Source organism: Eleutherodactylus coqui, chromosome 7, assembly GCF_035609145.1.
Source record: "Eleutherodactylus coqui strain aEleCoq1 chromosome 7, aEleCoq1.hap1, whole genome shotgun sequence".
NCBI lineage: Eukaryota > Metazoa > Chordata > Amphibia > Anura > Eleutherodactylidae > Eleutherodactylus > Eleutherodactylus coqui.
This window is the reverse complement of record NC_089843.1, coordinates 106,398,598-106,975,313: the sequence shown is the minus strand read 5'-3', so window position 1 is coordinate 106,975,313 and position 576,716 is coordinate 106,398,598. Positions and strand designations below refer to the sequence as shown.

The 576,716-nt window shown below is 44.7% G+C and overlaps 1 protein-coding gene across 2 annotated transcripts; it reads right to left on the bottom strand.

Moving 5' to 3' along the window:
- Positions 1-159,443: 159,443 nt before the first annotated feature.
- GPM6A (glycoprotein M6A) lies at positions 159,444-473,995 on the bottom strand. 2 transcript variants are annotated; one of them, XM_066573515.1, is made up of 7 exons: positions 473,780-473,995; positions 220,350-220,542; positions 188,761-188,917; positions 184,803-184,956; positions 179,158-179,234; positions 176,589-176,654; positions 159,444-163,359 (listed from the first exon to the last, which is right to left on the bottom strand). In XM_066573515.1, the coding sequence occupies exons 1-7, from the start codon at positions 473,781-473,783 to the stop codon at positions 163,207-163,209; spliced, it is 804 nt and encodes a 267-aa protein (XP_066429612.1). In that variant the 5' UTR covers positions 473,784-473,995; the 3' UTR covers positions 159,444-163,206. The 2 variants fall into 2 exon arrangements, with proteins under 2 accessions (XP_066429612.1, XP_066429611.1); XM_066573514.1 differs by lacking the exon at positions 473,780-473,995 and adding an exon at positions 358,243-358,643.
- Between the last annotated feature and the right edge of the window lie 102,721 nt (positions 473,996-576,716).

Genomic DNA, 576,716 nt, shown 5'->3' with positions numbered 1-576,716 from the left:
TCTTTCTACCATAGCTTTTTTATTTATTTTTTCAGTGGGGTCACGTGGAGGTTTGTTTTTTGCAGGATGAACTGTAATTTCTATTGCTATCATTTTGCAATAAATACAACCTTTTGATTGCTTTTTAATAAATTATAATTAATTTTAAATTATAAAGTTGTGGGCCAGAAGATAAGCAGTGGAAGACCATGTTGATGGAAAGCATTTTTACTAGAGATGAATGAGCACCAAAATGCTCGGGTGCTCGTTACTCAAGCCAAGCTTTTTGTAATGCTTGAGAGCTCATTTCGAGTAACAAACCCCATTGAAGTTAATGGGAGCCTCGAGCATTTTTTAATGGAGCCACTGCTGCAGCCGGCGGCTCCATTGAAAACAATGGTCTGCTGGCACCCCTGAATTGTTTTTCATGGAAGGGCTTTACATATAAGCCCTTCCCTAAAAAAACAATAATTTTAGTGTAAAAAAAAAAAAATGTACCTCTCCGCCGCTGCCATGTTCCCCGCGGGAATACAGAACACATCTGCTGCATGCGGCAGATGGTTCCTTCATCCCTGCTAGTAAAAAGAATTCCCTGCTGCTGCATCTGCCACATCTGTGACAGATGCAGCAGAGGAATTCTACAATTCCCTACCACAGCTGTCACACATGACAGCTGCGGTAGAGGATCCTGCTGCCGGCTCCCTGTCATTGGATTTCAGGGAAGGGCTTTAAACATAAGCCCTTCCACGAATAACCAGTAAAAGTAGTGTAAAAAACAAAAAAATACATACTCACCTCCCTTCAGCTGCCGGGGCTCAGCCGCATCTTCTCTCTCTCTCTGCGTTCTGCATCCCCGCGGGGGACACAGCAGTGGCGGAGAGGTAGGTTTGTTTGTTTTTTTTACACTAAAATTATTGTTTATCAGTAGAGATGAGCGAACGTACTCGGATAAGCACTACTCGTCCGAGTAATGTGCCTTATCCGAGTACCGCTGTACTCGTCTTGAAAGATTCGGGGCGCTCCGCTGCTGACAGGTGAGTCGCAGCGGGGAGCGGGGCAGAGCGGGCGGGAGAGAAGGAGAGAAAGATCTCCCCTCCGTTCCTCCCCGCTGTCCCCTGCAGCTCCCCGCTCCGCAGCACGTCCCGAATTTTTCAGCACGAGCGGGGAGGTACTCAAATAAAGCACATTACTCGGACGAGTAGTGCTTATCCGAGTACGTTCACTCATCTCTATTTATCAGGCAAGGGTGTAGGCAGACCATTGTCTTCAATGGACCCACCAACAGCAGCCGTGGCTCCATTGAGAACAATTTAGTGTGTGTCCTGTCCATCCGCACTATATAGCAGGACTGTACTCATTTTACACTGTCTATTTTTTGCTAAAGGGTATGCAAAATAGTATCATTTTTCCCCCCAGATTAACAAAAAATGTAGTGAGAGTAGTGAGAACACACCTGTGCACATAAAACATGTATAAATATATCTATAAAAATATACAATAGACATACAAGAAACTGCTGCTGTAAATGATAACTCAACACTGCCAAGTCAGTGCATTTTACTTTATTTTGTTCTAGTTCTGTTCTATGATTATGAGACAATGTATGGAGAACTTTTTCATTTTTTAAGTAATATTTGTACTTTTCTCAGGTCTAGAAAACAGAAGAGAAGTCCTTTCTTTACCTTCCATTGTGTCTATAAATATCACATTTTGAAATACAATTGATCTCCCATTTATCATTTTCTCCACTGTTATTGCATCAAGCTCATAATCTAATATGCTTCTATTGAAGGACAGTTCATCCCTGGAGAATATGCATTCCTACTTACAAAGAAGAGCTGTCAGGCAAATATTTCACTGAGATCTTGAAACAAATACATAACACCTATAAAAGTGTTAATAGTACATAAAATCTATATTTTACATGGGCAAGAAAATTGGACTTATATTACACTTATTTACCTGCAATTTTGCAGGTGATTTTCAAGTGTGTGCAGTGTATTTTGCATAAAAATGTGCAATATGCATTAGATGTTTAGTACTACAGAGCTGGGTACTACTGCACTTCTGTGGTTAGGTAAAGATTTAACTCATGTTGGTTTTCATGCATTGTAAAGTTGGTGTTTTCATTTTATTGTGAGGTGATTTCATGCCTCACTATGTGTTGTTTACTGGCAATGTTCTCCAGTCCCTTAATAAGTACAGTTCACCTAGCAACAGCTGGGGGAGTGTTTGCCCAGGCTTAGTAAGAATAGAGGGCCTAGGGATTGGTAGCTTAGATCCCCTTTACAGGTTGAGCTAGTATGACAGTTTAAAAGAGAGTAGTGGGCAGAGCTAAGCCAGTCTAGCCAGCTCAGAAAAGACTGAAGGAGAGCGGGGAGAAGGAGAAAGCCTCTGCAAAATCATCGCAGAGCCAGCCAGTGCAGTGGGAAGAAAATAACATCACAAGTGTGAGTACTCAAGAGTAAGAACTGTTAGCTGAGAGCTTCAGAGGGAAAAGGAAAAGAGGAGTTAAGAAGACGAAAGGAAACTAAGTCAGCCAGTCATAGGCACAGCCAGGGAGAAAAGCTGGAAGGAACAGCAGAATGTACAAATGTAGTTTTATTGTGCCAACCCCCTGAGGAAAATGCAGAAGTGATTAATGCCTGCAATTGTAACTATTTATCACAAAGTCATCTCATGAGAACTGCTGAACTCTTGAGGAATAAAGCTATTTTTGGTTCGCTTTGCAATCTGACTCCTGGAGTCCCTTTCCACCAACTTAACACCTGCACTGAAGTACCACACAATGTGCTCCAGGGGCACAGAGGTTCTTCCCTGTTATATTTATTTCTCCCCTTTTTACATTTATTATCTTTGTTCAGAACAGGTCTCTACTAGAGATGAGCGAACGTGTTCTTTCGAGCTTGATATTCGTGCGAATATTAGGGTGTTCGGTATGTTCGTTATCCGTAACGAACACCATGCGGTGTCCGGGTTACTTAAACTTTCTTCCCTGAGACGTTAGCGCTTTTTTCTGGCCAATTGAAAGACAGGGAAGGCATTACAACTTCCCCCTGCAACGTTTAAGCCCTATACCACCCCCCTGCTGTGAGTGGCTGGGGAGATAAGGTGTCACCCGAACATAAAAGTCGGCCCCTCCCGCGGTTCGCTATGGATGCATTCTATATGCGCTCAATGGGGCCAGCGGCAGCAGCGCTGACCCCATTGAGAACATATAGAAGACAAATCCTTCTTCTCTGGCACAGCTGTAACAGCTGTAGCAGAGAAGAACGATGTTTGCCCATTGAATTCAATGGAACCGGCAATACAGCCGACTCCACTGAATGCAATGGGCTGCCGGCGATCGCAGGATGAATGGTCGGAAAGGGGTTAAATATATAACCCCTTTCCTGCAATTCATCCAGAAATGTGTTACACTAAAAATATATACCGGCGTATAAGGCGACGGGGCGTATAAGACGACCCCCCAACTGTCACCTTATACGCCGGTAATACAGTGGAGCAAAGAATAAAAAGCATTACTTACGTTTTTAGATGATCTGCGGCGCTCCTGCAGGCTGTCGCTCCCTCCTGGTCCACGGCAGAGTATTGCTTTCTCCACGAAAGACTTTAAATCCCTGCCTCCAGAAGCACACGTGCCTTCAGCCAATCACAGCCAATGACAATGATGTCATTGAATGGCTGTGATTGGCTGTGTTTCTGGAGGCGGGGATTTCAAGCCTTGAAATCCCCGCCTCCAGAAACACAGCCAATCACAGCCATTCAATGACATCATTGTCATTGGCTGTGATTGGCTGAAGGCACGTGTCTTTCTGGAGGCAGGGATTTAAAGCCTTTCATAGAGAAAGCTTGTCTGCCGTGGATTAGGAGGGAGTGACAGCCTGCAGGAGCGCCGCAGATCATCTAAAAACGTAAGTAATGCTTTTTATTCTTTGCTCCACTGTATTGCCGGCGTATAAGGTGACAGTTGGGGGGTTGTCTTATACGCCCCGTCGCCTTATACGCCGGTATATATTTTTAGTGTATCACATTTCTGGATGAATTGCAGGAAAGGGGTTATATATTTAACCCCTTTCCGACCATTCATCCTGCGATCGCGGGCAGCCCATTGCATTCAGTGGAACATGCTGTATTGCCGCTCCATTGAATTCAATGGGCAAACATCGTTCTTCTCTGCTACAGCTGTTACAGCTGTGCCAGAGGAGGACGATCTTTATGCTGACAGTGGGGGGGGGGGGGGCACTCTTGCCGCTATTGTGGCTTAATAGTGGGACCTGTGAACTTGAGATGCAGCCCACCATGTAGCCCCTCGCCTGCCCTATCCGTCACTGTGTCATTCCCATCACTTTCTTGAATTGCCCAGATTTTCACACATGAAAACCTTAGCGAGCATCGGCGAAATACAAAAATGTTCTGGTCGCCCATTGACTTCAATGGGGTTCGTTGTTCGAAACGAACCCTCGAGCATCGCGGGAAGTTCGTTCCGAATAACGAACACCCGAACATTTTGGTGTTCGCTCATCTCTAGTCTCTACCCATATACGGAATAGGGTCATGCTAAAACAACATCTTCCCCTGCCCAACGTCATGGGTACCACCACACTGGGGTATCACCATCTTACTCTGCTCGACTCCATGGGCAGCACGCAATAGGAACTGCAAAATTTATCAGTGTGTAGCGCCGAGCCACTCCCATTTTTCCAATTGGAAAGGAGCAGCCGTGCTACCTTGACTACCACCATTCTGTTGCCCTCCTCCTCAGTCAGACTCGCTACAGGTGAGAATTTCACATGCGTGAAGAAATTGCAAGTGGTTCCAATAGTTGCGAGTGTAAATGCATTATTTTTTGGCTCCCATAACTATTAATGGGCAGTTCTCACAGCAGCATCCTTCAAATTGAACAAGCTGCGATTTTTCGATCGAGCACTATAGGTGCAAGCGAAAATTGCTCATGCAAATTAACCCATTGATAACAATGGGTTCTATTCACATGCGAGCTTTGTCCGACTCGCAATCAACAGAGCTCACAAGTGCAAATACAGAGTTAAGATATCAAATCGAAATGCGAAATTTATTTTTAATTTTAGTCCTCTGATCAATGAAAGAGACATGTTACACATGTTACAAAGCAATCAATTTAGAATATTTAACATAATGGATTCATGTTATCACATATGGTTTTCTAGTTTGCTTTTTTCTTTATGTTAGAAAAGTGGCATGCGATCTTCCTTGAGGACTGTCTATAGGGTGAAAGTGCCTGCCATGACCATAGGTAAATCTCGTTCTGCTGTTGATTTAACATTACTGGACATTATCTTTTTTGTATGGCATTTTTAAAATGTTAAACTAAACCAAACGCTCAGTCAATGGTCAAACTCGAACTAATCACATTTTCATTTTGTAGCATAACATGCTATAAGTGTTATCGTGGGGGAGAGAGGGAGCACATGACCCACCCCCAACTATACAGTCATTCTGATAAAAAGAAATAGATATTTTTGAAACAAACATAATACATTCCAAGACCTTACCCCTCTTTTTTCAGTCACCATTGCTTTAAGTTAGGGGTGCACAATGTTTTGTCCGAGGGCCACAATGCTAGATTGGAACACTTTCCAGGGATGATATAAAATGTAAAGAGGTATTGCCTTCTGAGACATTTATGGCATATTAAAAGTTTATGCCATAAATGTTGGATAGATTTCACTGACTCCGACCTATTGGGAGAATGTAAGATATGGAAGTCGCAGGAAAAAGTATAGGAATTTTACAATACTTATAGACTATAATGTATAATGGAGAGCCACATATACTCATTTCTAGAATGCTACATAGGGGCAAGGGACCTCATTCTCTCAATATGGCTACACATTTTGAGTGCAATCAAAGTGTCACATGGTGTCAAGATAAATATATCTGTTCTAAAAAAAAACATGAGTGTCTGACACCCCTAAGCAAGCAACATGCGGACCAAAGAGCTCTCCAAACAGGTCAGAGTCAAAAGGTTTGGAGAAGCATAAATCAAGTTGAGTTATACAAAATATACCAAACTTTGAACATTCCCCGGAGCGCCATTAAATCCATTATAACAGAACGAAAAGTATATGACACAATTACCAACCTGACAAGAGAAGGCTGCCCATAACAACTCATAGACCAGGCAATGAGAGCATTAATCGAGGATTCAAGAAAGGCATTAAGGATAATTCTGAAAGAGTGCTGTCACATCCACCCAGGACATACTGGATCTGTAACCCGGAGATCTCGCACAATAAACGCACACGTTGTGTCAAACAATAATAAAGAAAAAACATGGGAACTCTTTCCCTATGTAAATAACCTCAAGGACAGGGACCTGCTTAAATGCAAGCAATTCGCCCTGATAAGGAAGCACCTGACCTCGTACCTCAGCACTTAACCCTTTGTGAGACAGGGGAAACATAAGAAACACAATAGAAAAGAAACACAAACTTCGCTTAGATGCAGTAGGCAAATAAATGATCTAGAAGTGAGCTCTGACAGAGACCACAGTCAGAGCTAGACTGAAGATTCAACGGCAATTCAGTCAGGCAACAGCCAGACTAAATAGCTGTGACAATTACCCACAGGTGTGGCTTAAGTATGTCCTACCTAATACCACACCCACCAGGGCCCGAAGATGGAGAACCACCTGAAAAACCTGACCCAGACTATTAGCCTTGCAGCAATCCCAAAACCGCTACAACAAGTGCCAAAGATTCACAGCAGAGATAAAAGTATCTGTCCATAGCTCCCCTATAAGCCACAGAGTTTGGCTTTCTGGTAAAGTGGTCATAAAAATCCATTGCTTTAAGAAAAGGATAAGTAAACACATATGCAGTTTGCCAAATAGCATGTGGCAGACTCCAGAAACACTTTCAAGAAGGTTCTCTGCTCAGATGAGACTAAAACTGAAGATTTTTCATGGGAACCCAAGAACCCCATTCCTACAATGAGATGCAGGGTAGGTGTGCTTTTCCTTTGTTGGGATAGGAAAACTGATCAGGATTGAAGGAAAGATGGATGGAAGCTAATCTAGAACAATTTTTGAGGAAAAGTCATTTCAATCTGCCAGATATTTCAGACTGGGACGGAAGTCTACCTTCCAGCAGAATAATGGCCCTAAATACATTGCTAAAGCTATATTGGAGAGGTCTGAGAGGAAGCATGGAAATGTCTTGGAATAGTCTATAAAAATCCCAAACCTCAATCAATTGAGAATCTGTGACATGACTTAAAGACTGCTGTACACCAACACAACCCATCCAACTTGAAGGAGTTGGGGCAGTTTTATCTGGAAGAATAAGCACAAATTGCAGTGTTTAGATGTGCTATGCTAATAGAAACATACCCTAAGAGACTTGCATCTGTAATTGCAACAAAAGATGGCTCCACAAAGTATTGACTTAATGCTCCATGATGTACAGTTACATCATTGGAGTTGAGGCTTGTATGAAGGGTTATCGGAAGTTGATCTTGCTTCTTACACTGCAGCTGCTAATCCGTTAAATGCCACCGTTAATTCTGGGATTGAGGGATGCTATTTGGTTGCCATGGCAGCCAAAGGCCTTCTGGAAGCCCCCAGGGCTGCCATTGGAGATTGCCTATCAAGCCATGCCTGTGGCATGGCTTGATAGATTACCTGTCAGATTGTGGTAGCGATCAAACTATTGCAAGTTATTTCCTATGGGAACTTTAAAAAAAGTGTAAGAATCAGTTTTAGGGCTCAGTCACACGGGTGCATCCAGGCGCCGATGCGTCCGTGTTACAGAAGACGGCCACACTGCAGGTGCAGACGACTCTCCTCAGCGCCTGATGAAAGAACACATGACCGGCAATGGAGCCAGGCATGTGTTCTTTCTCCGCACCTACAGTTCGGCCGTCTTATCCTGCAGGAAGACAGGCTCATCAGTGCCCGGATGCGCCCGTGTGACTGAGCTTTTAAAAAGTTGTAATAATTATTAAAAAAATAAAAGGTAATAAAAGTAAAAAAAATTTAACCAAATTTATAATAAAAAATCTAAATAAGAAAAGCCCAAAACATATATCTGCGTCCATAAAAGTCCAATCTATCAAAGTAATGTATTATTTATCCTGCACGTGAACATCATCAGAGAAAAAAAATACACATTGTTGGAACTGCCCTTTTTTGGTCACCATCTCTCTACGAAAAAATGTAATAAAAAGCTATCAAAAAGTGATATGAACTCCAAAATGGTACTAATAGAAACTACAGGACATCTCACAGAAATGAGCTCTTGCACAACTATGTTGACAGAAAAATAAAAAAGTTATAGCTGTCAGAAAATAATTTTATTTTTTCCCAAATATATTTTATTTTTAAAGTATTACAAAAAATATATAATATTTTATATCATAGTAATCATACTGCCAATAGGGTAAAGTTATTTAATATTTGCTGCAGTGTATACACAATAGGAACAAGACGTGATAAATATGGCAGAATTTCTTTTTTTTTTTCCATTTCACTCCACTTAGAATTTTTTCAAACGTTTTTAGTACATTTAATGGTACATCAAGTAGTAGCACTGAAAAATATAACTTATTGACCACACTTGTTTGCTTTTTTCCATTTTTGTTTTTCATCCTCCCCTTTTAAAAAATCAAAACTCCTTTATTTATCCATCGACGTAGCTGTATGAGGGCTTGTTTTTTGTGGGACGAGTTGTATTTTTCAAAGGTACTATTTAATGTTCCATATAATGTACTGAAAAACTTTTTAAAAATGTGAAAATGAAAAAAAAATGACATTCTGTCATCTTTCAATGTGTCTAGTTTCTACATCGCACAAACTGCAACAAAAATGACACAATAACTTTATTCTATGGGTCAGTAGGATTACTACGATACCAAACTTGTATAGTTTTTTTTTGCTGAAGTACTTATATATTTTTTTAAAGATATTTAATTTTTTAAAATACTTTTCTGTCTCCATCTTCTGTGCACAGTAACTGATCAGCTCTTTGAAGAAGACATGGCGCTTACGTGAGTACAATGGTCTCTTCTCAGACCTGTGAAGTTTTTATTTTTCACTGCAGGTACACAATTATGGAACCAATGATTATGGAAAACAGATACGTATTGACATATTATGTAAGTAAATATTTATTTTAAATTAATCACAAAAAGCTATTTTTACTTATATTACTGCAATAATTTGTATTTAGAATTTTGTACATAAAATTAGCACTAGTTTTAGATTATTTAAATATAAATATTGCAGGATTTCAGAACCAAATAAATTCACTTGATCATTAATTTTCTGCTTATTTACTTTGAAGTCAATATATTAGCTTGTTAATTGGATTTCCATTTTCACATATGAAATTAATCATCACAATAGTGTATGCAACAATAATTAAATGCAAATAATGTAAGTTTATGCTTGTTCCTCTACTAAATGTGGAAAAGCATTAAAATGCCAGAGATTTGTTTTGCTTTATAGAGTTCTTACAGAGTCATTACAGTTTCAGCAAAATTCATTGTATAATGAAAAGTTATAGTTGTCTTTCCACTAAAATAAGGGTGCACTATACCACCTGCTGAAAACCATTAAAATAAACCCAAAAACAATGAGCACTTATTGCCCCAACCTGAAATAATAACAGTGATTAAAAGTTTGAGAATACATTATACTACAAAATGTAACTTGTCCCTTAAATAAAAAGCCCTCACATAGCTACACTGACAGTAAAATGTAACACAAAGTTAGGGCTTTCAAAATGCAGGTATGATAATAAATAGAGTTGAGCGAGCACCAAAATGCTCGGGTGCTCGTTACTCGAGACAAATTTTTCGCGATGCTCGAGGGTTCGTTTCGAGTAACGAACCCCATTGAAGTCAATGGGTGACTCGAGCATTTTTGTATATCGCCGATGCTCGCTAAGGTTTTCATTTGTGAAAATCGGGGCAATTCAAGAAAGTGATGGGAACGACACAGAAACGGATAGGGCAGGGGGCTACATGTTGGGCTGCATCTCAAGTTCCCAGGTCCCACAATTAAGCCACAATAGCAGCAAGAGTGGGCCCCCCCCCAACAACTTTAACCCCTTAATGACACGACCTATTTTGGCGTTGAGGACCAAGCGATTTTTTGGTATTTTTCCATCTCCATTTTTCAAAAGCCATAACTTTTTTATTTTTCCGTGGACGCGGCCGTATAAGGGCTTGTTTTTTGCGTGGCGATCTGTAGTTTTTATCGGTGCCACTTTTGGGTATATAGACAATATCGTAAAATTATTATTTTTTTTTTTTTAATGATAACAGGGAGAGAAAACGCATCAATTCTGCCATAGATTTTTTTTTTTTTTACAGCGTTAATCATGCAGCATAAATGACACACTAAATTTTTTCTGCGGGCCGGTACGGTAACAACGATACCAAAATTGTTATTTTTTTTTAGGTTTTTACACTTTTTTGCAATAAAACCCCCTTTTTTTGGAAATCTTTTTTTTTTCTCTATAGCTGCATTCAAAGTCATGTAACTTTTTTATTTTTCTATGTACGGAGCTCTTTAAGGGCTTATTTTTTGCGAGACAAGCTGTAGTTTTTATTGGTACCATTTTGGGAAATGTACGGCTTTTTTGATCACTTTTATTGCATTTTTTGTGAGGCAAAATGCTAAAAATTAGCATTTTGCCTCTGTTTTTTAGCGTTTTTTTTTACGCTTTTTGTCGTACAAAATAAAAAGCGTGTTCAACTTTTTGTACACGTCGTTACGGACGCGTCAATATCCAATATGTGGGGTTTTAGCTTTTTTCCCTTTTTTTATGCTAATATTAGAAAAAGCATAAAAAAGGGGTTTTTTACATTTTTTTTTTTTACATTTTTCTTTTTTTTACACTTTTCTTTTCTTTTTTATATACTATTTGAGTCCCTCTGAGGGACTTACATCACTGTGCCTATGATCGCTGTCATAAGGCATGGCAAAGCTACTGCTCTGCCATGCCTTATCGCTTGTACAGCGATTATAGGCACAGGCAATACAGGACGCCAGTGTCTGGCGTCCTGTTGCCATGGTGACAGGCCGGGCTCTCGCGATAACATCGCGAGTTCTGGCCGGAGACACACAGGGATCGCGATCCCTCTGTGAACTCTTTCCCTGCCGCGATCTACTTAGATCGCGGCAGGGAAGGGGTTAACAGCGGCGGGCGCATCTCCGATGTCCCCCCGCTGTTGGAGCGGGACGCCGGCTGTGACTGACAGCCGGCTCCCGCTGCGGGATAGCGCGGGATCTTATGTGATCCCGTGCTATCTCCAGGACGTACCAGGTACGTCATGTTGCGGGAAGTATCCCGCTACCATGACGTACCAGGTACGTCCAGGAGCGGGAAGGGGTTAACATCTGAAAAGCCCTCATTAGCAATGCATACCTTAGCTAAGCACCACACTACCTCCAACAAAGCACAATCACTGCCTGCATGACACTCCGCTGCCACTTCTCCTGGGTTACATGCTGCCAATTCCCCCCCCCCCTATGACCCAGTGTCCACAGCGCACACCAAACTGTCCCTGCCCAGCTTTCAGCTGCCCTCATGCCACGCCACCCTCATGTCTATTTATAAGTGCGTCTGCCACAGGAAAAGCAGGCACACACTGCAGAGGGTTGGCACGGCTAGGCAGCGACCCTCTTTAAAAGGGGCGGGGCGATAGCCCACAATGCTGTACAGAAGCAATGAGAAATCCAATCCTGTGCCATCTCCATCTGGAGCTGCACACGTGGGCATAGCAATGGGGAACCTATGTGCCACACACTATTCATTCTGTCAAGGTGTCTGCACGCCCCAGTCAGACCGCGGTTTTTTATAAATAGTCACAGGCAGGTACAACTCCGCAATGGGAATTCCGTGTGCACCCACAGCATGGGTGGCTCCCTGGAACCCACCGGCGGTACATAAAAATATCCCATTGCAGTGCCCATCACAGCGGAGGTAGTAATGTCATGTTTAATGCAGGTGGGCTTCGGCCCACACTACATGCCCCAGTCAGACTGGGGTTCTTTAGAAGTGGAAACAGATGCATTTACAACTCCCTGTGGACCCAGAGCATGGGTGGCTCCCTGGAACCCACCGGCGGTACATAAAAATATCCCATTGCATTGCCCATCACAGCTGAGGTAGTAATGTCATGTTTAATGCAGGTGGGCTTCGGCCCACACTGCATGCCCCAGTCAGACTGGGGTTCTTTAGAAGTGGAAACAGATGCATTTACAACTCCCTGTGGACCCACAGCATGGGTGGCTCACTGGAACCCACCGGCGGTACATAAAAATATCCCATTGCATTGCCCAACACAGCGGATGTAACGTCAGCTGTAATGCAGGTTGGCTAAAAATTCATTTGATTACACTGTAGGCGAGGGCCCACAAAAATTGCTGTATCAACAGTACTAATGTACATCAGAAAAATTGGCCATGGCCAACCAAGAGGGCAGGTGAAACCCATTAATCGCTTTGGTTAATGTGGCTTAATTGGTAACTAGGCCAGGAGGCAGCCCAGTTAAAATAAAAATTGGTGGAGGTGAAAGTTTCAACGCTTTAATGAGCATTGAAACGTATAAAAATTGTTTAGAAAAATTATATGACTGAGCCTTGTGGGCCTAAGAAAAATTGCCCGTTCGGCGTGATTATGTGAGGTTTCAGGAGGAGGAGCAGGAGGAGGAATATAATACACAGATTGATGAAGCGAAAAGGTCCCCGTTTTTGATGGGGATACAGAACGATGCTTCCATCCGCGGGTGCAGCCTACCTATTGCTTAGGTATCGCTGCTGTCCGCTGGTGGAGAAGAGAAGTCTGGGGAAATCCAGGCTTTGTTCATCTTGATGAGTGTAAGCCTGTCGGCACTGTCGGTTGACAGGCGGGTACGCTTATCTGTGATGATTCCCCCAGCCGCACTAAACACCCTTTCCGACAAGACGCTAGCCGCAGGACAAGCAAGCACCTCCAGGGCATACAGCGCGAGTTCAGGCCACGTGTCCAGCTTCGACACCCAGTAGTTGTAGGGGGCAGAGGCGTCACGGAGGATGGTCGTGCGATCGGCTACGTACTCCCTCACCATCCTTTTACAGTGCTCCCGCCGACTCAGCCGTGACTGGGGAGCGGTGACACAGTCTTGCTGGGGAGCCATAAAGCTGTCAAGGGCCTTAAAGAGTGTTGGCCTGCCTGTGCTGTACATGCTGCCTGATCTCCGCGCCTCCCCTGCTACCTCGCCCTCGGAACTGCACCTTCGGCCACTAGCGCTGTCGTATGGGAATTTTACCATCAGTTTGTCCGCCAGGGTCCTGTGGTATAGCAACACTCTCGAACCCCTTTCCTCTTCGGGTATGAGAGTGGAAAGGTTCTCCTTATACCGTGGGTCGAGCAGTGTGTACACCCAGTAATCCGTAGTGGCCAGAATGCGTGTAACGCGAGGGTCACAAGAAAGGCATCCTAACATGAAGTCAGCCATGTGTACCAGGGTACCTGTACGCAACACATGGCTGTCCTCACTAGGAAGATCACTTTCAGGATCCTCCTCCTCCTCCTTCTCCTTAGGCCATACACGCTGAAAGGATGACAGGCCAGCAGCATGTGTACCCTCACCAGTGGGCCAAGCTGTGTCTTCCCCCTCCTCCTCATCTTCCTCCTCCTCCTCACCGCGCTGAGATATAGACAGGAGGGTGCTTTGACTATCCAGCGACATACTGTCTTCCCCCGGCTCTGTTTCCGAGTGCAAAGCGTCTGCCTTTATGCTTTGCAGGGAACTTCTCAAGAGGCATAGCAGAGGAATGGTGACGCTAATGATTGCAGCATCGCCGCTCACCACCTGGGTAGACTCCTCAAAGTTTCCAAGGAACTGGCAGATGTCTGCCAACCAGGCCCACTCTTCTGTAAAGAATTGAGGAGGCTGACTCCCACTGCGCCGCCCATGTTGGAGTTGGTATTCCACTATAGCTCTACGCTGCTCATAGAGCCTGGCCAACATGTGGAGCGTAGAGTTCCACCGTGTGGGCACGTCGCACAGCAGTCAGTGCACTGGCAGATTAAACCGATGTTGCAGGGTGCGCAGGGTGGCAGCGTCCGTGTGGGACTTGCGGAAACGTGCGCAGAGCCGGCGCACCTTTCCGAGCAGGTCTGACAAGCGTGAGTAGCTTTTCAGAAAGCGCTGAACCACCAAATTAAAGACGTGGGCCAGGCATGGCACGTGCGTGAGGCTGCCGAGCTGCAGAGCAGCTACCAGGTTACGGCCGTTGTCACACGCGACCATGGAGGCTCAGCGGCGCAAACCAGCGGTCGGTCTGCTCTGTCAGACCCTGCAGCAGTTCGTGGGCCGTGTGCTTCTTCTCTCCTAAGCTGAATAGTTTCAGCACGGCCTGCTGACGCTTGCCCACCGCTGTGCTGCCGTGCGACACCGACTGCTGGCGACGTGCTGCTGCTGACATATCTTGATTGTGAGACAGAGGTTGCGTAGGAGGAGGAGGAGGAGGAGGAGGGTGGTTTAGTGGAGGAAGTATACACTGCCGCAGATACCACCACCGAGCTAGGGCCCGCAATTCTGGGGGTGGGTAGGACGTGAGCGGTCCCAGGCTCTGACTCTGTCCCAGCCTCCACTAAATTCACCCAATGTGCCGTCAGGGAGATATAGTGGCCCTGCCCGCCTGTGCTTGTCCACGTGTCCGTTGTTAAGTGGACCTTGGCAGTAACCGCGTTGGTGAGGGCGCGTACAATGTTGCGGGAGACGTGGTCGTGCAGGGCTGGGACGGCACATCGGGAAAAGTAGTGGCGACTGAGAACTGAGTAGCGCGGGGCCGCGGCCGCCATCATACCTTTGAAAGCCTCTGTTTCCCCAACCGTATACGGCAGCATCTCCAGGCTAATAAATTTGGCTATGTGCACGTTTAACGCTTGAGCGTGCGGGTGCGTGGCGGCGTACTTGCGCTTGCGCTCCAACACTTGCGCTAGCGACGGCTGGACGGTGCACTGAGAGACATTGGTGGATGGGGCCGAGGACAGCGGAGGTGAGGGTGTGGGTGCAGGCCAGGAGACGGTAGTGCCTGTGTCCTGAGAGGGGGGTTGGATCTCAGTGGCAGGTTGGGGCACAGGGGGAGAGGCAGCGGTGCAAACCGGAGGCGGTGAACGGCCTTCGTCCCACCTTGTGGGGTGCTTGGCCATCATATGTCTGCGCATGCTGGTGGTGGTGAGGCTGGTGGCGGTGGCTCCCCGGCTGATCTTGGCGCGACAAAGGTTACACACCACTGTTCGTCGGTCGTCTGCACTCTCAGTGAAAAACTGCCAGACCTTTCAGCACCTCGACCTCTGCAGGGTGGCATGGCGCGAGGGGGCGCTTTGGGAAACAGTTGGTGGATTATTCGGTCTGGCCCTGCCTCTACCCCTGGCCACCGCACTGCCTCTTCCAACCTGCCCTGCTGCACTTGCCTCCCCCTCTGAAGACCTGTCCTCAGTAGGCGTAGCAAACCAGGTGGGGTCAGTCACCTCATCGTCCTGCTGCTCTTCCTCCGAATCCTCTGTGCGCTCCTCCCTCGGACTTACTCCAATTACTACTACCTGAGTGATAGACAACTGTGTCTCATCGTCATCGTCCTCCTCACCCACTGAAAGCTCTTGAGACAGTTGCCGAAAGTCCCCAGCCTCATCCCCTGGACCCCTGGAACTTTCCAAAGGTTGGGCATCGGTCACGATAAACTCCTCCGGTGGGAGAGGAACCATTGCTGGCCATTCTGGGCAGGGGTCCGGGAACAGTTCCTGGGAGTCTGCCTGCTCCTCAGAATGTGTCATTGTAATGGAGTGAGGAGGCTGGGAGGAAGGAGGAGCAGCAGCCAGAGGATTCAGAGTTGCAGCAGTGGACGGCGCAGAATTCTGGGTGGTCGATAGATTGCTGGATGCACTTTCTGCCATTCACGACAGGACCTGCTCACACTGCTCATTTTCTAATAAAGGTCTACCGCGTGGACCCATTAATTGTGAGATGAATGTGGGGACGCCAGAAACGTGCCTCTCTCCTAATCCCGCAGCAGTCGGCTGCGATACACCTGGATCAGGAGCTCGGCCTGTGCCCACACCCTGACTTGGGCCTCCGCGTCCTCGCCCGCGTCCACATCCTCTAGGCCTACCCCTACCCCTCAGCATGCTGTATTACCAGTAGTGCAGAAACAGAACGCTGTAATTAAATGTGCCGCTTATTGGCCTGTGGTTGGGGGCTGACTTCGCTTACGGAACGCACAGCAGAGGCAGGAAAGAATTTTGCGCAAGCCTGCTGTAACACTTAGCTGGCTGCGTATGAATTAGGACAACTACCCCCAGCAGAGACGCAGTACAGTCAGGACGGTCACAGGCAGCCCAAATAGATTTTTTTTCCCAAATTTTTTTGGAAAAGCCCACTGCATATATAGACTGGATATGTCTTTCACTGTCCCTGCCTCACCACCACTACTGGCCGTGGGCTATGTAAAATTACTGCAGACTGTTTCACTCTGGGCAGGATGACAGCGGTGATGTAAGAGGCAACGCAGAGGCAGGAAAGAATTTTGTGCAAGCCTGCTGTGACACTTAGCTGGCTGCGTATGAATTAGGACAACTACCCCCAGCAGAGACGCAGTACAGTCAGGACGGTCACAGGCAGCCCAAATAGATTTTTTTTCCAAAATTTTTTTGGAAAAGCCCACTGCGTATATAATAATAATAATAATAATAATCTTTATTTGTATAGCGCCAACTTATTCCGCAGCGCTTTCAGGCATGGATAAATGCAAAACAATACAACAATTGCAACAATTACAATGTGAGATACATTGGGTTAGACACAAATAGGTTGAGGGTGGTACAGGAGGTGCAGGGGTTGGGGAACACAGGCAATAGGAAATTTTATGTACAGATCATTTATCAGAAGGCAAACAGGGTGGAGCACCATAGGGAGGGGCGAGGGACTAGGTCAGGAGATTTGGTATGCTTCCCTGAAGAGGTGCGTTTTTAAGGCACGTCTGAAATTTCGTGCATCGGGAATTGTCCAGGTTCCTTGGGGTAGAGCATTCCAGAGGATGGGTGCTGCTCTAGTGAAGTCCTGTAGGCGAGCATGAGAGGTTCGTATTACAGGGGTGTTTAGTCTGAGGGTGTTAGCCGATCGGAGTGAGCGCGCTGGGTGGTATACTGACAGTAGGGAGGCGATGTATGGTGGCGCAGACTGGATATGTTTTTCACTGTCCCTGCCTCACCACCACTACTGGCCGTGGACTATGTAAAATTACTGCAGACTGTTTCACTCTGGACAGGATGACAGCGGTGATGTAAGAGGCAACACAGAGGCAGGAAAGAATTTTGCGCAAGCCTGCTGTAACACTTAGCTGGCTGCGTATGAATTAGGACAACTACCCCCAGCAGAGACGCAGTACAGTCAGGACGGTCACAGGCAGCCCAAATAGATTTTTTTTCCCAAATTTTTTTGGAAAAGCCCACTGCATATATAGACTGGATATGTCTTTCACTGTCCCTGCCTCACCACCACTACTGGCCGTGGACTATGTAAAATTACTGCAGGACGCAATGCTCTGGACGCAATGCTCTGCACGGCCAATATACAAAAAATAAAATAAAATGTGCAACACTGCAAAAAGCAGCCTCAACAGTACTGCACATGGTCAGATGTGGCCCTAAGAAGGACCGTTGGGGTTCTTGAAGCCTAAAATCACTCCTAACGCTCTCCCTATAGCAGCTCCGGCATCAGCAGCACTTTCCCTGATCTCTGTCAGAATGCATCTGTGGCGAGCCGCGGGAGGGGCAGATTTAAATACTCGGGTAACACCTGATCTCGCCAGCCACTCACTGCAGGGGGGTGGTATAGGGCTTGAACGTCGCAGGGGGAAGTTGTAATGCCTTCCCTGTCTTTCTATTGGCCAGAAAAGCGCGCTAACGTATCAGAGATGAAAGTGAAAGTAACTTGAACATCGCGTGGTGCTCGCCTCTAGTAACGTGCATCTCGAACACGCTAATACTCGAACGAGTATCAAGCTCGGACGAGTACGTTCGCTCATCTCTACTGGTTACTCGAGTCGAACTTTCAGTGATGCTCGAGAGTTCGTATCGAGTAACGAACCCCATTGAAGTCAATGGGCGACTCGAGCATTTTTGTATATGACTGGTGCTCCGCTAAGGTTTTCATTTGTGAAAATCCTAGCAAATCACCAAAGTCATGTAAAAAACACAGAAATGGATAGGACAGGCGAGGAGCAACATGCAGGTCTGCATTTCAGGCTACGAGGTCTCACTAATAAGCCACAATAGTGGCAAGAGTGAGACCCCCCCCCCCTGTCAGCATAACGATCGTTCTCCTCTGCCACAGCTGTAACAGCTGTGGCAGAGAAGAACGATGTTAGCCCATTGAATTCAATGGAGCCGGCAATATAGCCGGCTCCATTGAAAGCAATGGGCTGCCAGCGAGCGCGGGATGAATTTTCGGGAAGGGCTTAAAAATATAAGCCCTTACCTGAAAAAGAAAGATTTTAGTGTAAAAAAGAATAAAAATGCAGGCATTCTCTTCAATGGAGCTGCTGCTGCTGCCGGCGACTCCATTGAAGACAATGGTCCGCTGGCACACCTGAATTCTTTTTCAGGGAAGGGCTTTATATATAAGCCATTCCCTGGAAATGAATTAAAAATGATTAGAGATGAGCGAACGTACTCGTCCGAGCTTGATGCTCGGGCGAATATTAGCGTGTTCGGGATGCTCGTTACTCGTAACGAGCACCACGCGGTGTTCGGGTTACTTTCACTTTCCTCTCTGAGACGTTAGCGCGCTTTTCTGGCCAATTGAAAGACAGGGAAGGCATTACAACTTCCCCCTGTGACGTTCAAGCCCTATACCACCCCCCTGCTGTGAGTGGCTGGGGCGATCAGATGTCACCCGAGTATAAAAGTCGGCCCCTCCCGCGGCTCGCCTCAGATGCCGTGTGAGTTAGTGAGGGAAAGTGCTGTTCTATTGGAGTTGCTGTAGGGAGAGTGTTTGTAGTGAGTGTAGGCTTCAAGAACCCCAACGGTCCTTCTTAGGGCCACATCTACGTGTGTGCAGGCTGCAGTTAGTAGTGGAGAAATTTTTTTTTTTCCTCAAAATCGGCAGTGCAGAGCATTGCACCCGGCATTAGGGACAGAAGTGGTGCTTAGGCAGGGAGAGTGTTAGGAGTGAGTGTAGCCTTCAAGAACCTCAACGGTCCTTTCTAGGGCCACATTTAACTGTGTGGAGTACTGTGCAGGCTGCTGTTAGCTGTGTTGCTTTTTTTTTTTTTTCTCAAAATCGGCGGTGCAGAGCACTGCACCCTGCATTGATACTACAGGCACAGAATTGTGTAGGCAGGGCCACAACACAGTTATATTAGTCAGTGAATAGACGCAGTGGGCCTATCCTTTTAAACAAAAGGGAAAAAAAGTATATTTGCTCTGCCTCTGTCAGTCCTAAGGGCTCTGGGTACGTGTGTGCTGCGTGGAGAACGTAAAAAAATCAGACGCAACCAGCTACGGTTGAGTGCAGCCTTGCACCAATTTCTTTCCTGCCTGGGAAATACCTGCTCTGCCACAGTTAATAACTCTGCAACAGTAAAGTTCTGTGACACTTTTGCAGGGCCGCAACACAGTGTCAGTTATTAAACTTATTATTCAGTGAATAGACGCAGTGGGCCTATCCTTTTAAACAAAAGGGAAAAAAGTATATTTGCCCTGCCTCTGTCAGTCCTAAGGGCTCTGGGTACGTGTGTGCTGCGTGGAGAACGTAAAAAAATCAGACGCAACCAGCTATGGTTGAGTGCAGCCTTGCGCCAATTTCTTTCCTGCCTGGGAAATACCTGCTCTGCCACAGTTAATAACTCTGCAACAGTAAAGTTCTGTGACACTTTTGCAGGGCCGCAACACAGTGTCAGTTATTAAACTTATTATTCAGTGAATAGACGCAGTGGGCCTATCCTTTTAAACAAAAGGGAAAAAAGTATATTTGCCCTGCCTCTGTCAGTCCTAAGGGCTCTGGGTACGTGTGTGCTGCGTGGAGAACGTAAAAAAATCAGACGCAACCAGCTACGGTTGAGTGCAGCCTTGCGCCAATTTCTTTACTGCCTGGGAAATACCTGCTCTGCCACAGTTAATAACTCTGCAACAGTAAAGTTCTGTGACACTTTTGCAGGGCCGCAACACAGTGTCAGTTATTAAACTTATTATTCAGTGAATAGACGCAGTGGGCCTATCCTTTTAAACAAAAGGGAAAAAAGTATATTTTCCCTGCCTCTGTCAGTCCTAAGGGCTCTGGGTACGTGTGTGCTGCATGGAGAACGTAAAAAAATCAGACGCAACCAGCTACGGTTGAGTGCAGCCTTGCGCCAATTTCTTTCCTGCCTGGGAAATACCTGCTCTGCCACAGTTAATAACTCTGCAACAGTAAAGTTCTGTGACACTTTTGCAGGGCCGCAACACAGTGTCAGTTATTAAACTTATTATTCAGTGAATAGACGCAGTGGGCCTATCCTTTTAAACAAAAGGGAAAAAAGTATATTTGCCCTGCCTCTGTCAGTCCTAAGGGCTCTGGGTACGTGTGTGCTGCGTGGAGAACGTAAAAAAATCAGACGCAACCAGCTACGGTTGAGTGCAGCCTTGCGCCAATTTCTTTCCTGCCTGGGAAATCAAATCACTGGTAATACAGCATGCTGAGGGGTAGGGGTAGGCCTAGAGGACGTGGACGCGGCCGAGGACGCGGAGGGCCAAGTGAGGGTGTGGGCACAGGCCGAGCTCCTGATCCAGGTGTGTCGCAGCCGACTGCTGCGCGATTAGGAGAGAGGCACGTTTCTGGCGTCCCCACATTCATCGCCCAATTAATGGGTCCACGCGGGAGACCTTTATTAGAAAATGAGCAGTGTGAGCAGGTCCTGTCCTGGATGGCAGAAAGTGCTTCGAGCAACCTATCGTCCAGCCACAGTTCTGCGCCGTCCACTGCTGCAAATCCGAATCCTCTGTCTGCTGCTCCTCCTTCCTCCCAGCCTCCTCACTCCACTACAATGACACATGCTCAGGAGCGGGAAGACTCCCAGGAACTGTTCTCGGGCCCCTGCTCAGATTGGGCAGCAGTGGTTCCTCTCCCACCAGAGGAGTTTATCGTCACTGATGCACAACCATTGGAAAGTTCCCGGGGTCCGGGGGATGAGGCTGGGGACTTCCGGCAACTGTCTCAAGACCTTTCAGTGGGTGAGGAGGACGATGACGATGAGACACAGTTGTCTTGCAGTGAGGTAGTAGTAAGGGCAGTAAGTCCGAGGGAGGAGCGCACAGAGGATTCGGAGGAAGAGCAGCAGGACGATGAGGTGACTGACCCCACCTGGTGTGCAACGCCTACACAGGACAGGTCTTCAGAGGGGGAGGCACGGGCAGCAGCAGGGCAGGTTGCAAGAGGCAGTGCGGTGGCCAGGGGTAGAGGCAGGGCCAGACCGAATAATCCACCAAGTGTTTCCCAAAGCGCACCCTCGCGCCATGCCACCCTGCAGAGGCCGAGGTGCTCTAAGGTCTGGCAGTTTTTCACCGAGACGCCTGACGACCGACGAACAGTGGTGTGCAACCTTTGTCGCGCCAAGATCAGCCGGGGAGCCACCACCAACAGCCTGACCACCACCAGCATGCGCAGACATATGATGGCCAAGCACCCCACAAGGTGGGACGAAGGCCGTTCACCGCCTCCGGTTTGCACCGCTGCCTCCCACCCTGTGCCCCAACCTGCCACTGAGATCCAACCCCCCTCTCAGGACACAGGCACGACCGTCTCATGGCCTGCACCCACACCCTCACCTCCGCTGTCCTCGGCCCCATCCAGCAATGTCCAGCCGTCGCTAGCGCAAGTGTTGGAGCGCAAGCGCAAGTACGCCGCCATGCACCCGCACGCTCAATCGTTAACCGTCCACATAGCCAAATTTATCAGCCTTGAGATGCTGCCGTATAGGGTTGTGGAAACGGAGTCCTTCAAAAGTATGATGGAGGCGGCGGCCCCGCGCTACTCAGTTCCCAGTCGCCACTACTTTTCCCGATGTGCCGTCCCAGCCCTGCACGACCACGTCTCCCGCAACATTGTACGCGCCCTCACCAATGCGGTTAGTGGCAAGGTCCACTTAACTACGGACACGTGGACAAGCACAGGCGGGCAGGGCCACTACATCTCCCTGACGGCACATTGGGTGAATTTAGTGGAGGCTGGGACAGAGTCAGAGCCTGGGACCGCTCACGTCCTACCCACCCCCAGAATTGCGGGCCCCAGCTCGGTGGTGGTATGTTCGGCGGTGTATGCTTCTTCCACTAAAGCACCCTCCTCCTCCTCCTCCTCTTCAACCTCTGTCTCGCAATCTAGATGTGTCAGCAGCAGCAGGACGTCGCCAGCAGTCGGTGTCGCGCGGCGTGGCAGCACAGCGGTGGGCAAGCGTCAGCAGGCCGTGCTGAAACTACTCAGCTTAGGAGATAGGAGGCACACGGCCCACGAACTGCTGCAGGGTCTGACAGAGCAGACCGACCGTTGGCTTGCGCCGCTGAGCCTTCAACCGGGAATGGTCGTGTGTGACAACGGCCGTAACCTGGTGGCGGCTCTGCAGCTCGGCAGCCTCACGCACGTGCCATGCCTGGCCCACGTCTTTAATTTGGTGGTTCAGCGCTTTCTGAAAAGCTACCCACGCTTGTCAGACCTGCTCGTAAAGGTGCGCCGGCTCTGCGCACATTTCCGCAAGTCCCACACGGACGCTGCCACCCTGCGCACCCTGCAACATCGGTTTAAACTGCCAGTGCACCGACTGCTGTGCAACGTGCCCACACGGTGGAACTCTACGCTCCACATGTTGGCTAGGCTCTATGAGCAGCGTAGAGCTATAGTGGAATACCAACTCCAACATGGGCGGCGCAGTGGGAGTCAGCCTCCTCAATTCTTTTCAGAAGAGTGGGCCTGCTTGGCAGACATCTGCCAGGTCCTTCGAAACTTTGAGCAGTCTACCCAGGTGGTGAGCGGCGATGCTGCAATCATTAACGTCACCATTCCTCTGCTATGCATCTTGAGAAGTTCCCTGCAAACCATAAAGGCAGCCGCTTTGCGCTCGGAAACAGAGCCGGGGGAAGACAGTATGTCGCTGGATAGTCAGAGCACCCTCCTGTCTATATCTCAGCGCGTTCAGGAGGAGGAGCATGAGGAGGATGAGGAGGAGGGGGAAGAGACAGCTTGGCCCACTGCTGACGGTACCCATGCTGCTTGCCTATCATCATTTCAGCGTGTATGGCCTGAGGAGGGGGAGGAGGAGGAGGAGGATCCTGAAAGTGATCTTCCTAGTGCGGACAGCCATGTGTTGCGTACAGGTACCCTGGCACACATGGCTGACTTCATGTTAGGATGCCTTTCTCGTGACCCTCGCATTGCATGTATTCTGGCCACTACGGATTACTAGGTGTACACACTGCTCGACCCACGCTATAAGGAGAACCTTCCCACTCTCATTCCCGAAGAGGAAAGGGGTTCGAGAGTGTTGCTATACCACAGGACCCTGGCGGACAAGCTGATGGTAAAATTCCCATCCGACAGCGGTAGTGGCAGAAGGCGCAGTTCCGAGGGCCAGGTAACAGGGGAGGTGCGTAGATCGAGCAGCATGTACAGCCCAGGCAGTGCAACAGTCTTTAAGGGCCTGGACAGCTTTATGGCTCCCCAGCAAGACTGTGTCACCGCTCCCCAGTCAAGGCTGAGTCGGCGGGAGCACTGTAAAAGGATGGTGAGGGAGTACGTAGCCGATCGCACGACCGTCCTCCGTGACGCCTCTGCCCCCTACAACTACTGGGTGTCGAAGCTGGACACGTGGCCTGAACTAGCGCTGTATGCCCTGGAGGTGCTTGCTTGTCCTGCGGCTAGCGTCTTGTCGGAAAGGGTGTTTAGTGCGGCTGGGGGAATCATCACAGATAAGCGTACCCGCCTGTCAACCGACAGTGCCGACAGGCTTACACTCATCAAGATGAACAAAGCCTGGATTTCCCCAGACTTCTCTTCTCCACCAGCGGACAGCAGCGATACGTAAGCAATACGTAGGCTGCACCCGCGGATGGAAGCTACGTTCTCTCTCACCATCCAAAACGGGGACATTTCTGCTTCATCAATCTGTGTCTAATATTCCTCCTCCTCCTCCTGCTCCTCCTCCTGAAACCTCACGTAATCACGCTGAACGGGCAATTTTTCTTAGGGCCACAAGGCTCACTCATATAATTTTTCCAAACAATTTTTATATGTTTCAATGCTCCTAAAAGCGTTGAAACTTTAACTTGAACCAATTTTTCGTTAAACTGGGCTGCCTCCAGGCCTAGTTACCACTTAAGCCACATTAACCAAAGCGATTAATGGGTTTCACCTGCCCTCTTGGTTGGCCATGGCCAATTTTTTGGATGTACATTAGTACTGTTGATACAGCAATTTTTGTGGGCCCTCGCCTACAGTGTAATCAAATGAATTTTTAGCCCACCTGCATTACAGCTGACGTTACATCCGCTGTGTTGGGCAATGCAATGGGATATTTTTGTGTATCGCCGGTGGGTTCCAGGGAGCCACCCATGCTGTAGGTGCACACGGAGTTTAACCTACATGTGTCCACTTGTAAAGAACCCCAGTCTGACTGGGGCATGCAGTGTGGGCCGAAGCCCACCTGCATTAAGCACGACATTACTACCTCAGCTGTGTTGGGCAATGCAATGGGATATTTCTATGTACCGCCGGTGGATTCCTGGCACCCACCCATGCTGTGGGTCCACAGAGAATTATAAATGCATCTGTTTCCACATCTAAAGAACCCCAGTCAGACTGGGGCATGCAGTGTGGGCCGAAGCCCACCTGCATTAAGCACGACATTACTACCTCAGCTGTGTTGGGCAATGCAATGGGATATTTTTGTGTATCGCCGGTGGGTTCCAGGGAGCCACCCATGCTGTAGGTGCACACGGAGTTTAACCTACATGTGTCCACATCTAAAGAACCCCAGTCAGACTGGGGCATGCAGTGTGGGCCGAAGCCCACCTGCATTAAGCACGACATTACTACCTCAGCTGTGTTGGGCAATGCAATGGGATATTTTTGTGTATCGCCGGTGGGTTCCACGAAGCCACCCATGCTGTCGGTCGACAGGGACTTCACAATAGGGAGTTGTACCTGCCTGTGTCTATGAATTAAAAAGCCCGGTCTGACTGGGGCATGCAGAGACACCTTGACAGAATGAATAGTGTGTGGCACATAGGTTCCCCATTGCTATGCCCACGTGTGTAGCTCCTGATGGCGGTGGCACAGGATTCTATTTCTCATTGCTTCTGTACAGCATTGTGGGCTATCGCCCCGCACCTTTTAAAGAGGGTCGCTGCCTAGCCGTGCCAACCCTCTGCAGTGTGTGCCTGCGGTTCCTCCTCATGGCAGACGCACTTCTAAATAGACATGAGGGTGGTGTGGCATGAGGGCAGCTGAAGGCTGCGCAGGGACACTTTGGTGTGCGCTGTGGGGGGGAGGGGAGGCGGTTGGGCAGCATGTAAGCCAGGAGAAGTGGCAGTGGAGTGTCATGCAGGCAGTGATTGTGCTTTGTTGGAGGTAGTGTGGTGCTTAGCTAAGGTATGCCATGCTAATGAGGGCTTTTCAGAAGTAAAAGTTTTTGGGAGGGGGGGCCCCACTCTTGCCGCTATTGTGGCTTAAAAGTGGGACCTGTGAACTTGAGATGCAGCCCAACATTTAGCCCCTCGCCTGCCCTATCCGTTGCTGTGTCGTTCCCATCACTTTCTTGAATTGCCCAGATTTTCACACAAGGAAACCTTAGCGAGCATCGGCAAAATACAAAAATGCTCGGGTCGCCCATTGACTTCAATGGGGTTCGTTACTCGAAATGAACCCTCGAGCATCGCGAAAAGTTCGTCCCGAGTAACGAGCACCCGAGCATTTTGGTGCTCACTCATCTCTAAAAATGATTTAAAAAACAAAAAAAATAGATACTCACCTCCCTTCAGCTGCCGAGGCACAGCCGCATCTTCTCCTGCTGTCCCCTGCACTGTGGTGCTGAACTGCTGTCATTCAGCTGAGAGCTGCGCTGAGCCAATCAGAGGCAGCATTTACTTACCCATTCATGAATTCATGAATGGGTGTGAGTGAGATCTGCCTCTGATTGGTCAGGCTGTGACCAATCATAGGCAGCTCATTCAGCGGGCGGGGATTTTAAATCCCTGGCTGCTGAATACTACAGAGAGCAGTTCAGGAGAACTGCCAGCTGGCCGCAGCTGAACTCCGTCTGCTAGGACCAGGTGAGTATATATTTTTTTTATTTTTACACATTTCTGGATGAATTGCAGGGAAGGGCTTATATATTTAAGCCCTTCCCGAAAATTCATTGTGCGATCGCCGGCAGCCCATTGCTTTCAATGGAGCCGGCTGTATTGCCGGCTCCATTGAATTCAATGGGCTAACATGGTTCTGCCGGGACAAGGCGAGTATATATTTTTTTTTTTACTTTTTACACATTTTAGGATGATTTTTAGGTAAGGGCTTATATTTTTAAGCCCTTCCCGAAAATTCATCCCACGCTAGCCGGCAGGTTATTGCTTTCAATGGAGCCGGCTGTATTGCCGGCTCCATTGAATTCAATGGTCAGTGCTTGTTTAATCAAGACGAGCACCGCGTGGTGCTCGTCTCGAGTAACGAGCATCTCGAGCACCCTAATACTCGAATGAGCATCAAGCTCGGACGAGTATGCTCGCTCATCTCTATTGAAAAGCCCTTTTATTGAATTCACCATAACCACATCCTCAGGCAGAAAGTTCCCTTCTTTCACTGTTCTTATAGTAAATTACCCCCTTCTATGTTGCTGTAAAAACCATTTTTCCTCTAGACACAGAGTTTGCCCCCTTGTTACAGTCACAGTCCTGGGTACAAATGGGTCGTGGGGAAGATCTCTGTATTGTATCTATGCATGGCTATCATGTCCTCCCTTGACTAAATAACCCAAATTTTAATAACCCCTCTGGGTATTGTAGTGTGCCCATTCCATTTATTACTGCAGTTGTGCAACTTTGGACCTACTCAAGCACTGATATGTCCTTTTTGAGTACTAGTGACCAAAACTTAACACAATATTCCATGTGTAGTCTGACCAGTGACTTGAAAAGAAGAATGATGTTTTCGTCATGTGCCGCTATATCCCTTTGAATGCACCTTACTATCCGACTTGCCTTGGGATCAGCTGCCTGACACTTCCAGTTGCTCCAGTTAACTAAAATCCCCAAGTCATTTTCCATGTCAGTGTTACCCAGTGGTTTCCCAATAAGTGTGTAATGGTGACATGTATTTCCCACATTCATGTGCATAACCTTACATTTATCAGTATTAAATCTCATCTACCACTTTCATGCCCAAACCCAAAGTTATCCAGATTCATTTGTAACTGCATTATGTCCTTTCTTGTGCTAATTACTTTTCATAGTTTTGTATCAACTGAAAAAATATATATATATTACGGTGCAATCCTTCTACCAGGTTACTAATACATTTATTGAAAAGAATAGGGCCCAAACCCCTGTGGTACCCCACTAGTAATGGTGACTCTGAGAAGGTACAGGTCCATAAAATGGAAGAATCTGTCTCAAAATGGCCGCTAGATACAAAATGGAGCATTATAAGATGTAAATAAGCTTGTGTGTAGTGAAACAATAATTCAAGCAGAAATAGCTTTAGAGCAGAAGATTCGGTGCAATGTCTAATGATGTGTCTCTCTGTTCTTTTTCATGAGAACCAAGTCTGGACACAGCTGTTATCAGAAAAAGCCCTCCCACACCTCCAGAGAGACTTGGACAAAGGAACTGACTGTACTACAGCCACCTGAATCACAGAATGGATACAAGGGAGGATGAGATAACGACTAGGAGAAACAGACATTTGAAAACATTACAGATATATTCTCACTACGCTGATTGCTGAACAATGCACGATTCTTGATGTTTTTCTAACCCAATAAGATTAACCCCATGACTAATGACGTATTCCTTTCCTGTACTAGAACTATACCGAGTCAATAAACGCTCAGAGTACGCACGCCTTAAGCAGAGTGAGCTGTATATCTGCCGTGGCTCTCTCTACGTATCTGAGGAGAACTAGAAACCGACTCTTTGTGTGGTTCTTGGCCTCCATGGTGCACCGGATACGAATTGATTTGGAACCCAAGGCTTGAAAGGTTAATGTGACCTAGCGGTCCTTAACAACTCAATCAGAATATCACCATTAGTAACTACCCACTGTTTTCTATCATTGCACCGGTTACTTACCCACCTACACATATTCTTGCCCAGGCCAAATATTCTCATTTTCTATGCCAACCTTTTATGTGGCACCGCATTAAATGCTTTGGAAAAGTCCAAATACACAAGATCCAATGACTATCCCCAGTCCAGTCTAGAATTTGTCACTTCATAGAGGTTGATCAGATTGATTTGGAAGGAGTGACCCCTCATAAAACCATGCTGATATGGAGTTATACAGCTATTTTCCTTGAGATACTCCCAGATAGCATTTCTTAGAAACCGTTCAAATATTTTGCCTACAATAGAAGTAGGACTTACCAGCCTATAGTTTCTAGATTCACTTTTTGACCCCTTTTTGAATATTGGCACCACATTGGCGATGAGCCAGTCTAGTGGAACAGACCCTGTCACTATAGAGTACTTAAATATAAGAAATAACAGTCTGTCTATCAAATTACTTAATTCCCTTAGATCATTGGGGTGCATGCATCTGGACCCGGCAATTTATGTATGTTATTCTTTTTAAAGGGCGGATCTGCATGTATTTTTTGAGTTAAACTGGTGATATTCAGTGGAGAATTTACTTTATCACCATGCATTTCATCTGACATTTCATTTTCCTATGTGAATATATTGAAGAAAAAACAATTTAATAGATGTGCTTTCTCATCACGCTCTACAATTGTTCCCGCATTATTTATTAAAGGGCCAACCCTTTCAGTATTAATCATTTTACTATTTATATAATTGAAGAACAGTGTAGGGTTAGTTTTACTCTTTTTGGCAATAAGTCTCGCTGCATGCACATTTAGTACTTTTATCTGCTTTTTACATAGCCACATTGGTTTTCTCCCACTCCCAACCCTTTTATTCCTGTAAGGTATGAATGGCTCACAGTAAGTATTTAAGATGTTTTTAAATATTTCCCTTTTATTTATACTCTTACATTTTAGGACCTTATCCAAGTTAATAAGATTAAGGACATCTCTGCGCTGACTAAACTTTGCCTTCCTAAAGTTTAGTATTTTTGTAGCTCCCAAATAAAACTCCCCTTTGAAAGACAAGTGGAAATTTATTATATTATAGTCACTATTTCCCAGGTGCCCCTCAATTTGCACACCTGTTATTCTGCAAGGTCTGTTGGTTAATATTAAGTTCAAAATGACTGTCCCTCTAGTTGGGTCTTGTACAAGTTGGGAAAGGTAATTATTAGAGATGAGCGAGCACCAAAATGCTCGAGTGCTCGTTACTCGAGTCGAACTTTCAGTGATGCTCGAGAGTTGGTTTCGAGTAACGGACCCCATTGAAGTCAATGGGCGACTCGAGCATTTTTGTATATGACTGGTGCTCCGCTAAGGTTTTCATTTGTGAAAATCTTAGCAAATCACCAAAGTCATGTAAAAAACACAGAAATGGATAGGGCAGGCGAGGAGCAACATGCAGGGATGCAGTTCGGGCTCTGAGGTCTCACTATTAAGCAACAATAGTGGCAAGAGTGAGACCCCCCCCCTACTGTCAGCATAACGATCGTTCTCCTTTGCCACAGCTGTAACAGCTGTGGCAGAGAAGAACGATGTTAGCCCATTGAATTCAATGGAGCCGGCAATACAGCCGGCTCCATTGAAAGCAATGGGCTGCCAGCGAGCGCGGGATGAATTTTCGGGAAGGGCTTAAAAATATAAGCCCTTACCTGAAAATCATCCTAAAATGTGTAAAAAAAATAAAAATAAAATTATGTCAGCATAACGATCGTTCTCCTCTGCCACAGCTGTAACAGCTGTGGCAGAGAAGAACGATGTTAGCCCATTGAATTCAATGGAGCCGGCAATACAGCCGACTCCATTGAAAGTAATGGGCTGCCGGCGAGCGCGGGATGAATTTTTTCGGGAAGGGCTTAAAAATATAAGCCCTTCCCTGAAAAAGAAAGATTTTAGTGTAAAAAAGAATAAAAATGGGGGGCGTGGCCTAACCTCTGGAGCGGGAAGTCGCACTGTGAGCGAGCTCGTTGGAGATCTTCCAAAACGGGTGTTTTTAAGCACCTTCTCCACTCACCCAAGGCTCCTCTGCTAAGAAGAAGCCCTCCCGGTGTTGGAGGAAGAAGCGGGACCGAAACAGAGACTCCGCTGTGAGTTAAATAAGACGCGGCAGGTGAGGCCTACATATCCGGCCGGAGCCGGGGGCTAAATTTTCGGCCGTAAAAGAGCGCGAGCTGGCCGCACTCGACCTGAAGCATCCGGAGTACCCCTCTACCCAGAAACGCTTCCCCGTGCTGCTGCACGCTGCGGCAGTGCTAGAAGAGGCAGACAAGAAGGACCGGAAGGTCCCGACATAGCGGAGGACTCCGGAGCCGAGCGGTAAGCCTGCATATACACCCCGCATAGAAACAGCCGGGACAGTCACCCATAAGTACCTAAAGTGATAGAAGTCCCTGCTCCCCTCTCCATATCGATAAAGGAGGCGAGTGCCTTTCCTGGGAAGAGTTACATCCACCGGCAGACCAGGCAGATCTTTGGCTGAGAGCCAAAACGATCATCTAAGTAGCAGTAAGCATAGGGAGTGCAACTTCCAGCGTACACAGCTTTCCCCTGCTCTCTGCTTTGGTCTGCACAGACTCTCTTAACCCAACAGTGGTGACCCACGTCCCCCACCACCACCTAAGTCCGTCAGCTCCCACCTCCTGCCTCACATCCTTGCAGGAAAGAATAACATAACAAAATACTCTCCCTAAAAAAAAAAAAAAAAAAAAAAAAAAAAAAAAAGGGAGACTACAGAACACCGATGCTGTAAAACACGCTCCAAATTTGTGCCCCACGTAAAAGCTTTAGCTCTTAACTATTTGCAAGATGGTCAAGACGGCGAAGGAAAAAGCGATATCCGCCTCCAGTCAGCAGTCGTTATCTAAAAACCAACCTGACCTGCAGCGCTTTTTAAAGAGGAAGAGCGCCCATTCTCCTGCGAGTACTTCTAAGAAAAACCCTCCACCAGTAGCAGAAGACGAGAACGGCTCTGCATCAGACTCAGACAGCGAAGACGATACAGATTTAAGCAGTGCTCATAGATCAGGTATAACCAAGAACTTCCTTAAAAAGGCTCTGACACAAGCGCTCCAACCTATCCTAAAAGAACTGACAGAAATAAAAACAGAAATCCATCAAATCGGTAACAGAGTAGAGGATCTGGAGAATACCTGCACTGATCTTATTGCACAGTCGAACGATCTAACTGACCAAGTGGACACACAGAGAGACCAGATAGATAGAGCTTTGGTCCTCATTGAGGACCAAGAAAACAGAAGTCGCAGACGAAACATTAGATTCAAGAACATTCCAGAGTCTGTTCTTCCTGAGGCCTTAAGAAATATGGCAGCAACTATATTCACTGACCTTTTGGGCGAAGAGCGCGCCAGGCGGATCACAATTGAGAGAATTCATAGAACTCTTAGACCCAAGCCGAAATCTGGCGATCCCCCCAGGGATATAATCTGTGGCTTACTTTCTTTTGTCGACACACAAGCAATACTAACAGCCTCTAGAGATAGAGATGAAGTACAATACCAAGACGCCATCATCCAACTCTACCAAGATTTGGCCCCTTCCACCCTAGCAAAGAGAAGGCAAATGAAACCCCTCCTCGAGATTCTCAGAGCTAAAAATTTGAAATATTCATGGCTCTTCCCCTTTGGCTTGGCGATTCAAAAAGACGGCAAACGTATTACTATTCACACTCCAGCAGATCTGGAAAGAGCTTGGAGTGCTCTAGATACCGCACCAATACAGAAACCCTCATGGATGCCTCTGGGGGAAAAAGAGGGCGCCAAAAAATTAGAGAAACAAACCCCATGGAAGGAGGTCACCCGCTCTAAGTCACCTAAGAACAGAAGATCCAGAGCAAGACTCGATTTTCAGCAGTCTCGGCTCTTGGAGACTCCCAAGCTGCAGGATGGATAGACGTCCACGCGACACCAGAGTTTGATAGATCAGCATGAGGACCTGTTCGGGTTTGGCCTGGCGGCCGAAGGTTGTCCCACCAGCGGAGGATCGGGCGATCCTAACTAACTCTTTCTGCTCTTCATCTTATCTTCGTTACCCCCCCTTTTTTTTATTCTCCCCTCTTTTTTCCGCTTGCCTTCAAAGATATCACCCTACAGCAGAAGATATCTTCGACCTGCTTGCGCAAGGAGTTGGACTTACTCATTGAAGTGAAGACGCAGCCGTGGTGGGAAATTGGTTCCTCTGCTGATAAGTACCACAGTGACTCATCACCTGTTTTAAATTGAGCTGCCTCCCGCAGCGCCCTCTCTGAGGCCGTGGACACATGGCGCTTGCGGGCATGTGGGTGGCAGTTGTGTTCAGATCACTTAGTGGTCTCGCTTGTTGCTCTGCTTCCCTGGGGGGCTGGGGGGTTGGGCCTGCACTGGAGGCACCTTGTCTCCCGTGGTGGGCGTGCCCCGCGGCCGCCCTGGGGAGCTGGGCGATGGGCGTTTGATTGCCGTGTTGTTTTCTTCCTTGTCATCTGGTGGGGCTGCTCTCTCCCCCCCCCCTGCCTCCCCTCCTGGGGGGCGCGGGGTGGGGCGATCGCCTGCCGCTCACACATCAGACTTGTTGGCTGTTTGGCAAGACTTGTCAGACGTCGCATTCTCGTTGACAGACAGAGTTATATTAGAGTTTTTTATGTTAAGAAAAATTGAAATTTGATAACATTATCCCACTGCTTTGAGTGGGGCACACTATTCCCATAATACATCCTATTCTCAGACCTGCATCCTCTTTTTGCGGGCTTGAGAAGAATTAACACTTTTCCCAGGACTTAGTCCCAGGACCTTTTGCTAGTTTTCGTTTACTTTTTGTACCCTCCTCCCTCCCCCCCACTTTCCTACTAACCGGAACCTATCCTACACCCTTTAATCTGTGCAACTGATCACCTCTGGTAAACCCTACGATAGCACGCAAATATACACATCGACCGCAAATGGCGGAAGAGTTTGTAATTACTACCCTAAATGCTAAGGGGATAAATGCACCCCAAAAAAGAAGCAGGATAACGTGGCTTCTTAAAAAATTAAATTCGTCAATAATTTTCCTCCAGGAGACCCACATTAAAGGTGAAAATTCCCCAAAATTCCCCAGAAGACCTTTCGATAAATGGCACTTTAACAACCATCCCTCAAGCGCCTCAAAAGGAGTTGCCATAGCGCTCCATCAATCTGTACCATTTATTCTTGAAAATACACTCTCTGATACAGAGGGAAGAATGCTCTTCCTAAAGGGCAAAATACATTCAGAAACATACACCCTAGCAAATCTTTACGCCCCCAACCAAGGCCAAATTCCGTGGCTTTTAGAAGCCTTAAATAAACTTAAATTGTTCGCGGAGGGCAAAATAATAATAGGAGCTGACCTCAACCTAACTATCAACCCTTCTCTCGACTCATCCTCGGGAAAATCTCAGATACCTCAGAAGGCGAGGAAGAGGTTGCTTGGTACACTTCAGGAACTACAGGTTATAGACGTTTGGAGAACTCTCAACCCAACAGTCAAAGATTATTCATTTTACTCCCAAGTCCACAAATCCCACCAAAGAATAGACTACATCTTTGTCACCTCCTCCTTATTACACCAAATAAAGAATCCAAAAATAGGTAATATAACAATCTCTGATCATGCCCCTGTAACAGTCTCCCTTGTCAAACCGAGCTCATTTCATAAAAGCTGGTCTTGGAGATTGAATGAATCTCTTTTAGAGAACCAGGAAATAGCCGAAACAATAGCTAAAAATTTAGAATTCTTTTTTAAGGAAAATGCCCAGACTCCAGAAAAGCAACCTTTGATATGGGAGACACATAAGGCAGTCATCAGAGGTACATTCATAGCTCTAGGAGCAACCCCAAAAAAACGCAATCAGAAAGAAATAGATGACCTACTCTTGCAAATCTCCACCCTCGAGCAGATAGCAAAGCAAAAAAAAGCTCAAGAAGCCCAACCAAAACTAACAGATCTCAGAGAAAGGTTGAAAGATATCTTAAATAATAAGTTTGCAAAATCAGTACTTTATTTCAAACATCATCTATACGCACACGGCAATAAAGGAGGTAGACTTATGACTTCCTTGATAAAGAAAGCCAGGAGTAAAACTCATATCCCCCTCATCACAGATCGAGCAGGAAATCTACACAATTGCCCAAAAAAAATAGCCCAGACCTTCCGTGAGTTCTACTCAGAGCTGTACAACTTAAATAAAACAGATAACCAAGAATCAGAGGACAAAAAGAAAAAAATTAAAGATTTACTCTCTCCATTAGACCTACCAAGTCTGAAAGCTGAAGATTCCTCTAACTTAACAAAACCAATAACCCTCGACGAACTTACAAATGTTCTAAATAGCTTTGCACAACACAAAAGCCCAGGTCCTGACGGATTCCCTTTGGCGTATTACAAAAAGTTTCAAGATATAATACTACCCCAGCTAGTATCCTCTTTCAACGCCTTACTAAGAGGAGCGCAATTGCCAAGACAGGCTCAAGAGGCCTTTGTCTCTCTTATACACAAGGAAGGGAAGGACCCTCTTTTATGTAGTAGCTACCGCCCTATTTCGCTTCTAAATTTAGACGTCAAAATATGGGCTAAATTACTTTCCAAAAGAATCAACACAGTAATATCAAGTCTGATAAACGAGGAACAATCTGGGTTCGTGACAGGCCGAGAAGGTAAGGACAATTCAACACGTCTCCTTCACATAATTAGATATGCTCAGAACAAAAAAATACCCCTGGCACTGCTAGGAATAGATGCTGAAAAAGCATTTGATAGGGTAAATTGGGATTTCATGCGGGCTGTATTAGACAAATTTAATTTCCCCCCTGCCCTAACTCAGGCCATCTTCTCTTTGTATTCGAGCCCCCATGCGAAAATAAAAGCGAACGACATATATTCTTTACCTTTCACAATTTCAAATGGAACAAGACAGGGCTGCCCCCTTTCCCCTACTCTTTTTATCCTTTCAATTGAAATCCTACTTCAGATGGTAAGACAGAGCGATGAGGTACAAGGTATAAAACTGAACCATCATCAAATAAAAACTTTAGCATTTGCAGACGACATACTATTCACCATAACCAACCCTGAAAAAAGCCTTAGTAAAATAAATGACATATTACAAGTCTATGGCTCAGTCTCAAATTTTAAAGTGAATACTTCAAAATCCACCATACTAAATATTACACTCTCCTCGTCAATGGTAAATAAACTGCAGACATCCTCCCCCTTTGGTTGGGCTAAATCCCATATAGATTACCTAGGAATACACATTACAAAAAATCTTGAAAACCTATATAACAAGAATTTCGCCCCCCTCCTAGATGAGGTAGCAGCACTTCTAAAATCATACAATTTACCATTCCTCACCTGGTTTGGTAGGAAAAACTTGATCCAAACGTACATCGTTCCAAAAATCTTATATAAACTACAAATGATCCCTATTCGCCTGTCAGCCTCTTTCTTCAAGTGTATTAAGACCATTTTCTCCAGATTTCTCTGGAATGGTAAACGCCCCCGCCTATCACACAAATTACTTACACTGAGAAGAGAGAAGGGAGGCATAGGCCTTCCCGACATAGAACATTATTACAAGGCCACTCAGCTCAGCAGATGGCTTGAACTAGTCAACCCCTCAAAAAACACTATTATGAGCTCACTAGCGCAAGCAACATATGGTTCAACCCTTCTCAAAGACCTATGGTGTCCCTCTAGGAAAACTTACAGGAAAGCTTCAACTGACCCCCTCATAAGCGGCGCATGTGAAATCTGGGACTCGTTTCAAGGAGAGCTGGCCCCTCGCCCCTCTCCTATACTACCTTTGACTCTTGTCCCGGAACTACTAAACATAAAACTGGACAAACATACAGAAAAATTATGGTCTCTCCTAGGCAAACTTACCATAAATGATTTGTGGTTTCATCGGACCACTAAAAATCCCCAGCTCATTGAAAAACTCCTAGCATTAGTTCACCACCCACCTCTTAACCGCCTTCAAACCCTTCACCTAACAAAAACACTAGATTACTTCAATAAAACATTCCCATCCTCTCGGCCGCCTACCGAATTTGAGCGAGTCGCTGCAGCCAGACTCACCCACGGTAGAAAACTGTCAATCCTTAAAAGGAAGTTCATAGATCACCGCGACATATCCAGACCCGCGTTTATTGGGTCCTGGGAAACTGATCTTAAAATACGCCTATCAGACAAGGAGGTAAAGTCTATTTTAGGAAGCGCTCACGGACACTCCAGATGCATCAGACTACAAGAAAATCATTACAAGCTCCTAACACGCTGGTATAAATCCCCAGAATGGCTATTTGCCTACAAGCTCTCAAATTCTAACAAATGCTGGCGTTGTAGCATACATACAGGTTCTCTGGTGCATATCTGGTGGTCCTGCCCACAAATAAGACCCTTCTGGGACCAGATAGAAACTAAAATCCAAGAAATAACAAATAGGTCCTTTATCCTCCTCCCAGAACAAATCTTTCTAGCGAGGCCATCAGCAATTTTCAGACCTTCCAAATATGATCTGACCACCCACCTTCTAGCAGCCGCTAAATCTCTCATACCGTTACTCTGGCGCCAACCTCAAGCTCCTACATTTGCACAGTGGATGTCCAAGGTGAATGAAATCCGCAGATTCGAAGAACTGTCAAGTTGGGCTAATAGAACCCATAACCAATTTGAGAAAACTTGGGGCTCCTGGACAGGAACTTAATCCACTTGACCGAATAATTCCTCAACGGTAAAGAACCCACTTTCTGGTAAGCATAACACAATTTGATCCGCTGGCCGCATTGCGCAAGTTGGAATCACCTGACAGGTAACTCTCAATTGCTCAGATATGTATTACTTCTAATCTCATAACCACTGGTGATTTCAGGATGCACTTACATCTACTCATCCCCCCCCCCCCCCCCTACCCCTCTTACCTTTTCCCTCTCTACCCTATATAATTTCAGTGTTATTAAAACAAAATGAAAAATTATTAAACTTGTTCATTAATGCTGTTCAACTATGACCGTACATCATATTCGATGCATGTTCCATTGCAATTGTTGATAATATTATGCTTCTTATAATAAATAAAGAATATATAAAAAAAAAAAAAAAAAAAAGAATAAAAATGCAGGCATTCTCTTCAATGGAGCCGCTGCTGCTGCCGGCGACTCCATTGAAGACAATGGTCCGCTGGCACACCTGAATTCTTTTTCAGGAAAGGGCTTTACATATAAGCCATTCCCTGGAAATTAATTAAAAGTGATTTAAAAAACAACAAAAAGAAAGATACTCACCTCCTTTCAGCTGCCGGGGCACAGCCGCGTCTTCTCCTGCTGTCCCCTGCACTGTGGTGCTGAACTGCTGTCATTCAGCTGAGAGCTGTGCTGAGCCAATGAGAGGCAGCAGTCACTCACCCATTCATGAATTCATGAATGGGTGTGTGAGTGAGATCTGCCTCTGATTGGTCAGGCTGTGACCAATTAGAGGCAGCTCATTCAGCAGGCGGGGATTTTAAATCCCCGACTGCTGAATGCTACAGAGAGCAGTTCAGGAGAACTGCCAGCTGGCCGCAGCTGAACTCTGTCTGCCGGGACTAGGTGAGTATATATATTTTTTTATTTTTACAGATTTCTGGATGAATTGCAGGGAAGGGCTTATATATTTAAGCCCTTCCCGAAAATTCATTGTGCGATCGCCGGCAGCCCATTGTTTTCAATGGAGCCGGCTGTATTGCCGCACCATTGAATTCAATGGGCTAACATCGTTCTGCCGGGACAAGGTGAGTATATATTTTTTTTTTACTTTTTACACATTTTGGGATGATTTTCAGTTAAGGGCTTATATTTTTAAGCCCTTCCCGAAAATTCATCCCGCGCTAGCTGGCAGCCCATTGCTTTCAATGGAGTCGGCTATATTGCTGGCTCCATTGAATTCAATGGTCAGTGCTCGTTTAATCGAGACGAGCACCACGTGGTGCTCGTCTCAAGTAACGAACATCTCGAGCACCCTAATACTCGAACGAGCATCAAGCTCGGACGAGTATGCTCGCTCATCTCTAGTAATTATCTTTAGTGATTGACAGAAAATTGTTACCGTTTTGACATTAGCGGGTTTCAGCTACCCAATTTACATGTGGATAGTTAAAGTCCCGATACTAATTACTTCATTGTGATTGACTGCATCATCTAGTTGACCCAGTATTAGATTTTTAGTGGCTTCTGCTATATTTTCCCTCCATGTGTCTCTACCAATTGTCAGTGCGGAAAGCAGTGAAAGCACACAGTATTGTCCATATTGTAGTGAACTAGTTTGGTACTGAAGGCATTGCCCCGAAGTCAATGGGAGCAATGCCTGCAGTATCAAACCGGTCTGCTGCAATACTTGCTATCTGTTTCCAATGCTGTTTGCATTGGCAAGGAGCTTATCATTGGTGGGGATCTTGAGTGACGGACCCTTACTGATCAACTACTAATGATTTACCCTGTAGATAGGTCATCAATAGTAAAAGTCCTGGACAATAACTTTAAACCATTAAATTACATTTTGAAACAATATAAGATTAGGAAAGAGGAGAATATTTTGAAATTTTGCTAGTGCTATCAGTAATGACTAGATAGTAGTATCATTCTTAGTAGAGAAAAGTAGTTTCTAGGCAACCGTACATATTGGCAAAGTGCTAGGGAGTCTGAAGCAATGATAGCCTGTGCAGTCTTTTGCAGAATAAACACATATTTTGCAGGCTACAGCAAGCATTTCATGCATATATATGCAATTTTGTAAAGAAAATTCTGTAACACCAAACAAGTAGTGCTAACCAAATACATCATCTGTTAAAATTTCAAAGACATATACAAGCCAAACTGCTATGATATTTTGTATTGAATAGTGCGCTTTAGTTTTGCTTGGAGCCAAAAATACACAGTGTTGCTTGACTTGTGTCTGAAAGCATACCTGATTTTCAGGTGATTATTCAGAATAAGCTGCAATGTTTGTACATGGCGAATAAGACTATTTCTGATCATAGTAGTATTGTGGCATTTATCACAGTTTTTAATTGGCCTTGAGTTGCTGGAGACTGTCACTATGATGTCTCCATACACTGCACACATAGAGAAGATACTGTGATCTTCACCATATCTGTAGCACACCCTCAAAGTAAAAAGCATGGTGCAGAACATTACAGCAATGCTGATGAGTGAAGATGTGACTTCAGTAGCTGTTAAAGACAGAAAACACTTATGAGTCAGATACTGCAGTCACATCTGTGTGTGAGACTCTCTCGTCCTCCTCCTCCTTCCTCCCTGCTCTACTCACCATAGACTTCTATGAGCAGTATGAGTCATCACCCTCCTTCACTTCCTGTAATCATCTTGTTATCTCTATTACTAGAAATGCATAAAGTATACAAAAAAGGGCTTTAGGGTGTATACTGGGTTTTTTAACAATAATTAAAAACCAAATTTGCTCACAGGGCGAGGAACACCCCAGTTGAATACCCTCAATATAAGTTTTATTGAATTAAATTAAAATACTAGGAGGCATAGGGATAAAAATAAAAACACCTTCATAGTACCTATAATTTATATCATTCAATGCTGCTGCAATATGTTGTATAGTGGGCTTTTTAGACCTATCCTAAAGAGCTATACAAGATATCAAAGAAAGCCGCTGCTGCAGACTGACGACTCTGCCTAAATAATATAGCCAGGTCTGCATGTTCGAGCTAAAGGAAACATAGAACCTTCCAACATGTTTCGCCAATGTAGTGATGGTCTCAGGAGTTTCTAGGAGGAGGTATTCAACTGGGGTTTTTGTTGCCCTTTAGGCAATTTTACTGTTAATTATTACTAGAAATGGACTTCACTTGACGACAAGCAGTAGGCAGCAAGGTAGAAAGTAAGAAGATCCCTTGTTGCCAGCACTTAAGAATTATATTGCAGCATATAACATTTTAGGTAAATTAAGTGATTTGTACTTTGGCTAGTTATTATATTGGTTATCACATAAGCACAAGTTGTTTGAAAAATCAGCAATCACTGAAGTGCTTATTTTTTTTATCTTTCTCTGCAGTGAAGATAATGAGGACGAGGAGTTTGTTTGGGGCTGCTGCTGAGTCTGAAATGATTTCAGTGGACTGTCACTGTCATATAACATTGTGCCGGAAATTGCCCTACCAAGAAAGAGCAAGATTTCATTTGTATCCAAAATCCTGAGGTATTGTACATTTATATATTATATTTACAATTCTTAATAGTGAGTATGTTCGTGGATATAGTGACTTCATTACACACCACGTCCCCTTTTCAGACATCGGCATGGGCTTTTGCCATCCAGCCCCTGGCCAACCATTCCACACATAAATGATACTTTTCGCCACTATAGTGATGTCACTGTGTGCGAAGCCAGCAACCAGTACCAACCATCCACCTTTATGTACAGTGCCGCTCCCATTATACTAAGATGTGCCACACGTCGCGGATGGCACTGCGAGTTCCCACCGCCGGCACTCATGTCTGCCTACTTTATTTCCAGGAAGTCCGCTGCCCTACATTATGTTTTAAGGCAATCGTGCGCATCCTGTGCAGATGACGCATGATTCCTTATTTGGTTTATATTAGGGATTCACTGTTAAACCCAACCTTCTATGATGATGTACAGAGTTCTTCCAAAGACCATTACCAGACTCCGCCCAAGAACACCACAGTAAGGTAATCAATGGAGCATTAGTTCTCCCCACCCTTTTGACTCCTCTCCTACCTTTTGTGTAATTCATTGTGTGATGACTATATATGTTGTATTCTGTGCTTAACATAACTGTGACAGATGAGCGAGCACCAAAATGCTCGGGTGCTCGTTACTCGAGTCGAACTTTTCGTAATGCTCGAGAGCTCGTTTCGAGTAACGAACCCCATTGAAGTCAATGGGGGACATGAGCATTTTTCAAGCTGACTGATGCTCCGCACTGGGGAGGTTGTGTGAAACACCTGAAAACGTGAAAAAGTCATGGAAACACCACAGAAAAGGATAGGGAACGGCAGGGGCAGCATGCATGAGTGCATTTGAAGCTCCCAGGTCCCACTATTAAGCCAAATTGGGGGCAACAGCCTGGCGATCACCCCCCTAACAATTTACTTGGGACAGACCATAAGCAGCAAGGCACACGCACTGGCACATCTTAGCTAAGCACCACACTAGGTGCAACCAAGGCCAATCACTGCCTGCCGGTGACACCGCTGCCTCTTCTCCTGGGTTACATGCTGGCATTTCTTTCCAACCCCCCGCACGAGCCTGCGTCCACAGCACACACAAAATTTTCCCTGCGCAGCGTTCAGCTGCCCTCATGCCATACGCTCGCTTGATAGCCACACCACCCTCATGTCTATTTATAAGTGCATCTGCAATGAGGAGGAACCAGAGACACACACTGCAAAGGGTTGGCAGGGCCAGGCAGCGACGCTCTTTGAAAGTGTGGGCGATAGCCCACAATGCTGATGAGAATTGATGATAAATTGACGTCTGATCATAATTCCAATCCCATGCCACCTCTGTCACAAAATTGTCAGGAGCCGCAAACGTGGGCATAAAGGGGACTCAGGTGCCAGCACTTCTACACATCTCCACAATGCAGCAGCGCATACTAACACCAAAGATTGGTTTGAAGGAGGAGGTGTCGCAAAAGTAGCCACCACAGGTATACAGTGACCCTGTGAAAGTCTCATGAAATCTGTTTCGCTTCCTGTGAATGCTCCAATCCAGTATCTTGGATAACTGTTGTAATTTGTAGTACGAGAGATAATACATGCAGACCAACGCTGATCCCTAGACCCCAAGGAGGAGGAGGAGGTGGTATAATAAGCCCGAAAAACCATGACCAAGGTAGGAACCGCAATACTCTGTGTGGGAAGCACATGAGCGGGCCCAGGGTCAGGCTCGGTCCCAGCTTCCACCTTGTGTGACCCAAGGTGCCATGAGCTACATAGCTATGGGAAATCCATGTGTCCCCAAACAATTTATTCTGTGTATTTGTGCCAGACAGCTGAACACCACTATGGGAAATCTTTGTGCACCCACAGCATAGGCGAACCCCTAAAACATTTCTGTAGCAAGACTAAAGGCGGACCCCTGAAACATTTCTGTTGCAAGAGTATAGGCAGACCCCTGAAACATTTCTGTAGCAAGTGTATAGGTGGACCCCTGAAACATTTCTGTAGCAAGAGTATAGGCGAACCCCTAAAACCTTTCAGTAGCAAGTGTATAGGCGGACCCCTGAAACATTTCTGTAGCAAGAGTATAGGCGAACCCCTAAAACCTTTCAGTAGCAAGTGTATAGGTGGACCCCTGAAACATTTCTGTAGCAAGAGTATAGGTGAACCCCTCAAACCTTTCAGTAGCAAGTGTATAGGCGAACACCTGAAATTATATGTTTACCAAGAGTATAGGGGAAGCCCGGAAAAACTAGTTGCCTAAGAGTATAGGCGAGGGCCTGAAAAATTGGTGTACCAAGAGTGCAAGTGTACCCCTGAAAAATTGCTTAACCCCGAGGGCAGGTGAAACCCATAAACATTGGTTTTAAAAGAGCCTTTTGGCATGCAGAAAAATGGGCGGTTCAGTGTGATGACATGCTGTTTGAGGAGGAGTAATATCCAAGAGGGATAGACCAAGCTACTTCTCCCCTCATTGGGGGTGATAGAGGATGCATATTTCTCCTGTTGCAGCTAAAAGAATCTTTAGGATCCACTGCTTTCCACCGGTGGAGAAGAGAAGTCTGGGGAAATCCAGGCTTTGTTCATCTTTATGAGTGTAAGCATGTCGGCACTGGCAGTTGACAGGCGGGCACCCTTATCCGTGATGATCCCCGCAGCTGCACTAAACACCCTCTCTGACAAGATGCTGTTGCCAGGGCTGGCCAGTACCTCCAGGGCGTACAGCGCAAGTTTGTGCCTGTGTCCAGTTTCGACACCCATTAGTTGTATGGAGCAGAGGTATCACGGAGGACGGTGGTACAATCAGCTATGTACTCCCTCACCATCTTTTTCAGTGTTCCCTCCAACTCAGCCTTGATTGGAGAGTGGTGACACAGTCTAGCTGGGGAGCCATAAAACTGGCAAGGGCCTTGGAAAGTGTTCCCCTGCCTGTGCTGGACATGCTGCCTGATCCCCGCGCCTCCCCTGCTACTTTGCCCTCGAAACTGCGTCTTCTGCCGCTAGCGCTGTCAGATGGGAACTTTAGCATCACTTTTTCCACCAGGGCCCTGTGGTATTGCATTACTCTCGTAGCCCTTTCCTCTTCGGGAATGAGAGTGGAAAGGTTCTCCTTATACCGTGGGTCGAGAAGGGTGTACACCCAGTAATCCGTGTTGGCCAGAATGCGTCTAACGCGAGAGTCACGGGAAAGGCAGCCAAACATGAAGTCAGCATGTGTGCCAGGGTCCCAGTATGCAACACATCGCTGTCCTTACTAGAAGGAGGACTTTCAGGATCCTCCCCCTCGTCAGCCCATACACGCTGAACAGATGAGAGGCAATCAGCATTGGTACCCTATGCAGTGGCCAGCAGTCTCTTCCCCCTTTTCCTCCTCCTCCCCCTCCTCCAAAACGGGCTGAGACATAGACATGAGGGTGGTTTGGCTATCAAGCAACATATTGTCATTCCCATTCTTCTGTTCTAACCGCAAAGCGTCAGCCTTTATGCTTAGCAGCGATCTTCTCAGCAGACAAAGCAGCGGGATGGTAACGCTAATGATGGCCGCATCACCGCTCACCATTTTGGTAGACTCCTCAAAGTTTCCGAGGACCTGGAAGATGTCTGTCATCCATGCCCACTCCTCTGTAAAGAATTGCGGAGGCTGAACACCCCTCCACCGCCCATGTTGCAGCTGGTATTCCACAATTGCTCTACGCTGCTCGTACAGCCTGTCCAACATATGCAGCATAGAATTCCAGCGTGTGGGCATGTTGCATAGCAGTCGGTGCTCTGCCAGCTGAAACCGACATTGCAGTGTCCTGAGAGTGGCAGCATCCGTGGTGAACTTGCGGAAATGTGCGCGCACGCGGCGCACCTTGCCGAGCAGGTCAGACATGTGGGGGTAGTTTTTCAGAAACCACTGAACCACCAGATTGAAGACGTGGGCTGCAGAGCCACCACCAGGTTCCGGCCATGGTCACACATGACCATGCCCGGTTGGAGGCTCAGCGGCGAAAGCCAGAGGGCGGTCTGCTCTGTCAGACTCTGTAACAGCTCGGGGGTGGTGTGTCTCTTGTTACCTAAGCTGATTAGTTTCAGCACAGTTTGCTCACCACTGTGCTGCCGCGCCACATGCTACCAACTGCTAGCGACGTGCTCACACGTCTTATTTGAGAGGTGGAGGTGGTGGAGGGCTTTGGAGGAGGTGGCATAATATGCCGCAGAAACCAGTACTGAGGTAGGACCCACTATCCTCGATGTGGGTAGCACGTGAGCAGTCCCAGGCTCTGACTCGGTCCCAGCCTCCACCAAGTTCAGCCAATGTGCCATCAGGGAGATATAGTGTCCCTGCCCGCCAGTACTTGTCCACGTGTCCGTCGTTAAGTGGACCTTCCGAGTTACCGCGTTGGTGAGGGCATGGTTTATGTTGCAGGAAACGTGCTGGTGTAGGGTGGGGACGGCACGCCTGGAAAAATAGTGGCGACTGGGGATCGAGTAGCGCGGGACCACCGCAGCTATCATGTTTTTTAAAGCTGCCGTTTCCACAAGCCTGTACTGCAGCATCTCCAGGCTCATTAATTTGGCAATGTGCACGTTTAAAGCTTGTGCATGCGGATGGGAGGCGCCGTATTTCCACTTTCGCTCCAATGCTTGTGTTAGCGACAGCTGAACGCTGTGCTAAGAGACATTGCTGGATGGAGTGGAGGACGGTGGAGGTGAGGGTGTGGGTGCAGGCCGGGAGGCACTTGTGCCTGTGTCCTGGGAAGGGGATTGGATCTGTGTGGCAGGTTGGAGCACAGGGGAAGAGGCAGTGATGTGACCCAGAGGCGGTGCATGGCCTTCATCCCACCTTGTGGGGTGCTTGGCCATCATATGCCTGCACATGCTGATGGTGGTGAGGCTGGTAGTGGTGGCTCCCCGGCTGATCTTGGTGCGACACAGTTTGCACACCACTGTTCGTCCACACCTTTGAACACCTAGCCCTCTGTATGGAGGCTTGCCGCGAGGGCGGTGCTTTGGGAAACAGTTGGGGAATTCTTTGCTCTGGGCCTGCCTCTCCCCCTGGCCACCCCACTGCCTCTTCCAATCGTCCTGCTGCTGCACTTGCCTCCCCCTCTGAAGCCCTGTCTTCAGTAGGCTTAGCAAGCCAAGTGGGGTCCGTCACCTCATCGTCCAGCAGCTCTTCCTCCAAATCCTCTGTGTGCTCCCCTCTCGGACTTACTGCCCTTACTACTACCTCACTGACAGACAACTGTGTCTCATTATCCTCATCCACAAAAAGCTCTTGAGACAGTCGCCGGAGGTCCCCAGCCTCATCACCCGGACTCCGGGGATTTTCCCAAATGTTGGGCATCGGTCACGACAAACTCCTCAGATGAGAGAGGAACCCTTATTTCCCACTCAGGGCAGGGACCGGAGAACAGTTCCTGGGAGTCTGCCTGCTCAGAGTCTGTCATTTTCATAGAGTGGGGAAACTGGGACGAAGGAGGAGCAGCCAGAGGATTCAGAGGTGCAGTCTAAAGGCCGGTAGTAGTAGACGGCGTAGAAGACTGGGGGTTCGACACATTGCTGGACGTGTTATCTGCCATTCATGACAGGACCTGCTCGCACTTCTCTGCTTGTAATAAAGGTCTACTACGCGGACCCGCTAATTGTGATATGAAGCTAAGGAAGAGCATAGAGACTTGGCTCTTTCCTAATCTCTCAGCAGCCGGCTGTGATTCACCCCGCCCAGGACCTTGGCCTGTGCCCACACCCTCACATGGACGCCCGCGTCCACATCCTCGACCCTTACCCCTACTCCTCATCATGTCGGATTAAGGATAGAGCAGGGCCCAAATAAACTACCCCACTGTACAGCGCCGAGAACTGGGCCTAATTCACGGCACACAGAGACTTGTAGATACCGGAGGCTCTATGCTGTGACCAGAAAAAATTAAATCGCTGTCTTGCGCTGATACCTAGGGGTCATTTAACGCTCACAGAGACTTGTAGCTAAGAAAGGCTGTATGGGGTGGCAGAAAACTATTAACCCAGTGGATAGTACTGATAACTGCGGCTACCTCAACCCTCCCCAAGGAAAGGGTATTGTGAGACGCTCTGCACCGGGGCAGAAAACTATAAAGCCAGTAAATAGTGCTGATAACTGCGGCTACTTCACCGCACCCAAGGAAAGGGTATTGTGAGACGCTCTGCACAGGGGTAGAAAACTATAAAGCCAGTAGATACTGCTGATAACTGCAGCTACTTCACCAAAAACAGAGAATGGTATCTGTGAAATTCTCTGCGGGGGCCCAGGAAATATTAGCATACTGTTTAGTGATGAAAACTCTGCCGAATGCACTGCACACAGGGAACAGTAGCTGTTAAATGCTTTACAGGGGCCCAGGGAATACTAGTGTACTGTTTAGCGATGAGAACTTTGCCTAAAGCACAGCACACATAGAACAGTACAGCTGAAATGCTCCGCAGTGGCCCAGGAAATATAAGTGTACTCTTTAGCAATGAGAACTCTGCCTAATGCACTGCATACAGAGAATGGTATAGCTGAAATGCTCTGCAGGGGCGAGGGAATACTAGTGTACTGTTTAGCGATGAGAACTTTGCCTAAAGCACTGCACACATAGAACAGTACAGCTGAAATGCTCTGCAGTGGCCCAGGAAATATTAGTGTACTGTTTAGCAATCAGAACTCTGCCTAATGCACTGCATACAGAGAATGGTATAGCTGAATTGCTCTGCCATGGCCCAGGAAATATTAGCGTACTGTTTAGCGATGAGAACTCTGCCTAATGCACTGCACACATAGAATGGTATAGCTGAAATGCTCTGCAGTGGCCCAGGAAATATTAGCCTACTGTTTAGCGATGAGAACTCTTCCTAATGCACTGCACACATAGAATGGTATAGCTGAAATGCTCTGCAGTGGCCCAGGAAATATTAGTGTACTGTTTAGCGATGAGAACTCTGCCTAATGCACTGCACACATAGAATGGTATAGCTGAAATGCTCTGCAGTGGCCCAGGAAATATTAGCGTACTGTTTAGCGATAAGAACTCTGCCGAATGCACTGCACACAGAGAACGGTATAGCTGAAACGCTCTGCAGTGGCCCAGGAAATATTAGTTTACTGTTTAGCAATGAGAACTCTGCCTAATGCACTGTATACAGAGAATGGTATAGCTGAAATGCTCTGCAGTGGCCCAGGAAATGTTAGCATACTGTTTAGCGATGAGATCTCTGCCGAATGCACTGCACACAGAGAACTGTATAGCTGAAATGCTCTGCAGTGGCCCAGGAAATATTAGCGTACTGTTTAGCGATAAGAACTCTGCCGAATGCACTGCACACAGAGAACGGTATAGCTGAAACGCTCTGCAGTGGCCCAGGAAATATTAGTTTACTGTTTAGCAATGAGAACTCTGCCTAATGCACTGTATACAGAGAATGGTATAGCTGAAATGCTCTGCAGTGGCCCAGGAAATGTTAGCATACTGTTTAGCGATGAGATCTCTGCCGAATGCACTGCACACAGAGAACTGTATAGCTGAAATGCTCTGCAGTGGCCCAGGAAATATTAGCGTACTGTTTAGCGATAAGAACTCTGCCGAATGCACTGCACACAGAGAACGGTATAGCTGAAACGCTCTGCAGTGGCCCAGGAAATATTAGTTTACTGTTTAGCAATGAGAACTCTGCCTAATGCACTGTATACAGAGAATGGTATAGCTGAAATGCTCTGCAGTGGCCCAGGAAATGTTAGCATACTGTTTAGCGATGAGATCTCTGCCGAATGCACTGCACACAGAGAACTGTATAGCTGAAATGCTCTGCAGTGGCCCAGGAAATATTAGCATACTGTTTAGCGATGAGAACTCTGCCTAATGCCCTGCACACATAGAACAATATAGCTGAAATGCTCTGCACAGGCCTAAATGGTTTTAAAAAAAAATTGGGGCACTACTGCTCCCAGCCAGCCACAACAGTAATGCACGCAATGAGGAGTAGCCCTAAGAAGGACCGTTGGGGTTCTTGAAGAGAGGATCCCTACTCTAACACTTTCCCTATATTAGCAGCAGCAGTTTCCCTAGCCTCTCCCAGCATGCATCTGAAGTGAGCCGTGGGCGGCACCAGCTTAAGTACTTGGTGGTCACCTGGTCGGCCCAGCCACTCACTGCTGTAGACAAGCACAAGGCTGGCACGTCACAGCAGGAAGTGGTAATGCCTTCCCTGCATGTTTATTGGCTAAAAAATGGCGCTAAACATGCGGGGAAGGGAAGTGAAATTGACTTGAGTACTGCGTGGTGTTCGTCTCGAGTAACAAGCATCCCAAGTAGCTTAATACTCGAACAAGCATCAAGCTCGGATGAGTGTGCTCGCTCATCTCTTATAACTATGATTGAAAAAGGTGATTGTACATCACCGAAACACGTTGCAACAAAACTTTTTTGGACTTATATGTGTGTTTCAAGAATAAACCTTTCTATCATTAATGCCTCGCTGTTGAAGCTGTCGTGGTGCGACTCTGAAGTGGGTTTCTGTTGGCAATAGATCCCGCTCCTCCTCAGTAAGTACTGTCTCCAATTCTATACTTTGCTTATGAGTGCAGGTATTTTTCACTTTTAATAGTAGTAACAGAATTTGCAACAGATAAAACAGTGTTCTAGAATCTCTTGTATACTTGAGAAATAATAGTTCAGAAGAAATAATAAAATCAAGAAATAATTTGCAAGTGTCATGACTAGAGATGAGCGAGCACCAAAATGCTCGGGTGCTCGTTACTCGAGTCGAACTTTCAGTGATGCTCGAGAGTTCGTTTCGAGTAACGAACCCCATTGAAGTCAATGGGCGACTCGAGCATTTTTGTATATCGCCGATGCTCGCTAAGGTTTTCATTTGTGAAAACCTGGGAAATTCAAGAAAGTGATGGGAACGACACAGAAATGGATAGGGCAGGCGAGGGGCTACATGTTGGGCTGCATCTTAAGTTCCCAGGTCCGACTATTAAGCCACAATAGTGGCAAGAGTGAGACCCCCCCCCCCACCCGCACTGTTAGCATAAAGATCGTTCTCCTCTGCCACAGCTGTTACAGCTGTGGCAGAGAAGAACGATTTTAGCCCATTGAATTCAATGGAGCCGGCAATACAGCAGGCTCCATTGAAAGCAATGGGCTGCCGGCGATCGCGGGATGAATTGTCGGGAAGGGCTTAAATATATAAGCCCTTCCCTGCAATTCATCCAGAAATGTGTAAAAATTTAAAAAAAATATACTTACCTTGTCCCGGCAGAATGATGTTAGCCCATTGAATTCAATGGAGCCGGCAATACAGCTGGCTCCATTGAAAGCAATGGGCTGCCGGCGATCGTGGGATGAATTGTCGGGAAGGGGTTAAATATATAAGCCCTTCCCTGCAATTCATCCAGAAATGTGTAAAAATAAAAAATATATATATACTCACCTGGTCCCGGCAGACGGAGTTCAGCGCGGCCAGCGGCAGTCCTCCTGAACAGCTCTGAACAGCTGTGAGTAGTATTCAGCAGCCGGGGATTTAAAATACCAGCCTGCTGAATGAGCTGCCTCTAATTGGTCACAGCCTGACCAATCAGAGGCAGATTCCACTCACACACCCATTCATGAATTTATGAATGGGTGAGTGACTGCTGCCTGTCATCTGATTGGTCCCGCTGAGCCAATCAGAGGCAGCAGTCACACACCCATTCATAAATTCATGATTTTAAATCCCCGGCTGCTGAATACTACTCACAGCTGTTCAGAGCAGTTCAGGAGGACTGCCGCTGGCCGCGCTGAACTCCGTCTGCCGGGACCAGGTGAGTATATATATGTATATTTTTTTTACACATTTCTGGATGAATTGCAGGGAAGGGCTTATATATTTAACCCCTTCCCGACAATTCATCCCATGATCGCCGGCAGCCCATTGCTTTTAATGGAGCCGGCTGTATTGCTGGCTCCATTGAATTCAATGGGCTAACATCGTTCTGCCGGGACAAGGTGAGTATATATATATTTTTTTTTACACATTTCTGGATGAATTGCAGGGAAGGGCTTATATATTTAAGCCCTTCCTGACAATTCATCCCGCACTCGCCGGCAGGCCATTGCTTTCAATGCAGCAGCCTGTATTGCCGGTTCCATTGAATTCAATGGTCAGTGCTCGTTTAATCGAGACGAGTAACGCGTGGTGCTCGTCTCGAGTAACGAGCATCTCGAGCACCCTAATACTCGAACGAGCATCAAGCTCGGACGAGTATGCTCGCTCATCTCTAGTCATGACGTCAACTAAGTAGCACCATTCACATGCGTTCATGGGAGACATTGGATGCACAACATTGCCACAGCAGTGACAGCTCTGGTAATCTTCAGATCAACGAAATGCTTCGTGTCATACTAAATTTCCCTGACAAAAAAATGTAGTGTCAGTTTTGCAGCTCATATCTTAAAATGTGTTCTCAGGGTTGGGACAAAAGTATGTATATATATATATATATATGCAGATTTCTTTGGTACTTGAACCCCCCAAAAAAATCTTTTTAACCCCGTAAGGACATGGCCTATTTTGGGCTTAAGGACGCAAAGATTTTTGGCGGATTTTAATCTCCGTTTTTCAAAAGCCATAACTTTTTTATTTTATATTATGTGTTATAGTCCTGTTTTGCGTGGCTAACTATAGTTTTTATCACTGCCATTTTTGGGTACATAGACTATATTGTAAAACTTTTTATTATTTTTTTATGATCGCAGCAAGAAAAAATGCATCAATCCTGCCATAGATTTTTTTAAAGCATTAATTATGCAGTATAAATGGCAAAATACATTTTTTCTGCGGGTCGGTACGATTACAAGGAAACTCAAATTCTTATATTTTTTTAGGTTTTTCCACTTTTCTTCAATAAAAAACCCTTTTTAGGAAATCTTTTTTTCCTCTAAATCACTGCATTCAAAGTCCTCTAACTTTTTTTATTTTTCCATGAATGGAGCTCTGTGAAGCCTATTTTTTGCAAGATAAGCTGTCGTTTTATTGGTACCATTTTGGGGAACATAGCTTTTTTGATCACTTTTATTGCATTTTTTTGCAAGGCAAAATGCTAAAAATTAGCATTCTGCTTCAATTTTTTTAGCGTTTTTATTTAACACTTTTTGCCATGCTCAACTTATTGCATGTGTTGTTATGGACACGACGATACCAAATATATGGGATTTTTTATTTTTGTAATGCTAATATGAGAAAAAGCCCAAAAAGGGGTTTTGTTACATTTTTTTTACATTTTTATTTTTTGTACATTTTGATCTTTTTGTTACACCATGATCGCTATGATAAGGCATTGCAGGACTTCTCTGTGCAATGCCTTATCGCTTATTACAGCGATCATAGGCAGTGGTAATACAGGATGCCTGTAGGTGGCGTCCTGTTACCATGGCAACAAGCCGGGCTCTCTGCGGTTATATCGCGAGAGCCCGATAACATCACAGAGGGAGCGCATTCCCTCTGTGAACCCTTTCCATGCCGCGATCTACATAGAATGTTTTTTAAGTAGAAGAGTTAATAGTTTTTTTTTGTCAAATAACAAAATGCAAGAATAATCAACAAAAGAAAATAGTCAAATCAATGTAATATTTGGTGTGACCGCCCTTTGTGTTCAAAACAGCATCAATTCTTGTACACAGTTTTTGAAGGAATTCAACAGGGCAGTTTTTTCAAACATCTCAAAAAACTAATCATCTGTGGAAAATCATTAAAATGCCAGAGATTTATTTTGCTTTAGAGAGTTCTTACAGAGTCATTACAGTTTCTGCAAAATTCATTGTATAATGAAAAGTTATAGTTGTCTTCCCACTAAAATAAGGGTGCACTATACCACCTGCTGAAAACCATTAAAATACTGAAAACCCAAAATAATAACAATGATTAAAAGTTTTACGATACATTATACAACTTGAAGTTCAATACAAAATTCAACTTGTTGCTCAAACAAAAAGCGCTCACACGGCAGTAAAAGCTACCAAAAACTTTAGGCTTTCAAAATGTAGGTAGGATAAGAAAATACATTTCTGCATCCTGAAGTCCAAAATATGCCGTAACCTTAACCCCTTAGTGACGGAGCTTTTTTGCTTTTTTCCATTTTTGTTTTTTCCTACTCCCTTTTTAAAAAATCGTAGCTCCTTTATTTAACCATCGACGTCGCTGTATGAGGGCTTGTTTTTTGCGGGATGAGTTGTATTTTTCAATGGCACTATTTATTGTACCATATAATTTAATGAAAAACTTTTAAGAAATGGAAAAAAAACGACATTCCACCATCTTTTGGTGTGTCCTGTTTCTACAGTGCACAAACTGCAACAAAAACATCCTGATATTTTTATTCTATGAGTCAGTACAATTACTATGATACCAAACTTATATAGTATTGTTTTTGCTGTAGTACTTGTATTTTTTTTTTAAGATTTAATTTTTTTCAATTATTTTCTGCGGTCATTTTGTGCGACTTTTTGATCGCTTTTTATTGCATTTTTTCTGGGAGACAGGGTAACTAAAAAAGTGTATTTCTGGCATTCTTTTTTTTTTTTTTTGGACGACATTCACTGTGCAGAAAAAATAATGCACTACTTTGATAGATCGGACTTTTACGGACGCGGCGATATCAAACACATATTTTTATTTTATGATTTAGATTTTTTAATAATGGATATGGCAAAAGGGGGTGATTTAAACTTTTATAACTTTTTTTTTAACAATTTAAAAAACTTTATTGATCTTTTTTCTTACTTTACTTTGAATTCCCCCTGGGGGACTTTAACATGCGATGCTTTGATCGCTCCTGCAGTATGACGTAATGCTATAGCATTACATCATACTGCTTTTTGACAGGCACTCTATCAAGCCACCCTGTGTGGATGGCTTGATAGGCAGTCTGTTAAGGCAGCCCTGGGGCCATTCATTAGGACCCGGCTGCCATGACACCTGCACGGCTCCCCCGATCTCACCGCGGGGGGGGGGGGGGGGGGGGCGTGTGGTACCCCCGAACAGCGATCAGGGGATTTAAATGCCGCTGTCAGAATTGACAGCTGCATTTAAAGAGTTAATAGCTGCAATCGGCCGAACGGCCGAGTGCGGCTATTGCCCGCGGGTGTCAGCTGTAATAAACAGCGCTGCTACCTCCCTCCATACACGTCCTGCAACAGCAGGACGTAGTTTTACCATAGCACCGTCACTAAGGGGTTAAAGGAGTTGTCCTGGACCTTTTCTACTAATGACCAATTAACAGGATAGACTATCAAGAGTTCATCAACAGCGCTCCACCACTTGGAATCCCTACCAATCAGTTGATTATCAAGCCCATTGTAACATAAGATAGTATGTTAGGCTGAAAAAAAATATGGCCACCTATTTCAGCCTCTTACCCCCCAATGTTGATGTAATCCCAAATATACTTATGTTGAGATCAGGGCTCTGTGAGGGCCATATCATCACTTATAGGACTCCTTGTTCTTCTTTACACTGAAGATAGTTCTTATTGAACTTGGCTGCATGTTTGGGGTTGTTGTCCTACTGCAGAAAAAAATTGGAGTCAATCAGATATCCTATTTTTTCGTCTACCTCTGTATGACCGAGATTGCATATGGAGACATATAGAGTGGCTTTCTATGAATCTAACAGAAAAAAGGTTAAGTTCCATCGGATGCCACTTATAGGAGATAACATTTCCATACATAGGGAGTCCAACAGACCCTTTACTTTATAGCACGGAATCCATGCGGCTCCATACTAAGAAGTTGTACGGCCTCTGCAGAAGGCCGTAGAAGCTGCATGCTCACGGCACCGCTGTTAACAAGAGCTTTTAGGCTACCATTACACACGACTTCTGAGCTGCAGAGAATCTGCGGTAGAATTTCTGTTGCGCTTCTGCAGATGGCCAGAGTTTACGAGCTTTGAAGAATTGGCTGCATTTTATGCTGTGGATTTTGTATTTGTAGTTTGCATTTTTAGATGCTGATTTTGCACTGCGGAATGTGTTGCGTTTTTGAGATATGCTAGTGGTAGTTCCCGCACTGAGTTCACACTGGCGACCATTATTTTCAAACCGCAACAAACGTAGAATTTCAAGTAGCTTCAGAGCGTTTCTGCAGTGGAAAAGCTGCAAAAAAACGAACATTATTCTATTTGCAGATTTTATGTTACCCATTGATCTCTATGAAGAAAATCTGCGGCAGATATGCGCAGTTTCCGCTACATAAATAGACACACTGCAGATTCTGCAAGTGGAAATTCCCCAACATTTACTACCCCTGTGTAGGCTGCCTCTGATTTCTGGAAATGAGCAATGGCCTTTGTGCTATACAGTTTAGCAAAAGACATAGTAAGTTGTAGAAATTGTTTGAATCTATAGTTGTTACCATGATTCATTTTCGCACTGCAAGAAATCTGCATCAGAATATTCTTATGCAGATTGCTATGAAAGTACACACCGGAAATCCATGCACTTAGAGCTTAAACGGATGGGGGCGATTTTGTCTTGTTATGCGGATGTGAAAATCAATGGGACAACACTAAATCATTGATTTCAATGGTTTTGTTTCCACTATCGGGATTCTCATGTGTTAACCCTTTGCAATTGCAATCCATTTTTTGGATTTAGTGTTTCCTAGGGGGCTTTCTCTTTCTGCCATTATACAATGGCGCCATCTGCTGGCTAGAGCCAGTACTGCGGTATGGGACATGCTGGAGAGGCACCCAACAACAGAGCGGCCAGTAATCTACAGTAAGAACACCCTGCGGGACGTCTTCCGACAGCTGTACAGCCTTCAATCAGAATGACTCTAGACGTCAGACAGTGGATTGGAAAGGGTTAATACTACACATGTGAGAAAGCTTGCAAATTAGCTCTGTGCTGTGGTAGTAATGTGTTTCTGGATTTTCCAATACAGATTCCACATAGATTCTAATCCAAGTCCACAATGCATGTCAATTACTGCCTCTCTATGACACAGATTTGAAATCCACACACAGAAAAATCCGTGCCATATGACCTTAAGTGCAGATTCCCATTGGTGTCATGGGATTTAAAGGGCCACTCTGGCAAAAACGGATTTTTTCACCCCTGATCCCCTCACCTGATCGCCTGTCACACTCGGGAGGTCACTTCCATGTATTGCAGACACCTGTCTAATGCTTATCAGGCACTATTTTTGAGACTTGACTTTCACATCAATCCCATGATGCATCAACTCAGCATTAGCTGAGGCTATACCATGTTTGCCTGCTGAGAGGGCAGTTTAATTATCATAGCCTTCTATAATGACCAAAATATGCTACAGACTTTATGTATACAATCAGATGGATGAGCTGTGACATATAATGGGGAGGGAGGGTAGCTACATAATGACTAAATAAGAAAAAAATCACCCCTTTAAAATAATGTGTATTCCAGCATGGCTTTCAGTGCAGAATCTGTAAAAATCCTTTGCGAACAGGGCCTAATAAGTCTATTGCAGGGGGTCATTGTCTTACTCCCATTTAGTAATTGGCTTTGGATCAGATTCTAACACAACTCGGTCATTTTTTAATATAATTGACATAAGACACTGTAAGTGGGATTTAGGTGTAAATAGCCACAAACTACAATTGCAACAACCATATATTGTATATACTGTATACTTATAATTGACATTTTAAAAAAGGTTGCGATTTGTAAGAACATCTTGCTTCAGGCTCACTATATTCCCATGATCTCTGAGCTCTAGAATGTAATTAGAAAAAAACTGTAAAAAAAAATTAAATGATACAAAAAAACTTATTAAACTCTATCCAGACTAGTGAGGCAATGTATTGTTGGCTTTTGTGACACAAAATGGATTAATTCATAGCTTTCAGCAATTCGTCGCAGAAGGAAAACTGCATCTCTGAATCAATGGAATAAAATTATTTTCTTGAAAGTTGGAATCTAAAAAAAATGAATTCCAGATGAATATTTTATTATTTTATATTTAATACATGTTAAGTTAGTGTACAGGCAGGTGAAGGCCTTCAACCAGTGCAGAATTCATTTGCAATATTTATAAGCCGTGTGCTTTAGAGGAAGCCATTTTGACATTATATGGGGGAAAAGGCTTCTTTTAGGCAACTTTGACGCAGTCAGCTTTACAGGATGCAGTTATTTCCCTTGAAGTTGTTTTCATTTTCCGATTGTCTGGAAAGGGAAGCGAGAGTTTAATATTTATAGTGTATTTCTATATAACATTTAGAATTCTAACTCATCATTTTCCAACCATCTGACGTTCTCGTATAGACCAGAGCATAAAAGAAGCGATGTGAACAGTATATACACAATACATGGTAAGACAACACATTTCTAAGTTTGTCCTATTTAACTTTTGAGCGACAGCAATGCTTTATTTGAGAATGATCTCGCAGCACATCGCTGCGGAGGTCCATGGGACTTTATAATGTTAAAATCGCATTGCATCGATAAAAAGAAGGCTTCATAGAGATACATGGGCACTAAAAAAAGGCAAAAGCTAAAAGATAGAGCATGTTGCAATTTTTGCTCTCGTAAAGTTGCAGGAGTGAAAAAGAAAAAAATCGGGAAGGAAACCATTGTAAAAATTGGGTTCCTAATCTGCTTTTTTACTGACTATTGCATCAGGCAAAAATCGCACGACTTTCCTGCCAGTGTGAAACCATCCTTAGGGCGACCTCACATGGGGTAATTTATACAGCTAACTTACATGCGCAAAAAAATTGTGACTATTAGAACCATTGGTTTCCTATGGCAACGTTCAGGCAAAGGAATTTTAGTCGCGCAAAAAACTCAAACCAAAAAAGATAGGACACGAGGGACTGAAATTTACGCAACTCAAATTCCCTGCTGCGTGATAAGATAGGACCTGATATATCTTTGGTGCGCGATGTGCAAGTGTTTCCATAGACTTCTATGGGAGCTGGGAAAAAGGGAGGGGGTTTAGCTGCACCCAACGCTTGGAAAGGAAGACAGCTGCCTGTATTTAACACATTAGAAGGCATTAGGAGGATTTCTAGCGACCGAGGGAATTCTGAACAGCAGTGCATTTTTTCTGCTCCAGACCATGTGAATAGCTGGTTTTTATGCTAATGAAGTTCGGAACTTGACCGAGGAAAATAGTCTATTCACACTCACATTCGCAATTTTTTTTGCGCAGCTAACTTCTGTACAATTTTCAACACCCATGGGAATGAGCTCTTCACATAGACATATGCACAATTGTGCACTCTTCAATGCAATGCGTTTGTGCCATGAACAAGGCGCATTAGTACACATATTGGCTCATTTTACTGTACTTTTTGTGCACACGGGCTGGGGTGACTACCCCACCATGATTTAAAAGGTTATTTACCCTAATAAGCTCCAGGTGTATTCTGTTCCTTATGGAATTGTGTAGCGTATTAGACATTTGCATGCTCATTCAGTGCACATTTGCGTACCTCTTAGGAATCTATGGGGACCCTCGGTGCACAAATGCGCAGAGAAATAGTGCATAACCTATTTTTCTTTCTGTGCCTGACATGTGCATACAATAAAAGAAAATGTGAACAATGCATGGGGGATTCCCTATTGAGAGGAACAGGGGCCGCTGTCTGCAGACCTGAACCTCACGAGAGGTGTGCTGTCTTCCAGGTGCACAAATCAAAGGCTGTCAAGACTCTTCAGTCCTACAGAACACCACCCATTCCTACTAATACAAGTAGAGACCAATGACATTGCAAAAAAGGACCTTGCAACTATCTGCAGAGACTTTGAAGACCTCGGAAAGAAGGTGAAGGAACTAGGAGCACAGGTAGCCTTCTCATCAATTCTCCCAGTGGATGCCCATGGAATAAGAAGATGGAACAGGATTCTAGAGGTGAACAACTGGCTATGTCGATGGTGACATCAGCAAAGATTTGGATTTCTAGACCATAGAGTGAATTACCTATACGATGGACTGTTTGCTAGAGACGGGTTGCACCTTACAAATGCAGTTAAGCTTATATTTGGTGGGTGCCTTGCTTCACTCATTAGGAGAGCTTTTAAAATAGAACAATATGGGAAGGGAAGTGAAAGGCCAGGTAAAAATATACAGCTAATTAATACATTTGAGAACCTCGCTATTAGAAGTGGAAAGAAAGAACAAAGACAAAAAATTTAGAAGGAAAGTAAAGGAGCAACAGACACCGATCACAAACTAAGATGTTTTTACACAAATGCACAGAGCATGAGAAACAAAGAAAAGAGAATTAGAGATCCTAAGACAGGAAAATAAATATGATGTCATCACGGAAACTTGGTGGAGTGATACACATGATTGGAATACAAGGCTTGAAGGATACAACTTATTTATAAGAAACTGACCTAAAAAAAAGTGAGGAGGTATTGCGTATTATGTTAGGAAAACATTCATTTCCACCGAGATTCAAGCTTCAGAGCATGGTAGTTCTGTAGAAACTGTTTGGGTAAGAATACAAGGAGAGAACAACAGAAAGGATGCTATTGTAGGCATTTACTATAGGCCACCTGATCAAGCAGAAGATATGGATGACCTCTTTCTACATAAAATGGTCAAGCTCTCAAAAAAGCATGATATAGTGATCACAGAAGATTTTAACTATCCAGACATTTGTTGGGAATCTCTCTCAGGTAAAAGTAATGGATCCAACAAATTCTTACTGACAACTTTATCTTTCAAAAAGTAGAAGAGAAAACAAGGGGATCTGCGATCTTGGACCTAATTCTTACCAACGGGGAGGAAATGCTTGAGGACGTAAGGGTGGCTGGGACCTTAGGTGGGAGTGATCATGCTATCCTTGAATTTTGGATATAAAGAGAAGGAAGACTTGAGAAAACTTAGACCTCAAGGTTGGATTTCAGAAAGTCAGATTTTAATGGACTCAAAAAGAGGGTAGGAAGAATCAATTGGCTGGATGTTGTCGTGGCTTGTCGGTTGCGACAATGTCGTGGCATGGTGGCTTCAACACAGGCAAAGACCTGTTGTCTTGTTAAGCAGGCCAAGGGTTAATGCACCATGTGCAGAGTCGGCTGGTGCTGTCTGCCTTTGCTGCATGGTTGCATGCTGGATTAGTCATGCCTGGGAGTAGGGTGGAGGTATGGGTTTTTATTCACTCTGCCAGTTTTTCAGGTGCAGAGTGGCTATATATTCTCACCCCTCCTGGTGTTCAGTGCTGCTTTTTCCATTCCATATTGAAGAAGTTGACGTTTGGAGCTCTGCTGTGCTGGGTGTTTTTTCTACTTGCAGATAAATTGCTGTGGGTTCTTTTTCAGGTGTATTGTTGCTTTTCATTTCTATTTTTGTTTTGTGTGTCAGTTCATCCCTCCAGGGGTTCCTATAGGGACAATCGGGACGCAGAAAGAAGACGCGAGGCCCCTTTTTATCGATGTGGCTTGAAAAAGGTGCATGTAGCACCGAAACGCATTGCCGTATAATTTATGATTGCTGAATAAAGAAAAGGATATTGATACATTCTTCTGGCTGATTGAAAAATCATTTGAGGTATCTGAAACAGGAGGGGGTTCTGTGAACATCATATCCCCCTCCCCCAAAGTAAGTTTCACTCGTTTGACAGAAATACTTATGGAAACATACTATAAAATGGTGAATCCTATGAGCGCAAAGTTTTTAAACTAAGTCTATTCTTTTGTACATTACATACAGGGGGAACCCTCTCTGTGAGGACCCCTGCAACCTCTGCAGCTCTCCCCTGATCCAGTGGATGCCATCAGGCATAGGAATAGCACACTGGGAATATCCATATACCAAAAGTTAGGCAGCTGGTACCCTAGGGTACCGTGCTGTCCGCACCAGGTGAGACCAAACAAAGAACTTTTTTCATTTTTTTCATTTTTATTTATCTCTGGAGCTTTCCATTATTTGAATACAAGTGTGAAAAAGGTCTAAAGTCCATCCAGTTTAGAGAGTTTCATCCAAGAGAGAGAGAGATCCAACAGATAACTCAGACTGTGGATGTATATTTCTTGGGAAACCCAAACTGCACGAGTGAAAGGAAAACAGGCGAGGAATGTAAGCCTACTACTAATAATAATCTAATACTTTACAAGCTGCTTCATACAAGTTGTTCTGTGGATTGAAAAAGACGTTTAAGTAAAAGAACAAGACCGCACATTCCCCGTTCTTGTAGAAAAAGTACTTTCTGTGTGTGGACTACTCTTTATTCAAGTTGGGTAATCCTCCGCTGATTTAGGAACGTTGCTGTCACGGTGACAAAACAGGAACTTAAGGTACCCCAGGTTGCTAAACTTAATCTGCCCCTGTTATTAACGAGGTTTGGTTCTTAGCCAGCCATTTAGAGAAGACAGTAGAGCCCTGTGATAAGGTTACTACTTCGTTTACCCCGCTGTCTCCTCGGCCAAGGGCCTGCTCCTTGGACACTGCAAATACGTGAGCAAATACATCCGTGTGAAGGTTTTTTTAGGCTAGATTTACACTAGCATATAAAAATATGTTTGTGTTATGTCTGCAGAATGATATTTCCTTTTTAATGCTGTTTTTCTGCTCTAAAAATGGAACAAAGAGATGGAATTCTGACTGAAGCCCTAATGCAGATGTGAACTGGACCAAAGTCGTAATTTCTTTAGGCACCCTTTTTGAGGTACGCATACATTAGTATATAATCTTTACACTGATCAACCACACTTATAACATTAAAACCTTTGTCAGGTGAAGGACAATGATATTTGTCAAGCAAAGGACCTCCAAAACATAGAATGTACAAAGGACTTTCTGTTTTTATGGGCATTCTATGTTGAAATGGGTGAGTTCTTTAACGTCCTAATGACTGTGTGATACATTCACACTAATTATTCCAATTTGATTTCAGCATGAAATGTGTAACACTGCACATAAATATCTCAATGTATTCAGATTCTATTAAAATAAGAGCTGAAACAAGTTCTTAATGCTTATATGGAAACTGTTAATAGCAAGAGGGTCGCATTGACTTCAAAGGAAAATGCAGGGATGTGGATTAGAGATGAGCGAGCGTACTCGCTAAGGCAAACTACTTCAGTGGGTAGTGCCTTATGCGACTACCTGCCCGCTCATCTCAAAAGATTCGGGTTCCGGCGGGGGGCGGGGAGCGGCGGGGGAGAGCAGGGAGGAACGGGGGGAGATCTCTCTCTCTCACTCTCTCCTCACCGCTCTGCCCCGCTGGCACCGGAATCTTTTGAGACGAGCAGGCAGGTACTCACATAAGGCACTACTCGCTTGAGTAGTTTGCCTTAGCGAGTACGCTCGCTCATCTCTAATGTGGATATAAAATACATTTCATGATTTTACCAGAATATCTTTGTTCAAGCTAAAACTACTTTGTCTTAATTTGTTTTTAAGGTAATGACTAGGGATGAGTGAGTATACTTACTAAGGCACTACTCGCTCGAGTAATGTGCTTTAGCCGAGTATCTCCCTGCTCGTCCCTGAAGATTCGGGCACCGGCGCGGGGAGCTGCGGGGGAGAGCGGGGAGGAACGGAGGGGAGATCTCTCTCTCCCTCTCTCCCGCCCGCTCTCCCCTGCTCCCTGCCGTGACTCACCTGTCAGCCGCGGCGGCTCCCGAATCTTCAGGGACGGGCAGAGAGATACTCGGCTAAAGCACATTACTCGAGCGAGTAGTGCCTTAGCGAGTATACTCGCTCATCCCTAGTAATGACTCTTAAATGAAACAACAAAGCATATGACAATACAACATCTTACCACTAGAGAAGTGATGGGAAAAATATATTACACACCACTTTGGAACCTGATTTGATATTTTAATCGCTTCTTTTCCTATCAGACAACTATTTCTATAAGTTTCCCCACTGATGCTAGGAATTAAATGGCATTACGGCAAATCATTTCCTTGCTACTGCACGTTATTCTGACAATTGTTTTATGGCGATTCATAGGCTATAGTAAGAGTGCAAAATTTATAGGCAAGAAAATCGTGCAAGTTTTCTGTGCTGCAAGATGCACAAAACGGGCACGAAAACAAAACCCATAATTTATGATGGGTGTATTTACATGGATGATTTTTGTCTCTCAGCAATTCTGCAAGACGGAAAAAAATTTGCAGCGCATTCTATTTTCGTGTGACTCTTGCACAAGAATAGAACGTGCAGATGTGCGGTCTCCTGTTATAACATAACAACAGGACGATTGCTTGTTAATGTCATCAGGCATCAACGGACTTATAAAAAAAGATGTTACGAATTGTATCTGAGGCCAGTGAGATTAAAATAATTGATCCTGCATATTGAAGACTAACGAACCAGTTCTTTCTCTTCCTTTTTGTATTGAGGCACTGTTGAGAGTATATTATATTTGTAAAAGGTAGTGAAATCGAATGTGCTGTGGCATACAATAGTATTTTGCTTACATCATGGTCAAGCAGGATTATCTGTTTCGCTTTGCATACTATAGGCTCCTCCATACAGTTTAGGCTATGCTCACATTAGCATTGTGGGTTCTCGAAAATTTGACAGAAAGAAAAGCACAGCAGAGCTATTACAGCCAACAAAATGATGGCACTATGATGGAACCTTGATGGATGTTATTGTGTATCAATGTGGTCCACCATGCATGGTTGGTGTCAGCCTTGTGATGGATCCAGCACTGCTTCATAGTTTCTATGTATACAATAGAAACCGCAATGCAGATGTGGATGGAGCCTTACTCTACAGATGAGTTGCAATAGAAAGTAAGTTAACCATTTTGAATTACTCTTACATGGCATGACATTTTCATGTAAAATATTTTGATCCATCTTAGAATTCATTGTTCTCTCAATGATCACAAGGTGTTGAGGCTCTGAAGCAGAGAAAAGCTCTTTTCCCAGTCGCCTCACCAAAAAGGAAAAAAAAAATTTGGTACCACTACGTTCACAAAAGTCCAGGTTATTAAAATATCACATTAGTAAATAAAAGCTAATAAAAACTACAGGTCTCTGTACCAAAATGAGCCCTCACACAACCCAATCAACGAAAGCACAAAAAAGCTATGGGAGTAAAAAGATGTAGACAGAAAGCAAAATTTTTGTTTAAAATATAGTTATTATTTTTTTAAATTGTACTACACCAAAAATCTATATATAAATTTGGTATCACCATGATTATAGTATTCAACAGAATAAATATAATGAGCAGTTGCATTTTGTTTTATTTCTCCCCACTTTAAAGATTTTCAGTGCATTATATGGTATGTTAAATTGGCACCGCTAAAAAACAAAATTCATCACGCGAAAGAAAAGCCCTCATGTAGTTATGTAACTGGAAAAATAAAAGTTATGATCTTTTGAAAGTGGAGAAGTAAAAAAAAAAATGGAGAAAACGAAAAAGGGCTGCCACACAGATTAATAGATCAGCTCCAAAGGGACGCATGCATTAGTGATGTTACACTAGAATTCTGGAATAAGTAGCGTCTATATTGGAGGAAATCAATTCAGCTAAATTTACAATTTATTTGTGCCAAAAAGAACAGATGTTACACCTCTCTCTATTTTTCTAAACTTCCTAATGGGTTTGTGAGGTGTGCAGTTTTCAGCAAGATTTAGGAATTGTGATTTTTTTTTTAACCCCTTAAGGGCTCGGTCAGAGGGGTGCTTTTATGTGCGCATGTTACTTGCGTTTGCGATCCACATCTATATAGAACCAATGCTTTTCAATGGCAGGGATCATACGTCCGCAATTTACCTGCACACAAAAATGTGCAGTGGTAAACATAGGGCAGCAGATTTAAAAACACAAGTAACTGCGGCATCCGTCTTTTTTGGATGTGAAACCCCTGGATGCTGTCACATCCAAAGGTTTCAGCTTGTGCTCAATGGGACCGGCAGCAGCAGCGCCGACCACATTGAGAACATATAGTGAAGATTGTGATCCTCTGGCACAGGTGTGACAGCCGTGGCACAGAGCGCGATGTTCTCCCATTGAATTCAATGGAGCCAGTGCTATAGCCAAAAAGATGGCATAAGGTACTTTGTCAAATGCTTTACTAAAGTCAAGAAAAACTATACCTACTGCATTTCCCTGATCAACCTAGTTGGTGATTCTGTCATCGAAGGTAATTAGATTAGTCTAACATGACTTGTTTGTTACAAACCCATGCTGGCTTTAGTTAATTACTCCATTCTAATCCAAGTACTTGCATACATACTGTTCAATAATTTGTTCAAAGATCTTAACTGGTATAGAAGTCAGGCTAACAGGCCAGTAGTTTCCTGGATCCACCTTTTTCCCTTTTTTAAAGATAGGGACAATATTTGCCCTGTTCCATTCTTCTGGGCTTCTCTTATTCTCCATGAATTTTCAAAGATTACGGCGAGTGGTTCAGCAACTACCTCTGTTGCTTCCTTCAGTATCCTAAAATGTAATTTATTTGAATTCAGAGACTTTAATTTATTCAAGTTAGAAAAGTGTTCCCTCACCATCTCTCTGCTTATAGACAGCCTGAATTTGTTTATTCCCCAAATAGCATCAGTTGATGTTCCATCTACTTTCTGAGAAAACAGCTACAAAATAGGAATAAAAAATAATAATAATAATAATAATTCTTGTTATTTGTATAGCGCCAACTTATTTCACAGCTCTTTCGAGTAATTTATTCATTACTTCCCCCCCGACCACCAAACTGGGTACTCATTTTACCAACCTCGGAAGAATGGAAGGCTGAGTCAATCTTCAGGTTGTGAGTAAGAGTTTAGCACTCTGCGCCACACGACACTCTATTTCAACATAATTTTTAACCAATCCACTATTTTCATCCTGTAAATATCCTATAGCATCTTTGACTTTTCTTTTGCCTTTGACATAACCCAAAATCATTTTTTTTTTGCTTTTGGCATCTTTTGCAAGCCTCATTCATTATTAGCGTTAGCATTTCTGACATTTGCCTGCAGTGACAAGTGTCAGAAAAGAAGAATAAAAATACATTATATTCTTCTTTAGATATGCACCCTCTATTACCATTTCCTGAACATGTTTTCTTCCTTTAGGCCATTAAAATCTGCCTTTTTGAAATCCAACCTTGACGTTTTTTGTCTTCTTAGGTCTTCCCCTCCGTGTTATCCAAAAATTAATGATAGCATGATCACTGCCTCCTTAGGTCCCAGCCACCCTTACTGCCTTGACCATTTCCTTCCTGTTGGGAGGGTGATGTTGGGTGGAACTAGTTGTATCTCTACATGTGTAATGATGGTGTTTTTTGTCTTCTTATTGCTGAGTACATGCTGCTCTCCCCTGCCTGGCTGTGTATCTCTATAAATGCACCAGGAGCTTTACCATTTAGAACCAGTGTGTGGGTTTATTCAGATGGATGCGTTTTATGTCTGTGTGCTATTTGTATATGGGCCTGTTATAGCCTATGAGGCTTTACACATGGGTAAGTCTTCATATGGACTGCTGGGCTGTATGGAAAAAATGTAGCATGTTGAATTCTAATTTGTGTTCACAGAAGAGAATATCACATGCAATGTGCACTGTATGTGGAGACTGGACAGCTTATAGGGGCACATTAATCAAATATACCATTTCTTTTGGTGTAAAAAAGTCACTATTTTTGTTGTACAAGTGTATAGCTGTAAAATTTTGTGACTTTTCTCCTTTCCATGCTGTTCCTGCCACTTTTTTGAAAAGTCGGTTGGGCTTGTGTAGATTGCGGCATGTAAAGGGTTTACAGAGGGAGCGAGTTCCCTTTGTGATGTCATCGGACCGCTGTGATGTAATCTATGGGTTGCCATGGCAACAGGATGACAATTACAGGTGTCCCAGCTTGCTATTGTTTTTGATGGCTATTACAAGCAATAAGGCATTGCAGAACAGAAGTCCTGCAACGCTTTACCATAGCGATCATAGCTGCTAAGTTCCCTATATGGATATAAAAAGTGTAAAAAAAAAGATAAAAATAGTGTAAAAAAACAACCCTTTTTTGCACTTTTTCCTTTATTGGTACTAAACAAAAAAAATGTAATCCTACTAGAGATGAGCGAGTATACTCGCTAAAGGCAATTGCTCGAGCGAGCATTGCCTTTAGCGAGTACCTGCCCGATCCAGACTGAAGGTCCGGATGCCGGGCAGGGAGAGAGCGGAGAGGAACGGAGGGGAGATCTCTCTCTCCCTCTCTCCCCCCCCCCCACCCACGCTCCCTCCTGCTGACAGCCGCTACTCACGGCTCCCCCCGCGCCGGCACCCGAACCTTCAGTCTCGAGCGGGCAGGTACTCGCTAAAGGCAATGCTCGCTCATCTCTAAATCCTACATATTTGGTATTGTTGTATCCAAAATGCCTTATACAGTAAGTTGAACATACTCTTTATCCTGCACAGCAAAAAATGTGAAACAAAAACAACTAAAAAACATAGGCAAAATGCTTATTTTTTCCTTTTGCCTCTCAAAAAAATGCAACAAAAGTGATCCAGAAAGCCATATGTACCACAAAATAGAACCACTATAAACTACAGCTTGTCACGCAAAAGACAAGCCCTCACAGAGCTCTGTCTATGGAAAAATAAAAAAGTTATAGGACTTTGAATGCAGTGATGTAGAAAAAATAATTTAAAAAAAGGTTTTTATTATGGAAAAGTGGAGATGAAAATCCACTAAAATTCATAGAGTGCTTATGCCCAAAATAGACCGTGTTGGGGGTTAAAGGGTCAGTACCATGAGCTTACACTTTCTTACATAAAATCATAGTATCATACAGTTGGAAGGGACCTCCAGGGTCATCGGGTCCAACTGGCTGCTCAATGCAGGATCACTAATCCATCCCAGACAGATGTCTGGCCAGCCTTTGTTTGAACACTTCCATTGAAGGAAAACTTACCACCTCCCGTGCTAACCTGTTCCACTCATTGATCACCCTCACTGTCAGAAAGTTTCTTCTAATATCTAATTTGTTTTTCCTCCCTTTCAGTTTAATCCCATTGCTTCTAGTTTTTCATTGTGGAAATAACTTCCTAGGCCCCACCTACCACCAGTGTGACTATATCAAATGTTTTGTTGACCCCGCCTACTAGTAATTTGAACTCACCTACAGCATGAGGCCACGTAGAGGTGTTTTTTAGCACCATATTCAGCTCCCAATCTGCCCCAAGCATTGATAGGAAAAAAGTCCTACAGCAACAGTGAGCAATGACGTGATGAAATCTGCACTCCTGTATTCATAAGTATAAAAGGTGAGAACCTTGAACGAACTATGTAATCTGAATGAATTAGAACCTTGAATGAACTATGAGTCTTGAATTAATTATAAATACGCCTATTCAGGTTCTCTCTTTTTTCAACTTAGTAAATCTCTACTAGTGGAGATCATTTCAATTTACTAGGGCCTAATATATCGGCTCATCTACTTAAGCTACCTTCATATAAGATTAGAGAGCGTCTAGCCAGAGTGCCAACGAAATTAAAGGAAAACTGAGGAAGTTAGGGTAATATATCATACTGACATCTAACTACAAAACTCAAACACCCCAGATTTATATTGGACTCAACTTGAGTTACTGGCAGCCCTCTGATCTTAAACTCTTCTAACACTGTGACGTCTATGAGCACATGTGTCTCGTCTAGAGATGAGCGAGCACCAAAATGCTCGTGTGCTCGTTACTCGGGACGAAATTATCGCGATGCTCGAGGGTTCGTTTCGAGTAACGAACCCCATTGAAGTCAATGGACGACCCGAGCATTTTTGTATTTCGCCGATGCTCGCTAAGGTTTTCATGTGTGAAAATCTGGGCAATTCAAGAAAGTGATGGGAACGACACAGCAACGGATAGGGCAGGCGAGGGGCTACATGTTGGGCTGCATCTCAAGTTCACAAGTCCCACTATTAAGCCACAATACCGGCAAGAGTGGGCCCCCCCCCTCCCAACAACTTTTACTTCTGAAAAGCCCTCATTAGCAATGGATACCTTAGCTAAGCACCACACTACCTACAACAAAGCACAATCACTGCCTGCATGACACTCTGCTGCCACTTCTCCTGGGTTACATGCTTCCCAACCCCCCCCCCCCCGCACGACCCAGTGTCCACAGCGCACACCAAAGTGTCCCTGCGCAGCCTTCAGCTGCCCTCATGCCACACCACCCTCATGTCTATTTATAAGTGCATCTGCCATGAGGAAGAACCACAGGCACACACTGCAGAGGGTTGGCACGGCTAGGCAGCGACCCTCTTTAAAAGGGGCAGGGCGATAACCCACAATGCTGTACAGAAGCAATGAGAAATATAATCCTGTGCCACCGCCATCAGGAGCTGCACACGTGGGCATAGCAATGGGGAACCTATGTGCCACACACTATTCATTCTGTCAAGGTGTCTGCATACCCCAGTCAGACCTGGCTTTTTAATTCATAGACACAGGCAGGTACAACTCCCTATTGTGAAGTCCCTGTGGACCCACAGCATGGGTGGGTGCCAGGAAGCCACCAGCGGTACATAAAAATATCCCATTGCATTGCCCAACACAGCTGAGGTAGTAACGTCGTGCTTAATGCAGGTGGGCTTCGGCCCACACTGCATGCCCCAGTCTGACTGGGGTTCTTTAGAAGTGGAAACAGATGCATTTATAATTCCCTGTGGACCCACAGCATGGGTGGCTCCCTGGAACCCACCGGCGGTACATAAAAATATCCCATTGCATTGCCCAACACAGCTGAGGTAGTAATGCTGTGCTTAATGCAGGTGGGCTTCGGCCAACACTGCATGCCCCAGTCTGACTGGTAATATGTACCTTAACAATAACCGCGTTGGTGGTAATGTGGTGGTGACTGCGGACCTAGTAGCGCGGTTTTATTTTGTTGGTTTTCGGAATGTGGCCAGGATTAAGTGGGCTGTGGCGGGGGATGTTTTTGAGGCACTATGTGTCCTCTCCACGTGTCCGTGGTTATATGCACCTTAACAGTAACAGCGTTGGTGGGAAATGGCCTCGCCGCCATTATGTCTTTGGGAAGCCTCTGTTTCCACACCCCAGAGACATACCATTAGCAGCGGTATAGGCAGAGCCCATAATTAGTAACATTTCAGCCGTAGCATTAGGACAGGCCCCACTAACATATCACTAGCAGCATTATAGGGGGAGCACAGTATTCGTTCCATTTCAGTAATAGTAGCACTCAAGACAGGCCCCAGTAACAATTCCGAAGCAGCAGTATAGTGGGAGCGCAGTCTTCGTTCCATGTCAGTAGCTGCAGTATAGACAAGGCCCAAGTTACATTTATGTAGCTAAAGTGTAGGCCAACCCCACACACCTTTCTGTACCATGAGTGCAGGCGAAGAACATAGAAATTGCTATGATTACACTGTAGGTGAGTGCCCAAAAAAATTGGTGTACCAACAGTACTAATGTACCTCAGTAAAAATTGGCCATGCCCAGCCAAGATGGCAGGTGAAACCCATTAATCGCTTTGGTTAATGTGGCTTAAGTGGTAACTAGGCCTGGAGGCAGCCCAGTTTAACGAAAAATTGGTTCAAGTTAAAGTTCCAACGCTTTTAAGAGCATTGAAACGTATAAAAAATTTTTAGAAAAATTATATGAGTGAGCCTTGTGGCCCTAAGAAAAATTGCACGTTCAGCGTGATTACGTGAGGTTTCAAGAGGAGGAGCAGGAGGAGGAGGAGGAATATTATACACAGATTGATGAAGCAGAAATGTCCATGTTTTGGATGGTGAGAGAGAACGATGCTTCCATCCGCGGCTGCAGCCTACGTATTGCTTAGGTATCGCTGCTGTCCGCTGGTGGAGAAGAGAAGTCTGGGGAAATCCAGGCTTTGTTCATCTTGATGAGTGTTAGCCTGTCGGCACTGTCGGTTGACAGGCGGGTACGCTTATCTGTGATGATTCCCCCAGCCGCACTAAACCCCCTCTCCGACAAGACGCTAGCCGCAGGACAAGCAAGCACCTCCAGGGCATACAGCGCTAGTTCAGGCCACGTGTCCAGCTTCGACACCCAGTAGTTGTAGGTGGCAGAGGCGTCAGGGAGGACGGTCGTGTGATCGGCTACGTACTCCCTCACCATCCTTTTACAGTGCTCCCGCCGACTCAGCCTTGACTGGGCAGCGGTGACACAGTCTTGCTGGGGAGCCATAAAGCTGTCCAGGCCCTTAAAGACTGTTGCACTGCCTGTGCTGTACATGCTGCTCGATCTCCGCACCTCCCCTGCTACCTGGCCCTCGGAACTGCGCCTTCTGCCACTAGCGCTGTCGGGTGGGAATTTTACCATCAGCTTGTCCGCAAGGGTCCTGTGGTATAGCAACACTCTCGAACCCCTTTCCTCTTCGGGAATGAGAGTGGGAAGGTTCTCCTTATAGCGTGGGTCGAGCAGTGTGTACACCCAGTAATCCGTAGTGGCCAGAATGCGTGTAACGCGAGGGTCACGAGAAAGGCATCCTAACATGAAGTCAGCCATGTGTGCCAGGGTACCTGTACGCAACACATGGCTGTCCGCACTAGGAAGATCACTTTCAGGATCCTCCTCCTCCTCCTCCTCCTCAGGCCATACACGCTGAAATGATGACAGGCAAGCAGCATGGGTACCGTCAGCAGTGGGCCAAGCTGTCTCTTCCCCCTCCTCCTCATCCTCCTCATGTTCCTCCTCCTCCTCCTGAACGCGCTGAGATATAGACAGGAGGGTGCTCTGACTATCCAGCGACATACTGTCTTCCCCCGGCTCTGTTTCCGAGCGCAAAGCGGCTGACTTTATGGTTTGCAGGGAACTTCTCAAGATGCATAGCAGAGGAATGGTGACGCTAATGATTGCAGCATCGCCGCTCACCACCTGGGTAGACTGCTCAAAGTTTCGAAGGACCTGGCAGATGTCTGCCAACCAGGCCCACTCTTCTGTAAAGAATTGAGGAGGCTGACTCCCACTGCGCCGCCCATGTTGGAGTTGGTATTCCACTATAGCTCTACGCTGCTCATAGAGCCTGGCCAACATGTGGAGCGTAGAGTTCCACCGTGTGGGCACGTCGCACAGCAGTCGGTGCACTGGCAGATTAAACCGATGTTGCAGTGTCCGCAGGGTGGCAGCGTCCGTGTGGGACTTGCAGAAATGTGCGCAGAGCCGGCGCACCTTTACGAGCAGGTCTGACAAGCGTGGGTAGCTTTTCAGAAAGCGCTGAACCACCAAATTAAAGACGTGGGCCAGGCATGGCACGTGCGTGAGGCTGCCGAGCTGCAGAGCCGCCACCAGGTTACGGCCGTTGTCACACACGACCATGCCCGGTTGGAGGCTCAGCGGCGCAAGCCAGCGGTCGGTCTGCTCTGTCAGACCCTGCAGCAGTTCGTGGGCCGTGTGCCTCTTATCTCCTAAGCTGAGTAGTTTCAGCACGGCCTGCTGACGCTTGCCCACCGCTGTGCTGCCACGACGTGCGACACCGACTGCTGGCGACGCGCTGCTGCTGACACATCTTGATTGCGAGACAGAGGTTGCGTTGGAGGAGGAGGAGGAGGGTGCTTTAGTGGAGGAAGCATACACCGCCGCAGATACCACCACCGAGCTGGGGCCCGCAATTCTGGGGGTGGGTAGGACGTGAGCGGTCCCAGGCTCTGACTCTGTCCCAGCCTCCACTAAATTCACCCAATGTGCCGTCAGGGAGATGTAGTGGCCCTGCCGCCTGTGCTTGTCCACGTGTCCATTGTTAAGTGGACCTTGGCAGTAACCGCGTTGGTGAGGGCGCGTACAATGTTGCGGGAGACGTGGTCATGCAGGGCTGGGACGGCACATCGGGAAAAGTAGTGGCGACTGGGAACTGAGTAGCGCGGGGCCGCCGCCGCCATCATACTTTTGAAGGACTCCGTTTCCACAACCCTATACGGCAGCATCTCAAGGCTGATAAATTTGGCTATGTGGACGGTTAACGCTTGAGCGTGCGGGTGCGTGGCGGCGTACTTGCGCTTGCGCTCAAACACTTGCGCTAGCGACGGCTGGACAGTGCGGTGCGAGACATTGCTGGATTAGGCCAAGGACAGCGGAGGTGAGGGTGTGGGTGCAGGCCAGGAGACGCTAGTGCCTGTGTCCTCAGAGGGGGGTTGGATCTCAGTGGCAGGTTGGGGCACAGGGGGAGAGGCAGCGGTGCAAACCGGAGGCGGTGAACGGCCTTCGTCCCACCTTGTGGGGTGCTTGGCCATCATATGTCTGCGCATGCTGGTGGTGGTGAGGCTGTTGGTGGTGGCTCCCCGGCTGATCTTGGCGAGACAAAGGTTGCACACCACTGTTCGTCGGTCGTCAGGCGTCTCTGTGAAAAACTGCCAGACCTTAGAGCACCTTGGCCTCTGCAGGGTGGCATGGCGCGAGGGGGCGCTTTGGGAAACAGTTGGTGGATTATTCGGTCTGGCCCTGCCTCTACCCCTGGCCACCGCACTGCCTCTTGCAACCTGCCCTGCTGCTGCCCTTGCCTACCCCTCTGAAGACCTGTCCTGAGTAGGCGTTGCAAACCAGGTGGGCTCAGTCACCTCATCGTCCTGCTGCTCTTCCTCCGAATCCTCTGTGCGCTCCTCCCTCGGACTTACTGCCCTTACTACTACCTCACCGATAGACAACTGTGTCTCATCGTCATCGTCCTCCTCACCCACTGAAAGGTCTTGAGACAGTTGCCGTAAGTCCCCAGCCTCATCCCCCGGACCCCGGGAACTTTCCAATGGTTGGGCATCAGTGACGATAAACTCCTCTGGTTGGAGAGGAACCACTGCTGCCCAATCTGAGCAGGGGCCCGAGAACAGTTCCTGGGAGTGTTCCCACTCCTGAGCATGTGTCATTGTAGTGGAGTGAGGAGGCTGGGAGGAAGGAGGAGCAGCAGACAGAGGATTCGGATTTGCAGCAGTGGACGGCGCAGAACTGTGGGTGGATGATAGGTTGCTCGAAGCACTTTCTGCCATCCACGACAGGACCTGCTCACACTGCTCATTTTCTAATAACGGTCTCCCGCGTGGACCCATTAATTGGGCGATGAATGTGGGGACGCCAGAAACGTGCCTCTCTCCTAATCGCGCAGCAGTTGGCTGCGACACACCTGGATCAGGAGTTCGGCCTATGCCCACACCCTCACTTGGCCCTCCGCGTCCTCGCCCGCGTCCACGTCCTCTAGGCCTACCCCTACCCCTCAGCATGCTGTATTACCAGTGATTTGATTTCCCAGGCAGGAAATAAATTGGCGCAAGCCTGCAGGCCAAATATACTTTTTTCCCTTTTTTTTAAAAGGAAAGGCCCACTGCGTCTATTCAATGAATAATAAGTTTAATAACTGTGTTGTGCCCCTGCAAATGTGTCACAGAACTTTAGTGTTGCAGAGTTATTAACTACAGCTGAGCAAGGAATTTCCCAGGCAGGAAAGAAAGTGGCGCCAGCCTGCTGTTAAACGTAGCTGGTTGCGTCTGATTTTTTAAAGTTCTCCACGCAGCACACACGTACCCAGAGCCCCGAGGACTGTCAGAGGCAGGCCAAATATACCTTTTTCCCTTTTTTTTAAAAGGAAAGGCCCACTGCGTCTATTCAATGAATAATAAGTTTAATAACTGTGTTGTGCCCCTGCAAATGTGTCACAGAACTTTAGTGTTGCAGAGTTATTAACTACAGCTGAGCAAGGAATTTCCCAGGCAGGAAAGAAAGTGGCGCAAGCCTGCTGTTAAATGTAGCTGGTTGCGTCTGATTTTTTAATGTTCTCCACGCAGCACACACGTACCCAGAGCCCCGAGGACTGTCAGAGGCAGGCCAAATATACTTTGTTCCCTTTTTTTTAAAAGGAAAGGCCCACTGCGTCTATTCAATGAATAATAAGTTTAATAACTGTGTTGTGCCCCTGCAAATGTGTCACAGAACTTTAGTGTTGCAGAGTTATTAACTACAGCTGAGCAAGGAATTTCACAGGCAGGAAAGAAAGTGGCGCAAGCCTGCTGTTAAACGTAGCTGGCTGCGTATGAATTTTTTACTATCTCCACCCCCACACACGTACACAGAACGCTAAGGACTGACAGAGGCAGGGCACATAGAATTTTTCCCTTTTTTTTTAAAAGAAAAGGCCCACTGACTATATTCAATCAGATAAGAAATCTGTTCCACAGAAATGCAGTTATATGAAGTGCAGCAGAGCGGTGATTTTTCCCAGGAAGGCAGGAAATAAATTGGCACAAGCCTGGTGTTAAACGTAGCTGGCTGCGTATGATTTGTTTACTATCTCCACCCACCACACACGTACACAGAACGCTGAGGACTGACAGAGGCAGGGCACATAGAATTTTTCCCTTTTTTTAAAAAGAAAAGGCCCACTGACTATATTCAATCAGATAAGAAATCTGTTCCACAGAAATGCAGTTATATGAAGTGCAGCAGAGAGGTGATTTTTCCCAGGAAGGCAGGAAATAAATTGGCGCAAGCCTGCTGTTAAACGTAGCTGGCTGCGTATGATTTGTTTACTATCTCCACCCACCACACACGTACACAGAACGCTGAGGACTGACAGAGGCAGGGCACATAGAATTTTTCCCTTTTTTTAAAAAGAAAAGGCCCACTGACTATATTCAATCAGATAAGAAATCTGTTCCACAGATATGCAGTTATATGAAGTGCAGCAGAGCGGTGATTTTTCCCAGGAAGGCAGGAAATAAATTGGCGCAAGCCTGCTGTTAAACGTAGCTGGCTGCGTATGATTTGTTTACTATCTCCACCCACCACACACGTACACAGAACGCTGAGGACTGACAGAGGCAGGGCACATAGAATTTTTCCCTTTTTTTAAAAAGAAAAGGCCCACTGACTATATTCAATCAGATAAGAAATCTGTTCCACAGAAATGCAGTTATATGAAGTGCAGCAGAGCGGTGATTTTTCCCAGGAAGGCAGGAAATAAATTGGCGCAAGCCTGCTGTTAAACGTAGCTGGCTGCGTATGATTTGTTTACTATCTCCACCCACCACACACGTACACAGAACGCTGAGGACTGACAGAGGCAGGGCACATAGAATTTTTCCCTTTTTTTAAAAAGAAAAGGCCCACTGACTATATTCAATCAGATAAGAAATATGTTCCACAGAAATGCAGTTATATGAAGTGCAGCAGAGCGGTGATTTTTCCCAGGAAGGCAGGAAATAAATTGGCGCAAGCCTGCTGTTAAACGTAGCTGGCTGCGTATGATTTGTTTACTATCTCCACCCACCACACACGTACACAGAACGCTGAGGACTGACAGAGGCAGGGCACATAGAATTTTTCCCTTTTTTAAAAAAGAAAAGGCCCACTGACTATATTCAATCAGATAAGAAATATGTTCCACAGAAATGCAGTTATATGAAGTGCAGCAGAGCGGTGATTTTTCCCAGGAAGGCAGGAAATAAATTGGCGCAAGCCTGCTGTTAAACGTAGCTGGCTGCGTATGATTTGTTTACTATCTCCACCCACCACACACGTACACAGAACGCTGAGGACTGACAGAGGCAGGGCACATAGAATTTTTCCCTTTTTTTAAAAAGAAAAGGCCCACTGACTATATTCAATCAGATAAGAAATCTGTTCCACAGAAATGCAGTTATATGAAGTGCAGCAGAGCGGTGATTTTTCCCAGGAAGGCAGGAAATAAATTGGCGCAAGCCTGCTGTTAAACGTAGCTGGCTGCGTATGATTTGTTTACTATCTCCACCCACCACACACGTACACAGAACGCTGAGGACTGACAGAGGCAGGGCACATAGAATTTTTCCCTTTTTTTAAAAAGAAAAGGCCCACTGACTATATTCAATCAGATAAGAAATCTGTTCCACAGAAATGCAGTTATATGAAGTGCAGCAGAGCGGTGATTTTTCCCAGGAAGGCAGGAAATAAATTGGCGCAAGCCTGCTGTTAAACGTAGCTGGCTGCGTATGATTTGTTTACTATCTCCACCCACCACACACGTACACAGAACGCTGAGGACTGACAGAGGCAGGGCACATAGAATTTTTCCCTTTTTTTTAAAAGAAAAGGCCCACTGACTATATTCAATCAGATAAGAAATCTGTTCCACAGAAATGCAGTTATATGAAGTGCAGCAGAGCGGTGATTTTTCCCAGGAAGGCAGGAAATAAATTGGCACAAGCCTGCTGTTAAACGTAGCTGGCTGCGTATGATTTGTTTACTATCTCCACCCACCACACACGTACACAGAACGCTGAGGACTGACAGAGGCAGGGCACATAGAATTTTTCCCTTTTTTTAAAAAGAAAAGGCCCACTGACTATATTCAATCAATAATATATGTCTTCTGGCCCTGCCTACACAATTCTGTCCCTGTAGTATTACTGCAGGGCGCAATGCTCTGCACAGCCGATTTTGAAAAAAAAAAAATGCAACACTGCTAACAGCAGCCTGCACAGTACTGCACACGGTTAAATGTGGCCCTAAGAAGGACCGTTGGGGTTCTTGAAGCCTACACTCACTCCTAACACTCTCCCTGCCTAACCACCACTTCTGTCCCTGGACTATTACTGCAGGGCGCAATGCTCTGCAGACAGCCGATTTTGAAAAAAAAAATTGTGCAACACTGCTAACAGCACCCTCCACAGTACTGCACACGGATAGATGTGGCCCTGAGAAGGACCGTTGGGGTTCTTGAAGCCTACACTAACTCCTAACGCTCTCCCTACAGCAGCTCCGGCACCAGCATCACTGCCCCTCAGCTAACTCACAAGGCATCTGAGGCGAGCCGCGGGAGGGGCCGACTTTTATACTCGGGTGACATCTGATCGCCCCAGCCACTCACAGCAGGGGGGTGGTATAGGGCTTGAACGTCACAGGGGGAAGTTGTAATGCCTTCCCTGTCTTTCAATTGGCCAGAAAAGCGCGCTAACGTCTCAGAGAGGAAACTGAAAGTAACTGGAACATCGCGTGGTACTCGTTACGAGTAACGAGCATCCCGAACACGCTAATATTCGCCCGAGCATCAAGCTCGGACGAGTACGTTCGCTCATCTCTAGTCTCGTCCATTGTCTATTTTCTGTTTTTGTTTTGTCCCCATTATTTGGAGACTGTCTTGAGACCAATGTTTTTTAACGTATATTAATAAAGAATTATTGTTTTAGGGATATACAATATCTACAGAGCCTCATGCAAGCATTATTACTGGAGTTTCCAGTACAGGACTTTATAATTGATAGGGCGAGGAAATCTGTGTGCTCTAAACACCTGCAGGTTGGTGTACTAAGGGATGTTCTGGCCCGGGTCCACTTCTTCCACATAAATGAGAAATCACTGGATACTGCTAGAAATGAAAGTCCTCTACCTGCACCATTTCAATCTTTGTCTTTGTACACAGACTTGTCTGCGCCAACCCTGGCTCACAGGTGTCAATTACTCTGTGTTATAGCAACCCTCAGGGATCACAAAATTCCATACAGATAAGGATTTCCTGTACTTTGCTTACTAAGGAAAATGCCAATTTTGTCGTCAAGTCTTTGGAAGATGGAATCAACCTTTTAAACCAATGGAACTTAAATGTTTCCTTACCCACCAGAGACACTAATCAAATCCTAAAACATCTAGTGGGAGATTGGCGAATCATGAAATCCTGCAAGCTATCACATTTTCTGTTCCCTATGCCATTATCTATTATTAAACATGGCGATTAAGATGGTATTGTTAAATGACTGAATAGCCCTCTAACAAGGGCACACATGTGGGAAAGTTAAGATTAATAATTAGGAAAGCACCTCACAGGGATGGATCAAGACAAAGAAAAGACTGTAATAAAATATATGAAAGGCTCGATGGACCAGGTGTCACACCTGTAGTCCTAGTAAGTGAAGAGGTGTCCCCCTATGCTGGATTAGCATGCAAATGAGGTGGAGAGCTGCAAAGTGACCAAAACTCCCAAGAGAGTGTTGTAACAAAAAAGAAAGCGTATGTATAAAACTTCTTTGCTCTCATAGGAGAATTAGCCAATTAAAGAGTGGCAATAGTGCAATGCAAGTGGCAGTCCGACGTCACTTACTTGGAAGGAGGGAGTGGAGGACATATCTCAGAAACGCCCTCCTGTTGGTAATGAAATTGTTCACAGATGCGGCGAGATGCACGTCACAATGGAGATCGCATGCTCAGCCCACATACTCTGTGCTCCAATAAACACAGAGAAAGAATGCCCACTTCCAAGAACCAATGCCCTCTTTGTAATGAAGGTAATTGATCACTTAGTCCTATATATACATCTGTAGTGTATCATGTTCACTAGGCTTGAAAAAGGTGCTGGAGTAGCACCGAAACGCATTGTCTGTTTATCTGTTATGATCCTGAACTCCTTATTTGTCTGTACCTGTATCCATATTAAAGGAATTGCTTCAAAGTTGGCACTTCAGATTGAACTTTGGCTTCTATTACCAACAGGAGGGGGTTTCTGTAATATGTTCCCACACCCCTCTCCTTCCAAGACAGTGACGATGGGCTGCCACTTGCATTGCACTATTGCCACTGTTTAACTGGTTAATTCTCCTATAAGCGCAAAGAAGTTTTATACGTACATTTTTTTCACATGTGGGAAAGTGTCACTGTCCCCAGATATTTTTTGTGCACAGGAGACACACATAGTCTCAAAGGAACTATTTCGTATAAAGCATACAAGATGACCTAACATATTTCAATCCCATTACAATTCTAAATCTAGAAGAGTGTCAATTGTGATAAAACGTTTTGTAGCATTTTAAGCTTCCTAAAGAGGAATTGGACAAGTAAGGTATGCCATAATACCGTAGTCTGCTCCATGACACAGTCTATATACTAGCTTCCATCTATGCTCCAAATAAAAAATAGAAGAGCTTTACTCACAAAATTCTACACATTCTTTCCAAACTAAATCAAGGCAGACTAATTTGTGGAGATTTCAGGTATTAGCATAGATATAACCTGCAATCTGCGTAGGCATGCCCAATCCCTTAGTGATATATGGTGGAAAGAAGAACTTTTTGATGTTTGGCAAGCTACGCATAGCTATGAGAACGATTATTTCTTTTATTCATATGTGTATTACAGTTACTTGCACATCAACATGTTCATAATTGTTAGAAGCTTAATAATATTGCTACCTCAAAAAATTACAATCAAGACAATTATGTGGTCCGATCATGCAGCGATATCGTTAACTATTGAGAGACAATATAATCAAACACCAACATATTTATGGTGAAGTAAAGACTTTTTGTTATCTCAGCCAGGACAAGATTATACTCTTGAAAGAGACCTCAGGGAATATATCAATATCAATGCATCCTGTGGGATAAATCCTCATGTCCTATGGAATGCACACAAACCGTATATAAGAATCTTTTCATAAAATTCAGACACTACATAAAAAAAAGAGAGAACCAATCACCTAGAGGATAAACAAAGGTAGCTGTTACGTTCATGTGGGCTAGTGAACACCGGGCCCACACAAATGTTACCCAGATAGGAAACACCAGGTGAAACAACCACCAATTAACACCTCTCCCTATCTTGTACAAAGGAAGATGACCAAGGACCTACCTGAGCAGGGACGTCACCCCAATAGGGGGTGGCCCAGTGGTCTTCGGATCTGGGTGCTTGCTGCCCCTAGGAACCCACACAGCCATGCCAGGATGCATACACATGCCACCACTGAGAGGGACAACTGGACAGGATAAGAAGACACACAGAGACAAAATCACAACATACAGCAGCCAATACACAAACACTAGTAGCAGATGTTAATGCTATAAATGCCAGGTATTTGTTGACATTTTGGCCAAAATATGGAAGCTAGGGGGCCACATCACAGCTCCTGGCAATACAGCTAGTCCCTACACTAACCAGGAGTCCAGTAACACAACCAAACAAAACCACAAGATACAAACCTTTCTTGCAGCCAACATAGATAGAACCTGCTTATACAACACAGAGAGAGAATGAGAACAGAGAAAGCTGAACACACCCACACCTGGGAAGGGAGCTTTATGTGCACTGACCTAGAGTGATTGGCTGACTGAAGACACACATGCCCAGCCAGCACAATCCCCACACCTGAGCAGGAAGGCTCTAGAGAATCTGTACAACCACAGATCTCAAGAGACAGATGTGACAGCAGCACTCCTGGGGTGAAGAAATGAATAAAATCTCAAAAAAAAAATCAATGGGATCGCAATATTGATTTTGGAAGAAAACAGGCTAATAATAAGTAAACAAAACCCAGCACTCTATACATGCAATTAGTAGGAGTAAAAAAAATTCACTTATTTCACAGAAAGATCTCAGATAAGAACACCCCCTAATCCTGGTTGACAGTGTACCACAGCCGTATTCTCAAAGGTTTGAGAAGATGGATCCAGCAAATGTGTCTATATATTATGTGTCTAAATATATTAAGAAGTAACATATGGGATTGCTAGTTCTAACACATTATAAAAACAATAAACATAGGCTAGTAAAGTGTGCAACGGGTTTTAGGGGATAGCTGAACTCCCTTTCTCAAGCACATAACAGGGTGTCTATCCAGGTGATGCACCTATGAAGTTAAAGCATCAGTGTGTGTGTATTTGCAATTACCTACTATTGTGGTCATTTTGGCACATACGCTATATGTTCAGGCGTAGGAACTTTCAAGGGAGTGCATATTTTACTCCCCAGATGGCTTGGCACATACAGACATGAAAAAAATTACAAGAATGTTCCGAAAGGGTCGAAGGCAATTAAGACACTCAGGCTGCGAATGTGACATATTATAATTTAAAGAATATTTTCAATACAGTTGTAAATGACCACTGATATTAAAACTGCACAAATGCAGATAAATTAAAAACATATAAATAATCCTTAAATGAAAAATATTACATAAACTCCAAAATAAAATACAGGAAATATTTAAAGAAATGAGCATTGGATCATCCTAAGGGATATAGACTATACAGACAGAATGTGAAACATATAAAAGAAATATATAGAGGTAAATATATATATATATTTTAGGTAGTGGCAAAGACAGGAGTTCATTTAGAAAATCCCAGGAAGTAGCTGTGCCCAGAGGGCGTAATCAGTGGGACTCCAACAGTAACTCGGATACAAAATAAAAAAAAACTTTTTGAATTATTTGAGGTGTGTAATGGTCTAAAACTCATTTAAAATATAACATATATTCAATAAATATTGATAATATAATTAATTGTATTCATTGAATGGCCGAGCGCTGCCTGTGATTGGCTGAGTGACACAGCCCTTTCACCAGGCAGGGATTTTAAATACCCACCTGCTGAAAGAACTTCATTACATTGATGGGACCCAAGCAGCTAGACGCGCCTAGTCCCCGGCAGTGACAGAAAGGTAAGTATAGATTTTTTTTTTCCAGGATCCTCGCTTGAGTATAAGCCGAGGGGGGCTTTTTCTGCATAAAAAATGTGCTGAAAAAGTCAGCTTATACTCGAGTATATACGGTAGCTTGATTGTATCCTCACTGTACTGTCAACTGTTGGAGAAATTGTGGTAATAGGGGTACATTGTTGCATGTCTTGTGGAGCTGCCTACTTCTCCAACAATATTGGGACTCTGTATTTCAAACGCTCTCTTCTGGGTTGTGTAATACTAAAAAAAGCCCCTTCTCTAGCCTTGTTGAATAATGTCTCACACACAATCCCACCAGAGTTTTGAATATTAGGCTGCAAAATACTAGCTTTATCCAATGTTACCATACTGAGACAATGGCAAAGCACAGTTGTCCCTATTATAGAAGAAACTGTAACCCCAATAAATCAAACATTATATATATATATATATATATATATATATATATTTAAATTTAAGAAAATGCTTGCTTGCCCCTTATGCTTACCAAATTCCAATACAATAGTCAAAAAAAATATATGCTGAGCAGCAGAAACAAATGGCTTCACATCCACCGGATGTCTTTTATTAGATCCACAGTTGAACAACGTTTCGGCTACCACAAGTAGCATTTATCAACTCTACCACTTATTCACTGCTTCACCCTCTTCCAGAAGATTAAGTTTCCTCTGTGACCTATGTGTTTGCACAACCTTCAGAATAGCAGACTTTTGCCCCCATCAGCATTAATAAGAGCTGTGCTTCCATTAAGACTGCATATGATCCATGTAAGTTTAAAACATGGGATCTTACTCTTTATTAAAACCTTACCAAACTCTTACAAATAACCGACACAGACACCAATATTGGATAAAGAAGGCCGCGGTGTTTATTAACAGGGTTACCAACATTGGGGAGAAATGTAACCAATAGTAACCATAACAGTTCCTGTAAACTCTGTTTTACAGACCCAAGTTTATTAACCAATCAATAACCATAACAGTTCATGTAAACTCTGTCTTACAGACACGAGTTTACCACCACCAAACTCTCCCCAAGTTTACCTGCCCACCCGCCTAATGCGGACGACAATCCCCCATTAAGTACACCGCGACAAACCTAAGGGAGGGAGGGCGGGATGCTGCTTCCTTTCCAGATGATGATGGCCCACATCTCTGCACCTCCATATCTCACTGCTGCTCCTCTCAGCTTCTTCCTCTGGGCCAATCACCAGCCACTGTCAGGCCACCAGATTCTGCCTGACTACCACAGGCATTTCCCACCATATTTCTTCAGCCCATCATCTGCTGCTGCCAACCAGTCCATCACTGGGCAGAACTCACTCTCTGCCATCTCATCTGACCCACTAATGACCTTTGTAACATATCATGGTTACCCAGAAAACCTCTTCCATAGAGGGTGACATATCATCCATCCATCATGTACATAAGATCCCATGAGGCTCCATAGAAGGTGACATATCATCCACCCATCATGTACAGAAAGCTCCCAGATCCCATGAGGCTTTCCCTCCTAACTGTTCCTCAAGCCTTACATAACGTGGTGTAAAATCAGGAAGAAATCCCTATTTATATTTATTTTTTTTAAGTTGCAATCTCATTATGAAGTTGTGTGACATCATCAAAGGAGACATAAGTAGGAACTCATCATACAATAAGAGCTGTATCTGTATATGATGCACTATTGGGTGATGAGATGTGTGATGACATGGTTGCCTTTACTGAGAGGATTGGTATTTACTCCTTTTATTCATAGTGTAGATCTGTCTGGTGAAACATGTTGGGGGTTCTTTATCTTTTAAATGCCTATCAATCACTACAGTTCAGCTTAGCACAGCACCTCATTCAGCTGCTCCATTAATATGTGAGGGGGAATCCATATCTCCCACTCACTGAACTGGAATTGTCGATGCTTGTCTAATATCATGTGTCCATATTAGAAACTTATTGGTGACCAAGCTGTATAAGCTGACTAAGTAGGGAGTGCTGCCATCCCACTTGGTCCACTACTGACTGTAGAGTTTTCACCAATGGGCCTGACTAATTATATGCAGCGGTGTACTTTATAAGGAGCGCAGATTTGCCTCCTTATACTTGTCCTTATTAATCTGTGGACACATGCAGGCAAATGTTTGTCGCACCCCAACCATACTGTCAACAGTGGTTGATATGGAATTTTAAAATTTACATTGTGTGATATTTTTTAGTATATAAGTTATATTTTAAGGTCCCACTTTAGGGTTTATTGCCTTTGGCATATGGTATCATCCTGGTTAAAGTTTAACCCACGTGGGTCTTGAGCCTGCTATTCATGAGTTATATAGAGGCTACATTTAATTTGTAATAGGCTTTTCACATCTGAGCTCTGCAGTTAACATCCACCTTTGATTGCAGGGAAAGAGTGACATCTTGTGGCAAGTAGATGTCCCACAGGGAGCAGCTTTCTAGCATTTATTCCATCTCAATTTTACATCTATTGTGTTTACAATTAGATATACAGTAGAACAAAAGTTTGCAACTCGTCTCTCTGCAATTGTTGTGAAACTGCAATATTAAGGTATCATAAAATCTACAGACTACTTTAGTTGTCAGACAACCGAGGAGTCACAGTTTGTAGAGATCTTAGAAGATAACCAATAAAACAAAAGCACACAAAGGAGTCTACTGGAAGGACCTCTTGTAGATGGATGAATTGAAAATGAACAACTGCTATGATAACTATGACCTGGTTTATCACTATGGCTCAGGGTGCTTTTTGCAGGGGTGGTTTTCTATTAATATTGGAACTACAGTATTCCAGCTTGCAACATAAAAGCATCCAAAGGAATGTCAGCTAGTTATTTGTAGAGTGCAACATGGTAGACACATGGCGCTGCACTGTGATAATACTGGGGAGCACAATTTTTGGTTACTGAGATGTTAGACCCTTTTTGACATATTTTGGGGTTATAGATTCTGAAAACAACATTAGTCTTTCTACATTTTTGTGATTTCTTGCAATGAGATGTTCCTAGACATTCGCTCTTGATGTTCCACCAGTAGTTCGCCATCATATGCGTATCCCATTGTCCGCAGTCCTGTTCTTCCATGGTCTTTCTTTCCTGGTGAAATCATTCACCCCTTTCATCACTTACATCACCAAGACAATCTGGAAATTAATCCAAAATGACTGCAGGACCTGCAATCTGATGCTTGCGTTACAACAAAGTGTTCAGGAAGAGAAGTGCGCATATTCTCCACAAGTTCACCGGAGTTTATGGCCTTATGGTTCCCAAGGAAATACTTTACCACCATACAGATCACCGACCACGCACGCCTCAAAGTTGTCCACTGAATCTTGGAAACGCTGGTCTTTCATGAGTTCCCAGATTTGTGGTCCATCGAATTTACCTGCTTTTAGTTTCTTCATGCTCATGGCAGGAAATGTTCTACATTTGTAGCTGAAAAACATTCCATTTCTCTTCAATTTCTTTACACATTGTGTCATCAACCCAAGTTTGATGGGCAGTGGTGGCAATATGTATCATATGTACTAATAGTAAGCAAATGCTGGAGGGAAAATAAAGGAAATATCACAAAAATAGATAGACATCTAGAATTTATCAAAAACTAGAGCTCCTAGATAGAAATGGATGGTATTTTCGGAATCAGCGGCACAAAAATACTGAGAATAAGGTCTAAGATTCCAGGCACCATGAACATTTTTTTTGGCCCCCAGTGTAATCAGAGCTATGGCAGTTAAAACCCAGCAGCTGTAATGGGATCAACAAAAACTACTGCTGCTATCTTCTATTATATACACAGCATGGTTCCCTCTGAGTCCCCATCAGTCTCTGACAGCCAGAAACTGAGGTTGCACCATTACACCATAAGTTCTAGAATAAAGCCCCTTAGTGACCATTAAAAAGGTTGGGAACTCGTTGGATCAATTTATAATTCTTAAATATGTACAAGGTTAGTCCGTACTTGCTATACACACACAGCCGTCCATCTTTATTATCTATATTACATTACACACTGATCTCTTTCCCACTGTATAGTTATCCGGCAATGCTTTGTGTTGATGAAATAATGATTTTAAACTGTATCTTATACCTCTTATCCAATAGCAGCATTACAAACTACACTGAAGGATCACTGCATTAGCAATAACTGGCACATGCCCCCTTGTGATCAGTGACATAGCATTTGATGGCCCCGTCATGATCTACTCTCAGATAATGTGCTGATATTTCCTCTCCACAGCAAAAGGCAACATTTGTCAGTAATAGGTAAACATTGTGACTTAAAGGAGTTGTCCGGCCACACAGGGTAAAATTTTTTTTATAATGCTGCTGCTTCCCTTTCAGTAAGGATAGTAACACACAGCATACAGGGGCTCAAACCGGCAGGCAGATCAGCTGGAATGTCAGTTTCTTACCATAGAATCTGATCTTCACTGCAGCTTTCAAAGATGGCGCCTCTGTGCTGCCTTCCCACAATGCTCTGCGCTCTCCCTCTTCTGTGTGCGCGCTCCCGATGGCAGTAAGAGGCATGAAAAGGCAGGATTTCATGGCCTCCCTCAGCTCACGTCCTAGCCCTGCCCACGACACGCCCACCTCTATTGAGCTGATCTACAGTCTCTCCCTGCCCAGGCCCCGCCCCCTGCTGCATACTATAATCAGAGGGGTTGTGGCCAGGGGAGGCTGCGTTATACACTCATGTCAGGATAAAATCCTACCATGAGTGTAAACAGCAGCACAGTGTATAGTGAATGGAGAGAGGCTGGGGAGAGCCGAGAGAGAACTCTCCTGCAGCCCCCCACTGCAAGGCTACCTACTGCCCCCCCACCCTGCTAAAGTAAAGTAAAACATTTCCCCACACACACATGCCCCCATAGTGCCCCTCTCACAATGACCCCCCCCCCACAGTGCACTCTCCCACAGTGCCACCCTAATGATCCCCCTCAGTCCCCCCTACACATGCCTCCCCACAGTGCCCCCCAATGTCACCCCTACAGTGCCCTCCAAAGTAGCCCCCCTCATTCCCCCCCGACCACAGCATTCTCCACAGTCCCCCCTCAACAGTGCCCCCCCAGTATTCCCCCCCACAGTGCCCTCCACAGTACCCACCCCTACACATGCCACCCCCCCAGAGTCCCCCCCAGTGCACTCCAAAGTAGCCCCCCTCCACATGCCCCCCAGATTCCCCCCATCCACAGCGTCCCTATACAGTGCCCCCCCCTGTGACCTCCCCCACAGAGTCCCCCTTTACAGTGCCCCCCCTACAGTGCCACAAACAGTGCCCTCTACAGTACCCCCTACACATGCCTCCCCACAGTGCCCCCCAGTGTCACCCCTACAGTGCCCTCCAAAGTAGCCCCCCTCATTCCCCCCAACCACAGCATTCTCCACAGTCCCCCCTCAACAGTGCCCCCCCCCGTATTCCCCCCAACAGTGCCCTCCACAGTACCCCCCCTACACATGCCACCCCCCCAGAGTCCCCCCCAGTGCACTCCAAAGTAGCCCCCCTACACATGCCCTCCAGAGTCCCCCCATCCACAGCGTCCCTATACAGTGCCCCCCCTGTGACCTCCCCCACAGAGTCCCCCTTTACAGTGCCCCCCTACAGTGCCACAAACAGTGCCCTCTACAGTACCCCCTACACATGTTCCCCCCCCCACAGTGCCCCCCAGTGTCACCCCTACAGTGCCCTCCAAAGTAGCCCCCCTCATTCCCCCCCAACCACAGCATTCTCCACAGTCCCCCCTCAACAGTGCCCCCCCAGTATTCCCCCCCACAGTGCCTTCCACAGTACCCCCCCTAAACTTGCCACCCCCCCAGAGTCCCCCCAGTGCACTCCAAAGTAGCCCCCCTCCACATGCCCCCCACAGTCCCCCCATCCACAGCGTCCCTATACAGTGCCCCCCCTGTGACCTCCCCCACAGAGTCCCCCTTTACAGTGCCCACACACAAGTACACTAACAGCACCCCCTGCCCCTCCCCCCTACAAGTACAGTGATACCTATATATAGATAACACAGGATCCACCATTCACAACAGACACAGCTCACCTCCTCCCCTCCATGCGCAGGCAGGATTATACCGTGTGAAAAATTACTGTGACAGCCCCACGCTAACCTCCCCAGCGCGGCAAATTACTGTCACAGCCCCCCTCCAACCCCACGTGACAAATTACTGTGACCGCACACTCCACTGCTACAAATCTATGTGACCGCACACTCCACCGCAACAAGTCTATGTGACCGCACACTCCACTGCTACAAGTCTATGTGGCCGCACACTCCACCGCGACAAGTCTATGTGACCGCACACTCCACCACGACAAGTCTATGTGACCGCACACTCCACCGCGACAAGTCTATGTGACCGCACACTCAACCGCGACAAGTCTATGTGACCGCACACTCCACCGCGACAAGTCTATGTGACCGCACACTCCACCGCTACAAGTCTATGTGACCGCACACCCCACCGCGACAAGTCTATGTGACCGCACACTCCACTGCGACAAGTCTATGTGACCGCACACTCCACCACGACAAGTCTATGTGACCGCATACTCCACCACGACAAGTCTATGTGACCGCACACTCCACCGCTACAAGTCTATGGTATTGCACACTCCACCACTACAAGCTTGTGACCGCACACTCCACCGCTACAAGTCTACCAAGTCTATGTGACCGCACACTCCACCGCTACAAGTCTGTGACCGCACACTCCACCGCTACAAGTCTATGTGACCGCACACTCCACCGCTACAAGTCTATGTGACCGCACACCCCACCGCGACAAGTCTATGTGACCGCACACTCCACCGCTACAAGTCTATGGTATTGCACACTCCACCACTACAAGCTTGTGACCGCACACTCCACCGCTACAAGTCTACCAAGTCTATGTGACCGCACACTCCACCGCTACAAGTCTGTGACCGCACACTCCACCGCTACAAGTCTATGTGACCGCACACTCCACCGCTACAAGTCTATGTGACCGCACACCCCACCGCGACAAGTCTATGTGACCGCATACTCCACCGCGACAAGTCTATGTGACCGTACACCCCACCGCGACAAGTCTATGTGACCGCATACTCCACCGCGACAAGTCTATGTGACCGTACACTCCACCGCGACAAGTCTATGTGACCGCACACTCCACCACGACAAGTCTATGTGACCGCATACTCCACCACGACAAGTCTATGTGACCGCACACTCCACCGCTACAAGTCTATGGTATTGCACACTCCACCACTACAAGCTTGTGACCGCACACTCCACCGCTACAAGTCTACCAAGTCTATGTGACCGCACACTCCACCGCTACAAGTCTGTGACCGCACACTCCACCGCTACAAGTCTATGTGACCGCACACTCCACCGCTACAAGTCTATGTGACCGCACACCCCACCGCGACAAGTCTATGTGACCGCACACTCCACCGCTACAAGTCTATGGTATTGCACACTCCACCACTACAAGCTTGTGACCGCACACTCCACCGCTACAAGTCTACCAAGTCTATGTGACCGCACACTCCACCGCTACAAGTCTGTGACCGCACACTCCACCGCTACAAGTCTATGTGACCGCACACTCCACCGCTACAAGTCTATGTGACCGCACACCCCACCGCGACAAGTCTATGTGACCGCATACTCCACCGCGACAAGTCTATGTGACCGTACACCCCACCGCGACAAGTCTATGTGACCGCATACTCCACCGCGACAAGTCTATGTGACCGTACACTCCACCGCGACAAGTCTATGTGACCGCACACTCCACTGCGACAAGTCTATGTGACCGCACACTCCACCGCTACAAGTCTGTGACTGCACACTCCACTGCTACAAGTCTGTGACCGCACACTCCACTGCTACAAGTCTATGTGACCGCACACTCCACGGCTACAAGTCTATGTGACCGCACACTCTACCGCTACAAGTCTATGTGACTGCACACCCCACCGCGACAAGTCTATGTGACCGCACACCCCACCACGACAAGTCTATGTGACCGCACACTCCACCGCGACAAGTCTATGTGACCGCACACTCCACCGCGACAAGTCTACCAAGTCTATGTGACCGCACACTCCACCGCTACAAGTCTGTGACCGCACACTCCACCGCTACAAGTCTACCAAGTCTATGTGACCGCACACTCCACCGCTACAAGTCTGTGACCGCACACTACACCGCTACAAGTCTATGTGACCGCACACTCCACCGCTACAAGTCTATGTGACCGCACACCCCACCGCGACAAGTCTATGTGACCGCACACTCCACCGCTACAAGTCTATGGTATTGCACACTCCACCACTACAAGCTTGTGACCGCACACTCCACCGCTACAAGTCTACCAAGTCTATGTGACCGCACACTCCACCGCTACAAGTCTGTGACCGCACACTCCACCGCTACAAGTCTATGTGACCGCACACTCCACCGCTACAAGTCTATGTGACCGCACACCCCACCGCGACAAGTCTATGTGACCGCATACTCCACCGCGACAAGTCTATGTGACCGTACACTCCACCGCGACAAGTCTATGTGACCGCACACTCCACTGCGACAAGTCTATGTGACCGCACACTCCACCGCTACAAGTCTGTGACTGCACACTCCACTGCTACAAGTCTGTGACCGCACACTCCACTGCTACAAGTCTATGTGACCGCACACTCCACGGCTACAAGTCTATGTGACCGCACACTCTACCGCTACAAGTCTATGTGACTGCACACCCCACCGCGACAAGTCTATGTGACCGCACACCCCACCACGACAAGTCTATGTGACCGCACACTCCACCGCGACAAGTCTATGTGACCGCACACTCCACCGCGACAAGTCTATGTAACCGCACACTCCACCGTGACAAGTCTATGTGACTGCACACTCCACCGCGATAAGTCTATATGACCGCCCCCCCCGACAGCCGGGTCTCCTGACACCACTAGCACACCCCACACACCCCCCGACTTCTGACAGCTGGGTCCCTGCACACCGCTACCACACACACATCACTGCACCCCCACATCCCCCCCCCCCCACGACTTCTGTCAGCTGGGTCCCTGTATGCACACCACTAACATACACATACCACTAGCACCCCCACCCCCGCGACTTCTGTCAGCTGGGTCCCTGTATGCACACCACTAACACACACACACACCACTAGCCTCCCCCAACCCCGCGCGACTTCTGTCAGCTGGGTCCCCGCACACCACTTGCACATATCCATCCATCCTCCTCCCACCTCCCCTCCCCCTCCCCCGTGAGAGCCCGCCCCTCCACTCATTCTTACCTTGGAGATGAAGAGCCAGCAGCCACGCCTCCCCTGCAGGCAGAACTGAGCTTCCCAGCGGCTGAAGTTCTTCTGCACATGCGCGGAGCTGTGCTGGAGAAGCGCCTCCCCATCGTCCCGACAAGAAGAGGAGAAGACTTGTCGAAACCAATGGCAACCGAGGAGCAACACAGGGGGGGACACCCCAAAAGGTAAGTGAATAACTTCTGTTTGCCTAATTTACAATGCATATTATAAAGTGCATTGTATTGGGCAAACAGAAGTAATGAGATCTAATGTTTATGGCCGGACAACCCCTTTAAGTGACTGGGCAGTCAGATTGTTGGTGCCTGGAGGTGTGGTGCCAGTATTTCTGAAACAGTTGTACTTGTTAGCTGTTTCTGTACCACAGTATCAAGAGTGTACTAATACTAGTTGAACTATGGACAAACATCCAACAGATCACACAGTGGCAGGCCACATGTGGTTGATCCTAGAGGCAAGTGTTGGTGGTATGTTTAGTGTCTTGGCAGTGACATGCCACAGTGGACCAGTCGATCCAGCAGTACAGCTTCAGGAAGGTTAGAGAAATTTCCCCAAGGACCATGCAGCGTACCTTCAACTTCAGTTCAATAGCCAAAGACTGACATGGGTGAACCTGATCACCCCGTGACATCACCCACAACGACTTACATGGGCTTAGAAAGCATAGCCATGGACCCTGGACACATGACAGAAGTGATGAGTCCCATTTGATGTAAACAACATAAAGCTGTATCCTACGGGTGCAGTGCTGGAGTTCAACAGGCCAATGCTGCCGGTGTCATGGTTTGGGAAGTGTTTTTCTGGCACAGCCTAGGACCATTGATCATCAAACCACATCCTTGAATCTTGAACATTACAGAGACTTGTTACATGTGCCCATATCTTCAGGAAGTCTTCCCAACAACGATCATCTTTCAACAGGATAGTGCTCTATATCATCAAGCTTGGATCACTAAGGAATGGTTGGAGTAACAGGACAGTAAATTCTCTACATTGACTTGGCACCCAAACTCCATTGATCTGTAACGCTATTCAACTGTAACGCCATTGAACATGTGTGGGATATGCTGGAAAGGGCTGTGAGATCAGCAAAATGTTCATCAACTGATGGAGCTGCTGCAGTGGGTATGGGTTGATTTGAGTATGGAGGATATTCTCTATCTTGTGGAATCTGCTTCCTGACGCCTGAAAGCCATGATTCCCTATAAAGGTGGAACAATCCTCTATTAAATAGGTGTTCCTAATGTAGTGATCAGTCAGTGTGAATACCCCTAAAAATCATGTCTCTTCAATGGTGATAATCTAAGTTTAATAAACATCAATGTATCTTCTGTTTTTAGAGATGAGCGAGTATACTCGCTAAGGGCAATTGCTCGAGCGAGCATTGCCCTTAGCGAGTAACTGCCCGCTCGAGAGGAAAGATTCGGATGCCGGCGCGTGGGAGCGGTGAGTAGTCAGCAGGGGGGAGCGGGGGGGGGGGGGGGAGGGAGAGAGAGAGATCTCCCCTCCGTTCCTCTCCGCTCTCCCCCGCAGCTCCCTGCCCGCCGCCGGCTCCCGAACCTTTCCTCTCGAGCGGGCAGGAACTCACTAAGGGCAATGCTCTCTCGAGCAATTGTCCTTAGCGAGTATACTCGCTCATCTCTATCTGCTTTCTATCAATATGTCCTTGTACTACAAATTGACATGTTCTGTCTTCACATGTACACATTCACTTTCTCTCCCCCACATATATAATCCACAAATATTTCTATCTATTCCTCTCCTCTGGGCTACTTTAACAGTGGAGATAGGTCACTTTGCCAACTTGTCAGAACAGCAGCTATTATGCTCACCTAGATAGGGGAGAAAACTGAGAAATCTCTGCTTAAACATACAGTACTTGGCATCTTTCAAGATGGGACAACAGAGAGCTTCTGAAATGTCAACTATGAAGCTGTTCAATGTTTTTTACCTTATGACCTGCCCATTTATATACAACACATCCTCAATTTATGGTATTTGAATACCAAATAGTGCATATAACCCCCAGCAGCACACCCAAAAGGAAATATGTACCCCATACACCTTAAATTAATACAGACCCAAGACCAGACCCCCAAAACAAATAAGACCTAATATATAAATACAGAAACCAGACCCATAAATGCAAACCACAGATTGAGATGCTTGTCAAAATGTTTCTATCCAGCTGGATGTTCAAGTTTGGATCCTGGCAAGTCAGCAGCGGAACGGGGCTGGGAGAATCTATTGATCTTGTATATCAGAACTTCTCTAAAGCGTTTGACACAGTGCCACATAATAGGCTAATATACAAAATGAGACAGCTTGGATTGGGTGAAAACATGTGTAATTGGGTTAAAAATAGAGATGAGCGAGCGTACTCGGATAAGCACTACTCGCTCGAGTAATTGGCTTTATCCGAGTATCGCTGTGCTCGGGGCTAAAGATTCGGGTGCCGGCACGGAGCGGGGAGCTGCAGGGGAGAGCGGGGAGGAACGGAGGTAAGATCTTTCTCTCCTTCTCTCCCGCCCGCTCTCCCCTGCTCCCCGCTGCGACTCACCTGTCAGCCGCAGCGGCACCCGAATCTTTAGCCCCGAGCACAGCGATACTCGGATAAAGCCAATTACTCGAGCGAGTAGTGCTTATCCGAGTACGCTCGCTCATCTCTAGTTAAAAATTGGCTCAATGATAGAAAGCAGAGGGTGGTAATAAATGGCTCATACTCCGATTGGGCCACAGTCACTAGCGGGGTGCCACAAGGTTCAGTATTGGGCCCCATTCTGTTCAATATATTTATCAACGACCTGATAGAGGGGCTGCACAGCAAAATATCAATATTTGCAGATGACACAAAATTAGACAAAATAATTAATGCAATGGAGGACAATGTGCGGCTACAAACGGACCTAGATAGGCTAGGGGCTTGGGCAGAAAAATGGCAAATGAAGTTCAATGTTGATAAATGTAAGGTTATGCACATGTGCAGCAAGAATGGTTGTTACCAATATTCGCTTAATGGGGTACCGCTAGGGAAAAGTGATATGGAAAAAGACCTGGGAGTACTAGTGGACTATAGACTAAACTGGAATAACCAATGCCAATCAGCTGCTGCAAAGGCAAATAAAGTGTTGGGATGCATTAAAAGAGGTATAGGGACGAAGGATGAGAACATTATCCTTACATTATATAAGGCACTTGTCGGGCCTCACATGGAATACTGTGCACAGTTCTGGTCACCGGTGCTCTGGAAAGATGTTACAGTACTGGAGGAGGTTCAAAGAAGGGCAACTAAACTAATACATGGAATGACGGGACTGGCATACCCAGAGAGGCTATCCAAATTGGGACTATTTACTCTAGAAAAAAGAAGGCTAAGGGGCAACCAAATAACTATGTATAAATACATGAGGGGACAATACATGGATCTCTCCCAGGATCTGTTTACACCCAGGACCACGACGATAACAAGAGGGCATCCGCTACGTTTAGAGGAAAGCAGGTTTCATCACCAACATAGAAAGGGATTCTTTACTGTTAGAGCAGCTAGACTGTGGAACTCTCTGCCTGAGGATGTAGTGATGGCAAAATCCTTAGAGGAGTTTAAAAGGAGACTTGATGTCTTTCTGGAGAGGAAGGATATTATAAGCTATAAATCTAAGATTATTTGTTAATCCGGGTATACAGGCAGGTAGGAACTATTAGGGGTTGATCCAGGCAACAGTCTGATTGCCATTAGGGAGTCGGGAAGGAATTTTTTCCCCAAAAGGGCTAATTGGCTTCTGCTCTTGGGGTTTTTTGCCTTCCTCTGGATCAACAAAACAGGAGGCTAGACAGGCTGGACTAGATGGACATTGTCTTCATTCAGCCTATGTTACTATGTTATTTTGCCCTGTGTTCCTCCACAACTTAATTTCCCTTGCTGGCAATTTATATTGCTGGTAAAAATAATTACTGTCTGGGCTGGTGACATACGGTCCGGGTGGCAAACCTACTAAAATGCCATGGTCAAGCCCAGACAGGTCGAGGATAGGTCTCGGGTACCCACGCCATGGCCTAAGGATGATGCAGGAAAAACTGATATTTATTTTTAAAAATCTGCATTGCACATGTCCAACAACGAGCCGCCGGAGCCATCCACAATAGAGATATTCAAAGGTACGTGCGGTCGGCCGCCGGGCACAGGGCTGGATTTCAATGCTGGCTCCCGCATGCAGAATCAGACCCGTTCATGTGCCACAGGCCTTAAAATGCTTTTTTTCCATAAACAGTGTTTGCAAATGTTAAAACGCACATATATACAGTATATTTAAAAAAAGGCAAACCGTGGAATGAAAAGGTGTGTGTCTAAACATTTCACTGATATTGTATATATCACTGCTTTTGTAAGAATCCAAATACTAAAGTTAGCGTGACATTAAACCACATGGTGTACTACATTAAAAATAACAACAGAAAAATCAATCGTGGAATTGTTTTCATTCATTCCTCCAACCGAAAATAGACAATAGAGATTTCCCGACAAAGAAGGATAGCATGCTGAAGAGGGAAGGGGGGCCCAAGTCTCACTGGTGATGGAGAAAGGCGCACCTCTCTACACTTGTAAGAATCTTATACAAAGAAGCCAAATTGTCTCTCTTAGGCTACCTCTGCACTTGTTGAAAAATCACATAGTTTTTGCGCAATGCGAGAGCGAGTGGAAATGCAGAATTAGGAAAACCATGCTTTTCAATGGTTTCATTCACATGTATGATGTTTTCACTCATGTGATGTTACGTGATTTGTAAATCGCAGCATGCCCTGTCTTTCTGCATTCTGATTTTTTTTTTACTGCTTATGTTTCCCTATGGAGCCTTCGTTTTATCGTGCGATGCATTTTTAACATTACAAACTCCTATTGTCTATCGCGAGAAAATCCTGCAAAAAAAAATCACAAGCGGCAATGATGTTTTTGCAAGAAAAAGCTTTGCTGACGCTCAGACATCTCATGAGCAAAACTGCGATTTTGTCACAGCAATATCACAATCACCAGTGTGAAGAAGCCTTAAGGTTAATTTCACATGAGTGAGTGCGATATTGTGCCGTGAATCAGGTCCCGATATCACGCTCGCCAGGCGCTTTTATATCAAAACTGCCTCGCCGCTTATCATTTCAGGAAAGTAGCGATTGCGTAGTTTCTTCCTTTGGTTTTCAGTGGGGAGACCTCGCATCGCATTGCACTCGCGTGCACCTAACACACGGTGCAATGCTGCTGCCAGCTCCATTGGAGACAATGGGCAGTGCAAAGCGAGGGCATGTCCAGAGATAGGACGTGCCACAATATGTTACACATCAGTGCAGGAAAAAAATCACTCATGCTTGACCCCATTCAAGAGAATGGGGTTCATATTCATGCGAGATTTGTGTGTCTCACAATGCACAAATCTAGTGCAATTCCGTCCGTGTTAAAGTAGCCTTTGCAGTATAGTACAGCCTGTTATTCTGAGGGAAACAGAATCACCACCGTGACCATCTGCTCACCTCTAGCTAGGCCTGCCAACCATTCAGAAATACCTGGACAGTCCGTAAAAAAATATTTGCGATCAAGGGGTTTTTTTTTACGCTGAAGATACTTGAGCCGAATATTATGGCTGTAATTATCATCATTTTACAGTTCAGAGTAAATGCTGGTGAGTTCATATCAGTATCTGACCTACAGACATGAATTACTTACCGTATTTTTCGCTCTATAAGACGTACTGGACGATAAGACGCACCCCTGTTTTAGAGGCGGAAAATAGGGAAAAAATATTTTGAACTCACCCAGGGACAGTGCAGGGGATAGTACGAAGCGACGGAGCAGAAGGAGCAGCAGAGGTCAAAAACACCGGTGCTCCATAATAGCGGCATTTGTGTATGGCAAGAGGAAGGAAAGAATCTGATTGGTGAAGGCGGGGAAGCAGAAGCAGTTCCTGGCGACGCTCACAACCAATCAGCGGTACATACAGGCGGCAGTGCAAAGGAGAGAAAACTGCTCTCCTAACTGAGTTTTGTAGCCTGATTGCTCACACAATCGCGCATTAAACTCGCCAACATGCGAACAAATGGCATGTTTGCTCTATAAGATGCACTGACTTTTTTCCTCCACTGTATAGCAAAAAATACGGTATATTCTTCATCAGTTAGTATCGTTTTCCAATCTGTACGTAAAAGATGTTGGCTATCTATGACTTTTGGATACGTTGTCCAGAAAAAAATAAAAATTCAGGTTGGCAGCCTTGCCTCCAACAAGACAAAGTTTGAGCACCTTTTAATTTTGCTAAGATGCATACATTTACCTAAATTATACAACCGCAACCATCTGCAAGTTAATAGTCTGCAAACCAACCTGGTGGAAGCAACTGTTTTTAATGGTTTTGATACCAAGAATACTGATTATCCTTCCAGATATTCTGCTTCAGTGTAAATGCTTGCAGTTCCCAGTAAAGCTTTGTTTTCCACTATTAACAGAGCGCAGGGACAAACATTGACAGTGTCAGATTTGGATTTGTGCACTCCATGTTTATTGCAAGGTCGGCTTTATATGGCTTGCTCACTGGTAGGCTCTAAAAGTAACCTTTTATCGCTTCAATCTGGATGGGAAAATAAAAATGTGGTATACCAAGAAGATCAAAATAAGCAAAACTGTAAGCACAGCTGCTTTCCATTAAATTTAGTTTTCAAGCAGGCAGAGCTGCGGGCACAACTAGATATATGTATTGTATATTTTATCACATCCTGTAACCTATGCAGACCATCTTGTGTTTAATAAGTCGTGATTTTGCATATTTTGCAATATTATGTCATTTATTGTTACATTTTTTAATATTTCAAAGCAGAATTAAAATCTAATCACTTTCCTAATTTGACGCCCATATTTTAAGGCTTAACAGTTTTTTCGAAGAGCCTTCAATTTTTTGAAAAAAACAGATATTGCTATATAATAAGAAAAGAAGTATGACCTGTCCATTTGCCAGACTTCCAGCACCACAATTCTGATGCTTTCCACCTGTCTTTATATCTAAAGAAATCGCAGGAGAGTCTGGCCACATTCATTTACCAAAATAGTACGGTAGTAGGATACAGATAGGGAGGTATACTTCATTCACGACATGCCCAACTCTCAAAGAGACTGCTGAAGTAAATCACTGTCCTCAACGCACATGTGGGGAGTTGGCACGTCATTACCCAGTTTGTCTAAGTCTTTTTAAAATTAGATTTATGTTTGCCTTTTTTGCTACTGCATCACACTGTTGACTCGTTTTCAGTCAGTGATGTATTAGTATACCCAAGTTTTTTTCACATGTGTGGTAGACAGAGATGAGGGAGGAGATATAGGGGTTACTGTGGCGGTCTTTATGGATGAGAGGTATATGTTTAAATTGAATTCTATGATTCACAGGCAACCAGTGCAGTGACTGGCACAGGATGGAAGCATCAGGAAGTTGTTAAACAAAATGATAAGCCTGGCTGTTGCATTCAGGATAAAATGGAGAGGGGAGAGTTTAGTAAGTGGAAGACTGTTTAGTAGTGAGTTTCAGTAATCAAGCTAAGAATGGATCAGGTAACTTTTAGCTATTTCTACCGTAAAATAAGGATCTATTCTGGAGATGGTTTTGAGGTGCAGGTGACATGGTTAGTTCAATTCCCCCCAATCTGTATGTGCTTCTTTTTTTTTTTCTTGCCCAGATGTAGGACTTTGCATTTCTCTTTAAATACCATTCTGTTAGTCGGCGTGCACTGTTTAAGCTTTTCTAGATCTTTTTGAATACTCTCTCTCTCTTCTTTAGTGTAAGTGATCCCTCCTAGCTTTGTGTCATCAGCAAATTTAATCGTTTCCCCTCAATTCCCTCATCTAGATCATTTATAAAAAAAAAAACTTGGCCTAGCACAGAGCCTTGTGGTACCCCACTTGAGATATTCTTCCAATTGGATGTGCAGCCATTTATGACCACTCTTTCAGTACGATCACTCAGCCAGTTGTGAACCCACCTAACAGTTACCTTTTGAATCCCATATTTGGTTATTTTTTTCAATAAGGATGGAATGATATACATTGTCAAGTGCTTTACTATAGATATACTATACCGCATTTTCCTGATGAACCCAGTCGGTGATTCTGTCATAGAAGGAAATTAGATTAGTCTGGTATGACTTGCTTGTTACAAACCCATGCTGGCTCTGGTTAATTACTCCATTCTCATCCAAGTACTTGCATACATGCTGTTTAATAATTTGTTCAAAGATCTTTCCTGGTATAGAGGTCAGGCTCACAGGAATGTAGTTTCCTGGATCTTCCCTTTTTTGAAGATGGGAACAACATTTGCCCTTCTCCACTCTTCTGGGACTTCTCCTGTTCTCCAGGAATTAGGATTAAGTAAATTAGATGGCAGAAACACAAGAAGTTCGGTCTTAGAAAAATTAAATTTGAAATAGAGACACGGCATGGTGTAACAGACAGCAGCGAGACAATCGTAGTTAGGATCACCGCACAGAGGTACTTTACTGAGTTACACCCATGTGTCTGCCATGCGGGGTGTTTATCGTTTAAGCCTTCCTGTCAATAATTGCTTGCTAGAGAGTCTGCGGAGTGACCCCTACCCCCCTTTTTCCTCTGGAGTGCTCCTAAACCAGGAGCAGTGCCGTAGAGATAACGTGGACTGTAGGACCGGTTTTCATCCTGTGTATCCTCCCTACCTCTGAGCTCTAACTTGCTGTTACTTAAAGAGAATTGTACCTGCATTGCTTTGAATACCTGTTGTAAAAGTTCATTATTCAGTAAGTTATAACAGGCCCTAACCATTCCTAGGGACCCGAGGTACTATACACAAGTCTCTGTGTTCTTTTCTCCTCTACGTAGCATACCAGTGTGTGGGAACTGTGGCGTCACGAGTGATAAGTACTACTAACCCCATCAATTTGTTTATTGGCATACCCTATACTAGGGGTGTCGAAGCTGGCCTGCGATCCTGCTCTGGCCTTGGCTGCGTGTCATTCCTTAGCACCAAAACCGGGTAAGTGCCGCCGTGACAAGCCAACACTTATCTCTCCTAGCTCTTCATGTTAGCCAGCTGCCCAGGGTCATCCCTCTGGAGTGTTGCAGTCCCTTTTCTCTGGAGGATTGTAGAATTAGGTTTGGCAGCAGCACACACACTACCTCGTATGTGAGGGAGGAATCTTCAATAGGGTTATCGATGCACGCTCCTGGCCCGGTTCTGGATCCTGAACCAGTTAGATACAAAGAGTCCACATATACATGAAGCAGCATCAAGGGGTATCTTCCAATGAGAGTTCACACTTACATAGTCTGGTCTAAACCATCTTTATTATGCCCAGAGATAATGACAACATTTCAACCACATATGTCTGTGGTCTTTGTCAAGTCTTGGTTTAAGGATACTGTGCAGTGAGATAGTTCAAACGGGCAGCCCAAACGGTGGAGGATTTGGTGAAGCCTGGTTGCCCACGTATATTGAAACAGCTCACAAAGGGAGCACGGGGCGGTGAGGAAACAGGTCAGGAGCGGGTCATGACTGTATGACGAGGTGAAAGCTTATGTCTGCAGATGGCATGATGAAGGGGCGGCTCTGACATGGCCAACATATATAGGGAGGGCTGTAGGGATGAGACTCGAGAGACTACTGTGGGGGCATCCAGGTGATTTGCAGGCAGGGGTCTGGCTTCTGTCTGGGGTGGTGGAGGAGGGGCACTGTGTGTGTGTGTGTGTGTGTGAATATATATATATATATATATATATATATATATATATACACACATATATACACACATATACACATATATATACACACATATACACATATATATATATACACACACACACATATATATATATATATATATATATATATATATATATATATATATATGAGTATTGATTATCTCACACACTTTCCCTGATATTGTTTCCCTAATGTGATTAGGACTCCATTGTTACCTTTTGTTTTCAGGTATCGCTCGTTAGAGGAAATCTGTCAGCAAGTTTTTACTATACAATCCAAGCTATATATGTTAAACTGGGCTCACGGCTGTCCCGAAACCTCCATCACACAAAGTACCGGAAGAAAGGGTGCTTTTTCTTCAGGTAAAATGGCAGGCAGTGGGCAGAACTTGAACGGACCCCGTTATAGCCAATGGCATCCGTTCAGCTCTGTTTCCATTGTAAGACTGATTTATTCAGCCAGGGAATTCCTTTTTGGGATCTGGGGCAGATCTAAACTCCAAATTTGACCAAATCGGGGTAACCGAGAAATGCCCGGTAGAAATGAGTGGTATTGTTAAAACACACATAGTCAAGTCAAGTTTAACAATACCCATCTTGACCCAGTCGCGTGACCTTTAACTGTGTACAGCATGACCTTAATGTTGACATCCAATAGTGACACAGACCTTTTAACACTGTCCACCATGACACCCACCAAATTGGGGTGTTGCTGACACTCAAGTGGGTCAATTTGGTGGGTGTCAACATTGAGGTCATGCTGGACACGGCTGAAGGTCATGTGACCGAATCAAGATGGGTATTGTTAAACTTGACTTGACTAAGTGTGTTTAACAATACCACTTATTTCTCCCGATTATTTCTAAGTTACCCTGATTTGGCCAAATTTGGTGTTCTGGCCTGCCCTTTTTCTGCTCCCCAAACATAAACCCCAACGCAGATGTAAAAGCTGCCATATTTCTTTTCCTAGATGAAATCGCGCATGTGCACTAGTGTTAGCCTTTACTTGCTCTGATGTCAGCATCCTGGTGTGCGTGCACTTTGACAACCATTGCTGGTAGCATTACTTGATCTCGGATGCCGTCCTCTGCTTAACATTTCCCCCTTAGCTGTTGCCTCGATCTAAACAATGTTAGTGTTATCCCAGCGAACTCTGCAATAGTGGTGATAAAGCACTTTTACATGGAACAATTATCCTTCAAATGAGCGAAAGTGAATGATAATCATTCAGTCTAAACGCAGCCAACATCGCACAGTAAAGCGTTAGTTTTTCATTCATCATTCGCAGGCATAAATACCATCGCTGGCATATTGACTTTAAATACTTGTACAGCGATTCTAAATGATTTCTTGTTTGAACGAGCCAACAATGTATCTGCCGGTATAAACAGGCCGTATGAGAGCTAACTGACGTTCGCTCGTTCAAATGAAATATTGGTGTAAACAGGCATTTACTTGCCATTAAGTAGTGGACGGCGTCTGAGATCAGGGGACACTGCAAAAACGGCTTATCAGGGCGCACACACTAGGATCATGAAGTCACAGCAAGTATAGAAGAGCACTAATGTGAAGCATGGGCTGGTGTTGCCACAGCGCATGCGTAGGATTTCATCTAACCATATTACAGCAAAAGGATTTTTATTGCGAAAAACTGACTCCTTGAAGATGTGATACAGGCGGGCATGGAGGCTCTACTACCCTGTTGTACTGCCTCTAGCTTGGATTCAAGATGTGATGCTTGTGGGTATAGGGGCTCTAGTGCCTGCTTTACCGCCTCTAGCTTGGATACAAGATGTGATACGGGTGGGCATGGAGGCTCTAGTACCCTGTTGTACTACCTCTTGTTTGGATACAAGATGTCATACAGGGAGAGCATGAAGGCTCAAGTACCCTGTTGTAGTACCTCTAGCTTGGATACAAGAGGTGTTACGGGCGGGCATGGAGGCTCTAGTACCCTGTTGTACTGCCTTTATCTTGGATGCAATATGTGATACGGGCAGGCATGGAGACTCTAGTACCCTGTTGTACCTCCTCTAGCTTGGACACAAGATGTGATACATGAAGGCATGGAGGCTCTAGTTCCTTGTTGTACCCAGTGGTGTAGCAAGGGGCGTGCAACAGGTGCGGGCCGCCCTCGGGGCTATTACTGAGGGGGGTGAAAAGAAAATTTTCAGCACCGGGTACCACCTGACCTTGCTACACCACTTTATGGAAGTGCTAAGTAATAAAAGTTGAGAGACAGACAGTGAGACTGGGTTGTCAGTGGGGATGTTAAAATAGCCCATCATGAGAGTTGGACTATCACAAGAGAGAAAATGTAGACTTCAGGAGGCAAAGTGATCCAAAAACTGGTGGGGAGGTCCCAGGGATGGTAGACAACTGCCATTCACAAGGGATTGAATAGAAAAGCTGAGCATGGACTTTAAAAGAGGGTAAAGTGAGTGAGGGTACAGGGAGGATGGACTGGAAAGTGCATTGTGGAGAAATGCCTACTCTTCCACCATGCCCGTTCTCAGGTCTGGGGTGTGTGGAAAAAGTATAGGCCACTAGAGATGAGTGAGCACACTCGTCCGAGCTTGATGCTCGTTCGAGTATTAGGGTACTCGAGGTGCTCGTTACTCGAGACGAACACCACGCGGTACTCAAGTCAATTTCATTTCCCTTCCCCGCATGTTTAGCGCCATTTTCTAGCCAATAAACATGCGGGGAAGGCATTACCACTTCCAGCTGTGACGTGCCAACCTTGTGTACGTCTACAGCAGTGAGTGGCTGGACCGATCAGGTGACCGCCAAGTACGTAAGCTGGTGCCGCCTGTGGCTCGCCTCAGACGCATGCTGACAGAGGTTAGGGAAAGTGCTGCTTCTGATATAGGGAAAGTGTTAGAGTAGGATCCTCTCTTCAAGAACGCCAACGGTCCTTCTTAGGGCTACTCCTCATTAATCAATTTTTTTAAAGCATCTAGGCCAGTGCAGAGCATTTCAGCTATCCCATTCTTTGTGTGCAGTGCATTAGGCAGATTTCTCATCGCTAAACAGTACGCTAATATTTCCTGGGCCACTGCAGAGCATTTTAGCTATACCGTTCTCTGTGTGCAGTGCATTAGGCAGAGTTCTCATCGGTAAACAGTACACTAATTTTTCCTGCGCCACTGCAGAGCATTTCAGCTGTACCGTTTTATGTGTGCAGTGCATTGGGCAGAGTTCTCATCGCTAAACAGTAAGCTAATTTTTCCTGGGCCACTGGAGAGCATTTTAGCCATACCGCTCTCTGTGTGCAGTGCATTAGGCAGAGTTCTCATCGCTAAACAGTACGCAAATTTTTCCTGGGCCACTGCAGAGCATTTCAGCTATACCGTTCTATGTGTGCAGTGCAATAGGCAGAGTTCTCATTGCTAAACAGTACGCAAATTTTTCCTGGGCCACTGCAGGGCATTTCAGCTATACCATTCTCTGGGTGCAGTGCATTAGTCAGAGTTCTCATCGCTAAACAGTACGCTAATATTTCCTGGGCCACTGCAGAGCATTTCAGCTATACTGTTCTATGTGTGCAGTGCATTTGGCAGAGTTCTCATCGCTAAACAGTAAGCTAATTTTTCCTGGGCCACTGGAGAGCATTTTTAGCCATACCGCTCTCTGTGTGCAGGGCATTAGGCAGAGTTCTCATCACTAAACAGTACACTAATATTTCCTATGCCACTGCAGAGCATTTCAGCTATACTGTTCTATGTGTGCAGTGCATTTGGCAGAGTTCTCATCGCTAAACAGTACACTAATATTTCCAGGGCCACTGCAGAGCATTTCAGCTATACCGTTTTATGTGTGCAGTGCATTTGGCAGAGTTCTCATCGCTAAACAGTACACTAATATTTCCAGGGCCACTGCAGAGCATTTCAGCTATACCGTTCTATGTGTGCAGTGCATAAGGCAAAGTTCTCATCGCGAAACAATGCGCTAATATTCCCTGGGCCCCTGCAGAGCATTTCACAGATACTATTCTGTCTGTTGGATGAAGTAGCCGCAGTTATCATCACTATCTACTGGCTTTATAGCTTTCTGCTCCCGTGCAGAGCGTTTCACAATACCCTTTCCTTGGGTGCGGTGAAGTAGCCACAGTTATTAGCACTATTCACTGGCTTTATAGTTTTCTGCCCCTGTGCAGAGTATCTCACAATACCCTTTCCTTGGGTGCGGTGAAGTAGCTGCAGTTATTAGCACTATCCACTGGCTTAATAGCTTTCTGCCCCTGTGCAGAGCATCTCACAATACCCTTTTCTTGGGGGGGGTTGAGGTAGCCGCAGTTATCAGCACTATCCACTGGCTTTGTAGTTTTCTGCCCCGGTGCAGAGCGTTTCACAATACACTTTCCTTGGGGGGGTTGAGGTAGGCCCAGTTATCAGCACTCTCCACTGGGTTAATAGTTTTTTGCCACTCCATACAGCCTCTCTTATCTACAAGTCTCAGTGAGCGGTAAATGATCCCTAGGTATCAGCACAAGACAGAGGTTTAATTTTTTCTGGTCACAGCATACAGCCTCTGGAATCTACAAGTCTCTGTGTGCGGTTAATTAGCCACAGTTCTCAGCGCTGTACAGTGGGGTAATTTATTTGGGCTCTGCTCTATCCTTAATCCGACATGATGAGGAGTAGGTGTAAGGGTCGTGGGCACAGGCTGAGGTCCTGGGCGGGGTGAATCACAGCCGGCTGCTGAGGGATTAGGAGAGAGCCAAGTTGCTACGCTACCGAGCTTCATATCACAATTTGCGGTTCCACGTTGTAGACCTTCATTACAAGCAGAGCAGTGCGAGCAGGTCCTGTCGTGGATGGCAGATAACGGGTCCAGCAATGTGTCGAACCCCCAGTCTTCTACGCAGTCCACTACTACCGGCCTAGGGACTGCACCTCTGAATCCTCTGGCTGCTCCTCCTTCCTCCCAGCCTCCTCACTCCATGAAAATGACAGATTCTGAGCAGGCAGACTCCCAGGAACTGTTCTCGGGTCCCTGCCCTGAGTGGGAAAAAATCTGTTCCTCTCTCACCTGAGGAGTTTGTCGTGACCGATGTCCAACATTTGGAAAGTTCCCGGAGTCCGGGTGATGAGGCTGAGGACTTCCGGCAACTGTCTCAAGAGCTTTTGTGGATGAGGATGATGAGACACAGTTGTTTGTCAGTGAGGTAGTAGTAAGGGCAGTAAGTCCAAGGGAGGAGCGCACAGAGGATTTGGAGGAAGAGCTGCTGGACAATGCCGTGACTGACCCCCACCTGGTTTGCTAAGTCTACTGAAGACAGGGCTTCAGAGGGGGAGGCAAGTGCAGCAGCAGGACAAGTTGTAAGGAGCAGTGGGGTGGCCAGGGGGAGAGGCAGGGTCAGAGCAAAGAATCCCCCAACTGTTTTCCAAAGCACCTCCTCGCGGCAAGCCCCTGTGCAGAGGGCTAGGTGTTCAAAGATCTGGATGTTTTTCGTGAGAGCGCGGACGACCAACGAACAGTGGTGTGCAAACTGTGCTGCACCAAGATCAGCCAGTGAGCCACCACTACCAGCCTCACCACCACCAGCATGCGCAGGCATATGATGGCCAAGCACCCCACAAGGTGGAGCGAAGGCCGTTCACTGCCTCTGGATCACACCAGTGCCTCTTCCCCTGTGCCCCAACCTACCACATAGATCCAATCCCCTCCCAGGATGCAGGCACGAGCGCCTCTGGGCCGGCACCCACACCCTCACCTCCACCGTCCTCCACTCCATCCAGCAATGTCTCTCAGCGCAGCATTCAGCTGTCGCTAACACAAGCGCTGGAGCAAAAGCGGAAATACACCCCCACCCACATGCACAAGCTTTAAATGTGCACATTGCCAAATTATTCAGCCTGGAGATGCTGCCGTACAGACTTGTGGAAACGGAGGCTTTCAAATACATGATGGTGGCAGCGGTCCTGCGCTACTCGGTCCCCAGTCGCCACTATTTTTCCAGGTGTGCTATCCCTGCCCTACACTAGCAGGTCTCCCGCAACATAAACCGTACCCTCACCAACGCGGTTACTGAGAAGGTCCACTTAATGACAGACACGTGGACAAGTACTGGTGGGCAGGGACACTATATCTCACTGACGCACATTGGGTCAACTTGGTGGAGGCTGGGACTGAGTCAGAGCCTGGGATGGCTCACATGCTACCCACACCAAGGATAGTGGGTCCTACCTCAATGCTGGTTTCTGCGGTGTATTATGCCACCTCCTCCAAAGCCCCCCCCTCTCCTCCTCCTCCGCCACCTCCACCTCTCAATTAAGAAGTGTGAGCACGTCGCCAGCAGTCGGTAGCGCGCAGCGCGGCAGCACAGCGGTGGGCAAGCGTCAGCAAGCCATGCTGAAACTAATCAGCTTAGGCGACAATAGGCACACGGCCCCCGAGCTGTTACAGGGTCTGACAGAGCAGACCGACCTCTGGCTTTAGCCCTTTATGCCCACGATTGCTGAGGGTGTGGGCAGAGGCCGAGGTCCTGAGGGGGATGCAACTGTGGCAGGTTTGGCCTGTGGAATCTCTTCGTAGTTCATCCAGTCTTTGGAGCGCTGAAAGCAACCGTAACTGATTTAATGAGACATTTGAGGGGTCCGCCAATACATTTGCTACAGAAATGTTTCAGGGGTCTGCCTGTACACTTGCTGCAGAAAGGTTTGAGGGGTTCGCCTATACTCTTGCTACAGAAATGTTTGAGGAGTTCGCCTATACTGTGGGTGCACAAAGATTTCCCATTTTAGCTGTCTGGCACAAATACACTGAATGACTTGAGTAGGGCGCAGAAGGGTTTCCCATTGCAGTCTTCAGCTATCTGATGCATACAAAGAATGAATTGGGCAGAGGCAGAGGTCCTTGGCGGGGTGAAACTCTGCCATGTGTGGGCCCTCTGATTTCTTCATATTTAATACTGTCCCTGAGTATGCTCGCTCATCTCTAGTTGCAGGGGCTCGCCTATGCTGTGGGTGCACAAAGATTTCCCATTGCGGTGTTTTAGCTATCTAGCACAAATACACTGAATGACTTGGGTAGGGTGCAGAGTGCAGACGGCTTTCCCATTGCGTTGTTCAGCTATTTGACACATACAGAGAATGAATTGTGTGGGGACACATGGATTTCCCATTGCTATGTAACTCACGGTACCTTGGGTCACACAAGGTAGAGGCTGGGACAGAGCCTGACCCTGGGCCCGCTCGCCCCCTCACCCGCTCTGCCCACACAGAGTATTGCAGGTTCTACCTCGGTCACAGTTTCTTGGGCTTATTATGCCACCTCTTCCTCCTCCATCTTTGGGGTCTGGGGACCAGCGTTGGTCGGCATGTATTATCTCTTGTGCTACAAATTACCACAGTTATCCGAGATATAGGATTGGAGCGTTCACAGGAAGCGTAACGGATTTAATGAGACTTTCACAAGGTCACTGTATACCTGTGGTGGCTATTTTTGCGACACCTTCTGTTTTAAACTAATCTTTGGTGTTAATATGCGCTTCTGCATTGTGGAGCTGTGTAGAAGTGCTGGCACCTGAGTCCCCTTTATGCCCACGTTTGGGGCTCCTGACAATTTTGTGATGGAGGTGGCACGGGATTGGAATTATGGTCGGACGTCAATTTATCATCAATACTCATCAGCATTGTGGGCTATCACCCAGACTTTCAAAGAGGGTCGCTGCCAGGCCCTGCCAACCCTCTAAAGTGTGTGCCTCCAGTTCCTCCTCATCGCAGACGCACTTATAAATAGGGGACATGAGGGTGGTGTGGCATGAGAGCAGCTGAACGCTGCGCAGGGAAAATTTTGTGTGCGCTGTGGATGCAGGGTCGTGCAGGGGGTTGGACAGCAATGCCAGCATATAACCCAGGAGAAAAGGCAGTGGTGTCACTTGCAGGCGGTGATTGGCCTTGGTTACAGCTAGTGTGGTGCTTAGCTAAGATGTGCCAGTGCGTGTGCCATGCTGCCCAAGTCTGGTCTGTCAAAAGTAAATTGTTAGGGGTGACCGCCAGGCTTTTGCCTCCAATTTGGCTTAATAGTGGGACCTGGGAGCCTCAGATTCACCCATACATGCTGCTCCTGCCGTTCCCTAACCGTTTCAGTGGTGTTTCCATGACTTTCTCATGTTTTCAGGTGTTTCACACAACCTCCCCCATGCGGATCATTGGTTAGCTTGAAAAATGCTCGAGTCCCCCATTGACTTCAATGGGGTTCGGTACTTGAAACGAGCTCTCAAGCATTACGAAAAGTTCGACTCGAGTAACGAGCACCCGAGCATTTTGTTATTGGCTCATCTCTATAGGCCACCATAGATTAGAGCAGCAGAAGTGGTATTAGAATGTCGAATCCATGTTTCTGTGAGAGCCAGCAGGTTGAGAGATTTTGTAGTGAAGAAGTCGTGAATGGTGGTGAGTTTGTTGCATGCTGACCGACACTTCTAGAGCACACACTTAAAGGGGAGAGGCAAAGGTATACAGTTACTAACTGATTTGATGGTTTTCTTTGTGGGGCTGGTAAGACTTTAAAGTTAATAGAAGTAAACAGTGGGCTAGGTAAGTAGCAGGAGAATAGAGAGGGTGAGCAGATGGGTATGGGACTTATGAGAATGACTTTTGTGGTGGGCAGTGGAATCAAATGCTTCTTATGGCCTCATGCCCACGGCCGTGGTGGACTCCGCTAGCTGAATATCGCAGCGGAGTATGCCATGGCGCCACCCAAAACCCCCATACTCACCACTCTGGATCCGCTGTATGCGTCCCGCCTTGCGGGCCGGCGCGCATGTGCAGTATAGCGTGCGACGTGTCGGCAGTGCCGAATGATGTGGCTGGTGGTGGGCGGGGATGCATATTCACGTAATACTTCCGCTGTGTTACAGTGGAAGTATAGCACGACGGCCGGCATCCGTTGACTACAATGGAAGCCGGCCGCGCGTATTCCCGCGGCAAATAGAGCATGCCACAGCTATTAGGTTCTATTGAACCTTATAGCTCAATGTTCACGCTACGGAATTCCACTATGGACTTCCGCAGCATAAACATAAGCCCTAAAGGAGTTACCTGGAGATGGTGTTACACTAAAGCTGCTCAGCTCGCAGCAGTAAAATCACAGCATACATACTTATCCTTCCGCACTCCTCTGCTACTGCCATCCCACTGGCTCTCCAATCTCTGATGTCCCCGACAAAAGGGCCACGTGACCGCTGCAGCCAATCACTAGCTCCCTTCAGCCAGTGAATAGTTGCAGTGCTCATGTGACCTAGTGTCGGGTTGCCATCGCTCCTTTCCCGGAAGTAAATTTCAGTGGAGACCAGTGGAGATGGCAGCGATGGGGGAGTGTGGAAGGATAAGTGTGTGTGCTGTGATTTTACTGGTGCAGGTTGAGCAGCTTTGGTGTAACACTGGCCTCAGATAACTCCTTTAAGAAAGTGAATAGTTCTTGTGAGTTGTACATGGGTGAGGGAAGGAGAGAAGGACTGACATGGATAGTGTGTCAAAGGTGAATATTGGTTGGATGGTGATAGAAATGGTGATGAAATTAGGTTTACTTGTATAGCCGCAATAAGGGTGCCTACCCACTGGAGTTTTTTTTTCTCTCTTCAGAAAAAAAATGCTGCGAATTTCGCAGGGAAAAAAAACTCCAGTGGGTAGGCACCCTAATATAGCTGTCTTGTTAACTGTCGAACTGCCATATTTAACTACCAAAGGAAGATTGTAGAAGGTTTGTAAAAAATTTGGATATTATCTTCCGATCCAATTCTGGTATGCTTCTGCTGAACATTTAGAATATGCACTTGGAATGGTACACTGTCCTAATGCTTCTTTTCTTATTTTACAACATTTCCGACCTTTTCCTGCATTTTCTGAGGTCTCCGAAAACACCTTTAACCAATTTGAATAGTATGAAAATGAAGGGATTTTCTGTTCAGGAAAAAATAAAATAAAAATCACACCATTTAGAAATTGATTTTCAGGGAAGATGACATACATAAGTAGCCCACCAGATGGCAGCAGAGTGCTTCAGATTGCATCTCATCTACTGCACTGCTGTATATTCTCTTTCACGCCATTTTGATTATGAAAATTGCAGATAATTAATGTACCCTTTTGAAAATATATCTAGCAAAGTGTTACAAGTTGACTTTAAAGTGTTCTAATTCCTGTGTAGTTTTAACAAAACCTGAAAATGAATGGTAAGCAAAACTACAGCCTATACAGTGTGAGGCTAAATCAATGTAGAAAGCACTTAAAGGTCACATGTTTACCAGTTATTGATCATTCTTCTGTCACCTAATGGTCAATCAATAAGACTAAAAGATAAAAAAAAAACACTTCTAGTGGTGTAGAAACTTATTTCCATTTCTCACCAATTGCAATAAATACCACTTCCTAATTTTAGTATTTTTTTTACCTAAACTTTGCATTAATGCACTGCTTATTAAGTGTTTCCTGGTATAATACTATTGACCATAGCATAATGTAGAGACAAAACAAATCCATTTTCCCCAAAGAAACATTGGACCTCAAAAGGGATCATGTATAGAGATGAGCGAACGTGTTCTTCCGAGCTTGATATTCGTGCGAATATTAGGGTGTTCGGGATGTTCGTTATTCGTAACGAACACCATGCGGTGTTCTGGTTACTTTCACTTCCTTCCCTGAGACGTTAGCGCGCTTTTCTGGCCAATTGAAAGACAGGGAAGGCATTACAACTTCCCCCTGTGACGTTCAAGCCCTATACCACCCCCCTGCAGTGAGTGGCTGGGAAGATCAGGTGTCACCCGAACATAAAAGTCGGCCCCTCCCGCGGTTCGCCTCAGATGCCGTGTGAGTTAGATGAGGGACAGTGCTGTTTGTACCGGAGCTGCTGTAGGGAAAGAATTGGTAGTTAGTGTAGGCTTCAAGACCCCCCAAAGGTCCTTATTAGGGCCACTGATAGCTGTGTGTTGGCTGCTGTTAGCAGTGGCAATTTTTTTTTTTCTGAAAATCGGCTCTGCAGAGCGTTGCACCCGGCATTAGGGACAGAAGTGCTGCATAGGCAGGGAGAGTGTTAGGAGTGAGTGTAGCCTTCAAGAACCTCAACGGTCCTTTCTAGGGCCATATTTAACCGTGTGCAGTACTGTCCAGGCTGCTGTTAGCTGTGCTGCATTTTTTTTTGCTTCTCAAAATCGCCTCTGCAGAGCATTGCACCCTCCATTGATACTGCAGGGAAAGAATTGTATAGGCAGGGCCACAACACAGTTATTATTCATTGAATATACGCAGTGCTGCCTTTTGCTTGTAAAACAAGTGAAAATAATTCTATTTGTCCTGCCTCTGTCCGTCCTAAGGGCGGTGGACACGTGTCGGCTGCGTTTGCAACCTGTAAAAATCAGACGCACCCAGCTACGTTTTACTCCTGGCTTCGCCATTTGCTTTCCTTAATTGGGAAAAAAAATACCTGCTCTGCCACAGTTAATAACTCTGCTACCCTCACGTTCTGTGACACATTAGCAGGGACACAGCACAGTTATTAAACTTCTCATGTTCATAGAATATACGCAGTGCTGCCTTTTGGTGCAAAAAAACGGAAAATAATTCTATTTGTCCTGCCTCTGTCCGTCCTAAGGGCGGTGGACACGTGTCGGCTGCGTGTGCAACCTGTAAAAATCAGACGCACCCAGCTACGTTTTACTCCTGGCTTCGCCATTTGCTTTCCTTAATTGGGAAAAAAAATACCTGCTCTGCCACAGTTAATAACTCTGCTACCCTCACGTTCTGTGACACATTAGCAGGAAAACAGCACAGTTATTAAACTTCTCATGTTCATAGAATATACGCAGTGCTGCCTTTTGGTGCAAAAAAACGGAAAATAATTCTATTTGTCCTGCCTCTGTCCGTCCTAAGGGCGGTGGACACGTGTCGGCTGCGTGTGCAACCTGTAAAAATCAGACGCACCCAGCTACGTTTTACTCCTGGCTTCGCCATTTGCTTTCCTTAATTGGGAAAAAAAATACCTGCTCTGCCACAGTTAATAACTCTGCTACCCTCACGTTCTGTGACACATTAGCAGGAAAACAGCACAGTTATTAAACTTAGATTATACATTCACTAGAGGCAGTGGGGCCTTTTGTTTTCAAAAAAGGGAAAAAATTATATTTGGCCTGCAGTCTTGCGCCAATTTATTAGCTGCCTGTGAAATCAAATCACTGGTAATACAGCATGCTGAGGGGTAGGGGTAGGCCTAGAGGACGTGGACGCGGCCGAGGACGCGGAGGGCCAAGTCAGGGTGTGGGCACAGGCCGAGCTCCTGATCCAGGTGTGTCGCAGCCGACTGCTGCGCGATTAGGAGAGAGGCACGTTTCTGGTGTCCCCACATTCATCGCCCAATTAATGGGTCCACGCGGGAGACGGTTATTAGAAAATGAGCAGTGTGAGCAGGTCCTGTCCTGGATGGCAGAAAGTGCTTCGAGCAACCTATCGTCTACCCGCAGTTCTGCGCCGTCCACTGCTGCAAATCCGAATCCTCTGTCTGCTGCTCCTCCTTCCTCCCAGCCTCCTCACTCCACTACAATGACACCTGCTCAGGAGCGGGAACACTCCCAGGAACTGTTCTCGGGCCCCTGCTTAGATTGGGCAGCAGCGGTTCCTCTCCCACCAGAGGAGTTTATCGTCACTGATGCCCAACCATTCGAAAGTTCCCGGGGTCCGGGGGAAGAGGCTGGGGACTTCCGCCAACTGTCTCAACAACTTTCTGTGGGTGAGGAGGACGATGACGATCAGACACAGTTGTCTTGCAGTGAGGTAGTAGTAAGGGCAGTAAGTCCGAGGGAGCAGCGCACAGAGGATTCGGAGGAAGAGCAGCAGGACGATGAGGTGACTGACCCCACCTGGTGTGCAACGCTTACTCAGGAGGACAGGTCTTCAGAGGGGGAGTCAAGGGCATCAGCAGGGCAGGTTGCAAGAGGCAGTGCGGTGGCCAGGGGTAGAGGCAGGGCCAGACCGAATAATCCACCAAGTGTTTCCCAAAGCGCCCCCTCGCGCCATGCCACCCTGCAGAGGCCGAGGTGCTCTAAGGTCTGGCAGTTTTTCACAGAGACGCCTGACGACCGACAAACAGTGGTGTGCAACCTTTGTCGCGCAAAGCTCAGCCGGGGAGCCAACACCAACAGCCTCACCACCACCACCATGCGCAGACATATGATGGCCAAGCACCCCGCAAGGTGGGACGAAGGCCGTTCAGCGCCTCCGGTTTGCACCCCTGCCTCTCCCCCTGTGCCCCAACCTGCCACTGAGATGCAACCCCCCTCTCAGGACACAGGCACTACCGTCTCCTGGCCTGCACCCCCACCCTCACCTCCGCTGTCCTCGGCCCCATCCAGCAGTGTAGTTCAGCGCACCGTCCAGCCGTCGCTTGCGCAACTGTTGGAGCACAAGCGCAAGTACGCCGCCACGCACCCGCACGCTCAAACGTTAACCGTCCGCATAGCAAAATTCATCAGCCTGGAGATGCTGCCGTATAGGGTTGTGGAAACGGAGTCCTTCAAAAGTATCATGGAGGCGGCGGCCCCGCGCTACTCAGTTCCCAGTCGCCACTACTTTTCCCGATGTGCCGTCCCAGCCCTGCACGACCACGTCTCCCGCAACATTGTACGCGCCCTCACCAACGCGGTTACTGCCACTGTCCACTTAACTACGGACACGTGGACAAGCACAGGCGGGCAGGGCCACTACATCTCCCTGACGGCACATTGGGTGAATTTAGTGGAGGCTGGGACAGAGTCAGAGCCTGGGACCGCTCATGTCCTACCCACCCCCAGAATTGCGGGCCCCAGCTCGGTGGTGGTATCTGCGGAGGTGTATGCTTCCTCCACTAAAGCACCCTCCTCCTCCTCCTCCTCTGTCTCGCAATCAAGATGTGTTAGCAGCAGCATGTCGCCAGCAGTCGGTGTCGCGCGGTGTGGCAGCACAGCGGTGGGCAAGCGTCAGCAGGCCGTGCTGAAGCTACTCAGCTTAGGCGATAAGAGGCACACGGCCCACGAACTGCTGCAGGGTCTGACACAGCAGACCGACCGCTGGCTTGCGCCGCTGAGCCTCCAACCGGGCATGGTCGTGTGTGACAACGGCCGTAACCTGGTGGCGGCTCTGCAGCTCGGCAGCCTCACACACGTGCCATGCCTGGCCCACGTCTTTAATTTGGTGGTTCAGCGCTTTCTGAAAAGCTACCCACGCTTGTCAGACCTGCTCGTAAAGGCGCGCCGGCTCTGCGCACATTTTCGCAAGTCCCACACGGACGCTGCCACCCTGCGCACCCTGCAACATCACTTTAAGCTGCCAGTGCACCGACTGCTGTGCGACGTGCCCACACGGTGGAACTCTACGCTCCACATGTTGGCCAGGCTCTATGAACAACGTAGAGCTATAGTCGAATACCAACTCCAACATGGGCGGCGCAGTGGGAGTCAGCCTCCTCAATTCCTTTCAGAAGAGTGGGCCTGGTTGGCAGACATCTGCCATGTCCTTGGTAATTTTGAGGAGTCTACCCAGGTGGTGAGCGGCGATGCTACAATCATTAGCGTCACCATTCCTCTGCTATGCATCTTGAGAAATTCCCTGCAAACCATAAGGGCAGCTGCTTTGCGCTCGGAAACGGGGGCGGGGGAAGACAGTATGCCGCTGGATAGTCAGGGCACCCTCCTGTCTATTTCTCAGCGCGTACAGGAGGAGGAGGAGGAGCATGAGGAGGAGGAGGAGGAGGGGGAAGAGACAGCTTGGGCCGCTGCTGACGGTACACCGGCTGATTGCCTGTCATCCTTTCAGCGTGTATGGCCTGAGGAGGAGGAGGAGGATCCTGAAAGTGATCTTCCTAGTGAAGACAGCCATGTGTTGCGTACAGGTACCCTGGCACACATGGCTGACTTCATGTTAGGATGCCTTTCTCGTGACCCTCGCGTTGCACGCATTCTGGCCACGACGGATTACTGGGTGTACACACTGCTCGATCCACGGTATAAGGAGAACCTGCCCACTCTGATTCCCGAAGAGGAAAGGGGTTCGAGAGTGTTGCTATACCACAGGACCCTTGCGGACAAGCTGATGGTAAAATTCCCAGCCGACAGCGCTAGTGGCAGAAGGCGCAGTACCGAGGGCAAGGTAGCAGGGGATGTGCGTAGATCGAGCAGCATGTACATCCCAGGCAGTGCAACAGTCTTTAAGGGCCTGGCCAGCTTTATGGCTCCCCACCAAGACTGTGTCACCGCTCCCCAGTCACGGCTGAGTCGGCGGGAGCACTGTAAAAGGATGGTGAGGGAGTACGTAGCGGATCGCACGACCATCCTTGGTGACGCCTCTGCCCCCTACAACTACTGGGTGTCGAAGCTGGACACGTGGCCTGAACTAGCGCTGTATGCCCTGGAGGTGCTTGCTTGTCCTGCGGCTAGCGTCTTGTCGGAGAGGGTGTTTAGTGCGGCTGGGGGAATCATCACAGATAAGCGTAGCCGCTTGTCAACCGACAGTGCCGACAGGCTAACACTCATCAAGATGAACAAAGGCTGGATTTCCCCAGACTTCTGTTCTCCACCAGCGGACAGCAGCGATACGTAAGCAATACGTAGGCTGCACCCGCGGATGGAAGCTACGTTCTCTCTTACCATCCAAAACGGGGACATTTCTGCTTCATCAATCTGTGTCTAATATTCCTCCTCCTCCTCCTGCTCCTCCTCCTGAAACCTCACGTAATCACGCTGAACGGGCAATTTTTCTTAGGGCCACAAGGCTCACTCAAATAATTTTTCTGAACAATTTTTATAAGTTTCAATGCGCTTTAAAGCGTTGGAACTTTAACTTGAACCAATTTTTCGTTACACTGGGCTGCCTCCAGGCCTAGTTACCACTTAAGCCACATTAACCAAAGCGATTAATGGGTTTCACCTGCCCTCTTGGCTGGCCATGGCCAATTTTTGGGATGTACATTAGTACTGTTGATACAGCAATTTTTGTGGGCCCTCGCCTACAGTGTAATCAAATTAATTTTTAGCCCACCTGCATTACAGCTGACGTTACCTCAGCTGTGTTGGGCAATGCAATGGGATATTTTTGTGTACCGACGGTGGGTTCCAGGGAGCCACCCATGCTGTAGGTGCACACAGAGTTTTTAATACATCTGTACACTTCTAAAGAACCCCAGTCTGACTGGGGCATGCAGTGTGGGCCGAAGCCCACCTGTATTACGCACGACATTACTACCTCAGCTGTGTTGGGCAATGCAATGGGATATTTCTATGTACCGCCGGTGGCTTCCTGGCACCCACCCAGGCAGTGGGTCCACAGGGAGTTTAACCTACATGTGTCCACTTCTAAAGAACCCCAGTCTGACTGGGGCATGCAGTGTGGGCCGAAGCCCACCTGCATTAAGCACGACATTACTACCTCAGCTGTGTTGGGCAATGCAATGGGATATTTTTATGTACCGCCGGTGGGTTCCAGGGAGCCACCCATGCTGTAGGTGCACACGGAGTTTTTAATACATCTGTACACTTCTAAAGAACCCCAGTCTGACTGGGGCATGCAGTGTGGGCCGAAGCCCACCTGTATTACGCACAACATTACTACCTCAGCTGTGTTGGGCAATGCAATGGGATATTTCTATGTACCGCCGGTGGCTTCCTGGCACCCACCCATGCTGTCGGTCCACAGGGACTTCACAATAGGGAGTTGTACCTGCCTGTGTCTATGAATTAAAAAGCCCGGTCTAACTGGGGCATGCAGACACCTTGACAGAATGAATAGTGTGTGGCACATAGGTTCCCCATTGCTATGCCTACGTGTGCAGCTCCTGATGGCGGTGGCACAGGATTCTATTTCTCATTGCTTCTGTACAGCATTGTGGGCTATCGCCCCGCCCCTTTTAAAGAGGGTCGCTGCCTAGCCGTGCCAACCCTCTGCAGTGTGTGCCTGCGGTTCCTCCTCATGGCAGACGCACTTCTAAATAGACATGAGTGTGGCGTGGCATGAGGGCAGCTGAAGGCTGCGCAGAGACACTTTGGTGTGCGCTGTGGGGGGGAGGGGGGCGGTTGGTCAGCATGTAACCCAGGAGAAGTGGCAGCGGAGTGTCATCCAGGCAGTGATTGTGCTTTGTTGTAGCTAGTGTGGTGCTTAGCAAAGGTATGCCATGCTAATGAGGGCTTTTCAGAAGTAAAAGTTGTTGGGAGGGGGGGGGCCCACTCTTGCCGGTATTGTGGCTTAATAGTGGGACCTGTGAACTTGAGATGCAGCCCAACATGTAGCCCCTCGCCTGCCCTATCCGTTTCTGTGTCATTCCCATCACTTTCTTGAATTGCCCAGATTTTCACACATGAAAACCTTAGCGAGCATCGGCGAAATACAAAAATGCTCTGGTCGCCCATTGACTTCAATGGGGTTCGTTGTTCGAAACGAACCCTCGAACATCGCGGGAAGTTCGTTCCGAATAACGAACACCCGAACATTTTGGTGTTCGCTCATCTCTAATCATCTATCCAAATACAGATATGAAAGCTTAAAGGGGTTGTCCCGCGCCGAAACTTTTTTTTTTTTTTCAATAGCCCCCCTGTTCGGCACGAGACAAACCCGATGCAGGGGTTAAACAAGAAAACCGCACAGTGCTTACCCGAATCCCCGCGCTCCAGTGACTTCTTACTTACCTGGTGAAGATGGCCGCCGGGATCTGTTCCCTCGGTGGACCGCAGGTCTTCTGTGCGGTCCATTGCCGATTCCAGCCTCCTGATTGGCTGGAATCGGCACGTGACGGGGTGGAGCTACAAGGAGCCGCTCTCCGGCACGAGCGGCCCCATTCAGAAAAGAAGAAGACCGGACTGCGCAAGCGCGTCTAATCGGGCGATTGGACGCTGAAAATTAGACGGCACCATGGAGACGAGGACGCTAGCAACGGAACAGGTAAGTGAATAACTTCTGATAACTTCTGTATGGCTCATAATTAATGCACAATGTACATCACAAAGTGCATTAATATGGCCACACAGAAGTGTATAACCCCACTTGCTTTTGCGGGACAACCCTTTAATACTGTATGTTGCAACAAATAGCAACTTGACATCAGTAATATTTATTTGTTAAGCGCTATTAATGGTGCATATGAAATATAGGCACATTTAACCCCCCCCCCCCCTACAGTTTAGTACCAGCTCTGTTCCTTTAACAATTGCATCTCCGATTCTATTAGAACAACCAGCATAAAAATAGATTAAATAGAGATGAGCGAGAATACTCGCTAAGGCAAACTACTCGAGCGAGTAGTGCCTTATACGAGTACCTGCCCGCTCGTCTCTAAAGATTCGGGTGCCGGTGGGGGGCGGGGAGCGGCGGGGGAGAGCGGGGAGGAACGGAGGGGAGATCTCTCTCTCACTTTCTCCCCCTGGCTCCCCCCTGCTCACTCCCGCAACTTACCGCTTTCCCCCACCGGCCCCCGAATCTTTAGAGACGAGCGGGCAGGTATTTGCATAAGGCACTACTTGCTCGAGTAGTTTGCCTTAGCGAATATGCTCACTCATCCCTAATTTTAAACCTAAGTTCCTTTACTTTAACCCTTTCCAATCCAATTTGTATCCTGGTTTTCCTTGGGTGCTTATTTTTTTTTCTGCCGTTATACAATGGCGCAATATACTGGCTAAAGCCAGTACTGCATGAGGTGACATTTTGGAAAGGCTCCGACAGGAGAGAGGCTGGCAATATACAGTAAGAGAACCCCGACGGATGTCTTCCAACATCAGAGCTGTACAGCCTTAAATCATAATCTCGTCAGACAGTGGATTGGAAAGGGTTAAATACCATCAGAAGCATGTTGGTGGCTCTGATAGAATCGGAGCTACGGCTCTTTGCAATGGGGTTGGGAATACTGAATTTACAGCGGTTACTTTTCAGTCAGTGTGTGCCTGAGGGATGGGGAACCAGCAGGGAGTGGAGAAGATCTGTGGTTCTCCTGCATATTTCCCTGTCTCATTTGGTTTGGGTTTTGAAGTGGGTTTCCTGTGCGAAATTCACCCCCTCATTGAGAGGGGGTGAGTTCCGCAGTGAAGACGGAGACATAATTGACATGTCACGGATCTGAATTCCGTGCTGCAAGTCAGTTTCTGCATGGGGTTTGTGCGGGTAATTTCTGCAGCTTGTGGATGAGATTTTCAAAATCTCGTCCACTTTGCTGCTACTGTAAATGCAGCAGAATTTCTGTGTGGAGGGTCCACACGGAAATTCAGTGGTAGTTCGGCTCCATATGAATCGCACCTTAAACAAATCTTTAAATATTGAGAAAAGTAAAATAAATAAAAAAACGACACAACTGACATCGCTACATCCGTAACAACCCGTAGTACATAATGTTACATTATTTATCCAGTACAGTAATTAGCATTTTCTGTTCATCTTACTTCCTTAAAACAGAAATAAAAAATAGCTAAAAAGATGCGTATACTATAAAATTGTACCAATAAAAACTACAAGTTGCTCCACAAAATACAAGCACCTGATATACTTTGTCAGCTGAAAACTAAAAATACTCCCGTCCTAGAAAGTAGCACCACACAAAGTCTTATGGTAAAAAAAGTGTTTATATTTTGCAAAAGTACTAAAACACAATGGGACCTCTAGGAATTTGGTGTTGTCATAATCATAATGACTCGAAGAATAAAGTTAACACAATATTTATACCACATGAGGAACACCATAAAAATAAATCCACCGCCCCCCCAAAAAAAAATTGTTAATTTGCTTTTTTTTCTTCATTGACCCCAGCAAAAAAGAAAAAAGTTATTTAACACATTATATGTAGAGATGAGCGAACATACTCGTTTAGGGCAATTACTCGATCGAGCATCGCTTTTTTCGAGTAACTGCCTACTTGGGCGAAAAGATTCGGGGGGCGACGGGGGCGGGGGGCGGCGGGGTGGAGCGGGGGGTAGCAGTGGGGAACAGGGAGGAGCTCTCTCTCTCCCCCCCACTCCCCCCTGCAACCCCCTGTTCACCCCGGCGCCCCCCGAATCTTTTCGCCCGATTAGGCAGTTACTCGAAAAAAAGCGATGCTCGATTGAGTAATTGCCCTAAACGAGTACGTTCGCTCATCTCTAATTATATACATCCAAAATTGGTTCCTATAAAAAACTTGAACTCATCCTGCAAAATACAAGATCTAATCCAGTTACACTAATATAAAAAAGTTAAGACCGCTGGAACACCACAGGGGATACAATTTACTAGCTCTTAAGGCTAAAATTTGTTATGCCACTACGGGGCTAAAAATGCACTTAAGGTGACTGCAGCAAATATATTTACATGAGACAGAAATTCAAAATCTACAATTTAAAAAAAGCTACATTTTTGGGAGAATTTTTCCAGTTTTAACATGACTGTAAGGGCTCCTACGCACTTCCGTTTTTTTAACGCTGCGATATCGCTGCATTTTTTTAACGTAATTGTCAATGAGACTTTCTAATGTTAAAAACTAGAGATGAGCGAGCACCAAAATGCTCGGGTGCTCGTTACTCGGGACGAAATATTCGCGATGCTCGAGGGTTCGTTTCGAGTAACGAACCCCATTGAAGTCAATGGGCGACCCGAGCATTTTTGTATCGCTAAGGTTTCCATTTGTGAAAATCTGGGCAATTCAAGAAAGTGATGGGAACGACACAGCAACGGATAGGGCAGGCGAGGCGAGGGGCTACATGTTGGGCTGCATCTCAAGTTCCCAGGTCCCACTATTAAGCCACAATAGCGGCAAGAGTGCCCCCCCTCCCAACAATTTTTACTTCTGAAAAGCCCTCATTAGCAATGCATACCTTAGCTAAGCACCACACTACCTCCAACAAAGCACAATCACTGCCTGCATGACACTCCGCTGCCACTCCTCCTGGGTTACATGCTGCCCACTCCCCCCCCCCCCCCGCACACGACCCAGTGTCCAAAGCGCACACCAAATTGTCCCTGCGCAGCCTTCAGCTGCCCTCATGACACACCACCCTCATGTCTATTTATAAGTGCGCCTGCCATGAGGAGGAACCGCAGGCACACACTGCAGAGGGTTGGCACGGCTAGGCAGCGACCCTCTTTAAAAGGGGCGGGGCGATAGCCCACAATGCTGTACAGAAGCAATGAGAAATCCAATCCTGTGCCACCTCCATCTGGAGCTGTACACGTGGGCATAGCAATGGGGAACCTATGTGCTACACACTATTCATTCTGTCAAGGTGTCTGCATGCCCCAGTCAGACCGCGATTTTTTATAAATAGTCACAGGCAGGTACAACTCCGCAATGGGAATTCTGTGTGCACCCACAGCATGGGTGGCTCCCTGGAACCCACCGGCTGTACATAAATGTATCCCATTGCAGTGCCCTGGACAGCAGAGCTAACGTCAGATTAAATGCAGGTGGGCTTCGGCCCACACTGCATGCCCCAACCTGACCGGGGTTTTTAATTCATAGACACAGGCAGGTACAACTCCCTATTGTGAAGTCCCTGTGGACCGACAGCATGGGTGGCTCCCTGGAACCCACCGACGGTACATAAATATATCCCATTGCAGTGCCCAGCACAGCTGAGGTAATGTCATGTTTAATGCAGGTGGGCTTCGGCCCACACTGCATGCCCCAGTCAGACTGGGGTTCTTTAGAAGTGTACACATGCAGTTACAACTCCGTGTGGACCGACAGCATGGGTGGGTGCCAGGAAGCCACCGGCGGTACATAAATATATCCCATTGCAGTGCCCTGGACAGCAAAGCTAACGTCAGGTTTAATGCAGGTGGGCAAAAAAATAATTGGATTACACTGTAGGCGAGGGCCCCAAAAAATTGGTGTACCAACAGTACTAATGTACCTCAGAAAAATTGCCCATGCCCAACCAAGAGGGCAGGTGAAACCCATTAATCGCTTTGGTTAATGTGGCTTAATTTGTAACTAGGCCTGGAGGCAGCCCAGTTAAAATAAAAATTGGTTCAGGTGAAAGTTTCAACGCTTTAATGAGCATTGAAACGTATAAAAATTGTTTACAAAAATTATATGACTGAGTCTTGTGGGCTTAAGAAAAATTGCCTGTTCGGCGTGATTACGTGAGGTTTCAGGAGGAGGAGCAGGAGGAGGAGGATGAATATTATACACAGATTGACGCTTTTGATGGTGATAGAGAACAATGCTTCCATCCGCGGGTGCGGCCTACGTATTGTTTAGGTATCGCTGCTGTCCGCTGGTGGAAAAGAGAAGTCTGGGGAAATCCAGACTTTGTTCATATTGATGAGTGTAAGCCTGTCGGCACTGTCAGTTGACAGGCGGGTACGCTTATCTGTGATGATTCCCCCAGTCGCACCAAACACGCTAGCCGCAGGACAAGCAAGCACCTCCAGGGCATACAGCGCGAGTTCAGGCCACGTGTCCAGCTTCGACACCCAGTAGTTGTAGGGAGCAGGGGCGTCACGGAGGACGGTCGTGCGATCGGCTACGTACTCCCTCACCATCCTTTTACAGTGCTCCCGCCGACTCAGCCTTTACTGGGGAGCGGTGACACAGTCTTGCTGGGGAGCCAGAAAGCTGTCAAAGGCCTTAGAGAGTGTTCCCCTGCCTGTGCTGTACATGCTGCCTGATCTCCGCGCCTCCCCTGCTACCTGGCCCTCGGAACTGCGCCTTCGGCCACTAGCACTGTCGGATGGGAATTTTACCATCAGTTTGTCCGCCAGGGTCCTGTGGTATAGCATCACTCTCGAACCCCTTTCCTCTTCGGGTATGAGAGTGGAAAGGTTCTCCTTATACCGTGGGTCGAGCAGTGTGTACACCCAGTAATCCGTAGTGGCCAGAATGCGTGTAACGCGAGGATCACGAGAAAGGCATCCTAACATGAAGTCAGCCATGTGTGCCAGGGTACCTGTACGCAACACATGGCTGTCCTCACTGGGAAGATCACTTTCAGGATCCTCCTCCTCCTCCTCAGGCCATACACGCTGAAAGGATGACAGGCAAGCAGCATGGGTACCCTCAGCAGTGGGCCAAGCTGTCTCTTCCCCCTCCTCCTCATCCTCATCCTCCTCCCCCTCCTCCTCCTCAACGCGCTGAGATATAGACAGGAGGGTGCTCTGACTATCCAGCGACATACTGTCTTCCCCCGCCTCTGTTTCCGAGCGCAAAGCGTCTGCCTTTATGCTTTGCAGGGAACTTCTCAAGAGGCATAGCAGAGTAATGGTGACGCTAATGATTGCAGCATCCCCGCTCACCATCTGGGTAGACTCCTCAAAGTTTCCAAGGACCTGGCAGATGTCTGCCAACCAGGCCCACTCTTCTGTAAAGAATTGAGGAGGCTGACTCCCACTGCGCCACCCATGTTGGAGTTGGTATTCCACTATAGCTCTACGCTGCTCATAGAGCCTGGCCAACATGTGGAGCGTAGAGTCCCACCGTGTGGGCACTTCGCACAGCAGTCGGTGCACTGGCAGATGAAACCGATGTTGCAGGGTGCGCAGGGTGGCAGCGTCCATGTGGGACTTGCGGAAATGTGCGCAGAGCCGGCGCACCTTTCCGAGCAGGTCTGACAAGCGTGGGTAGCTTTTCAGAAAGCGCTGAACCACCAAATTAAAGACGTGGGCCAGGCATGGCACGTGCGTGAGGCTGCCGAGCTGCAGAGCCGCCACCAGGTTACGGCCGTTGTCACACACAACCATGCCCGGTTGGAGGCTCAGCGGCGCAAGCCAGCGGTCGGTCTGCTCTGTCAGACCCTGCAGCAGTTCGTGGGCTGTGTGCCTCTTCTCTCCTAAGCTGAGTAGTTTCAGCACGGCCTGCTGACGCTTGCCCACCGCTGTGCTGCCGTGCCGCGCGACACCGACTGCTGGCGACGTGCTGCTGCTGACACAACTTGATTGCGAGACAGAGGTTGCGTAGGAGGAGGAGGAGGAGGAGGAGGGTGGTTTAGTGGAGGAAGCATACACCGCCGCAGATACCACCACCGAGCTGGGGCCCGCAATTCTGGGGGTGGGTAGGATGTGAGCGGTCCCAGGCTCTGACTCTGTCCCAGCCTCCACTAAATTCACCCAATGTGCCATCAGGGAGATATAGTGGCCCTGCCCGCCTGTGCTTGTCCACGTGTCCGTTGTTAAGTGGACCTTGGCAGTAACCGCGTTGGTGAGGGCGCGTACAATGTTGCGGGAGATGTGGTCGTGCAGGGCTGGGACGGCACATCGGGAAAAGTAGTGGCGACTGGTAACTGAGTAGCGCGGGGCCACGGCCGCCATCATACCTTTGAAAGCCTCTGTTTCCACAACCCTATACGGCAGCATCTCCAGGCTGATAAATTTGGCTATGTGCACGTTTAACACTTGAGCGTGCGGGTGCGTGGTGGCGTACTTGCGCTTGCGCTCCAACACTTGCGCTAGTGACGGCTGGACGGTGCGCTGAGAGACATTGGTGGATGGGGCCAAGGACAGCGGAGGTGAGGGTGTGGGTGCAGGCCAGGAGACGGTAGTGCCTGTGTCCTGAGAGGGGGGTTGGATCTCAGTGGCAGGTTGGGGCACAGGGGGAGAGGCAGCGGTGCAAACCGGAGGCCGTGAATGGCCTTCGTCCCACCTTGTGGGGTGCTTGGCCATCATATGTCTGCGCATGCTGGTGGTGGTGAGGCTGGTGGTGGTGGCTCCCCGGCTGATCTTGGCACGACAAAGGTTGCACACCACTGTTCGTCGGTCGTCTGCACTCTCAGTGAAAAACTGCCAGACCTTTGAGCACCTCGGCCTCTGCAGGGTGGCATGGCGCGAGGGGGCGCTTTGGGAAACAGTTGGTGGATTATTCGGTCTGGCCCTGCCTCTACCCCTGGCCACCGCACTGCCTCTTGCAACCTGCCCTGCTGCTGCCCTTGCCTCCCCCTCTGAAGACCTGTCCTCAGTAGGCGTAGCAAACCAGGTGGGGTCAGTCACCTCATCATCCTGCTGCTCTTCCTCCGAATCCTCTGTGCGCTCCTCCCTCGGACTTACTCCAATTACTACTACCTGAGTGATAGACAACTGTGTCTCACCGTCATCGTCCTCCTCACCCACTGAAAGCTCTTGAGACAGTTGCCGGAAGTCCCCAGCCTCATCCCCGGGAACTTTCCAAAGGTTGGGCATCGGTCACGGCAAACTCCTCCGGTGGGAGAGGAACCATTGCTGGTCTTTCTGGGCAGGGGCCCGGGAACAGTTCCTGGGAGTCTGCCTGCTCCTCAGAATGTGTCATTGTAATGGAGTGAGGAGGCTGGGAGGAAGGAGGAGCAGCAGCCAGAGGATTCAGAGTTGCAGCAGTGGACGGCGCAGAATTCTGGGTGGTCGATAGATTGCTGGATGCACTTTCTGCCATCCACGACAGGACCTGCTCACACTGCTCATTTTCTAATAAAGGTCTACCGCGTGGACCCATTAATTGTGAGATGAATGTGGGGACGCCAGAAACGTGCCTCTCTCCTAATCCCGCAGCAATCGGCTGCGATACACCTGGATCAGGAGCTCGGCCTGTGCCCACACCCGGACTTGGGCCTCCGCGTCCTCGCCCGCGTCCACGTCCTCTAGGCCTACCCCTCAGCATGCTGTATTACCAGTAGTGCAGAAACATAACGCTGTAATTAAATGTGCCGTTTTTGGCCTGTGGTTGGAGGCTGACTTCCCTTACGGAACGCACAGCAGAGCCAGGAAACAATTTTGCGCACGCCTGTAGTGAGACGTAGGTGCGTATGACTGAGCTAGTGGAATTCACAGCGCAGAAGCAGTCAAGTGGCCAAAGGCCAGTAGTAGGCCTTAAGTATTTTGCTTCTATTTTTTTAAAATGCTGAGCTGATACAGCAGACAGATACTGTAGGCAGCGTATAATATTATGTATAGTGTTTCCCTCTGGCGGGATGATGGCGGTGATGTAACAGAGACAGCAGAGCCAGGAAACAATTTTGCGCAAGCCTGCTGTAACGCTTAGCTGCGTATTAATTAGGACTACTACCCCCAGCAGACAGATACTGTAGGCAGCGTATAATATTATGTATTCTGTTTCTCTCTGCCGGGATGACGGCGGTGATGTAACGGAGACAGCAGAGCCAGGAAACAATTTTGCGCAAGCCTGCTGTAATGCTTAGCTGCGTATTAATTATGACTACTACCCCCAGCAGACACGCAGTAAACTGAAGACGGTCACAGGCAGCCGAAAAATAGTATTTTTCCCCAATTTTATTGAAAAAGCCCACTGCCTATATAGCCTGTATATCTCTTTCCCTGCCTCACCAGTACTGGCCCTATACTCTGTACAATGACTGCAGACTGAGGACGCAATGCTCTGCACGCCCGATATACAAAAAAAAAAATTGTGCAACACTGCTAAAAGCAGCCTCAACAGTACTGCACACGGTCAGATGTGGCCCTAAGAAGGACCGTTGGGGTTCTTGAAGCCTAAAATCACTCCTAACGCTCTCCCTATAGCAGCTCCGGCATCAGCAGCACTTTCCCTGATCTCTGTCAGAATGCATCTGTGGCGATTTATATACTCGGGTGACACTTGATCTCGCCAGCCACTCACTGCAGGGGGGTGGTATAGGGCTTGAACGTCGCAGGGGGAAGTTGTAATGCCTTCCCTGTCTTTCTATTGGCCAGAAAAGCGCGCTAACGTCTCAGAGATGAAAGTGAAAGTAACTCGAACATCGCGTGGTCCTCGCCTCTAGTAACGAGCATCTCGAACACGCTAATACTCGAACGAGTATCAAGCTCAGAGGAATACGTTCGCTCATCTCTATTAAAAACGCATCGCAAATTGGTGCTTTGTAAAGATGAGCGAGCACCAAAATGCTCGAGTGCTCGTTACTCGAGTCGAACTTTCAGTGATGCTCGAGAGTTCGTTTCGAGTAACGAACCCCATTGAAGTCAATGGGCGACTCGAGCATTTTTGTACATGACTGGTGCGCCGCTAAGGTTTTCATTTGTGAAAATCTTAGCAAATCACCAAAGTCATGTAAAAAACACAGAAATGGATAGGGCAGGCGAGGAGCAACATGCAGGGCTGCATTTCGGGCTCCGAGGTCTCACTATTAAGCCACAATAGTGGCAAGAGTGAGACACCCCCCCCCCCCCACTGTCAGCATAACGATCGCTCTCCTCTGCCACAGCTGTAACAGCTGTGGCAGAGAAGAACGATGTTAGCCCATTGAATTCAATGGAGCCGGCAATATAGCCGGCTCCATTGAAAGCAATGGGCTGCCGGCGAGCGCGGGATGAATTTTCGGGAAGGCCTTTAAAATATAAGCCCTTACCTGAAAAAGAAAGATTTTAGTGTAAAAAAGAATAAAAATGCAGGCATTCTCTTCAATGGAGCCGCTGCTGCTGCCGGCGACTCCATTGAAGGCAATGGTCCGCTGGCACACCTGAATTCTTTTTCAGGGAAGGGCTTTACATATAAGCTATTCCCTGGAAATGAATTAAAAGTGATTTAAAAAAAAAAAAAATAGATACTCCCCTCCCTTCAGCTGCCGGGGCACAGCTGTGTCTTCTCCTGCTGTCCCCTGCACTGTGGTGCTGAACTGCTGTCATTCAGCTGAGAGCTGCACTGAGCCAATCAGAGGCAGCATTCACTCACCCATTCATGAATTCAGGTGAGTATATATATATTTTTTATTTTTACACATTTCTGGATGAATTGCAGGGAAGGGCTTATATATTTAAGCCCTTCCCAAAAATTCATTGTGCGATCGCCGGCAGCCCATTGCTTTCAATGGAGCCGGCTGTATTGCCGGCTCCATTGAATTCAATGGGCTAACATCGTTCTGCCGGGACAAGGAGAGTATATATATTTTTTTTTACTTTTTACACATTTTAGGATGATTTTCAGGTAAGGGCTTATATTTTTAAGCCCTTCCCGAAAATTCATCCCGCTCTCGCCGGCAGCCCATTGCTTTCAATAGAGCCAGCTGTATTGCCGGCTCCATTGAATTCAATGGTCAGTGCTCGTTTAATCGAGACGAGCACCGTGCGGTGCTCGTCTCAAGTAACGAGCATCTCGAGCACCCTAATACTCGAACGAGCATCAAGCTCGGACGAGTATGCTCGCTCATCTCTAGTGCTTTGCAATTTTTGTGCGATGCGTTTTTAACATTAGACAGTCCCATTGACAATCGCGTGAAAAAAACGCAGCGATATTGCATGAAAAAAACGCGCAAGAAAAACGCAGGTGTGCAGGAGCCCTTAGGGTGGTTCCACACGGGCTATCACAATTTTTCCACGAGAAAATCACGGTAAAATTGTGTCTTGGCAAGTTTGTGCGTTGCAGTGCGATAAAAAGGAGGCTCCATAGGGAAACATGGCAAATAAAAAATCGCACATCGCAGAAAGATACAGCATGCCTAATTTTTTGTTCTCGCAATATGGCATCCGTGAAATGCCGCTAATGGGAAGAAAAACATTGAAAATCATTGGTTTCGTGAATCTGCTTTTTTACTCACTCTCGCATCACGCAAAAATTTCCCATGTGAAAACACCCTTAGGATGGCTTCACACGAGCACGTGCGTGTGTCGTACATAGGTGCGCACAAAAGTGCGCACCCACGTACATGCACAAACATGCGTGAATGCAGGTCCGTGCTCATTGCCTTTAACGGGGCTGCTGCTGCTGCTGCCGACAGCCCCATTGCAAGCAGTTGGCTACCAGCAACCCCTGCAGTGAATTTCGGGGAAGGGCTTTAAATATAAGCCCTTCCCTGAAAAATCATCCTTAGAATGGGGTAAAAAAATTTTTTTTAAATTATACTCACCTCTCCTCAGCTGCCGGGGCTCAGGGGCGTCCAGCCTGTCTTCTGTGATGAATTGAATTGACAGCTGAGTGCTGCCTGTGATTGGTCACAACACTCAGGCAATCACAGGCAGTGCTTGGCCATTCATTGAATTCTATGGTGGACTTATAGTGCATGCATGTCCTATGTTTTGCAGGTACGTGCGTTTGCACGCCTGTAAAATACAGACATGTGAACACAACATAAGGAACCAATGTTTCTAATAGGAGTGTGTTTTTGTGCGCACAGCTGTACGCACATAAACACGCTCGTGTGAAGCCACCCTAAGGGGGTTAAATACTACACATAAATGATAAAATCAAGCAAGTACTATAAATATGAGATTACTAAGTGGCAGACTGGCACAGAAGGTGAGAAGGCCTTGCCCATGAGGGCTTACAAACTACTAGTAATTATTAGGAAATTATAGTACCATTGTTTCTGGTGGCACAGTGTGCCACACAGCTCTGCTACATGCACATCACACACACACACACAGCTCTGCTACATGCACATAACACTCGCACAGCTCCACTACATGCATGTCACACACACAGCTCTGCTATGTTCCTTTCACATATAAGGTGTACGTGATTTACGAACTTCAGCTGCTTGCTGAGGAGATATGTTCACTCGTTGCTTTCGCATATTAGCTGCATGAGATTTACAAAGTTCAGCTGGTGGCTGAGGTGAAATCTTGGCTTGTCGCTGTGTAATGTAAGGTGCATTAGCTTCATGGCGGCATTGAACCCTCTGTGGTGACATGTTTGCACGACAGCAATGATTTGTTTCAACACTGGACAACGGTTGGCGATTAGATGAAGGCTGGACTGGTGTTGGCGGCATTAGCACTGGAGATAACATGATATTATGTTCAGGAGATATGAAGATAGCGCTGAAGAACTATACTTCAATGTTGTTGTTCAATATGCACTGCCAGCTATGTATGTGGACATTTGTGAGGTGTCATTTATTGGAGTCTCCACACAGGTGTCCGGATACAAACTGCCAGACTGAGTACTGCTGTATCCACAGCAACTGAGACTGCAGGGGTTTGTGAGAAATAGTCCACCCATAATCCCTCATTTAGCTCAGAGACCATGTGGCTGATCACAAGACGATGACATCATCATAGGTCCTGTCAGCACACGAGCTATGTATGTGGACATTTGTGAGGTGTCATTTATTGGACTCTCAATACAGGTGCCCGGCTGTGTCACAACAAACTACAAACTGCCAGACTGAGTACTGCTGTATCCATAGCAACTGAGGCCGCAGGGGTTTGTGGGGGATGTAGTCTGCCCATAATTCCTCATTCAGTGCAGAAGGAGGCTAAAGGACCTGTGATGGCATCATTGTCATGTGATCAGGGGGCAGAGCTAAGAGTCGGTAACTGACATCACAGGTGTCGTCAGGCTCTGCATGTAACTCACACATCTCACACGGAATGACGGACAAGTGGTTGTTAGCACTTTGATAAGAAACAGACATTAGATGAAGGTGGAAGGTGCTTCTACACATCTGTAGTAGAGATGGGTTGTTACAGGATGTAAGCTTTTCTGAAGACAAAGGATGTCAGGTTGTATTTAAAAGTTGGAATGGTGGGAGAAAGTCGGTTGGGTTATGTCTTCCAAAGTATGGTGGACCGCAGGAGATATTTGAGACAATGTTGGGACAAGACAAGAACAGAGAAGGAGGTCTTGTGAGGAGCAGAAATGTTGTTTGAGGCGATGCAAGAAGATAAGATTGAGATGTCTGGAGGGACAAGTTGTAGACAGTCCTATATGTTATTGTCAGTCATTTAAAATGGATTAGCTTGTTAATGGGTAGCCATGGAGGCAATGACTGGAGGGGAGACAGTATAGGGATGAAAAGAGAAGTAGATGAACCAAGCAGTGGATGTGAGGATAGGTTAGATAGGATGCGACAGAGGAGGAGGATGCTGTAGTCTAGGTGGGTAACGAAGAGGGTATGTACCGGATCTTTTGTAAAGTAGTGTAGAGCAGATTGAAGAAATGGCAGAAAAGGCTCTAATTCATTCTCTGAAGGTGAGAGTCAAATTGAAGGTAGCCCTGAGGCGGCTGATCTGTGAGAATTCAAATAAAGAATAGAAAAACAGTGACTGCAAGGCAGACTGGCAGACTAAAAATACTATAATACAATAATGTGAGGTAAGACTTTTTCTCAAAAAAGGTGGAAATGTATTGAAAATACACAAACAGAAGCAAAACACATTTTAAATAGAGATGAGTGAGTATACTCGTCTGAGCTTAATGCTCATTCAAGTATTAAGGTACTCGAGATGCTTGTTACTCGAGTCGAGCACCACGCAGTACTCGAGTCAATTGCATTTCCTTCCCCGCAATGTTTAGCGCCATTTTCTAGCCAATAGACATGCGGGGAGAGCATTACCACTTCCTGCTGTGACGTGCCAGCCCTCTTCCCTCCCACAGTAGTGAGTGGTTGGGCCGATCAGGTGACCGCGAAGTACTTAAAGTGCTCGCCTCAGACGCATGCTGGCAGAGGTTAGGGATAGTGCTGCTGCTGATATAGGGACAGTGTTAGAGTAGGATCCTGTCGTCAAGAACCCCAATGGTCCTTCTTAGGGCTACTCTTCATAGTGTGCATTACTGTTGTGGCTGCCTGGGAGCAGCAGTGCACCATTTTTTTTTTCTCTTAAGCATCTCGGGCTGTGCAGGCCATTTCAATTATAGAGTTCTCAGTCTGCAGTGCATAACGCAGAGTTTAGGGACACAGATACTAATATAGGGAAAGTTATACAGTCCTGATCCTCCGTGCAAGAACTCCAACGGTCCTTCTTAGGGCTACATCTGACCGTGTGCTTTACAGTTGTGGCTGGCTGGGAACAGAAGTGCACCAATTTTTGTATTATGCATCTAGGCCTGTTCCCCGCATTTCAGTAATAGCGTTTTCAGCCTGCAGTGCCGTACAACCAGCTCTCACCGTGAAACTGCACTCTAAAATTTCCCAGCCTACTGCAAACTACTTCAGTTATACCGTTCTGTGTGTGCTGTGCATAAATCAGAGTTTACGGACACAGCAACTTCTATAGAAAAAGTTATACAGTCCTGATCCTCCATGCAAGAACCCCAACGGTCCTTCTTAGGGCTACATCTGACCGTGTGCTTTATAGTTGTGGCTGGCTGGTAGCAGTAGTGCATTAATTTTTGTATTAGACGGGTGGAGGAGGTGGCAGCATAAAATTATGCAAAAAATTATGTCATACAAAGGAACATGTTTATTGCGTCCAAGTTAAGATAGGCAACGTTTCGACCTATAATTAGGTCTTTTTCAAGCCAAATAACATAAGGATCAGTATATGCAGTCCATGTTCCACTGATTAAGTTTTGTATTACGCATCTAGGCCTGTTCCCAGCCTTTCAGTAATAGCGTTCTCAGCCTGCAGTGCATAACACAGAGTTTAGGAACAGAGCTGCTTCTATAGTGAAAGTTATACAGTCCTGATCCTCTGTGCAAGATCCCCAACGCTCCTTCTTAGGGCTACATCTGACCGTGTGCTTTACAGTTGTGGCTGGCTGGGAGCAGTAGTGCACCAATATTTTTATAACGCATCTAGGCCTGTTCCCAGCCTTTCAGTAATAGCGTTCTCAACCTGCAGTGCCGTACAACCAGCTCTCACCGTGAAACTGCTCTCTAACATTTCCTAGCCTACTGCAAACTCCTTCAGTTATACCGTTCTGTGTCTGCAGTGCATTAGACAGAGGTCTCACCGCTAAACAGTACTGTAATATTTCCTTGGCCACTGTAAAGTATTTCAGCTCTGCCACTGTGCAGAGCGTCTCACAATACTCTTTCCTTGGTGGGGTTGATATAGCCGCAGTTACCAGCACTATCCACTGGCTTTACAGTCTTCTTCCACTCCATACAGCCTCTCTTATCTACAAGTCTCTGCGAGCGGTAAATTACCCCTAGGTATCAGCGCAAGACAGCGGGTTAATTTTTTTCAAGTCACAGCATATCTACAAGTCTCTGTGTGTGGTGAATTAACCCCTTAGTGACCAAGCCTGTTTACGCCTTAATGACCAGGCCAAATTTTGCAAATCTGACACGTGTCACTTTAGCATGGAAAAAGACCAGAAAGATTTTACATATCCAAGCAATTCTGACATTGTTTTTTCGCCACATATTGTACTTCATTTAGGTGGAAAAAAAAGACCGATAGAATTTGTGTTTATTTATTAAAAGCGCCAAAATTGGGAAAATTTTGAAAAAATCGTCATTTTTTCACATTTCCAACTGCAATATCTCAAATATGTGCAAACATAATATAGAAATTTTTGCTAAGATTTATATTTCCATCCGTTTACTTTATTTTGGGCGCACATTGGAAAAACTTTCGGTTTTTTTTTAACCATTTAGGAGACGTACAAATGTAACATTACTTTTCAGCATTTTGAGGAACACTTTGTTTTCCTACACCAATCCAAGATTGGAAAGGCTCATAGGAGTCAAAATGATAGATACCCCCACAAGTGACCCCATTTTAAAAACTACACCCTTTAACGTATTCACTGAGGGGTGTCATGAGTATTTTAACCCCACAGTTTTTTTTCAGGAGTCAATGCAATTTAGAAGAGAAAAACAAAAATTTCATATTTTTGCAAATATGTCATTTTAAAGACAGGACTTTTTTCTATAGTACACATGAAAATTAGGATTTGCACCCCAGAATGGATACCCCTGTTTGTCCCGTGCTCAGAAACATACCCATTGTGGCCCTAATCTTACGTTTGGATGCACAATGGGGCCCAAAATGAAAGGAGCAATCGGTGGCTTTCGGAACAGAAATTTTGCTTGAAGGAGATTTAGGCCCCATTGCCCACTTGTAGAGCCATTGAGTGACCAAAACTATGGAGAACGCCCACAAGTGACCCCATTTTGAAAAGTAGACCCCTTAACGAATTTATCTAGGGGTACGATGACTTTTTTGACTTCACAGTTTTTGAATGAATCTAAGCCAAGCCGAAGGAAAAAAAATACGATTTTCATTTTTTTGGTAATTCTGTCATTTCAAAAGCAGTTTTTTTTTTGTACCACACATATATGAATGGAGACTTGCACCCCAAAATGGATACCCCTGTTTGTCCTGTGCTCAGAAACATACCCATTGTGGCCCTAGTATTACGTCTATATGCACAATGGGGCCCAAAATGAAAGGAGCAACCGGTGTCTTTCGGAACAGAAATTTTGCTTGAAGGAGATTTAGTCCCCATTGCCCACTTGTAGAGCCATTGAGTGACCAAAACGATGGAGAACCCCCACAAGTGACCCTATTTTGAAAAGTAGACCCCCTAACGAATTTATCTAGGGGTATGATGACTTTTTTGACTTCACAGTTTTTGAATGAATCTAAGCCAAGCAGAAGGAAAAAATTATGATTTTCATTTTTTTGGCAATTGTGTCAATTTAAAAACTGTTTTTTTTTGGAAAGTGTACATAGGAATGAAGACTTTCACCCCAAAATGGATACCCCCATTTGTCCCGTGTTCAGAAACATACCCATTGTGGCCCTAATCTACTTAAAGGAAACATAGCTAGGCCTATAATGGAAGGAGCACCCGTTGGATTTCAGGGTACAACGGAATAAATTCCAGTCCCCATTGCCCACATGTAGAGCCATTGAGCGTCCAAAACGATAGAGAACCCCCACAAATTCATCTAGGGGTGTACTGCATATTTTGACACCAAAGTATTTGAATGAATCTAAGCAAAGCAAAAGGAAAAAATTACGATTTTCATTTGTTTGGCAATTTTGTCAATTTAAAAACTGTTTTTTTTGTACAGTGTACATAGGAATGAAGACTTTCACCCCAAAATGGATACCCCTGTTTGTCCCGTGTTCAGAAACATACCCAATGTGGCCCTAATCTACTTACAGGACACATGGCTAGGCCCATAATGGAGGGAATGCCCACTGGATTTCAGGGCAGAACTGAATAAATTCCAGGCCCCATTGCCCACTTATACGGAAAAAAATTTGACTTCCTAAAAATAATCCCCCCCCCCCACATCCCCATTTTTTGGCATTCCATAAATATTAGATAAAGGTAATAATATAAACTGCGTTTTATGTCCGAAGACAGGGGTAATTACGGAGGCTGGTTGGGTTGGGCACATGGGGCAAGAAAACCGGGTATCCCCCCCCCCTCCTCTCATGTATTTTGGGGGGTATTTCGTAACCTCAGCGGCGGGGATGGGGTGTAAAAAGTGGTGCTGTGAGGCTTTGTAATCTTGCTGCGGTGCAGCGGTCTCAGAGAAGGCGCTCAACAAGCTGCTCCTGGAACTGCAGGAAGACGAACGTTCCCGGGGCTTCTTGTAAATTACGGATTACTGGTAGCGGTCTGAATAACGCCGTGCTCACGTAGCCGTAGGCGGAATCCGCTTGTGGAGGCCCGCAGCGGATTCCAGCTGTGAGCCTGGCTGTGACCCTGCGTACGGTTGCGTAATGTACTGCGCATAACTGCCTACTCACACAGGCAGTTTTTTGTTTGCATTTCCCGTGCCGTCGCTTAGAGATGACCCAGGTACCCGCAGCCCGTACACAATGTGCTTGCATATGGGGTGCGAGTATATCCGCGGTCATAGAGCACAAAGGGCTCTAGGTCGCAGATATTCATGGTAAAATATAGCATGCTGTGTTCTGTTTCGGCGAGTGGATTACGTAATTCCGACCCTCTAATTGGGGGGAATTGTGTAATCCAATGCATGCGATTGATCCGTGGATTACCGCTGATCAAGCGCATGCAGAACCTGTAATTCCTCTCCGGTCATGCGTGACCGACCTAATGTTAGATCGCTACTTTATCACGTGACCAGGGACTGCTCAGCGAGGCCGCCGGTCACTGCTCCAAGCACTCAGCGACCATTGGTCGCTGGGAGCAAGGAGATTTAAAATTTCCTGGGCTTCCCGGCTCCAGCGAATGTGTCCGGCATTTTGCCGGCAGGCGCATGCGCAGCATCCGGAAGGGTCCATGGAGGATAATCGCATCTGGATTTAAATGCGGAAGCCTCCGAGAAGATGTTTCATCTCCCCCAACCGATCGCATCGGTGAGGGGAAATGAAACTGCCACTTTTTAAAGAACTTTTACGTGATCGCCATTATGCATTGGATAACGGCGATCATGTGACCAGTAACCGCATACCGCGGCTCCCCGTGACATCTCCAGGCTCTTGGCTACCTTTTGTAGCCAGCAGCAGGGAGATTTTATATTTCTTGGGCAATATTTCACTTTTGCGCATGCGTCCGCCATTATGCTGACGGGCGCATGCGCCGAAGCTGGGGTAAGATTTGCGGATCAACATCCCACCAGGGAACAAATCCGGGACCTTGGGTACGTAATTTCATCCCCCCTTACGGATACAATCCATAAGGGGAGATGAAACTTTAACTTTTTAAACTTTTTTTTACTTTTAACTTTTTTTTTTTTTTTTTACTTTTTAACTTTATATGCTCACCGTTATCTGATGGATAACGATGATCATATGACTGGAAACCGCATACAGCGGTCCCCAGTCATATCTCCCTGCACTCGGCTATCTGTGACAGCCGTGTGCAGGGAGATTTTGAATTTGACGGGCTCGCCGGCTTCTGCGCATGCGCGCCGCATCGGCACATCGCACAAGCCAGCGGGGGGTCCCGACACCGGCCGGAGGACATCGGCGGACCTGAGATGAGTATTTTCACCTCCCCTCATGAATCCGATCCATGAGGGGAGGTGAAACTTTTCTTTTTTTACACTTTTTTTCAATTTTCCGCGATCATCGTTATCCATTGTATAACGGCGATCGCGGTACCGGGGACCGCTCACCGCAGTCCCCGCTGACATCTCCTGCCTCCTGGCTACCTACAGGAGCCGGGAGCCAGGAGATTTTAAGTCTCCCGCGCCGCCGGGCCTTCTGCGCATGCGGCTGACGTAATGCCGCCTGGCGCGCATGCGCAGAAGGACGGCTACGGCGCCCGGAGCATCGGGACAGCGGGGAGTCGTGCGGCGGACCTCGGTGAGTAATTTCAGCTGCTCCGATGGATCCGATCCATCAGAGCAGCTGAATCTTTAACTTTTACTGCACTTTTATTTACTTTTTTGCGATCGGCGCTATCCATTGCATAGCGCCGATCGCAATGCCGAGGGGAGGGGGCTCCGAACAGCCCGGGATGACAGCTCCATGCTGTCAGCGACCTGCGGACACTGACAGCATGGAGCTGTCACGTCCACAGCCCGAGGGGCATTATTCTCTGCAGGACACATGTTTTTACGTCCTCAGAGAATAAAGCCCACTTCGGGAGGACGTAAAAACACTATGGGCTGGTCGTTAAGGGGTTAAGCCACAGTTGTCAGTGCTGTACAGTGGGGTAATTTATTTGGGCCCTGTTCTATTCTTAATCCGCCATGATGAGGAGTAGGGGGTAAGGGTCGAGGACGCAGACGCGGGCGTCCAAGTGAGGGTGTGGGCACAGGCCGAGTTTCTGGTCGTGGTGAATCACAGCCGGCTGCTGCAGGATTAGGAGAGAGGGAAGTTTCTGGGCTCCCCGGCTTCATATCACAATTTACAGGTCCGCGTGGTAGACCTTTATTACAAACAGAGCAGTGTGAGCAGGTCCTGTCATGAATGGCAGAAACCACGGCAGCAATGTATCGACCACCCAGTCTTCTACACAGTCCACTACTCCCGGCCTAGGGACTACACCTCTGAATCCTCTGGCTTCTCCTCCTTCCTCCCAGCCTTCTCAGTCCATGAAAATGACAGATTCTGAGCAGGCAGACTCCCAGGAACTGTTCTCGGGTCCCTGCCATGAGTGGGAAAAAATGGTTCCTTTCTCACCTGAGGAGTTTGTCATGACCGATGCCCAACCTTTGGAAAGTTCCCGGAGTCCGGGTGATGAGGCTGGGGACTTCCAGCAACTGTCTCAAGAGCTTTTTGTGGATGAGGATGATGAGACACAGTTGTCTGTCAGTGAGGTAGTAGTAAGAGCAGTAAGTCCGAGGGAAAAGCACACAGAGGATTCGGAGGAAGAGCAGTTGGACGATGAGGTGACTGACCCCACATGGTTTGGTAAGCCAACTGAGGACAGGGCTTCAGAAAGGGAGGCAAATGCAGCAGCAGGACAGGTTGGAAGAGGCAGTAGAGTGGCCAGGGGTAGAGGCAGGGCCAGACCGAATAATCCACCAACTGTGGATGACCAACGAATAGTGGTGTGCAACCTGTGTCGCACCAAGATCAGCCGGGGAGCCACCACTACCAGCCTCACCACCACCAGCATGCGCAGGCATATGATGGCCAAGCACCCCACAAGGTGGGACGAAGGCCATTCACCGCCTCCGGGTCACATCACTGCCTCTTCCCCTGTGCCCCAACCTGCCACACAGATCCAATCCCCCTCCCAGGACACAGGCACGAGCGCCTCCCAGCCTGCACCCACACCCTCACCTCCACCGTCCTCCACTCCATCCAGCAATGTCTCTCAGAGCAGCGTTCAGCTGTCGCTAACACAAGCGCTGGAGCGAAAGCGCAAATATGCCGTCATCCACCCACATGCACAAGCTTTAAACGTGCACATTGCCAAATTAATCAGCCTGGAGATGCCGTCGTACAGGCTTGTGGAAACGGAGGCTTTCAAAAACATGATACTCGGTCCCCAGTCGCCACTATTTTTCCTGGTGTGCCGTCCCAGCCCTACACCAGCACGTCTCCCGCAACATCAATCATGCCCTCACCAATGCAGTTACTGGGAAGGTCCACTTAACCACGGACACGTGGACAAGTACTGGCGGGCAAGGCCACTATATCTCCCTGACGGTACATTGGGTGAATTTGGTGGAGGCTGGGACCGCTCACGTCCTACCCACACCCAGAATAGTGGGTCCTACCTCAGTGCTAATATCTGCGGCGTTTTATGCCACCTCCTCCTCCACCGCCTCGTCTACCTCTCAATTAAGAAGTGTGAGCGTCGGCAAGCCCTGCTAAAACTAATTAGCTAAGGTGACAACAGGCACACGGCCCCCGAGCTGCTGCAGAGTCTAACACAGCAGACCGACCTCTGGCTTTCGCCGCTGAGCCTCCAACCGGGCATGGTCGTGTGTGACAACGGCCTAACTTGGTGCCAGCTCTGCAGCTCGGCGGCCTCACAAACGTGCCATGCCTGGCCCATGTCTTCAATCTGGTGGTTCAGCAGTTTCTGAAAAACTACCCCCACTATTCTGACCTGCTCGGCAAGGTGTGCCGCGTCTGCGCACATTTCCGCAAGTCCACCACGGACACTGCCACCCTGAGGACCCTGCAACGTCGGTTTCAGCTGCCAGAGCATTTACTGCTGTGTGTCATGCCCACACGCTGGAATTCTACGCTGCACTTGTTGGCCAGGCTGTACGAACAGCAATAGTGGAATACCAGCTGCAACGTGGGCGGCGGAGTGGTAGTCAGCCTCCGCAATTCTTTACAGAGGAGTGGACATGGATGGTAGATATCTGCCAGGTCCTCGGAAACTTTGAGGAGTCAACCCAGATGGTGAGTGACGATGCGGCAATCATTATCATTACCATCCCGCTGCTTTGCCTGCTGAGAGGTTCGCTGCTAAGCATAAAGGCCGACGCTTTGCGGTTGGAACAGGAGACGGGGGATGACAGTATGTCGCTTGATAGCCAGACCACTGTCATGTCTATATCTCAGCGCGTTTTGGAGGGGGAGGGGGTGGAGGAGGAGGAGGGGGAACAGACAGCTGGCCACACTGCAGAGGGTACCCATGCTGCTTGCCTCTCATCTGTTCAGCGGGTTTGGGCTGAAGAGGAGGAGGAGGAACCTGAAAGTCATCTTCCTAGTGAGGAGAGTGATGTGTTGCATACTGGGACCCTGGCACACATGGCTGCCTTCATGTTAGGCTGCCTTTCCTGTGACCCTCGCGTTAGACGCATTCTGGCCAACACGGATTACTGGGTGTACACCCTTCTCGACCCACGGTATAAGGAGGACCTTTCCACTCTCATTCCCGAAGAGGAAAGGGGTTTGAGAGTGATGCAATATCCCAGGGCCCTGGTGGAAAAAGTGATGCTAAACTTCCCATCTGACAGTGCTAGTGTTAGAAGACGCAATTAAGAGGGCCAACTAGCAGGGAAGGAGTGGGGATCAAGCAGCATGTCCAGCGCAGGCAGGGGAACACTATCCAAGGCCTTTGCCAGCTTTATGGCTCCCCAGCAAGACTGTGTCACCATTCCCCAGTCAAGGCTGAGTCGGAGGGAGCACTGTAAAAAGATGGTGAGGAAGCACGTAGCCGATCGCACCACCATCCTCCGTGATGCCTCTGCTCCATACATCTATTGGGTGTCAAAGCTGGACACGTGGCACAAACATGCGCTGTACGCCCTGGAGGTGCTGCCCTGCCGCTAGCGTCTTGTCAGAGAGGGTGTTTAGTGCAGCTAGGGGAATCATCACGGATAAGCGTACCCGCCTGTCAATTGCAAGTGCCGACATGCTTACACTCATAAAGATGAACAAAGGCTGGATTTCCCCAGACTTCTCTTCTCCACCAGCGGAAAGAAGCAGAACCTAATGATTCTTTTTACTGCAACAGGAGAAAAATGCATCCTCTATCACCACAAATGAAAGGGGAAATTAGCTTTGTCAATCACTCTTGTATATTGTTACTCCTCCTTCTCTTACTCCTCCTCCTAAAACAGCATGTCATTACGCTGAACTGCCAATTTTTCTGCGGCCCAAAATGCTCTGTTTAAAAGTTTTTTACAATTTTTTAAAGTTTCAAAAGTTTTTTCACAGGGCTGCCTCCAGGCTCTGTTACAAATTAAGCAACAGCGAGCTGTATCTTTAAAAAATGTTTATGGGTTTCACCTGCCCTCGCGATTGAGCAGTTTTTCAGGGGTGCCCTTGTACTCTAGGTACACCAATTTTTCTGGCCCTCGCCTACACTGTTATGTAACTATTTTTTCCGGCCTTCGCCTACACTCTTGGTAACCAAAATTTTTCAGGTGTTCGCCTATACTCTTGGTACAACAATGTTTCAGGGGTTTGCCTACACTCTTGCTACAGAAATGTTACAGGGGTCTGCCTATACTTTTGCTACAGAAATGTTACTGGGGTCCGCCTTTGCAGTTTCTACTGAATGGTTTGAGGAGTTTGCCCATACTTTTGCTACAGAAATGTTACTGGGGTCTGCCTATACTCTTGCTACATAAATGTTACTGGCGTCCGCCTATACTCTTGCTACAGAAATGTTACTGGGGTCTGCCTATACTTTTGCTACAGAAATGTTAATGGGGTCCACCTATACTTTGGCTGCAGAAATGTTACTGGGGTCCGGCTATACTCTTGCTATAGAAATGTTACTGGGGTCCGCCTATACTCTTGCTATAGAAATGTTACTGGTGTCTGCCTATGCTGTGGGTGCACAAAGACTTCCCATCGTATTCCCAAATACACTGACTGACTTGGGCAGAAATGTGGGCCAAGGCCGAGGTCCTTGGCGGGGTGAAACTCTGCCATGTTTGGGTTTGGGCACTCTGATTTTTTGCTGTGTAATACCATCTTTGTGCACCCTCAGCAAAGGCGAGCGCAAGGAACTCAAAGACACCACTGCGGTGTTGAACTATCTGACACCTACATAGAATGAAGTGTGTGGGGATACATGGATTTCCCATAGCTATTTAACTCACGGCACCTTGGGTCGCACAAGGTAGAGGCTGGGACCAAGCCTGACCCAGGGCCCGCTCACGTACTTCCCACACAGAGTATTGCAGTCCTACCTCAGTCATGGTTTCTCGCCCTTATTATACTACCTCCTCCTCCTGCTTGGGGTCTGGGGATCAGCACTGGGCAACATGTATTTTCTCTCGTGTTACCACAGTTATCTGAGACAGTGGTTTGGGCCAAACAAAAGAAACGTTACTTTATTAATGAGATGTTCACAGCTGCACTAGCATACGAGTCCGCTTTATGCCCACGATTAATGAGGGTGTTGGACGGCCCAGGGTATGAACTCCCTTTCCCTAGAGTCCTGAGTCTTCTCAGCTCTTCTTGCACCATCTACAAGGAAGTGTACTGCATCACAAGGGGGCTTAGAGCAAAAGGATCTGCAAGAAGAGAGAGCAGCAGCAGAGACTGTGCAAGTCCAAAACGACTGAGCCTGGATGGAGTAAGCTGCTGTTGGAGCTTGGAGGCATTGGTTAGAGCGCAGTGCCACTGCAGACCCAGATGGCATACATACAAAGGATGTATGCCATTTGATGGAAACTGCAAAGGACAGAGCAAGAGAGTTCAAATTGTTATGGGACTATGGGATGTAAATTCACATTGAGAATTTCTTCAGCTTTGGGATTGTAATTGAACACCGCCTCATTAAACATGGGTTTGCACAGCATTAGGGTCCTGCAGCAAAGGCAAGTGCACACAACAGGGACGGTGTACTGTATGCACTGGATTATTGGAGTTCAAACAGTATTTAAAGTCCAGAATGTGCGGACTATTTCGATACTGTAGCTGAATATTCAGCTACAGTATCGAAATAGTTAATGCGTTATAGGTGATAGAGCATCAAAGTGTTAATTCTGATATTTTACTACCTCTCATTCAACTCCTTCACTATTTTTTTCTGTGTTCATAAATAATTATTATTAAGTTTGGTTACTCCATCTGCTGCATTGTATCCTGAACCTTGCGTCACAATACCCCCACCCACGACAGTGTGTTACTAGTAAATTTGTTGGATAAAACAAAAAGCAACCAATCAGGTCAGACCTGTGGGCGGTCTTGGACTGTTGGGCCCAATGTCCACGGGAAAAATAGAATTAGTAAATCCGTGCGGGTCTTCATGGCGCGTGATCTGCGTCCATAGGAAATCATTGGACACCTGCAGGTAATTAAATAGCTGTGGATGACATTTTTTCCTAGCACGCGGATCGCACATGTGGTATAACACCCGCAACATGCTCCATTTTGTGCGGTTTTCCCACACGGATGACTCACGCGGCTTCCATTGAAGTAAGCTGCCTGGTCCCGTGGCACATCTGCAGCTGGTATTGTGCTGTGCCACGGGACCACAGAAAAGCAGGAGTTTAAAAAAAAAGAAAGTGTGCACAGCGCATGCGCACGGCACACTGCCAGCGTCCAACAGAGGGGAGACCCGCAGTGTCCAGACAGGTAACTATAATCTATTTCTTGGCCTTATGTCTGCCGGCCAGTAGGGACTCGCTGCGGAATTCTGCATGGGGAATCCGTGGAGGCCAGAATTTCCCTGTGGACATGAGGCCTTAGTCATTGTGATTGGACGAGGGGACAAAGCACCTTATTGGGGGCAGCATCTTTGGCAGGCTTTAAAAGATACGCATCTGGTGCCCTCAAAGCATTCATCACCATCATTGCCACCAGTTTACCATGAAAACTGGCAGCATTTTTCATTTTCTGTTATTTGTTTTCACTTATTAGTTATACTAGACTGCGCCTGATAAATCTTTTCAGCAGACTTCAGATCATAGTTATTGGGCGGTGTAGGCCGTAACAGGAGGGATAGCTTATTTCATCCCGACTGCGTAGTAAGCTGATCTTTCATTTTGGTTTACTGGCCTATCGGAACAGTCGTGTCAGGGTAAAATTCTAAGTACAGCACCAATCAGGCCCACCCCACTTGCCCCGCAGCCGGCGGTAAGAAGAGACACCACACGGAGGTCTGGTATAGTTTCTCACAAGGGGACATGGCTGCGCTTCGCGCTTTATTACAGATTACATGAGATCTTATACCCTTTGTCTCATCACCAGGAATGGGTGATGGGCTCATAACCATATATGGGAAGTCCGGATTTCTGGCCTGAGACAGTGAAAATTATGTACATAGTTGAACAGTTGTTATCTTAATACTGGCGCCTCCGGGAAAACAGCCAAGTACGCGTCCTTCGTCCGATTCTTCTTTGCTGTGTTTAAAATACATTTTGTTCAAGATACATTTTGTCTTCGCCTTGCAAGGCCTTTGGAATATCTGATGTAAGGCGACATATAAGTTTTTTCTCATTTGGAATTGAATAGAACTTGCATATAGGTATAAAAGCATAAAGAACATATGGCAATATATACATATACCCTCACAGTCGGGTATCCCTACGTTCTATGCCCCCCTTGTCTTTAATCCCTTCCACTGTATTATTTTAGAACATCAATTTTCATCTAGTGTCCGTTTTTGGTGTGCGCGGGGGTTTTCATATAATTTTATCTTTGACAGAAGGCATGTCCTTTCTATAAAAGGGTCTGATTAGATGCGTCTCAGTGGTTGAGAGCATCATGACCCATTTCTTTATAGTACTCCAAGAAATTAGTATTGATATCCTCTACTTTAAACCTACTATTGGATGATCATTACCTTGCTGATTATAAACTAGCGTCTTGAGATTTAACCCCCTACCACCTTTGTTTATACACTGTATGGACAAAAGTATTGGGCTACTGCATGTTTTTCAGAACAAGTGCTTGATTCTTCTATTTAGTAACGTGTCGGCCCTCCATTTGCTTGTATTACAGCGGCAACACGTTGAGACAGACTTTCCACAAGTTCTCTGTAAGTCTGGGCAGGAATAGCTCGCCATTCCTCATGCAAGGCTGTGAGAAGAGATTGTTGCGAGGATGGGCGTGGGTGGCGGTGTCGTACCTGTCGCTCAAGTTCATCCGACAAATACTCAATCGGATGAATGAATAGTTATTACAAAATGAGCGTTTTTTTATTTTACCCATGCCCTTCCCAGCATGCCGTTCAGTAAACTCAGTATTTAAATATTTGCTGAAAAACATGCAATGTCCAAATACTTTTGTCCATATAGTGTATGTGTATTGGTTGGGCAGTGTATTGTCTGGGGTTCACCTAGGTTGGTGTCTATTTTGCCTTCTTTTTATATTTACATGAATAAAAATCATATTTTAGAAGGATCCTCAGGGACATTGTGCAAAGTAGTTTTCATTAATACCATTTTGGAGTACATTTTTGACTTTTGAATCACTCTTTATGCAAATTCTTTTTGAATATGTGGTGACTAAAATAACACAATTCTGCATTGTGTATATTTATTTTTTCACAGTGATCACTTGAGCGGGATTAATAATATAATTTCATTATCATGACTTTTGCAGATGCAGTGATAAGAAAGTTTTATTTATTTCTATTTTTTTTAAGAGGTGACTGGGAAAGGGGGGGGGGGTAAACTTTTACTACCTTACTACTTTTCTTTAATATTTAAAAAAACTTTTGTACTTATTTTAACATTCTTTTTTTAGTCCCCATAGAGGACTTGAACTTTTGATTGTTTGATGTCTCATACAGTATATTGCAATACCGTAATATTGCACTATACCATGTTCTGATAGGTAGTCTATCAAGACATGCCACAGGTATGCCTTGATAGGCAATTATTCATGGCAGCCCAGGTTGCCTTCAGAAGACCCTAGGCTGCCATGACAACCAAATGGCACCCCACGATTGCACTGCAGGGTGGGGTCTATTTGGGATCCCCAAAGTCAATCAGGGTGATTAAATGCTGCTGCACATGTCCAGAAGAGGCTAAATAATCACACTAAGATTAAAATGTGCATATCATATGACATAACACAATTCGTGATCTGGCATAGGCTGTACTATATTCTGTAAGTTCTAATTAAAATAAAGAGAAGGAAAAATAAGTGCCCCAAGAGATAAATGATGCAGATTTGATGCATTTGCTATTGAGGTGGTCTAAATGATGAAGATGGGGAACGATGTAACACAGTATATAAATAGAATATACTGTATAACTGCAATCTGGAAATATACCCACCTCCTTCAGGATTTCAGGATTCACAACAGATATAGAGAGGCTCCTGGGAAATAGTGATTCTAGAAATGTTATTGTTGGCTAGGACAGTTATTGCAAAAACTGGATGTCATATAAAAGTCCAACATTTTTACAATATTAAGGTGAATTCAGACGAGCGTGTTCATGTGCGTACATACGTGCGCACATAACCATGCGTCTATTAGAACCATTAGTTCCCTATGGTGTGTTCACTTGTCCGTGTTTTATAGGCGTGCAAACTCGCGCAGCTGTAAAAGATAGGACATGCATGCACCGCATAGGTCCGTGGTGCATGTCAATATTCCCCACGGGGAGTCCCCTCATCACTGAACACTGTGCAGTGACAAGGGGACTCCCTGTTGGGAGTAAAGAATCCCCTGCCACAACTGTCCCAGCTGTAACAGTTATGGGAGAGAATCGCAAAGCTCTCCGATTGATTTCAATGGGGCTGCCGCTGCCAGCGGCCTCATTGAAGGCAATAGGATGCCGGCACCCCCACAGTGATTTTCGGGAACGGGCTTTAAATATAAGCCCTTCCCTGAAAATCAACCCTAGCTTGTGTAAAAAATAAAAAACATATATATACTCATCTCTCCACCGCTGCCGAGGCTCAGGTGTGTCTAGCCGCTTGGGTGCCGTCACTGTAATGAAATTCTTTCAGCAGGCCTGGATTTAACACATATTTGCACGCGTGCAAAATCATGTGTCTATTAGAACAATTGGTTCCCTATGGTGTGTTCAAATGTCTGTGTTTTAAAAAAAGGCGTGTAAACGCACGTACCTGCAAAACATAGGACATGCGTCCACCGGGAATGTTCGTGCTGCATGTAAATATTCCCCACGGGAAGTCCCCTCATCACTAAACACTGTGTCAGCACTGTTACAGTGTCCAATGACAAGGGGACTCTCTGCGGGGAGTAAAGAATCCCCTGCCACAGCTGTCACAGCTGTGACAGCTGTGGCAGAGGATTCTTTACTCCCCTGCCATCCCCTGCAGTGATTTCTGGGAAGGGCTTTAAATTTAAAGCCCTTCCCTGAAAATCAACCCTAGTTTGTGTAAAAAATGAAAATATATATATATACTCACCTCTCCATCACTGACGGGGCTCATGGGCGTCTTCTCTGCTTGGTCTCTAACACTGTAGTGAAGCTCTTTCAGCAGACGGGGATTTTAAATCCCCACCTCCTAAAAGGGCTGCATCTGATTGGCTGAGGACTCAGCCAATCACAAGCAGCGCTCAGCCATTCATTGAATGACAGCTGAGCGCTGCCTGTGATTGCTCCCAGCGCTTTGCCAATCACAGGCAATGCTCTGCCATTCATTTAATTCAATTCTTAACGCTCAGACAATCAGACGCATCCATTTCAGGAGGTGAAGATTTAAAATCCCCGCCTGCTGAAAGAGCTTCACTACAGTGTTGGGGACCACGCGACTAGACCCTCCGAGCCCCGACGGTGGTGGACAGGTGAGTATTTTATTTCTTTTTTACACCACCTAGGGTTGATTTTCAGGGAAGGGCTTATCTTTAAAGCTCTTCCCTGAAAATCATTGATGGGGTTGCTGGCTTCTTATTGCTTTTAATGGAGCCACCAGCAGCCGCAGCCCCATTGAAAGCAATGGGTATGGAGCATTGTTCACGCGTGTTTTGACACGTGCGTGGACGTGTGGTTTTGCACGCGTGTATGTACGTACAAATCCACGCTCGTGTGAATGAGGCCTTAGAATAAAATGAACAGTATATTTTTTTTAAAATTACAAGTTGAAGGAATATGAAATAGGAAATTAAAGAATCTCTTTTAAAAAAATAGAACCCATAAATAAGGAGTCTTTCTGATGGCAAAAAAAAAATTAAAGTAAAAATAAATGTTAAATAATTAGGTTTTTTTTCTGAATGTATTTATAACTATAATTAAATGTCTTAGATGCATTCATACTCCCTGCCATCTGTCCTCTACTTTTTATCAATCTATATTTTGTAGATTATTAACCCTTTCCAATCCAATTTTTTCGCCACTTGCATTTTTCCCAGCTCCAATTTATTTTGTGCGGGAAAGAGGTTGGTGGATTACTTGGAACAACAACATAGAAAAACACACAAATAAATTACCTAATGATTTTATTAGCACTTTTAGATAAATTAAAAGGTTTTTATTTATTTTGACTTATAATTTTTTAGCGTGTGATACTTTTTGAAACAAATTGCAGGATGAAGTCCAGGCTTCCTAGTACATGTTTCACAGTAAGGCCGCCTGCAGACGGCCGGGTCGGATCCGGCTGCGAGAATTCTCGCAGTGGGACCCGACCCGAGCGTCTGCAGAGAGCAGCGCGGGCACTCACCTCTCCCGCGACCCCGGCTCTCTCATGTGCCGGCTGCCGGGCAGCCGGCGCATGCACAGAGTGGGGTCGGCGGCCGGTGAGTGACGTTTCTATGTGGGGCTCTGCGAGCCCCGCACAGAAATAGAGCATGCTGCGATTTGTTTGCCGCTCGAGATTTCGCGCGACCAAATCATGGCCGTCTGCCTAGGATTGCGTTTGTTAACGCAATCCTATGGCTGCTTCCAGGGGCGGAAATTCCGTGGGAAATCCCGCCGTGGAATTTTCGCTCGTGTGCAGGCGCCCTAAAAGGTGGTTTCTCTCCTTCCCACTTTCTCATTTCTTTTGCTCACTATTATGTGAATAAGTGAGCTGGAAACAGCACTGAACAGCGCTGGAGTCTTCATTCACTGAAAGCCAGATGTTCCTTCTCCTCTGCCCTGCTGCCCTGTATTCTCTGACAATACAGGAGGGGAGAAAGAACATGAGTGCAGACAGTAAATGAAGAGCCCAGCGCTTATCAGTGCTGATAGTGAATGCCCGAATGTGCTTCCCTCCCCCGCTCTGCTGCCGGAGGACACCCGACACCCCAGAGGAGAAGGAACATCTGTCTTTCAGTAAATGAAGAATCCAGCGCTGTTCAGTGCAGTTTGCAGCTCACATATTTACATAAGTGTGTCGGGTGGCCTCTGTCAGCAGAGCGGGGGAGGAAACAGCATGTCGGGTCTGCCCCGACATCGGAGCTATAGAGGAAAATGATGATCCCGACAGTGGATTGGAAAGGGTTAAGAAGTAAGGGACTTGACAGGGATCTGACTAAACTTGAGAATCTATGTAAGAAACAAAAATCTATTTGACATTCCTGATCTGTAATATATAGTTTCTTGAACTCTTTTCTAGAGCTGGACATACCTAAATATTTGCAGCAGTGGAAAATAGATTTGGGATGTCTTTTATGAAAGATCAATATAAATTTACAGATAGGTGCATAAGTCTTTTTTAATTACAAACGACCAAGAAGCAGGTTATAAGAAAGATGCTCACCCAATCATATAGGGTTCCAAAGAAATTACACAAGACAAGTCCAACAGTTTTACATAAGTGTTGGAGAAGTGGAGAAGAACAGGGGTCTGTGCTTCATATTTTTACTCAAATAAATTTTTTTGTGCCTTTTTGGAACTCGGTCCGTTCAGTGCTCAGGAGAGTGATCGGTGAGGGGATCCAAATAGATTTATGTTTTAAATCTACTTGGATCCGCTTTATGTTTGTTCCATTACTGCAAGACTCCAGAAGGTCCCTATGGAATGTCGTTGTTTTGATTTTTGAACATAAGTATTCAACCATGTGTACCAGTTCTTTGGAAATAATCAGGAACCCCAACAATTTCTTTAGAGGTTGCTGAAGTTAACAGAATTTTGAGGATTGAAGATTTGACCTCTTCTTTGAAGGGTACATATGCTATTGAAAATTTACTAATGTATGACCCTTTTGAAAGAATTCCAACATAATACTAGATAAAGTAACCTCGTGTGCAGAGGAGTAACGTGAAGCTCCTGGGCCCCAATGCAAAACCTGTAACAGGGCCCCCAACTATAATGCTTTATTCATAGTACTGGGCTCCCCACACGGAGAAGAGAGGCCTTATGGGCCCCCTAAGGTTCCTGGCCCTGGGTGCAAACGCATCCCCTGCATCCCCTGTAGTTACGCCCCTGCTCGTGTGATTGTGTGAAGGTGAGAATGGGCCTGCTTCTGACTGGATTAGGAGGGATTGATTGATGGATGTTTTTTCTCTTTCTTCTTTCTTTCTGTTCTTTCTTTTTTCGGTAATTGTATTAATAAAATTTAAATGAGTGTCGTAAGTCTTTTGTTGGAAGAACTAGAAATGATGGAGCAGGAATTATGTTATTACATTTTTTTCTGGTAATTGGAGAATGCAACCCTGATGCTCATACAGATGTGGAATGTTATCTGTTACTATAGCAGTTAGATGAGTTACAATTTTTTTTTTTATAATGGGTTATAAAAAGAAGAAATGGACAGATGGAAGCTCTTATGACTGCAGGATCACAAAATGGTAAAAGATTTTTTTTATTAAAACTACTTACCAGTTTCTTCATTTTTTATCTTAGATTCATTGCAATAATAAAAAAAACTGTTGTGATTGTGCATATAGCCTTTAAAGTATATAGACTCTTTGTCAAGAACAAAATAAAGCACCTAAAGGAGTTGTTGATTTGCTGCAAAACTCAACATGCAGCTACATCTCAGGCAGATATGTAGATGATTGGAGTTGTGGTGTGATTAGATAAATGCTCTTGCCACCTGAGGCCCTAAAAGTGGTTCCATCCATGTCCTATAAAAAGGCTCTCAGAGGCTACTTGTGCGTTGTGGACCTCTTTTTCTGCTTGTGTAGGGCTTGTTGATCACTAAACGTGTCTCTATCAAGAGATTCCGCCCAGTGGATGTGTGAGGGCACACAAGGCAACCAGGCTGAGGACGCCCTTGACAGACCACCAGTAGAGAGGATCATCTGATCATCCACCAAACACGAGCAGTCCCAACTGTTTTGTTGTCCACCATCCAGACACAGGTGGCACCATCGTTATAAGTCCCTGTTTCAGAACCAATTCCAGGTGCTTGGCTGAAGGACATTTGGTCTCACAGCATCCATTATGTGTATTGCCTTTGATATGCACAGTCGCCTCCGTTTGCAGTGGTGTCATGAACAACAAAACTGGACAGCTGTAGAATGGAAGTGGGTTGCCTTTAGTGACAAATCTAGGTTTACTTTGGGCACTAACAATGGCCATGCTTTTGTCTGGAGGATCAGGGGTGAATGCCTCAATCCTGCGTTTGTTGTGGAGCAGCACACTGCCCCCACTGCTTGTGTGATGGTCTTGGGGCCATCACATACAACAGTTGGTCCACCCTTGTAGTGGTGCAAGGAACAATGCCAGCTCAGAGATATGTTCAGGACATCCTGCAGACACATGTGTTGTCTCTCCTGGCGGGGATTTCAAGAGGCATTTTCCATCAAGATAATCCTCGACTGGACACAACAAAAGTCTTCCAGGAATATCTCCACTTCCATGGCCTGCCCTATTGCTAGATTTTTATCGTCAATAGAACATATATGGGACAATCTAGGATGCCAACTTCAACTGTCTTTGCGTTTGCATGATGTAGAGGCTCAGTTACAGAAAATGTTGAGCAATATGCTGCAGGATACCATATGGAACCTGTATGCCTCTGTGCCCACCCGTATCACATCCTGCATCCAAGCTAAAGACGGCCCAGCAGGGTACTAGAGCCTCCATGCCCACCCAATATCACATCCTGTATCCATGCTAGAGGCAGTACAACAAGGTACTAGAGCCTCCATACCAACTCATATCACATATTAAATCTAAGCTAGAGGTGCTCCAACATGGTGCTACAGTCTCCATACCCACCCAAATCACATCTTGCATCCAAGCTAGAGGTGGTACAACAGGGTACTAGAGCCTGCCTAAAGACAAGTAGTGCATGGATAAGTCCTGGGCCTCCCTAGTTAGGCTACAATGAGCTCCAAGATGGGCTCTGAGACCAAAATATTCATGCTGCACTGCTCTGAGAATTGATCCTAGAATTTGCGGCTAGTGAGAAACCAAGTTGCGTGAAAAGACAGTTTATATGAACCACGCCTGGTGGAGGAATCCTTCAAGTTGTTGCAGACCCCTTCCCATCCTTAAAACATCTGTAGGTTTAAGCCACATGGAATAAGAGTGTGTACTGTGAGAAGAGTACTGAGGCCTTTTGGTAACAAGCCACACCGAAGATCAGAAGCAAAAGTGAGTCCTCCTAAGTGGATATACACCTGACACACTGGTGATATTAACTCGAATGGCTTCATTCACATGAGCGATTTTTCACTGACTGAAAGTTCGAGTTTGAAAAGTCACTGTATGTCCTATTTTTGTGCAAGTCTCACACGAGAATGGAACTTTAAATGTGAGATGTCTGTGTGCTGTGCGATGCAAGTTGCACCAAAATATCACGGGTGCAACTCAGTCTCGGCCATGGAAATACGGCTTTATAATTGGATATAATAGTAGGCATTCTATAGAGTATTTTGAAATCTGGAATATTTCAGCACCATGTAAACCTTGAGCATTTGGAAAGGTGTCACTAAGCCTTGCTATAGTCATAAAAATCCTAAGAAGCCAATTGATAGATACAAAGTATTCTTTATAATTAAAGAGGTTGGCCACCTCACATAAAAATATTTTCTAAACACTCCTACGCTGTTTGCTGCGGCACAATAAACTCTAAAATTGCATGTTTTCTCCTGCAGTTTGTTAGCAAGGCCTGTGGTTGCCCATCTGTGGGCTTTGTCAACAGTATAGAGCCAAGTCTCCATGTCCATGGGGAAGGAAGATTATAGCAGTCACATGATTTACTCACGTGACCACTTTCTCAGCTGTTCTTCACTTCTTCTGAGCAAGTGCTGAACAGTAGCTAAATACATCCAGAAACGAATGCAGCAGGGGACAGCCAAAAAAGTGGTCACATGTATAAAACAAACAGTATAAAGGCATTTAGGAAATATTTTTATGAACTGGCCAACCCCTTTAAGAGTAGATATCAACTGATTCCTGTGCTCATTTTCACTCCTAGGGATGTCTTCACTTTATTATGTCCACTTTGGAAAAATAATCTTTATACAGGATGAGGCAAAAGTTTGTGTAGAAAATGTGTTTGGAGGCCATTTTGAACTCCGCCATATTCAATTCTGCTCAGGTTTGCACATGGGAAGGGGGTCATGTAATATATAAATTTTGCTATCATTTACTTTGAAACACACTAGAAGTGTCAGTTTTGCCACATCTTTACCTGCTAAGGAGTTAAGTGCAGGCAAATTTTTTCAAAGTGCTTTACATGATGTGTTCAGAGTGTCAGATGTACATGGTTAAACGTTTAATCCACTCTTCATGAACAGGATGAACTGCAGGTGAGATTTCTTCAGCACTGTAGGAGTCACAATTTCAGATGAACCATATTGCATACTTTTTCCGTATTTACAAGAAACTTTGAATAGCCCAGAGATAAAAGTCAAAAGACATTAAGCCAGGCAATCTAGGCAGCCATTCTACTACACCTCTATGCCCGATCCAGTGCCCAGGTACCATTTGTGTACAGCCACAGAAAAGTACAAAGGTACACCATCTTGGTGAAAGTAACATGGGAACTCCCTGTTCTCATAGAGCACAGATGGGATTATGATGTGTTGTAACATCTGGAGGTTTACTTCTCACCCTTAAAGGGGTTGTCCCGCGCCGAAACGGGTTTTTTTTTTTTTTTGCATAGGCCCCCCGTTCAGCGCAGGACAAACCCAAGGGATGTGGTGAAATAAAAAATAAAAAATTACTTACCCGAATCCCCTCTCTGCATCTTCTTCTTTCTTTTCCTCCAAGATGGCCGCCGGGATCTTCACCCACGATGCACCGTGGGTCTTCTCCCATGGTGCACCGTGGGGTCTGTGCGGTCCATTGCCGATTCCAGCCTCCTGATTGGCTGGAATCGGCACATTGACGGGGCGGAGCTACACGATGATGCGTAGAAGGGGGCGGAGCCAGAACGCCGCTCGTGCCCGGACCGACCAGAAGGGAGAAGACCCTTCTGCGCAAGTGCGTCTAATCGGGCGATTAGATGCTGAAATTAGACAGAGCCATGGAGATGGGGACGCTAGCAACGGAGTGGATAAGTGAATAACTTCTGTATGGCTCATATTTAATGCACGATGTATATTACAAAGTGCATTAATATGGCCATACAGAAGTGTATAACCCCACTTGCTTTCGCGGGACAACCCCTTTAAGTGATCCATCAATAAAAAAAGCCCTAGATGTTAGACAGATTTTACCAACTTTGCCCTTGCTTAACTTCTTAAGAAGTAAAGATAGGGCAAAACAGACATTTCCAATTTGTTTCTGTGTAAATTCTAGCTAACATTGATATATCACATGACCCCCTTCCTATTTGAAAACCTGAGCTGAATTCTCTATGGGGGAGTACAAAATGGCCATCAAAATATCTCTTCCCCCCAAAAAAAATGCAGCCTCCTTCCCAATTAATACTTTTACACATTGGAAGTCAGTTTTCTAATTATTCACCAATTATAACGGGTGTATCCAGACTTTTGCCTTACCCTGTATAAAACCAACACAAAAAGGGATATAACTTACTGTAAGTCAACACGTTACTTCAGGGATCTTTTTGTACAGATATAGCAAATGTTAAATTGACATTTAACGAATTATGATAACTACTATGTACTACAATGCTGTAAATCAAGTTACCATGATGTGATGCACCAGACTTGTTAACAATTGCTACATCTATACCTGTCTTAGGTCTACATACATTTTATTATGACCTATGTTAAGTTTCAAAAGTAGGAATACGAACAAAACACGTGAGAAAACCTGCAAGAAAGATTTCCCTTTAGAAGACCGTTTGGTTCTAGAACCAATTAAGCTATTGACTTCAAAATGACTCCCTTCATTGTAGGGTTACCTTAGAGGCTGCACCTGTTAGATAAGACAAATGTCATATGTAAGTCTCACGTAAAACCAGAAGTGCCCTGCCTTAAAAATAAAGCGATACTCCAGGCCTGGACAAAGATAACTGAAGCACTTCTCTAACAACCTGCTGCACACTGTGTATAAGTATACATCGGTAACCTAAGACATTACATGCTGCTCCTACTGACCAGTGCTGCTCACATGGGCAGCACTGGGTAATCAAAGCAGGTGTAGTGTCTTAGGGTTCTTTCCCACGAGCGGATAGATGACGTTTTTACGTTTTCACACCTGCTCCGTATAAGCTCCTAAATGGGCGTTTTTCAACGATCACAAACAGCGTTTTTTCATCCATTCACACGACTGTGAGCATCGTTTTTAGCGAAAAAATACGCCGCGTCCCGGAAAACCCTCGCTCTGCCAAAATCCTCAGGATGCCTTCCAGTGCCTATATAGAAGCACCTGTAAGCTTTTTGCAGCATTGAACGCTGCAAAAATGACCCTCTTCTCTTTCCCCTCTTCCATAGTAGTCTATAAGGCCCACCGGCATATATTGGCCAAAACATAATTCCAGAACTATGTTTTGGCTGAGCATATATGTTCTTTTTTTCACGCGTATTTACGCACCGTAGAATCGCCCATGTGAACAAATGCATTGCGAACCAATGATTCACATGGGTAGCGTATATACGGGCATGAAAACGAATCATATATCCGCTCGTGGGAATAAGGCCCCAGACTAATGATAAATGCTAATGTACAGTGTTTATCAGGTAGTCAGAGAAGTTGGTGTGGCCATCTTTGTTTATTCAGCCCCAAAGGGTCACTTTAACTAACTAGCCAACTAAGGTGAGCATATCTCCACCACAGAACATAGTAATAAATTGGAGCACTAATAAAAGGACTCTTGTTTTCTCTTGCAATACAGCAAAAGTTTGGGATATTGGTAATTTGTTAAAATACAAAATAGAAGCACTCTAGTAAATTGATATTCTACGGTAATGTGAACCTGTACCTGTATGGATGAAAAAAAGTAATTAAAAAAGTAATTTGAAAAATATTACAAGAAAATTGGATTATTATACCTTCCTAATGAAACGCAATCATGAACACATTGATGGTATCAAAACGCTCTGAAATTTAGTGAATTGTGAATTTCTGTGTCAAGTGTTCCAAACATAATGACTGCATAATGACCTTAAGGCCTCATGTCCACGGGGAAAATAAGAATTAAAATCCGCAGCGGATTTTAACTCTTCTCCCGCGCGCGGATCCGCACCCCATAGGGATGCATTGACCACCCGCGGGTAGATAAATACCCGCGGATCGTCAATAAAAGTGATTTTTAAAAAAATGGAGCATGAAAAAATCTGGACCATGCTCCATTTTCATGCGGGTCTCCCGCGGGGACGGCTCCCGCGGGCTTCTATTGAAGCCTATGGAAGCCGTCCGGATCCGCGGGAGACAAAAATCATATTTTACTCACACGCTCCGGTTCTTCTCTTCGGCGCGGCGCCATCTTCTCTCAGTCGCGGCCGGATCATTTTGCTTCGGCCCGGCGCATGCGCGGGGCACGTCACCGACGTCATCATGCACATCCGCCGAGCCGAAGAAAGAAGATCCGGCCGCGACGAGAGAAGATGACGCCGCAGCGAAGAGAAGAAACGGAGCGGATGGGAGGTGAGTTTATTCTCATTTATTCCTATTTTCAGCGCTCATGTCCGCGGGGCAGGAGGGACCCGCTACGGATTCTACATGGAGAATCCGTAGCGGGCCTGATTTTCCCCGTGGACATGAGGCCTAAAGGAGATTTCTGGGATTACTCTATTGAGGACCTATCCTCAGGATAGATCATCAATAGTTGATTGGCAGGCATGTGCTGCTCAGGATTCCCGCCAATCTGCCAATTGAAGTGACAGCGGCGCTCCGGTGAGTGCTGCTGTAACTTTAGTCTATACCAGGCACAGCATTATACATTGTATAGCGACCTTGCTTGGTATTACAGCTTAATTCCATTTACTTGAAAGGGAGTAAGCTATTCTCAGACCACATGACTCACCTTAGCACCTTGACCTAGTGGACGCCTGTCAATCAGCTATTGATGTCCTAACCTGAGAATATAGCATCATTAGCTTACTCTTGGTAAAGCCCTTTAAAGGGGTTGTGCTATCAAAGACAAAGAAGATACTGTGCCATATTGGGGGTGATTTATTGAAACTGGTATTTCACCTTCAAATCTTAAACGAAAGCTTGTAAGAGTGAAATGTGCCAAATTCATTAAGGATGCTTCTTAATTTATTTGGTACATCTTGGACTGTTCTAAAATCAGATAATGAAATTAGTCCCTCTTACGAGCAGGTGAGGATTTGCACTACAATTTGTGCCATTTTACGCTTAAAGGGGTTCTGTCATAAAAAAAAAACTGTACTTACTTATTCCTCCCCAGGCAGCCTTCTTACCAGATCTTCACCCCCCCCCCCCATCTTCTCCTGGCTCCTCCAGTTCGCCGGGTTACATCACCACCAGACACCCGGATCCTCTTCTTCCTGTTATGAAGTGTACATGCCGGCATTCTTCTTCTTGCAGGTCAATGTATGCTACGTCACTAGTGATGTAGCATTCACTGCCTAGCAGGAAATGCCAATCCTCTGCAGCCGGTTTTAGTGCGCATGTGTCGGGTCTCGACATCAGTGTTCATACAGTATCTATAGCAGCGAGACCCTGCTCCTGCGCACTGAAGCAGGCTGCCAGGGATTCAGCATTCCCTGCTAGGCAGTGAATGCTACCTCACTAGTGATGTAGCGCACATTAACCTGCAAAAAGGAGAATGCCGGCAATGTACGCTTCGTCACCGGAAGACGAGGATCCATCCGGTTTGCGGTGAGGGGATCCGGAAGAGCCAGGAGAAGATTGGTGAGGTGAAGATCTAGCAAGAAGACTTACTGGGGAGGAATAGGTAAGCACAGATTTTTTTTTATGACAGAACCCCTTTAATAATGCTAAATCTATTTGGAAACTTGCTGAGCCCACCCCACCAGTTCTCACTACTTTTGAAATTGGCCAGAGCAGAAAAGAGTCACCAATTTTAGTGTGGCATGTGTCAAAGTTTGTGACTTTTTTATATCAAAATGCTAGTACAAAGCCATTGATAAATTCCTCCTTTGTTTCTTGATGGCTCGGCTTTTTCTGGGTGGCCAAATGGACAGCTATTAACTATAACAATAATGTTGTTACATGCATGGGGTAGCCAGAAGAAGATGAAGAGGTGCAGTGTTTTCCTAGGGCTACTGAAACATTTTTTTTCAAAAGGTAGGTGAGATCACAATAGATGGACCCTGCTAAAGTGACATTGGTTACATATCTTGCCAATCATAGAGGCCTGTATACTATCAATGAAGAGACTATTGTAAGTCAGCTGATAATGAATCAGTGGGATATTGGATTTGGACTTCTGGAGAAGATTCATTTTACAAATTTATAAATTGATAAAAAAGAAGTCATTATTTTTTATATTATGCGTATAGATAACTAGAAACCCACATTTAACCCTTTGCAATCCAATTTTGGATTCAGGGTTTCCTAGGGGGGTTTTCTCTTTCTGCCATTATACAACAGCACCATCTGCTGGCTAGAGCCAGTACTGCGGTATGGGACATGCTGGAGAGGCCCCCGACAACCAAGCAGCCAGTAATGTACAGTAAGAATACCCTGCCGGACGTCTTCCGACATTGGAGATGTACAGCCTTCAATCAGAATGTCTTTAGACGTCAGACAGTGGATTGGAAAGGGTTAAACAACACCCGGGTGTTTTGTAAGTGTATCTGTGGAAAAGTAAATCTTGGAAATGCCACCTCCAAACAAAAACATATGTCGACATATTCTTTCAATTCTAAATTTACCACCAGTCGCAATTAGTTATTTCGCGTATGTTTTCAATACACAAATGGCATTGATTGACAATTCCAATGGTGTCATTGTGCAAAAGAAACAAGCAGTGACTACCAGTAAATACACAAAGTACACAAGTGTGTTTATTACATTTTGCAAGCACTTTGTTCTACATTTCAAAAACGCCACCATGAAGCTGTTGGCACATTTATGTACAAAACAGATTAATTATAATGCCTGCTACAAAGCATTCTTTGTGAAAATACAAACTCTAATACCAGAGGAAAGCCAAAAAGCATCAACATTATTACACTGATCCATAGGACATTTGTTTAAAAATCACAAACTGTTTGAGACACAAAACTGAAACACTACAATATAGAATTTGAAAGAGGTTTAGAAGAATATTTTTGAAAAGATTTTTTTTTAATACTGCACAAATTTGAGAACGGTTGACGGACATAAATGTCAAAAGAAAATCTAACTAACTATCACTACTAGATGTTCAAGCATGCAACGAGTAACTATATTAGCATTATGCTTAGCGAATTTCTTTACAAAAATCCCCATCATGAATGGTTAATAGTCGATAAAAAAATGTTATCTTGGGGAAATGTAATAAAATTGCTAAATAATTCCATAGAAGTCATTCTTTTCTTGTGGTTTATAAACAAGTCAAAACACACATAACTCGCCACATTTCCTGTGTAAAATGAAAAATGGTGTTATTCGAAACTATAATCTAAAGGGTCAACTCATAATCGATTTAGAAAATGATATATTTTTTAGAATTTTTATGGATTCATTGCGAAATGTGATTTATATTTGTTACTTTATACAAAAGAATAGGTCCAATCATCCACTGAAAAACACGTTTGGTATCTGGCTTCTCTCCGCTTCCAACTACTCTTACCAGCTTCTCAAATGCTGCAAAGTAAGAACCTGCTTCTGTAATTATAGTATAAACTTCAGAGCTGTTATGACAACTTGGTGCAAGACCAGTCTTATGCAAATCACAAAAACGAGCCCTGTGGAGGTGGAGGGAGAAGTTACAAACCTTATAAGAACTCATCTTTCAGTTCCTGACTAGAGTTATTCTTTAAGAGTAGAGTATCTGCTTACCTAATACACACAATGCAGTGCTTATAGGAGTAAAATACATCTACAAACCAATCACTAAAGACTGATCCATTTACATAACTGAGAAGACACTCTGCGTGAGTCTTTTTTTTTGCTTTCGAAGAAGAATAGGTACCTTTATACTTTAATATGAGTGTGGCAACCAACAGCTATGACTGTCTCAATTTATGCCAAACTCTAACTATCCATCTGTACCCGCTACCATCATAACTAGTGATTCAGTCAGCAAAACTATTATCTTCACTGTAGGGAAGTACAATTTGTAATTTTCTGTGAAGTCAGCAGTACTAAGTATGTATAGCTTTGGTAACATTTGGAGTATATGATCATATAAGGTTCATCCACACACAGTTTTGCATGGTGCTCACAACCCTGAAACATCATGAGTTGACCATGGAAACGCTGAGACACTGTAACCTTCTTTTATGAGCATAGCTTAAAGAGACCCTGGCAGCTATTTCGAGTCCTATCGGCCAAGCTTATAGACTCAAAGTAGCTGACATGCTGAGCTCGGGAAAGTAAGTTTTAGAATGACCTACCCGCAGTTCCCCCGCTGTCATCTCTCAAATCCTCCGCCCAAAGCATTCAGCGGGGCGGTTTGACAGTTAACGGCGAGGGAACGGCGGGGAAGGTAAGTATAGAACTAATATCCCCAGACTCAGTATGTCAGCTATTTTGAGCCCATAAACTTAACTAATCGGTCTCAAAGTAGCTGACAGATTCCCTTTAATAATGGTTCTACTTTCTAGTCAATTGATTGACTGCACTAATGCATTTTGGTCAGCCGTATAAAACGACTTTCTCTACCATACGCTTATAGTATCATTTTCCATACAATCCATATCATCAAGATCTTAAGCTTTATGAAGAAAAATAAAACTCGGTCTAAGTTTCTGTACCTGTTATCCTAGAGTCCAAGTTTAGAAATGATGGCAGACTGTTTATGGAAAACAGCTATCTTGATTTAGTTTGTCATCTTGTTGATTGAAGATGGTGCACTTAAGGAAATATTTAAGGGGCCTATTTATTTCAATATCATACAGTAAATTTCCAGGTCAATAAAAAAGCTAACTAAAACTAAGTACTAAAACTAACAACCAAGAAACTAATTCTCTTATTAACATGCACTATTCCATTTTTGTAATGTGAAGCTAAATCGGTCAAGTCCAATGGAGACAATGCAGCACAGCTGGATATTTTCTTGTGCAGAATGATGAAAATGTTACACATTGCTAAATACCACAAGTGTATATGTTGTTACACATCTGTTATTTTTTATGACAGTTTCAGTAAAAATCATAGCAAGAGCATCTACATGGTCAGTTACATGTACAGGGATACAATTCCATATGCAGAATGCAACACCCCATAGTCCAATATTGTCACTTACTAAATTTCCACCAACAACTACTTCATTACTATAAGTGCAAAATACTGAAAAATTGTCAATGCAAGCGGAAAGAAAAAGAAAACAAAGGAAAAAAAAAGACAAAAGTGGTGAATTAACCCCAAGAGCTATCAAAATGAACAATGCACTAACACTGAACGGTCACAAAATTCATCAATAAAGTGCACAAAACAATATATGATTTAATTTAACCATTGACAAAATTCTTGCCTGAATGTTATAAAGACACTTCACAGCATTCCCAGAGCATTCCAAGAGGCAGAACAGATGGAAACAGCAAATTTGGTCCAGTAACACTGTTATGTTAAAACCCTATGTAGAGTTTCACTGAAAAACTTGTACAGTACGTTATTTTGCAGGAATGATCTCAAAGTAGAACTACATATACAGGTCCACGGCTAGAAAGGGTTAGAATTCTGTATACCCAGGAATATTTCACATTTTTTAGACAATTTATGAAATAATATGTGAGAGAACATTGAATTAAGTTGATAGCATGACATTTATTTTACAACAAATATAAAAAAGCAAGGGCTAAATAATAGCTAGATGCCTACATATGGATTTCAGCTATAGATTATCTGTTGGTTAAACACCACTTACATGTTTGATTAAAACTGGGCATAAGATGTCGTTTAAATGGGGCGTGCCCATGCACTATCCTCACAATATGCATGCTCACACGTTATACAGATGACTATGTCACCGTAGTTGGCAGAACTTGAAAACTGAGGTTCTAATAGCATACATTAATACTGATACATAACACCTATAAAGAAGTACCTCTAAACCTGCCAAACAGAAATTACACCTATGATTACTCATAGGGTCAAAACACTACTAAGAAGCCTGAACAGTCCATGCATGGTTTAGAACTTAGAGCAGTAAGCATATTATTGTACATGCTTTCTGTACAACGATCCCTTTGACGTTTACCTGTAGGTAAAAGTAGTTTTTGAAACTCAAAACTAAAAAGTATAAAAAGCTTTCTCTTAAAAACATAGGAAACAATGCAAAATGTTTTATGCAAAACACATAGAAAGTGGTTAAAAAAGGAAACAAACATCTTTATTTAACAGTTAATTTTCTTTATCTAAGAAACCAGACACCTTATGACAATTTAGGAAAGACTATAAGGGTGTTCCATATTATATGACATTGTCACACAGACCACTGTGAAGATGCCAAGTGCTGGTCAATCAAGGTTATGTAGATAGGTGGCATTTAACCTATCTTTAGGAAAAGCACTTCATTTTCATTTTACAATGGAAGGGAGGCCGTTAGTTGAAACAACAAAGAACTGAAATGTTACAAAGATGTGGGAGGTTAGTTTTATGTGTAAGCATTAAGTCGCTCTTTAGAGCGGGTTGAGTGGATGTCATGCAGTTCCTGCTCTTCCTTGGATTTGATGTCCTCGTATTTCTGCATTCGGCATGCATCTTTCACGTAGGCCCAGTTGGCAGATAGCACCATCAGATAGTGGACCTTGAAAAGAAAGAAAAGTAAAGTGAACATCAAACATGCACAGTAACATAACAACATTGTATGCTAGTCTGAAAAAAGACAAATGTCCATGCAGTTCAGTCTGTTTCCGCTCCACCATGTTGATCCAGAGGAAGGTAAAAAAAAGCCCACTGAGGCAGAAGCCAATTTACTCCACCCTGGGGGAAAATTCCTTCCCGACTCCATATTGGCAGTCAGAATAATCCCTGGATCAACACTCTTCAGAGAAGGTTCCTTCCTGACTCCAAGTCAAGCAGTCAAAGATCCCCCTATCAATAACCCATTCTGACTATTTAATGTCTATATCCTGTAATGTCATAGTGCTCTCAAAAGCTGTTGGTAGTCCCATCTTAAACTCCTTTATCGATTTTGCCATCACGACGTCCAGAACATTTTATAAGTATATTAACAATGTATTCAATAAGGGCTTTTCGTTAATTGATGGAATTGTACACAGTTCCTAATAGGGTTGTACCAGGATAACAAATTATCCCGCATTCTTAGGATAGGGATAACTTGCTCACTGTCCCCTACCCCCATTGTCCTCAATGAGGGCTTATTGCAGTCCTACATCGAGGAGACTAAATGGAGTGCTGTTGGCGCAAGCTTGCTGCAGCTCTATTCACTTTCAATGGGACTGCCGGAGATAGCGGAGCTGCAAACACTCAGGTATTTATTGCAGCCCAATTGAAAGTAATGGAGCAGTGGCTGTGCATGCTCGATCAGTGTTCCATGCATTCTGATGTCATTGTGGGGGTTTAAGCAACCCTCCAGTAACAGACAGAGGGGGACACCATTGAGACCCCCACTGATCAACAAGTTATTCATTATCTTGTGTCTCGTGGATAACTTTTGATCATAGTACAACACATTGGTACTGTTGTACGTTATAACCACCGGAAGCTAGGGGTTTGACAAGGCTTGCATGGAGGAATGCCACTGTCATGCCCCTAGCTCCTGATCAGGTCCTAGCAGCATCTGTATTGATTTTTGGCTGTGCTAGAGGGTTAGAGTTAGAGTTAGTTTTTAAGTTAGGCTTACATTATTAGCTCTAAATTCTTCCATGTTACACCTGTTTGAACGGCAGGGAAGAATTCAGCCAATCGGGAGCTTGGGGCGTAACAGGGGCATTCCTCCATGCAAGCACTGTCAAACCCCTAGCTTCCGGTGGTGACAAGATACAATAGTACCCAACACCTTTACAATACCGTAACAGTCATAAATAAATTATTGAAAGCTGGTGGTGCTTTATGTCTTTCTTAGTAGTGTGCCAAAGGTAGTAATCACTAAAATGTAAAAGACAACACTATACAGAATGATACGTTACATTTATTAAATTGATGCATTAACTATAAAAGGTACACAAATGCTGAGTGCATGACAGATATTCCTCAGATTTTGAACTCTATGCAAAATATATACTTTCCTAAATACCTAGTTGTTATATTACTGATTTAGCTGTACATTCTGTGCTAAAAAAAAACAATAACCTTTTCATGACTGTAGTTCACAGGGTTATGGGGATTATAAGGGCTAATGACATCAAAAAGACTGCTTTTCAGCTTTCACACTGACTTCTGAAAGATTCAGAACAAAAGACTTTGGCTTTGGATTTTTATTACATGATTGCAGGACTAAGAAAACATAATACCTGACATATCAGTGTTCTGAGCCTGAACCTTACATGGTAAGAAGACTCATTATACTACAGTGAAAAATCTCCCGAATCACCTATTTTATAAATATTAGATTGTTCCCAGCAAGAGAAACCACGTAATCTTGTAGATATGATACCTTTTAATGGCTAACAAAATCACATGATGTAATAATAGCGAGCTTCCGAACCAATGCAGGGTTCTTCTTCAGGCTTATGGATTGGATCTGAAGAGGCATGGATATTTATACACACTTATAACATACATACTTATGACAAGGCACAGATATGGATGTGATTGGTTCGCACTTAAAAGGAATTCTGCAACAGCAAACAAACTTTTTTTGTCTAGGCACTGATAGCGGAGTGACAGTTTTATGGTCCCTAAATTACTGTTGGAAGGGGGGGGGGCGGTCGCAGGCTAGAATTGCTACAAGAGGTACACTAACATTTTTAGCTAAACACTGATAAGGGAGTGAAAGTTTATGGTCCCTGAATTACTGTTGATGGGGGTCTTATCTGTGCAATAAATGTCTCACACTTGCCATTCACCGATAAATCCTGGGGAATAATTTAACCCAGTATTCAGCGTGTCAAAGGTTATTATCAATTTATATTCCCAAATTCTTCTGTGGTTTTGTGACTTGAAACCACTCTTCAATATCAAAACTCTCATTTCTCCTATGTCATGTCCACGGTTAGAGAAGTGCTCAGCCACAGGCAATTCTCTTTTTCTGTGTTTAATTGTGTGGCGATGAGATCTCATCCTGGCTTTCAGTTTCTGTCCTGTTTCTCCAACATAAAGACTCCCAACAGGACATTTACTGAACCGGATCAGGTACACAACATTGGACGTGGAACATGTGAATGTCCCTGGGATCTTATAGTCCTGCTGTGTGTTGGGGATCCATATCCTGTCTGCAGTCAGTTAATGTGAGCAGGTCTTACAGCTCCTTACATTACAGGGATAAGTTCCTTTTTGTGTGTCAGAAGGTAATGCACTCCTGATTATAAAGTTCCTCAAGTTAGGAGGTTGCCTGTAGCACAGAAGGAGGGGCCGGGAATATGGTTTTCAGACGGTCATCCTTGTGCAGGGTATGGTGGAGTTTCTTTGCGGTTTTCCTTAGTACCTCTAGTTGCGGATTGTAGGTCACTACTAGAGGCACACAATTGTTTCTTTCCTTCTCCTTGTATTGGAGTAGTTGATTTCTGGGTATCCTGGTGGCTCTGTTGATTTGGTCATCAATTGAAGTGGGAGGGTAGCCCTGATTTATAAATGTTCTTTTTAAGATGGTACAAATGTTCCTCTCTGTCTGTTGGGTTGGAGCAGATCCGGTTATACCTGATGGCCTGGCTGTAGACAATGGACTTTTTTATGTGTTTAGGATGGAAACTGTCCCATCTGAGGTATGTAGGCCAATCAATCGGTTTTCGATACAGGGATGTCTGTATTGAGTTGTTTAAAATCTTTATGGTGGTGTCCAAAAAGTTGATTTCTGTATGCGAGTAGCTTAATGTCAGTTTTATGGTGGGGTGGAATGCATTGAATCTTTCATGGAATTTTATTAATTCTTGTTTGGTGTGGGTCCAGATGATCATGATGTCATCAATGTAGCAGAAGTAGGCCAATGGTTTGCTGGGGCAGGAGGCCAGAAAGTCACTCTCCAGTTTTGCCATAAAAAGGTTGGCATATTGCGGTGCCATTTTACTGCCCATGGCAGTCCCCGTGAGTTGCAGGAATATCTCTTTGCCAAAGGAGATATAATTGTGTGTGAGAATGAATCTTGTAAGTTGTAGCACTGCATCAGAGGCGACCCCATTGGCCTCAAGGTGCGCCTGGCAGGCAGTCAGTCCATCCTCATGTGGGATGTTGGAATACAAGGATTCCACATCCATAGTGGCCAGGATGGTGCCATTGGGGAGGGGACCTACGGTTGACAGTTTGTTCAGTAGGTCCGTGATGTCTTGCAGGTAGCTGGTTGTGTTTCTCACCAGTGGTTTGAGGATGCCTTCCACCCATCCTGAGATTCCTTCAGTGAGGGTTCCCACACCTGAGATAATCGGCCTTCCTGGGTTGCCAGCTTTGTGTAGTTTTGGAAGCATGTAGAATGTTCCAACCTTGGGGTTCTCCGGTATCAAGTCCAGAAGTTTTGTGGAGCCCACAAACAGGCTTCTGATGACCCTTCTCAATTTCCTCACATATTTCTGAGTCAGGTCTTGATTCAGTTTGGTGTAGTATCTGGTGTCCGTCAGCTGTCTGTTTGCTTCTTTCTTGTAGTCCGGTATCATATCTACAAGATTACGTGGTTTCTCTTGCTGGGAACAATCACATTTTGCTCTACTGGCTAACACGGTAACAGATCTTTGTTTTCATAAATATTAGAATAACAACACAAGAATCAAAGGTCAAAATTATAGAACACATCAAAGATATTCGCAAGGCGGGTAGGATGAAAAATGGCTCTTCCCTGGACTACAGCTGTTTATTGACCAGTGCTCTTATTTACAGTGGGAAAACATGTCACAACCCCAGCTTTCACGCAACTTTCAAGCTTCCTCTCCTGGCTGATCATCATATCCAATTAACTGTATTACAACACATGAAACAGCAGTGAAGATGTAGTCATCTCTCCAATAGACAAGTTGATTGAGACATGGTGACTGGCCAAATGAAATGCACTAGTACCAACTGTAGGGGTGCACTACAGAAGATGGCCTGTAGGGGGCAACAGACAATCAGTCTGGTGCCTGAAGCGAGAGGGAAAATACCCACAGGTGGGGTCAGTGGTATAAAAAGGGTGGTTCCTGCTGAAGTGGGAGAGTGTCTGGCTGAGAGAGCCAGGAAAAACAGCTCAGTGGAGCTGGAGGGCTGTTAGCCCAGAGTGTCTGGCTGAGAGAGCCAGGAAAAACAGCTCAGAGGAGCTGGAGGGCTGTTAGCCCAGAGTGTGTGGCTGAGAAGGCTAGAGGTGGACAGGGAGACGCCCCTCACCTCAACACCTAGCAGAGGTGTGTGTCTGGGAGGACCAGACTTCAGCTAAGGCTGTGTTGCGACTAGACTGGGAGCTACGTGGTTCCAGCAGGACCCCTGGAGTACGCCTGCCCGTGGACTAAGGGTCTGAAGGCACCAACGACTGAGGACCAGCTGCGCTCTGGACATCCACAGGTCTGTTGAAAGCAAATGGACTTGTTATTGCTGTACCTTCAACCCTGTGGAGGACCATATAGAAGGGTCTTTGAAAAGGACTGTGAAGGGGCATTATATGGAAGAGACTTTGTTGTTTCAAGCATTTATCATTTCCCTGGAGACCCAGTCGCCTATGTTTCTGTGAAAGATTGTGTGTAAATACACCAAACAAGAAGGAAAGTGACTGTGATATGTAACCCCCGTGGTGATATTTAACGCCCGTGTTGTCACACAACATAAAGTCATCCAGTACATTTCCTCTTATCTCTGCTGGAGACAGCAGGAGAGCTTTTGTGCCTGGCAGAGTAACCTTCACTTTTGAGTACCAGTGCAATGGACTCTTTATTAAAAGGCAGCAATCCATCTATTATCACTTTTATACTTGTGGGGTTTTTTTTCACAGACCACTCAAATTTTCTTGGCTTGCTAGCATCAGACTAGGGTTCCTTGGATCCACTAGAGAAAATGATTCTGGAGGTCCGCCCTCCGTTTTGTAGAGGACACTTGTATGTCTCTACAAAATGAAGGGCCTCATCATAGTGTAAGAACTGGTCGGTCCTAACCAACTGTTTTTTCCAGTACACCAAATGTTGTGGACATCCTGTGTATATAATGGGCAACAATGTGCTAAATTACTAGTTGCATATTGTTACCATATTATATGTCATATAGGCCAGTATGATGGGTGTGGCTCAGTGTAATGTCTACTAAATCTCCTGTGACCATACACTATGTAAAGAGGATGGTTCGAAGGCTGGGTTTGTGAAGCAACAGGCCCAAAATACTCCGGGAGATAATATTTGCAGTATATCTTATGATATCAGTAGTGATGGTTGTTCTAGTAAGATTCTTTGTATAATGCTGACCCCTAGTGGTCTTCTATCATTATTGTTTTTTTAGGTTTCTACATAGAGTAATTGATCTGCTCTGCCATTGGCTGTGGTGGGTTACAAAGGGTGTGACGTCATCAGAGGTCTTTTGGCTCACTAGGATTTAGCCTGCACCCTAGATAGAGTCCATGCCAGCATGAGATGAAAGTGAATTGTGGTTGCCAGTTGGGTGCTGTCTCAGGCTCTTTGGTATGGTCTTCAGCTAGTCAGTATCTGACCTGAAGAGAGATGCCAAGCAGCATATGGCAGAGAACTTCCAGGTTCCTGAGAATCCCTGCATCATTGAGATTGACAGGTTTTGGTCCTTCCAATGACTAGCCATCCATGCGACCCATTGCTGTAATTAGTGAGGTATTGCAACAAGGTCTTTTCCAAGACACTTATGAGCTGTTCATAGACTGGCATTGTTATTAGTATTGGTCAGCTAAGCGACTGTGGCCTTAGGCCAGAGAGACTGTTGTTCCTCGATATCCAGGGTAATGCACTTAACTGTTATTAATGGACTGTCTACAGAACTGTTCATGCTGTTTAAAGACTTGCAACTCTTATAACTGGGAAGTTGTCAATTCTGCTTTTTTGGTTTATTAAATAGCTGTTGAAGCATTATGGCTGCTTCCTGTATGCAACAAGCCTCTGCCCCTCTTGCTGCAGGCATGTGACCAGGCCTTTTTTCCATCATTACGAGCCAGTGTCTGAGACCTGGGTGATGATTCAAAATTCTGACTGCTGAGAGGAGAGGAGCCACTCTCCATTGTTGGTGGTACCCATCAGCACTCAGGAAAAGGTGAAAGTTGGAGAAAAACCCCGATTCTTGAACCTCATGATAGCCTGAATACCACCCAGGTGCCCCTCTCTTCCCACTACACACCCATACTAACAATGTGAACCATGTAGGAAATCAAGGGTAGGTGGACTATTGATTAATATGAGATTGTTGCTGTAATTACTCCTTGTGATTATATGTACAGGTGTTTATATGTACTGGTATATTGCTTTATATTTATGCTTCTGCTCCTGTTATCGACGTATAGTCAGATTCCCTACATGTGATTTCATTTTGTATTATCATCACTTTTATATAATTTTTAGAGGACGATGCTCATCTTTTGTTATTTGTGGCCTTACATACTTTTGAGCATACTATTTTAATTGAGCCTTGGTATGTATAGGGCCTCTTTGGGTGTATATCACACATAACTGCTGTGTGATGCAGCCCGCTCTTTGTGGAGCATAACCCAACTCCACGCCGTGTCCTGAAGTACAGTGTGTGCCGGAATGGTGGGCAGCAGTCGGGTTATGTGCAGCATTAGGCAGCAGTAATGTATGAGCAATAAAGGTGGTTCTACTGTTGGCCAGAGCTCTGAGGCCACAGAGAGGGCTTTATTACTAATGGGGCACAGAGCGAGCATTATTATTTTGTGGCGCCACAGAGGTTCACATGGGGGGAACTAATGCTATTGGGGAATACTTAGAGAGGCACTGGGGTAGCAATGAGATGAGAAGAGTGTGCAGAAATAAGTCGTTCACGAATAAAATCTTCATGACGATCTGTGCCCAGATAAAGAGGAATAACGTAAAACACACATCAGACAAAATATCAACGTGATTATTGGAGGTAACTGCATTGCAATCACTATTACTGTATGAAATTGATACCTGACTATTATATGGTGACTGCATTAGAAGTGTGCTAGAGCAGAGCTACTGTATCTCAGCCTGTCGTGTTATAAAATTTGTCTTATAGAATATATCTATGTTTATCTATGTATTGCATTCAAATAGTGAATTATGCTATGAGGTCCTACGAGTTAAATTCTCCAATCATAGAACACTTAGACTACTTGCATCTTCACAGAAAGCTCCCCATAATCTGCGCTCATGTTTGGTTCAGATGATTGGCCCATGTAAACAGGTAGTCGTTCAGCTATTAATGACTGCCTGTTTACTGTGAATAGAGGTAGGCAGTCTCCCACCCACACAGGAGCAATTATAGGTGGGAAGACGGTTGAGCGCTTCGGCGCCAGATAGTCATCCCATGTAATAGGGCACCTTCTGGTATTTGTGTAACCTATTGTATTGTATTGACCACCAGGCTACGCAAATAATGTAGGTGATGCCACGTTACCTATGCAGTGTGCTACAATTTTGCGGATAAGAACTGTTTCATCTGTAGGTTTATGCTGCTTATTTAATTGTTGCTTATATTGATGTATACTTAAATTAATGAGTGCTATTTGTGTAGGAGTAGAAAGGACAGCCGAATTTGGGGACTTGGTAAAGTCTGCCATTCTGTTCAGCATTTGTATATCCTAAAACAGTTTGTTTTCCTTTTCTTTTTGTTGCATTTTTTTTCTCTTTTAGTTTCTCTTTATGGTCTCATAGGCTTTACACTCTTTCATATTTAATTTCTTCTCCTTCTAATCCATGGTCAGGTTGGTCTCCTAATGGAGTATGGAATAGTTTTATTCTACGAGTTGCCTGTTATAATTTTGTATTGTGTTGTTAGATACTAAATAATAATAATAATCTTTATCTAGCGCCAACATATTCGGCAGCGCTTACAAAAACAGTACGAAAACAGGGGGATAATGAAGGACAAAAGTACAAAAATACAAAAACCACAGTTACATGTAGTAGTCAGTTGATAGAAACAGTAGGGTCCTGCTCGAAGGCCAATGGTCAGACATTAAGCCGTATGGTGGCTGAATCTGTGACTGAAGAGGGCGGTTTGAGGGTAGCTAGCAGGGATTGCAGTCAGTAGGTCAGGGAGCATGTTATCAGGCGGGGTACAGGGGAGGGTTTGTTTAGGGGATATGGTATGCTTCCCTGAAGTGGTGCATTTTTAGAGCACGTCTGAAGTTTTGTGAGTCAGGGATTGCGCAGATAGTTTTGGGTAGCGCATTCCAGAGGACTGGTGCTGCTCTGGAGAAGTCTTGGAGGCAGGAATGAGAGATTCAAATTAAAGTGGCACTCAGTCATGTGTTTTTCCCAACCAATATACTTTACATATTGTTGAGACCATCTGTTATGGTAAAATACATAAACTGCACACAACTTTGAATGTTGACAATTGTAAAGGGTTTACTAATTTCTTAATGAGTATGTATTAAAATTGACACTGATTGCTTTTAGCAGATGAGCCAAGTGTTACAACTTCTAACAAGAAAGAATTTCTTGACAACAATCCTGCACATATAACAGATTAATACTGTGTTGCTCTGACTGACTGGACAGTCAATTGGGCTTGAAGCCATGGTAGGTGTCATTCTTCCATGTTGTCAATCACTAGTTTTTAGTATTTAACTAGAAATGAAATGGTGCAAGTCAAACGTGTGCAATACATTCAAAACTGTCTGTTATTTTTATGGGAATCAGATACATCCTCTGGCTATATTACCATAGAAACACAATGGGTAGGCAGACATTATGGTAGAGATACTGCACAATAAACTATGACAAGATATAATGCTTAAGAAAACCACAAATATTTAAAGGAGAATGTTAAATACTAGAGATGAGCGAGCACTAAAATGCTTGAGTGCTCGTTACTTGAGTCGAACTTCCCGCGATGCTCGAAGGTTCGTTTCGAGTAACGAACCCCATTAAAGTCAATGGGCGACTCGAGCATTTTTGTATATCGCCGATGCTCGCTATGGTTTTCATTTGTGAAAATCTGGGAAATTCACGAAAGTGATGGGAACGACACAGAAACGGATAGGGCAGGCGAAGGGCTACATGTTGGGCTGCATCTCAAGTTCCCAGGTCCCACTATTAAGCCACAATAGCGGCAAGAGTGCCCCCCCCCCCCCCACTGTCAGCATAAAGATCGTTCTCCTCTGCCACAGCTGTAACAGCTGTGGCAGAGAAGAACGATGTTAGCCCATTGAATTCAATGGAGCCGGCAATGCAGCCGGCTCCATTGAAAGTAATGGGCTGCCGGCGAGCGCAGGATGAATTTTCGGGAAAGGCTTAAAAATATAAGCCCTTACCTGAAAATCATCCTAAAATGTGTAAAAAAAAATGTATACCCACCTTTTCGCTGCAGCCGGAGTTCAGCCGCATCTGGCCGGCAGTTCTCCTGAACTGCTTTGTGTAGTATTCAGCAGCCGGGGATTTAAAATCCCCGCCTGCTGAATGAGCTGCCTCTGATTGGTCACAGCCTCACCAGTCAGAGGCAGCTCTCACTCACACCCATTCATGAATTCATGAATGGGTGTGAGTGAGAGCTGCCCCTGATTGATCCATGCGCTGAGCCAATAAGAGGCAGCACTCACCCATTCATGAATTCATGAATGGGTGTGAGTGAGAGCTGCCTCTTATTGGTGAGGCTGTGACCAATCAGAGGCAGCTCATTCAGCAGGCGGGGATTTTAAATCCCCACCTGCTGAATACTACACAAAGCAGTTCAGGAGAACTGCCGGCCAGACGCGGCTGAACTCCGGCTGCAGCGGAAAGGTGAGTATACATTTTTTTTTTATTTTTACACATTTTAGGATGATTTTCAGGTAAGGGCTTATATTTTTAAGCCCTTCCCGAAAAATTCATCCCGCGCTCGCCAGCAGCCCATTGCTTTCAATGGAGCTGTCTGTATTGCCGGCTCCATTGAATTCAATGAGCTAACATCATTCTTCTCTGCCACAGCTGTTACAGCTATGGCAGAGGAAAACGATCTTTATGCTGACAGTGCGGGGGGGGGGGGGGGTCTCACTCCCGTGCTCGCCGGCAGCCCATTGCTTTCAATGGAGCTGTCTGTATTGCCAGCTCCATTGAATTCAATGGGCTAACATCGTTCTTCTCTGCCACAGCTGTTACAGCTATGGCAGAGGAGAACGATCTTTATGCTGACATTTTTTATTTTTACACATTTTAGGATGATTTTCAGGTAAGGGCTTATATTTTTAAGCCCTTCCCGAAAATTCACCCTGAGATCGCCGGCAGCCCATTGCTTTCAATGGAGCCGGCTGTATTGCCGGCTCCATTGAATTCAATGGTCAGTGCTCGTTTAATCGAGACGAGTACCGCGTGGTGCTCGTCTCGAGTAACGAGCATCTCGAGCACCCTAATACTCGAACGAGCATCAAGCTCGGACGAGTATGCTCGCTCATCTCTATTAAATACCAATAATTGTATATTATTTTACTGTCCCTTATCTCTTTCAAATTAGAAAAAACGTGATGTCAAGTCATTATATTTACATATATATCTACTTTATTATATAACCACTTCAGGATCACCCATGGACTATATAAGTCCTTATCCATCCATACAGGGACGTTTTAAAAGGTCTCTTCAGAGAATCCCCATAGAGCCCCCTCACTGTGCAGGAGCTCTGTCATCTCCGAGTCAAATGACAGCTCATATCATAGAGCTTTGCTAAGAGACCAATCAGCATATTCTCCAGGCACGTGATGGCTGTGATAGCCAGCCACAGTCATTACAGTGAGAAAGCACTGCTGTGCCCTTCCGCCTACGTTTCGGAAGTCAGGATGCTCATCTGCCAGCTTCCTGGCATGCAGCTCTGTGATCCAGCTGTCCCAAGAGAGCTGAGGTCACATAGCTTTACCCAGAGACCCACAGAGACTCATTATTGTGGTCTTTAGGCTTGTGATGGAAGTGACAGGAAATCACAGCGATCACAGTAAAGTGTACTTGCAAGTAAAAAACTTTTATGAAAGTTTACACACAGGGAGGAATATAGGTATGTATAATACCCATCTAGTACACTGGCCCCTTAAACCCCTTCAAAACTAAACTGGTCCCTGAAAAAAATTTAGTTTGGAAATGTTCTTCCAAATTTGAAACATTGTTGTAATAACTGTTAGCCATTTACTGTCTGGAAAAAAAGAAAAAAGAAAATAAAAAAATGATGTGACATAACATGGATATATGGTAAATGTTATTTAACTATTGCGTGATATGACTACCGGAATTACAAGCAGAAAATCTAAAATTTAAAAAAATGCTAATTAAAAAAAAAATTCTCTACATTTTGGATTTTTTCTAAATAAATGCAAAATATACCATCCAAAATAGAGCATGTATATAAAGTTAAATGTGTCATATATAAACAATCTCAGAATCACTCGAATAAGTAATAGTATATCCAAGTTATTACAACATCAAGTGAAGCATGTCAGGTTTGAAAATATGGGCTGGCTCACATTGGCCAAAACTAGCGTGGGGATAAGTGGTTACTATATCTGAAGTTTAAGATTATTATGCAATTAAATATATCTGGTTAATGTCTGCAGTTAAAGGGGTTGTCCAGTTTGAAGCTATTGATGCCCGATCCAGAGGATAGGCCATCAATAGTAGATTGGCAGGGAGCATCATCCGAGACCCCAACTAATCAGCTGTTGTCTATGCTTATGTGCTTGCGCACGGAGCTGATTTTTGAAGGAAGCAGACAGATTTGTTCTGACTTCAGTGGCCAGGCTTGGTATTGCAGGACATGCTCCCATTGAAATAAATGGTACACAGCCTGTAGTACCAAGTCAGGCCACTGCCGTAAGAACAGAGCTGTCTACTTCTTGCAGAAATCAGTGCAGTTGATCAGTGGGGGTCCCTGGCGATGAACTAATGCTAATCTACTATTAAAAACCTAACCTGAGGACAGACCATCAATAATTTACAACTGGAGATTCCCTTTAGGGCTCAGTCACACGGGCGTTTTGATGCATGAATTTTTGAACGCATCAGTTATGCGTTACAATGGAAAAACTGCTGCTAGCAGCATTTATCCGCTCAAGAGGACCGCTGCCCGCTATCCCCTGCAGCAGGGGATTCCTTGGATGTGAAACCCCTGGATGCTGACACATCCAGGGGTTCACCTGTTGTCAGTGGGGCTGGCAGCAGCAGCGGCGGCCCCATTGACATACAGAGAACATCGCGATCCTCTGCTACAGCTGTGACAGCTGTTGCAGAGGATTTTTTCATCTCTGCGGAGAGTCCCATTGTCACTAGACACTGTGACAGCCCCATTGAGCGCAAGGTGAAACCCCCGGATGTGACAGCATCCAGGGGTTTCACATACACAGAGCACTGGTTTGCCGCAGTTACATGCGTTCTGCGAACCGGTGCCCTATAATTTTCGCTGCATGTAAAATTCGCACAGGTGACCGCTGCTATTGAAAAGCATTGGTTCTATCTAGTGCGAATTTTTTGACGTGCGGAAAAACGCTCATTACAAACGCCCGTGTGACTGAGCCCTTAAAGAGCTTATAGCCTGGATATTGGAGCTCATGTACCACAGTGACATCACAGTACATGGAGTATATACATTATGTTCTTAAAAAATGTAATAAAATAAATAAAAATTGCAGTATTTTCAAAATGTCACAGTACTAAAGGTTTGACTTCAACTAATGATGGCGTTTGTGTGGAGTTTGTGTGCGTTTCCACCAAACTCTAAAACCACATATTATACTAATAGCAGCATTGATATAATTATTAAATTCACAGAGGTACTATAATAACAACTTACCATGGCAATAACTGCAGCTCCAGCTCCAGCCAAAGCAACAATAAAGAGATGGAAAGTCATGTTCAGCTGTAGAAAAAGACAAAATGGAAATGGAACAAGATAAACGTAAATTGCATATACATTTTTCTACTAAACTACCATTATATAAATATAGTACATTGATATAAAATCAGCATATTCTATTTACATATGTAGTACAACAGTCTACCGTTTAACATTATTTTCTGTCTAAATATAGCCACAATTTGGTACCATTTGCTTTCCAAGTATATCTTCATAGTGGTTTCCACTTACTGTGTGCCCCTGAAAATAAAACATATCCCGATAATAAGCCCTATCTTGATTTTTGGAAGGGGTTCTTAGAAATATAAGCCCTAGCTACACTATATAAAAAAAACCTCACTGAAAAGGTGGCGTCCGGGTCCCTCATGCTGGGCTGCCACGCTCCGGCAGGCTTCTGCGTAGTCCTTGATGCTGAGAGAGCATTCTCTTACTAATAACAGGGCTTGAATACCTCACTTCCAGCAAGAGATTGCTGTGATTACCTAAGGCATACTACCTCAGCCTATGAGAGGCAGCACTCGATGAACTAATCACAGCACTTTTCTTGCTGGAGGCGGGGTATTCAAGCCCTGTGACCAAGAAGAGAATGCTCTCTCCGCATCGAGGGCTACACAGAAGACTGCTAGGTGAGTATTAAGACACCCCCCGAAAATAAGACACAGTGCCTCTTTTGGGGCAAAATTTAACATAAGACAGTGTATTATTTTCGGGGAAACACTGTATCATTTTGCCCTTTGCTTGAGAGTTCTAGAAATTACATTTTGTTGCACCACCAAGAAAGGGAATTCAGTCAAATAGTGGAAGTAAAATTAATCTCCAAAAACTGCTATTTGGGGGATGGTTTAGAAGGCTAACTTGGTATCCAATAGGATAGGATTCTTTAAGGAAATCCATCAAATATCCATATATAAGGTGTACACACACTTTCAGATGACTTCAGAATAAACTGTAATTTGTGTAAATGAGAAATCATGCTATATATGGGTATTATATGACTTAAATCCTGCATTTTTTTTATCAGATCTCCCTTTTGCAGACTCCAAGTCTAATCAGTTTTCCATGAGCCGGAGGGTGGAAACTGCAGTTATGCTGTTTTCTACATAGTACACATGGAGAAAACTTAAAACTCTGTTCTCTTGCTGTCTGTAGTACAGAAAGAGAAAAAACAGCAATATGGTGGACATTGTACAGTAGTGCTTAGCAATGTAGATGTGATTTTGGTAGCTTTCAGGACAGTATACACTCATTAGCTACATCAGTATCTGTCTGAGTTTATTTTCCTCTGCATTAGCTTTCTATTCCCCCCTCTCCTCTCCACAGACTTCAATATGCAGCATGAGGCAATCCCTCCATACCTTGCATGTTCCATCTCAGTGTCTCTGTTATTAGAGAAGGATTTCACTTAACAGGCAGTGGGTAGCAAATTACAAGGAAGGGAGTCCCTTTGCTAGCTATCACATTGGATATCATAAGTGGTACACTCTATTATGTCTTTTAGTATGTTCTCTCAACTTCTAAGCCTCTCAAGAGAAAAGAACAATGATCGTATTGCTAAAATTACTATTACTTTAAAATTGACAGGTTTTTCATACGTCTAATGACTCAAACACTGCCCAAAGTGTTTTTCCAAATCAGAGTTGCCATGTAAGAGCCAGACAACCAATCAGCATTGACCAGAATTCTTAAACCTGGTTTTCCTTTAAGTGATAAATCAGGAAACAGTAGGCCCATGTATGATAGATTATTGGGATTTATGGGCTAATCTATAGAAGATACCTATATATTATAAACGCTCTCACTAAAGCTAGAGGGCCTAAAGGGGTTTTCAAGGGAAATACTATTGATAATCTATCCTCATAATAGGACATCAACAGTTGATCGGCTGGGGTCCGATGCTTGGGAATCCAGCCAATCAGCTGATCGGGCACATAGTATCAGTGCTGCAGTACACAGGGGTACAGAGCGGAAGTTGCTGCTCTGACCCGTGTAATCGTCAGAGCTTGAAAATGCAGGCCTGATAACATGCTCCCTGACCTACTGACTGCAATCCCTGCTAGCTCCCATTGATTTTAATGAGATCTCAGTCTACAATTACAAGTGCCAGCCACTACACAAGGATCAGAACAGCAGCTTTCACTCTGTACTCCTGTGTGTTGCATTGCTGACAGTGGGTGCCTGATCGACTAGTCCGTCGGATTCCCACGTGGCGGACCCCAGCCAATCAACTATTGATGACCTATCGTGAGGATAGGTAATTAATACATTTTTCGCTGGAAAACCCCTATTATTCTTATCTAAAATGTTAGTATTTCCAGCATATTTGATAGGTGATCTCTTTTTGCTAATATCCAGAACATACTATGATAGGTCCTGACAATCACTCTTCTTGTGTGTATGCGTACAGTACCTTGGTTTATTAATGCTCGTTATTGTCATTCAGTACCTCGGCCTTATATAGAAAAAGAATAAGGTGTAAAATTAGTGTGTGCAAAATTGTATAACTCACATCAGTAGATTCACACATCCTCAGGAAGGTTTCAGATGGGGTACACAATTTCTTCTCCTCTCCAATAGTAACAATACCTAAAATAATGAACATAGTAAAATTATCTTAAATAAAATGTATGGAATTTAATATTCTGCTAACAGTCCAAAACCAGACGCCCACAAACACAATCTTACATATTGCCAGAAAGCCGTATATGTTGGCATTCCACAACCCCTTACACCCAATAGAATCCCGTAGTCAGTTATTTTGACACATCTCACTAGTCAAGAAAGCTGACATAGGCAGAATTCAAAATTTACAACAAGTACAGGTTTGGGAGGTAGTTTAATTGCAGCCACTTGTTTAACTTAGTTAAATATACCCCAATTTTGAAGGAAACTTTCACACAAGATGGAATTGTCTGCAGGACACTGCGCGGATGCGGATTTTATCAACCAGTGTGGATTCTGTTTAGTTTTTAAAAGCAAATAAGGGAGATGGAACAATACTTCTGCAGTGCCACCTATTAGAAGACAGCATTGCTACCAATAGGTGGCACTGCAGAGGTATTGGTCATCTCCCTTATTTGCATATTACCCAGAGGAGCATGAATGGCCTTATAAGTCTCCTCACTCACTCATCTTCTAGGTGCTCTCCCTTAGGAGAAAAGATAGCGATCCTGACCCACGTTTTTAACAGCGGATCGTCTTGCAAAATGTCTCGCATTATTTTCAGCAGACTTTAGTTGCAGAATTACATCTCCTGTATGTTTAAAAACTGCAAGATGTCCTTAATTTCACAGCAGAAAGGTTTTCCACAGTGGAATTGAACATTGCGGTTTTGAAGTTAAGACACGTGGATTTTAACAGATGCAGAATTCAACCATAGGAATAATATTGTGATGCAGAAATGTCTGTGCGAAAAAAATCCATCCCGTGTGAAAGGTCCCTTTGGGGCTGATTTAGTAACACACCGTTCAAGGCAAATAAGAGAACAACTGTTTACATGGAGGTCTGTGCTCCAGCATCATGCTGGCATCATCAGAAAAAAAAGAGAATACCATCCAAAGCATGTAGCACTTTAGGCCGCCTGCAGACGGCTGTGTCGGATCCGGCTGCGAGAATTCTCACAGCGGGACCTGACCCGAGTGCCTGCAAAGAGCAGCGTGTCACTCACCTGCTCCCGCGGCCCTGGCTCTTTCATGTGCCGGGCAGCCGGCGGCCGGTGAGTGAAGTTTTTGTGCGGGGCTCTGCATGCCGCGATTTGTTTGCTGTGCAAGATTTTGCGCAGCCATCTGCATAGGATTGCGTTTGATAATGGAATCTTATGGCAGCTTCCAGGGGTGGAAATTCCGCGGGAAATCCCGCCGCGGAATTTCCGCCCGTCTGCAGGGGGCCTTAGTTCATGTAGTGCCATGTTTTGATTATTATTCTGTCTTTCTATAAATTTGTTTCTATATACAAATATTGCAGTTGCAATGGGTCTATGTACATGAGCGATTATTCTCTCGCAATGCTGCAAGATAGAAATATTGCTGCATGTCCTATTTTCGTCATATGCTGCATGCGTATGGACGATCACCTGCACATTGCGCTACCAGCCATGTAAATATGGCCTAAGGATGGCTTTATATGGTAGGACTACTGTCTGAATAGTTGCTCAAAAGAGCGAATGCAAACTCTAGCTGTTCTATGCAAACATGGCCATCAACAAGGTGACAAGCCATAATTCGCTCACTAGTTAATTCTTGTAGCTCACCTAGAAAATAGTTGCAGGTTGATCAAAAATTGGTTGGTGTAAAGCCACAGTCATTCGTATTTAAACGACTTGTGCACGAATTTGCATGGACATCCGCCCTACGAAAGGCATCTTGGCAACTAACTAATGAACAATCGGTGTTCTGAGCAAAAATTTTCAAATAACTGTCATTCGTATGCCGCAACACTTTTTTTGAGCAACTTCCTGAAGGACTGTTGCTCAGTGTAAGGGTACCTTTACTTTCTTCTATATTGGGTGCTGAAAACAGATGAATTTTCCCACCAGAGGCCCCTCCGGACAACCCAGGATCTTCCAAAAGGAATGGCTGAAAATGTTCAGCAGAAACTCCATGTGGAGCTCACAAAACTATTTTTTGTGTTGGTGTACACATAACATATCAGTACTTCTTGATATGGATATACACATATTTGGTATAGATTAACAGTGAGCCTTCAGAATCACGTCCTCTGATGGGCCCAATGAACTTCAGCCCCTGTAGCATTACTGGCACTTGGAACCGGGGACCCAGCTGGTGCCCTGGCTATACCTGCACTAAATTTAGTTGCCTATGTCTTCCGGCAGTGCCCCATGGTGACCTGGGCATCTTTACCAACACTTCTGCTCAATCCGACACTGAAGCCAAAAGAAGGCATCTATGGCTTGATATTGGCAGCATTAGTGGCTGTTAGCTCTCTTGTTTCATTTTAAAGCAGACTTCCATATGAAGAAAAGTCATGCTTTTGTGACATTCCCTTTGAAAATGTAAAGTATAATCCCATCGGATGGCACAATATATAAAGCATGTTCCTCATTCCAGAATGATGTATGTGACAAGTATAATGCTTTCTACCATACCCTGCTGTGATATACTGTGGTGCAGCGAGCGTCACTATAAAAATATATCTCTTACACTTACAAGTCTGTGTAATCATCTGTTAGTAATAAAATCCATCTATATCTGAAATGAACAAAAGGAGTTATAATAATGTTCACAGGAACTCCTGACCTTAAAACTAAATCAACAAAGACAACTGCAGTCAAACACTAGAGGAAAGAAATATGTTTCTGCCCTTATCAAGGGACAATGGACTGCAGCCCGAGAAAAGAAGAAGTGCAGCTGTGACCTGAAGTACTGAAGAATACATATTACAGAAAAATGGTGAGGACTATTATCTGTCATTATATTTCAGTTCATTTCTAGATTCTTGCTGGTTATGTGGTTTACAAAATATTAAGACAACTCATTTATTATTTAAGACTTTTTAGATTGTGGATAACGAGATATTCCGACAAATAAACACATTTAATGACTAAATGTTTCATTAATACGGATATGCTTTGTGGGCTTTGCTTGTAGAAGTTGGATGATTGCTTTGTTGCCTCATTAAAACTCCTTTAAAGGGAACCTTTCACCAGGTTCATGCTGCTCGAACTACCGGTGGCATGAACCAGGGACAAGTATACCAATTGCCCCCATGTGTGTGTTGTTCTGCAACCCTGTGGCTTTTCAAAATAAACATACTTTTAAGTTTGACTTGGAACGGAGCTCTCGAGTCAGCTTCTCCCCACCTGCATGACGCTGACCCCGATACACAAGCAGGAAGAGAGCTGCCCATCAACATGCTATGGGCAGTGAGAAGCCAATGAGGCCCACCGCTTTGACTCGGAGCTCGATTCCAAGTCAAGCTTTAAAGTATGTATAGTAACATAGTATGTTAGGCTGAAAAAAGACACATGTCCATCTAGTTCACTCTTTTAACAGCCCCTCCAAATGTTAATTTAGAGGAGGGCCAAAAAAAACCCCTAATGAGGTAGAAGCCAATTTTCCTCATTGAAGGAAAAAAAAATTCTTCCTGACTTCGTCTGGCAATCGGAATAATCCCTGGATCAACAGCGCTTCTGAAGTAACCTAGTGACTATAACATGTAACATTATAATGCTCAAGAAAGCTGTTCAGGTCCCTCTTAAACTTTTTATTGAATTCTCCATCACAAGGCCCTCAGGCAGAGAGTTCCATAGTCTCACTGCTCTTACAGTAAAGAACCCCCTTATATGTTTCTTTATAAACATTCTTTCCTCTAAATGTGGAGGGCACTCCCCTGTTACAGTCCTGAGTAGAGATGAGTGAGCATACTCGCTAAGGGCAATTACTCGAGCGAGTATTGTCCTTAGCGAGTACCTGCCCGCTCGGAAGAAAAGATTCGGGTGCCGGCGCGGGTGAGTAGTGAGTTGCGGGAGTGAGCAGGCAGGAGCGGGGAGGAGAGAGGGAGAGAGAGATCTCCCTCCCCCCCCCCCCCCGCTCTCCCCCACCGGCACCCAAATCTTTTCTTCCGAGCGGGCAGGTACTCGCTAAGGACAATGCTCGCTCGAGTAATTGCCCTTAGCGAGTATGCTCGCTCATCTCTAGTCCTGAGTATAAATAGATGATGGAAGAGATCCCTGTATTGTCCCCTGACATATTTATATAGTTATTAGGTTGCCCCTCAGTTTTCATTCTGCTAAACTAAATAACCCCAATTTTGATAACCCCTCTGGGTATTGTAGTCTGCAGCGATTCAGAATAACACATAAATGGGAGCAATGGGCATAATTGTTCCGGTTTCATGCTGTCCATGGTTCAGGCTGCATGAACTTAGTGACAGATTCCCTTTAATCGTGAAGGTGACAGTTCAGATAATTTGACATTTGATTACAGCACAAAAATGAGACATTTTCTAAGGTCTGTGGTTATAGCTGTAGGTTTGCTGTTGTAGTTTCGGTTTACTTCCTGAACCTTCCTACAGCATTAGGACATTTCATATGTGGCAGATTTGTTGCTAAAATATTTTAAATTAGTTTTTGTAAAAACCCATAGATTCTGTACAACCTGCTGAAATGACTCCAGATGTATGTTAGACATTTTCAGTCTTAGAAATATCTACAACAAATCTGCCAGCGTACCATTACAAGATAGTTTTATCAAGTACCATTGACACCAGATGAAAGGCATTATTCCTTGTCCCTTCACCACTCCACTCTCTTCTACATAAACCCTGATGCCAGGACAGTAATTCCTGTCCCCGAAATCTAATGAGAGCTCACCGCTTTCTTCCTACAGAAAGTTATTTTCATTAATATTAATCAGAGCTTCCCTGCTAAGTGCTGAGTGCCTAGTAGTTGGCAAGATATCTAACAAGCAGGGTTGCCAACCTTGTATTTTTCCTTTTCATTGAAAACCTATCTGAAAAAACACAAACAACTTACATATTTTATAGACAAATTGGAAAACCATAATGAAAAAAAAAGATTATAAGTGTATAGCCCACATACTAACATGGACATATTAGCTGCATTTACTGTGAACTGTGATACCATGATAATTACGAGCACAATAACCCGCATAAGCTTTTCCAGCTGCAAAATAATGAGACTCAAGTTTTTTTTCGAAGTCCCCAAATTTTACAAACTATCCAGGAACGTATGAACGATTGGCAAACAAAACATTTCACAAAGCAAATTAAAAAAAAAAAAAAAACAGTGTCTGAAAGTAGAGGTAAAACCCATTCTTAAAAGATACTGTACAGCACTTCCCCCTCTGGTCCCTGATCAGCCTTAGAAGTTTTGATGAGCATTGTAAAGTGGATCATAGCGATTCCTGACGAATTTCATCAACTTATAATGGGTCCTTTGGGTTTCCATTAGGTTTCCCTTTCTTCTCATCAGCAAGAATAGTACTGCAGTCTATGCTATTCTTGTTGGCAAAATGGAAACCCAACAGGACGGTTACTAGTAGAGTTAATGTGAACAGACCCTTACAGTTACATTCTGACCCTACTTCCCATCCCTTTTTTGCTGTAGTTTTTGTTTCTCTTATAACATTACAAGTATTGTATACTATAAAAATAATATATAATAAAATCACATACCAAACTGACGAAGATCCAGACAGAAGTTGGCCTCATTAACTAATGTAGCATTTCGGCAAACGGTCCAGATATTGAAGTACATGTAGACTGGTAGGGAGGTGAACGCTGTGACACCAAGCCAGGCTAGCATGAAGAGGTATGTCAGCATAATAAACTAAAATATAAAGAAACACATCAATAAAGCTTTCATACAGTATGTAGCAATAAGAACACACAACTTGCTTTCTAATTATTTTAAAGCATATCTAACTTTTCAAGCAAATTATGCTCATTTAATAGTCTATGTGTGCCTCATTAACCCTGTAATATACTTTCATTAAAATGTTTTTGATCGCCACTGTAAATCAAGGCTAAATTGCAGCCCCTTTCCAATCCACTGCTTGTCATTAGGCATTCAGCTTCCCTAGCAACTTTTTTTTAACTCTAGGGTAGGGGCTGTTTTTACAGGTCAGCTTCCCTGCACTCACAGTGCTCTCAAATCTACAGTCAGTTTGTACACAATCTCAGGATCTTCTGATGTTATATTTATCTAACCTGCCATGTTCACTTATCTTTATGTTCTAGGCATTATGGGGACATTTATTAAGAATATTTTTGTTTGAAAAATATGCACATCTAAAAAAAAACCATTGAAATCAATAGGTTCTATTTACTCTGAATTACTCTCATAATGCAGAGTATATTTATGCCCATGTAAATGAAGCCCTATTGTGCAAGAGTAGAAAAACCTATATAGAATTTTGCAACCTCTGTAATTGTAAGAACGTGCATTATAAAGTTACCATGTCATTTATACTGCATGATGAACATCGTAAAAACTAGACCAAAAAACAAAAAGCTTAATGGCAGAATTGCTGTGTTATTCAGCTCTTCCCCCCTCCCCCCCCCCCCCAAAAAAAAAGTTATAGAACACATTATATACCCTAGAATGGTGCTGTCAGGCTGTGCTGCTGGGATCTACAGGGTTCCAGGAGTGCACTTTCGCAGGTGAGGGATAATTGAGCTGGCTGGGTGTGGAGTTCCTGCTGCCGGCAAATCCCCAGCTGCATATGTATACACCAGCCCCTCTGTTTAAGGTTTTGTTAGTCCTGCATGCCCGTATTTGTGTTAGGTGTGTGAACAGTGTCTTGTCCATTGTCTGTGATGGTGGCTAGACATCAGGTGTGAACAGTCCTGTTCTGTGGTTGTTCTGTCTTGCATGCTAGCCCTAGTGTGTTGGAGTGTGAACTTTGTCCTGCACTGCTGGATCATGTATCATCTCAAGGCTAGTGTGGTCCTTAGGTTCCAGCACAGGGCTGCCTTTATCGAGGCGATCACTCTGCTTGCAGGCACGGTTCTGGTACATATTGTCTCATTAAAGTAGGGACCGGGAGACACAAGGAACCTTGAAGCGGGGCTTGCGGCTTAAGCGACATGGCCAATTCGCAAACTAATTCCTCGTATTTATTACAGCAATTCCATCTGCTTATGTGTGCAGGGATGTTTGGTGAGTGTATTGGCAGTATACAGTTCACTGCCCTTTTGGTGTTCTAGTTGCGAGTCGTATAGGAATGCGATTCCGCGTATGTGCTTCAGCGAGGTGCGCTCAGCGGACGTAACAGGTGCCGTATAAATACAACATGTTCCGCAAAAAGTAAGTCATCACGAGGTTATATAAAAAGAAAAGTAATAGTTAGGTATGGCTTTTTAAATGCGTCTTAAAAAGTTTTTAAAAATGCCCAATAACCCTTGTGTAAGGCAAGAAGTATTCTAAAGCTTAGAGTAAAATCTACAGATGGAAACTGAGACATGAGAGGAAGAACAAAACATGAAAATGAAGGAAATTGGTAAAACAGAAATGTATAATAGGAACAATAGAGTAACATTGAATGAACTGTGACTGTACAGCCAACACCATGAATGACTTCCGTTGTAGCGGGAGAACATTTTCTTGAATAGGTCACTGCATGGCATTAGATGACTACAGAATGGTCACAACAATGTAGTTAAAAGAATAACTCTGGTTTACCACTAGGAATCCACAGAGCTTCTAGAGTAAAAGCAAGAGCAATTTATAACCGAAGACCGCAGCCATAAAATGTCTCCCTTCCTCTTTACTACTGATGCTAGTGATAGATGAAGAAGAATTCACACTATTAACTTTTCATTGTACTAGTTCTAAACTCCTTTCATAGTCCACATTTAGTCTGTAGAAGTAGAACTGGTTAGTCAGGAAATATAGATAATTTACTTAGATTTGTCACGGACTATATCTCTAGTTTGCAGGCTGATGCACAAATCATGTATTATCACAGAGTATCGAAGCCAAATGGATTCTATAAGGGTTATTTCCTGTGCTCCATCTGTCCTCCTGCTAATTAGAATTTGCTGCCTGTCGGCTGACAGTACTTGGCACCAATTACTATAGTGTTAATAAAAACCTTTCACAATTTATTAGTGAAGAATTCTTCATTCACATTAAGTTCTACAGTGTGACCTGCTTAACGCTACACCAGAAAAATATTTTATGCAATGGATAATGGTCACAAAACATTTATGCTGGGAGATCAATGGTAGATATACTATACATATAACTGATGTATGTATCCATATATTATCTACATTGATTAAGCTAGTATTCTTATCCAAACTTCTTGAAATTGGTTTCTTTAAATCAAACATCTTCTTCAAAGTAATTTAAAGCTATGGACACGGACAAGAAAGATATGATTTATAGATATGTAGGTGATTATTTTGAGTTTACAAAGTTGCACTAACTTTTGAACTATAACCTCTATTAATTCATTCATGTTCAGACCCGAGGGCCGAATATCATTTCTTATCTTCCACCTGTGCATGGTACGACTGCTCCTTGAGTCATGAACAGCGGTTATTGTTATATTATTGACCATAATATAGCAAAAACTACTCTCCATGACTCAAGGAGCAGTCGTACCATGCACAGGTAGAAGATAAGAAATGGTAGTCGGTTGAGTTCGACACGTGTTCTAGAGTATGTGTCTTCCTCCCAGTAATACCTGCTGGATGTAGCCTTGTGCCAGGCTAGCGGGGTTCACCCCAAATTAGGCCGCACGCACACGGGTGGGTCAGATTCCACATGCAGGAGCCTGCAGCGGAATCCAAACCTGCCAGCAGTGGCGTCTGCGCGTACCTGCTTTCTGAATCTTGAATCTGTACTGCAGATGGTCCACACGGCTCGCCATCGGACATGCGTAGTACAGATTTTTTAAACCGCGGAATACGTGGCCCATCCGCAATTGACATTAAGGACAAGCCGCTAATCGGACGGCTTCCATTGACTTCAATAGAAGCCATCTGTATGGGAACCACGATTTTTCATCCACATGAAGAATATTTTTTCCATAGCATGCAATGGAGGGTTACTGCTGCAGAACCCGGAGGCGGATGCCCACTTCAGTTCTCACAGCGAAAATCCACCCGTGCACATGAGGCCTTAGGCTGCTTATCCCAGCCTGGTGGATTCATCAACTCAACCAAACCTATTGGCCCTTTTAGCCAATTCTCGATTGAACGCACGAACCAGCTAGTGACATCACCACTACCTCGTTCACACTCATACAGCCTGTTTAGACAGGCGGATCATCATTGAGAATCGGTTCCTTCTCATTCAGTCTTTTACATTCTATGTGTTTAAACAGAAGGAATATCATTCACTTTAGTTTGTTATAGTTCAAAACAATCATTATAATTGTTACATCTAAATGCACCTGAAGGGCTTCTTTACACGACTGTATTTGGGAATGTTTTTGTGTGTATAAAACATACACACACAAAACACAGAAAATAGAACCCATGGATAAACCATTAATGCCTGAGATGGGAACACCCCTTTAAGGAATTATGTTATTGATGGTGAGAAGGAAGAGTGTATACTATAAATACTTTTAGCACTGAATTTATAAACCTTTCCCATGTAAAGAACAGCAAGCCAACATACCCATGCGCTCACACATCTACCACAGGTTGTGATTTTGAAATCCCCATAGAGATCCTTAATGGCACCAGTTGTAAAGAATCCTTCTACCATCAGCAAAATGCCATAGACAAAGAAGGCAGCTGCTATCCCATAGATGACGTACTTGAAGATATCAATCCTAAGGAGAACAAGCAGAAAAGATTTTAGAATTATTTCTAATGTTAATGTATAACAAATGCTTTTATATTAATGGCATATCATATACGATGAAGCTGTATATTATGCAGTGCAGTATATACAGAAGATAATTATTTGTTTGGCTACATAGTGCTTAAAAGACTAATAAGACAAAAGAAAAAAAAAAACAATAAGTTGATCTTAGTGATTCAAGTCATCATGGAAGGAGACTTGCATTAAAGGGGTTGCAGCACAATCGACCTTTAGCACCTATCCATAGGACAGATGATAAAGGTATGATTGGTGTGGGTCTCACTGCTGAGCCCCCCACTGATCCTGGGAACAGGGATCCAGTGACCCCTCTTCTCTTTAATACAGGCTTGCTGTACCCACTTACAGTAACATGGTGATTGAATGGTGCGGTGGTGGCACTTGTACAGCACAACTCTATTCATTTCAATGGGGCCATCTCCGGCAGTCCCACTGCAAATGAATGGATCAGCACCACATATGCTTGACTGCTGCTCCATTCAATCTCCAAGGCGCACGCTGCGGCGAGCCCACAGTGAGGAGAAGAGGGGGTTACAGGACCCCTGTTATCAGGAGCAGTGGGGGTCTCAGTAGTGACTGATCAGACTTTTAACATCTATTTTATGGTCGATTACGGTACAACCCCCTTTAAATTTATACTTCACACTGAGGTTTTGCAAGTAACAACTCTACCCTTAGACCTTATGACCTGAAGGCCCCCAGCACTGCTGATTGCCTATCAATCCATGCCTGTGGCATGGCTTGTCTGGAAAAACAAATACAACACCAGAACTGTGCTTTTTTGTTCACTCCTTGTCCAAGAAGCAACTTAATGAAAAGCGATCAAATCAACATAAGCACTCCAAAATGTTACCAATAGAAACTACGGGACATCCCGTAAAAAACGAGCCCTCACACAACTATGTTGACGAAAAATAGAAAATTATGGCTGTCAGAGGATGGCGGAAGAAAATAATAACAGTGCTGTCACAGTGTTCAGTGATGAGGGGACTCCCCACGGGGATGAAGAAATCCTCGGCCACAGCTGAGGCAGAGGATCACGATCTTCTCTGTATGTTGTCAATTGGGCCACGGCTGCTGCCACCGGCCCATTGACAACATCCAAAGAATCCTGATGCCTCAGTTACTTGCGTTTTTCAATTCGCTGTCATATTTTTTTACCTGTGAAAATTTTTTTGCGCAGGTAAAAATCGGACAATAGACTGCTGCCGATGAAAAGCATTGGTTCTAATAGATGCAAATCACAAACGCAAAAAACCATGTGCAACACAAAACGCTCATCTGACTGAGCCCTAAAGCAAGCACCCATCATGTGCTTCTAGATTTGTCATATGTATATCATGCTTTGAAATCCTCAAAGTATGGGCTCCTGCACACTTGCGTTTTCTTGCGCCTTTTTTTTCACGCGATATCGCTACATTTTTTTAACGCGATTGTCAATGGGACTTACTAATATTAAAAACGCATGACACAAAAATTGCAAAGCACAAACTTGCAAGGCATTTTTAACATTAGAAAGTCCCATTGACAATCGTGTTGAAAAAAGCGCAAGAAAAAAACAAGTGGGTGTCCACCCTATAGCTATCTTTATAGCGTTTTAGTACAAACCATCTAGTAGAAGTGATTACATAAAATTCTGTAATAAATGTTGTAAGTGAAATGTTCTCTTCCTCACATTCCTGCATTCTCCCTGTCAGTATAAAGTTTGTCTTAGAAACACATTAAGTAGAGATACGCCTTACCACCCCCTTACTAATGTAAGGAGCAAGTTTACCCGAAAGACTGTACTGTGTGACACTAAGAGATAGCGACTGTGGCTGCCCTATGGCCTGTAAAGTAACCTGTGTGTTCCAGTCCTGTGAAGTTAGTGGACTGGTGGAAATGTAGGGGGGTGCAGTGATGTGTTGGCAGTAAGGGGAGTTACAGAGGCAGGTTTCATGGTGGTGGCTCAAAAGAGGCACTTGATAGATCCATAGGCTTGGTTGGACCCGACCGACAGCAAATAAGTGTTCACTAGAGATGAGTGAACGTACTCGTCCGAGCTTGATGCTCGGGCGAATATTAGGGTGTTCGAGATGCTCGTTACTCTTAACGAGCACCACGTGATGTTCGGGTTACTTTCACTTTCGTCTCTGAGACGTTAGCGTGCTTTTCTGGCCAATAGAAAGACAGGAAAGGCATTACAACTTCCCCCTGCAACGTTAAAGCCCTATACCACCCCCCTGCAGTGAGTGGCTGGGGAGATTAGGTGTCACCCGAGTATTGAAATCTGCCCCTCCCGCGGCTCGCTACGGATGCATTCTGACATTAGTTCAGGGAAAGTGCTATCGTGTTGGAGCTGCTATAGGGAGAGCGTTAGGAGTATTGTAGGCTTCAAGAACCCCAACGGTCCTTCTAAAGGCCATAAATCTTCTCTATATGCACTCAATGGGGCCGGCGGCAGCAGCGCCGACCCCATTGAGAACATATAGAAGACAAATCATTCTTCTCTGCCACAGCTGTAACAGCTGTAGCAGAGAAGAACGATGTTTGCCCATTGAATTCAATGGAACCAGCAATACAGCAGGTTCCACTGAATGCAATGGGCTGCCGGCGATCGCAGGATGAATGGTCGGGAAGGGGTTAAATATATAACCCCTTCCCTGCAATTCATCCAGAAATGTGTTACAATAAAAATATATACCGGCGTATAAGGCGACGGGGCGTATAAGACGACCCCCCAACTGTCACCTTATACGCCGGGAATACAGCGGAGCAAAGAATAAAAATCATTACTCACTTCTTCAGACGATCTGCGGCACTCCTGCAGACTGTCACTCCCTCCTGGTGTTTGCAGGCTCTTGCTCCCTCCTGGTTCCCGGCAGACTATTGCTTTCTCTACGAAAGGCTTGAAATCCCTGCCTCCAGAAACACATGTGCCTTCAGCCAATCACAGCCAATGACAATGATGTCATTGAATTGCTTTGATTGGCTGTGTTTCTGGAGGCGGGGATTTCAAGCCTTTCGTAGAGAAAGCAATAGTCTGCCGGGAACCAGGAGGGAGCAAGAGCCTGCAAACACCAGGAGGGAGTGACAGCCTGCAGGAGCGCCGCAGATCGTCTGAAGAAGTAAGTAATGCTTTTTATTCTTTGCTCCACTGTATTGCCGGCGTATAAGGTGACAGTTGGGGCGTCGTCTTATACGCCCCGTCACCTTATACGCCGGTATATATTTTTATTGTAACACATTTCTGGATGAATTGCAGGTAAGGGGTTATATATTTAACCCCTTCCCGACCTTTCATCATGCGATCGCCGGCAGCCCATTGCATTCAGTGGAACCTGCTGTATTGCTGGCTCCATTGAATTCAATGGGCAAACATTGTTCTTCTCTGTTACAGCTGTGCCAGAGGAGAACGATCTTTACGCTGACAGTGCGGGGGGGGGGGGGGCCCACTCTTGCCGCTATTGTAGCTTAATAGTGGGACCTGGGAACTTGAAATGCAGCCCACCATGTAGCCCCTCGCCTGCCCTATCCGTTGCTGTGTCGTTCCCATCACTTTGTAGAATTGCCCAGATTTTCACACATGAAAACCTTAGCGAGCATCGGCGAAATACAAAAATGCTCCGGTCGCCCATTGACTTCAATGGGGTTCGTTACTTGAAACGAACCCTCGAGCATTGCGAAAATTTTGTCCCGAGTAACGAGCACCCGAGCATTTTGGTGTTCGCTCATCTCTAGTGTTCACCCATCAGATAAGGCATCACGAGCAGATCGGTTTGCAACCACATATTGGGAGGCAACTGAAATTTGCAAATGTGATTTCAACTTTATTGAGCAGCGCTGCATTCCCTTGTGAGCTAGGGGGCCACACGGCACAAGATCTGGGGTAGACGGTTGGCATAGGTCTTCTGCGAGCCCTCTCACAAGCCATAGTACAGATCTTGTCAGTCTCTCAATAGCAAACATAGCCTAAGAGCCAATGAGAAGCCCACAATCCAGTGATAAATCTTTCTGTCTAAAGACTCTGCACGAGCGCTAACGACCTTAGCAGTAACGTCAGTGCTCATGCAGTCATTTAGCCGACTGTCAGCCCGTGCAAAAGGCCATTATATGTAAAGTATTTACATTTATGCCACTGAATTGTCACTCTTGTTGTTAAAGAGTGCCTGAATTTCAGACTGTAATAGCCACAAGTCGTGTTGGGATTGTGCACATTTGAACGCTCATAACTGTGGGCAATTGGGGACAATATTGTGAAAGGTAACGGCATAGTGGTCACGATGACTGACTGGGCAGATCTATAAGAAATGGTTGATATGACTCCAAGAGATACGCTTAGACAGGACTACTTGTGGTAGAGGAAAACTCTGAAAGACCCACAGTGGTATTGTAGGACAGGCAAAATCTAGAAGCCACTTTGGCTGCAACATGACTTTCAGTGGATCCGTCAAATATGGCACAGTCCCCCAACTTCAATACAGCGATGCTCAGAATTGAACTTTAGATTCTGCAACCTTCACATGTCCAAGCCTGACTGCGGGTATCCTGACCTAAACTATGAACATCATAAATCCCACTGATGCTTTGAGTTACGGTCAGGATACCCACGGTCAGGCTGGGACACTCATCTGTATTAATAACACATAAATGTGGTCGGAATACACTTGTGTGCATCAGTCCTATTGTGAGTGCTCCATAGAAAAGAAAGTATGCTAATTAACTCAACTCCAGAAGAAAGAAAATTGTCTGTCATTCCACCTACTGTGTAAGTCATTGTCTGACCCATAAAACAGCCATGAAGTATGACTGGGGATACTAGCCAAGCCAAAAATGGTCCTTTTGGAGTCCCATACAATTAGGGTCAGACTAGTACACTAGAGTACAAGACTATCCTGAGGTTCTAACACGGTAAAGGTCAAGTAGAAGACAACTCTATTTGAAAATTTAGGACACATCATATGGTGCTAGTGGCAATTTTTATGGGTTAATTCACAAATAGGAAATATTACGCCTCTTCTGTGTAAATTGATTGGTTTCCTTTAGAGGGCCTAAACCATGCCAGTCTAATACTGAGCGCACTGATACTTACAAGTGCCAAAACTAACTTGGTAAAATAGTTGCGCATGAATCGTGTTTTGTTTTTTCCATTGGGCCATTCAAACTCCGCGCTATAGCATGCGAGTTTGAAAAGAACATCGAAAAGAAAGGTCCTGCCCTATCTTTCCCACACATAGTTATTGCTATATACATAACATGTACTATTAATAGGGACAAATACCGCTAATGAAAACAAAACCATTGAAATCGATGATTTTGTTTAGTCCTGTTATGTGGCCGTTATTATCATGGCCGCATAACGGAACTGAATCAAGAGTCCTTTTACATTGAATGATTATCGTTCCGATTTTCACTGGATTGTGGGAATCTGAATGATAGTTGTTCAGATCACACAGGCATAAAAACCAAATGACGATCGGTCTGTGTGAACAGGCAATCATTCATCTATGAAAGACTGCCTGTTCACTAAAAGTAGTGGTGAGCGGACTGGAACAACCCCTGGCACCCTCCAACTCCATTCACTGAAGGATGATCGCTCCTGGAACAATTATCACTGGGATGGCTACAATGAGTAAAGGTTTAAGTTAGTAGAACTTTGCCAGGTGTATTACTACACATATGCAATGTGCCTGATGTCTTCTGTTGACGCATTAAGCAAGTGTCAAAACTCTTTGTTTCACAAAGACAAAAATAGAGTGGGGTTGTGGCCTCTTTCTAGACTCTGCCTGAAACCAATTACACTGTCTGCACTTTCCGTACAGCATCATAACATGACAACTATTAGAGGAGATCAAAATAATCATGTGTGACAGCTACAAAAATTCTCAGAAGGGGAAAACAGAACACATCAAACATAGTAATACAACTAAGAAAATAATTAAAGGGGTTCTCTTGGTCTACAGTATAGATTACCTATACTCAGGTCTGCGGTTCAGGAACCTGCTGATAAGCTGATCGAATAGGCTGTGGAGCTCAGGCCTGTGACATCACGATCATTGCAGTCACATGACCTGAGAGCAACACTGGCGTTCGCGATTTTTCCGCGAGAAAATTACGGCAAAATCGCAATGCTTTTTCTTAAGAATAATCTTGCATCGATAAAATTGCGTGATTTTTTAGCGCAAATCTCAGTAGGACTCTCGAATGTTAAAAACACATAGCACTAAAATCGCAAGCTCATGTGTTGCAATGCGATAAAAAGGAGGCTCCATAGGGAAACATTGGCGATTAAAAAAAAAAAAACGCAAAAAGCAGAAAGATAGGACATGCTGAGATTTTTTTATTGCAAGATCGCAGAAGTGAAAACATCGCAAATGGGAATAAAACCATTGAAAATCATTGGTTTCATAATTCTGCGTTTTTACTCACTCTCACATCGGTCAAAAATCACCTGATTTTATCACAAGTGTGAAGGCACCCTGAATGAGATTGAGCTGCAATACCAGGCACTGCAGCTATACACTGTACCCCTGTTATAGACTGAAGCGACAGTGGTGCCCCCTGTAAATAATTTTATATGTAGTGCACTCACTGATGAAATAGAATACATATCCTGGCAGAACAGGGCAGGGAGGGGGATAGCAGAAAATAAAAAACAAGCAATGAATTCTGGGGGAAAATGGCTGTAAAGGTATACAGGCTGTACTGCTTGTTAGAGGACTTGACTGCTTTTGTCATTTAGGCTACTGCAATATAAATAGGTTTCCTATTTGATGAGAAATCTACCAAAATTGTGTTATTGATGCCTTTTTGTCTTATTAACCAGTTAGTAACCACCCATAGACTTTTTACGTCCTAGCTAAGTCAGCTTTAATCCCCAGGGTCCTAAAAACACTCTGGGGTTTAAAGCTACGTGGGCTGTTGACGTGACAGCTCTATGCTGTCAGCTGCCGGAGATAGCCGACAAGCTGGAGCTGTCATGGGGGGATGGGATATCCGACTCCCAGTCAACAGATCACTGTTACCCAATGGCTAACGGCGAGCACATTAAAGTAAATAGAAAGTTAAAAAAGTTAAAAAATTCAGCTCCCCTCATGGATCAGATATAAGAGGGGAGCTGAGAATACTCACTTCTGTCCTCCGCGATATCCCACAACATTTTGGTCTTCCAGGACCTTGCATCGCCTTCTGCGCATGTGCGCCAGACGTCGTACATCACGCACACTCGCAGTAGGGCTCGCGGCCCGGGAAATTTAAAATCTCTCTGGGTCCTAGCTACCATGTGTAGCCGAGAGCAGGGAGCTGTCACCAGGAGACGCTGTATGCGGTTTCCGGTCACATAATCATCATTATCCAATGGATAACGGAGGCCATGTAAAGTAAAAGAAGAAAAGTGTAAAAAGAAAGAAAGTTTAAAAGTTTAAGTTTCATCTTCCCTCATGGATCAGATCTGTGAAAGGAGATGAAATTATGTACCTAAGGCCTCCTTGATTTATCTGCTGACCTCACCATGGCTTCTGTGCACGCCCCCGAAGCAAAAGCCGCGGATTGCCGGGGTAATTTAAAATCTCGCTGCTTTGGCTACCAAGCGTGGTACGCGGTTCTTGGTCACGTGATCACAGTTAGCCAACGGATAACAGCGATCACGTAAAAGTTTAAAAAAAAAGGTAAAGTTTCACCCCCCTCGTCACAAATCTGAACCATGAGGGGAGGTGAAATTACTTACCTAAAGCCTCCGGTGATGTTCCTCGACAGGATCCTTATCTGCGGACCTTTCTCAGGCTTTGGTGAATGTGCCCGTTGCCAAAATGGCAGATGCAAGCGCAGAAGCTGGAGGGGCCCGGGAAATTTAAAATCTCCTTTCTCCTGGCTAGTAAAGGTAGCTGAGAGCCTGGAGCGGTGACCGAGGGCCAATGGATAAAGGCGATTACGTAAAAGTTAAAAACAGTTGAAGTATAATATTCCTTTCAGTTTGGGCCCCGTTGTGCATACGGACATAGTATTAGGGCTACAGTGGGTATGTTTCTGAACACAGAACAAACAAGGGTATCCATTTTGGGGTGAAAATCTTCCTTCATATGTGTGCTGTACAAAAAAAACTGTTTTTAAAATGACACAACTGCCATAAAAACAAAAATCGTAATTTTTTCCTTCTGCTTTCCTTAGATTCATTCAAAAACTGTGGGGTCAGAATGCGCAGTACACCCCTAGATGAATTCATTAATGGGTCTAGTTTTCAAAATGTGGTCATTTGTGGGGGTTCTCCATTGTTTTGGCCGTTTAAGGGCTCTATAAGTGGGCAATTGAGCCTAAATCTCCTTCAAGCTAAATGTCTGTTCTGGAAGTCACCAGCTGCTCTTTTTGGTTTGGGCCCCATTGTGCATATGGACAGAAGATTAGGGCCACAATGGGTATGTTTCTGAACACAGAACAAACAAGGGTATCCATTTTGGGGTGCAAATCCTCATTTTCATGTGCACTACAGAAAAAAAATCATGTCTTTAAAATGACATATTTGCAAAACTATGACATTTTATTTTTTCTCCTCTAAATTGCATTAACTCCTGAAAAGAAACTGTGGGGTCAAAATACTCCTGACACTCCTCAGTGAATACATTAAGGGGTGTATTTTTTAATATGTGGTCATTTGTGGGGGTTATCTATCATTCTGACTCCTATGAGCCTTTGCAATCTTGTCTTGGTGTAGGAAAACAAAGTGTTCCTCAGGGATTAGTCACACGGGCGCATTGGCACCCATACACAGGCGCCGATACGCCCGTGTGACTGTGCTCTTACTGCAGGAAGAAGACGGCCGTACTTCAAGTTGGACGACTCCCCGCAGCGTGGAAGAAAGAACACTTGACCGGCAATGAAGCCGCTGATGCGCCCGTGTGACTAAGCCCTCAAAATGTTAATAATCAATGTTAAATTTGTACGTCTCCTAAATGGTTAAAAAAAAAACTGAAGTTTTTCCAATGTGCATCCAGAATAAAGCAAACAGATGGAAATATATATCTCATCAAAAATGTGTGCAGTATGTTTGCACAGATTTGAGATATTGCAAGTGAAAATGTGAAAAATGAATTTTCCCAATTTTGACACTTTTAATAAATATACACAAATTCTATCGGACTATTTTCATCACCTAAATGAAATACAATATGTGGTGAAAAAAAATGTCAGAATCACTTGGATATGCAAAACCTTTACAGAGTTATTCTATGTTAAAGTGACACATGTCAGATTTCCAAAATTTGGCTTGGCCATTAAGGCACAAACAGGCTTGGTCACGAAGGGGTTTTTAAACATTTGTTCTGCTGCTATCATGTTCTCTCTCTACTCTCTCCTGCTTTACATTTTCCAAACTAAAATTCTAAAAGGAAAATGGATTCCAACCACTTGTCTAAGAGTTTATAATGCATATAATACATTCTAAGAGAAAACACTAAGCATCCATTCCCTTAATCTCAACATATAACCTCTTGGGAATGTGCTAATTTATGTAAGTGGTAAGAAAAATGGTATTGCACTTATTGGAAAATGCTTAATGCAGCGTTCAGCTTTATTTTGCATTAACATTTTAGAACACATATTACTATGGGAAGTCATTAACTCCTATGTACAATTAGCAGCATTGCATCTGCCTAGTTGAAACATGGATTTTTAAAAATACATTTATGAACATCTAATTAAGTACAGGATGGGCCATGGAAAAGTAGCTGCCTTCAACAATACAGCAACAGGAAGCATGAGCAAGTGAATTGTTTTTCCAAAGTTTTATTGATTTACCCATATGTTACAACAGATGATGGAAGTGGTCCCTGCTCACTTCTATGCCCTTCTGGGCAAGTCACAACATGTTGGCTGATACTGCTTGTAGCTCTTCAACAGGGATGCTGCGGATAGTATTTGTGATAGTTTCCTTCAGTTCATCCAGAGTATGCGGGTTAATGGTGTACAGTTTCTGCTTTAAATTTCCCGACAGATAAAAATCACATGTCTGAAGAACACGGTGGCCATAACCCTTTGCTCAAAGCTCACTCTGTCTTGCTGGGACAGTCTGAGATTTGAATTTTGAGGTCTATTTGCAATCCACTGCTGAATGTCATGGACAAAGACATCCAGACTCATGGAAGCCTCGGTTCCTTCATGTTTGTGACAGATCCAGTTTTTTAATCCTGTTTTTTGCTAGATTATTTCTGTACCTAAAAAGGACAAGGTTTCTGCAAATGTGCCCCAAGGTGGGTGTTTGTGGACTTTTTGTAGTCGTTCCCGGAGAAATAATGATGGATTGTAAAAATGTCCTGCAAATGGGGATTTGAATGTTGACGTGTATGCAATTTAATGTTCTAATTTCCCTATGAGGGCTCTGCAAGTAAGAACGGTTGCTCCTCCACTGCTGCTCCCATCTTCCGGTCTGCGATCTACATTGGGCTGCTGCGGTCTTGTGTTTATTTACCCACATGACTGCAGCAGCTAATAAAAGGTCCAACAGGGATGTAATCAGTGATACCCCATAAATCTATTGGGGGCTTCAATGTGACAGGCTTAAGGGACATCACCTGGTCTTCTGCCCCAGAGACATCACCTGTCAGACGCCATGGCGCCAGAGCGCTGAAACAGTGGCCAGTACCATGGTGAATATATTGATTCTATATGGTTTGGGGGCATTGGAGTTCCAAAACTACATAAAAGATTTATCTCCGACAACCCCTTTAAGTTGCCCACAGTCATAAGAGGGCTAGAATCTGAATGTATTGGAATCTAACAACTTGGGAAATGGAAGTAGGGACTTCCATTAGTCAGGCAGATTTGCCTGGCAGATTCTGTATGGCTCTAGACTTCTCCATTTCTGGTTGTTTTTTTCTGCACTGCAGTTAATAGGTAAAACTTTCATAAAAACACTTCAATTAGAAGTGCTGTGATTTGATTAAAGCAGCAAACCAAAAAAAAAATAAAAAGATTAATGTAAATTCAGTTTTAAAAAGAGAAGTTAAGATTAAAATAAAGTAATAACAATGCTCAAAGCCTTAAACTGTGTAAAGTAGATGAAATATGAAGAGAATGATAAACGGTACGACTCAAAGTACAGAAACACTGTACATCAGTACATCAGACATGCAGTGGAGGAGTTCATTCAGGGACATCAGGTCCGTAGGGTTTTTACTTTCGATAAAGAGAGTTTGCTTTCAACATGACTTAAATTCAGGACAAGAATCATATATATTTAAAGTAGTTCATAATTTCCTAAAAGTCTCCAATGTATTAAAAATGATTACAAAAAGTAAGGAAAATATCAGGGATGAGGGAATATACGGGTAATTTAAGATACTCTGAATGCCCGCTTTATTAGAAAGACCCATCGACTGTGTAGGACCACCTTTGGCTTTCAAAACCATAGCAGTTTGTCAGTGCATCTATCTGAAGGTATTAGAGCACCCAGGGCATGCCAAGAAAATATCCTCGCACCATTACTCTACTGCCACCAGCCTGAACTCTTGATACCTGACAGGAAATGTTCAGTAATTCATGCCACTTGCACCAAACTCTCCCTTCAGCATGTTGCAACAAAAATATGGATTCATCTGACCAGGCAATGTTTTTCCATGGCTCAATGGGTTCATGGGGGGTCGGTCATGTCAGAACAATCAGATCAGCTTCTACGATGAAGTAAGTTCTAGGCTGGACCGGGGAGAGTCTATTGATCTGGTATATCTGGACTTCTCTAAAGCATTTGACACCATGCCGCCTAATAGGTTGATATACAAAATGAGGCAGCTCGGATTGGATGAAAACGTGTGTATATGGGTAAAGAATTGGCTCAGAAATAGAAAGCAGAGGGTGGTAATAAATGGTTCATACTCAGATTGGGCCACCGTCGCTAGTAGGGTGCCACAGGGTTCAGTAATAGGCCCCATTCTGTTCAATATATTTATCAACGACCTGATAGAGGGGCTGCACAGCAAAATATCAATATTTGCAGATGATACAAAATTATTAGAGATGAGCGAACACGTTCGGCTCCGCCCCTTTTTCGCCCGAACACCGAACTTTGCGAACACTTCAGTGTTCGGGCGAAAAAGTTCGGGGGCCGCCGTGGCAGCGCGGGGGGGTGCGGCGGGGAGTGGGGGGGAGAGGGAGAGAGAGAGGGCTCCCCCCTGTTCCCCGCTACTGCCGCCCGCGCCGCCGCGCATCTCCCCGCCCCCCGGCGGCACCCGGACACTTACGCGCGAACACTGCAGTGTTCGGCAAAGCCGGTGTCCGGGTGCGGATGTGTCCGTAACGGACACGTTCGCTCATCCCTAAAAATTATACAAGATAATTAATACACCGGAGGACAATGTACGGCTACAAAAGGACCTGGATAAGCTGGGGGCTTGGGTAGAAAAATGGCAAATGAAGTTCAATCTTGATAAATGTAAGGTTATGCACATGGGCAGGAGAAACAGATGTCACCAATATACACTAAATGGGGTACTGCTAGTGAAAAGTGAGATAGAAAAAGACCCCAGGATAGTACTGGATTGTAGATTTAACTGGAGTAACCAATGCCAGTCAGCTGCTGCCTGCAAAAGCAAATAAAGTCTTGGGGTGCATTAAAAGAGGTATAGGGGCGAAGGACGAGAACATTATTCTACCACTATAAAAGGCACTTGTCAGGCCCCACATGGAATACTGCGTACAGTTCTGGACTCCGCTACTCAAGAAAGATGTTGCAGCGCTTGAGGGGGTTCAAAGAAGGGCAACTAAACTAATACATGGAATGAAGGGACTGGAATACCCAGAGAGGCTATCAAAATTGGGATTATTTACCCTGGAAAAATGACCACTAAAGGGTGATCAAACAACTATGTATAAATAAATGAGGGGACAATACAAGAATCTCTCCCATGATCTGTTTATACCCAGGACTGCGACTGTAACAAGAGGGCATCTGCTACGTCTAGAAGAAAGCAGGTTTCATCACCAACACAGAAAAGGGTTCTTTACTGTAAGAGCAGTGAGTCTCTGCCTGAGGGCGTGGTGATGGCAAAATCCATAGAGGAGTTTAAGAGGGGACTAGATGTCTTTCTAGAGCGGAAGGATATTACAGGATATAAATTTTAGGTGACCAGCGGGTTGTTGATCCGGGTCTTACAGACAGGTAGGAACTATTAGAGGTTGATCCAGGGATTAGTCTGACTGCCATTAGGGAGTCGGGAAGGAATTTTTTCCCAGAATGGGCAAATTGGCTTCTGCCTCTTGGGGTTTTTTGCCTTCCTCTGGATCAACAAGGAGGTTGAAACAGGCTGAACTAGATGGACATTGTCTTCATTCGGCCTAACATACTATGTTACTATGTAACTTTGTGCTCTTTTGCCCACTGGAGTCTTGTTTGTCTATTTGTCTTAGCCAGTAATGGCATGTTAACAGACCTTCCAACCGTCCCAGATTCTGTGGGACAGTCCTGGATTGGGGATGCTGTCCTGGGTGGCACCTCCTCAGTCTCGAACTGATAATCTGCTGGGCAAATTTCCAATGGACCGGTCAGTCAGTGGGCTGGCCTCACTACTCTATATGAACTGCACTGATATTACTGCCATGTATTATCAGGCTAGTTTTCGAGGATGGCCAGAAAAATGCCCAAAGGAAAAATGCCCACAGAAAAAACGTTCACAGCCATGAATGTCCACAGGAAAGTTGCCCACATGAAGAAAATGACAGTTTATTACAGAGGTTTAATAATAACAGTTACTGGATTATTAAATAATCATTGCACACATGATGTAATACAATTCTTTACTGCAAATTAGCCAATTTCCTTAAGTACTTAAGCTTATCTTCCACCTGCTGATAGTCCTGTATAGAAGTGGCAACCATGTGATACAGTGCCTAATATTTCCTCTTTTCTATCTCGAAGGGGACCTTCCTGTGTATTAGCCAGTGTTAATTTGTGGTAAGCCAGGTCCCTCTGCAATCCATCAAACATAAACCACATGCTGGGATGACTGCAGTAAGATAGGGAATTAAGTGCATTGTGAAATCCATCACAACAGTTTGTAGTTTTTTGACTGTTCCAGGGCTGCAACCTGATGATTCCATATTCTTACAGGAAACTAAGGATCTCTACCAGCTGCACCCTAAATATATGTAGAAGACCCCTCCCAGGTAACACAATCTGCCAGCCGGTGGCTCGATATTCCTCCGGGCACTAGTGGCTGGCTCCTGCCAGATAACAAGTACAGATAATGTAGTAAATGTTCCCTGTAGTCCTATGTAACCCCACAGATAACACACAGTGATAACTCACTCAGTATAGTTAAAGGGGTTTTCCAGGGAAATACTACTGATGACCTACCCTTAGGATAAGTCATCAATAGTTGATCGGCTGGGGTCCATCGCTCAAGACCGCGACTGATCAGCTGAGCGGGCGCATGCTGTCAGCGCCACAAATACACAGAGGTTGGAGCGGAAGCAGCGGAGGTCTCTGCACCAACCTCCGTGTAGTGGCCGGTGCTTGTAACTGCAGGCACGGCTCTCATTGAAATCAACACAAGCTGCGCCTGCAGTTACAAGTGCCGGCCACTATACAGAGGTCGCCGCAGAGACTTACGCTGCTTCCGCTCCAACCTCTGTTTTCCGGCATGTTTAAGCATACTTAAACAATTTCACTCGAACAAATCGCAGCATGTCCTATTTCTATGCGGGCCTCGCACAGAAACGTCACAGCTGACGCGACAGCTCTGCACTGCGCATGTGCAGCTGTGCGCCAGCCGGTACATTTCAGAGCAGAGAGAAGACGCAGGAGGTGGTGAGCTGCGGGTCACTGCAGGGGCATGGCTCGCATCCCGCTGCGAGAATTCTCTCAGCCGGATCTGACCTGGCCATCTGCATTCACCGTAACACCACTGAGAACTCTCTCATTATGGATAATGTGGTGGATGTGACCTGCAGACCTATGTAACACCACATATAGCACAGTGATAACCCTGTGAATACAGGTAATGTAGTAGATGTGACCTGCAGTCCTATGTAATACCACAGATTACACAGTGATAACGCCGAGTACAGATAGTGCAGTAGATATCACTTTCAGTCCTGTATAACACCACAGATAACACACTGATAACTCTCTGAGTACAGATAATGTAGTAGACGTTACCTGCAGTCCTACGTTAAGGCGCATTTAGACGCAACGATTATCGCTCAAAAGCCGTCTTTTGAGCGATAATCGTTGTGTGTAACTGCACTGACATCGAGCAGTTTTCGTTCTCCCGTCGCTCATCGTTGTCTTTCAGCGCTGAAAGACCACGATGAGCCTTATCAGGGATTCACAGCGGGATACAGCTGATACTATTGTTTCAGCTGTATCCCGCTCCCTGATGACAGGCTGGGTATGAAGAACAGACCGGTCCATCTCTGTTCTCCATACCTGACACGGAGTGCTCGGCTGTATAACAGCCGGGCGCTCCGTGCAGAAAACATCTGGATGCAGAAGACAAGCGGGGACACCCTGCTTCTCTTCTGCATCCTCCACTCTGAGCGCTCGGCTGTATAACAGCCAGGCGCTCAGAGCGAGCAACAGCTGGATGCAGAAGGCAAGCGAGGACACCCTGCTTGTCTTCTGCATCCTCCGCTCCGAGTGCTCGTCTGTATGACAGTCGGGCGCCTGGAGCGGGGGAACAACTGGATGTAGAAGGCAAGTGGGGACACCCCGCTTGACTTCTGCATCCTCTGCTGGCAGTGCAAGCTGATCGCTCATCTTGAGCGATCATCTTGCACTGTAAATGACACAACGATTATCGCTCTAAAGTCGCTTGAGCGACATCTTTTGAGCGATAATCGTTGTGTCTAAATGGGCCTTAACAGCAGAGATAACACAGTGGTAACTATGTGAGTACAGATAGCAGTGGTATATACCCTCTGGATTACATTGCTTGCTGCTTTTCCTTGAGCTCAGCATGTGCTGTGCTGAGGAAAGAATCAAGCAGAAGCAGTGGGTGATGAGGCCAAATTGTATCTATCTATTGATGATAATGACAAAGTGGTGCAAACAAAGCACGGATCTCATAATTTTTGTGCTAGCTAAACCCAAAATGATAATCAGATTGCATATCATGTGATCATCCCCATCCTGCACCTCAAATATCATAGATCCATAACTTCATGGTACTGCAATGATGCAAAAACACCTGTGGGCAAATTTCTGTTTGGGCAATTTTCCATGTTTCATGGAACCCCGTTCAACCTACTACAGCCGCAGGACAGCATGCCATAGGTCTGCAACTATCAAACTGTAAATCCTCCATCTGTTGAGATAGAACTACAACGTCCAGTATACCCTGACCATTCCAAACATTCAGGACATGTCGGGAGTTGCAATTTTACCATAATCTTATCAGACGATAAGGCCGGTGCATCCGTATTACGGAAGTGCGTCCTGGCCTGACCATGGGTCTCTTGACCCAAACTCTGAGCATTCCTAAGATGCTTGGAGTTCAGACCAGGAAACCCTCAGTCAGACCAGGATGTATTTCTGTATTCTGGACACAAAACGGAGGTCAAAATATGGTAGTATATCACTGGCGTTAAGCTAAGCCCACACTATGAAGCTGGCCACATTTGGCCAAGCCATACCCACCACAGCAACCAAAGGCCACTGGCAAAATTATGTAGGCAATGGCTGCTGTTGATGGCTGTAGGATGTGCTGTCATTTGCATTGGTACTATTTTAGGCTACATGTGACTTTTTGATAACTTTTGATTGTGTCCGTTGGCATGCAGTTGACTGAATATCAGCAATTGTGACACTATTACTGGATAGAGGGCATGGCTTAGAGATGCGGCCTCTCATAAAAATTGTACTGCAATACACGCGCCACTACAGTTGCCCCTCTTTTTGCTGCTCAAACGTTTGGCGCATGCGTTAATTGGTCATCTATGGTTATAGACAATCAGTAGCAAGCAATGAGAAGGTCTGCATTCCGGCAAGTTATTTGGAGCACCAGCATTGTATTCACTTGCAGTCTGCCTAATTGTGCACCAACTGCACATCAGAACAATCCCTAACATCCTCCTCTGACCCCTACCATCAACAAGTTGTTTACATCCACAGAATCCCCTTTCACCGAATACTTTTCTTTGATCCCACCTTTCATTATATAGACTCAACTCCATAGCATGAGAAATCCCTACAAGGTTGGCAGTCGTTGAAACTTTGGCCCCGCCTAGTCTAGCACCAATAAATGTGCTTCATCCTCTTGATTTTTCCATTCTGATGTGGATTCACACTGAAACTGATCGATGGAAGACTTTCTCATTTGATTTTACGCTGTATTCCAGGGTCATGTCTAATTTCCACATAGGGAAGCTCAAACCCTGGAAGGTCATCAGCTTCATAAAGGGGCCATTCAGTTTTTTGTAGGACTAAAAAGATTTTCCCATTACTTAAAATTGCTTCACAAGCAGTGACCTTCTATTGCCAGTGATTGGCTGCAGCAGTCACATGTCCTGGTCAGCAGCAACCAGAAAGTACAGAGTGGTTGTGAAGCAATTTTAAGTTATGGGAAAACCCTTTAACTCCTTAGTGACCACCAATGCACCTTTTTACAGCAGTCACTAATGGGCTTTAAACCTGCACATCTTTTTAGTTGACTACTGCAAGCCAGACTCATGTCCTAACAGCCAGGAATGGAGATATTGCCGGATCCTGGCAGTTTAACCCTTTGCATGCCCAATCAAAAGCAACTTCAGCATGGAAGTAGATGACAGAGGGAGGGGGTTAATTCTGTCACCCATTGACACCCCACAGTGTAATTGCAAGTCACCAATTTAACTCAGCCTATTAGGCCCTGCCTCCCACAAAGTCTGATAGGCTGTTATCATAGGCTTAGTAGAATTTGATGTACTATCCTAGCAATCGAACGATCACATCTTCAAGTCCCCTTCAGGGACTAAAAAGTATCGTCAAAAAACAGTTCAATGAAGTGTAATTTAAAGAAAAACATTAAGTTTAAAAAATATGCATCTTTTTCCCACAAAAACTTTTTTAAATGGATAAAATACCAAAGAAAGTTTTTAAAAAGCAACACATGTCATAGATATTACCGCTTTCGTCATGACACAGACAATGAAAACGTTTTGCTATTTATTGCACGGGGTGAACGCCGTAAAAATAATTTTAAAAACTAATGTCAAAATTGTTATTTTTCTTTTGCTCGCCTCCCAAAAAACGCAATAAAAAACAATCCTAAAGTAATATGAACCTAAAACTGATACCAATAAAAACCACAGCTCTTCCCGCAAAAACAAGACCTTACATTGACCGTTACCAGAAAAATAAAAATGCTATCGATGTTAGGACCCCTGTCCCCGGCCGTTGCGGAATATTGCTAGCGATATTCTGCTGTGGGGGAGCAGTGAGCAGGTCTCTGCAGTGAGCCTATTCGACAGATAGGCTCACCGCAGAGAATCGCGGCATGCTGCAATTTGAATCCCGCGAGCGGAGAATTGCTATGATTTTCCGCTCGCGGACAGGGGGCTGCACTTTCCATAGTAAGTCTATGGAGAGCGTTCACTTTGTCACCCGTGGCTGGATTATTGCCACAGATAACGCAGTGATCTATCGCCCGTGGACAGGAGGCCTTAGAATGCAGTTATACAGATTACATTTTTTTTTTTTCACAATGTATTTTTATAGCATAAAAGTAGTAAAAAATGAAACTAAATCTAGATAAAAACTTTGTATCACAGTAAGCGCCCATTCAGATGGCACAGGCCCGGGCCCGCAATGCCGTTGCCTCCCCTTCCCTCCCATCTCCTCTCTCCTTTCCTCTCGCTGTTTGCAATGGGAGTGGGTGGGATGGGGGTGAAGCTAAGCACCCACCCTTTTCCCACCCCTTGTCACTCTGCTAAACTCCCTACCACCTCCCTTCTCTGCCCGCTGTCATTGGCTTCCATAGGAGCCTATGCAGTGGACGACATATTCCGGGCACAAAGGTAGTTCCAGGACTATCTTTGCTGCCCGGCGCTATATTTGCTGGCCGGGCGCTTTTATGGCGCAGGAATACGCTGGTGTGATCTGATGCATTGGAATCTAATGCATCAAATGGGAGTGTATATCGGCGGGCCGTGAAAACGGCGGCCAATATATGCTCGTATGAATAAGCCCTAATTGTGCTGATTATGTTATTTTTACGAAATGGTGAATACCATAAAAATACCTCAAAACAAAGGCAGAATTTCTGAGGGTTTTTTTCATTTCCCCCCAGAAAAAAATGTAATAAAAGCTACACAACACATTATATTTACCCCATAGGGCTACTATTAAAAAATACAACTTGTCCCCCCCAAAAAACAAAAAAAAACATATACAGCTTTGTCAACATGTTAAAGCTCTTGCAGTGAGACAATAATTGCTTGGTCCATAAACCAAAAAATAGGTTTTTCACCAAGGGGTTAAAAAAAGCAAAACTTAATAGGTATTACCTAGAGATGAGCGAGCACCAAAATGCTCGGGTGCTCGTTACTCGGGACGAAATTTTCGCAATGCTCGAGGGTTCGTTTCGAGTAACGAACCCCATTGAAGTCAATGGGCGACCCGAGCATTTTTGTATATCGCCGATGCTCGCTAAGGTTTTCGTTTGTGAAAATCTGGGCAATTCAAGAAAGTGATGGGAACGACACAGAAACGGATAGGGCAGGCGAGGGGCTACATGGTGGGCTGCATCTCAAGTTCCCAGGCCCCACTATTAAGCCACAATAGCGGCAAGAGTGCCCCCCCCCCCACTGTCAGCGTAAAGATCCTTCTCCTCTGCCATAGCTGTAACAGCTGTGGCAGAGAAGAACGATGTTTGCCCATTGAATTCAATGGAGCCAGCAATACAGCAGGTTCCACTGAAAGCAATGGGCTGCCGGCGATCGCGGGATGAATTGTCGGGAAGGGGTTAAATATATAAGCCGTTCCCTGCAATTCATCCAGAAATGTGTTACAATAAAAATATATACCGGCGTATAAGGTGACGGGGCGTATAAGACGACCCCCCAACTGTCACCTTATACGCTGGCAATACAGTGGAGCAAAGAATAAAAATCATTACTTACTTCTTCTGACGTTCTGCGCCGCTCCTGCAGGCTGTTGCTCCCTCCTGGTCCACGGCAGAGTATTGCTTTCTGGACGCAGGGCTTGAAATCCCCGCCTCCAGAAACACAGCCAATCACAGCCATTCAATGACATCATTGTCATTGGCTGTGATTTGCTGAAGGCACGTGTGTTTCTGGAGGCGGGGATTTAAAGCCCTTCGTAGAGAAATCAATGCTCTGCCGGGAACCAAGAGGGAGCGACAGCTTGCAGGAGCACCGCAGAACGTCAGAAGAAGTGAGTAATGATTTTTATTCTTTGCTCCACTGTATTGCCGGCGTATAAGGTGACAGTTGGGGTTTCGTCTTATACGCCCCGTCGCCTTATACGCCGGTATATATTTTTATTGTAACACATTTCTGGATGAATTGCAGGGAACGGCTTATATATTTAACCCCTTCCCGACAATTCATCCCCGCGCACACCGGCAGACCATTGCTTTCAGTGGAACCTGCTGTATTGCTGGCTCCATTGAATTCAATGGGCAAGCATCGTTCTTCTCTGCCACAGCTGTTACAGCTGTGGCAGAGAAGAAGGATTTGTCTTCTATATGTTCTCAATGGGGTCGGCGCCGCTGCCGCCGGCCCCATTGAGCGCATATAGAGAAGATTTATGGCCTTAAGAAGGACTGTTGGGGTTCTTGAAACCTAAAATACTCCTAACACTCTCCCTATAGCAGCTCCAACACGATACCACTTTCCCTGAACTAATCTCAGAATGCATCTGTGGCGAGCCGCGGGAGGGGCAGATTTAAATACTCGGGTGACACCTAATCTCGCCAGCCACTCACTGCAGGGGGGTGGTATAGGGCTTGAACGTTGCAGGGGGAAGTTGTAATGCCTTCCCTGTCTTTCTATTGGCCAGAAAAGCGCGCAAATTTCTCAGGGAAGAAAGTGAAAGTAACTCGAACATCACGTGGTACTCGTTACGAGTAACGAGCATCTCGAACACCCTAATACTCGAACAAGTATCAAGCTCGGACGAGTATGCTCGCTCATCTCTAGTATTACCACATAGGAAAATATTTTCTTAAGTATCTTGCATGGTGAACACCATAAAAAAAATTGTAAAACGTACTGTCAGAATTGCTATTTTTCTTTTGTTCGTCTCCCCAAAAATGTAATATAAAGCAATCCAAAACCCATAAGTACCTCAATATTGTACCAATTTAAACTAAAACTCTTCCCGCAAATAAACAAGACCTCACATAGGTCTATTGCCTGGAGAATAAAAATGTTATTTGTCTTAGAATACGGCGATGTAAATTCCATTGTTTTGTTTTTTGCTTTTTTTATTTGCTTTTATTGTGCTAAAAGTAGTAAAAAAAAATTGTAAAAATCTGTATAAATTTGGTATCACAGTAATCATGCTGATCCAGATAAGAAAATTATTGTGTTGTTTTCACTGAATACTGAACACCCTAAAAACAGAACCCAAAACAATGGCGGACTTTCATGACACTTTTTATATCTCCCCCTAAAAAAGACTATAATAAAAGTTCTACAACACATTGCATGTAGCCCAAAGTGGTGCCATTAAAAATACAAATTGTTCCAAAAAGAACAAGCCCTCACACGACTATGTCAACGAGTTATGGCTCTCACAATGCACCAATAAAAAATCACTTGGTTCTTAAGGCACAACATAGGCTTATCACTGAGGGCTCCTTCACACTGACGAGCGCGATATCACCGCGAGAACATCGTGGCAATTTTTGTTCATGCAATGTTTGAGTGTCAGCAATGCTTTTTCCTAGAAAAACGTTGTGCATCACATCGCAGCAGCGTGTTGCTAATGTTAAAAACCAATCACACGAAAATTGCAAGTTTGAGCGTTGCAATGCGATAAATCAAAGGCTCCATAGGGAAACATGGGCAAGAAAAAATAGCAAAACACAGAAAGATGGGACATGCTGCGATTTTCCAAATCTCACAACGTTGCATAACAGGAAACGTCGGAGATGGGAATAAAGTAATTGGAAAGCATAGGTTTCATAATTCTGCGTTTTCTCGCACTCTCACATCGCTCAAAAATTACGCGATTTTCTTGGTAGTGCGAAGGCAGCCTAAGAGGTTAACCACTTCTTGCCACAGGGCGTAACTGTACGTCCTGGCAGAGGAGTACTTGACGCAACAGGGTGTACAGTTACACCCTGGAGATAGCGCGAGATCACAAGAGATCCCGTGCTTCCAGCAGCAGGAGCCGGCTGTCACTGATAGCCGGCCTCCCTTTGCAATAGCTGGGGTGCATCGGAGCAGTGACCCCCGCGGTTAACCCCTTCCCTGCCGCGATCTATGTAAATCGCAGCATCTAAAGGGTTAACAGAAGGAGTGCGCTCCCTCTGTGACATCATCAGACTCTCGCAATATAATCGCAGAGAGCCTGACGGGTTGCCATGGCAACAGGACGCCAGCTAAAGGGGTCCTACATTGCCATTGCTTGTGATCGCTATAACAAGCCATAAGGCATTGCAGGACAGAAGTCCTGCAATGCTATATCAGAGCGATCATAGGTTCTATTGTACAAGTCCCCTACAGGGACATAAGTGTAAAAAAAGGATAAAAATAATGTAAAAAAAGAAAAATGTAAAAAAAAAACCCTTTTTGTGCTTTTTCCCATAGTAGGATAAAAAAAAATTAAATCCTACATATTTGGTATTGTCACATCCGTAACAATGCGTACAATAAAGTGAACACGCTTTTTATCCTGTATGACAAAAGGCATTAAAAACCATAAAAAACGCAATAAAAGTGATCAAAAAAGCCGTATGTACCCCAAAATGGTACTAATAAGAACTACAGCTCATCTCGCAAAAAACAAGCCCTCACAAAGCTCTGTCTATGGAAAAATAAAAAAGTTAGAGGACTTTGAATGCAGCGATTTAGAAAAAAATAATAATTTCCAAAAAAAGGTAATTAAATACCTGCGGATGTTATTTTCCCCTGAGGCGCGGATTGCATGTGCGGGAAAACACCCGCAGCATGCTCCATTCTAGTGCGGGTCCCCCGCAGGCTTCTATTGAAGCCTATGGAAGCTGTCTGGATCCGCGGCACACCTGCCACGGGAGAGCAGGAGTTTAACAAAAAAAAGAGTGCATGCTGCCAGCGTGCCGAGCACATTCACCGGGCCAAAGAAAGAAGATCCAGCCGCGACGGAGGGCAGATCAGCAGCGTACGGACAGGTAAGTAAAATTTTATTTTCAGGCCTCATGTCTGTAGGAAGGGAGGGACCCGCTGCAGAATTCTGCATGGAGAATCCACGTGGGCCCGAATTTCCCCATGGACATGAGGCCTTATGCTGCATAATTAACGCTGTTAAAAAAAAACACAAAAAAACTATGGCAGAATTGATGTGTTTTCTCTCCCTGCTATCATAAAAACATTACTAAAAGTTTTACAATATAGTCTATGTACCCAAAAATGGCAGCAATAAAAACTACAGTTCGAGACATAAAAAAACAAGCCCTCATACGGTCATGTCGACGGACAAATAAAAAAGTTATAGCTTTTGAAAAATGGAAATGAAAATCCCCAATAAATCACATAGACTGCAGCATAAATCCCCCATGCTGCAGTCTATGTGACTGCAGCATGTAAAGGGCTGTCGCTGCAGCATGTAAAGGGCTGTCACCATCGGACCCCCGGAATGTGATCAGGGGTCCTGATGGGTCCCTGTGGAAGTCCCCTAAAGGGACAAAAAAAAAAAAAAGTAAAAAAAAAAATAAAAAATAAAAATAAAAACACTTGTCTCCCTTTACTTTGTAAAAAATCAAAAATACAGTCACACATGTGGTATCCATGCGTCGTAATGACCCAGAGAAGGAAGTTAATACATTATTTAACCCCACAAAAAACAAGCCCTTATATGGCCATGTCAATGGAAAAATGAAAAAGTTATGGCTCTTGAGATGCAACTGCAAAATTAGTTGAAATTCAATGATTAGACCATTTTAAAAAACCTGCCCTGGTGGGCACGACAGGGTGGTAGGAAACCCACCACTCAAGGGGTTAAACCACTGGAAAGAAGGGCCATATTTCCAACTAGGCACTGACTTTCTCCATCTGACTTTCTAGTATAACCAGGATTTGTCTGGTGAAGAGGGAAGGACACACCACAGAGGGAAAGAGGGAGACAAGCCACGCGCCTACCTCTCATCAGCAGTGCAGAATCAAGTAATCTGCAATCGGTATGATGTTATTTGTTGTGATCTATCAGGTGTGTGATACTATCATTTAGAGGTACTATTGTTATTATTTATGCAGTACAGTATTTATGGGCACTAGACAGCACAGCTGGCACAGTAGGGGTATATTTATGGATTGCATGTTTCCTCCATGAATTAGTATTTCGAAAATACCCAATGTATTACATGAGCGTTTAGTGAAATAATCAGTTTATGTTGGGATTGGGTCGATTTCACCAAAATCATCGTGAATTAAGATGGCTGATTCCAACTCCCATTAAAAGTTACTGGAAGTAAAAATCGGATTCACTATTTTGCCCTGCAGAAAGTACCCCAATGTAGCAACATCCCCCAAATTGCTTGGGAATACAGCCACACATCTGGGGTACACTGTGCTCCTTCCAACAATTGACCATACTAGTGTACAGTGGTGTAGAGGTCAATTGTAGCACAGGAGTGGCACTGAAAATAAAAGACCAACAGGTCTCCTAGATCGAACATTGAGCTAAGACGACAGCCAAAACAATAGAGAACCCCCACAAATGACCCCATTTTGAAAACTAGACCCCTTAAAGAATTAATCTATGGGTGAATTATACATTTTGATCCCACAGTTTTTGAATAAATTTAAGCAAGGAAGACGAAAAACATTACAATTTTCATTTTTTGGCAATTGTGTAATTTTAAAAATAGTTTTTTTTCTACAGCACACATATGAGTGAAGACTTGTACCCCAAAATCGATAACACTGTTTATCCTGTGTTCAGAAACATACCCATTGTGGCCCTAATATTATGTCTGTATGCACAACGAGGCCCAAAATGAAAGGAGCAGCCGGTGGCTTTCAGAACAGACATTTTGCTTGAAGGTGATTTAGGCCCCATAGCACACATTTGTAGAGGCATTGAGCTGCCAAAATGATAGGACACATAGCTAGGCTTATAATGGAGGGAACACCCATTGGATTTCAGGGCGCAACTGAATAAATTCCAGGCCCCATTGCAAAAAATTGACTCACTGAAAAGGATTCCCCCCTCCCTATATATTAAAGGGGTTGTCTCACGCCGAAACGGTTTTTTTTTTTAATTCAAACCCAAGGGATGGGTTAAAAAAAAAAAAGTTTATTACTTACCCGAATCCCCGTGCTGCGGCGACTTCTTTCTTCCTTTACCAAGATGGCTGCCGGGATCTTCACCCACGATGCACTGCGGGTCTTCTCCCATGGTGCACCGTGGGCTCTGTGCGGTCCATTGCCGATTCCAGCCTCCTGATTGGCTGGAATCAGCACACGTGACGGGGCGGAGCTACGAGGACCAGCTCTCCGGCACGAGCGGCCCCATTCACCAGGGAGAAGACCGAACAGCGCAAGCGCGTCTAAAAACGCCAGAAGACAGCGAATTTAGACGGATCCATGGCGACGGGGACGCCAGCAACGGAGCAGGTAAGTGAATAACTTCTGTATGGCTCATAATTAATGCACGATGTATATTACAAAGTGCATTAATATGGCCATACAGAAGTGCTGAACCCCACTTGCTTTCACGAGACAACCCCTTTAAATAAAATTAATAATGTAAAACGGTATGGTAGGTTTCAAAGCAGGAGTAATTACAGAGGCCTGGCTTGGATGGGCACATGGGGTAATAAAATCATGCATCCCTCCTCCTCCCTTGTTTGCTGCAAACCCGACAGCTTTTTGGGGGGTATTTTTTGCCTGTAGTTTCAGGGATGGGATGCAGAAAATGGCGCGCTGTGAGCCTTTGCAACTCCCCGGACTGTAATGCATCCAGAGGTGCTGTGGTCTCAAACAAAAGGTGCTCTATAAGCTGCTCCTGGAACTGAAGGAAACTCAGCGTGCCCTGGGATGTCTTATAAATTACGTACGCATTATATGTAGCGATCTGTATCAGGTAGATCGCTACCTTTTTATACAATGCTCTGGTTTTGCAGTTCACGAGATACGGCTGAAGCGCCTGGTCCGACAGATCTACGCCCCCCATAAATTTATTGTAATCCATCACACAGACAGTTTTCGCTTTCTCCATTGCAGCCCCCCTCTCCCTTAGGGCTCCTACCCCCCCCCCCCCTTTTTTTTTAAATGCTGCGATATCACTACGTTTTTTTTAATACATATGTCAATGGGACTTTCTAATTTTAAAAACGCATCGCACAAAAATCGCAAAGCACAAACTTGCGATACGTTTTTAACATTGGAAAGTCCCATTGACATTCGAGTTAAAAAAAATGCAGCGATATCACAGCGTCAAAAAACGCAACTGGGTGTGAGCCCTTACTGCAACGGAGGTTTCTGCGTGCACAGTGGAGAGAATATAAAAACGTCTTTCCTGTCATGCCATTTTACGGCAAGTAGAGGGTCATTTGCCAGCGCATAAGATACCCTCCTTTCTATGCGCCTGGACACCAGGGGTTGTGGGAATCCCACCCTGTTTTTGCGCACAGTTCCACAGGCCCCTGTATCTGCGTTGTATAAGGCTTTGTAAAGTTGGAGACTGGCGTAATAGTTGCCGGTATACATGTGGTACTTAAGGGTATAATTTGGCGGAATGATAGACGGCCCTTAAAGCTTATAAGCGACTCGTCCACGGACAAATTTTTTTCTGGGTTGTAAATATTTTTAAAGGAATCTTTTAAACCTTTGCAATCCAATTTTGGATTCAGGGTTTTTCTAGGGGCTTTCTCTGTCTGCCATTATACAATGGTGCCGTGGAGAGGCCCATGCTGGAGAGGCCCTCAACATCAGAGTGGGCAGTAATATGCAATAAGAATTTCCTGCTGGACGTCTTCCGACATCGGAACTGTACAACCTTCAATCAGAATGTCTTCAGACATCGGACAGTGGATTGGAAAGGGTTAATAGGGATATTAGGGCCTCAATTTGCATTATCCGGGTCATTTCTGGGGGGAAATTTGGGCATTATCAGCAAAATGAATAAAATGCATAATGTTCTGAAATCTGCGTCGGGTCGTTACTGACGCAAATATGGGCATCGCGTGAACGGCACTCGTGGACCAATAGGAGCGCATTGAGGACTTTTCTTACGAGTCCCATTAATAGGACAATTCCCCCAAATTGTTTAAGCTCTGGGACATTTATGGCAGCCCACGTCCTAGAATATACGGACATGGAGTGGTCTGTAATACATTGTCCAGCGTAGATGTTAGTCTGCTGGACAATAAGCTCCAGGACGCTGTCACTGATGAAAAAATTGAAAAAAAATTAATTGGGGAAAAATTAACGCCGTCCGTATTAACGCCTGGAGTCGCGGTAAATTGGGGGATGTGGGGTGAAAATAAATTAGCAGAACTCCACATTGTGGGAAGCATTGCATTTCTCGGCCCTGTTGCCCCAACTCCTCCTCAACCTCCTTGGGGCTGATGGTTGAGTCGTCGCTATCGGAAAATAACTCCTCTTCTGACGCATTATCGCTACCAGAACTACTAGCGAACAGTAGCGCATACGCCTGCTCTAGGATGTAACGTCTACCCTCCATTTTAGATAAGATGGGCGTCGACAAAAAGAAATTAACCCTCCCCAAAAAACAGACGTGGATATAGGGTGGAGATGAGGATATGAGGGACGGCGATGATAGGGTGATTGTGTTTTGTTTTGTTTTTCACTTTCTATATACCACAAGGTTTTTCGCTGCTATCTGTCTCCTGTAACAAATCTCTCTCAGTGAAGGGAGAGAGATATGCAGGACTAACCGTGTGTCATATTTATTAAGCAAATGACATGGATGGCTGTGATAGGTATATCACAGCCACCCATGTCAGCAGGGACCAATCACTTTGGGCCCTGCAGGTTACTATGCCAAAAGCTATTTGGCATATACTTCTACTTCCCTGATGCCCGGCACTTTGGGGGGCTTTGGGGGACTTTAGGGGAGTATTTTTGTCTCCCCACATGGTTCCGCTCCATGAGGGGAGATGAAACTTTTACTTTTTAAAGGAGATGTCCCGAGGCAGCAAGTGGGGTTATACACTTCTGTATGGCCATAATAATGCACTTTGTAATATACATTGTGCATTAATTATGAGCCATACAGAAGTTATAAAAAGTTTTTTACTTACCTGCTCCGTTGCTAGCGTCCTGGTCTCCATGGTGCCGACTAATTTTTGGCCTCCGATGGCCAAATTAGCCGCGCTTGCGCAGTCCGGGTCTTCTGCTGTTCTCTATGGGGCTCCGTGTAGCTCCGTGTAGCTCCGCCCCGTCACGTGCCGATTCCAGCCAATCAGGAGGCTGGAATCGGCAGTGGACCGCACAGAAGAGCTGCGGTCCACGGAGGAAGAGGCCATCTTCAGCGGTGAGTAGAGAAGTCACCGGAGCGCCGGGATTCAGGTAAGCGCTGTGCGGGTGGTTTTTTTAACCCCTGCATCGGGGTTGTCTCGCGCCGAACGGGGGGGGGGTTTAAAAAAAAAAAAACCCGTTTCGGCGCGGGACATCTCCTTTAACGTTTCCATGATTGTCGGTATCCGTTGCAGTCCCCGGTGACATCTCTTGTCTCCCGGCTAACATCTGTAGCCAGAAGACAGGAGATTTTAAATCTCCCAGGCGATTTGGGCTTCTGTGCATGGGTTGCTATTTTCCCTTTGGCACGCATGCGCAGCAGACGGTGGAGGGTTCGTTATGGACCAGATCAACTCGGGTGCAATCCGTAAGGGAAGCTGAAACCCTAACTTTTAAAAACTTTTTATTTACTTTAATGTGATCGCCAGTATCCCATGGATACCGACAATCATGTTACTGCGGAGGGCTCCCCGCGGCCCAAAATGACAGCTCCATGTTGTCGGCTACCTCCGAAAGCCAGCAGTAGGGAGCTGTCACATCCATAGCTCATGTGGCTTTAATCCCCAGTGGATGCATGTTTCTATGTCCTTGGCATGGGCGTAACTATAAAGGATGCACAGGATGAGGTTGCACCTGGGCCCAGGAGCCTTAGGGAGCCCATAAGGTCTTTCTTCTCCATATAGGAAGCCTAGTACTATGAATAAAGCATTATAGTTGGGGGCCCTGTTATAGATTTTGCCATGGGGCCCAGAAGCTTCAAGTTACGCCTCTGGTCCTTGGGGATTAAAGCCCACTTAGCCAGGACGTAAAACCACTATGGGCTGGTCACTAAGGGGTTAAGGGATTAAAGGCTATGTACACCTTTGCACTTGTTCTTTTCTTTTAAACAATTTTTTTGGGGAAATAAAGTCTTTTTGCAATTGATTTTCATTTAAAACTTCTGTTTGTTTGGTTTCTATGCTTGTATTGTGTTCCAAGGCACTGCAGACTGAAATACTGAAATCTTCAAAACTCTGTCAGAGTAAACTGACAGCTCCTCCCCTAGCTGTCTCTTCTGTTGTGAATGTGCATTCATTGCCTTTTCACTTAGCTATTACAGAGGGTTGTATAACCCTGTCGGGGAATGGTTGAGGAGAGCAGAGCAGTGAAAGCTACTATTACAGAGGACTGTAATTCACTCCTGGGGAATTTCCAGCCCTTATCACCAGGGAAGATAAATAAGCAACAACTACACAGAGAGGATGAGAAATAGCTGTGTAGTATTGAGTGGGCGTGGTTGTGCTACACAGCCTCTGAAAGATGAGTGGGGAAGGAGAACAGAGCTTGTGCTCCTTCATGAGAAAGACCAGTTGCTCAGTGCTGGGAGAGAGCTTGAGCCAGAAACTTTAATATAGGACATACTGCAAACCAAGTATAAGTCTTTCGAAATATATGAGAAAAAAAAAGCAAAAAAACCCACCAAACATAAGACCAGTTTCTCAAGATTTGTGCGTTATGAGATGCACAAATCTCATGCGACTATGAACCCCATTCTTTTGAATGGAGTCATAGACATAAGCAATGTCCTATCTTTTTGTGTTTCTCGAAACGCATTACCCACTGTTTCCAACGGGACAGTAAAACACATTGATCGCTACTTAACACAAATGGTGGGAGGCATTTTTGACAGCAAAATGCCTCATATTGTGCTTACCCATGGGTAGGTAGTAGAGATGAGCGAACGTACTCGGTAAGGGCAATTTCGCAATCGAGCACCGCGATTTTCGAGTACTTCACTACTCAGGTGAAAAGTACTCGGGGGCGCTTTGTGTGAGCGGGGGGTTGCAGAGGGGAGTGGGGGGGGGGAGAGGGAGAGAGAGAGAGCTCCCACCTGTTCCGTGCTGCTACCCCCCACTCCCTTCTGCAACCCCCCGCCCCACAGCGCCCCCGAGTGAACCTAAAATCCATGGTTCAATTACTGAGAGGTAAAGCAAACACATTTATCTCTCAGTAGGCTGCACGCTGTTAACTCCATGAGAGTCAGCAGATAACACTGTAATCTGCTGACAGCGGAGAGCAGAACAATGCAGCCGTGTGCACAGCTTGGTGTGTTATTAATCACATGCTGGGCTCTGCAAACAGCTCATAGAGGCCCTTTTACATGCAACTGAAGATGATAAAGTGTTAATGGCCATTAACACTTTATGCAAATAGATTGTAAAAACTTTCAGCCGTTTGAAAGATTATCTTTACGTGTAAATAGGTCTTTAGAGATGACTGTGTATCATAAAAGACAGACCCATATATCATTGTTAATATTTTGAACTAAATTCGGTGGGTAGCCAGTGAAAGTACTAGCAGACGAGTCACAGGGGAAGAGGACAATTAGTCAGGTGGGCGCTGTGTGTTGGATGGGAGGTCACAGAGAATGACATTGCCGTAGTCTAGGTGGGAGATGATGATGGTATACGGTAGCAATTTTGTTTATTGCAACATTGAGGAAAGTGCAGGTTTGAGAGATGTTTTACAGTTGGAGATAGCAGGAGGTGGTATAGGCTTAGATATATTATTTGAAGGACAGGGCAGAATCAAAATTGACTTTTTTCTGCTGCTATGGCCTTGGGGAACAGATACAATGCTAGACAATCAGTGCAACAAATCACATATTCTCGCTCGAAAGTAAAAAATAACAGGAGAAACAGGAATGTGCATACAAGCAGAGCTCTAGAAAACATTCATCTGTTACTTACATGATCTTTGCATTTATTAAACTTCTTTAGATACATTTGTTATATTTTAATACTATGACTCACATGGTAAAGACGTCAAGTGTGTCCCCGGCAGTTCTTGCCATTTCAAAATAGGTCTGCAGAATGTTGACAGTGCCTGATAGAGCCTCGTGACCACAGCCACAGAACAGTGCAACCCCGGCATAGAGCAAGATAGTAGCAATCAATGATGCATACGGAATACCCCCAAGGCATTTTATGCAGCATTCGAAGCAACCTTCAAACAAAAGAAAAAGAGATACAAGGTGAAATTGACTTTAATGAGAATATTAGAGATAAAAAAAATGTTACATTGATCTTAGATTCAACCTCAGTATACTTTATCTACTTACTGTACAGTACAGAATTCATTTGCATATCATAATAGGTGTGTGTATAGATAAAGAGAGAGAACTTCAATATTATTATAGTAAGTGATGTTTGGTAACCCGCTGAGCTATGATACACACTGTATTGTACACAGACACAAATTACAGCTCAATATATAATATATCCCATCATACCAAATGACAATCTTTACTCTGCTGCATTGGCTGCATCTATAATGCGCAGCATATAATGGAACGGCATATAATACTGAACCTCAAGCAACGCTATGATGTTTTCTACCATGTTGCTATACAAAGGTTATTGTTATTTCCAGTGTCATCCACACTCAGTCCATTAAAACAATACCAATCTTTTTCATTTACAGACCCCAATATTTAAAAATCAAGATTTACGGATCTTCACCAAACACTCTATGGTTTCATAGTAATGCACACTATGAGTTTTAATCTACATATGCAAATGATGAGCAGTATCACCTGTTTGGTATAAGTGGTTGATCATACACCTGATTATAATCCGAGAAGTGCACCTAGAAGAATTGATGCTGTTTGGAAGGTAAAGGGCAATCATACCAAATATTGATTTGGATTTCTCTTTTCTTCTTTTACTTTGCACTCTACTACATGCACATAGCTCTGCAGCATTCACATAAGCACATACAGCTTTATTACATGCACACACACATCTGGCTTGTTAAACACTGATTTAATTAGCATCACCCCCTCTATCTACTTTCTGGTCAAATAGTTATGCCATCATTAAATGAAATATTTTGCTACTACTGCAAGACCTGTGCTGTTATCTGTCCCTGTGTGTGCAGAGGAGGACCTGCACTCCAGGGAGATATGTGAATGATCTCCAGTGTTATCTGCTGGACTGATCGGTAGGAAGAGGGAGGACTGTGTAGCCACGGTATGTATGGCTGCAGAGTTCTCCCGATGATTGATCGATCAGCGCACTGCCGTATCATTTAGGTAGTGGTCAGGGTTCTCTGGGTTTATCAGACCCCCCTACCTCTGGATGATAAAGACGCTTTTCAGCAAGTTTTATCCTGTTAAAAACTGCATTTTAGGGCTCTTTCACACGAGCATATAACGGCCACGTTTTCACGGCCAGCCGATATACGCTACCCATCTGATGCATTGCTTCCCAATGCATCAGTTCAGATATGCATATTCCCAATGCAAAAAATGGCCGGCCGGCAAAGATAGAGCATACGGTGCACATTCTAGCTGGACGTTTCTACACCGGCCAGAAAAGATAGTTCTGGAACTATCTTCGTCCGGAACACAACGACCGCTGCCATAGACTCCTATGGGAACCTATTGTAGCTGTCAGAGAATGGAGGTGGGAGGGAGTTTAGCAGTGTGACTGTCTGCAATGGGAGGGGGTGGGATAGGGCGGGACCTAGTGTGCTAAAGTCCTGCCCCTTCCCCCTTCCTGTCAGCTTCCATAGGCTGCATCGGAGAGGTGGTGGGACTAGCTCTGTTAAGATCCTGGACCGCCCCTTGTCATAAGCCGGCAAGAGTTGGAGAGGGGGCGGAAAGACGGTGGGACTTTAGCGTATATGCACTTGCAGCCTCGGCTATCTGAACGGGTGTTAAAACGGGAGTTGCAGCCGTTCACACGATTTTCGGCTGCGTTGTGGCCATGACACGGCTGGTTGAAAATCGTCACGCCCGTGTGAATGAAGCCTTATAGTAAGAAAAATATGGTATGTATATAAGCAGGGGGTTAATTATATTATATCCACACAAACCTCATGGCTCCCAACTAGAGATAAGCGAGCATACTCACTGAGGGCAAATACTCGAGCGAGTATTGCCTTTTGCGAGTACCTGCCCGCTCATCTCTAAAGATTCGGGTGCCGGCGGGGGTGAGCGGTGAGTTGCAGGACTGAGCAGGTGTAAGCGGGGGGAGAAAGAGAAAGATCCCCCCCCCCCCACGTTCCTCCCCACTCCCCCCGCCTCTCCCCGCCCCCTGCAGGCACCTGAATCTTTTGAGACGAGCAGGCAGGTACTCACAAAAGGTACTCGCTCGAGTATTTTGCCCTTATCGAGTACGCCCGCTCATCTCTACTCCCGACATATCCAACAGATCACCAACAGACTCCATTGATTCAATCATTTTAGTTGCTTTAGCTGCACCATTGTTGCTATTAAAATTTATAGATACCCTGTTGAAATCCCTGATGAAGGCGCTCAATGGTAGTGTGAACAGTCTTCAATATTTGCTAATTTATTTCTTTTACAACACAACTTGAGAAACTGCACATATGGAAGAACATTAAGCCCAATGTCTGCATGGAAACAGTGGGGCATCCGCAACTGAATTAAACCCTGCCCTCGCAGATCTAAAATTGCAGTATGCTCCATTTTATCGTGGATCCCGGGCAGATGTGGCTCCATTCATCTCTACGGGAGATGAAAATACACCTGCAAGCCATTAAAAAATCAGCTTTAAGATGATCAGCAGTACATCCGCTGCAGATATCTGCATTGAAAATCTGCGTGTGCCGTGGACATTGGGCCTTAGGCCAGCTTCACTCAAGCATTTGCGTATTTGAGCGTGTGTGAACACTGCATTTTCACGGAACAAACGTTGCGTTTTTGCATCAGCATATTTCACTGCACTTTTTGTGTGCGAAAAAAAATGCACTGATGCCTGAAATTGCTAATTAGTCTGAGTTCCAGATGTGTTCTTTTTCCAGCGCAATTCCGCAGAAATACGCAGGAAGATAGAGCATGCGTTTTTTGGGTTTTTTGTATGACTAAAATGCGCAGGTAATTCGCGGATGTAAATGAACCCATTTAAATCAAAGGGGTTCTATTCACTGTGTATTGCAAGCCGGCCTTAATGCTCTATGTCAGATCATTGACACATACAGAAAGTCTACTAATTAAAATCATATAAGCATTGTACTGCATTAGCACCTTTTTATTGGATTATAGCCAATTTGGAGGCCTTATTAGATGGGTTTAAAGGAACTATTCAGGAACATGTACTGTATAAATAGCTTTTATGTAGCTGATATAATGCTCTATTTTTGCTATATTTTTATCCATTGCAGCTGCTGTCCGCTACCTGGGGGCTGAATCACAACAGTAAGTACAGCATATATTTAAAGTGCATTTAGTGTTTAATGTGTATGGACACCTTTACACAGGTTCCCCCCAAAAATAGGAGTCCAGATATCCGAACCACCAATAACTGGGGGGTCTGGCAACTCTTCAATGCAGTGTTTCTCAACTCCAGTCCTCAAGCACCACCAACAGGTCATGTTCTCTGCATATCCTACAGTAAGCAGACCTGTGGCTATGTCTGAGGCACCGACAATAATTACATCACCTGTGCAATACTGAGGAAATCCTGAAAACATGACCTGTTGGCGGTCCCTGAGGACTGGAGTTTGGGAACACTGATCTAATGTGTAATGGGGGTGACTCAACTGATGCATTGAGATGATGACTTTGAACACCTGATTCTTTTGTTCCCCAGGAGATAAGCCACCACAAGTGTATGGCTGCAGCTTAACTCCCTAAAAACAGCTAGGCTCAGACTGGCCAACATGGAAGCAGGTCAAGCCATCAGTGGACACCCAACCCACCACTTACATTCTGGATCTACACTTATTGGGTAAATGGGAGTCTACTAATTCCTGACTGATGCATTTTCCCTATAATTCACTGGGGACATTGCAAAGCAGCCATCTTTCTATTGAAGTATACGGAAAATGCAGTGGCAACAAAGTTGTGAATGGGGATCAGATAATATTTCCATGTAGCTGTATAGAGGGTCAACAGAATTAGGCCTCAGTCACATGGGTGCATCGGCACCCGTACACCGGCGCCGATGCGCCCGTGTGACTGCAGGAAGGAGACGGACGTACCTAAAGACGGCCGTCTCTCTGCAGCGCCGGAGGAAAGAACACATGACCGGCAATGGAGCCGGTCACATGTTCTTTTCTCCGGCGCTGCAGAGAGACGGCTGTCTGCAGGTATGTCCGTCTGCTGGTGTCAGTCACACGGGCGCATCGGCGCCGGTGTACGGGTGCCGATGCGCCCGTGTGACTGAGGCCTTAATTTTATTAGTAGTCACACCATTTATGTGTGGGGTGTCTGTGGAAATAGCAGTCAGACAAACGATCGTTCATCCGACAGTTAAGAGTGTGCTTCCACTTTTTCGATTTTTATGCCAATCTGCAGCAGATTTCAACTCTTTAAGTGAAATCAAACTCAAGTGGTGAAATCTGCTGCAGATATGCACCAAAATTTGCAGCAAATCAGCGATGTGTGAACGCACCGCAAGAAAATCCGCAGGAAAATCTGCAAGCACAAATTAACCTTTGAAGCGGTTTTGCCGCAGAAGCAGTTCTTCTGCGGCAAAACCGCAACGGAAAAACCGCAGCAAAACCGCAGCAAATCCGCCCTGTGTGAACCCAGCCTAAAAGTGTATAGGCCCCATAAGACTCCCTCTCTACAGAGCAACTGCATCGTTAGCAAACAAGGAGTGAGGCATTGGTCCAAGTATCATGGAAAGTCTGGAAGGGGAAAACACCAGACCCTTTTTTCCTGGGTGGTATTATAATAGGACTACGAGGTCCGCTCTCACTTACTGTATACACACAACTGTCTTGGACAATAATTCAGTACTGAAATCTTGATCTATACAAGAGAAAATAATGAGGCAAAATATGCAAGCGCCTAAGTCATAGTATCTTTTTAAAACCTGATACTATTCTAACAAGTTTACATGTAAAACGAAGTTTGAAAAATGTCTGTAAGCAAAGGTTCACGACAGTTCTTATAGGGATTATTAATTATGTCACATCTCACAAGGAGGTCTTCATTGCATGTTTGTAGATTTAGTAAGATTACAGTAATTACAAATGAAATGCCACCCAAGAATAAGTCATCCGATAAGCCACACTATTGCTTTGATATGATAATGCATTTAGTATTTTAGCTAATTTTACAGCTTCCATTCCTGCAGTGAGCTGTTAGCAACAATACATCACACGCTCACCTAGGAAATGATTACATGTTCCTGGAATCTACATTTTTCCAAAACTGCATCCCAAGCCAAGTACAGCAGCTGCAGAGCTATGCTGCTCGGTGTAGTACAAAACATTCAGAGATTGCCAGATGGTGTAGGGTGGGCACACAATGACTTCATCACACTTCCTTCATCTACTGTATTTTGACCTGACAATACCATGACATGATCAGACTTACTGCTTTTCAGCCTTCTGCACCGGCCCGGCAGTTTTTCAAAAAGTGTGTGTGGTGGTTGTGGGGGGTGTCAGGAGGGGCATGGCCGACCCGGACTGACAGATTTATGTATAATTGGCAACACAAGGTGCCAAAAATGTGAACTTTGTCACAACCAGGCGTACAGCTCAGTGACCAGTATGCACTGAACACATGAAGAGGTATGTGCCTCGTCATATATTCAGCCAACTGTGCATCGGTAGCATGATTTTTGCAGGTAGTTATCTGTAGCTATGTTGTGATTCTAATGATTCTGTAAAAGGTTTGGCTCAATTGTCTAAAGAAAACTAAAATGAATTTTGTCAACACTCTTCAATATTCTTCTGAGAAGCCAATCCACTAAATCCAGATGATAGTAGAATTTTGAGCACCCAGGTTGCACAATAAGTAGAGTTGAGCGAACATACTCTTCCGAGCTTGATGCTCGTTGGAGTATTAGCATACTCGATGGTGTTCGTTACTCGAACGAGCATCAAGCCGTGTTCGACCCCATCCCAGTTTTTGTCTCCTCCGTGCTGCGACGTGCCTGTTTTGGCCCCTCCCCGCCATGACGCAGCGCACGTCAATGGCAAATTTTTTGGCTGGCTGGCAGAGGGAGAGAGAGAGGGAGAGAGAGAGAGAGGGAGAGAGAGAGGGAGAGAGAGAGGGAGAGAGAGAGGGAGAGAGAAAGAGAGAGAGAACCAAAAAATAAAAAGCTCGGGACCTGGCGTCACTTATACAAATATGCTCGAGTCTCCCATTGTCGTCAATGGGGTTCGTTACTCGAGTAGAGCTCTCGAATTTTCCGAAAAGCTCGACTCGAATAACGCAGACCCGAGCATTTGGGTGCTCGCTCATCTCTAACAATAAGCCCTGTAAATGAATTAGTGTCCCAGTACATACAAAAAGAGTTTCATTCACTAGAATATAATTATATATTTCGGCACTAAAACTTTGATTTACTGGGTCCTAGCCCAAACTGTGAAAACCAATGCAGCCCATAATTCCTCCTCCACCAAACTTTTCAACTGTCACTGTTGACCTGGAGTTTACATGCCATAGACATTACTTTTTTCACCTTGTGGCACAAGACTCCTGATGGTCACTTTAGGTATTACACGATGCTTGATAATTACATATAGACTTGGTGGGAAACTGACACCTGAACAAAGGAAACCTTTGCAGAACTCCAACTTGATCACTTAACAGTTTCTCGCCAGGGCCCATCACACCACTAGGTCCCCAAGGAGGTCAGGTTGCACTTAAGATGGCTAATGGCTCTTGCCAAAATCAGTTCCTCTATAGTGGATGTCAGAGAGGTTACCCTACTTCAGCTTTCACAGTTTTAAACCAGCCTCTTGTACAAGATTGCCCTACTGCCTGCAAGCGTCCTTGCAACCTCTTGGCCACTACCATTCTCAGGAATTTCCCCCTGACTATCCATTACTGCAAAAGTACTGCTAACTTTGTGTTTCAACTAAAGAGTGGTCCGTGACTAGTATGTGGCCGACACAGTTAAATTCCAAGCATTTGCAAGGCATTCCGTCTCTTTAAGGGTACCACTGACACAGCACTTCATGCAACAGTAGCACAGCAACACAATAAATTTTGCAAATATATCATGATCTTCCCCTCTTCGAAGCACAATTTCGACTACCCTGACCACTTGATACCATTTAATTGTCTGCAAAGTGCTAGCAGGAGGAAGGTTCATTGCAGGCAGCGATACTAGATGACCACTGCAGATGCTTGCCTTGTTCCTCCAATCCCATTACACATTACTGCTCCCTACTGTGCCCCTCTGACCAGGCAGTCAGGCAATAAATACTTAATAAAGCTGAACTTGTCTCAAGTTACAATACTCCATCCACAATGCACGGCCACTGAATCCCAAGAACATGCCGTCACTCTCAGACTCACCAACACTGTGGCCCTTAGCTCTCTGAGGTCTCACTTCTCACTCCAATAGTCCAGACCCTAAGGGTTCCTTCACATGGCGTATTTGCAAATTTTTGTGTGCATTAAATTTATGCAGACAATATACAGTGAAAAGCACCCATAAATTTCAATGAGATCATTCACTTTTCCTTTTTTGTGCGCAAGAAAATAGGACCTGCTCTTTCTGCACATTTGCACACCAAAGGTCCTCATAGAAATCTATGGGAGGTGCACAAATGTGCACTCAATGCGCAAAGGGATGTGCAATTCCGTGAAAAAATAAGACACCTGTAACTTATTAGGCTAAATAGCCATTTAAATTGGGGCATGTTCGCCTGCTGCACGCAAATGAACATGCGTTGCGTGCACAAAATGTACAGTGAAATATGTGCAAAAAGCCCGCTACATAGCACAAATACATTGCAACAAGGCCTGCTACATAGCACAAATACATTGCAACAAGGCGTGCGCAAAAACGCATATGCAAGTGTGAAGGAGCCCTAACTTGCATTGTCCATAATGGCAGCCACCAGAAATCTGAACTTCCTTAGGCTTCTGTCTCTCTCTTACACTCTCTCAGCCCATTGACTTGCTCCTCAGTGACTGTCTCCATTCTCCAATCACAGCAGGTCCACTGGCCTCTGAGGATGCACCTCAGTTACTCTACTAAACGCTGTGGTGGAACGGCCCCCGCTGATTGACACTTCCTCCTCATGAAGGATGCTCATTCCTGGGGATGCATTTAGGAAGCGCATTCCTGGGGTCATAAACTTTAAGCAAAAGTTGGTAACACTTCTAGTGACAACGGTTAGACAACTCTTACCCGATGTGCAAGGCAGCAATACTGTGGGGTAGAAAGTCAATGTCCAGTACAGCGATACATAACATTTGTGGATGCTTGAGGGTGAATGCACACGAACGGACTCGAATTGCAGAATCCGTGGTCGGTCACATGATCGCCGGCATTTACTAAATGCCGGCGATCATATGAAACTCAATAACAAGTAAATAAAAGTTAAAGGTTCAGCTGCCCTTATGGATCCGATCCATAAGGGCAGCTGAAAGTACTCCCCCCTGTCCTCCGCGATGTCCCATGGCGTTCTGACCTCCCGGTCCCGACGGTGCCTTCTGTGCATGCGCGCCAGACATCATATGGGAAATTTAAAATCTCTCTGGCTCCTGGCTAACATGTGTAGCCTAGAGCAGAGAGATATCACCAGGAGCTGCTGTATGCGGTTCCCGGTCACATGATCCAATGGATAACTGCGATCATGTAAAGTTAAAAAAAAACTTTAAAAAAAGGAAAAAAAATTGTTTCATCTCCCCTCACGGATCATATCCATGAGGGAAGATGAAATTATGTACCTAAGGCCCACAGATTTATTCCAATAGAAAACGGCGATCACGTAAAAGTAAAAGAAAAGTTAAAGTTTCACCTCCCCTCACAGATCTGATCCTTACCTAAGGCCTCCGATGATGTCCCCTGACTGGATCTTTATCCGCGTAGCTGTCCCCAACTTCGGCACATGCGTCCATCTGCAAGATGGCAGACGCAAGCGCGGAAGCTGGGGAGGGCCCAGGAAATTTAAACTCTCCTTGCGCCTGGGTACTACAGGTAGCCAAAAGCCTGGAACACTGACCAAGGGCCGCGATGAGTGGTCCCCAGTCACGTGATTGCCGTTATCCAAAGTATAATAGCAATTACGTAAAAGGTAAAACACAGTTGAAGTTTAATGCCCCTTTCGGTGTGAGCAAAAAACTATGGGGTAAAAATCTGCAGTACACCCCTAGATCTTTTTTTTCTTCTCCGTATTTGCGTGCACATTGCGCAGAGAATAGAACCCATTTTTTAATGGGCTCATCCACTCATTCGCTTTTGCGGACAAATTTTGCACGTGCAAAAACCCCCCCAAAACGGCATGCTCCATTCTTGCACGCATTCGCTCCCTTTTTTGCATGCATTCGCGCACCTAAAGCACAGTAGCACTCTATGGGAGTGTGCAAAAGCGCGCCTGATCCGTGCAAAATTATGCAATTAATTGTGCAATTTCATTGGGAAATTGATAACTCTGGTGACTAATAAGGCTGCACAGCCTTTTAAATCACGGGTGTGTGCAGTGCTGCTGTGAACGGTCCCCATTACTGCAGAAAGTACAGTAAATTGTGTTAAAATGTTTGCAATAGCGCAACTTCCACAGCGCAAAAAGTCACACTGTCATGATCATTTTTGCACTTACAGTCATCTAGAGCTGTCCTTAGGAGCAGAACAAGAAATTAGCTGGATACCATATACTAACAGACCCCATCAGCTATCATGGGGTACGCCAGCTTTCTGTTATAGTGTCCAACATTTTACCGAAAATAATAGCCCTGTGTGCCGCACCGCTCCTTTTAGTACTCTAATGGAATGTATGAAGGGCTTCGGAATGAAACTTCCAACGCAGATGTGAAGGAGCGCGAACACGGTGATCTCGGTCATGTAATGACAAGCTGCAAGAACAAACACTGTTGCTATATCAATAGTGTTTCCATGGTAGTCGCACAGCCATGGCAACCCTATTGATGAAGCAATGGTGCTCGTCCTTGCAGCGCTTATTGAGTACAGAAAACAATGGCAGGTGGATTGTAAGCCTTGCATGCTTCATCACTTGGAGATCTCATGATGCGAGTCTGTGCGGACGACCACTCGGTAACGTTGTTCGCAGACATTTCCATCGCACAATAGTAACATTTCCATCTCACGGGGACAGCTGCAGCGAGGGAGAGGTTTATACATGACATTGTCGGGGGAGATCTCCGAGTGGAGAAGAGAAGCCCATGCAAATATTCATGTTTGTCTTTGAAGCTGTGATTTTCTGCATCAGTTAGCAATGGGTGTGGTGGAGCTGCTAGCGGGACTCTATGTGTTACCATAGCAACAGATAATTGCAGCATTCCCAGATTCTTGTTTCCTTGCACGACAGATAGGAATTGATGTTACGTCTGGAAACTATCCCTAGACCGATGCTGCCTAATATACGGTCCAGGTTCTGCCCTGTGGCCTGGGTCAGATGGGTAGACATGGGTAGACCACCATGTAGCGTACATCTGCCTTCCTTTGGTCAATGATTGGTCAAGAGCATTCAGGTGCAGGGATCCCTCCGCTAGACCCTAAAAAACAGAGGTGTCCGACAAGAACTCGAAGGAGGAGGGCAGAGTCCACTTAAGTTACCCCCAGATTGTGGGTTAAAGCGTTGCACAAATGGGGAAAGTAGATACGGCACTAATGTTGACTACAGTAGATGTAGAAAGGAGTTAGGTAGTCAATATCAGATCAGCCGGATTCTGGCACCCAGCATCCCCACTAAATCGGCCATTTTCCAGAGCCAAGGTTTGCCGGAAGAAGTACAACTCTATCAACTATGCAGTGACCAGGAATGGTACTGCAGCTCAGTCCCATTCACCTGAATGTGACTGAAGCCGGCTTCACACAGGTGTAAGCGTATTTGCCCGCGCCTGAGTGCTTTGTTTTAGTGGAATGAATGATGCTTTGGCGTATTTTACTGTACTTTTTGCCCCTGCAAGGCATGTTCATTTATGAGTGTCAAACAAGATGCACCAATTGAAATGGTTAATTAGTTCCAGATGTGTTCTTTTTCCAGTAGAATTACGCCATGTGTCACGCAGCTGCTAGCGTATTGTGCACGCATTTGTGCAGCCCCCATTTGGGGACTTCTATGGGGACCTTTGGTGCGCAAATATGCAGAAAAATAGAGCATCTTCTATTTTTTTTGCACGACTGAAATGCTTCTGTGAATGAACCCATTGAAATCAATGGGATCTATTCTCTGCGTATTACGCACGCAAAATATGTGAAGCCGACCTGAGACTGCAATACCATTCTGGGCTACTGTACAGGTATGGAGAGCAGTAGCTCTGTGAAACAGCTGATCAGCAGGGTGTCAGACCCCCCTGATCTAATACTCATGACCTGCCCTGAAGATAGGTCATCAATAAGAAAAAACCCTTTAACATTAAAAATACCATAGTTTTCTGACTATAAGATGGAGTTTTTAGAGAGATACATTTGTGCTGAAAAGCATCTGCACCTTATCGTCCAGAATCAGGGGAGTCTGATAGATCCAGAGATCCCTGACCGCTGCCTCAATGATCCCAGCAGTGCACTAAGTGAGTATCAGGAAAATCTGCCGCCATACATACCACAGTTGCACAGTCCTCTCTCTCCCTTCCAGATCAGTCCCCTCCAGCAGATAACATTGGAGATCACTCACATATCTACCCTGCGGTGCAGGTCCTCCTCTGTACACACAGGGACAGACAATTGCTTTTAGTAGCAGCAAGATCTCTTATGATGCCATAACCATGTAACCAGGAAGCAGCTGGCGGGGGGCATGTATTACTACACTTGCATGTGGGGATTTAGGGTTAATAAAATCAGTGTTTAACTTGCCAGCTGCAGGTGTGTGTGCATGTAGCAGAGCTGTATGTGTGTATGTAGCAGAGTTGTGTATGTACTAGAGCTGTGTGTGTTGTGCGCATGTACAATGTGCGTGCATCAGTGCCGTGTATGTGTATAATATGAACTTATGTGATTGTGCGATTGTTTGAATGGAGTATGTTCCTTTTTAACATCCTTAGGGCTCCTTCACCTGAGCGCGATTTTGCACGTGGAAATATCCCACAAGCAAAACGCGGAGAATAGAGCCTATTGATTTCAATGGGTTCATTCTCATTTCCTTTCTTTTTTTGTGCGTGTGGTTCTTGTGGGCACAAAAAATTGAGACCTGCTCTATTTTCTATGCATTTGCGCACCAAAAAGCCCCATAGAGGTCTATGGTAGGTGCACGAATCTGCACTTATATAAGAGTGGGTATGCGTGAAACACTGCACCGACCCATGCACATCGGCACCTTGTTCGTTTGGCTTAATAGCCATTTAAATCAGGGTGGGTTGATTCCTCCACCATTGTGTACTAGCGGTACACACATAGTATCCTGCTCAAGCATGTGTGTAAGGTACCCTCATTTAAGCAATAATTCTGTGCTAACACTTTAGTACTAACTGATAGCTAGTCCGATATTGGAAGTAATGGGCATGCGCCAAAATACGTTCCGAGTACATGCGCACCAAATGGAGGAGGTTATCTCAACTAACCAGCTGCTTACTATTGGTGCTCGCAGTGACAGCGCTATGACGCGACGGCCCAACTATATCCGGCGCTCACAATCGCTGCACTCTGAATAGCACATTGACCTGTCCAAGCAAACACTCGGTAACGATTGGCGTCCGCTGGCACTCGGATAGGTACATGAATTCCTCCATCAAGGTCTCTAATCACTATTATTTGTGGAGCATCTCATGGAGTTCTGAACTCCACTTCGGATTGGCTGTTCATACACCATAGGTACCTCCCCATGTCTATTTAACTGTTGGAAGTGACCGTCTCATAAGCATATAGCCCTTTTCCCCGAGGATGCTATGTTTTGTGGTCAAACATGTTGGGTGGCTGTGTTGATCTTTTAATTGTAGGGATTGCTGATAGTTGTAGTACATACTATGGAGGTGCCTCTTGTGCTGCAGACTAGAGCCATGCTCTTATACTTCTAGTTTGGGATACTAGTATCATACTGACCATGTGTATGAATACATAGTAAAGAAGAGTTCGTGGCAGCATATATCGTCAAGCTTGACAAGGACCCATAGCGTCAAAACGTAGCTTGTATTCCTTGGCATGGAGGAATAAAGTCTATTGTTCTGCTTTGCACCAATGTATGCTGCCACGTACTCTTCTTTACTATGGCTTTTGCCTTGGAACAATGGACTGTGTCCTTGCTGTGGCTGTTGCATACTTCTTGTCCTACCATATTTGGTGGACACTGATGGTAAATCTTGCTTCTTGCATACGTATGAATACATCACAGGATCTGACCATTCTATATAGAACTTGTTGGACTCTTAGGCTCTTAAACCACATGCATGCCCATTAGTTCCTTTTATGCTATTTAAAGTAAAGACTTATGTTTTACGCTACGGTAGACATAACTTTAGGCATTTGTTGCCTTGTAGGCAAATTTGGCATAGCCTATTGTTTGAATGGACACACTAGGTTTAATAAGAGCTTGCTGGCTGTTAACTAGTAATCCAATTTCTATACTAGGACACTAAAGTTAATGAAGGTAGTCCCTCCACTTTGTTAGACCCCCAGAGACATTTAAATTAGCATGCATTCATTCACATCGGCGATTTCTCTAGGAAAAAGTGCTGAACATTTTGGCAAAATGCCGTACTGCTTGAGAATCGAACGGACCCCCATTATAGTCAGTAGCGACCGTTCTGCACCATTCGGTTCCATCATAAGACGGAACAGTTTGGCCAGGGGGTGTCGTTTTTCTGCTCCCTAAACAGAGCAGAAAAATGGAATCCCCTAACGCGGATGTGAATGAGCCCTATGAAATATTTCTTCTGGTTTCCAGTTGTCTAAATCTGGAGTGCGTCTTGTAGTCAGGTGCATCTTATAGTCTGAAGAATATGGTATATACCGAATATATATGGAGAGAGACAAAACAATACTGCCATGTAAATGAGATGTGTGCCAACAGATGAGTATACCGGCTGGCATCTCCTATACAACAGCTGCTGCTTTTTTCTTATTTTTCCCCAAAACGATTTGCAAGTAATGTATAAGACGCTCTTCACACAGCAGCCATTTACAACAGGCGAATCCATCATTGATTTTTTTTAGATAATTCAGAGCAGAAATCTAGAATGTTAAATATGCAGAAACTGTAAATAGCACCTCGTAATGCAGCACAGAAAACCATCATCAAGGATATTCACTGGGAGTTTCTACACAAGACATGCTGCCTGTGACTTAAGACATCACATGTAACCAGTTTCCCCAAGGATCCCCGAGGCATTTATCTGATCAATACATGTTGGTTAATAAGTTACATGCATAAAATATAAACCCAGATTCAGGGCTGCGGTCCCTGGGTGACAAGAACTGGCGCTGATATATTACTGCAGAGTGATTGATGAGATATGCACTATTGATTGCTTTCTTGAGAAAAATAATGAATATTATCAATAAAAAGCATTAACCATCATATTTCCCAGTACAATGTATGCTTTCTAAAGTTTCAGCTAGTCAGACAGCTCCATGTAAGCACATGAGCTTTTTTTTTTTTGGGGGGGGGGGGGTTCCATGATTTATAGAAAAAAGAGGTAAATATTTTTATGTCATTTTCTGTAAAAAGAAAAATGCAGCAAAACCGGCACATGTGAATGCAAACTAGATCTGAATCTTCTTATGTCCAAAGTTAGAAGCTGATCAATTTCTCACTATGCCATAATAGCGTTCAAAGTTCCACTTTTCTTAAACAACACTCCAAATCTCCAGCATATATACAGTATAGATAAAAAGATAATATGTCGGCTGTCTAAAACTGCCACTAGAGGGAGCTGAGGAGCTTATGGTATACTGCCGAAGATTTACAAAGCTAAATGTACCAAAATTCTTGCCCCAAAAACTGGAGTACATGCCTTTCCCACAATTTTTTAAACGTATTTTAGACACTTTTTACACTTCACATGACAAGGGACGTGGCTTAGCAGAAATAGGGAGTGTCTTGGATACAACACCATGCCCCAAAATTTTAATGGGTGCAAGGTATGCCAACGAAGTAAGTGTCAGCAGTAAGAGCTCTTTGATATTGCCTTCATTTCATTCTGCTCTCCTGGGATAGAGGCGAACAATGGTAAAGTGTCAGATCTGGAACATGCTGGACCTGAACAGCGCCAAATGGACCCCATAGACTATAATGAGGTCCGTCCAGATTCCCTTATGGCCTCTGACATTTTCCAAGGTGAATTAATGCTGCATCCTAGAGTTTACCATTAGAGATGAGCGAATCTACTCATTTCGAGCAATTGCTCGATCGAGCACCGCGATTTTCGAGTACTTCAGTACTCGGGTGAAAAGATTCAGGGGGCGTCGGGGGCGGGGGGAGGCGTGGCGGAGCGGGGGGGTAGCAGCGGGGAACAGGGGGGAGCCCTCTCTCTCTCAGTCTCCCCCCCACTCCCCGCAGCAACCCCCCACTCACCTACGGGGCCCCCCGAATCTTTTCGCCCGAGTACGGAAGTACTCGAAAATTGCGGTGCTCGGGCGAAAAAGGGGCGTGGCCGAGTAGGTTCGCTCATCTCTATTTACCATACATTTGCTACAGAGGCTCCAAAGAAAGCCTCCAATGCAGATGTGCCTGAGCCTTAGTCCCTAAACACTCCTTAATGGTGGCTGCAGGTAGCCAGAATAGTATTTTCACATGTACATCTGAGTAGGGGATTGAATTTCCAACCTGCATTTGCATGGCATTTCTTCCATTTAATACCGTTTCATTTCCGTTTTTCAAACTGACGGACAGAGTTAAATGGAAATAAAAGGAAATACTTCAGTTTTTTTATAGAAGCCTTTGAAAACAATGGGGAATAAAACAGAAATGTTTAATTCTGATTTATTTCTCTACTACTCAAACAGAACAAAAAATGGAAATCCTTTAATTAGCCTAATGCCAGTGCAGATGAGCCCTTAGATGAAATACATGGTATTTAAGGGTATTCATTCACTTTACAGTAATTTTACATATAAATTAGGGATTTTCCAGTGTATTTGGTAACTTCTGTCTCAACTATAGAAGCTTGGATCCCTCAGTAACTTGCAGCCAACTCCACTAATGCCACACACAACACCTATAAGCAACCTTTACTCTCTTGGACCCCTGCACATTTTATTGTAGGACATCACTGGCTCACAATGGATATAATTAGGCTCATTTACACTCACTCTTTAATGTAAACAGAACAAATCCCAGTAATGTGATCAATATTCTTTACAATTATTAAATACAAATGAGTTGGCCTATTCGCCCCCACTATTACTTCACATTTCAATAATGTCGGGAACTGACACTTTTATTTCTCTTATAGGGAATCTGTTTTAGTCCCATAGACTGTATTATGGGGCTGGAAGGTGATGGGTCAGGGGGTACAAGGAGCTGTGTCTCATACTCAGTAGATCCCTTATGCCAGCGCTGTGCCCTCGAGAAATCAGCATGCGCACACTGTGTGACTCTTTTCAGAGAGATCAATAAGTTTTGGGACTGGAGGGTCGCTTTACCTCCTCCATATTTCTATAATCTTTTTTTGTGTGTGAGTTCTCTCATTGATCTCTATGGGTGTGTGCTCAGAGAAGGGGTGTAAGTAAAGGGTCAGGGGCCCTGATGCAAAAGGTGAGCTGCCCCCCCCCTCTATCTGTATCTGTACCCGTACCCATACCTAAACCATGCTGCACAGAGACATAACTTGAAGCTTCTGGGCCCCAATGCAAAACCTGTAACAGGGCCCCCAACTATAATGCTTTACTCATAGTACTGGGCTCCCTATATGGAGAAGAGAGGCCTTATAGGCCCCCTAAGGCTCCTGGGCCCGGGTGCAACCGCATCCCCTGCACCCTCTATAGTTACGCCCCTGGCTCAGAGCCTTCTGACAAGAGCCACGCTGTGCGCACACGTGCTGATTTCTCAAGGGCACAACGCTGGAAAGGAAGACCTAGTTCGTATGAGACACAGCTCCCTGACCTTCTGTCCCCTCATTTTGGAACCCCGTAATAGACTTTATGGGAATCAAACATGATGATGAGTTCCCTTTAAAGCTATATGTGCCATTTGCATTGTGGTTTTTTTTACATTTTTTCCAGATATTTTTTATATATATATTTTTTTTAACTTTTCAGTCAAATATATTCATGTAGGTGTAAAAAAATAAAATGCATAAAAAAATGACATCAAACTTATGTGGGATGGTGAACTGTGTGGTAGCGTCTGTTGGTTTCTCACTTCATATGGTGTATAAATAATCATCCCATATAAGGCCTAATTATGGCACAAGCCAAAAACAAACTTCTACAATTAACTAAATAAAAATAGTATACAAATATATTGTACATTACTTGTGTACCACACACTGCCTAAGTAAATACCGCCATACAGTACTGGAGTAATACCAACATACAGTGACCAAATAACATCTCTGTGCATAAAGTAATGTATGGGTAATCTACTAATTGTTCTCCTATACAATTAGTAATGACCGTTGGCCATATGAGATCACACAAATTGCTCCCCCCTCTGGCCAGCCAAGTAATCACATGGAAAGCACCTTCAGTTTCAAATGAAGATAGAAATCACAAATTATGGATCTGTTTTCTGATAAAAACAACATCACAAAGAACACAGTAAATAACTCGCTGATATACTACAGACGAGCACCAGTCAATCATTAATAATTGAAAGAATTTTTTGCACAACTGACAAACCACAAGGTGACCTCTCTGAGGGAGATACAAGCCTCCATCGCTGAGACAGAAGAGAATGTGATTAGAAAAAATGTTGCTGTGGTGCTTTAGGGCAGAGTAGCAAAGTAAGTAAGTGCCGAAGAGAGACGGAAAAATTGGAATTTGGGAGAACATTTAGAAACATTGACCCCAAAAAATAAATCTAACCTACACTGGAATTTTAATGTCCCAGAATAGTCAAGGATATTCCAATCTCAATCCAATGCAGAATTTGTGGCTGGAGTTAAAGTAGCAAACAGGCAAAGTGACAGAGACTAAAAAAAAGTACAGCATACTGTATGCTAACACGGCTATATCCAAACAGACTGAAGACATAATGACTTTACAGAGGGACGGTAGTTTCACAAATCATAGTGATTTATGTAGTTGACTTTGTGGAGATTGGGTTAGGCACCCCTGTCCATGGCAGTGATTTCGCCGGTGGTAAATCGCCGGCGAATCACGCCGGCTGAAGCTTTCCATAGCGTTGTTATGGAAAGCGCCCGCCTCTGTCCACGAGCGGAGAAGCATTGTGATTCTCCACTCGCGGCCAGCAATTCGCAGCATGCTGCGAATTGCCCCGATTCTCAGCGGTCAGCCTATCTGTCAGATAGGCTGACCTGCGGAGAACCATCTGCCGGCTCCTGCTCCCGGGCGGTGGCTCCCACGGCTGAGATTCGCCACCGGATACCGCAAGGCCCGTGGACAGGGGGCCTTACTATTACATTTATAGTATTTTATTAGGGGGTACAAGGACAAGGAGGGTTGGACCTGCCTGGTTTCAGGCGTTGCTGAGTATGGTAGATTTTATTAATGAGCAAAATTGTACAACACATTTCCATCTCTTTCCAGGATGTTCCTCTGAAATCAACTTTTCCAACACCAGCCAGAGTGATTCCTCTTCCCCTTGTACCTTTAGTTTCATTCTCAGACCTATTGCTGCTATTGGGAAGCTCAGATCGGTGCAGCAGCTATTTAAATGCTTGATTGGGTATAACCTATTCATTTGTCAACTTCTGCAGGTTATTGTGTATCATGCCCTGTCTTCTGCTTGTACTGTTATAAGGTAAATGCCCCAGGTAGCACCTCTCTAGGGTTCTTCTCTTCTATACATTTCCTTTTTTACTGATCCTTCTTAAAAAAGCATGTATGAAAATCTAATATGACTTATAATGCAGACAATTACAATATCCTCCTTAATATTTCTTTGTTGCAAATTGCTGCACTTCTCTAGTTTTTAACTTGCTACAAGTATAGACTTGCTCTTGTGGTTCCTTTTAGTTGTTTAACCCTTTCCAATCCACTGTCTGATGTCTGAAGACATTATGATTTAAGGCTGTACAGCTCCGATGTTGAAAGACGCCCATCGGGGTTCTCTTACTGTATATTGCCAGCCTCTCTGCTGTCGGAGCCTATCCAACGTGTCACCTCATGTAGTACTGGCTTTAGCCAGCATATAGCGCCGTTGTATAAGGGCAGAAAAAGAGTAAGCCCCCTAGGAAAACAAAAATACAAATTGGATTGGAAAGGGTTAAAGCCCATAAGTACCCTGATGCCAAATGATGATCAAAGTACAGTATTTTGGGTATGATGACACATAGAAATACAGCTTACAGCCAGCATCGCACGGGCAGATTCCTATTGTGGAATCCGCCATTGGAGTCTGCGCGGAGGATCCATAGCAAATTGCACGCATTGAAAGGTATATAAAATTGTTTTTTCATTCACACTTACAGATACAAGTTACGTATTCAGCGAGCAGAGTAAAAATCGCAGCATGCTTTATTTTGCTACGAACTCTGTGCAGATGGCCTCCATTGAAGTGAATGGAGGCCGTCCGACCCACAGTCCATAAGCAATTAACATTGTGTATGGGCCACGGGTTTCTGCGTCATCACTAAGTGACAGAGCAGGAAATACAAAGTAAAAAAAAACTGTATTGCGCATGAATGACGGCGAGCCGCCACGGTCATCCACAATACAAAAACCACATGTGCGCAGGGTCGCTGGCTAGGCTCACAGCTGAAATCCGCTGTTGGCTTACCGCATGCAGAATCCATCCCATACGTGTGAAGCCGGTGTTCTTGGTAAATAGATTATTGGGGTGAGCTCAGAATACGGTGGATACCCTGGCTGGGATAAGTGATGAAACCATAAATGCAAGGTCAGTTTGCTGTGAATTTGCACATGCAGAATCCATACTGAAGTTTTAATTGACCCCCATCCACTTAAGGCCCATTAACCCAGCCATATTTTCAGGCCACGTGCTGTCCGTGCATTCCATGGACAGCTCATGGCCCATAATAGCCTACAAGGCTAGTTAAACAATTTTTTCACATAGACAGATTGTCCATATGAAAAAAGAAAGTAACACAACTTATTGTCGGCTGTTTTTATGGACAAGAATAGGACATACAATTACGGGATCCCTGGAGATCAGACAACACGCGGACAGGTACCCATAAGCTTCTCATGTGAGTCGTGCCCAAGTGTTATGGACCCAACACGCATACAGTCGTCTAAATTCAGGTTTAAAGCCTGAACAAATCTACATGCCCGATCTGTTGGGCATTTTATCCAATGCAGAGCAAATCTGTGCCTAAATCGGCACTAGAATTTCCAATGAAATCAGCTTTTGATGATTGTTTCTTTCATCACAGATTTTGGCACGGATTTCTAGGATATCTTATCTACATGATATGTGAATCTAATGTTAAGGAATTTTCTAGTTTCATCTAAAGAAAACGTAATAATTGCTTATTAAAAAATTATGTCACTTTTGTAATATGCTTTGCATTTTAAAGTGACACTTCAGTACCAGGACAAAATTAGGTCCTGGGACTGGGGAGAAGGGCAGGTTGTATTACCTGGAGCCCTCCTATAATCCTTTACACCTGCCAATCTATTGGTTCCTGGGGTCCCGCTCCAGCAAACTACGATGGCCGTGCCACTTCTTCTACTACCCAATGCACACTGTGCATCAGTAATCAACCACTACATACTGCTTTCTGATTGGCCAGGACTGCTTACATGAATAGAGCTGGCCAATCAGAGCAGCATGTAATTTCCTAGACTATCACTGCAAAGTGTGTATCGAATAGTTTGAGAAGCAGCACGGCCACCTTGGACCACCAGAGTGGGGCCCCAGGGACCGACAGATCTGTAACTCTAAGGGAAGATACCAGGTAACATAACCCCTCTTTATGTCCTAGGACAAAACTTTGTCTTGGGACTGAAAGATCACTTTAACTCCTCAATACTTTTATGATCTTTGTTTTTTGTCAGTCTATGAAAAAAAAGAATGAATCATTAAAATATGTAAATTATAATGCAGCATGCACCTGTGCGCAGAAAAGGTTTTAAGTTTCTGCATGTATGAGACATCAAAACTTCACACAACCGTATTTGTGCATGATTTTATGCACATAAAATATACGCGCATAATGCACATAGAATAGGACCCATTCATGTCAACGGATATGCCCTGAGGACAGTGTTTTGCATGCATGTTTCGTGTGCACAGAAAAAAATACAACCTGCTCTATTTTCCTTCATATTTGCGCACTAAGAGTCCCATATTGTTGGGGAATGTTTTATTACACTTGTCTAGCAGGCTGGGTCCACGTCCCTCCTGCTGCTCTCCACAGCTCTGACGCACTGCCTGCAGTGCTCAGCAGCTCATGATTGGTGATTGGTTCTTCGACCGCTGCTCAGCCAATCAATGCATCACTTGATGAACCAATGCGATGGCTGTGATTGGTTTATCCAGCGCTGCATTGAATGGCTAAGCAGCGGTCGAAGAACCAATCACAGCCATCGATTCCTGGAGGTGGGATTTATGAATCCTGTAACCAGGAAGTGATGTTGTACGAACGGCCGAAGACTGCGGGTACCACACAACCTCTAGAGAGCAGCGGGAGGGAAGCTAGACCAAGCCTGCTAGGTAATGTTTTTTTAATGTAGTGTAACTAGGGCTTATTTCAGGGTAGGGCTTATATTTCAAGCCTCCCTGAAAATCAGACTAGGACTTTTTTTTGGTTAGGTCTTATTTTTGGGGAAGCAGGGTAGCTTTTTAATCCATAGAAGGGGTATGTCATGCCACATGTGAAGTGTCCCTGTGTGCGAAAAAAGTACAGTACTGTGTACAGACATTCATGCAAATCAACCTCGTTCATAGCACAAATACAATACACTGAGTGTATTTGCGCATACGCTCGTCTGAAGCCGCCCTTAGAAAGTATTTTTTTTAACATGAGACACACAAGCAAGCGTTTAGTATAAAAGGAACAGGAGCTAAACCATTCCATTACTGGACTGTCTGTTCACATGAGGTGGATGAATAGACACTTATTTACTATGTGGCCAAAAATTTGTTAAATACACAAATCTGAAATTATTAAAATCCTGTAAAGGAAATGAGTTAAAACATGACTACCCGCTGAGTGGAGCAGAGACCTTGCTAGTGGTTTATATCCGGCTGTCATAGTGAATTGCTAACATGATTTCCCTATCTTACAAGTGAGATGTGCGGTTGTTCTGCTGTACATCTTGTGCTGAAATGTTAGTTCTTCCCACTCTAAGTAACTGAAAATTATGTAAAATACTAACATAATAGAGCATAATGTCAAAAACATCTCAAACAGCATTTATTTACCTTTATTTCCAGATATCAACATTTTTGCATAAAATCAGAACCAATTATGAGGGGTGAATGAAAAGTTCTCGTCCCACCCATGAAATACTTGTCTTAGCCAAATGTCATTCCTTTTGTAGGTTACATACCAAATGTTTCATTAATATCTTTTTTTTTGTTTCAGATATTGGATTTGCAGTGTCCAAGGTGTACACATCTTGAAAAATGGAAAAAGAGAGCGAACGTGCGGACATCCAATACCTGCTAAAAAAGGGGCATGAGTGCACAGGAGATCCATAATGACATGATGGAAACATTAGGGGAGGATTCCCCTTCCTATTCCACTGTGAAAAAGTGGGTGGCGAAATTCAAGCGGGGCAACACCTCTGTCCAGGATGCACCTTGCAGTGGAAGACCGTCACTGCAATCAAGGATGTCATCATGGCAGACTGGCATGTGACAGAATGCTACATTGCTGAGAGAGTGGGCATATCTCAGGAACGCGTTGGACACATCATAAGAGTTGTACTTGACATGCACAAGGTGTCATGTCGATGGGTCCTAAGAATGTTGACAGCAGAAAACAAACGCCAGAGAAACGTCATGTCCGCTGAAAACTTGACCCTTTTTGAGGCAGATCCTGTGACATTTCTCAAACATTTTGTGACAATGGATAAAGCATGGGTTCACCACTTTCAACCCAAAGCCAAGGTTTAATCAAAACAATGGAAACACCCCTCCTTACCCACCCCCAAGAAGTTCAAGTCAGTCCCATCAGCTGGCAAGGTGATGGTCTCTGTTTTTTGCGATTCGAGGGATGTTATTCTGGCTGAGTACCTCAAAAAAGGTGAAACAATGAACAGAGCATATTATGCTGCTCAACTAATGTGTTTGAGGGAGGCCATCAAAGTGAAATGCGTCGGGCTGTTGACAAAAAAAGTGCTCTTTCATACGTACAATGCGCCTGGGCACACATCCGCCATTGCGATGTCTGCCATCAAGTCCTGTGGCTTCGAAGTGCTTCAGCATCCACCTTATTCACCTGATTTGGCCCCCTCTGACTTTCATCTCTTCCCTAAGCTCAAAAAACATCTAGCAGGAACCCATTTTTGATCAGATGATGACGGCATGGCTGCGGTGGAGGACTTTTTTGCCATGCAGAAAGAAACGTTCTCCAAGGAGGGTAAAATGGGCCTGCAGCACTGGTGGCAAAAGTGTGTGGCCCTAAAATGGGACTACGTTGAAAAGTAGCCATAAACATTTCGACTACTGACAACCTTTATTCGGTGGGCCGAGGACTTTTCAGTCACCCCTTGTTGGTACCAATCAGTACCTTCAGCCAAGACAAAATATCAGAGCAGGAAGACATTTTATCAATGATGGAATTTATCAACAGGGAAATATTTTGTCACTTTGTGGGTCAAAGCAAAAAAAAGGTTATAACTGATGTATGCCCATGTATAACTATACAGCCATATGTTTCAGCCTTCTGTCAAAGGTATACATCAGAAAATACTCCCAACCTATGCCTCTGACATACCTATGACATGACATAAACAAAGCCAAGCCGCAGTACCATCTACGATCTGTAAATACGTGTGGCGCTCTTTTTAAAATATAAGCAATCATTTATAGACCCCAGACGATCAATGATTGCTGACTTATCCTGTGGATAGGTCATCAATAGTATTCTCCATGGATAAACCCTTTTTGTTATAACATACATTTATATAATAAGACTATTCATTTCTAATTTCTCGACAGACAGATATCCCTGTAATACAGTGCCATACCGAGGCATCCTATAACTGCATACAATGTGTATAGCACATCTTTCTGGTAATATGCAGGACAGCGCTCCGATGCCAAAGGCTGTTCTGTATATGTATGTTACAGTATGCAGGACAGCACTCCTATGCCAAAGGCTGTTCTGCATATGTATGTTACAGTATGCAGGACAGAGCTCCGATGCCAAAGGCTGTTCTGCATATGTATGTTACAGTATGCAGGTCAGCACTCCGATGCCAAAGGCTGTTCTGCATATGTACGTTACAGTAGGCAGGACAGAGCTCCGATGCCAAAGGCTGTTCTGTATATGTGTGTTACAGTATGCAGGACAGGGCTCCGATGCCAAAGGCTGTTCTGCATATGTATGTTACAGTATGCAGGACAGGGCTCCGATGGAGCAGTCATGTATATTGTAACATACATATGCAGAATGGCCTCAGACATCGGAGTGTCTGACACGACCTGCGTGTCAGAACTCGCCCGAAATCGGAGCTATGCCATCGGGAATCTTAATGTTGGGCAAGGTCCAACACTGGATTGGAAAGGGTTAAAGCTATAGGTAGATTTTTGCTGGTCATGTGATTGACATTTTGCAGACCTTTTGAATCTTGCTGATTCTACTGATTTGTCGTATTAAGAGATATTTCATTGTTTTAATGGACCACTACAGATGTGTAGAAAGATGATGCTATTAAAGTCTTTAGAGGCACAAATAGCAAAATGAAATTTCTATACTATGGATGACGCCAGATTAACTGTCGGGTTTACAGATTAGATTACATTCAGACAAGTATACTCAAACACATAATACACTGTATTTCTAGTAATTTTTATAGATTTTCTCTAACAGTTTGGTGATGTTAGTATGTGATTTATTTACTTGTGGTTTCCTTCAACAAGATGCTCTAAGTAAATGAAATCCTTTATGACTATTGTCATTCTAAAACACAAACAGTGTAGGAATTAAGTACATTGGGCATTGCATTCCCCCACCCTACCATGTTTCCCTGAAAATAACACCCTGTCATATATACATTTTTGCTCCAAAAGAGGCACTAGGTCTTATTTTTTGGGGAGGTATTATTATACTTACCTAGCAGGCTCGGTCCAGGTCCCTCCCACTGCTCTCTCCAGCTTTGACGAAGTCCTTCGCTGCTCATACAACATCACTTCCTGGTTACAGTATTCATAAATCCCACCTCAAGGAAGCGATGGATGTGATTAATGCTTCAACCACTGCTGAGCCAATCAATACAGTGCTGGATGAACTAATTCGATGGCTGTGATTGGTTCTTCCACCACTGCTCAGCCAATCAATGGAGCGCTAGATAAACCAATCAACATTCATCTCGTAGTAGAGGCGGGATTTACAAATTGAGCGAGCCATGGTCAATCACAGCCATCGTATTGGTTCATTCAACGTTGCATTGATTGGCTGAGCAGCGATTGAATAACCAATCACAGCAATTGCTTCTTGGAGATAGGATTTATGAATCCCATAACCAGGAAGTGATGTTTTAAGAGCGGCTGAGGACTGCTGGAAACACGCCGAACCTCTAGAGAGCAGCGGGAGGGACCTGGACCAAGCCTGCTAGGTAATGTATTCTTTTTTTTCTAATGTAGTGTAACTAGGGCTAATTTTGGGGGTAGGGCTTATAACTCAAGCCTCTTCAAAAATTAGGCTAGCGCTAGGTCTTATTTTCGGGAAAACAGGGTATTATTGCCTCCATTGACCTCACAGGGCTTCCTACAGTAAAAGTGCTCCTCCTGTGTCCCAAAAGGAACACCGCTTGTACACAGTAATTCCCTCGTATTGACCACCACAAGAAAAAGTGCCCACTGGAATTAGACCCCTTTATGTCCCACATAGTAATAGTTCCCCTCTGTGTCCACCACAAAGTAATAATGCCTACTTTGTTCCCCAGAAAGAAATAATAGCGCTCTCTGCTCACAAAGCAATAGGAGACCCTCTGCTCCCTAAAGGAATTGTATGATTATTTTATTTTTTAAATTCTGTTCCTCATGTATGTAAAAATAATTTCATACTCACCTCTCCTGGCTACCTGCTATTCCATCCTCTCCACAAGGTCTGTATTGATAGGCTGCAGTCAGATTGTTTATGGGATTTCACAGGCTGCTGCAGCCAACCACAAATGTCAGCACTTGAATGCTGGGATCTGTGATTGGCTGCAGCAGCCTGTGGCAGTTTGTACATAGGTTGCTGCTGGCTGTCAGTACAGTGCATACCTGAGGATGTGATACTGGACCCAGGAGAGGCAAGCATACAATTGCTTTTTTGCTATTTTTATACATGGGGAGCACGATTCTTTTTTTAAATGTAACTTTGAAAACACTTTTTAAAGCACCCCATGCCATTTCAAAGCAATAGAGTCTCCCTACACCCCCTTAAATTAATAGAGCCCCCAGTACCCCTATAAAGAGACGCTCCATGCCTTTGTAAAATAATACAGCCTCCCATAGTCCCTGTAGAGAGAGCCTCATGTGACCTTTCCCTTTTCCAAATAAAGTTTAATGCCCACCCCCCGTGCCACCAATTGGCCGAACAGTAAGATCGCAGTAATAGCTTATTACATAGCCAGCAGAGCTGCACTCATGTTGCTCACACTGGCTATCACTTATTTTATGTGACTAGATTGTAAAACGGATCCTTCCTCATGTTTACTATGTGATCAGACATCAGGACATAAGAGAGGAGCCATTCTACATTCTGACCACATAAACTAAGCAACAGGCAGCTTGAATCCCATGCTACCATTTGTTTAATAGTTTGTGAATGTGATCTTTCTGCTCAGCCAATCAAGGGGTGCGAGGGGAGCAGTGCAACGATGTAAGGGGTGCCTCTGGGCTACCCTAGCTCAGGGGCCAGGTTGCAATTGCAACCCTTATTGCTATGCCAATAGAATGCCAAATTCATAATTAGGTTACATAGGTTGCAAAAAAAGCAATAGGTCCATCAAATTCAACCTTTTTTGATTAATTATAACTCCTAATACCATTTGTTATTAGATCATCATCAGCCCTTTTTTAAATGCTTTCATTATTTCAGCCATTACTACCTCTTTGACTACTCTAACTGTAAAGAACCCTTTTCTATTTAGATGACTAAACCGCCATTCTTCTATACTAACCCCCAAAAAGGAGTAACCCTCTATACCAGTGATGGCGAATCTTTTAGAGACCAAGTGCCCAAACTGCAAAACTGTCTCCTCTACTGCAAAACTAAGAAGGAGAGGACTCAGGGAAAGAGGATTCCGGGTGCTGCACACTGACGTTAGAGTGTACATGACACCAGCGCAGCTGCGTGATTACCTGGCGGGGAGCTGCGACACCCCGGCCAGTAATCACTATCGTGGTGAGCAGCCAACGGCGTGCGTGCCAGCAGGTAGGGTGTTACGTGCCGCCTCTGGCACGCATGCCATAGGTTCGCCGCCACGGCTCTATACAAATCAATATGACTGTCATTCACAGCTACTTTACGTAAAGAGTTATAAATACCCATTCTATACTAAAGTGTAATCCTGTTAAGGGTCAAATTAGATTAGAAAATGGAGTAGGACAATTAGCGGAATCTCACATTACGTATATTTGTTGACAAATTATGAGGTAGCCAGGGGTGTAACTGCCACCATAGCAGCGTCTCAGGAAGTCATGGGCTTGCAGGGTCAGCTCAGCAGACCCATGTCACAGGCTTCTCACTAGCCAAGCCAGAAACCTACTGCACGCTGATGAGGGGCAAACACCCCGAAATAGCTGTCTGTGTATGGTTTTCTGGCTTGGTTTTCTATTCACAATCATTGTTTTAAAGACTTGTTTAAAGAATCGTACATTGACTTGCAGGAATGCTGCCATCCAATAGGTGGCGCTGCAGAGGATATTGTTCCATCTTTCTTATTTGCAGTGCTTTTTCAGTAACAGTATGTTGGTTTTACATGGTCATGGTGTGGCATAGTATTTGGCCTCATAGTTTTATTATTGGTAACACTGATCTTTCTAGTGGTCTTCATTCAGTAGCAGTATGATGGTATTATTCCATCACTATGTGGTAGTAATATGTGTTCATGGTGTGGTGGTATTATTTGGCCTTTATATAGTGTTATTTGGAAATTACTAGTGAATTATTTCGTCTGGCCTGACCTAGTTCTGCTAGTGTCATTCAGAAGAAAATGATAGATTCTCAGCTCTGATTCAATTTCCTGTAAACAGATCTGTAATTGCACTGTATGAATAGGACAATAACTACAAGTAGGTAATTATAGCACTTTTATCAAGTATAAAGAAATAACCCAGCGCAAAAGCAATTTTGTTCACATAGATCCTAAAGATTGACCATTCTCCTGATTGCACAAGTGCAGATATCAGATACTGCTAGATGCTGTATGGGATTATCATTGCAGTTGGAGAAGAGCTGGTAACACATCATTGTTTATAATGTACCATATACTGGACTTGTGGTGTTCAGGAAATTTACTGTATAAAAACCATTAGAAGCACATTCATTTCCACTTCAGCTTTCCGGCCTTCGGCAGATACACCAAAGCCGTGGATTTCTTTCAAAAAGAGTCCAAAGGCCACCTTAATGCAATTCATGCAGTATTTAGAAGTAGTGAGATTGGAATATTGAGCTCTTATGGGCAACCCCTTATCAAATGCTTTATCAAGGTATGAACTGTATCTAATTGGAAAAGTAATGCTTTTGAAAAAAGAAACCTGCCATATCTTGATTAGCTTTATTGTAATGAAAGCAAACATTGGCATCGAAGAGAGGCACAACCAAGTACAAATGAATAACATACCCTTTCTTATGTATCAAAAAGACCAAATAGATAAAACACAAAAATACACCCGAAATGGGCCACCTCCCACTGGTCTTCCACAAGGCACAGGCAGAGGAGATAGCCAGAAGTATAGTGTGGGCTCTAGTGTACAGAAGACCAGGAGCATGATGAAGGCCATAACCAGTGGGAGGTAAGCAATGACAAACAAGGTGAAGGAAATGTATCTCTTCATTGAATGTGTAAATAGTATGAAGAGGGTGAAAAGCCAACAGCATATTGAAGCATAATATGCTATTGTGTAGCTGTTGAATGTGGCTATTTTAAAGACTTAAGTTGCTGGGCAATATGTATAATATGTTTAATATGTATAATTTAGATCTCAGTTAGTTTTGGTTAGTTTTGTCATTGACATAGCAGTTTTTCCTATTGATTTTGATTAGCAAAAATATAACATTAAATGCAAAGTGCAGTTATCTGCCGAAAGAATTCTGGGATCATTTTCTGAAAATATACTACATTATGAAAGAAAAGGAATTAATGAAGTTGTCAAGACAACTGCTTCTCGTACAACAGCTACCCCGGCGACGTTGGCAGGGTTTTAAGACGATCCATAATGATCATCTGTTATCACTGGCCAAACATACAGACCCGCTGAGGGGGATATGTAGCATTTTATAGCATCTATGAAAGGCCGACCTTGTAATACACAGAAAGTGGTACAATTAACAAACCAACAGTCCGTGCCATTCAAGGGTCTCAGTCAAAACTGTATCTTCAACATAATGGAAAAAGGAAGTGGTTCCCCAAAATGGTGCTATAAGTGTGATACAACCCTCATTCTACTCTTGTAGCATCACCACGTGTATCAATGTTAAAGGGGACTTTTATTATGGATTGTTGGAATACTGTTGAAAACTTGAACACTGAGTGATCTGATCATATTGGATTTTACTGAGTGAACTATATTAACTGTACTGTACAGTTGCATGATTTATGAAGCATTCTTTTGTTGGAGGCTGAGGACTGAAGCAAGCGTGCTGGAGCTCTGGAGAGCAGCAGTAGGACCCAACCGAGCCTGCTATGTAAGTATAATAAGACATCCCCAAAAATAAGATCTAGTGCCTTTTTTGGTGCAAAAATTATTATAAGGCAGGGTCTTATTTTTTGGGAAACACGGTAATTGGCAAAAGGTGTTTCAATTTAAGTAGATGAATCACTGGTTTCCCAGGTGCCCATTAAGTAAACCTGATTACTAATAAAACCATTCTATTTAATATTAGATATTAGAAAAACCTTTTTGACAGTGAGAGTGATCAATGAGTGGAACAGGTTGCCACAGAAGGTGGCCAGTTCTCCTTGTGGAAGTCTTCAAACAGAGGCAGGACAGACATCTGTGAATCCTGCATTAAGCAGGTGATTGGACTCAATTACCCTGGAGGTCCCTTTCAACTACTCTACTATTTTATGATTCTCTGTCAGACTAATTAGTGAGAATCATGCCTCAATGCAAACATCTTTCAGAAGATCTGCTATAGAGAAGCTTGAAGCTCGAAATGGCAACAGAAGCATTGCGGAAGACCCGGGTGTACATTAAATCCACAATTAAATAACTTATCTACAGATGGAAAAAATACAGAACTGTTGCTACTCGCCATAGGAGTGTGCATCCTATTAAGATCACCTGAAGACGACAATGGGCAATCCTGAAACCCAAGGGTAAGAGTAAAAGACCTCCAGAAGACTCTAAACTGCAAAAACCTCTGGTCGTGTGTCCAATATTAGAAAAACACTCAACAAGAATTGTGTTCATGGAATGATGCCACAAAGGAAGCCGCTGCTATCCAGAAAAACGTCTCAAGTTTGTCCAAGACCACCTGCATGTTCTACCATGATTCTATGGACAGATGAGAGAAATGTAGAACTTTATAGCACAAATGGACAACATTATGCTTGGATGAAAAGGAAAATGGCACACCAACAGCAGAACTTCCTCTCAACTGTTAAGCATGGTGGGGTAAGCATCATGCTTTGCTGACTCAGGGCCAGGATACCTTGCGATCATTGAGGTAACAATGGATTCTGAGGTGCAGCAAATCATTTTACGGGAAAATGTAAGGACAGCAGTCCATGACCTTAAACTGAAGAGGCAATGACCCAAAGCACACAAGTAAATCAACCAAAAAATGCTTGATAAAAGAAAAAAAAAGGTTTCTGTTTTGGAATAGCCAAGTTAGAGTCCTGAGCTTACCGCTAATGAGATGCTGTGGCATGACCTGAAGAGGCCTGTGAATGCAAGGTATCATAGACACAAGGAACTGAAACACATTTGCAGGGAAGAATGGGCCACATTTCTTCCTCAACAGTGGTAATATCGTCCTTGCTACATGAAACATTTGATGGAGGCGATTGCTACTAAAGAGACACCTACAGGTTATTAAATTCAAGGGCTCACTTACTTCTATCGATTACTGAATTCAATGGGAGCTGTGCCTGTACTACCAAACCAGGATGCTACAGTACAAATGGCGCGATCTGCTTCCTGCAGATAGGTCATTAATAGAAAAAACCTCCGTATTCCGAGACAAGCCCTTTAACCCCTTGAGTGGTGGGTTTCCTGCCACCCTGTCGTGCCCACCAGGGCAGGTTTTTTACAATGGTCTAATCATTGAATTTCAACTAATTTTGCAGTTGCGTCTCAAGAGCCATAACGTTTTCATTTTTCCATTGACATGGCCATATAAGGGCTTGTTTTTTGCGGGACAAGTTGTGATTTTTTTAAACAGAGGGGAGGAAAAAAAGAAATGGGGGAAAAAAGAAAAAAATAATGTATTAACTTCCTTCTCTGGGTCATTACGACGCATGGATACCACATGTGTGATTTTATTTTTGATTTTTTACAAAATAAAGGGAAACAAATGTTTTTATTATTTTTTTATCATTTTTTAACTTTTTTTTTTTTTATTTAAATTTTTTTTTGTCCCTTTAGGGGACTTCCACAGGGACCCATCAGGCCGATGGTGACAGCCCTTTACATGCTGCAGTGACAGCCCTTTACATGCTGCAGTCACATAGACTGCAGCATGTAAAGGGTTAACACAGCAGAGATCGGAGGTTTTCTCTGATCTCTGCTGTAAGAGCAGGTACCTAGCTGTCCTCTCACAGCCAAGCACCAAGCTCTCCCTGCCACAGAGACCATCGGCTTGCTTCTGACAAGCCGATGGTCTCTATGGCAACCTATAAACAAAGCAGGAGATTGCCGGCATATCGGCAATATCTTCTGCTGGTTTTTCAAAGCCCTTGCTTTGTTCTCTGTGGGACTGTGCAGGCAGAGCACACTGTCACAGCTTGTGGCATTGTGCTCTGCAGCTCCCATAGTGATACATAGCCCAGAAATCTTCCAGGCTATGTTGCAATGAGCAGTGGAGCTCGTCCCGGAAAATTTCCAGGCGTGCCACTTAAGGGGTTAATGCAGCAATTCAAATAATTCTAAAGTGCTCACTTACCTTTTCTTTCAAATGTATAAACTAAGTAAGCAAATCTAAAATAATATTATGCTACATGCATTATGTTGAAGAGACAAATAGCTTGTAAGACGCTTTGCTCTGGCTCATAGTGTGAGTTCTGGGTGACTGTCCAACCTTTAATACCATTGCCATAATATAGACAGAGGTCATCTTGTTGAAAAAAAAAAAAACCTTCACATTTCATGTCACTATATTATTATTGTTATTATTAAGCATATTGTTTTTACTTTGCATCAACCCAAGACTTTGATCAGCTGATGGGGGCATCGGGGGTTAGACCGGGTATTATTTGCCAAACTCAGCAAGTCTATGACACACAATAACATTATTATAGGTGATTTTCATCCCCTTCAAAATATGCAGGCAGCAAGCGGTTTCAGGTAGCATAAGCTGATCAGCATTTTTTTAAAGCTAAGTGGATGCACAAATTTCATAAGAGAATACGTTAATTAGGCAAAGTTGCTCATCTGTTTAATTAACTTCAGATTGTTCCTTGGCAGTACACAGGAATGAAGTTATGGGAAAGAATAAGAAAAATAGGGGAATTAAGTTCTTGCCAACAAGCCTAAGAGGGTTATTGTTATGAGAACTGGTTATTTAAAGGGGTTATCCGGACTTTAAAAAAAATAGTCACAAAGAAATAGAGAACCAGCACTCCCTCGTTATCTTTCCTGTGCTGGTAATGCAGATCTCATACTACTGGTGATGGCTGCAGTCAATCTGTGAATCAGCTGACAACTGCCATACTCCTGACACAATGGATGCCAACACTGATTGGTGATAGTATGAACATGTGACCCTTTCAACCACTGTCTAGCTGCAGCGGTCACCAGCAGCACAAAATGCCATTGCTGCCGCCAAGTAATCAAAGGCTGGTCGTGGGTGCAACAGATAGGCAACGGTACCTCCTCCGACGACATCAACACTGAATGGAACAATGCTCTCGGTTGTGGTCATTCTAGATCGGCGCTATGGACCCTTGTCGTCCAAGCGAGATAACTAACTAATTAGCAAAATCAATTTTTCATCGAACAGGTCAATTTGTGCACCATGATTTCTTACAATGTTTGCATACGGTAATTTGAAAATCTATGGAACTGATATAACGTCGCCTTGTGCCGACTATCAAATGCAGCTTTGTTTTACTGGACAAATTTATCTACGTCTGTATTCTGCATGAATATTAGTAGCCAGCAAAGCAATGTTAGCCATAACAGCAAGGTATTGCTGGACATAACAGTTAGGCTGCCTGCACATGAGCGGAAATTCAGCGGCGGGATTGCCCGCAGAATTTCCGCCGCTGAAAGCCTGCATAGGATTGCGTTAACAAACGCAATCCCATGCAGACAGCCGCGATTTGGCCGCGCGAAATTGCAGCATGCTCTATCTCTGTGCGGGGCTCTGCGAGCCCCGCACAGAAACATCACTCGCCCGCCGCCGGCTCCGGTCTGCGCATGCGCCGGCTGCCCGGCAAGCCGGCACATCAAACAGCCACAGCTGCGAGTGCGCGGGTAAGTACGCGCCGCTCTCTAGAGGCGCTCGGGTCGGGTCCCGCGGCGAGAATCCTCGCCGCCGGATCCAACCCGCTCGTATGCAGGCGGCCTTAGAGGGAAACATTTGGATATTATTAAAGATCTGTGCAAAAAATGAAAAGGGTTCTGTCATTAAAAATACTTACCTATTCCTTCCCGGTCAGTCTTCTTACCGCATCTTCTCCTCCCTGATCTTCTCCTGGCTCCTGCAGTTCCCCGGGTCACCTCACCGCTAGCCGGCTGGATCCTTTTCTTCCAGTGATGAAGGGTACATTGCTGGCATTCTCCTTCCTGCAGGTCAATGTACGCTACGTCACTAGTGTTCGCTGCCTAGCAGGGAATGCCGACTCCTAAGCTGTGCTATTACCAAAACCATGCATGCGCACTGTTTCTCGACAATAGTATATGAACACTATATGTGAGCGTGCATGCGCAGTCTTCGCAATAGCCCGGCATTTCCTGCTAGGACTTGTGACATAACACATCCTGACCTGCCAGAAGGAGACTGCCAAGAATGGACACTGCAAAACAGGGAGAAGAGTATCTAGCAGGCTTGCGATGAGGTGACCCGGGAGACTGGAGGAGCCAGGAGAAGACCGGTGAGTAGAAGATGCGGTAGGAAGATTGACTGGGAAAGAATAGGTAAATAATATAGATTTTTTTTTTCTAACGACTTTAAAGGTCCTTTTACAAGGAGCACTACATTGCTTGCACAAGCGAACTATGGCAGAATTTGTTCGTTCGCTCATGCAGCATGTTTATACGGGCAGATAAATTGTTTGCAATTTCATTTGTATACCGTTATGTCATTCACATTCACTAAACGATAGCTGTTCACATACAACGACGTGCGAAGGAACGATTCTTTGCATACCTGCATAAAATGAACAACAAATGAGAAGCAAACAAATGCTCATTGGCTGTGTTCATATTTAACAATTATCGCTCCAATTTGCACAGTCCAACAATTTTAGCATTCTGTGTAAAAGGTCCCAAGCATCTACTATTTGTCACGTGTTGTTTTTATATAAGGGCTCAGTCACATGGGCGTATCCGGGCGCCGATGCGCTCGTATTACTGTACGATAAGACAGCCGCACTGCAGGTACGGACGACTCTCTGCACCGCCGGAAGGAAGAACACATGACCGGCTCCATTGTCTGACAAACTGAAAATGAATGGAGAGATTTATCAGTACCAGCACATCCTATGGGCAGTGCAGCTTCCTACAGATTCGTCAACAGGTAAAACTAGGGATCAGTAACTAACCTAATAATGACCAAACGCTATACAAGTACGCCACTTGATTGTAGGCTTTAAAGCTGAACCATTCTACATGTACATTGCAGGTTCAAAATGCACGCCAGGAAGATTTTGACGCAGCATTATTCAATTTTCAGCGCATGTTCAGAAAAATAAGTTACTGAAATTGATGCAGTTTTGAGCCAATCACTAGAGTTGAGCGAACATACTCTGCCGAGCTTGATGCTCGTTCGAGTATTATCATACTCGATGGTGCTCATTACTCGAACGAGCATCACGCCGTGTTCGACCCTGCCCCAGTTTTTGGCTCCTCCCCGCTGTGATGTGCCTGTTTTGGCCCCTCCCCGCCGCGACGAACACGAACCAAGAAAAAAAAAAGCTTGGGACCCGGTGTCCCACATACAAAAATGCTCGAGTGTCCCATTGTAGTCAATGGGATTCGTTACTGGAGTAGAGCTCTCGAATTTTACGAAAAGCTTGACTCAAATAACGCAGACCCGATCATTTGGGTGCTCGCTCATCTCTACCAGTCACATTTCTGGGAGAAAGATAAAAGGAGAAAACCAGTTAGTGAAGCTAACTTTGGTGGTGTTGTCACACCAACGGAAATTACATTGTGTCACCGGTTTTTGTGTCTGGATAAAAATTTCGGAGTGAACCTCTACGATGCTGTCAAGCCACTTCATCAATCAGATGAGTTTGCTAAAGGTTTCATCGCAGGGCTACACTACGTACAGCCGGTTGGTCTTTGCATCGTAACACAACAGAAACTCCATGGAATGGGTCAAATTTGGAGATGGTGCACAGCAGAGCAAAATATAACAAGTGAAGTCAGAGGTAAAAGTATTCACCAAAATCCATATGCGGATTTCAGTGCTCCACGATGTGTGGTCATATCCCAATTCTCTGTTTTTTGGCTTTCATCTCATTATAAGCATTTCTTTATGGCGCTTTTTTCAGTGAGTCAGGATATAGAACTTATTTCAATACTTCATTTTAGTATCAATTTGCCATTTTTTTTTAAAAAAGGATCTCTAAATAGAAAACAATTCTTTATTTGATATACATATTATTCTTTATACAACTAAGAGAGAATAAAACCAGATCTCTTTAAAAATTATTTTGGCAGTCCAGTAAATGAAGAAGTCAGAGTTGTTAAACCACCTGCATGCAAAATCTTCTAAAATGTTCATGGTCAATTAGGACCAAAACACTATGGTCATTAAAGGGTTAAGATTGTCTAAGGCCACCTGCACACGGCAGGGCTGGATTCCACATGCGGATTCCGGCCCTGGGTGCAGCGACATCCGCACGTACTGAGCCATCGGACATGTGCAGCACAGATTTTTTTTAAATTCCTGCTTTTCTCGTGTCATCTCCTAGTGAAGACGTGGAATCCTCGACCTTTCCACAATGTCATTGTGAAAGGGCCGTGGCTCGGACGGCTTCCATTGACTTTAATGGAAGCCGTCCATGAGGAATCCGTGGAAAATGGAGCATGCTGCAAATTTTCCTCCACTTGCAGAAACCATGATTGGTTTCCGCAAGTGAGCAAGAAGAATCAATTTCCCATAATATGCTATGGGCGTTGTTTGTGTGGATCCGCGGTGTGGACGCCCGCCGCAGATTCCACAGCAAATATCCAGCCGTGGCCAGGAGCCTTTAGGCTGAATTCACTAATGCAGTTTAGGTGCTATTTCTGGTGAGGAGTCAACTGTATTCATCAGGGAATCAGTCCCCCCTCTTCCTGCACCTCCAGCCGGTGACTGAAAGACTACTGTGTGTACATGTAAATATATGAAAACGGTCAGTTACAGGTAAGAAGGATCAGGTAGGCGAGGAAAGAGGTGGTGACTATCAGTCCACCATATTCTTTGTTAGACTTTATTATCCAAATGGCCCAATATTTTTTGATGAACTTGTTCCTATAATATGCTCCCTTAGAGCAGCATAACAAGGTATCCTCTATCCACAGGGTTTATGGTGTTTTATGCTCCTTATCTGTAAACTATGCATCCTATTTTAATGTATGCTTGTAACTATTTTTCTTGCAATTCTATGAGGGCTTGACTCAGAAAGAAGACAAAACCACCTTAAATAATGCAACAAAAGAAACAATATATTTATGTGCATTAATTAGAATCATATAGAAACCGCAGAATGGCAGCGCAGCTATATTTTAAGAAAGATGCTCATTTTTAGACTAAGCCGGTGTCACAGGGGTGTAAGTATTAGATATGAGCGAGCATACTCGCTAAGGACAATTGCTCGAGCAAGCATTGTCCTTAGCGAGTATCTCCCCGCTTGGAAGAAAAGGTTCGGCTGCCGGCGCAGGTGACAGGTGAGTTGCGGCGGTGAGCGGGAAGGGGGGGGGAGAGGGAGAGAGAGATCTCCCCTCTGTTCCTCCCCGCTCTCCCCGGCAGCCGAACCTTTTCTTCCGAGCGGGCAGGTACTCGCTAAGGGCAATTTTTGATCGAGTAATTGCCCTTAGTGAGTATGCTTGCTCATCTCTAGTAAGCACCTTTACTTGTGCATTTGCACTGCGTATTTGCGTGTGCATGTTCTACTGTGCTTCTAGTTCACACAAATCATGTGCAGTTGCGCACACAAAAAAACACGCAATCATGCTCCCATTCACTGAAATGGACAATCGCATACTTAGTTCAATATGTGCTCTTTCGCTGTGCAAATGGGCAGTAAAATAGAGCATGCTGTGTATTTTTTTGTGCGCTCAAAATGCACATTCAAAATTCGCTTATGTGAACACACTAATTGAAATCAATGGGTTCTATTAATGCGTATTGCGCATGCAAATTTTTCGTGCACGCTGCGCAAATATCTTCGCATAATTCCGGCCTTACACGGTGTATTTTTACTGCAGTTTCCTACCACCAAATGTGAACGTACTCTATCTTGGGCCAGCTGAGGTAGACCTGTACAGTAACAGTACTTTTTATCTGCAGATCATTTCCTAAAAAAAAAACCCACTTTTTGTACTTCCCCAAATTTGAATATCCAAGCTGTAGAGAAAATGCATAATAAAATATGCAAAGAAGTGATGTTTTCTGCATGCAAATAATTTATGGCCATATGTTTAACACCCACTTAAATACAATAAGCTGTACTTACAAATGGAGGACATTATTTGCCTAAAGGTTCATATGATTAGCTGGTCTGAGCTTGTGTGGAAAAAGTTCCTCTGAATTCTAATGTCCTCTTGTTCTGCTTTCAGAAATTGTATTTGGTTTTCCAAATTAACACAGAAACGTTAACAAATACAATGTGTTACAGAAAATGTAATGTTAATTGCAAAACTGAATTATTCATTGCACTCCGAAAAAATACATTTTTATGGTAATAGCTTTATATGGAGCAGTTAAAGAAGTTGCAGTAGCTAAAATTCCAACAATGGCCGATATCCTATAGAAACATATTGTATTGTGTCTTTTATTTAAGAAAAACATAAACCTATTCCCTTGTCTATGAGCTAAACATATGCCAAAGAGTTACCCAAAGTGTAGCCCTCTAATCTATTATTTACATACTGTAAAGTATGGGACATCAATAATGTGACAAAGCAAGGATATATCAAGGTAAGCTAAGAATGTGAAATGGGTCTTCAATTAAAACAGCCATGACTGTTTTTCAAGCTCATATTTTATTATATATATATATATTGCTATTGTAGACATTAACGGAGAATTCCCAACTCAGCATGTTATATCCTATTTACAGTATAGTGGATAACTTGTTGATTGGTAGAAGTCCGATCGCTGTGACCCCCATCGATTCAGAGATATTACCCTTGGTGCATCCCTAAATATTGACAGTGGTGGCCATTAGAGATGAGCGAGTATACTCGCTAAGGCACTTTACTCGAGCGAGTAGTGCCTTAGCCGAGTATCTCCCTACTCGCCTCTAAAGATTCGGGGGCCGCCGCAGGTGACAGGTGAGTTGCGGCGGGGAGTGGGGGGGAGAGAGGGAGAGAGAGATCTCCCCTCCGTTCCTCTCCGCTCTCCCCCGCCGGCCCCCGAATCTTTAGAGGCGAGCGGGGAGATACTCGGCTAAGGCACTACTCGCTCGAGTAAAGTGCCTTAGCAAGTATACTCGCTCATCACTAGTGGCCATCAAATTCACTTAATTTGGAACTGCCTGAAATAATTGAGTTGAAGTGTGCAGTAATCTTCAGCAGTTCTATTGAAGTGAATGGACTGATCACTAGAGATGAGCGAACGTGCTCGGCCACGCCCCTTTTTCGCCCGAATACCGCGATTTTCGAGTACTTCCGTACTCGGGCGAAAAAATTCGGGGGTCGCCGTGGCGGCGCGGGGGGTTGCAGCGGGGAGTGGGGGGGAGAGGGAGAGAGAGAGGGCTCCCCCCTGTTCCCTGCTGCTACCCCCCGCGCCGCCACGCCTCTCCCCGGCCCCCGGCGCACCCGAGTACTTTTCACCCGAGTAGTGAAGTACTCGAAAATCGCGGTGCTCGACTGCGAAATCGCCCTTACTGAGTACGTTCGCTCATCTCTACTGATCACCGTTTCTCTAGATTGGTAGAGATTCAAGCAGTCAGAATAGGCGATAACTTGTCAAGATGAGAATACCCCTTTAAAGCGTCACTATTATCTTATCTTCTATACTTCTTCCATTTCCCCTAACGTTTGAAATAACAGTGGGGAAAGGAGCTCTGAAGGAGACACTTTCGGTATCCGATAGTAACATAGTTTGTAAGGCTGAATAAAGACAACGTCCATCCAGTTCAGCCTGTCTATCCTCCTGTGTTGTTGATCCAGAGGAAGGCAAAAAAAACCAAGAGCAGGAGCCAATTAGCCCTTTTGGGGGAAAAATCCCTTCCCAACTCCCTAATGGCAATCAGACTAATCCCTGGATCAACCCCTAATATTTCCTACCTGCTGTGTACCCAGTATAGGAGCTGTGCACGAGAGGCGTTGGGTGCTCTACAGTATAGGAGCTACGCAGACGCCGCTTTGGGCATCCTTGGCCAATGTTACTCCCATTGTACTGTTCTCATTTCCCACAAAGAGAGAATGAAATTAGAATGATCCCTTATATTCAGATGTAGGAATGTGACTTCCAAGGTTATATCCAGTAATTATCTAAAAGATAATATAGCACCCTCCCTTTAAAGAGTATAGTTTTAAAGTCTTCCAAATAATTTCAGACCAAAATTACATTTGGGGTCAAATTAGTTGCCATTACTTTTGCTGTGTTTTGGGGAGATGGCACATAATAGCTCCACTTGCCAGATGTATTGATAATGATAGCTTTGCATACTTACATTCTCTAAATGCAAAAAGATTGTATTGCAAAAGTTAGATTATTGCAAAAGTTCAACATGTGGGTTAAAATGACACATAGAAGTTCATTCTAACCTTCAGTGATTCAAATCCATGATAATGATACAAATTTCTGAAATTCTCCATAAGCGCAAGAACATATGCTTGTATTTAATTTATAATCTCCATTACTGACTTTGCTGTCTATCGCTGTTGGAGAGAAGAAAATCTTATTTGTTCACATAACGGGAAACAATTTAGAGAGTCATGCCGTGAGTGCAATTGTATTTGTAGTATACAGTATTTTGTATGAAAGGCCAATTTCCATGCTAATTGTCAGGCAACCATATAATATATTTGCAGGCTAGTTAGAACAGAAATTTGTGCAGGGTGCTACTTCTTTTGAACAGCAGTTTATCTGTCTACTTTTATCATTCCTTTCCAGGTTTAGTGGTCCTTTAAAGGCTATGCAAACAGTTTGCGTGTGAAAAATCAATACATGCATATTTTACTAAGTCTCTACTGAAACAAATAAGGCAGTCAAATGTTTTTCTACATTGAGTTTTTCCTGATGCATTTACAAAGCTTCATACTTGGTTTGCAGCCACTCCTATATCTAGATTTCTAGCTGGGGACATTCTCAGCACTGATTTGCTGGTTTCTCTCATGAATCTGCACAAGCTCAGCTTCCCCTTCCCTCTCCTCTTTCAGAGGCTGTGTAGCATAACCACACCCACTCAATACTACAGGGCTATTTCTCATTCTCCCTCACTGCTGATAAGAACAGTTAATTCACCTGAAATGAATTACAGCCCTCTGTAATAGTAGCATTCTCTGTTCTTTTTCCTCCTGATCTCCTCCACTATCTCCCGCACTGTCATACAGCTGTCTGTAATAGCTCGGTGGAAAAGCAGTAAATGCACATTCACAACACGAGTATATGCTAGGGGAGACGTTAGCCAGTTCACTCTGACTGACAGAATTCGCTAAAATTTCTGTCCTCCAGTCTGCAGTGCCTTGAAAAACAATGCAAGCATAGAAAATAAACAATTTAAATTTTTTTAATGAAAACGAATTAGAAAAGGTATTCATTTTCAAAAACACATTGATTAAAAAAGAGTGCAAAGATGTACATAACCTTTATGGTGTGGCAGTACTGGTCCCATGGTAATTGTTAACCATACAGTGCATTTGGAAAGTCTTCAAACCTTTTCACTTTTTAGATAAATGTGTTATGTTGTGTCCGTGTGCAGCTTAACAAAAAATTATAATGCTCTCCATCCTTCTACACTCAATACCCCACAATGACAAAGTGAAAACAGAATGTGAGAAATTTTGTACATTTTTTAAAAATGAAAAACTAACATTTTTCATTGACATAAGTATTCAGACCCTGTACTCAGTATGTAGTTGAAGCACCATTGGCAGCAATTAAATCATTCCAGTCTTCTTGGGTATGTTGCTACAATGTTTGCACACCTGGATTTTTTTTTTTTGTCTTTTGCTCTGCTGATACTCTCAAGCTCTGTCAGGTTGGGTGGGGACCAGAGGCGTAACTTGAAGCTCCTGGGCCCCAATGCAAAACCTGTAATGGGGCCCCCAACTATAACGCTTTATTCATAGTACTGGGTTCTTTATATGGAGAAGAGGGGCCTTATGGGCCCCCCTAAGGCTCCTCGGCCTGGGTGCAACAGTATCCCCTGCATCCTCTATAGTTACTCCCCTGGTGGGCACTGTCTGTGGTCAGTCATTTTCAGGTCTCTCCAGAGATATTCAATTGGGTTCAAGTCAGGGCTCTGGCTGAGCCACTCAAGGACATTCACAGAGTTGTCCCAAAGCCCCTCCTTTGGTGTCTTGCCTATGTGCTTAGGGTTGTTGTCTTGTTGGAAGGTGAAGCAGCCAGCTCTAGGAAGAGTCAAACTTCTATCTAAGAATTATGAAAGCCACTGTGCTACTGGGATCCTTCAGTGCACCGGAAATGTTTTTGTAGCTTTCTCCAGATCTGTGTCCCACACAATCCTATCTCTGAGCTCTATAGGCAGTTCTTTCCTCCTTATGGCTTGGTTTTGGCTCTGATATGCATTGTGAGCTGTGAGACCTTATATAGACATGGGTGTGTCTTTTAAATTTATGTCTAATCAACTGAATTTACCACAGGTGAACTCCAATCATGGTGTAGAAAAATCTAAAAGATGATCAAGAGAAATGGAAGGCTGCCAGAGCTAAATTTCAAGTGTCATCATACCAAAGGGTCTTAATTAGAGATGAGCGAACACCAAAATGTTCGGGTGTTCGTTATTCGAAACGAACTTCCCGCGATGTTCGAGGGTTCGTTTCGAATAACGAACCCCATTGAAGTCAATGGGCGACCAGAACATTTTTGTATTTCGCCGATGCTCGCTAAGGTTTTCATGTGTGAAAATCTGGGCAATTCAAGAAAGTGATGGGAACGACACAGCAACGGATAGGGCATGTGAGGGGCTACATGTTGGGCTGCATCTCAAGTTCACAGGTCCCACTATTAAGCCACAATACCGGCAAGAGTGGGCCCCCCCCCCCTCCCAACAACTTTTACTTCTGAAAAGCCCTCATTAGCAATGGATACCTTAGCTAAGCACCACACTACCTCCAACAAAGCACAATCACTGCCTGCATGACACTCCGCTGCCACTTCTCCTGGGTTACATGCTGCCCAACCCCCTGCACGACCCAGTGTCCACAGCGCACACCAAAGTGTCCCTGCGCAGCCTTCAGCTGCCCTCATGCCACACCACCCTCATGTCTATTTAGAAGTGCGTCTGCCATGACGAGGGACCGCAGGCACACACTGCACAGGGTTGGCACGGCTAGGCAGCGACCCTCTTTAAAAGGGGCGGGGCGATAGCCCACAATGCTGTACAGAAGCAATGAGAAATAGAATCCTGTGCCACCGCCATCAGGAGCTGCACACGTGGGCATAGCAATGGGGAACCTATGTGCCACACACTATTCATTCTGTCAAGGTGTCTGCATGCCCCAGTCAGACCGGGCTTTTTAATTCATAGACACAGGCAGGTACAACTCCCTATTGTGAAGTCCCTGTCGACCGACAGCATGGGTGGCTCCCTGGAACCCACCGGCGGTACACAAAAATATCCCATTGCATTGCCCAACACAGCTGAGGTAGTAATGTCGTGCGTAATACAGGTGGGCTTCGGCCCACACTGCATGCCCCAGTCAGACTGGGGTTCTTTACAAGTGGAAACAGATGCATTTATAATTCCCTGTGGACCCACTGCCTGGGTGGGTGCCAGGAAGCCACCGGCGGTACATAGAAATATCCCATTGCATTGCCCAACACAGCTGAGGTAGTAATGTCGTGCGTAATACAGGTGGGCTTCGGCCCACACTGCATGCCCCAGTCTGACTGGGGTTCTTTAGAAGTGGACACATGTAGGTTAAACTCCCTGTGGACCCACAGCATGGGTGGGTGCCAGGAAGCCACCGGCGGTACATAGAAATATCCCATTGCATTGCCCAACACAGCTGAGGTAGTAATGTCGTGCGTAATACAGGTGGGCTTCGGCCCACACTGCATGCCCCAGTCAGACTGGGGTTCTTTACAAGTGGAAACAGATGCATTTATAATTCCCTGTGGACCCACTGCCTGGGTGGGTGCCAGGAAGCCACCGGCGGTACATAGAAATATCCCATTGCATTGCCCAACACAGCTGAGGTAGTAATGTCGTGCGTAATACAGGTGGGCTTCGGCCCACACTGCATGCCCCAGTCTGACTGGGGTTCTTTAGAAGTGGACACATGTAGGTTAAACTCCCTGTGGACCCACAGCATGGGTGGGTGCCAGGAAGCCACCGGCGGTACATAGAAATATACCATTGCATTGCCCAACACAGCTGAGGTAGTAATGTCGTGCGTAATACAGGTGGGCTTCGGCCCACACTGCATGCCCCAGTCTGACTGGGGTTCTTTAGAAGTGGACACATGTAGGTTAAACTCCCTGTGGACCCACAGCATGGGTGGGTGCCAGGAAGCCACCGGCGGTACATAGAAATATCCCATTGCATTGCCCAACACAGCTGAGGTAGTAATGTCGTGCGTAATACAGGTGGGCTTCGGCCCACACTGCATGCCCCAGTCAGACGGGTTCTTTAGAAGTGTACAGATGTAGTAAAAACTCCGTGTGCACCTACAGCATGGGTGGCTCCCTGGAACCCACCGGCGGTACACAGAAATATCCCATTGCATTGCCCAACACAGCTGAGGTAGTAATGTCGTGCTTAATGCAGGTGGGCTAAAAATTTATTTGATTACACTGTAGGCGAGGGCCCACAAAAATTGCTGTATCAACAGTACTAATGTACATCCCAAAAATTGGCCATGGCCAGCCAAGAGGGCAGGTGAAACCCATTAATCGCTTTGGTTAATGTGGCTTAAGTGGTAACTAGGCCTGGAGGCAGCCCAGTGTAACGAAAAATTGGTTCAAGTTACAGTTCCAACGCTTTTAAGCGCATTGAAACTTTTAAAAATTGTTTAGAAAAATTATTTGAGTGAGCCTTGTGGCCCTAAGAAAAATTGCCCGTTCAGCGTGATTACGTGAGGTTTCAGGAGGAGTAGCAGGAGGAGGAGGAGGAGGAATATTAGACACAGATTGATGAAGCAGAAATGTCCCCGTTTTGGATGGTGAGAGAGAACGTAGCTTCCATCCGCGGGTGCAGCCTACGTATTGCTTACGTATCGCTGCTGTCCGCTGGTGGAGAAGAGAAGTCTGGCGAAATCCAGCCTTTGTTCATCTTTATGAGTGTTAGCCTGTCGGCACTGTCGGTTGACAGGCGGGTACGCTTATCTATGATGATTCCCCCAGCCGCACTAAACACTCTCTCCGACAAGACGCTAGCCGCAGGACAAGCAAGCACCTCCAGGGCATACAGCGCTAGTTCAGGCCATGTGTCCAGCTTCGACACCCAGTAGTTGTAGGTGGCAGAGGCGTCACGGAGGACGGTCGTGCGATCGGCTACGTACTCCCTCACCATCCTTTTACAGTGCTCCCGCCGACTCAGCCTTGACTGGGGAGCGGTGACACAGTCTTGGTGGGGAGCCATAAAGCTGTCCAGGCCCTTAAAGACTGTTGCACTGCCTGGGATGTACATGCTGCTCGATCTCCGCACCTCCCCTGCTACCTTGCCCTCGGTACTGCGCCTTCTGCCACTAGCGCTGTCGGCTGGGAATTTTACCATCAGCTTGTCCGCAAGGGTCCTGTGGTATAGCAACACTCTCGAACCCCTTTCCTCTTCGGGAATGAGAGTGGGCAGGTTCTCCTTATAGCGTGGGTCGAGCAGTGTGTACACCCAGTAATCCGTTGTGGCCAGAATGCGTGCAACGCGAGGGTCACGAGAAAGGCATCCTAACATGAAGTCAGCCATGTGTGCCAGGGTACCTGTACGCAACACATGGCTGTCTTCACTAGGAAGATCACTGCCAGGATCCTCCTCCTCCTCCTCCTCAGGCCATACACGCTGAAAGGATGACAGGCAATCAGCCGGTGTACCGTCAGCAGCGGGCCAAGCTGTCTCTTCCCCCTCCTCCTCATCCTCCTCATGCTCCTCCTCCTCCTCCTGTACGCGCTGAGAAATAGACAGGAGGGTGCCCTGACTATCCAGCGGCATACTGTCTTCCACCGCCCCCGTTTCCGAGCGCAAAGCAGCTGCCTTTATGGTTTGCAGGGAATTTCTCAAGATGCATAGCAGAGGAATGGTGACGCTAATGATTGTAGCATCGCCGCTCACCACCTGGGTAGACTCCTCAAAATTACCAAGGACATGGCAGATGTCTGCCAACCAGGCCCACTCTTCTGAAAGGAATTGAGGAGGCTGACTCCCACTGCGCCGCCCATGTTGGAGTTGGTATTCGACTATAGCTCTACGCTGTTCATAGAGCCTGGCCAACATGTGGAGCGTAGAGTTCCACCGTGTGGGCACGTCGCACAGCAGTCGGTGCACTGGCAGCTTAAAGTGATGTTGCAGGGTGCGCAGGGTGGCAGCGTCCGTGTGGGACTTGCGGAAATGTGCGCAGAGCCGGCGCGCCTTTACGAGCAGGTCTGACAAGCGTGGGTAGCTTTTCAGAAAGCGCTGAACCACCAAATTAAAGACGTGGGCCAGGCATGGCACGTGCGTGAGGCTGCCGAGCTGCAGAGCCGCCACCAGGTTACGGCCGTTGTCACACACGACCATGCCCGGTTGGAGGCTCAGCGGCGCAAGCCAGCGGTCGGTCTGCTGTGTCAGACCCTGCAGCAGTTCGTGGGCCGTGGGCCTCTTATCGCCTAAGCTGAGTAGTTTCAGCACGGCCTGCTGACGCTTGCCCACCGCTGTGCTGCCACACCGCGCGACACCGACTGCTGGCGACATGCTGCTGCTAACACATCTTGATTGCGAGACAGAGGAGGAGGAGGAGGAGGGTGCTTTAGTGGAGGAAGCATACACCTCCGCAGATACCACCACCGAGCTGGGGCCCGCAATTCTGGGGGTGGGTAGGACGTGAGCGGTCCCAGGCTCTGACTCTGTCCCAGCCTCCACTAAATTCACCCAATGTGCCGTCAGGGAGATGTAGTGGCCCTGCCCGCCTGTGCTTGTCCACGTGTCCGTTGTTAAGTGGACTGTGGCAGTAACCGCGTTGGTGAGGGCGCGTACAATGTTGCGGGAGACGTGGTCGTGCAGGGCTGGGACGGCACATCGGGAAAAGTAGTGGCGACTGGGAACTGAGTAGCGCGGGGCCGCCGCCTCCATGATACTTTTGAAGGACTCAGTTTCCACAACCCTATACGGCAGCATCTCAAGGCTGATGAATTTTGCTATGCGGACGGTTAACGTTTGAGCGTGCGGGTGCGTGGCGGCGTACTTGCGCTTGCGCTCCAACAGTTGCGCAAGCGACGGCTGGACGATGCGCTGAACTACACTGCTGGATGGGGCCGAGGACAGCGGAGATGAGGGTGTGGGTGCAGGCCATGAGGCGGTAGTGCCTGTGTCCTGAGAGGGGGGTTGCATCTCAGTGGCAGGTTGGGGCACAGGGGGAGAGGCAGGGGTGCAAACCGGAGGCGCTGAACGGCCTTCGTCCCACCTTGTGGGGTGCTTGGCCATCATATGTCTGCGCATGGTGGTGGTGGTGAGGCTGTTGGTGTTGGCTCCCCGGCTGAGCTTTGCGCGACAAAGGTTGCACACCACTGTTCGTCGGTCGTCAGGCGTCTCTGTGAAAAACTGCCAGACCTTAGAGCACCTCGGCCTCTGCAGGGTGGCATGGCGCGAGGGGGCGCTTTGGGAAACAGTTGGTGGATTATTCGGTCTGGCCCTGCCTCTACCCCTGGCCACCGCACTGCCTCTTGCAACCTGCCCTGCTGATGCCCTTGACTCCCCCTCTGAAGACCTGTCCTCCTGAGTAAGCGTTGCACACCAGGTGGGGTCAGTCACCTCATCGTCCTGCTGCTCTTCCTCCGAATCCTCTGTGCGCTGCTCCCTCGGACTTACTGCCCTTACTACTACCTCACTGCAAGACAACTGTGTCTGATCGTCATCGTCCTCCTCACCCACAGAAAGTTGTTGAGACAGTTGGCGGAAGTCCCCAGCCTCTTCCCCCGGACCCCGGGAACGTTCGAATGGTTGGGCATCAGTGACGATAAACTCCTCTGGTGGGAGAGGAACCGCTGCTGCCCAATCTAAGCAGGGGCCCGAGAACAGTTCCTGGGAGTGTTCCCGCTCCTGAGCAGGTGTCATTGTAGTGGAGTGAGGAGGCTGGGAGGAAGGAGGAGCAGCAGACAGAGGATTCGGATTTGCAGCAGTGGACGGCGCAGAACTGCGTGTTGACGATAGGTTGCTCGAAGCACTTTCTGCCATCCAGGACAAGACCTGCTCACACTGCTCATTTTCTAATAACCGTCTCCCGCGTGGACCCATTAATTGGGCGATGAATGTGGGGACGCCAGAAACGTGCCTCTCTCCTAATCGCGCAGCAGTAGGCTGCGACACACCTGGATCAGGAGCTCGGCCTGTGCCCACACCCTGACTTGGCCCTCCGCGTCCTCGGCCGCGTCCACGTCCTCTAGGCCTACCCCTACCCCTCAGCATGCTGTATTACCAGTGATTTGATTTCACAGGCAGGAAATAAATTGGCGCAAGACTGCAGGCCAAATATAATTTTTTCCCTTTTTTGAAAACGAAAGGCCCCACTGCCTCTAGTGAATGAATAATCTAAGTTTAATAACTGTGCTGTGGCCCTGCTAATGTGTCACAGAACGTGAGGGTAGCAGAGTTATTATAACTCTGGCAGAGCAGGTATTTTTTTCCCAATTAAGGAAAGCAAATGGCGAAGCCAGCAGTAAAACGTAGCTGGGTGCGTCTGATTTTTAAACGTTGCACACGCAGCCGACACGTACACACAGCCCTTAGGACGGACAGAGGCAGGACAAATAGATTTTTTTTCAGTTTTTTTCCACCAAAAGGCAGCACTGCGTATATTCAATGAACATGAGAAGTTTAATAACTGTGCTGTGGCCCTGCTAATGTGTCACAGAACGTGAGGGTAGCAGAGTTATTATAACTCTGGCAGAGCAGGTATTTTTTTCCCAATTAAGGAAAGCAAATGGCGAAGCCAGCAGTAAAACGTAGCTGGGTGCGTCTGATTTTTAAACGTTGCACACGCAGCCGACACGTACTCACAGCCCTTAGGACGGACAGAGGCAGGACAAATAGATTTTTTTTCAGTTTTTTTCCACCAAAAGGCAGCACTGCGTATATTCAATGAGCATGAGAAGTTTAATAACTGTGCTGTGGCCCTGCTAATGTGTCACAGAACGTGAGGGTAGCAGAGTTATTATAACTCTGGCAGAGCAGGTATTTTTTTCCCAATTAAGGAAAGCAAATGGCGAAGCCAGCAGTAAACCGTAGCTGGGTGCGTCTGATTTTTTAACGTTGTACACGCAGCTCACACGTGTCCACACTCCACAGGACGGACAGAGGCAGGTCAAATAGAATTTTTTTCACTTGTTTTACAAGCAAAAGGCCGCACTGCGTATATTCAATGAATAATAACTGTGTTGTGGCCCTGCCTACACAATTCTTTCCCTGTAGTATCAATGGAGGGTGCAATGCTCTGCAGAGGCGATTTTGAGAAAAAAAAAAATATGCAGCACAGCTAACAGCAGCCAGCACAGTACTGCACACGGTTAAATATGGCCCTAGAAAGGACCGTTGAGGTTCTTGAAGGCTACTCTCACTCCTAACACTCTCCCTGCCTATGCAACACTTCTGTCCCTAATGCCGGGTGCAACGCTCTGCAGAGCCGATTTTGAGAAGAAAAAAATATTGCCACTGCTAACAGCAGCCAACACACAGCTATCAGTGGCCCTAATAAGGACCTTTGGGGGTCTTGAAGCCTACACTAACTACCAATTCTTTCCCTACAGCAGCTCCGGTACAAACAGCACTGTCCCTCATCTAACTCACAAGGCATCTGAGGCGAGCCGCGGGAGGGGCCGACTTTTATATTCGGCGGACACCTGATCTCGCCAGCCACTCACAGCAGGGGGGTGGTATAGGGCTGGAACAACACAGGAGGAAGTTGTAATGCCTTCCCTGTCTTTCAATTGGCCAGAAAAGCGCGCTAACGTCTCAGGGAAGGAAGTGAAAGTAACCCGAACACCGCATGGTGTTCGTTACGAATAACGAACATCCCGAACACCCTAATATCCGCACGGATATCAAGTTCGGACGAACACGTTCGCTCATCTCTAGTCTTAATGCTTATGTCAATGGAAAAGGTTAGTTTTTAATCAATTTACAAAGATTTCTGCATTCTATTTTCACTTTGTCATTATAGAGTATAGAATCATCGGGGAAAACGTTCATTTTTTAAAAACTTGCACAAGACCAAAACATAACAAAATGTAAAAAAGTAAAAGGGTTTGAAGACTTTCCGAATACATTGTAGCCCCCACTCATCAAAAAATATTGCATTTTGTGGTTCCTCTTAAGTATTGTAAGACAAAACCTTTATAAGACTTTCCTAAATCTCTAAATGACTGTAGCAGCTGAACTCAAACAAAGATGTCTTAAACACAAGTACAGTTCCGAGTCCCTTAGGACATCTTTGCCCTTCTCATTAATCATATCTTCAGCTCATCACTGTCTGTTTCAGCAACATCTCTTAATATAATGTTTTCAGATCTACTGTAGGCTCGGAGATTACTATGGCAATTAAATCTTCCCTGTGGTTTCTATCTACATATAACAGACACCCCTCACAGTGAAGCATCAACTGGATGTTTGCAGACTCGTACGAATTGAGTGGATACAATATTTAAACAATTAATATTTTACACAAACAATTGTATTACTCAGAGAGGAGGAGCAGAGTCATTTGTGGATACCCATGTTTTACGTGCTTCTAGGAGTTTTTATTAGCTCTGGTGTATCTGAATCAGTGAATGTTCTGCTTCTACACCCACTTCTATCCATTGATTGCGTCTACAAACCAAACCCCCTGCAGCACCTAAAAGTGCAGTCAAAACTGCTTAAATTGATTTCACACCAAAGTAAACTGTCCAATGTAATACAGAATGATGTCAAACAAAATCAACTCTTCTGAAGTGCAAAGCAACACAGAAACATTAGGCAAACTAAATGACAATGCTGGAAAGACTTTCAGGTTTATGCAAGATGAGTTTCTTAAACACATCTTACAAGATTGTTTTATATATAATATACTTTGGCCATTAACAAGCAAAAATGGCTGACTCCTTGGTACCCTAAAATAGAGGATCACATGCTGACAGATACTAGATTACTAATATTAATTTTGTCCTCCATTGACTAGGTTAGTCCTAGAGAATTCTGTCATGTTGCAGCTGGCGGATGGTCCTGGTTCTGGGGTAGGTCCATGGCATTGGCTCTGGCTAACATGTTTTGCCATGTTGGAATGTGATCATTTTCTGTCTGCACTGTTCAGTGGGGAGTTAAATAAACTTAGGAAATTTAGGGTTGCCCCTGGTTCCTGATGTGGGGCCGCCCTCATCACAATGCTTGTGGGTAGGGTCTTGTCATATCAGAAAGTTAGAAGTAAATTCTCCAAAACAACGAAAACATCCAACAAATTCTTATTTCTTTTGATATTCACCCCATATTATGGCTGTAGACATTCTACAAACTGCAATACCATATTGAGCCTGGAAGGGGCACTGCATGGGAAATAAGCTAAGAGGAGAATCTCACTGATTTGCATGCACAATACACAGTGAATAGAATCTATTGATTTCAAAGGGTTTGTTTGCATGCTCATATGTTTCCTGTGCATTTCAGTTGTGCAAAAAAACACAGCATGTTCTATTTTCTTGCGTATTTGTGCACCCAAAGTCCCCAGAGAAGTTAAAGGGGATGCGCTAATGCATCCGCAATATGATAGGAGATGCATGAAAAATTGCCCAGGAAAAAGAACACATCTTGAAATCAGACTAATTAGCCATTTCACGGTGCTTTTATTTTTTGGCGCATGCAAATGCATATGCCTTTCACGCAGAAAAATACAGCAAAAAATACGCTGATGCGCACACAAAAAAAACATAATTCATTCCGCAAATATGCTTATGCTCATGCTCATATGAATCCAGCCTTAGTTGCGTCCTGACATACTGGATGATGACACTTGTCCTGTAAGCAGGGAGCCCCAGTAGTGCTCACAGACATGAGGTCCATACTTATTAATGGTGCCTTTTTGACGATATACAGGACTACTGAAACTAATGACACTGAATTGTAGGACAAACGTGAAATTTGGCACGAGCATTCTCTAGGTCCTACATAGGAAAAGTAAAGTGGTCACAGCTTGATTGTTCACTGCTAAGTGCAAAAGTATTGGCACCCCTATGTAATGTACCTAATCTAATTTTCTAACTTCCCGATTTCGTACAAACATGAAATCTGTCAGGAGCATTGTTTAGGTCCTAAATAGGAAAAGTAAAGGGGTCACAACTTAATTCAATGCTAAGTGCCAAAGTTTGTGCACCCCTATGTTATGTATCTTCCCGGTGTCGTACAAGCATGAAATTTCGCACAACCATTCTTTAGATCCTAAACACGAAGAGTAAAGGGGTTACAACTCAATTATTCAATACCTATTGCAAAAGTAAGTGCACCCCTATGCAATGTAACTTCCTGGTGTTGTACAAGAGTGAAATTTGGAATGAGCATTCTTTAGGTCTTAAGTGAGGAGAGTGGGATGGGTAGTGTCAGGTCAGTGTCCGGGATATGGGGGTCCCTGAGATATCCCGCAACCCCTGTCCCTGCCTACTTGCCCCCCTGGGCTAACCCCCAGGGCGACAACTGGGCGGCGGTCCCTACCCTCACTAGGGAAGCGGGACACGGGAAGACAAACAGACACTGAAGACAAACAAACGGTAGAATGGTCAGACAATCCGGGTCGGCAACAGGAGGGTATGCAGTACAGAGGGGAAGGCAAACATAGTCAAGTCCAGAAGCAGAAGTCAGAAAAGCCGGGGTCACAAACAGGAGTCAAAACAATACGCGGGTGCAGCTGGAAGACCAAACTAACACTGGCAAGGGCTGAAATTAAAACACACATATTTAAATGCTGTCAGCGCTCCCGCCCCAGAAGCTGATTGGGGCGGGGAGCCTGACAGCAGCAGGGCTAATCAAGGAGGTGCTGGGGACACGCCCCCAGTCTTGCTGCACAGACAGTTACTAGGGAAGCCAGCCTGGTAGTCAAGTGACTAGAGAAGCACCAGCTGCCTCCCTAGCAACCCGGCGGCGACCAGTCTTACAGCGGCCCGGGGAGATCACAAGAACCGGGGCTCCCCTATGCCGCACTCCTGTAACCCGGGTGGCAGGGTCTGGTGGTGTGGGCACGGCGGCCCTGAGAGTTGCAGGTTCTGACAGGTAGCACATTCTGCAGAGGGACATCAGTACATACAGCCTGAGGAGAATCTAACACTCCTTTACGTGTATACATATTTTTTTCCTCGGTTCCTCTAAAGTAACCTTGACTTTATAAAATTTTCCGTGCGAACAACAGGTAAACACCTGTACCAAATTAACTTGGGCGAAGCCGGGTATATCAGATAGTTTTCATAAATGTTGAAATGATTGGGGTGTTTGATAGCATAATACAGACCACATTTTGTAGCAGTCATGGAATCTCAGTTGAAGGACCACCCAGATATTATCTTCTGATATCTTGCCGTGCAAATAAGTATATACCCTATTTAAATGGTGAATGCTTCTTTAACCACCTGATTATTAATCTGCTGCACTACAAGTGCATGTTCACATGGTGTTTTAAGCTACATTCACGCATTGCCTCCTGGGGTTCTGTCTGAATCACAACCAGCATTCAGATGGAGCCATAGGCTTTCATTAGTCAATCGGAGAAGTTTTTGGTCTCCATTTGAGCAGGACTCCATTCCTTCCTGGCATTTTGGCCAGACAGAATAGCAAAGTCTAGCAAAAATTCCAGAGATATTTGCTCAGATATAGACCAAAGCTTGCATCTTATCCACATATTAAGAAGTTTAAAATAGCTGTTTGAGAACCATGATCAGGAGGTAGGGGATTCATGACAAAGTAAAGGAAGTACACAGTCTGAAAAAGGGTTGTATGAAAGCTGCTGGTAGGCATACATTTCTGCTACAGTGGAAATGTAGAATTACATGCTGGTAATTAAGATGAATGGTTGTCCATGTGATGCATTGTAGTACCAGGTCGGCCACAGCAGGAGCTGTCATCCCAGAGCAGCACTCTCTTTTGGCACATAGAGCGGTTTTCCGAGCAGGGAATCCTACTTTATAATGCTCATATGCATATTTCATTGTTACTGTTTAATGTACCATATAATGTATTGAGAAGAAAAACTTTTAAAAATGTCTAAGTAGAGTGAAACCGAAAAAAAAACAACTGCACCATCTCTTGGGGTCTTGTTTTTAGAGCACACAAACTGTGGCAAAACTTTGTTCTGTGGGCCAGTAGAATTACGATGGTACCAAATATATTTAGTTTTTTTCTTTGCTGCCCTATGTATTTTCAAAACCAATTATTATCTCTTGCCATCTTCTAATTGCCATTACCTTTTTATCTTTTTTTCAATGGGTCATGTGACGGTTTGTTTTTTGCAGGATGACCTGTGGTTTTTATTGGTATCATTATGGAGTAAATACGGCTTTTTGATCGCTTTCTATTACATTTTTTCTTGGAGACTGGGTGACTGAAAAAAGCAGAATTCTGATATTGTCTTTTGTTTTTTTTTTTGTCTGACAATGTTCATCATGCAGAATAAATAAAGCATTATTTTTATAGATAAGACTTTTACAAGCCGTAACAAATATGTTTTGTTTTTGTTTTTTAATATAAGTATGAGAAAAGGGGGTGGAACTTATTATTTTTTATTTTTTTAAATCATAAAATACTTTTTTTTAACTCATTTTTACCTTTTCTACAGTCCCCTAAAGGAACTTAAACTTTTGATTGTTTGATCGCTTATACCATACACTGCAATACTTCAGTATTGCAGTATATAGTATTTCTGTAGGCATTGTATTAAAACTTGCCATAGGCATGTGTTACTAGGCAAAAATACATGGCAGCCCTGGGGGTCTTCAGAAGGCCTCAGCTGCCATGACACCCAGATGACCCCCCACGATCTCATCCCAGGGGGAGGTCCATTCAATACCTCCCACTGGGCTTTTTAAATGCTGCTGTCAGAAGTTACACAGGCATTAAGAGGGTTATCAGCCATGATCGGTGTGAATGTGGAAATTGCCTGTTGCAGCCTGGTGTCAGCTTTCATAGAGAGCCGACACCAGCTTTGTACGGAGCGGACATGGCTTACGTGCTCACAGCAACTAGGATAGGACATGCATATGTCCTAAGGTGTTTACGGGTTAAATAGTTTTTAATTGCTGTTATTATTCATTATCTTAAATACTAGGAAATGAAAGCAGGTTAATCAGGCCTTAAAGCATACCTGTTGGTTTAGGTAAAATTGCAGAACAAGCTGTCATGTGTGTATATATGAGGTTGTCAGGATTAGCCGAGCCCAAAGGGTGGCAGTGGATCAGTGATGGTACAGCCTGGGAGGCTTCCCTGGCATATAAATGCTGTCTGACACTTAAAGAAATCCCCGTTGCAGGGGTTAGACAGAATAGTCACATTCAGCAGGGAAGTGGTGGCATGTGACCACATCCTGACTTGCAACACTTTAATTGCAACTACATCTGCAGCAGTCTTTTGAACCAAGATGTGGCTTGCCACAGTTGCAGACTCGGGACACGGTTAGGGTGTATTGGACTCTCGCGTATCAGGCAGTACGCAGCTCTTCTCTGTTCTGGGAAAAAATCTTGATAGACCACGGTGTAACACCTACGAAATATATCAGATCAATGACCGTAGGTCGCTGCCTCCACTTTAAAGCTGCACCAACTCACTCCCTCACCCAGGACATCTGCGCTTCTTATATACCTCTCAGGTAAGTCCACTGTGCCTGCACCATCTGGTGCTACAATATTCTGCAGCATATAACAAAATAGATCACACGACCAACAAAAGAAAACATTTATAAACATTCAAAATAGTTACTTCACCACCAGTAGAGTATAAAAAAAACAAGCAAAAAATGAACAGTGGGAAACTCTTCCCTATTAGAAAGGCTAGATAACGGGTTCCTCTCTGTTACATGAGAAGTAGCACAATTCCTATCCATTACATGACTAGTATATAGAAATTGTCAACACTTTTCTAATCAATGTACTTCATCAGTTTCCCCTGAGTTGGTGGATGGAGACTATCTGCTGTGATGTCTGCTATACACAGCACACAGAGAAAAGGAAGTCTTGCTACCCTGTCTCTCCGTAGCACACATTCAGGAAACAGCAGCAGCATGGAAAGCCATATACAGCAGTACTGAGCAGCACAGCTGTGAATCCAGCAGTGGGATGAAATGTCTTTCCTTACGTTTTCTTGTTGGCTAGATATATTTAGATATGTGTCATGAGATAGCCTTTTCAAAGTAACATGATTTTGTGATACTTTGCCATGAGATCTATATCCTATATGTGTCTATTCTGGCCACCCAGTGGTTGTGTTCAGTGTTGCAGAGTTCAAGGGTTTTGCAAGCACGTTATGATATTGTATTTAATTAGTTTCATCATAAATTGCAGTATTTGACTAAATTTCAAATATGGTAAAGGTGGGCCCATTTGTAAAACACTACTAGAGCCTTCCGTAGCATCTGTGTGTGTGTGTGTCTCTCTCTCACTCTGCAGCTGTTTCCTCCTCGCATATTAGCTTTTTACTCTACAGCTCAGTACTAACAACCAATCAGGTTGAATCAGTGAACTCAAACAACCAATCAGGTTGAATCAGACAAGCTAAACAACCAATCAGGTTGCTGGAATTTCTCCAGAGTACTGAGCTGTAGAGTAAAAGACTAATAAGCTTCACCCTCCCCTCTCCATACACTCCATAGGGTCCTTTTAGATGAGCCAATTATCGCTTAAACGAGCGAATGAGTCACGTGATAGCTCGCTCGGGAAGCCTGTTTATATAGGCAGACACATCATTGGCTCATTCCATCGAGAATCGTCCAGTCTTTATAAGCGAATGAGAAGGACTGAACGAGCGCTGTTTAAACTAAACAATAAGTGAACGAACCAACAATGTTTTTTATGCCTGCATCAAATAAACGACGAACAAAAACTGAACAGTTATCATTTGTCATTCAGTCATTGGCTCAGATTTACACCGAACAATTATCATTCACTTTCACTTGTTTGAACAATAATCATTCTGTCTAAAGGCACCTGTATACATAGGCAGCACGTAACCTAATCCCTCAATGAAGGCAGATTTTATCAGTCAATTAAGAGCAAATGATTACTGCAGGAGGTAGGAGTTGGAAAAGAAATGGTTCGTAAGTGGGGAAAGAGGCACTTGTCTCCAATAAGTTATATTACAAAGTTTGTTCTATTTGTCTGCCTATTTGAAGAGTTAACACATAATGTATTGGCACAAGCCAAGTATGATTCATACTTGCTACACTCATGCTTGCAGCAATCCTGGGGCATCAGCCAAGCTGTTAAGAGGATCTCCATGTAGCAAAATGATAGGGACAGAGAGGAATAATGTTTGAATTTTAATGCTGCAAAAATGTTGATGTTTTTTGTGCCTTTTTATGACCAGATTCTTTAAAATCCCCGCGAAGACTCTTTGCTTCCCCACAGAGCATCAATGTAATCCACTCTTGCTCTATCTGCAATTGAATTTCCTAGACCACCTCTGTTGGAAGCCAGCTTCATGCATCAATATCATACAGAGTAGCATTTGTGTATTACACCCCGTTCCTCAATGTAGCATAAATTTGGCACAATACACCGTAGTGTATAATTTCTTCTCTATTATAAACAAAATTAATGAAACAAAAGTTCCATTTCTAACATATTTTTTAATAATGAGCCTTTATACAATTATGACTAATCCCCTCATTACATATGGAGCTCGGTTAAAGGAAACTCTAAATTGTTATTATAGCTATTTTATGTTATGACTACAAAAAAAAAATTGGTGCACAGATTGCTTATAGACTAGCAACTATGAACTAAAAAGGGCACCATGGTGTAAGCATAAATCAAGCCGCACCTCACAGCAGCATACCCTGCATTCAATCTCAGCTACAAGAACACATTCATCCTCTCATGAGGTTACCGGGGTTGCAAAATAATCATTCTACTAATAGACTCCTTAGCTCACGCTACTTTCTACACAAGCAGCATATGTGCTGATAAGATTGGAAACAAAGAGATTCCTGGTGGGAAGTTACCGTGTGCCAAAATGTGTTCAGAGACGTCATTATTTGCTGCTATAACCTGTCTGATGGGAAACATAAATATGAAGCTGGATTTCAGGAAGGTTTAGAGGATTGTGTATTATATTGATTTTTACAAGAGCTTGATCTGATATATCTTGTCTATTAGTCCATACATTCTCTTCGTTTTCATACTGAGAGATCATTTAACACTCAATTTAATTAAAGTACAGCTTTGTTCTCACTTGAGTTGGAGACCTCTTTCAGGGGTTACAGCTTCCTTTTCAATATTTTTGATGGCCATTCCTACCAATTTTCAAAAACAAGTGTTGCTTACTGTCTCCCATTGAATGATGGGCTTACTGTAATGTACATCGAGAGCTGGGGTAAATTATCATGCAAATCTATGCCGGCCTGGTTTGTTTTTCTAGTACAAAGATGGCCAAGGATGCACCATATTTAATAAGATTGTTGGGGAGGTGGATCCACTTTGCCATGCACCAGTTTGACTTTGGGCTATCTAGAGAGGCAGAACCTTGGATACCCTGTTTTTCACCCTCAATCCTTCCAAGCAGGATATGGTCTTTACTGTGCAGTCGCTAACTTGATAATCATCCATATGTTCCCAGTAGTGTGGCTACTGGTGCACTGGGCAGAGGCACGGTACCTGATGGTCTGAACAGGAGTCTTTCAGAAATATAGGCTTTGAGCAGGGGCGCAACTATAGAGGATGCAGGGGATGCGGTTGCACCCGGGCCCAGAAGCCTTAGGGGGCCCATAAGGCCTCTCTTCTCCATATAGGGAGCCCAGTACTATGAATAAAGGATTATAGTTGGGGGCCCTGTTACAGGTTTTGCATTGGGGCCCAGGAGCTTCAAGTTACGCCTCTGGCTTTGGGCACAGGTGCATTAACAAGATCCACGCAATAGCAAAGTCCAAAGTACAGAACTGAGATCAGAGAACGCAGAACCAGAATGGTCAAAGTCAATCAAGGATCAGAACACAAAAACACACATGAACAGGGGACTTTGTCAAAAATGGCAGTGGGAGACAAATTGCTTTGACATCTTCCTTTGGGTGAGGATGCCTAATATAGCAGGATATAGATTTTGGTTGGTGGGAGACCAGATTAGGGAGCATGTGCTGGTCCTCCTATAAGAGAGGAGTACCAGCATGCATGAGCCCTGCAGGTAGAGAGCTGTGAGCGAGAAGGAGCATGGCATGCAGTGTATGACAGGTGGCGGTGCCCAACCGCAACCCAAGGAGCAGGTGTGCAGCAAAGGCATGCCATGACAAAGATGCCCGCACCTCTTAACAAATCTGACACATTTAACTCCAGTGTACTCTGGATTAAGACCTTATATGAAATGCCATTTTTAGTAAATTTACCCAATTCCCTCCAGTGTTTTGCCTTTTTTAAAATAAGCATATATTCCATACATGTTAATACAACAGCTAAGAATTCCTGGAGTAAAATAAAATGATATTGGCTCCATTTATTAATATGAAGTGTCTTTCATGATCAGGATGTTTTAATACTCCCACACACAGCCTATATTCATGTGATAGAGAGCCCTATTTTAGAATTCATTTTCATGAATATTTCAGATATTGCAGGGTTTCACAAAGATCTGTGAAAATAAACTTTCAATCTTGTCTTTTCTTCAAAGCTCTAAATATAGAGGTAATTCAGCGTTACCATGGTAACAGAATCGCATAGCTCACAAGTCCCAGACTTGCAATCTGACAAAGGAAAAGCAGCATATTATAGACATTATTTTCATCAGGGAATGACAAAGTGATGCTTATAGGTTCCTATAGATAAAAAAATACTATATGCAAGACGTTGGCAGCGACATAAAACCTTCCATATTAAGCCATATTTGTGCATCTAGGAAGAGCCACTAATATAGCGAGACAGTATGTACAATACAATAAACATGTAGAGCGTCACAAAAGAATGCATTACAACAACCCACACTAATAGAAAGGTTTTGTGTTTCACGCTAAATAAGAAAATACACTCTCTGATACATAATGATATTTGTAAGATCATATTACATTTTATTAACATACCTATAGAGGTTTTCTTGACGCTTTTTATGAGTGACCAATCCTTGAGGAAATTAGCTGTTTCCAGGAGGCACAGTATGCTGAAACCTGCCCAATGCTGTACACCGTGCAGCAGCCCAGAACGGTACTACAGGCTGAGCCGCATTCACTAAATAGGACTGCGCCTGCACTACCGTTCAGGGATGCTGCTCAGTTAAAAAAGCTGGGCTAGTACCAACATGCAGCGGCTCTAGGCTCGTACCCCTGCTGATCTGATATTGATGAGCTATGCAGAGGATAGGTTATCAACACAAAAAAGCCAAGTGAACCCCTTTAAAGTATTGACACATAGAGACATAGCAGAAGTTTGAGCTGGGACCTCCAACAAATAGCTTAGGCATCTTCCATTGGTGAGGATTAGAGATAAGGGAGCATACTCGTTAAGGCAAAATACTCGCGCGAGTATTGCCATTTTTGAGTACATGCCCGCTTGGGAGAAAAGATTCGGGGGCCAGCGGGGGTGAGCGGTGAGTTGTGGGAGTGAGCATGGGGGAGCGGGGGGGAGAGGGAAAGATCCCCCCCCCCCCCCCCCCGCAGAGGGTAACTTGAAGCTCCCGGGCCCCAATGCAAAACCTGTAACGGGGCCCCCAACTAAAATTCTTAACTCATAGTACTGGGCTCCCTATATGGAGAAGAGAGGCCTTATGGGCCCCCTAAGGCTCCTGAGCCCGGGTGCAACTGCATCACCTGCATCCTCTATAGTTACACCCCTGCCCCCCCACTCCTCCCCGCTTTCCCCCACCGCCTCCCGAATGTTTTGGCACTAGCAGGCATGTACTCGAAAATGGCAATACTCGCTCAAATATGTTGCCTTAACGAGTATGCTTGCTCATCTCTAGTGAGGATACCTAATATAGCAGGATGTGGATTGTGGTTGATGGAAAACAACAGGCAAAGTAGACAGGAGTGAAGCCAACTTTAGAAGACAAGTATGTGTCTGTGTATATTTATATAAAAAAGGAGGACCACACTGTAGGGCCATAAAAATAAGTTTCATAAGGCCTCTCTCAAAGTAGACAATTCATCCCGCGATCGCCGGCAGCCCATTGCTTTCAATGGAGCCAGCTGTATTGCCGGCTCCATTGAATTCAATGGGCTAACATCGTTCTTCTCTGCCACAGCTGTTACAGCTGTGACAGAGGAGAACGATCTTTATGCTGACAGTGCGGGGGGGGGGGGGGGTCTCACTCTTGCCACTATTGTGGCTTAATAGTGAGACCAGGGAACTTGAGATGCAGCCCAACATGTAGCCCCTCGCCTGCCCTATCCGTTTCTGTGTCGTTCCCATCACTTTCTTGAATTTCCCAGGTTTTCACAAATGGAAACCTTAGCGAGCATCGGCGATATACAAAAATGCTCGAGTCGCCCATTGACTTCAATGGAGTTCGTTACTCGAAACGAACCCTCGAGCATCGCGGGAAGTTCGACTCGAGTAACGAGCACCCGAGCATTTTGGTGCTCGCTCATCTCTAGTGTTGAAATTAAAAAAACCAAAGGTGCACTTTAAAGCACCTGTCCGCTCATGCTACAGATACTCAAGAACGTCTGATGGGCCTACACAGTATTCAAGGATCTCTCTTCTGCCGGGACCGAAAACTGCAGCCCAAATTCAGGCATTTTGAACATAGGCCGCTCTCACACAGGGACACGATTTTACTTTTGCTCGCAGCTCTCTGTGGCTGACAGCATATTTTAGCACACCCCATAATTGTAATGGGTGATGAGGTGCGCTAAATGGAAAAATATAGAACAGACTCCGCTCAAAAATCGAGGTGTTGGAAAGTGCCGCGATCGAGCGCATGTCTATGAGGCCCCATTGATTTCAGTGGGGGTCTTATACTGCGAATAATGCGGCGTTCAAAATGCTACGTAAAAAGCGCCTGTGTGAGAGAGGCCTTATGAAACTTATTTTTATGGCCCTACAGTGTGGTCCTCCTTTTTTATATAAATATACACAGACACATACTTGTCTTCTAAAGTTGGCTTCACTCCTGTCTACTTTGCCTGTGGTTTTCCATCAGTCATGCACATGTGTTTTCTCTGTCTTCTACAATGCATATGGATAATTGGCTAATGTTGTAAGAATACCACATGCATGATATAATGAAGAATGTAAATTCCTTTTCATGGAGCATCAAGTGGTTTTAGCAGAAGCAATTTTTAGTCATAAAACAGCAATAAAAATATGTTGATGGATATTTTTACGAAAGTTCAGAAATCCGCATAACCCCGTGGAAACCTATACACTAGTAAAATAGATATCACTCACTTTTATGTTGTTTTGAACTTTTTCCACTACCTGCTCCTGCTGTCAGTGCCCACTTCTTGGTTTTGGGACATGTCTCCTGAGTTGAAGTGTTTGCACCCAGTACACCTTATAACTAGAGATGAGCGAGCATACTCGATAAGGCAAACTACTCGAGCGAGTAGTGCCTTGATTCGAGCATTTGCCCGCTCGTCTCTAAAGATTCGGGTGCCGGCAGGGGGCGGGGAGCGGCGGGGGAGAGCGGGGAGGAATGGAGGGGAGATCTCTCTCTCCCTTTCTTCCCCCCGCTCACCCCTGCTCACCCCCGCAACTCACCTCTCACCCAGGCCGGCAGCCGAATCTTTAGAGACAAGCGGGCAGGTACTCGAATAAGGCACTACTCGCTCGAGTAGTTTGCCTTATCGAGTATGCTCGCTCATCTCTACTTATAACGCATGATATAACCAGCCCGTATACTACGTAGCTACATCATTTTCTGCCCTACACCCTCTGTAATATATTTTCTAATGTAGAATGTAACATCTTTGTCAAGTACATGTAGCGTTTCCCTCAATGTACATGTTGCCAGCACTGACATTACATACATAGGCAGGCTCAAAGCATAGAGCGGTCAGTCCTGACCTTGGTGGAGGAAACGGGCAGTTCTAGATCATGTGCTAGATGTATAGCATGTGGTCCAGCAAATCAATAGAAATGGGAAGATCAGGTCACATCACCCATATCAGAATCAATGGATTTGTGAGTCATATGAAAGGTGTGTAAATTACAAATATGTTTAACTTTGCTTGTTAAATTGATTAATTAAAGAAAAATACTCCAGAAAAATGCCCTTAAGAGGTGATTTTTTAATTAAAATAATGTATTCGCGCACATCGGCAATCTCAGCTGTAAAATCTGAATGAGTAACTGATGTATAATATAAAGGGGACAGATACTACACATAAACTAAGCTAGATTTTGCTTCAGGCAAATTGTAGTGTAGGCAATTCTTCTTATCCATTGATTTTTTTGTATTTTGCTGGGTGAACGTTGCTATAGTTATCTAGTCATGAGTACAATCATTGATGTAAATGAGGTATAAAATATTCGGGCTGCCTTTCTGCAACTGTGTTAAACTCTTCAATTCATACTCAGCTTATCGGAGTATGTAGTCAGCAAGGAGCCAGAAATGTTCCACTGGGATGACCTAGCAAAGCAGTGATTTAGGGTGTGGGATTTGTCATGGAAATGGTAAGAAAATACTGCCGAAATAACTAGTCTACAAAGAATAACATTTATGCTGCCTGCACAAGGCAAATCCGATTCTGCACGCGGGATCCCGCAGTAGAACTCAGCTCTGGCAGCAGTGACGTCCGCGTTTACCTGCTCTGTCACCATCTTTTCTGCACTGCCGATGGACCTGGCGGCTCACCGTTGCACATGCACAGTACAGCTTTTTTTCTTCAATTTTTTTAATTCCCGCGCCATCGCTAGGCAACGATGCGGAATCCGCGACCTCTCCGCAATATTCATTGCGGACGGGTCACGGTTCGGATGGCTTCCATTGACTTCAATGAAAGCCGTCCATGTGGAGCCCACATGAAAATGGAGCATGCTGCGATTTTTCCTTCATGTGTGGAAATGGCAATTCATTTCCGCTTGTGTGTAGGAAGCAGCGGATCTCCATAGGAAGTAACGGGTGGTATGTGCTGCAGATTTGTGGTGCGGACGCCAACCGCGGATTCCGAAGCAAATATCTGCCCATGTGCAGAAGGCCTTAATAACCCTCTATGGTCTCTGGGCACATGTTAATATAAATTGCAATATATCTTTTCCACGAATTGCTTCTAGTATAGGGTTAACAGATCCTATGGTATAATAAGTTAAGGTAAAGTCTCCTGGTGCAAGCACCAAGTCATGACTGACTCCTAGGGTGAGGTCACATCGTGACGTTTTCTTGCAGACTGTTTTTGTGGGGTGGTTTGTCATTGCCCTCTCCAGTCATCTTTCCCCCTCCCCAGCAAGCTGGGTACTAATTTTACCGACCTTGGAAGGATGGAAGGCTGAGTAAACCGTGAGCCGGGTACCATAATACATGACTACCATGTCCTATTATAATATTATTAAAAGGGTGGCGCTCACTGTTCAGATGACTATAGGTGATGCTGCATCAAAGGAATGATGCAGAAATGGAGAGGAGTGTAAATCCTGATGTAAAGATGATGTGTACCCAAATTCATGCAGGTAATGAAGATGCTGCAGAGCGACTTGAGAAAACTCCAGACATGTAAATGGTGGAGAAAATATATAGGAAAAAAAAGAAAAATATCTCAGCGCTCAGGAATAGGGGTACCAATTAATAAAAAGTATAACAATGGTATAGTAATGGACTTACTTCACTGAGGCGTCCGTGCGCAGACGCCTCCAATCCCAGTACTTGATGAAGGCCAGATGATTTTATTGGCCGAAACGCGTCTACTATCATTGTAAATAAATACGTGGAACCGATTGCCTTTGCCACAGGATTTTGTTTTATATACCTACTGGGATTGGAGGCGTCTGCGCACGGACGCCTCCGTGAAGTAAGTCCATTACTATACCATTGTTATACTTTTTATTAATTGGTACCCCTATTCCTGAGCGCTGAGACATTTTTCTTTTTTATGTCCTATAATAGTAATAACTCTTCTGCTGTCCAGCCTTCCAAATAATTGAAGCTTGTGCATAGCCAAAAGGAATTGTACAAGTTGTGTACTCGGATACTAAGTTGTTTTATTTTTAATTGGACTCCTCTTAAAATCAGAATTGTCACACTAACATCTAGGTAGTCAACACTTTAATGCAGCCAAACAGCTTCCAGAGTATTTTATCATATGCTTCTTTCTCTCTATTTAGGTCATTTCATCAGTTCTTTTCTCTTTGTTCAGGAGTTGTCTTATCACAGACCACCGCGGCAATCCCCTAGTCACTATGGGTCAGCTTCTGAGCCCCAAAACGACGACTAAGAGTCAGCTAGTTATGCATTTCGCCTGCAGTGGTTCTACAGGAGACTCGCAGTCTTATACAACAGCCACTCGGATGTATGGCCGTTCATGTACTATATGGGCAGATTTAGACTGTCAGTGTGACAGCATTTAAGAAGTCACATCCATATTGTACGGAAAATATCTGCAGGGAATCCCCTCGGAATTGACCTGCAGTGTAGTTTTTCAATCCACAGCATGTTAGAAGAGCCATGTAATTAGCCTGTTGCACACGTGTCAGTGTATATTACTGTAATAGTTGCACATGCATGAGCAGTTCACACGCACACGTGACACTCCTTTTCCTTGTAACTGATTGGCTATCAAAGCCTATTGAGGTCCAGCTGTCTTCTTTTCCTACATTTTGCGCAGTGTATTTGCTACAGACTTCTATGGGGCCATTGATGCAGAGAAAATAGAGCTGATCCTATTTTTTTGTGCATGCACAAAATGCGCTTATGAGAATTGCCCCATTTAAATCAACGGGTTCTATTCTCTGTGTTAGCGCATGCAGATTTTGCGTGCTCAAAAATGCACGCAAACATGGCCGTGTGAAGGAGCCCTTATGCAGCAAATTTTCACAGCAGATTTCACCTCCTCTAATGAGGGGTAAAATCTAAGGTGAAAATGCACTAAAGTCCATGTTAAAATCCACACTTAATACATGCAGATTTTGACCGTAATCCCACCGTGGATTTCACCCCGGATTTCAAGAAGTGAAATCTAAAGATTCACATTAATGGAAATGATGCAGATTTTTTCTACATTATGTGGATGAGATTTGTTATCATTTCATTCACATGGCTTAGATTATGTGTTGGTGCTCTTAACATAACCTTCCCTCTTCATGTTCTACGAGTCGATGAATTTAGCAGATGAAATGAATTAGATTTTCTGTTTTCACCTGATTGCATCTGTTCAGGTAATTTCAAGAAGAATATCTTGGTTTTTTTATAACTTCTTGTCCTCAGTGTCTTGAAAATGACTACTGTGAAGGTTACATTTCCATGTCCGAAAGATGATGCTTTCTACAACTGTCACAAATTGATCAACAAGTCTAAAATACTGTGTGCACGGGCAAGCCAACTCCAGTCTGTCCCACACTGACAATTATATTGGAGGATCCTTGCCAGATTGCCTACTTGGCATATTAATGACGCCCTAAAGTTATTGAGTGCCTCACATGAGGGTGCACTAATGTCTGTAGTGCCAAGCATGGTCTTCAGGGAGCTCTTAGTCCACCCATGTTTATTTCACCAGTTTTCTCCCTATCATCAAATCCGCTTATGACAGCCAAGTTTGTGTGAGAAAAGAATTGGTAGTGGTCAGAACTGTGATGCCTTTGTGGAATGTAAATTCTCTTGATCTGGCCATTGCTTATGTTTATAACAAAGCCCCATCGCATATCACCAATAGCATATCACAATGGATATGACTCTTTAAAAATTTTGGAAATACCATTGCATGAAATTATGTAAATGACCCAACTGGCCACAGGAGTTGAGTCCAAATTTCCAGGTTGTACAATCCCAGTATACACCTTTCCACAAGCATGCATGCAGAATAGGAAAAACTAGAAGCAATGGGATGCAACTGAAATTGAGGAGATGCAGATTAGATATTAGAAAAAACTTTTTGACAGTGAGGGTGATCAATGAGTGGAACAGGTTACCACGGGAGGTGGGGAGTTCTCCTTCAATGGAAGTCTTGAAACAGAAGCTAGACAGACATCTGTCTGGGATGATTTAGTGAATTCTGCATTGAGCAGGGGGCTGGACCAGATGACCCTGGAGGTCCCTTCCAACTCTATCATTCTAGGATTCTATGAATACACTGTGAGAACACAGGATCTTGATAGTTATTGTAAAATCTCATGTTCTGGCTAAAGACCGCTGTTTATAGTTATCAATTGGTAGCTACTTTATGAATGCAGCAAGTAGTGATCTTTTAGTCATAAGAGAAGATCTTGTTCTCTTTGGAGATTTTCGGTTTCTCCAGCATGACCTCTGCATTCAGGCAGATCTTTTTTTAATACGACTAATTAAGAAGCAAAATAATCCTGTTGTGTGAACATATACTAAAGACTTCCTTCTTATGCTGTACAGTGATAATATTTCAATAATGTATGCTGTAGCCATGATTTCCCTGCATTCACAGCAGCATCATCCTCAGGATACATTCCTTCATCATGGATAAAATGGGATTAAAAAAAAAAACAAATTTCCTCCCTATAGTCATGTTTCCCAAGATGAATCCATGAAGACAAGGTTTTGATAGGCAATATGCTCGAAACTAGAGAATATGACATATTCTGCTCTGTATATTACCGCTAGATTTTTGTTGTCCTAGAGGACCCTTTTATTGCTGATCTATTAAATCCAAGCTGCAAGTCCCTTATAGATAATCCAAGTCCCACTCCATTGTTTCATAAGCAAAGGTAGTGTTTTCTGGATTACTATAGTTCTACATATTATAGTGGTATAATTAGCAGCACACCACAATAGAATTAGTATTAGGCTAAATTGGTTTCATTAGCAACAATGGGTTAGTACGGGTTTTCATTGTATATTGTAACATAATTAACAGTTTCAGCCAGACACAAAAAAGTTCAAGCAGTCACTGGAGTAAGGTAATTACTTACCAAGGAACAAGATCCTTATTCTATTTACAGAACTTGTGCAGAAAATAAGTTCTTAAAAAAACGGGACAATATATGTCTGTAGGGGTGGCCGAACTCTCCTGTCACTCCACCCGGCCCTCCACAGCAGAAGTCAAGAGGGTAAAAGGATTGTGCATGTTATGTATTTCTTGTGTGGGAGATAAGTGTCAGCAAGAGTAGCCTGGCACCAGTTTATGTCTCTCCCCATTGAAAGCAAGCAAGCAAGATATATAGATTATATACACTACGAGTCAAACATTTTAGAGCACCTCTATTTTTTCTATTATTTTTTACATTAGCACAGTTCAAGTCCGGCAAATGACGTGAAATGGTTCAAAGTTAAGTTAAAACCATAAAAATGTAATGACATTTTAGCCTAAAATGCAACAATAGTCTGAATTTATGATTTTAATCAAAGGGCTTTTTTCTAGGAACACATCAAGGACAGCTGCTCTACAGCACAGAAAGCAAATTATGGTTTGAAATTATATGCAAACTATTTCTACAGGTGTCAACTTTTGTAGATTACTTTCAAACCCTCTGATTCTATATAAGCAGTGTTGGAACAGACTGCATTACAACATCCTCTAGGGCAGGATTTAGATAGTTTTGCTCTTCAGGACAGAGAACATTGCCATCAAGATGGCAAGAAAAAGGCAAATAACCAAAGAAGGCAGACAATTATAACCCATAGAAGTGTAGGTTAACCCTACAGAGGAATTGCCAGGAAAGCCAAAGTGTCAGTCAGTACAGTTTCCTATAACATCAAAAGGCACTTGGAAGCTGGAGGAAACTCTAATATGAAGAGGTCTGACAGACCAAAGGCCACTACAAAGTTAGATGACAAGTGTTTGATAGGCAATAGTTTCCATTTCAACTGAGAAGAGAAGACGTCTATCTGCAGGTTTGACAGGTAGAATATCAAGAAAGCCACTGCTAAAATTGCAAAATTAAAAAAGACTTGCCTGAGCCAAGCAGCACCTCCAGTGGACTACTAAAGAGTGGAAGAAGGTCTTATGGACTGATGAATGTATGCCGTTGAATAGGTGAAAGGATGGCTCCTGTGTGTGACACCAACTGTCAAACATGGAGACAAAAGCATGATTGTCTGGGCTATTTTGCTTGATCCAGGGTTGGCAACTTGCATAGGGTGACTGGCATGCTGGACAAAAAGGGCTGCTACAGCATTTTGATTGACCATGCAATACCCTCTGGTGTATGCCTAGTTAGTTAGGGGCTTCCTTCCCCAATGTTTATATTAGAGCAAGACAATGAAACATACTTCTAGTTTATGTCAGAACTACTTAAAAAGTCAATAAGCTTCAAAGAATGGAATGGCCTGTACAGTCTCCAGACTTAAACTGCAAGGGGCTTGTTTGGGATGAACTGGACAGAAGGGTGGAAACAAAACAACCAACAAGTGCAGAACATTTGTGGAAACTTCTGCAACAATGTTTGGGAGAAATTTCTGAACAATATCTGAATGCAATTGTAGAAAGAATGCCTCGATCATGTAAAGCTGTTATATCAGCCAGAGGTGGCTACTTTGAAAATATTACAGTTTAATGTGATTGGATTGAAGTGAGGTGTTCTAAAACATGTGACCAGTAGTGTGTCTATGTATATATATATATAATTGCACTCAGAAAGTCTTCACACCCTTTCACTTTTCCATACTTTGTTATAGTAAGGCCTTGGGCACTATTTGTTTTTAAATCTACTTTTTTCCAATCATTCTACACTTAATACTCCATAATGTGAAAACAGAATATTTAAAACTAGAGATGAGCGAGCACCAAAATGCTCGGGTGCTCGTTATTCGGGACGAACTTTTCGCGATGCTCGAGGGTTCGTTTCGAGTAACGAACCCCATTGAAGTCAATGGGCGACCCGAGCATTTTTGTATTTCGCCGATGCTCGCTAAGGTTTCCTTGTGTGAAAATCTGGGCAATTCAAGAAAGTGATGGGAACGACACAGCAACGGATAGGGCAGGCGAGGGGCTACATGTTGGGCTGCATCTCAAGTTCACAGGTCCCACTATTAAGCCACAATAGCGGCAAGAGTGGGCCCCCCCCCTCCCAAAAACTTTTACTTCTGAAAAGCCCTCATTAGCAATGCATACCTTAGCTAAGCACCACACTACCTCAAACAAAGCACAATCACTGCCTGCATGACACTCCACTGCCACTTCTCCTGGGTTACATGCTGCCCAACCGCCCCCCCCTCCCCCCCCACAGCGCACACCAAAGTGTCCCTGCGCAGCCTTCAGCTGCCCTAATGCCTCACCACCCTCATGTCTATTTAGAAGTGCGTCTGCCATGAGGAGGAACCGCAGGCACACACTGCAGAGGTTGGCACGGCTAGGCAGCGACCCTCTTTAAAAGTGGCGGGGCGATAGCCCACAATGCTGTACAGAAGCAATGAGAAATAGAATCCTGTGCCACCGCCATCAGGAGCTGCACACGTGGGCATAGCAATGGGGAACCTATGTGCCACACACTATTCATTCTGTCAAGGTGTCTGCATGCCCCAGTCAGACCGCGGTTTTTAATTCATAGACACAGGCAGGTACAACTCCCTATTGTGAAGTCCCTGTGGACCCACAGCATGGGTGGCTCCCTGGAACCCACCGGCGGTACATAAAAATATCCCATTGCATTGCCCAACACAGCTGAGGTAGTAATGTCGTGCTTAATGCAGGTGGGCTTCGGCCCACACTGCATGCCCCAGTCAGACTGGGGTTCTTTACAAGTGGAAACAGATGCATTTATAATTCCCTGTGGACCCACAGCATGGGTGGGTGCCAGGAAGCCACCGGCGGTACATAGAAATATCCCATTGCATTGCCCAACACAGCTGAGGTAGTAATGTCGTGCTTAATACAGGTGGGCTTCGGCCCACACTGCATGCCCCAGTCAGACTGGGGTTCTTTACAAGTGGACAGATGTAGGTTAAACTCCGTGTGCACCTACAGCATGGGTGGCTCCCTGGAACCCACCGGCGATACACAAAAATATCCCATTGCATTGCCCAACACAGCGGATGTAACGTCAGCTGTAATGCAGGTGGGCTAAAAATTCATTTGATTACACTGTAGGCGAGGGCCCACAAAAATTGCTGTATCAACAGTACTAATGTACATCCAAAAAATTGGCCATGCCCAACCAAGATGGCAGGTGAAACCCATTAATCGCTTTGGTTAATGTGGCTTAAGTGGTAACTAGGCCTGGAGGCAGCCCAGTTTAACGAAAAATTGGTTCAAGTTAAAGTTTCAACGCTTTTAAGAGCATTGAAACATATAAAAATTGTTTAGAAAAATTATGAGTGAGCCTTGTGGCCCTAAGAAAAATTGCCCGTTCAGCGTGATTACGTGAGGTTTCAGGAGGAGGAGCAGGAGGAGGAGGAGGAATATTAGACACAGATTGATGAAGCAGAAATGTCCCCGTTTTGGATGGTGAGAGAGAACGTAGCTTCCATCCGCGGGTGCAGCCTACGTATTGCTTACGTATCGCTGCTGTCCGCTGGTGGAGAAGAGAAGTCTGGGGAAATCCAGGCTTTGTTCATCTTGATGAGTGTAAGCCTGTCGGCACTGTCGTTTGACAGGTGGGTATGCTTATCCGTGATGATTCCCCCAGCCACACTAAACACACTCTCTGACAAGACGCTAGCCGCAGGACAAGCAAGCACCTCCAGGGCATACAGCGCGAGTTCAGGCCACGTGTCCAGCTTCGACACCCAGTAGTTGTAGGGGGCAGAGGCGTCACGGAGGACGGTCGTGCGATCGGCTACGTACTCCCTCACCATCCTTTTACAGTGCTCCCGCCGACTCAGCCTTGACTGGGGAGCGGTGACACAGTCTTGCTGGGGAGCCATAAAGCTGGCAAAGGCCTTGGAGAATGTTCCCCTGCCTGCGCTGTACATGCTGCCTGATCTCTGCGCCTCCCCTGCTACCTGGCCCTCGGAACTGCGCCTTCTGCCACTAGCGCTGTCGGATGGGAAGTTTACCATCAGTTTGTCCACCAGCGCCCTGTGGTATAGCAACACTCTCGAACCCCTTTCCTCTTCGGGAATGAGAATGGGAAGGTTCTCCTTATAGCGTGGGTCGAGCAGTGTGTACACCCAGTAATCCGTAAAGGCCAGAATGCGTGTAACGCGAGGGTCACGAGAAAGGCATCCTAACATGAAGTCAGCCATGTGTGCCAGGGTACCTGTACGCAACACATGGCTGTCTTCACTAGGAAGATCACTTTCAGGATCCTCCTCCTCTTCCTCCTCCTCAGGCCATACACGCTGAAAGGATGACAGCCCAGCAGCATGTGTACCCTCACCAGTGGGCCAAGCTGTCTCTTCCCCCTCCTCCTCATCCTCCTCATGCTCCTCCTCCTCCTCCTCAACGCGCTGAGATATAGACAGGCGGGTGCTCTGACTATCCAGCGACATACTGTCTCCCCCCGACTCTGTTTCCGAGCGCAAAGCGTCTGCCTTTATGCTTTGCAGGGAACTTCTCAAGATGCATAGCAGAGGAATGGTGACGCTAATGATTGCAGCATCGCCGCTCACCACCTGGGTAGACTCCTCAAATTTTCCAAGGACCTGGCAGATGGCTGCCAACCAGGGCCACTGTTCTGTAAATAATTGAGGAGGCTGACTCCCACTGCGCCGCGCAAGTTGGAGTTGGTATTCCACTATAGCTCTACGCTGCTCATAGAGTCTGGCCAACATGTGGAGCGTAGAGTTCCACTGTGTGGGCACGTCGCACAGCAGTCGGTGCACTGGCAGATTAAACCTATGTTGCAGTGTCCGCAGGGTGGCAGCGTGCGTGTGGGATTTGCGGAAATGTGCGCAGAGCTGGCGCACCTTTCCGAGCAGGTATGACAAGTGGGGGTAGCTTTTCAGAAAGCGCTGAACCACCAAATTAAAGACATGGGCCAGGCATGGCACGTGCGTGAGGCTGCCGAGCTGCAGAGCCGCCACCAGCTTACGGCCGTTGTCACACACGACCATGCCCGGTTGGAGGCTCAGCGGCGCAAGCCAGCGGTCGGTCTGCTCTGTCAGACCCTGCAGCAGTTCGTGGGCCGTGTGCCTCTTCTCTCCTAAGCTGAGTAGTTTCAGCACGGCCTGCTGACGCTTGCCCACCGCTGTGCTGCCACGCCGCGTGACACCGACTGCTGGCGACGTGCTGCTGACACATCTTGATTGCGAGACAGAGGTTGCGTTGGAGGAGGAGGAGGAGGAGGAAGGTGCTTTAGTGGAGGAAGCATACACCGCCGCAGATACCACCACCGAGCTGTGGCCCGCAATTCTGGGGGTGGGTAGGACGTGAGCGGTCCCAGGCTCTGACTCTGTCCCAGCCTCCACTAAATTCACCCAATGTGCCGTCAGGGAGATATAGTGGCCCTGCCCGCCTGTGCTTGTCCACGTGTCCGTTGTTAAGTGGACCTTGGCAGTAACCGCGTTGGTGAGGGCGCGTACAATGTTGCGGGAGACGTGGTCGTGCAGGGCTGGGACGGCACATCGGGAAAAGTAGTGGCGACTGGGAACCGAGTAGCGCGGGGCAGCCGCCGCCATCATGCTTTTGAAAGCCTCCGTTTCCACAAGCCTATACGGCAGCATCTCTAGGCTGATCAATTTTGCAATGTGCACGTTTAACGCTTGAGCGTGCGGGTGCGTGGCGTCGTAGTTGCGCTTGCGCTCAAACTGTGGCACTAGCGACGTCTGGACGCTGCGCTGAGAGACATTGCTGGATGGGGCCGAGGACAGCGGAGGTGAGGGTGTGGGTGCAGGCCAGGAGACGGTAGTGCCTGTGTCCTCAGAGGGGGGTTGGATCTCAGTGGCAGGTTGGGGCACAGGGGGAGAGGCAGTGGTGCAAACCGGAGGCGGTGAACGGGCATCGTCCCACCTTGTGGGGTGCTTGGCCATCATATGCCTGCGCATGCTGTTGGTGGTGCCTCCCCAGCTGATCTTGGCGCGACAAAGGTTGCACACCACTGTTCGTCGGTCGTCAGGCGTCTCTGTGAAAAACTGCCACACCGTAGAGCACCTTGACCTCTGCAGGGTGGCATGGCGCGAGGGGGCGCTTTGGGAAACAGTTGGTGGATTATTCGGTCTGGCCCTGCCTCTACCCCTGGCTACCGCACTGGCTCGGCCTGTGCCCACACCCTCACTTGGCCCTCCGCGTCCTCGGCCGCGTCCACATCCTCTAGGCCTACCCCTACCCCTCAGCATGCTGTATTACCAGTGATTTGATTTCCCAGGCAGGAAAGAAATTGGCGCAAGGCTGCACTCAACCGTAGCTGGTTGCGTCTGATTTTTGTACGTTGTACACGCAGCACACACGTACACGGAGACCTTAGGACTGACACAGGCAGGCCAAATATAATTTTTTCCTTTTTAGCTTAGGGAAGACCCCACTGCGTGTATTCAATGAAAAACAAGAAGTTTAATATCTGTGGTGTGGCCCTCAAAAAGTGTCACACAAGTATAGTGTAGCAGAGTTATTAACTCTAGCAGAGCAGGTATTTGCCAGTCAGGAAAGACAATGGCGCTAGGCTGCAGTAAAGCGTAGCTGGTTGCGTCTGATTTTTGTACGTTGTACACGCAGCACACACGTACACGCAGACCTTAGGACTGACACAGGCAGGCCAAATATAATTTCTTTTCCTTTTTAGCTTAGGGAAGACCCCACTGCGTATATTCAATGAACAAGAAGTTTAATATCTGTGGTGTGGCCCTCAAAAAGTGTCACACAAGTATAGTGTAGCAGAGTTATTAAAGGAGATGTCCCGAGGCAGAAAGCCAAAATTTCATATTAGCCCATTCCCCCTGTCACCCCCCGACATTAAGCAGCCCTTGTGAGCGGTTATAAACCGCATTGTACTTACTCGTCTGCAGAAAAAATGACTTTTAAAACTTCTCCCTCTAAGATGGCGCCTGCTGGGTCCCTGGGTGCGTTCCACGGTGAACCGCTCGCTCTTCCTGGATGCCTCATGCGCGCTCCCGAGACGCCGGTCACGTGAGCAGGTGACTGACGTCATCGGTGGAGGCGTGTTCTTCTAAATCAATGGAACGCCGATCCAGCCTCCTGATTGGCTGGTCGGCAGAAAGCGTCACAGCGGGGAGGTGCTGTCTACCGGAGAAAACAGCAAACAGCTGTTTCTCCCATCTCCTGACTACACAGAAGCTCCGGTAAGTACACCTCCCCCCTCCCCCCCCCCCACAGCGCCCACAGCGCCCACAGCGCCCACAGCGCCCACAGCGCCCACAGCGCCCACAGCGCCCACAGGACCGCAGACACCTCACCCCCCCCAGCGCCCACAGCACCCACAGGACCGCAGACACCTCACCCCCCCAGCGCCCACAGCACCCACAGGACAGCGGACACCTCACCCCCCCAGCGCCCACAGGACCGCAGACACCTCACCCCCCCAGCGCCCACAGCACCCACAGGACCGCAGACACCTCACCCCCCAGCTCCCACAGCACCCACAGCATCCCACAGACAACTCACTTACCCAGGCGGCTGTATCGCGTTCGTCCCGGCTGGCGGCTGCTGATCCCGAGTGGCTCCCGGCTGCTAATCGTCCTGGCTGGCTGCTGATCGTCCCGGCTAGCTGCTCCTGGATGGTCCCGGCTGGCTGTTGCTGATTCGGGGTGAATCACCCCTGTTTAAAGGGACGCCGGGAGCTGAATAGCCGCCCCTGCGCGCTCCCGTACAGTGATAGCTCGTCTGCGCATGCGCAGACGAGCTGTATCGCGCGGGCACGCTGGAGAAGCTCGTACACAGAGGGAAGAGAGAAGACTGCGCAAGCGCGGCTAAAATGGCATGCTGTGGCAGAAATTAGTCGGCACCATGGCGACGGGGACACAGAGACAGCGCGAGAACGGAGGTAAGTAATTGAATAACTTCTGTATGGCTCATATTTAATGCACAATGTATATTACAAAGTGCATTAATATGGCCATACGGAAGTGCATAACCCCACTTGCTGTCGCGGGACAACCCCTTTAACTCTAGCAGAGCAGGTATTTGCCAGTCAGGAAAGACAATGGCGCTAGGCTGCAGTAAAGCGTAGCTGGTTGCGTCTGATTTTTGTACGTTGTACACGCAGCACACACGTACACGCAGACCTTAGGACTGACACAGGCAGGCCAAATATAATTTCTTTTCCTTTTTAGCTTAGGGAAGACCCCACTGCGTATATTCAATGAACAAGAAGTTTAATATCTGTGGTGTGGCCCTCAAAAAGTGTCACACAAGTATAGTGTAGCAGAGTTATTAACTCTAGCAGAGCAGGTATTTGCCAGTCAGGAAAGACAATGGCGCTAGGCTGCAGTAAAGCGTAGCTGGTTGCGTCTGATTTTTGTACGTTGTACACGCAGCACACACGTACACGGAGACCTTAGGACTGACACAGGCAGGCCAAATATAATTTTTTTCCTTTTTAGCAAAGGGAAGCACCCACTGTGTATATTCAATGAATAATGTATGTCTTCTGGCCCTGCCTACACAATTCTATCCCTGTAGTATTAATGCCGGGTGCAATGCTCTGCACAGCCGGTTTTGAGAAAAAAAAAAAATATGCAACACTGCTAACAGCAGCCTGGACAGTACTGCACACGGATAGAAGTGGCCCTAGAAAGGACCGTTGGGGTTCTTGAAGCCTACACTAACTCCTAACACTCTCCCTGCCTAACCCCCACTTCTGTCCCTATTGCTGGGCGCAATGCTCTGCAGATCCAATTTTGGACAAAAAAAAAAAAAATACTGTGCTAACACAGTACTGCACACTAGTAGATGTGGCCCTGAGAAGGGCCGTTGGGGTTCTTGAAGCCTACACTGACTCCTAACGCTCTCCCTACAGCAGCACCAGCAGCAGCACTTTCCCTCAGCTAAGTCACAAGGCATGTGTGGCGAGCCGCGGGAGGGGCCGATTTTTATACTCGGGTGACATCTGATCGCCCCAGCCACTCACAGCAGGGGGGTGGTATAGGGCTTGACCGTCACAGGGGGAAGTTGTAATGCCTTCCCTGTCTTTCAATTGGCCAGAAAAGCGCGCTAACGTCTCAGAGAGGAAACTGAAAGTAGCCGGAACACCGCGTGGTACTCGTTACGAGTAACGAGCATCCCGAACACCCTAATATTCGCACGAATATCAAGCTCGGACGAGTACGTTCGCTCATCTCTATTTAAAACCTTTGTAAATTAAAAAAAAAATAAAAATATATATAGTTTTGCATTGACACATGTATTCAGAAACTTTGGTATGACACTTGAAATTTAGATGTGGGGTCTTCCATTTCTTTTGATTATCTTTGAGACGTTTCTCCACCTTGTTGGAGTCTACCTGTGGTATTATTTTGGTAGTTATTGCCTTGCAATATGCCTCCCTTAGCCTAATCGTTCGTCAAGGCAACGGTACCTTGATTGGCTAATGTTGAAAGAAGGGAGTTGCAGAGCGAAGAGTGGACACCCATGGGGGCATGACCTAGATGACTTCTGGACTATACAAGTCATGAACCATCCACCATCAGGGCTGGCGGCCATACTTTTTCTCTATTCATCTTTCTCACTAGTGAAGCTTAGAGGCGTACCGTCCCCCACAAGAACTATAGCTAGTTATGTAGCTCTCTTTCTAGTGATGTCTAGAGGGGTACTGTCCCCCACAAGAACTATAGTTAGTCATTCTTCTTTCTTACTAGAGAAGCTTAGAGGGGTACTGTCTCCCACAAGAATCATAGCTAGTTGAACACAGAGGGGTATGGTCCCCAATATATTTCTGCCTTTGTAACCTTGAGGGGCAGTGTCACCCAAGACAGAAGTTTGGAACCATCAGGACTCTTCATAGAACAAGCAAACCAACCAAAGTAGGTAATCATGGGGGAAGCACCTTTGTAAAAGGGTTGACCAAGAACCCAATGATCACTATGGCTAAAATTGCACGGTTATCAACTATCACTGTAGCACTTCACCAATCTGGGCTTTCTGGCAGAGTGACCAGAAAGATGCCTCTCCTCCATAAAAGCCTAACTGAAGTTTTCCAAAAAGCACCTAAAGGACTCTCAGCCTGTGAGAAACTAGGTTCTCTAGTCTGATGAAATCAAGATTGAACTTTTTGGCCTCAGTTCTAAGTGTTATGTCTGGAAGAAACCAGGCACTGTGCATCACCTGCTCAGTACCATCCTTACAGTGAAACATGGTGGCTGCAGAAATATACTGTGGGGGAGTGGTGGGAGGGTTCAGCAGCTGGACCTGGAGACTAGTCATGGTTGAAATAAAGCCGAATAGAGCAAAGTGCAGAGATATTTGTAATGAAAACCTGATCCAGAGCACAAAGGACCTCAGACTGGGCAGAAGGATCACCTTCCAACAATACGATGACCCTAAGCGCACAGCCAAGACAACACAGGAGGGGCTTTGGGACAATTCTGTGAATGTCCTCGAGTGGCCCAGCCAGAGCACTGACTAGAAAGACCTGAAAATGGCTATCCACAGATGATCTCCATCCAAAGTGACAGAGCTAGAGAGGATCTGCAGGGAAGAATTTAAAAAAAAATCTAGGTGTGCAAACCTTGTGACATCATACCCCAAAAAACTGGAGGCTGTAATCACTGCCAAAAGTGATTCAACTAAGGACTGAGTACTTATGCCAATGCAAAATGTTAGTTTTTCTTTTTTTTTTAATTTACAAAGATTCTCACATTCTGTTTTTACTTTGCCATTATGGGGTTTTGACTACAGAATCTTATTAGGTAAAAAAACATGAAAGTATTTTTTTAATTTGCACTAGGCCACAACATAATAAAATGTAAAAAAAAGTGAAAGGGTCTGAAGACTTTCCGAATGCATGGTATATACTGTATCTAGAAGATGGAAGAGTCAGGAGCTATAGCTGTCCGAAAATTAAGCTTTCTAAAGTATATGCCCACCTTGGCAGTCAGACACATGATTTTAAGGAGACTGATGAATGGCTGATTTCATAGAACACATATAAAAGGATTCTTTATATATCCGTACATTTTCTTAGGGATAACCATTCTGAGAGTTGTAATGGTGGTCATATTGCCAAGCACCCAGCTTTCACTAATACACATAATCCCCACAAAGGGGACAATCCCAAAGATTCTGAATATTTAGAAGCATTGACCTGTATATTCAGTTGGCCTCAAGGTTATAGAAAGGCAACCATCAAGTTGAGCCATGCTTTCACAGCCTTTACTGGATGAACTTTGCATAAATCGAAAGTCATTTTGGCTCACACTGGCTTCTTTCATAGAACTGCACAGATCAGCACAGCCCCAACCTCTGTCTCCTTGCAGTATTTAGAAGAGTTGTCTTTTGTCTATCCTCCAGCTCAGCTTTCCACATTTTCTGAACAGCCCCACATGATATGTCTGCACCTTGCAACACTGCCTCTCAATAAGCCTATGCAGGTAGGAGAACAAATGAGTTAATAGTGAGAGTTTTGGGTCTGAGTGTAGGCGATGGAATTTAGAGCTGAAGAAATCTATATTTAGGATATATTCACATGCTGCAGGTTTGTTTCTGTGACTGTTCCATATATCAGAATATAGTATGTAAAAATCCACATGCAACAGAAACAACCTAACTCAGATTTGTGGCACAGATTATACATTTCTGCAACAAATCTGCCATATGAGAACATATACTGGAAAGGGGATATCCAGCACTTGCCTTTCCAGTATCCTTAAAAGAATTGACTTCTATTCCAATCTTATCAGAGATGGGACGAAAGGCCTCTGTGGCAGGTGAAGCCTTGGGCAGGCTTGGGCTTCGCCTCACTGCAGGGAAGGCTTGGGCCACCAGGTATGTCACCAGGATGGAAAACCGGAAAGCGTAGGTCTGCTTACATGGCTTACCAGGATGGGAATGCCTTATTATTACACATCCCACATAGCGACAGAAATGGCAGATCTTCCAATGTTATATCTAAACACAACAGCGATAGTCCAACGGTTAATTTCACCGGAAATCACAGTCACAGGGGGCATAAAACAGAAAAGGCAGCTCGCGTGTTGACTCTTATAAAGCTGAAATCTACGCGAACCATGCTTCTCAAGATGCGTCACTGGCCTATCTTGCAGCTCTAACCAGCTGTCTCTTCGTCTTGGAGCCAGGATGAGGACCGTGTTCAACGTGGCCCATGCAAGGAGACTGACTTCAGCACTGATCTTACAACTGCGTCACATCACAGTGTCCACGTGGAACATAGCCCCTCTTATAACTTATAGTCCCTACTAACTAGGCCATCGTACCAGCTGCCTTTCTGCCACCACACTCTATTTGAGGGACATACTTAAAGGAACATATTACAACTGTGATAAGACTTTAAAGGCACAATATACTTTTTCATAATGGTCAATAAGCACAGCACTGCAGGATATTCCTGTATAGGATACCCTTTTACAATAACTTGAAGTTGTTGGGCCGCAACGTAAAATTTGTAACAAGGCCGCACAAATACCACGCCTCATTTATAGAACTGGTCTCCTCATATGGTGAAGAGAGACCTTTTGGTCTCTCTCCAGCATATGAGGAGCCATTCCACTTCCATTGTTCTGCTCCATTATAGAACAATGAAAATGACAGTGGTGCCATATCTGCCATTTGACAGACATCAATGGCGCTTAGTGTGCTATTTAACAAGAAAAATAGCAGTGCATGCTGCACTATTTTTCTGCTAAATGTTTTGGAATCTGTGATGTAGGCTCCTAATTGAACCTCTGATCAGACTGGCCCACAGGGGAATAGGCGATCCCCCGCTGGCCCCCAAGCCAGAGTGAGTCCATAGTCCCCTAACCCTGCACAAGTGCTACATGGCACAGTGCACTCGTTGTACTACATACAGCATCTCAGACAACCTATACATCCATATAATAACCTGAATAGTTCACCTATTCATACAGACATATAGGCTGGTTAAGGTGACAACTGGGTGTACTGGGTGGTTGGTCAGTATCCACAAGCTACCTTGGTAGGGGTAAGAGCACATGAATATGACCCAATATTCAGTATTACCACAAATCGATATAGTTTTCAAATTGATTGTTAGCGGTCATGTGGTTTTATGGGTAAAGCTGCTGTTCACCTGCAAAACCATGTAGACATTAAAAAGCTGTTCCATTTTATAATAAAACTGCATGTCAAAGCTGTTTTTGGCTATAATGTGGCTATTGTGCGAGCCACTTCTGGGATCCTGCCCTATCGAGTGGCTAGGAGTCCACCAATTCCCACTTTCTTGCATCCTCCATATTCTTCAGTGGAGACAGGGCCGCATGCATGCAAATGCAGCCACCTTTCCATGGACATGTATGGAAATTTGCAAACCACAAAAACATTAATATTTGCATGCAGCTATGCAATGGGCCCCCAGAATGAATTTTACTGGTGGGTCCCAGACAACCCAGTCCAACACTGCCTCTGATGCAGATGTGAAGGAGCCCTTACAGAGGTCTGCCATTTTTGAGCATTATATATATATATATATATATATATATATATATATATATATATATATATATATATATATATATGTGTGTGTGTGTGTGTGTGTGTGTGAGATAAGATGATGTAATGAATTAAAATGTACCTATAATATACCTAGCGATTTGTGCAAAATTGCTCATAAGCCGTGTGCCATCTTGTAAATTGATGTATCCTACGTCTGACAAATCTCTCACTGTATTCAAATACTTAATTTTCTGATTCTACTTATAGTTCAAATCTTATAAAGAGTCAACCAACATGCCAACTTTGTGCAATGTATAACTATATTATGAAATGTAATGCAATATAACAACATAATTAATGCAAAGTTCATTCGTTCACATAGTTATAGTTGTAAATAAAAAATTAAACATGGGTCAAATGGTCTGCAATCATAGGGAATAGTACAAAATACTGTAGGGAAAAAAACTAACAGAAAAACTACAGTAACTATGGACATAGCTATAGGGAAGAGATAGCGGTGGCACCTGGGCCCTGGTGCCTACTGGGTCCTCTGCTGCATAAGCTGGCACTAGCCTCATATGAGTAATCAAGGAGAGCTCAGCTTTTATTACCAGTAATTACTGACTTTTAGAAAAATAAAACTTAGCCTTTATATAGTCTAAAAAATATTGCAACTTTTTTTTATGATTCTAAAATATTTAGTGGTCTGATATGAAGCAGTGGGTTCCTGCATATTTATCACATTCAGTCTATTTACAGATGGCCATGTAATATCGATATTAGAGCAACATGGAAGCCTTGAAAAATAATAAAAATATTCCCTTGTAGAAAAGTCATCTTGATTATGTTAATCCATCCAAAAACATATGCCCTCAGCTGTGCTTTTAGGTTGTTGATTAATCTCTTAAATTTCAGGGTGTAATTAGTTGGCTTTTACTCTGCTGGAGTCCATGCAACATTAATTCTTAGGTATAGCGTATGTTTTCTGTGCAAAACAAAGGCGAGAAATTACAAAGACATACTTTATTTCTAATTAAACTGGTGCATTTAACCACAATGCTGCTCAACGACTATACAGTAAACTATCATGACATCTGATGATTAAAAATTAAATCACCGAGCCGCCTTCAGCTGACCATGGCAGGACATTCTAAAGCAGGGCAGAGGGCCACTAGAAATCAGGAGTCTCTTGCAGAGAAGACAGACTACCCCCAAAATAGCTTTTGAAAATGGACCAGGAAACAATATAAAACTTTTTATTGCCCAGCTTGTGCCCTCAGAGGGGATGTGAGGACAGGTAAAGAGGGCTCACTCACACGGAGGCTCCGTATTAAGTGCGTCATACGCAATGCACAGTTATGGCGGCTTCAAATAGGTGTATTTGGGAACATCTCCCTTTTTGTGCACGCATTTCGCGTGCATGGTAAAAAAGACACACTTTTGTGCGCACCGAAGGTTCCCATAGAAGCCCATTGTGGGGGGTGGGTGGGGGGAATCCTCTGTGGAATTCCATGGGAAAAGAACACATCTGGAACTCAGGTTAAACAGCCATTTAAATCAGGTTATGATTGTGCAAAAGGTACATTATAATATGGCAATACCCGCAGAAAAATGCTAGGTCATGGCGCAAATACATTACGCTGAGGCATGCACAATTACTTGTTAGAAATCTTGTTATTTGTATAGCGCCAACTAATTCCGAAGCGCTTTCAGATAATTTTTATTTATTACCCCTCAACCAAGCTGGGTTCTCATTTTAACGACCTTGGAAGGATGAGTCAACCTTGAGCCGGATACCTGAATCATGCGAAGATTGAACTTGCAACCTTCAGGTCGTAGGCGAGAGTTTATACTCTGTGCCACACGAGACTCTCTCTCCCCCCTGCTCACCCCCGAAGCCCCCCCCCCCCCCCCCCGAGCCTGCTCGGACCAGTAAGCAGTTACTCGAGAAGAGCGATGCTCGCTCGAGTAACTGCTTTATCCTAGCGTGCTCGCTCATCTCTAACAATTACGCATACACCTGTGTGAAGCCATCCTTAAATACGCATGTGACATTCAAATTTACTGCATATTTTAAACTCCCATAGCCTGTAAAGGGTGTATTACATATGTATTACCCACTAAAATAGGACATGGTGTTTTTTTTTTTTCATGCACGTAATATGACGGTAAAAAAATACATTTCTAAAGTGGCCCAATGTAAAGCAATGGATTTTTAAGAATTGCTTATTACATGCCTGGAAGATACATGCATAATACGCAGTCTCTACACCCGTGTGAGTGAGCCCTTAAAGTGGTCTTCCAACTAGAGATAACAATGGTATAACACTAGCATATGCAGTACCTTTCGGATATGAGGGGTTCAGGGTGCTTTTAGACGGAACAATCATCGTTCAAAAAATCATTCAAATGAGTGAAAGTGAATGATAATCGCTCATTCTAAACGCAGCCAACAACTGAACGATGAGCACAAATCGCTCATCATTCATTTTCTGTAGACATGAAAATCTTTGTTGGCTTGTTGACATATCGTTCAGTTTAAACACCGATCCAATGTTTCATGTAGCACATGTGAAAACACTGAATGATGCTAAACGAGTCAACGATGAATCTGCCTTTCTAAACAGGCTGCGTAAGGGCAAACGAGCTGGTGATGGCATCACTGACTTGTTCACTCGTACAAACAAGAATCGTTCAGTCTAAAAGTATCCTTGGGGAGAAGAGACCACAATACTAGTTTCAAGTCTTTCCCTGCACAGTGATGTTCTCGGCCCCCCGCTGTGCAGGTAATTGTAGCACAGCCACATTTGTTTGAGTGGAATTGAGCTGCGTTTCCCTGCACATTGGTTTGCCAGGAGCACCGCTGTGCACTAGAAATGACAAAGGAATCTTGTTGAGTTCGTTCTTGGGAAAAGTAGGTTCCGAGAGCCAGACCTCCATCAATCATAAAGTTCTGGAATACCATAGTATGCCATATCATTGCAGGAGGCTTGGAATAACTCTTTAATAATGAAATATCCCAAATGTACTATTTAAAAGTCCAAAAAGCAAACCCATTCTTTAATTCTCAGGATAGGTCATTATTCGCTAATCACTGGGAACTGCCCACTCAGTATCCCCAACTATAAGCTGATCGCCTGACCTGCTGTCAGGGCAGCGGGCCACATGTGCATGATAGGAGACAGGAGCGGAAGTGCCCAAGTGGTTGCACTCCCATTTAAATCAATGGAAGCTGAAGTGTCTACTACAGTTCCAGCACTTCCGCCTCCAACAGCGTTTGTGTTTATGGTGGGGCCAGGAGAAATAGCTGTTGGACCTTTAGGGTCCACAATTTCTCGTGCAATGGATTCAGTGGGAAAAATGATCAAGCCACAGCAACTTTCCCAGACAGGATCAGCTGCTTGCTGGGTGACCTGCTGATCATTGGTTTTCATATTAAAGGGCTCCTCAACATTTTAATTCTAGGACAAATCACATGTCAAATTGCTACTTTACCTCAACCACAACAGTTAGGGAAAGAGAAAGTGTGACCTTACCTCATGAGTATTATTAAAAAAGTATTGACAATACCAAACGTAGGGTGGCATTGGGCCGCTCTGTAATGGTTGGCACGAATAAGATCTGGAAGAGCAAAGCTATCACTCTATCATCCTATCATGATGTATGGGTCCGAGAGTTGGACACCAAGAAAGGCCAACAAACAATCAAGGCATTTGAAATGTGGTGCTGGTGGAAATTATTAAGAATACCATGGACAGCCAGGATAACAAACAGAGAAGTGTTGGATCACATAAAACCAGAGGCATCACTAGAAGCTGAAGTCACTAGACTGCGACTAACTTACTTTGGCCACGTCATGCATGCAAAGTCATTAGGGAAGTCAATGTTGGGAATGACCAGTGGAACCAGGAGAAAGGCCTGACAAAGAACACGCTGGCTCGATACCATCAAAATAGATACCAATATGTGCCTCAAGCAGTTAATAGAAGCCATGCTTGACATGGAAGCATGGAGAATATCCGCCTATACAGTTACTGAGAGTCAGACACGACTAAATGGATAGATTGATTGATAGAATGGGTGCTAAGTGCAGTGACCATCTACAGCCCAGCCAGCACTAAACTTCCAGCAACACCTCTAGTTTACACAGCATGTAAGGAACTCATTGTTTGCATGTTTGCTTTAGCTTAATCGTCAATGCCATGTTGGCTTACATGGAGAAAAAAGTGATGTTGATTCCTTTTACTGTGTCATTCCACCAAAAATGATAATCTGTTGGGGCAGAGTAGGCATGGCAGCTCGTCACAAACATGCAGTGAACAGCGGTGTTCCCGTCTATACGGTGTGCAGGGATCTACAACACAAATTAATGAAAGGAATGGAGTATGCAGCCTGTATCTAAATGATGCTAATAAAAGTGCAAAGTTCTTTTTTTTTAAAGTTTTCGATGAAAATCTTGCATTTCCACACTGGGCTATACACGTTTTAATGCAACAAAAAAGCAAGAATATTAACCTTATCTACATTTTGAATTATTGATAAAAATACTTAAAAATGTGTGAAATATCTCTACCTTCTTTCTCATAGTGTGATACCTATTCCCAGGATATGTCAGATCTTGGCCTTTTGCCTTATGCTGATGTGTCTGACAATATTGTGTTTAACAGCCTTACATTTGGGAATATTGAACCATGCAAAACTCAGCTATTTGCTGGTTAACATAACTAAGTCACTATTACAATGTCATCTGCCCAGGGAAACAGATGTAGCTTTACAGAAATCAATTGTGAAAAAGTATTTCCTGTGCCGGAAGATATAAATACTACCACCAAAGAAATGCACTGGACATGTCCCAAACACATAGCCATGGCAGTTATAGACCAAGTGTAATGGAAAACATTAACCTGGACAGAGATCAGGAATAGTGAGTAGTACCGAGAACAACATTAGAATCACATCAAATGTTGAATATATTTATGAATGCCACAAAAACTTTAATGCAGCTCGATCTACACTATCCTACCAAAAGTATTTGGACACCCCTATCCGTAGAATGCATTGTGTGTAGAGATGAGCGAGCATACTCGCTAAGGGCAATTACTCGAGCGAGCATTGCCCTTAGCAAGTACCTGCCCGCTCGAGAGAAGAGGTTCGGCTGCCGGCGGGGAGCAGCAGAGGAGAGCGGGGAGGAACGGAGGGGAGATCTCTCTCTCCCTCTTCCCCCCCCCCCTACCCCCTGCTCACTGCTGCAACTCACCTCTCACCTGCGCCTGCAGCCGAACCTTTTCTGCTGCACACAAGCAGTCCATCACGAAGCGCAATGCATCGGCCTGTCTACAATGGTGCAAGGAGCGTTGTCATTGCACAGTTGAGCAATGGAAGAAGGTTCTATAGAGTGATTATTCACGCTACTCCATCTTCAGATGAGCATACCTGGGTGTGGAGGATGCTTCGGGAACAATATTTAGGTACAGCAGAGATTCTGTTATGGCCTGGGGATGTCTTACGTGGAATGGTTTTGGTCTTTTGGTTGTAGTGGCAAGAATTATGAACATGGAGTTATACTTTGACATTCTAGACAATATTGTACTCCCAGCAATGTGGCAATACTCTGGGAATGATCAGCAATACTTCCAACAAGACAACACACCTTGTCACAAATCTAATGCTATTTTACATTGGTTTGAAGACGTGGATGTTGCACGATTGGACTGGCTGCACAGATTTCCTAATGAACATCTTTAAGACGGACTGAAACGCCGAGTCAGAAAATATGAACAACACCCATTTTCTTTGAAAGAACCTGCCAGACATTTGCAGGAGGAATGGAGGGAAATACCAGGTGAAGTGTATCAGACATTAGTAGAAAGTATGCAGCGGAGAGTATCCGATGTCATTAGGGCCAAAGGAGCCCCACTAAGTATTAACACATGCAAATAAATACTACTTTGAATTCTTGTTCAGGTGTCCAATTACTTTTGGTAGGATAGTTTAGAATCACAAACGCAGGTAGGCACAGTAATGTCCCATAGTTGGCAGAGCCTCTACAGAGAACCTTTATTGTTAATAAATAATTGAAAATTGGACCAAGGATCATGGAAAAGGCTTGGAGACAACACTTAGCACCATAAGTGATGCCAAAGAGTAGGATATTTAGATTTTTGCTATGGGGACCCTCTTTTCTGTAATTCCATTGGATGTTGTACAGTATAATATAGATCTGCGATACGGTTGCGTGCATGAGACATAACTAGAAACAAAGGTAAAAAAATATCAATTACAATTGTTCCATGTGGGCTCATTCATCTCAATTACCCAATTGTGCAATTATCAGTGTAGACTATAAAATGTAGTGTCATAGTATATAGAGAAATGGCAGTTTATAAATTTGAATGCATCATTGGAACTGCAATCTACAGATTAATGTCTCACAGAGTGGGCACAGAGTATTAAGGCAGCAGTATGCAGTCCTAAGCTCTTCCTTACGACCTGAGGGTTGCAAGTTCAATCCCCGTGTGGTTCAGTTTACCGGCTCAAGGTTGACTCAGCCTTCCATCCTTCCGAGGTCGGTAAAATGAGTACCCAGTTTGGTGGGGGGGGGGAGGTAATAAATAAATTACCTGAAAGCGCTGCGGAATACGTTGGTGCTCTACAAGCAACAAGATTTATTTTATTTATTTGTTTACAGATTGCAATTTCTCATGAAGCCAATACAATATCACAACAAGCTAAACCCTTGAATTCTACAATTCACAGCACAACCACTAGGTGGCCACAGTCAAGACATATAGGATAGAGAACTCGTGACAAAGTATCACAAGATCATATTGTTTTGAAAAGCTGGCCATCTCTTGAGGCACATATCTGACCCTATCCAGCTAAAAGGAAAGGTTAGGAAGGACACATCCATAAGTGTAAGGACAGAGAAAGATCTCCTGCCATAGGGAGAGGATCACCCCAAAATGTGAAACTATGTTGAAAGCCTTTATAAAAACTTTTTAGTATTCACCGTGATACTATATTTCCATGTAATGATTGCATCATTGAAAAAAACATTGCATGTGGGACCGCTGTGTACATCAGATCTGTCAGGTCTGAGGGATGCATAGGATAGAGGGGGAGATGCTGGGAAGATATAGTTATCAATGATGTGATTCAGTATTGTAAAAGCTTTTTCTGCAAGGACTCCTGGAGAGAGCCTGTGAGTCCTGCTTTCTCCGCCTACACAATGCTGATTGACAGCCCTCCTTGTATATACAGTCATACAGGGAAAGCTGTCAGGCAGGCTGTGTGGGCAGGGAAGCAGGACTAAGACTCTACATGGGAGCCCTTGCAGCAACAGCTTTTTACATGACAGTACCGAATAAGATTATGGAAATCTAAATATGCCCGAGGTCAGCATTCCCCCCCCCCCCTTCCATCCAATGCGGTCCTCCAATAAGAGATATGACAGATCCACGCAACAGACGCCTTCCCACAATGGCAGTGATAATGAATCGTACTGATCATCAAGCACGTACAAAAACCTACTTTTAAAACTGTAGTACTAGTTGCCAGGAAGCAAGTGATGCCGTGTACAATGTAACTGTACAGGAGCCTATTACATCCAAAGCAAATACATTCATGTGATTAAGATTACTTTTAAAACATTTGATTGGCAGAACAATAAATGCACCATGAGCGCTCTATGCTATTAAATATGAGTTAAACATAGCTGGGAAGCCCTGAGAACAACAGCGGCTACATAGAGCCAATGCATAATTATAGTGATTCAGCTAATTGTTCAATATCCAAACAGAAAATAAAAATCAGAAACATAATTGAGGAGATGATTTCCAAAGTGACATATCTATTTTTACTGCAAAGGACATGTATTGATTCCAAAAAGTGTCCAGAGTCACACCATGGAACATCCTGTTTGGTGGAAAATGATATTTTTTGGATATAAGTCACTTTGCAAATCACCTCTTCAATTAGTGATGTAGTTATTCATTGTTCCAATGTGGACAGGGATCTAGGTTCAGCACTTGACACAATCAGAAAAGCAACATTTATTTATATGCCTGAGACCCCTTTACACGAGCGTATATCAGCCGCTGTTTTCACAGGCGGACAATATACGCTAAAATCTGATGCATTGGATTCCAATGCATCAGATCACATGGCCGTGTTCCCGCGACGTAAAAGCGCCAATATATCGCCGGGCGTTATTACGTCGGACCCAAAAGATAGTCTTGCAACTATCTTTTGGGCCAGAATACGTCGGCCACTGCATGGACTCCTATAGGAGGCTATGACAGCGGCCGGAGAACGGAAGTGGGAGGGATTTTTGCTGTGTGACTGCTAAACTCCCTCTCTCCTCTCTCCTCCCCTCCAGCTGATTGCAATAGAAGTGGGCAAGATGGGGGTGGAGATGAGCACCACCCAGTCCCGCCTCCTCCCATTGCAGGCTGCAGACAAGGGGTGGGGAGGGAGCTTAGCTCCGCCCCGTCTTGCCCCTTTCCCATTGCAAATAGACAGCGGGGAGGAGAGCGGAGGTGAGCCAGTGAGGGGGAGGGAACGGGCAACAGCATGGCAGCCTTGGCACATAAGCGCTGGGGCCCATGCCGTCTGAACGGGCGCACAAAGTTTAGATTTGTGCGCCCGTTCACGAGTTTTTAAGCCTCAGATCGTCGAATATATCGGCCGGCCGTGAAAATGGCGGCTGATATGTGCTCGTGGGAAAGAGCCCTAAGGCCACTTTCAGACAGGCGACAAAAACACATGATTTTCTCGCAGTGTGACAGTGCTACAAAACGCATGTATGTGAAGCCCATGCTTTCCAATGGGTTCTTTCAAATTAGCGATGTTTTTCAGCCTGCTACAATATGAGAAGAAAACATCGCAGGTTGCTGAATATTGCCGCGATGTGCGAGGCTTTGTAGCCCATGTTTTCTATTGCATCGCATGAACACACGGTTTTTATGCGGTGCGATGCAACTTTTACAGTAGGAAGTCCTACTGTAAAAGGCCTAAAATAAGCCCTATCTGCAGTAAAAAAAAAACCATCACCTAGCAGCCACTGTCAGGTCCACTGCGCATCTTCTCTTCAGCTCCGGCAGACTAGCTGGTAGTTTTCAGCAAGCGCTTCCTGGCTTGGAGGTTCAAAATCTCTGCCTCCAGGAAGCGCTGTCTGTGATTGGTTCTTGAGCCAGTGCTCAATGAACCAATCCCAGCCATCGCATTGAATTCATATGGCTGTTAGTTTGACACATACCTGCTACATAAACATTGCTGTAGAGCAAGTACTCTCTTTCATGGGAGCAGTATTCCCTAATGCTCACTTTCAGCAGGATGATACACCCAGGTGCAATCTATGAAGGCCTCAACTCACAATTTACAGGAGTTAAAGGATCTTCAGCTAAAGTCTTCGTACACAGGAAACCTGTTGGCTGGGTTCACACGGGGAGGATTTGCCGCGGAAATTCCATCCGGAATTTCACCGTGGCACATCCGCCTGCGGCCGCTAATCCCGGGATTAGCCAGCCATGTGGACGAGATTTCTGAGAAATCTCATCCACACGGGATGGCAAATCTGCCGCGGAAAAGCCGGCAGAAGCTCATTCTCTTTCTTCCTCCGCTGCGGCCGCGCTCTCCTCTATGGGAGCGCGGGCCGCAGCGGAAGAGCGAGCGGCCAGGCCGCATCAAAACCCGCGGCTAAGTATCGCAGGTTTTGAAGCAGCGCTTCTCCCAGCGGAAATCTTGCGTTTTTTCGCTGCAGCCAAACCGCGAGATTTCCACCGGGATTCCGCTGTGTGGGAACCCAGCCTTAGAGGTCTTGTGGAGGCCATGCACAATATTAGACAAGTGGCTTTAATGTTAGAGTTGATCAGTGTATAATATATAGTCCAGATTTGAGTTGTGAAGGAGTACAGCTGTATTCCAGTACCACACCTGTCCACACCTGGTGTGTGGTATTGTATCTTAGTCCCATTCATTTTAAAGGAGTTGTCCCGTTAGAAATTAACTTTTAAAATGTATAACTACATCACTTAAAACAATGGAATAAAAAGGTATGTATCCTCCTTAGCCCCAGTGATCCAGCGCTACAGGCCCGCGATTCAACCAGTCTCCAGTGGCAGCGACAGTCAGGTGACCACCGCCTGCCAATCAGAGGCTGCAGAATGATTGCCCATTCTCCTGGCATCAGTTCTCTTATCCCAGGTGCCATGATACCTGGAGTTACAAAAGATGACGCTCTGGCCTCTAATTAACAGGCAGCAGGTTCCTGACTTCCGCTGTCAACCAGTAGAATCACGGGGCGGCAGCGCTGGATTGTTGAGTCTGATGAGAGTAAGTACCTTTTTGTTTAATTGTTTTAAGTATGTGGTTCTAAATTTTAATATGTAATTTCTAACCGGACAACCCCCTTAATGCCGCTGACCTGCAGAACCAAACACAACCCAGAGACAGGTGTGGTCCTGTTTCTGGAAGAAAGCAGTCTAAGGGCGCCTACCCACTGGCGTTGCCGATTTTCGTGCGTGAAAAACGCAGCGTTTTTGCCGCGTTTTTCGCGGCTTTTTTGCGCGTTTTCCGTTAATTTCCATTGACATTCATGGGTGCATTAAGAGAAAAATAAGGACACATATGCAACTGACAGTTCCTATGTGAAAAATTGCAACGGACCGAAAAAAAAAACCGCGAATGGACAAGAATACATTCTATACTAATTGCTCTTCAGAAAAAATGCAAAACGCAAAGGAAAAAAAATCGCCAGTGGGTAGGCGCCCTTAGTCTACAAAATGCATCATAGACTGCACATGATTGCTGCAGTTAAGGTACATAGGGACATAACATACTGTTCATATACACAAAGCTGCTATGTACCCGGAGTACTACAAAATATATCTGTTTGTGAAGCATAGTACAGTTTGTCAGGTGACATCATCGACTAATCAGCTGCCTAAAAGGGCGGCAGAATCCCTCATGAATATTCATGAGCAGCCATACATAGCTACAATTCAGGCCAGCTGCAGTGGAAGTTCCTGAAAGAAAGTCACAGAGCAGAATACATTTATCGGATTGCTCCAAAGACACAGTCTTTTTTGTTGTATTTTCTCTAGTTTGTAAAAAAAAAAACATTAAATTTGAGGGTTTTAACGGGCATTTTCTTTTGTGCTGTTATTGGGTCACACGTGTTTTTCTGTCTTATTTTCCTCTTTTCTTATAGAAAAGTCAGAAAAAAATTGCTGTACCCAGAGTATGCTTGGATTGTGAAAAAATGCAATACTCCCAAAAAATGCACCAAAAGTGAGAAAAAAAAACATTATTTTTTTAGTGTTATTATTATTTATTGATCTACAGATGACATCTGCATGTTGCGTTTTTTACTGTAAAAAAGTATCAAAAACCGCCTACATCAAAAATAGGAAAATGAGCTGTTTTCACAAAAAAAAAAAAAACCTCTGCAACGCCAACATAAAGGGGCATTTTGGTGACAGATGCACTTTTAAGCTTTTAAGTACAGCACATGATGGAGGCCACTGTGTTCATTAACCACTTCAGGACCACCCACTTTACATAGAAGGACAGATTTTGCAGAACTGATGCTCTGTATATTCCTCTGCTGCTGATTGTGTCCCCCACAGCAACGCCAACACCCAGATCCTGATCTTACTAACCAATAACCTTGAGTTCTGCTGCCATCATCAAGACCTCAATGGTTTCCCAATCCAGGGATCACCATGGCAACCAATCTTGGAACATACAGAAATCTGTTGTAGCAACACATTTTACTGGGTTCTGTGCAGAAAAAAAAAATCCTTTTTCTCCTCTTGTGCCCTATCAGTGAGATCGGAGGAGACAGGGAAGCTTTTACCCAGCATACACATACATGTGAGGGAAATAAATTTTTAATAGTTTTAACGCCTTCTTGCCTGGCATAAATTAATAGGCCTAGGGCGCACTCCTGACTATTTTACGGGCTCTGTTTGATGGCACCACTTGCTCCTGTAGCCGGTATGGGAAGTCATGAAAGATTAACCCTGTAGTGTGTAACAAAAACTATAATTTCCTTGTCTGCAAAACTCCTGGAGAAAGGAATCAAAAGGAAGTAAAATGTAAGCCTTGTGCTAGTAGCGCACTATAGTGTTGTACGTTAGACAATGGACATGTGTTTGTCATCACCGTGCACAGAATTAGGGGGGTCATTTTTGGGTTATATTATAGTGAACCACTGGTTTTAGAAAAGAACACAAAAATAATGAGAAAAAGTATTTTTTATCACTATATGGCCTCAGTCAGACGGGCGTAAAAAAAAATGCGTGACCACGTCCATTACCACCCATATGTTCTATCTTTTGTAGGTGCGAATTTTATGCGCATGTAAAATTTGGACATGTGACCGCTGCCAATGACCACTGGTTGTATATAGATACGGATTGCAAATGCACCAAACTCAGCACATAAAAACGCCCGTCTGACTGGCGCCTATAAGGCGCCTCAAAGAAAAGATGCACACTGCAGTTTGTAAGAATTAGGAAGTTCTATGTGAACAGCAAAAAAAAAAAAAGTATTGTGTAATGAACCTTTTAGATGGAATGATTGCCATTCAGAAAATCATTCAAATCAGCATAGCTGAACGAAGATCGTTCAGTTTAAATGCCGGCAAATGACTGAACGGCGAGGGAGAATTGTGAGGTTCTCGCTCGTCGTTTAGTCTCCACCTGCATAAAAACCAGTGTTGGCTCGTTCACTTATGGTGCTGTTGAAACACTGACTGTTCAGTTCTTCACAGAGGAATGTAAAATCCTGAACAATACGTGCCCGACGACTGCACGATTCTCAACGAGATTTACGCAGTCTAGACGGGCTGTCCAGTACGAGAAGCTGGTGATGACGTCACCAGCCCGTTCTGTTGGGCAAAGGAGAATTGCGAGATTCTCTGCCCGTGTAAAACGGCCATAAGAATTTCCTTTTCGAATTCAATACTGCTGAATGTGAAGTTTTGCTCTGGTCATCAAGACCCACACCACCCGGGGCCTGAAAGTTTTAAGGTGAACCAGGGAAATAACATAATAACCTAAACACCAACTACCTGGTGTCCCAAATCAATTTCAATGGTGGTTATCTATGCTCTTTCTTAAAGTCCAAATTGAATATATGTAGTATTGTCGTCTCTAAAGATGTCAGTAGTCACACTAAAGCCACCATATGGCCATCAGGAGTGTCAAATAAACCGGTGGAGACATGCTTGACTCTTGATGACCAATGTTTTTCGTGCAGTAGTTCATCGAAATCAGAAGTGTCTGGATGTTAACGGTGACAACTTTGAGCACCTAATGTGATGGAAGACGTCAAACCTGACTTGCAGCTGTACTTTAATGTCTATATAAATCTAGTACTAAAGCTTTTATGCAGATATGTTTCATTTTGAGTGATACGCTGTATGTTGTTTCTGCTGGATGTTATGAAAAATATATATATATCTATATATATATATATATATATATAAATATCTATATACATCTATATCTATATATATATATCTATCTATATATCTATATATATAGATAGATATATATTTCTATATCAATATATATATATATATATATATATATATATATATATAGATAGATATATATATAGATATATATATATATATATATATATATATATATATCTATATGACTGTATGGAATATATTTGCATATATGATATATTCTGCACATGCACAGAACTATGTATATATGCTGTATGCTAATTAGTGTCTCACCTTGTAATTTACAGTGTGGAATGAAAATCGGCGTGATCATTTCTAGCAAAGGTACCTTTTGTCTCCAGAAAAGACTTGTGCGATACAGAATACACTAACACTTGTCTGCCCATCTGTTAGACTTCAGGCACAACAGTCACTAATCCTCATGAGAGAATCATTCCTAATTATCTAAAGATTACAATGTCTAGAAGGAGAAAGGCCCTGGCTTAGTGCAGGTGCAAAGAACAAAGAGGTGCTGACATAGCACACAACAAGGCTTCCTCCGGCCCCGATCATCTCTACGGAGCCGAGGCTTCACCTTCTACTTGTGACACATTCCTTCCCTCAGTTTCCATTTGACTTATGATGTTGATGATTTGAGCTACTAGAGCAGGATATTCCGCTTTCTGTAGCCGCTCTACAGCCATGCTAGTTATTATATACACATCGCAGCGGTCTTTAATGTGGCTTTTATTGATATATATATTGTATATTATTGAGTTAGATGACTAGATGATGCAAACCATGCCATTGCTAATAAAGTTCTCCTTTTTCCTCTCGATGACAGAAGCACTTGTTAACTCAAGGCTCCAACCTGATCTGCGCATGTTTAATCGACCACCGTAGTTGTCATGCCAACAAGGAAGGAGAACTCTCAGCTTATAGTAGGCATTTCAATGCAGTGACCCAATTACTGTCCGTCAACAAATTCACAGGGACAATAGAGACTAACACATTATCGAGATTAAATCTAACAGAGAGGAATATCAAGATGCTGGAAACAAAATCTTAGGATCTACAGAAATGAGCCACGACTGAATGTAGAACGTGGATCCCTGGATCTTCTAGAACGATTCAGGCGTATAAGTTCAGTCTTTGTAAGACTGGATACAAACCTACATTAAAAGCAAAATACTAAACTAAAAATGCAGGTAGAAGCTGAATATATAAATAGTAAGAGATATGGTATATATTAAAAAGGTATTCCAGGACTAAAAAAAAATTCTTTGTTGTTGTTTTTTTCATTTATATAGCGGCAACTTATTTCGCAGCACTTTCAGGAAATGTATTACCCCCCACCAAGTTGGGTACTCATTTTACCAAAGCATGAGTCAATCTTGAGCAGGCTACCTGAACCATGTAGGGATTGAACTCGCAACCTTCATGTCGTGAGTGAGAGCTTAGGGCTGCATTTCTGCTGCAGTAACACTCTGTGCCACACAGGCAGGGGCTTAACTATAGAGGGGGCAGGGGATGCGGTTGCACCCAGGCCCAGGAGCCTTAGGGGGCCCATAAGGCCTCTCTTCTCCATATAGGGAACCTAGTACTATAAGTAAATTATTATAGTTCAGGGCCCTGTTCTAAGTTTTGCATTGTGGCCCAGGAGCTTTAAGTTACGCCTCTGCACACAGGACTCATAACTAATGCTGTTAAATACAAAAAAACCCCAAAACATTGCTCACCGTTACATGGCGTCAGCCACTCCAAGCCATATTCCAATCCCAAAAGCTGCTTCATGGGTCACGTGCCATTCATGGCAGTAATCACTGCTGGAGCCAATGATTGGCTTCATGTCTACAATGAATGGCAAGAGACCGCTGCATTACAGAAATACAGACCAGAGTAGCAGCGCTGAACTAGGAGGCAATTTAACTAGTAGTGTCTAGTTTATACTTTACACCATTCCCTGCCCATAAGATTCTTTTTTTTCCCCTGTAAACCCCTTTATATGTATAGGCTTTACAGATGAGCGAGTATACTCGCTAAAGGCAATTGCTCGAGCGAGCATTGCCTTTAGCGTGTACCTGCCCGCTCGAGACTGAAGGTTCGGGTGCCGGCGCGGGGGAGCAGTGAGTAGCGGCAGTCAGCAGGAGGGAGCGGGGGGGAGAGAGGGAGAGAGAGAGAGATCTCCCCTCCGTTCCTCCCCGCTCTCCCCCGCAGCTCCCTGCCCACCGCCGGCACCCGAACCCTTTGCCTCGAGCGGGCAGGTACTCGCTAAAGGCAATGCTCGCTCATCTCTAATAGGCTTCAATCACCTTAAGGCCATTTTCAGAGGAGTGTAACACATCCGTAATTCGGATCCGTAATAGGAACGTGTTGCAGATGACATTGCACGATATGTCATCACTATTTCATTGTTTGATCTGCATACGCTCCTTTATTTTCTGTGGTTGGTTATATTTTCTACTGGGCAAAAAAATGATCTGTATTTGTCCGATAGACAATAATACCAATGAATGCAAAAAAAGATAAAAATAGGCCCGTTGCATTTTTAAAACACTGGCATAAAAAAATACGGCCTTGTGAATAGGCATATACATTTACATTAGTTCTGTATTACGGTCTACAAAACACGGGTCTACTATGAAGTTAAAACACAGTTGTCTTGAAGCAGCCCAAGAGATACTACAGTATCGACATATTCAATTTAATGTCAGTGTTGCTTACATTTTTGCTTTTACTGGGCAACTTATCCAAAAATCAGGGACAACATTTCTTTGGGACACAATAGAAAACCCTACTAAAGCTTAATGATGGCACAATAACCTGCATAACCTCCTCCAGCTTCAAACCAAAAAACTAAGAATCACACACAGCAAATATGTTTTAATGGCCACTAGAAAAAGTCTCTTTTTACTGACTTTTCAGGAATTTACAGATGTTAATCAACCCTGTTTGATGTATTTTCTTCAATTTCATCTATCAATTTCCTCTTGTTTTCATAGAGCTCAATAATTTACTACTACTGGCTGGTAGCCACATGGCCTTTTGACTCCTAGTTGCTCATGCTGCTATAAATAATGTTCTTATAGTATTAAGGAAAACATTCTAGCTTTGTCAGTACTTTACAACACAATATTAAGAAATTGCATAAATGGACAAGAAATATATAAAACATAGAGTAAAGTAATTGTTGGAAATGCTCCCTTTGGCTGGATTCACATGACATATCCACAATAGAATATAGAACGAAATAAGGTTTTTTCAGAACAGCGTTCACCGGCAACAGAAAGATTTACTGCTAATTGTAGGCATTTTACAGATTTTTAAATTTGAAGCATGCCCTATCACTTGCAGAATTTTGCAGCAGGTTTCACTCAATGCTGTTGAAAGAATGATCTATGGGGGGCAATTATAAAACAATTTATGACAGTTTCTTGCATAAAAAAAGTCAAACATTTTTGCAAAAAATTAGGATTTGCACAAAAATGTATGACTTTTTTCTGTCTGTGCCGCCACATTTTTAAATGGGGTGTGGCTACCCTGGACCGACACATTTATGTCTAATTTACACCAGAGACTGGCATAAATTATACCTGGCATGTATTTCTGCATAAGAGCACAAAGGAACCAAGATGTGCCTAATATAAGGAGAGGCATGCACCTCTTTGTGTATTAGGTGCATCGTGCGCAGGTGCAGATACTATTAAGACCTGCATTTGAAATGCTAGTCTTAATTAATTTCCGCCTTGGATCTCCCTCACACAGACATTTTTGTACAGCGTTTAGCGCTGCCTTTTCAGTGCTGTGCTAAACAATGTACAAGGCTCCCATTCATCTCAATGGGGCTGCTCACATAAGCGTCTTCAATGCTGCACTTTGACAGCGCTGCATTTTCTATCTTTGCCCGTTTTCAGCTGTGTGTCGCCCATCAAAATGAATGGGCAGGGGTTTCAGTGGTACTGAAACAGTGGCACAACTTGTTACTACGTTTTTGGCAGTGCTAAATGCAAGCGCTAGCTGCACTACCTAAAAAAAAAATGTAATACTCACCTAGCTAGTGCCATTCAGGTCCCTACCGCTGCTCTCCAGAGCTTCTGGCACTTGTCATCGCCAACAGAGCATCTTTTACTAGTGATGGGGTTTGAAGACCCCGCCTCCAGCAAGAGATTGCTCTGATTGGTTCCTCGAGCACTGGCTGAGCCAATCAGAGCCAATGCTCGATGAACCAATCACAGCCATTCAATGGTAGCACTCAGCCAATCAGAGCAATCTCTTGCTGGAAGCAGGGTCTTCAAACCCCATCACTAGAAAAAGATACTCCGTCGGCACTGACAGGTGCCCGGCAGCCTGCCCGGAGCTCCAGAGAACAGTGGCAGGGACCTGCATGGCGCCAGCTAGGTGAGTATTGATTTTTTTTCTCAGCTTCCTTGGTTTCCAGCCAAAAGTTCATGACAATGCTGCTGAAACCGCAGTAAATGCAGCAAAAAAGTTGGGTTTCTATAAATGTCTGTGTGAGGGAGGCCTTAATGTGTTCAAATCTGCATTAAATGCCCAAGGATGTGTCTACATTTTACATTAGGTCTAAAGTGGACTTATTGCAGATGTCTATGAATTATGAGAAAACTAATGTCAGTTGGCGTTTTCAATGAACTTTAGCAGCATTCTCCCAAAAAGTTTGGTTCAATCTCCCAAGTCTCCAAAACGTCTGTGTGTGACGGGACAATAATGCATCACAAATACCGTGGGGGAAAATGACCTAAAATAAAATAAGGTGCACATTTGGTGTAAGGGCGCACAGACATGTCTGTATCATGGCTCCGTACATGTTAGGCCAGGTGAACATCATGATTTGTCTCCCTGTTTAATGTATGTTAAGTGGAGGCTGTGACAGATACCAACAGTGGTCAAAAAGCAGAGATCAATTTCCAGCAGCACTGCAATAGTCCTCTAATAGAGTCAGGCAGAAAAAATGCAAACGCCAGTGTCAGAGCCCAAACCAGACGAGCTCCACAAATACAGTCCAGATAAAGAGAATAGTAACTGGCAGCAAATTCAAAATGTAGAAAGATACAAAAAATATTTACATATTCTATGTAATGGGGTAAATAAATATTTTTTGTATCTTTCTACATTTTGGATTGCTGCCAGATACCAACAGTGGTGCCCATCAAGTCTAGAGATAATAGCATCAGTTTATGGTATGGCAAAGCTACTGGAAAGTTCATGAGATATACTTGTAATGTCATACAGTGACGAAGATCACTGTGGGTTATTAAGTTAATAAGAACATATGTGTATTTTACTGTACCCTGTAGGATGGAATAACATAGTCTATTACGTTATTTTTCTTTTGCACTACACTATCATATACTGCCCAGATGGGGGCCAAAAAGAACGGTCTTTTGGCCTCCATCTGACTAATTTAGGCCTATGGAGACATTTAGCATGCATGCTAAACAAAAAGAAGATATGCAAAGCGGCCTATGGCCTTATAATATGGAGCACTAAGAAATCTGGGACACATGTACTATTGAAAATACGCCCGAAAACTATTTTGCATTATGTGCACAACATTTATCATGTTTTGAGACACATTTTATGACTTGCCCAGCAAAGGGGCATGGGGTTGAGGGAAAAGGGGTATCCTAAATGTGTTGCCATGTGCCAAATTTTGGTGCAATTTTTGGCATTCACAAAGGCCAGCTTCGCACGTGCAATAAAACCACACGAGATTTGTACATTTTGAGATGCACAAATATGAACCCCATTCATTTGAATGGGTTCATACACATGAGTAATGTTTTCCCGCATGGCACCACGATGCTATGCGGGAAACAAATTGCGGCATGTTCTATCTGGCTGCGTGATCTCGCATCGCAGTCCCACTGTTTTCAATGGGGCTGGCGGAAGCAGTGCGGGCCCCATTGAAAGCAATAGGAGAACTCTGCAATCCTCCGCCGCAGCTGTCACAGCCGTGGCAGGGGATCCCTTCATCCCTAAATGGGAGACTGTTATCACATGAAAACACCTCGTATCCCTTGGTATTTCATATTGTTCCTGGCCCCAAATCATGCTCGACTATGTGAAGTTAGCCTGAGCCAACTAATATGGACATGTTACAATATGCTAATCTGAAACCGAGAATTAGTAAACCTGGCCCTCTGTGCGTTACAACAAAGACCCCATGAGCACAGCCCTACCATGTGTATCTATCGACATGCCATTAACTTGGTATTCATATTTTGGAAGAGATGATTCTATCCCTCTGCATGCTGTGGCCAGAAGTTCAGAAACAGCCAAGCAGGCTGTGCCATGTGGTTTCTGTAACTCCAGACCCCCCTGACCATCACATACAGCCAGTCCAGAATAGTTAGGAAGATGCGGGTACCAGAGGTGGGACCCACATTTATCCGATAAGAATATTATTTTAACTTCATAGAAAAGCAAAAATGTTAAAAATATATATATCACTGATATTTAGTAAAAAAAAAAAGTGTCCAAACATATCTATTTCCGCATTGCAAGGAAGACAATTTTTTCATAGGCCACATCTTGGGAAAGTTAGAAGGAGTATTAATAATCGTGGATCTAGAAAAGTGTAAAACCTATTAATTTTCATTTTCTATTGAAATGTAAAATTGCATGTTTTATTCTAAAGAATATCCCACATCAGCAAGCAGGCAGCAAATGGTTTATTCAGCTCGTCTCGCTGCTCCCTGGGACAATCGCTGAAATGAAATGCCTATTTATTTATTTTATCAGTTGCATAAAGGAAATGCTGATCCGGTTTCCACTCACAGCTTGATGGGCCGATAAATAATGATGATGTTTTCCCAGACGTAGCCCCATTGTCACTATTTGGTGATATTACGTTTCCGATGCAGTCATTAGTTTACCAAATAAGGAAATGCTGGATGCTTATGTATTATTATTTTATACATTTTGCAGGCAAGAACTAAACCGCCAAAGACATTGCATAGCTGATGCCCTAAGATGTACGTGAGAAGGTCTGCAGTAGAAATAGACGGGACATACGAGGCACTAAGGCACCTTCCGAACTGCAGATTACATACCCCGTCACACCGTATGACAAGCTGCATCTGTACTGTTAGGGCTCCTTCACACAAGCATATGCGCACGCTTCAGCACAATGTATTTATGCTATGGACAAGGTTAAAATGCGCATGTGTCTGCGCATCATACTGTAATTATTTGCACATACAGGCCTGCTCACATGCACACCCCTGCCCCGATTTAAAAGGCTATTGAGCTTAAAGAGGCCTAGATGTGTTCTTTTCCCCACAAGAGTAGCAGGGCACCATGGGGAAAAAAGTTAGTTTATTTTGCCTTATTTAATTTACCTTGGTTTAATTTAGTTTGGTGAAGAGCCTCATGTGGCGCAGAGTGTTAAGGCAGCAGAAAGGCTCCCGCTCACGACATGAAGGTTGTGGTTTCAATCTACGTGTGGTTCAGATAGCCGGCTTAAGGTTGACTTAGCCTTCCATCCTTCTAAGGTCATTAATATGAGTTCCCAGCTTGCTGAGGGGTAAAAGACAACTGGGGAAGGGAATGGCAAACCACCCCTCAAACAGTCTGCTGAGAAAACGTCACGATGTTAAGTCCCCCTCGGAGTGTCTTAATTTAGTTTCGTACATAGATCACATTAGCTGTATATTGTACTGATGCAGTCATAACCTGTACATCCAGAGCTGTACTTATGATAAAGAGAGGGTATCAGCAGCACAACTTAATGCTGTATTCAGCCGGATGCATATATGCCAATCACTGAGGTGGAAACGAAAGTCCTATCAAAGGGTCTCTCTTATTGTCCTACCCCCGGCACTGATTGGTTTACTTTGGACTTGGACTTCTGTAGTTTCTTTAGGAGACTTAGACTAAAATCTTTCTTCTCTCAAGAGGAACCAACACAGATGGTTGATCCCCCCCCCCCCTTCCCTATGTGCAGCCCTTAGATCGTGGGCACTTTACCTTAAGTGAGGTTTGCCTTTATAATAAGAATAAACTCCAGCCGCCGACCGCTGAACCAACGGTAGAGAACTATATAACATTAGTTAGTACTGATATTGACAAATTACGATCTCATCAGGGATCGCATGAGGTTAAACATAATTTGAATTATGAGGAACGGCGAGCATTGCAATCCCTTACCTTGGATGGGTCCATCACCATCAAGCCTGCCGACAAGGGCGGGATGGTGGTAGTGATGGACTCATCCAAGTATGAGGCAGAGATCTACAGACAATTGTCTGATGATCAAGTATATGAACTATTACCAGGTGATCCTACAGCGCGTTACCAGACCTGGCTACGCTCCATCTTGGTGGATGCTTTAGCGGAAGGAAATATAGATCAAGCACTTTTTGATTTCCTACCGGTATATATTGAGTCACCTAGGCTGCCTATGATTTATATCTTGCCTAAGATCCACAAGTCCCTGGTTAATCCACCAGGACGTCCAATTGTATCTGGATGTGGATCTTTATTCAGCAACATATGGTTTACCATTATGGGTGATTCATATATTAGGGATACAGGTGATTTCTTGTCAACTTTAGCGAAGCTGGAAATCACGGAGGATGTGATTCTAGCGTCATTTGATGTAGTTTCCCCTTATACCTCTATTACACATGAGAAAGTCCTGGATGCAGTTAGACAGAGAATTACAGCTTCTGATTTTTCAATTGAATGTGAGTACATTACCATGACACTTTGGGAATTTATTCTGTCAAATAGCTATTTCATCTTTGCAAAGAAATACTACAGACAATGCCAAGGGACCACCATGGGGTCGAACGTAGCACCTACATTCGCTAACATCTACATGAGCCTGTTTGAGCAGAACCATGTATATACTTCTACGTTCTGGCCCCTGGTGGTCTCCTGGCTTAGATATATTGATGATATCTTTCTACTCTGGAGGGGAACTGAACAAGAGTTGTTGGAGTTTCATACTGAACCTAATAACGTTTGGCCTGAACTCCAGTTTACGTTGAAATATTCCCATGAGAAAATCGAATTTTTGGATGTTTTGGTTGAAAAGAGAAGTACACTACTAACTACAGATCTCTATGTGAAAGAAACTGACCGTAATAGTCTGTTAGAATATAACAGTTTTCATCCACGGGCTATGGTCAATGCCTTACCGTGGAGTCAATTATTACGGGTTAAGCGTATTACCATTGATGACAGGCTTGACTTGAGTCTAACCCAGATGTGTGATAAATTTCTTGAAAGGGGTTATCCGAGCCCTCTGGTGAATGAGGCTGCCATTAGAGCTAAAATATTGGGAGAAAAGCTTTGTTCACAACTACAGCTAAGGTATCGAAATTAAAACGTATCCCGTTTGTATCTACTTATAATCCTATGAACTTCCGGATAGCGTATATCCTGAGAAAGCATTGACCTCTTTTGAGTTTAACGGGAACTGTGGAGGAATTTGTGAATCCACCAATTTTACCATATAGACGTTGTCAGAGCTTGCGAGATAGATTGGTGCATTCATTACATGATAAGGAGATAGGCTCCAGACAAATTACATTGGTTCTCCCTAGAATGGGCAACTTTCCTTGTTTAAGTTGTTAGTGCTGTGGGAATCTGGTGAGAGGCAACAAATTCCATCATGCCCATACTGGTGCTATGTATAGAATTAATGGTCACTATACCTGCTCCTCGTCTTATGTCGTTTATTTGATAACCTGCCCATGTGGGATACAATATGTAGGACAGACTACTATGCAGGTGAGAAGCAGGATAGTGAACCATAAAAGCACCATTCGTACAAGGAAAATGGATTTACCGGTTTCCCGCCACTTCGCGGATAGTGGGCACTCTATAAATCAACTCAGATTCCGAGTGATCGACAGCGCGCCACCTACGGACAGAGGGGGTGATTGTTTGGAGATGCTCTTAAAGAAAGAGTTACAATGGATTTATTTGTTGGATACGTTGACCCCCAAGAGATTGAATTATGAATATGATGTGTCACAGTTCATCTAATTTTGTATGTATCAGTTGATCTGCATTGGTGTTTTACATATTTTAATTGTATGTTTTTACATTTTTTATAGATCATGATCAGATACATTTGTGGGGATCGATCTATTATTTGGGTGTCATTTGGAGACCTGCGTCTTGACTTCCATCATCAAATCTTGAATTTCTTCTCACTTTGTACTGTAATAAAAATGCTTTCTATATAAATTATGGGTTGTTGATTTACCTTTTGGATCATTCATATTGGGTATTTAATAGAGGGATATTTCCTTTTTGGATTATCACTAAATGATATGATTGATGTGATATTGTACCCTGTTCCATGGGGATTTAGCCATATTCTACTTATGTTATGCTATTTGATAATGGATTATTGGGATGATGGTGGTCGATAGATTCAGCTTTCCATGACATTCAATGTTTTGATTTTTGGCGTCTGTCCTATACCTAGGGCGCGAAGAGAGGTATATATATATATGTAGGAATATGCATATTATTCTGGCAAATAGATATGTGTCCCAATGTGGAACATATTATCTATAGCTTATGAATTCGGCGCATGCGCAGTCCATTTGGTGACGAATGCACGGTCACATGATGGATGTACAGGAGCTCCCACGGCAATGTGGGACATGGCGCATGTGCACTGTTGAATACCTGAATGCCGGTTATAATGTGGGGACCCCCGGCGGCATTCTGGGACATAGCGCATGCCCTTTGTCAAGTGCCCGGACGCCAGTGATGATAGGGAGACGCCATTGTGCTGCTTTTATGTCTACTTACCCAGGTAATTACTTGCTGTTTGTGATTGGCTGGTTGTATATTTGTTGATCTATATATGCTGCAATGTATGTAATGGTTTTAGATTTGAAAAAGACTCCGAGGAGTCGAAACGTCATTTTTGTCTGTCACGTGGGAGGAATAAAGAATCTCTTTTATACTGCACTGAATGCTGTCACAACTCTTTTTTCAGAGCTGTACTTATAATTCTGCAGAACTTTGCTGTAATCTTTAGAGCGGGTACCGTACAGTAATCTCAAACTGAGAAGCCATAGTAGTTACTCCCATGCATTTAAACCAATTGTTGATGCATTATAGTAGCTGAACTAAGCTTTTGGGAATGTGTTTGATAACAAGTTTGTTAACTGAATCACAGGGGCGAACTGAGTCTAAAGTATATCAAGAACTTCACAGAGTAGACACTTTTAACTAAAACATCAAACTTTATTTATACTCTTAAAATTTAGGGCACAACACACAATTGCATCAACCCTGTCAAAGGATTAATGACAGAGTATATTGCCTATAAAACAACAGTTTTCCTTCTCACTCCTAACCCTTTGGCAAACGTACAACTACAGTCATCCTTCCACACCCAAATAATCGATTTTTACTTATTTATCATTTATTTCTTAATACATGAATTAGGCCAGGCAGTTGGGACTGCACTGCTTACTGCCCTGTTTCACTGTAACGGGGGTGTGGAGCATTGTTACTACTTTTACTGACAGCAATATGCAATGATTTACATTATTAGTGTTGTTTTAAGAATGTAGGGCCACGGAAAGAGCTTGTATGGACTTTTAAGGGGAGCAACACATGGTGATCCAGATGATGGAACGATACCGCTCCAGGATATAGGGGCGGAGTTCACATGCTGCAAGTGTAGTCAGCGAGTATTGCAGCTAGAGCAAGGAGAAAAGTTGTAATCTCCAGTGAATCTGTAAAGCCTAAAAGGGCTTCTATGTTGGACACCACGTTGACAAGTTGTCAGTTTAATTGCTGCTTCACACAAGGATTTACTATGTCATCCAGTGCGCTCCAGATTGTGACCTGAAGTTGTGAGCAAGATTATTCTGTGCCGTAGTCGCAGTTCAAGTGTGTTCTGTGATTACCATGCAGCCTTACAACAGGGCCGTCATCGAGAGACACCTATGAAAAAGAATTTTACCAAGCACTCTACCCTCTCCTCCAGGTAAGCCCACAAAAAGACTTGCCCAAGGACCCTGTGGCAACTGGGTCACCTATTTCATCACTTCCTCCTAAGTGCAGAAAAATGGATAAACACAACTGTGCCATTTTTGGTGAGGGTGGTTGTACGTTGTTCATGATGCAGTAAAAATAATGTTAGCCTTATTCTGTAAGTCAATATGATTATGGAAATATCACATTTCTATAGTTTATTTTTAAGCTGTACTACTCTAAAAAAATTAAAATAAAATAACTTTAAAAAAAATGTGCTATCTTTTTAATTTTCTATTAAAAGGGCTGTGTGAGGGCTTGTTTTTTGTGAGGTGAACAATAGTTTTTTTACATTGCGTTTTTTTCTGATGACCTGTACTCTGTGTGGTTAATAATGTGATATTTTAATAAATTGGAGTTTTATGAACACAGCTATACAATTTTTTTTTTAGGTGCAATCCTTAATTTTACCTATTTTTACATTTTTAATGCCCATAAGGGACTTGAACTTCTACTCATTTGATTGGTTATGCAATATAATACAATACCATAGTATTGCATCATGCTGTATTTTTACTTGCATTCTATTAAGACGTGCCTCAGACATGTCTTAATGGGTGATCATTCATGGCAGCCCTGGGGCCCTTCAATAGGCCCACCAGATGTCATGACACATGGACAGTACCCCACAATCTCATTGCAAGTGTGCCGTTCGGAACATCAGAATGCTGATTGGGACATTTAAATGCCACTGTCAAAATTTAAAGGGTTACTAGCCACGATCAAAGATAACTCCTATCACGGCTGTTGTGAGTGGGTGTCAGCTATGGAAAATGACAGCCACTATGTATAGAGTAGGCTCAGCTTCATAACCCGCTCCATACTGTGACACCTGACGTGAGCCATACATGCATGGTGCACAACGTAAAGGGGTTAAAGCTATGCGCCTTCTCTCTGCTCCAACCATGACTCGCTCTGCCTGACATAGCTATATCTCTAATCCACCTTTTCCTTGCTTAAACCCTCGACACGTCGCATTTACCACTTGCCTATGTCTTGCTCCATTGATTTCAATCTTATTCTATGAAATCCTTTAAAATATCTATATAAATGCATTTTCAAGCCCATATTTTTTAAACAGGTAGACCTGGAGGTAGTGAATATTTCTATATAATTTTACTGACATTAACATCTCCTGTCTCATCGATTGAAGCAATGTTTTCAACCTTTAGAATCTTTGACTTACTATTTAATGAGGACTGATAGCATATTGTTCATACACTGCTGTGCTATAGCAAATCTCACAATTGGTAATTAATAAAAGTCAGTGTTCTATTAGCACAGTGAGTTGTAGCCCCTTTCATACAATAGCCAATGACTCAGGCTAACCAAGCGCAAAATTGTAGTTAGGCTGCGGGCAACAATACCTTGTAAGCAGAGTACATGTGAACATATCTTGTATAGGGGAGCATGGAGGCCTTGGGGTTCTCGTACAGCGTCACATCATAGAGATACATCGCCCATATTTCCTAGGTACACAGGTGCTACGACTGGGGTTTCTCAATGCATTTTTTTGGTTATCTGGTCTATACAGGTTTTCACTTGGAGAAAACATGCTTCCAAAAACATATCACACAATTGCTGTGATTTACACAGCAAACTAAGGGCCTGTATGAAGGGTTGGGCACATGGCCATATTACAACTCAGTTGTGTTCAGAGCCATAATAGTACCCCATTCTCATGATGCTAAAGGGGTTTTCCCTCAAATTTCAATCGCCTCACATCCACCCCGCCCTTCCTTACCGGGACATGTGACTGCTGCAGCCAATCACTGGCTATAGAGGTCATTGCTATGATTGGCTGCAGCAGTCACATGTCCTGGTCAGGAAGGACGGAGTGGATGTGAAGTGATTTTTAAGTTGTAGGAAAACCCCTTTAAGTCCATGTGCTTTCCTTCACAGATTCTTCACCAGAAGTCAGGAATTTGAGTACACTCTTTTCAAAGGAAATTCGCACCATAGTTCATGTCACATGGATTAAGTCGTCGTTGCGGAAAAAATGTTACATATCACTTATTGATTATTTTCCTGTTAATTAAGACAGAAACTACATTGGGCTGCCACATGTATGTGGATTCATGGCAGTGCTAACGGAAAAATCTGTGGCAGAAACAAAGGGTCACCCATGGATTCCACTACAAATACAGCACAAGAAAATGTGCCCTGTGAATGTACCCATAGAGTACACGGGGCATCTACTGCACCTCCAAGGAAGGATTCCATACCAATTTGTGTTCCAGGTTCCATGGGGTGCCATATGGAGACTCTCCCATAGAAGCAATATATATATATATATATATATATATATATATATATATATATATATATATATATATATTTATGGGAGAATCTCCATAAACAAAGTCTGATAGATCCTGTACGGTTCCTTGCACAGCTGTACTGGCTCCATGCATAGGGCACTGCCATGTACAGAGGACCTTAGTGTGTGAAGTGATGTTTCCGCCATTGACCTATGTGCACATTCCTAAAGTTTACATGATTTAATTGTTGTAATTTAATAAAGAATAGCTTATGATGAATCAAAGCTCCTACTGATTTCCTCATAGAAAAATGACACTAATTACTTTGATTTTTGTTCTGAACCACAATATGACATTTTCATAGATTGGCACAAACAGCTAATTAGTTTCCATGACAACTACCTTCACAATCAAACTCCAACCTGTTTTAACATTCCGCAAATGTAACATGTTTCAATCAATGACTATTCTTACTGTATTATACACTGGCAGTCAAAAAGCTACATCACCAGACCCGGACATGAAAGCTTTAACCAATAAGGCCTGGTTCATTGCCACGTCACTGTTTGCCATTACCATCATTCTGCTGTGCAGTAGGGGGCAAAGAGATGAAAGTGATGGAGATGCCAGATCCCCATTTGCTGGACAAAAATGGCACCCAATGGACCCATTGATTGTAATGAAGTCCGTCAGGTTTCCACTGTGGTGCCCAGAATTTTATTGGACAAAATAGCGCTGCATGCTGCATTGTTTCGCTAATGATTTTTGATGGAATCTGTGATGGAGGTTCGCAGATGCGAACACAGACTAACTGATACTGCCTCTGTGATTTCATTACTAACTGAGAAGCAGTTTATATATACAGAATTAACCATTGGGGATTTTCTGGAACTTAAAAAAAAGTTAAAAGGGCTTAAAATCAATGAAAAATGAACGCTCACCCATCCCAGCAGCTCCTCATCCAGCATCGCAGCCCCGATGCCCACTACACATAACCCGGAAGCCTGTGTGTGGCTCAGTGGTCAGGTGCACAATGCACAGTACGTGACCACCCACCGCTTCTTCCAGGTTCCATATGGGGAGTACCTTGCTGCAGCACTGGACGAGGAGTGGCCGGCATAGATGGGTATTCAATTTTTATTGATTTTAAGCCTTTTTAACCTTTTTTAAGTCCCGGCAAACACTTAAGAGGGCACAGAATATATGTGTGCAATAACCCTCTATATGTGCTCACAGTGTTTATTATTCCTGAACTTTTATATCCCTGTTTGTGCAATCACTGTATTGTGGCAACACTGGGACTTATTATTCCTGTGCCATTACCCATGTACTGTGATATTTCCATACTGTAACATCAGTGGGGGTAAAAATCCTTTCTTGTGATATTAAAGTGGTATTCCCATCCCAGCGCTTCATAGCTGAGATGGGAAACTGTGAGTATTTCAAGACTACTTTGTGTAATAGACACAGCCGAGTTGGCATCCTTATGCCATTCTGTAGCTCCCACTGAAATGAATGGGTGTTACGGAAACAGTGTAGCACAATATCATGTGCTGTTTCTGTAAGGCCTCATGTCCATGGGGAAAAGATTATTTTAAATCTGCAGCGTTTTTCCCGCACGCGGATCTGAGCCCATAGGGATGCATTGGACACCCGCAGGTAGTTAAATACCTGCGGATGTCATTTTTCCCTTCAGGCGCGGATCCGCGTGCGGGAAAAAAATGCGATATGCTCCATTTTAGTGCGGGTCTCCCGCGGGGATGGCTCCCGCAGGCTTCTATTAGACACCCATACCAGAATTAAAACTCACCTGTCCGGACGCTGCGGATCTTCCCTCCGTCGCGGCCGTATCTTCTTTCTTCGGCCCGGCGGATGTGTCCGGCGCATGGGTGCGGCACGCTGCCGGCGTGCCAAGCACATCCGCTGGGCCGAAGAAAGAAGATCCGGCCGCGACGGAGGGAGGATCCGCAGCATCCAGACAGGTGAGTTTATTCTTATTTTTAGCCTCATGTCTGCGGAGCAGGAGGGACCCGTTGCGGGATTCTCCATTGAGAATCAGCGGCGGGTCTGATTTTCCCCGTGGACATGAGGCCTAACTCCCACATTGCGGAAACAGCATAGCATGCTCGGCTGCCCTGCTTCCGCAACTCTCATTCACTTTATTGGAAGTTACAGAAATGGCGTAAGGCTACGGCCTTGGCTGTTTCCGCAACACCTAGCAAGGTGGTGGAAATTCCCACAGTTACCCATCTCAGCCATCAAATACTGGGAAAGGGAAACTCCTTTAAAGTGTTTACTGTTAATGTACTGTGGTAACACTATTTGTTATTTCTGCTTTGCGACATCACTTTGTGCATCAACATTGCATTGTGATATCACTGTGATTGTTATTATGGTGCCTTTACTTCACTTAATTGATTACTAATGCGCTGTGACATCACATTTTTTATAATGTCTGTACAGATATATTACTGATATTATATATACTTGGCGTCTCATCTCTGCATTGTGACACCACTGTGCTTACCTTGCTTTCCTGAAAATAAGACCTACTCTGATAATGAGCCCCACTTTGATTTTCGGGTGTAGGGGGGGGGCTTGAAATATAAGCCTTCCCTGAAAATAAGCCCTAGCTACATCACATTAAAAATAAAAGACAATATTCACCTAGCAGGCGGCGTTCGGGTACCTCACGCTGGGCTGCGACGCTTTGGCAGGTTTCCGTGTAGTTCTCAGCGCTGAGAAAACATTCCCTTGCTGGTAACTGGGCTTGAATACCCCGCCTCCAGCAAGAGATTGCTGTGATTGGATCACGAGCGCCTGGGTCTTAGTCAATAAAATTGAGCGCTCGATGAACCAATCACAGCCACTCAGTGAATGATATCATTGAATGGCTGTGATTAGTTCATCGAGCGCCGGCTCTGATTGACTTAGGTAGTGTTCCTTAACAAATCACAGCAATCTCTTGCTGGAGATGTGGAATTAAAGCCCCATTACCAAAAAGAGAATGCTCTCTCAGCGCCGAGGACTGCCAGTGCGACGGAGCCCAGCATGAGGGACTGGAAGCCGCCTGCTAGGTAAGTATTAAGACACCCCCAAAAATAAGGCACTGTGCCTCTTTTTGGGGAAAAAATAATATAAGACAGTGTCTTATTCTCAGTAACCATGGTATTATCCCCTTATTATTAGATGTACACTATTAAATGTAGGGTCACATACTGTTTTTCCTTTTCCTGTGCTAGGATATCATTGTGCGCATTAAGCATGTTTTATGACATCTATAAATATTATTCATGTACAGTAACACCACTGTCTGATTTATCTGAGGTGTATAATTGGTGCCTGAAATGGACTAAAGGTGCACTGAGACCTGGCAGAAAATTCTGCCATGCCCAAATCTACATGTCTTTTATGCCAATTCTGATTAGTAATTGTCAAAGGGTGCAGAACTTTCAGACACATTTGAAAACATTGTATTAGTTCCTTTGCTGCAGAAGGGGATATCAGTCATATAAAATGCATGCAAAGTAGGGGGGTCCTGTTACAGATTATGCATTGAGGACTAAGTATTTCAAATTATGCCTCTATCCTGAAACCCACCTACACACCATCTGCAGGACTGCAATAGCACTCAGTAGCATCCCAGAACTCTCTACTTTAACTCATTATATGTTTTTCCCCATTTTTTTATATCCTAAGGGCTCCTTTACATGGGCATATTTGCACACACAAATTTTGCGTCCGCAATAAGCAAAAAACAAAACCTATTGATTTCATTCACATTTCCTATTTTTGCATGTGCATTTTTTGCACACGCAAAAAAATAGAACATGCTCTATTTTATGTGCATTTGCACACCAAAGGACCTCATAGAAGTCTGTAGGAAGCGGGCAAATGCACATGCAATATGCAGGGAGATGATCAAAATGTAAAGCAAAACTGGGGAAAAGTACACATTTGGACCTCATTAGGCTAAATAGCCTTTTAAATCAGAGCAGGGTGTGTTGCACCCGCATGTGAAGAGGCTCAGCGTAGAGATGAGCAAACCTACTCAGTTTGGGTGTTTTTGAACTCGAGCACCGCTTTTTCCGAGTAACTCACTACTTGGACGAAAAGATTCGGGGACCGACAGGGGGACGGCGTGGTGGAGCGGGGGGTAGCAGTGGGGAACAGGGGGGAGCTCTCTCTCTCCCCCCCCCCTCACTCCCTCTGCACCCCCCGAATCTTTTCGTCCGAGTAGTGAGTTATTTGGAAAAAGTGGTGCTCGAGTTCAAAAACACCCGAACCGAGTAGATTGTAGATTCGCTCATCTCTAGCCCTGTGTGCACATAAAAGTATAGTGTGTTGTGCAGATGCTAGCAAATCAACCTTGTTCATAGCCTAAATATGTTGTGCAGAAGTGTGCGCATTTCCGCATACACTCATATGAAGGCGCCCTAAATGTGTCATTGTCTCGGGCCAATTACTCTTTAAAGGTCCATGCACATGGCATTGTCACATGCACTGACTCTTTACAGCAGAACAAAAAGTTTAAAAAGTCTGTAACACCATGTGCCAAAATATGGTGCCTCCATGCCGCCCCACATTCTCACCTACAAGCATCGCTTTTACTGGAGAATTCCTGCGCAAAAAGTCATGCTAGAAAAACCAACTAGAAAATGAAGTCCAAAATGTGATACAGTATACAACCACAGCTGACCACTGGGGGATCTGTACAGCATGAAGCTGCTGTTTGTAAGAACATATTACATAATTATACAAATATACATTTCCAGAATAAACAAAACAACTTAAATCACAGAGATCAAACTGCAACATTGTATGGAGTTCATAGATAGAAGATGTAAGATTGTAGTGAGTTCAGTGCGGCGCTCCTATCTCTCTGAGCATTTGGCAACCTATAACCAGGCAGGTTGGTATGAGAAGTGTAGTACGATGCTTGCGCTGACTGCATCTGGCATGCTACGCGTCCCCAACATGCTGCGCATCTTTCATATGTTTCATATTTGGCAGAATCTCTTCTGTACTCCAAATGTCTTGAATTACATTTCCATGGAATTGTGAATTACGACTAACAAAAGGCATGTTTTTTTTTTTTTTGTCTGGCCATCTTAAAGCTCTAAAAATATAACACACAGATGTTACTGTGTTTTTGCAGAAGAGATCATAGCTGGAACAGATTGTCCTTATAGAAAACAACTGTCTTGCAATGGAGTCAAAGATTTCGCAATACTAGGTTACTTTGTGTCTTTTTTGTAAAAATGGAATTGACCTTCCAGTTTAGTGCGGTATAATGTTTATATTACATGATGACCGTGTTATTACAGAGAACGCTCCACTATCTGATCATAGCCTGCAGGGAGGCCAGCAATGTTATATTCCCTGCACTTGTCCAGCAATACATCCAAGTAGCATACTGGGCTCTGTGCCCTGTGGTAATCAACTGCTTTAGGGCTTATTCACATAGGTGTTTGCACAGATCTCATCCAATGTATTAACCCAATGGGTTAATTTACATGGGTGATGGTAAATCTAAAGCAAACCCTATTTTGTGCGATTTCCAGATGAAAATTGGACATATATTGTGCTGTGTCTCGGATATTGCACAACACACGGACGAGTTGCGGCAGAGAATCTCGGATGCCACTCGCTATCGACCATGTAAATACAGCCTTACTCTATTATGCATTGTTGGTATAATGGAGATATCACACAGTGTCACCTTTACTGCTAAGAACAGTCACATTAAGGCTGTGTTCACACGGGACGGATTTTCTATAGAAATTCCGTGTGCAATTTCTGTGCGGCAAATCCTCCTGCGGCTCCTAATCCCAGGATTAGCCAGCCATGTGGACGACATTTTGCTAAAATCACAGGGGGCGGCCAATCCATCGCGGCAAAGCAGGGCAGAACCGGCATTACGGAATTGACAGCCACAGCATGTCAATCTTTTTTTTTTCGTTGCGGACTCACTCCTCTCTATGGGGAGAGAAAGCCGCAACATAATGCTGGTGGCCGAACCGCTCCAAAACCTGCGCTAAAATGCTGCAGGTTTTGAAGCTGCGCTCATCCTGTGGAAATCTCACAGCTTTTCAGTGCGGCCAAGCCGCGGGATTTCCGTCCCGTGAGAACTCAGCTTAAAAGGAAACTAAAACTAAATTACATCTCGCCTTTACACGTCTTCTATACACTGTGCACCCAAAAGGGCTGATCTAGTGCTATATCTGAATACTGGTGGCCTACATTGAATTAACAATAGCGTACAATAGGCATGGATACGCTATACTATTGCATGGCGCATTGGCCCCTGGGGCCCCTGGAGCATGGATTTCAATTCTGTGTTGTGGTTCCAGTAAGAGATAGAGCATAAAACCCAACTGCAAAGTTGAAGAGCAGCATGTAAGAAGCAGAAATCCGCATGGTGTTACTGCTATGAATGAAGTAAAGAAAGCATACTCAAAGTGACCTCTTTCAAGTACACTATTGTTATTTCAATATAGGATACGAATATTGAGATATAGCGCTGGATCAGTTTTTCCCCTTTTTTACTAGCAAACATCTATGTTATGCCCCTATCCTTTCTTAGAGTACTTACATAAAGCTATTGTGGCACATTGTGTACCTACGGGTCCATATAAATGAGTCACGAGCTCTCTGTCTGCAATTGGTGGGTGCATCCAAGTAGCACTATATTCCCCACTGAAAGCAATTCTAGCTCTCCCTATTAATGAATCCATTTTTTCAGGTGTTCTATTAAGGATCCATACAATATATCTGTAATACACTCGTTTGAATGTGTCCTTGATCATTTTTTACCCTATGAGAAGAGTTTTCTAGAAAATAGTTTGACATTAATAACCCTCCCACGTTCTGCAGATCACTTTGTCTGTAGCCTTGCACAGAACAGCACTGGGGAGAAGTCACAGTACAAAGGATCTAGTACAATAAAGTTCTAAAATGATATCAGATGTGCTAGGACAGATATGACGGCACGAAAAAAATGTCATCATAAATGAAAATACTCAGTGTTATCAGGCTAATGAATACTTTGGCACCGAGAAGAGTTCGAATTTTTGGCAAACACATCCAAAAATAATTAAAAGAATATAGCAGAAGGCTGCTCTCAACACTATAGAATAAGAGGCATCAAGTGCGAAAATGAGAGATGTGAACCGTAATTAAAAAGTGTTGGAAGAAGGAGAAAAAAAAGATGGGCACTATTAAATGCGGGGTCACATACGGATACAGATAATGCTGCAGTGCTGTGTAGGTGCCAGAATGGAACCAACCCATACAATCTCCTCTGATAGGTACCATCACTTTACTCATTCATCAAGGGCAGTAGCATTATTTTAAATTGCACATTTAACTTTAATTTCCAATTCTATCTCCATCATGGAGCTACGGAGCAATGCATCGCCTTCAAACAACATGGGTACATTCTAAGACACAAAATATGACATGGCATCTACTAGGCTCAACTCTAACAAGCACTTCTAAGGCGCTGTTCACTTTAGCAGCACAACAACCGTTTTTAAGAGATTCCAACAATTCGTGATACGTCCCACTGACTTGCCACTAATACTGGCTTAATCGGCTGGCATAGATTTCATTCTTTCGCGCATAGACAACCAAGGATGCCCCAAATTTATGAACAGGATCGCATCTCTTAAATTTAGTGCATTTTACTCCAGTTCACTTGAAATAAAAGTGGTATTCCAGTTTTTAACGACTGACAACTTAGGGCTCTTTCACGCAAGTGTATATTGGCTGCTGTTTTCATGGCCAGCTGATGTATGCTACGATCTGATGCTTTGGATTCCAGTGCATGAGATCACATGGTCGTATTCCTGCAGCATAAAAACGCCTGGCCGGGCCAATATAGCGCCGGGACGAAAAGATAGTTCTGGAACTATCTTTTCGGCCGAAATACATTGGCGGCTGCATGGGCTTCCATGGGAGCCAATAACAGCGGCTGGAGAAGAGAGGGAGCTTAGCAGTATGACTGCTAAACTCCCTCCCTCTTCTCTCCTCCTCTCTCCTGCCCTCCATGCTCCACTCCCATTGCAAACTGCTGGAGGGAAGGAGATAGAAGATGAGCCGGCGAGAGGGAGGGAAGGGGAGGCAACGATATTGTGGCCTGGGCGTATATGCACCAGGGTCTGTGCTATCTGAACGGGTGCACAAACGTTAGATTTGTGCCCCCATCCACACGATTTTACGGCACCAGCGGGCGCATGTAAAAACACCTACAGCCGTGTGAAAGAGGCCTTATCCTCAAGATAGATCATCAATATTTGATTGGCAAGGATGAACCACTCGGGATCCCCAACAATCAGTTGATCCTCTGGTCCGCTGTCAGTGCAGTGGGACCATATGTTGTCATTGGTTGTCAAGGCCGGAAGTGTAATAGGAGGCTCTGCTCCCATCAATTTTTTATGGGAGTGAAACTATTACATTTCTGGACCTGACCACCCATTAGGACATCCAACCTTGATGCACTAAGAGCAGGCACAGATTCTACTGATTGCTTGGGATCCCAAGCAGCAGATCCCCAACGATCAACTACTCATCACCTATCATGAGGGTTGGTCATCAATAATAAAATCCCAGAATACCCCTATAAGGCGGACATACAAAGTGTCACTCTTAATAAATTTCCCTCTCCCTGTGTCACTGTTTGTGTGATAACTGTACAGCGTCGTATTCAACGGAATCTGTCACCATGTTTCTGCAGCCCTCACTGAGAGCCCGTAAGGTAGAGCCCATCATACTGATTGCAGTGCTATGTCTTCAGGCAGATACAGAACTGCTCCTGCATATTCATGAGCTGCAGGCTAGCCACACCCTGCCCATCCTCCAGCCAATGACTGGCAGCTCTCTCAGGATGCACAGTAATAGGCAGATAGCAGTCAATCAGTGGCTGGAGGGTGGGTGGGTGTAGCTAGACTGGAACTCACGAATATCTAGGACTACTTCAAGTAGTCCTGTATGCATGTGATGCTACTGATAAAATGTAAGTTTCTCCAAAACTACTGCACAGATCCACACAGCAGATATAGTACTGTAATCTGTGTTACTGTTGCTACCTTGTGCTGCTCTCAGAGAGGAGTGCAAGAAGATGGTGACAGTTGTTTTAAGGTACTCTATTCTCCCTAATATGGCATTTAATGAAACATAGAAACATAATATATGAAGACACATGAAAGCACAGCATGGACCCGTAGACTGTGCCGTATTATGGCTCAGTATAACGTAGAGCTTTTATGGAGCCATACGCATAAGGGTATTTATCTCAATGTAGTCTAGAAAGTAATCTTGGGGCAAACACAAAATAATCCCTACACTTTCAACAGACGTTTGCTTATGTGATAGTCAATGTGATAACTACCAAAAGGGAAAATCATTTTATTTACCTAAAAGTATGTTTCTGCTATGAAAGATCACTCCTTAATGCTGCCCACTAGGGGTCTCACTTCGTTCTAACTCTCTGTCCACTGCCTGTTGTGAAATTCATTTCTAGCAGAGGAGATGCCAAGATGGATTAACAGAGTAACATAGTATGTTAGGCAGAATGAAGGCAATATCCATCTAGTTCAGCTTTCATGTGCCCGGCAGCGCTCATCCCTGCAGGCGCTCGGGTCGGGTCCCGAGGCGCTCGCCGCCGGATTCGACCCACTCGTCTGTAGGCGGCCTAATTGTGTAATATATACACACATTCCAGCGTCCCAGTGACATCACATTGTCATAATTGTACTGTCCCTATGTAGTTTTTGGCATAAAAGATGGAAACTTGAAATGGAAGGGGTGTTTAAAAACATATGAGGACATTTGGGCCGGCTTCAAATGTGCGTCAAAATCCCGTGACATTTGTGCATTGAGAGATGCACAAATCTCACACAAATATGGACCCCATGGGGTCATACACATCAGCGATGTTTTCCTGCATGGCGCCGCGATTTGATGCTATGCAAGAAATATCATGGCATGTTCCATTTTTCTGGTTTCTCTCGCATTGCAGCGGCCATTGTTCGCAATGGGGCCGACGGCAGCAGCGCTGGCCACACTGAAAGCAATGGGAGAAACTCCAAGATCCTCTGCCACAGCTGTGACAGCCACGGCAGAGGATTGCTTCTTCCCTGAAGTGATGCGAGGCTGTTTTGCCATGAAAACGCCTTGCATAAATGGGGGGGCCCCATACTGCACTCGCCCATGTGAAGTTAGGCTTAGTGAAGACTTTACACCAGAATTGCAAATTTTTCCATGTAGATGCACGGGGGTGCCAAAATGCATTTGCCTCTTCATGTATTAGGTGCATCGAATACCAGAGAAAATAATACTAAGACTGATGCTGGAATTACCGGTATTAATAAATTTGGCCATAGTATGAAAAGAGCCTAATTCATGACGCTCATACGTTTAATAACATCATAGAACAACAAAAATATCTTAGAATAACAGTCATAGTATTCTCATTAGTCGTGTTTTGTTCTTTAGTGGATATTCATATTAGTCACACCCCAAGTAATAGTGGCATTTACACTCAACTTTTGGAGTATCTGCCCTATCCCAGTCCTACAATCAATGGTATTTCGATTCTAAGCTGAGTTCCACACAGGCCTCATTTATTTATCTAAACTATATAATGGTTTCAATTACTACTTCTCTTGATACTAATCAACTACATTAGATGTATGGTGTAATGGCAAGAAGGGTAAAACAATAATTATATTACACGGTGCACTATTAATACAGCACCATTCGCTTCCACTATATCTTGTATAGTAAAATTTATCAATATTAATAATTCAAACTTTATACCTATTAACTCAGACCAATCTTTAATTACGGCTTACTCTCATATTTTATTCTTATCCCATTGTTCTAGTAATATTCCATATGTCTAATTGCCATCCATAGGGGGTTGTCTGGTGCTGGACCAGCTGTTACTGCATTTAGGGACATTACATTTCCCCCCTTTATTTCTTGCCTTTCCAAATGATCCCTAAAATAGAAGTACTTCCATGAATCTGTCTGGTATAATTGCTGTGAGCACGCACATGGTACATGCAGTAGAACAATTAGTTGAAGACAAATATTCAATGAACTTAATATTAACTCATAGAATGTTTATGGCCTATGCATAACGGATCTAATTTGCATTCTGGATCCCTCTCCCCTTCACCCAGTAATAAATCTACACCAAATTTACTTCGGACGCACCAACAAGAACAGAATTAATCATCTGGCTCATCTGGACCATTATACAATTACAGAAACCATAAACATGCCATTTGGATCACGACAACTTGTTAGAAGTTTCCCTTGGCAATAATGTGATCACCAGGTGTCTCTGTTGGGACCTCCGGCAATTAGCTATAATTAGTGGGCGAACCTGACAGCAAGTCTTCCATTTTCCCTGCGGCATTGACACAGGAGAAATTAAGCATTACACAGAGCCCATTCAAATCAAAGAGTTGTGCTTTGAGACCCTTGTGGGAAAAGTGCATTACAAATGTTTGCTGTAGGCTGTGTAAAGCCCCATTTACACTGGACCAATGTCAGACAAACGATGCCCGAAACTTTTCCCTGCATGTACTTGCTCCCATGCTGTTGCACAGGAGCGAGTATCATTGGCTCACAGCAGGGTGGCTGGAGATTTCACTCCTCGCTCTCCCCCGTCCCTCCCCATTTACTTAATATAGCAGCCGTTCAGTACTGAACTGCTGCTGTTTACACTGAACGATCATCGTTCAGCTCATCTTTCCTTGTTTAGGCTGCATTAACGATGGATGATGAGCTGAATGCTGATTGTTCAGTGTAAACAGCAGCCGTTCAGTACTGAACAGTCGCTGTGTTAAGTGAATGGAGAGGGGCGGGGGAGAGCGAGGAGTGAAATCTCCTCCTACCACTCCAGCCCCCTGCTGGCCGCTCTGTCAGAGAACCAGTGATACTTGCTCCTGTGTGACAGCCGTGGAGTGAGTAAACACGGGGACGAGTGTCAGGCATCGTTTGCCCGACATTCGTCCCGTGTAAATGGGCCTTAAGGCTCTGTTCACATTTGCATCAGAAGCTCTGTTTGAAGACGCTGGCACAGATCTGACTCAAAATTTACAATCAAAATACTATAGCATGATATAGTATGTTGTCTGGTAAAATACAGAGCGCCATGATGGGATCCCAACTAACCCATTATAGTCAGTGGAGGCCACTGGACACCATTCATGCACATTGTCTACCAGCTTTTGGCATTTTTGTTGTTTAGTTCCTTTCAGGGACCCAAACAATAGAAATGATGAGCACAGGTGAGAACAGAGCTTAGGGCTTTTTCACAAGAGCGCACATACGGTGCATTTTTGAGGCCGACCAATATATGCGACCATCTAAGGCATTGGTTTCCAATGCATTCGTTCACACGGACGAATATATGGCACGTTAAAACATCGCACTGTAAAAAATTGAACATACGCGACCGAAATACAGTGGCTGCAAATATACGGTGGGTAAAAAGATAGTTCTGGAACTTTCTTTTGACTGATACACAGAGGCGGCTCCCATAGACTCCTATGGGAGGTGGAAAAAAAGGGAGGTAGTTTAGCAGCATCCAACACTGTGAAAAAACTTACAGGTGCCTCTATTTAGGCATTTTAAGTCATTCTGGGGATTTATGCCAAGCAAGGGTTTTCCGAGGTGCAACACATTTTTTCGCTAAAAACGTCGCTCACGGTTGTGTAAATGGACAAGAAAATGCTAATTATCTCTGTCCGTGATCGTGGAAAGTTGTCCATTCATGTGAATTTATGGCACTGACGAGAGAACGTAAAAACGCATACAGTCGTGTGAAAGAGCCCTTAAAGTGATTATCCACGAAGCGCACACCAGGGTACATTGGGGTCAGAGTGGACGCACTGCTCCGACCCCTGTGTAGTAGCCAAGACTCATAATTGCAAGCACAGCTCTCACTGAACTTCATGGGAGCTAAGCCTGCAATTACAAGCACAGTATTTCAATTAAATCTGCGCTTGCAATTTTGAAAACCGGCCACTACCCAGAGATCGGAGCAGCTCTTCCACTTCCACCCCGATGTATCCCGGCGGGCACTTCCTAGATAGCCCCTTTAAGAGTTTAATGCCCAATGCAGGACAGGTCATGTGAAGTGAGAGACACTCTGTAACTGCTTTATACTCTAGTCAATATATAAGTTTTATAACTTGCAGAACTGCTTTAAAGAAGCCCAAAGGCCCAACAAGAAGGGAGGAATTCCAGGAGATGATTTGATACCATGTACTTATAATCAACATTACAAAGATATGCACTGAGTGTTAAAATGATGATAGTTATAACAAACGTGTCTTAAAATGAAGCCGAAATGTATAGTTAGTATGCTTGAGAACAATCTATAGCCCAAGTTACTAATAAGCCCCTGGTCGATGCTAAGCAAAGACATTTTGGTTTAGAATATGGGCATATCTATCACAAATCTACAATTAAAATGGTTCTTCAATTTCAAAAAATTCTACCTTTTTGTATATGTGTCTATTTCACCCCAATTGATGTAGTCACCCTGCCTTGCTCAGGTCCCGCACAGGAGTTGACATGACTTACCCAGGAACCTGTACAGAAAACACCAACTGCATAGGAACAGAGCGTACAACCGGGAGTCATCTGTAGAAGATACCTGAGGATCTACCGGTCAATCGTAAGTCGTGACTTTGGCGTGGGCGCATCCACTATGGGGAAAAGCTAGGGTGTCATTTTATATAACGAAATAGTGTGAGTTAATGGATAGTCCAATCCACTGGCTGATATGTTACCTGCCAGGCAGATCAGAAAAGTTTTACTTCTATGTATTATTAATCACTGTAAACAAACATTTAGCATATAAGTTACAACCAGGAATAAATAGCTCCAAGCAACTGAATTTTACCACAAAAAACTACAGTACCAAACAAATGTCAAAGCTATTTACAGGCAACATTAAATATCAACCTCATATACACAATTATAGTTAATATATTCCGTTTATTTAATGTATTCAGTATTCTCTGAAAGACAGATGGTGATAGGCTCATTATCATATGTCTACACTCTCCCTGGCTTCGCCTGGCTAAGCTGAAGACGAGGAGACACATGCTGCAAGAAGACAGGTGGCTTTAAAGGAAGAAGTCAGTGCATGCACAGGCTCTCTCCAGGTAACTTCTCTGCATAGATTGGCGTGAACACCACCTTCAATTAATATTGGGTACATAGATTGGGTACAATATTGGGTACTGTCTTGCAATGCAAATTTGTATTACTTTTTTGTGTTTTCTAGAAAAATATCTGTAGATACAAGAAAACCGTTAATAAAGAGGCCATCAGTTTCCCTTCAGTTTATTAACACATGAAAATGTTAGCATTGGACTATTTAGATCATATTAATAAGGATAAGGCTGTGAGCCTTAAGAATATTAGTTCCATGTAGTAAAAATCAGGGACAGATATATCATAAGTGCAACCCATGCATCCCCACATGGGCCTGGCCCGCTGCTAAAACAGTAATAGGTCTCTCTGTTCTCAATTAGATTGCATGGAGAGCTCTCTGCTAATGATTTCCATCAATAACTGGCAAAGGATTTTTGGCAGAGCCATGAAGAAGTTGCGTTATGACTCACTTCTCTCATGTAATTAACCGTTGGAAAGATAGGGGTTCACATACTGTTCTGCACAATTTCCATATGTAGTCTGTGTCCGCCACTGGAAAAATGAACAAAAAAGTAAAAGAAAACCAAACAAGTAACTAATAATGATATGTAAAAAAAAAAAGAGATACTAGATTTAGCATTTGATAAAGTAGACAGTGTTAAAGGGGTTGTCTGGGGAGGCAAAAACCTTACACTATGTTGACCAAAGTATTGGGACACGTACCAATGCTGTGTTGTTAGGTGAAGGGGATAGGCAATTTGGATATGTCAGCATTAGTTATAAAGGAGAGTATCACACAGGTATATCCCAGTACCTAAACCATCAGAATGTGACGACGGGGATGTCATCTGAGCAACCAATCGGTACAGGACATCCCAGCGCTTTTGGAGCTTCCACTAGAAATGGAAAACGTCTGGTATGTGTGCAGTGCGGCCTCATAAACTCCCAGAACGTGGACAACAAAGTCTTGTACAAGGTATGAGGGCATCATGTAGATCATCTGCCAAAACACTCACTCAGATCTCACAGGCCATTGGAAGATCCGTTAGTACCAGAACCATCCTTAGGGAACGGCATGTGAAGGGTTCTGATCGGATGGCCGTGCTTGGCTGCGGTGGTTGACTGGAGAGTCGATTCTATATGACTGCATCATCCCAACAGTGACGTTTGGATGAGGTTCTGTTATGGCGTGGGGGTGTTTCTGTTAAGAAGGACTAGGGCCATTGGTTATAGTGAAGTCCGCCTGCATGTTTCGAGCAGGAGCGCTTAGTCATTGCATAAGAGCTTTTGCATTCAACATGCAGGTGTTTAAATTAGTCATGCTGGGTATTTTATCCATGTTTTTACTGAAATAAAGTACCACCCAAGCTGCTGAAAAACTTCTATATTCTAACTTCACACCTCCCAATAAATGGGTGTAATTCAAAAAAAATTGGATTCTAAGTAAGACTAGACATCTACGATGCCAAATAACTAGATTAACTATTAACAGGTATTCATGAGACACAATTTTAATCATTTTGTCTGAAATTTCCAAAAGAAATATGGTTAGGGCCACCTCTTCATACTAATGCACCGTTCTGATGAAAAGTCATATGATTCACATTGAGTTGTTAGGCAGCAGAGCTATTATTTCTATAAAGTAAATGTCAAGCCTTTATCTAGTGGGATATAATTAATTATTTGGCAGCAAGTGAAACTGCACTGATGTAACTGCCAGTGAGACATGAAATGAAAATCTATAGCTCAGGTATTCATAATCACTACTCAGCAACTGGTCTGTAATAGCCATCAGGCTAATAAACATAATTTATACAATATGCTGCCAAATCCTGAGAGATCCGCATCATCAATTAATGAATGTTATACAATAGTTATACCATGGGCAGTAATGCACAGCTTATTAGATGCTATTACTCCAGAGACCAAGACTAAATCTCTCCAAAACAATAAATGTACGTCCTAAAATGCCACTTAGACATTTATGGTACGAGGGGAAAGGGCAAAGATTTGACTGTGGAACATGGTGCTTACAATAACGTTACTTGACAACTATATAGTATTGACCCTTCAGTTACATTTCATTTACAGTATACTGAACGATCACTGCATTAGGAACACCTATTCAAAAATGGGTTGGTCCACCATTTTGGGCAATCACGGCTTAAAGACATCGGGGAACAGATTCCACAAGGTGGCGAACATTCTCTATACTCAACCCATGCCGGCTATAGCAGCTACATCAGTTGGTGTACATTTTGTAGTTAAGTGGGGGCAGATCTCATGGCCCTTTCCAGCATATCCCAAACATGTTCAATGGGGTTACAGTCTGGTGAGTTGGGGGGCAAGGCAATATGAAGAATTCACTGTCATTTCCTCCAACCACTCCCTAGTGATCTGAGCTCAATGACATGACATGGATCTCAACATTACCCTGTTGAAAGATGGCACTGTAGTAGAAGACTTCCTGAAGATATGAAACAGCTAGTCAGCTAACAGGTCCCTTTAGCGTTCACCATTCAAGGATTATGGTATGATGACCAATGGTTCTTAGCCATGCCAGGAAAATGCTGTCCAGACAATGACATCACTACTACCAGCCTGTTGAACAACATGCTTTCTTGCTGTTTATGCTAAATGCAGACCCTACCATCCATATGGTTTAACAGGATATGGGACCAATTACTATCACTTCAGATGACCTTCTGACATGTGCACAAAGTCCACTGATATCTTTTCTGGGCCCATGCAAGGCGTTGTTGGTGATGATGTGGGGTCAGCAGGGGCATCCTTATCACTCTTCAGCTATTGGACCCCAGTCAATGCATGGTACATCATATGGTCATTGTGGATGTTTGTCTAGCTTCCCAATTATTGTACTGCTGGGTCAGTTAGTCCACAGATACCAAATGTGCCACCCGACACTCCCCTCTAGGATCAATTACCCGTGTCCTGCCACTTCTGTCAGATGTCTGTCCATGGTTTAACCAGTCTTGGTATACTCTTGATAATGTGGCTCAAAAAGAGCCAACAAGTGTAACTGTTTCAAGAATAGTGGCACCAATAATCTACCCGTGGTCAAAGTCAATCAAGTCACCACATTTACACAGGACTGCCAAATGTTGCCTTCTTCTGATGAGAAGAGAGGTCAGTACACTATCTGAAAGCAGATGGTTATGCAACCATCACATGGTACCATGTTACTTATCAAAAGATGTCATGCGCCAGCTGTTCCTAATGCATTGTCCGTTCAGTGTATACTAGAGCATATATGCCACTATGGCACAATACTATTTACCGTGGCCATTAGCGGGAGAACCACATGCAGTGGGTTCAGGCCACTGATTATGGAACACTGTATTAGTTTACATTTTTCTTCATCAATCAAAAACTATTGCATTTTATGAAGGCATAAAACCTTTTACTCTAAAAGTGAAGCAGACTTTAGAAATGTCCAGATATTGTTCTAAACCAAGCTGAAAAATCATCTAAAATGCTTTTGGAATAACCTCCGCAGCACCTGTTCTTGGAGATTATTGATACTCCATGAGAAAATATCAGCTATTAAGGACATACTGGAGGAGCTGAGAGCATTTCACATCTAAAAGAAAACATCTGTAAGGTTGAAAACTTGAACTCAAGTACATAAAGATAGAAAGTTGGAGATAAGGCAAGCCTAAAAACTGTTCTATCTGCCAAGGATTGTACGTTTTTTCCCTAGTAAGTTATTGTCCGTGCATTTATTGTAACATAAGTACTTTTATGAGGAAGTAGTAACCATTCATGTAAAAAATCAATTCAACCAGACATGTGCAAGCTTTTTCTTTTGAAAGCTTGGATAAAACAGAGGTAGATGTAATGCAAAACATCTACAAATTTATGGACCTTCCATATGAATAGTTTGTTGAATTGTTTACAGCAGTGTTCCCCAACTCCACTTCTCAGGGACCGCCAACAGGTCATGTTTTCAGGATCTCCTCAGTGTTGCACAGGTGATGTAATTATTGTCAGTGCATCACACATTGCCACAGGTGTTCTTACTATAGGATATACTGAAAACATGACTTGTTGGTGGTCCCTGAGAACTAAAGTTGGGGACCCCTGGTTTACAGTATCTAAATTAATATGTGCAAAGCAAGTTGGAAGGAGGCAGCTATTCTTACCCATCTCCTTGATGGATTCGGGCAACTCTTGGAAATACAGAGTTCTATGGTCTGTGCTATGCTCTCTAGACTGTCTTCACCTTTTCCTTGGCTCGTTTCTTGGTTTCATATTATATTCTTGCATCTATATATTTGTATTTTCTTTTTTTTTTTTTTGTCTTTCATGTACCAATTTATTAGGGTACTTGTTTGAGTACACAGGACAACTTCGCACCTTAAGAAAAATCTGTTTTAACCTAAACATTAATCTTAACTAGAGATGAGCGAGCATACTCGTCCGAGCTTGATACTCGTTCGAGTATTAGGGTGTTCGAGATGCTCGTTACTCGAGACAAGTACCACGCGATGTTCGAGTCACTTTCGTTTTCTTCCCTGAGAAATTTGCGCGCTTTTCTGGCCAATAGAAAGACAGGGAAGGCATTACAACTTCCCCCTGCGACGTTCAAGCCCTATACCACCCCCCTGCAGTGAGTGGCTCGTGAAATTAGGTGTCACCCGAGTATTAAAATCTGCCCGCCCGCGGCTCGCCACAGATGCATTCTGACATAGTTCAGGGAAAGTGCTGTTGATGCCGGAGCTGCTATAGGGAGAGCGTTAGGAGTGATTTTAGGCTTCAAGAACCCCAACGGTCCTTCTTAGGCCATAGAAATCGCAGATAGCACCTATGTGCGATCTGCAATTCCTGTTCTCTTCTCTATATGTGCTCAATGGGGCCGGCGGCAGCAGCGCAGACCCCATTGAGAACATATAGAAGACAAATCCTTCTTCTCTGCCACAGCTGTAACAGCTGTGGCAGAGAAGAACGATGTTTGCCCATTGAATTCAATGGAGTCGGCAATACACCAGGTTCCACTGAAAGCAATGGGCTGCCGGCGATCGCGGGATGAATTGTCGGGAAGGGCTTAAATATATAAGCCCTTCCCTGCAATTCATCCAGAAATGTGTTACAATAAAAATATATACCGTATATACCGGCGTATAAGGCGACGGGGCGTATAAGACGATCCCCCAACTGTCACCTTATACGCCGGGAATACAGCGGAGCAAAGAATAAAAATCATTACTCACTTCCCCCGGCGTTCTGAGGCGTTCTGCGGCGCTGCTGCAGGCTGTCGCTCCCTCCTGGTCCCCGGCAGAGCATTGCTTTCTGGACGCAGGGCTTGAAATCCCCGCCTCCAGAAAACACACGTGCCTTCAGCCAATCACAGCCAATGACAATGATGTCATTGAATGGCTGTGATTGGCTGAAGGCACGTGTGTTTTCTGGAGGTGGGGATTTCAAGCCCTGCGTCCAGAAAGCAATGCTCTGCCGGAGACCAGGAGGGAGCGACAGCCTGCAGCAGCGCCGCAGAACGCCGCAGAACGCCGGGGGAAGTGAGTAATGATTTTTATTCTTTGCTCCGCTGTATTCCCGGCGTATAAGGTGACAGTTGGGGGGTCGTCTTATACGCCCCGTCGCCTTATACGCCGGTATATACGGTATATATTTTTATTTTTACACATTTCTGGATGAATTGCAGGGAAGGGCTTCTATATTTAAGCCCTTCCCGACAATTCATCCCGCGCACGCCGGCAGCCCATTGCTTTCAGTGGAACCTGCTGTATTGCCGGCTCCATTGAATTCAATGGGCTAACATCGTTCTTCTCTGCCATAGCTGTTACAGCTATGGCAGAGGAGAATGATCTTTATGCTGACAGTGCGGGGTGGGGGGGGGGGGCACTCTTGCCGCTATTGTGGCTTAATAGTGGGACCTGGGAACTTGAGATGCAGCCCAACATGTAGCCCCTCGCCTGCCCTATCCGTTGCTGTGTCGTTCCCATCACTTTCTTGAATTGCCCCGATTTTCACAAATGAAAACCTTAGTGAGCATCGGCGATATACAAAAATGCTCGAGTCGCCCATTGACTTCAATGGGGTTCGTTACTCGAAACAAACCCTCGAGCATCGCGAAAATTTCGTCCCGAGTAACGAGCACCCGAGCATTTTGGTGCTCGCTCATCTCTAATCTTAACAATTAGCAACAAACCCACTTGTCCAAGTGCTGTAGGGGTAATTGTTAATTACCTTATCTGTACAGGAATTTTAGGTCGACACTACTATTTTCCCCAAAGACATGCCAAAATCAGAAGTTCCTACCCTCTTAATGGCATAAACTAAACATGCACACTTGGATAATCCAAGAATTCTGTGTATGGCAAGGTTTTTCAGGTGTGGATGCTTCCTTGATGCAACATTCACCGGCTACCTAATGGCTGTTACATTTATGCCTCTTTGAAGTGCATGTAGTAAATTAAAGTACATAATGACATATTTTGGTAACTTTTGGGATTTAAAAAGTGGTTTTGCTTTGGTAACGGCTTTTGTTTTAATTAGTGCTTCATTCAAGACCTCTAATGAACATGAAATTTATGCTAAGCTTTTTGTCACACATCCTGTAATAAGCTAAAATGTAATAACAATGAACTACAAAAAAAAAGTCACATTAAGAAGATGAGTAATTAAAACTTTTCAAAGGCTTACAAGTCACGATGCATTTCCATTATCTACAAAAAAGGGTTGAAAATATGAGCATTTTGTGTAGCTTACCTAGGAAATTGACATTTTGACATAACATTTCACACCCTGCTGCAGTTATGCCATAAGAGTAGTTCCTATGGAGTCCATTAAAGGGGTTTTGTCATTAAAAAAAAAATTCTACACCCACCTTTTCCTCCTCTTCTTACCACATCTTCTCCTCGCCGATCTTCTCCAGTCCCCCGGGTCATGTCACCTCCAGCCATCCCGATGCTCTTCTTTTGTTATGAAGCGTGCATTCCTCACATTCTTCTTCCTGCCCAACAATGTATGCTATGTCCCTGTGACGTAGCATTCACTGGCTAGGAAGGAATGCTGATCTATTGCAGAGACAGCTGGCATGCGCAGTCTCTTCAAAAGCTCGGCATTCCTTGCTAGGCTGTGAAAGCTATGTCACTAGTGACGTAGTGTACATTCCCCGGCAGGAAGAAGACTGTCTGTGAATGGACACTTCGTCACAGGAAGCAGAAGAAATAGCCAGCTGGAGGTGAGGTGATGCCATCCCCCCTTGCCCCCCCCCCCCTTCCCCAGGACTACAGGAGCCAAGGGAAGATCTGCGGGGAGAAGATGAGTAAGTAGACTGCCTGGGGAGAAATAGGTGAGTATAGACTTTTTTCTTTTAATGACAGAACCCCTTTAAGTTCACTGTACATCAATCACCTATTCAATAATCCTGTGTTATCTTTCTGCAAATCTAGTGAGGGTCTCCAGTTTCTTATAATACAAATTGAATACATGTAGAATTTGCTAGATGCTTGGCCACAGTGCAATGTAAGGAATGGCAAGGATATGGAAGATCAAAGATATTAGCATTGCAACAAAGATCAAAATAATAAATGCAATCGTGTTTCCAATCTCCATATACGCATCTGAAAGTTGGACACTCAGGAAGGCAGATAGAAGGAAAATTGATGCTTTCAGACTATGGTGCTGGAGAAGAATGCTGTGCACACCGTGGTCAGCAATGGCCACCAACAAGATGGTCCTAGAGCATATCAAGCCAAAAATATTGCTAGAGGGTAAAATCACCAAACAGTGGCACTCATACTTTAGACATATCATGTGGGCCAGTTCTCTGGAAACAACAGTGATGCTCGGCACAATTAGTGGGACGCGAAGAAGAAGACGCCAAAGAACACACTGGCTAGACACAGTCAAGGCAGATACAAACATACACATGTAAGCACTGAAAGAAGCGGTCAAGGATAGGAAAGCATGGAGAATGATGAACCACAAAGTGACTGGAAGTCGACCTCGACTGAACAGAAAATTATCATCAGCAAAATTTTGGATGGATTCACATGACACCTACTGGGTGACCACAATAGACACATACATGCATCTACTGATAGGGTACTGTGAAATCAGGAGTTTTTGGGGAGTGAGCTGCAATGTACAGCGTTATGTCTAGTATGCAGTGAAGTGAGCACAAATTACAACAAAGCACACCCTATGTGAAATGACATTACTAGTCCCCTGTAGAGCTAAAATAACCTATAAAACATATGTACAAAGCAAATGCATAGGAAAATGCTGCATATTTTTTGCGCAATGGAATTGCACATGCCAAGGCCGGATCCACATGGCTTATTTTCATGTGCAAAACCTGCGCACGTTAAACACAGTGAATAGAACCCATTGATTTCAATGAATGTGTTCACGAGCGCATATTTTGCGTGTGCAAAAAAATACACAGCATGTTCCATTTCCCTGTGTATTTGTGAAATAGAACATTGTGAAGTCATGAAACTAATTGGTCATTTCAATGGCTGAGAACAGTTGCATATTCTTCTGCACGTGCAATCATTACAGTAAAAAAAAGCTGTTGCACGCACAAATACGCAACGCCCGATGTGCAAAAAACGCAGTACAAATCGCATGCAAATACACATATGCTCATGTGGATCTGGCCGAACCACTACATAACTAGATACAGCCTTGCCATTGAAAGATTAGCTACAATCAATAAGGAGATTCTGCAAAGGACACTTGGACCATGTTTGGTACGTAGTCAACCTTGTTGCTCAACCAAAGGTGACCTGATACGTCATAAGCAGCTGCTGTAAAACATCTGCTTTTTAAGCATATCTAAACCTGCTTTCCTGCACAGCGTTTTCTGAAAAACACCAAGATTTTTAATGGTATTTTCTAGGTATTTTTGCCACATTTTAGCTGTAAGTCAATAGGAAAATATGCAAGACACTGCAAATTGTGCATTTTTGTGCTATTTTTTACTTGTACATTTTCTGGTGCACAAGTGTGATTGCAGCAGGTTGTAGGTTTGGAGTTTTTTCCTGCTGTCTGTGCATAGGCTTCTTTATAGTTTTTAATGGAAGTTAAAAACTGAGTTTAAAAAATGTTGCCTCAAAAAATGTCTTCAAAAACACAAATGCCAATTCATAAAACAAAGAAAGGAGAACAAAAGAGCAGTTTTTTTAATATGCGACTTTTTAGGGACAAAAATGTATGTATATGAAGGAAGCCTTAAACAGTCACTTAGCAGCGGGTTTTGGAGCTTCACCACATGCTTTTCTGTTGCGGCCGGCTCTCCCATAGGGGAGAGCGTGGCTGCAGCAAAAAAAAATGGACATGCTGCGTCCTGGGAATCCGTGCCGCAGTGCTGGCTTCCGCCGGCTTTGGCGCAATGGATTGGCCACCCCATGTGGTCGAGATTTTTGACGAATCTCATCCACATGGCTGGCTTATCCCAGGATTAGCAACAGCAGGCAGATTTGCTGTAGCGGAATTTCCACAGTAAATCTGCCCCGTGTGAGCCCAGCCTTATATACATGTGGCCTGGTTTAGAAAACTCATTTTCAAAAACAGTATTAGGCCCTATTCACACAAACGTTTTATTCCACTATTTTGCTATGATAAAACGTCGGCCAAAAAGCACGGCGATGTGAAGCATTGTACTCCAATGTATTTGTTCAGATGGGCAAGTTTCCGGAGTGTAAATACGGCCGTCTGGAAAAGATAGCACATATGCTGCCAATTCTGGCCGGCCACTTTTACGCGTGGTCGAAAAAGATAGTTCTTGCTCTATCTTTTGGCCGGGATCAGCCAGCATCATCCATAGAAGTCTGTGGAAGCTGCCGGCAAAAGGAGGGAGAGGGACTTTAGCAGTGGCTAGCCCTGCTAAACTACCTCCCCTTCGCTTTGCTGGCAACTCTCATAGGCTTCTCTGAGAGCTTCTATTGCCGCTATCAGCCAACAAAGGGAGGGGGAATGAGGGGGAGACGGCTTAACATCACTAAGCCCAACAAATTCTTGGCTTCCGTGTATATACACCACACCCAACCGTGTGAATGGGTGAGAAAATGCAAGATTTAGCCGTGACTTGGTTGCACCTTTTTCTTTTGTTCAGGCAATTTTTGGCCGTGATGTGTCGGCTGAAAATCACAATGCCCGTGAGAATAAAGCCTACCAGACTTCTGAGCTTATAGAGGCACGTCTCCTACTGAGTACCCTCGTTTATCAGCCAAAGCGGGGAGTGGCTGCAAGAAAACATCTCTGGAGGACCTTTCACATCCTTTCCCGACACATACACCCAATTCAGTTCAATGAGTGATGTGTAATGCTGCGTTTCTCCTGTGGTAGTGCTGCAGGGATATTATACACTTCTATAGCTGCAGCTGAGAGTGGGAGACATTGGCTCCAGTTTCGGCAATTCTAAGAAAGAGAACATGGATAAAAAGGGAGAACTACAGAAAGAAGGGAGTTACTGATAGTCTTTTTCTCACTAGTTATTTAGTTGCTTGCAGCTTATTATTATTATGGCATTACTATAATGGTAATCAGTGCTTTAAATACTTCATGTGGAAGCATGACATGGAAATCCTGCAGAAATCTTGCGGTTTGGCCGCACTGAAAAAAACCAAGATTTCCGCAGGGTAAGTGCTGCTTCAAAACCCGCGGCAGTTCGCTGGGGGTTTTGGAGCGGCTTGGCCGCCAGCATTCCAATGCGGTTTTCTCTCCCCATAGAGAGGAGAGAGGCCGCAATGGAAAAAAAAAAAAGAATTGACATGCTGCGGCAGTCAATTCCGAGCCGTAGCGCAGCTTTTCCGTGATGGATTGGCCGCCTCGTGCGGATGAGATTTTTTGCAAAAACTCGTCTACATGGCTGGCTAATCCCGGGATTAGGAGCAGTGGGCGGATTTGCCGCACAGAAATTCCGCACGGAATTTGCACTGCAAATTTGTCCCGTGTGAGCCCAGACTAAAGCATAGGTAAGGGCTATTACCCATGGACGGATTTGCACTGCGGTTCCCGCGGCATAAATCCACAATGGAATAATGTAGCTATTAGGTTTTATTCAACCTAATGGCTCAGTCGTCACATGCGGGATTCTGCCACGGATTTACGCCACAGGAAAGAAAAAAAAAAATCGCAGCATGTTCTATTTGACAACGTTTTTCCACGGCGTGAGGTCTTCATTAATATAGTATTAATGGAGACCGCGAGGAGCTTTTTGTTTATCCCCACAGGATTCCCACCGCATAAAACCACGGGCGTATCCCGCTCTGTCTGTGGACATGAGGCCTAAGAGTCTGTCCTACTGATCATATCAGAATTCCTCAGAATCAGTTTAGGCAAAGCAGCATTCACTATCATAGCTGTGCTCTAATGGAGCAGAGCAAAAAAGCAGTCAAGCAGCTAGCACTAAAGGAAAAATTATAGAAGGGAAGCATTATCACTGACTTATATATCAGTTTTATACTGAAACTGGACATCTGCCTAAATGGACACCAACATTTTACATAGCTTCTGCTTATCTAACAGCCTATGTGTATCACCAATCTTTCACTATATTTGCAGAAATTTTTTTTTTTTTTTTTGCTTTACCACTGAAAATCAAGTTTGAAGTCCATACCAATAGGGGTCTCACTTCCAGCACCTTTGCAATCCACTGCCTGTGGTTAGGCATTTTGCTTCTCTTGTGACAGGGACACAGCTAATTGGTACATACATATAACAGAGGGGCGGGCATTCAGATGCAGCCTTGCAGCTGGTTGGTGAGAGGCTATGAACAGAAGCAGGGGAATTGTGGGAATAGTAGTCCCAGTACAGTACTAGCAAAATGGCTGGCTTAGGACATGCTCCCCTTATACCCCCCCACCCCCACCTCAGCTCAAACTGGGTGCAATCAGCAGCAAAACAGTGATAAACAGGCTGTCAGGTACGCTTTAAGTGTCTACAAATATTTTGTAATGACACATTTTGCATATTATGTTAATACTGCAAAAATAGTTCTCATCTAGCCAATATAAACTCAAAGTGCTATATAAATAAGAGACATTTCCTACTTAGTTATGTGCAAAATAGATATTGAAAGATTGCAAAATGCTGATGCAATGATAGGAGGGGAAATTACTGATAAGGGTACTTCCCTGGTCACCGCCATCACTAGAAGAAGCTTCACTTTCCACACAATGAAGATGAAGAGTTTAACAAATCCTTTGATGTAGGCAAATTGGCCATTATGAGATTGATAAAATTACACCATTTAAGCTTTCGTAAATATTCAAGATATTTCTTAATTTACTCAATAAAAAAATATTTCATAGAAGCATATGGAAATATTCCCTCCATAATATGTTCTTCTCCTTTACAGCAGGCCTTTTGCCCTTTAGATGGGTTCAGCCAAGATGTATTGACTATGGACTAGTAAGAAATCCGAGACCTGAGGCATGAAATTGTGTACAATTAGTGCCTATCATAAACTTCAGCAACTCTTCACAATTACACAGCTACCACAGGATGTCAGTGTTGTAGAAATCACTGGATCTGTAAATCTTCATTCTATGTATTTTAGGCAATGGAGGATGTATAAAGTGCAGAAGACAAAGCCTTTAATGTTACCCTTTCTACAAGCTCACATTTAATAGCAAATAAGCAAAATAAACTTACATGGCAAAAACATCAAATAATCCTATTGACAAATATTGTTGCAGGTATTACAGCAGGATACACAGACACCAATGTATTATGTAAATAGAGAAAAGCAACAAGCACAATAGCAAACGTAGCAAAGCAACAGTGTCCATCATGATGGCTTGGCTTCCTTGACGACATATTAAATTGTGTGATGAAATCTAAAAAGCTTACATATAATAAACAATACGTCAACATGGCCACCAAAATTATAAAATAAAGGGGAAAAAAAAAAAGATAGCTTTGCCTGAAGCATCATGGTGTCTGTATCATTTCATGATAAACCCCTCCCACTGCCTTTTTAATTAAAATGCATTAATCATTTTCTGATTAATAATCATTCTGGTTTCTATCATAACGGTGGCAGAACGTGATGAATGGAATGTACACATATTGCTATACACCTGCTGGAAGCAGGTTGTCATAAGCAAGATCCCCTTTAATTTCATGCACAAAGACATAGAAAAACAAGTCGGCATAAAAAAAAAAAAAAAACTGGATTCATTTAGCGTAAGTAGGTCAGGTCTAATGAGAGAGTGCAACAACACAGATGAAAGATGTGGCAAATAAAAACCCACTGACCAGTTTGCATAATTCCCCGACACGCTGCATCAGCTACTAAATATAATCATTTAAAGGCAAAACTAAAATCTGCAAAGCAGATTATTATACAATAACGCCAATTCTGCAGAAGTGGATCTGGTGAATCTGAGTGTTGCTCACAGCAATAAACAACCATACGGTACGGTGATACAACAGCCATGTAATATGCCATTTTACTGTCTAGTAATACACAATAAGCAAATCTGTAACATACCATGTCTGTTAGAACCATGGCATAGAACAGAGACTCATCATGTTCACCCCTCTAGCTCTATGTAAATCTTTATCCCAATTCTTGTGCTCCATTGAATCATGGAATTAATGGCTACATTGATTTCTTTGTGAGCCCAGCTACCTATGCATATTTCAGTGTCTGTTGCACGGTTCACTCCAAGGTCCTAATTTTTCCCAGCAAGGCAAGCGTGAAAGGCTAAAATAAATGAAGATTAGTGTTCTTCGGATGGGAACAGGTTCACAGCCCCTTGTTACATAGTCTCCATTGCCAGGCACATACACATTGCAGAAGAAAAAAAAAAAGAATAAGAGGGTTTTGCTAATCCTGGCAGCACATATTGCAAGGCAAGAGGATATGTAGTAATCACATAAACACATTACCTTTCTGTGTCTGTCCTTCTTCCATGTTTTCCTCCATGTCCACCTCTCTCTCTTGCTGGAAAGAAACTAATAAAGAGCTGTAAGGAGATGTAGCTACAGTGTATATGTGGCTGTGCACCTACAGCAGTGGCTGAGCAAGCCTTGTGTTCTGCACACACTCCCTCACTGCCTGGCTTTTGCTTGGAGACAGCCTGTCAAGTGGAATTTCATTCAAATTACTCTTCCATGAAGATTATCAATTTCTCTGCTCAAAGCTTCCCATTGTACACCAGTACGAGCAGGTACTGCAACTGCCTCTCATTCAGTTATATATGGGAAGGTAGCATGGGAAGCGGAGTTTTCCTGTCTCAAGCTACAATTGCATTTACAGCCTAGATGCTAAGGGTTGTATTCTGAGCTTGAAATTGGGAACAGGCTGCAGTGAGAACAGATGAAGGGGCGTAGCTCTACAGAAAACAGACCACCAACTGCAAATACCCCCTACTTGCTGGCGAAGTGGAAAAGCCCAAATGTCTGTGGGCTCTGTCTGCTGCAGTAGGGGCTGTTCTCCCAATTAGACCCATTACAAATTACATGCTTTGCTGGTTCTATGTGTTGCTTTTATTGATCACGATGCTATTTACAGCCACCGGTTTGTAATGCACAGTGAATGGGAGAAGAAGCTAGGTGTGCAACACGAGCATGATGTCATAGGGAGATACAAACATAGGTTGGCGCGCTCGTTTCCTATATACATGGCTGGCAGACACTGAAATACATTGGAAGTGAAAGGACGGATTCCTTTGTCTATACACCACAGGGAAGGATATATAGTGGCAGTGCCATTTTGAGGGAGATTTTGGAAGCTTGGCAGCCTGATTTGAAATGCAAATCACAATCTGCAGTCTGAGGAGAACTGCAGCTCGTGTCTGTGTCTGAGTGACAAGCTTTTCATTTTCTCATCTCAGGCAATCTAGAACATTTCTCAGGTGGCGGTATAATTCCGAACAACGCTTCTGTGTCTCTGCTTGTTTACAGCATGTACGGAAAAAAAAACCCAGCATTCTTGATTCCTTATGTATTTCACACCGAAGCTGCTCCATTATACACATGCTAAGCAGAACCAAAATCCCCAATAATGCCTTATTTGTGATGTGGTCACGTTGCACATTAAAATAACTGAATGAGGGGTTTAATAAAGCATTTGGAGACGACAATGTATTCTTCAACAGATTAGGGGAGAATTCTTCAAAGAATTCATTAAGACTGTAACATTTTCCACCCAGCTGTTCTTTGAACTAACAATATACTGTTTGCATTTACTTATTGCTGCAATGGAAAATGGATTTCTGAAATGTTTGCTTTTTTTGTACTTGAAAATAAAATCCTGGAAAGCATTAGTTCAAAAGCCACCATCTTCTCCCGGTAGTTAGAACTACATGTGAAATTCACCCCTTGTCCTGTATGTGAGTCACAATGCCATGTTCAAATGGAGATTTGTTGTTGTCACCTAACATCAGTGTCCGCTGAAAATATTTAGGCTATTGCTTAAAGGGGTTGTTGCAACATTACATTTCTTGTTCATATGTTGTTTTAGCACATATGATTGTCATAAAGTGGGTGTTGAAGCGCATCGGACGCAATGAGGAAGTGGAGCTGGAGGATGTCACAATGCCAGCCCACAGGATCATGCCTTAGGCACATGCCACTTGTCATTCTGCATTCGGCGCCTATGAGTGCCCCTTTCATGTCACTATAGAAGACCCCTTGGGTGTCATCTGCCTAAGAAATGCCTTGGTGGTTCCTGGCACTGTAGAAGGTCCTTTAGTAACCTTTTACACGGGCCGGAGTTAGAACGCACAATGCAGCGCAAGCCGTGTTAAATTCCGCACCAAAATCCACAGGCTACCTGTGGATTTTGATGGAGAATTGAAAATGGCTTTAAAGCTGTCTGCTATTCTACATGCGTATTTAGGTGCGTCCTAATTCTGGCCTGAGTGGAAGGTCCCTTAACTGCAGTTTGTCAAAAATTTCTCAGTGTTTGATGTCCCCTTCTTCTCTTTCCTGCTTCAACATCTCCTGTGAGCTATGGACTGATTGTGCGACAGGGAGCCGGCCAAACAACCATATTGGAAGTACATCTACTCTGGGTCCACCTCAATGTTGGCTCCAGTTATTGTCCTACCAGAGGTGTTTGGGAAGGCAGCGGGCTCCTGTCAGCTAAGTTCCTGTGGATATGTGTTCTGTGAGGGACATATTCACTTTTTCCTTATACTGTGTTGTATTAATTTGCTCTTTCCATCAACATTAAACATATTTCCTATCCTCCATCTAGGAACAGACAGGGCCCTCTAGGTTCTTGACGTGAGACTGCCCCTATTGTGACTGGTTCTAGGCAGGATCTCCCGCACCAAAGTTGGTTATGGATAGCATTCCAATCCTCATATTTCTGTTGCTGTTACTTGCCCTATTTTCTGTTTCCCTTGTTTTGGTGATTTTAATTTATGTAGATATTAGTCCATTGTGGGCATTAATTATGTTTTGGTTTAACGTGTTGATGAAGTCTGTGAAGATTGCCATACAATGGGGATCCCCTCTTGGAAACTCCTTCGATGACCCAGAATGGAGAACTACTCAGCAAGAGCAGCTCCCGTTTTGGTGGACCTTGTGCCATCCTTTTATTACAAGATGGGCATTCATGTGAATGGCCATCCTGTAATATCCCTACAGCAGCCGCTGCAGAGAAAGTGTGTGGCTGACTATGGTTCCCCCTGGGAAAACCAGTTATTAATCAGGGCTGCTGAGAGGATGACCTGGAACAGTCAGCTGTTCACCCTAGGCGGCACATTGTGAAAGGGGTTGTGCATGTTGGCACAACCCCCTTTAATAAACACTATGTCAAAAATGAGGAGAAAAGAAAACCTTGCTAATTAATCATTTTAATGGCAGCCTTTACTATAGTTTGACTTGTACACATATGAATTTATGTCCTATTTAGGTTAATATTGATCTGATTGACTAGAAAATGTTTGTTACTGATCAATTTCTCTGAAGGAAATCTGTCTCATCTGTCAGACAACTGGGTGGCATTAAAAACTCAAAGTGGTTGGGCATGCTGTGGTAAGGGGTGGCCTACCAAATATGGCATGAAAAGTTTAGGCCAAAACCAGCAGTCATCTTGAGTATGGCCTGACCTTAAACCTAAAGAGAGGCTGTAAAGTTTTCTGCGACTGTTCTGCAGTTAAAAAGATTGTCCAACCTAGCATGAGAGAAACTGTCAAGCTGTGTACCTCTTCAAGAGATTGTAACCATTATGCTTGAAGTGACAGTAACCACAAAGTGTGTTATGCATTTACGTGAGAAATAAACCACTCTTGTTTGCACAAACAAGGGCCTATGACACTACAGCGGGGCCTAGCATACCATCCCTTAGTTGGTTAGTTAAGTGAAGGACTTATGTCCTCTATAGCAGTGCTTCTCAATCTGTGAGATTGGCATCACTAATGAGGTGCCCCTAGTTGATTGGGGTGCACCTAAGCAAGCAGTTATGACAAAAGTAAGTTGCAAAGGCCTTTCTTAAGTAATTTGCAAAAGGTTGAGAAGCTGTGCTCTGTCCTAAAGCAGGTAATACTTGAGAGGTGCAATAAATTACTGCTGTGTTTGAACTAGCCAGCCAAATGTCACTAAATTTATGATCATCTTAAATGGTTCCCAGATGACTAACGATGAGGGAGGCACAGTATTTTTTAAATGAGGCACTGTGACTTCTGCCTCTAATATGCATTGTAAAGGAAATACTTTATATAAACTCTCCAAGCAAAAGTTCAAAAATTAAATTGTGTGCTGTTATAATGTGTGCTTTAAAAAATAAAATGTGATGTGGTGCAATCTACTATAATGGACAAGTGGAAAAGGGAAACATTTAATATCAATATGCAGGAAGGAAGGGCCATCTGTGCACTTAAGAGCAACAAGGAGATTACCATTAAACCTGCAAAAAAAGGTGGTGCTATAGTCCTCATGAACACTGCAGACTACAAGAAAAAAGCAGACAGACAGCTAACGGACACCGGATACTACACCAAAATGGATCAAGACCTGACTCAAAAGTATATGAGGGAAATGAGAAGGGTCGTCAGAAGGCTATCTGTGAGCTCCACAAAACTTTTGGACTTGATACCAGAGAACCCCTGGGTTGGAACTTTCTACATCCTTCCAAAACTACACAAAGCTGGGAACCCAGGGAACCCTCATTGAAGGAATCTCAGGATGGGTAGAGGGGGTCCTCAAACCACTGGTGAGAAACACAACCAGCTACTTGCAAGACACCACGGACCTACTGAACAAACTATCAACCATAAGACCCCTCCCCAATGGCACCATCCTGGCAACCATAGATGTGGAATTCTTATATTCAAACATCCAACACGAAGATAGACTGATCGCCTGCCAGGCACACCTTGAGGCTAATGGGGTTGTCTCTGAATTCGTGTTAAAACTCACAAGATTCCTCTTCACACATAATTATTTCTCCTTTGGCAAAGAGATATTCCTACAACTCACTGGAACCGCCATAGGCAGTAAAATGGCAACGCAATATGCCAATCTTTTCATGGTAGAACTGGAGAGTGACTTTCTGACGTCCTGCTCCAGGAAACCAGTAGGAGGCCTACTTCTACTACATTGATGACATCATAATCATCTGGACCAACACCGAACAAGAACTAGAGATGAGCGAACGTACTCGTCCGAGCTTGATACTCGTTCGAGTATTAGCGTGTTCGAGATGCTCGTTACTCGAGACGAGTACCACGCGATGTTCGAGTTACTTTCACTTTCATCTCTGAGACGTTAGCGCGCTTTTCTGGCCAATAGAAAGACAGGGAAGGCATTACAACTTCCCCCTGCGACGTTCAAGCCCTATACCACCCCCCTGCAGTGAGTGGCTGGCGAGATCAGGTGTCACCCGAGTATATAAATCGGCTCCTCCCGCGGCTCGCCACAGATGCATTCTGACATAGCTCAGGGAAAGTGCTGCTGCTGGTGCTGTTGCTATAGGGAGAGCGTTAGGAGTTATTTTAGGCTTCAAGAACCCCAACGGTCCTTCTTAGGGCCACATCTAACCGTGTGCAGTACTGTTGAGGCTGCTTTTAGCAGTGTTGCACAATTTTTTTTTTTGTATATCGGCCGTGCAGAGCATTGCGTCCGCAGTCTGCAGTCATTGTACAGAGTATAGGGGCAATACTGGTGAGGCAGGGAAAGAGATATTCAGGCTATATAGGCAGTGGGCTTTTTCCAAAAAATTGATCGCCGTCATCCCACCAGAGGGCAACAGTATACATAATATTATACGCTGCCTACAGTATCTATCTGCTGGGGGTTGTAGTCCTAATTAATACGCAGCTAAGCGTTACAGCAGGCTTGCGCAAAATTGTTCCCTGGATCTGCTGTCTCTGTTACATGATCGCCGTCATCCCGCCAGAGGGAAACAGTATACATAATATTATACGCTGCCTACAGTATCTATCTGCTGGGGGTTGTAGTCCTAATTAATACGCAGCTAAGCGTTACAGCAGGCTTGCGCAAAATTGTTTCCTGGATCTGCTGTCTCTGTTACATGATCGCCGTCATCCCGCCAGAGGGAAACAGTATACATAATATTATACGCTGCCTACAGTATCTATCTGCTGGGGGTTGTAGTCCTAATTCATACGCAGCTAAGCGTTAAGCAGGCTTGCGCAAAATTGTTTCCTGGATCTGCTGTCTCTGTTACATGATCGCCGTCATCCCGCCAGAGGGAAACAGTATACATAATATTATACGCTGCCTACAGTATCTATCTGCTGGGGGTTGTAGTCCTAATTAATAGCAGCTAAGCGTTACAGCAGGCTTGCGCAAAATTGTTTCCTGGATCTGCTGTCTCTGTTACATCAGCGCTGTCATCCCGCCAGAGGGAAACAGTATACATAATATTATACGCTGCCTACAGTATCTATCTGCTGGGGGTTGTAGTCCTACTTAATACGCAGCTAAGCGTTACAGCAGGCTTGCGAAAAATTGTTTCCTGGATCTGCTGTCTCTTTTACATGATCGCCGTCATCCCGCCAGAGGGAAACAGTATACATAATATTATACGCTGCCTACAGTATCTATCTGCTGGGGGTTGTAGTCCTAATTCATACGCAGCTAAGCGTTACAGCAGGCTTGCGCAAAATTGTTTCCTGGATCTGCTGTCTCTGTTACATCAGCGCTGTCATCCCGCCAGAGGGAAACAGTATACATAATATTATACGCTGCCTACAGTATCTATCTGCTGGGGGTTGTAGTCCTAATTAATACGCAGCTAAGCGTTACAGCAGTCTTCCGCAAAATTGCTTCCTGGATCTGCTGTCCCTGTTACATGATCGCCGTCATCCCGCCAGAGGGAAACAGTATACATAATATTATACGCTGCCTACAGTATCTGTCTGCTGTATCAGCTCAGCATTTAAAAAAAATAGAAGCAAAATACTTAAGGCCTACTACTGGTCTTTGGCCACTTGACTGCTTCTGCGCTGTGAATTCCACTAGCTCAGTCATACGCACCTACGTCTCACTACAGGCGTGTGCAAAATTGTTTCCTGGCTTTGCTGTGCGTTCCGTAAGGGAAGTCAGCCTCCAACCACAGGCCAATAAGCGGCACATTTAATTACAGCGTTCTGTTTCTGCACTACTGGTAATATAGCATGCTGAGGGGTAGGGGTAGGCCTAGAGGACGTGGACGCGGCCGAGGACGCGAAGGCCCAAGTCAGGGTGTGGGCACAGGCCGAGCTCCTGATCCAGGTGTATCGCAGCCGACTGCTGCGGGATTAGGAGAGAGGCACGTTTCTGGCGTCCCCACATTCATCTCACAATTAATGGGTCCACGCGGTAGACCTTTATTAGAAAATAAGCAGTGTGAGCAGGTCCTGTCGTGGATGGCAGAAAGTGCATCCAGCAATCTATCGACCACCCAGAGTTCTGCGCCGTCCACTGCTGCAACTCTGAATCCTCTGGCTGCTGCTCCTCCTTCCTCCCAGCCTCCTCACTCCATTACAATGACACATTCTGAGGAGTAGGCAGACTCCCAGGAACTGTTCCCGGGCCCCTGCCCAGAATGGCCAGCAATGGTTCCTCTCCCACCGGAGGAGTTTGTCGTGACCAATGCCCAACCTTTGGAAAGTTCCCGGGGTCCGGGGGATAAGGCTGGGGACTTCCGGCAACTGTCTCAAGAGCTTTCAGTGGGTGAGGAGGATGATGACGATGAGACACAGTTGTCTATCACTCAGGTAGTAGTAATTGGAGTAAGTCCAAGGGAGGAGCGCACAGAGGATTCGGAGGAAGAGCAGCAGGACGATGAGGTGACTGACCCCACCTGGTTTGCTACGCCTACTGAGGACAGGTCTTCAGAGGGGGAGGCAAGTGCAGCAGCAGGGCAGGTTGCAAGAGGCAGTGCGGTGGCCAGGGGTAGAGGCAGGGCCAGACCGAATAATCCACCAATTGTTTCCCAATGCACCCCCTCGCGCCATGCCACCCTGCAGAGGCCGAGGTGCTCAAAGGTCTGGCAGTTTTTCACTGAGAGTGCAAACGACCGACGAACAGTGGTGTGCAACCAGCCGTCGCTAGCGAAAGTGTTGGAGCGCGAGCGCAAGTATGCCGCCACGCACCCGCACGCTCAAGCGTTAAACGTGCACATAGCCAAATTTATCAGCCTGGAGATGCTGCCGTATAGGGTTGTGGAAACGGAGGCTTTCAAAGGTATGATGGCGGCGGCGGCCCCGCGCTACTCAGTCCCCAGTCGCCACTACTTTTCCCGATGTGCCGTCCCAGCCCTGCACGACCACGTCTCCCGCAACATTGTACGCGCCCTCACCAACGCGGTTACTGGCAAGGTCCACTTAACAACGGACACGTGGACAAGCACAGGAGGGCAGGGCCACTATATCTCCCTGACGGCACATTGGGTGAATTTAGTAGAGGCTGGGACAGAGTCAGAGCCTGGGACCGCTCAGGTCCTATCCACCCCCTGAATTGCGGGCCCCAACTCGGTGGTGGTATCTGCGGCGGTGTATGCTTCCTCCACTAAACCACCCTCCTCCTCCTCCTCCTACGCAACCTCTGTCTCGCAATCAAGATGTGTCAGCAGCAGCACGTCGCCAGCAGTCGGTGTCGCGCGGCACGGCAGCACAGCGGTGGGCAAGCGTCAGCAGGCCGTGCTGAAACTACTCAGCTTAGGAGAGAAGAGGCACACAGCCCACGAACTGCTGCAGGGTCTGACAGAGCAGACCGACCGCTGGCTTGCGCCGCTGAGCCTCCAACCGGGCATGGTCGTGTGTGACAACGGCCGTAACCTGGTGGCGGCTATGCAGCTCGGCAGCCTCACGCACGTGCCATGCCTGGCCCACATCTTTAATTTGGTGGTTCAGCGCTTTCTGAAAAGCTACCCACACTTGTCAGACCTGCTCGGAAAAGTGCGCCGGCTCTGCGCACATTTCCGCAAGTCCCACACGGACGCTGCCACCCTGCGCACCCTGCAACATCGGTTTCATCTGCCAGTGCACCGACTGCTGTGCGACGTGCCCACACGGTGGAACTCTACGCTCCACATGTTGGCCAGGCTCTATGAGCAGCGTAGAGCTATAGTGGAATACCAACTCCAACATGGGTGGCGCAGTGGGAGTCAGCCTCCTAAATTCTTTACAGAAGAGTGGGCCTGGTTGGCAGACATCTGCCAGGTCCTTGGAAACTTTGAGGAGTCTACCCAGATGGTGAGCGGCGATGCTGCAATCATTAGCGTCACTATTCCTCTGCTATGCCTCTTGAGAAGTTCCCTGCAAAGCATAAAGGCAGACACTTTGCGCTCGGAAACAGAGGCGGGGGAAGACAGTATGTCGCTGGATAGTCAGAGCACCCTCCTGTCTATATCTCAGCGCGTTGAGGAGGAGGAGAAGGAGCATGAGGAGGATGAGGAGGAGGGGGAAGAGACACCTTGGCCCACTGCTGAGGGTACACATGCTGCTTGCCTGCCATCCTTTCAGCGTGTATGGCTTGAGGAGGAGGAGGAGGAGGAGGAGGATCCTGAAAGTGATCTTCCTAGTGAGGACAGCCATGTGTTGCGTACAGGTACCCTGGCACACATGGCTGACTTCATGTTAGGATGCCTTTCTCGTGACCCTCGCGTTACACGCATTCTGGCCACTATGGATTACTGGGTGTACACACTGCTCAACCCACGGTATAAGGAGAACCTTTCCACTCTCATACCCGAAGAGGAAAGGGGTTCGAGAGTGATGCTATACCACAGGACCCTGGCGGACAAACTGATGGTAAAATTCCCATCCGACAGCGTTAGTGGCCGAAGGCGCAGTTCCGAGGGCCAGGTAGCAGGGGAGGCGCAGAGATCAGGCAGCATGTACAGCACAGGCAGGGGAACACTCTCTAAGGCCTTTGACAGCTTTCTGGCTCCCCAGCAAGACTGTGTCACCGCTCCCCAGTCAAGGCTGAGTCGGCGGGAGCACTGTAAAAGGATGGTGAGGGAGTACGTAGCCGATCGCACGACCGTCGTCCGTGACGCCTCTGCCCCCTACAACTACTGGGTGTCGAAGCTGGACACTAGACCTGAACTCGCGCTGTATGCCCTGGAGGTACTTGCTTGTCTTGCGGCTAGCGTCTTGTCAGAGAGGGTGTTTAGTGCGGCTGGGGGAATCATCACGGATAAGCGTACCCGCCTGTCAACCGACAGTGCCGACAGGCTTACACTCATCAAGATGATCAAAGCCTGGATTTCCCCAGACTTCTCTTCTCCACCAGCGGACAGCAGCGATACCTAAGCAATACGTAGGCTGCACCCGCGGATGGAAGCATTGTTCTCTATCACCATCAAAAACGTGGACCTTTTAGCTTCATCGATCTGTGTATAATATTCATCCTCCTCCTCCTGCTCCTCCTCCTGAAACCTGACGTAATCACGCCGAACGGGCAATTTTTCTTAGGCCCACAAGGCTCAGTCATATAATTTTTGTAAACAATTTTTATACGTTTCAATGATCATTAAAGCGTTGAAACTTTCACCTGAACCAATTTTTATTTTAACTGGGCTGCCTCCAGGCCTAGTTACAAATTAAGCCACATTAACCAAAGCGATTAATGGGTTTCACCTGCCCTCTTGGTTGGGCATGGGCAATTTTTCTGACGTACATTAGTACTGTTGGTACACCAATTTTTTGGGGCCCTCGCCTACAGTGTAATCCAATTAATTTTTTGCCCACCTGCATTAAAGCTGACGTTACATCAGCTGTGCTGGGCACTGCAATGGGATATATTTATGTACCGCCGGTGGGTTCCAGGGAGCCACCCATGCTGTGGGTCCACAGGGAGTTGTAACTGCATGTGTCCACTTCTAAAGAACCCCAGTCTGACTGGGGCATGCAGTGTGGGCCGAAGCCCACCTGCATTAAACATGACATTACCTCAGCTGTGATGGGCAATGCAATGGGGTATATTTATGTACCGCCGGTGGCTTCCTGGCACCCACCCATGCTGTGGGTCCACAGGGAGTTGTAACTGCATCTGTCCACTTCTAAAGAACCCCAGTGTGACTGGGGCATGCAGTGTGGGCCGAAGCCCACCTGCATTTAATGGGACGTTACCTCAGCTGTGATGGGCACTGCAATGGGATACATTTATGTACAGCCGGTGGGTTCCAGGGAGCCACCCATGCTGTGGGTGCACACGGAATTCCCATTGCGGAGTTGTACCTGCCTGTGACTATTTATAAAAAACCGCGGTCTGACTAGGGCATGCAGACACCTTGACAGAATGGTGTGTGGCACATAGGTTCCCCATTGCTATGACCACGTGTGCAGCTCCTGATGGCGGTGGCACAGGATTATATTTCTCATTGCTTCTGTACAGCATTGTGGGCTATCGCCCCGCCCCTTTTAAAGAGGGTCGCTGCCTAGCCGTGCCAACCCTCTGCAGTGTGTGCCTGCGGTTCCTCCTCATGGCAGACGCACCTATAAATAGACATGAGGGTGGTGTGGCATGAGTGCAGCTGAAGGCTGCGCAGGGACACGTTGGTGTGCGCTGTGGACACTGCGTCGTGCGGGGGGCGGGGGTTTGGCAGCATGTAACCCAGGAGAAGTGGCAGCGGAGTGTCATGCAGACAGTGATTGTGCTTTGTTATAGGTAGTGTGGTGCTTAGCTAAGGTATGCATTGCTAATGAGGGCTTTTCAGAAGTAATAGTTATTGGGAGGGGGGGGGCACTCTTGCCGCTATTGTGGCTTAATAGTGGGACCTGGGAACTTGAGATGCAGCCCAACATGTAGCCCCTCGCCTGCCCTATCCGTTGCTGTGTCGTTCCCATCACTTTCTTGAATTGCCCAGATTTTCACAAATGAAAACCTTAGCGGAGCATAGGTCCCATACAAAAATGCTCGGGTCGCCCATTGACTTCAATGGGGTTCGTTACTCGAAACGAACCCTCGAGCATCGCGATAATTTCATCCCGAGTAACGAGCACCCGAGCATTTTGGTGCTCGCTCATCTCTAACAAGAACGAATAAAATTCCATGAAACATTCAATGCATTCCACCCCACCACAAACCTGACATTAAGCTAATCGTATACAGAAATCAACTTTTTGGCCCCCACCATAAACATTTCAAACAACTCAATTCAGACATCCCTATACCAGAAACCAATTGATTGGCCCACATACGTCAGATGGCACAGCTTCCACCCAAACAAATAAAAAAGTCCATTGTCTTCAGCCAGGCCATCAGATACAACCAGATCTGTTCCAACCCAACAAACAGAGAGGAACATTTATACCATCATAAACTGACATTTTTGAATCAGTGCTACCATCCCACCTCAATTGATGACCAAATCACCAGAGCCACCAGGATACCCAGAAATCAACTACTCCAATTCACAGAGAAGGAAGGAAAAAATCTTGTACCTCTAGTAGTGACCTACAATTCACAGCTGGAGGTACTAAGGAAAACAGCAAAGAAACTCCACCATACCCTACACAAGGATGACCATCTGAAAACCATATTCCCGGATCCTCTGCTTCTGTGTTACAGACAGTCCCCAAATTTGAGGAACTTTATAATCAGGAGTACATTACCCTCTGACACACAATAAGGAACTTATCCCTGCAATGTATGGAGCTGCAAGACCTGCACACATATGCTGACTGCGGACAGGATACAGATCCCCATTACACAGCAGGACTATAAGATCCCAGGGACATTCACATGTTCCACGTCCAATGTTGTATACCTGATCTGCTGCAGTAAATGTCCTGTTGGGGGCCTTTATGTTGAAGAAACAGGACAAAACCTGAAAGCGAAGATGAGGTCTCATTGCCACAAGATTAAACAGAGAAAGACAGAATTACCTGTCACCTAGCATTTCACTAGTCACGGACACTACATAGAAGACATGAAAGTTATGATACCGAAAGGCAATTTCAAGTCACAAAGCCATAGAAGAATTTGGAAATATAAATTCATAACAACTTTTGACACTTTTAATAGAGGGTTAAATTATTCACAATGATTTATGTGTGAGTGGGAAGTATGAGAAATCTATAGCACAGATAAAACTGCTGGCCTGGTGACCCCCCCTCCTCCCCCATAAAACCTTCACTCTTTTATCAGTGACTTTTGAAAGGTGTTTGTATTTCTGTGGAAGTATTCTCCAATTTAGGGACCATAAAAAAACTTCACTTCTTTATCGGTGACTATTATTCACAACCATGTCTGTGCCTTGTCATAAGTATGTGTATATAAATAATCATGCCTCTTCAGATTCATTTCATTATGCTTTGATGAAGCACTCGGAGTAAGTCTGAAAGCTTGCTATAACATCATGTATTTTTGTTAGCCATTAAAAGGTATCATATCTACGAGATTACTTGGTTTCTCTTGGTGGGAAAAATCACAATTTGCTCTACTGGCTAACACCCTACCAAACCTTTTTCATAAAAAAAACAAAATCCTGTCTTATGCACTAGGCATAACACAGTATATCAGTTTGCACCACTTCAGCAAACTGCATTTACATTGGTTGCCATTTGTGCTTATAGTTTTCCTCGCATACAAGCCAAGCCTAGATTATTTCAAAATTACAATATTGGATACCTGAATAAATATATTTATGGACTATTAGGTGCCATGTGCATTCTTTAAGTATTACTTTTACCATGTGGTGGTAGTCATAGATGATAAAGTCATCTTTCACAAAGTTCTAACTTTCAGGAGTATATACATTACTCAAAATTACCATGCAAAGGGGACTGTTATGGTTACATGTTGCTCCTGGGACATGTAGTTCATGGGTTACCAGAAGCACACTTGCACAGGTGTGGGATGATTGAGCTGGTTGGGTGTGTATTGCTCCAGCCAGCCAATCACCAGATAAGTTCCAGCCCTTTTTGCTAGTGGATGTCGGACATTTATCCATTTACATCATTCCCTCTCAGAACTTTGGTGATTTGTGTTTTCTATGCTGCTTGTTTGAGTTCTTTCCCCTATCTTCCGTGAAGATGGACACCTGATCTCCCCACCTGCATGTTCTGTGGGTCTCTTCTCCAATATCTTTTACCAGGTGCAGCCTCCAGACATCTGATGTCTTGTACATTGTCAGGTGGGTGATGTCTGACACTATGTTCCATTTACTTCAGATTGTTTTTTTTAATGCTCTTGTCCCTTTCTCAGGGTGGGACACTTGAACCAGTTCTTCTTTTATTTATGCATGCATGAAGTTTTGAGTGGGGTTTCTGTCTGTCTGTGAGGTGAGTTGTCTTTAGATGTGAACAAGGTCCTGTTCAGTGTATGTCTGTAGGAACGGACTAGACTAGGTGTGAACAATGACTTGTTCTGTGGTGTGGTCCCTTTTAGAGATGAGCGAACGTACTCGTCCGAGCTTGATGCTCGCTCGAGTATTAGGGTACTCGAGACGAGCACCACGCGGTACTCGAGTCAATTCCATTTACTTCCCTGCATGTTTTGCGCCATTTTCTGGCCAATAGACATGCAGGGAAGGCATTACAACTTCCTCCTGTGACGTGCCAGCCCTATCCCACCCCCCTGCAGTGAGTGGCTGGTGAGATCAAGTGACCGCTGAGTATATAAGGCAGAGATTAGGGATAGTGCTGCTGGTGCTATAGGGAGAGTGTTAGGCTACTGTTTGCATCTGCAAGAACCCCAACGGTCCTTCTTAGGGCCACATCTTACCATGTGCATAACTGTTGTGGCTGCTGGGAGCAGTTTTGCACCCAAATTTTTTTTTTCATCTTGGGCTCTGCAGACTATTGCGTTCTCAGTCTGCAGCCAATTATACAGAGTGCAGGGGAAGTATTGGTGAGGCAGGGACAGTGCTAGTGTAGAATCCTGTCTACAAGTACCCCAAAAAAGCTCCTGCTTAGGGCTACCTGTGCGCGTGTGCATTACTGTTGTGGCGGCTGGGAGTTGTAGTGGCTCACTATTAGCCAGCTTGGCCTTTCTGCAGGCAAGTGTAGAATTTTTTCAGCCTACAGTGTGCGTTACAGTACTGCTGTCAGCCTCCAAGTGCAGGCTAATAATCGCCTAATTTTTTGCACACCTCTGTGCGTCCCGTCAACTTCCCGCACAGCGTACGGCCACTGCCGCTGATAGAGGGAAAGACATATACATGCTCTCTAGGCTGCTGGTTTTTTCAAAAACATCAGAAAAAAAAATCCTCCATAGGGCTACCTGTGCGCGTGTGCAGTTTACTACGTGGCAGCTAGGAGTTGTAGTGGCTCACTATTAGCCAGCTTGGCCTTTCTGCAGGCAAGCGTATAATTTTTTCTGCCTACAGTGTGCGTTACAGTACCGCTGTGAGCCTCCAAGTGCAGGCCAATAATCGCCTAATTTTTTACACCGCTCTGTGTCTGCTGTATTCGAAAAACACCATGCTGAGGGGTAGGGGTAGGCCTAGAGGACGTGGCCGTGGACGCTGGCAAGGACGCGGAGGTCCAAGTGAGGGTGTGGGCACAGGCCGAGTTCCTGGTCCAGGTGAATCGCAGCCGGCTGCTGCGGGATTAGGAGAGAGGCAAGTTTCTAGGGTCCCTAGCTTCATATCACAATTTATGGGTCCACGTGGTAGACCTTTATTACAAAATGAGCAGTGTGAGCAGGTCCTGTCGTGGATGGCAGAAAATGTATCCAGCAATGTATCGACCACCCAGTCTTCTACGCCGTCCACTGCTGCAACTCTGAATCCTCTGGCTGCTGCTCCTCCTTCCTCCCAGCCTCCTCACTCCATGAAAATGACACATTCTGCTGAGCAGGCAGACTCCCAGGAACTGTTCTCAGGCCCCTGCCTTGTTTGGGAAAAATGGTTCCTCTCCCACCTGAGGAGTTTGTCGTGACTGATGCCCAACCTTTGGAAAGTTCCCGGGGTCCGGGTGATGAGGCTGGGGACTTCCGTCAACTGTCTCAAGAGCTTTCGGTGGGTGAGGAGGTCGATGATGATGAGAAACAGTTGTCTATCTGTGAGGTAGTAGTAAGGCCAGTAAGTCCGAGGGAGGAGCGCACAGAGGATTTGGAGGAAGAGCAGCTGGACGATGAGGTGACTGACCCCACCTAGTTCGCTAAGCCAACTGAGGACTGGTCTTCAGAGGGGGAGGCAAGTGCAGCAGCAGGACAGGTTGGAAGGGGCAGTGGGGTGGCTAGGGGTAGAGGCAGGGCCAGAGTGAAGACTCCCCCAACTGTTTCCCAAAGCACCCCCTCACGCCAAGCCACCCTGCAGAGGCCTAGGTCTTCAAAGGTGTGGATGTTTTTCAGTGAGAGCGCGGACGACCGACGAACAACGGTGTGCAACCTGTGTCGTGCCAAGATCAGCCGGGGAGCCACCAGTACCAGGCTCACCACCACCAGCATGCGCAGGCATATGATGGCCATTCACCGCCTCCGGGTCCAACCCCCCTCTCAGGACAAGGGCACGAGCGTCTCGCGGCCTGCACCCACACCCTCACCTCCGCTGTCCTCGGCCCCATCCAGCAATGTCTCTCAGAGCAGCGTCCAGCTGTCGCTAGTGCAAGCACAAATACGCTGCCACGCACTCGCACGCTCAAGCATTAAACGTGCACATTGCCAAATTGATCAGCCTGGAGATGCTGCCGTACAGGCATGTGGAAATGGAGGCTTTCAAAAATATGATGGCGGCGGCGGTCCCACGCTACTATTTTTCCCGGTGTGCCATCCCAGCCCTACACCAGCACGTCTCCCGCAACATCAATCGTGCCCTCACCAACGCGGTTACTGGGAAGGTCCACTTAACCACGGACACGTGGACAAGTACCGGCGGACAGGGCCACTATATCTCCCTGATGGCACATTGGGTGAATTTGGTGGAGGCTGGGACCGAGTCAGAGCCTGGGACCGAACACGACCTACCCACACCCAGAATAGCGGGTCCTTCCTCGGTTTTGGTATCTGCGGTGGTCTATGCCCCTTCCTCTAAACCCTTCCCCTCCTCCTCCTCCTACACAACCTCTACCTCTCAATTAAGAAATGTGAGCAGTGCGCCACCAGCAGTCGGTGTGGCGCGGCGCGGCAGTACAGCAGTGGGCAAGCTTCAGCAGGCTGTGCTGAAACTACTCAGCCTAGGTGACAAGAGGCACACGGCCCCTGAGCTGTTGCAGGGTCTGACTGAGCAGACCGACCTCTGGCTTTCGCTGCTGAACCTGCAACCGGGCATGGTCGTGTGTAACAATGGCCGTAACCTGGTGGCGGCTCTGCAGCTCGGCAGCCTCACACACATGCCATGCCTGGCCCACGTCTTTAATCTGGTGGTTCAGCGGTTTCTGAAAAACTACCCGCACTTATCTGACCTGCTCGGCAAGGTGCGCAGCGTCTGCGCACATTTCCGCAAGTCCACCACGGACGCTGCCACCCTGAGGACCCTGCACATCGATTTAATCTGCCAGAACACCGACTGCTGTGCGACTTGCCCACACGGTGGAATTCTACGCTCCACATGTTGGCCAGGCTGTATGAGCAGCGTAGAGCAATAGTGGAATACCAACTCCAACATGGGCGGCGTAGTGGTAGTCTGCCCCCCCAATTCTTTAGAGAGGAGTGGGCCTGGATGGCAGACATCTGCCAGGTCCTCGGAAACTTTGAGGAGTCTACCCAGATGGTGAGCGGAGATGCTGCAATCGTTAGCGTCACCATTCCTCTGCTATGCCTTCTAAAAAGTTCACTGCAAAGCATAAAGGCTGAGGCTTTGCGGTCGGAACAGGAGATGGGGGAAGAGAGTATGTCGCTTGATAGTCAGAGCACCCTCATGTCTATATCTCAGCGCGTTTTGGAGGAGGAGGAGGAGGGGGAGGAGCAGGAGGAGGAGGGGGAAGAGACAGCTGGGCCCACTGCAGAGGGTACCCATGCTGCTTGCCTCCCATCTGTTCAGCGTGTATGGCCTGTGGACGAGGAGAAGGAGGAGGAGCCAGAAAGTGATCTTTTTAGTGAGGACAGCGATGTGTTGCGTACTGGTACCCTGGCACACATGGCTGGCTTCATGTTAGGCTGCCTTTCTCGTGATCCTTGCGTTAGACGCATTCTGGCCACTACGGATTACTGGGTGTAAACCCTTCTCAACCCACAGTATAAGGAGAACCTTTCCACTCTCATTCCCGAAGAGGAAAGGGGTTTGAGAGTGATGCAATACCACAGGGCCTTGGTGCACAAAGTGATGCTAAACTTCCCATCTGACAGCACTAGCGGCAGAAGGCGCAGTTCCGAGGGCCAAGTAGCAGGGGAGGCGCGGAGATCAGGCAGCATGTTCAGCGCAGGCAGGGGAACACTCTACAAGGCCTTTGCCAGCTTTATGGCTCCCCAGCAAGACTGCGCCACCACTCCCCAGTCAAGGCTGAGTCGGAGGGAGCAGTGTAAAAAGATGGTGAGGGAGTACGTAGCCGATCGTACCACCGTCCTCCGTGATGCCTTAGCTCCATACAACTATTGGGTGTCAAAGCTGGACACGTGGCATGAACTTACGCTGTATGCCCTGGAGGTGCTTGCTTGCCCTGCCGCTAGCATCTTGTCAGAGAGAGTGTTTAGTGCAGCTGGGGGAATCATCACGGACAAGTGTACCTACCTGTCAACTGCCAGTGCCGACATGCTTACACTTATAAAGATGAACAAAGCCTGGATTTCCCCAGACTTCTCTTCTCCACCGGCGGAGAGCAGCGGAACCTAAAGATTATTTTTGCTGCAACAGCAGATAAAAGCACTCTTCTCTATCACCGGGAAAATGGGGCATTTATCTTTGTCAATCTGTTTCTGACATTAGTCCTCCTCCTGCTACTCCTCCTCCGGAAACAACATGTCATCGCGCTGAACGGCCAATTTTTCTGCGGCCCAAAAGGCTCATCTACATCTACCAATTTTTTAACAATTTTTCAGTTTCAAAAGTATTGAGACTGTAACATAAACCAATTTTTTCAACAGGGCTGCCACCAGGCTCTGTTACAAATTAAGCAACAGTGAGCTGTATCTTTAAAAAAATGTTTATGGGTTTCACCTGCCCTCTCGGTTGATAAATTTTTCAGAGATACACTTGTACTCTTAGTACACTAATTTTTGGGGCCCACGCCTACACTCTTATCCAACTAATTTTTCCAGCCTACGCTCATGGTACTCCAATGTTTCAGAGGTTGGCCTATACTATTACTACAGGAGTTGTACCTGCCTGACACTTTTAAAGAAACCACGAATGTCTAGGGCATGGCGTGTGGGCCGCAGCCAACATATATTTCCTCTCACGTAACTGCAGCTATCTGGGGCACAGCAATGGGATTTCTTTCTGTACCGTCTGTGTGTTCCTGCTAGCCATGCTGCGGGTGCACACAGACTTGTCACTGAGGTGTTTTACCTGTCTGTCCCCAAAACACTGACAGACTCGGGTAGGGTGCAGAGTGCAGATGGTTTACCCTTTGTGTTGTCGATGAGGTATCCTACACCCCAACAGAATGAGTAGTGTGTGGACACATGGAGCCCCCATTTGATGCAGGGTCGTGCGGGGGGTTGGGCAGCATGTAACCCAGGAGAAGAGGCAGCGGTGTGTCCCGCAGGCAGTGATTGTGCTTGGTTGGAGGTAGTGTGGTGCTTAGCTAAGGTGTGCCTTGCTAATGAGGGTTTGTCCGACATAAAAATTGTTGGGGGGGGGGGGGGCACTCTTGCCGCTATTGTGGCTTAATAGTGAGACCTGGGAACCTGAGATGCAGCCCTGCATGTTGCCCCTCGCCTGCCCTATCCGTATCTGTGTCATTTCCATCACTTTTGTAGGTTTTGAAGATTTGCACAAATGAAAACCTTAGCGAGCAGCAGCGATATACAAAAATGCTCGAGTCGCCCATTGACTTCAATGGGGTTCATTACTCGAAACGAACCCTCGAGCATCGCGGAAAGCTTGACTCGAGTAACAAGCACCCGAGCATTTTGGTGCTCGCTCATCTCTAGTCCCTTTATGTTGCAGTCACTTGGAGTAAAGAGGGTTATGTTCTGTGTATGTCTGTAGGTGTTGACTTCACTAGGTGTGAACTGTCCTGTTTGGTTTCTTAAATGTTTGGTGAGTACTATGCTATATTTCCCTTGTCTGGTGCTCTTGCTTATTATCATGTAGGGTGAGACAGGTAGCCTGTAGGTTCCAGTGTGGGGCTGTCCCTATCGGGATGATTGCTCCTCTTGTAGACAGAGACCCGCTTTCTTGTGTTGTAGTTGTCTAATGATTCTGTACACTAACAATATGAGGACCCTTGATGTGGGCTTGAAGAAAGAAAGAAGCGGCAGCAATCGGGTTTGCAATATAGAAAAATGTCCTTTATTCTCCCATGACAAATAAAAGTGACAGCACAGCAACGTTTTGACCTGTTGGTCTTTGTCAAGCTATCACTGAATGCACCAACCCCCTCTTTAAAAAGGTACAGTAATGGGACGCCGGCAGTATGGAGCCGATTACCGGACACTGAGGGATCAGCATGGTGCTGGTAACACTACATGTTTGTATGTATTTGTATATTGTGTTAACACATGATTTTAATGTTTTAATTGGAGGTAATTGCTTGCCTTAATTAGTGGGTGGCAACTTTTCATGTGATTGGTGATGCCTATCCTGCTGTACCTTTTTGAAGAGGGGGTTGATGCGTTCAGTGATAGCTTGACAAGGACCAGCAGGTCGAAACATTGCTGTGCTGTCATTTTTATTTGTCATGGGAGAATAAAGGTAGTTTTTCCATATTGCAAACCCGGATGCTGCAGCTTCTTCCTTTCTTCTGGTTTACCTTTTGGGAATTTGTTCAGATCCCGAGCGGCTCTTGCAATCTGTAAGTCTTGCCACTGAAGTGGATATAAGTGATGCTGTTGGTAATCTATAGCCCTTGATGTGGGCTTGTCAGCTCACGTATTTTGACCTAAATATTAACCAATACCTCATATGTACTTATAGGCTGTCCAGTGTGTTGTTGGGTTTGATGTTCCTATTTTCCCTGTGGGTATTTGTATACATGTCATGTTTATGCTTATTTGATGTTGGTGTCTGATCATGTATGCACGTCCCAGCTTGGCTTTCTTTTCTTCAATCATAAAATTTGTTGCATTCGTGTTGGCTGTTGTTCCCACTGCCTGCACAGATGTAACAGTTATCCAAAATATGTAAAAAGTTGAAAGATGAAAAAGTTGATGGCTTGTTTCACGATTCCAGAGGGAAATGGGAAAGGGAATTTGAAGCATTGGAAGATGAAGAATTCATAGGGATTAATAGGACTAATAAATTACTTTCTTATAGAGTGCATAAAGTTACTGAATATTCTGTAGTCAACAGGTTTGATTTTACTCTGAAAAAGCTCAAAAGAATTGTGTGACTCCGGGGCTTCCATGACCGCTGCTGAAAATAATGTTGTGACGAAATCCCCGAACGGAAACAAAAGGAACCATTAACCTATATTTTGAAACGGAGACCTCCTTGGTGTCTGTTTTACGAGGTTTCCATTTGTTTCTGCTTTATTTGGAGTATAGAATAACGTAGCTAGTTATGCTGTTTTACTTGTGTGAATGCACAAAGGTGAATGTGTGAGCAAGTAGACATGGGCTTTTTATAGATATGCATTCGATATGCTTGATTTTGGGAACATGTACTCCGAATTAAAAAAGGGACTTGAAAATAAAACTTCTTGATACTCCTTCCATCTTGTTGTTAGGAAATTATGACTGCTTTCTGGCATCCTTTCCGTTAACATTTAAATGGGTTGTCCAGGTGACAGGGTTTTTTTTATAAATTGGATCCAAATCTGTTAAAACAATAAAACCAATGGTACTTACCTGTCCTCTCCCTGCTGATCCAGCGCTACAGCCCAGCAGTCCTTCCAGTCTTCGTTCAGGAATGGCTACAACCTGCAGAGGCTGCAGCAATCATGTGCCATTATGACTCATGACTTCATGGCTCCCAGCATCTGAGCGGTAATGTTGAGAGAATAGCATGTGACTACTGGGGCCTCTGTTTAGCTGCAGCAGTCAGCTGGTAGCCATCAAAGTGCTAATGTCCACTTGTTTCTAAAAAAAAGACTAGGAAGCCTATGGGGCTGCCCCACTGGATTGTGGTGGAGAAGATGGGTAAGTACTAGAGATGAGTGAGTATACTCGCTAAAGGCAATTGCTCGAGCAAGCATTGCCTTTAGCGAGTATCTCCCCCGCTCGAGACAGAAGGTTCGGGTGCCGGCGCGGGGGAGCGATGAGTAGCGGCAGTCAGCAGGAGGGAGCGGGGGGGAGAGAGGGAGGGAGAGATCTCCCCTCCGTTCCACCCCGCTCTCCCCCGCAGCTCCGTGCCCGCTGCCGGCACCCGAACCTTCCGTCTCGAGCGGGGAGATATTCGTTAAAGGCAATGCTCGCTCGAGCAATTGCCTTTAGTGAGTATACTCGGTCATCTATAGTAAGTACTGTTACTTTTATTGTTTCAACAGATTTGGATCCATTAATTTTTTATTGTCTTGCACCTGGACAATCCCTTTAACACTTAAAAAAAATGGCAATTGACAGAAAATGTCTGAGTTCAGTAGGCATCTAAATGTTTGACTGTAAAATGTGGGAAATTAAAAATATTAATATTGAGTACAGGTTTAAAAATAGTAAAACATACATGTTTTGACAGCCATGCCATCAGAAGACAGGAGTTTAGTGAATATAAAAATGCGATTTTGAGACAGAGACAGTTCTTCCCTCTTTTTTATTCTCTCCATATGATGCCCTGTGTACAAAACACTGATTTAGAAATACTATGATCACTTGACGTTATAGGTCAAAGAAGTTCGGGTTTGGATGGCTTAGGCGTACTCCTCTCTAGACTTGTCCTTTTCAAAGCAGAAAATAACACCTGAGTCACTAAAATTGAATTTGCCCAAAGCAATGTATCCATGAATGTAGATAAATGTATTAAATGTCAAGTTGATCTTTTTCTTCCTTTAAAACAGATCTAATATTTTTTCTTGTGTCATCCACATTTCACTGAACTTCCAGGCAATAACTCAAAGTTTCCCCTCATTCTTCCCTCAGGTGATCTTGAAGGTTCTTCCCGCTTGCTTTCTCATGACCCAAAGAGATTATACTGTATGTGGAGACGTGTGGGTTAAGGTATGATTAACCCCATCTGTTCTGACAAAAGAAGCGCCTAAACTCACTGGTCAAATGGTCGCACACCCTCAAATATTCTGCAGCCGAACTGAAAATATGGAGTTTCACGTCGCTTTCAGATAAGTATTTTTTATCAGGTTTGTGCTGAAGGGACTTTAATGTGGAGCTAATAAACTAATATAAATCTATAGTTCTAATCACATGGTGGTATTTTTTACAGCCATTTTTCAAAAATACTTTTTGCGTATTTGCCCCCTTATTTGTATTCTTTTCTATTGGGCAAATACAAACCTGTTATTGCCCAATAGAAAATGATAAGGATAGGGAGGCCAATACAGATTAAAAATTGATGACATATGGATGTAATGTCTTTTGAAACATGTCCTTAATACGCTCGTCTGAAACTAGCCTCAAGCTCCCTGCTTCACCACCACATTTGGCATATTTAATATCATTGCTTGCATGTTTCTATAGCAGTAAGGCAAACATGAGTGATCTGATCATGCTACAATGTCCTGCTTTGCCAAAATGAGGCCACGTCCACACTACGATTGAGCACAACGTTTGGTTTATGGACTTTCATTAGTCAAATATATGCCAAAAGATTGTCATCTTAGCCTACTCTTGGATGTTATATGTCAGCATGCCTTGGCCTCAACTATACTGAATAACATAGTCAATGAAAATGTTCAATACAACTGTATGCAAAAGAACAATTTATACTATGTATTAATGCAGTAAGGCTTGTTTTCCTTCATAGTTTCATATAACCATATATCCTCATTTACCAAACATTCTTCATCACTTTTCTACAGAAAAATGGTGAAGTACAACTCCGGGTATGATCTGGGATTTATCGGTACTCTGTACTTTCCTGGGTGGGCATGTACTGTGGGTGGTATGCAGTGAAAAGGAGATGTTCCAGTCTTGATAAATGTCCCTAGTAGTATCAGTCATTCTCCCTAATGGAAAAGCCCTTCACAGTATAGACATATAAATTACATTTTATTGTGCCCTGTTTTTAAACATTCTCAATAAAATGTAATTCTTTTATTATATGTCTATACTGTGAAGGGCTTACCACTATTAGATAGACTCCTCTGCCCCAGTGAAAAAATCCCTAATAGAGAAGCCAGCAATCATGTGGTCAGCCACTACAGAGTAAGAATGGGTTTACACACCACAACTATCGTTCGAATAGTTGCGGGAAATAGTTGTTACAGACAGTTGTCAGCGTACGAATGACTGTTATTTGTGTGGTTGACTGTTAATGGTTGCTCATGTTTGCAGCGCCTGAAACGGCCACCTCCCTGCCAAGTTTATTGGCTGGTCGGTGAAAGATCTGGAAATGTTTATCTTGCAAAAAGAAGGCTGAGAGGAGACTTAATAGCTGTCTACAAATATCTGAGGGGCTGTCACTGTGCAGAGCGATCAGCCCTATTATCATTTGTACAAGGAAAGACTAGAAGCAATGGGATGAAACTGAAAGGGAGGAGACAGATTAGATATTAGTAAAAACTTTCTGATAGTGAGGGTGATCAATGAGTGGAACAGGTTACCACGGGAGGTGGCGAATTCTCCTTCAAACAGAGGCTGGACAAATATCTGTCTGGGATGATTTAGTGACTCCTGCACTGAGCAGGGGGTTGGACCCGATGACCCTGGAGGTCCCTTCCAACTCTACCATTATGTGTCTGCCTGTTTACACCAGATGATAAATTAATCAACCAGCAACTATTTTTAGGTGAGCTGAAATAAAATGACTGGCCACTAGTGAACAAATTATCACTTGTCACCCTTGCCGTGTTTACCTGGAACATTGACCACATTTGCTAGATTGAGTAATTATTCGGACACTAATTATTCCATGTAAAGCCACTCAACGGATTAGTCTACAAGACCATTAAAAAAGAGATGAGATAGCTGAGCTAAGGCTCTCCTTACACAGGCCGTATTCTTGGGTAATGTAACATGCGTCAATTGATGCACATGCCAATCCGCGCTTATTCATCTTTTGACATGCTAATGCAACTATTCATCCCCATAGGCCAGTTGTACATCTCCCTGTTCACAAGGGGAGATGTACCGCCAACCAACAAGCATTTTTATGCTTGCATAAGTGAGCAGATCAGCCAAAGAATTAGCGTTTGCTTATTCGTCAGCAGATCATTTATTCCTTTACATAGCCCAATTGCCAGGTGAACAAGAGTTCCAAGGAATACTCAAGCCCAATAATCAGTCCATGTTAAAGGGTCCGTAACTTTTAGCTGATACAATGTAACTTAGCAATCTATGATCATTCCTGCACTTTCAAAAAGAGAACTAAGCAGTCAGCGGCACTCTAACTTATACCACACACTGGGGAAGCAATATAGATGTGGTGCCTGCTCAAAAGCTACCAGTGACCCCTGGTCATGAGTAGAAGATCCAACAAATACTACTGGTGCGGCACTCAGAAACTCACTGTGCATCCAAGTTATTAGAAAAAAGGCCTAAAAGATTTATTTCACTCCATGGTATACAAGAACATGCGACGTTTCGCCCATGTAGCAATCGTTTGCTTGACAAAGACCGTTACATTCCTGCACATTCATCCAGCTATACAATTGCAAAAGAAAGCAACTAAGTAACTGATCTGTAATAGAGATGAGCGAGCACCAAAATGCTCGGGTGCTCGTTACTCGGGACGAAATTATCGCGATGCTCGAGGGTTCGTTTCGAGTAACGAACCCCATTGAAGTCAATGGGCGACCCGAGCATTTTTGTATTTCGCCGATGCTCGCTAAGGTTTTCATGTGTGAAAATCTGGGCAATTCAAGAAAGTGATGGGAACGACACAGCAACGGATAGGGCAGGCGAGGGGCTACATGTTGGGCTGCATCTCAAGTTCACAGGTCCCACTATTAAGCCACAATACCGGCAAGAGTGCCCCCCCCCCTCCCAACAACTTTTACTTCTGAAAAGCCCTCATTAGCAATGCATACCTTAGCTAAGCACCACACTACCTCCAACAAAGCACAATCACTGTCTGCATGACACTCCGCTGCCACTTCTCCTGGGTTACATGCTGCCCAACCCCCCCGCACGACCCAGTGTCCACAGCGCACACAAAAGTGTCCCTGCGCAGCCTTCAGCTGCCCTCATGCCACACCACCCTCATGTCTATTTATAAGTGCGTCTGCCATGATGAGGAACCGCAGGCACACACTGCAGAGGGTTGGCACGGCTAGGCAGCGACCCTCTTTAAAAGGGGCGGGGCGATAGCCCACAATGCTGTACAGAAGCAATGAGAAATAGAATCCTGTGCCACCGCCATCAGGAGCTGCACACGTGGGCATAGCAATGGGGAACCTATGTGCTACACACTATTCATTCTGTCAAGGTGTCTGCATGCCCCAGTCAGACCGCGGTTTTTTATATATAGTCACAGGCAGGTACAACTCCGCAATGGGAATTCCGTGTGCACCCACAGCATGGGTGGCTCCCTGGAACCCACCGGCGGTACATAAAAATATCCCATTGCATTGCCCAACACAGCTGAGGTAGTAATGTTGTGCTTAATGCAGGTGGGCTTCGGCCCACACTGCATGCCCCAGTCTGACTGGGGTTCTTTAGAAGTGAAAACAGATGCATTTATAATTCTCTGTGGACCCACAGCATGGGTGGGTGCCAGGAAGCCACCGGCGGTACATAAAAATATCCCATTGCATTGCCCAACACAGCTGAGGTAGTAATGTTGTGCTTAATGCAGGTGGGCTTCGGCCCACACTGCATGCCCCAGTCAGACTGGGGTTCTTTAGAAGTGGAAACAGATGCATTTATAATTCTCTGTGGACCCACAGCATGGGTGGGTGCCAGGAAGCCACCGGCGGTACATAAAAATATCCCATTGCATTGCCCAACACAGCGGATGTAACGTCAGCTGTAATGCAGGTGGGCTAAAAATTCATTTGATTACACTGTAGGCGAGGGCCCACAAAAATTGCTGTATCAACAGTACTAATGTACATCAGAAAAATTGGCCATGGCCAACCAAGAGGGCAGGTGAAACCCATTAATCGCTTTGGTTAATGTGGCTTAAGTGGTAACTAGGCCTGGAGGCAGCCCAGTTTAACGAAAAATTGGTTCAAGTTAAAGTTTCAACGCTTTTAAGAGCATTGAAACGTCTAAAAAATTTTAAGAAAAATTATATGAGTGAGACTTGTGGCCCTAAGAAAAATTGCCCGTTCGGCATGATTACGTGAGGTTTCAGGAGGAGGAGCAGGAGGAGGAGGAATATTATACACAGATTGATGAAGCAGAAATGTCCCCGTTTTGGATGGTGAGAGAGAACGATGCTTCCATCCGCGGGTGCAGCCTACGTATTGCTTAGGTATCGCTGCTGTCCGCTGGTGGAGAAGAGAAGTCTGGGGAAATCCAGGCTTTGTTCATCTTGATGAGTGTAAGCCTGTCGGCACTGTCGGTTGACAGGCGGGTACGCTTATCTGTGATGATTCCCCCAGCCGCACTAAACACCCTCTCTGACAGGACGCTAGCCGCAGGACAAGCAAGCACCTCCAGGGCATACAGCGCGAGTTCAGGCCACGTGTCCAGCTTTGACACCCAGTAGTTGTAGGTGGCAGAGGCGTCAGGGAGCACGGTCGTGCGATCGGCTACGTACTCCCTCACCATCCTTTTACAGTGCTCCCGCCGACTCAGCCTTGACTGGGGAGCGGTGACACAGTCTTGCTGGGGAGCCATAAAGCTGTCCAGGGCCTTAAAGACTGTTGTATTGCCTGTGCTGTACATGCTGCTCGATCTCCGCACCTCCCCTGCTACCTGGCCCTCGGAAGTGCGCCTTCTGCCACTAGCGCTGTCGGATGGGAATTTTACCATCAGCTTGTCCGCCAGGGTCCTGTGGTATAGCAACACTCTCGAACCCCTTTCCTCTTCGGGAATGAGAGTGGAAAGGTTCTCCTTATACCGTGGGTCGAGCAGTGTGTACACCCAGTAATCCGTAGTGGCCAGAATGCGTGCAACGCGAGGGTCACGAGAAAGGCATCCTAACATGAAGTCAGCCATGTGTGCCAGGGTACCTGTACGCAACACATGGCTGTCTTCAATAGAAAGATCACTTTCAGGATCCTCCTCCTCCTCCTCCTCAGGCCATACACGCTGAAAGGATGACAGGCAAGCAGCATGGGTACCGTCAGCAGTGGGCCAAGCTGTCTCTTCCCCCTCCTCCTCATGCTCCTCCTCCTCCTCCTGAACGCGCTGAGATATAGACAGGAGGGTGCTCTGACTATCCAGCGACATACTGTCTTCCCCCGGCTCTGTTTCCGAGCGCAAAGCGTCTGCCTTTATGCTTTGCAGGGAACTTCTCAAGATGCATAGCAGAGGAATGGTGACGCTAATGATTGCAGCATCGCCGCTCACCACCTGGGTAGACTGCTCAAAGTTTCGAAGGACCTGGCAGATGTCTGCCAACCAGGCCCACTCTTCTGAAAATAATTGAGGAGGCTGACTCCCACTGCGCCGCCCATGTTGGAGCTGGTATTCCACTATAACTCTACGCTGCTCATAGAGCCTGGCCAACATGTGGAGCGTAGAGTTCCACCGTGTGGGCACGTCGCACAGCAGTCGGTGCACTGGCAGATTAAACCGATGTTGCAGGGTCCGCAGGGTGGCAGCGTCCGTGTGGGACTTGCGGAAATGTGCGCAGAGCCGGCGCACCTTTCCGAGCAGGTCTGACAAGCGTGGGTAGCTTTTCAGAAAGCGCTGAACCACCAAATTAAAGACGTGGGCCAGGCATGGCACGTGCGTGAGGCTGTCGAGCTGCAGAGCCGCCACCAGGTTACGGCCGTTGTTACACACGACCATGCCCGGTTGGAGGCTCAGCGGCGCAAGCCAGCGGTCGGTCTGCTCTGTCAGACCCTGCAGCAGTTCATGGGCCGTGTGCCTCTTATCTCCTAAGCTAAGTAGTTTCAGCACGGCCTGCTGACGCTTGCCCACCGCTGTGCTGCCACGACGCGCGACACCGACTGCTGGCGACGTGCTGCTGCTGACACATCTTGATTGCGAGACAGAGGTTGCGTTGGAGGAGGAGGAGGAGGAGGGTGGTTTAGTGGAGGAAGCATACACCACCGCAGATACCACCACCGAGCTGGGGCCCGCAATTCTGGGAGTGGGTAGGACGTGAGCGGTCCCAGGCTCTGACTCTGTCCCAGCCTCCACTAAATTCACCCAATGTGCCGTCAGGGAGATGTAGTGGCCCTGCCCGCCTGTGCTTGTCCATGTGTCCGTTGTTAAGTGGACCTTGGCAGTAACCGCGTTGGTGAGGGCGCGTACAATGTTGCGGGAGACGTGGTCGTGCAGGGCTGGGACGGCACATCGGGAAAAGTAGTGGCGACTGGGAACTGAGTAGCGCGGGGCCGCCGCCGCCATCATACTTTTGAAGGACTCCGTTTCCACAACCCTATACGGCAGCATCTCAAGGCTGATAAATTTGGCTATGTGGACGGTTAACGCTTGAGCGTGCGGGTGCGTGGCGGCGTACTTGCGCTTGCGCTCCAACACTTGCGCTAGCGACGGCTGGACGGTGCGGTGCGAGACATTGCTGGATTGGGCCGAGGACAGCGGAGGTGAGGGTGTGGGTGCAGGCCAGGAGACGGTAGTGCCTGTGTCCTCAGAGCGGGGTTGGATCTCAGTGGCAGGTTGGGGCACAGGGGGAGAGGCAGCGGTGCAAACCGGAGGTGGTGAACGGCCTTCGTCCCACCTTGTGGGGTGCTTGGCCATCATATGTCTGCGCATGCTGGTGGTGGTGAGGCTGTTGGTGGTGGCTCCCCGGCTGATCTTGGCGCGACAAAGGTTGCACACCACTGTTCGTCGGTCGTCAGGCGTCTCTGTGAAAAACTGCCAGACCTTAGAGCACCTTGGCCTCTGCAGGGTGGCATGGCGCGAGGGGGCGCTTTGGGAAACAGTTGGTGGATTATTCGGTCTGGCCCTGCCTCTACCCCTGGCCACCGCACTGCCTCTTGCAACCTGCCCTGCTGCTGCCCTTGCCTCCCCCTCTGAAGACCTGTCCTGAGTAGGCGTTGCAAACCAGGTGGGGTCAGTCACCTCATCGTCCTGCTGCTCTTCCTCCGAATCCTCTGTGCGCTCCTCCCTCGGACTTACTGCCCTTACTACTACCTCACCGATAGACAACTGTGTCTCATCGTCATCGTCCTCCTCACCCACTGAAAGGTCTTGAGACAGTTGCCGGAAGGCCCCAGCCTCATCCCCCGGACCCCTGGAACTTTCCAGTGGTTGGGCATCAGTGACGATAAACTCCTCTGGTGGGAGAGGAACCACTGCTGCCCAATCTGAGCAGGGGCCCGAGAACAGTTCCTGGGAGTGTTCCCGCTCCTGAGCATGTGTCATTGTAGTGGAGTGAGGAGGCTGGGAGGAAGGAGGAGCAGCAGACAGAGGATTCGGATTTGCAGCAGTGGACGGCACAGAACTGTGGGTGGACGATAGGTTGCTCGAAGCACTTTCTGCCATCCACGACAGGACCTGCTCACACTGCTCATTTTCTAATAAAGGTCTCCCGCGTGGACCCATTAATTGTGCGATGAATGTGGGGACGCCAGAAACGTGCCTCTCTCGTAATCGCGCAGCAGTCGGCTGCGATACACCTGGATCAGGAGTTCGGCCTGTGCCCACACCCTTACTTGGCCCTCCGCGTCCTCGGCCGCGTCCACGTCCTCTAGGCCTACCCCTACCCCTCAGCATGCTGTATTACCAGTGATTTGATTTCCCAGGCAGGAAATAAATTGGCGCAAGCCTGCTGTTAAACGTAGCTGGCTGCGTATGATTTCTTTACGTTCTCCACCCACCACACACGTACCCAGAATGCTGAGGACTGTCAGAGGCAGGCCAAATAGAATGTTTCCCTTTTTTTTTTAAAGAAAAGTCCCACTGACAATATTCAATCAATAATAAATATGTCTTCTGGCCCTGCAAATGTGTCACAGAACTGCAGGGTTGCAGAGTTATTAACTACAGCAGAGCGGTGATTTTTCCCAGGCAGGAAAGAAATTGGCGCAAGCCAGCTGTTAAACGTAGCTGGCTGCGTATGATTTCTTTACGTTCTGCACCCACCACACACGTACCCAGAACGCTGAGGACTGTCAGAGGCAGGCCAAATAGAATGTTTCCCACTGACTATATTCAATCAATAATATATGTCTTCTGGCCCTGCAAATGTGTCACAGAACTGCAGGGTTGCAGAGTTATTAACTACAGCAGAGCGGTGATTTTTCCCAGGCAGGAAAGAAATTGGCGCAAGCCTGCTGTTAAACGTAGCTGGCTGCGTATGATTTCTTTACGTTCTGCACCCACCACGCACGTACCCAGAACGCTGAGGACTGTCAGAGGCAGGCCAAATAGAATGTTTCCCTTTTTTTTTTTTTAAAGAAAAGGCCCACTGACTATATTCAATCAATAATAAATATGTCTTCTGGCCCTGCAAATGTGTCACAGAACTGCAGGGTTGCAGAGTTATTAACTACAGCAGAGTGGTGATTTTTCCCAGGCAGGAAAGAAATTGGCGCAAGCCTGCTGTTAAACGTAGCTGGCTGCGTATGATTTCTTTACGTTCTGCACCCACCACACACGTACCCAGAACGCTGAGGACTGTCAGAGGCAGGCCAAATAGAATGTTTCCCTTTTTTTTTTAAAGAAAAGGCCCACTGACTATATTCAATCAATAATAAATATGTCTTCTGGCCCTGCAAATGTGTCACAGAACTGCAGGGTTGCAGAGTTATTAACTACAGCAGAGCGGTGATTTTTCCCAGGCAGGAAAGAAATTGGCGCAAGCCTGCTGTTAAATGTAGCTGGCTGCGTATGATTTCTTTACGTTCTGCACCCACCACACACGTACACAGAACGCTGAGGACTGTCAGAGGCAGGCCAAATAGAATGTTTCCCACTGACTATATTCAATCAATAATATATGTCTTCTGGCCCTGCCTACACAATTCTGTCCCTGTAGTATTACTGCAGGGCGCAATGCTCTGCACAGCCGATTAAAAAAAAAAAAAAAAAATGCAACACTGCTAACAGCAGCCTGCACAGTTCTGCACACGGTTAAATGTGGCCCTAAGAAGGACCGTTGGGGTTCTTGAAGCCTACACTCACTCCTAACACTCTCCCTGCCTAACCACCACTTCTGTCCCTGTAGTATTACTGCAGGGCGCAATGCTCTGCACAGCCGATTTTGAAAACAAAAAAAAAGGGCAACACTGCTAACAGCAGCCTCCACACGGATAGATGTGGCCCTAAGAAGGACCGTTGGGATTCTTGAAGCCTACACTCACTACTAACACTCTCCCTACAGCAGCTCCGGCACCAGCAGCACTGTCCCTCAGCTAACTCACAAAGCATCTGAGGCGAGCCGCGGGAGGGGCCGACTTTTATACTCGGGTGACATCTGATCTCCCCAGCCACTCACAGCAGGGGGGTGGTATAGGGCTTGAACGTCACAGGGGGAAGTTGTAATGCCTTCCCTGTCTTTCAATTGGCCAGGAAAGCGCGCTAACGTCTCAGAGATGAAAGTGAAAGTAACCCGAACACCGCGTGGTACTCGTTACGAGTAACGAGCATCCCGAACACGCTAATATTCGCCCGAGCATCAAGCTTGGACGAGTACGTTCGCTCATCTCTAATCTGTAATAGCTATCATGCTAATAAACATTCAGTAATTTGTACAATTTGCTGCCAAATCCTAAGAGAGATCCACAAAATCAATTACTGAGCATTATACAAAACGTATACTAGGTACAATAATCCACAGGGATAATGCAGGTCTTGCTTTAAAAAATCCAATGCCTTTTTTTCAAAATGCCATATAACAGATAAAAGTGTAAGATGGACGCGTTTCTACTCCCACATGGAGTCTTTCTCTGTGCATACAAGGCTGCTGGGACGGAGCAGTGAAGTGGTCTTTCAAAGAAACCATGTCGGACGTAATCTGAGCACCATAAGGAAAGGAATAGGTGAGCAAACCTAATCTCTACTTTAGGTACAATAATGCATAGCTTATTAGATGCGGTTACCCCGCAGACTATAACTATATGTACACTGTAAATCTTTCCAAAACAATAAGTGTACACCTTAATAGAGATGAGCGAGCATACTCACTAAGGCAAACTACTCGAGCGAGTAGTGCCTTATTCAGGTACCTGCCCGCTCGTCTCTAAAGATTCGGCTGCCGGCGGGGAGCGGGAAGCGGCTGGGGAGATCTCTCTCTCACTCCCCCCCCCCCCCCCCTCCGCTTTCCCCTGCTCACTCCTGCAACTCACCGCTCCCCAGCGGCAGCTGAATCTTTAGAGACGAGCGGGCAGGTACTTGAATAAGACACTACTCGCTCAAGTAGTTTGCCTTAGCGAGTATGCTCGCTCATCTCTACACCTTAAAATGCTACTTAATAGACATTTACAGTTTGATGTAGGATCTAAGTTGTCACCTAACAGCATTACAGTAATGTACTGTATATACAATGTATCATGTATAAATTATCCCATGTTTCCATATTTCAAACTCCAGGAAGCTAATAAGCTGATAAGTGTGTGTGATGTCCCATAGTGGAAAGCAGGCAAAACCAAAAAACCAACAATGGTGAGTCATTAGATAGAACAGCTTTTTGCAGACAGTCTGTTACACTACAAACATGACTGAACTAACTGGGACGACAATATTGTTCTGTAAGAACCTCGGACATCTCCTAATCATGCTGTAAACTCCACTTTTATTGTTGGACACATATCAATTATATAATCAGTAGGGATTAATAGTTTTTTTGTGAAAGAAACCAAGAGTCGTGTTTTGGTCCCACTACCATGTCCGAACTGTGACCCATAAGAGGGTTCTCTGGTGCATCAATAAATCAATACAACTCTGGAAAAGAGGTGCTTTTGAAACGGGTTGAAGGTGTGGAATATGATGCCGGTGATGGAGAGGCTTTACACCAGTTCAGATAAACAAACAATGCTCTACTGAATGTACCATAAACAATAATATGGCCGTAACGTACAATAGTATTATTGGACACAATACAGTTTACTAACATTCCATTAATGCTATAACTTGGTCCGTACCCTACAAATGGGGTGTCCTTAATCTCCTAACACCACAGGACATACAGTTACGTCCTGGGTGTGCGGAGTTTACATAGGGCAAGATCGCAAGGCAATCCCGTTCCAGAGAAGGTGGATGCCGGCTGCCTGTGATAGCAAACTCCCACTCGCAACAGCCATGATCAGCGCTGATGCTGATTGCAGCTGTTAACCCTCTAAATCCCCCAATAATCTTTAGAGGGTCCCGATTGGCTCCCCGCAGAGCGATCATGAATAAATGCCTATCAAGGCCTTCATAGACTGCCTGTCAAAATGTTGTATAAGGTAATAGTGTGGTATTACATTATACTGTATGAACGATCAAATGATTGTAAGTTAAAAGTTTTTCAGTACATTAACATCAGCTGCATCAATAGATAAATAAGAGTTATCATTTTTTGAAAATGAGGGGGAAAAAACAAAAATGAAATAAAGGGACGTTTCATTGAGAAGCTAATATTGAGGGTGCAATATGGAATTATCACAGTCAATAAATGGTTTACCCTGCCCAAAGATGCTGCTTGAAAATAGAAGTCTCCTCTGAAGTAATAGCTGTAACTTTGGTTAACCAAATGACTAAATCCACTAAGTGAAATATGCAGTCACTGTACCCTGAGCAAATTATTGGCACAGTATTTTGGGGGAGGCTATACAGTGATGAAGTCAAGACAATCCGTTCTACCGGTGAAGAGACTAGGTGCTAGTAGTCATGATTACACATCACTGAATCTGAGTCACACTCAGGACTTGCCTTTTATACCTATCCCATCAGCCAATCAGCGAGCAGCTCACTTCCTGTTAGTCCACAGTAGCAAAGTTAGAGTACAAAAATAATCATGTGACCTCTCTGAAGATCCTTAAACTCACATACCAGTTCAATCATATAAAGACAGGTACATAGTCAACTATTTGCTAAAAGCTAAATAAGGGCCATTACAGTTTCACCAGACCTGAAGGTAAGAAAGGCAAGGATGCAGTTAGGGAAGCAGGAGGGGCAATGAGGAAGAAAGACGGAGGGGCCTGCTTAGCTAACATTTAAAGGAGGCAATCAGCTGATTGCAGAAGGAAAGACCAGAAGAAGATCTTATCTTTAAGCAGCCTTCACATAAATTTTGCTGCAACATTTAGGGCTCCTGCACACGGGCAGATCTAATTTGCGGAATCCGGGGGCAGCAAATACTGCCCATAGCCTCCTATGGAAAACTGATACTTCCTGCACAAGAGCTGAAATTTCCACTCGCGGCAGGTAAATTGTAGCATGCTCCATTCTGTGCAGATTTCTGCCTGAATAGCTTCTATTAAAGTCAATAGAAGTTGTCCATCCCGCGGCTTTTCCACAGTGAGCACTGCAGAAGGGTCACGGGATCCGCGTCATTGCCTAGCGATGGCGGGGCATAATCTGTACTGCACATGTGCAACGGCCTGGCGCTTCCGCAGTACAGTTAAAGAAGAATCCGAACAGGTAAGCAAGGGTCACCGGCTGGGCACAGGATTGGATCCCACATACCAGATCTGACCCTGTCGCGTGCAGAAGGCCTTACAGTACAAACCATGTTGAGGGGATTTAAAAAATCTCCTTCACAGTGAAACATTTCCTACCGATTCCGTAGCGTTTTTACATTACAGATTTATGCTGTGGATTTCAACCTTTGAAATACAAGGGTTAAAACCTATAGAAGAACTGCAAGAAAATCCACCTCAAAATCTGTATAATTTAGGTGCAAATATGGCCACTGCAGATTTGGTACACATTTGTTTTGGGTTTTCAACTGTGGAAAGTCCACAGCGAATACGCACTGTGTGAAGGTACCCTTAGGACAGAAGGGGCTTCGATGTGGTGATCATGTGAACAGTCAGGAGGGCTGCTGGAGGAGCTGAAGTACCTTTGACGATATCATAGGCATGTGTGGGAGGAGTACTAGATTACATAATGGAGCACCAAGATGGCTGCTCCGAACTAAGCTGAGCATACGCCCAGGGAACATTCTAGTGAGATGATATCAGTACTATATAAGGACAACTTCCTATTGCACCTCAGAAGAAGTTACAGGGAGTAGTAAGTACTGTGGGTTCACCATTAGCTAAAGGGGCAACAATCTGCAGAGGAGCTTCTGCTGCCATAGAGGAAAAGGCAGTGAAAGTTGGAACTACTGATTGAGAGAGAGAGAAAGGTGCTGAGCTGAGGACCTGAAACCTGTCTGCTAAAGGGAGAGATTGGGATTGCACTGCCAAGCCACAGATCCAGGCCAAGTAGGACATTAAGGAGTTTGACAGCAATAAGCCATAAGTGAGTCTAGCCTCAGTAAAACTGCTAGGTGTGAACACCACTAGGGACGATACATTAGCAGGCCGGCTATAGGAAGGACTGTGATATTTAAAGAGACACTGTACTTGTACACAGGAACCAACTTTTCTAAAGGACTGCGCTGGGGTGGGTTGCACTGCAGTGATGTTATGCATTGTATTCAGCCATATAGTGTCAATAACTGTTTAGCATACTTGACATTTTCCATGTGCTGCTATTACGTATTGTGCATAAAGTATTTTTGTTACTTATTGTGAATAGAGTATTAATAATCCTAGGATTTAGTTAGCCATAGCTAGCAATATGTGATTCTATAACAGTTTTATTGCTTATTTGATTTTATAATAAACATTGTAATTTTTTGTTCACAAAATAAATCATAGACTGGTAGATCTGGAAGGGACCTCCAGGGTCATTGGGTCCAACCCCCTGCTCAGTGCAGGATCACTAAACAATCCCACACAAATATTTGTCCAGCCTTAGTTTGAACACTCCCATTGAAGAAGAACTCACCACCTCCCATGCCAACCTGTTCTACTCATTGATCACCCTCACTGTCTAATATCTAATCTGTGTCTCCTCCCTTTCAGTTTCATTCCATTGCTTCTAGTCTTTCCTTGTGCAGATGAGAATAGGGCTGATTCCTCTGAACTGTGACAGCCCTTCAGATATTTGTAGACAGCTATTAAGTCTCCTCTCAGCCTTCTTTTTTGCAAGCTAAACATTTCCAGATCCTTAAACTGTTCCTCATAGGACATGATTTGCAGACCGCTCACCATCTTGGTAACTCTTCTCTGAACTTGCTCCAGTCTGTCGATGTCTTTTTTAAAGTGGAGTGCCCAGAACTGTTGTGCATTTGTCTACTGCATAATATCCTATATCTGCATTGTGATACCAACACCCATGACAACTACATTACTTTCTTGAATGCTCTGGGTAGGGGGTCACCAAACTGAATCTTTGCCCCGTGTGCAGGAAATTCTAGCTACACCTTAGAAGAAAGGGATGCCTAAACTTGACAATTCTTCTAACAATTTATTTGTTGGTCTTCATCGTGGCCATAACAGTAGGGAGTGCAGAGGTACCACCTCGAGCCAAAGGCCTCTTTCACATATAAGAAAATTCCAGTATTTTAAAGAACATATGGTACATGGGCATCCCTATTACAGATTTTGCACATGGGCCCAAGAACTTCATTTTATTTCCTGTGGCTTTTATACTTATGTAAACTACTGACCAACTTAGTGATTTAGTTTCGATAGCTGCAACATTGCTAATATACAGAGATGTATGAAGAGAACTAAACTTTCCTCTGATGTCCAACTCTTTAGTGCGAAGGAGCAACACGTAAGAAGCCTATTATAAGTCTAAGCCAGGCTTCCCACATGCAGTGTGCATTTTAGCCACAGACTCACTGCTGAGAAAGGTCCAGCGGGATTAAAACATCCGAATCTAATTGAGTGGTTGTACTATGGTACTACTACTGCTAATTGATTGGTCTACTTTGTGATTATCATTAAGAAACCATACTTATGATTGCAAAAACTCCTTTTGAGTGCCAGAGAATTCTCTCCTGGAGTTCTGTGACGAGTCTTTCATTCGGACCTCATAATCTCAATAGTGTGCAAGAGTCATCGGCAACTATATAAGGGCAGACACCCACTGGCGATTTTTTTTTTATCCATTGCGCTGCGAGAGCAAGTGAAAACTCTCGCCTCGCAGTGCGAGAAAAAAAACGTGATGACGCTGGGATATCGCCAGTCTTTTCAATGGGGCCAGCAGCAGCAGCGCTAGCCCCATTGAAAAGATAAGGAGAATACCGCAGACTTCTGCCACAGCTGTCACAGCTGTGACAGCTCTGGCAGGAGTTTCCTTCATCCCCACGGCAGCTGTGGCAGAAGTGCAGCATGCTATTCCATTGCTTTTAATAGCTAAGATAGTGCTATTCATTCATTAATAGCTAAGCACTATCTGTAATTGGCTGAGCGCTCAGCCAATAGCTAAGCACTAGCTGTTATTGGCTGAGCGTTCAGCCAATCAGCACAGCCCTTTCAGGAGGCGGGGATTTTGAAAGTGCTGGATAGCAGTGTCAGGGAACCAGCCGGAGGACGCGTATGAGCATCAGAGAGGTGAATACTTTTTTTTTAACTTTTTTAACCACTTATTGATGATTTTCAGGGAAGGGCTTATATTTCAAGCTCTTCCCCGAAAAATCATACTGCAAGGTTTGCCAAAAACCACTTCTTTCAATGGGACTGGCAGCAGCAATGGGATAGCATGCTGTACTTCTGCCACAGCTGTCACAGCTGTGACAGCTGTAGCAGAAGTCCACTGTATTCTCCATATCTTTTCAATGGGGCTAGCGCTGCTGCCGCTGACCCTATTGAAAAGACTGGCTATATCCCGGTCTCATTCCACCGTCTTTCTTGCGCTCTGAGGCAAGTGTTTTCAGTTGCTCTTGCAGCACAAGATAGAAAATATCGCCAGTGGGTGTCCGCCCTAAGGGTTACGCTGAATGATGCAAGTAACGGTTATGCTACAGTCAAACTATACCGATAGTCATGTGAAAAGACATGTGCCTTGCTGCTGCCAAGGAGATGAGAAGGAGATGCATATGTCAATGAGAGATGCCAGTTGCAGAAAAGTATATGTAGTGTCGCAGTAGAGATGTATAGTACTGTTGCTTTAAGAGAGTTACATGTTCCAAATTATTACGCAACAGGTTTATTGGTTCATGATCCGTAAAGATTATTTTTGGTAAAAATGTGCCGCCTCTGTCTGTCATCACTGTGCTATATTATAACCTGCACCATGGGCACATGCTATCCGCCCATTACAATAATACAGTACAATCACCAACAGGCCTTAATATCAGCTCCCAAGCTGCCAAAATCAGTACATTTGGAGCAAATGTAATCTTCAAAATTTGTTCTAAAATAAAGCACAAGAATAAAATAGTGTACAAATTAGGAAATGTATCACTGTACGTATCATTGTAAATAAGAGATAGACAGGCAGTTTAGCAAAACTTGCAGATGAAAAGAAGGAATGCAAGCTGTCATGCCAGCAAAGAAACAGACCTTGAAGTTGCAGTTATATAACAGTTCTTTCTAATTAGGAAAAACTTCTAACAAGCCAATATAGAAATGAGGGCAGTCGGTTCTGATAATCGGAGTTACACTGCTGCATCAGGTGACTAAATACCTTAATGTGTAGTCAGACCTTCAGAGCCTTATATCCCAAACTGAAAGGTAGAAGCAGACCCCATAGTGGGAAAACAACCAAAAGAGATGACATCTGACATTTCCAATAATCCAGCATGCATGATCTTATATTGCCTTATTTTCCAGACTATTGAGGGTCTAAAAATGTAAATAAAACAATTTTACCTTTTGAAGATCAGAAACCGTTAGTAAAATTTAAGGCAGGTACAAACCTATACTACTGCTCAGCTTTGTTCAGTTATTTACACTGAGGCCGGCTTCACACTGACGATAGGTTATTTTTAGAGATGAGCGAGCACCAAAATGCTCGGGTGCTCGTTACTCGAGACGAACTTTTCGCGATGCTCGAGGGTTCGTTTCGAGTAACGAACCCCATTGAAGTCAATGGGCGACACAAGCATTTTTGTATATCGCCGATGCTCGCTAAGGTTTTCATTTGTGAAAATCTGGGCAATTCAAGAAAGTGATGGGAACGACACAGCAACGGATAGGGCAGGCGAGGGGCTACATGTTGGGCTGCATCTCAAGTTCCTAGGTCCCACTATTAAGCCACAATAGCGGCAAGAGTGCCCCCCCCCCCCAACAATTTTTACTTCTGAAAAGCCCTCATTAGCAATGCATACCTTAGCTAAGCACCACACTACCTCCAACAAAGCACAATCACTGCCTGCATGACACTCCGCTGCCACTTCTCCTGGGTTACATGCTTATAGCCGGTTCCACTGAAAGCAATGGGCTGCCGGCGTGCGCGGGATGAATTGTCGGGAAGGGCTTAAATATAGAAGCCCTTCCCTGCAATTCATCCAGAAATGTGTAAAAATAAAAAAAATAAATATACTTACCTTGTCCCGGCAGACGGAGTTCAGCGCGGCCGGCCTACAGTGGGTGTGAAGGGGGTGTAACTCAGACCTGCCCCCTGATTGGCTCAGCGCTGAGCCAATCAGAGGCAGGTCTGACTCACACCCCCTTCTCACCCACTGCCGGCCGCCGCGGCTGAACTCCGTCTGCCGGGACAAGGTAAGTATATATATTTTTTTTATTTTAACACATTTCTGGATGAATTGCAGGGAAGGGTTTCTATATTTAAGCCCTTCTCGACAATTCATCCTGGGCACGCCGGCAGCCCATTGCTTTCAGTGGAACCTGCTGTATTGCCGGCTCCATTGAATTCAATGGGCAAACATCGTTCTTCTCTGCCACAGCTGTTACAGCTGTGGCAGAGAAGAATGATTTGTCTTCTATATGTTCTCAATGGGGTCGGCGCTGCTGCCGCCGGCCCCATTGAGCGCATATAGAGAAGAGAACAGGAATCGCAGATAGGTGCAATCTGCGATTTCTGACTATGGCCTAAGAAGGACCGTTGGGGTTCTTGAAGCCTAAAATAACTCCTAACGCTCTCCCTATAGCAGCTCCGGCATCAGCAGCACTGTCCCTGATCTCTGTCAGAATGCATCTGTCGCGAGCCGCGGGCGGGCAGATTTTAATACTCGGGTGACACCTGATCTCGCCAGCCACTCACTGCAGGGGGGTGGTATAGGGCTGGAACATCACAGCAGGAAGTTGTAATGCCTTCCCTGTCTTTCTATTGGCCAGAAAAGCGCGCTAATGTCTCAGAGATGAAAGTGAAAGTAACTCGAACATCGCGTGGTACTCATCTCGAGTAATGAGCATCTCGAACACCCTAATATTCGAACGAGTATCAAGCTCGGACGAGTACGCTCGCTCATCTCTAGTTATTTTACGTTGCGAGAGTGAGTGAAAACGCATGAAAATGAAACCAATGATTTTCAATGGTTTCATTCTCATTTGCGATGCTTTCACTTCACACTCGCAGAGCTATGAAAAAGCAGCGCTATCGCCCATTGTTTTCAATGTGCCCGGCACTGGCCCTATCAACAACATAGGCAGTACATTGGTAGTGTGGAGAATTCACTGTCATTTTCCTCCAACCACTCCCTAGTGATCCGAGCGACATGGAGTGTTGGCTTGTTATAAGATAGCACTGTGGTCAGGGAAGACTTCTTGAAGATATGGGTGCAGATCATGAGCTAACAGATCTCTGTAGTGTTCACCATTTAAAAATAGTGGTATGATGACAGATAGTCGAAGCTCATGCAAGGAAAATGCTCCCTAGACCATGACAACACCACCACAGGCCTATTGAACCTCAACGGTGCACCCTTAGAATATGGCCTAATTTTTTTTATGCTGGATGCAACCCAGCCATACATATAGTTTAGCAGAAAATTTGACTCATCACCTCTGTCAATGTGTCCAAGATCCCCTGATGTCTTCCATGGGTCCATACAATACATTTCTGGTCATGACGTAGGTCATTATGGGCAACTTTGTTGGTCTTCAGCTACTGAACCCCAGTTGATATATGCCGCATGGTCATTGTGAAAACTTGTTTAACTTTCCCCCTATTGTACTGCTGGGTCATTTGGTCCAATGTGACACATCATTGCAGAGATACATGACATGTCTATGGGATCAACCACATGTGATCTTCTATTGGATATCTATCCATGGTATACTCTTGACGCTGTGATTTGGAAACAGTTAACAAGTGTGACTGTTTCAGAAATACTGGTTCCACACTTCTGAGCACCAACAATCTACCCATGGTCAAAGTCACTCAAGTCACCACCTTTATCCATCACTGCCAAATGTTGACTTCTGCTGCACAGAGGAGAGATAAGCACCTTTATGGGAGCAAATTGCGATCATGTTGTACTGCGTTACTGATCAAAAGATGCCAACTGTTCCTGATGTAGTGATTGTCCAGTGTATATTTTACAGTAATTTATAAGGGACTGCCATATTCCACAGCCTTGTATACTGACATCCACATTCACTCACATCTGTCCTCTATCACCTATTCTTGCCTCATACAAAGTGTTCTTAAAACTTCTATCACATATCCAAGGAAGTTAATCCTCATTTTAGGTTAGTAAGAAGTAATTATTATGCACCCTGTACCCAACTAAACATTCAAAACTGCTGGTGTATAGCACAGATACAGCATCTATATACTGAGCCATTTATTCCAACCTGCATACCACTGATTTGTTAGGCTTAATTCACACTGTATTTGGGAATTTACATTTGGTGAGGCTATTTGAGCGGGTCGGATCCGACAGCGAGAATTCTCGCCGCAGGACCCGACCCGAGAGCCTGCAGGGACGAGCGCGTACTCACCCGCACCTGGCGGCCCCGGCTCTTTCATGTGCCGGCTGCCGCGCAGCCGGCGCATGCGCAGACCGGAGCCGGTGGCCGGGTGAGTGCGTGCCCCGCACAAAAATAGGACATGCCGCGGCTTGTTTGCCGCGCGAGATTTCGCGCGGCCAAACCGCGGCCGTCTGCATAGGAGTGCGTATTGTAATGCACTCCTATGCAAACTTTCAGTGGCGGAAATCCCGCGGCGGGATTTCCGCCCGTGTGCAGGCGGCCTAAGACAGTTAAACAAATAGCGAGTTCAGTATGTGTCTCTCACCAAGTTCCTTTTAGAAAAGCTTTCTCTTCCAAGGTTATCCATATAACACAGTGGGCTAGGGACAAAGTGCAAACAGGCGATGGCCATTTAGCATAGCAACCAAGCTTCTTCAGGCCTCCTAATGGCTCATCATCGAAGACTAATTATACAGGCCTAAGCATTTATGTCACAGCAACCGTGCAAACAACCAGATGTGAAAGAGAGAAAACATGTAAAAAGGCAACCTACATACATCTTCCCACAAAGTATTACAGAAACACACAAAGAATTATTAAGTCTAAGAGCTTGTAATGTGTAACTCCAAATTATAGGAAAGATATATCTAGCAAACATCACAACAAATCAGGCAGCTGTGTTATGAGCAGGCCATTAGGGATGCTTAGGTTCTGACTAGAGATGAGCGAACGTACTCGGTAAGGCCGATTTCCTAATCGAGCACCGCGATTTTCGAGTACTTCACTACTCGGGTGAAAAGTACTCGGGGGCGCTGTGGGTGAGTGGGGGGGGGGGAGAGGGAGAGAGAGTGGGCTCCCCCCTGTTCCCCGCTGCTACCCCCCGCTCCACCACGCCACGCCACGCCCCCCCCCCCCCCCCCGGCGCCTCCGAGTCCTTTTCACCTGAGTAGTGAAGTACTCGAAAATCGCGGTGCTCGATTGCGAAATAGGCCTTACCGAGTACGTTCGCTCATCTCTAGTTCTGACGTTAGAATGCAGGCATACATCATGAAAAAGTTTCCACAAATAAATCTGCATCAAAATCCACAATGAAATCCACATATGACTTTGTTGCAAATTCTGGTACAGGTTGAGCCATGGATTTCACTCCGCTGCATTTGTGATGGCCAGGAGTTGGGTTCACTACGTGAGCGAAGCTAGGCCTAAAGACTTGCACGGTGTTTCACTCCCTATTCCAGTGAGCCACAGAATGTTAAAATATATGGGTTGATGGTGAAATGCACTGAGGCTGTTCTCTGCTCCCTGGTGAAATAGGGTGTTGGTGCAGTGCATTACCGCATATAAAGTCCGGAGAGTCAAGCGGGGAAGGTTGAACTTACTTTTACTTGAAATTGAAGAACAACAATACAACATCTAAGCATGAAGCCATATTTCTGTTGGACAACAACTTCAGTTTAAATACTGATGGTCACTTTATACCCTCCTTGTATCTGTCCTTAACTTAAATACTGCACTTCTGTGAGCTTTTCATCACAGCTTTGAAGTCCCTCCAGCCTCTCTGAGAGCCTTTCGATCAGTGTAGCCAATCCTGTATCCTAAGCCCCCTGTCCACAGGCGTTGCGGTAGGCCCCGGCGGAGCTCCGCCACCGGAGCCACCGCTCAGGAGCAGGAGCCGCTGCCGAATCTCCACTGGTCAGCCCTATCTGATAGATAGGCTGACCGCGGAGAATCGGGGCAATTTGCAGCATGCTGCGAATTGCCCGTCGCGAGCGGAGAATCACAATGATTCTCCTCTCGTGGACAGGGGGACGGCGCTTTCCATAGCAGTGCTATGGAAAGCTTCAGAGGGCATGATTCGGCGGCGGTTTGCGCCCGGCGAAATCACGCCCATGGACAGGCACCCTAAGTGTAGTGATGTCAGGTGGCAGGACATAAGATAGCAGGCTTGTTGTCTACTCAACAGTAGGCCTCCATGTCTAGTTCTCCTATGCTGGGAGCAGAGCAGGTAGTTTTCTCCTGTGAGCTAACTCAATCTCTCATGAGCTGAATTCTGACTAAGCTAGGTACGTGCCTGGCTGATATAAACATACAGTAGTTCCACCCACAAACCTATCTCTGATATGCTTTGTGGACTTTAAACTGGGCTGATTAACCCTATCTGTGCCATATTAACCTAAATGACCACCTGTAGAATATAATACATTGGGTAAAATACTACAGAAATGCTTCAATGACATAAATATGTAATAGTGTAAAGATAAAAACACAGGTGCACATTATAAAACATCAGAATGTACAAATACGTTTTTTGTGGTACTGGAGTCACGCTGCGGGATACTTCACCTTTTCCTGATAGATACAGCATGTTAAAGATTTGAACACACACAGCATGACTATAATCATTGTGGATTACTTGCACTGGGAGGGAATAAGGTTTGTTAAGACCCTATTCACTTCGGCCGCGGTCAGACGAGTGATTTTGTTTTTTGCGTGCCTATTAGAACCATTGGTTTCCTATGCAGTGTTCACATGTCCATTTTTTAGAGGTGCAAACTACTTGCACCTGCAAAAGATAGGAGATGTGTGTCTTTAATGCGCGCCGGTAAGGTCCATGCTGCGCGCAAAGACATGTGATGTCTGTTAATCACTTAGGGAAGTTCCCTCATCACTGAACACTATGACAGCACTGACACAGTGTTCAGTGATGAGGAGACTCCCCGTGAGAATAAAAGAATCCCCCGCCACAGCTGTCACAGCTGTGGCAAAGGACAACAATGCTATCCCATTGATTTCAATGGGACGGCGCTGCTGCCGCCCCATTGAAGGCAATGGAACGAAGCTGATTTTGACAGCTGTGGTAGGGGAGTGCTGTCACAGTGTTCAGTGAAGAGGGGACCTTTGTGAAGCAGCTGCGGTTCTACAAGCACAGCTGCTCCAGTAGAATGGAGCTTCGGTCATGCACATTTTGCACATCAGTGGAGCGCATTTTTTTTCTGCACATAGGTGCGCAAAATAAAACGCTCGTCTGACTGAGGCCTTACATTATACTGTAGTTTTGTTACAGAATTTCGGTGTGAATTCCACAGCTGTAATTCTGCAACAAATCCACAATGTTTGAACACAGCATGAAATGTTCCATAAACTAAAAGGCCCCACTCTCAACTTTCCAAAAAAATGAGATTTTGAGTGTTTTGTTTGTTACAAGGTTCATCACTGAATGTATGTTTTCACACACAGATTTTGAAAAAAAAAGTTTTTTTGTCCTGTTTTGCGGATCAGTAAAATTTTTTCTTTGAAAACCACATGTACAAAAGACAGGATTATAGGGCACAGACATGTTCTGGTATTTATCTAAGTGCTATTAATCACATTATGCCTATGCCCTCTTATCCTGTTCTGGAATTCGTTTCAAGTGCAAATTAAGCACACCATGTCTGTGCCCTCCCATGTGATTATGTGAACATGTTTTTATATAAATACATCTTTAGATCTGTTCCATTTTGCCTGAGGAAGGACCCTGAGAGGTTCAAAAGCTTGCTATAACATCATGTATTTTTGTTAGTCATTAAAATATATCATAGCTATAAGATTACTTAGTTTCTCTTACTGAGAACAATCACACAAGCGAATCTGTAATTCTACTAAACTGTTGCCACCACACTTTCTGCTTTAAAAATACCTTCCCAAGTTTATATCTGTAAAGGCCCATTTCCACTAGACAAATGTCGGGCAAATGATGCCCGACACTCGTCCCCACACATATTTGCTCCCGTGCTGCTGCACAGAAGTGAGTATCGCTAGCTCACAGTGGGGAGACTGCAGTAGATTTCTCTTCTTGTTCTTCCCCACCCCTCTTTATTCACTTAACATAGCGGGCGTTCAGTACTGAACAGCTGCTATTTACACTGAGTGATCGTTCAGTTTAAATAGCAGCTGTTCAGTACTGACTGGCCGCTATGTTAAGTGAATGGAGAGAGGTGGAGGACAGTGAGAAGAGAAATTTTCTCCTGCCATCCCAGCCACCTGTTGGCCGCTCTGTCAGGGAGCCAGCTATAGTCGCTCCTGTGCAGCAGCAAGGGAGTGAGTATGCACAGGGACGAGGGTCGGGCATTGTTTGCCCGACATTCGTCCCATGTAAATGGGCCTATAGTGTTCAGTACTCCTATACTGTAGTGGTTGCAAAATTGCTGCTTTGTATGCTAACTGGCTCTCAACAATAAGCTGGGCATTTCAGTACTATGTAAGCCACCTGTTCATTTCACCGTACGGTAGCCCTTATTCTTTTGATTGACGTCCATAACAAGTTGGTTGAAATCGCACACTTGCACTGCACTGCTTAGTGTGTGTCTAGTTTGCTTCGTTGTAGACAGAAACGGCAGGTCTCATCTACGCAGGCGTCAGTTCTGATGTCCCAAATTTCAACTGTATTGTGTGATTTAGGGAAAGTTAATGTTAGTGCACTCACATATCCATACATATGGTGGTGTAGCTGGTGTGGAAACTTGGGGGTTATTTGCACAATAGGATCGCCATCTTCTTCCTTAAGATAGTTCGCACCAGTCTCATATAGACACTGGACCACTGGATTACTCGAAAACTCTGGCTTTCACCAGCTTTATTGCACATAGAAAAAGGTTTGCATCATCCCAAACTGTATGTATCCCGGAACATAACACAAATTCTGGATTTCCAACCCGCGATGTCTTTGTCAAGGGGGTGTCCTTCCCTGTCAGACTCATGGCGGGCACCATCTGGTCCACATCGGACCTCATGCTGGCAGCTCCTGTAGCTGCTTGAGCTGCCTCCTCCTCTGGCTTTCAGCAAGGAACCCAATGTGTTTTAACTCCACCAGACACACCCACACAGCTGTCCCTGCTGATTAACACGCATTCCAGTACACAGAAGGCCTGCTTACAACTCCCTGTAGGCTATTCTGTGCACGGCCTTGCCACAATGGTTACAATAAATACATAATATGCATTCCTACTTTCCTGCACCAATCCAGCAGTGGATATCATGTGTTCAGTACATGAATAAACCTACGCTCAACTCCTACAGCCTGCACAGTCTTTGTCATGTCAAAATAACGTAATCCACCTGTATGCAGTGCTTATACGCCTTCCTTCAGAATACACGTTGTGTGGGTCACAGCTATGGATCCCTCAAATGTAATTTTTTGACATGAGTCATTTGCATTGAAAGAAAATCAGAGAAAAAGTTTAATTAGGGTCAATGAACTCTAATGGACTAGACCCTTTAGCATGCAGCAGCTTCCAGGATACCATTAGTTTTTGTACCATTATCTATAAAGAAGTTATTAAAGCATAGAAATGAAGACATACAGAAAGCCATTTAGTAATCAGTGTGCAAATTAACTTTATAAACCTTGTGTCAAACAGCAGTTTTGTTCTGTTCTCTTCCCTGTCTGTCTTTTGTTCTGTTTTGATGGTGTATTGTTCCTGTCTCTTAACTAAATGGTCATATAATAATGTAAAATAAAGCTTACAGTTTCATTAACTTTCTCATAATTGTTTTTCAATACTGCTTTCAAGTCAGGCAAGTGTGTTTCCTTGGCAAATTGATGCTTGGAAGCATAACCCGTTCCTTGCCTGTATGTAACAGTCTTCTTTATTCCTATTATCACATAACGCAATTTCTATAACCCGAATAACAAGACATTTATCATTCTTTATTTTATTAACATGGTTTTCCAAATATTTAGGACATGTCAATTGGACTCTTCCAGGACATCAGACTATTTAGGATCTGACAGGTCCCTGTAATGGCATAGTCACTATTCTCATTCAGTTCAGTGGGTATACGCAATGCACATAAGGCCAGCTCTCCCATTGCTCACATGTATACAACTACCCTATTCCTTAGACTGGTGGGTCCTAGATCATAAATCATTGTGTAAGTGTTACTAATTTTGTCTATAATTCTGGGAAGATACGGTCCATAAAAATGCTTTTTTTAATTACTAGTCACTTTAACTACCTGTGGACAGGTAGACCATATAGGTGATTACACTAGAAAACAGTAAAGCAACCCAGCTATGACTAAGGTTTTAATGTCCACGGGCGGGTCGGATTCCGCATGCGGGAGTCTGCAGCTAAATCCAACCCTGCCCGCTGCCGAGGAGTGTGCGTACCTATCCGGGTCTTCTTTTTTTCTTTACTGCGGACGTGTGTGGAAGCGTTGGCCAGCGCACAAGTTATTTTTGTATTTCAAACTCCTGCTTTCCTGCGGAATCTGTGGCCCGTCAGCAATGTCAATTGCAGATGGGCCGCGGATTGCACGGCTTCTATTGACTTCAATGGAAGCCAACCATGCGGGAACCACACTGAAATGGAGTAAGCTGCGATTTAATCTTCACATCCAAAGATCCGTAAATCAAATCTGCATGGTTTAATTCAGCTGTGGATGCCCATGTTTCCCTTTGGGCGGCTTGAACTGCGGATCGTCCACGCGAGTGCCTTGCTCAGATTCCGCAATTCAAATCCGCCCGTGGACATTGGGGGGGCTTCTTGTTAGAGGTTGCGCTCTGTGTTTTTTTTCTACTTGGGATAATAAGCAAAACTCGTAATGAAGCCATGGATTTAAATCGATGCTGGACTTTGCTGTTCTCTTCATGATACAAGTTATTATTGTACTGTTAGGATTTAAAGGGGTTGTCCCGCGCCGAAACGGGTTTTTTTTTTTTTCAACAGCCCCCCCGTTCGGCGCGAGACAACCCCGATGCAGGAGTTAAACAAGAACACCGGACAGCGCTTACCTGAATCCCCGCGCTCCGGTGACTTCTTACTTACCTGCTGAAGATGGCCGCCGGGATCTTCTCCCTCGGTGGACCGCAGGGCTTCTGTGCGGTCCATTGCCGATTCCAGCCTCCTGATTGGCTGGAATCGGCACGTGACGGGGCGGAGCTACACGGAGCCCCATTGAGAAAAGAAGAAGACCGGACTGCGCAAGCGCGTCTAATCTGGCGATTAGACGCTGAAAATTAGACGGCTCCATGGAAACGAGGACGCTAGCAACGGAACAGGTAAGTGAAAAATTTCTGATAACTTCTGTATGGCTCATAATTAATGCACAATGTACATTACAAAGTGCATTAATATGGCCATACAGAAGTGTATAGACCCACTTTGTTTCGCGGGACAACCCCTTTAATTATTCAATTGCAGCAGTGGATTCAAGAATAAGGCAGGGAAGCAAGGAGCCACAGATGCCTGTGTGTTAAATTCCACAGTTGTGGTCTGGGTCGGATGCAGAAGAAAAGGGAAACTCAACAACTCCCGTCAGAGAGGACGTCACCTGTAAGAAACTGATATAACGGTACTGTAATCACTCATATGGTCTGTAAAGCACCTGTGTAGAGCTGGTATCTACCGCTATATGCTCACTGTATGCTCTGCTGAAGATTTACTGCTGCATGCACGTTAAACACTGCAAAGGGGCTGCTGAGACTCTGTTGTCCAAGGACCTGCATAAACCTGGAACCAGCCCTATTTACCAGAATCACATATCTAATATCCATAAAGGGAATCTTCGATTGTGAGTCTCTAATAAAGTGACCATTCAATATCTATAAGTGCAGAACTCTATATACATATGCATAGCACCTCTGCAGATACTAGGGAGCAAGGGGCTTACATACTATTCATGTTCAGAGGCCCCCTACTGTATGCGTCCACCGCTGATCTGCTTGTCTACTCCACATTTACGGATTTCTTCCTTCACATATCAGATTGCCTCTGCTATTCTAATTCCACAATTCTCATTCAAGACTAATAATTATCTTGTGTCTGAAAAAATTACGTACGATTAATTAGAATGTATGAAATGGCAAGGTGAATTTATTTTAAGCATTTCAATATTTCTTTCATTTTGTCCTTTACACTTCTGATTTACCCGAAGCCTTAGGCAAAATCTCACATCACAGACAACTTCTCCTGCCCATGCAAAAAATCTGCATGCTCCTACTTACTGTAAGTTAATATCAAATCCTTGTGGGCATAGTCTCAGATTTCTTTCGCCTTAGGCAATGACTGACATAACAAAAATAAGGGGAAAAGAAAGCTCTGCCCATATAAAACACCTTTGCTCTCTCCGCTTTCATGTTATTAGGAAATCCTTTTGGGCATAGCAGGAGAACAAAAGGCTTTGAAAGAAAGGATTGATGGTGTTAAAACAGAAGGATGACTGTTCAAATCTAGCTTAAAAGATACAGAACCTATAAAAAGCCAAGGAAACGCAGCAAATCTGCATTACCATGACAACAGATGCTAAAAGTAATGCCAGCCAGTGGATCTCAATAGTGTTTGCTTACAATGCTGCTCATGGAGACTGGAACACAACAACCACACGTACATACATAAGAGGAGCTCAACGCCGAAGAGGGACGTTACCTTCAGGTGGCGCTCTACCGAGGTGCACGATGGCCATTGCAGGTGAAAAATGGAATTAAAACATTTCGAGCGCGCAATACGGAGAGTAAAACTTAGTGATTTCAATGGTTTGTTCTCATCTCCTTTTTTCGTGTGCGCAGAAAAAAACGCAGCATGCTCTACTTTTGTGCGCACCTAAGGTTCTCATAGAAGTTTATGGGAGGTGTGCAAATGTGCTCTCAATGCGCAATATGATGCACAATTCTGTTAAAAAAACGGACTTCAATAGCCCTTTAACCCCTTCATGACATGGCCTATTTTGGGCTTAAGGACGCAACGATTTTTGGCGGATTTTCTTCTCCATTTATCAAAAGTCATAATTTTTTTATTTTTCCGTCGACGCGGTCAAAAAAGGGCTTGTTTTTTGCGCGGCGAACTGTAGTTTTTATCGGCATCATTTTTGGGTACATTGACTATATTGTAAAACTTCTATTTATTTTTAATGATAGCAGGGAGAGAAAACGCATCAATTCTGCCATAGATTTTTTTTTCTACAGCGTTAATCATGCAGCATAAATGACACAATCCATTTTTTTCTGCGGGTCGGTACGGTTACAACGATACCAAAATTCTTACATTTTTTTTTAGGTTTTTCCACTTTTTTGCAATAATAACCCTTTTTTTGGAAATCATTTTTTTTCTAAATCGCTGCATTCAAAGTCCTGTAACTTGTTTATTTTTTTGATGTACGGAGCTCTATGAGGGCTTATTTTTTGCGAGACGAGCTGTAGTTTTTATTGGTACCATATTGGGGTACATATGGCTTTTTTGATCACTTTTATTGCGTTTTTAGCGGTTTTTGTTTACGCTTTTTTCCGTGCACAGTCAAAAGCATGTGCAGCTTATTTTACGCATCGTTAAGGACGCGACAATACCAAATATGTGGGGGTTTAATTTTTTTTTACCTTTTTTAATGCTAATCTGAGAAAAAGCATAAAAAGGGGGGTTTTTTTGTTTTTTTTTACTGTTTTTAAATTCATTTTTTAATCTTTTTTTTTTTACAACATTTGTGTCCCTCTGGGGGACTTTGACCACAGTACTGCCCATCGCTGTGATAAGGCATGCCCTGCCATGCCTTATCGCTTATACAGCGATAATAGGCATTGGCAATACAAGACGCCAGTGTCTGGTGTCTTGTTGCTATGGCGACAGGCCGGGCTCTCGCGATAACATCTTATACGATAATAGGCATTGGCCCTCTGTGAACTCTTTCCCTGCTGCGATTAGAGATGAGCGAACGTACTCGTTACGAGTACTTACGCACCAGAGTACCGCCATTTTCGAGTACTGCAGTACTCGCGCGTAAAGATTCGGGGGGCGCCGTGGCGGCACGGGGGGTAGCAGTGGGGAGTGGGGGGGAGAGGGAGAGAGAGAGGGCTCCCCCCTGTTCTCCGCTGCTACCCCCCGCACCGCCGCGCCTCTCCCCGCCCCCCGGCGGCCCCCGAATCTTTTCACCCGAGTACTGAAGTACTCGAAAATGGCGGTACTCGGGTGTGTAAGTACTCATTAGGAGTACGTTCGCTCATCTCTAGCTGCGATCTAAGTACATTGCGGCAGGGAAGGGGTTAACAGCGGGGGGCACATCTCCGATGCCCCCCCCCCCCTGCAGTTGCAGCGGGACGCCGGCTGTGACTGACAGCCGGCTCCCGCTGCGGGATAGCGCGGGATCATATGTGATCTCGCGCTATCCCCAGTACGTACGTTTACACCCTGTTGCGGGAAGGGGTTAAATGGGGATGTGTAACACAATAGAGAATCTGACAAATTTTGGTCGCTGTGGCAACTGTGGATCGACTTTGAATCTTCTTCAGAGTTCCGACCGCGTTTTTCCTAGTTTCTCACTTGCAAGGGGTGGCCTTGGTCTTCCCCCTCCCCCTCAACAAACTATCTACCCCTTCCTTTACCCATCCTTTTATTTATTTAGAAATATATATATTTTTTTTTCTACCTTCTTTGTCTTCCCCTTCCCATAACTCATCTCCTCTCTCTCTGTCTTTCTTCTCTCTCTTCTTAGCCATTGTTGCTAGAGTACAAGGCCTCGGGCTTCTACCCAAATATCAAGGACCGCAAACATTTTGTTTTCTCATTGCATGTCTGGGTATTATTGGCGTCACCCACTAGGCTCCTTCAAGATTTTTTTTGAGCTGGATATTTTCAGGAAGGGAGGCTGATTTATATATGTTGGTTCGAAGAGTTATATTAAAGGGGTTGTCTCGCGCCAAAAGGTTTTTTGTTTTTTTTTCCATAGGCCCCCCGTTCGGCGCAGGACAACCCCAAGGGATGTGTTAAAAAAAAAATATATACATATTACTTACCCGAATACCCGCTCTGCGACGTCTTCCTTCTTCTTCCTTCACCAAGATGGCCGCTGGGATCTTCACCCACGATGCACCGCGGGTCCTTTCCCATGGTGCACCATGGGCTCTGTGCGGTCCATTGCCAATTCCAGCCTCCTGATTGGCTGGAATCGGCACACGTGACGGAGCGGAGCTACGCGATGACGCGTAGAAGTGGGCGGAGCCATAACGCCGCTCGTGCCTGGACCTAGGAGAAGGGGAGAAGACCGCACAGTGCAAGCGCGTCTAAAAAAGCAAGAAGACATCAGAATTAGACGGATCCATGGAGACGGGGACGCCAGCAACGGAGCAGGTAAGTGAATAACTTCTGTATGGCTCATATTTAATGCACGATGTACATTACAAAGTGCATTAATATGGCCATACAGAAGTGTATAACCCCACTTGCTGCCGCGAGACAACCCCTTTAAGTTCTGTCTTTTATTATAAATGTTTTATAGGTCCTGCGAGACCTTTTTGAAATTTGTATGTTTTGTAACTTATCCCATTGAAAATTTCAGTAAAAACGGATTGAACATAAATGAGGATGTTTTTTGTCTGCTCTGCGCAAATGAATATGCCCTGCATGTGCAAAAAGTACTTTGAAATGCACCGCTACACTCGCAATCCACCTTGTTCATAGTGCAATATGTTGCTTGGAAGCGTGCACAATTGCGCATAGACTCATATGTAGCCGCTCTTACGGATATTGTACACGTCATTACTTTAGGGAGCAGAGCACCTACAACTCACATGTCCGTACCGAATCTAATATTCTAATAATACATGTAAGCCTGATGTGGTGCGGTTTGTTATCAGAACAACTCTGCCCTCATGTGTATGCATTATGTAACTACATGCCATGCCTCACACTCACTCATGATCACCATAGCATCTACAGGCTGAGCCACAGAAACTAGGCCGGTACCCCACTCTTATGAAAGCGGTCTAGAAGAAAATCTGCCATAGCAACCAATAATAACACAGCTTTCTTATACTGCTGAGGAAAAATGAAAGCTGCGCTGTGATTGGTTCTTATAGGCCACAAAGATTCCATTGAATAATTTTCCTGGGCCAGAATATATATATTTATACATTGAAGTTGCCGTCCTGGAAAGGGGCTTTCTACTAATATACAGTATACACATTTTAGCCTGATGTGGTGCAGTTTATCAAAACAACCCTGTCCCCGTGTGTATGTATTATGAAAGCTCATGCTATGCCTCACATTCTAATGAAAATTGTCTAAAACGAAATCTGTCTCTGTTGCCCATAGCAGCCAATCACAGTGCAGCTTTAATTTCATATACTGCTGAAATAACATGAAAGCTGCGCTGTGATTGGTTGTTATGGGAAACAAAGATTTTCTTTTAGACAGCCTTCATAACAGTGTGGTGCCGGCCTACTTTCCGTGGTCCACCCTGTATAACAAACTACAACCCTCACATCATCTACATCCACACAAGCAGCATAAAGCCACCTCACTCACACACACAAGCCTACATCATAAAATCTGCTGAGGTTCCATGATGACGGTTTCAATAAGTGTCAAAGTCTTGATTTATCAAATTCCAATCAAGTCCTATGAAATCATGGTGCGTCCTCATATATGCCAGCGAAGAGGAGCGCCAAGCTGTGCAAGCGAATAGCTGACGCCTTTGCATTCTAATTATTATTGCTAATCCCACTGAATGTTTCCCTGCCCATGAAGATGTGTGTGTATGTATATATATATATATATATATATATATATATACATATATATGTATTGCAGTCACCATCCTGGGACCGGCTTTTTACCAGTTGGCTATAAACTCTGATAGATTGTATGTGACCACTTAGTTTGCAGCCATGATCGGAGAACAGTGATTCCCTGCCTATATGTAACCGCACACAGATATTTTAATCAACAGTAACTGGAGGGGACGTTTAGGCCTCATGTCCACGGGACAATTGTGATTTTAAATTCGCAGCTTTTTTCCCGCACGCGGATCCACGCCCCATAGGGATGCATTTGACACCCGCAGGTAGTTAAATACCTGTGGATGTCATTTTCCCCCTTCAGGCGCGGATTGCATGTGCGGGGGGAAAAAAAAGCGACATGCTCCATTTTAGTGCGGGTGTCCCACAGGGACGGCTCCCGCAGGCTTCTATTGAAGCCTATGGAAGCCGTCCAGATGCACAGTACACCCGCGCCTGAATTTCTGATCTCTGCGTGCGGGGACACGCGAGAGCAGGAGTTCAAAGAAAAATGGAGTGCCTGGCGCATGAGCGCGGCACGCTGCCGGCATGCCGAGCACATCCGCTGGGCCGAAGAAAGAAGATCCGGACGCGATGGAGGGCAGGTCCGCAGCGTCCAGACAGGTAAGGAAATTATTATTTTTTAGCATCATGTCCACGGGAAAGGAGGGACCTGCTGCGAGATTCTCCATGAAGAATCTGTGGGGGGCCTGATTTTCCCCGTGGACATGAGGCCTCACAGGGAGAGGAAATTCTGCAGATTTCCCAAAGCAGAAAATTCTGGGGCAAAATCCACAGCATTTCTGCAAAAAATAAAGCCAAAATATGCACCATCAGCGGCCCCAGTGCTCCCCATCACCTCCAAACTCTTCACGCTGTCAGCGCTTCCTTCACCCAGCATCACCTGACCAGCGGCACACTGCAGGCCACCGATTATCGGGGTAAAGGGATGCATTGACAGCAGAAAGACTTTGGGGATGAGGAGAGCGCTGTTCTTTGTGAAATCAGCTGCGAATACGCCGCCAATTGTAAGTCTAAATCCACACCAATGCAGATTTGGACTCTTCTTTGGATGCAGAAATGCAGAATTTGCTACAGGATTTTCTGCAGCATTTCTGCTACCTGTAACCATATCATTAAAGAACACAGCACCGAAGCGTGGTTACAGCACATAATGGCAAGTAGCGCAGAACATAACATGACATATACATGTAACGGCGTGCGCTTCATGGTGGCAGGCGGTTCATCTCAAGCACCTACAACTCATCCACACACTATTGTAGCCTGTTATGTGGAAATAGATGGTAGTTCAGCAAATGAGAACAGTCCTTGGGGCTTGAGGTTTGACATCAGTATCAAATTTAAAATACATTTAACCCTTTGCAATCCAATTTTGGATGCAGGGTTTCCTTGGGGGCTTACTCTTTCTGTCATTATACAATGGCGCCACCTGCTGGCTAGAGCCAGTACTGCTGTATGGGACATGCTGGAGAGGCCCCTGACAACGGAACGGCCAGTAATATACAGTAAGAATACCCTGCCGGACGTCTTCCGACATCGGAGCTGTAGAGCCTTCAATCAGAATGTCTTCAGAAATCAGACAGTGGATTGGAAAGGGTTAAATACATTTAGTGCTCATTTAAATAAAGTGTATCAATATTGAAGTTTAGAAACCTTTGAAGGAGTTTCTCCAAGACTAAAATAACCAAGGTAGGCCATCAGTATCCAATTGACAAGTAACCTGAGTGGCAGACCCAAGGCTGGTTGGTAGAGGTCCTGATCGGTGGAGGTCCTGAGCAACAGACACTCACTGATCTGACATTGATGATCTATCCTAGGGAAAACCAATTAAAAAACAACGTCAAGTTTATATAACCACTAGCTGATATACCCGGCTTCGCCCGAGTTAATTTGGTACTGGTGTTTATCTGGTGTTCACACGGAAAAGCTTATGAAGTCGTGGTTACTTTAGAGATACTGAGGAAAAACATATGTTCACTATTTTGCATAGTTCTCTGCGTTACCCAGGAAACACCACGTGGAGGTAACCATGCGACGTTTCCTTCATATAAAATGACATCAGGAAGTGAGAGAATTAGATTACGTACATAAAATTTAGACACTAATTCTTTTGCGCTTAGAATTGAATAATCAAGTTGGGACCCATTAACTTTTCATATTTATGACACAATCAATGCTTGTGCCAAATTTCATGTTTCTATGACATTGGGAAGTGAGAGATTTAGATTATGTATGTAAAATTTGGACGCTAATTCTTTTGCGCATAGAATTGAATAATGGAGTTGGGACCCATTAGCTTTCCCTATTTATGACATAATCAATGCTCGTGCCAAATTTCCCGTTTCTATGACACCGGAAAGTGTGAAAATTACATTCCGCACGTAAAATTTTGACGCTAATTCTTTTGCGCATAGAATTGAATAATCGAGTTGGGACCCATTAGCTTTTCCTATTTATGACATAATCAATGCTCGTGCCAAATTTCCCGTTTCTATGACACCGGAAAGTGAGAAAATTACATTCCGCACGTAAAATTTGGACGCTAATTCTTTTGTGTATAGAATTAAATAATGGAGTTGGGACCCATTAAATTTTCCTATTTATGACATAATCAATGCTCGTGCCAAATTTCCTGTTTCTATGACACCGGAAAGTGAGAAAATTAGATTCCGTACGTAAAATTTGGACGCTAATTTTTTGCGCATAGAATTGAATAATGGAGTTGGGACCCATTAGCTTTTACTATTTATGACATAATCAATGCTCGTGCCAAATTTCCTGTTTCTATGACACCGGAAAGTGAAAAAATTACATTCCGCACGTAAAATTTTGACGCCAATTCTTTTGCGCTAGAATTGAATAATGGAGTTGGGACCTATTAACTTTTCCTATTTATGACATAATCAATGCTCGTGCCAAATTTCCCGTTTCTATGACACCGGAAAGTGAGAAAATTACATTCCGCACGTAAAATTTGGACGCTAATTCTTTTGCGCATAGAATTGAATAATCGAGTTGGGACCCATTAGCTTTTCCTACTTATGACATAATCAATGCTCGTGCCAAATTTCCTGTTTCTATGACACCGGAAAGTGAGAAAATTACATTCCGCACGTAAAATTTCGACGCCAATTCTTTTGCGCTAGAATTGATTAATCGAGTTGGGACCCATTCGCTTTTCCTATTTATGACATAATCAATGCTCGTGCCAAATTTCCCGTTTCTATAACACCGGAAAGTGGGAAAATTACATTCCGCACGTAAAATTTGGACGCTAATTCTTTTGCGCATAGAATTGAATAATGGAGTTGGGACCCATTAGCTTTTACTATTTATGACATAATCAATGCTCGTGCCAAATTTCCTGTTTCTATGACACTGGAAAGTGAAGAAATTACATTCCGCACGTAAAATTTTGACGCCAATTCTTTTGCGCTAGAATTGAATAATCGAGTTGAGACCCAATTTCTTTTCCTATTTTGGAGATAATCTATGCTTGCGCCAAATTTCATGTTTCTACGACATCGGGAAGTTGGAGAACGTTTGGCGAGTGAGTCAGTCAGTGAGTCAGTCAGTGAGTCAGTGAGTCAGTGAGGGCTTTCAGCTTTATATATATAGATTTATCACTGTGGTTAGCACTGCTGCCTTGCAGCACTGGGGTCCTGGATTCCGATCTGAAGGATAACATCTGCAGTTTGCATGTTCTCCGTTTATGGGTTTCCTCACACATTCCAAAAAAACATACTTTTAGGCTCAACATAAATTGGCTCAATGCAAAATTAGCCCATGTGTTTGAGAGTGTTCAGAGTCAGCTGTCATCACAGGTTGAATGCAATACAGTCTGCACTAACTTCTTCTGGCAAGATCCAAAGTTGGGGAATCCTTTCTATACTATCTATATGCCTTTAACCCCTTAAGGGCGAGGCTGTTTTGTACCTTAAGGACTAGACACTTTTTAGGGATTTTACCCATGTGGTGGTTTAACTGCCCTATTTTTTTCCTTCAGCTACCAAAATTATTTTTGCTGTGTTTTCTTTTTCCATGACATACAGGGCTATTTTTTAAATAACATTTTTTCACTGACTTTTTTTCAGGTTTTTTTTTAGCTTTATTGGGGGTAAAAAGCCTAAAAAAAAAAAGATCTTTAAAAAGATAGTTATTTTAAATTACTTTTGTTTTAGCGTAAATATACTATGGGAATGGGTTCCTCCTTATGTTTCAGACTTTCTGATATATAATATGTATGGTTTTAGTTTACAGGGCGCATACAGCGACGGTTTTGGTCGGTGTCAACTTTGGGTTATTTTCTTTTTTATGTACATATTTTTATTTTATTCTATAATTTTGTTTTACTTATTTATGTAATTATTTTTTTTTACTATCTATGTTTCCCTTGACATTGTATAAGACCTCTGTGGGTCATTCACACTGTTTTGTTTTTTTATTTGACACTTTTCCACTGTAGCTGAAGCATCCATAGGAGCCCCAGTTACAGAGAAAAAACATCCCCTGTAGTGACAATAGTCTCTGACAGAGCTAATCAGGGTCTACTGGGACCCTGCAGCTCTGCTGTGCCAGGGGATCCCGGTGGTCACGTGACCACCGGCTCGCGTAGTGGAAGAAACACTTCTACTTTCACTATTTAGTACATAGCGCTCATTGAGTGCTGTGTACTCAGGAAAGGACAAGGCAGAAGAGGTTAAAAAGCCAAACTGCCTTCTCTTTTGGGTTCTCAGCTGCGACTAACAGGTGACAACCAGACCTGATTTTGATTGATTGCAGAAGCAGAGGCTTTACTCCCCTGCCATATTTTTACAATCAGCTGGAATTAAATCCCAGGAGCAAGCAGTGTAAATTTACAGTGTTTGGTCCGTAATGGGTTAAAGAATCTAAAGTAGACAACCCCTTTAAATTGTCATTGCCCCTAGACTGCCAATAATACCATTTGCTTTTGGTCTATGCAGTTTTTTTTGTGACATCTTTAACTTTGATCTGTATATTACTTGGCATTACACTTCCAGCTGCATGTTACCCTGTTAGTAACCATAACTACATTTTCTCATAGTTGCTGAGATTTACTATCTACTGTATGACTATTATTGTAGTGATTGAAAGCTCCAATTTCTAGTGTGACCAGCAGAAAGCCTCTGGAAACACCATTCGAAGTCCTGGAGTCAGTAAAAGAAACACATTTAATATCAGGTAAAATAGGATACATGGATACTTTCATTAAGACTTAATATTTTGGGTGCAGGAGAGCGTCTGCCTCTGCTTTTATCTTGCACTCCAGTCATCCATCTGTCCCAGGTGTCTTAATGAGAGTATATAGCCAAGTATTCAACTCACCCTGAGTCCATTTGGAGGCCTTTGGCCCAAAGAGAGGTGTAATTTAGAGTTAGGAACCCATCCAAAAAGGTTAGCCTGGATGTGGCGGATGGGCCCGCATGTTTTGATCAAAGTTTGATCATTTTTATAGGGATAGTATAAACAACAGTTGTGCAATTTTATTAAGATACTAAATGTGTAGGAGTGCCGAGGCATGTGTTTCTGTTACTGTATTTGTTGCAGCCATGGCTTATGTGCACCTTCACATTTAATTTACTTGAAGGAACTGCTGACTGTTTTGTATACAAGGTCCTGGAGTAAGAAAGTTACCTAAATATAGTCGGACGCTTGCTTTGGTATCTAGAAAATTATTACTTCAAGTTAGATTTGTTTCCTGCTAATTTAGGAGTTCACAAGAGATTTAATGACCTCAGCCTCAGTACAATCTCAAACACAACTAAACAGAGGAGTGACCACAAGAACAAACAACTGGCAAACCAGACTCTTCAAGAGCAATGGTGACTATTCTTCTGCCAAATGACAACTCACCCTGCTACTACCTACATCTACCTGCAAATCCCTTTAAAGTATGTAATGTGACAAGGGATTACAACGCTTCCTTAATCCTCTGTCATAAAGTCCCCGCTTTTCAGAATTACAAGGTTATTCTCATCTTCTGCAGTCATACATATGGCGTTATTTAAGCAGATTTCCTTTTTCACTAGTTATCTGTGATATAATGTATAGTTTTGAGTCATCATGGAGGGGCTAGCTCTATGATTTGTGCTCAAAGTGTTGCCTTAGTTTTCTTTCATCATATTTTTTTTCCAGTTTTTTGCTTTTTATATTTTTGTCTCATCAGTTTTTACCCAATTTGTCTGTTTTCTCCTGTAATTTACATAAGGAATATATAGCCTCTCTATTCATATTATAGGTAGTGAATCAGTACCATGTATCGAATGATCAGGAAGGCACCACAAAAAAATGGCCCTGTTCTCTATGCGCATTTGTGGACCAGCAATAATAAAGCATTCTTTCACATCGAAAAGATTGTCCATTTTCTACAAATGTACTGAAAGTTTCATATATTAATGTCATACATATGAGAGTCCCTGATTACATATAATGAGCAGATATTTCCCTTTTACTAGTGAAACAGATTAATGTATCTGTAGCGAATATATAATAAAGTCAAATGCACTAGAGACACATCAAGGAGCATTACAATTAAGGTTAGATTTCCTCATATGGTAATTTTGAAAATTGCATTTCACATTATAAAAGACTGTTATACAGTATATGCTGAGAAGAGACGAGCAGCAGTGACCATAAAATAATGCGAAAAAAAAAGTTTGGACACTCGATCGTACTTTTTCCTAAAAAAATGTATAATTGCTTGTTAAGCAATAACACCAGTTCTGACTTTTAGACACTTCCTCCGATATATGAAGGGAAGAAACAATAATGGAACTTAATGTATAAACTTACTGATGAGTATTTTACTCTCATGGTAGGATTCCATCACTGGTGTAACTATAGGGGATGCATTCGCACCCAGGCCCAGGAGCCTTGGGGGGCCCATATAGGGAGCCCAGTACTATGAATAAAGCATTATAGTTGGGCGCCCTGTTACAGGTTTTGCATTGGGGCCCAGGAGCTTCAGGTTACACCTCTGTGTTAAGAGGTTAGGTGAAGTTGAGGGGCCCCAAGATAAACTTTTGCCCTTGGGCCCATGAGTCTTTAGCTACGCCCCTGGATTAAATATATTATGAGGTTTAGATTGTACAGTAATGTGGGAGATATACCACATTATAGGGTGTTTTTGTAATTATTGCTGTTGTAACTAGTCATCATGGTGGTTGGATGGACTTGAAAACACATTTTCAAATACCCTATTACGGAAATCAGTTAGGCTACATTCACATGGGTGAGTGTAATATTGGGCCAATATTGTGCTTTCCAATGTGTGTTTTTCATGCTAAGTCGAGGCGTTATTCATTCAAAAATGCCTTGCATCGCTTTTGTGAAATTGCGATCCCCTGGCACATGTTTCCCATTGATTTCAATGGGAAACATCACATCACATGCACATCCCACAGCATGCGAGTGCCATGAGATGGCCAAGGTGGCCAAGGTGTTCCAAGGGAACACCAAAAGATACAACACTGCAATTTTTAGCTGCCATGGAAGAAAAAAAAAACAATAGTAAGTGCATTCAAAAGATGGAGTTCATATTCGTGCAGGTTTTAAAAAAGATTTTTGCCTGTGTGAATAAGCCGTTAATAAAAGTTTCCCCTTCAGGACTCGGCTACCTAAATAAGAGAGGATAACCATAGAAATTCCTTAAGGTGCTTTTACACGGAATGATTATCATTCAAAAATAAATAAATAAATCGCTTGATCGTTCGAATTTGAAGATAAACATTCAGTGTAAACAAGCCCAATAATTAAAGGGGTTGTCTCGCAAAATCAAGTGGGGTTATACACTTCTGTATGGCCATATTAATGCACTTTGTAATATACATCGTGCATTAAATATGAGCCATACAGAAGTTATTCACTTACCTGCTCCGTTGCTAGCATCCCCGTCGCCATGGTTCCGTCTAATTTCGGTGTCTTCTTGCTTTTTTAGACGCGCTTGCGCAGTCCGGTCTTCTCCCTTCGGCTCCGCTCGGCAGCATTGGCGTTTTTGCTCCGCCCCCTTGTACGCGTCATCGCGTAGCTCCGCCCCGTCACATGCCGATTCCAGCCAATCAGGAGGCTGGAACCGGCACACGTCATGGGCGGAGCTACGTGATGACGCGTACAAGGGGGTGGAGCCAAAACGCCGATGCTGCCGAGCGGAGCCGAAGGGAGAAGACCGGACTGCGCAAGCGCGTCTAAAAAAGCAAGAAGACACCGAAATTAGACGGAACCATGGCGACGGGGACGCTAGCAACGGAGCAGGTAAGTGAATAACTTCTGTATGGCTCATATTTATTGCACGATGTACATTACAAAGTGCATTAATATGGCCATACAGAAGTGTATAACCCCACTTGATTTCGCGAGACAACCCCTTTAAACAATGAACAATAATTCACTCACTTATTGTTCATTTCATGCATGTATGAAAATCATTATTGGCTCGTTCGCTAATCGTTTGGTTTAAACAATGATCGTTCAGTCGTTCTCATTCACTGGTACAGTGAACTGAACGATCCCGTAAAAGGAAAGGGGATTTATTATTTGTAGAGCGCCAACTTATACCGCAGTGCTTTCAGGTAATTTATTTATTACCCCCAAGCTAGCTGGGTACTCATTTTACCTTGGAAGGATGGAAGGCTGAGTCAGGCCTTGAGCCAGCTAGCTGAACTACTGAACCCGCAACCTTCAGGTCGTGAGCGAGAGCTTGGACTGCATACTGCTGCCTTAACACACTGCACCACACGAGGTAAAAGAAAAAAACTTATCTTTTTTTTAAGCACAACGAATTATCTTAAACTGACCGCTTAAGAGAACGAGCAAACTGTGACATTGTTTGCTCTGGCATACAATTATTGCTATGTGTAAAAGTACCCTTTCTCTGGAGCACCTGGTGTATCCCTGCTTTACAAAGACCGTCCTTTGAACACTGCAGTGTTTCACTTCTCCTGTAGTGGCACTGCAGGAGAATTTAAGACTTTCTGGCAGGTTTTCCTACAGATTACAGTTGATAGCGGAGGCTTTCAGCAATGGGACACCTTGTAATCAGTTTTTAGTCACTTAGTGTGAGAGGGTGAGGTGAGCACTCCCTCCACACAAAGTTGCCGAGTCGCTCTGATGGCCACCGTTGTAAGCCTTGCTCCCTGGCAGTGATGCGGCTGGTGTAGAGAGGAGACTAGTGCGGAAGAAAGGAGGCCCAACCCCATTAATGTTGCGAAGGTATCACGGCTAGTCTACCTCCCCACCATTAACTGAAGTTAGAGACAATGTGGGTGTTGTAAAGGTCTGCACAGCAAACAGTTAGCAGGCAAAGATAGACAAATATTGCAAGCCAAAAGTACCCCTGAGGGCTGTCATGAGTGTGTACTTTTTCTTGCGTTCTGTTATGTACAAAATCTCTGGTCAAAGGGGAGGTCTTGGACCTTATATGGCTACCCTAAAGGATTAATGCTAACAAAGGGTATTAGTTTTGGCACCATAGTTAGTGTAGAGCCTTGTATAGGTATTTCATAGAATGATGTAGTATTTACATGTTTGTTACGAATTGGTGCAGCAAGGTACCCAGTGTATAGTTAAGAACTAGAGATGAGCGAGCGTACTCGGAAAAGCACTACTCGTTCGAGTAATTTGCTTTATCCGAGTATCGCTGTGCTCGTCCCTGAAGATTCGGGTGCCGGCACGGAGCGGGGAGCTGCAGGGGAGAGCGGGGAGGAATGGAGGGGAGATCTTTCTCTCCCTCTCTCCCGCCCGCTCTCCCCTGCTCCCCGCTGCGACTCACCTGTCAGCCGCAGCGGCACCCGAATCTTCAGAGATGAGCACAGCGATACTCGGATAAAGCACATTACTCGAGCGAGTAGTGCTTTTCCGAGTACGCTCGCTCATCTCTATTAAGAACCAATAGGGAGTGGCATTTTTTATCTTTAGTGAAATATGACTAGTGATGAAGTTGCAGAAAGCAATAGACCCAACAAGGCTTTTAAGCACTATCAAGGGTGTTTTGACGGCTGGTTCTATAAGTGTGGGCTGAATGGTTAAAGAGACATAAGTCGCGAAAAGTCTTTAGTTTAGCAATATGTCGAAACATTTTCAGGGATGTGTAAAGCCCCTGAATTTTATACGCAAGGTGTGCTAAGTGTGCGTAGCTAAGACGTTTCCACACTACATGGCAGAAGGAAGCTTGACGTGGAATCCTAGCAGTTTCCAATATATAAGAAAGTACTGGCAAGAGTGTCGAGAACCCTGCATATATTTGGATCAAAGCCATTTAGTAGAAAATTGCCAAATTCTGGCCAGATGTGGCATATTTGGACAGGCCCGAGTGTACATATTATTTGTTATTGCTACTGATGCGTTCTGCTATATAAAGTTAACAATATCCAGGACTTCAGTGAATGTTCTAACTTTTAGATTAGAGTTGAGCGAACATATTCTTCCAAGCTTGATGCTCGCTCGAGTATTAGCATACTCGATGGTGATCGCTACTCGAACGAGCATCACGCTGTGTTCGACCCCGCCCCAGTTTTTTGCCCCTCCTCGCTGTGACGTGCCAGTTTTGGCCCCTCCCCGCCGCAACGCAGCACGTGCGTCTATGACAAATTTTTGGGCTGGCAGGCAGGGGGGGAGAGAGATAGAGAGAAACACACGAACCAACAAAAAAAAACGACACCCGGCGGCCCACATACAAAAATACTCGAGTCTCCCATTGTAGTCAATGGGGTTCGTTGCTCAAGTAGAGCTCTCGAATATTACGAAAAGCTCGACTCTAAGGGCGCCCACCCACTGGCGATTTTTTTTCCCTGCGAAATTCGCAGCATTTTTTTCTCTGCAGGGGTCTATGGGACTTGTAATGTTAAAATCGCGATCGCGCAAAATCGCGATTTCGCGGTAAATTGCGATTTTGCGCGATCGCGATTTTAACATTACAAGTCCCATAGACCCCTGCAGAGAAAGAAATGCTGCGAATTTCGCAGGGAAAAAAATCGCCAGTGGGTGGGCGCCCTAAGGGTGCCCACCCACTAGCGTTTTTTTACTGCGAAATTCGCAGCGTTTTTTTTTTCTGCAGGGGTCTTTGGGCTATGGGACATGCAAAGCTAAAATCGCGATCGCGCAAAATCGCGATATCGCGGTAAATCGCGATTTTGCGCGATCGCGATTTTTACATTACAAGTCCCATAGACCCCCTGCAGAAAAAAAAAACCTGCGAATTTCGCAGTGAAAAAAAACGCCAGTGGGTGGGCGCCCTAATAACGAGGACCCGAGCATTTGGGTGCTCGCTCATCTCTATTTTAGATGTTTTTGATGTAGCATTAAAGTATACCGAACTTTTCTATGTGGTGAAATAATTCTTCTGTTCAATAAAGTTTACTTTTTATAGAAGTTTACTTTTTATAGAAGTTTACTTTTTATCTGTCTGCGCCTGTCACCATCGAGCCATCATATCATCAACCTGTTGTGTTAGAGGAAAAGGTATCCTATTCCTGCACTATTATGCCATAAGAGCGATACAATATTATATGATATAATCATTAGTAACTTCAGAAGGGTCAGTGATCTGGGGATTATTCTGATTGCCAGATTGGAGTCAGGATTTTTTTCCCTTAAATGGGAAAAATTGGCTTCTACCTCATTGGGTATTTTTGCCTTCCTCTCAATTAACATTGATGGGTAATAGGCTTATTATGGTGTTGCCTGCTGTTTCTATACAGTACCCCCCACTGTTGCAGTGCAGACGTTCATGATTCCAAATAGTTGAATTAAAAGACAGAAATTAAGAATCCTCAGCTGTTGACACCTTTTGATTACTAACATAGTACAGAATTTTTTTTCCTTTTCAACTCTTGGGATTATTACATTTATATTAATAGGAGTTATGTCTTGTATAACGCTCAATCACTACTCATGTTTCAGGACTTCTCGGTCATAGCAGTGTGACAATACAGTACCTTTTTGCCTCAGTGGCAGTTTCCTCATCATTATAATATATATATTATTACTAGAGATGAGCGAGCATACTCGTCCGAGCTTGATACTCGTTCGAGTATTAGGGTGTTCGAGATGCTCGTTACTCAAGACGAGTACCACGCGGTATTCGGGTTACTTTCATTTTCTTCCCTGAGAAATTTGCGCGCTTTTCTGGCCAATAGAAAGACAGGGAAGGCATTACAACTTCCCCCTGCGACGTTCAAGCCCTATACCACCCCCCTGCAGTGAGTGGCTGGCGAGATTAGGTGTCACCTGAGTATTAGAATCTGCCCCTCCCGCGGCTCGCCACAGATGCATTCTGACATAGTTCAGGGAAAGTGTTGTTGATGCCGGAGCTGCTATAGGGAGAGTGTTAGGAGTGATTTTAGGCTTCAAGAACTCCAACGGTCCTTCTTAGGCCATAGAAATCGCAGATCGCACCTATGTGCGATCTGCAATTCCTGTTCTCTTCTCTATGTGCGCTCAATGGGGCCGGCGGCAGCAGCACCGACCCAATTGAGAACATATAGAAGACAAATCATTCTTCCCTGCCACAGCTGTAACAACTGTGGCAGAGAAGAACGATATTTGCACATTGAATTCAATGGAGCCGGCAATACAGCAGGTTCCACTGAAAGCAATAGGCTGCCGGCGATCGCGGGATGAATTGTCGGGAAGGGGTTAAATATATAAGCCCTTCCCTGCAATTCATCCAGAAATGTGTTACAATAAAAATATATACCGTATATACCGGCGTATAAGGCGACAGGGCGTATAAGACGACCCCCCAACTGTCACCTTATACGCCGGGAATACAGCGGAGCAAAGAATAAAATTCATTACTCACATCCCCCGGCGGTCTGCGGCGCTGCTGCAGGATGTCGCTCCCTCCTGGTCCCTGGCAGAGCATTGCTTTCTGGACGCAGGGCTTGAAATCCCCGCCTCCAGAAAGCTACTGTGAGTAGCTAACACACGCCGTCAGCCAATCACAGCCAATGACAATGACATCATTGTCATTGGCTGTGATTGGCTGAAGGCACGTGTTTTCTGGAGGCGGGGATTTCAAGCCCTGCGTCCAGAAAGCAATGCTCTGCCGGGGACCAGGAGGGAGCGACAGCCTGCAGCAGCGCCGCAGAACGCCGGGGGAAGTGAGTAATGATTTTTATTCTTTGCTCCGCTGTATTGCCGGCGTATAAGGTGACAGTTGGGGGGTCGTCTTATACGCCCCGTCGCCTTATACGCCGGTATATACGGTATATATTTTTATTTTTACACATTTCTGGATGAATTGCAGGGAAGGGCTTCTATATTTAAGCCCTTCCCAACAATTCATCCCGCACACGCCGGCAGCCCATTGCTTTCAGTGGAACCTGCTGTATTGCCGGCTCCATTGAATTCAATGGGCTACTTCTCTGCCACAGCTGTTACAGCTGTGGCAGAGGAGAACAATCTTTATGCTGACAGTGCGGGGGGGGGGCACTCTTGCGGCTATTGTGGCTTAATACTGGGACCTGTGAACTTGAGATGCAGCCCAACATGTAGCCCCTCGCCTGCCCTATCCGTTGCTCTGTCGTTCCCATCACTTTCTTGAATTGCCCCGATTTTCACAAATGAAAACCTTAGCGAGCATCGGCGATATACAAAAATGCTCGGGTCGCCCATTGACTTCAATGGGGTTCGTTACTCGAAACGAACCCTCGAGCATCGCGAAAATTTCGTCCCGAGTAACGAGCACCCGAGCATTTTGGTGCTCGCTCATCTCTAATTATTACCCATTGATTACTGGGGTCATCAGTTCATTTTTTGTTTGTGTCCAGTTTATAGTCAGGAAAACTTCAAGATGGAATTGTCAAAAAATCCCTTAACTTTAAAGGGGAGATGATCAAGAGAAAGAAACAAAAACAGAGAGAGGAATAGTTTACATACTAACGTTCTTTGCATACAAAAAACAGTCAGTACTTCCTACAAATACATTGAATGTGAAGGTGCACATGAGCCATGGTTATGACAAATACTGTAACACTCAGCACTCATACACATTTAATATCTGAATAAAATTGTACAATTGTTGTTTTTACTAAGCAAATAAAAATGCAAGATTCTTACTATATATTTTGATTAAAACATGGGGGCCCATCCGCCACATCCAGATGTACCTTATTGGATGGGTTCCTAACTTTAAAAGACACATGTCTTTGTGCCAAATATGATTGGAAAATCAGGCTCTCGGCTATGTACTATTACTGGACATAAGCGGTTTTAATTAGATATTAAATGTGCATAAGGGACTGGGGGGCAAGTATCTGTTACTGCATTCTCCGCATCTATGGCTTAAGTACATCTTCACATTTAATTTATTTGTTGGAAGTGCATTAGTGTGGGGCTGGCTGCTTACACTTTTGTTGTGCATTTCACTCACTTTTCAGTCCCAGGTGCTTCTACGAGAGTATGTAGCCAGGTATCTAGCTTTCCCTGATTCATTTGGAGGCTTTTTGGCCCAAAGAGAGGTGCCTTTTAAAGTTAGGAACCCATCCAATAAGTTTCGCCTGTACATAGCAGATGGACTACATATTAAAAAAAAAAAAGAGCTAAGAACCTTGGATTTTTATGTGGTTAAACAAACAGTCATGCAATTTTTTTCAGATATTAAATGTGCTGAGGCATGCGTTTCTGTTCCATACTAAATTGCACAATATGTTCTTGAAAGCATATAAACATCTCTAGAACTGGGTCCCAACACTGTTTTCACACCTGCATTAGGGATAAGTTCATGGTTTCTGTTCCTCTCCTCTATTTTTCGAAAAAAAAACTAAATAAAACTGAAAAAAAACTGTTACGTTTTTGCCTGATTAATTTCCATTGGGCTTACTGTATTGGTGCAGCCATTGTATATTGGGTATTCTCTACTGCTAGTTAGGAGGTGTGTGCTAAAACGTCACTTGTAAAATTGAAGTGCATAATCATCATCCACTGTGGATTACAGTAATAGGTTAGATAAAAAAGGTGTCAGTCAAACCCACCATAGTTGGTATATATTGTTACTAGAGATGAGCGAGCACCAAAATGCTCGGGTGCTCGTTACTCGGAACGAACTTTTCGCGATGCTCGAGGGTTCGTTTCGAATAACGAACCCCATTCAAGTCAATGGGCGACCCGAGCAATTTTGTATTTCGCCGATGCTCGCTAAGGTTTCCTTGTGTGAAAATCTGGGCAATTCAAGAAAGTGATGGGAACGACACAGCAACGGATAGGGCAGGCGAGGGGCTACGTGTTGGGCTGCATCTCAAGTTCACAGGTCCCACTATTAAGCCACAATAGCGGCAAGAGTGGGCCCCCCCCCTCCCAAAAACTTTTACTTCTGAAAAGCCCTCATTAGCATGGCATACCTTTGCTAAGCACCACACTAGCTACAACAAAGCACAATCACTGCCTGGATGACACTCCGCTGCCACTTCTCCTGGGTTACATGCTGACCAACCGCCCCCCCTCCCCCCCACAGCACACACCAAAGTGTCCCTGCGCAGCCTTCAGCTGCCCTCATGCCACACCGCCCTCATGTCTATTTAGAAGTGCGTCTGCCATGAGGAGGAACCGCAGGCACACACTGCAGAGGGGTTGGCACGGCTAGGCAGCGACCCTCTTTAAAAGGGGCGGGGCGATAGCCCACAATGCTGTACAGAAGCAATGAGAAATAGAATCCTGTGCCACCGCCATCAGGAGCTGCACACGTGGGCATAGCAATGGGGAACCTATGTGCCACACACTATTCATTCTGTCAAGGTGTCTGCATGCCCCAGTCAGACTGGTAATATGTACCTTAACAGTAACCGCGTTGGTGGTAATGTGGTGGTGACTGCGGACCTAGTAGCACGGTTGTATTTTGTTGGTTTTCGGAATGCGGCCAGGATTAAGTGGGCCGTGGCGGGGGGATGGTGTGGGGGCTCTCGTTGTGTCGGTAAAGGTGCAATTCTTGGACTGGCACCAGACGAACCAATGCAAAGGCATTTGCCAAGAATGTTTTCCCTGTTGGAGGAGGAGGGGGATGTTTTTGAGGCACTACGTGTCCTCTCCATGTGTCCGTGGTTATATGCACCTTAACAGTAACCGCGTTGGTGGTAATGTGGTGGTGACTGCGGACCTAGTAGCGCGGTTGTATTTTGTTGGTTTTCGGAATGCGGCCAGGATTAAGTGGGCCGTGGCGGGGGGATGGTGGGGGGGCTCTCTTGTAGTGTCGGTATAGGTGAAATTCTTGGACTGCCACTAGACGAACCAATGCAAAGGCATTTGCCAAGAATGTTTTCCCTGTTGGAGGAGGAGGGGGATGTTTTTGAGGCACTACGTGTCCTCTCCACGTGTCCGTGGTTATAAGCACCTTAACAGTAACCGCGTTGGTGGGAAATGGCCTCGCCGCCATCATGTCTTTGGGAAGCCTCTGTTTCCACACCCCAGAGACATACCATTAGCAGCGGTATAGGCAGAGCCCAGAATTCGTAACATTTCAGCCGTAGCATTAGGACAGGCCCCACTAACATATCACTAGCAGCATTATAGGAGGAGCGCAGTCTTCATTCCATGTCAGCAATAGTAGCACTCAAGACAGGCCCCAGTAACAATTCCGAAGCAGCAGTATAGCGGGAGCGCAGTCTTCGTTCCATGTCAGTAATAGTAGCACTCAAGACAGGCCCCAGTAAGAATTCCGAAGCAGCAGTATAGCGGGAGCGCAGTGTTCGTTCCACGTCAGCAATAGTAGCACTCAAGACAGGCCCCAGTAACAATTCCGAAACAGCAGTATAGCGGGAGCGCAGTGTTCGTTCCATGTCAGCAATAGTAGCACTCAAGACAGGCCCCAGTAACAATTCCGAAGTAGCAGTATAGTGGGAGCGCAGTCTTAGTTCCATTTCAGTAGCAGCAGTATAGCCAAGGCCCAAGTTACATTTATGTAGCTAAAGTGTAGGCCAACCCCACACACACTTCTGTACCATGAGTGCAGGCGAAGAACATACAAATTGCTATGATTACACTGTAGGTGAGGGCCCCAAAAAATTGGTGTACCAACAGTACTAATGTACCTCAGTAAAAATTGGCCATGCCCAACCAAGATGGCAGGTGAAACCCATTAATCGCTTTGGTTAATGTGGCTTAAGTGGTAACTAGGCCTGGAGGCAGCCCAGTTTAACGAAAAATTGGTTCAAGTTAAAGTTTCAACGCTTTTAAGAGCATTGAAACATATAAAAATTGTTTAGAAAAATTAGATGAGTGAGCCTTGTGGCCCTAAGAAAAATTGCCCGTTCAGCGTGATTACGTGAGGTTTCAGGAGGAGGAGCAGGAGGAGGAGGAGGAATATTAGACACAGATTGATGAAGCAGAAATGTCCCCGTTTTGGATGGTGAGAGAGAACGTAGCTTCCATCCGCGGGTGCAGCCTACGTATTGCTTACGTATCGCTGCTGTCCGCTGGTGGAGAAGAGAAGTCTGGGGAAATCCAGGCTTTGTTCATCTTGATGAGTGTTAGCCTGTCGGCACTGTCGGTTGACAGGCGGGTACGCTTATCTGTGATGATTCCCCCAGCCGCACTAAACACCCTCTCCGACAAGACGCTAGCCGCAGGACAAGCAAGCACCTCCAGGGCATACAGCGCTAGTTCAGGCCACGTGTCCAGCTTCGACACCCAGTTGTTGTAGGGGGCAGAGGCGTCACCGAGGATGGTCGTGCGATCGGCTACGTACTCCCTCACCATCCTTTTACAGTGCTCCCGCCGACTCAGCCTTGACTGGGGAGCGGTGACACAGTCTTGCTGGGGAGCCATAAAGCTGGCAAAGGCCCTTAAAGACTGTTGCACTGCCTGGGCTGTACATGCTGCTCGATCTACGCACCTCCCCTGCTACCTGGCCCTCGGAACTGCGCCTTCTGCCACTACCGCTGTCGGATGGGAATTTTACCATCAGCTTGTCCGCCAGGGTCCTGTGGTATAGCAACACTCTCGAACCCCTTTCCTCTTCGGGAATGAGAGTGGGAAGGTTCTCCTTATAGCGTGGGTCGAGCAGTGTGTACACCCAGTAATCCGTAGTGGCCAGAATGCGTTGAATGCGAGGGTCACGAGAAAGGCATCCTAACATGAAGTCAGCCATGTGTGCCAGGGTACCTGTACGCAACACATGGCTGTCCGCACTAGGAAGATCACTTTCAGGATCCTCCTCCTCCTCCTCCTCAGGCCATACACGCTGAAATGATGACATGCAAGCAGCATGGGTACGGTCAGCAGTGGGCCAAGCTGTCTCTTCCCCCTCCTCCTCATCCTCCTCATGCTCCTCCTCCTCCTCCTGAACGCGCTGAGATATAGACAGGAGGGTGCTCTGACTATCCAGCGACATACTGTCTTCCCCCGGCTCGGTTTCCGAGCGCAAAGCCTCAGCCTTTATGGTTTGCAGGGAAGTTCTCAAGATGCATAGCAGAGGAATGGTGACGCTAATGATTGCAGCATCGCCGCTCACCACCTGGGTAGACTGCTCAAAGTTTCGAAGGACCTGGCAGATGTCTGCCAACCAGGCCCACTCTTCTGAAAAGAATTGAGGAGGCTGACTCCCACTGCGCCGCCCATGTTGGAGTTGGTATTCCACTATAGCTCTACGCTGCTCATAGAGCCTAGCCAACATGTGGAGCGTAGAGTTCCACCGTGTGGGCACGTCGCACAGCAGTCGGTGCACTGGCAGATTAAAGCGATGTTGCAGGGTGCGCAGGGTGGCAGCGTCCGTGTGGGACTTGCGGAAATGTGCGCAGAAACGGCGCACCTTTACGAGCAGGTCTGACAAGCGTGGGTAGCTTTTCAGAAAGCGCTGAACCACCAAATTAAAGACGTGGGCCAGGCATGGCACGTGCGTGAGGCTGCCGAGCTGCAGAGCCGCCACCAGGTTACGGCCGTTGTCACACACGACCATGCCCGGTTGGAGGCTCAGCGGCGCAAGCCAACGGTCGGTCTGCTCTGTCAGACCCTGCAGCAGTTCGTGGGCCGTGTGCCTCCTATCTCCTAAGCTGAGTAGTTTCAGCACGGCCTGCTGACGCTTGCCCACCGCTGTGCTGCCACGCCGCGCGACACCGACTGCTGGCGACGTCCTGCTGCTGCTGGCACATCTAGATTGCGAGACAGAGGTTGAGGAGGAGGAGGAGGAGGGTGCTTTAGTGGAAGAAGCATACACCGCCGAACATACCACCACCGAGCTGGGGCCCGCAATTCTGGGGGTGGGTAGGACGTGAGCGGTCCCAGGCTCTGACTCTGTCCCAGCCTCCACTAAATTCACCCAATGTGCCGTCAGGGAGATGTAGTGGCCCTGCCCGCCTGTGCTTGTCCACGTGTCCGTTGTTAAGTGGACCTTGCCACTAACCGCATTGGTGAGGGCGCGTACAATGTTGCGGGAGACGTGGTCGTGCAGGGCTGGGACGGCACATCGGGAAAAGTAGTGGCGACTGGGAACTGAGTAGCGCGGGGCCGCCGCCGCCATCATAGCTTTGAAGGACTCCGTTTCCACAACCCTATACGGCAGCATCTCAAGGCTGATAAATTTGGCTATGTGGACGGTTAACGCTTGAGCGTGCGGGTGCGTGGCGGCGTACTTGCGCTTGCGCTCCAACACTTGCGCTAGCGACGGCTGGACGGTGCGGTGCGAGACATTGCTGGATTGGGCCGAGGACAGCGGAGGTGAGGGTGTGGGTGCAGGCCATGAGACGGTCGTGCCTGTGTCCTGAGAGGGGGGTTGTATCTCAGTGGCAGGTTGGGGCACAGGGGGAGAGGCAGCGGTGCAAACCGGAGGCGGTGAACGGCCTTCGTCCCACCTTGTGGGGTGCTTGGCCATCATATGTCTGCACATGCTGGTGGTGGTCAGGCTGTTGGTGGTGGCTCCCCGGCTGATCTTGGCGCGACAAAGGTTGCACACCACTGTTCATCGGTCGTCAGGCGTCTCTGTGAAAAACTGCCAGACCTTAGAGCACCTCGGCCTCTGCAGGGTGGCATGGCGCGAGGGGGCGCTTTGGGAAACAGTTGGTGGATTCTTCGGTCTGGCCCTGCCTCTACCCCTGGCCACCGCACTGCCTCTTGCAACCTGCCCTGCTGCTGCCCATGCCTCCCCCTCTGAAGACCTGTCCTGTGTAGGCGTTGCACACCAGGTGGGGTCAGTCACCTCATCGTCCTGCTGCTCTTCCTCCGAATCCTCTGTGCGCTGCTCCCTCGGACTTACTGCCCTTACTACTACCTCACTGCCAGACAACTGTGTCTGATCGTCATCGTCCTCCTCACCCACTGAAAGGTCTTGAGACAGTTGCCGGAAGTCCCCAGCCTCATCCCCCGCACCCCGGGAACTTTCCAATGGTTGGGCATCAGTGACGATAAACTCCTCTGGTGGTAGAGGAACCACTGCTGCCCAATCTGAGCAGGGGCCCGAGAAAAGTTCCTGGGAGTGTTCCCGCTCCTGAGCATGTGTCATTGTAGTGGAGTGAGGAGGCTGGGAGGAAGGAGGAGCAGCAGACAGAGGATTCGGATTTGCAGCACTGGACGGCGCAGAACTCTGGGTGGATGATAGCTTGCTCGAAGCACTTTCTGCCATCCAGGACAGGACCTGCTCACACTGCTCATTTTCTAATAAAGGTCTCCCGCGTGGACCCATTAATTGGGCGATGAATGTGGGGACGCCAGAAACGTGCCTCTCTCCTAATCGCGCAGCAGTCGGCTGCGACACACCTGGATCAGGAGCTCGGCCTGTGCCCACACCCTCACTTGGCCCTCCGCGTCCTCGGCCGCGTCCACGTCCTCTAGGCCTACCCCTACCCCTCAGCATGCTGTATTACCAGTGATTTGATTTCCCAGGCAGGAAATAAATTGGCGCAAGCCTGCAGGCCAAATATAATTTTTTGCCTGCTTTTCTTGCAAAGGTAAGGCCCCACTGCGGATATTCAATGAACAATAGGTTTAATTAATAACTGTGGTGTGGCCCTGAAAAAGTGTCACACAACTTTAGTGTAGCAGAGTTATTAACTCTGGCAGAGCAGGTATTTGCCAGTCAGGAAAGACAATGGCGCAAGCATGCAGTAAACCGTAGCTGGTTGCGTCTGATTTTTGTACGTTCTCCACGCAGCACACACGTACACGGAGACCTTAGGACTGACACAGGCAGGCCAAATATAATTTTTTCCCTGCTTTTTTGCAAAGGGAGGGCCCCCTACTGCGGATATTCAATGAACAATACGTTTAATTAATAACTGTGGTGTGGCCCTGAAAAAGTGTCACACAACTTTAGTGTAGCAGAGTTATTAACTCTGGCAGAGCAGGTATTTGCCAGTCAGGAAAGACAATGGCGCAAGCCTGCAGTAAACCGTAGCTGGTTGCGTCTGATTTTTGTACGTTCTCCACGCAGCACACACGTACACGAAGACCTTAGGACTGACACAGGCAGGCCAAATATAATTTTTTCCCTGCTTTTTTGCAAAGGGAGGGCCCCACTGCGGATATTCAATGAACAATACATTTAATTAATAACTGTGGTGTGGCCCTGAAAAAGTGTCACACAACTTTAGTGTAGCAGAGTTATTAACTCTGGCAGAGCAGGTATTTGCCAGTCAGGAAAGACAATGGCGCAAGCATGCAGTAAACCGTAGCTGGTTGCGTCTGATTTTTGTACGTTCTCCACGCAGCACACACGTACACGGAGACCTTAGGACTGACACAGGCAGGCCAAATATAATTTTTTCCCTGCTTTTTTGCAAAGGGAGGGCCCCACTGCGGATATTCAATGAACAATACGTTTAATTAATAACTGTGGTGTGGCCCTGAAAAAGTGTCACACAACTTTAGTGTAGCAGAGTTATTAACTCTGGCAGAGCAGGTATTTGCCAGTCAGGAAAGACAATGGCGCAAGCCTGCAGTAAACCGTAGCTGGTTGCGTCTGATTTTTGTACGTTCTCCACGCAGCACACACGTACACGAAGACCTTAGGACTGACACAGGCAGGCCAAATATAATTTTTTCCCTGCTTTTTTGCAAAGGGAGGGCCCCACTGCGGATATTCAATGAACAATACATTTAATTAATAACTGTGGTGTGGCCCTGAAAAAGTGTCACACAACTTTAGTGTAGCAGAGTTATTAACTCTGGCAGAGCAGGTATTTGCCAGTCAGGAAAGACAATGGCGGAAGCCTGCAGTAAACCGTAGCTGGTTGCGTCTGATTTTTGTACGTTCTGCACGCAGCACACACGTACACGGAGGCCTTAGGACTGACACAGGCAGGCCAAATATAATTTTTTCACTGCTTTTTTGCAAAGGGAGGGCCCCACTGCGGATATTCAATGAACAATACGTTTAATTAATAACTGTGGTGTGGCCCTGAAAAAGTGTCACACAACTTTAGTGTAGCAGAGTTATTAACTCTGGCAGAGCAGGTATTTGCCAGTCAGGAAAGACAATGGCGCAAGCCTGCAGTAAACCGTAGCTGGTTGCGTCTGATTTTTGTACGTTCTCCACGCAGCACACACGTACACGGAGACCTTAGGACTGACACAGGCAGGCCAAATATAATTTTTTCCCTGCTTTTTTGCAAAGGGAGGGCCCCACTGCGGATATTCAATGAACAATACGTTTAATTAATAACTGTGGTGTGGCCCTGAAAAAGTGTCACACAACTTTAGTGTAGCAGAGTTATTAACTCTGGCAGAGCAGGTATTTGCCAGTCAGGAAAGACAATGGCGCAAGCCTGCAGTAAACCGTAGCTGGTTGCGTCTGATTTTTGTACGTTCTCCACGCAGCACACACGTACACGGAGACCTTAGGACTGACACAGGCAGGCCAAATATAATTTTTTCCCTGCTTTTTTGCAAAGGGAGGGCCCCACTGCGGATATTCAATGAACAATACATTTAATTAATAACTGTGGTGTGGCCCTGAAAAAGTGTCACACAACTTTAGTGTAGCAGAGTTATTAACTCTGGCAGAGCAGGTATTTGCCAGTCAGGAAAGACAATGGCGCAAGCCTGCAGTAAACCGTAGCTGGTTGCGTCTGATTTTTGTACGTTCTGCACGCAGCACACACGTACACGGAGACCTTAGGACTGACACAGGCAGGCCAAATATAATTTTTTCACTGCTTTTTTGCAAAGGGAGGGCCCACTGCGGATATTCAATGAACAATACGTTTAATTAATAACTGTGGTGTGGCCCTGAAAAAGTGTCACACAACTTTAGTGTAGCAGAGTTATTAACTCTGGCAGAGCAGGTATTTGCCAGTCAGGAAAGACAATGGCGCAAGCCTGCAGTAAAGCGTAGCTGGTTGCGTCTGATTTTTGTACGTTCTCCACGCAGCACACACGTACACGGAGACCTTAGGACTGACACAGGCAGGCCAAATATAATTTTTTCCCTGCTTTTTTGCAAAGGGAGGGCCCCACTGCGGATATTCAAAGAACAATACGTTTAATTAATAACTGTGGTGTGGCCCTGAAAAAGTGTCACACAACTTTAGTGTAGCAGAGTTATTAACTCTGGCAGAGCAGGTATTTGCCAGTCAGGAAAGACAATGGCGCAAGCCTGCAGTAAACCGTAGCTGGTTGCGTCTGATTTTTGTACGTTCTCCACGCAGCACACACGTACACGGAGACCTTAGGACTGACACAGGCAGGCCAAATATAATTTTTTCCCTGCTTTTTTGCAAAGGGAGGGCCCCACTGCGGATATTCAATGAACAATACGTTTAATTAATAACTGTGGTGTGGCCCTGAAAAAGTGTCACACAACTTTAGTGTAGCAGAGTTATTAACTCTGGCAGAGCAGGTATTTGCCAGTCAGGAAAGACAATGGCGCAAGCCTGCAGTAAAGCGTAACTGGTTGCGTCTGATTTTTGCACGTTCTCCACGCAGCACACACGTACACGGAGACCTTAGGACTGACACAGGCAGGCCAAATATAATTTTTTCCCTGCTTTTTTGCAAAGGGAGGGCCCCACTGCGGATATTCAATGAACAATACATTTAATTAATAACTGTGGTGTGGCCCTGAAAAAGTGTCACACAACTTTAGTGTAGCAGAGTTATTAACTCTGGCAGAGCAGGTATTTGCCAGTCAGGAAAGACAATGGCGCAAGCCTGCAGTAAACCGTAGCTGGTTGCGTCTGATTTTTGTACGTTCTGCACGCAGCACACACGTACACGGAGGCCTTAGGACTGACACAGGCAGGCCAAATATAATTTTTTCACTGCTTTTTTGCAAAGGGAGGGCCCCACTGCGGATATTCAATGAACAATACGTTTAATTAATAACTGTGGTGTGGCCCTGAAAAAGTGTCACACAACTTTAGTGTAGCAGAGTTATTAACTCTGGCAGAGCAGGTATTTGCCAGTCAGGAAAGACAATGGCGCAAGCCTGCAGTAAAGCGTAGCTGGTTGCGTCTGATTTTTGTACGTTCTCCACGCAGCACACACGTACACGGAGACCTTAGGACTGACACAGGCAGGCCACATATAATTTTTTTCCCTGCTTTTTTGCAAAGGGAGGGCCCCACTGCGGATATTCAATGAACAATACGTTTAATTAATAACTGTGGTGTGGCCCTGAAAAAGTGTCACACAACTTTAGTGTAGCAGAGTTATTAACTCTGGCAGAGCAGGTATTTGCCAGTCAGGAAAGACAATGGCGCAAGCCTGCAGTAAACCGTAGCTGGTTGCGTCTGATTTTTGTACGTTCTCCACGCAGCACACACGTACACGGAGACCTTAGGACTGACACAGGCAGGCCAAATATAATTTTTTCCCTGCTTTTTTGCAAAGGGAGGGCCCCACTACGGATATTCAATGAACAATACGTTTAATTAATAACTGTGGTGTGGCCCTGAAAAAGTGTCACACAACTTTAGTGTAGCAGAGTTATTAACTCTGGCAGAGCAGGTATTTGCCAGTCAGGAAAGACAATGGCGCAAGCCTGCAGTAAACCGTAGCTGGTTGCGTCTGATTTTTGTACGTTCTCCACGCAGCACACACGTACACGGAGACCTTAGGACTGACACAGGCAGGCCAAATATAATTTTTTCCCTGCTTTTTTGCAAAGGGAGGGCCCCACTGCGGATATTCAATGAACAATACGTTTAATTAATAACTGTGGTGTGGCCCTGAAAAAGTGTCACACAACTTTAGTGTAGCAGAGTTATTAACTCTGGCAGAGCAGGTATTTGCCAGTCAGGAAAGACAATGGCGCAAGCCTGCAGTAAACCGTAGCTGGTTGCGTCTGATTTTTGTACGTTCTCCACGCAGCACACACGTACACGGAGACCTTAGGACTGACACAGGCAGGCCAAATATAATTTTTTCCCTGCTTTTTTGCAAAGGGAGGGCCCCACTGCGGATATTCAATGAACAATACATTTAATTAATAACTGTGGTGTGGCCCTGAAAAAGTGTCACACAACTTTAGTGTAGCAGAGTTATTAACTCTGGCAGAGCAGGTATTTGCCAGTCAGGAAAGACAATGGCGCAAGCCTGCAGTAAACCGTAGCTGGTTGCGTCTGATTTTTGTACGTTCTGCACGCAGCACACACGTACACGGAGACCTTAGGACTGACACAGGCAGGCCAAATATAATTTTTTCACTGCTTTTTTGCAAAGGGAGGGCCCACTGCGGATATTCAATGAACAATACGTTTAATTAATAACTGTGGTGTGGCCCTGAAAAAGTGTCACACAACTTTAGTGTAGCAGAGTTATTAACTCTGGCAGAGCAGGTATTTGCCAGTCAGGAAAGACAATGGCGCAAGCCTGCAGTAAAGCGTAGCTGGTTGCGTCTGATTTTTGTACGTTCTCCACGCAGCACACACGTACACGGAGACCTTAGGACTGACACAGGCAGGCCAAATATAATTTTTTCCCTGCTTTTTTGCAAAGGGAGGGCCCCACTGCGGATATTCAAAGAACAATACGTTTAATTAATAACTGTGGTGTGGCCCTGAAAAAGTGTCACACAACTTTAGTGTAGCAGAGTTATTAACTCTGGCAGAGCAGGTATTTGCCAGTCAGGAAAGACAATGGCGCAAGCCTGCAGTAAACCGTAGCTGGTTGCGTCTGATTTTTGTACGTTCTCCACGCAGCACACACGTACACGGAGACCTTAGGACTGACACAGGCAGGCCAAATATAATTTTTTCCCTGCTTTTTTGCAAAGGGAGGGCCCCACTGCGGATATTCAATGAACAATACGTTTAATTAATAACTGTGGTGTGGCCCTGAAAAAGTGTCACACAACTTTAGTGTAGCAGAGTTATTAACTCTGGCAGAGCAGGTATTTGCCAGTCAGGAAAGACAATGGCGCAAGCCTGCAGTAAAGCGTAACTGGTTGCGTCTGATTTTTGTACGTTCTCCACGCAGCACACACGTACACGGAGACCTTAGGACTGACACAGGCAGGCCAAATATAATTTTTTCACTGCTTTTTTGCAAAGGGAGGGCCCCACTGTGGATATTCAATGAACAATACGTTTAATTAATAACTGTGGTGTGTCCCTAAAAAAGTGTCACACAACTTTAGTGTAGCAGAGTTATTAACTCTGGCAGAGCAGGTATTTGCCAGTCAGGAAAGACAATGGCGCAAGCCTGCAGTAAACCGTAGCTGGTTGCGTCTGATTTTTGTACGTTCTCCACGCAGCACACACGTACACGGAGACCTTAGGACTGACACAGGCTGGCCAAATATAATTTTTTCCCTGCTTTTTTGCAAAGGGAGGGCCCCACTGCGGATATTCAATGAACAATAACTGTGTTGTGGCCCTGCCTATACAATTCTTTCCCTGCAGTATCAATGGAGGGTGCAATGCTCTGCACAGACGATTTTTAGAAAAAAAAAAATGGAACACTGCTAACAGCAGCCAGCACAGTACTGCAGACGGTTAAATTTGGCCCTAGAAAGGACCGTTGAGGTTCTTGAAGGCTACACTCACTCCTAACACTCTCCCTGCCTAAGCACCACTTCTGTCTCTAATGCCGGGTGCAATGCTCTGCACTGCCGATTTTGAGGAAAAAAAAAAAAAACCACTGCTAGCAGCAGCCTGCACACAGGTAGATGTGGCCCTAAGAAGGACCTTTGGGGTTCTTGAAGCCTACACTCACTACTAACACTCTCCCTACAGCAGCTCAGGCACCAGCAGCACTGTCCCTCAGCTAACTCACAAGGCATGTGTGGCGAGCCGCGGGAGGGGCCGACTTTTATACTCGGGTGACATCTGATCTTCCCAGCCACTCACAGCAGGGGGGTGGTATAGGGCTTGAACGTCACAGGGGGAAGTTGTAATGCCTTCCCTGTCTTTCAATTGGCCAGAAAAGCGCGCTAACGTCTCAGAGAGGAAACTGAAAGTAACCAGAACATCGCGTGGTACTCGTTACGAGTAACGAGCATCCCGAACACCCTAATATTCGCACGAATATCAAGCTCGGACGAGTACGTTCGCTCATCTCTAATTGTTACCCCAGCCAGGTCTGGCATGTAGTCCCATTTCTGGCATATAGTCCCGAAGACGCGTCATGCCTTGCAGGGTGTTGACAGAGTGGAGTATAAAAGGCAGAATGTGGCAAGCATGTTGGTCTTGTTGTTGTCATCATGGAGAGTGTCATCATGACTGAGATGTGCTGCAGGGCCAGTGTGGTTTTGCTGCAGAGAGAAGTACCCAGGGACGTGTGAGTGATTGGAGCAGAGCAGGAAGCCTGGGGGCAAAAAGTTAGGGAACCTGTTTGCAAGAAGTGGGTCCGGACAGTGGACCTTGGAAGAGAGTGAGTATCAGACCAAGGAGAACCGTGGAGTCATACTGCCACTGAAGAGAAACACCTGAAACAAGGACTGTGAGTTATTACAAGTACATAATGAGTGTGCACTCACTGAGTCATGAGAGTCCTGATAGTCATTGTGAGACACTTTATTTATTTCAAGACAAGGCCAGAGTACATTCAAGAAGTTGAGAGTAACTAAGCCCTAAGTGTACAAAGGGACTAAGCATATTGTATCTGCATATCGATATACACCCTAGCTGAAAGAATATCTTTTCGAAGAGTGTTATGAGAGTGAGCGTATATTTGATGATACGGTGACCAAACGCCAGTCTTACAGGGCCACTTAGATAAAAACATTGTTTTCCATGCCTGATTTCTTATCTGATGGCCTGTCACACTGAGGAAGCCTCCTTTGTATTTTGCAGCTACTTCCCTGCAGAGCAGCCTCCTGTCTGATGCTTATCAGGCACTATCTTGATGGTGAGATTTTTTTTAAACTTTCAGTTTCACATCAATCGCATGATGCATCAGTACAGCATTAGCTGAGGCTATACCATCTCTGCATACTGGGGGGAAAAGTTCAACTATCCTTACCTTTGATATTCATCTAAATAAGATACAGACCATAACTATACAATCAGGATGATGAGCTATGATGTTCTCTATTATACCTGTGTGACAGGAGCTGTGTAATCATCATCAGTAAATGTGGCAGGAGATTCTGTGTCCCCCGCTAAACAGTTTCTGTGGTAAGGTCCATGTAATAGCATTACACAAACTGAGACTCATTTCATACAACATAAACCCAAGTAGATCTGTGCTGCTCAGACTTGAGATCACATGGCCATCTGAGGAGAAGGAGGCCAGTAGTTTCAGATAGAAAGAAATAACTAATCAAGTTAACATTAGCTCATTTATATATACTGGGGGATAGCTATATTATGCATGAAAAAAAATCATCAGGTGGCCCTTTAATAATATCTCAGTTGGCACATGGTGCACCTAATTTGGACCTAGTAGAGTAAACTGGTGTATGCTGAGCCTCGTGTGGCACAGAGTGTTAAGGCAACAAAAATGCAGTCGTAAGCTTTTGCTCACGAGCTGAAGGTTGCAAGTTCAATCCCCGTGTGGTTCAGGTTACCAGCTCAAGGTTGAAGGTTGGTGAAATGATTACCCTGTTTGCTGGGGAAGTAATAAATAAATTACCTGAAAGCGCTGTGGAATAAATTGGCGCTACACAAATAACAACAATCATTTCATTTATTCAGACGTGTGTTTTTTATGCAGACTGAAGTTACGTGTAAAAAAAAATCACAGTATGTCTTAATTTGGTCTGTATTCACAAATCAAAATCACTCAAGAGAGCCTGTAAGAAAAAAATAAACGCAGCATCCAAGGATGTTACATGCGTGTGTGCTGCGATTTTTATGTATATTGTCAGCACTCAGTGAGTGAAAAAAGAATGACATCCTGACCCCTTTTTTTTGCAAGTATGAAAAACGGACGCCACCTGGACATAAAAGGAAAAAAAAAACCACAAACACAACAAAAATACATGCAACATGTACAGATGCAGTGAAATGGGTCCATCTCTAATGGACCGAAATTGCATATGCTCATGTGAATGCCCTTATATATGCATTAACTAGTTTCCTCCTTTTACATATACAGTATATGTATGTTCAAAAGAATTTTTTTTTTTTCTGAAATTATGGTTGAGTTTTAACTCATATGTGACAGAAGGGAGAACGTTGCCAGTTCTATTTATTTGAAAGCAAAACATCTTCGCCGACTTGTCTGGCTGTGCAGTACATGAAAGCCTCAGTATCTTTCCTGCATTTCCTTAGCCTAGCAATTTATTCTGTGAGTGGGCAGGCTCTGAAAAACATCACAGAGCCAAGATGATGAGAACACACAGAAAATTTCTTCTATTGTGCATGGCAGTATTCAGCAAGGGATCAGTTTATTTTTATGCCGTAACACCGTTGAAATTGCACCGGATTCAGTAAATAAAAGGCAGGTGTGGATTTGTGAATACAGACCGTATACTGAATTATCATGCAGGTAGAATTGTCTTGGGCGATTGATATAGAAACAGCATAATGTCCCTCACAATTAACTAAGACTCTCAAACCACCATGGTTAGAAGACACGCTAATCTGCCAGAGAGTAACCTTTAAATACCTCGTCTCCTTCTCACTAATAACAGTGCCCTTTACAGTAATCTGTTATTGCGCTGTACTGTCTATTGCTGTTAAGAACCTCTACATCGATATGCTGATCACCATGGGTCTGGTTTCACTATCACTACCTCTCGGCGATCAGCTGTTATTGGAAAGACTTGTCTAAACATTACAGGCCAGCCATTTAAATTAATGTCCAACATGCAAGGAAGCACTGGGTCCGCCAAAGCAGCACTGGACCCCTTTCTATGGCCTAATAAGACGAATGAACAGAGTTGCCAGATATCTGAAATTTCTTGGACAGTCTGTAAAAATAGGAGAGTGTTTATTAGTATCCATAGGACAAAGTGTGATGCTTCAATAACTTTTCTTGAAGGTAGGAGTCTGAAACTGAACTTAAAGGGGTTATCCAGCCTTGAAAAATAGATGGCCAATCTTCAAGATTATATCAATAGTTTATGATGATCAGTTGATTGAATAAGTTGCAGCGCTCATGTGAGCGCCACAGCCTATTCAATGTTCACATCTGAGTATGATGTAAGCATTTGTACCTAAAAAGCTATATTATTTATAGCAGGCATTCAAAGTACTACAGGCTTGTCTGCCACTAATAGTGCCTCTGTTTGTGCTCCACACACCAGGTAATAATGACCACTTTCTGACCCTGAAAAGCAATAACGTCCCTCTACGCTCCCAAACTGTTATAGTAGCCCTTCCATGCTCTCAAACTTTTTTAAAGTGGCCTCTATTTTCCCCCACACTAGTACAGTAGTCCCAAAGTAATTGCGCTCCCCTAGACCTAAACCAGCACAGCAGCAGATAAACAAAGTTATGACTGAAGCCCTAACGCAGATGTAAACTGAGCCTTAAAGGAGGTTTTGTCATTAGAAAAAAAATCAATACTTACCTATTCCTCCCCAGGCAGTCTTCACCTTCCTGATCTTATCCTGGCTTCTCCAGTCCCACGGGTCACCTCACCTCCAGCGGGCCAGATCCTCTTCTTCCTGTTTTGGAACGTCCATTAGTCACAGTTCACTTCCTGCAGGGCAGTGAACGTGACAAGTGACATAGCATTCACTGCCTAGCAGAGAATGTCGAATGCTCGGCAGCCTGCTTTAGCACACATGCGCGATATCTCGCCACTAGTGTTTCATATAGTATACGAAACACTAGCGGCAAGATGTTTCACTAAAGTAGGCGCCTGAGCATTCGGCATTCCCTGCTAGGCAGTGAATGCTATGTCACTTGTAGCATACATTGCCCTGCAGGAAGCAGAATACCAGCAATGTACGGTTCGCCACAGGAAGAAGAGGATCTGACCAGCTGAAGGAGCAGGAGAAGATCGGTGAAGTGAAGATCTGATAAGAAGACTACCTGGGGAGGAATAGGCAAGTATAGATTTTTTTTTTATGACAGAACCCCTTTATATATCCACAAAAATATATATGTTTTCTTTTAATCTGCTCCCAAGTAATTTGGAGCATTTCATAGCTAAAAACCATAATCCATCAAAAGATTGGAAGTGAAAAGTCAACATGTACTTCTGAATAATGTCACCTAAATTTACAGTTGAAAAATCCTATTCTCTGTCAGGTGGGAGTTTCTGGAAATTCAATTACCAACACAGAAAAACCGCCTGAACCTTCTAAAGAATGTAAAGATGTTTGTGACAAAATGAATGACATCCAGCTACCTCCTCATCGTTCTTCTGGCTGTTCTATTGAGCTTTTGCCTCGTGCAACAATTCCATTTAGGCGCATTGATCAACTTTCTGTGTTGGAATTAAAGGCTCTTGATGAATATGTTAAGGAGAATTTAGGATTCATACGCCACTCCAATTCTCCTGCAGTAGAGGCTTTGTTCCTTGTCGCGGAGAAGAATGGCATTTTATAGAGAACCTAATCAAATAATTGTCAAGAATCATTAGCCTCTCTAACTCGTTCCACAGTTACTTAAGAATACATAGTTAGCTAAGATCTTTACTAAGCGTGATCTGTGAGAGTCGTACAATCTTGTCCATATCCTACCTGGGGAAGACAAGTTTCTGAACATGACACGTGCACTTTGAATCTCTTTGAATTCCTTATTTCTTAATAATTTCCTACCATTACTACTAATAGACCATCTTGCAACAAAGTAAAGAGAAGTAGGCAAGAAAGAAAGAGTAGTACTTAAAAGCCAAATGCCATATAATAAACTAATACGCAATATATCTGACATAATAAATTACATCTTGACTATACTCATAAGGTCAGAAGAAGAGGGAAGTAGACCCTATGCTTATTGCCATTTTGATGACTTCCTCAGAGGTTGTGATTGTATGGTTAGTGTACTCTATTAATGGATATAGTCAGAGTACCCTATTAACGGATACGTCTAGTACACTACAAATGGAATGCACCTGCATATTCAATCTTATACTAAGTTTCCATCATGCTGGTAATATAGAATATGAATATACTTTGTTGTACTCTTGTCTATTGCTGTGGTGCATTGTACTATAACAAGCCAAGACTTTTCCATGCATAAAATAGGTAGAATGCAATTTTTTCCCCAGGAGGCAGAGGTGGTAGGGTCTACTATTATGTCGAATTCCCAACTTGTGCAATACATACATTTTTAATCTTTGTGTTCTGTGTACAATAAAGATGTCATTTATTTTGTGAGATATAGTGTGTATTTGCTTATCATACGCATTTGACTTTTAACCTCCCCAACAGTCACACTAAAATAGAAAAAACTTCTGAAAATGTTTTTTTTAATTGCAGCTTTTGAATTTATGCCTTATGTAATTTGATTTGACACAGAAGTCAGCCACCTTAAGTTCATTTTTAACCTCCTAGTAACAAAACTAATATTAGACTTAAGAATGGGTAACTCATTTCCCCTTTTGTGTTCAAGTCATAACTTTTTCTTTCATCAATGTAGCTGTACGAGACCTTGTATTTTGTGGTACGAGTTCTAGTTCTTCAAAGAGTAATTCTATGCACTCCTCAGGTGCCTTAAAGATGTAGTCACACAGGTGGAAGTGGCCTCTCCCAAGTTCATGGAATAAATTAACAGACCATAGAACACCATTGTTCACACTTCCCACTCAGTGCAGTTTTCTAGTATCCAAAGATAATGAAGATAATGGAACAACATAGCTCAGTTCAGCTAACACAGAGACTGGGGGCCAGAAAACTTTTCAAATGCCACAGGTGGGGTTTAATGTTTAATGTTACGTCCAATCAGGGCGCGCTGGATTCGTCACCTGCAGATCTCCAACAAATGCAAATAACAAAACAGGGATAGAACTAAATTATGGGAAATGATAACAAGTGCAATACTTAGCTTGAGATGCAGCAGGTAACTGAACAATCCAGGACCAGAGCTCTGAATGCTAGCTTAGCCGGCCCGAGACAGACAATCAACCGCAGTTCAGCTCAGTATCAGGCCAGGTTAAATAGCCCTTGAATTACCCACAGGTGACCAATTACGTTACACCTAATACCACACCCACTGAGCTAAAAGATGTAAAAAAACATCCAAAACCAGAACCAGACTATCAGCAAGGCAGCAATTCCAGAACTGCTGCAACACAATGTTTGCCAATTGAAGCTAAGAAAAATATAAATCCTTTTACTAAACATCACATGTAATAAATGCTCTGCCTTAAAAGTTGTCCAGCTTAGGACTCGGTACCGGTATAACCGAGTTAAAGGGGTTCTGTCATTAGAAGAAAAAAATTTCAATACTTACCTAGTCCTCCCCAGGCAATCTCCTTACTGCATCTTCTCCACCCCGATCTTCTCTTGGCTCCTCCAGTCCCCTGGGGTCACTTAGCGTCCAGCCAGCCGGATCCTCTTCTTCCTGTGATGTAACGTCCATGAGCAGCAGTCTCCTTCCTGCTGGTCAGTGTACGCAACGTCACTTGTGTTCACTGCCTAGCAGGGAATGCAGAATCCTATGCCGGGCTATTGCAGCAACTGCGCATGCGTAATACTTGGTACCAGTAGTAGGCCCATTGTCAACGGCCGTGTTTGCACTGCGGGATCCGGAGCGAGAGTTCGCCTCCAGATCCTGCAGCAAATACTCCCCATAGGACATGCTATGGAAAACTCTTTTCCTGGCCCACGAGCGGAAATCAACTGCGATTTTCCGCTCTCAGGGGAAAATCCAGCATGTTCTATTCTACTGCGTGCCTTGCATGGACAGCGAGTCGCAGCAGATACGCGGTTATCGCCGTCACGACTCTCTGCACTGCGCATATGCGGCAACGCGCTAGCCAGCACAACTACTGAGCAGAAAGAAGACAAGACAAGTATGCGGGGGTCAATGCCGGGGCACAGGGTCTGATTCCGCTGCGAGATTCGCAGTCAAATCCAACCTGGCCGTGGGCATTCGGCCTTTACTGAGCTAAACATTTAACACATAATAATAATAGTAATATACATACAGATACAACTTAATCAAACAAAAATAAACAAATTAAATAATAATGATGATGATGATTTAGTGAATCCTGCACTGAGCAGGGGGTTGGACCAGATGACCATGGGGGTCCCTTCCAACTCTACCAGTCTATGATTAAATGTAAAATCTTTAGATAACATGTCTTCAGAGTATCAGAGATATGGAACTCCATTCACAAAATTCCAAATCCCATAGCTATGATAGACCAATGGAATCATCACAGGGGCATGCATTCATAACAGAAGAAAGTATAAATAATAAAACATATCAGTTAAAACATCAAGAACTACAAATATATATGTATCCCCACATTAAAAAGGAAAAAAATAAAGTAAAAGAAAAAAATTAAATTGAACACCCTACATTTTGGCCTTAGTCAGGCTTGAACCGATACTACCTGGAGCATTAAGGTTCACCAAGTGGAGAATATGAGCCGCCGTGATCTATGGTCTATCAGTTTATTCTGTGGAACCTGGGAGAGGCCACTTCCCCCTATGTGACTACATATTTGAGGCAACCGAGGATCACGTACATAAGTACTCTATCACATTTCATTGTGGGAAAGTCAACATTTCCTATTATTTGCAGCATCTAGTGCCTGAATTGCCTGTGGTACCTATTTTTTATTTTGAGCTCTAGTTAGAGATGAGCAAGTATACTCGCTAAGGCACATTACTTGAGCGAGTAGTGCCTTAGCCGAGTATCTCCCCGCTCGTCTCTAAAGATTCAGGGGCTGGCGGAGGGCGGGGAGCAGCGGGGCAGAGCAGAGAGGAACGGAAGGAAGATCTCTCTCTCCCTCTCTCCCCCCGCTCCCCCCTGCTCCCCGTCGCAACTCACCTGTCACTGGCGCCAGCCCCCAAATCTTTAGAGACGAGCGGGGAGATACTCGGCCAAGGCACTACTCGCTCGAGTAATGTGCCTTAGCGAGTATACTCGTTCATCTCTAGTTCTAGTTCCTACAACAACCAATTTTGGGTACATGTAATGTATTCAATAACTTACTACTTTTTTGTTCGGGACAATGAAAAAAAAGATATTTCACCATTGTTTTTCAGATTATTTCTACAGCGTTCACCGTGTGGTATAAATATTATGTTAACTCTATTTCAGTGGTCATTACAATTCTGACATTACCAAATTTACACAATATAAAACTTTTTTTTTTTTACAAAAAGACTTTTTACATATTCCAAGACCAGAACTGTATGGAGGCTTTTATTTTGCGGATGACTTATAGTTTTTATTGGTACCATTCTGAGGTATGTATGATTTTCTAATTACTTTTTATTCCTGTTTTGGGGAAGCGAATGAACAGAAAATAACTATTTTGGAATGTTCTATTTTGCAACAGAATGTACCATGCTAGATAAACAATGTAATATTTTATAGTATGGGTTGTTATGGATGTGGTGATAGCAAATATGTGTAGTTTTTTTCAATCTTTTATTTCAATATGTAACACGTTGTGTAAGGAGGAAAAAACGTTTTTAAATTGTTTTCTATAAAAACCATTTAGATGCTGTGCTCAGCAATGACTCAAATGGCATAGCTAAAGGAATGCCAGACTCAGACAAAGCAATCTTCTTTATTCATAATCTTCAAAACATCATGTCAGCTGTAAATTGAGTATGCCCGTACTCACTTCAATTGACTGTTGCTCTGGTTCTGTTGGTGATACAAACAAGCTTTTGTCAGTTTAAAGTCAAGAATTGTGCTTGGCTTTAAAGTCTGGTGGTAGCACTGATAGAACCAGAGCTACAGCCATGTGAAGTAGGACAAGCTCTTTTCATCGAAAACTGTAATGTCCTTTTCCAATTCCTTGTAAGCTGTAGGGTGGGCAGTTAAGCACTATTCTTTTTTTGTTGGCTTTTGTTAACCAACAGTATATAGGTGTGCAGCCAATGCTGTTCACATTTTTTTCAATAGTGCCACCCAAATCAGTGTCTTTGTCCAAAATTAAGAGAAATGGACAAACACTCTGTGTGAAACCCAAGATGTCTACAAGAAAGCTGCAGCTAGACATCATAAATCTTTGCCGTCTTTTAGATCTCCACAGGAAGTTTAAAGCTTTGGACACTTTCCCCTAAACTTGGTCAGAAATTACTTGGCTAATTTGAAATTTGTGGCTCAATTTAACCCAGTAACGTTTTGTTAAAAACTACTAGACTCTGTGAGGATTTACCCCATATTTCTCTTCTGAAACCCTTTATTGTCTAGAAAAAAAGAAATTCTCGCCAACAGCCATCCTGTCATTGTGAGACAGCCTCCTTAACAAAAATTGGAAGCTAGAAGAACAAAGTCCTTACTACAAGGCACGTGCAGATGAACACATTAAGAGAGATTAATCACAACTGGGTTGTCAGTCACCTATTGTAGCCAATCCGATTCCAGTTCATTTTTTGAGGTTCTTTTGAAAATAGAGAAAGCAATCTATTATGGGCAGCTTTTTCCAGTTTTCCTTTGCGCCAGTTTTGACAAACCGTTCCCGTTGTATGTTACCAATACCAAACATTATGTATTGGTTTTGAATAATAGTGAGGTAAATCATGGCAGGCAGGATAAATTCAAAACTACTGTAGGAAATTTAAACTATCACAGCTCCACTCCAGAACATATAGCAGGTGCAGAAATGATAGTCACATTTGAACCCTGAAACCTAACGGGTCCCAAATTCTGCAATTAAACTCTGCAGAATTAGGACGCCCACCCACTGGCGTTTGCGATTTTCGTGCGTGAAAAACGCAGCGTTTTCCGCGGCGTTTTTTGCCGCGTTTTCGCGGCTTTTCCATTAATTTCCATTGACTTTCATGGGTGCATTAGGAGAAAAATAAGGACACATATGCAACTGACAGTTCCTATGTTAAAAAACACAACGCAACGCAAAACGCCAGTGGACAGGAGTACATTCAATTCTAATTGCTCTTGAGAAAAAACGCAAAACGCAAAGAAAAAAAAATCGCCAGTGGGTGGGCGCCCTTAAACGCAAGAAATTCCGCAAGATGTTCCATAGAACACATACCAGAGTTAAAAAGGCAATAAAATCTCAACTAATTGACAAGAGCTGCATCTGTGCCGTGGATAGCTTCATCCTGTGTGAAAGCTACGTAATAGAGAAGAGCGAGCATACTCGTTAAGGAACAAAAACTCAACCGAGTATCATCCATTTCGAGTATCTCACTGCTCGTCCACAAAGACTCAGGTGCCGGCAGGGGTGAGCGGTGGGTTGCGGGAGTGAGCTGGGAGGAGGGGGGGGGAGGTGAGAGAGAGATATTCTCCCCCGTTCCCCCCCCGCTGGCACCCGAATCTTTGCGGACGAGCAGGGAGATACTCGGAAAGGACGATACTCACTCGAGTATTTGTTTTTAACAAGTACGCTCGCTGATCTCTAGTCTCCAACTTTTTTTTTTACATAGCTGTATGAGGGCTTCTTGTTTGTGGGATAAGTTGTATTTTTCAATGGCACCATCTTAGGAAGGTATATCTTATTGATTAACTGTTCCTGTGAACTATTTGTTAAGAGGATTGAAAAGAACAGCAAATGTTCCATTGTTTTTGCCCTTCACCTTGTAACATAAATCCCATGTTAACTGCGGTTTAGTATAATTACTAGTACCAAATATGTATAGTTTATGTTTTGACTACTTTTATATAAAAAGAATTATAAAAAAAAAAAAAATACTCTGTTTTTGTGTCACCTTGCACACAACCGGGTCGGATTCCGCATGTGGGAGCCGGCAGTGAAATCTATCTCTGACCACAGCCGCAACCCTGCATACCTGATTTCTTTTGTATTGCGGATGACAGCGGTGGCTTGCCGTCGGTCATGCTCAATACAGTTTTTTTTTCTTTGTTTTTCCCAAGCTGTTACTAGGCAATCACGCTGGTACCCGCGACCTATCCGCAATGCCAATCGCGGATGGGCTGTGGGGCGGACGGCTTCCATTGACTTCAATGAAAGCCATCCATGCGGAGCACAAAAATAGAACATGCTGCAATTTTATTTCCGCTTGCAGAAATTGCACATGCTGTCCACTCATGTGAGCGGAGATGCAAATGTTCTAGTCTTTCAATGGATGCGGAATATGCGCAGGTGACGATCAACGGTTCCGTAATGAAAATCCGTTTGTGTGCCACCGGCCTTAATCTCAACACCATAACTTTTTAATTTCCATTAATGGAGATGTGCTTGAGTTTTGTGGGACAACCAAGTTTTCATTGGTGTTCCTTTGGATCACATAAGCTGTGTGATCACTTTTTATTCCAGACACTGAACACATCACTGTTCACAACAGGTTTTGCTGTACCTATAGACACTGAACAAGACACTGTTCACACCTAATGTCTGAACACCTGTAAACAGACACTGAACAAGTCACTGTTCAAATCAACAAACAGATGAGGGAATCCCACCAAGAACCTCATGTGGCAGCTTACACTAAAGCAGAGCATGTATGGCTCCAAGCACCAGAGTTCTAAAAGGGAAATAGATAAATGGCAAAATGACCGGCACCATCTAGTAAGACGGGCTGGTATTTATCTGCACAGACTTATGGTGATTGGCTGTCTGGAGAACTCTACCACATCATCCAGACAAATCAACCACACTTGCAGCAATTTACTCCTAGAAACCTATAGAACCAAAGGTCCCAGGAGCACAATGTAACACATGCCTTAGTCACCACGTTGGGTTTTATTTTGGGCCTTTTTTTTAAATTCTCACGCTTGACTTACTGTTTCTGTACAGTGCTAGTAACAATGCAAGATGGAAATCTCAGTTCACCATGGGAAATACACGGGAAGAATAGCATTACATCATTTACAGCCTTTAAAAAACAAAGTAAGTTGCTACCCTTTATAAGTAAAGGTTATGCTGTTCACATCACACAAGTAAGAAATGTTAAGCAGATCTTGAACTTAAGATATTGATTTCTACTATTTTTTTTTTAACTCAGTTTGGAGAGAGCTGGATAATACTCTTTAACAGCACTAAACTTTCATACAACTTTATTTGTAGACATTTAATGTTTAAATTCAATGATGTTCTAAAAGAGACGATGAAGAAAATGAAAACTACTGTATAAAGTATAAATCAATAACTATCATCATATGTGTGTTATAGCAGTATGACCTTACCTACAGTTAGCTAACCTTAAAGGGGTTATCCTACCACTAGAGATGAGCGAACGTGCTTGTTTAGGACAATTACTCAATCGAGCATCGCTTTTTTCGAGTAACTGCCTACTCGGGCGAAAAGATTCAGGGAGTACCCGGGGACGGGGAGCAGCGGGGTGGAGCGTGGGGTAGCAGGGGGGGAACAGGGGGGAGCTCTCTCTCTCTCCCCACCCCCTCACTCCCCACCCCCGGCGCCCCCCAAATCTTTTCGCCCTATTAGGCAGTTACTCGAAAAAAGTGATGCTCGATCGAGTAATTGCTCTAAACGAGCACGTTTGCTCATCTCTACCCACCACACATTATTCGTGCATCAGCAGGATAGGTGATGAAACATTAATCAGACATGGTACCACCATAAATACTCCTATGGTTTCCAAGAAAAGCCCAGTTTTAGTCTCTTTTACAATGAGTAGCCAAGTACCTTCACTCCCCGGTTTCTGTATCAGTCATTTAAATGAGTGACCAGCCTGCTCTTCCACTAAAATGGGGCTTTGACTGTTCTCAGGATTTATGGGGATCCAAGTTGCTAGACCAATCAATACCAGCTACTGTAGATACAAATACTGTGTAATGAAAAGTTATGCAACCTTTTGTGTTTTGATATACTATAAATGTATATATTGTTTCCACTTCTCAGACTTCCATGGATCAAAAAAAACAGGAGTTCCTTTTCTGCCTTGCAGACTATCAGTGACAAATACAGTAGATTCCAATTGGGACTGTCATTTAGAATGTTCCTCTTCTGCTCTTTTGTCAAAAGGATTAGAGTATTTACTGAGGACACAGTAGATACTCTACAAACTAGCATGGTGGTACAAAGATTAGTACTGCTAAATATTGCCAAATTAGTACAGCTAACACTAAAAAAAATGAAAAAAATTTATAAATCTTGGTAATTGTATAGAGCCAACTTATTCTGCAGTGCTTTCAGGTAATTACCCCCCACCAAGCTCAGTACTCATTTTACCAACCTTGGAAGGATGGAAGACTGAGTCAACCTTGATCTACCTAAACCATGCAGGGACTGAACTTACAACCTTCAGAACTGCATTTCTGCTGCTTTAACACTCTGTGCAACACAAGGCTAACAACATATATAACGCAGCATTGTGGTCCTTGCTCAGGTCATATCAAGGGCAACATTTGCATGTAGTATGTATGCTCTGCAAGTACTTGCATGGGTTTCATCTGAGTATCCCAGATTCCTCCGATATTTCCAAAACATATTAAAAGGTTAATTGGCTTCTTATGATGTTTGAGCCCAATTAAGGTCAGTTAGTGTTGGCCTCTGTTCAGTGCTGCAGAATATGTTGGTGCTACATAAGCAACAGGAAATAAATGAATAACCATATCTATAGCAGTTTGAATCTAAGTAAAAATATCAAAACACCTACAAACAAGCATAAGTAGAGAGGCCCCTGTCAGACAGTGCTGTTTTAACAAACTGGTGGACCCAGGGGCAGACAAAGATTGCCAGGAGCCCCTGTGCAAAGAATGGTTGTCACCCCCCTCCCCCCCCAACCGTCATTTTTTCCCCCTGAAATTTATTTGTGTAACTAGAATAGGTGGGCCACCAAGCAATTCTGAATGATCACCCACCCATGTGTTGAGCATGAACACTTAGCCCCATGGAGAAGTTCAGGTAAGGACACACTTTCCCGCCACGTCTTGCTTTATCAAAAAAGAAAAACTAGGCTGCTAAGTGTGCCCTTACTATTAAGACTTAGGAATAGGTAACAAACAGAATTGATATTTGTTTCTAGACTAGACCTTAAAATTATATGGCATACCGTATATACAACGTGCAAATATCACCATTCCTATTACTGCCATACTGTCACTGAACAAAATCCACTAAATCGAAACCAACATTATATATTTGGAAAACGTAATATATATATATTAGAGATAAGCACACATACTGGCTAAGGACAATTACTAGAGCAAGCATTGTCCTTAGCGAGTACCTGCCCGTTTGGAAGAAAAGATTCGGGTGCCGGTGTGGGTCGGGGAGTGGTGGGGGAGAGCAGCAGGGAACGGAGGGGAGATCTCTCTCTCCCTCTCTCCCCCCACCCCCCCGCTAACCCTTGCTCACTCCCGCAACTCACCGCTCACCTGCGCCGGCACCCGAATCTTTTCTTCCGAGTGGGCAGGTACTCGCTAAGGACAATACTTGCTCGAGTAATTGTCCTTAGTGAGTATGCTCGCTTATATATATATATATATATATATATATATATATATATATATATATAGAGAGAGAGAGAGAGAGAGAGAGAGATACTTGAGAATATATTAGGGGCTAAAAAAACGCAATACTCACCTCCCAGCCAGTGTCTGTGTCCCCGGTGATGGTCTCCCCGGCGGTGTGGCAAGCTGCTTCAGACTTCATCCCGCTCTCATTCCCCCGCTGTCAGCAGTGTGTTAGTAAGCATTGTGATTGGATCGAGTTCCAGCCAATCACAGCCAGTGCTCGATAAACCAATCACAGCCATTCAGTAATGTCATTTACTGAATGGCTGTGAATGATCGAGCGCCTGTTGTGAGTGGCTGGCCCTCAATCCATTCACAGCGCTTACCTACACAGCGCTGACGGTGGGGGAATCCAAAGCTGAGCAGGGAGATGACAGCGGGGAGAATTCTCAAGCAGCTTGCCGCACCACTGGGGAGACCATCGCACCAGGGACACAGACGCCGACTGGCAGGTGAGTATTGCAGGGTTTTTTGGTTGTTTCTTTTTTTTTACCTCACTCGAGTATAATCCGAGGGGGACTTTTTCAGCATAAAAAAATGTGCTGAAAAACTAGGCTTATACTCGAGTATATATGGTAACTTCAATAAAAATGATCTGATTTAAAAAAAAAGACCAACATTACCAATCATGACATTATATAAGGGGGAATGATATGGCACACCATAATCACATATTACCACATAATGAAGAAATACCACCATACTGTTACTACAGACCACTACATAGATTATCATCAATAATAACACTATATGAGGGCCAAATAATGCCCCCAGACGATAATAACATAATACTACCATACTGTTACTTTAAAAAAAAACACTACACAAAGACCAATATTACCTCCTAATAAACCTCCAAACTAATAGTATCCCTTTTTCTGCACAGTAAGTGCTGCTTTTAGTGCACCAGGCACAATAAAATTGCCCCCACTCTATAAGAATGCCTTCTTTAAGCTCTGACTCAGTTAGAATGCCCCTTTATGCTCCCAATTGGTTTTAATGCTCCTAATATGCCTCCACTCAGTCATAATACCCCTTATGCCTCTACTCAGTTATTAAGCCACTTTTCATGCCCCCACTTATTCATAATATCACTATTCAGTAATAATAATTCTCCTTACGCCACCAGTCAGAAATAATACAACTATGCCCATAGTGAGTAATAATGCCATTTATTTCCCCAGTCAATAATTATACCCGCTTATATGCACTAAAATAAAAAAAAAAACAGCATATGCGCACCTCTGTCACTCCCACAACTGTTACAGTTCACATTGCACTGGTCCCCTGCTGACTTCTGGGTAGCGCAATCAAGTGACAAGGGTACATGATGGTTACAGCCACAACGCGGCCAAGGTCTAACCACAGCAACCACATCTGCTTGTCATGTGATAGTGTAACCTGGAAGTCAGCAGGGGATAAGAATAGCATGGACTTGAGCAGCTGGGGTAGTGACACAGATAAGTAAAGGCAGGGTTTTATTTTCACTCAATGCTGCATAGGCAGTATGGACACCTCTAGGTGGGCTCATTGCAAAGGTCTCATGAGCCCGCCCAATCGCCACCTTCCATTCTCTACTCGCAAACATTGTTCATTATTTTTCAGTGTCTCCACAGTTGATTAAACAGAGCCTAAATGATACTCCATACAGTAACAGCACCCTTTGTTTTGCTCCACACAGTAATTTTATCCCCTTTAGGTGTTCCATGCACACATACAAAGGGTGCTCTGTTTTAGACTCCACACTGTAGTAGTGCTCTTCTTAGCAGTAATGTTGGTCCCTTTGTCCCCCACAGGCTGAACGGAGACAATGTACATCTAGTTCAGCTTGCCCCCCCCCCCTCCTTGTTGATCCAGAGGAAGTAAAAAACGCCAATAAAGCAGAAGCCAATTAGTCCATTTGGGGGGAAAAATTCCTTCCCGACTCCATAATGGCAGTCAGAATAATCCTTGAATCAACATTTGAAAGTTCCTACCTGACTCCAAGACCCAGATCAACCCGCTGATTATTTAACGTCTATATCCTGTAATATGATAGAGCTCTAGAAAGGCATCTAGTCCCCTCTATCAATTTTGCCATCACCACATCCTCAGGCAGAGAGTTCCACAGTCTAACTGCTTTTACAGTAAAGAACCCCCTCTTATGTTGGTGATGAAAGCTTTGTTCCTCTAAATGTAGAGGATGCCCTCTTGTTACCGTTGCAGTCCTGGGTATAAAGAGATCATGGGAGAGATCCTTATATTGTCCTCTAATATATTTATACATAGTTATTTGGTTGCCCCTTAACCATCTTTTTTCCAGGGTGAATAATCCCAATTTTGGTAGCCTCTCTGGGTATTCTAGTCCTCTCATTCCATTTATTAATTTTGTTGTCCTTTTTTGAACCCCCTCAAGCACTGCAACATCTTTCCTGAGTACCGGTGTCTAAAACTGTATGCAGCATTCCATGTGGGGCCTGACAAGTGCCTTTATATAGTGGAAGAATAATGTTCTCGTCCCTCGCCCCTACACCTCTTTTAATGCACCACAATACTTTATTTGCTTTTGCAGCATCTAACTGGCATTGATTGCTCCAGTTAAGTCTACGGACAACTAGTACCTTCTGGTCTTTTTCTATATCACCTTTCCCTAGCAGTACCCCATTTAGTGTGTATTGGTGTCATATGTTTCTCCTGCCCATGTGCATAACCTTACCTTTATCAATATTGAAGTTCATTTGTCATTTATCTACCCAATCCCCCAGTTTATCTAGGTCCTTTTGTAGCCATACATTGTCCTTCGTTGTGTTAATTACCTTGTATAATTTTGTATCATCTGCAAATATCGATATTTTACTGTGCAGTCCCTCTAGCAGGTCATTGATAAATTTATTGAACAGAATGGGGCCTAGCACTGAACCCTTTGGTACCCCACTAGCAACTGTGGTCCAGTCAGAGTACGTTCCATTTATTACCAACCTCTGCTTTCTATCGCCACACATTTATGCCCAGTCCGAGCTGTCTCATTTTATATAACAACCTATTATGCAGCACGGTGTCAAATTCTGTAGAAAAATCCAGATATACAAGATCAATAGACTCCCCAGATCTAGCCTAGAACTTACTTCATTATAGAAGCTGATCAAATTGGTCTGACATGATCAACCCCTCGTGAACCCATGCTATAGAGGAGTTATACCATTGTTTTCCTTGAGGTATTCCAGGATGGCATCTCTTAGTAACCCCTTGAATATTTTTCCAATTATTGAAGTGAGACTTACTGGCCTGTATTTACCAGGCTCCCTTTTTGAACCCTTTTTGTATACTGGAACCACATTGGCAATACGCCAATCCAGTGGTACAACCCCAGTCTCGATACTGTCCCTAAATATAAAAAATAGCGTCTGTCTATCATGTCACTTAGTTCCCTTAGAACCCTTGGGTGTATTCTATCTGGGCATGGTGATTTGTCGATTTTTAATCTTTTTTTAACTGGCTCAGCACTTCCTCTTGAGTTAGGCAGCTGATATTTTGTGTGTGTGTGTGTGTGTGTGTGGGGGGGGGGGGGGGGGGGGTTATCCCCCTGAATCCCATGTGATATTTCTTTTTTCTTCGTGAATACATTTGAGAAAAAAATATTAAATAGATTTGCCTTCTCCCCATCATCTTCTATGATTTCTACTGCATTATTTGTTAAAGGGCCAGTGCTCTCATTGCAAATCCTTTTACCGTTTATATAATTGAAAAATAGTATAGGGTTATTTTAGCTCTTTTTGGCAATCAGTTTTTCTGCCTCCTCCTTTGCAGTTCTTATCTTTTCCTTACATAATTAGTTTTTTTCCCTGTATGTTTCTAGCACTTCTTCACTGCCTTCTTGTTTTAATAATTTAAACGCTTTCTTTTTTTTGCTTATTGCCCCCCTTATAGTCTTGTCAAGCCAGATTGGTTTCCATCTACTTGTAGTTCTTTTATTTTTAAAGGGTATGAACTGGTCAGATGAGGTAATTAGGATGTTTTTAAATTTCTCCCATTTTTTGCCTGTACTATTATTTTTGAGGACGTTGTACCAATTACTGTTGCCGATAGTAATTCTAAGCTGATCAAATTTTGCTTTACAAAAGTTTAGTTTTTTCGTCGCTCACTGATAAGGCTTCCTATTGAATGACAGATGGAAATTAACTATATTGTGGTCACTATTTGCCAAGTGTCCCTCAACCTGCACCCCCATGATTCTGTCCAGTTTGTTTGTTAGTTTGCTTAAATGGGCTTTAATACCCAGGGCTATAAAAACATGCTTGCTCTGGGGATTAAAGCCACGTGGGCTGTGGACATGACAGCTCCATGCTGTTTGTTAACAGAAATTTAAAATCCCTCTGCTCCTGGCTACCATGTGTAGCCCAGAGCAGAGTATCACCTGGAACCGCTGTATGTGGTTTCCAGTCACATGATCACTGTTTTCCAATGGATAACAGCAATCATTTAAAGTATAATTAAAAATCTTCCTGCTCCTGCCTACTAAATGTAGCTGAGAGCCTGGAGATCTCACAGGGGGCCACGGTACATGGTTCTGGGTCACATGATCGCTTTTATCAAATAGATAATGGTGATCACGTAAAAGTAAAAATAAGCTAAAGTTTCACCTCCCGTCACGGATCCGAACCGTGAGGGGAGGGCAAATTACTTACCTAAGGCCTCCGATAGGATCCTTATCTGCGGACCTTTCCCCAGCTTCAGCGCACGTGCCTGTCGCCAAAATGGTAGACGCAAGCGCAGAAGCTGGGGAGGGCAAAGGAAATTTCAAATCTCCTTGCTCCTGGCTACTAAAGGTAGCCAAGAGCAGTGACTGAGGGACACACTTAGTGGTCCCCAATCATGTAAAACTTAAAAAAAAACAGTTGAAGTACAATACTCCTTCTCGGTTTGGGCACCGTTGTGCATACGAACATAAGATTAAGGCCACAATGGGTATGTTTCTGAACACAGGACAAACAGGGGTATCCATTTTGGGGTGTAAGTCTTCATTTCTATGTGTGCTGTACAAAAAAAAATGTTTAAATTACACAGTTGCCAAAAAAACAAAAATCATAGTTTTTTACTTGTGCTTTGCTTAGATTCATTCACAAATTGTCAAAATATGCAGTATACCCATAGATGAATTTGTTAAAGGGTCAAGTTTTAAAAATGGAGTCCTTTATAGCGATTCTCCATAGTTTTGGCCGCTCAAGGGCTCTACAAGTGTGCTATAGGGCCTAAATCACCTTTAAGCAAAATGTCTGTTCTGAAAGCCACCGGCTCCTCTTTTTGGTTTGAGCCCCGTTGTGCATACAGATATAAGATTAGGGCCACAACAGATAAGTTTATGAACACAGGAAAACAGTGGTATCCATTTTGGGGTGCAAATCCTCATTTTCATGTACACTATAGAAAAAAAATCCTGTCTTTAAAATGACATATTTGCAAAAATATTACATTTTATTTGTTCTCCTCTAAATTGCATTAATTCCTGAAAAGAAACTGTGGGGCAAAATACTCATGACACCCCTCAGTGATTACATTTTTAAAATGGGGTCATTTGTGGGGGTATCTATCATTCTGTCACCTATGAGTCTTTGCAATCTTGGCTTAGTGTAGGAAAACAAAATTCCTCAAAATGTTAATAATGTTAAATTTGTATGTCTCCTAATTGGTTAAAAAAACTAAAGTTTTTCCACTGTGCTTCCAGAATAAAGTAAACACATTATATATATATATATATATATAAATATCTATCATCAAAAATTTGTACAGTATGTTTACACATATTTGAGATATTGCAGTTGAAAATGTGAAAAAATGATAATTTTTAAAAAATGTTCCTAATTTTGGTGCTTTTAATTAATATACAAAAAATTCTATCGACCTATTTTTACCACCTAAATAAAGTACAACATGTAGAGAAAAAACAATGTCAGAATCACTTGGGCATGCAAAACCTTTACAGTGTTATTCTATGGTAAAGTGACACGTCAGATTTCCAAAATTTGGCCTGGTCATTAGGGTGCAAACAGGCTTGGTCACTAAGGGGGTATACATTAAATGGAGGCCACAGACGTAATATGAACAGAGCCTCAGAATCCAACCCATATCATCCAGATGAACACTTGAAAAACACTTTTGACATGCTGTTTCCTAAATATGTAACATAATTTATACAATGAACATGTGAAGACACGCTACAGTATGTGACAGTATTTGACTCCAAGATGTGTCACAATGCGATGACAAACACCATGCAGCAAGTTGTTTTTGAATCAAGAATTGAAGTATTAATTTTATGCCAGTATATAATTAGAAGAGGTTCGGAGCATCATGAATAAACCAGTAACTATGGAAACCAAGCATAATAGAAAGGGTGTAAAAGAAGACAGCCAGGATAAGCAAAGACGTACTTCTCTTATTAACCTGCATCGTTCTCTCACCTTTTCCTTTATTACATTTAAAGTAAACCATCAAACACACAATGGTCTGAGCAATCGCCATTCTGCATCCTTATTCACCGACTTCATCTTTAAGGTTTCTTTATCTAAATAAATAAGTAAATCTGCTTCACATACATTCTTTACCAGCAGAACAGCACAGCGTATTACACTATTCTGTGCAACAGGGCTGCTGGAAACCTGATGTTACTAAACCATACTGTAGTATGAACTAAGCCTCATGCTACTTTCATTCTAGGATGAAGTTCTCACATGCTGCGTGGATGGCGGTCATTTTTTCATGCCAGAAAAACCCCTTTAAAGGGGATGTCCTATCATGGCAGCCTTTATTGATATGCCCTAGTAGGGCATATGGATATCACAGAGGGGATTCCCCACTCAGAATCACCTATCTGAGCTAGAACAGAGAGCCTTCTGTAACATTCATATTCCGTCCACTCTATTCATTCCATAGTTGGCCAACATTTACAGCCATTGCAAAGGTAATGTGTGGCCAGACATGGCTTTCCTTGCCAATAACAGCTGATTACCAGGAATCAGAGAAACTGAACCTGCATCAATTACCAGCCAACTTCTGTTTAAAAAACAGTTAAAATGGGTTTTCTTGATGAGACAAACCCTTTACCCCTTTCCAATCCACTGTCTAACGTCTTAAGACATTATTATTTAAGGCTGTACAGCTCCGATGTTGGAAGACGTCCGTCAGGGTTCTCTTACTGTATATTGCCAGCCTCTCTGCTGTCGGAGCCTATCCAACGTGTCACCTCATGCAGTACTGGCTTTAGCCAGCAGATAGCGCCATTGTATAACGGCAGAAAAAGAGTAAGCACCCTAGGAAAACCAGGATACAAATTGGATTGGAAAGGGTTAAAGAAAAAGTCCATTTATCCAGAACTCATTGATCCTACAATGCAGTCTTAGTAGCTGATTACCAAGGAACCTAAAACATGAAAATATACAAAAACAGAATGTTGGTACAGCCGTGCTAAGTAATGGAAATATGTTCAGGAGTGGAGTTGTCATAATGATGTCCTGAGGTTTTGCTACAATGTATCAGTGTAGGGAATAGTTATCACCTTGGAATGTATGACTGAAGAAAGAGTTTGCACTAATGTACAGTATCTCTAGACAAAAATGAACATTTCTCTGTGCTCCTGTAGCCATATGTGTAGTAGGTGTGTTTTCTTTCTTATAAACTTCGCACTTTATGCACCTGTCTTCAGTATTTATCACAAGACGAAAATTCTATTGAGCTATATTATCTCTCATATGTCTATCTCCTAGTAAAATTCTGTATGTAAGGCTTGTACTCCCACTTGCCTGTTGGATTTCCCTGGAAACCAGTGACTTTCATACAATCCTCTACCTCCCTTGCAATATGTACCTGCTACTCGCTCTGGTGTTAAGGAATCTACACATTTTTGTGCACAACTGTGTATGGCAAGATATGATTAAACCAGAAATCATATTATCGGAAAGATACAGTATATATCTCATACATACTGTTTATATTGTCAAAGGTAGTACTAGTTTGTACCCAATGAATCCCCAGAAGTGAATCCCACAATCATATGAAAGCAGCAGACAGTCCTGACAGGCTGGGGCTCAAAGCAATTTGAGAGTCACAGATTCCACACAGTTACTGTATAGAATTAACTCTAAACAAATTAAAGGAAGTCTGGCAGGTCTTTTTAGTAGTATGAAACCTATAGACTTAATATGTGGCACTGCATAATGAATAAAATTGTGCCTTTAGTTCCTCCCTCAGAAGCTCGCATCTGGAGATATAGCCTTCTAAGCACTTCGCGCACTGTATGATAATTAATGGTGGAACGTCCAATGGACGGTTCACTTCGTGCTATGGTCTGGTCTCCACCTTCCTCCTAAAAACATCCCTGATTGCTGATTGATGTCTCCAGCAATGGCCGTTAGAGACGTCATGCTTTCCATCTGCGGCGCACCTGAGCGGTACTGGAGACAGCACATGCGATTGGCAAAATTCCCGATGAGCGAAGTCACAGCACATTCAACCACTCACTCAGTGCGGCTTATGTGTGCCATAGATGGAACGCATGATATCTCCAGCAGCCATTGTTGGAGACGTCAATCAGCAATTTAGGGGGTGATTTAGGAGGAAGAGGGAGGGTGAGAACCCAGACCATAGAGCGAAGTGAACTGCCTATTGGACAGTATACAATTAAGTAGGACACAACGTCAGAAGCGCAATATTTCCAGATACGAACTTCCCAGAGAGGAAATAAAATTTTATTTATTATGCAGTACCACATATTATAGTCTACAGAGTTTATGTGCTAACAAGACCCAACAGACTCCCATTAATATATAATTGATTTCTTGGTGTCATACGGATCTATGGGAAATCCATAGGTACACGTTAAACCTTGGCTGCAACATACAATAGAAGCAGAAATCAAAAAGTGGCAACAGCGCGCAAAATACATTTAAACTATCAGAGGTATACATACCTATAATAAATACTCTAACCACATTAAGTAATGCAAGGTTCTTGGTATATCATTTGATCAAATCATATTGACCCATCTACCAATGCCCAGGTGACCAAGCTTTTTAGATGGGTCCTAATGCTAAAACCAGGTGGTTTAATCTTAACCTTGGAAATATGGGTACCTACCTTTAAAAATGCTCCTCTATTGGGACTAAGCCTACAAATAAATCAAGGGAGGGTAGGATACCATTTATATGTTCCAATAGGAGGGACAGAAGGTAAATGGGCAGCGGGCATGCACGACCAGGTGTAGACAGCCACAACTTAACAATATTTGTCCCTCCTATGGGACCATATAAGTGGTATCCTACCTTCCCTGGTTTTACTTGTAGGCTTAGTCCCAAGATAGGAGCATTCTTATAGGTAGGTACCCATCTTTCCCAGGTTAAGATTAAACCACCGGGTATTAGTGTTAGGACCCATCTGAAAGCTTGGTCACCTGGACATTCGAAGATGGGCCTATATGATTTGATCGAATTATATACCAAGGACCATGCATTATGTAATGTGGTTAGAGTATTTATTATAGGTATATATACTTCTGATAGTAAATGTATTTTGCGTGCTGTTGCCACTTTTTGGTTTCTGCTTCTATGGGTCTATGGGAGTCACCTTTTTTGTAACTCCCATAGACTACTGTATAGCAGAGAGAGCCACAAGCAAGTGTGACCTTCTCTCTATTAGAGTCTATTGGGAAAGCAACTGCATAGAGTCATTGGACTTTACATTCCACCAGTAGGTGAGGATAACAGAGGTGTATTTATGGCACATCGTATGGATATATCACAAATCTGCAAGATGGAATACCTCCTTTAAAGGAATTTTTGCTGTTAGGCTTAATTAATATGACCAACTGCAGCTCTAGTTGTGAGCTGCACATTTAGTGCCAAAAATGAAATTGAACACATTTTAAACTATTTTGAGAACTAAATATAAAGCTTTCTTGCTGAAGTGTAGTATGCCAGTATGAACAGAACTTTACCCAGATAGTCTGAAGTAAAGCATTTCAATTTAACATCTAGCTCTGTGCCCCCAACCATCATATGCCACTTAAAGTATTGGTTTACTCTAATGTATTAGAGGGGACATTGGTTTCCTCTCAAACTCCAAGGTCCTGGTATAACTGCAACCTCTGCATGGCCTAAGGTCACACCCTTGCGTCTTAAAGGTGGGACTAATGTAATAGAGGTGTGATAAGCAGTACTTTACGACATTGGGCTAATGTAGAGCACAGGTAGGTTTAACAGAGAAGGTAGAGTTTTTGGGGAGCTCTGAAGATCTGAATCAAAGATCACATTTTTTAACAAAAAAGGTAAAGAGTGTAATGATGGACATAGAGCAGAGGTGCTATTACAATTACTAGATAAATAGATCAATTTGGCTATTAATGGGTTGGTTGAGTTAAAATAAAAACCAGTTAGCAATCAGTTACAGTAGTTAAAGGGCTTATCCCGCAAAAAGTAGTGTTTCTAGTTAAATCCAGTTCATAACTATAAATATTTTTTCCATTTATACTTATTAAAAAACGTTTGTATCCCAGATCTTCCAGGACTAATGTTAGAATAGTGCCACCTGTTCTTTCTATTCTGTGTTCATCTCAGTAATTGTTCTGAGGTGGTCGCAACTACTAATCAAGATTAGTGGTATAGATGTGGATGTCAGCACATAGTGCTATAGTTGCAGGTATCGGCCCTTTAAGATTCTCCAAGAAGTGTTGACATCACCTTCACTACCTATTTTCATGATTGGCAGTTGGTCACATGGTGGGATGGAATGAAGATCCTTTGTAATGCAGCTCCCATGATTCTTCTTACACTCTGGATGCCTGCACAGTCACGCCTACCTTCTTGCCCCTTTTTATATGCTTTAGGCCTCATGTCCACGGGCAAAATCTGCAGCGGATCACCCGCACGCGGATCCGCATCCCATAGGGATGCATTGACCACCCGCGGGTAGATAAATACCCGCGGATGGTCAATAAAAGTGAGGAAAAAAAAATATGAAGCATGAAAAAAAATGGACATGCTCCATTTTCGTCTCCTAAAATCAGAATATACTCACCTGCTCCGGATCTTCCCTTCTTTGCGGCTTGATCTTCTCTCCGTTGCAGCCGGATCTTTTTTCTTCTGGCCGGTGCATGCTGGAGTACTACAAAAACGCTGAGCTGGTTTGATTTGCTTTACAATACTTACAGTATGAGGTCTCCTCTTTAGGGATCATGCCTATGAGCATTGCCGGATACACCCACAGATTTATGTCGCAGGAGTACTGCGATTAATAACAAAAAGAGCCTGCTGGTGATCGCGGAGTTCTGCGGTCTCCATTATTGCTATATTAATGAAGACCTCCTGCGGCATAAATCTGCAACAAATAGAACACGCTGCGATTTATTTCCGCTGCAGAAATCCGTGGTTGAATTCCACATGTGAGCATTGGCAGGCAGAAAGCCATTTGGTTTAATAGAACCTAATAGCTGTGGAATTCATGTGTGGATTTCAACCATGGGAAACGCGGTAGAAATCCGTTCGTGGGCATTCACCCTTACTTGCCTTTAAGTGTACAAATTATTTTTCAAAACTTCTTGTATTTTTCATCTAACAATGCTAATTCAAAACCTAAAATCTTAGCAGTAGCAAGAATGTAAGAAGGTTATACAAAATGCATTTACAGTAAGTAGCAAAGAAATGTAACCAAGAGAACTAAGACTCCCGAGACCCCTAGCAAGAGATACAATCCATTTTTGCCTTGTACCTCTTAATATTTAAAGCAAGCATATCCACTCATTAGGCATGTTACATATTTAACCACTAATGGCAGCAAAATGTGCCGAAAATGTCTAATCTGGTACACAAGCAGACTTTGTGCAAATAAGTCAAAGATTTATTTGAGTAATGTCATTGTCTATCTATTTAATAAAGAGTCACGTTACAGTTTTTATGTTAAAGGGAACCTGTCAGCTCAGATATGCTGTCCAAACTGCGGGCATCATGCTATAGAGCAGGAGAAGCTGAGCAGATTAATACTGTTTTATAGAGTAAGATTCAGCAGAATTTGTATTTTAATCATTTTTAGCTCCGCTTATTCTGAGCCGAACAGTCCAATGGGCGGAGCTATCAGTGATTGGCAGCTATTTGTATGACTGTACAAACAGGCAAGGCTGCCAATCACTGATAGCTCCGCCCATTGGACTGTTCAAATCAGAATAAGCAGAGCTCAAAAATGATTAAAATACAAGTTCTATTGAATCTTTTCCCATAAAACTATATACAATTCTGCTCTAACATGCTGCAATTTTATCTCTAAAAATGTCTGCTGTCGCAAGCGGGCTGCTACTCCCAACACTGGCACTTTCTTTTTATAAAAGCATCACCCTTTTGCAAACTATGAAAAGGTTTTGGAAGGTCTTCTGTAACTGACTAGGCATCGTCTATCTTTTTGTGGTGCTACTATAGTTCCTATCTACTGCAGTATCCATAGTCTATGGTCCATTAATCACTATTAGAGCAGTTAGAACACGTAGCCAGAGTCTAGTGTACATTGGGTTCTGATATGTAGCCTCACCCTCCTCCTGACTGGCTATGAGAGTAAGAAGTTCAGTCAGTTGGAGGGACAGAGCACTGTATGGTCAATTACCTGGGAACACCAGTAGACATTATGCATCCCAGGATACCATCCCTGACTGATGACAGGTACAATTAATGCCTGCCATAGCGATATGGTAATAGCTTCAAAAGTTCAAGCTGATAATATTAGCGTGACCTATTTTACCCTCTAGAACTCTGTTAAAGATTTCTATAGAAGTGTTATCTTGACAGAAGAAACCACTGCTGCATTTTACTTAAAAACCATCCTCTGGAGGCACCATAAGAAGCACATTGATGCTGCAGTGTCAAGCAAAAAAAAAAAATGTGGCTATTACGTAAATGTATTAGTAGACCACACACTGTAGTAGTCCTATTGTGTAGCCCCATCCAGCATCACCTGATTTGTATAGGGGAATACGTAGCAGTTATTGTCTGGTAGACTGCACACTATAGTGTAATGGTAGACGCCATTCTCTAGTAGAACCTTTTCTGCCATCGTTATCACCCTGAAACTAATGCTCAGGGAAAGCCTAATTTTCATCATGTTCGTACAGTGAATCTTGAAAACTACATGCCTAAGAATGGTAGGAGTTAATTTTCAACAAAAAATAGCTGCAAAAACTACTTTAAAGGGACTGAACCAGGATCACAATTTATCCCCTATCCACAGGATTGAGGATAACTTGCTGATCAGTGGGGGTCTTACCACTGAGACTCCCACTGATCCCGAGGACAGGGTCCCATGTCCAACATCCTCCTCACTGCGAGCTTGCTGCACCCCACAGTGAGGAGGAGACTGAATGTAGCGACGGTCATACAAACACGCAGGCGTTCCATTCACTTGCAATGGGACTGCAAGCGGCAAGTGCTCTGGTATTTCCATCAACCCTGTTGAAATGAGTGCAGCACCGACCACAAATGCTCGGCCAGTACTCCATTCATTCTAATAGCACTGCAATGGGTAAGCAACCCCACAGTGACATGAGAGGGGGACTCGGGACCTTCGTTCTTGAGATTGGTGGGGGTCTCAGCGGTGACACACCCAGCGATCATCAAGCTATTCCATATCCTATGAGTAGGGAATAACGTGTGATCCTGGTACAGCCCCTTTAATTTTTCTGTTGGAGTATTAGTCTCAGAGTCATAAGCTTTTGAGAAAGATAGCTTGAGGCTTAAAATAGTGGTGTGCCTCACCTTTGGTACTGTTTATCTCCTCTTTTTGCCTTTTAGGGCAGCTATTATATTGTCTCTGGTGAGATTTAGCCTGGAGAGGGAAATAAGGCCTCCTTTTCCTTGAGAATTTTAAAGGGGTTGTCCAGGGAGTCATATTTAGCATATGCCCAGTGCCATTTTTTTAAACTAAAAAAACAGACTTCTCTCACCTGTTTTGCCTGCTCTGGCACTACGATCAGATCCCCGACACTCGGGTCTCTCCAGTCCTACTTGTCTCCACTCACTGTTGCCTGAGCCCACTGACCTCTGCATTGGTGCAACTGAGGCCAATGATTGGCTGCATCTGTCATGCATTTAGACAGCCTCATTACAAAGCTATCCAGAAGTGGGTGGAGACCAATAAGACTAGAGCAGCAGGGATTAGAGTGCCGAGATGGAAGAAACAAGTGAGTATAGCCTGGTTTATTATTTTACAAGACATTGCTGGGCAATTCTAAAAAACATTCTCCCTGAACAACCCTTTTAACAACTTAATAGACTATCCTTATAGTAGGCACGTCCTTGTCACCTTGTCTCTCTAATGGGATGTTTGTAATTTGACAAACCTTCCTCTCTGATTTTGCAATGAAATCAGCACCTCTTAATTAGTAAAAGCCCTCTCATCTACTTCTTCCATCACAATTCTTTTAGTGGCTTGTAAAGTCCAAAATTTGCTCTTAAGAGAGTTTTGTCATTACAAAAAAAATTCTATACTTACCTATTCCTCCCCAGGCACACTCCTTACCGCATCTTCTCATCGCTGATCTTCTCCATTCCACCGAGTCAGCTCACTGCAAGCTTGTTATGAAGCCAGCATTCCTTGCATTCTTCTTCCTGCAGGTCAGTGAAGGTCACGTCCCTGTGATGTAGCGTTCACTGGCTAAGAAGGAATGCTAATCTATTGCAGAGACAGCACGCATGAGTAATCTCTGCAATAGCTTGGCACTCCGTGCTTGGCTGTGAACTAAAGACGTAACGTACATTGCCGGGCAGAATGTGAATGTACGTAACGTCACAGGTAGCAGAAAAATCAACCAGCTGGAGGTGAGGTGATTCCCCCACTGGGACTGCAGGTGACAGGAGAACATCGGGAAAGAGAAGATGAGGCAAGTAGACTGACGGGAAAGGAATAGGTAAGTATAGAATTTTTTTTTGTAATGACAGAACCCCTTTAAAGATTTTTTTCCAGAAAAGAAAACATTTATCAGCTATTCACAGCATTTTGTAGGTGATAAATGTATAAAAGATGCTGAGACCCCCACAATCACTAGAATGTAATTCCCCCCTATTCCTTCTCTCTGAACAACCTTGAGGAGGAGGAATTTGAAGGAAGCAGCAGTTGAGCATGTAGGCTGCTATTCCATTCAATGGGACTAATGGAGATACGGTAGCCCCAAACCCCACCAATCATACATTTTTTTTACTTATCCTGTAGATAGATGATAGATATCGTTACAGGAAAAACTCCTGTAGAAACATCTCAGATGTCATAAAAGAATTATCTGATAGCAAAATGTCATACAACTATCAAATACTTTGTGCATGAACACTATTTGATTTTGGCAATAACCACAATACAACCTTCTGAAAAAAACATATAGACAAAGCACTTTAAGCAATACTCTGAAATACAATTTTGAAAAAAATAATTGGACTGAGTTAAATACACTCATTGTCAAAAAAAATTAGGCACCTAGAAGGAGTTGTCAGAATAGAACAAAACTTTCTATATGTGATTGTAATGTTGATATAAGTAAGTAATTACAATATCAGAGTAAAATGATAATTTATTGTGGAAAACTGACACTTTGAAGAGAAGCTCTAGTACCCTGTTGTACCACCTCTAGTTTGGATACAAGATGTGATACAGGCTGGCATGGAAGCTCTAGTACCCTGTTGTACAACCTCTAGCTTGGATATATGATGTGATACAGGCAGGCATGGAGAATCTAGTACCCCATTGTACTGCCTCTAGCTTGGATACAAGATGTGATACGGGTGGACATGGAGGCTCTAGTACCCTGTTGTACTGCCTCTAGCTTGGATAGAAGATGTGATACGGACGGGCACGAAGGCATACAGGTTCTGTATGGTATCCTGCGGCATGATGGTCCACATTTGGTGCAACTGAGCCTTTAGATTGTGCAAACGCATAGGCTATCGAAGTTGGCATCCCATATGATCCTATACATGTTCTACTGGCAATAAATCTGGCAATCAGGCAGCCACCGAAGTGTTGCAATGTTGTGGAGACATTCCTGTGACCCCCTTGTGTGTGCGGCCGAGTATTATCCTGCTGGAAAATCCCTCTTGGAAGCCGCCATGAGAGGAACATATATGGCTGCAGGATGTCCTGAACATATCGCTGAGCTGTCATTGTCCCTTGTACCACTACTAGGGGTGACCGACTGTTGTATGCAATGGCCCAGACACAAACACGGCCGTCCGCAATCCACAAAAAATAATGTAAACGGCAGCAGTAGAATCGTGGTGCATAAAAATCCAAGTTTTATTCCTCCAACCTCAGTAAAAAGTAAACATGCGATTAGGGATGAGCGAGTATACTCGCTAGAGCACTACTCACTCAAGTAATGTGCTTTAGACGAGTATCTCCCTGCTCGTCCCTGAAGATTCGGGAGCCGCCACAGCTGACAGGTGAGTTGCGGCGGGGAGCAGGGGAGAGCGGGCGGGAGAGAGGGAGAGAGAGATCTCCCCTCCGTTCCTCCCCGCTCTCCCCCGCCGCTCCCCGAATCTTCAGGGACGAGCAGGGAGATACTCGGCTAAAGCACATTACTCGAACGAGTAGTGCTTTAGCGAGTATACTCGCTTATCCCTACATGCGATGTTTCGACCATCCAACGGTCTTTATCAAGCATGGCTGTCATCAGTGCCCAAACTAAACCTGAATTAGTTGTTGAAGACAATCGGGTTCCATTCTGTAGCAGTCCAGTTTAGTCGTTCACAACACCACTGCAAATGGAGGAGACAGTGGGTGTCAAAGACAATACACATAGTAGGTGCCATGAGACCAAATGGCAACACACAAGTAGCCTCTGAGAGCCTTTTATAGGCCAAGGGTGGAACCACTTTTAGGTCCTCAGGTGACCAGACCGTTCATCTAATCACCACAACTCTAATCATCTGCATATCTGCCTGAGATGTAACTGCATGCCGAGTTTTGCAGCATAATGACAACTCCTTCTAGGTGCTGGATTTTCTTCCGAAGAATGTAATTACACAAGTGTACATAGTGCCCTTGCCAAGACGTTAAAATAAACCCTTACTACGCAGCAATATTTCTCACTAGGCAGAAATGCAATTAGAATCTGCAAGAAGTCAAGTGCTTGAATAGGAGTTAATAAACACTTCTTAGGCCATGCAAGATATACAAACATCTCCATACTACTTACATAGATCACTGTTTCAAATGATAACGACTTAGATCTACTGTGTATATTACTGCTACCAATATGCAGTAACGCATACACTTAGGCCGGTGTCACACAAGTGTAAGTGCAATTACACATGCATTTGTGCTGCGTATCTGCATAATGGGCATTGCGTATTTTACTGTACTTTTTGTATGCACAAATCATGTGCATTTGCATGAGAAAATAAAAAAACACACAGCCATGCTCCCATTCATGGAAATGGGCAATTAAGATAATTAGCTCAATATGTGCTATTTTCATGCACAAATACGCAGGAAAATAGAGCATGATGCATATGTTTTTGCGTGAGTGAAATGCATGTGAATGAACCCATTGAAATCAATGGGTTCTATTCACTGCGAATTGTGCATGCAAAACACTCCGCAAATATGTTCATGTGAATCTGACCTTAAAGTGAATAAAGGGATGCTCCAGTTTTATCACATAAGTATCTATACAGTGACCAAGAGCATCCAATGATCTATAGGAACTGCCCTACAAGATAGATTTCATAGAATCATAGAACGGTAGAGTTGGAAGGGACCTCCAGGGTCATCGGGTCCAACCCCCTGCTCAACTCGATAGTTGACATAATGACTAAAATAGGGGTCCTGACCCTCTTATTCCTCCTCCCCACATGTATATGGCTTAAAAAATAAATGACTAAAAAATTATGACTGCACGAAAGAGGAAAAAGTGAAAAATTCTTTGGCCAAAACTGCCTGTGTCTTTAGGATTAATGGGTCAAAACAATAGATTAGATGCCAAAGTTCATATCTCCACAGCATTTGTACACATTCTTTCTGTAACTTAATTCTTTCTTCATGAAATTGCTTGTTTTTTACAACCACTTAAATAGTATTAACATTCAGAAATGGAGTATTGAGTTTAGTGCCCTCACTATTTAATACCCAATTCCATGTAGACTTTGTACAATGATCCTCATGCATATATTTCAGCAGACATAGAGAAAAAGTATGATGCCATCAAAACACCACCACACCTCTGCAGCTGCAGTAACTAAGATCGTTTCTCAGAGACCAAATTATGGCAAAGTTTGTTTTACAAAGTTTTGGCTCCACATGTTCGTGCACCATTACACTTTAAGTGACTATCTGTACATAAATATTTCACTTAAAGGAAATTAGCTTATTGAAATAAGCAGAAGCTGGCCAACCACTCCATTTGCTTCTATCCTCCAATGTGGTGATATCTAATCATATTAGTGTTAGCTATGCACTTTCAAACTTGTTAGCTAGCCAATGGATTTATGTTATTTACTAATACATTCACAATTACATTAAGAAAGAATATATTCCACTCAACACATTCCTAAAAGTTTTCAAACAGTAAACTAATGAGAAAGCCTCAAACAATAGATATGCAGTAGGATCACATTTTACATGAAGTGATATATTATTATGGGACTATAGTTGTAATGATGAGAATATAGTTGCACTGATGATGTGTAGTTGCTCACCCATTATGTTTCTCAGTTCGGCAATACAGCTGGAGTGTCAGGGGATGCCGAAATATTTCCAATTCAGTTCTCCTTCACCTCAATATTCTGCACATGTCCTCTATTTATTCCAAATTACAAGTCTTCTTTGAGAAGTCTGTCTCCTATTGTAAGAAGGGATGTGTATGGCTTAGCTTAATAGAGCTTACAAGCATAGAAGAGTCAAATGCAGTTTCTTTTCCAGCAGAAGCTTCCCAGGAAGTGCTTGTCAGCGTGAAGCTTTTGGACTAGAAACATCCAGAGGGAGGAGGTCTTCATAATGTTTTTAGATCTGATCGTTTAGCTAGTTCACACTAGCTTCATATAAATGGGCTAAATGTCAAGTGTCAAAGGGGAAGAAGCTTCCAGTAGGGGAAGCCTTCAGAAATTCAGTCAATTCAAAAATTGTATCTAGCTCTTGTACAATAACTTCTAGCATTGTCCGAGATGTAGGTGTAAATAAATATTGGTATTTGTATAGCGCCAACCTATTCCGCAGTGCTTCCAGGTAATTGATTTATTTGTTAGCCCCCACCAAGCTGGGTACTCATTTTACCGACCTTGGAAAAATGGATGATTGAGTCAACCTTGAGCCGGCTACCTGAACCTTGCGGGGATTGAACTTTCAACCTTCAGGTCATGAGGGAGAGCCTAGGACTGCATTTCTGCTGCCTTAACACTCTGTAGCAAAGTGGCATGCAGTTTGTAGTTAGTATTGAAAAGAATATATAACTAATAATATCAACCAGTTATTTAATAGTAAAAGCCGAAGGTGGGATGCCAATAATTTTCTTTGTCTTGCATAAAGTATTTACATATTGCTAAGGCAATGGACTGAATATTCGCCTCATGGGAAGGAAGTCCTTGCTACTGTACAACTCTGATTTGTAGGTAACGTGCATTCTTTGAGTATGCAATTCATATACTTAAGGGTTATGCCTGTTAGGCATTTATGGCATCGACAAGACTAACTTGGGGACTCTCACCCATCGGGAGACTGTGGTCAAATGAAGATTTCCATTGGTCTCTTTTTCACAATACACTTCAATGTAGTGATGGCCACCCTATGGTTCTCTAAGCAGGGGTGGGATTTAATTTTTTTTCACAACAGGTTCCCTACCCATTCAGCAGAGCTATGTTTGCAGCACACAATAGGGTTGAGTTTCACCGCAAATTCTTCATGCTCTACATAAATACATGCATATAGATGAAGATACAGAGAGATATATACCTTATTGGAGCATATTCTAGGTGCTTACCTTGGAACCCTTGTGTTCCTTCTCTTTGAAAATGTGATAAAAGCAGAAAAATGTGTTGATGGGACTCCCTGGTCATGTATAACTGCAGGTTTCAGAGAGGAATGAGAGTGAAAGAGCACAGAAAACACTGGGAACAGAAGCTAATCCCAAAAAGTATAAGGGAGAGGGACTCAGAATCTCCATATCTAGTGTAAGCTGCAGGTAACTATGGTGCTGCCAACATGGAGCCCAGTCACTTTCATAGGTATGCAAGCATGAAGCACAAGGACCCATCGGGGAGGAAGATCAGAAAGTGCCAGGTGTTTCACAGTGGACAGGTGAGGAATGATGAACGGCATTCACTGCAAGTATGTTTAAAAGTACATAGTGCTGCAAAGGGCATTTCCTGTGGCTCAGGACACCATTTTGAAATTTTTATTTTTACCGTATTTTTACTATAAAGTATTAGAGCAGGTTATGGATAGCACAGAAATTAAATTCATGCAGCACGCAACTTTAGTGCACAATTATTTACAAATTCTCTCTCTATAGGAGGGTATGGTACACTTTAACATTACAACAAAACACAACGGCCTCAAGGGATAAAGGGCCACTTCAGCAAAGCCACATTTTTCCATCCCTGTGGCACTCATCTGATTGTCTGTGCATGTATGGAAGTGTCTATCACAGGGATTATGATGACTGTACAACTGACCAATTTGATAATACTAGAGATGAGCGAACGTACTCGTCCGAGCTTGATACTCGTTCGAGTATTAGGGTGTTCGAGATGCTCGTTACTCGAGACGAGTACCACGCGATGTTCGAGTTACTTTCACTTTCATCTCTGAGACATTAGCGCGCTTTTCTGGCCAATAGAAAGACAGGGAAGGCATTACAACTTCCTCCTGTGACATTCAAGCCCTATACCACCCCCCTGCAGTGAGTGGCTGGGGAGATCAGGTGTCACCCGAGTATTAAAATCTGCCCCTTCCGCGGCTCGCCACACATGCATTCTGAAAGAGATCAGGGAAAGTGCTGGTGATGCTGCTGCTATAGGGAGAGCGTTAGGTGTTATTTTAGGCTTTAAGAACCCCAACGGTCCTTCTTAGGGCCACATCTGACCGTGTGCAGTACTGTTGAGGCTGCTTTTAGCACTGTTGCAAAATATTTTTTTTTATATATCGGGCGTGCAGACCATTGCATCCTCAGTCTGCAGTCATTGTACAGAGTATAGGGGAAGTACTGGTGAGGCAGGGAAAGAGGGAAAGGTGAAAGAGACATGCTGTCTATATAGGTAGGGGGCTTTTAAAAAAAATTGGGGAAAAATACTATCTTTGGGCTGCCTGTGACAGTCTTCAGTGTACTGCGTGTCTGCTGGGGGTAGTAGTCCTAATTAATATGCAGCTAAGCGTTACAGCAGGCTTGCACAAAATTGTTTCCTGGCTCTGCTGTGCCCGTTACATCACCGCCGTCATAGCGCCAGAGGGAAACAGTAAACATAATATACGCTGCATACAGTATCTGTCTGCTGTTTCAGCTCACTATTTAAAAAAAAGGGAAGCCAAATACTTAAGGCGTACCACTGCCCTTTGGCGACTTGACTGCTTCTGCACTGTGAATTCCAGTAGCTCAGTCCTACGCACCTAGGTCTCACTACAGGCGTGCGCAAAATTGTTTCCTGGCTCTGCTGTGCCCATTACATCACCGCCGTCATAGCGCCAGAGGGAAACAGTAAACATAATATACGCTGCATACAGTATCTGTCTGCTATTTCAGCTCACCATTTAAAAAAAGGGAAGCCAAATACTTAAGGCCTACCACTGCCCTTTGGCGACTTGACTGCTTCTGCGCTGTGAATTCCACTAGCTCAGTCCTACGCACCTAGGTCTCACTACAGGCATGCGCAAAATTGTTTCCTGGCTCTGCTGTGCCCGTTACATCACCGCCGTCATAGCGCCAGAGGGAAACAGTAAACATAATATACGCTGCATACAGTATCTGTCTGTTGTTTCAGCTCACCATTTAAAAAAAGGGAAGCCAAATACTTAAGGCGTACCACTGCCCTTTGGCGACTTGACTGCTTCTGCGCTGTGAATTCCACTAGCTCAGTCCTACGCACCTAGATCTCACTACAAGCGTGCGCAAAATTGTTTCCTGGCTCTGCTGTGCCCGTTAAATCACCGCCGTCATAGCGCCAGAGGGAAACAGTAAACAAAATATACGCTGCATACAGTATCTGTCTGCTGTTTCAACTCACCATTTAAAAATAGGGAAGCCAAATACCTAAGGCGTACCACTGCCCTTTGGCGACTTGACTGCTTCTGCGCTGTGAATTCCACTAGCTCAGTCCTACGCACCTACGTCTCACTGCAGGCTTGCGCAAAATTGTTTCCTGGCTCTGCTGTGCGTTCCGTAAGCGAAGTCAGCCTCCAACCACAGACCAATAAGCGGCACATTTAATTACAGCATTCTGTTTCTGCACTACTGGTAATACACCATGCTGAGGGGTAGGGGTAGGCCAAGAGGACGTGGACGTGGACGCGGGCGAGGATGCGGAGGCCCAAGTCAGGGTGTGGGCACGGGCCGAGCTCCTGATCCAGCTGTATCGCAGCCGACTGCTGCGGGATTAGGAGAGAGGCAAGTTTCAGGGGTCCCCAGATTCATCTCACAATTAATGGGTCCACGCGGTAGACCTTTATTAGAAAATGAGCAGTGTGAGCAGGTCCTATCGTGGATGGCAGAAAGTGCATCCAGCAATCTATCGACCACCCAGACTTCTACGCCGTCCACTGCTGCAACTCTGAATCCTCTGGCTGCTGCTCCTCCTTCCTCCCAGCCTCCTCACTCCATTACAATGACACATTCTGAGGAGCAGGCAGACTCCCAGGAACTGTTCCCGGGCCCCTGCCCAGAATGGGCAGCAATGGTTCCTCTCCCACCGGAGGAGTTTGTCGTGACCGATGCCCAACCTTTGGAAAGTTCCCGGGGTCCGGGGGATGAGGCTGGGGACTTCCGGCAACTGTCTCAAGAGCTTTCAGGGGGTGAGGAGGACGATAACGATGAGACACAGTTGTCTATAACTCAGGTAGTAGTAACTGCAGTAAGTTCGAGGGAGGAGCGCACAGAGGATTCGGAGGAAGTGCAGCTGGACGATGAGGTGACTGACCCCACCTGGTTTGCTAAGCCTACTGAGGACAGATCTTCAGAGGGGGAGGCAAGTGCAGCAGCAGGGCAGGTTGGAAGAGGCAGTGCGGTGGCCAGGGGTATAGGCAGGGCCAGACCGAATAATCCACCAACTGTTTCCCAAAGCGCCCCCTCGCGCCATGCCACCCTGCAGAGGCTGAGGTGCTCAAAGGTGTGGCAGTTTTTCACTGAGAGTGCAGACGACCGACGAACTGTGGTGTGCAAGGTTTGTCGCGCCAAGATCAGCCGGGGAGCCACCACCACCAGCATACGCAGGCATATGATGGCCAAGCACCCCACAAGGTGGGACGAAGGCCGTTCACCGCCTCCGCTTTGCACCACTGCCTCTCCCTCTGTGCCCCAACCTGCCACTGAGATCCAACCCCCCTCTCAGGACACAGGCACTACCGTCTCCCGGCCTGCACCCACACCCTCACCTCCGCTGTCCTTGGCCCCATCCAGCAATGTCTCTCAGCGCAGCGTCCAGCCGTCGCTAGCGCAACTTTGTGAGTGCAAGTGCAAGTACGCCACCACACATCCGCACGCTCAAGCGTTAAACGTGCACATAGCCAAATTGATCAGCCTGGAGATGCTGCCGTATAGGGTTGTGGAAACGGAGGCTTTCAAAAACATGATGGCGGCGGCGGCCCCACGCTACTCGGTTCCCAATCGCCACTACTTTTCCTGATGTGCCGTCCCAGCCCTGCACGACCACGTCTCCCGCAACATTGTACGCGCCCTCACCAACGCGGTTACTGCCAAGGTCTACTTAACAACGGACACGTGGATAAGCACAGGCGGGCAGGGCCACTATATCTCCCTGACGGCACATTGGGTGAATTTAGTGGAGGCTGGGACCGAGTCAGAGCCTGGGACCGCTCACGTCCTACCCACCCCCAGAATTGTGGGCCCCAGCTCGGTGCTGGTATCTGCGGCGGTGTATGCTTCCTCCACTAAACCACCCTCCTCCTCCTCCTACGCAGCCTCTGTCTCGCAATCAAGATGTGTCAGCAGCAGCACGTCACCACCAGTCGGTGTCACTCGGGGAGGCAGCACAGCGGTGGGCAAGCGCCAGCAGGCCGTGCTGAAACTACTCAGCTTAGGAGAGAAGAGGCACACGGCCCACGAACTGCTGCAGGGTCTAACAGAGCAGACCGAACGCTGGCTTTCGCCGCTCAGCCCCCAACCGGGGATGGTCGTGAGTGACAACGGCCGTAACCTGGTGGCGGCTCTGCAGCTCGGCAGCCTCACGCACGTGCCATGCCTGGCCCACATCTTTAATTTGGTGGTTCAGCAGTTTCTGAAAAGCTACCAACACTTGTCAGACCTGCTCGGAAAGGTGCGCCGGCTCAGCGCACATATCCGCAAGTCCAAGACGGACACTGCCACCCTGCGCACCCTGCAACATCGGTTTAATCTGCAGTGCACCGACTGCTGTGCGACGTGCCCAGACGGTGGAACTCTACGCTCCACATGTTGGCCAGGCTCTATGAGCAGCGTAGAGCTATAGTGGAATACCAACTTCAACATGGGCGGCGTAGTGGGAGTCAGCCTCTTCAATTCTTTACAGAAGAGTGGGCCTGGTTGGCAGACATCTGCCAGGTCCTTGGAAATTTTGAGGAGTCTACCCAGATGGTGAGCGGCGATGCTGCAATCATTAGCGTCACCATTCCTCTGCTATGCCTCTTGAGAAGTTCCCTGCAAAGCATAAAGTCAGATGCTTTGCGCTCGGAAACGGAGGCGCGGGAAGACAGTATGTCGCTGGATAGTCAGAGCACCCTCATGTCTATATCTCAGTGCGTTGAGGAGGAGGAGGGGGAGGAGCATGAGGAGGAGGGGGAAGAGATAGCTTGGCCCACTGCTGAGGGTACCCATGCTGCTTGCCTGTCATCCTTTCAGCGTGTATGGCCTGAGGAGGAGGAGGAGGATCCTGAAAGTGATCTTCCTAGTGAGGACAGCCATGTGTTGCGTACAGGTACCCTGGCAAACATGGCTGACTTCATGTTAGGATGCCTTTCTCGTGACCCTCGCGTTACACGCATTCTGGCCACTACGGATTACTGGGTGTACACACTGCTCGACAGACGGTATAAGGAGAACCTTTCCACTCTGATACCCGAAGAGGAAAGGGGTTCAAAAGTGATGCTATACCACAGGACCCTGGCGGACAAACTGATGGTAAAATTCCCATCCGACAGCGCTAGTGGCCGAAGGCGCAGTTCTGAGGGCCAGGTAGCAGGGGAGGCGCGGAGATCAGGCAGCATGTACAGCACAGGCAGGGGAACACTCTCCAAGGCCTTTGCCAGCTTTATGGCTCCCCAGCAAGACTGTGTCACTGCTCCCCAGTGAAGGCTGAGTCGGCGGGAGCAATGTAAAAGGATGGTGAGGGAGTATGTAGCCGATCGCACGACCGTCCTTCGTGACGCCTCTGCCCCCTACAACTACTGGGTGTCAAAGCTGAACACGTGGCCTGAACTCGCGCTGTATGCCCTGGAGGTGCTTGCTTGTCCTGCGGCTAGCGTCTTGTCAGAGAGGGTGTTTAGTGCGGCTGGGGGAATCATCACAGATAAGCGTACCCGCCTGTCAACTGACAGTGCCGACAGGCTTACACTCATAAAGATGAACAAAGCCTGGATTTCCCCAGACTTCTCTTCTCCACCAGCGGACAGCAGCGGTACCTAAACAATACGTAGTCTGCACCCGCAGATGGAAGCATCGTTCTCTATCACCATCAAAAACGGGGACCTTTTAGCTTCATCAATCTGTGTATTATATTCATCCTCCTCCTCCTGCTCCTCCTCCTGAAACCTCACGTATTCACGCCGAACGGGCAATTTTTCTTAGGCCCACAAGGCCCAGTCATATAACTTTTGTAAACAATGTTTATACGTTTCAATTCTCAATAAAGCGTTGAAACTTGCACCTGAACCAATTTTTATTGTCACTGGGCTGCCTCCAGGCCTAGTTACAAATTAAGCCACATTAACCAAAGCGATTAATGGGTTTCACCTGCCCTCTTGGTTGGGCATGGACAATTTTTCTGAGGTACATTAGTACTGTTGGTACACCAATTTTTTGGGGCCCTCGCCTACAGTGTAATCCTAGTCATTTTTATGGGCTTCGCCTGCACTCAAGGTACAGCAATGTGTGTGGGGTTGGCCTACACTTTTGCTACATAAACATAAATGTAACTGGGGCCTTGTCTATACTGCAACTACTGAAATGTGAAAGAGACTGTTATCTCCCTAAACTGCTGCAACGGGAATGTTACTGTGGCCTGTCTTGACTGCTACTACTACTGAAATTGAACTAATACTGTGCTCCCCCTAAACTGCTGCTTCGGAATTGTTACTGGGGCCTGTCTGGACTGCTACTACTACTGAAATGGAACTAATATTGTGCTCCCCCTATAATGCTGCTAGTGATATGTTACTGGGGCCTGTCCCTAATGCTACCGCTGAAATGTTACTAATTCTGGGCTCTACCTATACCGCTGCTAATGCTATGTCACTGGGGTGTGGAAACGGAGGCTTCCCAAAGACATGATGGTGGCGAGGCCATTTCCCACCAACGCGGTTACTGTTAAGGTACATATAACCACGGACACGTGGAGAGGACACGTAGTGCCTCAAAAACATCCCCCTCCTCCTCCAACTATGAAAACATTCTTGGCAAATACCTTTGCATTGGTCTGTCTGGTGGCAGTCCAAGAATTTCACCTTAACCGACACAACAAGAGAGCCAACCCCACCATCCCCCCGCCTCGGCCCACTTAATCCTGGCCACATTCCGAAAACCAACTAAAGCATTGCACTGCAATGGGATACATTTATGTACCGCCGATGGGTTCCAGGGAGCCACCCATGCTGTGGGTCCACAGGGACTTCACATTACGGATTTGTACCTGCCAGTGTCTATGTATTAAAAACCCTGGTCAGACTGGGGCATGCAGTGTGGGCCGAAGACCACCTGCCTTTAATCGGACGTTACCTCAGCTGTGATGGGCAATGCAATGGGATATATTTATGTACCGCCGGTGGCTTCCTGGGACCCACCCATGCTGTCGGTCCACACGGAGTTGTAACTGCATGTGTCCACTTCTAAAGAACCCCAGTCTGACTGGGGCATGCAGTGTGGGCCGAAGCCCACCTGCATTAAACCTGAAGTTACCTCAGCTGTGATGGGCAATGCAATGGGATATATTTATGTACCGCCGGTGGGTTCCAGGGTGCCACCCATGCTGTGGGTCCACAGGGACTTCACATTAGGGAGTTGTACCTGCCTGTGTCTATGTATTAAAAACCCTGGTCAGACTGGGGCATGCAGTGTGGGCCGAAGCCCACCTGCATTAAACCTGACGTTACCCCAGCTGTGATGGGCAATGCAATGGGATATATTTAGGTACTGCCGGTGGCTTCCTGGGACCCACCCATGCTGTTGGTCCACACGGAGTTGTAACTGCATGTGTCCACTTCTAAAGAACCCCAGTCAGACTGGGGCATGCAGTGTGGGCCGAAGACCACCTGCATTTAATCGGACGTTACCTCAGCTGTGATGGGCAATGCAATGGGATATATTTATGTACCGCCGGTGGGTTCTAGGGAGCCACCCATACTGTGGGTGCACACGGAATTCCCATTGCGGAGTTGTACCTGCCTGTGACTATTTATAAAAAACCCCGGTCTGACTGGGGCATGCAGACACCTTGACAGAATGAATAGTGTGTGGCACATGGGTTCCCCATTGGTATGCCCACGTTTGCAGCTCCTGATTGAGGTGGCACAGGATTGGATTTCTCATTGCTTCTGTACAGCATTGTGGGCTATCGCCCCGCCCCTTTTAAAGAGGGTCGTTGCCTGTCCGTGCCAACCCTCTGCAGTGTGTGCCTCCGGTTCCTCCTCATGGCAGACGCACTTATAAATAGACATGAGGGTGGTGTGGCTATGAGGCCAGCGTGTGGCATGAGTGCAGCTGAAGGCTGCGCAGGGACACTTTGGTGTGCGCTGTGGACACTTGGTCGTGCGGGGGGGTTGGGCAGCATGTTACCCAGGAGAAGTGGCAGCAGAGTGTCATGCAGGCAGTGATTGTGCTTTGTTGGAGGTAGTGTGGTGCTTAGCTAAGGTATGCCTTGCTAATGAGGGTTTTTCAGAAGTAAAAATTGTTGGGAGGGGGGGGGGGCACTCTTGCCGCTATTGTGGCTTAATAGTGGGACCTGGGAACTTGAGATGCAGCCCAACATGTAGCCCCTCGCATGCCCTATCCGTTTCTATGTTGTTCCCATCACTTTCTTGAATTGCCCAGATTTTCACAAATGAAAACCTTAGCGAGCATCGGCGATATACAAAAATGCTTGGGTCGCCCATTGACTTCAATGGGGTTCGTTACTCGAAATGAACCCTCGAGCATCGCGAAAAGTTTGTCTCGAGTAACGAGCACCCGAGCATTTTGGTGCTCGCTCATCTCCAGATAATACATAAACCCAAGTAAATCTGATTTGAGCTCACATGACCATCTGAGGAGGAGAAGGAAGCCAGACGTTTATCTAATCAAGGTAATACTAGCTGACTTATACATACATTATCTACTAGTTAGATAATGCATAAAAGAAAAATTCACCAGAGTGGCCCTTTAACATATGCAGTATACACAGCTTTAAGACACTATTCTTTTCCAGCAAGACACACATTTAACTTGACCTACAGTGTAATGGTCGCTGGTTAAAAGATACCATAAAATTTATTTCAGCTGGCTACACCCATTTCCTTGTGCCTTGTCCATGGCCGACTTTTATCCCCACTATCTCAGCCCGCATTCTTCATCTCTGGTCACAGTTCCTAGATTTCCCACACCCTCTCCTATCTCTCAGACCCACACTGGTCAAAGTTATTGTATGACCCTCTTTTTCCCTCCCTTGGAGTTCTGAGAGGATGATACATGCATCAAGTTCATATGCCCTTGATGCTCACGCAATCAGCTAAGGTTCCTGGGTAACTGTGTCACTCCTGCCTAGTCTTGTCAACTGCATGAGCACCCATCACCAACCAACTGACTTACATCACAACTCACTATAGCTGTGGCTCCGGTCTGCAGCCATCTCCCAGTCACCTCTGTTCTGGTCAAGCAGGAGGTAGACTGTGTCTCCTCTCAAACACCAAACTTGTGGACATCTCCTGATCTGCTTGAACCTGTTTATTGAGACTTAGTCATATAATCAGCCTCCAGACTCTTTAGTGGCGCACCTGCAGGGAAGGAGGCTCCCTCTGCCTCATCTTTGCTCTGCCGCCAGTCATCTGTGAAGTCATCTAATGCAGCCTGGTAATTTATTTTTGCAGGACATTGCCTGTAGAAACTCAGTCTCACTATTCACATTGCACACATGCTACAGGAAAACTCCCCCTCCTCCTGCACTCTTTGGGTCATAACTGTTGCTGTGATCGCACTTCTCATCCCTAACCAGAGACTCTGCTCTTTCCTGCTGTCGTAACTGCTACAGCAGTGTAGTGTCCCATACTTTAGGGCCCTCACATCACTTTAATTACCTCCTATGGTGTGTGTAAATGTAGTTGTGATTGCCTGTTTTTATTGTGCCATGTAGGAGACTAGGTGGTGTTTTGTGTATTGTCTTGAGTCACTGTTAGGTCACTGTCTGGAATTGTATCTGTTTGATGTTGTCTCTGTCTAACTTGTGCATAACTGTGCATGTGTCACCCTAACCCATTGTTATTTCGTGAGTCACCCCCCAAAGCAATCCTGGGATTGGTTGGAGGGATTACTCTGTAGGCCCAGGGTTAGCTGGGAGAGGGACTATAAAGACCAACACAGGGGTGTGGTTAGCGGAGAAGGAAAGTAGAAGAGAAAAAGAGAGGAGAGAGGAGAAGTGAGAGGAACAAGAAACAAGAATGGGCCTAGCCTAAAGATAGACTAAGTAAAGGAAATCTGTTAAAAAAGAAAGGAGAGTCTCGGGAACGGAGAGTCTATGTCAACCCTACTGGAAGCAGCATTCCCATACTGGGCAAGAACTCCTGTATCTCAGCAGTAAAAAGTGGCCATTGTCAACCCTGAGTAAGTTACCTCTGAGCAAGCAGAAGGATAGTGTCCACGGGGGTGCCAGATTAGTTTCCCTCTATTCCTTAAAATAACTTCTACCTGCATTGCAACATCTTTAGTCTCGGGACTAACGCAATCCTATGGCAGCTTCCAAGGGCAGATATTCCGTGGGAAATCCCGCCGCAGAATTTCCGCCCGTCTGCAGGCGGCCTAAGAGAGAGAGGAATGAAGACACTATTTGCATAGTCCCTATCAGTCTCTCTGTTGGTGTGCACACATACGGTTTTTACAAAGGGCCAACCTCACTTACAAAACTCCAGAATCCATTGAATGGTTTCATGGGTGACGCAATTCTCAATGTCCCGTTGCAGTTCCAGATTCAAAATCCTGCAAGGTGACCCCGACTTGTTCTGGCATGAGGTATTATTCCTTGTAGCAGTCTCTGCTCCAGTCATACATGCAATCCCTTTATTAATTATCTATAAAATATTACTTCTGTAAAACACAAACAAATGAGTGTAGAAAGAAAAATTGGTAAAAAATGTTGTGTAAGTTCATTAAAAAATATGATTAATTATTAAACTGACTGTGTTGTGGTCTTGGATATGATCTAATTGATTCTTTCCACTATTCTATTTTTCTTTGGGAAAAGCTATTCATTGCTTTATTACTTTTCCAATACATTTGAACCTGATTTATTACATTATTATACTGGAATTCATCACCTAACACTCAAGTATTTTCACATTTCTAGTTTATTTTCAACGTACAGTATTTTGTCATGTTCATTCACTCTTTGTCGAAAAAAATCAAGCACCTAGAAGGAGTTGTCATTTTGCTGCAAAACGTGGTGTGCAGTTACATCTCAGGTAGATATGCAAATGATTAGAGTTGTGGCATGATTAGATGAATGGTCTTTCCGCCGGAGGCACTAAAAGTGGTTTCATGCTTGGCCTGTAAAACGCCTTTCAGAGGTTACTTGTGGGTACTGAACCTCTTTTTCTGCTTGTGTAGTTTGTTGACCAGTAGATGCCTCTATGACTCAATCAAAGAGATTTCGACCAGTTAAGAGTCTGAGAGGATGCAAATTATCGGAATGAGAGAAGCTAGATGGCTGTATCAGCGAATTGCCATCACCTGGGCCCTTTTGACCAGACTGTAGGAGGTGTTGAGACCAGTGTATGCCTGAGGGCATGCACACAAGGCCACCTGGCTCAGGATGCCCTTGACAGACTACCAATAAAGAGGGTAGTCTGACAAGCACAAGCAGCTCCAACTGTTTCATTGCCCGTCATTCAGAGACAGGTGGCACCATCATTAGAGGAACCATTTCCAGGTGCTTGGCTGAAGGACATTCGGTCTCATGGCGCTCCTTATGTGTACTGCCTTTGACACCCATGCACCATTGCCTCAGTTTGCAGTGGTGTCTTGAAGGACTAAACTGGACTGCTATGGAGTGGAACCAGGTTGTTGTAAGCGACAAATCCAGGTTTAGTTTGGGCACTAATGATGCCTGTCTGTAAAAGTCAGGTGCAGGTTCCGAGCCTTTTGTTGCGACCAGTGCAGGCCAGTAGCATGATCAGGGTAGCCAGAGGTTGGTACACAGGAATAGCAGTTGTAGTTTAGAGGAGCAGACAGGTAGCGTGGTCAGGAGAAGCCAAATATCGGTACACGGGAATAGCAGTAAAAAAAAGTACTGATGGACTGGTCGGAGTGCATACTAATAGGCAGGGGAGATACAAAACAGCAGGAAAAAAACAAGAAAAAATAATATTGGCACTTATATAAACATGTAAATATGCATATGAAAAATCGCCACATAATATCACTCACCAATTGGAGACCTAAGGATAGCAAGTCCCAAATGTCAAGGGGAATCCCAAAGGTCCTAACGAGATGAGAGTATGGAAGGCTGAAAACTAGTTCATATAGGAAAAACAGCTGGACAGGTGGGGAGAGAAAGATAACAAGACATCTTTTAGATTAGGCAGGAAAGAATAGCATTGGCGGTATGAAAAAAATCAGAGACAGTTAAGATAATTTAAAGGGGATGAAGAACGAACAGGGCATACTAATTGGGAGTACAACTTAAACAACAACAAAAAAAATCACACCATGTGATTGTGATTTGCGGACATGCACACTGCTATACGATGCCATACGCAGTCTCTTCCAACAGAAAGTATGGCTGCAAAATGTGTAAAATGCTGATATGTAAATCCCAGCGCTTCCCATGCCACAGAGCCCACACGATTGTGACCAGGAGACGGATACACACACCGGTTTCTGGCAACTGATCCTGTGCTACAAGGGAGGATGACATGGCCCTTCCTAAGCAGGGACTTCGCCCCAATAAAGGGTGGCCCAGCTGTCTTGGGATCTGGGCCCTAGCTGCTCCTAGGAACCACGCCACCAGAAATAGCATACATAAACATGCGAAATGACAGACAAGGACAAGTGGACAGAACAACAGGACACACAGAACCAGAAAAGACAGCATACAGCAGCCAAAATGCAAACACTAATAGCAGATGGTAAGCTGAATTTAAATACCAGGTATTAGTTGACTTTTTGATCAAAACGTGGAAGCAAGCAGGCCACTTCATGACCCCTGGCTATACTGCTAGTCCCTACACTAACCAGGAGTTCAGCAGCACCGGACACAGATCACACAGCAAGCTGCACCAGGACAGAACAGAACACAGATCACACAGCAATCTGCACCAGAACAGAACACAGATCACACAGCAAGCTGCACCAGGACAGAAAAGAACACAGATCACACAGCAAGCTGCAACATGACAGAATACAGGTCATACAGCAAGCTGCAACAGAACACAGGTCACACAGCAAGCTGCAACAGGACAGAACAGAACATAGATCCCACAGCAAGTCTAAAGTGTTCTCATACCAGGGGGATAGACAGTCAGCCATTGAGCTGACATACGGGAAATGTGTCAGGGATCCACCAACTGACGCACAGAAGAGACATAAGATGTTTGGAGGCCGCACCTGTCAGGGGAAGGGGAAAGGGAGCTGCATGTGCTGCAGACTAGGACTACAGGTGTCCAAACCATCTTTAGGGAAGCAGAGAGAGACAACAGACCTACATGCAAACACAGATCTGAGTGGGAGCAAAACAGATACATCCAAATAGTACAAGACCAGCCTCAGACTGACAGGAGCTGGGTTTTTATATGCTGCAGACTAAAGGGGATTGGCTGCTGGAGAATACCACACCCAGCAGCTCAATTAACAGCAATCTGTGAAGGTGTGCTCCTGGAACCCAGTAGAACAACAGATCCCAGCAGCACACCCTGACAGTACCTCTCTGGTCCCATTTACCGTGCCCTCCCCTTTTTCCTCCCATTCTGCACATACTCCCAGTTAGTCCACCATATTCCTTCTTTCGGTCCATGAAAACAGCGTATATTTACTGACTGAAAACTGTCTACCCCAGTTGGATTGTCTTTGTGTCTTTGTATGTATGGTGGTTTATGTATTGAGTTCATGTTAGTGTCACTATTCTTGATGGTGTTGGCATGTCTGTCTCCCTAACCTGCTCTGAGTGCTGTGATTGGCAGTTAGAGAGGTGGGGGCGACGCTAGTAGAGTAGAAGAGAGTAGAGATGTAGCCGGTGGAAGGAGGACATGTGAGTAGGTGGCTCTGCTGCTCCTGTCTGGGCAAAGCCTCTGGCCTTTCCCAATTGCCATGGGAAGTATCCCTTCCAAGGTATGGAGCTCAGAGACTGTATCCTATATTGAGCAGTTGGCCGATGGTATCACACTCCCCTGCTTAACTACATATTGGAGAGAAGAGACACGTTTCACGTAAGCAATGGCACTGCAAGAATACCGCTAGAGAAACAGGTTCAGGGACATAGTGAGTGGTGAATGGAGAATAAGTGTTTCCCCTCCATGTCCAGAGTGTTCTCTCAAGAGTTCTACCATCAGATAACTGGGCCTGATGATGACGGTACTACGGTTGAAGAGTGACTCTTAATTACCAAAGTGTTGTACCTAAGACTGTCTTTAATACATTACTATTGGAAAATCAAAGTGGAGATTTGTGGGTAAAAGGAAACCATGTGCCTCTGGTTTTAAACTTCATCTTTGACTGGGAACTTATTTATTTGACTTGGGTGATTAATCACTCAGAAGAGGCACTGGTGTCAAGTGCACAGATAAGTACTAAGAGTTCCATAGCACGGTTGCTAATTTTATTCCCCTGTGTGTAGCCAGGGCGGTCCGTGTGTTTGGAGGTACCAGGAGGAGGCAGTAGTACTATCGTGACCTCCCACCATCTTGCATCCCCGCAGTCACCCCCGGCCAAAGATCTGGACTCGGCCGCGGCACATAAGCACGTGTGAATGAATTCTAAGTTTGTGGCCAGGCCAGAGGTAAAAGTCATTCCGGAAGACAGTATGTGCGTGCTGCCATGGTCCACCCCCTTCGTTGGGGACACACAGATTGGCAATTACAGATCAGTCAGTATAAAAAAATACACTGCGCAGCATTAAATTGCTAACTCTGCACAGCACAGCCAGCCCAGGAATTTCCGTGTTGGTAGAAGTGGTGACAAAGAGGCAGGCAGCCCAGGACTGTATGGCTGACTGAGCATTGAAGCTGTCCAGGTGACACCTGCAGATTTCTCTGTGGATGGCCAAATTAAGTGAGGTCACAGCGCCCACTCAGCTGTGATTGGTGTAGAGCTGCAGAGCACCATAGAGGGAGCAGGAGAACTGAGCAGCAGGCAGTGTCTTCTCTCCTGAAGAATCCTTTCCAAAAGTGTGCAGCTGGCGGGGAAAGCAAGACTGCGGACAGTTCCTGTGTATTACTGACTGACACACAGCTAGTGGGTAGCTGCAGGTAACAGATTAGATCATAAATCCTCCCACCCAACCAATACCCCACCACTGGAGACCAAGGTCCAGAGTCAGGGCACCTCAAAAAAAAAAAAGAAAAAAAAGTACGTGTCCCTGGGGCTTTCCCTTTACCTGGATATCCTAGGTTCCTGAATATCCCAGGTGCCTATTGGCAAATATGGGCCTGACCCAATGCACTTCATATTTGTACATATACAGATACTAGCTGTTGACTGGCTCATGCAACTTTATGTATACTACGCTATTTACCGAAAAGATGGCTGGACCATTGTACAATCACTTTTTACCTCTTTCACCACCTCTATTTCCTTGTAGATTGTAAGCTTTTGTGAGCAGGGCCTTCACCTCTTTCGTTCAAGTAGTATATTAGTCTACTGTATATAATGTCTGATTTTATTTGAACATATATGCTCTGTTTTGTAAAGTTCTACGGAATATGTTGGTGCTAAATAAGGATTATTATTGTTTATGCGCACTAAAAAGCATCAGCGAAAAAAGGTGGCAACTATTGCTGCTCAGTAGGAATGGACATTGATTGTGTTTCTGTATTTCTTCATTGACAAGGTTGTAAAGTAATAAATGGAAGTGCCACACACATACTTCCCTCTGATGTAAGGAGCAGATAGTCGTGCATGTGCGGCGCCCTCCATTCATCTTCAACGGTAAGATAGCCAAGTTCTTGTACTTGGCTGTTCCATCAGACCCATTGAAATGAGTAGAGCAGGACCATGAATGCGCAACCACGGCTCCATTCAATCTCTCTGAAGTAAGGAAGAAAAGGGGAAACAGGGCCCCTGTTCTTAAAATTGTTGGGGGTCTCATTGGATAGGTGATAAAAGTCAATTGTGGTATAACCCCTTTAATGCTACTTCAACCACAAGCATCAAAAAATAGTGAGAGGTGCCCTGACCACACTAATCTAAGCTATAATTTTAAGCCCCGCAGTGCTGCATAGATTCCATTTTTTTATATGCTAAGCTGTAGACAAATTGTCAATCAAGCTGGAGGACAGTCAGAGTCAGGTCACCTGTTGCTACTTTATTCTGCCCTTGACTAGGGCAACATTACCTGCTGACAGTTTCAGTGAAACTCTGAGAAAATGTTCATAGTGAGTAAAGTGATGATGGGGGGGGGGGGGGGGGGAGGGTGGATTTTAGGGAATCCCAGGCCTACCAGGCGCCTTGAATGTCTTAGCACTGTAGCTGCTGGTTGGATGGATCCTTTGTTAAGAAGTAATCCCCGTGTCCCAGGATTGGGTCTGACCGCCTGCAGTAAAGTCTCCAATATTAAGATGAAGAGTGTAGCAGAGAGGGGGCATCCTTGGCGCGTGTCATTTGTAATATCAAAGGCCGAGGACAGGTCTGCATTAAAGGGGTTGTCCCGCGCCGAAACGGTTTTGTTTTTTTTTCAATAGCCCCCCCGTTCGGCGCGAGACAAACCCGATGCAGGGGTTAAAAAAGAAAACCGGATAGTGCTTACCTGAATCCCCGCGCTCAGGTGACTTCTTACTTACCTGGTGAAGATGGCCTCCGGGATCTTCACCCTCGGTGGACCGCAGGTCTTCTGTGCGGTCCATTGCCGATTCCAGCCTCCTGATTGGCTGGAATCGGCACGTGACGGGGCGGAGCTACGAGGAGCCGCTCTCCGGCACGAGTGGCCCCATTCAGAAAAGAAGAAGACCGGACTGCGCAAGCGCGTCTAATCCGGCGATTAGACGCTGAAAATTAGACGGCACCATGGAGACGAGGACGCTAGCAACGGAGCAGGTAAGTGAATAACTTCTGTATGGCTCATAATTAATGCACAATGTACATTACAAAGTGCATTAATATGGCCATACAGAAGTGTATACCCCCACTTGCTTTCGCGGGACAACCCCTTTAATTCTAAGTCTGGCCTGTGGTTGCGCATATAAAGTAAATATAGCTTCTATGAATTTTGTGGGTGAAATTAAAGTTGTATAGTGCAGCCCTCATAAATGACCACTCTACCCTATCAAAGGCCATTTTCCGCATCTTTTCCCAGGAAAACTAAAGGGATTTTGTCCCTTGACTATATTATATAGCATGTAAGAGTCACACGGCCTTATCTCAACCCTCCCTGTCCATGACAAATCCTGCTTGCTCATCCGCTACTAATTGAGGTATATATTTACTAATTCTGGAAGTTATCAATTTGGCCCAAATCTCAATGACTAGGAGCAGAAGAGATATAGGTCTGTAACTCCCACAATATATTGGGTCCTTACCCTCCTGGGTAAAAGTGAAATACGCGCTTCTTGTGCTTGTTTAGGGAAGAAGGCGCCATCCATGATTTTGTGGAGAGAAAGTAGCAATTGGGGTAGTATTATGCTCTGGAATGTTTTGTAATAAATTAATGGCAGTCCGCCATGGCCTAGTGTCACAGCTTGACAGTTGCAACAGAGCCATAGTACATCGGCCATGAGGCGGAAAAGGACTCGTGGTACTAGGTCAGTCCAAGCCACGTTATGACACATTTGTGGTTGTACGTTTGTTATCCCCTTTGGTTCCCCCTGTTGTTGGTAAAGGTTCATTAGGAGGCGTATATTGAAATTCCCCTAGGTGGTTTATGCTTTCCTGGACTGGCCAATCTGTTTAAAAGGGGGGTTATATATCTCAACCCTTGCTCTCATTAGTTGCTGATATTCATCTTTTATAGTGAAGTTAGTTTAGTCCACATTTCCCTTGGAGTTGTCATCCTAATTCAGTTAGGTGGATGGTGTATTATCGGTATATCTGAGTTGCCTTTGTCTTCACCCCTACTTCCTATAATTGTTACCACCTGTTCTTAGATATTCTCTGTCTCCAGCTAGGGAAAGTGCAGGTGGCCCCTAGGTTCCAGCGTGGGGCTGTCCATATCAGGGCAATCACCCCACTTTAGGCAGGGTTTTTTCCCTCTTCTGGCTGTTAGGGCTAGATTTCTCACTCTTCTCCCTTGTTTGTGTTTGGGTGGTGTTTTTGGTGTTTTACTGTACATGGGACCTACAGGTGTTTATTTGTCCTGTATGAACATTTTCTTGTGTCCAAGCTGGGTGTGGTGTGTAAACGCTCAGTACGGATATAAAATTTGAGCTTTTACCAAGGGTAAAACTGTTTATTACTGAGCTTTTGACAGTGAGATGGTAGCCACCAATTCGTGGGCTGTTGCCTGGTCAAGGGAGGGAAGGTTGAGGAAAAGACTTATCGCCTGATCTTTAGAGTCAGGGGATTGTAGAGGAGTAAGGGTGATACGATTATACAGTCCTTACTAGTAGGCTTGGAAGGCTTTTGCGATCCTCGAGGTGGATGTAGCTACCACTCCAGAATCTGTTTTAATTGTTTTTATACATTTTTTTACGAGCCTTCTTAATTAAGGAGGACATCAGTTTCCCACCTTTATACCCATGAGCATAGATCGTGTGTCTATGATACATATATGAACTAATGTATTTGAGATCTAGAAGGGCTTTCAGCTTCTCTCTCATAGAGGTAAGTGCATTCTGTACCATTGTGGATATTATTTGGACATGTGCACCTACCTAAACATTGTTGTCACACACCAACTACACCCCTTCCGCATAACAGTATTCCCCAATGGTATGGCTTATCTAGGTATATCATCCACAGAGAGTATATCAGAAGTGGAAGTAAATGGGCAAGTAATATCTAGTTAGGAAGCCAAATAATTCCCGTGATATAGGGATTAAGCAATACAAATATATGATGATATTCAGTAATACATGTTATATAATATTGGATTTGGGTCTTGATATAAATGAAGAGGAGCGGTACTGGTTAATTTGCACCCTTACGGTAGTATTGTACTGAGCGCTGCTGTGTTGGCTTTGTTTGCTCATTGCCTTCAGCACATTTGTTATGATCAAAGAGCAGGACCGAGGATGATCTTCATTGCATCAGGACAAGCCTCCACAATTCTCAGAGCCCTGCTGCATTATTCACCGTTTTCTCGCTGGTTGAGTTCCTTAATTCCCTGTAAACTGTGAGGATGAGGATGGCTGCTGCAGCGCCTCGTTATGTAACGTTACACAGCTATTAGTTTGTGAAGAGCGGATAGCTGGTACTTGCGTACAAGTGAGTCATGCTGCACATTCTTCTGTTTTCTCATTTATAAACCAGTTTTCTGCTAGACTAATATATAATAGTAGGGGTATAGGACAATATACAGCAAGGGGCGGCAAGAAGCCACTCCGTCTAAGGCCGATGGGCGAGCGCGATACCGGACCAATATGCAAGCATGTGATGTACTCTGCAATTTGCAAAAAACACGCATCGCATCTCTGCACAGGAGGTTTTCATTCATGTTTTTCATATACTTGAAAATCACATATTGTCCCAATAGGGAAAATGAAACAAATTGCATCCCACTCACATCACAACTGCATCTGCATGAGAGTGTGATGGGAATTTTTTTTCTCCCCTAGAAAATAATGAGTGATATCGCCCAAAAAACAGGAAATGCTAAGATTTGGCTATCCGCTAAGACAGATATCGCCCTTGTAAACACACCCGTTGTAAGTAATAGGTTATTACATCACACAAGTTCTGTGTGTCTCTCAATCGCACACAACACGTGCATTCTTCTCGCCCTTGTAAATATGGCCTTAGGGTACCTCCGCGCAGAGCGCAATCGCTGCAGGTATTCCACAACAGAAAAGCCATAGAAATTACGCTGTAAATCCGTAGCGGCCAAATCTGAACCTAGATTCTGTGGATTTGACCATGTTTTTAATGTGGAAATGCTGCAGGATTTAGGGCTTGAAGAGATGAATGTGCTTTAGTCCCGTTACGTGGCCGTGGTAATCATTACCGAATAATGGAACGAAATGGAACCCTTGGTTTCAATGTTAGCGTCTTCACTAGGGGTATTCTCGCCCGTTAATCGTACTTGCCCTATCTTTCCAGCAAGTGGTATTAACTACACGCGGGAAACATCAGGCAGGACCTATCTTCCCGCTGTGGCACAGAGTTTGAACAGCCCAAGAAGGGGAAAAAAACGTTCGTGCACAACTTCACTCCGTTTAGCGGCTTCTGACAAACGTGGTTTTCTTCCGCTGTGCGGCCATTATAATCACAGCCACATAACAGGACAAAACCAAACCACTGATTTCAATTGGATTTCTGTAGTTTCGTTTTCACTATCAGGATTCTAGCCCGTTAATTGTACGACCGAGAAAAGATAGGACCGGTGCTATCTTCCCCGCATATAGTCAATACACCGTGCGGGACAGATCGGGCGGCATCTGTCTTGCTACGGCTTTTCCCAGTTTGAAAAGCCGGTGAAGGGGAAGACATTTACCTCATTCAGACACAACTATGCTCCGTGCCGGTGGGCGTAGTTGCTCCTACACTCGTCTGAATTCACTCTGAGGGTTCTTTCATATGACCGAAAATCATGCGAACGGGCGCACAAATCTGCCGTTTGTGCGCCTGTTCAGATGGTCCACGTCTGGTGCATATATGCCGAGTATGGATTGCCATCGGGCGGGGGGAGACAGTTTAGCTCTGCTAAACTGCCTGCCCCTTTCTACCCCCTCGCTGGCTCTCAGCAAGGGAAGGGGTCAGGATGTGGCGGGAGCTACTGTACTAAGCTCCTGCCTAGAGATGAGCGAACGTACTCGTTTCGAGTAATTACTCGATCGAGTACTGCTATTTTCGAGTACTTCAGTACTCGGGTGAAAAGATTCGGGGGGCGGCGTGGGGGCGCAGGGGGTAGCAGCGGGGAACAGGGGGGAGCCCTCTCTCTCTCGCCTTCTCCCCCCCACTCCTCGCTGCAACCCTCCACTCACCCACGGCGCCCCCCGAATATTTTCGCCCAAGTACGGAAGTACTTGAAAATCGCAGTACTCGGGCGAAAAAGGGGCGTGGCCAAGTACGCTCACTCATCTCTACTCCTGCCCCCTCTCCGCCCCTTGCTGGCAGCCAGCAATGGGAGGGGGCGGGACGGGGTGAGAGCTTAGCAACTAGCCCCGCCCCTGTCTCGCCCCATCCCATTGCAGACAGCCAGCAAGGGGCAGAGAGAAGGTGGGAAGGGGGTGGGAGTTTAACAGACACGCTGCTAAACTCCCTCCCACCTCCCTTCTCCAACAGATACCATAGGCTCCCATTGGAGTCTATAGCAACCACCAATATATTCCGGTCAGGAAGATCCTTCCTGAACTATCTTTCCTGGCCGACGTAAAAGTGCCCGGCCAAAATGCGCTTTGCTTTTACGCCGTGCGAATACACCCATCTGAACTGATGCATTGTAAACCAATGCATCAGATGGGCAGTGTATATCAACCAGCCGTGAAAGCATGACCGATATACGCTCGTGTGAATGAAGCCTGAGCCTTATATTGTACATGTTGTGGATTTAGAATCCGCAGCGCGGATTCTAAATCCACAGCATGTATTTGCACACAGATATTTGCAGATATTTTTCTCTTCATGTAAAGATTTTTTAAATCCTCCCCCCGTGGCTCGTACGGTAAATGCTGCGCAATTTCTATGATTTCAATGGGGTCTCTCAAACCTGCGCTCGATAGAAAACGCTGTGATTTTCAAGCACCGTCTGATCTATTTTGGCGTGTCTTCGCGCTTTTTAATACACCTCACCACAATGATAGAGTGTGTTAAAAACCAATGGTAAATTGCGGCATTTTGGCGACGCTATGTGTGAGAGTGGCCTATGGGTGAGTTCGTACAGCTATATACATGCTCACATTGCGCAGTGCGCAAGATATCCGTTCGTTTGCGGTGTGATCGCCAAGGACCTTGCACATCGCCCGTCCTACTCTCATCCGGGAAAACGTATAAGAATAGGGCATGCAGTCATCTTTGCCACGTAGAGCATTGGTCTGTGTAAATAGTCATTCATCTGAATAGCCCCAATTAAGGAGCCATGTGTCGTCTGTGCAATACACGGACAACATGGTGCCATGTGGGTGGGTTAACCGGGGTATTTAGGCGTAACCTTAGGGCAGCAAACTGAATGCTTGACCCAGGTAAAGGAAAGGCCAGCTACAGAGTCAGGGCTTATTCACATTGCCATAGACCAACTACACTGGGCAGCGGGGTGCCTAGCTGCCAGTAATATATGAAGAGAATAGATTAGGCCATTGCATATGATGCAACTTACATATCCGCTCGTTTGCCTCCATTGCACCTCATATATAAACTGCTCCCTGAGATCTTTCACCTGTTTGTAGACATTTGATGAAGAATGGCCGCATGAGCGTTATCTGCAAATCATCATCTGCTGCTTAATTATATATAGAGTGTTAACGATTCCACGTAATGGTGGAGCAGTGGGAGTTTTCCATTTTCAACATCTGAGACAAAGAACCAGTAGGAGTCATATCCTCAGAAACGTCTATACAGCTGGCGCCACCTGCTGGACATGTGTGAACCCTCACATGCTTGCAAAACCTAGCTGTTTTGAAGGAAAATTGTTGAGATTATTAGTAATAATTAATTTTATAGTTCTCTCCGGTCCGGCCTCTGTGGATGTATAAATTGTATATTTAATCTGGCAAAATATAAAATTATTGCCCCCACGCTGGCATCAAAGCGTTTCTCTAATGGCTCCATTTTTATGTATTAAATCTGAAGCACTACGAATGCCGTTGACTGTGGATGGATGGATGGATGGATGGATTCCTCTGTTAAGCATCATATGTTATACAGACCTGATAAGATGAAAATGTACTTTTTAGGGCGGTTTCAGATGACCGTATTTGCGTGCGGTTTTGCGTGGGCACATTTTGCGCAGAGAATAGATGTCATTGGGTTTGTTCTCATGAGCAAATTTTGTGTCGGCAGAAAAAATAGGAACTTCTTTATCTTTCTGCATATTGTGAAGTAAAGGCCCCCATAGAGGTCTATGGGAGGTGGACAAATGCGCGCTGCGAATGCGCAATATGCTGTGCATTTCTGTCACAAAAAGAACACATCTGGATCTTGTTGGGCTAAATCCATGGAAGAGGTGCGTTGCATCTGTGAACTGACTCTGCATGGACAAAAAGTATTGTACTGTGCGCAAACACGCGAAATGCCACCTAATCAACCTTGTTCATAGCACAAATGTGTTGCTTTGAGGCGAGTGTATTTGCGCGTACGGTGGCCTGAAACTGCCCTCACCTTGTAGTTTTTGGTAAAAACAATGAATCCTAAAAATCCAAAGAAAATCCTTAAGGCCCAATGTCCATGGGCAAAATAGAATTAATAAAACCGCGCGAGTCTCCCGCACACGTGATCCGCATCCTAAGGAATCATTGGACACCCGCAGGTATTTAATTACCTGCGGATGTCATTTTTCCCTGGCGCGCGGATCGCACGTGTGGGAAAGCACATGCAGCATGCTCCGTTTTATGCGGTTTTCCCACATGGATGGCTCCCTCGGCTTCAATAGAAAGCAGGAGTTAAAAAAAAAAGTGTGCACGGCGTATGCATACGGCACACTGCCGACGTGCCGAACATATTCGCCAGGCCGAAGAAAGAAGATCCGGCCAGGTCAGGACAGGTAAGTATAATGTATTTTCTTGGCGTCGTCAGCAGGCCAGGAGGGACCTGCTGCAGGATTCTGCACAGGAAATCCTTTCCGGCCCGAATTTTCCCGTGGACATGAGGCCTAAAAATGTGAACAGCCATGCAGATTCATATTGAAAAGCCATGCTGTCCATGGTTTAACTGCTATGGCAGAATGTTGTAGGCATGCTCTATGACCTGTTTAAAGGTCACTATGCAGGGAGGGAGAAAAGGTGAGCTGTGACCATTACCTATTTGGGGGATCCAATGTTATCTATATATAGATACCACCTTTAATTCTAATCCTGCCTATGATGATAGTGAAAAGTTTTCTCTAAATGAAATTGGAATTAGTCCTAAAAAATGGTCAGATGATTTAACCATGTGACCGTTTCCCTGGCTGTTCCTCCATTACATCGGCTGCAGAATATGTGCAGGCAGTAGAAATACCAGTATCTGTGCAGAAGTACACAGAAGAGGGGAAAAGAGGGTAACAGCTGAGAAAAAAAGACACCTGATGCACTAACATGGTTAAATCATGTGATTGCCATCATTGTCGTTGATATGGGTGGGAAAGCATTGAATCCATTGTTTTCACAGGCTGCAGGGCCTGTCCTCTCCATATAGGGAGCCCAGTACTATGAATAAAGCATTATATTTGGGAGCCCTGTTACAGGTTTTGCATCCATGCCCAGAAGCTTTAAGTTACGCTTCTGGTAAGCAAGTACTATAGTGCCCACTGTAATAAAACACAGTCATTTATAGCAGACCATACATTTTAACAAAAAAACGGGCAACCCCTTTAACACAAAGACTTGATTTATTCTATAGGTCATTCTCTGATGACTCATTATCTATAACGACTTCTTTGGGTGCTGAAGTCCCGTCACTGCAGTAACCAACACAGCAATGTCCCTATCCATGTAGCGGGGGTACTGCATTCATGTGAGGACTAACTCAGGCAGTGATCCTACGTGGACTGCAAGGACTACGCTGAGTACGGGCTTTGGTTCTGTTTTTCATCTGTTCAGTCGGGCATCAGGTTTTGGATTCTCACCAATTACCTACCTAATACTCCCGCCACCAGCCGTAGGGAGTGGCAGACGTCAACTCATCCTAAATACTTGCTACCAGCACTCCAGTTCCATAGAGAGCGGCCATAAAAGTATGTGGTCACCTCTGCCAACCTGGCCTGTTGCTAGTCAGATGCCCATGGTACAGCCTAGGAAGATGACTTACCTGCATAGCTTAATCGTTAGGGAGTCTAAAAGTATGGATAATTACAGCTGCTTTTTTAGTGGAGTTTCTCTTCAAAGGTAAAAGAAATGTAACATTGCCGCTAATGAGGGATTCTGGGTAGAATGTAAATTATTATAGTAACAAAATATCAGCTTACAGCTGCAATAAATAGTAATTGACCCCTTTGGAATTTCCTGGATTTCTCCATTGATTACTAATAAAATGTGGTCTGATTGTTATCTAAGCCTAATTCCTAGACAGACACAATCTAACGGAAGGAATATATCAAACAGTTTTACTGCTCATGTCTTCCATTGAGCGTATTGAGTAAACATCTACAATGCTGGGTGATAAAGTAAATGTACCTTGTACACGGGACGACTGTCAAGTGCATAAGAGCCCAACAGCGCTTTTGTTTTGCCCAAACCTACATCAAGTCTACCAAAAGTATGTGGAAGTACATGTTATGTCTGATGAGACTAATGTGGAACTTTTGGGCCATAATTCCAAAAGGTATGTTTGGTGCAAAGTCAACGCTGGGCATCACCAAAAGAACACCATATCCATAGTGAAGCATGGTGGAGGCAACATTACGCTTTGGGGCTACTTTTATGCTCATGGAACTGGGTCTCTAGTCAAGGTGGACGGAATTGTGAACAGTTCTAAATATCAGTCCATTTTGGTACAAAACCTTCAGGCTTCTGCTAAAAAGCTGAAGATGAATTTCCCCTTTCAGCATAACAACGACCCAAAGCTGGCCTGCAAATCTACAAAAGAATGCCTTCACTATAAGAAGGTCAAGGTTTTGGAATGGCCCGGCAAGACCCCAGACCTGAATCTCATTGAAGATCTGTGGGTTGACCTGAAGAGGGCATTATACACAAGATGCCCTCGCAATCTGACGGATTTGGAAGGCTTTGGCAAGGAAGATTGGCTAAAGATTGCCAAGTCAAGATGTGCCATGTTGATAGACATCTTCCCAAAAAGACTGAATGCTGTCATAAAGTCAAAGGGTACATTAACAAAGTATTAGTTTTAGGGTGTTAATATTTATGCAACCACATTAACATTTTTATTTTTCCACCCTAAAATATTTCAGTTTGTTTTTCATTGGAATGTACAGATAACGGGTCACACTGAAAAAATGATTCCTCTTTGTCAGATTATTTAACATGACTACAACATGGCATTATAACAGGGATGTGCAGACTTTTCCTATCCACTGTACACAGACCAAAATTCACTTGATTTTTAGGGAAACTAAAAACCAAGTGACCCCAACAAGTTACCGGTTTCTCGCTCAGTGCCCTGTTGGTGGCCATGTGCACACAGGATGACTATTGCCCAAAATTGTTGTTTCCAGCAATTATATGGGCAATAATCAGCTTTTGTAAAGGTACCTTAAGTGAATTCTTCAATTTGCTAACCTGTAAACCCCCCATTAGCAGCAATCACCTCTCCCATATGTTTCTTGTAGCGACAGATTACATTTGAGGAGGAATTTTGGATCAGAGTTACCAACCTGAAGTTTTCCTTTTTTTCTTGACAACTTCGTAAAAAATATTGTACATATGTGATTTTTAGATAACACATTGGAAAACCACTATGAAGGCTAAAGATAATAAGTGATACAAATATGTAGGTCTGACAGTGACATGAACTCATTACCAGCTGTAGAGGTGTACTACAGAGAATGGCCTGTAGGGGGCAACAGGCATTCTGGTGCCTGAGAAAAGGGAAAACACCTATAGGTGTGGTCAGGAAGTTAGATATAAGGATACATTCCTGCTACACCCAGGGAGAGGTTGGCTGAGAGAGCCATAGAGGACTTGTGCAGCAGAGCTAAGCTGCTGCAGGCCAGTGGCCTAGGAAAGGCCAGAGTCCAACAGGGGTGACCACCCTAACCTTGACACCCAGGTGGGGTGTGTATGTGGACTTTTATGTTTTGTTAAAGAAACATTATATGGACTCTGTTTACGTTGGTTGTACTGTGAATAAAAACTGGCAGGAACCAGGTTTAAAGGAAATCCGCGTCTCTAGAGAGGAATTCTACGTGGACGGTGCCCATTCCGGTCTGAGAGTTGGCGATCCGCAGGCAAGTGCATCCCGCTTGCTTACACAGCATTTGCTGTGAGCTGTAAAATGACAATAATTACAGGTATAATAACCTGCTCAAGTACCATCAGCTTCCAAAAAAACCACGGATGTGTCGAATTTTTTCATAGACACTGGAAAAAAATGCCCTATTTTTATGGATTGTCCAGGAATGGTTGGCAACCCTGTTCTGGACCATTCCTTCCTGCAAATGTGTTACACTTAAAGGGGTTGTCCCGCGCCGAAACGGGTTTTTTTTTTTTTCAACCCCCCCCCCCCCCCCCCCGTTCGGCGCGAGACAACCCCGATGCAGGGACCTAAAGAAAAATCCGCACAGCGCTTACCTGAATCCCCGCGCTCCGGTGACTTCTTACTTACCGGCTGAGTATGGCCGCCGGCATCTTCTCCCTCCGTGGACCGCAGGGCTTCTGTGCGGTCCATTGCCGATTCCAGCCTTCTGATTGGCTGGAATCGGCACGTGACGGGGCGGAGCTACACGGAGCTACACGGAGCCCCATTGAGAACAGAAGAAGACCCGGACTGCGCAAGCGCGGCTAATTTGGCCATTAGACGGCGAAAATTAGTCGGCTCCATGGGAACGAGGACGCCAGCAACGGAGCAGGTAAGTGAAAAACTTCTTATAACTTCTGTATGGCTCATAATTAATGCACAATGTACATTACAAAGTGCATTAATATGGCCATACAGAAGTGTATAGACCCACTTGCTGCCGCGGGACAACCCCTTTAATCAATATTTCTGGGATGCCTTGTGTGCACATCCCTCTTCAGGTTATATCACAGCATCTACAATCTTAATGACCATGAAAATGTAATTCTGCTACTGGCACTGTATTCTAGGAGTAACCCAGCTGCATTCAATATACTAGTTCTTATGGAAAAGCAAACGTAGAGGTCCTTACAACTGAAATTAAATTGTATACACAATTACGATGCCCCACTGAGAGATGGATTTTATGAAAGCATGGTTTAGACACTGAAGAAATGCATCTGACTTGCTGTAAAGCACGCATGTAATTTGTATTCCATTCCTTGTGCTGCACATATAATAAATGCATCCATTCTGTGCAGGAATTGCTTTCTCTGTCTGTTTAGCATGCGCCTTATCTACTGTATGTTGCTGGAACAGAACAAGCTTGGATTCTCATTATGCCAATGAAAATGAAGCATATTTCACATGCCAGGGTCAGGTAGGGGTGAGATTCATCTAGTAATAATCCATACAAGGTAATTTAGTGTGCAATATTCTAATCCGGCAATGCTGCGTTATCCCACATACAGTATAGCACATCAGCTAATCTCATAATAAAAGCTGATCACAACAGATAATACTCATCATCTGATCTCTGTAATGCAACGTCTCTAAATGAGACATCTCTTCCCATTTCATAATACAAGTTCTCTATAAAGCCGCCAGCAGCAGATACATGGATAGTCCTTGAACTTGCATATGAAAGCACTCTGGGTAGACCCTTTTTAATAGAGTCAGCCGGAGAATTCATCATGGCACACTGCAATGACACTTGTTTTGTTGAGAAGCACTTCAAACTTTGTATTGACTTATGGAAATTAATGAAACTGAATAGTCACTTAAAAAAATTCCTATAGTCACCTCAAAATTCCTATAGTCACCCCAAATCATCTTCCTATTCAGTTCAGAGTAAAGGCGCTTTCACACGGAATGATTACACTGTGCAACACATTTTTTAAATTTTCATAACCGAACGTAATTGATATGTTTTTGTAGAATTAAAACCTGCTGATTACACTGGTAGAACTGAATAATAGCAGCATGTCTCATGGTCAAGTTATTAACCCCTTAGTGACCTGGCTTTTTTTTTTCGTTTTAAAAAATCATAACTTCTTTATTTATCCATCGACGTCACTGCATGAGGGCTTGTTTTTTGCGGGACGAGTTGTATTTTTGAATGGTACTATTTAATATACCTATTCTGACTCAATAACATGGCTGCAAGCGTATCGGCTGAGGTAACTTCTCTTGTAGTTATGAACCAGTACTCACACCAGGTATATGTTGTCAGACAGCATCCAACTTGACTGCAGAGGCATGTGAGAAGATTCCAGGGTTTATTCAGGTAGAAATCTTGTAGAATGCACATTCAGCAGTAGGTAAAGAGAATGATGATTAGCCAAGGCACAGAGTAGAGACCTAACACGTGGCTATAGACAGGAAACTCCCTAGCAGGAGGAAAGGGAGGAGTTATGCAACACAGGGGGTACAGAGAACCAGAAGGGACAAACTAAAGAAGGCAAACACTTGCAGATACAGTACAGGTTATACATGTCAATGAATAGAGTCAGGTAGATGGGACATGACACTCCCCGTCTGAAATCTTTAGATTTCACTGAATACTGTTTTGACATAATGTCCTTCAAAGTCCAGACATTCTTGTTCAACCTAAAAAACAAATAAACAAATGCAACAGCAATAATAAATGAACAAACCAACTGTTGTGGCATAAGTAATCCGCAGGTGGACTTCTTCAGGTTCCCTCAGTTGCAGTCCGCGGTGATATGCTCCCCGTCATGAGCTGTGAAGGATAATCATAGCTTCCTTAGGTGACTTCCTGCCTTGGAAGAAAAAGCACTAGTTCAAATTCTGCGGCTATAGGGTGTGCCCTACACACATGCCAACCACCACACTCCAATGATGCGTTATTTTGCAAAACACTGGGCAATGTGAATTAGTCTTCCAATGGCTTGCACAAGAGATCTCCATGTCGAGAAACGTTCAAAGCGATGTGACTTCAGCTTCACTATAGAAGTTACAGAAGTGTAAAGTGTAGAACTTAGGGCTCTGATTTCCTTGTCAGACGCAGGGTCCACCAGATCATAGATGGCATTGGTAGGTAACAAACAAGGATCTTCGTATAGAAAACTTGGAGGTGAAGACCATATGTGGTCTAGCAGATTTGATGTTGGTGCGGCTCTTGTTCCCCGGTCGGCTGGATTAATTTTTGTGGGGATATAATGCCACTGATTAGGGGTGGAGAAACTTCTGATCCTTTCTGCTCGGTGTCCTACATACACGTAGAATTGTTTTGTTTGGTTGTGTATATAACCAAGAACAACCCTACTGTATGTGTAAAAGGTGAATGAATCAAATGCGACGTCCATTTCATCCCTTATCACTTTGGCAATCTCTACTGCTAGCACGGCTGCACAGAGTTCAAGTCTTGGTATGGAATGCGCAGGTTTTGGGGTTAGTTTGGCCTTACCTAGTACAAATCCACAGTGTAGCTCATTGTTGGCTCCTGAGATCTTCAGATAGGTCACTGCGGCTATGGCTTCCATTGATGCATCAGAGAAGATGTGTATTTCCCTTTTGACAGCAGCTGAAAGAGAACTGGGAGCATAACTGCGCGGTACTTGGAGTTGTTCTAATACTTTCAAGGACCTTTTCCATTTTCCCACCTTTGTTGTTTCTCAACAGGTAAGGGAGCGTCCCAATCCATATTCTCAGTAGTAAGCTGTCTCAGAAGTATCTTGCCCTGAATGGTGATGGGGGCTATGAACCCGAGAGGATCATAAAAACTTCACGACCAATAAAACTCCACGCTTGGTGAAAGGTTTGTCACAAGCTAACACTTGAAATATAACTGTATCTTGTTCGATATTCCAGAGCAATCCTAGGCTGCGTTGTATAGGAAGAACCTCAGAGCTGAGGTCAAGGTCCCGCAAGTTGATTGCATGATCGTCAGATGGAAAGGCCTTCATTACTTCCTTGCTGTTGGAGGTAATCTTGTGAAGCCTAAGGTTTGCGACAGTCAGCATTTGTGCGCAATGGTATGTTTCACTCATCCATTGCTCCACTCCATCTGCATTTGATTGCTCTGCCTTCCTTCCAGTGACCCTGCTGTGACACCTTTAAATTTGTCATAATCTGTGCACAATGGTATGTCCCATTGCTTCATATAAATTGAATTGACTCTATTTGTACTATATGTATTTTCCTCATCACCTCCCCCAAATAGTTTTCTCCCTGTCTCATCTTAGTGTTGCTGGACACAGTTTGTTTTTGTAAGAGGGCAATAAAGCGCCCCCCCCCCCCCCCCATCTTGTTCATTAGCCATCTAAAGGTGGGTCAGCTGGTTGACTAGTGAAATGTAACAAGCCACTCCCAGCTGAAGTCCTATGGCCAGAACTTTAAAGTCAGTTCTACCCTCCATGCCTCACCTGATGTGTCCAGCACTAAGTGTCCAGCAACAAGTGTTTGATGCTGTTGAATGATGCAGTTATACAGCGCAGTTCGACAGTGCAGCAGACAGGTAACATGCACAACTGTCCAAAGCCTGGTGGAAAATACTCTCCTCTTTGCACTAATCTCCTTCACTATCCTCTTTTCATGCCTTCACACTTTCTCCCAACACCCAGCCCCAACACACTCCATCCACATCAGCCCCTCCCTCCTCTCCTCACCTATGTATGGCTCCCATGCACTGTTCAACTTCCTAAGACGCCTTCAACCCCCTAATACTGCAAAGAAACACCTCAGACACCCACACAAATCCCCTAGCCATGTGCTCACCCTTGCTACTCTGCTACTCCTAGCTGCAGGGGACATCTCCCCCAACCCAGGCCCACCCCGTACTGTTCTCTACCAAAATGCCCCCCCCCCCCCTGCCCCATTCAAATGCGCCCTATGGAACTCCCAATCTGCATGTAACAAACTCCCAACTATCCATGACCTTTTCACCAGTAAACACTTGAACTTGCTCGCCCTCACGGAAACCTGGATACAGCAGTCCGATTCTACCTCCCCCGCTGCATTGTCCTATGATGGCCTGCAGTTCTCCCACACCCCCAGATCGGATGACAGACGCGGTGGAGGAGTAGGCATCATCCTCTCCCCAAACTGTACCTTCCAGGTCATTCCCTCAGCTCCCTCGCTTACCTTTCACTCCTTCGAAGTCCACACCCTGCGACTCTTCCGCCCACTGCCTCTGCGTGTTGCAGTTATTTACCGCCCCCCAGGCCCTACCCGCCTGTTCCTAGACCACTTTGCTGCCTGGCTCCCCCACTTCCTATCCTGTGAAATCCCAACCCTCATCCTTGGTGATTTCAACATTCCTACTAACGACTCTAGCTCCCCATCTGCCTCCCAGCTTTTAACACTTACCTCCTCCCTTGGCTTATCACTAATCTCTGACTCCCCCACTCATAGAGATGGTAACACTCTCGATTTAGTTTTCCTCCATCTCTGCTCTGCTTCTCACTTTACTAACTCCCCACTTCCACTCTCGGATCACAACCTTCTCTCTTTCTCCATCAGGCACCCTAGCATCTCTCCTGACCCTCCTATCTATCGCACCTCTAGGAACCTCCAGTCTGTCCGCACTAAACAGTTTGCCGAAACTATTCAGTCCTCCCTATCGCCCATCTCTCGCCTCCCCTGCCCTAACCTGGCAGCCGAATACTACCACACCACCCTCAGCCGTGCCCTGGATGAAGTGGCACCGCCCGTGACGCGAGCTGTCAAACGCAGACCACGGCAACCCTGGCTCACGTCCCAAACGCGCTTCATCCGGCGGTGCTCTAGGTGCGCCGAGCGGCTGTGGAGAAAGTCAAAGCTGCCAGCAGACTTCCTCCACTTCAAATTCATGCTTAAAATGTATAACCTAGCCCTTCACCATGCCAAACAAGTTTATTTCACCTCCCTTGTCTCCTCACTATCCCACAACCCCAAACAACTCTTTGAGACTTTTCACTCCCTCCTCAGCCCCAAGGAACAGGCCCCTGCGACAGACCTGACTGCTGGAGAACTAGCTGCCTATTTCAAAGAAAAAATCGACCACATTCGAAAAGAAATCTCTGAAAGCTGCATGGTTAGCCCTGATCCCAGCTTCATCAGCACTGCACCCAGCACCTACTCACTATCTACGCTAGAACCAACGACAGAGGAAAAAGTCTCCAGGCTCCTTTCCGCTGCCCGCCCTACCACCTGCGCCAGCGACCCTCTCCCCTCTCACCTCCTCCGCTCCCTTTCTCCAGCTCTCATTACTCACCTTACCACAATCTGCAACCTCTCCCTAACCTCTGGCACTTTTCCCTCCTCATTCAAACACTCCATTATATCCCCTCTGCTTAAAAAACCAACCCTGGACCCGACTAATGCTGCTAACTACCGACCCGTCTCAAACCTCCCCTTTATCTCCAAATTACTGGAACGCCTGGTCTACTCCCGGCTTACTCGCTTTCTCTCTGACAACTCACTCCTCGACCCCCTCCAGTCTGGCTTCCGCTCTCTACACTCGACCGAAACTGCCCTTACAAAAGTAACAAATGACCTGATGACTGCAAAGTCGAGAGGTGATTACTCTCTACTAATCCTCCTTGACCTGTCTGCTGCATTTGACACTGTCGACCATAATCTCCTTCTCACTATGCTCCACTCTATTGGTCTAAAGGATACTGCTCTCTCCTGGTTCTCCTCCTACCTCTCTGACCGCTCTTTCAGTGTTTCCTTTGCTGGTTCTATCTCTGCTCCACTTCCTCTCGCTGTCGGGGTACCCCAGGGCTCGGTCCTTGGTCCCCTTCTTTTCTCTATCTATACTGCCCCAATTGGACAAACCATCCACAGATTCGGCCTCCAATACCATCTCTATGCTGACGACACCCAACTATACACCTTCTCTCGTGAGATCTCTGGACCATTCCTCCAAAACATCACCGACTGTCTGTCTGCTGTCTCTAACACTATGTCCTCCCTTTTTCTCAAACTAAACCTCTCTAAAACTGACCTCCTTGTCTTTCCACCTTCTAACCGACCTCCCCACAACACCTCCATTCCAGTGTCTGGCACCATCATAACCCCCCGACGGCATGCCCGATGCCTTGGGGTCACACTGGACTCTGACCTCTCCTTTGCCCCCCATATCCAATCTCTGGCCCAAACATGCCACATGCACCTCAGAAATATTGCTAAAATACGTCCGTTCCTAACCACGGACAAGCTAAAGACGCTCGTGGTTGCGCTCATCCACTCCCGGATTGACTACTGCAACTCGCTACTCATTGGCCTCCCCTGCACTAGACTCGCTCCGCTCCAATCCATACTAAATGCAGCAGCTAGACTCATTTTTCTATCCAGTCGTTATTCAGACGCCTCTGCATTATGCCAGTCGCTGCATTGGCTGCCCATCCACTGCAGAACTAAATTTAAACTCCTCTACCTCACTCACAAAGCTCTGCATGGCGCTGCGCCACCATAGATCGCCTCCCTACTGTCAGTACACCACCCAGCGCGCTCACTCCGATCGGCTAACACCCTCAGACTAAATGCCCCTGTAATACGAACCTCTCATGCTCGCCTACAGGACTTCACTAGAGCAGCACTCATCCTCTGGAATGCTCTACCCCAAGGCATCCGGACAATTCCCGATGCACGATATTTCAGACGTGCCTTAAAAACGCACCTCTTCAGGGAAGCATACCAAATCTCCTGACCTAGTCCCTCGCCCCTCCCTATGGTGCTCCACCCTGTTTGCCTTCTGATAAATGATCTGTACATAAAATTTCCTATTGCCTGTGATCCCCACCCCCTGCACCTCCTGTACCACCCTCAACCCATTTGTGTCTAACCCAATGTACCTTATATTGTAATTGTTGTATTGTTTTGCATTTATCCATGCCTGAAAGCGCTGCGGAATAAGTTGGCGCTATACAAATAAAGATTATTATTATTATATTATTATTTCCTTGGTTCTGGTGAGGAGATCAATCGCCTCTGCACTTGTGGGTAAGGATTTAAGTCCATCGTCTACGTAGAAGTTCTTCTCGACGAATTGACGAGCATCTGATCCGTACTCCTTCTCACCTTCTTGGGCTGTCCTTCTCAGTCCATAGATTGCTACAGCAGGTGATGGACTGTTGCCAAAGACATGTACCTTCATCCGGTAATCTATAACCTCTTTGCTGACATCATTGTCCTTGTGCCATAGAAACCTGAGATAGTTTTTGTCATCTTCCTTAACGATGAAGCAATGGAACATCTTCTGGATGTCGGCCATAACAACGGGTTCTTGTCTGAAGCGAATTAGAACGCCCATGAGGCTGTTGTTTAGGTTAGGGCCTGTGAGGAGAAGGTTGTTGAGAGAGACACCTTCATGCTGAGCACTGGAATCAAACACAACTCTGATTTGTTCAGGTTTGCGGGGGTGATACACACCAAAGGATGGAAGGTACCAGCATTCTTCTCCTATCCTTACCGGTGGTGCAGGTTCTGCATGGTCTCTATCGAATACCTTCTGCATGAAGTCCACGAAATGTTTTTCCATCACTGGTTTTCTCTCAAGAGTGCATTTCAGAGAGGAGAATCTAGTGGTAGCTTGCTGCCTATTGTTAGGTAGCTTTACTCTTGGAGAACGGAAGGGTAAGGGAGCCACCCAGCTATTGAAGTCATCTTGCGTGAATTCCCTTTCCATGACGTTGAGAAATTCAATGTCTTCTCTAGCAGGTGCCAACTTGTTGTATTGAACACTGTTGATCCAAGACTGTCATCCCAGAGGAAAGTGTTTGTACTGTCTTGTTGGTCATGGTGCCACTTACTGTTGGTCAGTTTCTCCTTCACCCGATAATGGTGTGGGCATGGATGAAAATAAGTACTGCGACCATTTGGCAAGATGTGTGTTTTAAATGAGGAAATCTTGGTTGGCTTTTTCATCTTGTCTATACAGACATTGCCTATGATGACCCATCCTAAGTCAAGGTGCTGGGCAAATGGTGCATCATGAGGTCCATTAATTTGTTGGCGTATTTTGTGCACCCTAAGAATGTCTCTACCCAGCAGAAGTAGGATCTCTGCGCTCTTGTCAAGGGCTGGTATTTCGTTAGCTATAGCCCTTAGGTGGGGATGATGGAAAGCGGCCTCTGGTGTAGGGATCTCTCCCCTATTGGATGGTATCTGATTACATTCAACAAGTGTGGGCAAGGGTATTTCAAGATTGCCCTTAAGAGAGGCTACTACAAGTCCACTGGCTCTTCTCCCTGAGACCTCTGTCACTCCACTACATGTACCCAAGGTATATGGGTAAACATCTCCCTTTATGTTAAACAAATCAAAGAGTTCTGACCTTGCAAGTGATCGGTTGCTCTGGTCATCGAGGATGGTGTACACCTTCATAGTCCTTTCTGGTTGACCCTGGGGGTACACATTGACTAGGCATATCCTTGCACAGGATTGGTCACAAATGCCTTCTCCACAGACTACTGTGCATGAAGAAGATACAGTGGTTGGACTTGCTGCTTGATCTGTGTTCTCCCCGCCATACATTGGTGGGGTAGGGAAACTTGAAGCTGGTGCAGTACTAGGTTGAGATGGGTGAAGAGCTTGTACATGATCCTCATAACCACATTCAATGCATTTGATGGCATTTTTACAGTCTTTAGCAATGTGTTCAGTAGAAGCGCAACATCTGAAACATACCCCAAACTTCTTTAGAAGCTCCTTGCGTTCTTGGAGTGGTTTCTTCCTGAAGCCGATGCACTTCTTGAGGGGATGAGGCTTCTTATGGAAGGGACACAGGCGATTAGGGTTTTCAACCTTTTCATCTTGATTGCTTTTGTAACTGACTCCCTGTGAAGCTGACAAAGTAGGGGGAAAAATATCAGTCTTTTTTACTGACACTGGACCTCTGCGGCCTTTGTAGTCAGCGTGTGAGTTGTCAGACTTGAATGGATGTGGACCGGGATTGGATTCCTCGTAGGAAAAGCTTGGGTCGTTCTTGGATTCTGCAATGTTTTTGATGAACTCACAGAAGTAGGAAAATGGAGGAAAAGAGACTTGATTTTCTCTCTTATATCTTGACCCCAGAGCGGTCCACTTCTCTTGAAGGTTGTATTGCAGCTTTGACACGATTGGGTTTACTCCACGAGCAGTATCCAGGTAACTGAGGCCAGGTAGGTGAGTGTCTCCCTTGGCCAGCTGTAACTCTAGCAAGTAAGTCACAGAGCTCTTGGAATTTCTGATTGTCTTTACCAGATATCCTTTGAAAGGCTTGCAGATGTTTGAACAGAGCATTTTCTATTGCTTCAGGACTACCATAGGTTCTCTCTAGTTTCTCCCAAGCGGCTGCAAGGCCTGCTGCTGGATTTTCAACGTGGACAGACCTGAGTCTCTTTATTCGCTCTGTAGACTGTGGGACAAGCCACCGGATCAGTAAATCTAGTTCTTCCGAAGTAGTAATGCCGAGATCGTGAGTTGCGGTTCTGAAGGCACATTTCCAGCCTCTGTAATTCTCAGGCTGGTCGTCGAACCTTATCAGTCCTGTCTTGGTGAGCTCACGACATACCATATATCTTGCAAACTCTGACATGTCAGTTCTCTCTGACTTCAGGTGTGAAATTGGTTGAGTGGTTCTAATCACATCGTTTGTGGTGTTTTGCGTGAGAGACGTAGGTACATGTGGGGCTGTCGGGGTGTTCAGCCTAGGAGCTGGTTTGAAGTCCATGGGTTTGGTGACTTGTGGATATGGAACCATGTAATTGCTAGAGGTTTGGAGAACCGCTGGTATCTTGAATTGTCCATGAATACCTGTATATTGAGCTTGCTGGGGTGAAGAGCCTTGGTGTTCCATATAGGACGGGAGGTCGGTATGAGGAACGAACAGAGTTCTGTGCTGACTTTGCATGCCTGGTGCTGTAGAAGAATGTGCGGCCTGTCGCTCTGGAGAGACATCTGTTTTGTCTGGAATGTTTGCGGCAGATGGGGAATTGAAGCATTGCCTTAGTACATAGTCTCTTGTACGCTTGAGAGGTGCCTCTGCATCCAGTCCGCTGAAGTCAACGCTGTCTCTTTCACTCTGACTCGTGGCTTGTTCTAAAACTCTTAACCTTGTTACGGCTGCAGCATGTTCACTTTGTTTCTCCAGAGCCTCCATTTCCGCTTTCCTATGTGCAGCTTCCACTTCAGCTTCTGCTTTCTTCTGCGCAAAGACGGCCTTTATCTTAGTCGCTTCTGCGCATGCTTTTAGAAGCTGCTCACTGAGGGTGGAATGCTTTGAAGATCGTGACCTAGATGTACGCTTAGAGTGCCTGGTAGAGTCAGAAATGTGAGATGACACCTTCTGAAGTTGCGCAAATCTCGCTTCTGTCTTAGACTTAATGTCGCGTACTAAGCCATCTCTTTCTACACTGAGATGTTGGAAGCTTTTCAATTCCTCTATGGAATCCTCTGTGTTTAATCTTTTCAAAGTGTTTTCGTACTCCTGGACTTTTATATTATAATGTTCATACGTTGCACGAAGCTGTTGCAGGGCTCCCTCTAGTGGTGACACATGGAGTGAAGACAGACTCTGCTGAATGTTGGAGACATGACTTAGTAATGTTTCCCACAGTTTTAAAAAGTCAGAGGAAAGTTCCTGCTTGAGACTTTCAAGGTTCTCTCTAACCTTCCAGGTTGGCTTATTAGAGCGCCTGTCTCTCTCACTAGACTGCAGACTAGGCTCCATGCTAGCTTGTGCCTCAGAGTGTTCTTCAGCCATGATGCAGCACACAGGAGAGAGGTAACACTGAGGAGAGTGATAACTTGGTGGGAGATTATGAGCTGCAGCTGTGGTTGTATGTGGAGCTGCTGGAGGAGTCTTTACAGCAGTGTTTGGCTGTATTTATACATTCGTTTTACTATTCTGACTCAATAACATGGCTGCAAGCGTATCGGCTGAGGTAACTTCTCTTGTAGTTATGGACCAGTACTCACACCAGGTATATGTTGTCAGACAGCATCCAACTCGACTGCAGAGGCATGTGAGATGATTCTGGGGTTTATTCAGATAGAAATCTTGTAGAATGCACATTCAACAGTAGGTAAAGAGAATGATGATTAGCCAAGGCACAGAGTAGAGACCTAACACGTGGCTATAGACAGGAAACTCCCTAGCAGGAGGAAAGGGAGGGGTTATGCAACACAGGGGGTACAGAGAACCAGAAGGGACAAACTAAAAAGGCAAACACTTGCAGATACAGTACAGGTTATACATGTCAATGAATAGAGTCAGGTAGATGAGACATGACAATACCATATAATGTAATGAAAAACTTTTAAAAGGTTCTAAGTGGAGTAAAATGAAAAAAAAACCTAAAATTCTGCCATCTTTCGGTGCGTCTTGTTTCTATGGTGCACAAACTGCAACACAAATGGTATGATAACTTTATTCTATGGGTCAGTATGATTACTACGATACCAAACTTATATAGTTTTTTTTTTTTTGCTGTACCACTTTTATTTTCTTTCAGACATTTAATTTTTTTTTTTTTAATACTGTAAATTTTTATTTGAAGTTTTCAGATTTTACAATATTGTAATAAACATTAAATGAAATACATCACAGTCTCATTGTTGTATCATAGAAGCTGTTTGTAGTAGTGTGGATCGGGAGAATGAGAGAAGAGAAGAGAGCACACAGACATTTAATTTTTAAAAAATTATTTTCTGTTGCCATCTTCTGTGTGCAATAACTTTTTTATTTTTCCGTACACATAGTTATGCAAGCAGGGGCCTAACTATAGGGAATGCAGGGGATGCGGTTGCACCCGGGCCCAGGAGCCTTAGGGGGCCCATAAGGTCTTTCTTCTCCATATAGGGAGCCTAGTACTATGAATAAAGCATTATAGTTGGGGGCCCTGTTACAGGTTTTCCATCAGGGTCCAGGAGCTTCAAGTTACTTCTCTGTGTGCAAGGGGACGTCCTGTAATTTGCGATAGTGCCATTTTGAAATACATACGACTTTTTGATCGCTTTTTATTGCATTTTTTCTTGGAGATGGAATGACCAAAAAAGCGCATTTCTGTTTTTTTTGTTTTTTTTTAAGGACGATGTTCACCGTGCAGGTAAATAATGCATTACTTTGATAGATCGTACTTTTACGGATGTAGCGATACCAGACATGGATTTTTGTTTTATGATTTTGATTCTTCTATTTAGTCTAACCAATGACCTGTAAAAACACAGTTCATTAATTACAGCTTACTGGTGGATGATCCGCAGCGTTTCCGCTATAAGGGTATGTTTATGACTCTATATGTTACATAATCCTACCCTTATAATGTTCAGTCGGCACGCAGCGTGTAACAGTGATTGCAAAATAGTTGAGCAATCACTTTTGTCATTCTTTTTATTAAGCAAAGTTAATGGTGAGCCTGCTGGATTCATTGTATAGGCATATCTCCAAAAAATACAATACAACGGCAATTAGATTACATTTTGCCCCATAATTGGAAAACTTTATGTGGCAGGAAAAAACGGATATCATATTTGAATTCAGCACACTAAAGTTACTATAAGCCGCCTATCTGCTTATCTGTTCCAAAAATTGTGTTGCACAGTGTAATTGTTCAAAAAATCACTTAAATGAGTGAAAATGATAGATAGTCATTCAATGTAAACGCCGCCAGCGATTTACCGATGACTAATAATAATTTACTCGCTTATTGTTCATTTCATGCAGAGGTAATAATTATGGTTGGCTCGTTCACTAATCTTCATTTTAAACCCCGATCATTCAGTCGTTCTCATTCACTGGTACGGTAAACTAAACGATTATGGAAAAAAACGGGGAAAAAACTATTTATCTTTGTGTCTAAAACTGACCACCTGAGCAAACCAGCAAACTGTGACATGGTGATAAACGCTCCATATAAAAGTACCCTAAGGAGACCAAGACTGAGAATTACATTATGTTAGTACTATAGTTAGTAAATCAAACGTCCCATGTAAGACGCTACAGTAGTTTATGTAATGTAGAAATGTACTAGCACAAACATGAAATATACATAAATGTATTTATTTATACAGTTATGCATCTTCATCTTTGAGAAACTGGTGTGTTTGTGCATTGTGCAAGTACAGTGCACCCCATTGACATCACCAACGTCATACATAGATATAACCAATGTCCGCAATGGACAAATATAGACATATGCTATAACACCCAAGGGCTAGCTAGAAGATTTTAGTCTGGGGGGCATGCAGCCAACACTGGCCCACCCATAAGCCATTTATCTCCATCTTCCATAACATAAATAAAGCATCAAAAGCGACCGCAGTAGATAAATACGACACCAGAACCAAGGAACTAATAGCCCCTCCATTTCCTCCAACAAAATAATGCAGAATTCACTAAACCATCCCAGACAGATGTTTGTCCAGCCTTTGTTTGCTGACTTCCCTTGAGGAAGAACCCAACAAAAAAAATCTAATAAACATTATACAACACATATGTACCACAGAGCAGTGACGTTAAAGCATACAACTCGTCCCAAAGAAAACAAGCTCTCATATGGTTGTGTCAGCAAGTTATGGGTCTTGCAAAATTTGCTATGAAAATTGCTTGGTCCTTCAGGCACAAAATAGGATGATCACTAAGGGCTTAAAGTTATAAACACTTAAAGTACAAGTGCTACATGAAGAATGAAGCTTACCAGGCATCCAGTGATGTACCTTGGGCTGGCATTGGAAACACTGTGGATGTCATTGTAATGGTGCCACTGTCTTTGACTCTGGGGGCACTATAGCTATTACTGAGGTTTTGTGGCTATGCTTATAGAGGTATAGTAACTGCAACATGGGTAACTATAGCTATCCTTGTTGAACGGAGATCACACAAGCAGTTTTTGTGGATGCTTTTGAGCCAAACACTGGTGTGAATGCAAAAGGCAGGAGACAATTTTTTTTCTTCATAGTTTTCATTCTTTTTGCATCTGCCATTGTGTAGCTTTAAAAAAACTGCATGCGTGATTCCTGTCGCAAAGAAATATAGTTCATATAAGCTGGGACATTGTGACTGTCATTGTAAGGGGGGGCTTTACATGAGACAACTATTATCCGATCCATTCAAGAGTGCGAATGTGAGCAACAGTTGTTCCATGTAAACACAGCCAACAACCGGGTGATGAGCGAAAACTCATTCATTAGTCGCTTTGTTTCAGCTCAGTTAAAAATAGTCACTTGTTGATTAATTATCATCTGGTGTAAACAGGCAATTGTTTGTCTTTGAACAACTAGCCAATAACTTTGTGCTTCAGCAACTGCGAAATTCAACAATTGAACAACAATTGGAGGGGTTTAACATCTGTGTTGGGGATTCCACTTTCCTGCTCTATTCAAGGAGCAGCAAAGGAGAAGTGCCGCTGCTGAACGGTTCTGTCTCTGGACGGAACCGAACAGCGCTGGACAGACCCCATTGACTATAAAGGGGTCCACCCGCTTTCCATCCAGCTGCCTGGCTTTTGGACAGAAGAAGAATAACTGCATGCAGCATTTTTTCTTCTGGTATTTGTAGCCTGATCTGTGATGGACCCTCCAGCCGGAGATTCTGACGCAGATGTAAAAGCACACAAACAGTCGTCTGTACATTGACAACTTTCTGGACTTAGTATTTTGAGTGCCAATTCAGACGACAGTTTGTCCAGTGTAGAGGCCATCCTTACAGGGCCATTGTGGCTATCATTGTGATGGTGGTGATCCACTACTACTGTTTGAAAGTTTCCTATAATTTTTTTTATCTGGCTTGACATCAGCATCCTTCTTTGACTACAGGGAAATATATCTTTTTTTAGGGATGTTGTCCACATTTCACTGACAGCCTTCATTGTAGTTAAAGCAAGGAATGGCATTTCACAACAATTGAACTCCTAATTGTCCAACACTAAAAAATTTTATATGGGTACTAAGAGTAGAATTCTCCTTTAGGCCTTAGTCACACGGGCATTTTTTCGCGCGATTTGAGGATCGCATGACGGATGCGCATCCGCAAATCGCGTGACCGGGGCCAAAAAAATCGACCAAAAAATCTGCTCCTAGCCGCGTTTCAATAGAAATGGGCCGGAGCTGTCCAGCGCATTGAATTCAATGGAGCCGGCAATACAGCCGGCTCCATTGAAAGCAATGCTCTGCGGGCGAGCGAGGGTTGAATTGTCGGGAAGGGCTTAAATATATAAGCCCTTCCCTGCAATTCATCCAGAAATGTGTAAAAATAAAAAAAAATGTATACTCACCTTTCCACTGCAGTCGGAGTTCAGCGGCGGCCGCCGGCAGTTCTCCTGAACTGCTTCTCTATAGTATTCAGGAGGCGGGGCTTTAAAATCCCCGCCTGCTGAATGAGCTGCCTCTAATTGGTCACAGCCTGACCAATCAGAGGCAGATCTCACTCACACACCCATTCATGAATTTATGAATGGGTGAGTGACTGCTGCCTCTCATTGGCTCAGCGGGACCAATCAGATTGGTGCTTAATAAACACATTGTTATAATAAACACCATTTTTTTTTGCATAGGTACATTAAAAAGTATTGCATTTGGTCCAAAAAAGCACATTTTTAAAGCATCTCTGTATAAAAATTTGTGACTATGTGGTTTGGGCTTCAGTCATGCAGAGCAAGACTTAGGCCTCATGTCCACGGGCAAAAGAAGAATTAAAATCCGCAGCGGATTTTAACTCTTCTCCTGCCCGTGGATCCGCATCCCATAGGGATGCATTGACCACCCGCAGGGAAGATAAATACCCGCGGATGGTCAATAAAAGGGATTTTTTTTTAAATGGAGCATGAAAAAATCTGGACCATGCTCCATTTTCGTGCGGGTCTCCCAAATCCAAAGACCAAAATCGGAATTTACTCACCTGCTCCAGATCTTCCCCTCACCGCGGCTTCATCTTCTCTCCGTCGCGGCCGGATCTTTTTTCTTCGGGCCGGCGCATGCGCGGGGCACGCAACCGACGTGCCCTGCGCATCCAATGGGGCTGAAGAAAGAAGATCCGGCCACGACGGAGAGAAGATGAAGCCGCGGTGAAGGGAAGATCCGGAGCAGGCGAGAGGTGAGTTAATTCTTACTTTTATGCCTCATGTCCGCTGGGCAGGAGAGACCCGCTACGGATTCTCCATGGAGAATCCGTAGCGGGCCTGATTTTCCCCGTGGACATGAGGCCTTATTTATCCAAGATTTCTAACATGTTTCTACTTAGGTGTTGATCTTTAGCAGACACTTAAGGCGCTTTTAAACACAGCTATTTTCACTCAAAAATCGCCCAAAGCCATCTTTTGAGCAATAATTGTTATGTCTAACTGCATTGACATCATGCAGTTTTCGTTCAGCCGTCTCTGATCGCTGATCTTTTAGCATGCTGAAAGATCAGCGATCATTTATCAGGGATTCACAGTGGGATACAGCTGATACTATTGTTTCAGCTGTAGCCGGCTCCCTGATGACAGACTGGGTATGAAGAACAGAGTAGTCCAGCTCTGTTCTCCATACCCGGTACGGAGAGCTCGCTGCAAGCGGGGAACAGCTGGATGCAGAAGACAAGCGGGGACACCCCACTTGTCTCCTGCACCCTCCACTCGGAGCGCCCAGCTGTATAACAGCCGGGCACTCCGAGCGGGGAACAACTGGATGCAGAAGACAAGCGGGGACACCCTGCTTGTCTTCTGCATCCTCCGCTTGAAGCGCAAGGTGATTGCTTAACGTTTTTGCGATCACCTTGTACTTAAAGAACAGAACGATTATCGCTCGAAAATTGCTCAAAAGATATTTTGAGCGAAAATCGTTGTGTCTAATCCAGCCTTTAAAGAGACAATTTTCTTGGAGAATAGGAAATTTACCTACCTAGACAGGGTAAGAAAACAATGCATAATTGGTATATTGCACCAATATTAAAGGTCTTGTTTCATCAGTAAAAGCACCCTTCACAATGCAGCCAGTAAGATGATTAGCTGATCCTTCGGGGTCCCATTGCCAACAGTACCAGGAAACAGTGGCTCTCTGTTCTGGCTCTTAGATGGGTGACCCAAGCAGGGGACCTAAACATCTGTGTTCCTAAGGATAAACTTCAGAGAGTGCTTAAATGCCAGCATGAAAGAGTTCCAGAACTTTCTGTTTTACTGTTTTATAATGCTACTTCTTGAATACTATACAGGTTTCATACCACAGGGTTATTCAAAGCAAGGAGCAGATTTGGGGATTTAATTACACTGGACAACAAAAATGCACTTTGAAATTTTTTCCTTTCTCAAAATAGTTAAAATACCCTAATTTGGGGTCAAGAAACACAAATATGACATTAGATTTGATTAGCTCTGGCTTTAAGATCTACTAATCTCAAATCAAAATACTAAAAATATGCTTTGAAGTTCTTTCTTTTCCCAAAATAACTAAACTACCCTCATTTTTGGTCGAAGAAAATGAATGTGACATTATATTTTGTTCAACCATCCACGTGGGTTCACTACATGTGAATTGCAGACAATATGCGGTGCCCAGTGCATGTCCTAATCTAACTGGATACTGAAATATTAGCGATATGCAGTCTTTGTGATTGGAGCAATTTGGCGTTTCTGGGCAGAAAATGTCCCCTCACCACACACAGAACAACAATTTTCAGAAGAGTTTTTCCAATTATGTGGCATCCTGGATTCTAACCTGATATTGCAAAAAAAAAGTTGGAGAACACTTCATTGAATTTTTTATTGTAATATAATACATATCAATTCTAAGATTTAAGCATTACAGTATCTGATTTACATTTTAGCTATTCAGTTATTTTACTATATATACTTTTGTTAATTTAAAGATTTCACTTATCTAACCTTGTGGATCTGAGTAAAAGTACATATACTGTATTTGTCTTAAATGGGGCACATCTCAGAGCCAAAACTCAAAGTTTTCAATGTCTTTTTTGTATCTTCCATGACGAAATGATTAAGAAATACCTATTTTCAAGTCAGAAAGATTTTCACTGTTGACTAGAGATGAGCGAGCATACTCGCTAAGGGCAATTACTTGATCGAGCATTGCCCTTAGCGAGTACCTGCCCGCTCGAGAGAAAAGGTTCGGCTGCTGGCTGCGGGCAGGGAGTGGTGGGGGAGAGCGCGGAGGAATAGAGGGGAGATCTCTCTCTCCCTCTCCCCCCCCCCCCCCCCCCGCTCTCCTCTGCTCACCGTCACAACTCACCTCTCACCCGTGCCGGCAGCCGAACCTTTTCTTCCGAGCGGGCAGGTACTCGCTAAGGACAATGCTCAATCGAGTAATTGTCCTTAGCGAGTATGCTCGCTCATTTCTACTGTTGACCAGTGTTACAAACTACAAACAACATGTACACAATCCACACATCACTGAAAAGAGGAAGGTTCGAAGTTTATGACATACTAGGAGTTCCATTTTCGGCTACACCTTGGCGCTGTTTCTTGTTGTTTACAGTTTATAGGAAAATAACAACACAACAGCCAAAATTGTTGTATGTGCTTACATTTGCCAAGTGTGAATCCATTGTTCAGGCGCAATGTGAATTTTGGCATCAATTCCAAAAACAGACGTCTCGTCACAAGCCAACTTGTGGCACAGCAAATTTGTTGAACTTGGTTGCATAAGCAAACAGAAAAGCACTGGTCGCCCACGCACGTCTCCTAAAAATGTGCCTACAAGATGCACTTTTGAATAGAGGATTGAACTTACTGATAAGTTATAAAAAACTTTGAAGCTTCCTCTTTTCAGTGCTGTGTGGATTATGTATCTGTCTTTTGTATTTTGTAATTAAATTTCCAATTCTGCTTCTTCTTTTTGAATAACCATGTATAAGGCTGCCTGTTCACGAGCGTTGCGGTATCCTGCGGCGGATTTCCGCCGCGGGGGATACCGCCACCCGGGGCAGGAGCCGGCAGACGGATCTCTGCTGTCAGCCTATCTGACAGATAGGCTGACTGCGGAGAATCACAGCAAATCGCAGCATGCTGCGACTTGCCGGCCGCGAGCGAAGAATCGCAATGATTCTCTGCTCGTGGACGGGGGAAGCACTTTCCATAGCAACGCTATGGAGAGCTTTCACTGTGTTCCCCGTGGCCAGATTATCGCAATTCAAACCCGCCTGTGGACAGGCAGCCTAATATTAGAAGAAGTATGAGACTAGGATACCCATTTTATTCTCACAGGTTTCTAGCACACGAAAAGGCAAGTTTAAGGCCTCATGTCCACGGGGAAAATCAGGCCTGCGCGGATTCTGCCGCGGATGCACTATTATTGTCTTTTTTTTCATGCGGGAGATCAATTGAGATAGAGCTCCCGCACACCCCATAGTGGATCTCAACTGAAACAATGACAAGTTCAGGTGTCATTGGCAATCAGTAGGCATATGTTTGCATTTCTGTTATCAGTATCATGTAGGCTCTCTAATGGTATGATGCCTATTAGTGGCTAACAAAAAGACATGGTATTATAACAAGCTTTGATTACTTTGCAATTAAAACAATACCAAAACATCAAGAGCAGAGTAAATACTTTATTAGTCCATTGATAAGGATGTGGAAGTTTTAAAGTCTCTAAATTGTTGTTAGAAAGTCACCAGGCCAGTGTGCTATCTGTTCTACAGATTTCTCATATGTGGACTAATTGATTATTTACTCCTCTGCTCATCCTGTCCTGGTATAGCTTTAAGTGCAAATTAATCACACAGTGACTGTGCCTTTTTGTATGTGTGTTTGTGTATGTATGTGTCTATGTACTTCTTTAGATCTATTCCATTAAGCCTGAGGAAGAACTCTATGCAAGTTGGAAAGCTCGCTATTACATCATGTATTTTTGTTAGCCATTAGAAAGTAACATATCTACAAGATTACTTGGTTTCTCTTATTGAGACCAATCACATTTTGCTCTATTGGCCAGAGGCGTAACTTGAAGCTCCCGGACCCCAATGCAAAACCTGTAACGAGGCTCCCAACTATAATGCTTTACTCATAGTACTGGGTTCCCTATATGGAGGAGAGAGGCCTTATGGGCCCCCTAAGGCTCCTGGGCCCGGGTGCAACCGCATCCCCTGCATCCTCTACAGTTACACCCCTGCTACTGGCTAACACAGTACCAAACTTTTTTCTCTTTACATTATAGTAGTCGTTAGCTAACATCAACATAATGAGAAAATGCAACAAGTTGAACTAAATGGATTTCTATTTTAGTGTTCTCTGCTTATTACAATATGACTGTAAGTATGTACAGTCACTTAAGAAATAAGCTATCAAGAGCGCTTATGATGGGTTACAATGTAATTGTATTTCTTGAACCCTTTATTAAAAACATCAGCCTCATTATTTGATTAATTCAGTCCAGATACTTCATACTGACTGCTTTGGTTTCAGCCAGCTAAATACCAATGCAATTAAATACTTTTTCAATTGTCACATGGCACATAAACACATTCTTGTTTTGTAAGTCATTCCTGCTAAACAAACAAGTTGACTCTTTCTAAACTTTTATAGGTTAGCAGAAGAGTACAATCACCAGCCTTGTAAATACCCTTTGGGTCCTTTACTGGTGACTAGGTAACAGACTAAACCTGGTCCTCTCTAGTTGGAATATTTGACATTCACTTTTGCCTTAAAGGGGTTGTCCAAGTTCTGAAAGGGCAGCCTAAGGGGTCGCCCATGGTGTAAAAAAACAAAACAGCTGATACTCACCACTCCTTGCTCTCTGCGGGCTCCCTGTCTCTGCTGTGTTCGTGTTTATAGGCTGCAGTCAGCCTATGACATCTCATAATCCTGCCACTGCAGCCAATGACAGAGCTCAGTGATAATCGCTGGCTCTACTATTGGTTGCAGCTGCTTGTTTGTAGATGGCTCAGGTTGACTGCAGCCTCTAAAGGTGGCGGTGGGGGACACATGGAGGCTGGGAAGACATATCAGCTTTTTTGTTATTTTATAGCATGGGGGACCTCTTAGGACAACCCTTTTAAAAAAACAGGTTTCTGGGATTATAAAAGGATCTGCATTTCTTTTCTCTAGAAACAGCAGCACTCTTGTGCATCTGCAGTGCCTGGTGTAGCTGCTTATCTCGTTGGCCAAAAGAAATGGTGCCCATGTAATGGAACCGCAAGGACCACCCAGCTTGAGTAGGTTAAAGGCTAAAATTTAACACAAACGTGGTGCAGGAATAAGTGTACAGAGGCAGAAAGTGGAATTGACTCAATTCTTTACTTAAGGCAACGTACTTGATGGTTACTTCACTGCATTCACAGGCTATGGACTTTCAGCTAAAAATACAACATGGTGGTAATGTTCTCACTGGGTACTGGAAATGGTGAACTGTATATCCACTTACTCACTGTTGAACACACTGGACAGCTGTATGCAATTGCACCACTTCACCCCAAGAACACTCATGTAGGGGTATTCAGACCCCTTTACTCTGTTATCCTGTCCACTCCTGTGCCACCAATGTCCACAGTGCAGACCATGATAAGATGGAGGACAACACACCAGCCCATTATAATACTCAGACCAGGAGATAGCTAACCAGAGGCCTAGCTAAGCTTTCCTTCACCTGGACAAATGATCCAGTTTGGGACCTCTTCAGAAACTTAAGTCTTCAATTCCGGTTGAGGGCAACTGTTGATGTCAATGATACCAGACTCATGTGACTGCTGCAGCCAGTCTCTGGCTCCTTGAGCCAGGGATTAACTATGGCGGTTATAGAATCTGCTATTGGTGCACCCGGAAGTGAAGTCCAGCGGAGACTGGGCACCAGCATTTATAAAGTATAGAGTCATTCCTAACCTGCAGACTCCACAATCCATGATGTCCTCACTGGTTCTCGTTCCCCTTCTATACAGAGAGCTGCACTGATAATACAGAGGATATTGCAGGGCTTATTATTATTACTGCAGTTCCTGTTCTATTCCTTATACTTGTAGAAAGGACAGTTTAAGATACCTGCTGATGCTGCAGGCACAGTTACAGGTGACTTATCTATTGTATAAGAGTAAGGCTACTCTCACACAGGTACTTTTTACTGTATTTACCGTGGAGTTTTGAATGCCACAGTAATCGTGGTATAACACTCCCATTAATTTCACTAGACTGCGCTTTCCAGCGCTGCGATTTTTGAGCCCCGTCTGCTCTAATTTTCAGCGTTTGGTGCACCAGATTACCCATCACAATTATGGGGTGCGCCAAGAGACGCTGTCAGCCACAGTAAGACAAAAGTAAAATCGTGGCAAAGCGCTGCAATTAAAGTCGCACTGCTTCACCGCATCCATGTGTGACAGCAGCCTTAGGACAAGCTGCAGCATCAGCTGGTGCCTTGAACTGCTGGGCTGGAACCTTCCCCCAATTCTAGCTGTACGCAGAGCACATGCCCTGCCTGCCCCTCCCCAGCTACACCCCTGCAGCTAACTCCACCTAAGAGTACCTACCCACTAGTGTTTTTCTTCCGCTGCAAATTCGCTGCGTTTTTTTTCCCAATTGTCAATGGGACCTCCTAATGTTAAAAACGCAGCGCACCAAAAATGCAAGTTGCGTTGCGTCGTGTTGCGTTTTTAACATTAGAAAGTCCCATTGACAATTGGGGGAAAAAACGCAGCGAATTCGCAGTGGGAAAAAAAATGCTAGTGGGTAGTCACCCTAAGGGCGCCCACCCACTGGCGATTTTTTTTCCCTGCGAAATTCACAGCATTTTTTTCTCTGCAGGGGTCTATGGGAGTTGCACCCGGGCCCAGGAGCCTTAGGGGGCCCATAAGGCCTCTCTTCTCCATATAGGGAGCCCAGTACTATGAATAAAGCATTATAGTTGGGGGCCCTGTTACAGGTTTTGCATTGGGACCCAGAAGCTTCAAGTTACGCCTCTGATTCAGGCCTACTCCAAACCCACACATAGTGATGCTCTAGTAGACTCAGACATCACCACAGGGGCTACTCGATCAGCTCCTCTTCTCCTCTCTCTACTGTGTAAAGGAACTTTTCAGCAAGGTCATGTGACTTAAGCTCATTCACATGTGGCTGCATCATCATATAAAATGACAGCCCCCACTTTACCTAAATGAGACCAAAATTGATTAGGGAGGGTCCTACACGTCCTACATATTACACACTATTTACATGCAGCACAGAGGCATAAAGAAAGGCAAATTTACTACAGGGGTTATAATTTGGCAGATTATAAATCAGACTAAAGACAATCAGGCTAATAAAAGACGGTAGGAATATAGGGGTAGAATAAGCAAAGAAGCAACATTTTGCATGGATTCATTGGAAATTCTGGGAAATGTAGTATCTAATGAGGTAGATGGCCAAAATGATGGATCATAGCTGACTAGTACAGAAAATACATCTATTCTCAGCAGTAGTAGTAGTAGCAGCAGCAGCTAAACGCACTCCTAAAGTACTATATATCTCACATTATTTCTTACATCCAAGCAGGAGCTAAACTAGATATATTTTTGAAGACAATCAATTATGATATGATTGTTCACGATTAGAAAAGCCACTGTCTTCCAAATACAGCACCCACCGGTCCACAAATTGTGCATGGCGGAGCGTGTCAATGCCTTTCACTTTAATGAAGTAATGAAGCTGAACTGCAGTACCAGATACACCCCTCACACAGGTGTGGCACTGTTTCTACAGCCAAGTTTTTCTCATCTTGAACCGACCCTTTACTATGTCCATGTATGGTCAGGAGGACCAAAGTATACTAATACAAATAACCACATGTATTCTATGATGCAAATTATATATAGTAGAAGGTATTACATGCCCTTAAGGGCAAAAGTAAATGGACAATCAGACATTCCAGGCCTGTGTGCTTATTACAAGTATATGGTCTATTAAATGAGTGTGATCTTTTGCTACATTAGCAGCCGTCACCGTTGTGGCGCTCCACCAGATACTGAAATATGGCTGGGAGGATTTCATGCATTCAACCATGAAAGCATTGATGAGGTCAGCACTGATGTGCGCAGTAAATCCTGGCCGGCTGTCAGCCTACCACTTTAGATTGAAGACGTTTTAAATCATCTTTTTATGGACCACCTGAAACAAGGAAACTTCCGTAATGAGACAGGAAAAGACCACATCCAACTGTTACCACAAACAGGGAGGATTCTAGAATGCGACTGTATCTTGTAGCATTAAAAGTTTGCTTCACTGGAATTAAGGGAATCAAACCAAGAAAATCATCCCGGGCCATAATTCTGAAGTGTCCTGGATTAGGGTCACTACTGAACATTTTGTGGTCACTTCTTATATACAATTGTTTATTTGTTATAAGTGTTAAATTGGATGTTCTGCATTTATTTTCTATCTTTTCAGTTATTACTGTGTCTTCTTCATTACCAGGTTCCCCTCCTCATTGGGTTGCCCGTCACCTAGCAATAACTTAGGGAAAGTGATTAGCCAAGTAGCAGGAAGAGTGAGAGCCTGTGATTAGAGGATTATTCCTCTGCATGGGTTGGTTGAGAGTAGGGAGATAAATAGGTGGGGGTGGGGGGAGTTAGAGAGGAGAGTGTGGAGTAGCAGAAGGAGGAACATCAGAAGAGCCAGTGCAGTGAGAAGGAGATAAAGTGTGAGTACCAAAAGCCCAAATTTGAGAGAGGGAGAGCAGAAAAGAGTACCACTAATCATCAGAAGTCAAACAGGAAGGAACGAGACTTATAGGAGATTTATGCCGAGTCACCATTTTCCAGGGATGATTTTCATGGAAGGGCTTATATTTCAAGCCCTTCCCTGAAAATCACTGCACCACGGCCCCATTGAAAGCAATGCTGCATGGACCTGCATTCACACGTGTTTGTGCACGTATGTGGGTGCGCTGTTTTGTGCACACCCGTGTATGCACATGCTTGTGTGAATACACCCTAAGGGCGCCCACCCACTGGCAATTTTTTTTTCTTTGCGTTTTGCATTTTTTCTCAAGAGCAATTAGAATTGAATGTACTCCTGTCCACTGGCGTTTTTTTTTGCGTTGCGTTGCGATTTTTAACATAGGAACTGTCAGTTGCATATGTGTCCTTATTTTTCTCCTAATGCACCCATGAAAGTCAATGGAAATTAATGGAAAAGCCGCGAAAACGCCGCGAAAACCCGGCGTTTTTCACGCACGAAAATCGCAAACGCCAGTGGGTGGGCGCCCTTAGGCTGCTTTCATACATACATTCAGAAAACGCTGCATGCAACTATGGCATTTGACTGCAATTTTGCACTGCATTTTCAAATGCATGTTACAGCTCTTGATAGCATTTTTAACACAGCTTATTACTGTGATAGGTAATGAGGTGCGTGAAAAAGCGCGAAAATAGAGCAGACAGCACTCCAAAATTGTGGTGTTAGAAACGCCGTGTTTGATGCCTGGTCTAGGAGGCCCTATTAAAATCAATGACAGCGTTGTGCAGCGGTTAGCATGGCATTTGCTGCATTCATCGTGGTGAAAAGCATTTTGTGCGAGAGCGGCATAAAGGCTTATGCCCACAGGCATATGCATAAAATGCCACAGGTCCCTCGTGGCGTTTTACATACCATATTATAGCCCATATTTTCTGCTGGCAGAGAGCCAGCAGGGACCGCGTAGGGCTGAGTATGCACTGTACATGTCTGGGAATCTGAAGTCACAGACATGCGCAGCATGATTTCTTGTTCAGAGCGAGGATGCAGATCAAAACGCTACCTGTATGTCATGTACAGAGTATAGGCAGCATATCATACGCAGCCCTTAGAAGGGCTGCGTGTCATATGCAAAGAAATAGTGCATGCTGTGATTTATTGCTCTTGCATATTTAAATGCTGTGTCTACATGCCGGTGTGCATGGAAGAATAAATTTCCCTTGACTTTCATTGCCTCCATTCACCGGGTATCACGCATACGTGCCACGCGGTGAAAAAGCGCCTGTGAGCCTGAGCCCTTAGGCTACGTTCTTTCTGCAAAAAAAACATATGCCATTATTAATAAATGTGTTTTTCAAAAACACGCATTCGGTATTTTGATGCGGTTTTTAGTTGCAGAAGAACCACAATTACAAGCCACAACCAAAATGCTAAAATACCATGTGTGAGTGCAGCATAAATCCAGAAACTTGAAGGGGAGTCTATACTTTTCACCATGGAGAATTTGTCAGCTAAATGCTGACATCTTGTGGACAAACTGTGTTCACACAGGCAAAAGCAACAAATGGGAAATACTGATAAATAATTAATTCTATTGATAACAAAGTGAAATGCAATCATGTCATACTACTCTTACATCATAGTTTCCCAGTACCGTACCCGTCTTTTGGAAAAGCTTCATGACTTAACCTGGTCGTTTTAATGATAAATACTTTTTAAAGGGCCACTTATTTTGGTATTTTTTTCCCCATTTATTATATAGCTATCCCCCAATATATATAACTGGGCTGGTGTTACTTTTATTAGTTATTCCTTTTTTGTTAGAACAGAATGCCCAGGGATGGATTATCACTGCGGAATTCGCGTCCATACGCCTGCCGCAAATTCCGCAGCAATGTCCGTCCATAGACATGCAATGGTAAATGATTTTCCTCTGCCCATAAGCGGAAATCAACTGCGATTTTTCACTCGCAGGGGAGAATCACAGCATGTTCTAATTTGTGTGTAAAATCGCACAGACAGCTTCCATTATAGTCAATGGAAGCTGTCCGTCCCACAATACTTCCACTGTGAGCAGTGCGGACGTATCGCAGGAAATCACGTCACAGCCCAGCGCCGGCACATCATGCACTACACTGTGCATGCATGCTGGCTCGCCGCCCAAGATGCTCGTGGCGGATCCAGAGAGGTGAGTATAGGGTCTCTGGGGGGCGCCGGCTCTGATTCCGCTGCGAGACCTCGCAGTCGGAACCTGACCCGGCCGTGGCCATGAGGCCTTATTTATCTGGATTTCAGCATTGATTACTTATAACATGTGATCCGTTTATTACTTAAGTCACAACTATAGACAAACACAATCTAACTAAACTAATAACATACAATCGGGTGTACCGTTCATGTCTTTTAGGCCTCGTTCACATGGGGGACACAGCATCACCGCAAGAAAATCGCAGCGATATCACATTGCTGGTACGTGCGTTATCACTGTGGTTTCTTACAGTAATACCACGATTTTGTAGCGCTACAAAGTCGCATGTGCTGCTACAAAGTTGTGCGGCCTTCATCATCTCTTCTGGCCGGGTATTGAAAAGTCCCCGCCTCCTGGAAGCACTGGCTGTGATTGACTAAGCATCAGCCAATCAGAGGCAGTGCTTCTAGGAGGCGGGGATTTTTCAATCCCCGGCCAGAAAAGATGAAGTTAAATAGTGCTTGGGACCGGGGGAGAAGATGTGGCCGGGCTGACAGCATTTCTATGGTGATGTATTCTTTTTCTTTTTTCCTGCAGCTAGGGCTTAATTTAGGCTTTAATTGTAGAATTTCCTATTGACAAAGTTGCATTGCATCACACGAAGATTGTATTTTCGTTTGATGCAATGCAACAGAGAGGAAGGCTCCATAGGGAAACATGGGCTACAAAACCTTGACACGTGTATATCGTGCAACCAGCGAGGTTTTTGTGTCAGGATGTCGCAGCCTATAAAACATTGCATATGTGAATTAACCCATAGGAAAGCATGGGCTTCACATACAAACGATTTGTAGCATTGTCACAATGCGACAAAATTGCGTGACTGTCGCCCGTGTGAACAAGGCCTTATTGAGAAGATTGAGTAAACATCCATTGTACATTGTAGGGATTCAGACAGTTCTCACCAACTGACCACAGCCAGATCACTAAAGGCCACTTCCATAAGAGCAACAGTGATATCACTGCTACAAAATCACCGCGATATCGCGATATGTACATGCAATTTTTTAGCGTCAGTGATGCTTTTTTCTTGGGAAAAAAGTAGCATTGCGTCGCTGCTACCTACGATTTTATTGCGGGATAAAATGGCATGATTTTGTGGCAGGTCAGTTATTAGGGCTTTCTAATGTTAAAAAAAAATCGCATTGCACGAAAATCGTAAGTTTGGGTTATGCAATGCGATAAACAAGGAGGCTCCTTAAGGAAACATAGGCTACAAAAAAGTTGCAAATGGCTGTTTCTCTTATGTGCTCCCCGCTAATCCCAAGAACAGGACATCCTGAAGTGAGGGCAATGGTAGTTGCACATGCACACACCCCTCTTCATTATTTTGAATGGGACCAAATGAATGGAGCAGCAGTGTCCATGTGTGACTGCCACTGCCCTCGCTCCAGGCATAGCAAAGGTCCATTTTCAGGACCAATGGGGGGGCTCTGCAGTCAGACCCCCACCAAAATGAAAGTCAACTTTCAAACATGGTACAAACCCCTTAATAATCATCAACACATGATAGGCCTGGAAGTCTTGAGTAGGTCCTGGACTAACATAGCTAGCCATAGCACCTATGATTTTGTTGATGCGGGGAAGGGAAAAATATCATAAAGGGGCCTGACTGATTAATGGCTTAGATGCTGCGGTCAGCATTGACTACTACATCTAAGTGATTAAACAGCTACTACTGTGTTTCCTCAAAAATAAACCGTACCCAGATTTTCGGGGGAGGCTTGAACTATAAGCCCTCCTCAAAAATAAGTCCTAGCTAAAATACATGAAAAAAAAGTCATCAGTTCTCACGTGGCTGGCGGTGTCTGAGTCCCCCATGCTTGTCTCCGGCGCTGTGGCAGGCTTTCGTGTTCTCAGCGTTGACAAAGCACTCTCTTTCTGGTGACAGGGATTTGAAAACCCCACCTCCAGCAAGCGAGTGCTGTGATTGGATCGAGCACCAGCCAATCAAAGCCGGCGCTCGATAATTCACAGCCATTCAGTGAATGACATCACTGAATGGCTGTGATTGATTCATCGAGCGCCGGCTCTGATTAGCTGAGCCAGCGGCGCTAGTGATCCAATCACAGCACTCGCTTGCTGGAGGCGGGGTATTCAAAGTCCCGTCACCAGAAAGAGAGTACTATGTCAACGCTGAGGATATGGAAGCCTGCCGCAGTGCCGGAGACCAGCACGAGGGACCGAGACGCCGTGGGCCAGGTGAGTATAAAACACCCCCCAAAAATAAGACACTGTGCCTCTTTTGGGTCAAAAATTAATATTTTCGGGGGAATCCAGTATGTAAGCTATCTCCAATTGCTTTAAAATCAGTCCCTGCTGTTATCATGTATATACTGTACAACTTCATATGTACCCCATCAATTTGATCAAGTAAAGTATAACACACAGCCAATGTAGGCTTCATAGTAAGTTGAGCTTATTTAGCTAACGAGGACATCCGGAAGCTCATTATGCACAGCACAAAACTGTTGGCAAAAACATTTAGTTAGACCTCTGAGAACAACAGTGGTGTACAGTACAACTGCAAGGTTGTCAGTCAGTTCATTATTTACCATGGACCGGCTCTGGGCATCCTCAGCAGCCCATTGATTATGTCCTTTATTTTTTTTGCATAGCTCTGTCATCAATACATAAGTGTCCCATAATGGAGGTGACGTGGGAACAGTGTTATCAGCTGGTAGCAATCTGCTCAATGAGGACAAGTGCTTTGTGACAACATCCTCCACAATATTGGTAATGTAGCATAAGAAGTTGGAGTTCACTTCCTTTATGTCTTTTATCTCCATTCGAATCTTCTTTCTCTCCATTATAAGTGTCTCCAGTCCTTCATCAGCCACACAAGTACATTTGGTGGAGCAATCTGATGGGTACACAATGGAAGAAGTTGTGATGTTGGATCCTTCTGTACTTGTGTTTGGAGCTGAACACATATTGTGCTCCTCAAAAGAAAACGGAAGTAGAGAATGGGTGACAAGTTCCTCTCCTCAGTAAATGACTTCAATCTTTACCTTTCCTTTCCATTTTCTTTCTGTATTAGGCAGGCTCTTCTTTACAGGCAAGGGTTTCTTTTTAGTGCACTTCACAATGGACACATTCTTCGTAGTGGACTACAGGATTGGCACACAAGCCCCTAAGATGATTGAGCTTTCCCGTAGAAGCTATTGGCATGCATATTGATACAGATCAGCTTCAATCAGCTCTGATAGGAGCAAATGTTCAGCCACAGTGGTTTGGAAAACCTTTTATTATGAGCATGAAGAGTAGGTGTTAAAGGTTTTCAAGACCTTTTCATTTAATGTACAGTGATTTGTCTTGTTGCATTGTTGGATTTATGAGACTGGCAGACATTTAGGAGAGAGACTCACATTGCTGAATATGTTGTAGAGTAGTTGATGATAAAGTGTCTGGAGGTAAATCATATGCAGTACTTTATAGTGGTGCTAAGTTAAAAACGACATAACAACTACAGTGCATAAAGAAGCAATGCTACAATCAGTCTACAATGTAATGCATAATATATAAGGCCCTAGAATTGTTCTTTAGTTCCATATAATTGTTAGAAGGGTTATCTGGGGACATAGTATACTGTAAAACCTTGCTTAACCTGCAGTAGTAAAATAATAGTGGTCTCACCGGCTCTCCGGTCCCCGCTGAACTTTACTTCCTGGAGTGATGATGACCTGACGTCATCAGGTCGTGAGCACCACAGCTAGGTCATGTGAGTGCAACGGGCGACAACAAGGGAAGAGGACTGCACTTTCTGTGTGGTTTCTAAGATGTGGCTGAGGAGCCATGTCATGGTTGCAATGAGGGCAGCACGCTCTTTGTAATCTTGTACATCTCTCAAGGTATACAACAGAATCTGGACAACTAATGGAATTAGGTAATCGTGACACCAGTGCCTGGATTAGGAGCGCTTGGTAGTGAAATAAGACTAACACACTATTTACTTTCAGGCTTGTGGAAATTGCATATACACCGTGCATATATACTGTTTAACACTTTATACATGGATAAACAAACTTTGAGGGGGCAGCACCTGAGCTACATAGAAAGAACTGACAAGAAAATACCCCCTTAAAATCCCCACTAACAGTTTTGCCATTCCTGAAATACTGTGCTAAACTGTTTTTTGCACTCACAAACTTCTATAAAGACTTTTTACTTGTCTGAAGATTTGCGGCTGCATTGCTGTCTGGTAGAAAGCAGGGCTGGCTTGAACGGACATCAAGTTTGGGCAAACAAGCAGATTCTCAGCGTCTGTCCAGGTGATTTATGGGCTGCTGCACACAGGATTGCTTTAAACTTTACATAACGAGTCTCTAATTACAGCAGGTCAGAGGAGGAGAAGAAACTGAGTCTTTACATGGCTGTTAGTTTCCTCCGGTTCCATCTTGGGTCCTCTCTCGTTCCTCCAACTGAATGGTTCACTGCCTCACTCCATACTCCCTCCATACTGCTCTTCATTTTTGTCTTCTAACACTGTTTTATCACAAAAACAACTGCGGAATTGAAAATGAACAGGAAGAAGCCCCTTCCTTTTTTCCCTCACTCAGGGGGCCTGTCACTAACTGATTTATGATGGTGCCTAAAACCTTAACTCTTTATTTTCCTAACTCCCTCTTCTTATTAAATGAATTCCAGCCTAACTACACTTTGCTAAATGAACTGTTAGTTAGAACAGTTGCTCTTAACTTGCAGGTCAAGTATTTTTTATCCTGTAGTGCCAGTTCAGGTCACTACATGAGCACCATAGTTATTCACTGGCTGAAGGAAGCCACTGATTGGCTGCTGCAGTCACATGGCTCTTTTACTAGGAATGTCATTGCTGATTCCCTGCACCTGGTAGTGAAGACCTGTGGGGACTGCAGAGCGGGTGAGATGGAAGTAGCAGAAGAAAGGGAAAGGTTAAGAATGTATCCTATTATTTTACTACTGTTGCTGAGCAATGTTTTAAAGAACACTATGTCCCCGGATAATTGTATCTTTAACAGCATGGCTTGAATACTTGCGATTTCTGCCTGTTTGAGGACTTCAGTGTTGGTAGTTAAGTCGTTCCAATGAATGTTAAGAATGGTTACTCAAGAACAGCACTATTGAGGACAGCAAGGCAATTATATGCCTAAACATTAACTAAACTGAATTGACTGGATAATACTGGCTAAGATATACTGAGCTAGCTATAAGAAAGGTCAGTATCTCTGCTTGCTGTAATACCCCAACCTAACTAAGTCACATAGGTGATACTAACCATACTGCACAGCTAAATTGGCTAGATAATACTGCCTAGACTATACTGACCCGGCTACAGCAAAGGTCAGTATCTCTGCTTGCTGTAATACTCTAGTTTGGCATAGATGATACTAGCTATGCTACATGGTTATTAGCAAAAAACTAGCTCATTTTATACATAATTTGACTTAAATATCAGTCCACCCATACATCAATAAATTCAATTGTTAGCTAATCTATATTTCCTCTGGCTCTAGGTGTTTCCATATCATAATGGTAGATGTTTCATCAGGGGCTTTTTAGAACAACAGGAAAAAATATTTCAGTCTATAGGATAATCAAATAAATACCGTGCCATACAGCCCTGATGGTGGACTGACCGCATGCCATACAGCCCTGATGGTGGACTGACAGCATGCCATACAGCCCTGATGGTGGACTGACAGCGTGCCATACAGCCCTGATGGTGGACTGACAGCGTGCCATACAGCCCTGATGGTGGACTGACACTGTGATACAGCAATTATTTATTGAATCTTCTAGCACTCTGAAATTTTATTTTCTTATTAGCTTAGGTCTAAAATAGAGGCCACGTTTGTGGTGCTGAAGATGATGATGTGTGTGACATTCTGCACTGGGCATCACTCGAGTGTGTACGACATCACAAAAATCTCTTTGACACACCAAGATATAATCTATAAGAGGCCAATGCTTGGAACGAGGGTGCATTTAGGTTGTCTTCAGTCTATTAGGTTTTCCCCATGCCCTACAAAAAAAATGATAGTTATGCAATGCATTATATGCACTCAGAAAAATTATATCAGTAAAAACTAGAACTCGCCATGAAAAAAACAAGACCTCACATGGCCATGTAGACATAAAAAAAAGCTATTGCTTTGAAAAGTGGAGATGAAAATCCCCCAAAAATTGTTCCGTCCAAAATAGGCTGTGTCACTAAGAGGTTAAAGGGAACCTGTCCCCTCTGAACAGCACGATCATCAAAATATGATGCTATTCGAGGAGATGACACTGTATTTTTTTTATCCTCACCTGCTCCCCCAATACCACACTGTTCTCCAGTTTAGTCTGTGCGCGTTCTGAAAATCTGACTCATTTCAGATAGCTGTGTACATGCTCTCCCATAGAAGTCTACGAGAAAGTGCACACACAGCGGTTTAAAGAGTCAGATTTTCAGGCCGCACACGGACTTCTCGAGGGAAAACAGGTGAGTGGGTGCGCATACGAAAAAAATACATCTCCCGGCTCCCCGTCACCTCCCTGAGCAGCACCATAAGATAGTTAATGCTGCTGTTCCAAGGTGACAGTTTCTCTTTAAACAGTAATTTTATGATTAAAGATCCAAGAAGCTGCTGACAGGCACCCTGGAGCATACTGACCATCAGCCTTGGTACGCCTGGGTGCCACGGTATTCACACTGTTTTGTCAAAGTCTGTAATGCATAGCTCATAAAAAATGCTATGAGAGATAGATAGATAGAGATGAGAGAGAGAGATAGATAGATAGATAGATAGATAGATAGATAGATAGATAGATAGATAGATAGATAGATAGATAGATATGAGAGAGATAGATAGATAGATAGATAGATAAATAGATATGAGAGAGATGAGATAGATGGATAGATACATAGATAAATAAATATGACAGAGAGATAGATATGAGAGAGAGATAGCTATGAGATAGATAGATAGGAGATAGATAGATAGGAGATAGATAGATAGGAGATAGATAGATAGGAGATAGATAGATAGATAGATAGATAGATATGAGATAGATAGATAGATAGATAGATAGATAGATAGATAGATAGATAGATAGATAGATAGATAGAGATATGAGATAGATAGAGAGATACGAGATAGATAGAGAGATAGATAGATAGGCATCTATAACCAGTGTCACTGATAGAAGTACCATCCGCACCTCCCAGGTTTGGGTTACAGGGGTTGTTCTGCACCGATTATTCTGCATGACCTTTATCCCTGTCTGATGAGGGTGGCACTTCGCGCTGTGTGCCCATCTGTCCTGTAAGCTAGTCCGAAGCTGGAATCCCATGTTAAAGTGCTATCTGATATCTGTAAGTAGTAATTGCAGCAAATTCTCCTACTGAGCAGCTGATTTGTAATGTACAATACACAGGAGCTTAGATGAGCAGCAGGCAATGATCCTGATGCCAGCCTGTGCCCAAGCAGAGTGCGTAGAAAGGAAAGAGTTAATAGGAAAGCCCCAGACATGAGTGACGGCCGTTTCCTCCAACCAGGCGCCGGCGGTGGGTGTGATGAGCTCTGGGCCTGGAGATGAGCACAGAGCCGTTCTGTATGGAGCAGCTGCAGCTGTGAGGAGGCTGCTTGTATATAGACACCAGGGGAGAGGTAAGTGCCGTCCTCACCTGTAATGTGCTGCTACCTGTGCTCACCTGTACCTGTGCTGCACCGTCCAATGCCAACTCTGTGCTGACACCCCATAATGCATGTCAGTGTGAGCCGCTGGTGTTCATGTGTCCCCTGTATACATGCCTGTATACCTGTCTGTATGTAGTGTCTGCCAGTAGTCAGCTGCTCCCTAGTATCCTTCTATGTACTAACTGATCCTTTCTGGAAGGTTTCAGCACCAACCTGCTGTCCACTCAGTGCAGAGAGGCCACCGCAGCACCACCTCTGGCTGTACCAGGTACTGCAGCCCTGCTCTCATCAGGTAGGAGGCTGCATTCTTACAATCCTCTTATAGGGACCTAAACTTCAGGAGAGCGGTCATCAGAAAGTGTCTCCCATACAGCAGGAGGCAAATGGAGATCCTATGTGGAAATAGGGCAACTGCGAAAAATGATGATAATGTTGGGAATAAATATATATTGCAAATTGAGCCATAGCAAGAGCAGCTGGTATCACAGAAGCCCAATGACTCCATCCTCAGTGCATGTTTGGGGGCTGGTTTTGGTGACACATTTGCTTTAAATGAAGTAAATGTGTTGTACAGTTAAAGGTAACGTGCGATCAGTTCTTATAACCATAACCAACATTAGCGCTACGGTTACAACAGCCCCCTCTGTCCCACAGTTATTTTACAATGAGTGTTGGTAAAAGTAGAACTTAGGAATTGTTGTTTAAAACTTTCCTGCGCCGCATGCAAATGATTCAGGGCGATCCAGCGGACGGTTGGTACCATCTCTGCTATCTGCACGTTTTGCCCAAAAGTCCGCCCCTCTCATGTCTACATATACTCCTTAAGTTGCCTTTACACATATGCCCATAGATATAGCATAGGGGGCAATGGCCTGGCTGCCCCAGTTACTAGTTGCCACCAGCAGTGGTTGAGTACAATATAGGTATTTTAGGTGCTGCCCAGGGGGTCAAAGCTCCAGTTGTGCCCAGAGCCACTCAAATCACACATAGTTTCATTTGTAGAAGAGGACCTGTCATGATCAGCAGGGCCGGCGGCAACTGCATCCCTGCTCCACATTTACTGTTGTTTCCAGTGTTCCCCCTGTCTTCTCCTTTGCCAGTTCCCTTTTGATGCAAAGCCTGATGCAAGTACAGTCTTCAGACAAGTGAGCAGTCTCTACCACTTATAGTCAGTGGATGACATCGGATTTCCTTGACAGTGGTGGAGACCGCCCGTTTGTCTGTATACTGTACTAGCACCAGGCTCTGGATCAAAGGTGATCAAACGCGGGTGAAGGAAATGTGGAGGGTAGGAACAAAAATGAATGGCATAGAGACAGCGGTAACGTGGCTGCAGCCGCGCCGCTTATCAGTGACGGGCCCACTTTAGGGTTCACACTAGCATTAACACTGTATGTTGCTGGAGTGTGGCTAGCATGGCTTCGGCAGGCTGCACTTATATTAGTCGATGGAAGGCCAGAATGACCAAAGGGTTGTAAGGAAAATCTTTATGGGGTCGGCAGTGGCAGCATTCCCATTGGCAGCAATGTTCACAGCAGCATTCACAGCGGCAGCAGCGCTCCAGCCATGTGTCCCACTGGTGTATGATAAGCTTGTGTGTAAATGTATGCAGTGACTGCACAGTATGTGAAACTACACGCATGTGCATGTTCACTTGTGTGTAAAAGCATGCCTGTGTATATGTTCTGGTGTTGTATCTGCGTAATATACTTGGTTCTGTTACTGTATCTATACTGTAAGCTTGGTTCTGTGACTTTGTCTATGTAGTCAGCTGAGTTCTAATATTAAGCTGTGTAATAAGCTAGGTTCTGGCACTGTATCTATGTCACAATAAGTTCAGTTCTGGTACTGTATATATATTTAAGCTTGGTTCTGTTACTGTATCTATGTAGTAAGTTTAGCCCTGTTACCATGTCTGTGTAATAAGCTCGGTGCTGTTATTGTGTCTATGTAGTAAACTTAGTTCTGTTACAGTATCTATGTATTAAGCTCGGTTCTGCCACCATATTTACACAGTACACTAGGCCTTGAAACTATCTATGTAGTAAGCTTAGTTGTGTTATCATATCTACGTAGTAAGCTCTGTTCTGTTACTGTATCTATGCCGTTGGCTTAGTTCTGGTACCATATCTATGTAGTAAGTGTCATATTGTTTTGAAGTCATTGGCAGCAGTGCCTGCAGTACCAAACAGGGCCACTGCAATGTTGTGAGCGCTATCTGCTTCCAGTGCTGATTACATTCACAACAGCACCAAGAATCAGCTGATGGGTGGAGATCCTAAACAGTGGGCCCCCACTTATCATCTGTTGATCACTTATGCTGGGAATAGTTCATCACTAGAAAAAAAAAAACAAAGTTCCAGACAACCCCTTTAAATAAACCTTAAAGGGGTATTCTTATCACTGCGTACGTGAGATTGGTGTACTATATTTTGTAATGATCTCTTGTGGCATATACAGCACTGTACGAGAGGGTACAAGAAGCTGTCCTCTACTATACCTTCTCTGTCACTGTGTACCAGAGACAAGTACAGGGAACTGTATCTTCATGTGCCACCTGGTGGTAGAGTAGGGATACTACATGTTGCAATTTCATTTTCAAAGTATAAACCGCACTGCTAGTACTGCCTTGTATTATCAGTGCAGTTACCAGGCTACAGTGGATGAAGGCCCTGCGATAACATCCCAGTCACATGACCATCACAGGTCCTTCATCATGTAATCCATCAGCAGTCTGCAGTGGAGGTAAGAGAGGAGCCCGTAGAACTCCCTCCACATCCAGCATCACATGTAGGGGACTGAAGGGGGATAATGCCAGGGGAGGAGGGATGATTAGGGGGTAAGATGCTGTTCAACCTACTACAATTGTAGGACAGAATGCCATCGGTCTGCAACTAGCAGGGCATGCTGGCAGTTGTAGTTCTATCAAACTGTAAGTCCTCCATCCGTTCAGCTGTTGATAGAGCTACAACTTCCAGGATGCCCTACTGTACCAGACATTCAGGACATGTTGGGGGTTATAGTTTTACCTTAATCTTGTGAGACGACAAGGCCGGTGACATACTGCTGTATTTTGGCCTCCATTTTGCATGTGTAACATGGAAGTGCGTCCCAGCCTGACCATGGGTCTCTTGACCCAACCTCATCGCGCATTCCTATGGTGCTCAGAGTTCGGGTCAGGAGACCTACAGTCAGGTTAGGACACACTTCCAGGTTATGGACTCAAAATGAAGGCCAAAAACCGTCAGAGTGTCACCGGTGTTAGGCTAAGACCGCGCTGTCCAGCTGGCCACATGTGGCCAAGCCATACCCAGCGCAGCAGCCAATGGCCATGTGATTACTGGCAAAATCATATGGCCATTGGCCACTCCAGGTGACGGCGCGACGTGCTGTAGTTTCCATTGGTAGCATTTTAGGCTACATGTGACTTTTTTATCACTTTTTATTGTGTTTCTTGGCATCCAGATGACCAAGGGGCAGCAATTCTGGCATTGTTAATCAGCACACACCATGCAGTAGATTTAAGACATTAACTTTACTTATTAGGTCATTATGATTACGGCCATACAAATTTATATTTTTTCAAAATTTTTTCTCCAACTGTTGTTCAATAAAACCCTTTCTTTATTATATTTGTATCGTCACATTCATCAACTCATTTTCCCACCAGCTGAGCTCAGGTCTTGTTTATTACGGGACGAGTTGGACTTTTCATTGCTACATGTCAGGCTACATGCGACTTTTGATCCCTTTTTTTATTGCTTTTTTTGGGAGGTGAATGAATAGCAGTTCTGACATATTTTTTTGTTACACCATTCACCGTGCGGTATAACAGACATAATATTTGTAGACTGTAAGTCTTTATGAATGCAGTAATAACTTTTTATGTGTATTTTTTTTCATAAAAAAGAATGTTTGTAGGAGAAGAATTTTTTTTCCAATTTAAACTTTTTAAAACTGTTTTCTTGTCCCTTGAGTGGACTCGACGCGATAATTCAATTACCAGTATACTACACCGCACTACTCATGCCTGTGTCCCAACCATCCTAGATTTAGTCACTATTACTGTAAGAGGGTCATTGAAGAACACTGTTACTGGATACAGAGGGCTAGCATAAAAGGAAATTGTGTTTCCAGCAGTTGTCTAATATATGATCATCTGGCTTGAATCAGTTGTGTGTTATATATATAGGCATCTATAACCAGTGTCACTGATAGAAGTACCATCCGCACCTGCTGGGTTTGGGGACAGGGGTTGCTCTGCACCAACTATTCTGCATGACCTTTCCATCTGTCTGGTGAGGTTGGCACTTCGCGCTGTGCACCCATCCGTCCTGTAAGCTAGTCCGAAGCTGGAATCCCATGTTAAAGTGCTATCTGATATCTGTAAGTAGTAATTGCAGCAAATTCTCCTACTGAGCAGCTGATATGTAATGTACAATACACAGGAGCTCAGATGAGCAGCAGGCACTGATCCTGATGCCAGCCTGTGCCCAAGCAGAGTGGGTAGGAAGGAAAGAGTTAATAGGAAAGCCCCAGACATGAGTGACGGCCGTTTCCTCCAACCAGGCGCCGGCGGTGGGTGTGATGAGCTCTGGGCCTGGAGATGAGCACAGAGCCGTTCTGTATGGAGCAGCTGCAGCTGTGAGGAGGCTGCTTGTATATAGACACCGGGGGAGAGGTAAGTGCCGTCCTCACCTGTAATGTGCTGCTACCTGTGCTCACCTGTACCTGTGCTGCACCGTCCAATGCCAACTCTGTGCTGACACCCCATAATACATGTCAGTGTGAGCCGCTGGTGTTCATGTGTCCCCTGTATACATGCCTGTATACCTGTCTGTATGTAGTGTCTGCCAGTAGTCAGCTGCTCCCTAGTATCCTTCTATGTACTAACTGATCCTCTCTGGAAGGTTTCAGCACCAACCTGCTGTCCACCCAGTGCAGAGAGGCCACCGCAGCACCACCTCTGGCTGTACCAGGTACTGCAGCCCTGCTCTCATCAGGTAGGAGGCTGCATTCTTACAATCCTCTTAAAGGGACCTAAACTTCAGGAGAGCGGTCATCAGAAAGCGGCTCCCAAACAGCAGGAGGCAAATGGAGATCCTATGTGGAAATAGGGCAGCTGCAAAAAACAATCAAAAATGCTGGGAAGTAAATGTATTGCAAATTGAGCCATAGCAAGAGCAGCTGGTATCCCAGAAGCCCAATGACTCCATCCTCAGTGCCTGTTTGGGGGCTGGTTTTCATGATATATTTGCTTTCAATAAAAAATTGCAGTTTAGTTAACTATAATCTGTTGCCCCCCATAAGGCTGCTGTGGTGGTGCTGTGCGGCAGGGCAGCCAGGGGAATAGGAAAGCCTGACTATGTCTTATGTAGATTATCACAGGATCATTAATTAATATGCCTGTGGGTGGGGGATGCCTGCTGCAGCTGTGCAGAGAAAATCGGTGTCTGTTAGCAAAAGTTTTAATACAGCGTGGGAAAACTTCAAAAGCGGATTGTAAAGGTATTTGGGGAACGTAGAACAACAGTATTTAGTGATATGGTAATCTCATTATTAACACTATTATATGCATAGCCTAACATGCATAGGAAAAAAACTGATGACAGGGGGGGTTATTACTAACACAAAGCATTTTCAAAGAGATGGGCCCAGTGTAAAAAAAAGCAGAAAAAAAAAATTGTCTATACTCACCTCTCCTCTGGACGCAGCTGAGCAGGTTAAGCAGCGTCCGTTTCCGGGTGTATGGACGGTCAATGAGAGTCTGCTGTGTCACCACTCCAAACTCCTGGCATCATGAAGCCCAGGAAGCAAGCGCTGATGTCAGGAGTTCAGATAGTAACACTGTGACCTCTGATTAGCCGCAGCGATCACCTGACTTTTGCCAGCTGTGTACCTGTAAGCTGGTACTGGGGACGAGGGTGTACAGGGCTTCACTACCATTGAAATCAATGGGAGCCGGCTCCAACACCAGGTTCTGACACGGAAGTGAAAGAGGCTGCAGCAATCCCATTGATTTCCTTAGTGAAGCCCTCTATGATACGTCCGCCTCCGACCCTGATTACGTAGTTCTGCCTGCTGCACTGACAGTGGGTTGGGCCATCAGCTGATCGCTGGGGATCCTGGTGGAACCTCTAACTAGATGTGAGCAGATCCTAAGAATAAAAACCAGCTGTCACCCGAGGCGCTCAAATTTGTTCCTGAAGTCAATAATTGGTCTCACATCTAGCTTTGATCAAGATTATATGTTTATATATTGCTATGATTCTTAAATCTGTCACCCCCCCAAAATAAAAAATAAAAATATATATATATATATATATATATATATATGTACAGTACGTGACGCTTACAGAAGCATCTGATCTCCTTCCTTTCATTTTTCTTTCTATCTTAAATATTGTCTTTCCTTGATATCTGCCTTCTCTAGAGACACATAATCAATCCATTTTAAATCAGGCTGATTTCTTCATCTTCATATTTTCCTGTAAACGTTTTATTAGTAGTCGTGGTAGTATTATCATTAAAATTAAAAAACATATCCTGGTTGAGATGGAATTAAATGGATTGTCCATTTGTAAATCTTTGATGGCCTATTCTTAGGATAGACCATCAATAGTAGATTGGTGGCAGTCCACCACCTTGGACCTCCGCTGATGAGCTGTTTAGCGGGCTGCTGTGCGCATGCAGTGAGCAGATTTCTGTAGGAAGCAGACAGCTCCATTCTCACTGCAGTGGGCAAGCGTGGAATTGTAGGCATAGTTTCCATTCACTTCTTTGGGAACTTTGCCTGCAATACTAAGTCTGACCACTGCAAAGTAAACAGAGCTTTGTGCTTCCTGCAGAAATCAGCTCAGTGCAGAAGCAGCTCAGTAGTGGGATTCCCAGGTGACAGTCCTCTGCTGATTTACTATTGATGCCATCAATTCTTTACAACTGGACAACCCCTTTAAGTTGCTATTAGCTCCTACTAACTCTGGTTGAAATCACTTGTGGAACCCAATGAATGTCCTAAACCACCAAAGACATTTATCTTCTATCCACAGGATGAGTGTAGCATCTCTGATCACTGGAATTCTGACAACTGAGACCCCTCAGTGATCTTGAAAACAATATTCCGAATACCCCATATGAATGGAGCCGTGTTACGCATGCTCAATCACCACTCACTCCTATGGGACAAGCATATATTGATGTGCTCATCTATCTCCCTCCTTTAATAGAAATGAATGGAGCAAGGGTTATGTGTCATGGCTTGACGGCCACCACAGGGTCGTAGTATACTAGCCACGATGAGAAAATGGACTGGGGGTTGAAAATCAGTCTGAGCCACATTATGATACTTATGTGGTTGTAAGTCTACTATCCCCTTGCGTTCCCTTGTTGTTGATAATGGGTCACTGGGAGCCATATACTGAAATTCCCCTAGATGGTTTATGTTTTCCTTGACTGGCCAATCCATTTTAGAAGGGGTTTATATATTTCAACTACTTCAGGAAACACTTTCCCAAAAAGTTATAGCCTTGCTACAAACTTTCCTATTGTCCTACCTGATTTTCAGTGCAGACGAAGCTATGAGTCCTAGTCACATGATCCTCCTTCGGGCTATTTCCCGTATTTCTGCTGACGTTGCTTTCACCCTGTGGCTGGTACGCCCAGCCAGGGAATTGTACACCAAGTCACACAGAGCATAGGTAAATAGACATGGCAGAAAAAAAGGTACAAGAGATTCATAATGCTGGGCTGTATTTGTTGGGTAGGGAAAAAACTGGAGTGGAAAAACCCAATTAACCCTACATAAAAACCAACGTCCATACACTTTAATGCACAAGTTTCAGATGTTTTCACACCATCAGGCCTTTGATGCACCAGGGATTTTATTAGTACACTATGTTTTGTTCATATGGAAAAGCAATTATTGTAATTAGTCTCTAGAGTAATCTTTGCTCTTAGGAATTTTGATTGACTGATTGCTAGGCTCGACTATTTCCAATCTGGTGATGACATTTCTACTAATAGCATTAAAATAAGGGTGACCTTTTTGGTCATACTACCATAGATCTCTTTTTATCCATATCTTGTTTCCATTTTTTTAACCTCTCTGCTCAGATCACTTTATGAAAATGTACAGACTTTTCAGTAGGTGTTGAGCCTTGAACCCTAGATGCTATTAACCAGCATGCTGTAATCGAAGATGTCCATTGTATATGGCATGTTTGTTACATATTGACTTCGTATTTACTATGTTACAGGTAATTACATAATATACTTACTTGAAATTGTAGCAATTGCAAAAAAGAATGTTATCTTTCAGATGAAGAGGTGCACACAATAAAGAGTTATCCTGCTATATAAGGGGTTTATCCTAAAAATCTGGATTGTGGACAGTCGTCCAGCTTCCATTCCACAGCTCTGTACATCTATTATGTATTGTTTTCAGGTTTTGGATAGATCGTGCCCCTTAACCCTTTCCAATCCAATTTTGGATTCAGGGTTTCCTAAAAGACTTTCTCTTTTCGCTGTTGTACAATGGTGCCATCTGCTGGCTAAAGCCAGTGTGTGTCCGTAAAAGAGGCTCTAACAGCGGAGTGGCTGGCAGTAGACGGTAAGAATACCCTGTCTGACGTCTTCTGACATTGGAGCTGTACAAGCTTCATTTAGAATATAGGTGTAGAAAGACGTCAGACAGTGGATTGGAAAGGGTTAACATCAAAAGAGTTTTCACTAGATGTTAGTCACCCTTAGTTACCCAATCCTATGTTAAGGGACTTGCACATGTTTTGGTCTAGGACAACTGCTACCTACACTTGTCACTATGATCACGGCTCCTTCATTCTGTGAATTGCAATGTGAATTATATTTTGTGCTGCTCACTTGCCAGACAGAATAGCGTAGTCGACCACACAATTCAGTCTGGCACAAATGGAGGAAATGAATGGAAACCTGTTCATGCGGAGACTGTATTGGTCTTTGTTTGAGTTATAGGCGTTTGGAATTCCGTTCCAAGGTTCGGTCTGGATGCTGTCTTCCCAGGATGCAGGGTGAAATAAGATGTGAATAGCCCTTACTAGAGCTGAGCGGAGGCAGAGAGTGTCTGTCTGCAGGATTCTGCGCACTCATGCTTTACATAGGCACCACAGGTTTCATAGGGAACTGTGTAATAGTTCATCGATGTGGAGGTGCTTCAGGGAAAGGAAGCAGGTTCTGCTGTAAATTACCAGGGTCCCAGAAGAGTATTGTCTGGAGATCCATCTAACAAAAATTATTGTTCATCGGGTACAACTCATTTATAGCATGAATCATCTGTGTTATTATTCATTTCCATGTGGTTGTACATGTATAGGCAGCATTTCATCTCTCTCTCCTCTCCAGTCCTTTCTATCTATTTTCCTATGAAGCTGCAAGCATTTCCGCCGATCATTTGCAATGTTAATTGCGGAAGGGGCGACGGAACATTCGCATCCATTGACTTCAAAGGAGGTCATCCGCATGGAATCCATGCCTAAATTAGAGCAAGCTGGGATTTTTCTTCCGCTCGTGGAATACGCAATTCGTACCTGTGAATTTAAATGAAACTTCCAAAATACATGCCTTTCAATGTCCGCGTTTTACAGCAATCGCGGAATCCGCAATTCAAATCCATTTGGGTGAGCCCAGCCTTAACTGTAGGATCTAAGGGGTTCAGAAGAAGAAGCTTGTGAATTTGGTAGTACCATTGTAAGAGTATCCTGTGTGTGTATAAACATTGCAGCCTCTAGAAAGGCCACGCAGAAAGAGGGGTCAGTCTTCAGGAGATTGGCCTTCTTCTTTGCTATTTCAGTCGCAATGAATTCCCCATTGGACATAGACATTGACCATCACACCTTGATGTTAATATGACCTTTAGACCTTGACATTTTCTAGTGCGCTGCATCTATTTTTATGCCTTTTTTAGATTTAATGTTACAAAAAGACCTTAACTTGAACAGATCTATAAAGCCAGTAGTTTATAAAATGACTGTGCAAAGCCGTTATATGTACTGTGTTAGGGTTAGTGTAGGGTCTACGGTCGATCTCACGCTCACCACTTTTTACTGCGATTAGCGTGGCATCCCAAACGCTGCGCTAACCATGGTACAACGCCGCCATTGTTTTCAAATGGGGGCTTGCAGACCAGCTTGCGAACACAGCAATTCTCGAGCGCTGTCTGCTCTTTTTTTGAGCATTTTAGTGCTTTGTAACCACATCACAGTGATGGGGTGCGTTAAAAAAACGCTATCAAACACTGTAACATGCATTCAAAAACGCTGTGCGGAATGGTGGTAAAATGCTGCGGATTTGAGCGGCATTTTCTGAACACATGTGTAAAGCAGCGTAAGGCGACCCATATTTTTCTGTCCAATTGAATTCTTCTTAAAGGCAATTTAAAAAAAAAATTTAATCCAGACCCCAAAAGAGACTCCAGAATTACAAGCCCAATTCCAAAAAAGTTGGGAGGCTGTGTAAAATGTAAAGAAATGTAATGAAAAAAATATGCAATGATTTGGAAATCTCATCTAACCCTATTAAGTTCACAGTAGAACAGAGAACACAAATCAGAAGGTGAAAGTGAAACATGTTTCCATTTTATTTAAAACAAATTAAATCATTTAGAAACTTATGGCAGCAACACATTTCCAAAACGTTGGTCCAGGCCCATGTCTACCATTGTGCAGCATCCCCTCTTCTTTTTACAACAGTCTGTAAATGTCTTGGAAGTGAAGAGACCAATTGCTGGAGTTTTGGGAGAGGAATGTTGTCCCCTTCTTGTCTGATGTAGGATTCTAGCTGCTGAATAGTCCTGGGTCATCTTTGCCGAAATTTTTGTTTCATAATGTTCCAAATGTTTTCTATTGGTGAAAGGCCTGGACTGCAGGTTGCCGGTTCGGCACCCGGACTCTTCTTCTGCAAAGCAATGCTGTTGTGATGGATGCAGTATGTGGTTTAGCATTGTCTTACTGAAATATTCAAGGCTTCACTGAAAGAGTTGTTGTCCGTATGCGAGCATATGTTGTTCTAAAACCTCAATATATTGCTCAGCATTGATAGTGCCTTTTTAGATGTGTAAGTTGCCCATGCCATAGGCATTAACTCCATACCATCAGAGATACAGGTTTTTGAACTGTACACTGATAACAACCTGGATGGTCTCTCTCCTCTTGAGTCCGCAGGACACGACATCCATGGTTTCCAAAAAGAATTTCAAATTTTGATTCACCTAACCACAGAACAGTTTTCCATTTTGCCTCAGTTCATTTTAAATGAGTTTTGGCCCAGAGAAGACGCCGATGTTTCTGGATTGATATATGACTTCTTCTTTGCATGATACAGCTTTAACTTGCATATGTGGATTGCACAGCAGTGATTTGCATGACAGAATCATGCCAGTTTTAAATGACGGCCTGTTGGTTTAGAGTGTCCAATATTGACTGCCAGTCTTGTCCCTTGTGCACATATATTTCTCTGAATTCTCTGAATAGCTCATCATCTACTACAGTACATTATATCATCAAAAGATTCAAAGTCTTTGCAATTATATGTTGAGGAACATTTTTCTGAAATTGTTCAACAATTTTTAGATGTAGTTTTGCACAGATTGGTGACCTTCCTTGCTTCTGAGACACTCTGCCTCTCTAACATGCTCTTTTTATGCACAGTCATATGACTGAAGAAAATTAACTCTCCAGCTGTTTTTCATCAGTGCCTCTTACTTGCCAAGCCTTTAGTTACCCCCTGTTACAACTTTTGAGTTGTGTTGCTCCCATCCCTTTTAAATGAGTACTTTTTAAAAATGAAATGAAAAAAATGTCTCACTTTCACCTTCTGATATGTGTTCTATTGTGAATAAAATATTGCATTCTTTTTTTCTTTATATTTCACACAGTGTCTCAACTTTTTTGGAATTGAGGTTGTAATTCAGAACCCAGGCCAGATCTCAAAGTGTATTCAAACCCCTAAAATGTATTTAAAACCCAGACTAGACCTCAGAACCCAGACTCTTAAATATGTTCAGACCCCAAACCAGATCCCCGCATTTATTTAGGCCCCAGATTTATTTCAAGCCCTAGACCAGAGAAAGGTGAGGACGTTGCTGCCCAGGTTTAGCCAACTGTTCTCTGTATTGTTTCCTTTACACTTGGGCATTTTACCCTAAAGGAACATCTGTCACATGGCTGTATCTTCATTTCCAGTTTTGTTTCCTGAGCATGCGCATCACAGGAGAAAAAGCACTAGCCTTAATGTAAAGATGGAGAGGCTTAATGTTGTAGATCGTATCTACACAACTTTAGAGCCTGAAGTGACTGTTGCATTTTTCATCTGTCACCCTTGGCAAAAAATTCCATTCAACAGCTGATTCATTTCCTATAGGGCATCTAGCAAGAGCTCTTAGGGTAGCCAAACACTTGCTAAAATGAGCATGGGGCCTGACAGGGTAGTGGATGAAAAATTGCTCAATAGTCACTTTGTTTTAGCTTACTGAAACTTAGCGACTAGTGAGCCAGTTCTCGCTCAGTGTAAACAGGCAGTCATTCATGTTTGAACAACTGCCTGTTCAAAGTGAATGGTGGCAAGTGGATGAAAAAAGATCTCCGGCCCACTCCACCTCCATTTACTGAACAACTATTGCTGCTGTGTGAAAGCATGGGAGTGATAAGTCTTGGGATTACTGTTAAGCACTTATGTGCCTGACCAGAGGCGTAACTTGAAGCTTCTCGGCCCCGGTGCAAAATATGTAACAGGGCCCCCAACTATAATGCTTTATTCATAGTACTGTGCTCCCAATATGTAGAAGAGAGGCCTTATGGGCCCCCTAAGGCTCCTGGGCCCGGGTGCAATGGCATCCCCTGCACCCCCTATAGTTACGCCCCTGTGCCTGACAGTCATCCCGTGTAAAGCCAACCTCAACAGACACTACAGGATAAGCCATAAGAGTCTGATTGATGCTGGTTCCACCTTTGGGACTTGCACCTATCTCAAGAACTAACCCTCTGGCTCGGGGTGATCAGGAGTACAGAAACATACAAGCGAGCTGTTCTATGCTGTTAACTTCTTTCCCAAATATGTGAATGGAAGTTATAGAAACAGCATAGTACAGCCCGTTTGGCTATTTCCGTACTCCCAACCACTGGTGCAGAGGTATTGCCCTCTTGGCCATGACTGACCAAGATGGAAATAACCCTTTAAGCTTTACTAACATAACGCTAGACAACCTATTTCAGAACTACAGTAGTAATGCTCCTAATGACTGATTCTCTTCAAGTATAAAACAATGTGTGTTCTTACAGTCCAGTATGTGTGTATCTACATGAGAAGAGAGAGAAGAGAAGAAATCTAGCCATACTCTAGCTGCCGAGAGCCATTTATTTCCCTAAGCATGTCTTGGTTGAAAGGTCATGTGCAGCTTATGTTGTATACAGTATGTATGTGGATTGTGCTGAAAGAGGATTTGAGTCAAACCTAAAAGCTGATTATGGTTTGGATGAGCTACCTTTTAATAGACCGAAGTAACATAGTATGTAAGGCCGGAAAAAGAAAAATCATTGCAGTTGAGAACAATAATGTTAAAACAGTAAAAACATCAACATAGAATAGGGGAGAAAGTACAATCAATTGTGTAATTCACACTATGGGGAAAAAAAGATGATCATTTATATATACAGTAAGATTCATGTTGACTTAATTGTGTGAATTTATTGGGGACATTTATTGGAATCTGCTGTGTAAGAATAACTGAAAGTCATTTGAATCTGCATTCATGTACGGTGATCCTGTGCCGAATTGCACTGTGCAGCAAAGATCCTTTAGTCATATTAGACCTAAGTTTATTGATGTGGCTCTGAAGTTGCTGTACAGCACTGACATACCTAATTGTTGCCTGTACATTGGATTAAATACGTAACAAAATCAGAAACACAATTTAAATGGCGCACATCTCCTGGGTGACAGTGAAGTAAAAAGTAGTAATCCTATGTTGCATCTTAGTACAGCATAATCCATGGGTTTTACCAAAACTATAAGATCCCTTAACAGATGGAAGCATAATCATTGACTTGGTTATGTGGACAGTTAAAGGGGTCTTCTCAATAAAAAAAACATTGGTGGAGGTGGGGGAAATTAACCAAGTTGAATAAAATAAAACAAGACATACACAGTCACCTCCCACTGCTGCGCTGCTTCCCTCCGCCACTAGTTCTCACTCCAGTCTTCTTTTTACATTGGCAGCAGCAGTCATGTGGATTGTTTACGTATATAACCGCTGCAGCCAATAGGAGGCCGGACAGGGACGCATTGGCCGCCTGCAGACGGCCGTGTCGAATCCCGCTGCGAGACCAGACCCGAGCCCCCGCAGCTCCGGCTCTTTGATGTGCCAGCTTGCTGCCAGCCAGCGCATGTGCAGAGCGGAGCCGGCGGCCAGGGAGTGATATTTGGAGAAATAGAGCATGCTGCGATTTGTTTTCCGCGCGTGATTTCGCTCGGACAAATCGCGGCCGTCTGCCTAGGATTGCGTTTTCTAACGCAATCCTATAGCAGCTTCCATGGGCAGAAATTCTGAGCGAAATCCCGCCGCGGAATTGCCGCCCGTGTGCATGGGGCCATTAGTGTTGTCCCGTAAACCTGCCTCAGGGCTTCTACATTAGACTGGCACCACGATAAGTATATTATTTTTATATAGTTTGGGGCATGGAAGGCCCACAACTATAAAAAAAAACTTCTGCTTCTGCAATCAATCAGAAGCAGGTTCGATTGTCAGCTGTAAGTCACAGCTAAAAACCCTCAAGGAGAAAGCAGGAGGAGTTTTTAAACCTTTCTACCTTCTCCTTTCTTTAGTACACAGCACTCAATGAGGGCTATGTACTAACAACTGGAAGTGTTTCTTCGACTACGCAAGGCGGCAGTCACGTGACTGCCAGGTGACCTCTGGCGCAGCAGATCTACAGGGTCCCAGCAAACTCTAACTAGCTCTGCCAGTGACTAATGTCACTACAGGGGATGTTTTTCCCTGTAACTGGGGCTCCTATAGGATGCGGCTCCAATGGATGCCCCAGCTACAGGGGAAAAGTGTGTAATAAAAACAAAGCAAGTGGAAAAGATATTTTAAAAATAGCCCTATATGTCATGGGAAAAAAAATACAGCAAAAATAATTTTGGTAGCTGAAGGAAAAAAAACTAGGGCTGTAAAACTGCCACATGGGTAAAATCGCTAAAAAGGATCTGGTCCTTAGGAGACATAACAACCTGGTCCTTAAGGGGTTAAAGTGCCCAATGACTGGAGGGGGAAGTTAAAAATGCCTTCCTTGAATCTGCTACTAATTTGCTTCTTCCTAGGGACCCTCTTCATTTTACCTATAAGGTCCAGGTACTCTTGTTACTACTTAGACTGTGCATCAGTAACCAGACACTGTATCCTGCTGTTACTTTTGTGCAGGGCACAGCTATGATGCCCTCCATGGATGGTACCAAAATGTCACACTGAGACGTAATAATGTCCACACTGGACCAACATATACATGTATTTTATCACCAACATAAGGTAGACACAAAAGATAGTAGACACTCTCCCTAACCAAATATGGCTTGGTGGGCCCTGCTTAAAAGCAAGTCTCATACCTAGGAGACCGGTCCTATCCCTAGATAAAGGATATGGAAGGATAAGTAGCAGATGGAAATGCTAACAGAGCTAGCAACAGGTACATAAGAGACAGGAGTCCGCAGTCACACCTACCACAACAAACATGACATGGTTCAGGTGTCTGCACACCAAAGTACAGAGGGGATTCAAGTGGCCACCAACAGACAAGGGAATTTAGGTGTCCACCAGGGAATGGAGGAGATTCAGGCGTCAACACACAAACAAACGGTAAAGACAGACAAGACATATACCTGAGACATCTGAGCACCATCAGACGGAGGAAACAGACAGAACTAGACTCAGGCATTTGACCACCATCAGACAGAGGAAACAGACAGGACTAGAGTCAGGCATCTGACCACCATCAGACAGAGGAAACAGACAGGACTAGACTCAGGCATCTGACCACCATCAGACAGAGGAAACAGATAGGACTAGACTCAGGCATCTGACCACCATCAGACAGGAAACAGACAGGACTAGACTCAGGCATCTGACCACCATCAGACGGAGGAAACAAACAGGACTAAACTCAGGCATCTGACCACCATCAGACAGAGGAAACAGACAGGACTAGATTAAGGCATCTGACCACCATCAGACGGAGGAAACAGACAGGACTAAACTCAGGCATCTGACCACCATCAGACAGAGGAAACAGACAGGACTAGATTTAGGCATCTGACCACCATCAGAGTGGGGAAACAGACAGAACTAGACTCAGGTATCTGACCACCATCGCACGAGTGGAACAAACAAAACTGAACTCAGATCAAACATAGAGAACAACAGGCAAATCTATAAACACTATGCATGCACACAGCAGAATAACCAGCACTCATGTGAGGGCAGGACCGCAATAAATACACATCCATTATCACTGATTGGCTGGTTAGGCAAAATGCCTCTCTGTGGACCAATCAATTCACATTCCATAGGAGATATTAATACAGAAAAAGGGAACACAAAACACCAAGGGATTCCCGACTAATGATACCGAAAGAACCTTCTGCAGTGACATAAAAAAGGCATTCAACAGTGCCCAATGTGCGGTCTTGTGGACCGGGCTGACATAGAAACGCCACTCCGGTTCCACTTCCTGATTGTAGTTGGCACACTGCAAGAGATGAATTTTAATTGACTATTGCTGTTCACATGAGCAGTCCTGGCCAAACAGAGCAGCGCGTAATGTCTTAGACTACTGATGCACCTCCAGTGCTCAGTGTTCATCCGGTAGCCTAGGACTCACCATCTTGGAATAAAGTAGAAGGGTTCCAGGCACAGGCAAATCTGTGGCCAAATCAGAAGAAAGGATGGCATCGGGTAAAATAACTACCTGGATAACTTTTGTCCCGGGACTGGAGGGTTGCTTTAAAACAGCTTTGCACTGGGAGGGCTGGAACAACAGCAATACATTTGAGATAGAAGAAGGGTACAATATAGTATATTGGGATTAACTGCTGTTACACCTAATTCTTTTTATTATTTAGGTTTTTAGTGGAGTTTGGCTGCAGGTAATTTTAACTTTCTAACTTTTTTGTAGGTTAGTAGAAATTAGATTTGTGGTTGACATCGCCACTCTTAGTTAAGACTAGTTTTTCTAAAAAATAATGTGTTCTCTATGGAAAATTTGTGAACACGATGTATGTTGTTACAGGTTGTCTTGTGGTATAATGCATCATGTACTGTTCTATATAATAAAACCAAACATGTGTAATGTGTAGCAGAATTTCTTGTATCTGCATGATTTTAGTAATGGAATATTGATGGAGTTATTTTATAAGCTCGTGAACTTTTTTTTTGGCTGTGCCAGCCAATAATTATTTCTAGTTTCCATTGAAAACAATTCATGTGGTAAACCATCTTAAAGCAGCCCCTGTGCTGACTGTTGTACTAGGAAAAAGTATGGAAAACAAGTTTGTGCATGCCAATCAAATAAACAAATAAAGAATTGTGTCATATAGCGATACAAGCGGGAGTTGTTTCCAAGCAACCGCTGAGCAGGGTGCCATAACAACGGCTCCAAGAACGTTAAATACCATATAAATAAGTACAGTGATATATCAATGCTGGGGTGCAATGTAAACAGTGTGCCCATATCTCTCCCCTATGCAACGAGCACCAGCTTTATCAGCCTGGCACATACCCTTTAAAAAATTGTCAGAAAACAAGGCCAGGTAGAATATGAAGTTGTTTCAGACTGGACATAATTCATTAAGTAGCAAGGTGATGGAAGACCTCCATAAATGAGTTATTCTTGGTGCGACCCTGAAGGCTCGACTACTTTTGTTGGCATCTTACTGATGGGTGTTAAAAAAGTGACATGAGGCCTGAGAATAATTTACATCATAGACCTACCTAAGAGCGGTTGGTAGCACACAGATGTGATAAACTGTCGGCACTTCTGTGTCCACTACACAGGGAGTGAATTAGATCCCAGGCAACTTAGACCTCCACAGGGCAGCTATATGATAAATCCATGTAGGTTCTACAAAATATGTTTGGGCAATACGTTCGTGTGGGCAAATAAGCACCGGGCCCACACGAACGTGCCCAAAACAGTCTGAGAAACACAAATACAGGTACCTAAAACAGATTTCAGACTGGATGAGCTGACGGAAACACCAACTGGTCAGAAAACTGCATACTGCGGACTGGACTGACGGACAGACATAACATAAGGACCGACAGATGACCAAATCACTCACCTTGCATCCTTGTACACATAAGCAGATGTTAGCTATAAAAGTTCGAGGTATTGGTACGTACATTGGCCAATGAACTTAAGCCGCAAGGCCACGACAAGGCTCCTCGTGTCTTGTGGTCCCTACACTAGCAAGATACATCTACTAGAGGACCCTAAAGAACACCCTAGCCCAAAAATGGCAGACAACAACACAGCAGGACAAAGCAGGGACAAACTGACATAAAACTGCCAGAAAATAAATGGAAGAATGGACATGAACCAACAAGACACCTACCACACAGCAACCTGCAATGGACAAGGATACATGACTGCTCACCCTGGACACCAAACAGACACTGACAGGAGCTGCGTTTATATGTGAACAAAGACCGGGGATTGGCTAGCAGGAGATCACCACACCCAGCCTGCTCAATATCATTCCACACCTGTGGGGCTGTGCTGCTAGAAACCATAGTACTACAGGTCCCAGCAGCGCAACCTAACAATATGTAAGGTGTTCCTACTTGAAATGATCTCTCTATGTGCAGGAAGGCTGTCAATCATTGAGCAGGACTGCCCAGTAGACTCCTAAGCCCAAACTGAGCAGAGGTTTAGATGAATAAATTGCAAGTTATATTGAACCTTTTTCCACAAAGCTATATATCAATCTGCTCAGCTCCTCCTCTGAGGAAAAGAAAGAGGAGGAAGAAGCATGGTGGCTCGGTGGTTAGCACTTTTCCTTGCAGTGCTGGACAACATGTGTATGCAGTTTGTATGTTTCACTTTGTTTGCATGGGTTTCTTTTTGTAATAATCGCCTTTATTTATACAGTTTATACATTTGTTTAGAAGAAGGAGGCATATAAGAATAAATCATTTAGTAGGTTCAGCTGAGATGAACTGGTAGAGGTTTGGGTTTGCGCAAAGTTCAACCTGAAACAGGGTTTGGCTGTTTTGGTTCACCTAGCACTACTAGTTAGTAGACATTAACCCATTAGTATGCCTACTTTTGTACAAGATATATACTTACTTATAAGGGTTGTGGTAATGCAGTAGCAAGAGTGGCCTGTAGAGGGCCTCGGATTACTGGTTGTTTAGTGAACCTGAAAGAAAGGGTTAACACCTGCTGGGTGTGGCAGGAAGCAATATAAAGGTAGATCCTGTAACACTCTAGAGAGAAAAGTTGGCTGAGAGAGCCAGAGAGGTGGTGAAGGAGCCGAATCAGGAACTGGGAGCCTAAGGTCTGGCACAGACCAGTGAGAGGAAGTGATAGTTCAGTGGAGCTAGGAGCCCTGCTAGCCCGAAGTCCAGTTGGGACCAGCAAAGGCCTTGAGTCAGACAGGGACGACAACCCTTGACTCTCACACCCAGGTGGGGTGCTTACGGACATTATAAGGCCTTGAGTCAGACAGGGACGACAACCCTTGACTCTCACACCCAGGTGGGGTGCTTACGGACATTATAAGGCCTTGAGTCAGACAGGGACCACAACCCTTGACTCTCACACCCAGGTGGGGTGCGTACGGACATTATAAGGCCTTGAGTCAGACAGGGACGACAACCCTTGACTCTCACACCCAGGGGGGGTGCTTACGGACATTATAAGGCCTTGAGTCAGACAGGGACGACAACCCTTGACTCTCACACCCAGGTGGGGTGCTTACGGACATTATAAGGCCTTGAGTCAGACAGGGACCACAACCCTTGACTCTCACACCCAGGTGGGGTGCTTACGGACATTATAAGGCCTTGAGTCAGACAGGGACGACAACCCTTGACTCTCACACCCAGGTGGGGTGCTTACGGACATTATAAGGCCTTGAGTCAGACAGGGACCACAACCCTTGACTCTCACACCCAGGGGGGGTGCTTATATGGACATTGTTTGCTGTTATGTTTAAACCGCTGATGCTGTGTGCACTGTCACCTACAACAGTGCGAAGTGGCATATGATAAGCTGGACTGTATTTGTGTGCTGAACATCTTTGCTGTGCTAATGAGAAATAAACACTGGCAGGCACCAATTTTAAAGAGAATTCATGTCTGTTGCATTACCTTCATGGGAGGTGCGCAATTTCCGGTCTGAAAGGTTGGTCATCCGCACCTGGGTGACCCCAACTTGCCACATGGTGCATAGTAAACTGTCTAAAACATCTCAAACTCCAGAGTTAAAATATTGAAACCTGCAGAGGGTTAAACATACAAAGAGTCAATTTATAAAGCAGAGCAAGTTTATAGCCTCTGTTCCTGCAGTGGTACTTATAAGTCCTCAATCCCTGCACTGCAACGTTCTCCCAGTTTGTTTTGAGGTAAGCACACCATGTGACCTTTGTAGCCAATCAGAAGCTGCAGAGTTCGGGTGCCATTCTCCTGGCACATCCACTCTATTCATTTCAATGAGGCTGATGGAAATTGCCGATCACTTGTACTCAGCTATCTACAGCAGTCCCATTGAAAGTGAATAGAGCAGCACTGTGCATACGTGACCTCCGGTCCGTCCTTCTTACTGCGGGGGAAGGGTACAATAAGCTCACAGTAAGGAGGACACTGGACCCCTGTTCTTGAGGTCATGGAGTCTCAGTGGTAAGAGCCCCCCACCAATCATTAAATTATCCCATATCCTGTGGTTTGCTATGCAAATTGGAGATAGTACAATGTCTCTGCAGCATCACCTATTGCAAGGCAGCTTCTCTATGTGGCCGTACCTGACCTCCTTATATGATTAGGGCTTAAACCCAAAAACTAGAAGGAAAAGATAATCGTGTACAGGCAAAGCTGTCTTTTCTGGTTGTTAACCTGGCCTGTGATGTGAAATCACAGAGCTGAGAGAAAAAATGTACAAAGACATTACTCACAGGAAAGGGAGCCAAAAATGCACCATCTGATAAAATGCAGGGCAGGTTCAATCACCATAGACCCTGATAGCATGCAAAGAGCCAAATTGCAATGTGAGCGACCTAAAAGTCAATTGAGAGGAGCACGGGGAGAGCGAGGAGAGAAATCTCCTCCTGCTGCCCCGCTGAGAGCTAATGATACTGGCTCCAGTGCGGCAGCATGAGAGCGAGTATGTGCAGGGACGAGTGTCGGGCATCGTTTGCCCGACACTCGCCCCGTCTAAATGGGCCTTAAATGTTCAATGCAGACTAATAAGCAGCTATCCAGCTCAACAAGGCCCAGATTGGGGTAGGGGTGACTACTAACAAACATGGTGCACTTGTGGTGATACATGGCAATCCACTGCTTTGCCAGTAGGGGTTGTATTTCTGTATGGTGTGGTGCACATATCTATGGCTAACATCCTTGGTATCAGTTCAAATGTGCGGACTATGTTTGTTAGCAGTCACCCCTCCCCCATTCTGGGCTGGGTTGAGCTGGGTGGCTGTTTATTAGTCTGCACTGAACATTTAGCTTGCTCATATTGCAATTTAGCTCTCTGCATGCTACAAGGGTCTATGGTGATTGGGCCTGCCCTGCAGTTTATCAGATGGCACATTTTTGGCTCCCTTTTCTGTGAATTATGGCCAGTGATGTGGGTCTTGAGGGGCACTGTTTTTTCCTGTGGAGAATGCCAAGTAGGCATGAGGAGACTTATAGGCCATGTAGCATTACTCTGGGAAATTTGGTATGCAAATGGCAGTGTGGTACAATGTCTATGCAGCGCCACGATTTGCAGTGTCCGACCTTCTATCAGGCTAAGCACAATAAGGAGAATTTATCATCATGTGAAGTTTTAATGACACTTCACTGACATGTTCTTCCCATTCCCCAGTTTAAAATGCAACAAATGTCACACAATGTTGAAAAATTAGTTTCATCTTTAACCCTTTCCAATCCAATTTGTATCCTGGTTTTCCTAGGGGGCTTACTCTTTTTCTACCGTTATACGACGGCACTATATACTGGCTAAAGCCAGTACTGCATGAGGTGACACGATGGATAGGCTCCGACATCAGAGAGGCTGGCAATATACAGTAAGAGAACCCCGACGGATGTCTTCCAACATCGGAGCTGTACAGCCTTAAATCATAATGTCTTAAGACGTCAGACAGTGGATTGGAAAGGGTTAAAAATTAGAGCTGTGCCTGCATTACCAGCAGCGGCCACTACTAGGCTGTCTGCTTCCTACAGAGAATACAATCCATTGATTTCAATGGGCTCATTTACATTTTTGTATTTTTCACCAGCATTTTGGTTGCATAAAAAAACAACGCCGCATCCTCTAATTTTCTGCAAATTTGTGCTCCAAAGTCCCCATAGAACTTAATGTGGAGTGCGCAAATGTTCACTTGCCAGAATACGCAAGGAGATGCATAATTCTGCTGGAAAAAGAACACATCTGGAACTAAATAGCCATTTCAAGCATCTTTTTTGTCATGTGCAAATAAACATTATTCGTTCCACAAGAATGCCGTGCTGAGGCCTGCACAAATGTGCATACTCCTATGTGAAGGAGCCCTTATAGGGGGCAGTTTGGATATGGTGTACTGTAAGGCTGGGCACACACGAGGCGAAATTGCCATGGAATTTCTGTGCAGACTGTTGGAAATTTTAGTCCGAGACTAAGCAGCAAAGTGGCGGAGATTTGCAAAAATCTCGTCCACGCACTGCAGAAAGTCTGTTGCAGCCAAGCCGCGGTGAAACTAATATACCGCTGGAATTCAGAGCTGCAGTATGTTAATTGCATTGCCATTTCCACTGCAGTCTCTCTCCTCTCAATGGAGAGATGCGAAACAAGTCGCTTTCAAAACCTACGAGATTCAGCAGTGGAAATCTCGCGGAATGTCCGTGTGGTCCCGCTGCAGACATTCCGCAAGACTTCCACGGGATTTCTGCCCCATATGATCGCAGCCTAACTTGTCTAATAGAAAATGCATTCTATCCAACTATTCTATCCCTGGTGTAAGAATACGGCCTCTCAGAATGCAAATCTGCAGAGAATACCTATAAAATATTAATTTCTTATCATTCCTCAACTTTTTTTGTGTATTTTTTATTGATGCAAACTGTAAAATGTCCCAAATGGTATTCAGTACACTATTTCAGTCCCCTCCTGAGAAAAACACATTACAAATGTTTGTTGTTATGCAGCTGTATGCACTTACATTTGCGCTGCAACTGCCCACCCGTTTCACCCACTGCTGGGGCTGCGGTCAGGCATCACTGTCATCCACACCCTGCACAACACACTCCACATATGGCTGCATGCAGTCTGCCCATAGGGCCATTTCACACTCCCTAAACATATTCCTCTCCAATCACCACTCACCGTTGGCTATATTAAGCCCTGCTTCCCTCCGCCACTAGTTCTCACTCCAGTCTTCTTTTTACATTGGCAGCAGCAGTCATGTGGATTGTTTACGTATATAACCGCTGCAGCCAATAGGAGGCCGGACAGGGACGCGTTGGCCGCCTGCAGACGGCCGTGTCGAATCCCGCTGCGAGACCAGACCCGAGCCCCTGCAGGGACCAGAGTGGCACTTACCTCTCCCGCAGCTCTGGCTCTTTGATGTGCCGGCTTGCTGCCAGCTGGCGCATGTGCAGACCAGAGCCGGCGGCCGGGGAGTGACATTTGGAGAAATAGAGCATGCTGCGATTTGTTTTCCGCGCGTGATTTCGCTCGGACAAATTGCGGCCATCTGCCTAGGATTGTGTTTTGTAACGCAATCCTATGGCAGCTTCCACGGGAAAAATTCTGCGCAAAATCCCACCGCGGAATTTCCGCCCGTGTGCAGGGGGCCATTAGTGTTCTCCTGTAAACCTGCCTCAGGGCTTCTACATTAGACCGGCACCACGATAAGTATATTATTTTTATATAATTTGGGGCATGGGAGGCCCACAACTATAAAAAAAACATTATTTGGAAAACCCCTTTAACTTATTTAGGACTAAATAATTTACAGCACTTGCTCCTGGGCTTTAATCCTAGCCGATAGTAAAAATATGGTGGGGATTAAAACTTCTGCTTCTGCAATCAATCAGAAGCAGGTTCGATTGTCAGCTGTTAGTCACAGCTAAGAACCCTCAAGGAGAAGGCAGGAGGAGTTTTTAAACCTTTCTACCTTCTCCTTTATTTAGTACACAGCACTCAATGATGGCTATGTACTAACAAGTGGAAGTGTTTCTTCGACTACGCAAGGCGGCAGTCACGTGACCGTCAGGGGACCTCTGGCACAGCAGATCTACAGGGTCCCAGCAGACTCTGACTAGCTCTGCCAGTGACTAATGTCACTACAGGGGATGTTTTTCCCTGTAACTGGGGCTCCTATAGGATGCGGCTCCAATGGATGCCCCAGCTACAGTGGAAAAGTGTGTAATAAAAACAAAGCAAGTGAAAAAGATATTTAAAAAATAGCCCTATATGTCATGGAAAAAAAATACAGCAAAAATAATTTTGGTAGCTGAAGGAAAAAAAACTAGGGCTGTAAAACTGCCACATGGGTAAAATCGCTAAAAAGAATCTGGTCCTTAGGAGACATAACAATCTGGTCCTTAAGGGGTTAAAGTCCCCAATGACTGGAGGGGGAAGTTAAAAATGCCTTCCTTGATTCTGCTACTAATTTGCTTCTTCCTTGGGACCCTCTTCATTTTACCTATAAGCTCCAGGTACTCTTGTTACTACTTAGACTGTGCATCAGTAGCCAGACACTGTATCCTGCTGTTACTTTTGTGCAGGGCACAGCTATGATGCCCTCCATGGATGGTACCAAAATGTCACACTGAGACATAATAATGTCCACAGTGGACCAACATATACATGTATTTTATCACCAACATAAGGTAGACACAAAAGATAGTAGACACTCTCCCTAACCAAATATGGCTTGGTGGGCCCTGCTTAAAAGCAAGTCTCATACCTAGGAGACCGGTCCTATCCCTAGATAAAGGATATGGAAGGATAAGTAGCAGATGGAAATGCTAACAGAGCTAGCAACAGGTACATAAGAAACAGGAGTCCGCAGTCACACCTCCCACAACAAACATGACGTGGTTCAGGTGTCTGCACACCAAAGGACAGAGGGGATTCAAGTGGCCACCAACAGACAAGGGAATTTAGGTGTCCACCAGTGAATGGAGGAGATTCAGGCGTCAACACACAAACAAACGGTAAAGACAGACAAGACATATACCTGAGACATCTGACCACCATCAGACGGAGGAAACAGACAGAACTAGACTCAGGCATTTGACCACCATCAGACAGAGGAAACAGACAGGACTAGACTCAGGCATCTGACCACCATCAGACAGAGGAAACAGACAGGACTAGACTCAGGCATCTGACCACCATCAGACAGAGGAAACAGATAGGACTAGACTCAGGCATCTGACCACCATCAGACAGAGGAAACAGACAGGACTAGACTCAGGCATCTGACCACCATCAGACGGAGGAAACAGACAGGACTAAACTCAGGCATCTGACCCCCATCAGACAGAGGAAACAGACAGGACTAGATTTAGGCATCTGACCACCATCAGATGGAGGAAACAGACAGGACTAAACTCAGGCATCTGACCACCATCAGACAGAGGAAACAGACAGGACTAGATTTAGGCATCTGACCACCATCAGAGTGGGGAAACAGACAGAACTAGACTCAGGTATCTGACCACCATCGCACGAGTGGAACAAACAAACTGAACTCAGATCAAACATAGAGAACAACAGGCAAATCTATAAACACTATGCATGCACACAGCAGAATAACCAGCACTCATGTGAGGGCAGGACCGCAATAAATACACATCCATTATCACTGATTGGCTGGTTAGGCAAAATACCTCTCTGTGGACCAATCAATTCACATTCCATAGGAGATATTAAAACAGAAAAAGGTAACACAAAACACCAAGGGATTCCCGACTAATGATACCGAAAGAACCTTCTGCAGTGACATAAAAAAGGCATTCAACAGTGCCCAATGTGCGGTCTTGTGGACCGGGCTGACATAGAAACGCCACCCCGGTTCCACTTCCTGATTGTAGTTGGCACACTGCAAGAGATGCATTTTAATTGACTATTGCTGCTCACATGAGCAGTCCTGGCCAAACAGAGCAGCGCGTAATGTCTTAGACTACTGATGCACCTCCAGTGCTCAGTGTTCATCCGGTAGCCTAGGACTCACCATCTTGGAATAACGTAGAAGGGTTCCAGGAACAGGCAAATCTGTGGCCAAATCAGAAGAAAGGATGGCATCGGGTGAAATAACTACCTGGATAACTTTTGTCCCGGGACTGGAGGGTTGCTTTAAAACAGCTTTGCACTGGGAGGGCTTGAACAACAGCAATACATTTGAGATAGAAGAAGGGTACAATATAGTATATTGGGATTAACTGCTGTTACACCTAATTCTTTTTATTATTTAGGTTTTTAGTGGAGTTTGGCTTCAGGTAATTTTAGCTTTCTAACTTTTTTGTAGGTTAGTAGAAATTAGATTTGTGGTTGACATCGCCACTCTTAGTTAAGACTAGTTTTTCTAAAAAATAAAGTGTTCTCTATGGAAAATTTGTGAACACGATGTATGTTGTTACAGGTTGTCTTGTGGTATAATGCATCATGTACTGTTCTATATAATAAAACCAAACATGTGTAATGTGTAGCAGAATTTCTTGTATCTGCATGATTTTAGTAATGGAATATTCATGGAGTTATTTTATAAGCTCATGAACTTTTTTTTTGGCTGTGCCAGCCAATAATTTTTTCTAGTTTCCATTGAAAACAATTCATGTGGTAAACAATCTTAAAGCAGCCCCTGTGCTGACTGTTGTACTAGGAAAAAGTATGGAAAACAAGTTTGTGCATGCCAATCAAATAAACAAATAAAGAATTGTGTCATGTAGCGATACAAGCGGGAGTTGTTTCCAAGCAACCGCTGAGCAGGGTGCCATAACAACGGCTCCAAGAACGTTAAATACCATATAAATAAGTACAGTGATATATCAATGCTGGGGTGCAATGTAAACAGTGTGCCCATATCTCTCCCCTATGCAACGAGCACCAGCTTTATCAGCCTGGCACATACCCTTTAAAAACTTGTCAGAAAACAAGGCCAGGTAGAATATGAAGTTGTTTCAGACTGGACATAATTCACTAAGTAGCAAGGTGATGGAAGACCTCCATAAATGAGTTATTCTTGGTGCGACCCTGAAGGCTCGACTACTTTTGTTGGCATCTTACTGATGGGTGTTAAAAAAGTGACATGAGGCCTGAGAATAATTTACATCATAGACCCACCTAAGAGCGGTTGGTAGCACACAGATGTGATAAACTGTCGGCATTTCTGTGTCCACTACACAGGGAGTGAATTAGATCCCAGGCAACTTAGACCTCCACAGGGCAGCTATATGATAAATCCATGTAGGTTCTACAAAATATGTTTGGGCAATACGTTCGTGTGGGCAACTAAGCACCGGGCCCACATGAACGTGCCCAGAACAGTCTGAGAAACACAAATACAGGAACCTAAAACGGATTTCAGACTGGATGAGCTGACGGAAACACCAACTGGTCAGAAAACTGCATACTGCGGACTGGACTGACGGACAGACGTAACATAAGGACCGACAGATGACCAAATCACTCACCTTGCATCCTTGTACACATAAGCAGATGTTAGCTATAAAAGTTTGAGGTATTGGTACGTACATTGGCCAATGAACTTAAGCCGCAAGGCCACGACAAGGCTCCTCGTGTCTTGTGGTCCCTACACTAGCAAGATACATCTACTAGAGGACCCTAAAGAACACCCTAGCCCAGAAATGGCAGACAACACAGCAGAACAAAGCAGGGACAAACTGACATAAAACAGCCAGAAAATAAATGGAAGAATGGACATGAACCAACAAGACACCTACCACACAGCAACCTGCAATGGACAAGGATACATGACTGCTCACCCTGGACACCAAACAGACACTGACAGGACCTGCGTTTATATGTGAACAAAGACCCGGGGATTGGCTAGCAGGAGATCACCACACCAAGCCTGCTCAATATCATTCCACACCTGTGGGGCTGTGCTGCTAGAAACCATAGTACTACAGGTCCCAGCAGCGCAACCTAACAATATGTAAGGTGTTCCTACTCGAAATGATCTCTCTATGTGCAGGAAGGCTGTCAATCATTGAGCAGGACTGCCCAGTAGACTCCTAAGCCCAAACTGAGCAGAGGTTTAGATGAATAAATTGCAAGTTATATTGAACCTTTTTCCACAAAGCTATATATCTATCTGCTCAGCTCCTCCTCTGAGGAAAAGAAAGAGGAGGAAGAAGCATGGTGGCTCGGTGGTTAGCACTTTTCCTTGCAGTGCTGGACAACATGTGTATGCAGTTTGTATGTTTCACTTTGTTTGCATGGGTTTCTTTTTGTAATAATCGCCTTTATTTATACAGTACATACATTTGTTTAGAAGAAGGAGGCATATAAGAATAAATCATTTAGTAGGTTCAGCCGAGATGAACTGGTAGAGGCTTGGGTTTGCGCAAAGTTCAACCTGAAACAGGGTTTGGCTGTTTTGGTTCACCTAGCACTACTAGTTAGTAGACATTAACCCATTAGTATGCCTACTTTTGTACAAGATATATACTTACTTATAAGGGTTGTGGTAATGCAGTAGCAAGAGTGGCCTGTAGAGGGCCTCGGATTACTGGTTGTTTAGTGAACCTGAAAGAAAGGGTTAACACCTGCTGGGTGTGGCAGGAAGCAATATAAAGGTAGATCCTGTAACACTCTTGAGAGAGAAGTTGGCTGAGAGAGCCAGAGAGGCGGTGAAGGAGCCGAATCAGGAACTGGGAGCCTAAGGTCTGGCACAGACCAGTGAGAGGAAGTGATAGTTCAGTGGAGCTAGGAGCCCTGCTAGCCCGAAGTCCAGTTGGGACCAGCAAAGGCCTTGAGTCAGACAGGGACGACAACCCTTGACTCTCACACCCAGGTGGGGTGCTTACGGACATTATAAGGCCTTGAGTCAGACAGGGACCACAACCCTTGACTCTCACACCCAGGTGGGGTGCTTACGGACATTATAAGGCCTTGAGTCAGACAGGGACCACAACCCTTGACTCTCACACCCAGGTGGGGTGCTTACGGACATTATAAGGCCTTGAGTCACACAGGGACGACAACCCTTGACTCTCACACCCAGGTTGGGTGCTTACGGACATTATAAGGCCTTGAGTCAGACAGGGACCACAACCCTTGACTCTCACACCCAGGTGGGGTGCTTACGGACATTATAAGGCCTTGAGTCAGACAGGGACCACAACCCTTGACTCTCACACCCAGGTGGGGTGCTTACGGACATTATAAGGCCTTGAGTCAGACAGGGACGACAACCCTTGACTCTCACACCCAGGTGGGGTGCTTACGGACATTATAAGGCCTTGAGTCAGACAGGGACCACAACCCTTGACTCTCACACCCAGGTGGGATGCTTATGGACATTATAAGGCCTTAAGTCAGACAGGGACCACAACCCTTGACTCTCACACCCAGGTGGGGTGCTTATGGACATTATAAGGCCTTAAGTCAGACAGGGACCACAACCCTTGACTCTCACACCCAGGTGGGGTGCTTATGGACATTATAAGGCCTTGAGTCAGACAGGGACCACAACCCTTGACTCTCACACCCAGGTGGGGTGCTTATGGACATTATAAGGCCTTGAGTCACACAGGGACCACAACCCTTGACTCTCACACCCAGGGGGGGTGCTTATGGACATTATAAGGCCTTGAGTCAGACAGGGACCACAACCCTTGACTCTCACACCCAGGGGGGGTGCTTATATGGACATTGTTTGCTGTTATGTTTAAACCGCTGATGCTGTGTGCACTGTCACCTACAACAGTGCGAAGTGGCATATGATAAGCTGGACTGTATTTGTGTGCTGAACATCTTTGCTGTGCTAATGAGAAATAAACACTGGCAGGCACCAATTTTAAAGAGAATTCATGTCTGTTGCATTACCTTCATGGGAGGTGCGCAATTTCCGGTCTGAAAGGTCGGCCATCCGCACCTGGGTGACCCCAACATGCCACATGGTGCATAGTAAACTGTCTAAAACATCTCAAACTCCAGAGTTAAAATATTGAAACCTGCAGAGGGTTAAACATACAAAGAGTCAATTTATAAAGCAGAGCAAGTTTATAGCCTCTGTTCCTGCAGTGGTACTTATAAGTCCTCAATCCCTGCACTGCAACGTTCTCCCAGTTTGTTTTGAGGTAAGGACACCATGTGACCTTTGCAGCCAATCAGAAGCTGCAGAGTTCGGGTGCCATTCTCCTGGCACATCCACTCTATTCATTTCAATGAGGCTGATGGAAATTGCCGATCACTTGTACTCAGCTATCTACAGCAGTCCTATTGAAAGTGAATAGAGCAGCACTGTGCATACGTGACCTCCGGTCCTTCCTTCTTACTGCGGGGGAAGGGTACAATAAGCTCACAGTAAGGAGGACACTGGACCCCTGTTCTTGAGGTCATGGAGTCTCAGTGGTAAGAGCCCCCCACCAATCATTAAATTATCCCATATCCTGTGGTTTGCTATGCAAATTGGAGATAGTACAATGTCTCTGCAGCATCACCTATTGCAAGGCAGCTTCTCTATGTGGCCGTACCTGACCTCCTTATATGATTAGGGCTTAAACCCAAAAACTAGAAGGAAAAGATAATCATGTACAGGCAAAGCTGTCTTTTCTGGTTGTTAACCTGGCCTGTGATGTGAAATCACAGAGCTGAGAGAAAAAATGTACAAAGACATTACTCACAGGAAAGGGAGCCAAAAATGCACCATCTGATAAAATGCAGGGCAGGTTCAATCACCATAGACCCTGATAGCATGCAAAGAGCCAAATTGCAATGTGAGCGACCTAAAAGTCAATTGAGAGGAGCACGGGGAGAGCGAGGAGAGAAATCTCCTCCTGCTGCCCCGCTAAGAGCTAATGATACTGGCTCCTGTGCGGCAGCATGAGAGCAAGTATGTGCAGGGACGAGTGTCGGGCATCGTTTGCCCGACACTCGCCCCGTCTAAATGGGCCTTAAATGTTCAATGCAGACTAATAAGCAGCTACCCAGCTCAACAAGGCCCAGATTGGGGTAGGGGTGACTCTTAACAAACATGGTGCACTTGTGGTGATACATGGCAATCCACTGCTTTGCCAATAGGGGTTGTATTTCTGTATGGTGTGGTGCACATATCTATGGCTAACATCCTTGGTATCAGTTCAAATGTGCGGACTATGTTTGTTAGCAGTCACCCCTCCCCCATTCTGGGCTGGGTTGAGCTGGGTGGCTGTTTATTAGTCTGCACTGAACATTTAGCTTGCTCATATTGCAATTTAGCTCTCTGCATGCTACAAGGGTCTATGGTGATTGGGCCTGCCCTGCAGTTTATCAGATGGCACATTTTTGGCTCCCTTTTCTGTGAATTATGGCCAGTGATGTGGGTCTTGAGGGGCACTGTTTTTTCCTGTGGAGAATGCCAAGTAGGCATGAGGAGACTTATAGGCCATGTAGCATTACTCTGGGAAATTTGGTATGCAAATGGCAGTGTGGTACAATGTCTATGCAGCGCCACGATTTGCAGTGTCCGACCTTCTATCAGGCTAAGCACAATAAGGAGAATTTATCATCATGTGAAGTTTTAATGACACTTCTCTGACATGTTCTTCCCATTCCCCAGTTTAAAATGCAACAAATGTCACACAATGTTGAAAAATTAGTTTCATCTTTAACCCTTTCCAATCCAATTTGTATCCTGGTTTTCCTAGGGGGCTTACTCTTTTTCTACCGTTATACGACGGCACTATATACTGGCTAAAGCCAGTACTGCATGAGGTGACACGATGGATAGGCTCCGACATCAGAGAGGCTGGCAATATACAATAAGAGAACCCTGACGGATGTCTTCCAACATTGGAGCTGTACAGCCTTAACTCATAATGTCTTAAGACGTCAGACAGTGGATTGGAAAGGGTTAAAAATTAGAGCTGTGCCTGCATTACCAGCAGCGGCCACTACTAGGCTGTCTGCTTCCTACAGAGAATACAATCCATTGATTTCAATGGGCTCATTTACATTTTTGTATTTTTCACCAGCATTTTGGTTGCATAAAAAACAACGCCGCATCCTCTAATTTTCTGCAAATTTGTGCTCCAAAGTCCCCATAGAACTCAATGTGGGGTGCGCAAATGTTCACTTGCCAGAATACGCAAGGAGATGCATAATTCTGCTGGAAAAAGAACACATCTGGAACTAAATAGCCATTTCAAGCATCTTTTTTGTCATGTGCAAATAAACATTATTCGTTCCACAAGAATGCCGTGCTGAGGCCTGCGCAAATGTGCATACTCCTATGTGAAGGAGCCCTTATAGGGGGCAGTTTGGATATGGTGTACTGTAAGGCTGGGCACACACGAGGCGAAATTGCCATGGAATTTCTGTGCAGACTGTTGGAAATTTTAAGTCCGAGACTAAGCAGCAAAGTGGCGGAGATTTGCACAAATCTCGTCCACGCGCTGCAGACAGTCCGTTGCAGCCAAGCCGCGGTGAAACTAATATGCCGCTGGAATTCAGAGCTGCAGTATGTTAATTGCATTGCCATTTCCACTGCAGTCTCTCTCCTCTCAATGGAGAGATGCAAAACAAGTCGCTTTCAAAACCTACGAGATTCAGCAGTGGAAATCTTGCGGAATGTCCGTGTGGTCCCGCTGCAGACATTCCGCAAGACCTCCACGGGATTTCTGCCCCATATGATCGCAGCCTAACTTGTCTAATAGAAAATGCATTCTATCCAACTATACTATCCCTGGTGTAAGAATACGGCCTCTCAGAATGCAAATCTGCAGAGAATACCTATAAAATATTAATTTCTTATCATTCCTCAACTTTTTTTGTGTATTTTTTATTGATGCAAACTGTAAAAGGTCCCAAATGGTATTCAGTACACTATTTCAGTCCCCTCCTGAGAAAAACACATTACAAATGTTTGTTGTTATGCAGCTGTATGCACTTACATTTGCGCTGCAACTGCCCACCCGGTTCACCCACTGCTGGGGCTGCGGTCAGGCATCACTGTCATCCACACCCTGCACAACACACTCCACATATGGCTGCATGCAGTCTGCCCATAGGGCCATTTCACACTCCCTAAACATATTCCTCTCCAATCACCACTCACCGTTGGCTATATTAAGCCCTTAACGTCCGCCCATATGTCTTTTGATGGCAGCCCTTTAAGGGGCTTTATTCTGCAGTGCCGCTCGGATGACAGCCAGACACTTGCTCTAACACCAGGACCCAAAGAAACCTCTGATGCAATGTCTTTAACCTTTAACACGACCACAGCATGTAAAAGGCTGATAATGGGAGGGGGCTGCCTTTGTCACTGATCGGACCCCCACAATGTGATTACAGGGTCCTGAGGGGATGCTATGGCACCCCGGAGGCTTGAATGTAAACTTTGAGTCTGCCAACTACAGTGGCCTATTGAGGCCCAGCCTCTGGCTGTCATCATAGGCTTTTTAATGCACTGCTACACTGAAGTAAAATAGTGTATTAGGGTAGTGAAAAAAATGCTAATAATCAAGTCCCCCAGTGGGACAAAAGTAGAAAGTTTAAAAAGTATTAAAAAATAGTTTAAAAAAATAAATAAACAAAAATGTTAAAATCCCTTCCTTTCCCCTCTTATTGTGGAAAAAAAATAAAAATCACATATGTGGTATTGTTGCATTCGTAATGACCCAGAGAAAAAAGCTAGTACATTATTTAACCCGCGGAGTGCATATAATGTAAAAAGATAACAAAAATCATGGCAAAAAATGAAATAGAAGGTGATAAAAAACATCACCTTGATCAAAAAATGGTACTATTAAAAAGTACAATTCTTGCCGCCAAAAAAAACCTTTTCACAGTATTGTTGACCAAAAAGAAAAAATGTTGGGGGTTGTTGAATGCAGCCATAAACAAAAAGTACTTAAAAAAAAAAAAAAGAAGTGTGGAAGAGTTGCAAGAAAAAAATAACTATATAAATTTGGTATTGACATAATTGTACTGGGCTGTAGAATTATTTCAACATATTATTTAGGGCTCTGTCAAACGGGCGTTTTTAGATGCGTTTATTTGGCCGAAAAAAAAATTGCATTTAGCGTGTTAAAAAATCGCGTGACCACCTCCATTGACACCCACATGTTCTATCTTTTGTAGAAGCGAATTTTATGCACATGTAAAAATCAGATATGTGACTGCTACAATTGAAAAGCATTGCTTCTATATAGATGCGAACCACAAACGCAAAAAACATGCGCAGCAAAAAACGCCCGTCTGACTGAGCCCTTATACTACACAGCGAACATTGTTAAAAATGAAAATAGAAAACATTCCAGAATTGCAAATTTTGTTATTCTTGCTTTTAGAAAAAAATGGAATAAAATGCTATCAAAATGTTATATGTTCCCGAAAATTAGATAAATGAAGACTAGAGTTCATCCCGCAAAAAACAAGACCTTATAGAGCTCCATCGATGGAAAAATAAAAATGCTATGGCTCTTGGAATGTGGCAACACAAAAGCAAATCTTTTTTTTTTAAAGTGTTGTTTTTCGCGTACAAAAATAGCAAAACATAAAAAACTGTACAAACTTGGTATAACCAGAATCGTTCTAAGAAATCACATTATTTATTTTACACACTGAACGCCATAAAAATGAAATAAAAAAAGGAATCGCAGAATTTTATTTCCCCCAATCCTCCTCAAAAAATTAATAAAAGTTATACAATACATTATATGTCCCCAAATATGATGCCATTAAAAAATACAACTTGCCCCGCAAAAAACAAGCCCTCATATGGCTATGTGAACGGAAAAATTAAAAAGTTATGGCTCCTGGAATGCAACAATAAAAAAAAATGAAATATTAGTTGGTCATTAAGGTGCAAACAGGTATTGTCAGTAAATGGGTTAAGCATCCTACCCCTATGGATGCCTAAGCAAATTGGTCCCATACACTCTGTGACAAAGTCCCAGTAAGTTCATTGTTCTTCTTCTGATTTGTGCCTACTTTCTGACCTGCACAGGGGCCTTTCTCAAGTGGAGAAAGACCCCTGCGTGGGTCGAGACGTCGGTCTGTGTGACATGGAATAAATAAAGAGGCATCATGCCGATGCACTTGTATTGAAAAACGCTCAGGTTGCTGCTCACTGATTTTCAAATATGCTTATGTGGATTGATTGGAATCAGTGGAGTCTGGTTTCCTTTCTGGTGAAGCTGTGCAACACATGAAGATCTCCCACTAGTGTGGTTAACCTTTGCAGTGCTGCTGTGAACTCTTACTTTCTGACCTGTCTGACTCCTGTACTCTCTAACCTCGGCTACATTTCCTGGACTCTGATGTTTGCCTGCAGTGACCTTTGCCTGGATACTTTATTAAAGTTTTGCTGCCAGCTCTGACACCGGCTTCTACAACATATACTGGTGAGACATATGCCAAAAAACTTTCTTTGCATTTCTTTGGTCTTTGAAGTCTGTGGGCTTCAACATGAACTGTATGTGGAGAACACTTAATCACCTAACGTAGAGCCCTAGTACAGTGTCTAAGACTGTTAGGGTTTTATGCTGTTATAGGGGATTAATCACTAATCAAAAGGTGAATTTTGAGTAATTTTTTTACCAACAGGTAGGCATTAGAGATGAGCGAGTATACTCACTAAAGGCAATTGCTCGAGCAAGCATTGCCTTTAGCGAGTATCTCCCCCGCTCGAGACTGCAGGTTCGGGTGCTGGCGCGGGGGAGCGGTGAGTAGCGGCTGTCAGCAGGAAGGAGCGGGGGGGGGGGGGGAGAGAGGGAGAGAAAGATCTCCCCTCTTTTCCGCCCCGCTCTCCCCCGCAGCTCCGTGTCCGCTGCCAGCACCTGAACCTGCAGTCTCGAGTGGGGGTGACCTTATAGGAGAACGATCGGTCAAAAATAGGACTTAAATGCAGAATAAGGTGACCGCTCATTATGAATCTTGGTATTTGTATGGTGCTAACTTGTTACACAGCGCTTTCGGGTAATTATTGCTTATTGCCCCCCACCAGGCTGGATTCTCATTTTGCCAACCTCAGAGGGATGTTGGGCCGGCTGCCTGACGCATGCAGGGATCGAACTTGCAGCCTTCGGGTCGTGGGCGAGAGCTTGCACTCTGTGCCACACGAGGCGATGTTTGTTATGTCACAGATGAGATAATATTGGGAACATAAGAGAGTAAATCATATTGATATATATGAGGGTAGATAAGATTCCCAGGCATTGATGAATGAATCACATGATGCCTTGGAGTGGGTGGTGATAAGCAATTCCAACCCACTTTAACCCCTGCATAGCCTTTGTATGTCACCAGTGGATCCGGAATGGTCTTTTAACACTGTGAGGTATGTATGTGCACACTTAGGGTTAAGTAATTAATGATGGGTGAGATGTTGTGTCCACACCTGATTAGTATGTGTCATTATGTCTTTTGGTATATATGTGTGTCATTGTATGTTTGCTGTCTAAGCTTGAGAAAGGCCTAAGTAGTGGCCGAAACGTCGCTGGTCTTTTTTATGGAGGAATAAAGGTTGAAAATTATTTGAAATTACATCTGATGCTGCCTGGTCTACACTTTGCAACTCTGATGACTACAAGGTTTTGATCCGGACCAAACTGGGCTGGTGCATCCATTTACTCCTCACTGCTTATACAGCAGAATATCAGAATCTGATCACATAGATTCTATGAGAGTGCTGCAGTTGACTTACACGGTTTATTCGAGCGGAGGAGATACTCGCTAAAGGCAATGCTCGCTCGAGCAATTGCCTTTAGCGAGTATACTCGCTCATCTATAGTAGGCATTATTTCAAAGAAAGTTGGGGAATAGGATTTCATTATATTACATATCTACTTCTTTCAGAATTCCAACTTTTCACATACATAATTCATATACATGATTACTATGGTTAATTTGATTAAGTTCCCATTAACTGGCTTACAGTTAACATAAGAAAAGCGATGGAGTATTTTATAGTCTGATCCGGCATGTCTGCGCACATTCTAAGCCTATTAAGTGTGTCTGTTATAGTTTGCCTTTTTCATTTCTCTTTAGTATGTTATCTGCTCTTATGGCTACCTACAGGAACCCCTTCATACGTATTGATAATGGAGCAGTTTATCAAACAATACATGTGTTTTACCTCTATAATGTAACTTTTCCCCAAATGTACCAGATAAATATGTGATTACATTTTTTTTACCTTTTTAAAGGGAATCACCCTATTGGCATGCATTGACTAATATGCTGCACATAAGGTTCTCTAGGCTGGAACACTGGAACACAAATGTTGAATGTGTATACTGTATGTTGTAGCCATAATGGGGAAACCAAAAGACTGTTTTCAGGGCTCTCCTGTACTTTCATATACTTTCAGTTTCAAACAGAGGCACATAGAGGTTGTTTCTGGGGGATTCCATAGAAATCAGACAATAAAAATGATCGTAGTTCCAATGGACATATTATCAAGGTATCTCCACCAAGAAGCAATGCTTCCAGTTGAGACTTTCCCAGACATGGTGTCGCACTGAAGGTAGTATACGGAAGTGCATGGATTCCCTGCAGCTGGTATTGCATAGCTGAAGAGAAGTCTGTGTGTCTCCATACAGTTTCTTGCACCAAGTTGTGCAAGTGAAGGTGATGCAATGCAGATTTCAGAATATGATGCAGCAGATGGAATAAGCAAATTCTACAATATTTATTTAAGAACATGGAAATAAAAGTAAACTATGTAATAATAATAATTAAGCAATTGAACTTTTACCTTCAAGTACATAGGGGCTATCTTCTGCTAACTGAAATGTAGAAATAGTATGTCAATGCCTTGTGAGCAATTCGTATAACAGTAATGCCTTGAGAATAATGTAAAAAAAAAACGCTCAACTAATATCGGTACTGATTATGAAATATAATTCATAGCACGCCATCATCCCTAATTTCGTCCTTTTATTCCCCTTGCAAGACATCTAAGTCCACAATCAGAAAGGGTTCAGGCGATAGTCACTTGGTAACAGTCCAATTTTCTTAGGTCAGTCTCTGTCCTCTGTAGCAGGCCTGCTAGCTAATTATATTAACCCTTCTTGGTGTGCACAACCAGTGTCCCTTATGAGACTGGCCTCACCTACGATTGAATTTGAGCGATAATCGCGCAGTATGAATGCAAAAAAAATGCTCACTATTCATAATAGGTATCACCTTGCTTTTATCCACCCAAACAATGAAAATATTTAGTTATTTTTCCCATATGATGGACGACATAAATTACAATTTTAAAAAATGTCATAATTGCTATTTTTTGTCTCTCAAAAAATGCTACAAAAAGCAATCAAAAAGTCTTATGTACCGCAAAATGGGAGATATAAAAACAGCACACTTGGCTAATGCATCTCCTAAAGACTCCTATAAGACATGCAAAAAAGCTAATTCAATGCCCTCAGGTCTTTTTGCATCTCAAAAAGAGTTCAATGCAAGTGCCTGTGAACAAGTGGCCAACTATTTTATGGGAATGTGAGACTTTGAACTCCTGCTCTTGGGATTGGTGGGAGTTCCAGAGGTTGGTCACTCCTGATCTCGGATTGTTGGGAAACTAGAGGTTGCACACTACTGTTCTCAGATTTGTGAGGGTTCCAGAGGTTGGGCACCCCTGCTCTGGGATCGGTGGGAGTTCCAGAGATCGAGCACCCTGCTCTCAAATTGGCAGGAGTTTCAGAGGTTGAACACCTCTACTCTGAGATTGGTGGGGATTCCAGAGATTGAGCACTCTTACTCTTGGGAATGATACAGTGTCCAGAGCTTGGGCACCCCTGCTCTGGAATTGGTGGGGCTTCCAAAGGTTGGGCACCGGTACTCTGGGATTGGTGAGGATTACATAGATCGACCACTCTTACCCTTGGGATTAATAGAGTTTCCAGAGTTTGGGCACCCCTGTTATGCAATTGGTGGGGGTTCCAGAGGTTGGGCACCCCTACTCTGGGATTGGTGAGGATCGATCACTCTTACTCCTGGGATTGATAGAATT

What these genes read in the sequence shown, in the direction of transcription:
- GPM6A (XM_066573514.1), bottom strand. Translation starts at nt 358,279, where the DNA reads ATGGAGGAAAACATGGAAGAAGGACAGACACAGAAAG. An exon ending in TCTGGATCTTCGTCAGTTTG is followed by an intron (nt 179,235 to 184,802) that starts GTATGTGATTTT and finishes TCATTATTTTAG; the next exon opens with GTATTGTTACTATTGGAGAG. An exon ending in GAGCTGCAGTTATTGCCATG is followed by an intron (nt 163,360 to 176,588) that starts GTAAGTTGTTAT and finishes TTTCTTTTCAAG; the next exon opens with GTCCACTATCTGATGGTGCT.